Raw genomic sequence first — 497955 nt, 5'->3', positions numbered from 1 at the left:
GACTGGGACTTTGAATGGACTAGCTTACCCTAGTTAGCTTGGCCTTTCCAGTTCAAGTGTTCCCTTGGGAGAAAAACAGTATGAAAAATCACAGTTTATATTCAAACATGGAATATCATGAGGAAGATTTTTATTATTTTTAGTATTGTTAGAATGGCAAAAGATTTTGTGATGAATAGTTGTGGTTGCCACATCCTTGTTAGCAATCTGTACTAGCACCCAAGTGAAATACTAGCTGAAGGCTTATGAGCATGATTTTTTTTTAAGTGTACAAATGTGAGATAATCTGAGACATCTTCAGTGGACCAGATATACTCTGGCCCTGTGCCAACTTCCCCACTCAATCTCCAGTGTTTCTTTTTTGAGAACATTTATGGATACTTCTCATGCTAATCCAGTGAAAAGACAGTTGGTGCTCTAACCCCTGAAACCAACTGACGTTTGGTCAGAAAAGAAATCTGACTTCACAAATCCCAATATTGTTTCTGAAAGGTCATGATCCTTCTTTGGTTGGTTCATACTTGTTTAAAAAAATGTAAATGGAATAATTTTGTAACAGCAGGCTTTGAGCCAAATCAAGAGCCTAGCTTTATACCAAACCAGATACTGTCCATCCTTCTACAGTCAACATAAAATCAGGAAAAGCTTTGAACTAGCTCAGTGTGGGTCAGCAAGCCCATACTGGAGTGGATCAGAGTGTGCAGTGACCCAGCAGTGTGCAGATCTGGCAGGAGCCATCATGACATCATGGCCTGGGGGGTAGGTGGCCGTATTTTGGGTTGTTTCTTTGGGGGTCTTTTTACAGCTACTCACATTGCAAACTGACAAAAAGGTGCTTAGCCCAGGAACATTGATAATTAGGTCTCTGTGCTCAGCTAACAAAGTTGTGTTGTTTCCAGGGAGGATGAGCTGTGAGAGAGGCCTCACATCTGTCTGCAAAACATCGACTGGACCTACCCTGAGAGCGCAGCCTGTGCATTGCTCCGCTGTGCAGTGAAGCACTAGGAAGTTTGGCCTTCGCACTTCTTCCCCCTTTTCTTGGGGGAAATGCCATCATTCACTGCCTTTGGGGTACTTCAGATGGCATTGCTCTGTCCTCTGGTGCAGATGGGGGTTTCACCGTCCAATCAATCATTATAGCAATATCTGTAGCCATCACTGCTAGTTGCTGAACCACTAAAGCAATAAAAGGGAGTGCAGTGTAGGATGCTCACTGCCGATATCATCTGGGTCTGAACTGAAACTGAAACATTTATTGCTGGGCATTAACTGCTGCTAGCTTAACTTTTCACGAGTGAATTCCCAGTTACCTAAGTAGTTTCATATACTCTCTTGCAATTCCCATAGGCATTCATAAGAAGGATTTGGGGAGAGAAAATTCAATGTTATTGTTAGTATTATCCTTGTTATAGTTGCTAATTACCTGTTGAAGATTTGTGTTTAACTGAGCCCACGTTGCACTGTGTTAGGTCAGGACCTGCCCTGGAAGGTTCCCAGAACCATAGCCAGCTTCTGTGGAGCAGAGGGTATCGGTTTCCAGTGAAGCTTGGAGCAGATCACTTGAGCCCTGCCCCCAGAAGCAGTCTGTTCTCTCTGTGTTTTTCCAGGTAGTTGTCTATTCCAAGTGTCCAGTCTCAACTTTTCCTTTCATTATCTGTTGCCATTGTAAATAAAGAAATGCATGATTCTATTAAATTCTCACTAGTTATCAGGAAATAAATACCTTAATTCAAGTCTGCTGTGAAGTAACTTCTGTGTCTTGGCCTCATCCTAGTTTCAGTAGAAGATTTTACTGATGCTATAGATAAAAATTATGTTGGAGGGAAGGGATTAACCCTAGTGACAAAAACATATCTTCCGAAGCTCACCATTGAACATTTTCATAAGTTTAAACATATCTAATGCATTAAAGAATTCATCATTTGTAACATATAATTAAAATTCCTGTGGTATAATATAGCAGTAATTTTTACAAATTTATCTGGAAAAATGCAAACAATTATGTTTTTGTTTACAGTGTTATCAAATATTTTACATTTTATGGCAATCTGGGGGAAAAAAAGCTATTGAATTAGTTTAGAATAATTCCTCATTTGTATTCTCTAAACTGGGCAAACAATATTTCACTTCTTTATAAGAGACATTTTATGAGCACTCCGGCTTTACCCACCCACAGCAAGGAAAATAAGAATTGTGTTTTAAGGGCTGTGTCACATGCATATGTGTCATGTGTGTGAATACTGTACTGTTACAGTTCTCTGGAGAGAAACAGTGCAGTTGTGGATACTACTTTCTAAACCCATTTCCTGGGGTAGAAATAAAAGCTCACAAGTAATCCCTGCTGCGGAATATCACATGACTTTCTTTGGGTTTCTTGAGAGAAAGAGATGCCCACTCATAATTTTCACACAAACACTCGCTCCCTGAAATTCTGGTGTAACAATTAACTGGAAAAATTTGGTAAAACCAAACTGTTTTTAAAATACATTCTGGTTTCTCTTGTCTGGCAGATATAGCTGGCATTTGCACTCATTGTCCAACAGAATGACTTCCCAAGTCCTAGTATTTGTTTATTTTAGACTGTGAACTCTTCCAGAGGGGATACACCCTGATTATTGTATGTCAGTGGTGGAAGTATTGAAACGTTACTTCTACACCAAATCAAAATTGCCAGAGAAATGAAATTCGCTTCACATATAAAAGGAACTAAAATGCCAAAGCACAACAGAAATGTCTGTACTTCAATTCTATTATAGATACATTTCTACTTTGTTTAGAGCTTACATGTAAGAATATTTTCCTGTTTAGCTTTTCAACCGAGTGACCTGCAGTGATTTTCTTTTCACATCTTATAACAGTAACATTTTTCCTCCATCGATACTTTCTAAATCATATATTCAGCATTTAATTATTTTAAGTCTACTTTCTGAAATTAAATTCTGATCTTGTGTGAAGTGCCTGGAGAATGTCATAACCTAAGACAAAAGTCCCTGCTGAACATTCACTGCATGTCTGCGTGCTGGGTGCCAGCACTGATCTGTGTATTTACAAGCCTCTCCTGGGCTGGGTAACCCACAACACTGCCACTGACACTGGTCCTTTCAGCTCACTCTGGATTCATGTGTTGGTATAGGTACTATAGGTCTATGGATATATAGATCCATATACTATGATCTACTACCTGTATGTGGGATGCTCCAGCAAAACTGTGGTGAACATCTCTGGAGCAGTGATAACTACTGAATACATCACATTATTTTAGTTTGTGTTGTCCCAGAATCCAAATCCTATGGAAAGCCTAATTCTGAATTAAATACCTTCAACTGAATTTGATTTTAAGCAGCATAAGAAATTTAGCATATAAATCTCTGCCTGGTTTCCCTGCTGCATTTTAGCGTTCTTTGGGATTTAGGTCAGTAAATTTTTATTGTTCATGACACCATTCCTCATACTTCCTCTCCCTTCTTCTGGGATTCCCCCCTAGGTTACTTTCTTCATCTCATCAGGGACTCTTTCTTTCTTTCTCCCTCTGGCCTTTGATAATTTCTTCAGGTCCATTTGGCCCATCAGTGGAAAAGGGCATCTTGCCCATAAAACCTCTGTCTTTTAGGCTGTTCTCAGTGTCTCAGCTTTTCATAAGCATGTTGCTAGCCTGGATTCTTGTTTGGGTCCTTGTTTTTTGTTCCCTGCTTGGTATAGCTCTGCACTCTATACTTGCCTTCATCCAGCATTTTCTTTAGCATCACCTCTTTCTTCTCACTGTGAAGTCTTAATGACCTTTTTACTCTTTTGCATGACAGGATTTTTATAAGCCTTTAGCTGTTATGCTGCTCTTGAGGGGAAGGGATTGTACACAGATTTCTTCAGCTCCATCAGAGCACACTGATATATCAGGGATTGTACTGATCCCTCACAATGCCAAAACAAGCTTTTGCATCTGGGAACCCACCTCAGCTGCAACTGCTTCTTTCCAACCATGACACATCATGGAGGATCATCTCCAAGGCCAAGGATGTGGCAACCACCACTATTCATCATGAAGTCTCTCACTGTGGGAGGTAATGATGGCTGGAGTGCAGCTGTAGACTCACCAGCATGCTGCCTTGCATTATGCTCTGACTATTCCCAGCCTTGGCCACGCTGTGGTGTCACACATGAATTTGTGTCCTAGAAGTGAGTAGGAGTGTAGCTAAAAAAGTGCTTGGATTAGACAAAAGTCTGGCATTGCTATTATTAGCTACACACGCACAAGTCTGGCAACTGAGGACACACAGTATTTACAGGAGCACGACTCTCTGCACATACAGCCCTCTTTAGCCACTCTTATTCCCATCCTTTTGCAAAAGGAGACTGGAAAAAGAGAGAAGAATAAAGACAGAAACCATAGCTCTGGCTCTTTTACATTCGCTGCTTACATCTTCTTTCTGTCTCAAAGAACTGTGACAGGAGGATTGAGTCTAAAAAACTGCAGCCTTGCTCAGCAACAGTGTTTTCTTTCCTGGAAATGCATTTTATATACCTCAGCTTCAAACTCTAATAACCCTCCTACTCAGAAATATAATGTTCACATTTAAAAGGTAGATAAGAGCTTTTGCTTTCCTGAAATATCCGTCTAATTAGGAACAAATGGGTGACATTATTCCTTGAAGGAAGCATTTATGTAGATATTTTGGTTTTAAAAAAGAAAAATGTTCAAAAACCTGATCAACATTCGGACACCAATCATGCTAGTCATCTTCTAGTGTGAAGAATTCAATCAGGATTTCTAATCTCATGACTCTGAAATGCAGAAAATCTGACAGCCTGTAGCCCCCTAAAAGGCAAACCCCCCACCCAAACCTTGGAAATAATTGTTTTCTCTTTGCTTATTTAAAAATTCAATCCAACAGCTTCTCACATGTGGCCACTAAACTCCTATTTAAAATTTTCAGGATGATCTACTTCTTACCTGGAGTGACATAAACATGCTCCTCTATCCACATGGCCTGCCAGTTATTAACCTCAGTCTAAAATCTTTAGCCAAGCACATTGGCACCAAGAGCTTGCAGGTGTGATGCTGCCAATCCCGGTGCTGCTGCTCCTGGAATGAAGTCAGCCAGATCCCTGGCATGGTTTTGCTGCTTTTCATCTGCTCACATGGCACCCAGCCCACTGTCAAGGGCCTGTGCCCAGCTTAGCGATCAGTGCTGTGATGTGGGTGCAGATAGCCCTGTTCCCATCACAGGCACTGCTGCATTCAGGCAGCTGGGTCATGGGGCTGTTTGTGCATACAGGCATCGCAGGGTATCTGGTATCCCACAACAAATAGTAGTTCTGGGGGTTACAAAAGCCTTTGCTCACTCGCCTGGGTTTCTTTCCTGCAGTTACCTAGTGAGTGGCTACTGAGTCTTGAAGAAAGCTGGGGCAGCTGGACAGCACTTCAGAGGGCACTGGTTCCAACTCTCCAGAGGGTAGCCAGTGGAGCCAGGGCCACATCCCACCAGTCCACCGAGGCCCATTGCCACCACAGGGCACCATGGCAAGCTGGTACGTCCCGCTGCTTTCTTATGTACCTGTCAGCATGAAGTACAGAAAGCTTTTGCTAGACTGATTCTCTGAAAGCAGCAGGAAGCTTTGAGATGATATAGACAGAAAAAGCACTATTACTGGGTGTAGATCTGATTTTATAAAAGAAAAGGGGTTATTGTAGCCTTCCTTGCATGACATAAAAACAATGAAAAAGGCCATAACCTCTTGACCACTGTGTTGCGTCCTGCAGCTGTTCAGGCCAGCCTCTCCAGAAACATAAAAATGCATTAGTAAATGCCTCACTGTGCTCCTCCTCTAACTGAAAACAAGTTCCTTTACAACTAAATACCTTTTACCAAGATACACAAGAGTGTTGTACTGGAAGGTCCATAAGGTGTATGTATATATTTTTTCAGACATTTAGTAGTACTTTTAAGACTGGTCCAAGTTATTCAAACTTATCTATCTTACATTGATAGACAACTAATATAAGTGCCAATGGTTGTCTTCTGAAATGTTTTTGTCCTGTGTTGTCAATACTTGGAAATAACTTGCAAAATAGGGATTGAGAATATTAGATTGGTTTTTGATCAGTTCAGAAACAAGATAATGGCCAACTTGTCAGATAATTTATTTGCAATGAATAATTTTGTCTTAATTATAATCAGCTAAAGTTTCAAACCCTCGTATTTTTAACTCATCAATCTCACTAAGCGTATGGGGAATCAAGATGAACTCACCCTTTTACCTGGAAAATCAAAAGCCTTTATATGCATATGGGTTGATGATAGGTCCCATAAAAGCATGTCACCAAACTGCTGACACTTCAGAAATTCTGTCTCATACAGTGCAACTCATTGATCACATGACGTGTTTTTAATCATGAGATTAAATTCTGTGAGGATGCCTGATGCCAGCACAGCAGCACCTCTGATCATACTCCTTGACTACAGCCAAATTTAGACATCAGTGGTTGTTGTTCTGTGACACCCAGGATGGGGTTTGGAGCGACAAGGCAAAGACTGTGTGCACCTCTCTTTTTTCAGGTGCCCTTAATGGGCTTGGTGCCTTTTCAAACAAAGAGATTTAAGATCTTCAGTGGAATGTGATCTACTTCTGATAAAAGATGCAGAAGGAAAAATGTTTTATGATATTTTACTAACAGAAATGCCAGCTTTTAGAGAAGTATTTTCCCCTTGACAGTGTGCTACTGTATTTTCTTGTGTTTTCTGAGTAGCCAGACTAGAGAAGGTGGTGTAATTGTTAAATATACTAGCACAGGAAACAAAACACTCACTTAAATTAAAAATTAATTAAATTAAAATTAATTAAGTAAAATTAAAACATTTGAAAGTAAAACTCGAACTCTTTATCAAAATGAGAAATATTTATACAGAAAATGGAAAGAAAGTGAGGGATGCTTTACTGCATTAGGTCCTCCCGCAAAAGAATTGATATTATTTAGAAATAGCTCCTTTTGGGCATGTTCTGCTTCCTTTAATGGCCCAACCTTCTTAATTTCCAGTTTTCTTTGTAAGTGAACTGATTTTTCCTTGTAATAGTGTTTTTAATAGATTAAAAAAACAAGAAAAAAAAAAGACACAATTTTCCAATTCTTCAGAGAGTATTCTGAGCTTGAAGGGACACACCAGGATCATGAGTCCAAATCATAAGTGAATGGCCTATAGAGGGATCAAGCCCACAAACCTTGGTGTTAGTGGCACCATGCTCTAACCAACTGAGCTAATCTCAGGGTCTTTTCTCCAGCTGTAGATCATATTTAGATATCCACAGTCTAAAGTGTGCATAAATATGATTGATCTTTATCCTGACAGTGGCCACAATATACTGTAAATTCTATCCTGGCTTTTCATTTCTTGAAAACTTGAGCAGTTGTGCATCCTTATTAAAAAAACACACAAAAAAAGGAAGACTAATACAAAGGGCTTCAGATGACAAACTCCAGAGTAACAACTGGGCAGTCTCCACTGTATTTTTGCCTCATAGTGATGACATCTCTTGCTTTCACTGTCCCGTGGAACCACAAGTAAGATGAGGTCACTGTCAGCTCTCATATAGGAGACCTAAATTGCTAGAGCAGAGGTGTTGGGAGTAGCAATGCTGATGACTCATTACATGACACATTTCCTTCTGAGTCACGGTTGAATCAATGCCCTGTCAGGATGCTGAGAGGCATCAACAGGGGCTGTGTCCATCTCCCAAAAACAGCTAGAAAGTAACTCATTGACAGTGAGATTCTTCAGCACTGGAAAGAAAAAAAAACCAGAAAATTGCAAAACTTTCTCTAAGAGAAACACTTTCTCAGAACAGGCTGTCTTTATTCTCTGCACCATGATTAGGTCCCTGTAGGTCTCTGATCTTGGCAGCTTACAGCAGGGTCTTATAGTCAGCACCCACTGTGCAGTAACTTGTGGTTATGCAGTAGGTACCTTCCACCAGGATTAAATCCTGACATGTGCTGAATTTTACTCTGAGTTTTTTCCAGTATTGAAACTGATATTTAGTTATATTATGTCATAGATTCTTAGACTGAGCTGCCTCAGTGAAACATCTAATAATGGGAAGGACAGTGTAATTCACTGATACAAATAATAAGGAGCTGTAACTTGGACCTCTACACACAAGAATCTTCTCAGGTCTAAGAAAATAAAATTCCACAGAACACCGCTTTGGTGATATAAGCACTGAAATGAATATTTTACTGGTAGTGAACCAGTAAAAATCATACACAAGAATATATATTTTAAATGAATATTTAAAGCAAATTATGTCAAGCAACAAAGAACAAGTGTTTCATCAAAGCAGTGTTTTAAGCATGATGTTCCAAAATCCAGTACAAGCAAATGCTTGTAGAAAGAGGTGATATTTTTGTTAAACCATCTGCAAAAACTAAATAAACTTTTGAGCACACAGTATCTCCGTCAGCTCTGGCAAAAAAGGGTCAAAACCCCAGGCTAGAAATATTTTCTTTTTATATAATGTTATTAGACTGAGATAAGAACTGTTTGTCTGACAGCATGTTCATTTAATTCAGCTATGTCAGCTGCTTTAATGAAAAGTGTTATGCCTACCGACATACCTTATAGTAAGAAGTGAATGGAAGCCATCACACATCTCATTGTTTATTTTAAGGGCAGCAATATAAGATCACATTATTTATGCTGATAAACTTAGTTTCCTTGACACTCTCTAACTGTGTACCATCTTCATGATAAAACTACTTTTAGAAAACAAAATAAACTGTACAATATTTAAAATCAAAACAAATACAAGCGTCCAGTCTGCAGAATTAAACAGTGATTTGATGATGCTTTGACAATGTGTTGTTTTGCAGATGGATAAGTGACAATAAGAACATGAACTGTGAGCTCTCTACTTTAAACTTGCAACTTAACTAGTGAAAATAAACAGGAGCACATCAGGCCATGCTGTTTTCTTATGTGAAAGCTTTTTTGCATTTTAAAGGTATATTACTTCACAGAACTCAGTAGATTAGGGCCCAGGAAGAATCCCAGGAAAAGCAGACATGTTATGGTAATTAGTTTAGCTATTCAGTGGAGATGTTCTGTTGGAGTCACTGAGCTAGTAATCGACATGAAAAAAATTGACAGGATGAAATCTTATGTCAGACTTTTATTTCATCTCTTACTTTGTTTACATTTAAACGCTCCTACAAAATATTTATATTTTAATGAAACTATTTTCTGACAGAACACACTTCAGCCAAAATGGTTTTGAACAGTTTTTGCAGGCTACGTAAAAAATAACTGCAGAAATCAGTAATTTCAACATGAGCAACAGCTTGCCTTTTTATTCAGTAATTGAGAAACACAGATAAGCTATGCACCTGAATAAGCTATAACCTGAATCTGTGACATAATTCCCTATTGTATTACCTTTGAAGTGTTCAGTATATTATTATGTCTTTTTTCAGTAAGATGAAAGTAAAAAGTTTTCCAAAACGGCAAATCCCCTGTAGGTGGCAATTTGGAATTTATTCACTTCTTAAATAATTGTTTTCAACCTCTGGATACTCAGTTTCAATGACAATTAATACCCCGCACTTGCAAACAGGACTCAATGATGCTGACATGCATCGCCGAGCAAATAGACTGATGTGTCAAACCAACAAGAATATATTTTGCAGATGCCATTTAATCCTGGTAGTGGTCAATGAAGTAAACACCACAATAAATCACACAAGTATGTGCTGCAATCATGACCGAACTGTAGTACAAGGCAACATATGGGATTTGAGTGTCTCCTTACTCCTAACTCAGTAGCAGTTTCTGAGCCCTCTAGTGGCCCTCTCGGTGTTTCACTAGCCACCAGAGATGTCAGACATGCTGAGATGTGTTTCTCACAATAAACCAGGCCAGGGGAACCAAATCTGTTTCCTTCTTGTTACATGGTACAAGCATAGGGAGCAAGGTGTTCCTGACATTTCTCTTTACATCCCTCCTAACAGCCTGACAACACACACGTTCACACAGAGAGGGATGCTGCCATTGCCTTCGCAGATGCCCCTGTCCTCTGTGGGTTTCCAGGTGTTTCAATAGCTATGGGCATGCACTTCTCCAAATTATGGCAGGCATTCATGCTGAGCAGGCATTCAGGTGGCCTTACTGTCTCTTTCATACTGCTTTCCCTCCCAGAAGGAAGGTCAGAGGGGCACACATTGGTGATAGCAGGAGATGAGACGAAGCACAAGCTGAGAAAACCACAGATGGCTTTGGGCTTTCTAGCTTGGTTCTAGGTCTGAGAGCACATAGGCACTGTCTCTTGCTTCTGAATCATGTCAGCTTCCTCAAAACAACTCATTTGTCTGTCCTTAATCATTTCTGGACAAATGGTTAGTTCTTTTTCATGTTCCTTGAGACTCTCAAAACCAGAAACAGCCTGAATACTTTTCCCCATATGTGCAAAAGAATTTCTGAAACTCCCCACCCAGTCACCTATAAACAATTCCAGCCCCCTGTGATTACCAATTTATAGTAGGAAGTATTAGTGAGATAATTTCAGGCACTCAGCTAGCTCTTAACAGCATGTTGCATCCCATCACATGGATCTCTTCTAGTATCTCCTCGTGAATGTTACTGCTGCAAATAAATGCTGGTTCTACTAATGCTATGATAGCACAAGTTAAAGTGTGGGAATGACAAATATACACACCTCATCAAGCAGCACTTGATAAACATAGTTAAATTTGGCTATCCCTGCCACAATATATAGGCACCAGAGCTTGGTAGCAACACTTTGGTACTAGCACAGAAGACCTTTAATGAGCCCATGTTCAGGGCATCACTGAAGGTTCAGCAAAGATGAAGCGGAGCTTAAAAGTATGAAAATGGAAAATGTCATCTGTCATGTCTGATTTAAGGGTCCATTTGCCACGTGAGAACACAAAGTATAGCTGACTGAGCAGCAGTGTGACATCCTGGGAGGACACCAGAGGAAATTCCTGGACTCTGCCTTCCCTACTGCCTGACCTCACTAAGTCTGGGCAGTTGTAATGAGTGGAAGGCACTATCCCATGCTGAGTCCTGGGACAAAATGTCCATCCGCATCTGGCCCAGGACATCCTCCCTGGTTCTCAAATAGACACAAATCCTCCACAGTTCGGTACCTCCATGGCACAGACAAAGTCAAGTTCTCCATCTCCTCTCTCGCTCTGCACATCAACCAGAGAACTCTTTTTCCATATTAAGGGTTTGTAATATTGAATGCTACAAGCGCTTCAAGGTAATATACACAGTATATCCAGCAAAAAGTATAGAGCTAAGCTATTTGCCTTCCTACAGTTTTCACCTTATTCTGTCTGTTTCTATCTTTTTTAAAGGGAATAAGAAAGAAAATATTTTTTCTCCCCTCTCCAATTTAAGTCTCCTTTTTTCTAGTAAAAATTTTTGAAATAAAAATTTAACATCTTAATGTTTTTGAAGTTCTGCACCAGGAGGGTAGCAATTCAGCTGTTGTCATGTAGTTTAGATAAAGAAGTTCATCCCACAAACAAAAAACAATAGTCACAAATGTTAATGCATTTTAACAAATATGACATAGTGACATTTTTCCTGACAAATTGAAAGACCTTTCAAATACCAGATCATATTTTTCAGCTGTGTTGTTGTTAGCATTTTGTAAACTGTAGAAAATTACTTGACTAAGGCACATAAAACTTAAGCAAGTTTAAAGATCCAGAGAATCAGTCAAGGGATTTTATTTGATCATGCCTTGCTTAGCTTCAAAATGATTTTCTACTTCAGTGGACTTCGTGGAAGCAAGAACTTTATGGTGCATATCTGTATCTGCATATTGAATTTCATACTAAACACTGCAATTATATACTGTGATATTAATATTCATAATCTGTGCTCTCCATGGTGAACACACTCATCTTAAAGCAAACTTCACTAAGTGACCTGATAAAACTTGTATACAGGAGAACGGTTTTAGGGTTTTAAGGTGTCTGGAGCAGTATGTTATTGAGTGCGTCTGATGGGATTATATCAAAAGCAATACAGGCCTAGGAAATTTTCTGCTGAATTTCATTGCAGAAGAAAGCAATGGAACAGTGATAGAGTTCAGATGAACAGGGAGACTAAAAGTATGGGGTCCAGCCAAATAATCTTCACGATTGTAAAGGCAACAGTGATTCAGAGATTTTGTCTGCAAAAGTCTGGGCAGACAGACCACACTGTCTGTCTGAGTAATAATTACTCTGACTTGCTGAATACATTGTACAGGGAATTACTTGTCAACTTTCTATATTCTGTAGACTCTTTTTGTTAAAAAACGTATATTTTAGCTGGTTCATAAAGACTGACAAAAATCTTCCAAAAAGTTTTGTAAGTATGTGATTAGTACTGCTTTTGGTAAAAGAATTTGTAAATGCAGCGTTGCATCCTCACCTTAGATGTAACTGCTTTTACAAAAAAAAAAATCTGATTTAATAAACTCTAGGCAGAAATGGCAGCAAACAACCTTCGTAAAATATAAAAAAATAATTTTCCTTTTAAATTATGCATTCAAATCACACCACCGTACATAGTGTTCTTGCATGTTTAATGAAAATAAAAATTTCAACAAGTTCCAGATATTACTGGTGAATAAAACATAACTATTTTCACATATCCGTCTGATCAGATTTATGAAAACTAAAGGCTACACATATAGAGCACCTGCAGCTCTACTATCTTTGGATGTCCAAGGTGATTACAGCACAGACAGGCTTTTCCAGCCCCTTACCTACAGTACTCAGCATATTATTTTGGAGTCATCCCTTCAAATAGGGATACATTAGTTTAAGTGGACTGACTAAAGCACAACACTACCAAAATGGCTTTGAGGAATTTTTGGGGAATAATCCAAAGTGGCTTTTTGGGGAATAAGCCACGCCAATCAAAGCAGCAACAAATATTCCTTAGCTACTTCCGAAGACGAGAGCCATAAGGCCAACCACCTCAAGGGTTCGTATGGCTATGGTGCATCCTCTTGCATCCCTCCCAGGAAGTCTGGATGCTTGATTACCTCTCTGCAATGCCTGTACACCAACAAATGCAGCATGAGGAACAAACAGGTAAAATTAAGAGATCTGTGTGCAGTCACAGGGCCACGACCTCATTGCAATTACAGAGACATGATGCGATAGCTCACAGGACTGGAGTGCTGCCATGCATGGCTATGGACTTTTTAGGAAAGACAGGCCAGCAAGGCAAAGTGGTGCAGCTACTCTTTATGTGAGAGAGCAATTGGAATGTGAGGAGCACTGCCTAGGGGTTGATGAAGAATGAGAGTTTATGGGCAAGAACTCAGGGGCAGGCTAACATGGGTGACGTTGTAGGTGTCTGCTTCAGGTCACATGGTCATGAGAGGAAATTGCTAAGACCTTGAGTTTGCCAAGCAAATCACAGTATTTGCTCATCTGTGGCAAAGCCCAATCAGTGAGGTATCCACATTGCCATGGTTCATTTTGTCATGAAAGTGGTTCCCTCCAGATTTCATTAAACTCAAAATGCCTTAGTGTTTTGTTACAGATAATTTTGTGCCCTCTGATCCTCCAGGCCTGATCCAAACTCCATGAAGTTAAAAAGCTTGACACCTCCAAAATTGGGGTTTGCATCTTTCTTACTAAGGTTCTCAGATATGACAGGGAAGCACAAATGCTGCAGAGAGACTAACCTGCAGGAGCAAGCAAGAGGGTGTTTAATCCACATCACCTTTTTTCTCCTACACTCATGTAAAATCTCACATATTTTCCTCTCTTATTAGCATATTTGTCTAATCTTCCATGGCTACATTCTGAAATACACTATAAAAAAAGCATTGCCACAACAGTAACAAAAGGCTTATTTTGGAACAATGAAGTTCTTTGTCATTCCACAGCTGGAGCTATATTGTCATATAGTAATTCTTTTTTATACCGATACCTTCTCAGAATTTGGGTGTTTCATATATTTATCCTAGAACTCTCCTAAAAATGGCAAAAATAAAAGAAAAAGTAAATTTCAGCTTCTTAGAGATCTCCCACAAATTGTCTTTCCAAGATTATCACATTAGCACAGCAGATTAGCTTGATAGATTGAATATAATGCACTCTCATTTTAACTAATGCTGCCTTACTGAAGGGGCTAACAAACTTAATTCTATCCAGGCCAGGATTACCTGACAGAGTGACTGAGAAATTTTGTGTGCTTACAGATAGGATTAAACAGATTGACTCATTTATTTGCTCTGTTTGCATTACTTTGTTGGAAAGCACTTATCCCTGGACTTAGCCTGAGGACTTTCACTGTTGGCATGAGGCTGCCGTGAAGTCTCACCACCTGGAGGGGTTTGGTGGCCGGGTACAGCAGCTGAAGGCTCATCCTCAAACAAAATCTGTTTTAACTCCATCTCTGGCCACAGTTCCTCATTGCCAGCACTTGCCTGCTCCTACACAGAGTGGGGCAGCCGCTGGCAGGATGTCAGACCAAGAAGCTGAAGCACTTCTCCAGGACCTTGCCCAGATAACAGGGCCTTTGCCCTCCCCACTCTGGGCTCATCACATGGCTTCTGAGGACAGGGGTGGGGGTATTTTTAGCTTTTACCTTCTTTGCTGAATGACAAAAAAAACCCTGGGGCCAGGGCCAAACAGTTTGTCAGATTTATCCTGTCTCTGTTAGACTCTAAGGTCAGTGGGCAGCCTCCCAGCCCAGACATCCTGCAGTTGCACTGGGAGGTATTGGGTAACCTCACATTTACTCTGCAATAGGCAGTCACAGGTTAGCAGGGACATCCTGAGGCTGTGACAAGACGTAAGAGCAAAATCCATATGGGAAACAATAACAAGGCATTTACAGGGTGACTTGCAGGGCTATAGTTGACCCAACCTGTAGTAAAGCAGAAGCCAGTGTCTGGGTAACCTTCCTCTAAAAGACAAACAGACCTTCTCATCTCTTTAATTGTATAGTGGCTACCATCAATTTAAACAACCAACTCTTTTTTGTGTGTGTGGGTTTTGGTCTGGCTTTTTGTGAGTATGCTCATCGTTACTATGACCATGCTTTGGACCTCGTGCATTTCAAAGCCTTTCTCTGCTAATAGGGTCTGGGAGTGGCCATTGCAAGCCTTCTTTGAAAAAGAAATGCTAGCAGAGAAAAAATTCTGTAGTTTGCTGCTGGCTTCAAACAATCTCCAGAGTGTTAAAACGCAAGAGAGGACACAAAAGAGGAAATTCAGACCACAGAAGAGACTAATGGGAGATCATATTGCATATCCTAAGAAAGTCCTCTATATGAGGCTGCGGATACCTGACAAAAGGAGTTTCATTCGCAGGGAGTTTAAATTATTAATCCTTGTAAAGAGGTCACTGTAAGGTCTTTTCTACTCTCAAAAATAGTGAAAACCATGTGAAATGCAAGAAAGTACTGGAGAAAAAAATAATTATGGCAATCTTCATTTGATAACACAGTAACCTCACTGGGAAGGAAGAAAATTCTTTATTGAGAGCCAAGACTTATAACACCTAAACCTTGTTCTCTAGTACTTTTGTTCATGGACTTTAACTTGCTTTACCAAGGTTCCTAGGTTCCCCTATTTTACCAAGGAAGGAGCAGAAAGAAATTGAATTGCTGAAAAGTCTTTGAACATGTGATCGCTAATTTTCTTTGCCCAGTCTCATACCTCTGCACCATGTCTCCTAAAAATTGTGGAGGACCACAGACTCTACCTGATTAGTTTGTTTTGAAAGAGCTTGAGCAGGACTGGTGTGACCAAATTCACTCCAAGTAACAGTAGAAGAGTGTGAAATAACAAGTATATGTCACAGTTCAGCTTGGCATCCTTCCTCAGGTAATATGTGCTAGACATTAGGTCTAATTGAGCCATTTTGGGGAAAAAAAAAAAGCTAACATATGCAATGGCAAAGCTAAGAATCTAAGTAAATGTTGAAATCTGACTCTGTTAGTCAGTCTGTCTTAAAATAGCCTATCCTGTAACAATGACCCTGCTATATTTGTATAACTGACAACAGGAACATCAAACAGATTTGAAGCATAACCATTTTTGAGACTTTTCAGTGTTTCTGTAGTTTGGCTTCTCTCCCTTTCTGAGCTGCCTGACAGATCTTTGGGAAGTGGCATGCACAGCTTGTGCAAGAAAAGCTCAGGCTCTGGCTGGACCATGAAACAAAGCTGTTGGTCATATTCCTGGAGCCAGATCAAAACCACACTGGGCACCAGTATGTGTCCTGTACAACACACTCACTAGTTCAACCTAGTATTAACAAGTTAACTTTGCACCAACAGAGTTTAGGTCTGATTATGTATTGTCTCTCTGTGCTACTTCTAGTTTCTATTGGATCAGGTAAAGCCTGTGTTCCCACAGCCAGGCTGGAAATATGAATTTTCTGTCGTGTGTCTGGGTTAACCTACCTCCAGTCCATGGACATGCTTGGGCAAGACTGAAGTTGTTCTTCTCCAGGCTTCAATGTTAATTCAATATTAATGAATAAGGGATGCCCAGCTCACTGACTTCTGTAGGCCAGACCTAAAGGACTAAGCACTAGTAAAAGGGTCATGTCCAACCTCGAGGGGTTGTCTCTGTAAGCCTTTAGTTCAAGTCAAACACATGTACTTCCTTTTCCAAATGACATTTTTTTCTCATGAAGGTTAAAATACTGACAACCAGCTTTGCTCAGCCACAAACCCTGTGTGAAGAATGCAAAATGCACTACCCTGGCAGTCTGCCCAAAGCCTGTTTTGCTGCAATTTGCCTTAAAGAGTAGTACGGTGAGCATGCAATGGAGACATCCTGGTGCAAGAATCTTGAGACTTGTCCAGAAGCAGAGTGGATGCAGTGGTAGGAAACCAGGTGCCTGGGTACAGAGGGGAAATCAGGAAGCAGGGCTACAGGAACAGCTGGAGGCTGAAGAAGGAGGTATGGTTTCCAGCATCTTCTTACAAACTTCAAAATAGATAAGGCAAAGCCTATCCTAGACTAGCCCAGACAATGTACAGATCATACACGCCAAATGGTTCTACTTCTTTGCACCAATACACTAAACCAGAAACAAATATATGCTTTGCATTTCAGAGTTTTATTCTCTGGGTTGTTCTATGTTGATTTTTCCTACTGGAAGAAACTACCTCATCTCCTGTGAGTTTGTCCTCACAAGTCTTCCTTTAAAAAAGGAAAGTTTACATACAGAATTATTTTTCAAGTTTATGTATAGAGGCTTATTATTATAATTGAAAATTACCTGGCACCATTAATAAATAGAATAGTTTCTATGCTCTGATTCATGTACACCAATTTATCTTCTTGGAGTACTATGTTGTTGCAGAGAGTTCCCAGGATTAATGTTCAGCCTGTTCAAAGGCATTGTCTGACCACCTTCATACTGCTAGCTATTGAAACAGAAATTTAATATTACAGGAAAAGAATGCAATAGTTCCTGCTGTAAAACTTCTTTCATAATACTGGCCAACATATATGCTGTCTTAAAAGCTGGTTAAAATACCATCATACACTAGCTGATTCCAGCTGCTGCAAGTAGCCCAGCATGTCATGGTCAGGAACAACTCCAAGAATAATGCAAATATTGCCAAATGCTGGAAGTCCATATTAGGAGAGTATTGCTCTGTCCTTCTGCATGAGCTGCATTTATGCCTCTTCATTCTAAGAGAAACTTTTTTGTTTCCTTATTAATTTATAAGTCAGTCCTTTGTGGGGCTCTGCTTCATTTGTCCAGGAGAATGCTCTGGTCTTGCAATTTTGGGCAACAAAGTGAGCCTTACTTTCAAATTTCTGAAGATGAAGATGTTACATTTTGTAGGATCTATAATTGCAGCTCCTATTGACAGCAATCGATATATTTCCACATAGCGGACTGTGCCATTAATATTCATGAAAATGTGTATGCACTTACACAAAAACATAAATGGGGGGGCTTTTTTAGTAAATATAACAGATCCTCATATACCATCAATATGGCCAGGAGTAAAGAGAATACTTTTGATTAAAAGACAAAAATATGAGAGTGGTCCAGGTCCAAATTAGTATTTTAACAAGTTAATTTTTATTTTCTTTTACCATCTCCAGTATCTTATATTTTTCATTTTCTACTAACATTAGATACACATGGTAATATTTTCAATGTAGCTGGATAGCCAAGGGCCATGGAAAGAAAAATTATTAGCTGTTTCATCTGTACATACTTGTTTTCTCCAACTTTTAAAAGGTTTTCCCAACACTTTGGTTTGTTATCTGTTTGTAAAACACCTTTGAAATTATTTGGGATGGGGATAAAAAAAAGTACTAAAGAAATTGAAAACAAAGATGAAGATTTTTTCCAAAGTAACTTAATGCTTCTAGGAGAATTCTTGAAAACAATAAATGTTTGGTGAATGTGTTTTCTGTATACCCACAAAAATGGATTTTTTGCATTAGTGTAGCTTTGAAAATCAAATAATGGCTTTCTAAATTTAGCTTAGAGTAAACTCTGCTTTTCTTCTTTGAATTTACCAACAGGTTTGGGGATACATGTTGTATTGGAGCTATTGTCTCTGATTTTCATATTTGGAGATTTTCACACGTGCAATATTTCTTTTAAGGGGAGGGGAAGAGGCAGCTGACCTCTGCAAGTGATAGTGTTAAATGTTAAGAATTTTAACCCATGCTTTAAGTGAAAGAAATATTACTTACAATACCCAGACAGAAACTTTCGAGGGCTTTGCAATGGAACACTGCAAGTTAGGAAATTCATAAAATTGGCTAAGCCGTATGAATCAACTTCATTCAAAACCTGAGACTGGTTTATTTAGAGATTTTAAGCCAGTGTAGATATGTTTACTTCTGGACTACCAAACATAACTTCCCCCCTGGTCCCAAGAGGAAATGGTAATAGAAGACACTTGAAAAATGGTGACTGGAAGTTTCTGCTGGCAACTACAATCCAGCTCTTTATCAAGGCAAGCCTACGCCAGAATCCTTGCTATATAGTATTTGACATGCTCTCAATCACAGTAGAGGACAAGAAGCAGAGAGCACCAGAGTGCTACATCCATGCAGCATATAAGTCCTATTTACTAATCAGTTAAACATAAATTTGGTTTGGCTGCAATATCATCCTTTACATGGTACTTGCTTTTGATGGAAGATTCCAACACAAGTGGAGTTTATTTTGCTCCTGCTGGTTTTGATTTTCCCTGTCCATCAGGTTTCAGTCCAAAATATTACTTTTAGATGCACTATTAAGTGACCTTTGGTTTGATGTTGACATCTTGCCTTGTAGGAGCACTCTCAAGTTTTTTATACTAAGATCTAGTTCCTAACATTGCTTTCTGACATGAGATAGTATGCATTGTCCCCTAGTAAATTTAAGAAGTCCACAAATTATTTTAACTTTTAATTTAAATTTGTAAGAAGTAAGTAAAAAGAAGAAGTATCTGTATACCAATCTGTGACCAATACCACCAATGTGGAGGGCAACATTAGAAAAAATAAACGCTAATCTTGATCCATGGTGTGGGCTTTTTTCCTTCTTTTTCTCAAGAAAGATACTGTATTTTTGACAGTTTGATTGTATATTCTGTGTGTTAATTTGTTGAGGATATGCATATTCTGCAAATGAACAGTTCAAAATATTAAGATCTGAGATCTACCCTAAAGGCATATAAGGATGTCCTAGTTCAATGGCTCAGATTCATCTCACCTATTTCAGTGCCTGGTGCTCAGTTATCAATAAGGAACATAGGCATCTTCCAGTTGGCTAATTAGTCCACTGAAATCTCTCCACTGACTGGAAAGGAAATCAAGGTTAATACATGCTTCACTTCATTAGTTGCCTCATTTCAGCAAGATGCAGTAAGTGCCAGCAAGCTTGAAGTTATAAACACAAGAGCAGAATTTGGCACTGCGTGGGTCTGGTATTAAACCATAAGATAGGCATCCAAGTTCATTCAGCAGAAAATACCACATTACTTAAAGTGCTAATTAAATTACATGTTGAAATAACATATCTTTACAAGCAAGGGAAAGGTTGATAATGTTGTTCTATGAGGACTGCTAAGTATAGACAGCCTTATGTGTAGTATTCATTAATAATCATAAGTAACAAATGACACTAAAAACCAGTGACTTTTTGTTGCAACATTAAACTTTGTGAGCTATCAGACCACTCACTGCAGTGAAAGGCCATGGCTGCTACAGCACCAGTACATTTGGATATAGATCAAACAGCTCTGCAAGTAGCACAGAAGTTTTAATTTACAAGTCCTAATTTGTAAGAAGTCATCGTTACAATCAGTTCTTTTCCATGATCTGTCCAGTCCTTGCTTAAAAATAAAATAAAAATAAATTAAATTAACATAAATTAAATTAAAAATAAAAAATATGTATCTGATTAAATTCTGAGAACTACAGATGACTGATCACTGCTACATGCCTCTTTTCTCATTCTAGCCTCCTTACCCTTACTTTTTTCTTTCATAACTCTTGTGAGGAGACCCATAGTAATCTGGGCTAAGGAGGTATTTACATTAGTATTATATCAATGTGCTTTCACTCTCTTCCATGTTATTTAGGTAACTGAGAGCACTACATAGTGTTTCGGGCCAGATGTTTGTACAACCTTAACTAGGTGCTCTATATCACCTTAACTCTTGGAGCACACAAAAAAGTCAGTGGGATCACCTCTACAGGAAGGCTGTACTTGCTTAATAGTATGCAAGAACTTGGTTTCTGAGATTATACAAGGTGTGCACATAAAGCCATTTTTAATCTAATGATAACTCGACAAATGTTGACTCTTGGTGAAAGAGCTACTAATTATATTCTGCAACCGTGCTACTAGATCAGAGGGATTAATATATGACATTCATAAAAATACCCGTTTCATGGATATTGTGCACCAATTTAGTAATTCTTCATACTTTTCTGTAGTCCAGTGAAACAAGGAATTGCTGGCTCACCAAGGACATATAAAACAGCACTAGTGTTTAGGAAGATCTATCCTTCTAAGGTCCTGCCATCTTCGCTGCTGCTTTTTATTTTTCTTTGGTATTTACGTTTTCAGTGTGAGAGCAGGATTTCAAATCTTGTGCTGTGAGAAATAATGCAGTGCTTATTACAAGCAAAAAAAGAAGAAATGTAGACTCAAAACCTGAACTGAGAATTCAAGGTGTCTTACACCAAGCTATTCCTTAACTGCAAGAGCTGCCTCCAAAAGGAATGGAATAATCCAGGCTACACATCCATTTACAGCTTAGTCTTTCAACGGGATTACAGACAAGGATGTCTTCGTCATTTTTGTGATGCACGCAAAGATTCCTGGGGAATTACGCTTCCAGGATCAGAGTCGCTTGCAAACATCAATTAAAAAGATCTGGGTGAATTTCAGCCAACTGCCTGCAGGGAGCTGAATGACTCTGTAAATATCAGAGATCCTCAAGATTATGAGGAACTTTACTTATATAATAATGAAAACTTTTCAAGTGCTTAATCTTATGGAACTTCAACTTCCTTAGTGCTGTACTTTTAACGCAAACTATCATTAGTGATCTGTCTCATCGATACTCCAGGCTCTGATATGTCTTTGAGAAGACTATTCATTTTTCTAAAAGCCAGCTCCTAGTCCTGTAATGACAATTTCCACCATAGCAGTTGCCACTGGCTCCAGGATGAGAGTGATTTTATAAGGTAGACACAAGGCCTGATTCTCCTTTCCTCTAAGATCACCATATAGATGGTGAGTAGTTTCTCTGGGCTTAGAAGAAACCTGCAAGTGCAGAACTAATGCAAGTCAGCAGAGAAACCAAGGTTCTGCAGATGAGCCATTTTTAGTGCTAATTGTGACAAATGTGCATCTGAAAGTGCCTCCCTGATGCCATGTATCACATAGCAGGCTCAGATGAGGACCCTGACAAAGTGAGGGCAGATGTTTCAGAGTGACAGGTTCACTAAATCCCAGTCTTCTTAAAGAAAAGCGATACTTAGAGAATAAATACTGATCTTCCCTAGACATTATATTTCTTATTTATTTGCCAGTTTTTCCATTTTCCCAGATCTCTCCAATTCAAAAGCTTTGTGCCTGGGGAAATGGAGAGCTTCACAGCACAGGTTGGCCTCAGGGAAAGTCTTAGATTGATATGGTGACATGAGCACAATTTAAACTAAAATATTTAGAAATTACCATAAAGGACACATGAAGGGATAATCCCTCATTTTTTCACATCCTAAGGGACTGTTTGGCTGGGCTCCCACAGGACTGTAGCAGCCAGGCAAGCAGAGTCTGGCCAACAAACATAACATATTAGGGAAACAATTAATCTTCATTCCAAATTATCTACCATTACTGACTGCATACATGTATGCAGCAGTTAATCCCCTTTCTTACTGAGGTACTGGTTCCCTGAAATTTATCACAAGTTTCTCCAGCCACCTCTGCTGCCATCAGCAGCTTTGCTGGGGCTTTCTCCTGATCACACTCTTCTTTCTCTCCTCCTGATGCAAGGTGTAAAAGTGGTGGTGGAAATTCAAATACTATTCCAGAGGCAAATCTATTGAATAAGGTAAATCTATAATCATACAGTTGCGAAAATCTGTTAGAGATCATATAATTTGTTTCTGTATCCCATGGTATTTTGATACATTAGACAAAAAGATGAACTATGCAGGCACATGACTAGAGAAACCTTTAAAAAACCTATGGAGCAAGAAACTCCATAGTCACAAAGTACTTGACTTTCTTCCTGTTTTCATTCAGATGAATAAATATTGCTTACATCCAGACTCATGTGACGATGGAAGATGGGTTTGGATCCAACCCTCCACATAAGTACCTTAAAATCAGACTTAAATTGATGTTGCATATGTTTTGTATTCCAGGTAGGCCATCTGCCTTTGTGAGATGCAAAGACAATTTTTACAATGTTTGGGGTTCTTTATACTTATTTATTGCTATCCTACCAATAATGTAGGTTTGGTGATTTGTTACCTTGACATTATTTATTTGGTTGCTTTTTTGTAAACTGAGGTAGGAAATATTTTTTGAAAGAACATCTAGGACAAACCTATGAAAAAAAATTTATTTGGTCCACAGGTTTATTTAATTTGTACTATTTCTAAGTCAAAATTTGAAGTTTCGTTACTACACATTTTAGCAGAAATCATTGTAGAATTACTGTCTGCTTAGAGTAAAATATATATCTACGGACTAATTATTTATGTACATAGTTGGAACTTGATGATTGCCAAAAATGTGGTAGTCTTTTCCAAAATTAGAAAGACTCAGTAATTCCTTTGTGCAGAATACAGTTAACACAAAGTTATTTTTACAACAATAGTCTTAAAATACTACAGTTGAACAGTTGGATGTATCTAAAAGATATACTACGAGGTCCACCCAATTAGAGATTCCAGCTTTTCCTTTAATACTCTCAGTAGCATTTGCATAATTAAGCAAAGTGGTTATAATATCAAGGAATGCCACCTGGGGAAGGACTGCTCTGAAATTACACCCTCTCCTATTTGTGCCACACAGTACTGTTTTACACACACCAGCTTAGATTCACTCAGCCCAAAAAACAGCTTTATGATGATATCCACCACTATTACTTGGTTAATTATAAAGGTAACATAGAGATACGCGGCTGCTACCTTGGGTTTGCAGTGCCATATTTTTGTTGAGATGTATTTTTTGTTGAGATGTATTTTTGCTGTTCAACTGTTAAGGGAAGCATACACTGAGGTTTTGCATTTCCTAGTGTTTTTTTCCCAGAACATACCTTTTCTGAAAACTTCCATTTTCTTTTATCTCTAAATACTACCTTATACTTCAGCTAAATAATAATCCTAAATTAGCTGTTGTTAAGCTTTTCAGCCTAGCTGTTCTCCTTCTGTTATTATGCAAGCCTAAAACTAAATGCCAATTTCATCTGCCCTCAAACTTTTTTGTCCAAATTCTTTCAGCTTTGTAAGAAAGGAAAAACAGTTTGAAGCATCTTAAAAATTAACAGGGGTAGGGGTGGCTTCCTGTATTTTTTGAATGGTTTCGCCACTAAACTGAAAAACCTGTCATACAACAGTTGCCATAAGTCATGAAAGAAGGAATAATTTTAGCATCTGTTAATGCAAGAAAAATATTCAAAACATTGAAAGAAAACAAGTAAGCCTAACCTTTCTTCTACGTATCTGTAGTTCAGTCAAGCAGATTATTTGGAATTATGCTGGAGATGCTCAGATAGCTGGGGTTTAGCTAGTATGGGATTTAGCAGGAACCTCCCTCATGCTTCATTCCCTGTCTGGAAGATGCTCACTGTAAACATTCACAGAGTATGAGTAAAATATAGCTTAAACTAAGCTGCCTATGTAGAGCAACTACACAAAGAAAGGCATGGTGAGAACAGCCAAGCATAAGTCAGCTTCTATGTTTGAAGCTTGCAAATCATATGGTGTATGACCCAATTAGCCACCCCTGATCTCAGATCGGTTCCACTGCCACTAAAAGTCTTTGGCTAAGTTACTATTGTTTTCTTCTGGCTGGAATGTGGGAGGTAAACATTTTAGCACACGGTTAGATTGACTCCAGACAGCTAAGCTAGACTTAGATGAAACTCCTGGTTGGGTTCTCATCATTTCAAATCTGAGGTTTCATAGCAGGTTGCTGTTTGATCTTGGCAAACCCAGGCAGAGCAGGGCTGCAGAGAGCACTCTCCTTGCTGTTCTCCTCAATGACATCTCCCTTTCCTTCCTCTTCCCCAGCACAGGATGCTTGATCTCATTGGTGCAGCTCCTCAGCGTTTATTCCCCTTCTCTGTCTCTACTGTTCACCACCTCCTGACAAACTTTCCTCTCTCCTTAGGTATCAGGAGGGGACCCTCTGCTTCATCTTTGCCCCTGATGTTAACCTCTGACACTGATTTTCAAGACAGGTCCTTCAAATGCACTTATCTGCTTGGAGGATGCTCCCTGTAACCAGCTGTAGAGCTACCCTACTGTCCTTTTATGGTCCCTTCCTTCACCCTCTCCCTTGCTTTGATAGCAGTAAGAGACTTGGTGGCAGCCAGGTTGCAAATGTTCTGTAGCTTTTTGCTTCTCTGCAGAAAAAAAACCAGAATAAACCTTCTGCAGAAGAAATATTCCTCACAGAGGAGGATTTTGGAGAACATGTATTTTTCACCTGGAGCTGCATCAAGATGTATAGTGTATTCAATGGTGATGGCTCATTTCGGAGTCAGGAATATCTCGCCTCAAAATACCAGCTCCTTCTCACTGCTTCTGGTGGATGGCCAGGGACCCTTTCTTCCATCTCTTGAGGTCAGTCAGACCTTCATGAGGCTTCCAGCACACAGGCCTGGGCATCACACAAGCACTCTGAAGCAGTCACCCAGACCTCTTGGATGACAACTTGGATGATGGATCACTGCAGTGAGGCATGTTGATGATCTATTATTCAAATAGTAGCAATACCCAGAAAAGGAAAAGCCACGCTTGTATTCTGTATAATCACAGGATAGCAATTGATCTATGAATACATGGGTAGTTGCTTTCCTGACAACATATGTCTGGTAAAGGAATGCCAAGCTTGCAACCCTTAATTAGTACTTAATAAACTGAATATGTGTAATTCACACTGCTCATTGCTCATTGACCTCTAGGAGAGACTTGGTCTTCTTACCGCCTCTGTGCCTTTCTGGACATTAGGTCTTCCTGTTTTCCCTCTGCTCTCAACAGCAATAGAGAGAAAATGCAATGGCATCTTTAAGCTGGGCAAGACAGTTCATTTATTATGATTGGTGACACTGTTCTTTCAGCTAGCTAGTGAAGCCAAAATCACACGTCTTTTATATATAACACTCAGCTAAATTGATTCAGGAGCTGTATTTCAGCAAAATGTGCAATGCCATGAGGGAAGTACCCTCTGATGACACAGACATGGAGTCGTCCCACCACAGTGAGTCTCCATTTGTCTATGTTTAACCTGATGTGAACGCGGTCTTTGGACACTTTATGTAATTAACTCAAATTGCTCCATCTATCCAGAGACATACAGTCCCATTGCTACAGGGCAGGTTATATTCTAGTTTTTAGGTAAAGACTGAGGACTTGGGACTTCCAGTCTGACTCCAGCTGCGCCAGTCGCCCTTTCTATAGTTTCAGCAAATCTGGTAACATGTATGTCTCCTCTCTGTAAATGCAGGTCGTACATGCATTTACAAAAGTAGGCCATGTATGCACATATATCTCTGCAGTCCCTCGTGAATGTCCGGAAACTCACTAATTTCCATTTGCTGTGCAAAGACAATGCCTGGGATGATAAATCTTAGCTCACAATCCTAATGTATAATGGGACACCAGTCATTGAGCAGGAGGCATTAAAAAAAATACGTTCTCAGACACAGACAGCAAAAAGGCTTTAGCTGTGTCCTTATGTCCAGTGAATGTATGAAGAATATTGAGAGGGTTTATTATGCATGATACAAAAAAGAGAAGACTTCAAATGCAATTGCAAGAAAATTAATGTGGAGAGCAGTTTATAATATAAAATATATGGAAGCTTAAAAACAACATATAAATGTTCTTTTTGTCTCAGAACAGAAATTTTCTGAAAAACTATTACAAAGTACACTTATTCTGATACTGTAATAATTCTACTATTTTCAAGAAATAAATTCATCTACTTAAATCTCTAAAAACTGACTTTTACTCAGCCTTAATAGTGCTCTAACTACCATTAAGCTTTTCAGCCTTGTCATTTTCTTTGTGTTATCATTTACTACCCAGCCTTTCAGCTGACCTTCAACAAATGAAGCAGTATTGCAGATAAAGACCTAGAAAATCACACTTAAAGCTCTCATTGACTCTAGCAGTGTCAAGGTTTCCTCCAGATGTTCTCTAACGCATGCCTTTGTGAAGATATGAAGGCACGTGGTTATAGGTAGCAAAGTTACATGCTGATGACCTCCAGCCGAGATGCCAATCCTTGCACAGTGGATTTCAGTGAGTTTGCATTCCATGGTTGTCTTTTTACCTATAGGTACTTGTGGACAGAAGACCAAAAGCCTGGTCCCCACTGGAACGGTACAGACCCGTATCTGGATGGTAGGTTCTGTAAACAGCAAGAACTGGCAGCGTGCAGCTACAGAATTCTGAGGGCAGTCTCTGTACACCACAGAAAGTGATGTGGAGCTATCTTTTCCACTAACTCTATATTGGTGTTTCCCAGTAGCCACAGAGTCATTTAAGAGTCCAAGTCGCCTTGGGTTTCAGTTCTGGAAGTCTTGAAATGTCTCCAGGCATTGCACAGAGGTTTTTCCCTATTAGTTGCCAGAATTTAGTGCATCAAAGGAATATTGAATTTGAGATTATTCACATATTTAAAAGTGTCTGAGCTGATATCTGCCACTCATAGGTTGATCCTGATCCTTTAGCAATTCCTCCTGGATCTGAATGCCAGCTCATACAGACAGACTTACTTTTCTGGCAATTCAGCTGTCCTGTCCGAGCCTATGAAACAAGAAAACACAGGCAGTTTTGTACAAAACAAAACAAAATAAAACAAAAAAATAGCTAGGTTGCCTTTCAAAAAGCTTTTTACAGTACTGCAATATCCAGATGCTGTACCTACAGGATCCCCTGTGCATCCCACTGTGCCCACAGAAGCCAGTGGAGCTTAGGGATAGTTAATAGGGATCCTAGGGCACAATGCTGACTGAAGAATTTAGAGGTTTTATGCTGGGTGTAGTGATGGAAAAGCTACTCCAGTCTCCAATGATCATAGAGGTGTAGCGGCTAATGCAGCAGAGGAGACAAGTTTGCAAAACAAAATCATTGATGATCACAAAGGAAAGTTTTAATATGGACCTTTTACTTTGATGGGAGAAAAAGAAAAATTGAGGCCTGAGCTTCCAAATACAAAACTAAGAAAGGGCTTCATGGAAGTGAGCATTAATCAATTTGGAATACATTTCATTATTTAAACACTAATTCTCTTTCTGCTAAATTAAGCTGAATCAGTAACTCAGTTTAATTCTGCCTACTATAGTGAAATCTATCCTAATTTTCTGATCACTCTCCTACCATGCAATGAGAACCATTCCATGAGGCAAATCTTTAATCTAAAAAAAGTAAGTAAACATAAATACTTTGATTATGACCATTTCATTTAGAAACTCAGTGCCTTCAGAAAAATAACACTGTTTTGAACCATGATACATTTGAGAAACATGATGATATATTCATGCTAATGGTTTACATCTGTGGAATTACTTACATGGGCATGTTGGTTTTTAGGTAAATTGACTTTGGAGACATTTTCCTCTTTATTACAGCTCACTTGGTTCTTTCTTTCTCTTTTTTTTTCCTTTTTTTCTTTTTTTTTTTAAACAGAAACCACTTTTTGTTCCAGAATTGCGTATAGTTAATGGACAAAGATTAAAAATTCTTGTAAACCTCATCTCAGCCCATTAAGCTTTGAAAGTAATAAAATATAAGGCTGTGATGTGATATGAATTAAATCACAGAATCACAGAATCTGCTGAGTTGGAAGGGACCCACAAGGATCACCGAGTCCAACCCCCAGCCCTGCACAGGACCATCTCCAAGAGTCACATCATGTGCCTGAGAGTGTCATCCAAATAAATATCTGGGAGACTGTTTGCAGTGAATGCAAAGACATTTTTTCTAAATAAATAATAAACCAATTGATTTATATTTTTATATTTTCTACTTAAAAAAAAAAAAGCTATTACTCTAGTTCAGACAAGTATTTTCTCGTTTGGACTGTAAAAATAATTGGTAAAAAGCTAAAAAAAAATTCATTTATGGAGAATAACAGAAAATGTTGGTTCTCCTAAGACTGCCTTTTGAAATTGTATATAACATTAAATATTCCTGGTTTTGAACATTCAACTACTTTTGACTGGCAACATTGTTCACTATCACCTGGGATGTTTCACACAGTAGTTACCTCAGGATGCTGAGAGGAACAGAACTGCCTTTACTGAATTCCATACAAAACAAACAAACAGATTTCAGCACAAACCAAAAAATAATGAGGAGGGCTCAAGTAGGGAAGCGACTGCAGTGGTAACTCTACTCCTGGCAAATCAGGTGTGTTTGTGCAGATGACCCTCTTAACAACACAAGAAAGTGAAGGGTGGTGTCGGGACCTTCCCTTCCCTGCCCTCCCCTCCCCTTCCCTTGAATTTCAACATTAAAAATAAAAGGAAGTATTTTTTGGTGGTTCTGTGAGGCATAGTTATGAGAAGGTATCGAAGCTGTTGCTTCTGTGGATATTTCTCCCTGCATAAATTAGGTCCAGTGTCTGTACTAGGACAGTACCTGAGCATTTTGGAAGCTTCAAAGCACACAGGATCACACGGTCACTCTGAGGGAGAAGATGCTAACAAGCAAATGATAACCAAGTGCCACAGACTTTTATTTCTATGCTAATAATGGCTAAAATGTTTCCATCAGACTTCAGGCTCCCATTCCTGCTCCCCATCACCTTCTCAGCTGTGCCTCCCCATCTGCTTTTAGAGCCGCACGTAAAATTACATCAGTTAATTGACCTACAATAAAAGTAAGCCTGCAGGAAAAGAAGGAAGGCTTTGTTTTCCACTTTGAGTAGCTCCCTAGTAGAACTCATTCCTCAGCCCCACAAACACCAGTGGCAGCTTGTCACCAGGACGTGCTGGTGAAGGAGAGCCTGACATTGTGACTGAGGAAGTGAAGGAGGAATCAAACACCGTGCTGGACATCCACAGTTCTCAGACAGCACTGAGACTCTCCTGGCTGGAAGCAAGGTAGCCTTATTTTGGTTTGTTGAAAGTCTGGTAAACATCTGTGTACTGCAGCTTGCTGCGGTTTAATGAGGTATTTTACACACTTACCTTTAATTAACACAGATATTCCCTGAAGATATATCTATATATGAAGTTATTTTGAAAAGGCAGCCCCTAAGCGCTGCTGTGTCTGCAGTGCTGCTCCCGAAGATGCCCCAAAGCCCTGCAGCAGGGTAAAGCCTACCCCCAGCCTCTCCTCCAGCCCCAGGGTGTCTGTCCTTCTCCTGCCATGGGGCCCATGGGTGCAGGAGTCAGGAGGGCAATGCCAGGGGATTGTTGGGGACTGGGATTTTGCAATCCCTCAACTCAGTTTGTTCTCCCTCTGGCACCCTGTCAAGGGACAAACTGCTTGGCACAGCCAAAAGACAAGTTTCTGGCCCGGGGACAACCTGGCCCTGCAATTTATCATGAAGGAAATTACTTTGTTGTAACTTTGTCAGTACGAAATGAATTCACCATAATTAGTGCATTCAGTGTGAACCCCAGTGGAAGCAATAATGATTTCTAGCTTATTCAAAAAGGTTGTTATTTTCCCTGACAAAAAAATTATGACCTAAAAATATCTGATGTATTTCTCATTACTTTAGTGACTGAAATGATATGTTTGGAAGAAACACCAATTTTTCCGTCTACTGCTTGTGACACAACAATTAGTCATAAGCAACATAAAAAAGACTTTAGTTAAGAAGTGGTGAGAAATATACAAATGTTTCTGTGTTCATAGCTGCTGGATTATTATTTGGTTACATTAGCCTAACTCAATTTGTAGAATCAGGAATTTAGAAAACATACCCTGTAAAAATTCAAACTTGTTGATAGTAAAGAGGCAAAAGGATTGTATCTCATCAGGATAGTCCTCCCAGGGGAAAAAAGGTACTTCAGTAGCATCCAGGAATCGCATCATGTAGTAAAAATAACAGTGCAGTTGTCAGGAAACCACAGCTAGCCTTAGGATAGTAGTGTTTGTTTCATTACAGAGAGGGAATGTAATCATATCATATTATCTTTGTGTCTTGTCACTGAATTTGTGTCTTGTCACTAACTTTGTCACTAACTTGTCACTAACTTTGGCCGCTATATCTCTAGTTATTCAAGTAAATATATGGAAAAATACATTTGTAAATATTCTCCCTAATCATTTACTTTATCAATCTTTGATGTCATGCTTATTAGTCACTTCTTTTATTCATCTATTTGATAAACATAAAAACAATATAATGAAAATGGGTACTATTAATATTTCAGAAATTTAAAAATCCTTCATGATGGCAACTTTACTGTATCAATTTTGGCCTTTACTTTCCCTGTCTTCACTCTTTCCAAGTCCTTTCCCCTCCAGACTTCGCATTTTCAACTATTCTCTTTGCACGTTACCTTACCCTTGCTTTTCAGCGTTGCAGTATTTTCTGTGTATCCATCTTCATAAATAATGCATGGGGGAAGAATCTACAATCTCTCTGTCAATCCTTCTCCAGAGGGTAGGTTCATTCTCCCAGCACCAACAGGTGAGTAATTGACACATATCACCCTTGTCATACAGACTGGTTCTCTCAGAGAGAGCTGCTGCACCTTTCTCAGCTTTTCCTAGCACTGTATGTTCATTATACAATTGTGAATTTACTGTTTGTTAAACATAAATCAAATGTGGTTCTAAAGTCTAGATTTCCAAGGCCACCATTTATATTCTTAGCATGGGCATGATGGTGACTGGGGCTCTGTGAAGGTCCAAGGTGAAGGTTTTAAAGCTTCGTTGGGACTTGGAGCCTTCTCATGTAATGATGGGACATGGGTTAGACTACTTATGCAGTCTCTCTTTCTGTTGAGACAAATCCCAAGTCTGGCTGCTCTCAAGCAGAATATTAATCTGATCTTGAGCTACAGCTATGTGGGTGGAAGATATATGATCATGGGCCCAACATAGGCAGCTCTGATGAGAAATAAGGTTTGGCTCCTGTAGAAGTCAAAATGAAATTTATCTCTTGCTCAATGCAAAACCAGGTTCTACCACAGCATGAGGCTATTTCTCCATTTGTTTCCTTTTTTTTCAAAGTTAGATAGTTTCCCTACCCCACTTCTTAATTTCTTACTATTTCTGGTAGGCTGGAAAATCTTGTTCTGGTAATTTTTATATCGTGAACACTAAAGAAATTGTTTCTGTTTCATTACCGCTCATCCTGCAAAAATTGTATTTCTGCTGTGCTCTTTGCCTTCCAGCTTTCCATTACACAAAAAGATACACTATTAAAAAGTAGAATAACTTGCACTACTTGCACTTTTCTAAACCCTACTGCTTAAGGGAGTGATTTAAACAGCACCTACTGCATCAGCTAGGCAACTTGGTCTTATTATTTTCTAGAGATAATGGGGATCATCTGTTATTAGTGAAGCTTAATTTATTCACCTCGTTTTCCTTGTTGAGTTCCCTCAGCAACAGAATCCAAACAACAAGTGAATGAGGAGAGAAATTTTTTAAAGGACAGCCCAGGCTCTCTAAGACTGAGGCTATGCAAAGGCTGCTACAGTAAGACAAGTCCTCTTTGAGGCTTCTTGTGTACAAAAGTCCCTCTGAGAGTGTCTTGCTTCTGATGCATGAGGTCCAATGAGTCCCACTGCTGAGCTGATGCCCAGCAGTGCTTGCAGCTTCATGCACTGACTCCCTCTCTCTGTACATGGGAGCCCTTTCTGCCAGGGTCCTGGGGCAGAGATTAGGCTTTAAATAACACCTAAATTAGGAAAACTCGCTAAAATGGAGAACTGTCTGCTCATAACCCTCTGAGGCTTGAAATACTTTACTAAGTGTCACACCCAGTTACTGGTGAAGAGATGAGTTGTTCAAAACTCATTTTGTTTTACTTGCAGAATTGCTGGCTTCTCATATGGAGCAGATACATCTGATTACAGATCATGAGGTGAACATATATGAAAGTTTCCAGGCCTCCTGAGCCCCTCCATCAGCTTATAAAGCCCTTTTGTAGTTAAAACAAAAACAAGCCTCTGATTCTCTTAAGAAAACCCTGTGAACAAGGAGCCCTACCATCAGAGAGAAAATTTCACCCATCATCTATTCTATTCTGGTATTCCCAGGCAAAATCTTTATCTGCACACTTTCTAAGACATCCTCCCTCTGGGTGACTTCTGAAGATCTTCAAGTGAAGATTAATCCGTACCAGGAGCCCAGGAGAATTTGATTTCTCTCTTTGAGTTCCTTGGTTTTGATGTGGTCCCTCCTGCAAAGTCTCACTGTTGGGATATTCTGTAATAATATCACTGATCACAAAATATTTGGCTTAAGAAATGTAACGAGAAAATCTTACATTTATTAAGTTCATGAAGAGACTATTTCACACAATGAAGTGACACACCCGTCCCCAAATCTGTATTGTCCATGGAGAGAGACAGAAGTGTTTGGGCAAGAGGTCTCTGCTGGCACTAACTGAATTCAACAAATAGTTTGCAAATCATTTATAAAGTGCTAGGTTCCCCCGTGCTCAGAGAAACCTCTAAAGACAGAAGAGTGATTTCTGTATCTTTGGATCTCGCATCCACCAGCTGCCACTGCTTATGTTAAAGTTAATTTTCACTAATTTGGAAAATCAGGTCAGCTGTGTAAATCCTTCATGATCAGTGCATTCAGGGTCACCAGCCATGCTCAAGAAGCCCACCAGACTTCAAAAGACAGTAGTAAAATGAGCTGTCCTTCTGAAGGATGGAGGTGGCTTGATGAATGAGGTAAAGCTGTCCCATTCCCCTATTTATCAGAGCATACGAAGCTAGTTCTGCAGTTTTACACTGGCTGCACCCTCTCCTGATCCTGAGAGCAGCATGACAGACCCCAGGGGTGCAGATAGTGACCGACAAGAGGCGAAGTGGTACTTCACCCACATCTTAGCTGTAAATGAGGAAACTTGATGGTTGCCATAAATTACATTGCCAACCCCAGGGCCTGTTCCAGCAGTGCCAAGGCACTGCCACCTTGGAATGAATGCCAAAATGCCAGCCCCCAGGCTATGGGGCTGTGCAAAGGCAGATGCAGTAGCTTTGTGTCCCCTGGGGGCTTCCTGATGCTGGAGAGATCTTCAGGGAGGCAGATGAACCATGATAAGGGCTGATTTGCGTGTCAGTCACTCATATCACTACTTCAGAATTAATGATCTGGTTCTTCGAAAATATCAGTTGCTACTGAAAATAATAAACAGAAGTTACATGTGTCCCAAGTAGCTAATGCCCATAAAGAGACCACACAGCATAAAAGGGATTGCCAAGGAAAAGGATGCACCCATTTGAAGCTCTTGGGAACAGCTAAACTCCAGATTGATTTGCTTAAAATTAGGCCCAAAGGCAGCTGAGAGCAGCTCCATACATCCCATGTCACACGTCAAAACTTCATTGCCTGAAATGGTTCATAAATCACAAGGCAGTGCAAGAGCATGCCAAGTAGAGGACCATTAATTGCATATTAGAAGAAATAACCTTTTTAACAAGCAAGTTTACAGGGGCTAATATAACCAGAAGAGAAAACATAAATTCTTTGTACTGTCCTTGGGACTATTTGCTTTCATCTGTCCTGGCTTCAGAAACCTCTGAGTTTCTTCACAGTGTAATATTTCATTCTCTTTAGCTGCTGGAAGGTCATTGTTCAGCTTGTTAATGCATAAGGTACAGAATCAGTGACAGCTGCATCTGTGTCTGAGCAAGGGCCATGGTATAAACAGATATATGCTATATAGAACACATTTCACTTGCTAGGGCAACAGCAGTTTTGTTGTACTTCAAGCCTGTCATTATTAGGCCTCTAGACAACTATATCTGTTGGGTTTGCTGTACCAAGGATATGTTGAGGATTATGTCATGTACAGGTCAGACATCTCTCTAGGAAAACATGGATTTAGTTCTGAAAGATGAAAAGCAATAGATTGTCCACTGTGTGTGTGTATGTGTGTCTGTATATCATGTATAATATTATCAACTTGGTTTTAGCAGATGGAGGTGTTGACTCTGTGAGTGCCTGTGAACTAATGTTACTAACTTACATGTCAAAAGAGAGGCATGTGCATGCTTGTAAACCTGAAATACAGAATAATAATCTACACACACACACTCTCGGCAGGATTAAAAGCCTGTAGACATTTCAGGATTGACAGCATGCCAGACTCTCTGGAGACCTGGCTGGTGGAGGGTTTGTTTTTTTAAAACTTGTAAAACAAGAATTCCCAGAAGGCAGCCGGTCTGCAGGCAATTAGGAAGAACGTGCAGTACCTCTATGTGGGGCGCTTTGCTTGCACTGAGGCAGCACATAGCCGAGTAGGACAGTAGGAACACACAAAATTGCTGCCTGAGTTTCTTCTGTGTTGCCCCACTGGAGGGTTTTCGGTATCATTTTTGTGCACAGACCAGCCAACGGCTGCATTCCTCCATGCTGTGTCTGGGAGGAGCATGTTGTTATACTTGGGAAAAAAGAAAGCTCTGTCTTCCAGCAGCCTTTAAAATTTGCCCCCAGTCATTAAGACCCAATAAAACTGTTGGCACCTCCTCAGATATCCTATTTTCTCATGCCATCTTTCCGGTGCACTGTATGGGCTTCCCTGTTCAGTAAATGAAGGATACATTTTAAGAGCCTCATGAATTACTTTGGTAAAGCTAGAGGAAGCAAACTCCTGGCTTCTGAGGGAGATTAATGTGGTAGCAGCTCCACAAATAGGCATCCCAGACCTCAGCCTGATTCTCTGTCCTTCACAATCTTCTTTTCAGTTAGGTATGATTTCCAGGCAGGCAGCCGGAGCGAGGGAAGCAGGGGACACACTGGAGCTGCAGCCTTGAGGCAGGGAGATACCTGGGGTGCCTGAGATGTATCTTTGTGGATGCAGGGCATCTCTGGGTCTCCTGCCCTGCTTGACTCAGAGTTTCATTAGAACTGGAGATGTTACATGGAGAGACTAGAGATTATTTAGAAGCATAAGCAAATGATGCTAGAGAAAGTGCAGCATGCACAAAGAGGACATCTCCACGGGCAGCATTCATAGGAGGCAAAGGAAGGTCCTGCAGAAGCAAACTCATTGGATTTATCAGATTACATACTTGTATCCTTGGGGTTTGTTTCACTTTTGCAAATTCTGGGCTTTGTTTTGAGCTTTATAAGTCCAAAGAGATAAGAACTTGAGAGCCAACATTTTACAAAACTCATTCCAGCATTGTTCCAACATAAGAACTTTCTCCTTTCTTTCCTTGGCACTGCAAAGACCTGCGTAAATTTAATTACATTTATTTATTTTGCATTAGCATATTCCTTCTATCTTTGTCAAATCTGGCTTCCCAGTTTAGGATTTTTCATATTACAGAAAGGATCATATAAGCAGGGGGAAAAGGGCACTAGAGCTAATTTAGAAAAAAAAGATTTTCTCACACAACCACATTTTTGCAAATAATTTTCTCTTCTGGAAAAGTTTCTGGGTTTTATCACTTGAAAATTAAATGTTTTCATTAGCAAGCATTGATTTGAATGTTTTTCTTAAAAAAAAAAAAAAAGTGGTATAGTTTTTTATTCCTTTTCCCCAAACCTATTGAAAACAATTGACATAATAAGCTACCTAAGCACTCAGCTTGCATCAGTCCCAATGGGAATAAGATAACCAAGAGTTAGACATCTAAATAGTCTAACTAATTGCCTCCTGACAAAGAGACTTCATGGAACAAGCCATTCAGCCCACACAATTGTCTTCTTTACCTTCAGAGAAGACCATTACAGCTGTCAAAGGCCTGATATAAGCTAAGGATTAACTGAGGATAGAGGGATTGCTAAATATCTTGATTTTTGTGGATAGACCTGATGTGAACCTCTGCTTTCCACTAGCTTTTACATACAGAATTAATCAGCCTGCAGACAGAACAGCAGATGCAATATTTGTACCTTCCACAGCTACAGTTGTAATGAGGGGTACTTTGTCCTCTTTCGTCACTGACAGAATAATACTGACACGTTAAAACCACCGCAAATGGTAGCACATTTGGGTGGGTAGAAATTACCCCTCTTTAACGAGACTGCCACGCCTCAGCAGCTAACCAGTTAGTTAATCTTAGTGCTCATCTTTGGAGGACATGTGGGAGATGAAAGTAGGAGCAGGCATTGCCTCCCTGGAGGGTGCAAAAGTCTTCACTGAATGCAGGTACCAGGGGATGGAGAGATTAAGGTCTGGAAAGACCCCAAAGCTCCACTACAGCATAAACATCTGCATCAGCATCATCAGGGGAGAAGGATCTCAGAGCTGGAAAGGATCACAGCCTAGGGCTACCAGAGGCTGCTGGGAAGACACACACATGGGCTGAGATCCCTGGCCTGCTGGGATGTTTTGTTTTCTGCCAGGCTGTCTCAATCTTTATAGCAAGGCTGGGCTCATTCCTGAGACTTGGGATAGTGTGCTACAGTGGGACAACCAAAGTCACTGCAAAAGCTGTGCTGAGTACAGGTCTGGGCAGGAAGTGTGGTTGGGCATTGGACAAGAAGAACAGAGAGGACACTGGAGCAGAGGACAGCTCAAGAGCATGGCCAGACATCAGAGGCAGAGAATACAAGGGGTTCATGCTGGACCAGGTGCTGGAGCAAATCAAGAACAGAAGCAGAAACTACGGTAAAATAGGAAGAAATACCTCTTCAGGCTTTGTCAGAAAGAGCTGCAGTGATGATCTCTTCCAGTGCCTGGGAAGGGACAAACTAGGGTCACAGGTGGATGTGAAGTTTATTGGTGCCCTCAGATCAACCAGGAAAAAGGGGCACACTGGCAGCTACTGGAGGCAGGGACAGAGTGGAGCCAACATCGCCAGGGAAAAATAAAAGAATAACATCATCCTGCTGAAGGCATATTTACAAATATAGTATGGGTCTGAAAACCACAGCTAAATAAATTGTTGTTTAAGTTAATTAGATTAAGAACCTTATTCCCAGAGATAATCAGAGCCTTGTTTAAATTAGCACATTGTCTGATAATTAAGAAATTTGTTACAATAATACCCCACAACTATCCAAAACCAGCATTATAAAAATAATTTTGTGAAAAAATTTTGACTGCCTGTTAAGGTTGTTAATTAGAGAAATTATACCACAAATATTCCGTTAAATTAGTGGTGGTATAAATCAAGACCTAGCAAGTGCTGGTGAACAGATATGACAGAGACTTTACGTAGTATGAAAGGAGAGCATATTATATGCAGACTATGAAAACACATCAACATAATAATCATTGTGTACCTTGCGTATTTTCAGTAATCTTAAATTGATGTGTATATGATATAGCTAGAATTGCTATTGACTCCAATGGTTTCAAAATGAGAGGCATCATACAGCTAAATCCTGTGTGGATGTGGAGTGAAGGAATTCATTTTCAGCAAATCTGGTTCTGTTACCATAATGTTTCATTTCATTCCCTTTGGTCTTCCATCCTGGAATACATTAACATGTAAGCATCGTTCTGTTTCCTTATTATAAAATACAGCCAAGAGTACTGATTGATCTGTGTCATACCCATCATAATCAATCAAGTTCTCACTCCATTGTCTTTCTCCCGAAATAATCATTCCTTGGTTTTGTATTCTCCTTGTTATATGTAAGTCTGACCAAATCTCTAACTTTGTTATTCTTTCTTGAATCTTTTCTATGTTCTTCCTTGAGATGAGAAACAGTATTGAAGAAAACCTTCCACATACATTATTTATATATATACACACACATACATTCTGTTCTTACTACTCAGTGCAGTAATTTCTATGTCTATTTAATGAACTTTTATGAGCATTTAATCAACATTAATGCATGATGTTCACTGCTGTTGTACATTTCATTGATAACCACGAACAGTTATATACCCAGCCTAGAAACCAGCAACATATGAATATATTAACTTTTTTCTAATATTCACATCTGTTATATTTAATCAGATAAAATTCTGACTTCAATTACACACATATTGCCTGTCTCGGTTTGAAACAATTTGGAGGGGCAGAGACCTCAGACAGAAGTCTTATCCCTCAGATTCAATATCCATAGATTCTCCAATACAGAGAGAGACCAAATACACCCAGATGTAAGTGAAAACATAACTCTTTACCAAGAACGTTAATAACAATACTGGTTAAACTGGATTAAACCACTTTCCCAAGCCCTGTTCAAGGACCAAGTTGAGATGGTGGCCAGCCTCCCCCATCCAGAAAAAAAACACACATGGCCACAGGACAGAGACAAGGTGGCCACCCTTCCATGTGGTTCACCTTCCCCACACACAGAAAGCCTGGTAGGAATGGCTGGAGAGTCAGCACTGACAGGAAATGGCAAAAAGCTGGCATTCAACACCGGCAGATGCTGGAGTGAGGCTGTGATGCTGGTACAGGCAGCCAGAGCAGGGCTGCGGACCCCCCAGGTGACTGGAAGGACCTGCAAGACACCTGCTGGATCCAGGAACGAGACTTGGTTGTTGTAATTTCGATGTTCCTTGGTCGAAGTGGTGGTCATAGTCCAAATCCATCGAGGAGGTGGTGAAAGCCCTGCATGATAGGAGAAGCCCCAAAACTCAGTTATATATGCTCAGTTTCAGGTGGGAACACGTCTGGTACTTCCCCTTGAGCAGGGAGTTTTACACCAGATGATGTAATACTGTGACTTAGGGGATATGTCTCAGTCTTTGACACCTTCTAAGATATTGCAGCTGTCTCTTATATCTGTGCAGCTGAGTCCATTATGGCCCATTATGGCTCATCAACAACACATAAATACCTTCAGGCAAAATGTGAATGTTTCCAGGATTTATCACAGCTGAGTCACCTGTGTAAGGAAAAGGAAACACTACCCCACCTTGCAGGGTCTGTCTCTTTCCTTATCCTGTTTAACACCCAGTTTGTAGTCTGAGGTGTGGGATGTGCACACCTTCAGTCCCTGGCCTGGGTGGCCACTCAGCACATTGTTAGCAAAGCACACTGCTGACTGAACCATGAGCACGAATAGGCCAGTCTCTTACAGCACCTGGGCAGTCACTTCAGGTGGTCAAATGTTTGAGTCATTAATCACTAGCAGTTAAGTCTCTTTAAAGAAAGCAAAACACCAAAAAGCCAAAAAGAGGTGTGAGGGGTCTTTTATTTGGAGAAAAAAAAAAATAAAAGGTAGATACCAGAACTTTTGTGTAACCCAGGACATTGCCCAATATAGAAATCTCTTTAAATTCTTTTAATGAGCTTCTTAAAATTCCCCTTAATTTTTAATAATCAAAAGTATTTAGAATTGAAGTTCCTTAGTTCATATAACAGGCACAGCAAGAGGCTATGAGTCTAAGATCTGCTCAGCGAGGGGCCCTAGGTTATTATCTGTGTGGTCATAAAGGGTTATGTGCAACCATATTTCTAATTCTCTAATGCTGATGTACATCAGTGTTTCAAATGGGAGGATATGTGTGAGAAGAAAAGCCTTGCATTTTCAGGAAAAGATGCTTTCAGAGCTTCCTATATGGGTGAAGAGGAGAGAGGAGTTGGGAAGTAGGAAAAAAAGAGAAGTAGGAAGAAAAGTGGGCAGTGGATTTTTCAGATGAGAGAATCTCTTACCTCAATGCCATACTGTGCTCAGATGTGTTAACAGAGGTGGTGGTTAGGACAGTCAGTCTGCTGGGCCAGTGCTGCTCAGAGCAGCAACCCAGGACACTGCTGCTTCCTGCAGCATGAGCTGCAAGGCAAGCAGACTTCCTCTTGGGACTGGTTCATTTGGAGCCCTGCACATCAGCAATTGCCACAGCTGCAGGCCAACTGGTGGGTGTCCAGTTATTGTGACAGGGTGAAAAAAAAGCCAGGAAACATTCACACTTGAATAGAAACCACCAGAGTGGTTCCCTCCGTGCATTCCTCCAGATGACTTTGGATGCACACACTCAGTAACATATGCTCTCCATCTACACCATATGCCTTTGGGGAAACACATATATAGACTGACTACAGCCACCTAAAATGTGGCCATGAGTACTACCCTTTAGGTCTTCTCACTGAGTCCTGCTGTGGGCATAACCAGGCCACACTCTGCAGGATGCTTCACTTCTGCACCAACCTCAGAAGATGCCAACAGAGGCAGCAAATACTCCTGGTAAGCAGAAAAGAAAGGATTACAGAGAGTGGATGGTTTGAGGCTCTTATGTCCTCCCAGGAGCTTCTCAGGGTGCCAGTTTAGGTTTCAGAGTGCTGAGCCATTTCTTGAGTGCCCTCAAGAGTCAATAGCAAGGGAGGCAAATCATCCTTCCCATGACTATATAGGAAGCACCTCTGTTGCAGCACCTGTATTTGCTGCCTGACACTGGGTAATGTGAATTCTCTCCCTCTTCATGAACATCCTAATAAGACACCTGACTGCTTACTGTACACAAATTGTCCTCTCTGCTGTTTAAGGCGTCTCCTCTTATTTCTTTTGTGTTTTTTTTACCTGTGACATTTATGTCAAGTCCTTCAGATTTATCTTCTTTGAAGAATATGGCCTTGTCGGATTTTACAACACAATTGTGGCACAGGTTATAGGGTTTGAATATGTGTACCCAGGAAGCTAGTGTTGAAAATTAATTACTTCGTACTGAAAGGAGTTCTGCACCTCAGGGATCTTCATCAGGATGGATGGAGCAGAGGATTCATTTCAGAAGACAAATGTAACCTGGGTCCTTCAATACAAGTCCTATAGACGCGTCTCTCAAACACAGGTTTGCCAAATGAACTTCCTTGTGTAAACACCAACTTCATCGTATTAATTACACTGTAAAATTCATATGCACTCACTCAATATTTGCAAATGATGTTGCAGCAGAATTCTTCTTCTTTTTCTTTCTGAACTGCACATACGCATTTTGTGGCCCATAAGAATGTGTATGCTAAAAAGAAATTTAAATACCAGCTGGCCCAAGCCCATACACAGTTGATGAGAGCACCCGTTTACTCAGCTGAATTCATTTCCCAACAGTATATTTAAGGGTAGAATGTAATTTCAAGGTCTAACGGCTGATAAAGTTAATGTGTACACAGGAGAAACAAAAGGTGCTGTCACTGCTGCAGATGATGCCAGTGCAGATCCATTCACATACATTACTATGCTGAAATGATTTTCCACAAAAACAAGACACTCAGCCACATTCCACGAGGAGTGCAGGGGCTGCAGGGGGACCCAGGGGATTCAGCGGAGGGTGGGAAGTACTCAAGGGAGGAGAACAGTGAGTGAAGGAACTGCGAGCCAGTGACAGGGGGACAAGGGGGGCAAATGGGAGAAGAGAGGTTTGGGGCAGGAGGTTAAGGCACAGAAAACATGCTTTTTACACAACTGGAAAGAGAAAAGAGACAAGGGTTAGGAGCAGGGGGATGTGAGAAGACAGGGATTAACTGCTGGAGTTAGACTGTGGTCCTGTTCCTGCAGTGAAGACAATCCCAGGATGACACACAGTTGACTCTGCTCAGCTTGGAAAGACATGATCACTCGATGGCTTCACTGCACTGAAGCTGTCTTCCCTTCTGAGGCAACCAGTTGTCTCCTCATTGCCAAAACCTGTCTGAAGATCAGTTTAAAAATGAAGGTCTGAGGTTTTTGTGTGTGTGTGTGTGTTTTTTCTTTCATGAGAACTGTTCTCACTTGTGATTAAAGCTGGGACCTAAGCAGATGTCAAGACAAAAGAAAGACATTATTACAATATTCTCTTCAAGAGAGCTGGAAAATCACATTTTGGGCTGTTCTAGCTCAAACATTCCTCATTTTGCTAAGCTGAACTGTGAGAGTTTTCAGAATCGATGGCCAAAGCAAATCTCTTATCTTGGTGTAATTGTCAAGAATAGGAATTTAGTTTATAAAGAGTGGTTTAATTTGGCCTTAGTGCAGAAAATAAGAGCAGCATTGAAACTCCAGGAAAGCCTGCACTTCAGTTTTGAAGAAGCCACATATGTGAAGGGCCAAACTCATGATAGTATGTCAGAACAGATCCTAAAGATCCTGGTGCCTGAAGGGGAATATAGCACTTTAACCCCAAACTCAGATCTGCTCAGCTGAACTCTACATCACCTTGTCTGCTACCAGAAAGCTCTCCCTCTCTCACCATTTATCCCACTGAAGCTATTTCTCCCTATGAAAAAGAATTTTGGGTGCTTATGCCCAGTGGCACAGCCTATGGATGAAAAAGATGCTGTCTGGCTGCCTTCCCCTGCCCAGCCTCCCCAGTGTCCTTGGAAGACATCCCAGTCCCTCCCACAGCCCAGTGCCCACAGTGCCTTGGGGGAGCTGGTAAAGAGACACAAGTTCAGACCCTCTTGGGAGCATGATCAGAGTACCACATAATGAGAGAAGATGCCATCCCATAAAGGAGGAGCATGGCTGTCCCTGCGTGAGAAGAGGGACCACCTCATTGGGAGGGAGCAGCCACTGCAAAGGCATCACCACAGAGCCACCCTTCGCTGCAAATACTCGGTGTTGAGCCTGCAACAGCCTCAGTTAGGGAGCTCATCTCATGGCTGGGCTTCGTGAACGAAGATTTGGGAAGGCTTTATCCGCATTTGTTACAGGTACATTGGTGACTTACGAGGCCAATACGTGACAGACATATCTGGTTGCAAAAGGCACAACAGAAAGACTCCTTAGATGGTGTATTCCGCAAGACACGCTTCTTCCTGCGTTGCCTTTTCTCCTCGAGAGTTAGGGAGCAGGAATGTACAAAAGCTCTGCTGTGCTGCATATCCTCTGCACAGCTCTCTGAGGGAGAAAGTCTCCAAGACCTGCAAAGGTTGTGCTGTACATGCCCAAGGCCAGAGTGGCTGTGTGAAGAGCCTGTCAAAGCTATGAACCATCATATCAGAGAAAAGAATGTTAATCTGTGCTCAGAGAGGGTTTCAAGTGCTGTCAAACAGGCTGGAGGTGGCAGAGCTCCTGTTTAACCTGGGCAGAGAGCAGCTAAGGGGTGGGCTGCTGAGCAAACAAAGCAGCAGATGCAGATGCAACAACAGACAAAAACACTGGACCAGCAAAATCACAGCAAAATACTGAATGTTTTCTGTGCTGAGCCAGTCACAAAGCCTTGTATTGAAGAAACAAGTAAGAGGAGAAATAAAACACAGAAAGTCAATGCTACTGATACATAAAGAAAAGTCAGGGTCTGGAACTGTTGGCAGCAAATTCACCTCAGGACCTCCCGATGGGACTGAGAGGTGGAGGTGAATGGGAGTGCTGTCAGCAAGTGTCCTGCACCCAGCAGCACAGACAGGGCTGCCCTGGGCCAAATGGCCAGGTCTAGAGCTGAGAGAACCCCTTTGCCCTGCCCTCTTGGGGGCCCATGGGGAGATGTTTCTAAGCAATTGTCTGTCCCATCAGGAGCAAGAGCTTAAGTCTGGCTGCTCAGCCTCCCAAAGCAGTCCCCTGCAAATCTGGGCTACTACAACCGGGCACCAGTAACCTGCAATGTCTGGAAACAGTCATGGAGACAGTGACCTGAGGTCTCCCTCCAAGCACGGAATTTTGGGTAGAGGTCGTGGGGCAGATGAGCTGAAGAAAAATGAGCAAAGATTCCTTTTTCTCTGCAGAAGCATTTATCATTCATGTAAAAAAGGTTGTGATTAAAATCACATTCAAAAATGGGAAAGTGGACAACTCGCTAATCCTCACTCTGAGAGGGAGGGAAAGCAACAGCCAGGGAAAAAAAAGAAATGAAGTTATAAAACAAGATAGTGGCAACTGGTGATGGCTTAGGACAGTCTGGAAGTTCATCTGCTCAAAATCCTTCTGTGTAACAGAGATGTCTGCTCGAGCACTCTGGCCTTGATGCTGCACTCAGAGCCACAGGCTGGGAGACAGCACAGAGACCTTTTTTGCCTGCCTCCCCTCAGGTGCCAGGGGTCTATCTGCTACAGAAGTGAAGACTTCTCTGCTGGGCAGTGTATCTCCTTATTTTTCGAACTCTCCCTTGCACAACCCTGCCTTTGTCTTTCATGGGGTTTCTAACTGCTGCAGTCTAAAGAGGAAAAGCACTTATTCTCCACTACTGAGATTCACAATTAGACACTATAATACTACAAAGAGTCTAACAGTTGAGGGAGACTGCCTGATTATGCCATAAAAAATGTCATTAAAATGCTAGATTTAAAAGAAAACTCCTTAGCTCTGGAAAAACTCATTAAAAAGTCATTATTAGGTAGGACTACCATAGCAGAAAGAGGTGGGTGTTTGGGTAATGGACCTTGCACATGCACAGAAGGACCTCCTGGTGATGCCATTATGATGCAAGATTACAGTGGCTAAACAATTTCAAAGCCAATCTATGGAGACCCCACTGAGTTACAGAAATGAAGAAAGATTCTGCTGTGCAGAAGTCCCACTACTTATTACAAAAATAAGAAAAGAAATAGATATATATTGCTATGGTTTTATTTTGCACCAGAGGTAGTCTCATAAAGCGAACCTCCCACCTTTTCCAGAGTTCCTATGTCCCAGCTGTAAGAGGACGTTGCAAATCAGCATGCACGATCAAAGCACACAAAAGCAGCACACCCTGAGCAGGATGGCTGGTTTCAGTTCAAAATGTCTCAGTAAGGTAAAATATATCTAAATACACCAAGGCATTTTTAGCCTACCATCAGCAAATGAGTAGGTACATAGAAGAAAAACATGTAACATCATATTTTGCTAATAAAAAATGCTTGCCCAATAAATTGATCTGGCTTCACTAGCAAACACTTTTTCTGAGTGTTTGCTGTGGCCTTTACCCTGTCCTCATGAGGAGACATGTACACCTGTTGCACTGCAAGGAGTCTGACTGTGGTTTGCCAAAGCAAGGTGGCCCCAAACCCCCACATTTCTTTGCATTGGCCACGGTAGCTCACATCTGTTGCCAAAGAATGTGCTAAAATGTGTTAACTTTTTTTTTAAAACAAATTGTTAGTTGCACACAAAGTCACAGTTGTATTTAGTGTATGTAAAGCCTTTTGGTTTCTCAGTTGAACACCACCATTCAGCTGTGGAGATTGCTGAAGGGAATGGAGGGCCCTGGAGACCTGCGGTTACGAGGTCAGAATCTCAACCAGTGCGTGATGCTCTCAGCTGTGACCCTGCTGCCTGCTCTGAAAATACTCTCATTTCAATGAAATAAAACATCTTTGATGAAGGGGTGCAAGTACCTGGTCTCAAAAATTCTCAAATCATTAAAAAATATAACCCTTTTCTTTCCTGCCCTGTGACTGAGGGTGCCCCACTCCATGCAGATGTGGCAGCCCTGGCACAGCAGCAGGAAGCCTGGTGTTGCATGCTGTGTGCACCTGGGATTTTTTTCTGGACAACATCTGCTTCCCATTAGCCTGTAACTTACAGTTTACATCTATTTTACAGGAAACCAGTAACCATACCATTGTGGAAGCTGGAGCAGAATCTTGTAAGTAATATCCACTTTCAGGTCAAACAGACTGTAGCTTCTTTTGTTTTCTATTTCCATCCAGCTGCAGCCATCAGGAATAAAACTGTGCAAAAGCTCAGGCAGATTTACTGTTACATACAGGGGAACTCATGAAGCCATCCTGCAGTTCACAGGGATATTTTCCTACCATTTCTAAATCTTCTGACATATTCACAGGAAAGGTTGCCATAAACGGGTTGCTCACTCACCTGGGTTGCAGTGACTCTAATCCCTAAGCCCACTGGCAGCCAAGCTGCTGTACTTCTGTGTACACCAGTAACAATTTAGGGTAAAGAACCTCACCTTTTGCTGTGTTTGTATGAGAGAAGCTCCCTCCAGGCTTCAGAAGTGTTTTATGTGGTCACAGAGGCAAACATCAGCTGAGGTAGGAGCTACTAAACTGCACATAAACTGCAGGCTGTTGTTCCACTTTTAAACATATTTCTAATACTCCAATAATGGTGTAACTAAATATGTAATTAGAGTGGAGCCAAGTTTCTCAAAGTATAATTTTCCAATTTAGCTTTGACCACAGCCTGAAATAGCTACAAGCAGGCAAAGCACCATTTGAGGAGAAAACCCTTGCTAAGAGCGCTTGTCTGAGAACTGCCCCAACCCAGGTGGCTCAAAGGGAGGGCTGGCCATTTGTCAGGACTTGTCCTATTCTTTGGATGAATTCCCAGAGTAACTTCAGAAAACTTCCTGGACCTTCTGCATTAAAAAAACACCCTTTGCTATAAAAGGTTAAGCCTTAAAATACCCACTGGGGAACAAATCTTGGAGGCAAATGGCATTACAGACCAGCCATTGGTGGAGGAAGAACACTGAATGGCAATAAGAAATAAAACATCTCCTTGCATTTTCTTGGGCCCCTTTCTTTCCACTTACAATAAATGAACTCATGGTGCTACATTAAGACAGATCACCTGGGATTTCTCTGCGACATACATGTTATTTTAGTAAAGTGGCAAGCAAAGGTGTGAACTCAGGCAAAGTTATCAATATGGACAAGCTTTTGACTGACAGCTCTGTGGAGCAGCTATGCTTGGATCTACATGGAAGCTAGTTCATATACCACATCTGTAGTGTGAAGCTAGTTGTGTAACCCTGACTGCTGCATTCAGATTAGAAGTACTACGGACTTGAGCTTTTCACCCTGATTTCTTCAGGGAGTGGAGCATCACTGCAGGAAGGCTTTCACTAGGTATGTTAAGACCAATGCCCATCTGTCAAATGATTCCTCACCAAAGGGTCTAATAACACAACTGAGTTATGTGTATACCCACACACCTATAAACCTCAATTACAGCTTTAGCTCCCACTGTAATATTTAGCTGCATTAGCTGTTGTTGCTGTTAAATGTTAAAAGAAAATTGAATAAATGGGAACTGCCTTCATGCCCTTAGGGATGCAGGTGTGGAATGGACACGATTAGCACATAAAGCAGATTCAAGATGCAAATGCAGGCCTGTATTTACTTACTGTTATTGTGGAATCCTATATGCCATATGCTATACTTAAAATTGCTAATTTTAAGGATTCAGAAAATCATGCCAGGCATAAAAATATCAGGACACTCTCTTAGAATTAACTACATCGTGGATAAAATTAATTGGTTAAGGTTTTGGTTATTCTCAACTCACGTTTTTAGGCTGTTTTTTGATATTAGGAAGAAATCTGAATAGATCAATATAAGCATGGATCATAGAGCTAGGGCTGGAAGACATGTAGCCCACCCTTCACCCTGATGGTTGTATTCAGCGCTCCACAAACCACTTCCGTCAGATGCTGGTTTGGCCAGTTCTTAAAGATCTCCAGAGATGTCTGCCAAGATACCATAATTGCAATTTATTCCTATTAGCATTAACTCTGAAAGGAGAATGGATGGGAAAGTCCAGGAGAAACAGCAGAAGAATGGCAGCGGTTAATAGCACCTTTCCTAGCAGGTCATCAGAATCCCATCAGTTTCTCCAGACATCTAGACTAAGAAGACAAGAAATTACCAGTAACAGGGGACAGCCTACAAGAAGACTAAGAAAAATCATTTAGAGGTGATCCTCTTAATGCAATCCAAGTTGGAGGTCAGGGTGGTGGCTGTAGAGGTTGGCTCATGCAGAAACACTGCAGTTATCAGGTGAGAGAAAAAATGTGGATGACAGAGGGGGCTAGGCTTGTGTGCTCGGCACCTCCCATCCAGCATCACTTTCACATGCTCAGGGCAGGATTTGGGGCTTGTAGTTTCCGACAAAGTAGAAAAAAGAAAGTACATTTACATGACAACAAATGCGGGATTCAGCACTTGAAGCCACTCTCCCCTGTCCATACAATCAGGTCCCAGTGACATCAAGGCAGATATACCTGCTGTGAAATAAAACTCCAGTTTTATAATAAAACAATTATATTAGTGGCAAATGAATATCTGGCATATGAAAACTCACCATCAGAAACTACACAGGAAATAGGCAGTTTAAGCAAGGTTAAAGAGTTTATCAAGACAACCATAACCTGAAGACTAACGTTTTCTTTATTCTATTTTCTCTATTCTATTCTAAATTATGCACGGAATAGGCATGATTTCCACATGTATTCTATTGGTTTGCAAGCAGGGAGTCTTGCAGTGCTCTCAACCCCCTTCCTTGCAAAGGCACCTTTTCCAGTTCAGGGTAATTTCACTAATCTGATGTAGAAGGTGGAACTGTGGTGCTGCAAAATATCATTCTTTAGGACCAGGCACTGATCCAGCTCTGAGTGAGTGCCACAATCACAGAGATGGGCATTTAATTTTCTTCTGCTGTGAGTAAATCTAGGTGTTCAGAAAAAAGGTTCCTACTTGTTGATTGGTTTTGCTGCATTTGCGGGTTTTGTACCTCCGCTGAAAATTAAAGTCCATCCTCTCAAATGCAGTCAACTCCATTGTCATCAATATTGGGCTCAATGCCTGCAAGTTTACAAACTAGGGTAATGACAGACTGGAGCATAATACCTTGGTACGTCATTTACCATCACTTGGTTCCACAAGTGCCTGTCTTATTAGTCCAACAGTTTTACGGGTTTATGTAGTCCTCTATGAGCTGCTAATTACTTGATTGTACTGAATGATTGCAGGCTATGCTATTTTGTATAGCACTGCCCAGCAGTGCACTGCTGTGAGCTTTGCAGCACAGCCAGGCACCCAGCCACAGCTCTTCAGAGCTGCTTGACCAGGTGGCTGCAGCACGAGGTGCCCCCTGGATGCATGCTTTCCATGCAGGGCTCCCACATACACTGCAGTGCACCTGCGGGAGGCAAGGGCATCTGTCATGTCCCTGCTCCAGCATCCATCGATCACAGCCTTCCCCGTAAGTCCAACGCAGTCAGAGCAGAGATCTGGTAACTTGCTCTGCCCAGCATGGGGGACAGCACAGAGGCTGTGGTGCTACCAGAGTGCATATCATGACCCTTGCACACACAGGTGGTACATCTGGTTTGCTCAATAGCAGGAGTGCTGCTGGATCCGTGAGGAGGACATGCACACTGATGTGCAGCTGGGCCAGGGCAAGGAGACAGCCAGCGTGGGAAGGATGTGTCCTGGAGAGGAAGGGATTTTTGGGAAAGGTGGGTGGGAGATGCCACAGCACTTGAGTGAGGGTGTCCAACCTGTCCCTATGTACTTGCCCAGCACTGCCTTGTGAGATATTGATACTATTTCTTTTTGACAGGTTGCATCAATACTGGTAACATCCCAAGGCTATTTCTTACGTATCTAGTGCTGATCACTCCCCAAACATGTCATACATACACATGAGGTGCCGAACTCAGCATCGCTTCCATGACTGCCAATACCTCAGCTTCACATGGACAATGGAGAGCCCAGCCCTTCAAATTATATAAAAGCTGCATGGAAAGTGTCACACCCAGACCTCCCTGGAGCACTGGAGCACTGAACCCTATTCCAGTGAATGCTGCTCCTGTCTGTACAGACATCAACCTCTACAGAAATCAGTTGCAGAAGTTGCATTCTGGGAGGGAAGTGGTAATGAGACAAAAGATGTCTAAAAGGATTGATCCCTTCTGGTCTGTAAACTGACCAAAGATCTTTGCTTAACCTGTAGGACAAGAAGAAAAACTCCATTATTTGGATGACATTTCCTGGAGGCAATTTGCCATTTTAGGACATGTCTGTGATGTTTGCTTAGCTTCAGAGTTGCTCAGAATGTGTAATAAGATGCCACAATACCACAGTCATATGCTAGCTGTTCATGCCACACAGTACAGGATCACAAATGAAAAGCAGCAAAGCAGCAGTCAAAAAAAAATTGTGTTTGGACCACCATATCCAAGCCTTTGTGCAACCCGCTGCTCTTCATGAACATCCTCAAGATTAGGAGAGGATTTATCCATCTATACATCATGAGACATTAATATAAAATGACATTACATGAATTACTTGAAAATAACCTGTTCCTACAGACCTCAAAGCAAGGTGAGCTGCACTTTTCATCTATGATTTGTACTTTCATGTTTGGCAACAAGACCCCAGTTTCCCACTGGAAAACTCCATAGAAAATTCTAACAAATAGCCCAGTAAAATTGTTATGTTTGCTGTTTTCCATCGCCACTTGGACACATCCATGGTTATATCAGGCTGTATTGAGGCAGCATGCTATTGCAATATGGAAAGCATAAAACCAGTACCAAATGTTTCACTCAAAGGCAGTATTGTGGTTTGTCAACCGCCAACCAAGCACCACCCAGCCCTCATTTAGACCCCTCCATGGGGTGGGTGAGTCAGAAGAGTGAGAGTGAAAAAACTTGTTGGTTAAGACATTTTAATAAGAATAAAATGATCAGAATATTTAAATAAGTGCTGCACAATACAATTGCTCATCACCTGCTGACCGATGCTCAGCCAGTCCCCACGCAGTAGCCCCCGGCCAGCTTTGCCTCCAGTTTATATATTATGCATGACGCCTCATGGTCTGGAATATCCCTTTGGCCAGTCTGGGTCAGCTGTCCTAGCTGTGTCCCCTGCCGGTTTCTCGTGCCTCTCCAGCCTTCTTGCAGGCAGGGCATGAGAAACTGAAAAGTCCTTGGTTTAGTACAAGCACTACTTGGCAACAACAAGAAACATCAGTGTGTTATCAACATTATTCTCATACTAAATCCTAAGCACAGCACTATATCAGCTACTAGAAAGAAAATTAACTCTATCCCACCCTAAAACTACAATTGGCAGCCATTTATAGTATTCTCTTTGAGACAAACAGCTATTTTCTCATTATTTAAATAGGATCCAAACCCTGTATGAGAAGCTGCAAGTAACAGTCTCCTTATGTCTCTACAAAGGAGGCCTTCCCAGTTGCTGGCACTAAACCAGCTCTTATTATACAGCCACGCTATAATTACATCTGGGTCAGGAGGCATAAACTGGCAAGTTTTATTTGGAAACAATAACTGGGAAAAGATGCAATAACTAAGCAGAGCTAATAATCTGGGTCCCATTTGCCCTCCTGAAAATGCTTTTCACAATTCTTATTATCATAGGAATTAATATAAAATGTACATCCTGAAAAGTATTCAAAAGAAACTGTGTTAATAAAATAGGCATAACCAGAAAAATATGTAATGAGTTCTGAATTCCCAGCTGAACATACTGGAGTGGGGATGTGAAGCAGTACCCTGAGAGCTGCTCTAACAGCTGGGGGATTTGGCCAGTCTGGCAGGAAAGACAAAGTTCCCTTTTCCAAATCTCTGGGAGACAAGACACCAACCTCATAATCCATTTTTTTTGTTGCATTCAGTGCTGATTTCTGAACTGTTTCTAGTTACATTGACTAAGTTATTGTACCTTTAAAATAGCCCATAGTGAAATGCAGTGAGGTGTCCAAGCACTGGCTATCACACTGCAGACCACAAGATAATTGTGGAAGGCAGTTTTTCCTCCACATTTTTGGAACTTCTGTTAGTTCGAGCAGATGCCTGACTGGATTAGATCATCAGTGACTGAGCTGCAGTGACACACATTTATAAAAGCAGTGCCAAGAGGCCAGAAATGATCAGGAAAGATGGTTATAATGATATTACCAACTGTTTGGCTCGACTTCCTCTGTGATGGATGCCAGCCAGTTATTTCAGTGTACAAGCTACTTCTGATACTTGTGCTACAAGATATAAATTTGGTCTAATGAGTAACAAACAGACATGGAACTGAGACCTCCAAGGGAAAAGCTTCAGACTGCCAAGCTTCTCATTCATGCTGGCCATCTGAGCTCTGCACGTGCCTGCTGCAGACCAAGTGTTCTTCCGGTTTTTTTCAGACGCTCAGCTTGGGGAGAGTGGGTGGTCACACCAGATATGTAAAGCTGAGCAGTGTGACACCTCCTATGTGACCCTGTGGAAAAAAATGTGTTACAAATAAGTGAGTATGAGGATTATGTCATTCCGAGTGTGCCACGGAGACCAAGTGCTTTGGTAGACCATATCAGCAAGAAGCCATTCAACATTTGATAAACTGCTAGAAGGTCATGGTGAACACATCGCTGGCCCTGACCCAGAAGCAAAGTGGGAAACCTTCAAATTCCAGGGTAAGCAGAGAATATTTACAGAATATGATGAAGTCTACCATTTCTGAGACAGGTTAGCTTCAGATGTGCTTTGAGACTTTCCTTTGTGGAGGGGTGTTACAACACCAGGCATAAGATCCTCTTCCCAGTTTGTTAGGGAAGCAGACAAGACATCAGCAGACCAAGAGGGAAGTGGTTGCTCTGTCTCCTTTTGCTGTGGATGTAAAGCTATGCAGTACAGGTTGTATCTGTGAGCCGCAGAGTAGGGTAGCAGCCACTCACCCATGCTGGCTCCTTGCCTGGAAATAGGTCAAGTGCCATCACAACAGGGATGGTACTGGGATCAGACAGCAAAGAGCAAAGGAGACTTTTCTCCCCCCTGCTTTCACAAACCCAAGGATAAGGCTCAACTTGAGGAGAGGCTATCTGGGGAAGGAATAAGAGGAGAGAGGGGATGGGGCTGAGAGGAGAGGAGGTGAACTTGCCTAGGGATGAGGGAGAAGCTGTAGATACATAAAATGTGGAGGGTCATGTAAAGAAAAGGAGAAAGCAGGAAAAGTCTGGACATGGGTGGGCCTGGGGAAGTCAGGGAGAAGAAGCATTTAAGAGCACAAATCAAGTTTATTCCTAGTACAGTCTATTAATGACAGGTATATTTTGTCTAATGGATTTTAGGTTAAGCAAGGTATGTCTAAAACCCATTAAGCAGATGGCATCAGGTGAGCAAACTGCTCTGATACTGCAGTGAGGGTTTAACATCTTTCTAGCATTTGGTCTTGTGTCTCATGAGCAGTTCTTTCGTCTGTTCAGTTCTCCTCCTCTGGGCAGGGTAGGCAAAGATCCTGTGAGACTGTGGCCTTGGGGTCTTTCAGATGGGCCATGCTTGGTGCACAGATCTGTTGAATTTTCAGCTGCTGATGCTATTTGGATGCAATTGCCTATGAAATAAGGTAAAGATACGTATATGTGCATATTTAACAGCCCACATGGAGGATATGAGGTGTCCTACAAAAACCTTCCCAGGGGAAGAGGACAGCGCTTCCAACCATTTGTGATCATATTAAACAAAAAAAAGGTTCATTAATCACCTGTATAATTGGGATTATGAAGCCAGATAATATTATTTAAGATCAGTAAGCTAGACTTGGCATCCTTCTCCCATTTTTAAGAGGTTCACAGAGCACTGTGTTCATAGCAAAGCTCTGACACATGCAAAACACCCAGATGTTCCTCAGATGAGAAGGAAACTTCTCATGGTCACAAGTGTGAAGTCAGATCCTGGTACACTGCAGCCTTTTTCACTCTTCCCAATGTTCCTTTCAAAATACTGATATCACTGTGTTCCTAGAAAATATCAAAAGGTCAAAACATATATGCTGCAACAAACAATACCTCTTGTTCCCACACAGTTCTTCCCCCTCCAGAGCTAAAGATAATTTAGTGGGAGAACTGGTTATTTCAAAATGAACTGTTCATTACCGTATTTTCATTGACAGTTCAGTAAAACTGTCAGCTCTTCTCTGTCTAATTGCTTTTGATCAACAAAAGAAAAACATGCACCCTTAAAAGAAAAACTATTTTGGCACAGCTGGAACAGCTCCTTTTTTAAAGAGACTGACGTGGAAAAGAGCAAGCAACAGATAATGATGAGAAGAGAAAGAAAGGAGAGAAAAATTTGACACATTTTCCCAAACAATCACTTGTTACTTCAGTATTTCTGCAGACAAATGCAGTTACTCCACAGGAAAACTTTCCATGCCTTCCACAACCTCTGTGAGAAGAAGAATTTATTTGAATTGGCTACTGCTAGCACTCAAGAAAAAGCCAATTCTTAAGAATTTATAGAGGAGCAAGTTGTTAGCTTGTGTTGCACGAGTCAGGTTTCTCACTGGTGCCATTCAATCAAGCTACAGAGATTAACTTGGACATAGAGTCCATTAAAACCTGCCATAATGGGATATGGGAATACCCATAATTGAATTTTAGTCTACAACTCTAGTCATAACATAAGCAGCAGCCGCATAATCCTAAACTCTCGTGGAAAGTATGATCTGTCAACACTTGGATTTTAACAGATTTCTGTAAAACACCTTGCATAGAAAAGCTTGGTAGCTCATTGCTTGCCCTTGGTAACTCATTAAGCATTAGTATGTCACATAGAAAACTGACTAATAACATGGTCCTTTAAAAATTGAATAGAAATTTGTGTTTATTTTTAGCCCACTTCTCTTTACCAAATCCTGAAATATGGAAGACAGAAAATCAAATCTTCAATTCCAGTTAGATTCTGGGATCAGATTAAAAGGAAGAATTTGCACATATAGAAAAAGCACAGGAATCCCCCAAACACTAAACAGCCACCAGTTGGCACTTTCATGGGACCCTGGAGTGGTCAGGGCTCTGTTGTCCTGCAGGGTGCCCCCTGCCTAAAGCAGGATGGGAATTCAAGGCCAGGTCTCACTTCTCCTACTCACCGGCTGCATTTGCTGCCCAAACATTGCCAGTCCTTCCTGACTCCCCTCCCGTTGCTGCAAACCCCCCAACTCGCAGCAGTGCCCTGCGGGAGTCCCACCTCAACCACCAGCCCCATCCTCCCTCCTGCCTCAAGGAACCAGCTCTCTTTCTAGGGCAGAAACATCAAGCTTTGTCTCCAGGAAAAGGCTCTGCCAGAGAGCTGGAGGGAGATTTCCAAGAAGGTGATGCTGGTGAGAGTTACCATTTGGTTCCTAGACAGAAAAGTTAGATTTGGTGTATGAACTCAGGAAAAACAAAGCAGTAAGACCAACTACTGAGCACATCTGGGTCAAGTGTCAGCATGCTCTATGGGAAAGACATGTCAGGTTACTCAGTGTGATGCTCCTTTCTTCTAACAAGGGCCTTGATTTCTAAACGTGTAAGATTAGAATTGATTCGGTTTGTTTTAAAAAACCCTCTGTGTATAGCATACATTATCTGCTAGCCAAAATGGGCACCCTTGGGATTTCACCAGAATATGTGAACACTCAGCTCTTCCAGGAACTGAATCACTTATATTTATGTACCTAATCACAGACTTAAAAGCTTAACTTCTAACATGCCAGTTTGAAAAAAAACAGCCTCCTCCTTCCTGGTTACAAAGAGCAGCTGTAGAAAAATCAAAATTACAAAAGACTGTCTCCTAACCTGAAGGAGCTTGTTTTAGCAGCCAAAATAGCATCTCCTGGGAACACAAGAAAGCTATCTGTGTTTAGCTGCAAGAGATGAACTGATTGGAGATCAGATGGAGAAGAAAGGAAGGTACCTTGATTTGTCTTGTCAAATCCAAGCTTCATGTGAAATTTCAGTCCCAGTGTAATCCATTGTTTCAAATAGCTGGTACTCAGGCACACCAAAGCTTTTGAAGTTGAACTGCAGACTCCAGGATAGCAGGGAAAGCAAGAGTATCCATCACCTCCCTGATAGCCTCTGCCAGCTCCACCTACCTATTTTCATAAAGCATGTTCTTCTTCTGGAGAAATGTGCAATTTAGAAAATCACACATTTTCTTCATGACCTTGAAGAAGACAAGATGAAGAACCAGGGGTTACACTGTACCTTTGCAGCACTGCCTTTGCCCAGCCTATAATGATCAAACCAAGGAAGGTTTAGACCAGATATTAAGAAAAATCTCTTCACTGAAAGGGCTGTCAAGCACTGGAACAGGCTGCCCATGGAAGTGGTTGACTTACCATCCCTGGAAGTATTTAAAAATTTGTGGACATGGCACACGACGACATGGTTCAGTGTTGGACTTGGCCATGCTGGGTTTATCATTGGACTAGATAACCTTAAAAGTCTTTTCCAACCTAAACAGGTCTATCATTCTACAAGCGTAAGACCTGCAGGAACCCACAGAGCCCACATGCTATATGTAATCCTGCAACAACATGAAACTTTTTTGCTTTCTGATGGTTTAAGGTATTTTTCCTCCCTCATCTATATATCCCCTTAGAAACCTCCCAGCCAAATTTATTCTAATTTTGCCCTTTTTTCTATCAGGTTATTTTTACTCCTGCATTCCTAATGTAGCTTGAAATTTATGCAGCCTTTTTATTTATATATCAGCCTCCTCAATGATGTTTGAGGAGAGATATAATAACAGGCTGTTGCAGAAGAGCACAATAGGCTGGTGTCACTACATTCCAGGCAAACTTCAGCTTTGTTTGGAATTTGTGCCATATGGGATTTTATTTTTTTTAAGATGTTTGATCTGAATGTCATTCCTCTAGACCCCATAACAATTTAAATCAGAGCAAAACACAGGCAGTTTCCTACTGTTCCAAAGTAGTGTATGCAGTGCCTTGGATAGCATCAGAAATCACAGAAAAAGGGGCTGAGAGAACATGTCCATGCTCCCGACTGGACAGGGCAGTCCTTCATCCAGGGGCTTCTGAGCCCAAATAAGGAATAGAAAGATTTTGACTAATACTTTAATTAAAAGCACTTCAGACAAATACACCTAAAACCAAGCAATGGCGATACAAAATTAATGAGAAAAACCTAATCCCCTTTGTGGTGACACCACTCTTGGTCTGTAATGTGTTACCAAACCGTGGATAATTCACTTCTTCTCAGAAGAAAATGGTAAACCTTGCACTAATATTTGAGAGAAAAGGTTTGGCTGTGACCCACTGGGACCAGCCATGGCTGAGTATTTCATACAGCGAGGATTGCAAATGAGGAGAAAGCCATGGGACATTTTACCTGGAAGCTCTGACCTGAAGCAGCTGCTAAACAACAATAAAAAGAGGATAGAGAGGCAAGGATTAAAACTGTCTAGTGTCTTTGTAATGGCTTTTTCTGGAGTATCTTGCTGTAGACCATTAATATTTAGATAGAAAAAGCAGTGCTAATAAAATGAAGACCCTTTTTTTTAAAAAAAAAAAAGCTCACTTCACCTAATCGAATCCTTTGAGGGCACTGTGGTTGAGCTTAATTCTGACTGGGAAATGTTTTTCTCATGCTATGAAACCCCAGAGTTTCTTAATCTCAGAGCCTTTCCACCACTAAAGAGAAGGTGAATGGAAGCCCACAGCAGGTACCACAGGACAAAGCAGAAGAGCAAAAAAAACCCTCAAACTTTCAAAACCTACTTTTTATACTAAATAGAGCTCCATCCAGAGATGCTATATATCTTCTCTTTATCGGAGGCACACAACTGAGGCTTACCCTATGGATCTGTCATTTCTATTCTTGGCTATTTTCCTTGAAGAACACTTGTTGAATCTCTTTAATTCGCTCACTGGACAAATGGCATATATAATTGGAATAAAGGCAGGAAAAAATTAAACAATTGCTTATGAAAATGAGATATTTTAATTAAATTTAAATACCACGGCACTTAGTATTATTTAAATATGGCAGCACTTTTTGTTTAACAATGTTATGAGACTTTTTTTTCCTTAAATAAATTTTGCATTTCAGTCCAGGTACCAAACCAGGACTATTCTGACCATTTTAAGTGAACGGTCTGGTTAGTGGGATATTGCACAACCTTGTGGTCTAAAGACCTTTGCAAGTGTTTAAGTAAATTGGTGAATTGGGATGGCACTTGTCTTACTTAGGTGTAGGCTAGATTAATCTAATCTAATCATGCAGGCTTCCTCCTCCAGCAGAGGGGAAAGAGAGCACCTCCAAATGGTAGATCATCTCCTTAAGTGTTTTAGATTTGCAGGTTAAATAGCCTTCTGTGGGTGCCTCTCTCGCTGCTCTGAGCATGGAGCAGGAACTAGAACAGTACTTTTGACAACTGTACTTACTTCTACATGAACAAAAATAGAGAGATGAGCTCATTCTTCAGTAACCTAATGAAATTAAAGTCAAGCCTTTAATTTATTAGCTTTGGCATGAACTGTTGCACTAATTACTAGGCATATTGCCATATTTCAAGAAAAAAACCCAGCCAAACAAACATGGAAATAGAACATGCAGCACTTCAAAGAATTACTGTTCCAGGTAAGCACTTTTGTATAAAATGGTAGATCAGAAACCAATTTAAAATGAAAGAGAGGGAAAAAAGTAATCTCTGCAGTCTGTACAATTTCAATCTGATAAGAAGCCAACTGTATTTGGTTTGTTTCTACTGTGAAGGGTACATAAAAACAACTCAGAAGGAAATCTCATTACACCACAACAACAACAAAAACACTTTTTAGTTGACCAGCAGAGCAATTCTAGAGAAATATCTAAAGTACTGAAAATAAAAAAAGTGGACGGATTTTGCTTACTTTTACATAAAAAACTCATTGGATAAGTTGGGTCAGAAACATAGGGAGCTCTGCAGACCTCTCCATTTAGCAGAAGGACCTGTGTCAGCCTGTGTGCTCTCCCACATATTTACCAGTCACCTAGAAAAAACAAAAAAGGTTGGAGATGGACTTTGCTGGATGGCATTGAGAGGCACTGGAAACTCCGCAGTAACCAAAGGGACACACAGTAAAATGCTCGAGAGTAAAAACCAGGGGTGAGGGACCTCAGATTTGACCCATTCTGCTGATGATGCCAAAATAAGTGCTTCTCAGGTCTGAAGCAAGATTTAGTCCTTTCATATCGCTGCAAAGATCCAAACAATTTCTCCGGTTAATATAAAGAAGAAAGGGCCACTGCTTATCGGCCACAGAAACACGAGACCTGTATCCCTACCCCTGCCATTGCCTTGGCAGATTGGTGGTGTGCCCCATAGCCACTTGCATAAAGTCTCTTCGTTTCTTGAGAGCTGTGTTGCATTTCACCTACATCTCAACCCAAAATCTCTCTGACATGTTTTATTTCTTTTCACTTATAAGGCAGGACAAAAAAAATCTGCAGTGTTCACCCCAAGCTAGCTATCAAATGCAAAATTACATATTTGAAGTGGAGATGGGGAACATTAGGGTATTCTGACTTCAAAACCACCCTACTCTTTACTGAAACCAGTAGTCACCACAACAAAAAAAGCTGTATTTCAATGTGATGTTTTGTAAAATGGTAATACTGTCATGGAGATATGATTACTGCAAAGGCTGTATAATTGGATGATTTAGGATATGCAGAGCTTTTGAAATACATTGGGTTTGTTCCTTTCTGTAAGATTGCTAACAGTTTCCTTTAAGTCACTCTACACTAATGCATTCATTTGACAAAATCCCCTCTTATGCTAGTACTAGAAGGAAATTCAGTTGTGCCAATTTGCTTTCTCTGTTCTGTTTGTTAATGTACATCCTCCCACTCTGCTCTAGCTGAAAAAAATGGGGTTTTTTCTACTGTATTTCCCAGAGATCTTTTCCTACTCTTATTAACTTTTATTGTCCAGTCCAGAGCACTCTCTGCTCTGCTAAACAATATGCAAACAACACAGAAAGAAGCCATGTTTCTAGTAAGGTGGACAGCAAATTCCTCGAAAGGAAAAATAATAACCCATGTAATTTTTTTCCACTCAGTCTCTTACACAATCTGGCACTTCAGATGTTATTTTTAAATCACTAAGTACATCAGCTGGAGGTATTTTGTGTTCTGTTGTCAGTCACATCTAGCTTTTTCCCTCCACCTTGCCTGCAAATTAATCAAGTATCCCCTGGGGTAAATTCATTGTTCAAATCATTCACAGCAGCTTGTGAAGGTCTTGGCTGGCTCACCAGTGCAAATACTGATCCCAGAACTTGTCACTAGGATGGGGACACAGCTGCTTGGTGCCACGCCAGGCTGAGTCCTGTCCCACTGCGAGGGCCAGGCCACCCCATGGCACAAAGCCACTGTGAATTTTGTCTCTCAGCAAGAGGCAGGCTCAGGGCTTGCTCTCGTTTATCACCCCAGAGGGACAGAAATACTTTTTGACTCCACTGTGTGCTGTAGTCTGAAAGGGTTGTGCTCCCCCTCGCACACACCAAAATGCAAGACCATCAGTTAATTGTTCTTCCCAATCTGCCTGCTCTAAGGGGAAATAGTTAGTGCCAATGAATAATAAATAGATAAATTGCATATTTTCTTTTTTCCTATTCTTACTTAAATATTTGATGTTGTTTGCCAGCTATGGATTTATTTTTTTACCACTCCTTTTTAAGATTATTAATGTGTTGAGCAAATAACTCCATGGCTCACCTACAGCAGGTGGAAGTGCAGGTCTGCTGAATGGTGCCAATTTCAAAACCAATTATTTTCTTTCTCTCTTGATTAGGAGAAAAAGGTGGTAAAAGTCTGTTTGCTTTGCCTACTGCCTCCCTGCTTTATTTGAGGTAAGTTATTTCCATAATCCATTCTAGGCATTAGAGCTACTCCATTTAATGGAGTAGACCCTTAATAGACCCTTCCCTCTGAGCTCACAGCAAGGACACAGCCACAGCTCCTGAGGACCTCTTCCCCTTGGAAGACTTGAGACTTGGTGACCACTGAGAGATTGGACTCGTTTCAAGCCTCAAAGCATTGACTTTGTGTGACAGAGCCTCAGCGTCCTCACAGGGAAAGCAATCCTGCCAGGCTGGTTGAGTGTAAAACCTGACAGAAAAAACATCCTGGTCAATTTTTTTTTTAGCTGAATACCACTGAGGAAAAGCTCAACTAAACAACATATAGGATTGGCCTCAAGTAACTATGTAGAATAAGAAAAATTTTCTTTACTGGGATTTTTAGATTCCAGGAGCTATTTCAGTGCTTTTAGAAGATTGTAAGATACTCCCACCCCTCAGGAGACAGCTACCCTTCGTTGCAAGGCTTACAAGTTATTTTCTTCTCTCTTAAAAGCTTCTTAAAGGATAATATTTGAGAGTAATTCATTTTCTAGTTTATCTGCAGAGTGCTTCAGTAAAGATAATTGTGGTTTACGGTGCTTAAGAGAATTCAGACAGCAGTTCAATGTCAACTTTTCTGCTGAGGCAATCCAGCCTTGCAGATTAAATATTGATAAACATACTGAGGGTGTACAGCTCTTGGTAAATGCTAAAGCTCATCATAGTGTAAGTGTAATTTTGATGATGACTACTTTGCCACTAATTCAAAACAATACCTGTCATTGTCTTTGAAGGAGGCAAAGTGCTGAAACAACAGTGCTGGAAGTTGTACTCCTTTATTCAGAGACACCTTACAGAGACACAAGTGCATCATCAGCTCCTGCAAACTGACTCATCTTCATATTTCCACATCCTACTGGAAAGGCTGCGGCTTTCAGAGCATGAAAAGATCCCTCCTTGCTTGTCCCTGGTCACTCTGACAAAACTAGGGACCAGCAGAGCGCTTCTGCAATACCAGCTTTTGCAAGAGGTTCCCTTGACTGGTGGTTGAATAACACACAGAATAACATCAACGATCCCCTGTCCCATGATTGTGACAGCTATGCGTGAAAACTTGAACAGTGCAGCAACTTTTGCCCTTAACCTATGCACAGGAAGGTCCATTCACTGCCCTTTCATGCTCTGCCTCTCCAAAATCCTGCTGCTGGACATCCTTGTATCACCTGACACCTTCCTTACTGATACAACTAATTTCTCTGTTCCTGTTTATAATGTATCAGCCACTGCATGCCTTTCATATTCTTCTTGTACTAGACCAATGAGAAGAAAACCAGAAAGTTAACTGTTAACTTGCCTAAGAAAGACATGTCAAAAGACATGCACGAAGAACCAGTGGGGTACAGCACCAACTTCCACTGCTTTTCCATTCACACCAAATCAGCCATGGGTTTGCCATGTTCCTTAATGTCAAAGTTGATCCTTGTTACAGCCCTGGAAAGAGATGCTCTGGAAGGGTGAGCACAGGAGAGTTCCCCATCTCACACTCATACTCCAAGTATCTGCCCCAGGTAGGGCTCATGGAGCTACGCACACCCTCGGCTGTCAGCTGGGAGCAGTGTCACTGCACACACCAGCAAACTGCTACAGAGTTTTCATCTCTCATGCGATCAACACTAATTTACTGCTTTATTACATCTCAACAAGCAGCAGTCTTTCTCCCAGCAGAAAATATTACTGATGTCAGATGGGGCCAGCACTGGCAGGGGTGCAGGGAGGGCAGCAAAAATCTATGCTTCAAGTATGACATTAGCAGAGCCGATGGTTTTCCCCTCTTCTATTTTAAGTCATAAATTGTTCTTTAATTAGAATTTAGCAATCACAAGTTTAAATAAAAAGCAACAACCGCAGATTAATTAAAACGCACTTAATTAAAAACATTTGAAGATTGATAACTTTGCAACTGTTTTATGTTTCGTAATTCCTGTTCTACGATATTGTTTGCAAAAATCAGTTGGCACTTAATTAACCTTATACCATAGTCACATTTCAACCAAAACTAAAAGAACTTTGTACACTTGATTCCATCTGTTAACAACCCTATTAAACAAAATAGCCAAGGCCCCAACTTTATCTTTGTAACAGAATTTCTTGAGGACAGTTTCTGTCTTCAGCTTCTTGTAAAATGAGAACGAGTTAAAAGAAGACAGATTTATCCTGAGAGATAAAGGATAACCTCTGTCACATGAAACTGCTTCAGGATAGTATGAAGAGATGCTGGTCATCTTTGCTGACCAGCTATGGTCTCTCTAGAGGTGAACAATGCTTCCCCCAGCCTCTACTGCAGAAAATTAATTCCCTATGGGCCATTTTACTCTGTGCACTGAGGTGCAAAGCCAAATAACTCCATTTTTAAAACCAAAACAAACAAACAAAAAAAACCAAACAAAAAAAAAGAAATCTGAAGTCAAACAAAAGACATGGCCATGACAAGGATATGGCAACTAAGACTGTCTTAGTCTTAGAACTTTGAAATAGCAAATTAAAAATATCTCTGCAACACAAATAGGCAAATGTAATACCACCTAAAAATAATGAAAGATGTAACACCTGAGGCATAATCCCAACACATAAGATCTGGCAATCCTCTGACCTCATACTTACCTTTGTCTGCTAAAGCACCTGATGGACAATTGAGGTGGTTGGGGGGTCATGACTGAGCTGCTGGTCTGGAGACCTCCTTCATGGCAGACCTCACATCCTTCCTGTTCACAACAGCTGGGGCTGCAGTCTCACCAGAAGCATTTGAAGATGAGGATGTGCAGACCCTCTGCCAACCAGTCAGAAATTGCCCCTCACCCACATGTGAAGGACATTGAGAATGCTGAGAACCAAGTATCAAGCAATAAGCCTAGTAATAAATGTATGTGGGAAAACAACTTTAAAAAGCACTGTAGGATTTGCAGAAAAATGCTAGATGTCAGCCTCAGTTGATCAGCATTACAACTGAAAGGTACTTACAGGTATGTCATATTTTTGTAGCGCTCAGAAACCTTAAGAGCATTAGAGTGTCCTCAGGACAGTTTCCCTAAAATGCAGCCTACAAAAATGTTCTCAGTTTTCTCAACACATGGGAGAAAAAGATAAAAGCTTTATTGGTATTCAGGCATCACACATAAGGTCAAGGGGAATGCATGGGCAACATCACATTGTAGAGTTTATTTTTCCCAGCAACGTTGACCAGTATGGAACATAGGACACTGACGTAGGTGTGGACCAGGGATTATCCTGAAAGGTAGTTCCTATATGTAAAAAACAGTGGCAACAACCCATTACTGAGAATCACTCACAGACATCTGTTAATTATTTTATGACACATGAAACCGAGGGAGAACAAATACCAGGGAAAGCACTTCCCCAGTGGCCACTTTCAGGTCAGTCTGGGAATGCTGCTGCGATATAGGTCTGACCAGGTGTGGTGGGCTGACTTTGGCAGTATGCCACGTGCCCATCAAGGTGCCCTATCACTCCCCTTTGCAGCCAGACAGAAGAGAGAGAATAAGATAGAAAACGACTCAGAGGTCGAGATAAGGCACTTTACTAAAGCAAAAGTCAAAGTTTGCGTGTGCACAAGCAAAGAGGAAGATAACAAGGTTTATTCTCTACTTCCCATCAGCAAGTGGTCTTTGGCTACTTCCTGGGAAGCAGTGCTTCAGCACGTGTAGCAGTTGGTCTGGAAGGCAATAACGAATGCCCATCCCCCCTCCTTTCCTTAGCTTTTATACCTGAGCTGATATCACATCGTATGGAATATCCCTTTGGCTAGTTTGGGTCAGCTGGCCTACTTGTGTCCCCTCCCAGGATCTTGACCGCCCCCAGCCCCCTGATGGGGGGGAATGTTGGAGACAGAACTGATGCTGTGCCAGCTCTGCTCAGCAATAGCCAAAACACTGGTGTGTTATCAACACCTTTCTAGCTACCAATGCAATGCACAGCACTGTGAGGGCTGCTGTGGGAAAATGAACTCCATCTCAGATGGACGCAATACACCAGGCATTAACCTTGGCCCATTCGTTTGATGTATTAGATTTCAGAGTGTTCCTCAACCTGAAGCCAATGTACTGCACAGTGGCACTGAAGTGTAGCTACTGACACCCACGCAGAGGGGAGATGGGAGCACCAAGGCAGAAAGGGCAGACTCAGCCCTCCCCAGGCAGCACGCTCTTATATCTGCTTAAGCACATCAAGGTAGACTTGGAGAAGATGGTTATTCTGAGACTTTGGATGTAAAGGAAAACATGTAGCATTCTCCACACTGATCCGAGCAACCAACTGAATGTGACCTCATTGCTTTTATGATGAACTTGAAACAAAAGAAATACCATTAAATCACTAAGGACAAGCACCAAACAAGGGCTGAGACTTAAATGCCTTGGCTGCCAATGACTTTCAGTGTGTGACTGTGTATACATATTGTCATGCTTTTGTGTATAAAGTATATGAGTATACCTGGAAGCAATATTATAAGCAGAGGGAACAAGGCATGCTCAAAAGTCAGACTTGAAAATAGGATTTAATTGTATTTTTCAACTTATTCGATTCTCTCATCATCAAAGGTCAAGGTTGGGATGGCTTAGGTTAACTGATCTAAACATTTTCTTCACTGTGATCCTGTATTTTAAGGACATATTAAGGAAGAACCATCATTAGCGAAGGTTTAGGTAATACATATGATGTAATTATTTATTGAGTCAAAATACACCTTAAATAACAGTGATTAGGGTATCTTTTCCAATTCTTGTTTTCTCTCATCCACAAAATGAGTACAAACACATATCTGTCTCATCTCTGGGGGGGAGATAAATCTTAATATTTCTCACATGATTTTACCTTTTGAATATTATCTATATTTTATATATATATATATATAGTCTGTAGCACTATTTATATTATGATTTCTCACCTGACTATTTGTTATTATTTCAGAGTTATCAAACTCTACCTGGATGCATGTTTGGTAGTCTCCCTTTTCAAGGGTATACAGATGATTAAAAGTTTATTTCCACAAAATATATGGAGTGGTTATCTCTGCTAAATACCAAAACAGTATTCAATCAGGAGAATTAAGCTTATGAAAGAGATGTTAAGCCAATGTCAAAGATCTTTTAGGAAGACAGAACTTCTGTGCAATAACAACATGGTTGGATTAACTTTACAACAAAAGGAAATTAGACTGGATTTCTACAGAGTCAGTTTTGTTATTCTAACTAACAATATGATTAACATTGAATGAATAGTAAAGGCCTCATTCATGCTTCGCTTAGCCCAAATTAATGTGACTGATTACCCAGCCTCTGTGTACCGGCACAAATTCCTCTACCTCCTAGGCTCATTTATCCAGAAAGTCTCACTTCTAAGGGGGTTGACCCTAGGCAAAAAAGAACAGTAGCTGAAGCCTTTGAAGTTTTTGCACCTCATTGCCTCTTCCTCTGGACAACCAACTTCATGTTTAAGGTGGTAAAAGTCTACAGCCCTAGATGTTGTAGAAGATCAAGTTGGGTTCCTTTGCAGATATGCAGGTGTTTAACATATAACTACAGTAACTTCAGGAATTGTTCCTTCCTCAGGGTGGTTTATTTTTTCTTAAATTATTCCCATGCTCCACAATGCCAATGATGAGACCATCCTAGACACAGGCTAGTGCTAGGCTTGGGATTAGCCGCTTGCCCTCCTTGAGGAGCATCCCTGACTCCCCAGGGCACCATGAATTAAAGCTGTTGATGAATAACCCCTTTCTGCCAAGCACCTTAGGAACCTGAGAAGACCATATGGGCTGTGAAAATGACAATATGCACATCAAGCGCTGTTTGTGTTTGCGGTGAAAAAACAAGTCAGTGCAGACTGACATCAATGTCAGCATGATAAAGGCTGAAGAAAAAAATGTAAGCTGTAAATTTAACCTAAGAGGCAGCAAACCAGCAAGGAGCAGGTAACTCCCATCCTTCCCACTGCCCCTGCCCCATCATATCAGTAAGAGTGGAGCAACCCACTGCCAAAATGTAATCAACATGAAGAGCCTTGACTTTGCTTTCTCCTCATCCTTACCTAGGTACAACACAAATGAAAATAAGAGGCAGTGGGAACAGTCCCTGTGCAGATGCAGAAGCAGGCAGTTGGCTTTCCAAGAGCTGACATGCTCTTTGTGTTAACCCTTGAAACACCTTCCACATTCCACATTCCACCAGAGAAGCCTGACTTTCATAAATGCACAAGAAGCACCCGCAAGACTGAGTGCCTTTTGCGGTTTCAAGGCCTGGTGATGCTTAAATCCACCACCCACTCCCTGCACCAAAAAAGCCTTCAGCTGGATTTATGGAACTAGACTGAATGGTAGACTGAATCCTGCCTTTATCCTTACACGTTCATGGTTGACTCAAAGAAAAGCCACTAAGGATGTAGCGGCACTGCCAGGGTGCTCCCCAGGGTATTGGCACTGACCAATGGGAATCTTATTGACCACGCTTCAACTTCTGTCTCTTCAATCACCGGAAAAATGACCATACTCTATTAAATGGCATTAATTCTCCAGCTGAACCAAGTGCAAGTCAGACATGGGCTGCACTGCTATGAGCACCTTGTGCTTATCACTTAAATGAAAGCCAGTGTGTAAGCCCTGGGAAGACCAGTAGTGCTACATTAGGGGCAAAGCAGGAGAAGCAGCTGACCTGAGCACACCCTGGAGGGCACAAAATGGGAACAAATGCACTGAGTCAAACTAACTGCAGCTTACTTCCCTTCTGCTACTACTGGCAAAGTACTTGGAGAGTGGCACTGGAGATGGCTATTGGGAGCCAGAGGAGGACAGGGAAACGTGGGAGGAGGAGGACTGAAGAAGGCTCTGATGGTCTGTGGGTGGGAGAGGAGGAGAGCAGGTTGCTCAGAGTGAACATCCAGAGGGAACACTGACATAGCTAGTGAAGGCCAAATATTGTCACATTCCTTCCATTTTTAAAGGCACTCAAAGAAGGTGAATGCTCTACATAGTATAAGGAAGTTTATCCAAGCTAAAGGATAGTGTATGGATCCTACCACTGATATGCTGCCTTCATCTCCTTTTTCAGTGAAGAAGAGTGCCTGAAAGAAACTAACTCAGGAAACTAATTCAGGTCATTGGGCAAATTACTTCAAATACACTTATTAACACTATATGCTAGGTAAACCTTAACCGCTCTGTTACTTCAGATGGACAAAATCCAAACTCAATCTCATAGCAAAGCTCAACAATAAACCAATTACTGCTGACTGTGAAACATATGCACATCTTGGAGGCCTTTGATCTTTAAGAATGGATGACAGAAGCTTCTCCTTGCTACACACTTCATACTGAAACGATCTGGCTATGGTGCTGTGACTCTGAACACTGGCACAGACAATTTGACTCAGAAAAAAAAGCTTTACTCCTTCACCCTGGTCACTTGTTTGAGCAGTAGAAACCACTATTTTGTTCTGTTTTCACCAACTCGTGTGAGAAAGGAATTAGTGAATGCCTTCTCTAAACTGCATGCAGTTGTCACTACCAGTAGCTCCCGCATGACAGTGTTTGAGACTCCCAAAGGTCTTTCTAGCATCTGCAATGCACATATCAGTGGAAATCAAAACCAAACCAAATCCCCCCCGAGTCCTCTAAGACAAACAAGGGAAGAATGGGAAAGCATCCTAATATTCTTCCCAGCAGAACTCTACAGAGGCTTAATTTTTATCACTATCATGTAGACTATGTCTGCAAAAGAAAACAAAAAAAGAAAGGAAAAAGAAAAAGTTTCTCCAAGAATATGCATGTAATTTTCATAGCAGAGTAAGTCCTTGAGTCCTGCAAAGGACAAAGCTGTGATCAAGCTAAAGTAGCAGCACCACATTTTTCAGCCCTACAAGCTCTTAACATTTCACATCTATCAACACTTGTGTGTACTTCCAAAGGTAAAAATAATGAATTCTTACAGAAATGAGCATTCATACATACACCTAGTGCATGTTTGACTCTTGACTGGAAGAAAAAAAGGTTTATACATTAAATTGGAAAGCCCTATAGCACAGAATATGGTTCCGGAATGAAAACAATAAAAGAAAATTCCATTCCAATTGTCATAGTTTGTCCTTAGCTAAAAGTGAATCCATGTTTAATTTTAAAGATTTGTCAATGGGACATACATATGTAGTAGTCTGAGCAAGAGATAGGAAAAGTGATTGGATTTTCTTATTTGTTCTGTTGTTGCTTTGTTTTCATGGTACTTAATTCATCTACAAATTTAACTATTTGTACAAAAGGTTTTGTTAAGCTTAATGACTCCATGTTTTTGAAGACAACCCTTATACAGCCAGTAATGCAGATCTTTGTTTTGATGATGGCAATGGTGTTGAAAACTAGCAAGATAGACATTCCCCTTCCTGAAAAAGTACATAGCTTTTATGAACATTTCTAGAAACAACATATATAACTATAGTAATATGGCATTTCAGCACCAAAAAGGATTTGGATTTTGGGAGAACAAAAAAAGGACTCAACTCCCGGCAGGACAAACATGGTACCAGAATCCAGGGTAGGATACATATGGGATTGATTATACAACAGGACAAACATCTATAATCATTGATGTCAATGAAATACTATATACACAAATATGCATAAGACATCTGCACACTGCACCGCATACTATCTTTTTTCTAAATCTAGCAAGTTTTCCTGCTCCATCATGCACATACACTTTTCCAGGCTGGCTATTACAAGGACAGAAGTCATTTACGCAAGGTAACTCTGCCAGCAAATCCCTCGGGATGGATGAAAAGCAGGAGCTCTCCAGGGCCTACTGCCTGGAGCCCTTTGATCTCAGCTGCACGTCTCTGCTTGGCAGCAGGCAGGTACAGCACATGACGGCCCTGTGCCAGCCACACTGTGCATCCATGGCTCCTGGCAGAGAAAGCGTGTAGTTCCTGTGAAGGAAAACCTCCTCAGGATGCCAGTGGAACAAAATGAAATTACTCCTGGCAGGACGCAGAACAGGGATTTTTCATGCATGGCAGATCTAGGTATCGGTTTGCAGAATGAGAGATTGAAAAACTGACAAGGCAAACACAACTGGTAGGAGTAGGAGGGACAGACAGACACAGAGAGATCTCCCCCCTTCTGAGCCAAAGATAAAGCTTTTGGCAAAAACACGATTAAGATTCAATTACTAGATAAGAACAATATTAGAATCCCCAAAGGAAAATCCTCTGTTGCTCACAGCAGGAATAAACCACCAAATTAATTTTTGTCAGCACGTGCATAATCCAGGCCAAGGCAGAAATAACATTTGACTTAAAATTCCTTGTAGAGCACATCTTTGCCTTATCCTGGCAAGGATTAAATATCAATGAATATGCTCAGTTGTGGTATCACAAACCAATAGGTTTTCTGGTAAAACAAACACATGGAATAGGTTTTATTGAGCTGATTTCATAAACCAGACCAGGCAGCAAACTCAGAGGAGCTGCCAGTGAACCCAACTTTGCAGCTCCACTCTAAGATGACAGGGAGACACACTGAATTCCAACTGGGAACATCTGGCTGCCATGATGAGCAATCCCTTCTCCCCACAGCCTCAATTTCTCCTCCAGAAAGATCTAAGTTAGTATGTTTTCGCAGAAGACAAAACAAGTTTGCCAGCTGAACATCTTCTTGGATATCATTACCCAACAATCGCTGGGGTGTAATCACTGAACTTGGGTGAAGTGGTACCACGAGCTGACTTCAAGCTCTGCACTGCTTGAATCTTCAATACCGAGCTGAATGACTAGTCAGACATCTGCTATAACATGCTTAGTTGGTTTCCAAGAAGCAGATAGTTGAGCACAAAGACAGTAGACTAAGCAGCAGGAAGACAGTCCCATCTTCCTTTAAAACCATGGCACTTTTCTCAACCTCCACTCTCCTACTGTAAAACCAGAAATTATTGCCAGCTTACAGACTGATTTTGAGAAACACGGAGGCTTTCATACAATACTCATGACTAGTGGAAACTTTTGCTGCAGTGCAGCTAAAATATTATTATGAATATCAGCCAGCCTGTTGTCAATGCCAGTAAACTTTCTCAACATATGGGGTGGAGGGCTGGTTTTTAATGCCTTTCTTTCCCTTAGCGGGAGAAACTGAAGTCAGTATAAGAGCAGAAAGCTCATCACTTTGTGAAAACCAGTGTGTAAATCCAAAGAAACTAATATCTGGTTATGGGTTTGGAAATTGATTGCAGCAAATTTCCATTATTCACTTGGAGAAGAGAGTGCTTGGGAACTCTGGAAGTCTAGGAAATTAGAGATAGTCAAAGTAACTCCTCTGAAAAATTATTTCTTCAGTAACAGCACAGTAAGTTTTGGTGATCATTTTGGCAGCAAATGTCTCATGAAGTCTTACACCATTATTTATTTCTTTTATTCACAAGCAAGCCTTCAGTCCTTCCCTGCATGCAAGTTTTTAGGGCAAGCCAGCTGGTAAAGAGAATCAAGGGAAATGAAGCATTCACTGAAAGTTTGGGAACTGAGTGTTTCTTGTTGGTCTCAGGGGAGGATCACGAAAAAAACTGTAAGCAGGAACATGAAGTGTTCAAAGATCTCAGACTTTCATTAATGAGAACTTCCAGTCAGGACCCCACAGCATGTCAAGGATGGAGTAACAAATAATAAGATAATAAGATAATAATAAGAAAGAAGATATGAAAGCTTCCTCCACCAAGATGCTGTCTTTAGCTGATTGTAATGGCAGCTGGTTCAAACCAAAAACTTCCAACACTCTTAAAAGGCAGATAAAGTTGAGGGGCATGTGCCTTCCAAATTCAGGATGTGTTTCACCATCTCCATCATAAAAAACCTCTTCATTATATCTGAACTAAAGCTCCCCTCTCTTCATTTAAAACCATTACCTCTTGTCCCATCACAACAGGCCCTATTAAACAGTTCAACCCCATCTCCCCTATAAGCCCCCATTAAGTATTGAAGAGCCACAAGAAGGCCTCCCTGGAGCCTTCTTTTCATCCCAGTTGAACAGCCTCAACTCTCTCAGCCTTTCCTCATAGGAGAGGTGTTCCATCCCTCTAACCATTTTCATTGCCTTGCTCTGGACCTCCTCTAACAGGTCCATATCTAACAGGTCTTGTGCTGGAAGCACCAGAGCTGGATGCAGCACTTCAGGTGGGGTCTCACCAGAGCAGAGTAGAGGGGCAGAATCACCTCCCTCGACCTGCTGGCCACACTGCTTTTGATGCAGCCCAAGGTACAACTGGCTTTCTGGGCTGTGAGTGCACATTGCTGGCTCGTGTTCAGCCTCTCATGCACCAGCATCCCCAAGTTCTTCTCCACAGGGTTGCTCTCAATCCCTTCATCACCCAGCCTGTATTGGTACCAGAGTAATCATGGCAGTCAAATAAATGCAAGCAGGAAAGAATGGAGAAATTTTACAACACTCTGCACACAGATGTAAGCAGGAAGGGACCAAGAAACTTGGGACACCTCATAGTACAAATCTATAAATATATCACCAGCTGATGCAAGTGAAGCTGCACAATTTTGGCTTGTTTAAGAGCAAAACTGGCTGCCACTGCTTCTAGCCTGGGAATACAAATCCACACCTGTTAGATCAGTTGATACAACTGGAAAATACAGATAATACCTGCTCCAGGCTCCAAGCCTCACCTTGCTCACATTCACCATGACCAAGCACAGCATAGCTCCAAGAACTGGGCACATAGTCCTGCCAGCACTTGCAGAGGAGCCATGGGACCTGGGCAATCCTCACAGCCCACAGTCCTGTGTCTCAGATACCCCACTCCAGAGACAAAATAGCCATGCTAGACTGAGGGTAGCTCTGGACCAAAGCACCGTAGCCATTTCTGAGAACCAGACTCAAAGGACATGTGTTGGCACACTCCTCCCCAGGACCACACCAGGTTGCTCAGCAGCAGCTTGTCTAGCTCAAGCCTGCTATCTGCACCCTGTGCATGCAAATATGCCCTTTGCAGCTGTGCAACCCCTCTGGATGTTTCACTGACCTATATTGCCATGTGCACACATCACAGAGCAGCAATGGCGAGTGCGATTTCTTCTGCACATCTCAGCAGTTTTCCACTGTGCCCATCAATTACCTTGTGCACTGCAGAAAGAACCACTTCCAGCACAACCTCAAGCCTCAGGTGAAAACACAGACCTTTGGCTGAGTATTTAGGCATCACCACAGCTCTGACACACTCACCAACGGGGTGCAAGAGATTGAGCAGTGCAGCTCGAATCACCAGAGGTACAACTATGTCTGAACAGCAGCAGGGCCAGTATGTCAGACCAGCAGGAGCTCACTAAACAGGCCTATTAGCCAGAAAAATAGGGCACACCGTCAATTAAATTATTATCCTCCAGGCACATTTACACGCACCGGACATATTCGGCTTTTCCAGCTTTACTTCTTTTGCTCCACTCAGTGACCCATACATGTCACAGCGCTATATATGGCTAGGAAAACATCTTTATATCATTTTGTAAGTGAAGAATAGCAGACACTAAGTCTTGCAGAAAATCATGACAGAAGTCAAGGGGAGAGCCAGAAGATACATCTCCTGACTCACCATACAATGCTCCGTTCATCACATCACGTTTCAGTGTAGGGACATTGTTGTGTCTGCAACATGTTGATTAAGTTGCGCAAGCGCAAACAAAGGTGGTAAGTATGCAAATTTAAAGCATGTGGGATTTTTACCTAAGTGAACAGTCTCTTTGTTTTCAGTTCAACTTCTTACATGAATGAAGTTATATGCACCTTAAAGTCTTTGTCAGCCACGCTACAAAAAGTGCCAAGATCTTGCTACAAAAAGTGCCAAGATCTTGCATTTTGAAATTGGTAAGTATAAAAATAAAAAAGAAGAATCATTCAATTTGCATGGTACTATTTCTCTTTCCTCTCTGCTCTGAACTAAATGCATGCTTCCAATCAATGGCACTCTGAGCTCTGTTGCATGGGGTACATTGCCCTGAAGTCCTATCAAAATGCACAGCAGCAGCAGTAGGATCTGCAGTTGGCTAGGTCCCAAAAGCATTGGATCCTCTGACTACATTTACAGTCACAAATTTTTGACGAATTAAAGCTGAAGGAGTGACATTCTTTCATTCCTCAGGTTCAAATAATTCATTTTTTAAGCATGTCAAAACTTCTAAAAATCACTTAAATCACAGTCATGGGTGCTTTTTCCTGAGTCTGAACAGGGAAAGTACTGACATAAGCATGCTGGGGGAAACTCTGCAGCATAGGAAACTCCTAAGTATAGCTCCCACTGGTTTTCAATGGGAATTATGCCCTTCAGTCTCACAAATGCTTTTGAACATTTATTCCACAATGCACATCTTTCTTTGTAAGCTCCATGCTGAGCAGCTCTGCCTTTTGGCAATGGGAAATGCCTGACTGCTCTCCTGATGCAATGCAAATAGAGAAATGAAAGAAAGAGACAAAACTGACCTTACTTCAAATCACAGAGCAGGGTTGTCTATAATAATCAGTTCACAATAAGAATACCAAAGAGAGGTTTCCATAAGTTAATATATTTGACAGGGCATTTTGAGAGGCTCGGGGAAGTAGAAACCACTTTTACGTAGTCAGAACAAAAGCAGCAGGCAAAACCAGGTGTTAAAAAGCCTCTAATACTGTGGAGTTTCCCTCAGTAGTCTGTTTTGAGTCATATTTTAATTTCACACAGCTGTTAGGTGAACATCATCTTACTCGTAGGCTCTAGCACCATCTAGCTTGCGCCTAAGGTAACTAACTAAGGTCCATTACTTTTTTCTCAAGTAGGGAAATCCTTAATTGTGTCATTTCCTCTGAGTGTCAGCGTTTTGGTTATTTTAGTTACTTTGACATAATAATCCAAATGAAAATAAAACCAGTGAGAACAAAGCAGCCTTACTTGTTAAAGAGGCCCCTTTATGGAGCAATTCCTGCAGCTGTATCTTCTTCCATCTGTTGGTTTCTCTGTTCCCTCTTTTCCATGCTTGAATCCTACCAAAAATGTCATGCGCATTAAACATTTCTGAAGTTTACATTTCAAATTTTGTTTGCTTAAATAAGGTTCCTTAGAGGAACTCATTAAGTAAAACAACAAAGAATGGGTCAAAATAATACACCACCGATTCTTATTCTAAAGGAAAACAGAGTTGCTGCTCCTCACAGTCAAGGCTAATGGTCAGTATTGGGAATGAGCTTGCTCACGGGGGATTGAGGTGTCTCCTGGTGTCCCTCATGCCCACAGAAGCCATCTTGATGCACCCTCTGGCTCATAGCTCAGATGCAGGCAAAGCAAGTGAGAAAAAAATCTTCAGCAAACCACTCAGCAATGTGAGAACTCATGTTTAACCTGGGTCACCCAGCAAAGTATACAACATGATTCCATTCAATACTTGAGCTGACAAACTCTCCTGCCCAGATTCCCTAAAGCAAAATTCATAGTTACAGAAACCGTGATAAGAACCTGTGGCGGACGTCAGAAGACCCCTCCTGAGGAGTCAAGAGGGCTGTTCCTCTTCCCCTAATCTTTGGCAGAAAGGCCAGGAGAGCTTTTACAAGTTGTGAGGGCTTTCTAGTTATGCCACTGCAGGGCTAATCAGCAGTACTTGTAGAGACCTTACCTACATTTTTGGGGTGAGCTTCCAGCTGGCTTGCCCACTTCTCTCTGAAAAACACCACAGAGCTGAACACTCACTCATATGGCACAGGTCTACACTGCAGCAGAGTGTAACAGAGGATGAAGCTTGCAAACCAACTGTGTGCAATGCCACTGGGGGAGGTCACACTGAACTAGTACTCATGTTGTCCCCGTCCTGAAGGAGAGCAGACAGGTCCGAAGGCCATGGTGTCTGCAATGCTGGCTCTGGCAGCCCTGGGGTACAGCCTTAGCTCCTCCACTGCAGAGGAGTTTGGCGAAAAGGAGCTGGGGCAGGCACTGATTTAGGGATTGTTCCCATTTTTGCTGAGTTGAAGCTCTAGGGAGGAACTCAACTGGTTTGTTTTCCTGACAGCAGCTTCCTGACTAAATCAGCCAGTGACTTACAAAGTGGTGCTGCCAAAAGCACAGAATGCAGGGAGCCTGGTCACGATCAGGTGTATCAGGGCACAAAGCAAAACCTATCCTTCTGCCTAAGCTGCAGTATAGCTTTATGTGTTTATGGGAAAAGCCCTTAAGGCTGTCAGTCAGAAGCTTTCAACTTAATTTTGCAAACATGGTAAGTCTCCCCGATTTGAGCCTTTTTTACACAAGGTGATGAAAAACACAGGAGCCAGGCTCAGCAGGGACAGTGCCCTTCAGAGTAATTTAGAGATCCTCAGCTCAGCACTAAGCCAGGGCAAACCATTTTCAAAAACCGCATTTTCCTGCCTGCAGGTTACAATATGCTCACAGAGGCAGAAAGCTCATTACTGGCCCTAATCTAAAGGCTGTCCTCCCTGACTTGGTGTCCGCTCGACATGCCCGTGCCACCGTTCCCTGCACAGGGGGCTGGGCCCCTCCGAGCGCTCCCACCCCCGGGAGCTCATGGGGCGGGCAGCCAGAGCACGTGCACGGTGACAGACCGGCGGCGTTTGGCAGCACGGAGGGATTTCACAGAGGACGCTCCATCTGTCACTGTGTTCTGCAGCAGAGCTTGACCTCGCTAGCACTAAGGAAGCCCCAGCAGATTAACATTTAATGATGCTTTCAGTTTCAGCCCTTGTAGTTTTTCAGCTCTCAGAGGGTAGACACGAAAAAGAAAAAAAAAATCATATATTATGTACAGCATATGGGTCTTCTTGCAACTGTGTCCTTTACTATGTTTGATTCAGATCTTTTTAATTCTTTCTGCATTGAAAAAAAAAAATCTACGTATATTTTACTCCAGAAACAGAACATCAGTTGCCTCTTGTATACAAAGACCATTTTTGTTTTGATTTGTGTAACCATCATACCTAATTCATTTTAAGTAAATAAACACAAGGGGATATGGGTTTTGGTAGTTGTCTGAACAGAAGCAAGGAAACTAAACCTTGCCAAGACAGATGGATTAAGCAAGATCCTTTGTGTCACTCTTTGTTGCCTTGAAAAACACATCTAACCACATAACAATGCAAAAACAAATCCTTAAGGGACAATAAAGTGAAGCAGAAACACAGAGTTTCCATTCTATTTGTTAAGCACTTCTATCCATCTTTTTTCATTTTCTGCTTGTGAAGCACTCAGCTTGTGCTCCATGCTGAGGAGCATATGTGGACAAAGCACCTGGAGGTCTACTGTATGTTCCCAGAGGAACATCAGTGCTACCTGGAGCACCAGCTGACGTCAGTAAGATTATCTACAAGCACAGAAGACATTGAAGAAACAACATTATGGTATGAACATTCATGAAATATATATATGGTGTCGTGGCTGAGCCTCTGATGATTTAGATTAGTATTTGTAGGAAATAGTGACCTGGAAGACAGATTTACATGAGAAAGTAAAGGGACAAATGTGATGGCCCAGAAGGAGGGAGAAACACAAAAGCCAGCAGAGAGATCCCAAGCTGTTGAACATTCCTGGAAGATAAGGATAAGAATTTTAATTTTGGGATAATATTTACCAAAAGACAAGGCAATAGTCAGATCCTTAAAGCAAGTAGATCACAAAGTGGTAAGACAACTGCCAAGAGGATAATTTGTGCTGCTTCAGCAATGGTGCTGTTGGGGGAAGCTAGATGGGAATGCATGGGGGAAAGCATCAACTCAATACCAGTACTGGTCATTTCAGCAGCCAGAGCCCAGCTGCTATGTGCACAATATTAAGGAAAATACCTGAGATGGTAAAAGTCCAATGAAAGTAAGAGCTGTGCAGTCATGAGGGAAAAAACAAGGCAATTAACCTGCCCCACTCAGTAGCCTTTTGGAGTTTGTTTTTTTAAGTAGTGCCCATGAGCCTTCAGCTGCCAGCCACGCAATGCTCACTAGTACCCTACCAGCAACGAGGTTACCACAGCAAGGTGCTAGTACAGGCTTCTTTGCCTGAAGAAAAGTAAATTGGAAAGAGGGTAAGTCAGAACTTTTTTTTGCAGCCAAGATCCTCCAAAGTAAGAAAAAGAAATTGCTTTTTAAGGATTAAAATTGCAAAATCTTAAGGTTGCAGCAAATTCCAAACCAGCCTAGAAACTGAGAATCATGACTTTTGAGGAAAGGGTGTAAGACCCCAGCACTTGAGCTACGAGCCCACCAAAGGGGTTCTACTTTAAAATATACAAGGCTCCAAAAATACACCCACTGAATTTATTAGAAAAGCCTTCAGTTCTTCTAAAACCTTAAGAGAGATCACAAAAGAGAAGACACTGCACACATTTTCTCAGGAGGTACTGGTAAACTTTAGAAAATAAGGGAACTTGGCAAGAGTTTAAAGGGTAACATTCAACCAAAATAAAGAATTCCACAAAGCATTGACTTAGCACATGGTAACCCATGCAATTTAGCATAATCCAACCCATCCAGTCTCAAGCTACCCAAAATATTAAGAAAGAAGATTAGGAGAAGTAAAGAAAGAGAGAGAAAAAGAGGAAAATTATAGCTACCACCCCTAGATCCAGCGTAGATCCAGCTACTGGAGTCCAGGAAGGCGGCAGGGTTCAAACAGCATGGACACCACATGTTGCTGCTTTTACTTGCTTTGTCCCCCTGTGGCCATCTGCCCTCCTGCCCCTAGACAGGACTTTTGGCTCACTGGCCACTTTGGAACTCTGGGGTGGGGTGAGGGGCAGTGCTCCCAGTGTGCCAGCCATTCTGGAGTTGGATTAGGGAGAAAAGGGGATGCGGTATAGGGGAGTGCTCCCTCCGCTGCTTTTGATTGACAGCTACCCTGGGCTTGCCCATGGAGGCTCCAACAGGCTGGGGTATGGGACAGGGCATTACCTCACCTTCATGAAATTCATCCTGTCTATTCCCCACACACACATACACACTTGAGTTGGTCTGAGTCAGTAATTAATAGAATACTTTAGTGTCTCACAAACGGCCCCCATAAAGGCTTACAACACCCACAATAAGATAGAGAACAACTCCATTCACAGATAGTCAGAGCTTGTGCTCAACAATTCAAGTCAGAGCAGATCTGGCTTATAGGAAACTTTCTTCATCTTAGTGTTGTACAAGGCCATGGGTTTAATGCTGCAGGTATTTCACATCTTCGTGGCCATCTCTGTTCTACTGTGCTGTAGTTACTGCTTCGTTTTGTTAACAAGAGAGAATTGAAAAAATACATGCTAAAGTGATTGCCTAATCATCATATCAAATTAATTTAAAATAAAATTCACTGTGATCAAATAGTTATTTACAACAAAGCAACACACAGAGCACATTACTTGTTTGGGGTGAATCTCACCCAGTCTGAACAGATAGCCTTTGTGCAAGAAAGGTTTACAGAGGAAGAAAGATCAAGGCTGTGTCCCAGCAGCCTTTGGACTAATTTTAGGAATCAGAGCATCCTTCCTGCTGCTCCATTACATTCCATTTGAGAATTATTCTTGTCCCATTGCTGTGCATCCTGAGGAACCTCTGACACCTGAGTCAGTGCTTCCCCTTGCAGAAATATCCTGACCCCCGCCATTCTCCCTCTACCATCAAGGTAAAGGCCATGAGAGTCCACACGAACAGCTTGCACGCTTTATGCCTCCAAAACACAGGATTGACAACAGAAGTCCTCTGTCACCCCCATCCCCTAATGACATCTCTTAATCTAGGTTTTCAGTGAGGAAATGTGCCAGCCAAATGCATAATGCATTATTTGTAAGTAATTTAACCCAAAGAGCTTTGTTCCAAACTCATGTAAAGCTCTGCAGATATAACAAAGCACTCAGGACACAACTGATTTTAGGAATCAGCAATCTGCTTTAAGCAGAAATCTCAACTTGTAAATACTGCGTTCTGGCCCAGCAGATTCCCCTCCTGATAGACCATGACCACTTCATAATTCTAAGGCAAAACCATGAAGATTAATAAAAAGCAGAAAAAGGATTTTAATCAACACAGCCAGCTGGCCTGTGTTTTGGATTATGTTGTGGAAGGCAAAGTGTAACATTGAAATTGAATGAAAAATGCAAAGCACTGATTACCCTGCAGACTATCTACCAGCTAAATTAACATTAAACTCAAATTTGCAAATCCCATGTTTGTATTACTGTGTTAGGCAATTGTGATATATTTAACATCAACTAGAAATTAAAACATCTGCTTTTAAAATAATGAGTTGTGTTTCAAATCCTGTTCATAAAAGTCATTTTCTGTCTGTTACTAAGAAGATGACCTATTTTAGATCTCATCCTTTAAAAGTAAAGTATTGTGAAGAGTTCCTTTTCTGGAGGGAGTAAAGCAGGACACAGGACATCTGGAAAGCAGCTAATGAGGGATGAGGAGAGGGAGCCTGCTCAAAGCCTGGGAGCAGGAAGATGAAGGCTTTTCCTATATAGGGGCATGCAGCCAAAGGATGCACGCAGCCAAAGGATGGGAGTTATGGTCCACAGAGGAACAGCTCTGGGTGCCTGGAAGAAGGTGTCTCCTCCAAGACACAGACCCAGAGAGGTGTCGGAGGCTGCAGCCTGGCTGCTGCTCCTGGTCAGCAGATGTAAGCTGCTGCCAGCTGCTGTGGGGTGAAGGGAGAAGGAGGGAAACAAGCTGGCTGGACCCAGGCCAAGAAGCAACAAAAGGCTTGTGTGCCATTGCCACATCACCCTGCCCCGCCAGCCGCCCAGCCTGCAGAGCACCATAGCAACCAGGGTTAAAATTGGGTCAGGATTGCCAGTGCAAAACTTGTTAGGGTTTGCACTGAAAATGTTCATTCATGTGCTGTTTTGACAGAAAACATGCTATTTGGTGAAGCTGAAGAGGGGAGAGGAGGCCGTGTTTATGTAGAAATTAGTGAGCGAAGTGCTGTGAGTGCATGAATTTTTCTTTTTTTAACCTACACTGTACCTGGACAAGATGCACTAGTACTAACTAAAGTGCCATAGCATGTCTTGAACCTTACTGAGGTTGCAGGCAACACCCACAGTGCCCTGGGAGCATCAGCCAGGCTGCTGATACCTGCTACTGACCACCTGCTGGCACTCCCCAAGGCTTGACAGGAGAGGAAGCAAGTCAGTGGACAAATATATGTAATCTAGGACTGGGACATGCTTATGCCTTGGTCTTTCTTGGAAAGCACTGTCCTTTCAGCTAAAGAATTTTAAGAGCGGGGGTTATAGCCAGCAACTGCCGCTCCAGGTATTATGTGACGGTTTGCAGATGTTATTTCAGTCCATATTAGAAGAATTTAACATATACTATGCATGCATAAGAGCAGGGGAGGGAGCATGGAATGTAACGGTGAAAACAATTTCTTCCAATTACTTGATTACCACTGTCCAGAAAAAGAAATCATTCACGTTTTTTCTGAAGAAATATTTCTGTAGCCTAACAAGGATTTTGAGTTAATATGCCAAGATAAAAGCATTCAAACTGAAAAGCTAAATCTAGACTTATACTCTATACTCCTCACTGGGCCAGCCACCCTGCTCAATGGGACCCAGCGGCGTTGCCCACGCATTTTCAAAGCTGTTTGCCTCGACTTCTCTGTGAGGTCCCTGCTAGTAGCAATGTGCTGAGGGGTTCAAGAAGGCCAATGGTGTCCTGGCTCGTATCAGAAATAGTGTGGCCAACAGGACCAGGGAAGTGATTGTCCCTCTGGATTCGGCACTGGTGAGGCTGCACCTCGGGTCCTGTGTTCAGTTTTTGGTCCCCTCACACAAGAAAGACATTGAGGTGCTAGAGCATGTCCAAAGAAGGGCAACAGAGCTGGGAAAGGGTCTGGAGCACAAGTCATATGAGGAGTGGCTGAGGAAGCTGGGGGTGTTAAGCCTGGAGAAAGGAGGCTCAGGGGGGACCTTATCGCTATTTACAAGTACCTGAAAGGAGGTTGTAGCCAGGTGGGGATCGTGCTCTTCTCCCAGACAACTACAATAGGACAAGAGTTGCACCAGGGAAGGTTCTGGTTGGACACCAGGAAGAATTTCTTCATGGAAAAGATGGGTAAGCATTGGAATGGGCTGCCCAGGGAGGTGGTGGAGTCACCAACCCTGGAAGTATCCAAGACAAGGTGGTGTTCAGTCAAAGGTTGGACTCTATGATCTCAGAGGTCTTTTCCAACCTAAACGATTCTGTGTTTCTGATTTTTCAAAAGTGCTGTTTTACTAAAACAGGACCTGTTTGATTAGTCCCAAACATATATAATCCTGAAATATCTGAGTATCTCAGTGTGTCTAATACATTTACCCTTATAACATTGACCCATTTCCAGATCCTCTTCTCTTTCATGAAGTATAACAATTAGTGAAGTTTTATTAGTGAGCAATGGAGGCATGAAGGCTTCATCAGTGACCCCAGGTCTACAGAGGACCGAGAGTGCATGCCAGCCTCCTTGTGTCGCAGGTGTTACCCAAAGCTCTGGATCTACAAATTAAAACTTCCCAAACATCCTGTTTCAAAAAGCACCATCTCCCCTAAGAAATCTGAGAGACATTCTTTTGTCTGGAATGAACTAAATCCTGGCTTTAACCAGAACATAAAATTTACAAGGTGATATGATAAGCCTCCCTGTTCTGCTTACTAATATTTTTTAAGGTGTTGACCAACTAGAATCAAATTTGACAGAGGCCCAGTCTTATTATGTTTTTACAAGATTCAAGAAAATCTGAAGCCAAGAAGTGGAAAAGTTCCAAAACTGGTGCCCATAGAAAGAAACAGACAGGAACAATTTAATATTTCCGAAGGCAGGTAGGAAATCCCTGTGTGAGAGAGCAGCCAGCTATTCCCCATCAGCATGAGAACAGCTCAAATTAGAGCCAGTCCTGCCTTTTGCCTTGTCCAACAGGTAGGGAACATGGGAGGAAGTAAACATCTTTGGAGGAGCAATCCACAAAAGCCAGCAGAGCAGCTGGGACTTTTGTAGTGGCAGACTGTTAGGACACAAATCTGAAGAAAGTTTTTTCTTTGTAGCACAGTTTAGCTGCGACATTAACAGAATTATTCCAGGATGAAGGTAAGATCAGTAAACGATTCCTATAATGAGTTTCCATCAATTGTGTTCAATGCTTCCAAGTGTACTATAAAAGCATGTCTTCATATAAAGCAACATATCATATAAAGGTTTTACAGCACTGCAATTTATAAATTATGATGAATTTTGTGTATCTTGAAACTAGTTTCTATACCTACAATGAACTGGCTTATTTTAAACACACTGCAGCACTCAGATCATCAGAAAGAGTAAACCTGACATAAATCAGGTTTTCATTTTGCAGCTGAATTGACTTAGGTTCTATGCAACAGGTTTGTAATTTAAGAAGTCAGTGACTACTGACTGACCAAATTCTTGGCCTGTGAGCAGAACAGCAACAGCAAATCTTAATGGAAGTCTTTTTCTGATTCTATAAAGCAAGCTAAAATCCTAGAAAAATGCAGATAAGCAGGACTTAATCAAAAGCTCACCTCCAGATCTCACTTCAGACCTGTACTATGCAGGACTCCAAATTCAGCTTTGGGATTGCTAACTTCTCAGGGTGGGCTTACATCATCTCACCAGACAGCCTCCTCACTACCTACCAGGATTCTGAACTAGAGCCATTTGAACTGAGCTGCAGTCAGAGACCAAAATGCCTATTTGCTCACAGCTGTCTACAGCTTCAGCTGGGGCTGTGCCTGAAGGCTATCAGCAATTCCAGATGCAGATTCACACCTCAGAACCACTCGTTCTGCTCTTCTGCCTTGTCCTTGGTTTTCGTGGGGTGACCATGCAAGATTTTCAGCCTTTAGAGCCTCCTTGCTTAGTGCACTAGCCTTTGAAGTGATCTCAGGCTCTTACTTAAAATGGCGCTGCCACCTCTAGATCAAACTTAGTGAAAGCAAGGTGAGATAATTTGTGTTACAGTCAAGTAAAAATATGAATTGCCACATCATATTCTTGTTATGTGCAGCATGGTTGAGACCCAGATCACATGGTACTAGATTGCCCTGTTCTATCCCTACCTTTGCCTCTTTAACAAAGAAAATAGTTGCTATCCCACATGCATCGCATCCAAACTCTTAACTGCAGAAAGCTTTTTGATGACAGGAAGCACTTAGAGCTTATATTCTCCTGCTGCAGTGCTCTGTGCCACTAGAAAGAGTATTACAATCCAGAACAGTGATGAAAACGAGGTGGATCCACAAAGGTACAATTTTTGTTAAAAATGCACACACATTGTCATCTGTGACTGACTCTTCCCACAAGTATGGACCACAAAAAACTAAAGGCACAAACTTCTGATGATTTTGGATCCAGATTTCCAAGTCCAGTTAGTCTCTGGGACATTACAGAACATGTGGTTTACCCCATAAAGACCTCCCAGGAAAAAAATAAAATCAAAACACACACACACACAAAAATCTCATGTGTTTAAGATCAAACTAGTGAGTCGTTTAAGGAAAAAAAAGCCAGACATTGCAATTAACCCCAACTGAAGCACATACGTCTAAAAAAAAAATCAGTGAGAAGGATATCCTTAAAGGAAATCCCAAAATAGTGACAAAAGAAATGCCAAATGAAGGCATAGAAACAAATCAAACTCTCTCATCACACTGTCAGACAATAAATATACAAATAAGACACACTGGTGTTTACAAAGACTTTTTTAGACAAGAATTTTTCTTCCTAATGTTTCCCTTTCACTGCTAAATAATTTCATTCGGAATACAGTTGTTCAAATGTAACTTTTACACTAAAAATCTTTAAAAGCCTATAGTCTCCCTATTACATTTACTTTCCCTAATCTAAACAAAATGAAGGATTGATCTAAACATACCCCACAACACTATTTATACTGTACTTGATTATTACATCTGATTTCCTTTTGAGCAATGTGAAATTTCATTCAAATAGCTTTTCCTTACAAATGTGTTTCCTAAATATAAACAGAAAGGCTTTTCCCATGCAAGCATGTATCCATATGCAACTTAGAGACCTATGCAAGCCATTATTCTTCTCAAAATTTCTATTCTTTGATCACACTAACACAAATCACAAACACCAAGAAAAAAAATAACCTGAATTTAAGAGTAAATAGTTCATTCCTGCTGTACACTTTCAGGGGGAAAAAATGTAGCTGAAACAGCTGAAACATACCTCATTCAAACAGCAGTAGCATCATTAAATCACACAACTGTGACAGTAATGATGGGCCTGCTTTCTGAAATGGAAACACACAGACCACTGAATTGACCTGTTGTTCCCTAACTTACAACACTTATTTCGAGGGCATTTGCACAGTGCTACGTTTCTCTTTCAGAGTTTTGTTTGGTTTTGGTTTTGTTAGTGAAAAAGAAATAGATTTATATACATACAAAAGGGCAGCTACTAAAAGAAGGCATATGCCTGTAGGACAGAAGCAGTCTCCTGACTGCAACCAACATTTTATCATCTTCCCATCTTGTGACAACTGGAGTGTATTCTAGTTGAGCAGAGCTCCTACCCATTTGTTCTTGTGTCTATATGTGTGCTATATGTACAATATCATATAACTTCCCTATGATCAATAGGATTATTTTATTTACACATCATGTACTCCATTGCCTCATATCCTTTTAGACACTGTTTCTGGAAATGCAGAGCTGTGGTTGTCGCCAAACGCTTTATTTTTCTACTTTTTTTTATTATTTAAAAGTGAAACAAACAAGAAAATGCCATACAACTCAGTAAGAGGTTTAAAAAAATATCCAGGGTCATTCACGAGTCTCTTTTTCATATCAAGAATTTCCTCATCTTTTCTCCAAAGAACAGATAGTTTGGAAACATTTTAGTTACACTGCCGATAAAAGTAGAAGTAGTAATCAGTAAAAAACGTTCCAGCAAAATAAGGGTCTGTTGAGCAGCCAGCATAACCCTGCAGAAGAAAAATGAAGGAGATTCATATAAGATATTCTTTCAGTTGAAATGCTATTTGTCTTTTGCTGTGTTGCCATTTGAAAAGGCTTACCGGTACAGCTACACGGAAATAGTATGCGCTGTCATACAACTTAGCTACAGGGAGAGTCCAAATATGGTGACGCCCCTAGAAGATAAATGAGAGATTAGATAACCTTATTTCCTGAGAAACTGGAGAGAAGGTTAGGCTCTGGAAACATTTCACTGACAAATGCAGTGCCAAGTAATTATGATAACAAGCCTTGGTAGCTATAGTCAAAGTATTTAAAGAGCAAGTGCTGACTTCAAACCCTGCAAATGTGGGTTTGCTCTGATCACCTCTGCACAGGAACTGACAGGCATCTAACTCCCACTGGCACTCAGCTGGCTCTGAATAACTGAACTCTCTCATTTGTTTTCTCAGCAAATCCCAAAATAAATAGGGATTGTTCCTGATTTGCCAGGTGGCCTGAGAGCTTCAAGTTGTAACAGCGACAAATGGCAGTTCTGCTGATTTTGGAATAGCAACTTTAGTAGTCCTCCGAAACAGGAAAGTTCCTCTATAAATTCTAAAGATATAGGTAGTGTCTTCGCTCAGTATTTCAAAAACAAATGCAGGCAAGGTTTCACGCTGTCTTTCATTACAGGGTTCTGCCAAGTACAAATTAAACAATATATTTTGTATCTGAAATGTTTATGATACACTGAATTAAAAAAAAATCAATCCTCAGCTCTCCTTAACCTAATGATCCATAGTAACTTCTATTTCGTCAGTTTCTAGTGTCTCAACTCCTTCATCTTTCTCTCCTCCCTTCACTTTCTGACACATCCTCTCTGCTAGAGATGATATGTTCATATGATAAAACTTACATGAGACTGCTGAGTCCAAATGACTGCTGTCCTGCCTTTTGGTAGGGAATAAGCCTTCCAATCCCTACGAAAATCCTCTTGAAAGAAACCTCTTCAACTAGGCAGCATTTCTAGTCTGAGTCACGTCAAATCTGAATGCTCACTGCTGGAGATTTGTTAGCTTCAGTCTTTTGAAGTGGATTTCAGGTTGACACAGGAAATCTCTTTGACCAGTTTTGTCACTAAGCTTCAAGGACATTTATGCATGGCGAAAATCTCTATGTCTGACTTAATTTCAGTTCTGTTGGAATTACAGCAAACTTGGTCAAACCAGAAAATTTTGGCTTTCTGATGGCTTTGCCACAGTTGCAGAGAAGCTTGTAACTTTTTGCAAGGGTATATGAAAAGTTGATCAGAACATCAGCTGAAGATTGGAGGTATCTCAACTGCTCTAATTTGACAAAGCACCAAAAAAATATTTTAAATCAATTAAGAGTACATTATATATGGCACCATAGATCAGAAAGCTAAAGAAGACTCAGAAATTACATCCAAATTCAGGGATGTTTCTCTTACAATGTGTTCAGAAATGCTATTAGCCTTGCTTATGCCTCTCCTAGTGTTTTAGCCAGAATAAACATTCCCAAGCAAACACTGACAAATGGAGACCTTGAAAGAGTCTTATATTTCCAGGGAATTGAAGAGAGTTTAAAGCCTTCATCAATTTACTGGAGATGCTCAAAAGCTTGTAAGAGCTGGTCACTAAATATTTATTTTTACTGGTAAAAGCTAACATGTTTTAACAGGCTTTATTCCCATTGAAGCAATCCAGAGAATGACAAGTAAACTCTTGCTTTTAAAATGAAGAGTTTTCCCTAGAGGGATTTATTGGTAAACTCGTGTTCACACAGAAATAGAGGGGAATACTACCATTGTTTCCAGTAAACTGAAGACTTTAAAAGTGGAATTCATTACCCATAAGATAATAATGGAAACCTAAATTAGATGAGAGTTTGGAGGACTCTGTCTCCTAAAGTCCTGAGCGATAAGTTATTCCCATTTTTTAAGTACCTCTGGAGTTATAATGAGTTATAGTGGTGACTTAGGCTGAAGGAGACTTAAAACTCTCCTTCCAGAGAAATGCTGGATAGATTTTAATAAAAGTCAGCAGAAAAGTGATTCCAACAAAAAGATTTCATGTCATTATGGCCATGCTAAAGCCAGCCATGACTGACAGACTCAAAGCACCACTGGATATCTACTACCTTAACCAAGACCAGAATTCTGCAGCCATTAATTTTATAAAAATGATCCCCACAAGCCAGAGTATTGCTGCAGAAATCTTACCTGTGTGGTTTCTAGGAAATCCTTCCTACTGTTTTGGCTTGAAGAATAATGGGAGCAATAATTTCCAAATGTGACTTTGCAGAGAAATATAATTAATGGCTCTGTGGTGCTTCAAGAAACAGAGAAAAATAAGGATAAAAATTATTTTATTAAAAATAAAATCAGTTCCCCCAAACCACAAACCAATATTCAAAATAAATTTATACTCAGTGAAACTCTTGAGTATGATGTATTAATCCCTACATGGGAGGGCTGTACCATTATTTTATAATGGCATACATTTAAAAGGCAAATCTTCAGCAGCTGTAGAAAACAAGCAGACACTTCAGGAGTACTGTTATATTTCCTCTTATCTGAAAAAGGCAGATGTTTGCAAGGATAACATTCAAGATCAAAAGACTGGACAAGCCATTCCTTGGAAAGACAGAAGTCATGAAGTGTCATCAAGGAGATTGTTTGGCAGCTGTTCTGGCTATCACTATTTTCTCAGAGAACTCCAAAAGAAAGGACTTGTTACTTTTGGGAGAACCCAGTGGAGTTGGGCTTTTGAGGAGAAAATACCTGCTGAGAGGATTAAGTCTGCTACTTATTCCTGCTGTAAGTCACAATTTTATGTGTTACCACAAGTTCCTGCACAAGAATCTCCTTTTACAGGGCTTGGCACAACAGGCCCAAAAAAGGTACCCTCTGGAGGTAATGATGTATGTGCCTAATAATATTTCTCTACACCAAAAAAAAAAATCAAATCCCTAGGCCAAAGGCCAGAATTGTGCCAATATATGCATACACGTCTGCTCAAATGATTATTAGGAAAAAACTTTAAGACTTCTGGATTTTAATATTTTTAACAATGGGTGAAATTGTCATTGGGCTGAGAATGGTATTGGGCCTATGCTACAGCAAGGGATCTACTCAGACATCTACATTAGGAACTTAGTTGTGCATAGATTTATCCCACTCCTCTGAAAAGGACAAATTTGTGTCACAATAACCATCAGGCAAGAATTTCTATCAAATAAGGAACTACTGTTGCTTTTTGTATGTGTTGTCTTTAATTGTACTTACTTTATTTCCAGTGAGATTTCTACATCCATGGGTGTGTATTTGTTAACAGGAATAACAAAGCTGTAATTTCCAGACCTAGAAAAGGTTGCATTAATACACTTAGGATTTGCATTTAAATTTAAACAGAAAGAAAAACACAAGAAGGTAGCAAAGACTCCTGCATGCTAGAGTAAGCAACTGTGAGCAGGAGCCAGCAAAGTAACCATGCCACATTAATGGTATTTTATTCCACCACAGCATAATAAAACAATTTACTTACCTGCACTGCAGATTTTTACTGCAATAGCGATTGTCAATGCTTTGCTGAGTTTCCAAAATCTGTATGGAACTGATTGTTGTATCAATCCCTAAAAATATTAACAATATCAATAAATAATTTCAAGAAATCTTAGATAATAAAACTGCAGTTAATACAGTGGCATCTACCCTCTTGATTGCCACTACAGGACTTGCGCAGGTCTAAATTAGCGCTCATTTAAAAGCCTCTGATTGATTACCCTCATTCTGCCATTATAGGGGAGATAAGATTCTTGTTCAGTTTGCAAGGACAAATATCCCGGGAACCTAAGATTGTACCATTTTCTTTTGGGCAGACATTGAAGGCAATTTTGATGGTAGCCCAAGTAGAACACAAATGTGTCAATATTCATTTTAATGTACTAGAAACCACGCTCATGCAAGTAATCATTACTTTGAAAAACATTATCTTTGTTGAGAGAAACAATATGGAACGGAAAAAAACTTGTTTCTACTCCTATGTGTAAGAAGACTACCCAACTTTAATGAATATTATAATTGCTTCATAAAATGTTGCCTTGAACTTGCAAGAACTTTTGCTTTTTCAAGAACTTTGTAATATGCTACATATAGGTGAAGAGTATAGCCACAATGATACTGGTTTTTGCCAAGGCAGGTTAGCCCTGCAGAGAGTTAGGCAGCAAGTACCAATGTTCTTGCTAACACAGGAGCACAGCTTCTGCTTTCACATCTGGCCCAGGAATCGCTGCAGTGAGCTGCATCCTGAAGGGCTTATTTCTTCTGAATACATCTACGGCATCCAATCGGTGAATGTCCACAGTTAAACCTGCAGCATCTCAGATTCCTAAGCCAGCCCATTTCAGTTTGAACTTTGGAGGGCCCTTAAACAGAAGGGGCTGAACAGGTTTTATCCCTTTGAGTGGAACTAGGCTGACATACCAGTGGTTTGGGGAAGGCCCAGGTGTGGAGGGAGAGTGGGAGTCATCAGCAGATCACTGCACTCCAGCTATTGCCTATGGCATCAAGCTGCTGGTATTTTAAATCCTAGAATTATAGAAAATCCTGAGCAGGAAGGGACCCACAAGAATCACAGCGTCCAACTATAAGCCATGTGTCTGAGAGTGCTGTCCAAATTCTTCTTGAACTCTGTTAGCCTTGGTGTCATGACTTCTCTGGGGAGCCTGTTCCACTGCCTGACCACCCTCTGGGTGAAGAACCTTTTCCTATTATCCAGCATAAACCTCTCCTGACACAGCTTCATGCTATTCCCTCAAGTCCTATCTCTGGTCACCAGAGCAAAGAGATCAGTGCCTGCCCCTCCACTTCCCATTGTGAGGAAGCTGTAGACCACTAGGAGGTCTCCTCTCAGTATCCTCTTCTCTAGGCTGAACAAACACAGTGACCTCAGCCACTCCTTGTAAGGCTTCCCCTCCAGACTCTTCACCAAGTCTTGCAATAGGGTGCAGAAAGCACAAGGAGGACCAGGTTTAGCAGGGCCAAGCCTGTTCTTCACGTCGCACTGTGCACAATAGTTTTGTGTTTCTGTTCCTGTGTTCTACAGCAATCATTCCCTACTTTGCAGACAAACTTGATGATTATAGGCTGACCTATTCTCTGATTATAAAACATTTGTGTAGTAGTATATACTTAACTTGCAGCATGCAAAAATCCACACATATGCTTAAGTGACAAAGGGAAATTGAACATATTCATCTCAAAGAACCAGCACAGAAGAACGTTCCCCTATGACACAACATCTTATTATAACACGTATCATAGTGATGCCTCAGAGGACTTTTTCTGAAGTGTGTACCCATGTAAAAAAAATTAGAAGGGGAATGATTTTTCCCAGATCATCCCACTGGGGCACACCTTTCTTCTGTTCCTCATATGGCCCTGGGTAGCAACCTGCTTTAAGTGCATGCTAATGTATAGATGTTTTCTCATTCAAATATTGCCTAATCTTTAATCAAATATTTATTAAAAAACCCAATCCTTAAAATGGAGGATACAGATAAACAGAAAAGACATAAGGCATAATCCTGCTCATACTGAATGAATGCCAGAGCATGCTGTTATAACATATATAATTAGCAGATACTCATTTTTACATAAAAGAATCAATATTTTCAGCCCAGACTGGCACTGACAGCAGTGCAGAGTCACTAAAAGAGGAGCCTGAAATCAAGCCGAAAGTCTTGTGTCTAGGAACTTCATTTCATCTCCTCTGAGGAAGGCAGTGTCAGGATCCTAAGGTAGAGATGGCCCCTTTCAGCAGCTGACACTTTAATCCCTTAAGTGAGAGCCAAACTCCAAACACTTCCTTTACACTGTATCATGCATTTCATGCACACAAATATCACACTCATATCCTTAAGCATTTTGCTGTTAAAGGGTTAGCACAGTTGAGCACCTTGTAACTTTTTAGCCCCTGTCAATGTCACTTATCATTTTATTGTGTCTGAAGCCAAGCCAACCCTCTAGAGAGGGCAGTCAGAATGTCTATAAAAACCAAATGAAGACGTAAGAATAAACTGAAAATTACAGTGAATCACAGGTTTCCCGTGGTTCACAGGGAATAGCTTCCCAAGTGCTAATTCTCTATAATGATCAGTTATAAATAAAACTCCTCTAAATTCCAGAAGCAGAATTTCAAGCCTAAAAGTAGCTCTTGAAAATTATACAAGTATACATTTTTACTGCATTTACTTTAAATATAAGACTTACAGTCATTTCCAAGATCAGGTCTTCCATTACGTTTTTTGACTGGATCTCGTTCAGGTAGTATGCCACTTTTGTTTCCTGTGAAAGGATGTATGTACAAACACCTCCCAAATTAGCCTTGCACAGTTGTAACAGCAAAGTATGAATACAACACCAGAAGATGTTTTGTTAATTATCTCTTAGATAAAGGTATGCATAACCACAAGAGAAATCTTTAAAATACCAAGCCCCTCTATTCAGAAGATATACACAGTCAAAATAAGTTTGCAGATAACAAGATACAAGCTTTCAAAATCTACAAGATGTCTAAAACATTTCCAAAAAATAGCCGAATAGAAAAGATTTCATCACACACACAGAACATCACCAATTTTTATAATAGAGAGACAAAGTGAAAGTCAATATGCAGTCAGGTACTTCAGCAGAAATCTGATCATAAAGCCACATCTTTCTTATTAGTGAGAAAATTGCATTAGTAATAACAGGCATCTGGCACACAAACATGAACTGATACGACAACTGGTAGAACAACTAAGGTTTTTGAATGAGATGTTAAGATACGTAGGACTGACTCAGTACTTCGGAGAGAGATGCCTTAAACAAATTAAATAAACTGATAAACAGTTTGACAACACAATCACCATGTTCATTGATGTCACCTCTGTAACTTCAAACATTGAACTAGTCTGGGTAATATAAGCTGATGATTTTTTTTTTAATTGTTATTCTGTTAATTTTCTCAAAACTTCTCTAGAAAAGTGAACTTTAAAGGCCTTTTGAATAATCATCACAAAGTACAACCTGGGGAAGGTAAAAAGCCCTTCAAGCGCATGGAAATGCTTTAATGCCATTCCTATGCTTTTACACTAACTGCCAGTCAAGAATCTGTTCAGAGACATGTAGCCAATAAGATGGCACTTGGAGATGTTGATCTTGCCTAAACTAAAATGTTTCATCAAATACCATTTCTCAAATATCAAAATACTCCATTCTCGTCTTTTCCAAAGTAAACATTTGGATTTCACAATGGCTGTTTAGAACAAAAATTTCTGTTTCATTATATAAAAATTTATTTTATAGAAAGAAGGATCAGAATGCATTATTACTGAGACTGAAACAAGATAGCTGGATTGACCTCACTGTTTTCTTATTCATGCCAGATTTGGTTTCCATTTCAGTATCGGGAAATAAGAAAATCCAGACTTTTCTCATGCTGTAGGTGACCAAAAGCATGGAAAAATATTAACAACTGGAACCCAAGGGCCCAGAAACAATGTAACACAAAATCATCTTTGGGATTTTAATCTGTTTTGTGTCTTGTTATGAATCTGTCACACTGCTGCCAATTATTCCTTGAACCCATTTTCTATTTACCAGCTCATCATACAGATCCACTGGTTCTGCAAGTTTTGGTGGTTACTGCTGCATTTAGTAGTTGTCTGCTGTCCCATTTCATTATACTGTTCCACACACTTGGAAAAATAGCTACTGAACAATCACTTTTACATGTACAGTCAGTCTTGAGGCAGATACAGAAAAAGCCTGTTCATTCTCTCATTCCTCTTCCATTTTCTTCTGATTTCTCTTAATAGTCTAGATATGCTAGCAATGCATTAAACGCTGTCATTTTTCATTTTCATTAGCAGAGAACTACTCTGTAGGAAAACCTATATCCCCTCGTAAAGGAAAAAGATTGCTCCCTCTAGATAAAATATTTCAGCCATGCAAGTGTTGGCGGGAATATTTATTAAATATTCTGAATTACTAAACACTTAAAACTGTGATTCTTTTGCAGATGATGGAAGAAAGCATTAGGCGGGCAGCAGAATTTTGTACAAAAACCAGGATAAAGATGGATTTACTTCACTAAAATTTCAGCTATTATACTGAGTCAGTAACCAGTATAGAACTTTATTTTTACTTGAGTTTTTACTCGTCATAAAATTACCATTTCATTGCTCCCTTTAAGCTGAAGCAATCTAAATCTGGAGTGCAAGGTGCCAACTGAGATCACCAAGAACCACCAAAATGCACCACAGCAGCCTTCAATAAATTGTGGTAAACTTCCACTCTTTCACATACAGTAACTCTGAGGACTTTCTCAAAGGTCCATGTGGGGTGTGAGGATCCAATTCAATAACAAACATAAAAGTAAAAGCATACAAGAATGTAATTATCTTCAAATAAGCTTGAGATAAACTCATCCATTAAACATGATATCCATTTTTTTTCCCCTCAAACACTTTCTGGTTTTAATTCATGTGAGTTGTAATATTCTATAAGCAGTATGGAAAAAATCTGCTGATGTTTTCTTGTGGTGGTGGTACCTTACTATGCATCTGTTAACTACCATCTGAAGGCAATAAATGTGAATGCATGAGGTTGATCAAAATCCAAGAGGAGCCCTCAGCAACCTTTAATTGTGACTGAAAAAACATTGGGGAGGAACAACACTGTAAGAGAAGTTAAGGACAGCCCCTGGTTATTGGTGACGCTTAACTTTAAGGGGAGAGCAATGAGCACTAATGGCATGGAAGCAGAGGGCAGAAAAGGCCCAAATGCTGCAGGGTGTTCACACTCCTTAGTTCCACTGAAATCAAGGGGAGTTTGAAAGCCTAAATCTTCAAGAGAAACTAGTTAAAACAAATAAAGTGTAGGGGAGAAAGGTAATATTAAGTTAGACTACATAAGGATATCCTGATTTTTTGTTTGATAAATTTTGTCTTGCTTATGAATGCTTTTGTTTCTACTTGAACTTTCCTAAACAGCCTTCTTAAGAAATCTGAGATACAAGGGATTAGGAGCTACAATGGATGCACTCACTAGCAGTCTGCAACCATAGAATTCAGCTATCACATTGTAGAACAGCAAAAGGTCTGTTAAATGTGAACGCCTAAAGTAGTATTTAATTCAACTGTAATTTCAAATAGTTTTACCTTTCCACAAATCAGACTAATCAGATGCTTCTAAAATACCCAGTGTTTATCTTGCTTATTCCCCATATTTAACTCTTGGCTTTTTGTGCTGAAAACATTTTCCTTTTCATTTATCTTGGCTGCAGCTACATTAAACAGCTTGTTGGTTTTCCTTCTGTTTGGATTTCATATTGACATTGTTACCTTCCATCTGGGGATACACTGAGCTTCATTAAACTCATGCAGAACTGAAATCTTTCAGTTGCTTGTGTACTCTGCTGATTTTTCGCTCTTTGATCCACACTTAATGCTATTTGGAACATAAGACCTTGAGAAGGTAATGCTTTGTGTTTATTCTTATCTTCTTTTTCCACCTAATACCAAAAGCAGTCAGCTAGTGACAGAAGGTTTTCATATTTCATTTTCATCCATCTACAATTCCCTCACTTATAAATGAGATTAATGTCTTTTTGATTAATCAACATTTTCAGGCTTCAGAACAATACAAATCACTCAGGTATGACCTCTTGAAAGCACTGTATTGAGATGTATCTGCCACAGGCTTACTGCAGCACTAATCACAAGAATCACAAGGACCACTTACATGCAGCTTGTCTGCCGTATAAAGAATGGCCAGTGGGTGAGTCCCACTGCAACAGTTCGTGCTAAGTGTCACAGCAATTGGTAATGCCAGCTCTGGCAGACATTTGAACTTCAGAAGCTGAACTGCATCCATCCCCAATTTCACCTCAGTTTGTCAACTGTGGTGCAAGAATTGTTCCCAAGGCCAAGAAAGGAAGAGTACAATTGCTGGTCTAGTAATACTAACATACGCTTCCAGACATTGACAATGTTAAGGACTGGCATAGAGGAACACAGATTCCAACAACCTTTATCCATTAACCCTTTCTTATAAATATTATAAAAGTTGAAAATGACACCTTCTCACACATTACACATATAACATCTGGCATACAATAGCTGAAAGAGAATTCATTTCAGTAAAAGCATTTTATTTTATAGAGCTCTGCCTTCAAATAATGCTACTCAAAAACCCTGCATGAACAATCAGAGTTTTAATTGTGAGTTTTATGTTTTCAGGTAGTTGGAATTCTGTCTCTGCCCACAGAAAAGATATCATCATATTGTGATATGATTAAGTATTTTATTTAACATCTGTTAATTCACTCTCTACTACCCTCAATCTACTCCTGTCTAACTGTAGCCAAAGGTTAATTAAAGGGATTAGTGACTTTCCAGTTCACATGAAATCATTTACTATAAATGGCCAGGAAGAACAGTGACATCTGACAAAACATTTTAGGACCCCAAATCTTAAAGGTAATCAGGCCAGATTATTCAAAAACATATTGACTGCAATGATGATTAGTTATATCAGGATTTTTAAAATCCTCTGGACTAGGCTCTTTTGTAGGAAGCTAACTACCTTTAAAGATTCTTGCCCCTTCCCCCACACTCTCCATACAGTTTCTACTAAAATTGTAAATAACAGAAATTAATTTTTCAACTTACGTTTCTCCTTTGCATTGTTTTTTTCATAACTTAGAGATTTGACTTTTGGTTGATGAATTGGACAACAATAGACCTTGTCACAAGGCAAAATATCACAGAAATTCACTTCAGGGATCCTGCTGATGGGCTGTGTGCTCTGAGAAATTGTGCTTTCCATCTGAAACGCTAAAGCAAAAAAAAAAAAAAGATTATCAAAAATACTGTGTGTCTACTGACATTTTATAACAGCACAGGAATTGAAAGTCTGTTACGTGTATGCAGACCAGTAGAGACACAGTACCTGTTGTAGTGGTGGAGGAGAGTAAAACAGAACTTGGGGTACTGCAGATGAAGAAAAATAATTCATTAAGAAATGGACATCAGAGTTGAGGACCAAAACAAATTGGTCCACAACCTATTACTAATTCTACTAATTCGAATTCACTAATGCTAATTTAACCACTTGCCTGTAAACCGGATGTTTTTCAAAACGTCTGTCATGAATGCTAAGTAAATATAGGCTCCATATTGTCAAAGCACTGTAGAAAGAGAATTATTCTGTAGATTTACATCCATCTCTTATGTAACATAATATGAATAATACCTTGGCAGCACTTTGTCCAAACGTCCACTTTCCCTTTTGAGGCACATTCAAGGTGCACCACACAGTGTGACGTGGACAGAGATTAGCTGCATATGCAACTAATGCATATTTCACTTTTACAAAATTATTTCAACTCTCCAATATCACCAGGCATATTCACTGTTAATTTTAATACATTGTGTTCTTTGAGCAGGAAGGGTGAAAACAAGAAAAAGAAGTGCTACCTTCTTTCTGATAAGTAGAAAGGGGAAGGGAGAAACAAGTCAACTTGTTGATAAGTAATTGTTACCATAGTGCCATAATAGCAATCAAAGCTACTATAGTCACCCGGAAAATCTTCATGGAGCAAGATTCTTTGGTCTTTGACAAACAAACCTAGAAAAAAAAAAGTTTGCTTAATTTAAGTGGCACATAACTAAGCTACTACTAGTAGATTAAGAAATACTACACTAGTCTGACTTTAAGTCACCTTTCTTTCTTTCATAGGAACATACAAGTCATCCTTATAGAGTGGTACTGGTCTAAGGAGAAAAATTTCAGTAATGGAAGGCTGCCTGAGACTGTGAGTGCACTGTGAACTGCTGATAGTCTGGGGACACAAACATTACAAAGGAAGAAAGATAGTTAAAAATGACAGCTCCTTATCCATTCTTCCTGCCATTTTTCATACTCTTGAAGAATTTCAGAATCAAATGAAGAACTCAGTAAGCAGTGTCCAAAAGTAAAAGCTCAGCAGCTTTCAGTGCGTATTCAGACCATGTTAAATCAGGGCTCGTGTAAATACAGAAGGCACTTTACAAACAAGTAAGATGATCTTAGATGATGAAGCATTTGACTGTCATTATGTAACAAAGAACATTTGACCTATTATTTTCTCTTGCTCTTTGGCACTGGCAAAAGCAAGGTAGGCAAATGAGCATTGGTTCATCTTAAAGAACAGGACTTGGCAGACTAGGAAGATTGTCTTTTAAAAGGTCAACATATACTTCCTAACTCAGCCAATCCCTGTGAAAAGGAGTGTGTGCTTCTATACCATGATATGAGCAAGAGGAAGTAATTCAGCAATAGCAATATCATCTTAACCGGGTCTTAACCACCTGAAAGACATCGTTATTCAGTACAAAACAGGAGCTGATAACTGCAAACCACAGTGAAAAACACACTCAAGGATGAAAGCTGAGGAAGAATCAGCATCACTGTGCAGAATTCCAAATCAAACTGAGCATTTCTATGTAAGGCTGCACTATACCATATGAGCACAACCACAGGCTGAACATTCCTGTCCTGTTGGTCTCCCTCCTCCTTCACACCATTATGCAGCATGGATCTACTCTCTTGTCTACGTATAGACAAGAAGTATCTCGTACATAATATCTATCTCAGTACAGTTAATTTTTAAGTTTCTACCATGATACTAAATAATCCTGGATACGAAATTTGATTATATTTACAAATATGAAAGCTTTCACCAATATTTCAGCACTTACTTTCTCATAAACATATTTTGTATATTTAATTTCACTCACCTTGCTGGATTTTAGCGGGACTGATTTTTTTGATGGCAAAAAACTAGTAGCTCGACTATACCTGCTGTAAGAGACAAGATCTGTTTAACATTCAAATCCATCAGCAACTAATAAATGAAAAAAGACATTTTCAATAGAGTGTTAATGTCACTTGCTTTTGCAATTTTAACATTTACAAAGAGAAAGGCAGAAGTGTCCTCAGACTCATTTTCAAGTACAAAGGTCAGGTTAACTCATTCAGGTGAATGCTATTAAATGCTACATTTGATTTCAAAGAAAAGTTGGGGAAATGGCTTAGAAACAGGAAATGCTCATCATTTCCACTGAAGCACTACTGAAGATTCTTTCTAGCAGAAGCTCTGCAGATTTGTCTTAGAAGCAATTTCCATATCCAGACCTGTAACTGGATATAGTCTACCCTTGCTTTATGCAACTGCAGCAATTACAAAAATTACCGCAATTTAACAGCCGTTTCAAATATTAATTTTGTCAGTGAGTTAAAAAAATGTGAGAAATTCGGGGGGGTTGCACAACTTAAATGTTGGAAATGAGATGAACTCCACTGTCAAGCAAAATTGGGTTTCATTTCTATCACAGAGATCACTTTACCAATTTGTGTGACAACTATCAGAGAACATCCTAGACAGGTACCTGACTTTGCTCTCTTCACTGACTGTTGATTTTAAACTGTTCATCCGTTTCAGCCTGGCCAGTTTCCTGTTCCACTGTTCCAGTTCTTCTATTCTGACTTCAAGATTGTTTGTTACTTTACAAAGTTGCTTTACAGCACCAACATTCTCCATAAAGATCTGATCCTAAGAAACAAAACAATGACAAAAGTAGATAGAGTATATTCATCAATCAGATATAACAAGCAGAAATGAGTACAGAATTCACATATGTAAGGACACACTGAATACTTAAAACGCAAACACAAGTTCTCACTGTAAATGGGATGCACTATAAAACCCTTTTTCCAGATGTTCAATTGGCAGTAAATTGAAAATAAGAACTTGTAAAAAAATTTGAAGAATATAAAGGGCTTTTTAGACTAAGAATTTAAGCTATATTATACCTTCACACTGTGTTGAATTTTAAACTTTGACACTGTCACAACAGGCATCTGCTATTTGATTTTCAGTGCTGCAGCTGAACAAAGATTTCAGAATCCCCTAGTAAAATGTACATCCAACCATCTACCTACAGGTATTAAGTAGGACCAGACAAGCCAGAGTTTCTACCTATGTTGTATGCACAATGCTAATCACACAGGGATCAGTGAGAAGGGAAAAAACAAAACAGAGCTCAAGATGTGATGGCATAATATTTTGCTCTCCCCTTAAGCCTCTCCAGTCTCTTACAGGAGTCCTGTAAGTTTTATTATCACAATTAGCTCTGCAACACAGTTCAAACACCTTCCATTTACTCCTGAATATTTTACCCAAGAAGACCCTTCTGTTCTCCTACCCCTGCTTATCATCTAGATATCAATCTGCTGCTAGAGAAGCCCTCAGTACAATCATCCACACAGTTAGTATTTTATCCATTTCTGATACAAAAATGGGTACTGATCTGCTATAAGAGCATGGTGGCAGGGTACTTTCTCTGCTGTGTTTGAAAGAATGGCTTTCTTATACAGATATACAACCAGACTGATGCCATTAAACCTTGGATGAAGCTATTAGTGCAGCTAATGTTACTAAGTGTTCCGGTCCAGTCAAGTTATGCAGAAGAATGGCAAAAGCAGTTTTGCCTTTCACGTTGTAAATGCCACACACACGTTTTTTTTAAAGGTGACTGCATTCCACAAAACCAGACAGTATTTTGTACAAGCAGAATCAGAACACAGTTATAAGTGGTAAGTTGCAAACTTCCCTACTGCCAGAAGACTAACAGCCTGTTTAACTAAAAAGTGATTTCAAAATAATCTTTTGTGCCTAGAACTGTGAAATCATTTATATGGTCACTTGTCCTCGTATCAATGATATGCAGCAGCTGCCCTTTCCATTCTCTTCAAACTATGCATGAATCACTTCTAGGTGGCCTCAACTAGCTGAGAAAATAGCTCATATGGTACAATGAAGCAATACTTTCTTGGGGAGAAAAAGGACTGATTAGAGTTTTACTGCCTCACTGGTGACAAAGTACTGAGCACAGCGAGACTGAGAAGAAAAGAAAATATTGTCTCAAAATAGCAAATTTCACACAGTTGAGACATTTCTCTAGAAAGCAGCAGAGCCTGCTACAAATGTGCAATGCAATCAAATAATTTTACAAAGTTCAACAGCTCCAGACAAGTGACTGACAAAGAGACACAACAACAGTAGCCAATATCCCGCTTATCTGGAACTAAACCTGGAATACGAGATAATAAAGTTCAAGGCCTGAACTTGACGGTCATCTGACAGGTGATGACCTGTCAGACTGAAAGCAAAGATATGGGGCACTATCCATTTGCTACTCAAGGTGTTCAGCTATTCTGGAGTTCGGAGCTCCACAAATTTAAATCAGATGTTCAACCTGGACAACAGATGTTCCAAATCTCTGAATTCAATATACATCTTAAAGTGTTAGACACAGATCTCTCCTGCCCCTGTCACCCCAAAGGTCACAGAATTGACATTCACATGCTGTGCCACAGGTGTTAGGAGAATGAGGAGAAAGCACAGATCTACCGAACCATAATAAAACACTGAAGTGTTTGTCAAGTAATTCCAGCTCTGGACAAGTAGTCAAGAAAATGCTAAGCAACAAATAAGCCATTGCTGTAACAACCCATTACTGCTTGGGTCACATACACAGCAGAATAACACTCTGCAGTTGTGAAGCAGAAAGTAGGCTCTCTTCATTTGCTAGGTCACATCCCTGGAAGACATCCTGGCAAGCATTATCTAGAGACCCAAGGTACAGAGGAGAGAGGGAACATGATAGGCCCAAACAGCAGTGCTGTGAGGCACTGTTTGAGATGGTATTTCGTGTGATATTTCAGCAAAAAAGAGATATAAATCAAAAGCTCAATTATCCAACCTAAAATTTTGTCAGAAAAAAAAAACCAAACTGACTATCCCAAAGCAATTTTGCGGGGGCTTAAAACTGCAAATGATGCTGCAGCTGTCACAAAGTGTAACAGGAGGGGCTAAAGAGCAAAATTAACTTAGTGTCATGATCTGACAGCACTGCTCTTCTCTGACCATCTAGAAATTGGTTGGAACCTTGACCAAATTCAGCAATTTTCTAAGTCTCCTTTTCAACAGTATCTCCAGAAAGTGCTCTTTCCACAGCTTTATTCAAAGTTATCTTATTCATGCTTCTTTTATATGGAATACAACCTAGAAGCTTTAACCTATGAATTTAACTTATTTGTAGCCTGTCAAAAGAAGACTAGTGAAATACAAAATTTTTAATAGGTATTTTCTCCAAGTTTGGTGGTGTAAACTTGTGTTTTCTAGAGAATAATGAAAGAATGCATTATGACAATTAATGCAGGATTGTGTTCATGATATCATCCAGACAAGATAAGGTTACCAATCTGTAAAACTTCCCTCTTCTCATTATCAGCTGTAAGTGGGGAAAAGCTGGGAAGTGGTCTTTGGCCTGCAGTGAACCAGCACTCAACAGGGGGGCGGCTCTGTTCTGGACAAGCACTGTCTGCAGTCCTGTGTGACAAAGGCATTGTTTCCAACCTATGAGCATGGTAATTGCTTTGTGTGCCATAAACATTTCATAGTATATGATTTTGAAGCTATAATAAGGATTTTAGATTGCCAAAAAAACGTGCACACAGAGGTAGCATTTGTATTTGCTATGTAGAGGTTATATCAGGATTAGAGTAAGGAAGTTTTTATATAACAAACAGAATGCCATCATTGCTTTGCTCACTTCTGGAACACTTTATTAACTGAAACATTTAAACACAAAAGAATATTTTGGAGTGCCACCTGTTGAACTAATGCTATGAAATCACTCTCCACTTTTATTCAGAAAACTTAGGTTTTTTCCTTTTCCCTTTTATTGTGTGTTTATATAATATTGTAATCAAGTTTTTTTCTTCAAGACCATACCTTGTCAACCATGAGGAAGTTTTCTATTTTTTCTCCATCATCACAAGCAACATCTCCAACTTCTCTAACAGCTTCAGGTAAAAGCTCCTTCACTTCCTGGGCTATTATTCCTGTTCACGAGATAACAAAAACTTAAGTCAGGAAGCACAGTGGCCTGCCATTGAGTATGGTTATATGCTTTCTGTTGACCATGCTAAAAGTTAAAGGCAGAGCCAAAGATGATCTAGAATTTCTCTCTGGTAGAAAAATCCAGGATTTCACTTTTTTTTCTCTGTTCCACAGAAAAAAACCCAGAAACCTTTAGAATTTTTATTTCTCTGCAATAAGAACAAAATTGTTTGTAATCACATACTTCATTCTCATTAAACCTATGGGAAAATAACCTCCTATCTTTGAAAAGTTGAAACAGAAGTTGTAAAATTACCAGAAATACTTGATTTTGGCATTTTTATATCACAAAAGATACACAGCAAAGCATGCAATTGCAGTGTCATAGGAAATGAGGATGAAATAGCAGGGTGTTAAAAGGCACTATGGCACAATGGATGGATGTTAATGAAAAATGGGAACACAGCGGACTGAATACCTGTTTCATGGGTATCTTTTATTCCCATAACAGATGCAAATTCAGGCTTGTAGTCATATTCCACCAGCCTCATTTGTGTTATTCTTCTCAACTGCTCATTTGTATCGACCTAGTTGGACAAATACCAAGATTTACATATTGAAACACTAAGAATGGCATCTAGGACATCACTGAGATAGCCACTAGCCTGACACAATCATTCGGCTGATCTTCACATTGAAAAATATGGACAATCTTCCCATTCCCCATTATCAAAGTGCTGTTTGTATTTGTATTGCCAGTTACCCTTCAGTTTGACAACTCCCAACTTTCACGCACAGTCTCTTCCCAAGACTATAGGCAGTGGTTCTACAGAGCACAGTGGTACATCTGATTTCTTTAGGCCAGTATTTCTGCACACCCAGGATAAAGAATCTGCTTCACGTGTCAGAACAATGATCCACACATGTGCTGTGGTGCAAACATAAATGCCCTAAATACTCCACAGCCCTCACCTCCCGGATATTCTGTTTTGCTCGGCTGTCAGATGGATGCATGACTCTGCCCATAACTTTTGCATTTCCACAGACAACCAGTGCTTCGTCTGGTGCATCTGTGTTAATTCCTACTCGACCATGATAGACTATCGTCTCTGGAACGTGTCCTCGCTGCCACAGTACATCACTGTCATTCTCAAACTGCCCTGGATTAGATGCCTGGAAGAAAAATTTGTGTTTAAAGATATAGTATAGCATGGATGTACTATTGCTTATTCCATTAGAAATTCAGGGGAAATGAAATGCCAAATCTTTAATATTCAAATTGTATTCAAGAGCTTTTCTAACACACCAACATTAAAAAACATAGTGAAGTCACTTTTAAGTGTTTCTGCTCACACAGCATTGGCCTCATTGCTTTTTCCTTTGCATTCCTTAAGCTAAATTGTCCATATCCAAAGCTTTCCAAATTTTATCTTTGATGTTATGCCACATAACCATTCTTTATTTACCAGTAAATTTAGCTGAGACTGGAAATTGGAAAATAGCAAACAAGGTAGATATTAAATATATGTGGTTTATAAAATCCCCTGTAATGTTCTAAATTAACTCAGAAATTTAATGTTAAGGAAATGGGATCTTTCAAAGAACACCAATAAAACAACAGAATGCATATAACTAGAAAGGGTATTTGATTTCCATAATTAGTTTTGGATTGGTTTTGATTTTTTTTAAACTTTGAATTCAGGCTTTAAAATCTGAGTCTGAACAAAAGTATGATCATGATAAAAAGTTTGCAGTCATTTAAAGAAGGCAGGCTTTCACAAGGCTCTGCCATCTAGAAGGCATAATGCTGTGAACTCACCACTGTTTGTCACAATCAGAGCATGATCTGATATGCCTGACAACCACTACTCAGCTGATAGTTTTGTTGTGTTTTAGTGTATAAAGGGCCAGAACATGAGTTGCTTTCTTTTACAGTGCATTTGTACAGCTTTGCCACTTTAAGGCAGAGCTGACTCACTTCACCCTGCCACTGAAGCCCTGTTAGACATCTGGAAAATGACTTTTCTTTCTTTCTAGCTTTCCTGTTGATATTTTCACCACCTCAGATCACAGCCACTTGATCTTCCTGCTTTTCTGCCTTCTTTTTAATTTGTCTGAAACAGTGGCCATGTTTGCAAAATCTCATTCCATGGATTCCTATTAAAAAACTGTCTCACACACATTGAAGGAGTCCTCTTCCTTGAAATTTCAAAAGAACCTAATATTAAAAATGACAGGAAAATGTAAATTTCTAAATCTTACTTAAAAATATATATCTTGTAAGGCAAAAAGAATGTGTCAAATGTGAAAATGGAACAGCTTTCTCAAATTAGTACAGAGGTGATATCTGTGACACTGTAGATCCAGAAACAGAAATTTGGATGAAAGCAGTATTGTGGAAATTAATGGACAAAAAAAAGGAAAAAAACTATATATGTAGGAATGATGCAAACACAGTGTTTCAGTTTCCGGAAATAAAAAGAACCCAAAGCAATGGCCAGGATGATAAAATTTCTCAGAAGGGCAGAGAACTGCTGAACTCCAGACACTGCTTTCAAAGTCCTTCCACGGCTCTGCCCAGAAAGGAGTTCTCAGCCTTATTGCCCTCCAAAAACCTAACCATAACTGCAGGAAGAGGGTTCATGGCACAAGAGGATGCTGAGACAAAAAAGGAGCCAGGACTGAAACCATCTGAAAGCCCTCTTCTTCCTTTGGAAATCCCTGTGCAACACCCCACATGCTGGAGATTTGCCCTTTCGCTCTCTCCGAACCCAAATGCTAAACCAGGCCATAATCATAAGCCTAGGGAGATGATGGGCCAAGTAATGGTCTGCAAAAACTGATGCAAGGACTAATAGCTTTTGACAGCCCTCACCTTTCTTTAGGAGCCCCTTTCTAGCCCCACTTAATACACTAGAGCTCTTGGTCTTACTTGACTTTAGAACAAAATGCTTAACCTATTCCACTCCATAACCCAAGGACTAGAAAAAGCCAACACAAAAAGAAGCAGCTTCTCAATTGACCCACAAGCAAAAGTTCAGTGAAATGCGATCTTCCAGAGGCCCTCTCCATCCTTTGCAGCCCACCACATGGCACCTACACACTTCCCAACTTTCTAAGTCCTAAGCGTAATATTCACGCTAGAAATAACCAAACCCCTAGACCATGCCCAGTTCAAATGTTAACACCAGTTACTGATCACTGAAGGGGCTGGGACTGAAAGCTTTCAGCAGCCCCCACCTTTCCTTGGCAGGTCCCTTGCAATCCCACTCATGCTGGGGATCTGTGCTTTCTCTCTCTCCTAACCCTGATCTTCCATTGCTCCCATTACACCCCAGCTTTGCATTTTTTCTCTTTTCCAAGTCTAACTGTAGACTAAAGCTGAGTACTAAAAGGAAAACTTTATGTGGATCAGGGGACTGAAAAGTAATGGTTATGAGGAAAAGAGACTAATTCTTCCTGTTTCTAATCTGAAACCTATATTACTACCACCAAAATAAGAGGTGGGACTCTCTGGAAACACACTGGAAAGGGACAGCTATGCGTCTTAATCTGCCTAGAGTTACTTGGCCTTCTTTCCTTATATTTTTCTTCCTTATCCTCCTTTGAAAATGAAGCCTCTAGCCAATGAAAGCATTTACCAGATTCCTGGCAAGTGCAGGAAATTGATTCACCTCAAATAAAAAAAAATCTGGAAAAATCAACACATTTTGTATTGGAACACAAAACAAGCTTTCTTTTTAAATTCTTCTACAGCTCTACTTTTAACATTTTTAAACTCTGATAATTAAAAAATAAAATACTCATACAACATACAATTTTAATTTTTTTCCCTCGATCTTTTTCAGTCAGTGGTAATTTTATACCCAATAATCATGCCCCCTCATAATCTCCTGTGAATAGGAAAACAGTTAATACTTTTATATGAAAGCAATATAAATTTATACCTACCCTCACAATGATCTTTTCAGAGACATTTGCAGATAGTAGGTAAAGCTGGTCCTGAGAGACAGCATACAGTCCAACTACCAGCATGAAATATCTAATTTGAAATTGATTTTTTGAAGACAATAATTAAAGTAATGCCTTCTCACAGAAAAAAAATTGTTTTAAATACACCTGTTATTATAGATACATAAAAAGAGAGCCAGAATGTTTTTTAAAGTCTGTATGTTATAATAGAAAATAAAAAGGGTTTTTTTCACTCTCAAGAAATAATGCTCTTACAATCCCCACAATCACTGAAAATTAACAAAGTTACAGTAATTTTGACAAATTTAAGTAATGAAGATTCAAGGAGGAAAACCTTTCTTTCCTCTGAAGAAAATGATCATTACATGATTTTTTGGTCTCCTGACTTTGTCACCCATTATTCTGCCTATGATTTCCTGAAACGATCTCTAACCATGAGGATGAGGTTTGGGGGTCTTTTATTCTCAATAATTCTGTAACTCTAGAGAATGAGGCCTTTAAGCAGATACCAAGTACCACAGAATTTGAAATAAAATTTTATAATACTGAGATTTTTCATAACCATTAGCTTCATTCTAAAGCAGACCTTCTCTTTTCCACTTCCAACACACAGATCAACTAGCTACAGCAATACCTCTGATCAGGATTAGGTTTCCCCTTTTTTCTCATATTATTTGCTGTTGTTTCACTGAAGTGCAGCCTTCCCAGTGTTACTTTAGTCACCTGGTCCCCTGGCAGATCAACTCTAAAACAGAGAAGAAAACAAGATCATGGAGGTAAGCATTTGGACATCTACCTGCTCAAGCCAGATTTCCTCAAACTTATTAAAACAGGTCTAAGAAAAACTGACAAATGAAAAAAAGAGAGGAACTCCAGCAAAAATGCAGTTTGGTATCTAAAAACATTAAAAAGATTGACTACATCTAGGAGATAAACAAGATAAAGCACCAGCAGTGTCAAACTGTTCTTATTACTAAGAGATTAGTGTCTCTTGGTCTGTTTGTCTTGAATGAAATAAATGTATGTGTTCCATATGATGGCTATTTGCTGTTTGCCAAGGTTAATGGCTGCTTGCTTATTATTGGACCTGAGTTTCCACATTAAAATTAATAGATTTTACTCCTTGTCCTTTTTCTCATCTGCACCTAATTTGGGTATCTGGAAGTATAAAATACATAGTGGTACTGCTCCTGTAAGTGATAAATAATACAAATAAAGAGTTTGCATGGATAAAACTACAGTCCACCAAACAGTCACATATGAAACAATTTACATACATATTTGTCAGTATGCATAAGGAAGAAAAATGTCATGATAGTGATAATCGAGTGAAAATCAAGCTCTTCTCCCAAGCTCGAAGTTGAGCTTCGCTAATATTATAGCACAGCCTTTATCCCAGCACTGTCCTGTCTAATTTGACACTGTCTTATCTCTTTGTGTTATAAGGCTGATTTCATTATTTATAGAGAACAGAACAGCTCCAACAGAAGACGCTTATGCCAGAAGAATAAACATTGATTTTGCCAGTGAGTTAAGATGCTGAAGAATGGTAGAATTCCAGGAAGATGCTGCATGAATGTTTCTAGCAGAGGCATTCCCCCTTAAAATCAGTGCAAATATATCTCGTGCCCCTGTAGGACAGGAACATTTCTGACATTTTTTAAGATTCAAAATGCATCTGCCAGATAGCTCTAAGCAGCATACAAGAGTGTGCTAGTTGAATATAAACATTTTTGATAGACATACTTAGCACATTTGTAAAGTTGCTGAAAATTTTTCTTACTGAAGGGCAACCAGGTATATGTTGTACCCTATCTCTGTACCCAGAACTGAATTTGGATAAAAATCAGAAAACTGGCTTAGAGCTACTATAAGTTTTCAAGAAACGACTACTTCACATTTCAAACCAACCACATACTGAAGTAAAATGGAATAATTTTCTCAAAATTCTTACTTAACAGGATGGAAAGTTTTTTTGCTTCGATCTGACTGAGACTGTTCAATAGTAATTGTTTGATTTGGAGCTTCCACCTATAAAGGAAAAATAATTTTCAAAAATTACAAGAATATTAAATTTTCAAACACATAAAAATGGAAATAGAAATTAATAGGCAAATTTTGTCGGAAATGGTGAAATCTCTCGTTTCTAATGGAACTACATAGAAATTAATACAGGAACTGACTCAGGATTGATTGATAATTGACAGCTAGTCTGAAGATTCAAGTCTTTCTGTGTATGTAATTTGAAAGGGAAAAAAAAAAAAAGGAAAGTCATGCATTAATTTGCAGAAGAAAAATTGCTTTCCGAATCTGGGCTGCTATTGGCTCATTCTATGCCAAAACCTAAATGCAGATATTCAGCACGAGAACTAAACCTACGTAAGGTAGTTCCATGTTCCATACATTATTTTAACATCTATTTCTGTACCTTTCTGGAATGGTGCCAAACAGCACTTTGCTTCAGAAGGGAACAGATGACAGAAATATTCGCTAATTTCCTCTGCATTAGAATGCATTAAGCAAAACTGGTAGTAACTGCCATGTAAAACAACTACATGAATTTTTTTACTGAATGTTGGTAGTAAGTAAAAAAAAAAAACTGGTAAAATCTTTCAGACAGATTACAATTTCTTACTACTTTTGTATATGCAGGTTTGTGGACCCATACTGGAAATTCTGTTCCACATAGGAGACACTAGTAGCATGAAAGAGTTCTCCTTTGTCAGATCTTGGTCAAAAATTACTCAGAAAACAGTCTTTTACCTCATTATATGGATAACTAAAAGTAATAATCTCAAAGAGGATAAACACTCACCTTAATTCCATAAGCTTTCAAGTAAAACTTTTCTATTGGTTTTCCCCCCAGCTGAGTTTTGACATATTTTGGATGTCCAGTGATTCTAATATGGACTGTGATTTGGAAATGATTCTTCTTCTGGCACACAAAGGCATCATCTGCTGTTGAAAAATTAAATCCTTTATCTGTGACAATGTGATATCCTACAGTAGGTCTACAAAAACAAGAAGAAAGAATAGCAACTAAGTACTGACATATTTGAGTCACATCTCGAGTTTCTATTTTTTTATGTGGTCTGAAAATCCACCTGATTTTTAGAGGCAAAATGGGAGCTGAAACACATCCTTACAATCACCAGTTCTACCAGAATTTTCTTCATAGCCTCTCATAGGTGTAAAAATGAAAATGCATATAATGCGTCCTTTAATTCTAATCTGACACATGAAATGTTTGCAAACCAGAGGTGGAGAGGCTTACACAATCCTCACTTACAAATCTGATATAAAGGAAGTCTATGCATCTAAAATCACAACCAAACCTTTTAGCATATTCAATCATTCGTTATAACACTGCTATAAACAACAGTCTGCAGTTAGTGCTGCAGGCAACAACGTGCTAATGAGCCAGCAAGACTCCTCATTTTGTTCACAGATTCCCACACCAAGCTCTTCTGCAGAAGCTACTGGGATTCAAATAAGGCTTTACTCAAGCCAAAGGAAAAGTATCGGTACTGACCCTCTGGCCAGATGACTAAAAAGCTCTCCTTTATATGTTGTCCTTCCTACTCAAGCAAGCCTATTTTATTTATTCAAAGGGTTAATTTGTCACTCAAAGAGCAAGAGTACTCTGTCCTTATGACTCACAGTAAACAAGGAAAGGTATCAAAAGATCCTTCTAGAAGAGACAGTGAACTCACCATCCCACAATGTTTCCGGTCCTTTGATTTAAGTGATGGATAATCCTGAAATAACAGGACTACATGGCAAGGTTACTTTATAAAGGCTCTGGGTTTTCTTGCTAATGAAAGTTTGATAATGATCTTGTCTTATGCTACTGAGAACCTCTCATTAACTCAATTAGTGAAGACGGCTTTTCATAACTCTTCCTTTCATTTGCATATTATTTGTTGGAAAAAGCAAAAGGTACAGACTTCATAAGAAACATACAGACTTTATCATCTTTTTATAAATTATGAACAAAATTCCCCCTTCAAACAATCCCTGACTATCTGGGACAAAGGAAAAAGGGAACTATTTCAAAACTACTAAGTCATATGTTACTTCATATTTAAAATTATAATGAAGTGTCCACCACCTACTCAAACCATTGTTATTAAGGAAGTAAAACTTCTCCAGTTCCTTCCTACAATGGGTAATTTTTTTATTGATGTAGGAAATGTATGTATTTCATAGTAGGGAAAGGAGTAATTTTTCAGATTTAGGTGTGCAGCAAGTTCATTAACTCATATTCTTAAAGCAATTTCAGACTATTTGCTTGCATGCAGACAAACAGCTTGAGAAGCAAAAATTTAACATTTCCATGTCTCCAAGTTGAAGTGTTTGGAACAATGACTCCCAAAGAGCAATTCTGTGTTATAATTTTCTGAGTATGTCATTTACAGTAATTATGAGCAAACACATAATTTGTTCTTAGTGCACAAAGAATGGTGAGTCTTACAGTAAATAATTTTTAGGTAGCAAGGGATACCCCTGTCACATAAGCATCCCTTGTTGGAAATATGCTTCGAATTCCTTTTTCTATTCAGAATTTAAGTCTTCAGACAACATCTTTGGAACAGAGCCTCACCAATATGGGGCAAAGGGTCAAGACAGTGCCATCAGACAAAATGCAGGGCATAACTAACGGCAGAGTAACCTTTTCTAATGAATCCACCTTAGCTAATAGCATTTTTGTTGTGAAAATTAAATAACCAAAAGGTTATTGTATGAATAAAATGGAAAATAATGATTAACCTGAGAAATGCCCCTAAATTAGGCACAGCAGTTTGAAGGCATAGATCAATCCATCTACACTGAACAATGATAAGTACATGAGTCTTTTGAGGCTAACAGAATACAGGACCACTACTCAAAAAATCTGTGCAATGTGTTGTAATTACAGTGCATCTTGGAACAATGGCACTGCTGTTGATCTCAATTAAAAGTAACACTGACTTCTTCTGCAAGTAACATCTCAATCTCCTTCCACAAGTAATGGCAACACTGTGTGTATTTGGATAATTTAATGCTCAGCATCACATTGTCTTTGTTGACCCAAGCCACAAAGAAATGCGAGTCTGGAACCTCAATTTTAAGTGTATGGGAACAAACAAGTAATTGGGTAGCAGCAGGAGAGCAATCTCCCACCATCAGCACAGAGCTGCCATGTAGCCATTGACTGAAAGTGTAACAAGAGTTGGAAGCCACTTCCACCTAGAGTGACAATTCAGATCACATACACAGCTGGAGGTTTCTGGGCCCATCTAGCTCCCAAGGAGTAGAAAAGTGTGGACACTTAGCTGTCTGCTCTCTTGTCATGTCAATACCCTAGAAGAAGGATTTGTGTGGGACACAGTAAAATGTGTTATGGTCCTATCACACAGTGTGCAAACAGGGAACATCAGTGTCCACTAATGACACTGATACAACCTCAACTCCCATGAGAGTTTTCGGCAGGCTGGGCTAGAGGAACGTTAAAATTTACTATGCAATATAATTCCTGTGGAGACAGTGACATATTTTGTGTACCAATCCTGAAGAACTAACCAGATGCTGTAGAAAAGGTTTAATTTGTTAAAAGGGTTCATTCTAAATATTAGAATGAAGAAAATCAGGGATGTAAAGTGAACTTGGAATGACCTTTCCCAGATCATGTGGCCAAAAAAAGAAAAATATTTACAGTTTGATTTACACAGGAAAACTCTAAACCTTTAACTAAAACAGTTGCATGCCATACACAGGTGTCTATAGTTTTTAAGACTTAGGTTATATGAGCTCAGAAGTAATACAGCTATCTTCTAATTCCATTTTTCTTTAATGTTTTAGGCCTCTAGAAGGAAAGGTGCCAAATGCTTGGTAATTACTTGCCCCAATGAGCTTGACAAAATAAACAAAAAGTTAACTGGTATTTTAACTCACTTTTCTTTAGTCTCTAAATCCCAGAAGGGAAATCAGAAAACCTGCCATGAATTTCAACCAGTGTTTAAAGATCTACTTATCTGATACATCTGCAAGGTCATACTTCATCATGCCTGTTATATTTGCTTCTCTGATCTTATTTCCAGTAAGAACAAAGGATGCCAAATGTATTGTTTATTCTTACAAACCTATGATAACAGGGGGGGAAAAAAAGAAAAAAAAAAACACAGGGAACCACGTTTTTAGATGCAAACATCAGTGCTTACAGTTTTTCATAATTAGAGTTAAACAAGCTGTTCCACTGAGAAGTTTGATATGGTTGCCATGTTAGAGCTTGACAGCATTTTTCCAAAGCTGCATTCTGTCCATCACTGTCATATCCTTGCAGTTCAGCAGCACGGTCCTTAAGAGTTGCTGTAGAGAGACAGTGACAATTCAGTTATTACTTTTGGAACTAGCCAAAAGTCCTACATAAACATTTTTATAAATATATTTACATATATACACATACATATAAATCATAAATGCATTGCATAGATATTTAAATCTGATTGTCCTTTGCAGTCACTCCAAAAGATTGCTCTAGAAAATAAATTTTTCAGCTTTCCTGATTTGCAAAATATTACACAAGTAGCACTTCCTATTTTTTATTCTCTCCAAAAGGATGGATAGGTTCCTTTGGGGAGGGGGAAAAAGGAAAGCTAAGCATTTTACTGTACATCTGCAACACTGCAAGAAGCAATTAAGCAAAACAATTATATTTGTTTCTCATTCTCTCTACTACAGATTCAAACTGAAGAACATATAGCAGGAGGCACAGTTTTTCAATAGCAAGCACATTCACCACTACCTCTGGTTGATCTGGTTACTATAAATTATAAATTTCTGAGATAGATAGGGTTAACCACAATTCTCTGATATTTACATTTTATGAAGACAGAGGAGAATGTGATAAGAGAGACAGATAAATAGAGTGCAGTAAGGATAGAAGAAAATATGTCATTGAGCATATAAACTAAGATTTACCCACAGTCAGCAACAGCATAGTAAGATAGAGCCTATAGAATCATTTCAGGCCCAAGCTTCTTTTGCAAGTCCCTGCTTCTGACACACAGCCAAGTAAAGATATATATATAGATATATATATATAGATACATAAAATGCCACAGTAAAGACATTTACACCTTATTTCTACATGATCCCCAAGCCATTTTTACCAATGTCTGTGTTCTTATTCCAATGCACATGTGAGATTTTATTAACAGTGACACCTAAAGAAAGCCTATTTCAAAGCTATGTCTTTAAGCATTAAAAACAGCAATAGCAATTTTAGATACAGAAGTGTCTGTTTGTCTTCTCTTTCCAGCAGTGGTTGACTGAGAGGACTAGTCACAATCAAGAAACACTGATCAAATAATAGATGCCAAAGGAAAAGTAACCTGCTAAATCCAGTTGCTACTCATTAAAAGTGTTCTAAAAGACCGATTTAATGCTGAAAAATAACTTACTCTGAAGGAATAACAAGCAACTCTCAGATTTTTCACTAACAGACATGGGTGAAAATTCCTCAGATAAACTGTTCATTACAAACTCTTCATTTGTAGAGAGCTTCACACTTCACAGAAGCTGATTCATTTCTGTACATGCCTGATAAGCCTTTGTGTATCAATTGCTATAAGCTTAGCATTCTTATCTTGATAAAACAATGAACCAAATTAATCTCGGGAAGAGGTGGGAAAGAACATACAGCTTTCACCCAGTTTGCGCATGGATACACTTCATGGAAAAAATATGGAGTGGAGGTGATAAAGGGAAACTGAAATCTCTTTACTCATTTACCACATTAATTCCTTGTAAAGCTGACCCAAGATGGTTTCTTTGCCCAGTCAATTTAGTGCCAAGCAAAGTCAGCAGAGTATGGTATCATCTGTGTACTTCAGGCTCACTCACACATAGAAAAGGGCAGAAGACTCTGTCCGGAAAATCCTCTGGAAACATGAACCTCTAATGCTTCTCCACCAAATATAAATAGGTCCTGGTTTTCCAAATCATTGAAAAGGTAAATTCCTCCAAACCTGGTAGTGGAGTACAGACCAGTAATACCACTACCTTTTCAGAGCCAGCAGGAGCAATGCTCTTAAAGTATTCAATTGTCTACGGCATAAAATGTTAAATTTCATCTTCACAGAGTTTCTTACCTTGTCTGGAGTCCTGAGACTGCAGTGGAGAATCAGTGACATCACCCAGTAATTGGGAAAGCTTCCTTTTTTTGCCTGATTCTGCAGAAATACTTTTTTAAAAACACATGTTGCATTACTTCTTTATAAGTTTAAATACAGATATTACAGAATCATAACAAGAGAACACCCATGTATTTATGATCCTGTTTTATCTACATTGTCATCCAAATTCTGATTTGCTAAGGGGAGGAAATTCTTACTGGCTTTTTAAAACTGAATTATCCCATTTTTTCCTTCCAAAACACAATTTATTTATTTATTATTTCATATGAATAAAGAAATTGATCTCTTTTAAAAAATGTACACAGTGCATAAGTGGCAGGGGTTACTGTTTCCTGGCATCTACATTAAAATCACAGTTTTTATCTTGAATAATTGTACTGCACTGAGCATGAATGCATTTTTGTTCTTGTACAGAAAACACCAGTAGCAGGTAACAGTCTTCCCCTATCCCAGGGAGTGAGATTTCAAAAAATGCATCCTTGTGCAAAAGGAAAAAACCTTATTCCAAAGTTTCGATACTAAAGGATGTAAACTAGAATATCCTAACAGATCATTCCTTCTGGATGGGGGATAAAAACAAGTCAAATTCCAAGTCTCAGTCAGGGCCAGCAGGAATTCAAACTAAGGTTTCTTCCATGTCAATGCATTCTTACTGGGTATCATGGTTGTATGCTTGCACTAGTAAGTGTATTTTACCAGTTAATGTTAAAATACTGGTGTATTTTAAATAATTAGGCATCCAAAACATATAGCTGAGTTAATATGGCAGATGTTATATGAATACCATTTCACTTACTTCCATAGGTATGACTTTTTCTTTTCTCTTATGTCACTTGCTAGAATACTTACAAGATACGTATGGACAAATCCCTAAAATGGGTACTGCAAAACACGAGTATTTCTATCATCCAGTTATAAAGCACACGTCGAACCCTCCTTAGCCTTCTAATGTTTTAAAAATTGAAATCCATTCCTACTTCCAATTTGAACTGCAATCAAGATGTTTTAAAGAACCCTCAACCACAAGCACCTCAAAAATGTCTAAACACTGCCATCCTGTGGAAAACCCTACACCCACAGGGATTTACAACCAGTCTTAAACCAGCCCTATTTTTTTTCGTATCTGTCTCATCCTTTGCATAAAATCTTTATCATTTACCCAGAAATCTGAGATGCATTAGGCTGAAAGTATGAATAATTAAAGCCCGAACAGCTGGAGGATGTAGAATGATTCCAAGGAGTCACAGGATTTTCCATCTTCAGACTGCAGCCTTGGGAGATGGTGCAAGGATGCCCAGTGGCACTGGGGTCAGAGTAAGCCTCCATGAACCTGCAGGGAAGCTTGCTGGGTGCCACAGCAGATGGGCATGGGAGCGGAGGCTGCAGCCCGCTGGGCCATGTAGTATTATACCATGGGGCTGCAGGAAATAAATGGACAAGAAAATAAGAACATGGGAAAGGAGCTGGAGACCTTGCTACAAGCTTGGGGGAAACTGAATTCACGTCACCTACTCTGCAGCTGTGGTGGAGAACATGGTTCCGATCCAGAGTCCGGTGGGGAGTCTGGCAACTGGCTTTGCCTAGGGATGAAAAAGAGATTTTAATTTCTACCGGAGCAAGACGTGGAGGATGACGACAGCCAATGCTGAAAGCAGATGGGTGACCGACAGGCTTCTGACAAGAGTCTTCAGAAAGCATTGCCCACCATCTTTGCTGCCCCTTCTCAGAGGAACAACATCACTTATGCTTCATCAGACCATCTCCTATGGCCCTCCCACATCCCTGCCATGCCAGGAAGCTCCATCCTTACCTGTTCTTCCCCAAACCCCACCTTCACAGTCTGCTGACTTCAATCCTCCTTCAGCTACCTCTGGGCTACCAGTAACTCTGAATATCCCTCACAAGGGATTTAAGGCCCATTCTCCTAGACTAAAGGTGAGAGATCTGTAGCATCTTCATCACGAGTTAATTTCCTAAGACCTTTGTTTGGCCGAAGTGCACTCAGACTCTCTCTGTCAGACGGTAGCAGGTCCCCATTTTAGCACCTCACTCACCATGCGGGACAGCCCAAGTCTGGAGGGAAGTGGGGGCTGACACACAGGTGGGAAACACATGTGCCCACTTTGAAATACAAGCTTTTACAAGCTCATCAAAAAAGTCCAGAAGTTTATGATGGGGGTTCCATGGGCAAGTGCCTTCCTTCTCATCAGTTCTACGTAATCTTTCAGTTCTGTTTCACTTACAAGAAACATAGTAAGGGACCAATAACTAACAGCTTCTATCCCTAAATCATAAAAGTATTGAAAATAAGGAGTAGTAAAAGGTCCATCCCAACAGTCTCCTCCAAAAAAGCTTCAAAATCCAAACTTTAAAAAAAGCCCCTCATTTCTCACAGAAGACAAGTCATTAATTCACATTTTAACCCAAACACCATTGCTGACCAATGAGTTTATCAACGGGCAATAGGAGGGGCTGACTGTGAGGAGTGGAAGGTACCTGGGGATCATGAAGGAGGGAGAAACAGTCAGCTTAAACTGAGCCTCAAAAAGGAGGAGGGATGAAGGATATTTCCCAAGTGTTTTGATTGCATATATCTTCTTTTTCTCGATACACGTCAATGATCAAAAGTTTGTTACTTTAGAATGAAGTAAAAATTTCTTGCACCTGGGTTCTCTTGCCCATGACAAAGGGTGCTCCTGGGGTGCTGACTCACAGTCCCCCACATAGTACCATCCTCCCAACGCTTCCACGAAAACGTCTGCTGACTAACACTGCACTGTGCCAGATTTGGGCAGAGCTGGGCTGCTGTCTTCTGTGCAGCTACAGAAGCAGGAGACTCATCTCCCAGTCCACTTCCTGGAAAGCACGACCACCTCCACAGAAGCTCGGGGTCGTTGGCAGTCAGCACTGCACAGGAGAAACACCCTTGGCACCCTGTGTGAGGAAAGGTCCCTGCATGGCACAGCACCTGCAAACCCGTGGTAGGAGCATTACAGGGAGCTGGTGCAGAGGCACAGGATGGGAAGGCAGTAATGCTCTGACAGTCATTACAAGAGCTGTGGTCTGGAGGCATGACAGAGGAATCCCAGCTGGGAACTAAGAAATTCCATGTGATCCACAGATCCCTCCTTGCCAAATCCCATAGACAAGCAGGGGAGATTTATTTTGTAACATTCCTGCTTAGAGGAAAGTTGTTTGGAAAGCCAAACAACTTAAGTGTGGTCTGTGACTTTTAGTGTTAGCTGGTTTTTATTCTTTCTTTATTCTTCTTTTATTCAGGCAAATTTCTGAAAACACGACCTCTCCTGATTCCTTTCTAAAGAACTTCAAACACACTGCTTTGTACTAGCATGTTCCAGGCATATTACTGTGCAGCTTTCCCCTGATTTTCAGGCAGGAAGCGAGTATGCAGCTAACAGAAAGAGCTTTGATCTCAATTTGTCTCCAACAGTCCACTCACATGCCTGAGATTTGAAAGGTTCTCGATTGTTTACTCTCTGGTATATATGCTTGATTATATTGTATCATATGTCCTTGTGATACTTTATTTTGCTTTTACAATGTTTCTCTTATTAGACATTGGTAAAGGATTTCTTTCTTAAAGTGAGACCTGGAACTACACCATAGTTTAAACTAGACCAAGTCCACTGGTCTAGCAACAAGCAGAGGTTCCCACAGTGTGTAGCAAAACCACTTCATTCCTTCTGCAATGAAAACAGGAGCGTCCTAAGCCCAACAGCAAACCACTAGAGCAAACCAGCGGTTCTGTCTTCAGTCAGTTGAGGGCACAGGTCTGTCACACATATTTATTTCAAGTTTTTCAGTCAACAGTGGTGCCTTCGTAGCAGCTTAAGGTAGAGAAAATCCTATGCCATCTTGCTGACATTTAAAAAACTACAGAGGATTCCTGTGTTACATTAGAAATAGATGGAGGTTCAAGAAATGGACTGGGTTCTCAACCCTTTCAGGTATTTCTATGAAATGTCAGCTCAAACACTGCTTTAAAGTGCCTGAAAGGCAAGTGCTCAAGATGCATGTTAGGCGAAAAATGCTAGAGCAAAGGAAGGGTGACAGAAATTTATTGAGACACACCTCCTTGGCTAAGGCCCAGTGTTCTGGCAAAAGCTGAAAAAAATAAAATTCCTTAAAGAGAACACTCATATTCATAAAACACATGTTCCCGCATACATAGCAAATATTTTCAAGCATCAGTGAAAAACTTGCATCACCTGATTTTTGTCCTACTGTTTCTACTTCAGGTTTTGTATTCCTGAGTTTGGATAACATCAGAGAGAGGCAGTTGCATTTTTGGTTACAGTCTATTACTTTTGACACATGCTTGCATATTTCATAACGGTATTGCTAGTGGTTTTCTAACACGTCACACCCACAACCCTGCATTTCAGGTTAGCTTCAACTACATGATTCCTCTTTAAAAATTAATTTTAAAATTCCTTGTTAGAATATTCTTTCATTTCCTTCAAAATAGATTTTTTGGTGCTTTTAAATACCATGCTTACACTTTAAACCTTGTTTTCAACTTTGAATAGAGTTCGTAAACATGTAATTTTTTTTTTCCTATGGGATACTTGATCCAGAGATACTGAATTCCAACTGTGCCTTGTAAAATTTAAAAAAGTACACTCATAAAAGTCTAAAACTTCACTTCCACATACTTCCTGTTCTGTTTTCAAATGCTGTCTTAGGTGCTTGATTTCTGCTTTAAGTTAATGTTTCAGTAAAATACAAAGATAGACACTTTCTAGGAGAAAGAAAGTATTTATGAAGTACAGCAGTAGTTGGGATATGTCTCCAAGTTAGAACCTTACTGAAACTGATACTGTGCTTTTTCGAGGAAAAAAAATAATCTGTAGTTTAAATGATTCTGTATTACAGCCATAGTCTATCAATTAAATACCTACTTAGGAAAGGACACAGCAATCCTTTTGCTCCTTTCGCTGATGAAGAAGAAGTTATTACTGTAGGAAAACATGAGGAAATCACATGGTACTTCACATGTGATGCAAGAGAACAATAAATGTAACGCTGACAGTCTGTCTGATGCAAGATGACCTTTAATGGAAATTTCCAGGTGTCCCCAAGACTGTGGTGGTAACAGCACCCTTTTCATTGCACTCTCCATTCAGTATTGTACATGCCAATATGGTGATGTGCATTTTATATGTATATATGAAGGTTTTTAGTATTTTTCTCCTTTGACATATTTTGGTAAGCTCCTTTATGAGATTCTATTCTGTTTATGCACAAATAGTCTGTAATAGAGACAAATACTTAATAATTTGACTTGTAGAGATCTAACAATTCAGTAAATGTTCTTAATCCCAGAAATAACAAAGTATGACTGTACTATTAGTGTAAACTTCTGTTCAGCCTTCAAACCCATAATAGCTTTATAAATGGTTTTCTTGCATGTAAATACTTTGTAGCTCTGTAACTATAATATCTCACTTACCTAAGCTACATAATAGCATATATATACACATTCATAGTTCTGCTATATTTTGTGTATAAAAGCCAAATAATAACATTTTAAAATTGTCAGACAGGAGTTCAATAATCCAGTTAACCTAAAACAGGTTTAGTGACTCTAAAAATAAAGGCTATGGATATTTACACATAAACTCCTCTTCATTCTTTATTTTTATAGCTTGGGCAGAGAGAATAAATTCATTATTCATGATTTAGCGCAGGCATAAGCCTATTTAGCCCACTGTAAGTAAACATGTGTACAGCTGAGTGTGTCTAGAATGAAAAATCTCATTTAATTATTTTTAAAACATCTCCTCTTGCTCTGCTTCTTGGCAAACGCAAGTGTCAGTCCATTAATACACTGAACAACAGTCATCTGACTGTTGTCTAGATGAAAGATTTGGGGTTTAAGTCTTTGATAGATCATAATCTTTCCACTCTTGACCATAAACCTCTGCACTATGCCTCTTTGAATCTCTTAAAGTTAGTCTCAAAAGAGATTAATGGACAGTTTCTGTCCTGAATTAAGTATCAGGATGAAAACAGTAGCTCTGCTTCACTCAAACTGGGAGATTTCCATTATTCTCTCAGTGTATTATACACTAGTCTCACTTTTATCACTTATTCTGTTCATAAACAGTAAACTGGCAGTTACAGGGATGTTAAAGTAACAGCTTTGTATTTAATGCCACAATTAGCTTAACAGTTTTGAATCAACTCAGACTTTTATCATTCGTTCTGTTGAACAAGACAACCATATTTCTATTACTGTCTGTAATTCATTTTTTCCAAATCTTCTTACAAAGCTTCAAGAAACAGTATCAAGAGAGTCACAATCCTCTTGAAACTCAGATTTAATCATGGCACTAATGAAAACAATTCCAGAGATGTGGCTAAGGAGGGGAAGCATCTGTTGCCATAATACTTACAAAGTACCAAACTCTATGTCACTACTAATGAATTCTTCCAACATGCTTGTATCCACCATGGGATTCTCCAAGGCTCCATGGACATCTTGTCCTAAAATTAAAGAAGACAGAAATTCAGAGGGAATTGTGTTTCATACTAATTAATGCTGCCCATGCTCCTACACAAAGGAAAATCAAATCCATCCTGCCTTATATCTAACAGGTGGGTTTCACTCCTGGTTTAGTCACTCTGGGAAAAAGGATGATGAGAAATGTAGGGGCAGATGCAGATGAAAGGGCAGCACCAGGCAAACAACAGTGCATTAAGGCTTCAGTGAACTACTACAGCAGGAGGATGAAGGACCCCAGTCTGCAACTGGGAAAAGAGGTTTAGAAGATAATTTCCAGCTCCTTTACACTGGGGTCAAAACAGTTTGTTGCGTTGAAGCTCAGACATTGTCTCACACAGATCCACTTTCTGGATTAGTACTGCAAGTGAATTTTTGAAACACTCAATTTAAATATCCACCATCTGAGTTTAAAGAAAGCACAAATAAAGCTTTAGAAATGTTTGATTGGTGGCTTCCTTTTCTCCTACTCAAAAAAAACCCCAGCCCACTACCATGTTAAATGTATTAACAAATAGAAAGGTTCAGTACTTTGCCCTTTGTTGCTTGGTAACTGAAGGCTATAAACAGATTTTATGATTATAAAGTTTCCACACTTCATGACAACTTTCATAGAAAGTCAACCAGAGATCTCTAAAAAACCCAGCCAAGCAGTCCTCCTCTGCAGGCTCCACACCTCTCCAGCAAGCCTTCCACAAATACAGGTGTGCCCAGTCACAGAGGAAACAAGATAAGGACCTTGACTTTCCCGCTTATGCTACATGTGGCTCTGTTCCACTTCTGTGCAAGATAAAATGGACCAGCCCACACACCCAAAGCTGTGTAGCTCAGCCCCCAGTGTCTGACACCGACCCTGTCCCTTCAGCTCTGTGGCAGCATGGGAGAACACAAAAGGTTAATCGCTGCCATTGAGCAGAGGAGCAGTGACTGCCTTTGGTGTGTTTGCTGTCTTCTCACTGTACTAGCTTGTACAGTAAGAAGTCATACCATAATGTATCTTCAGTTGTTTTCTGATGTCTCTGACTGATACAGTTCCTTCAGTGTTTAGAAAAGGACATAACAAGAAGCAGCACCTAAATATCCATCACCTTGCACAGGAATTTCCTCATGTGTCTGTCAATACGTAAATTTACATTGCTAATAAACATTTCCTGAATTGCTTTGTGATCACTGATTAATCTAGGTACTGTTTAGTTATTGCTGCTGCAGGCTTAATTTTTACTGCCTTTCACAGAGGGATAGCAACTTGCAGGTGTGCTACTGATAGATCTCAATATATTGACATTGTATATAAACCTGTCTGCCACACACTAGAGAAGAACAGATTCAATAGGTGCAGCACACCAACTTGCCTCAGAAAAAGTTGTGAAGCAGCAGCAGAGCACTTTGCAAAACCAGCCTGAGTATAAAAGAGCTTGGCTTTCCTTAGCAGCCTTCCTCAAACTTGTTGGAGACTCATCCTTTCATTCTTCGTGTCTGAATGCAGGACACTCCCACCCTGAACCACAAACACCTCTCCTTTTACTAATATAGTCCTTGGGAAAATGATTCCATCACCTTCTCCTTATTTTACCCACCTGTTTTCCTGTTCAAATTGCCTAGCCTTTGTGCCTTTATTACTAACATGAGGCCAGAGGTCATATACAAAGTGTCTTTCCTGTACCACAAAACCAAGAATCTTTTATTTTGACCAAGGTCAGAGACAGGCTCTTTTGAATCAAGGAATATAGCTATGAATCAAACAAGGATAAGGCCTTTCAAATGAGCATCCCACAGTCCAGAGATTAGCTCTGTTGCAAAGTGATGACAACAGCAATATGTATTAGTCCTTCTTAATCTCTCCACTTTGCATGAACAGTTAAATAAGGAGGAGAAGAAGGAAAGAACAAGTGCTGGGAGAAGAAGGAAGAAGGAGAAGAAGGAAGCACATCAGGAAGATGAAAGTAATGAATGTTCGTGATCCAGGTGCATGGAAGAGCTAGTACATTTTGCTGCCCTGTACAACTTTATTCTTTCTTTCCAAATGTACTTTCCAGGTCACTGGCATCATATGCTTGCACTGGGATCTGTTTCAGCAGAGGAGGAGTTGTTGGATCATATGCAAATTTATTTCAAATGTTGGTAACCATTTCATAGGCATTTGATCACAGTTAGTACTTAACAGATATGGGCAGTATGCAAGCCAGTCACTCATCTGGATGTTAGGTGCTTGCAAGAGCAGAGACCAGTGTGTAGGTGGCAAGGCAAGCCCTGTTGAGAGGCCTTTTTTAACACACAGCTTCCTGCACAGAACTGTGTGCCTAAGAGCTGCTGGAGGATATGTGGAGTCAGCAGCCTCAGTTATCAGCTTGTGCTCAGGGCTCTCTGCTCCCAGTGCACACTTCACACCACAGTGTGCCCAGACAGCTCTGGGAAGAGTCTGCACTGAGTGACACATTCAACTTTAGTGTCACTGTGCAGAGGACTGCCAGCTACCCAACAAACAAATGTGAAAGGCCAAGGTAGTGCCATGGCTAGAGTTTCATAGAGAGATGTTTGCAGAACAAAGACCGCAGTCATGGGCTGCATACGATTATATATTTTTCCCATTTCTTCATAAGCTTGATATTCTGTTGCTCTGTCCCCAAGTCTAAAACTTGTCAGCTCTTCCACTGACTTCTGTTTCTCTGTCCATTCTGGCCTAGCCTGTCCCTAATGCCCAGCTGCAGGCCCCAAAGGAGTAATATGAATGCCACAGCCTCCTAATCTGGCAGTTGCTCTTTGGCAGCCATTCCCCTCCTTTACTCCAGCCATGAGCCTCTGATCACCTGGCTACTGAGCTTCACTCTATGGTCCTGTAACCAACAGTCACAATCCCCAAAAAACCTGCGCGATTAATTCTCACAACACTTCTGTGCAGTGCCTTATGTATATCTGCGTTTAAATCCATTGCCTCCTTTTCAGTGGTACCTAAATGCAAAGTGAAGGATGGGAGACAAAGAAATAGTATTGACTAAAAACCAATGCTACAATGCTAAACTGATCATTTCCCAACATTAAAAGAGGATGCCAGGAAGTTTCCAGCCATCTGTAGTTAGATTTGTGTAGTAGCATCAGCTACTCTACACAGGGAAGAATCATTAAATACAGCTCAAGGTGTAAAAACGACACACAGAACATGGTCAGTGTTCAGTAATACCTGCTTGCTGAACAGACCAGGAGCTCTAAATTATGCTCCTGTATGGGTAACATGGAATACAAGTATACAGAGAGGTAGTGATTCCACCAAGAGATTTCTTTAGATTGTGGAGAGTCTGAGACCAAGCATGTGCATTTCAGACACCTCAGTGTACCTCACAACAAGAAAAAAGAAAAGATTGAGTTTAACATTGTAACTAGGTTGACCTTCCATCAGGTTTCTCAACCCATTGATAACATCAGCAAGGACTGCTCTACCACACACAGGCAGAAGAGCTAATCAGGAGCTCTGACCTTCCCTTGACAAATAGGAATTTATTGATTCTAAAATGCAAAATGTTTTAAATACTCATTTCAACAGAAATAATAGAAAAAACCTGCATCAAAGATGAAATCTCTAGTGTGCAAGTGAAACGAAACAGAAAAAAAGAAAAGAACTTCCCAAAACAGCCACATGGCAAGAGAAAAGCCATTTACTTGAATGAGAAAAGGCCCAGGTCAAATCCCAGAGTCATATCTAATCTAAGAGGTCTATGAACTACTGAAAGAAGTAATCATCAGGAAAACAATTATCTCACTTTCCTTGAAAAAAAAAATCTTGCTTCAGACTGTCCCCTCTTAATATTGCAGATGCAAATTTACATTACTAACGAGTGTCAAAACAAACATGCCCTGTAAGGAATTAAAGCAACAGGGTAAATGGGATCCTTTTTGCTCATGAATTTCAAATCATCTTACAAAGTAGATCTATAAATGAGCTTAGCTGCCAGCTAAGTTTGTAAGCCAAAACAACCACCGATCACCATTCCCCACTTAACACTGCAGTATTCAGCTTTTTCAAAGCCTGGAAAGACAATATTCTAACACTGTTATGACTACTCACAGAGGTCACCAAGTTAGCACTAGCAGTCTGACTCTTGCATCCTGAGGTGGTGTTATAAAGCCAGTCCACAAACTGTAGTGCTAAGCTGGAGAGAGGCCATAAGTTAGAGCTGGCTTTGTATTTAGTAAATGTAACCCCTGCTTGAAGAGAGCCAACACCACTTTAATTCAGTTTTCTCCCTTTTCAGACTTACTTATGGTTTAACAGCAAGAGAAGCCTATCCCATACTGAATGAATGATTACCTCTTGTAGCCTTGACACATATCTGCGTTCAGAAAACGAACTTCAGCCATCTAACGGCATCCCTGCGCACCGTATGGCATTAGCAGGCCTCTGCCACGTTCTAGTATGACACAGCAGAACCACACGACATCATCAAAGGAACATGACATCCCAAGATGTTTCATTTTTCCTGCAATTAATTGGAATCAACAGGGCTTCTTCCTTTCACACTGGCACAGACTACCAAGCTATCTTCTAAAAAGAATTAAACTATCAATTATAGAATTAAAAGTAGTAATTCTAGTTGGAGAGCTCATACAGGTAAAATATCTGCAATACTACCATCACAGTATCAGTATCATAAACAGAACCTAGACTACTCCCTAGAAAATCATGTTTTCCAAGTGGGTTCATAAAAAAAGAAATTCTGAGATTTTTTTATATAATTCATGTCCAACACTATTTTGAGCATTTATCAGCTATGCAATGCAGTAGTGGAACAAACAGCCTGGTAAAAAGTATGTTGTTGAAAGCAAACCCAAGAAAGTTTCTTAGTTTTTAACCTCCACAACTTAAAACTGAATTTAAGGAAGGTGGTATGAATTTCCCAATATCTATAAACAACACATTTGCTAGCTAGCAGCCCTAGATTGTTTACCGATTCAAATTTCTTCTCTTAAATACATTTTCTTGATCAATGTTGGAGAATCTTCAATTTCTTAGTTTGAAAATAAAACTCAAAAGTTATGATTGCCATCTCTCACCAAGGCCAACAGAAGGGCAGGGAAAAAAAAGAAACAAAATCACAACAGAAAGGTAAAGCTTGCAAAGTTACTTTGAGATCAGGATCACATGAATACCTGTACAGGTAATAGAAGAAAAATACAGAAAATACAGAAATACAGAAAAAGTTTAGTACAGAAAGGTTAATAAAAAAACAAATAAAGGCAAAGTGCAAATGGGAGAAAGGGAAAGAAAATTCTTGATAAAAAATAAAAAGTAAAAAGCCTTTGACAGCCATTTTGGATCACATTATTGCAGAGCCTAAGAAATGCAGTTTTATCATGGAATCCATTAGAAAGTAAATTGTGTAGTAACAGAAAGTCAGGAAATTAATGTAACCTGCTTGAATAGAAAATGTCTTTGGAAAAAAGTCAGAATAACAGATGATCCCAGGAAAAAGACAAAAATATCCAAGTTTACCTTCTCAGAAGGATCCTGATACTGCCACAATTACCATTTTACCAATTACAATCAGGCCATTTCAGAAGAATATCAGTGGAAAGAAAACCCTCTTTAACCTGACAAGACTGAGCAGGGAGCAAGATCTCTAACCTCATGAAAATCACAAAGATTTCAGAAGTGATAAGTTGCAAGGAGACCTCATTCACTTCCCAGTTTTTCTTCAAGGCAATTACCATGGCAGTACTGCAGGCTCTGCTGAGTCCACCTGTCTTTTGGTTTCCTGGCCAGAGTACAAAGAAAAAGGTACTGCTGCACATCTGTACCACTTGTACTATTTCATTGCCTTACACAATAGCTTTGTGTAAACAGAGTTTTGGGTTTCAGGGCTCTTCTTCCTCCTTCCTTCCTCAGTTACCCCCAAACAATTACTGTGTTTTTGCTGCCACCAAAAATTTTTAAGACTTCCTCTTGAAACTAGACTCTTACCTTCAAAGAACTGCTGTAAGGCCTCATTTTCTCCCACCACATCCATGAAAATCCAGTAGAACTGTTTTGCTTTCCTACTGCTTGAAGAGTTCCCGCTGAGAAAAATGCACTGTTTCTTCTCCAGATGATTACCAACATGCCAAGGAACACTTCATGTTTTTTTCAGAGGTTTCAATGAATTTGTACCAGCTGATTTCATTCCTCCATAACTAGAGCCACAGTTATACTTTGGCTTTATGTAAAGGACTTAAACTACATGTAAAGGAAAATCTGAGAAGCCTTTTGAGGCAAGGCGAAGGTGATGTGTATTCTATCCAGTAAGCAAGTCTAATGTTCTTGCTTCAAGGACCTTTGGTCCCAGTACTAACTATAATTACACATGCGCAAAAAATGCAGCAATAAAAATTACTTATCTTGTCTTTGTACTTTCACACAGGTCGTATAATTAATACTACTGACGAAATCAACAGTAATCAAAAATGCAAGAGCAAAGCCATCATTAGTAGGGAAGTAAAATTTCTAATTGTTACTAACAAAATTAAATTACAGAATTACCTGTTTATCTGAGGTAGCATTGAAAAACATATGGGAAAGCTGAACATGGAACAAAGCTCTTTGCTCTTGCTAAGCAGCAAATCCTATTTTCTATTTTTTATTTCATTTTCTCTGATTTCATCTTTAAACACTAAAAATGGCCCATTTTGCCACCCCTAAGCAAACAGGACAAAAATATTCAGATGTGAAATTGGCACTGAAAGAGGTATTTGGTTATGAACAAAAATTTCAATGAAGTCAACTCTGGAATTAGGTTATTTTCTGAAGTAATTACACTCACCACACAAGTAACTGTTGTGCAGTTTTTACAAGCCCTGAGCACTCACAGTGACACAGGTTTCTCAGGATAAACAGCTCATATTAAAAATATAGAAAAGAATTTCAGAGTAGGGACTTGAAGACAGAAGCAAGTCAGTCAGATGTTGATGTAATTGAGTCAAACAGTCATTACCACTGAGATACATAGGGTACATCTTTGTTATCCCTAATACAAGAAAATCACCTCAGCATAATACATTTTAGATACTACCATGTATAAAAAGGACCCTTCTCTCTGCTTGAATAAGCAACAGGACTTTGTTGTTGTAAAGGATATTAAGTCAGAATAGCAACAGCTACTGGCTACCATTTACCTACTGTTAGCTAATCATGAACACAGTTGTACCTCATTATGTAAACTCAGGATTAACAATCATTTAGGAAGCATTTATGAGTCTAGCATAAAACATAATACCAACAACCACAGCTTGTTTTCTAAGAGTCGGTAAAACCAGACTTCCTTAGCATTATTGAAAGAACAAACAACCCTTTAACAATTTATGGTAGAATTTTTCCAGGTGTCTCCAACAGCAAGTAGTACCTAGGGAGAAGAGATAGATAAAAATATTTCTTCGGTACTGAAACAGTCCAAGTTGGACATACATACTCCATTACATGTAAAATGTTTAGGTTCAGTTGTTTGTTTTAATTTTAACATTAAAATGCCTGGTTGAAGCCAACACTTGCAAAGTGTTTTCAGGCACATACAAGCAACACAAATATGGTATTAAATCTCACTGCTCATTCTATTTACTTTTGGGAAAACAAAGAACATTCCAGTAAGAAAGTGATGAATAGCACTGGTTTTGTTCAGCATCAAAGATCTGTATCCACTGACATGCTTCTTGTTAAAAAAACAACTATATAAACTCCCCTTTTAATGTTTGTCTGTTTACTTGCCAATGCTTTAATCTTAAGTGTAATTGATAAATGGCTGTCAGGATCAAGATCTAACGTTTTTCCAAAAGGGTAAGTCTAGTACATATCCACAACTATGTTCCTGTAAGCTCATTAGCTGTCTGCTTTCAGCTTAGACAATGTCCAGGAAAAAAAGGACCACTTGAACTTCGAGTGCTAAAGTAACACTTTAAAATGTATATTAAGAGGCCACGATCCTTTTTAGGGTTGTCTGACACAATCTGTACATGTGAAAAAACTGATAACATTATATGGAAATTATCATCAACATGTTAAAGAAATCACATCATGGAAATTTCCCACTTTCAAGGGCAGCTGTGGGGAAAATGATGTACAAAGCACTGAAACCCAAAAAAAAGGTAGGATTAAAAAAAAAAACCAAACATTTAAAGGAATGAAAACATTTTAATGACAGAAAATCAGAGGGAAAGAGAAAGTTTTTAGCAGTCAGATAGGGGTCAGGACAGATTTCTAACCAAAGTGTCAACAAGATAATTTTATTGATCCTTGAAATTCAAAAAGCACCCTACTTTAAAAAGAAGATACTCAGGTTTATTATGCTGTATATGTTTCTCTTCTTGCATGTTTTTAAAAATTAAAAGTATAGGAAAGCAGCACTTCAAAGAATTCCAAGTTCTCTAATTGTCTGTTAACTGTATTGGCATGTATGCAGAGAGAGCTACATATATGTATCTGAACACTACAATGAATAACATGTCAGGCACTTATTCTGCCTTCACAAAATCATCTCATTTTTACATTTTAGAATGTCTTCTCAGGGAGATTCACATTATTCTGCATCACAAACAACAGAAGACAGAGGCTGTTTCAGATTAACACTTTAATCGGAATTTCTTTTTTTAAATGTAAATTACAATCACTAATACACCTGCAAGTGTTTACCACATTTGTTCAACTAAATATTATGTGTACGCATATACAGCATAGGTCAGTTTAAAACAATCACAGTACTTCTTAGTGCCATCTGCAAAAAGAGAAAGATCTTGGACCCACTTTGTGGAAATAAATATCAAGTGACAAAAAAAAGATTCAGCCATTTTAGTTATGTATATTCAATGAAGTTCATGCGCGCACACGAGTAGTAAGACTTAGAGCTCTTCCTTGTAATAGCCAAGTTTTGCCAGTGACATCTCTCGTCTCAGCTGCATAACTTCCCAGAACATCTGATCCACTAAAAAAAAGACAGAAATATCATTAAACATACCAAATTCATATTTTATTTCAACTGATGTATTCAGGCTGCTTCACTCTACAGGAGTTACGGGGAACTTTGTAACAAACATCTGGTAAAACCAAAATTAATGTGTAAGGGCTAATTGTGCTTGGTTATGATAAAATCTAATCAAGTATATATTCTAAAAATTCTAAGTGACAGTCCTATAAAAAAATTCCTCAAATTTTAGATTTCTTTTTAAAATTGAGAACAACAATACATCAGTACTTCTTATCAGTTTCAATTAATTGCAGTGCCTCATTTTAATTGCCCTGTCCCTTGACTCACCTTCTGTAAAACTAAATAACTACAAAAAAGAAAAAAGTAGAACTTGTTGAATAAGAATTGCTTAATCAAATAATCTGTAATTTTGTTATATTTTTTCCATTTATAATCTTCCTTCCTCCCTCTTTTTTTCTACAGGAATCTGCAGCAACAATAAGACGGGTAGGAAAGGCCTTTTTTTCTTATTTCATCTGTATTTTCCTAAACTTGATGACTCTAGTGCATACTGTAAACTTCTGGATGCCACAAATCAAAATTGAGTATATAATTACAAGACAAAAATAATTTCCATGTAGTCAAGATCCTAACATAGAATGTCTACTAATATAATTAACCTGAACAAAAAGTACAAGGTCTCCCTTAACGTATTTCAGAAACCACTTTTGTAAAAGTGAGCTCTGTCTCAAAAATTACATGGTGCATTAGTAGAAATGCACACAGCACATTATGTAGACAATTATTATGAGTGCCTACATTCTTGTAACGGTATTGTTGAAATACTTACATAAAGCTACAAATGCAAATTTTGTATTTTAGTAGTAAAGATGATAATGGAGCTGAAACACCAAACTCAATTTTTGTCTGAACGTCTTGTGAAGAATAAATAAATCTGATAATGCTGAAAATATTTCATTATTTGATGTAAAAAAATATTAACTTAGCTTTTCTATCTCAATAGTAAATAATGTTTAGTTGAAACTTCATAGGTTCTTTTGGTCAAAGTAAAAGCCTTTTAATTATACATCATAACAAAATTTTAAATAACGCATTTTCAAGATCTTTAGCGATGTTGGTACATCAGTAAAAATTACCACCATCTGAAGGTATTATTAAACATAATTTAGTTTATGAAATAGGTGGATTTCTGGTAAATTCCATGGCCCTTTGACAGTGAAAATAAATAGCATTATTTTTGTAAGGAACACTCTAGCACCTCAGAAGTACTCAAGGTTAGACACGGAAACAAAATACTTCCATGTAGCTAAAATCCTGAGCTCTAGAAATTTAGAAACATCAGAAGAGATGACTAGAGGTCAGATAGGAAAAGTGGGGCTAATTCCAGTCAAATTCTTGATGAAGCAAATCCACAGAGACTTGAAAACTGGAAAAATGAAACGCACAGACATCCATAAACATTGCAATGCTGTTTTATTCTACTTTCAAAACTGCAACTGAGCTAAAAAAATTATATTTTCACAGTGAAAGTAAAATTTTTAATTAACTATTGACACAAGGCTAATGACCCTTTTTCCGCTATCTGTGCTCAGCGTATCTGGGAGCCTAAGTGATATGACCTGTTTCAAAAAAACCTTGGACTGAAGGCTGTTTGGTAATATTCTTTGATCTGGACAGGAAAAACAATTAAATCAACTGTGTGCAGTTTAAACACAATCAAATTATCTTCATTTTCTTTTCTAGTGATAAACAGGTAAAAGGGTCTTGAAAATGAAGACCAGTAACTACAACTCCAACACGCAATAGATGTTTAAATTCCAGAATTAAGTAACTAAGTGTACAATCCATACATTTTCACAAGCATCCTTTATATGGACATACTGAAACCGGATAGCACAGTTAGGCAAATTTCTGCGTTGCTGTGCAGACATGGTTTAAATAGAGTTGTTGGGTAGGCTATTCTGACAAGAACAAAGAAGCTGGGTAACAATGGTAGAAAAAACTCAAACCCACAGCCTGAAGCAACGGCAGTAAAAAACACATTTCTCTTTTGGGGTGGACAGTAATCAAGCCTTACATTTATAACCAGAGCCCTAATCAAGAGATTTTGCCATGCTACTGCAATGACATTTCAGCTGCACTCAGATGAATCATTACAATATACAGGTTTTCTATATATATATAACAGGCTTCCTGTTTACTTTTTACAATTGAACCCAAAATATTGTCACTCTTGCCAGTTCCCCCCAAAAAAATAGTATGGCAAGAATGGCTCTCTCAATTCTCAATGTACAAAATAAAAAGACACAAAAACACCAAGCAAAAGGAAAAATGGCTCAGATCAAACCAAACTGAAGGTATTTTGGTCTAAAATATCTCCATATTCTGTGAAAGACTTGATTTTTTACTACCGTGTGGAAAAATTGTGACTAACTCCTCGTTACAGACTTTTTCATAACATTTCCTACTGAATAATATATAAGGGTTTTTCAGAAGGACTAAAAATCAATGTGTTTTAATTTGTTGTTGTTGAAAAAAATAAGTTTATTGGAGAGTGAAATATCACCACATTCTCAAAATTACCACAATGACTACAAACTGATAGCTTTCCAGTAACGTCAGGTCACAGCTACTGTGTGTAGATAAGCAACTTTTAGGCACAGGCACTATTTAAATTTCTGTTCATATACACCAAACACAATTTCCTACTCACCATCTTGCTGCTTCAACAGTCCTTGCTGGATGTATCGAATATATGTAAAGAAGTTACACACAGAAGTGATCTGAACTCATAAAAAAATAATGGTGGTTAATATAATTTTGCATAACGGTATGGAAAAAAAATAAGTAAATAACTATGCAAAATGAAATCACAGTAAATCTACTTACCCTGTAACGACAGAAAGGAGAAATGTAGTAATAACTGCTTGAATCTCCTAATTTGATTCTATGCTTGCATGACTTACTTTGTCCACTGAGAGCACATTTCCTACAAATATAAAGGTCACGTGATTTAATAAACAAATCTGACATTAATGTCAAACACCTGCATGTGTTTACAGTATTAATCTAACTGCTTCACACTGGTGCAGATACATGAGTCTCTATCTTCATTTTACATTACACTGGCAATTATTTTAGTTCCACAAGGACTAATTTCATTCCAATACTGGTGCATTTTGATGCTTTTTTGAATTTTAAAACTTTCTTCAGCTCTGGGCATGTACTTCATATTCACTAATTCAAGTTTGGCTTGACAACTCTGGTGCAGTGGATTTCTTTAATTAACTCTTGATACGTGAAATAAGCATTATTTAAATTATCAGTTGATGTCAACATTTAAACAGATATTTTAAAAATTCCACTCGATATTGTATTTCATCATAAAAAATATCAGCCTTACAGAAGAGCATTCAATTCTCTGAAGCCTCTCTTAAATGCATTCTAAGGCCAGCTTTGCATTTATGGCCAAATTGAAATCATATTTTATATTCAGAGTGTCAAATAATTTGGAACAAAGGAAAATAAGCTGTCCAGCAATAATTCTTTATGTTACCGCTACAAAAAGTAATGGTAAAATAATTAAATTTACGTATTTCCATGCAGTATTCTGGAAAGGTCAGCAGTCACCACAAATTCTTCCCCCCCCCCCAAAAAAAAAAAAATTAGGAAAAGACAATGAACTTTTAAAAATTAGGAGAATGTGATTTATTCGGAATGTCTGTAATATAGCATCTCAGATTAACTAGCCTGTCATGGCAACCACTGTTTCATTAGTTTTAAAAGCTGCTGACTCTCCTCCCTCCCATTTCTACCTCATGAAATTAGTGAGTCTAAGAACAAACAGCCTCTCAAAAGTGAAACAAAAATTACTAAGCTTTTGTGGTTCTAAACAGTGGCTCACAAGCCTTTTAAATAGCCTGCAGCAGGTCCACAGAACCATGTAAGACAGGAGAAAACTGAAGTGTGTATATGACTTTCCATAACAGTTTATGAGGACTGAGAGCAGTGCATTGATGTAAGAAATCCTAGAGCAGCTGAAGCAAGCTGATCACAATTTCAGTCTGGTTGTTGTCAGAAGACAGACAAACTTTCAGTGCTAGGAAAATAAAACCTTTTCTTCCTTCTGGCTACATAATTACCTTTATATGTTGTCTTCCATCACACAGGGTTAAATGCTGGCACAGTGGTTACTACTGATGACTCAGTTCTGTGCTGTATGGCCCACATGCAGCTTAGTGCTTTTTTACCCACAGGGACAATTATTTGAGTCTTGTGGGGAAACCCAGCTGTGTCTTTTGTTAAGGCAGCACTTACTGCACACCATCACAGGCACCATTCAGTACCTTCTGTATAGCAAGAACCTTTCTTTACTACTATCATGGCTCTTCACCCTTTACTTCTTACTTTGCTATTGGGCTATTGCCCACTATGTTATGCATCTGTTTCCCCATGCAACTGTACAACAAAATAACCTTTAAAAACATTACTCTAGTTTTTGTTATTATTTGTCTATATTATGTATTTAAGATGTTTCAATAAAAATAGCGCTATGCACTGTATAATAATAAAAACCTGAAACTGCTACTCTGATTCAATGAAAATTGGAACACCTGTTTCCCATACAGTGCCAGTGATCATATACAAGGCAAAGCCCATTTGCTGTCAAACTACACTTAAATACTGCACATTCCTCACCTATTACTTATTTACAAGCAACATCACAAAAGTTTTCGTCGATACACAGCAGCTGGAAAACTGAGAAAGGAATATGGCCAACCTTTTCATACAGCTCAAATAACTAGATTACAATTTGTGCACTGTCATATAAAAATGTTAATCTATATATCTAGCCAACTATTTAAGGATTTCATAAGTTCTAATTAAAAAACTACATTAGACTGGAGAAAACAGATTAAAAATATGAAGAAATTTCTGAATGATGCAATTGAGTCTCCTGAGTAAGTATTTCATCATGTCAAGATACAGGGAAGTTGCTTGAACCACAATGACTTTAAATCAATTTGCCAATTGGGTTCTGACACATGACTTGTTTCAGTAGTTTCTGTCTGTCCGGATTCTCTGCTGCACTCATGGAACACAGTTCACCGTGGCAGCTCTTGGACATGAGTTCACTACCCCTTGAGTAGCTCCGTTATTGGTGCGGGCCCTTCTAACGAAGAGCTGGTACAGCTCAAAAAGTGTGTTTTCTAGTGACAGGAAAAAGTTGAGGAATATATATGAATGCTTTTATTTTGTAGGCTAGAAAGGATCAAAGACTGTCATAAAACACAATTTTCATTTTATACAGCTTCTTTAAAGAGAAAGAATTTTGAGATATGTTAATTGTAGTTTCTCTTCCACTCAAAAACAGAGGAAAAACAAGGACTAAAAAGCAATAGCAATGACAAAGAAAAAAATCTTAAAGAGTCAGATGAAACATTTTCATGCAAGACTTCTATCATAAAATCAAATTCTCTCAAATCAAGTATTAGAGAAAAGTCATGTCCTTCTCAAGATCTGGAAGGCTCAAAATTAACACTGACCTTGTTTGCTTACTCTGACATATGCTGAAGCACACTACAAATCCCTTCCTTCACATCCATCAATGTCTCAGTGTCTCAGGGCAAGTCCCTCCCACCTAACTTCAACAGCTGTATCTGTACCTGACAACAAGTCTTGCTTCAGATTCCTCTAGGACCACTCCAGAATTTCTAAAACAACCTTCTTGTCATTCAAGCATACTTCCTAATTTAGGTTCAAACTCCCACTCACCTTCATTCCTACTTCATTACATTCCTCCTGCTCAAACTCAGAGGATTTACTCTATATATCTGTTTTCAAATCCTTCAGCTACCTTTGTCAGTGTCTTACATATATTCTAAATTTCTTACGCCACAAATCCTCCAGATGTCACATATTCAGCCTGTACTACTCCAACACCTATTTCTTTCATGATGCTTTCCAGTTGAGAGCCCCTAGGTCAAAAGCATCTGTTTTAAGTATCAGGATGGTCTTCTCCAAAGAGGTGAATGTTACTTTTGGGGTCAATGCATCGTAAGTGAATCACACAGCTCTCCCCAAAAGGCAAGGTTTGTTTTATGTTAGTCTCTTTTAAAGTTCCATTTATTAGTTGCTTACTTTCCCATAAAATTTTGTAACAACCATCTTGAAGTCTTAGATTTTAGGAAATTAAATTTAAGATACACAAATTTGACTGAGGTCATCAGTTGATAGCAGTTTTCTCAAGCCAAGAGATATCTCAAATGAGTCAAGATTACCCCTCTTGTTAGTTTACATACTTTGGTCCCCCACATTCAACTGCAGAAGCTTTCACAAATCGAACAGGTTGCAAGCCAACAGGTTCAATGCTCAGAGTGTTGTTTTCAACAGCTTCCAGGACAGCTGAGGCCAACTGCAAGAGAAATTGAGAAACCGGTTAAAAACAGCTCTTCTTTATCCATTGCCTAAAAGCAGTGACATAGTTCTTCTTCTGGAAAGTCAACATAGAAAAAAAAAAAATCAACTCACCAAACAAATTCAATTACAAATGAGATTTTGCTTTCATCATTGAACAGGAGGTCCCATTTCCAAGCTCCTGCTTAAATTCTGCCCTCCAAATAACCCTGCCTTCCCTGAGGCAAGGTAACTTCTTTACAGCCAGGAATGTAGTCAAGCATGATTAAAAAGCTAACAGTATCTTCAGCCATTCTTCATATGCCCAAATAGCACATACGTTTATACATACTGTGTTCTTGTCAGAGACTGAATATGGCACAAACTTTATTTTAAATATTGGTCTAATTTTATTGTGTTATATGAAAAATACAAAATTATGCAGCATGCTTCTTTATCTTGAATAAAACAAGTAAAAATGTAACTTTTTCAGCTTTTAGAAAGGTGTACAAACAAGTAAGACTGAAAAATATACAGAAAAGCCAACAAAATATATAGAGAAGCCAGTTGCAACTTTCAAACACTAGTCTAGTTAAAACAAAGTGCAACTTTGTTCGGGTTTTTTTATGTTAATTCTTTATAAACACACAATCACAAGACACTAGAAATGTGATCATTTTGCTTGACTGGACTAAACACTTGCCCAAGACCATTGTTTTAAGTAAAAGCCATTACCTGATTTTAAAAAAGGTGCAATTTATGTTATTAATGAAATGATTTTGTACTAAGGCTCCTTCCTACTCAATAATAAAGACGTTTTTTCTATTGTACTTTAAATATTTTTTAAAACAGAATGTTAGTATTAAAGTAGTTTATATGAAATGCTCCTTTTCTGTCATCTCCCCAAAGAAAAACACTATACATATACACAGGAGGCTACTAACAGTTGATGTAATACTTCAACCATTCAGATAACTGCATTTCCAATTATTCAGAAACACAACACATGTATAATTTATTGTTTGGTTAACTGCACATTAGCCTATCAATAGCCAAGTGAAAACAGAAGTCGGTCACTACACACAGCATCTGAAAACAATAAATGATGTAACTGACAAGTGCGAGAAGCCTCATGCTTCCCTTAAGAGGCAATATACATCTACAGTAATTATATTACCACTGAAGCACAAAACCAAAATTAAGCTGCTGGGAAGGACAACAGAATGGCCTACTTACATATACTGAAGAAGTAATTTAATTCCTATAGTAACCAAGTAAACTTTTTAGTGGGAGAGGTTCATATGATGGTGTACACCAACAATAACAAACCAATATACAATTAACTAAAAGACTGTGCATGCTTATGGTCAGAAAGTAACCACAGATGAAAAGCATGGGACAAGAACATAACACCTCCTGAAAATAACAGATAAAAATTATGAAGAAAATGCAGGATTTTCTATGCAAAGGGTTTAATTTTACTGAGAAAAAAATATCAATAGTTATGGTTTTAAAATTTCTTATTTTAATAAAGATCTAAGAATACGCTGCCTTTCCTTACTGATACCCCAACTACAGCCTGTAAACGCTGCTTAAGAACAAAAACAAAGTAAAGCAGTTGGAACTGCAATCCCAAGATAGGTAAAATTCCAGTCTTTCCTCTATATGGGAGAACATGTGGGAATAGCACAAGGAAAAAAAAGTCTCATAATTCAATTCCTCTAAAATCCTATTTCCAAACTGCGCCTGTTGAATCAAAAATCCCAAAGTCCAATTCTTGTAACTCAAAAGCTCTCTTCAAGAAAACTCAGACTTGCTTGCAGTCTCCTTCGACTGATGTGAGAGAAAACTGATCTACAAAATTAAATATATTAGTCTCTACTGTCCCCTGTATTAACAAGAGACTGGGACAGGACACTGTTTTTACAGTCTTTGAAGTAGTAGGAATAAAGCCTCCACCCATTCTTACAAACATCAGATTCTGACAAAGAGGAGTAACATCTACAGGAAGTAGCCCTAAAACGGCCATATCTGGAACAGTATAAACAAAAGAAAAAAAATGGTTAATACTCCAGACTAAACTTCAGCACTTCACTGGAAACTGTCATACACTAATGAAACAAAAATGGTTAAACTTCATATTAAAAACAATTCAGTAGTCTACTGGGTTCTTGTAATACATTTAAAGGGAAGTGTCAGTTACCACATTTAGAACATTTCCATTACCTCACTTTTTGAGAAGGTTAAACATGGAAAAATATCTTCCCGATAAATTTTGTCCAAGAAAGGACACGTTCTGTCCATAGTAGGTTCATCCTTCCAAGATCTAAATTCATTGTACAAAGACAGGTCAGCCTAGAACACACAAAGATTCACATATTTTAGTACTGCAATTATCACAGCATCTTCATTACAGTATTTTGGTCCATCTCCACTTATGTGAGTTACAGAAAAGCAAAGAAATTCAAAGAAAACAACTTCAACTGACTGTAACATGCTGCTGTCCAAACACTTAAAGAAAATAGACTAAACACACTAAATACAGCAAAAGAAGTAAACAGGAAGTCAATGTATAAATCAATTAAAAGTATACTTCATTTTTCATCTTTATGCCCAAACTCTCTCCTTTATCACCCAACAGAAAGGCAAGGATATTCACTGGGAATGATTTATGAGCCTGCTCCCCCACAGCTCCTCTAGTCCAAGAGGAAATGCTAAAACAACCCATTAAATCATGCTGGGAGTAACCATGCTCTGCATTAGGAAAAGATAATTTTACCTGCTTTGAAAACATTTTGTTTTGTCATCTCCACACCGAGATCACTTAGCAGTAGGACGGCAGCTATTCAGTCTGGTGTTCCGGAGATCGGTACTAGACTGCTATTAAATATCTACATTTACATTATGAGACAGTCTGTCCGATGGGCTGGCTACCCACTAACAGCTGGAGTACACTGAGGTGCTCCCAAAACACATCATCTGGTTTAGGGTTACTTGAGAAGAATCTTGTTCATGGGCTCCAGGACACGAACCAAGCAGAAAGGGGATGAGTGTTTGTGACACATGCTCCTAATCCAACATAAAAGACTACTGCCAGTCCCCACTGGGATATGAAACACTATCCTGCTCCCCAGATGCAACACCAGCCTCAGATTGGTTCTGACATTCTGCTTCAGCATCTTTTCAACTGGTTAAATCCCCTTCTTGTACTACAACAGACCTATGCTCCTAAAACTATGAGAATGATGCACACTGCAGGCAAAAGGCAAGCCAGGATGTGAATTTAAAGTTTGGTATTATTAAAAACAAATAATATAGGTAACATAATGAAAGAGGAAAATATATAATGTATGCTAAAAATTGATTTTTAATCCTATTATAAAGATCAGTGTACTGCTTTGAACCAACCTCATTCAGCCTTTTTTTTTTTTCCCCATGCACTACCCCCTCCTCTGAGTCCCCAGCACTTTGCCATTCTTTTACATATATGTTTGGGGGATTTCTTCTGTCACTTTCAGAGTTTTTTGGTTTAACTTTATTTTTTTTCTTTTCTTTTTTTTTCCTTGAAAAATTAGGCTGGAAAATCTGCTTTCCATTAGAGCTACTTGCTTTTATACTCATGTACAATCAGGAACAACCATCTTAATTAAGCTAGTCCATAAATGTCCTGGTTGGTAAGCCACCAACTTCATTGTACAAGCGAAATTCAATAGGTGTAACTTGCTCCCTCAAGGAACATTTCCCATACCTTAAAATCCATCTCAGGTCTGGCTTTAAAATTAATATAATCAAGAGATACCAGCAGAAAAACATTTCTTTTTGATTTGTACTATAGGATTCTAAAAATTGAGATGCATTTCTTATTAACTTTGTTATTTTCTAGATTTAACTCAATTTTACCCAAACCTGCAGTTTATAAAGAAGCTGCCTTGAAAAAACTGTTCAGTGAACATAGCTTGATGCTCTTCCTTTCCATTCTACAATGTGATACATTTATACCTCCTCCCTGTCTTTACTTATATTTTCATTAGGTCAGTTTTGATTACTACAAATTAAATATACAGCCAAATGCAATAATAATTCTAGTTAATTTTTTTTATGTTTTCATTTACAGTAAAATACAACATCAGTGAAACATTTTAGCTCTCTGAACGACACTGAAGTATTTATCAGCATTTACAGTGAGTGGATGCTACCTGTTTGCTTAAGATCCAGGTAGCTATTCAGCTTATCTCAATCTTTTTAATATGTAAAATCATTACACATGTCAATTTATCCTAGGAGGTTACTACCACATGCTAGGATGTATTTCTCTGGGATGCTGGTATCCTTCTAGTTCCACTGCAACTTAGGGTGGACAGCCAGCCACTCTTGACTCTGTCTACATTCTACACAGAAACCTGAGAGTTGATGTATTTACACCCAGCTCCATCCAACATCTCCAGGTGGTAGACTCTCCATAAGAGTCTAAAGCTATATTCCCCACACCAAAAGGCCACCACTGCATAGCCCCAAGCAAGAGAACTCTCAGACTCCCTTTTGAAGTTGAGTCACTCAACGTTAGAAGAAAGACATGCAAAGGGTAATTTAACTCAGTGGTAAGAACATTTAGCAAGAAGGGGACAGAACTGGGGTTTCAACCCAGCTCCCAGAAGTGCAAAAACATTTACCTTAGACCAACTATAATTAAAAGCAGGAAACAAAACCACAAAGCACTGGATAACAAAAGCAGCTGGGAAGGCATGTCTCTCCTGCTTAAAACCATGATCTAGCCACCATGCCAAAGGCAGTCTTGCTTTCTTCACCCCATGCTACATTCCATTAAATACTCCTGCTCAGATGAGAAATAGAAAGACTCAAGTCCCAGTGGGTGGAAAATCCATGTGTTTCTTAGTGATCCCCTGTGCTGCCACTGGAAGAGCAGTCACCAGTTTGAGCAGCCTTGAGCAGCCTCAAAGCGTCTCCTTATGCAGCCAACAAAAAGGAGACTGAACTAAAGAAAAATGTCAGGCAGACTGGTTCTTCTGCAGCATATCCCTCACATTCCCCACCTTCTCTCCACAAGAAATTGAGGCAAAACAGATTTCTCCCCTCTCTCGCTCTTGCCCAACACTTAAAAAATTCATTGAGCCACGACCTCAGTGTGATGCTTACAAAGTAATGGGATTCCATCCCAGCTCTCCCCTTTTCTCAGGGGCAACAAGGATTCAGTTTTAATAAGGAAAATATACTGGATACCACTGAAAGTGGGCAGGTAGGTTGTAAATCTTCTGATTTATTTTTTTTTAAAGTTTGAGTATGAAAACAAAACTGAAAGATACCTTTATTTTCTAGGTTTATTGTAAAAATGTGTCCAGTACAAACTAACCACTTTGAACCACATCAGATATCCAGTTGGCCTGTTTCCTCTCTGACAACGGCCAGCAGCCACGGAGTTGGCTGAAGAGACATATGAGAGGAAAGACAGTGATATGTATTCGTTTTACAGCCTCAAAACTCCTAGCAATCTGTAGTTAAAGAAGCTTCCTAAGCCAAATGTCATATCTGTCTTCTATATACCTTGAGAGGCTTTTGTTACTTTGCATGACTATATTTTGAACACATTTATATTTTAATCTTGCTACCTCATGACAATGAGTAAAGTTTCATTATGTGACTGAAAATTATTTTCCTTTTAGCTTCCAGAGTTTTCTTATTACAAGAATTCATTAATAATTGTTCATCATTCATCTTCCACATGTCACCTGAGATTGCAGAGGTTTTTCTTCTACCTCAAGTATCTCTCTCTACACAGAAATCCTTCCATAGGTTTGACCATTTGTCACACTTCCTCACATTTTCATTATGTCCTGTGATGAAGATGATATAGCTGCATGCATAGAAACACACATTTACTATATGTTTATACAGCAGTGTAATGCTTTTTCTTTGGCTATTTATTCCTTTCCTAAGAATTCCTAAGTCTCTGTTGGTCTTTGACCACCACTGAGCACTGAGATGGTGTCTGCAGACAATGATCAACAAGGACGCTATCTTTTTTTTTCAGCACAATGTAGCTCTTTCCAAGTTCACAACTGCAAGCTTGCTAGTTGCATTTTTTCCCTAGATGCCTCATTTCTCAAACTTATCTAGAATTTCATCTGCTGTAAAATAATCTCCTTCTCAACTCTTTGGTCAATTTTTGTTACTACCATTCCAGGGACTCAAGTACCAACCTCTCCCCTCATTATTTCCCCATTTTCAGATACATGAGTACATTCTTTAAAAAAAAAAAAAAAAAAAAAATCACACAGGCCCCTGCAATTCCAGTGGTATTTCTCCTCCTGTTCTCTAATTAGTCATTGATTATGCCTTTTCCCTGGCCTCTTTCACCCATTATTTATCTATAAAATTACTCTTCTTCTTTTCTATGATAATTTATACATCATTTATGAAAGTTTATGAATTTTCAGCAAAGGACTTCATAAAAAATCACCAGGACTTATCATTCAGTTTTATTGCTTTGGTTTATTGTTTGGGTTTTTTAATTACCATCTTTAAATTACTAATTCCAATATTTGAAATCTTATTTCATTTTTCCTTAATGATTTAAAGGTAAACGAGACTTAGAAGAACCACCACCTATTGGTATGTAAGTAAAGTTCTTTCACTAACGAAAAACACCTCTAAAATAGTCAGCATTACATGAAGAGTTAATATATACTAAATTTAGTGTGAGTAAAACAAAACAATAAAGTCAGCTTATCAGCAAACATAGAACAATCCTTATACTGTTACCTCTTTACAGTCTTTTACAATTGGCTGCATCATGGTAAGGTCCTGATGACTGCCACCCATAGCACTGCTTGTACTCTTGTTTCGCACATGGCCTTTCTTAAAAGGAGTTTTTCCACCAGACTGAAACTCCTTAGTTGGAGACGTTGGTGAAGTAGACAGTACCAGTGTTTTCAATGCTGCTACTTCAGCCTGGAGGACATCAATCTTCAGGGGGGTGGAGCGGGATAAAGTCATTAACAAACAAAAAAATATATTAGGTTAAGAATATGTTGAATCAATTGACAAAATCTCCAGCTATCTTGGTTCAAAACAAGATGCCATCTTCCAACAACAGTAGCACACAGATGTCTATGCCATTGCATACCGTAGTAACACTCACTTCCTATGCACCATGCTGGCTATCTGACATGATGCTAAAACACCCTGTCCATGTGTGTTAGCCAAGAATATGTCAAGCAACACCAAACAACTATGTATATATTCTAATATAATGTATACAGGTAATGTTTTATCTATATCTTTATGATTCATACTTTAAATTTAAAACCATGTGAAAAGACAAAGCAAGCAAGCTAGAAAAAAAGCTCACCTTTCCTTGTGCTTCTTTTAACTGTTTTTCTGCTGCAGCTTGTTTGACATTTGCTTCTTTAACCATTTTGTGTGCTTCCTATAAAAAATGTTTATCTAGTGTAAATGCCTCACACAAATTTATGAAAAATCCAACAACTAAGGACATACTTTTGCTTCACGGAGACCACTTGTGAATATTAAGTTGTGTAATAATCTGAAATGAAATAGTTACATTAAAAAAAACCCCTACAAATCTATCATTTGGATTCATCACTGGCCCACCAAGTTTCTTCCCCTTGGTCCTGGTCCAGATTCAGAAATTCAGCAACTCCACCCACCCCCCTCCAGCAGGAACAATACCTGTCATGAACACCAGGCTCCAGTTACACTTCAGTGGCTGACAAGTCAAGTTCCTTGACCGCCAGGGAAAGACTGAACCAGTAGCAACAAAAGCAACATGGGCACAGTAGCACATTCAAAAGAACTTCTACCTTCTTCTAACCAGAATAACCAGTTTTAGACAACTGTAAACTTCTGCACGAAGGAACCAGTCAAACAACTATGAAGTCTAAATTCTTGCCATTAGCAAAACAGACAAAGCAACAGCATAAAAACAGTTTGTCATTTAATAAACATTTCTTAAGTAGAACAGAAAAAGCACTAAAAAAAAATCCAAGTAAAGAAACAAGGCTAAGCCAATAAAGAAAAAAGCATAAAAGGACAGAGTTTTTTAAACATCCTTTTACCTCATACCTTTAAGCCTTTTGTCTGTATAACGTATTTGCTTAGGCTCTGATCCAGCAATTTGCACCTATGATCAGATTACTGTTCTCATGCGATACTTACTGAAGGCAACAAAAACTGAAATATCAGAGCCACCAACTAAATTACTTGGGATAGGATGCTTTTCATATCTGTAAAGCGCCTAGCACATCTGGACGCTATATAAATAAAACAAAAAAGTTTGTACATCATCATACCAAGAGATCTGGCTCCCACTGGCATACAACACAGCTGTGTAATATGGGTTTGTAAAATTTTCTTAAGTAACAAGACACATGCAGGAATGGGAACATACACATTTATACAATGTGTACAAATACATTTAACATTGATCATGCAGTTTCTGCTTAGTGATGCACCTTTGAAAGCAAAGCATGTTACTGTGCTATTACAGTGTAATAATGTATTATATGAATCCAGCTATGCAAAACAACTCTTGATCCTCCACTGGGATTAATATAAGCTCTAGCATATCCACTTACATGGTTGCTGAAATTAGTGGGATTCAGAATAAAACATGATTTCAAAGGCTGTAGATGCCAGTGCAAAAAAAAAAAAAAAAAAAAAATAAATAAACCTCACCACTGTGTCTTGTTAGGGCCTCTTAGTGAAATCAAATCACAAAATAAAACTCAATTAACACAGTTTTAACAAACTGACACATTGTTCTAAGTTATGAAATGTCATAAAAATAAAATTTCACTGATAATTTTATTTTTATTCCTCTACAGTTAAAATATCTGCCCAATATTTTTCTCTTCCCCAACATACACAGGTATTTATGCTAAAAAGTACCCTTCCAGTCTACCATTTGTTTTTTACACATAGGAACTGCTTAATATTTTAAGTAAACTTGTCCTGCCAGGATGATGAAACAAAACCCATAGAGCAGTTTTTAATTTGATTTTTGCATGTCAGTATTTTTAAGCTTCTTAATAGTACTCTTATACCAATACAACATCATAGATTTAAACACTGCTTCTAAAACATATCTAATATTGTATCTTTATGCATATGCTGAAAACCAATACTTAGGATTTAGTAAACATATAAATCATCCACAGATTATGAAATTTATTCTGACAATTAAAGATACCACAATTTAGGCCTGAGGCATTCCTACATATATTCCTAAAATAAAATGAGAACTGATTGTTCTTCAAGTATGGAATTAGGATTTTTTTCTGTATAACACAATCTCACAATCTTTGCTGGTACTACTGCTGGTCCTACTTAAAGTTCAGGCTTCTCACTTGGTAACCAGGTTTCACCCTGGTTCATCACTCAGTACTAATGTTTCTTTTCAAGTCTGTGGGTGTAGCAAAATTCAGAAGCTGAAAACATGGTTAAGTTATGTACTTGTAACCTCCATTGATCTGGTACTGCGTTATTTTTTTATTTAGTCACCATAGCAACCCCAAATTTAGCTCTTATCTAGATAGCCTTGTTGTCAGACAGAGAAGCTGTCTCAAAATAGTTATGCCAAAAAATAAGCTGATATATTTTCCTTATTTTCTTGATTTTGTGTCTAGGCGGATTGACAAGCTCAATAAGACGTCTCTCATCTAAGTGAAAAGTCTGCTGCTTGCTCTTAAGCCTCTACTTTCAACACCCAGGTCTTCAGGACACAAATCCCTTTAAAAGCTTATTGCAGAAAAATTCAGCATACAATACACTGGTTCTACATAAAACATCTGGCTCAGCTTCCTTTAAGTATATCACATTGAAGACTCCAACAAACCTCAAACAGACTAGCTGTAAGTTCTTCCAATTCCTGTCCAAGTTGATCTCGTACTTTAGAAAGCCTTTCACATTCTTCATCTTTTAACTTCAGCTCCTATGGAAAATTGAAAGTTATTTATTCTGACTTAAGAGTAGTAATTTGGCCTTTTAAAGCTAATACCAAAAGAGAGGGGGGACAAAAAGAACAAAAAAAACAAATAATCAGAGGAGCATAAAACCTTTGCTAAACAAAGCCTTTCAAAATATTCATCTTAACACTAAAAACAATTGTTAATGCTATGCATATACAGCTATTTCTTCCTGCTATACAGAAATATACCAGGCCAATCTAAAGTATCCCTTAGCTAAACATCAACATTTCCAAAATTCTCCAGAGTAAAAAAAGCATTTTTTCCTGAAAGTATGAAAGACTAAATTCACTTAAAATATAGATCAAATTCATTATTGAGACAGACAGAACATCAGTTCTGTCTAGTCATTCCTTAAAGATAAAGTAATCCTTTTTAAAAAATAAAAAATTAAAAAAAAAACAAATTTAAAAAAAAAAGTAGTCTCAAGATAATCCCCAATTCTAAATAAATTTTAAAATATATTTTACTATAAATACTCTATCCTGAATATCTCCTTACAACGAATACAATTCCAAAATCATACTGTAATTATATCTTTGCTCTTGTTTATGCAGATATATAAATAAAACTAAAGCAACGTAATGAAATTCAAAATGCTCTCTTAACCACTAAAATTTGAGCAAAGGTCTGACCATTACCACTTTTACAGTAAGATTTTAACATAGATTTGGCAATATAAGGGTTACACATGCCCAATCTTATCTGTATTGAGGAGAAAACGGGGTAATTTACAGAGAAGTACAAAAAGGTTGACAAGAAATTTGAAAGAAAAGCTCTTCTCCCCTTCCCCAGCCATTAAACCCAGGAAACTCTTGCAGAAAGAAAGGATGTAGAGAAAAAGTAAAAGAAAGAAAAGCAGCAAAAAGCCAATTCTGACCTTTCAAACTTTTGTTTTGCCTTAACTCCCTTCCCACTCTCATTCAGTTCTTCCTCCTCTTCCCCCTGCCAAGATAGCTATTACACTGCTGTCACTCTTGAAATGCAAGACCCTGTCACTGACAGGTTAAAGACTTCAAATACAATCTAGCAATGTTTGCTCTGAAAACCTCCACAAGACAGCCAAGAAAACATCTGCCCTCAGAAAACTCTGGAAGGCCAGTCACTAGAGAGTCACAAAAAAAGGCTGAAATGGCAGCTTCCCATGTGTTTTGGGGAGGTGGTTAGTATTTCTCCTTAAGTCTTCATGACTGAAATAATGTTGCACGCAACACTGGGAAACTGCATCTTGCCTTGGAGCATGCCAATACTAGGTCTTGCTCTCCATTTCTGCAGTGAAATGGGCAATTGATCTTTCTGTAATGTGAAGGGTCCTTTTTGACTTCAGCTCCTAGATTGGACAAGTGCTTAAGGATTCTGCTAGGCTCATTTAGTACCAAATGCATTATTTCACCCTTATTTTATTTGGTTTTAACTTCAGACATTTTGATTGATTTTTAGTCTAGTTTGTCATTTGGATTTTTTGCTTTCCATATGCAACCTTTTAACTATTTTGAAAGGCATCACTTAATTGACAGGGTTTTTTCCAAACAAGATATTTCTCAAATAGTACTCAACTCTTACTCACTAGCTACAATTCTGTGCAGTGACCTATCCTTTTCTTCCTCAAAAAAAAAAAAAAAAAAAAAAAAAAAAAGGTAGCAGGAAAATAGCTACAGAAGGAGGCATGAATACAAAAACACAAAGGGGAAAAAAATATGTAAAAGAAAGAAAGAGGGAAACAAAATTTAATTTTGTGTTGGTTCTTAAGTATAGTTCTTAATCAGGAAATGAAAGATTCTGATGAAAAATGCTTAAAGCTCAAGTTTCAACTTTTCCTACAAATGCAGAGAAAACACCAATACATTTCCTTTGGCTTACTTCACTGATTTGTAAGGATGATGCTACGTACACATCAGTATGTCTTAAAAGGAGGTTATATTAACATTCAGGTCAAGAGTTGTCAAACTAACAATGAAAGTAAAACTACCTCCGGTTCACTTTTGGGCTATCACTCCCAATACACTATTTACATAAAACAGTTACCATTTTGCCTGCAACCAGAAAGATTAGGAGGGAATAGATTAAAATTTAAGCAGATGAGTAAAGTTACTTAACAAAAACAAAAAGGAGACAACACCAGGTAGTCTACTACACACCGCTATTTAGCTGGATTTGTCACATACTGGGTAAGTTCCCATGACGTGATTCAGGAGAAGCATAATATAATACATTATTTTTGTTAAGCAAGTTTAAGCTCAGGTCTTTTAGGCAGGGCTAAGCAAAAAGCTTAGCAGTTATTGGAAACTTTACTACTGCCTGTGTCAAAGTCATTACTGAAGACTTCTCAGCCATACCCAAAAAAGCAGCAGAAAAGACAACTCTGTGTGCTAGACTAACCATTAATGCTGCAGTCCTTTCAAACAATACTGTTTTGAAAAAATATGATGAACTATTATAAAGCACACTACAAATATTCTCACTGAAGTAGGCAATAAAAAAATTTAACTAGCATGGAAAAAAAAATCTGTATCAAAGAGTCATTTTGTTGTTTATTTCACTTTGATCTTCTCAAACAGACTACAGGGTAGGTCTTTAAAAAGAAGCAGTGAGATAAAAAATGCAAATTACTGCTTCAAAACCATTCACACTTTAAATTCTAGAAAGAAGATCATCCTACATCTAATTCAGCAATTTAACCAAGTCAGAACCAGATGCATAATATCAAGGAAAGAACATTTTCTACAGATATCACCTAAATTCTGAACTGTGGGGTACTGCTGAATTCTGAAATTGTCAAAAAAGTAGAATGCATTCCTATCTGACTCATCTTCACTCAGCACACAAGTTAAACAAGCTACATAAAAACCAGTCCATTGCAACCATATTCACAAGGGTATTAAATGGGACAGAAAGTCCAGCATATCTTTCCAGAGTTAGTAGAATTTCACAAACAACAGAATTATCATAAAATGCCATAAAATGCTTGCATGTAGTCTTCTACTCGGCTAAGAAAATTTCTATGCCTACAATACACTTCAACAGCATCAGAGGTGTGGAAACCAAAAACTTTCATCACTCAAAGACAGACAAGAACTGCTCAAACACCTTCAGAGAACCAAGACATCTTTAACAATCACAAGCCTGTAGCCTTACAATTCAACTACAATTGGATTTTTAGAAAAGCTTGAAAGCATACTCTTAAGTGGAGTTCTAGAGCATTCTCATTTTTATTGTCTGTTAATTTATAAGCAAATAACAAGGAAAAAGTTTAAAATGCTGAATGTACTGTATAGTACATGGAATTCCTGAGTAGTTATCGTGAACCTGTTTATTGATTAATCCACGTAAAGTTTTAAAAATGTCAGGTTTTACTGCAGATCTGAAGACATAAGATCAAATTGTAACACTCAGTTTGTTTCTGAGATGAAGAATGCATACAGAAATCGAAGCCTTTGAAGGAAAAATCTTGATCTCAAAATCAAGTTCTCAAACTATTGACTGAAATTGACAATACCACGTTCTATACTGTCACCTCTTTAACAAGAATCACTGTATCAGTGTGGAAAAAAAACTCAATTTAACTCTGTTAGGAAAATACCAGAAATTCACATTTCCATTACAAAAAGTCAAACTTGTTTTACTTGTTACCAACAAGTGTACAGATCTTACTCGAAAGACCATGGGAAGCATGAAAACCAAACACATTATTTGCAACCAGCATCTCCAGTAGAGTGCTCTTTCCTCATCAAAGAGCGCTAACCACCAGTGACATCCAAATCTCAACTCTCCAAGAGAAAACATATCAACATAGAAAGCCAAGTTTCTTTCTGTAGTCATGGATGACATCAATGTATTGACAGTAATAACTTTGGGACTAATCACACAAAAATTCACAGAAAACATGACTACAAACTGCTACAAAAACTCCAAGCAAGCTGTCCAAAATGCAAGCAACGTGTTGGTTAAACCAGACGAAAAGCAAAAGGTATTCCTTTGCTGGGACTCTCTTAAGTCTGTACATAAAGAAATACCATATACCAAAATACCACCCCTATTCTCTCTGAGGCTATTTACATGTGGTTGACCTATCTTCAGTAACCACAGTGACATAGTTCAATCCAAACATGGCAGAAAAAATGCAAATGCATAGAGACATGAGGAGATAAAGTTCCAGGCATTGAATCACTAAGCCTTTTGACAGCTTCTCAATTTCCCTGATGCTCTTTAAAAAGGCAGTGAAATAAGGAGAAAAGTCCAGATCATCTAAAGCAAAGACTACTCAGTTCCGCTTTCAGAACATGGCCAGAAATTAAGACTTCAGTGAGAAAATAAGCAAAAAATTATCTGAATTGTCTCAAAGATTGAAAATAGCTACATCGTTTTAAGTAAGGGAAAATTTTAAAGGCAAAATTATGTAAACTGTTATATGTTCCACTAGTACAGAATACTGCCCTGCTCTTAGCTCTGACACAACCCTTCTCCCAATCTTATTACATGATTTGATGTTGCAACTGATCTAGACTGAAGTAGAAAGCATACTTCTCTGATCAAGAAACAAATTTTTGAAAGAGTTTTTTAATTAACAATTTTGCTAGCAATGCTGTTTATTTTGAAAAGTCTGCAGTCTTAAGAAATACAAGGTATACACAAAGGAGAAAAAAAAATATTTATTCTATTCCTGAATAATATATTCAAGAACCATATTTAAATGCCTAACAATTATACATCATACATACGTTATCTAATATAAAAAAAAGAGAGCACATTAAGAAAAAAGTTGCACTCCAAAAAGAGACATGAAAAAAAAAAATCTTCAAAGTTTCCGTTTCCTTTCTAGTTCCCTTTCTGATCACAACTGCAACAATTTAAAAGCAATCTTTGATGTATATTACAATCATATAAAGTTAGGGTAGAAAATTCAGAACAAATGAAAATTGCAAAATAGCAAATCTGCATTTACTTTGTTCACTCCTGGGAAATCTGCAGCCTGCAAAGTTTCCAGGCTCAATAAGCTCAACAAAATTCAAGTCCAAATTGTAAATCTCATTTTTCTTACTGTTCCTAATAAACAGCATGGAGAATTACAGAGAATTTAAAGCCATTAAGCAAAAGACAATCAGCTACATAGAGACACTACCTATTAATTACATCCCTACAGGTTTTGAACTGAGTACTCATCAATGAAAGTGAATATACTTCAAAACAAAACTTTAAAGATTTCACGACACTGAGTATCACAGGGTGGGTACTGCACTATGTGAACAGCCACGACTTTTGAAAGAAAGAAACCAGAGATGAATTAGGGATAGAAAAAATTAGTCCTCACATAGGAAGGGGAAGAAAGTAGATATAACAGAAGGAATAGAGTTTATTGTTGTACAGTCTGTACAGACTCCTGCTGTGATTGTGCAGTTCTGAAACAGTGCAAGTTTAGAAAGACAAGCAGACAAAATATAAGTTAACCATCCAGCATAACACTGTTAAGAATCACATGAGGAGCTGAGAATTAGCAAGAACTTTGACATCAACAGTCTCAAGTTAGAGCTGAATTGCTTTTGTTAGGACCACCCAAAGTTTGAAAATACCTAACATGCAGTTAGTATGTCCTAGCAGCCTTCAAGCCATTTCCTTCAAAATAGCCTCAGCAAATTTCAGTGTGAAACAGGAAACATTTCAATCTCTAAGAGACAATGTGGTATACACTGTAATAGAATTTTCAGATAATTCCAAGGTAATAGTAGCAGGTTTGTAGCCAGTTGTGGTTTTCAAGTACATGACCTGTAATTTGGTATACTGCAACGAGCTAGAAGAGCTTTTCTAAAGTTTAAACATTAATTTGTTCTTACTTTCTAAGGTTCCAAGTTTAACTGCTAGGATTATATGTTCACATGCAAGGTCCTCAAACTTAGCTCATGTTCATGTTTTCTTTCAGTGGTCAAAAGCTAACCAACATACACATTAGCAAAGGAAGCCACTATTCAGCAATAAAACAATCAACAGAAGTAGTGATGTCAGAACCCATATTTAAGACTCACATTAACAAGGGCAAATGCAACTATGATAGAAATGATGACTGCATTCAACGAGATGAGGTAACAGAGGAAAACAAGGTCAAACACAAGATAAGATGAGCTTAAATCTAAGCAAGGATGGAATCCCTTAGAGGAGATGAAGGGGCACAGATACAAACAGCACACATACAAACAGCACTAAATCTACTCAAAAGTTTAAGAACAGAGGAATGTTAAAGTGATAAATAATGGCTTTGCATTTATATAGCACCATCCAACCAAACAAGACAAAGCGCTTTACAAATATTAATGAATTGAGCCACAGTGTCTTCAAAGGTACCCATATTCAATTTCAGGTGTGGTGTAACAGTACTCTAAAGAACACCAGTAACATCTTTATTGCTTCTTTCCTATGCAGGCATTCCCCTCTGAAACATCTCTGTTTCTAAAGCATTTATAAATTCCATTAAATTCCATGCTAACTTTTATACTTTAGGAGAAAGAAGACTCAAAAGGTGTATAATCAGCCAGTGAAAACTTATTCACTAACAGCAGAATGACAGAAAATTACTCCTGTTCTCGAATGTCAGAATGAAGGAATGGCCTACATTTCAAAGAGAAAGTGTGTTTAATATGATATTGCAGGAAAATCCTCCATGGCTAAGTAGCAGCAGCAGCACTAGAAAAACAACATTATCAAGGAATAATTCTAAGTCATCAGCACTGCGAGACTTCAAGTGTACCTTCTGACCACCTATCATTCTGCAATATTAGGAACACTTTGAAGAGAGAAAAAGCAGGAGGAAAAGACAACAAACCTTACCCTCTGAGCTTTCGCAAGTTCTTCTTTCAATCGTTCATAGCCCTTTTCTCTTACTTCCAGTACAGATGGGCTCCGTAAGTGAGATAAACTGTCTGTACTCAACCCAAAAATATCTTCGTTTCCTTCAGCAACATCTGTTACTGTAGCACCCTGCAAAAACTCTCTCTCTACGTTATTGCTCTCCTTCCTGGCATTATTGTGATTGAATGACCCACTCTGGGGTCCAGAGGTAGAACAAAGTACTGCGTCGGTAACATTGATGCTGTAAAGAGAGCAATATATTTTTTTATTTATATAATACATTAAGAATAAATATTTTAGAAATGGCAGTAGTGGTGTTGAATGTATAATTATGGGCACAATTTAATATTACATAATTGTAAGTAATCTCAAAATTTTATCTTTAATAAAGCAAACATCTTATATACAACAAACATCAACAATTTAAATAAAAAGACACACGGAATTTACCTGACACCTGATAATTCTCCACAATTCAGTTGTCTGGGAGATGAATAAACAGGTTGTGTGGGGAGGTCAGAAACACTTAATGCATTGGGTTGGATTGGCGTGGAGGACACAACAGAAGGATGTGGGCGGTAGATGACACTGGGTGAGGTAGTTTGTTCCTGAGTCCCTGGCTCATTTACTCCAAGAAGATCTGGTGTAGTAGGCGAAGCAAGGTTCACTTCATGAAAGCCTTCCAAGGGATCACTGGCCATAATAAAAGCCTCATCATATGAAATCCTGAATGAAAGAATCACATTATCAGAATGCAAACAGGAAATAATTATATCCGACAGGTATCCGAATTAAAAAAACCACTCAAATATGTTCAGAATACTTCGTGATAGAAAGGAAACTGTGGACTGTTCTTGCAAAAGTACAAACTTCAAACGCCAAAAATGTTTTTTTTCCACACGCTGCACTGTTGATCTAAAAGCAGACTGCATCTAAATGGGATGATAAAATCAAGAACACATTCTACATCATAAAACAAAGTAATCTTTAATATAGCCTAGAGTTGTTTTGCATCAAAACATATTTCATTCATGAAAGCAGGAGAGACCTGGGAATTAGTGAAAAAAAAAAAAAAATTTAAACCTAAAGCTTCCATTTCTAATCTCAATGAAGCAAATAATCTAGGAGAGAAATCAGTGAACCTTTAAATAAATTACAGTCCATAGTAGTTTTGTTTAAATTACTCATCTGATCTTGTAACAGTTCACTGAAATGATAGACTTTGCCAATAAGACTTCTTGTGAAGTATGATGATGTATATTTAATACATCACATAATTAAGTGATCATGACAATTGTGAAGAAGTATCATACCAAAAATATATTACAGGCAAAAAAGTACCACGAATTGGCAATTTAACTGGCAATATCTTTCAATTTATTTTTTAATTACATATGCTTTTCATAAGATCAACAGAAAACAAGTACAGCACATGGATATTACAAGCCCTATTTTCCGTCAGTTTATCAGAGATGACAAAAGTCTTTGCATAATTCAAAACTTAAGTTGGAAGTAGTATGGAGCAATCTGTGAAGCAATTACTTAGCAGTGCTTGTACACTGCAAAACAAAAAAAAACCCCAAACATTTTCCATGTTATTGAAATACAGAAGAGAGAAAATTCAGGCTTCAAAAAGGTACTTAACATGCAAAAAAAGAACAGTGCATCAAAACAAAATAATACATTGCATTTTACAGAAAAAGTAGTTTGGATCTTATATCAGAAAACACGAGGCAGGGAGAAGAACTAGAAAGCTGACAGTCATAACCATGAAGAGACTGTAACATCAACTTACATTCAGTTCATGAGCTACTTCGTAAAACACACAGAAAACACCATGAATGGAATCCCCAAATTACATATGAAGTAGTGTTTTAGTCACATTAATACTTTCTGGTCATCTTAAGCTTAAAGAACACTGTTCAAAACTGTTCTGAATCTCAAGGATTGTGGTGTGTATTTATCAGTGCTAAACAAGTAACTTTACCACATTGGTAGGCATATGTGGAAGAAATTCAATTGTTCAGATAGCAAGATTATGTTATTAATTTTTCTCTCTGTTAATTCCTCCCAGGAAAAAAAAAAGGAAAACATCAGGCCCCCTGTAAGAAACCGCTCGGACTGAAGGGACAAAAAGGACCTTACATGAATAAAAAGGGACATTTTGGGTCAGGGTTTTTTTTCTGCAGAAAATTTTATGCAGAAATTCGTTTTATTTTGAACTATCAGGACCAGTTGTACAAACATGATTCACACATAAAAACATTGTCACAGTTTTGCGCTTTGGAGCTTTTCTACTATAACACAGAAATTAAAAGCTTATTTTGAGTTTAAGTAACTTCTGCAAATATTGCTGTTTGTTTTCATTATAGTTCTTCTTAACTATTAGAAGCATTATAATTACATGCTCTACATGATGATACGGCTTGCTGAGTCAACAAATTAAAATGAAGGGACTGACAGAGCTACAGGACATTTTTTCAAAGTTAAATTTCAAGAATAGTGCAACTATTACATGTCATTATTCTACATTTAATAAGCTAAAATACTGCCATCTTGAAAAAATAAAAATTACAGAAACAGTTCTTTATAGTTCATCATCCCGGCTGAAAAATATCCATCTTGCAGGTCTCAAAGTCAGGTTCATATCTACACAAACATATTCCCTTTCTATGTTTCTACTCCTCTCCTCTTTTTTGACTATCAACTAAGCTGTACCCAACACCACCATACCAGCAACAACACCAAAATGTCACTTCCAATTCCTGATTCTTTGGATTCCAGTCCTCACCATTAACAAAAGACACAGGCTTCTGAATAGGGATGTGGAAAGGCTGCCTGGATAAATGCCTTGCCTTTTTTAAGTCTACAGTACCTGGGAAAGTGCATCCAAATCCACACAACAGAAGTAAAGATTAAGACCCGGATGAGAGCAAAACAGCAACAACTCTTCTGTCACATATTCCACTCTGTTGACTAGTTTCTATTTTAAGTTTGAAAGACATATTCCTAGCTGCTCTGAAAACTCACAATCTCCCTTGATATTCAGTAGAGGTACCATAGAATTTCACATCACTAATACCACTGATTGTTTTCAGTTGCATGTTGGGCTGAACTTTGCCATGCAATTTTTTTTTTTCCAAAAATTGTTTTTTAGAAAACACTTTTACCAAGTTAAAAAAAAGGCACAGGAAAAGTTTATTTGCTGGTTTTTAATGTATTTTACTATTTCTGTACAAACCTCAGGGCTATCTGTTTGGAGCAAACACTTTAAGTACATTGAGTAAGCAACAGGCTAAAAGACGCACCATTCCATATATTTGTGATAACAGACACAAATTCAGCTAAATTATGAAGTGCAGGAGGTCATGCTGGCTCACGCAGAGAAAAAACCTTTGGAAGCCTGCTTACTATCTTGCAAATGTTCAAATGCATTTCTAGCTGTCCCTCTAGACCATCGCATCAATTTACGATAAGCAAAATATCCTGCAGTATTTTTAACAGGGGGAAAAAATAGCTTAAACCAAAAAGATTATGGAATTTTATTCACATGACTATCACTCTGCTTGTACATTAAAGATCTATATCACCCTAAACAGGCAAGAGATTTATGAGTAATTAAATCCACACATAACTTCTCAGCTACCAAAAAACAAGCTCTTTCTGATACAGTAAGTAAAAAAGTTATAAAAGTTATTCCTGGAAGAGCTGAAAAAGTCCCTCAGCTAAGCTTTTCCCACAGCCAGTCAAATGGGCAGTCATAAGCAAACCATCTATGTAAAACACTTTCCACTCACAGCTTTCTTCTTTGCTAGCATTACTTCTCACTAGGCAGTGAGCAGGTAGAAGCCCTGTACACCACCCAGACAAGACAAAGGAGCCCATATCAAATATCTCAGTTTCAAGACTCACCAACACCATTAGGCTGTTACCAAGGCACCAGCTGAAGACACATTACACCTTAATGAAACCAAACATACACGCAAAAAGCCAAGTGGTTCTAAAAATAATAGCTCTCTTTCGGGAAAAGAATTCTTCAAAGTTATGGTAAGCAAAAGAAGAGGAGAGAAAGCACATTAAATTTCAGTGTCATTACAGATTAGAGGCTTCCTTAAGACTTTGTGGGGTGGGGATTCATATTATTGATTAAGGCAGCAATGAACAGCCTTGCTGTGAAGGAACATGAAGCAAATGGTAAGTGGAGAGCTTTACCGGGAGCCAAGCTGACAGTGTGTAAAAAAAGCACAGTGTTGACACAGCACTCTTTGGTAGTAGTTCTGTGCTACTGTGAACAAAAGCTGATATTCTGACATTTCAGGGCAGCCCACTCATTAAATAAAATAATGAATTTTCTTAATACTTTTTCTATCAGGTTAATATGAGGTGAAAGCTTGGATTTGCATTAGTACCTACCAAACACATGATTTTTATCTTTGTTGATATTATAATTTGGATCACATTAAAAAAATCAAGTACCATAATAAAGCAGGATGGAACAACAAAAAAAATTAATTTCCTTATGCTTTTATCTAGAAATAATGCAAATTTGGTGGGAGTTGTCAAAATTTGTAGCTTTCTATTACTTCCACTGCCAACTAACCACATAACTTCATGAGGAAATTATACTCAAATCTGTTACTTTATCTAATAGTAAACAAAAATGTACTACAAAGAAATCAATTTATCAACAGTCAGCTTAACACTTCCTATGGCTTCTAACAGGAATCAAGAACCATAAACATTTTCGACAGCAGTGAAAACAAAATGCTTAATCTAATTTTTCTATTATTATTCTAAGAGGGGTTTAGCTACTTGACTGAATCAAACCACTCAATAACTAAATACTAAAAAGCTCCCTAAAAAGCAGTAATTTGTTGTGGTTTGTTTCCTTTTAAAAAATAGGAAAAAATTGTTGAAAACCACTTACTACAAACTCTGGAGTTTTTCTTTCACAGATTGTTTTTAAATCTGAGACATCTTGAAGATGACAGCTCTGAACAATCTGGTAACTGTTACAGTCTATTTAAAAGCAATGCCAACACCAAACATTTCAGGCATCAGAAATCTCATTTTTAGTTTTGATGGTAAAATGTACCATCACAACAGAATGACTACCTGCTCAAGTGAAAAAAAAACCCATAAGGAAAAAGTTAATGTTTCTAAACATTTTGATGAAGAGTAAATTGTAGTTGGCATTTATAAAAAAAGGTGCCTATTAGCTACAGTGGTTTAATCTCCATGCAACAGGCCTTTCAAAAAGTAATAGTCCCAAAGACTTCATTTGTTAGACTCCTATGTCTGCTTCAGTTAATTTGGGAAGGGTCAGGAAAGTGGATTTTTTTTGTAGCAGTTTCTCAAACAGACTGGCATTAGCCCACCACTGGGTCTGCATTCTTCTCACTGGGTTTAGAAAAAAATATTTTGAAATATTTGGCATTATAGACTCTGGAATGTAATATGTTTTAAGCTCTAAAGAACTCAGTAGGGAATTACAGTCGTGGACTAATGAATACCTTTTAAAGAAGCAGTTCAGTTAAGCACAGTTACTTCATACCTATCAGATGCAAACAGGTAGTTTAAAATTAAAATTGTCATAAGGCATATATAGGCATTAATTTCAAGTTCAAAACCAATTCAATTACATCCATCCAGTATGAAATACTCATCAGATGTAGGCACGGGACAAAGAAGTTTGGTGGATTTTTTTTTTTTCCTAAACTGCTTTATTATTAAGCTCAGCCACAGAATTAAAGCAAGTTTAAACACCATTATTGATGCCAGTTGATTGCATGAACACAATTCAAGATTTGGCATAGGAATTTCCTCAAGGTTTGCAAAAAGTAATTCCCACCCTTACGATTTTGCAATTATGACAGAAGTTTCTGCTTCAGGAGCCAAAATATACCTTTTTTTTTTTTTTGAGCTGGTAAGATACGAGAGAAAAGAAAACCATGAACCACTCCATCCAGTCTTTATATATTCTATTTTTATTTACAAGTGACCTTACACCACATATTTACCAACTTGATAAATTAGGCAAGATGGTAAATAGAAGGTAAATTTTAAGTTAAGCAAATCTACAGAATTTAACAGCTAGCAAAACTACACTTGTTTCAATGTAAGAATATTTTTCTATGGCATTCCCTCCAGTTTTGTCATATAATACTATAATGTGGGTCTTCTTCCTATTTTTTACTCTCACGTTAGGTATTCAAAACACTATTTCACACTGTTTTAAAAAAAAAAAAACACACAGTCCACTTGATAGCAAGATTTTATAAAGTTAAAGGGATTTTTGGTTTGATGAACTGATGATTAAAAAAAATCTTTTAAAAACTTTTTTATAGATTTATCTTCAATTAGAAAAATCGACAGGTGCAGACGACAACTGTCTCTCTTCCAGAAACAAGCAGCACACAAGATTCAACGATCTACGTTTATGAAGTGCTTGTGAAACCTATAAATAAACATGGTTTAGAGTCCAGTTGATAGTACACCTCTTACTAGGGAGAAAAGTCAGTGCTTTGCAAAGTAGAATGCTGCAAACTTTTATTGTAACCTAACATTCAAAGAATGCTGTTCTGTTCATAAAGACTCTCTAAACCAAGTTAATTAAACTGAAAATATGATTCTCTTTGCAGATGCTGTTCTTTTTAAGGCAGAGCCTTATCTTGCAAACAACTTCACAGTCTCATCTCAGGTTTAAGCCTGACCACAATGACTGTAGTGTCATTCTTGCCAAGACTTGGACCTAAAGACTGATTTTCATTTAACACTGAAAATATTCAGTAAATAAACTTAAGTAAAAGTTATCATGATTTTCATGATGTTGCATCTGCAAATGCATTTCAAGAAATATTTTCTTAATTCATGAAAAAATGGTTAGCATATTATTAAGTGCAATAAAGTCTCTAATACAAGTCTTGACAGTCAAGTTACAGTACTACCACATTTTAAGTTCCACAGTAAAAAGGGTCTTAAAAATAAAAATCCAATGTACACATTTCTTTTCTGGGAAAATCCATAAACCTAAGCGGAACACTGAGCAACGAGCTCATTGGTATTTTACATCAATTTTTAAATCAAGTCAGTAAAAGCTATAAAGATAGGTACAAGTCTATAATCAAAAGGCTTATTGTGGCTCTTCTATAGAAAAATTTCCCCTTTTTAAATATAGTGTAACAAGATAGATATTCCAGTCACAGCTGTGAGGTGCGCTCCCATTTGTTATTTATTAAAAGCATAATGAGAACGGTAAATTATTTATTCTTCTTTGCTCACTAGGTAACATTAACCAAGCACAGCAGATGAATGACTGTCAAGACACAAATACAGAAGGCCTAACTTTAACGCTTCCCAGAACTCATTAAACAGATCTATAATAAAAACAACAATAAAAATGTTAAAGCAACAAGATTTCAGGGTTTGCCCTACAGTGAGGAATAGAAATATTTGAACACCTGGTAGCTGCCAATACATGCTTCTAGTCTGAATAACCTTACATCTGCTTCAAAAGAGCAGTTACAGGAGGTCTGTGGAAGATTAATTATTTTATCTGTCTAGATCACTATTTTTGAGACTTCCTAAGAACATGCTTACAAATGAACACAGCGAACAAAACAAGCAACACAAAACTTAATACACTATCTGCAAACAGAACAGTCAACACTCTCAAACTGGTGAAAATACTATTGCTTTCTTTCAGCAACACGAACACCGGGGGCATCATTAAGGCTTTGGCCACTCAGTGTTCTCCTGCTTCCAGAGCCCTGCGACTCTCGGGGAGTTAGTGGAGCATCAGCACTTCGGGGGCAGGAATTTCCACACAGCTCATCACTTGAAATCAACTTGTAACGAGAATTTACTTTCTGAGCCTTACTCTCTAAAGTAGCTGCATTAGAAATTAAGGCTAACTGAGATCTGCTACTTAACTACCAGTGCTTACAAAACCACTTATCGGCGACCAGGTCTGACCCTCAATATTGCTCGACAGACTATAAAGCAACCAGAAGCGCTAAAGGCGAGCGCAGGTCCACCGCCTCACACTTCTGTTCTCTACCCACGTTGCTCCGGCACCTCTCGAGGGGGGCGAAATCTGCGAACCCCCCGAGGGGCCCTGCCCGGCTCTTCCCTCCCCCCTGCCTCTCTCGGCGCTCGCACCTGAACCGCACCGGCCGCGCCGCCGGCCGAGAGGTCTGTGAGCGGAGATGCAGCCTTCAGCTCCAGCTCAGCGTCTCCTCGCACCCCTCCCCTCCTCATTCCAGTCCCTCCCGCCCGTCTCGTCCCCCCGGCGTCCGCCGCCCGCACCGCCGGGGCACGACAGCGGCAGCTCCGACGCGCCGGCCTCGGGCGTGCGACAGCCCTTTGTCCGCCGCCGGCTCTCCCGAGGCAGGTGCGCCCGGCACTTCCCGGGACGATCCCCGAGAACTACTTCTGTCCAGTTTTGCCTTGGGCCGCGGCTGAACTCGGGGCCAAGCGCATCCCTGCCGTCGGCTGCCCCTTCGGCGCCCACGCAAACGCCGACGGAGCCGAGAGCGCCCTCCTGCCGCAGACGGACACGACGGCACGGCCCGGGCCGACTCTTGTCCCCACGCTCTTCCAGGCGGGGACCAACAGCCCCCAAAACCCGCCAGCGCCCGCTCACGGCGCCCCGGCAAGGGGCAGCGCTCCCCGGCGGCGCCGGCTCCGCCCGCGCAGGCACGGGCTGCCGCAGGCGCGGCCCGGCACGTGCGGCGGCACTAGCGGAGAGCCGCGCCCCGGGCAGCCGGCCCCCGTTCCCGCAGGTGGGGCCGGGGCCGCGCAGCCCCCGCCGCACGTACCTGCCGAGCCCCGGGAGAGCAGCGGCCGCCGCCGCCGCGCCGCGTCCCTTCAGCCGACCCGCGGGGCGGGGCCGCGCCGCGCGTGCGCACCGCGTGCGCACCGCCCGCAGCGGGGCGGGGGGGGCAGGTGCGCACGGTCCCGCCAGCGCCCCCTGGCGGCCAGACGGAAGCGTGGGGGGGTGACCTCCGTGAGGGGAGCGGGGCCGGGGGGAGAGAATCCCCCGGGCTGCGGCAGGGGTTCCACTCATCGCCTGGAAGGGAGGGTTAAAACATCTCTTCTTGTTCAAGGGCAGGCGAGGACAGGGCTGTTGAAAGTCTGAGTGTTTTGTTGCCGTAAAGGCAACACGAGGAAGTTAATAATTCTGCGTTTAATGGCATGCAGTAACAGAGGCACGGGATTGCACAATTAAAAATGAGAAAATGAAAGATATGTCGGATGATTATCCAGCAATTTTCATCCATAGGGCATGCATTGCTCCAGATCAGGTTCTGAGACTGAACTCTACACACAAAATTTCTGAAATCAGGCCAGATAGAGGGCTCACCTGCTAAAAAGAGGTGTTTTTCGAGCTCTGGTAGTTAGTCTGATAAAGAGCTATATCTACAACCTCTCATCTTGCCTTGCCTTAAGCCATCATTACTGCCACGCTGACACAAGCACGGCACTTAGTGCAATTTTCCAGCTTTTCAGAGGTTAATGTGCAGCCTTCACATTTTTCCTTTGAAGTCCTGGTCTGTACTGTTTTGTGTGTCCTATGTCTTTAAAGGCAATAGGCAAAATGTTATAAAGCTGCTATAAATATAACTCCATTTTACTGGTCTGATTACAGTGCCAAAAAATATGCTTCAAGTGACAGCAGTATTGGCTGGACAACATAATTTCCTTGGTGGTAGTGCAGCTGAACTGAACCGTGTGCGGCATGGTGAGGAACTTTAGCAAAAAACTAATGTAAACAGGATCTTATCCCATTCATCAGTTAAGGAATCGAGGCTGCATTCCAGTCAATAATTGAAACTTTAATTATCTTGACAGCTTTCCACTGAACGTAAAAGAATCCTGTTCGGCCAGTTCTGCAGGACATAGCTGCAGATGAATAATACTCTCTGTGACACATTCCCCATCAAGCAAGAAGTTCATTGAAAGCAAAACAATATGACAAAGAAGATGTCAAAAGGCAAATGTACCAATGCCATGCCTCATAAAGTAAATACAGTACCTATAAATAGTATTATCTTCTAAATTACTTTTCAGTATGTAAATCTACACTGACTACAAGGGGGCTCAGGCAGAAAAACTGGCTACAGAAAATAATAATTTCTAGCTTTTCTGGAAGAAATCTGAAACCCAAGAAACCAAGCAGTGCAAGAAATGGAGTATTCAAATAGTAGTTATAATTGGAAGTTTGTCATGAAAAGCCTCATAGAGAAAAGATATTCAGTTTCAGGAGCTTGAACCTTTAAATTATTTAATTTGCTAATATTGACATGCAATAGAAGCCAGGCAATGCTATCAGAATACAGGTTTGACAAATTAGGTGCATCAAAGTTCATTAAAAACATGATTGCAAAAGAGCCGTGACAAGTGGAATCAGAAGTTGAAAACAACCTATTAAGACTTAGTAAACCAACAAGAGTCTATAATTAGGATCTGTAATCCTATAGTTCTTAATCCTGTACAATGACTGTGCTTGGCATGACAATCTGCTATCTTAACCAGATTAGACATCTTGCATTTCAAGAAATAAAAGCAATACAGTTCCAAAGACATTTGACTGTGCTAAAATTAATCACCAACAGATTTATTTTGTCAGGTAGTTCTGTATTTTGCTCTGTATAATACTCAGGCAGCAACAAACCAAGAAAGCATAATTTATATGGTTAAAATTAAAAATTTAAATAAACTGAATTAAATCCAGAGTCATAAATAAGAGAAGTAGCCGGGGGGGGGGGGGGGGGGGAGGGGGGAGAAAAAGATATTTTAATACTCTATTTTTATCCAGCCCTTGGATGAGCTGCACATCAGTGTTAGGGCAGGGTTACTCCTCCAGGCGTCGTGAACTGAGATGCCTGAAGTTACCTGAGGCAAGGGTCACCCCACTAGCAAGGGAACAGTCAAGACAAGGATTCATCTGTTTATTTTGAACTCCTTAGTGTGGTTAACTGCCCCAAATCAGAAATTCTCCAGCTAGCTAGAATGCTGCATAGGTATCTCGGCACAGACTTGGCCACAGCAATCTATATACTTATAACTGACAATCTCACTCATGTAGCTTCTCTCCAGTCATACTGGTGCAAGACATGACAAACATCATTGCAAACAGTTCTTGCACTGCACAGAGTTCCCCTGAACTCCACCTCTGTCTATCCATGTCTTCTGTTGCATTTGAACCATCTGCCTGAGAGACTGTATCTTCAAACACGGCTGTTTCCTTTCCTAATAGTTACAGTCCACAGGACCTAGGAAACCCGTTTCAGGGAGGAAAAAATGCAAAAGACAAAGGAGTTCAGAAGAAGGTAGTCTGAGACCATGGCAGGTTTCTCTGCTGAAGGCAAGGATGGCTGCAGGGCTTTAAAGAAACTAAGTACATCATTTCTCTTTTATCTGAATTTAGTTAAATTTAATTTCTCACCTGTACACAGAAGCACAAATGCCAATGAATTTTTTCCTCCTAGAGGTTGGGAAGAATAAAAGAATGAAGTGGTTGTTGTCTTTGTAGATGTTGGAACATGTAGTAGGGGAGGATGTCCCAACAATTTCATGGATAAATAAAGCAAATAAACTTTGAAATCTCATTTTCTCTTTGCTTATGGTGCTTCCTACTTATTTTATTATTTTTTTAATATTGAATAAATTGTAATTATTACCTTCCTTTCTATGAAGATGTTATGAAACAATAAACTCAAGAAAACTAAAGGTTGAATCTATTAATAGTAGTCACATGTGCATTGCAACCCCATAGTAGAGTGAAATGAAATAAAGAATGATCCACTACATACAAAAAAGGTACAGGGACTATAAGTCTTATCTATTTTAGAAATTTTTCCCCACTTCTACTAGATCAGCTAAACTAGTGCTAGCAGTTTTGGGAACCATAGTTCCCCAGTCAGGCGTATTTGTCCAATGTTTAGCAAAGCATTTGGAAAGTAAATCTTATGAGTACATTGAAATAAATAAGCATCCACGTTATGGGAGTCCTAAAAACTTATCTCTATTCTGCTTTCTTTGTTCAACTGATAGAATGTTAAAACCAGTGAGGTCTGTATTTTTCTTCAAATCTACCCACTAAGAAAGCCCCAAAATAAAAGAAAACAAGCAGGATGGATATTAACTGTTCCTGAAGTTCCTTCTCAAAACTTCCAGTGGTAGAAGACAACACAGCCTCCCTAAGCAGTGCATTCCAGTGCTGAACTAACCTTGGAGTTAGAAGTATTTTTCAAAGTCAACCTAATCTCCTTGGCTGCAGTGTAGGAAAAGAGGTAATGAGCTTGTCTCAGTGGATACAGGAAGCAACCATCTTCAGGGTATTTGATAGCATCCCTCCATTTTCTCAAAAAATAAACACAGTTATTTTAATCTTTCCTCATAGATGATGTTCTTTAGACCTCCAGTTGTTTTTATTATTCTCTCTGTGTTTCTTCCTGTGGGTCTGCATCAGAATAGTGCACAAATCTGAACACAACACTCCAGTTGAGATGTGACCAGCATTGGCTTTAGGATATCACACACCTGCTTGTATATTGCAGCAAAAGATCCCTTGCTTTTTCTGTTGTGGCAGCAGAATGCTGCTTAACCAGTCCTTCTCCAACTTGTGACTTCACTTGTGAGCTTTCTTCTACGTCCATTGATTCTTACTGAATTCTAATCTTGTTCTGAGAAAAAAATGTTTATGGCCCTTCATATCTTGAAGATTTGAAAAGTGCACTCTCTATTCCATAAGCTAAGTCATTAGTCAAAATATTGCATGTTATCAGAACCAGAAGGAACCTCTGAGTTGAGGTGCTCTTCTTTAAAAATTGGCCATCTAAAACCGTGTCTTTTCAGTAGTTTATGCCGAACAGCGTACCCCTCCCTTTCTTATGAGGTGTCATAGGAGGGAATTTCAAAAGCCTTACCAAACTCCATCTGTAGATATGTTGGTTCTTTCCTATTTGTCTTCAAATGATGTGCTCAAATCATGCAACAAATCTATTACAGCATCAAATCCTCAGACTACTTCGTAGTCTTCACCTCTGTTATCAATTATCACCTCTGTCGTCAATGCACCAAATCAGTGTCAGAAATAAGACCTTAAAATTATGTCTAAAATTAAAGCCCTGTATTCATTAACTGAAAGTCAAGGCTTGAATACCAAAAAATATAAACTTGGGAAATAAATTCCATTTATACACAGCGTATATCTATACACAGCCTGCAGAACATTGACACAATACAAAAAGAATGGCACATTCTTTACAGATTTAAAAAAAAACAACGACACAAAACTTGTTTGAATACACAGAGCACAGCCTTATCAGGGAGGATACAAATTAATAAAGTATTATTAACTATTAAATGACAGGGATTAATAAGAAATTTCCTTTTCAAGCACATTAGTTTACAATTGTCCTCTTTGACCATGAGACTGATTCTACAAACAAGCTGCCCAACTAGACAGATTCTGCTGTCGAATATGAAATAAATAATTCCTGTAAGTTTTTTGAAGGTGCTCATAAATGTAACAATACTAAGTAGAAGAAACATAAAAACTGCAATGGCCTTAGACCAACTTATGTAAGGACTGACATGTGGTTCCATTTATCTTTAGAAGCAAGCCAGGGATGGATCCAGAGTGTGATTAAAAATAGTACAACATGTTCATTCCTAGTTGGAAGACAGCAGAGATGTCAAACCTGAATTCAGAAATCAGAAAATAAAATTACAAAATACATTTTCACCTGAAAATTAACTCTCCAAAATCCAAACAAACTCTGTAACCCTGACATACCTGCAGTTAAAACTCAAGAATTCTTTTAGTTGATGAGACTTCAAAGCCACCTCCACCAAATACTGCAAATAAAAGCAGTGAAAAGCATAGGGTGAGAATTCAGGAATCCTGTGTTTTATTCACAAGTTTGCTTTGGACCTGAGTACCCTCTTGGACCTGGGTACCCTCCCTGTACCTTAATTTATCTGTCTCTAAACTAAATTCATAAAAATTCTTCCTCCTTCTTTGTAAGACATGATCATATGACCAAGTTTAAATAATGAAATTTTGAAAGGTCTTCATTCTTTCAGACTGAAGTGGCTATGAAAATGGAAGAAGGGGATTTAGTGGGATGATTTTTCTTTATTTCTGCTCAATGATGCAGAGAGTCAAAACCAGACTTCAGACAAGGCTGCCAATTATTGCTGTGTTCTGCGATGTGAGGGGAAGCTGTAAAGTTTTTACAGGTATCAAACATTTCCCTGTATGATAGAAATACAGTTTTATTCACCTTCTGTCCAGCATTACCTAGTTGATATGGACATCACTCCACTGGGCATAGGAATGCCTCCCAGTTTAGAATGGCTTTTTCTTCTTCTTGTCTCCTGCTTTCTCCAGCTTGGCACACTCATGATGGCAAGGCTCTGCAAGTTCAGTGCAGCAGAGAGTCATTTCTGAAAAGTAATGTGAATCCTTTACTCAGTTGTGTAGGTGGTAAAAAATGCTGAAGTAGTATTGAAACCAGAGCAGTTCCAGTGTCACAAAAGAGAGGGATTACTATTACATGTTCCAAAGTGACCTCAGAAGTGCTAGGCCTCCCAGAAGTCTAATCTCCAGTATCATATACATTTGTGTTACCTTGATTGGAAACGTTCTCCCACACTCACCGTGTCAGGAAATGTTTTCCATCACCTCACTAAAACAGTCAAAGCATGGATTTGTCCAGAGTAGAGTGAAGGATAAATTCCCCAGCTACGATGACTGTGTATGTTCTGGGCCATGTACTGGGCCATGTACAAGCAGCAACATAGCGAGCACAGGGTTTTTTTCATCTGCTTTTGGCTCACAGAGTGAGCCTCGTGTCTGAGGGAGCAATGAGACTTTACATACTGTTTAATCATTTTTTCTAGGTGAAAGGTTGCAGGAAGCAGAGAATGAGAGGGTTTTTTGCAAGTCAGGTAGAAATGCTCAGGCTTTCCCATAGAAAAAAATCGGTTGTTTACTGTTGGTTCACTAAACTCACTATTCTTTTTTGGGATGCTACTTTCTCTTTTGTAGTCTCTTTTTTCCCCCTCTTAATCAACATCTGAGCAGTGAACAAATGAAGCTCTGAGGGAAATGTTTAACATTGAAGTGTGCAAGGGAGGAAAGCCAGAGTTAGCTTTAATACAGGACTGGCAGGACCACCTGGCTCATGGAGTAGAGTCCTCGATTTTATCCTTTCCACGTGTGTATTAATGCTATTTTTAATAGCAGGAAGTTTTATTATGGTTCTCTGAAGTAAAACTAGCTAAATAAGGAAAAGACCTCATGTGAGTTGTTCCCTTTACAAAAAGAAATTTGTGGTAGTCAGCCATCTTGACGTAATCCTATTTTGTGCACAAATACCAATAATCCTGTTCTCACAAACACAGCCACAACAACCATTCCAAGTTATTTCCAGACAATAACTAATTCAAAAGAACTTAACTTTTCTAAACACTTTTTCCTGCAAATGCTTTTCTGTCTGTTCTTAGCCATGATCTTGTTCTTGGAATCTCTTCTGTCTTATCTTTCCCCTTTCTCTCTCATACAAACAGATATTCCCATAAATCTCTCTGCCCAAGAGACAACTTAAGAAAATCCTCCATCCTTACATTCCCCATTGCATTTGCAGGTAACATGACTCTAAATTTTGGGCTGAGGCCCCCTTTAATTTGAATGCAGACAGTGAAGGGTGTACTTTCTCCTGTGAGTTGCAGCATGGTTTAATCAGATCTCTAACAGTGTTGTATATAGTAAAATGCACCACAGCTTTGTATCAGTCATTAGTTCATGGTGTTGTTATCTTAAAATAGTGGACAATCTGGATCATCATTCTTGCAGGTGGATTTTCATATACACAAGTGAAAATACATTCGTACAGAGAATTTTTTCAAAAAATAAGCAAAAGCAGTCCTTATTAATTATTAAATGGGAGGAAGACAATGGTTCGGTTGTACTGTTATGTGTATTGTCCATTGTTATTTATTATTTTTGTTGTTCTTGTTGTTGTTATTAATATATTTCCATGCAAAGAACAAGAGTTATCATTTGCTATTCTCAGACATGTAACATCACTCACTGAAAACCTGTCCCCTTAAGCCATAAAGAGTATGAATTTATGAGCTTTCCAGTGGTACCTCAAAAACCTTGACTGAGAGCACAAATGTGCTTGTTGTGCAAACAAAGAGGCATTATTAACTCTAGTACAAATAAACACTCTTAGTGTTCTTATAAAATAAACATTCAAATGGGAGAAAAGATCCTTCTTTCTCCAATTTAACTGCTTAAGTAGTGCAGGACACATTAGTATATATTATAATGCAGAGACCATAAACCATCAGTATTCTTCAATGTCCACAACAATACAGAATTTCGTTAACATAACTTCTTCATTAAAAAGAATAGAAATTACAGTTGTGCAGCATCCTGCATGTACAAAAGGATGATTATGCGAACGGCTGTGAAATCAGTTGCATTTTTAGGTAAGTAAATTATCTAATATCCAGTGCTTGACATTGTGCAAGAAGTTTTGAAACCCTGATCATCTTACAAAGCAGAATGACACTAACTTCAGAAAAGCCAGTCAATAGGGCAAAATCAAACACTTCTCCTTCTGTGAGTGCCTTTTTACCATTTAGCTTTCACTTAAGCTGTTAGCGTATATTAAATAACCCACCCAGACCATTTCATGTGAACATGATATGGAGCACTTTGGAGATGTAGGTATTAAGTCAAGAGAAAGCTCTCCCAGTCAATCCAGGCATTGGCTTTTAAGCCCAGTTCCTGGACACCTCATTCCGGGTTGCTTTGTTGATCTCGTCTTCTGATAAATCCCATGCCATGACATTAGTTTACTTTTATGTGTCTGTGCCTTCTGGCAATAAAGGGAGCGTTAAGGCTGATAATAGTCACAATAATAATATTTCTAATACCAAACTCAGCACTACTGCATAATAAATGATGTTTATTTCATGGCAGGAAAGTTACAAAGCAAAGTGTTTCTGATCACGGCTTTACACTACTCAGAGAATTGATCTGTCAGGACAGCAGGCTTTATCCTGCAGATGCATTCATTTGTAATCCTCTCAAGTATTCTACCATGTGACTTCAGGAGATAAAAGAGCCTCCTTTAAAGTGTATTTCCATAACCCACATTGAGTGATGCTAAGTACAGTGGTATCTCTCCCACTAGATTAACTTCTAATTATTGCAATTTCTCTCATGAAAGAGACAGTAAGAGAGCACAGCAACTCTCTACACATTCATTCTATGGGCAGAGGACATTTTATGTTAATTTACTGATTTATTTTAGACAAGAACTACAGCAGCGAGTGACACTAAGTAGAAAAGTATAGCAAAACTCAATATATTCTCATCTGAGAAAATCTGACAGCAGCTCCTTTAATACTGTTCTGTTCCCAGCACTTTAATTAGTCACTTCATTTCAATAAGAAAATTCTTTCATGTTGTTCAGACCACATTTCAGCCTAGTTATTATGGCATTTCTTTGGATATTGGCATTAGGCATTGTTACTACAGATATTGAAGTGTTTGCTTGAAGCTTCACTAGCACACAATATGAATTAGTGCCTCTTCCAGAAATCTTCCAGTATAAACAAGTTCAAAAATCAAGAGGAAAGAGAAGCAGGAAGCATAAATAAACTAAATAACTTTTATTTTATGGATTTCTACTATCTGTTGCACTGAGCTGTCTTGTTAAACACCCATGGATGAATGTAGTGGAAACCTGTCTAGTTACACAGTGCTAAAACGGTTTTGTCTCTGTAATTTAGATGTGTTTCAAGTATATCAAGAGAAAATGAATGCAATATACAGGATTATCAATGAATGTTAGTAGAACTGCATTTGGAAAAGAACTTCTGAAAACTGTTTTTGTAGATGAAACCTCTTAAATTCTTGTCTACCTTATTCACTTGTTGAACAAAAGAACATCTTTTTTTCCTATCTCATGATGATGCAATATTTGCTAAGGATGTCCATCAGGAAAGGTCAGAAAAAGGACAAGAAATAATAAAATTAAGGTATTCATTGCAAGTGGGAAATACTATTTTACATATTTTGCAAATCCATCCTCTTTTGGTAACCTTTTGGGAACACAGTGCATACAAAAAAAATTTCTGCATGCTATATGACACGTGCTAAAGATAACTACATGTGATAGCAAAGGTGTGAATACCTTAACAAAATCTAATTTATTTATCACGGCTTGAAGAGATCTTCACTTGAATTTGTTGTCCATCGCAAGATTGCATATAGCTTTTAAATTGTCTCAAATATCTGCAAAATAATTTCTTGTATATGAAGGCAAATATAATTAGTGGTTTATAATATAAAGAGCACTGGAGTTCCAGCAACAGTTTGCAGGTCTTTGCTTGTTACTACGAGATGGTAAGAATTTGCTATAAAACTTCATTTGTTGCAGTGGACTCAGTTATGTTTAAAAATCAAATAAATGGTCATAGTTATCCTTATTCCTTATGGTAGAAATAATCACAGAGGATAGGCAATAAAAAGACAGATTCTTACAGAAATTTTTCTTTATTTTCCTTCAAAATTTCATTTCCTCTATTTTGTAGTATACATCAGCTGCCTGTTAGACAGTTAATCAGCTGGCAACCTTCTTTTGAATATACATCTTCACCAAGTAGTGTATTAAAACGCTAGGGAATCACTCCAATTGCACATGTCAGAGGAGTGTGACTATCATTAACCAACAGTTTCTCAATTCTTAGCTTTAGCTGAGAATTTTGACAGAGACTGGGAAAAGCTTTCATTTCTATTTCCTTTCTCACAAGTCCTTGTCTTTATCCTCTGTCTCTAAAGCAGAAGGAAGCTTCTAATGTTTTGAAAAAATGGATTTTTGCAGAACTCTGTAGCTAGTCTTTTATGGACCAAGAAAACTTTCACACCCATTCTGTAATAAATGAGCTTTTGGAGGTTACCACCAATGTGTTGTTAATGCTGTGGATTCAAAATATCAGTACAAAGCTAAACTGAAGAGCTGCATGAAAATTTCAGACTACCTTAAAATTTACAGTAAAAGTCTCCACTCACTCATGCTAACACAGATACAATAATCAGCTAGAAAAGGTAGTAAGATCATTAACTGGGAACATTGCTATAGCAATTACAAGCTGTTACTCTCTCTCCTTCCATGTTCAGGTGGACCCAGTGGGGACTGGACAAATGTCCCCTAAAATGAGAACCTCATTATCCAGGAAAGGATGTGCCCAGCCAAGTCAATGGGTGAAGTAAACCACACAGCAGCCACTGTTAGAAAGGGCTTTACAGCATTCAAGTGTGCATATCTGTGGGAGGGTGGAAACAGAGGAAGAGAAATAAAAACATCACCCGTCTTCAGGAAATATCCAACAAGGAATTAGGAACATCTTAGTTATAGAAAAAGGAATACTTCCTATAGAACCAGTAGCAATTGAGCTACACAGCTGGAAACCTGCTTTTATTTCTGCCTCTGAAAACACAGGAGCTCTAAATCTCGTCTTCTGCAGAACAGCTCAGAGCCAGTAGAGCAATCTCAGCCACTCCGATCTGCAGGAAAACTGAAGAGCTTCCAGGAAAACCACCTGATCCCCACTGACACACAGAGCTGCTATTATTTACTGCTCAGTGAGACCAGCAAGTGATTATACTCAGTGAAGAAAAATGTTTTAGGTCTAAGTAATTATTTTACCAATGACCTTAAAATATCCCTGTTGTTAGTTTTACTTGCAGAGGGCAGTCTCTGTAATAGGATCAGGCAGTATGTTTCTTCATGCCAAGTCACTGAATGCTAAAATGATTTGTCATCTTTTGCCACAGGCCATTGCCTGACACACACATGCCACAGTCTAATGTCTCGCCTGCTTTGACATCAAAGTGTCTTCCTTCGGCCATTACCAACAAGAAAGGCAAACAATGGCAGCAACTTCTGTTCTTTCTGAGAGAGTTTTAATTAAATAAATGGTCTCAAATAGCTTAGTGGGACTAAGGCAGGGGGGAAAACCTTTCATCATAAAATGTATTAAATCTATAAATCTTGCTTACTCTCTCCCCATGCAATTTTTTTTATTTACTTCACATTCACATTATTTCATTCTCTGTAGAGATTTATGACAACATTATATGACATCTCCTGGGCTTTCACAGCCTATCATCTTTTACAGCTCACTCATAATGCCATGGGCCATAAAAGACAGATTTCATCTCATTTTACAAAGGGGAAGGGGGAAAGAAGTCCTATGCAGATCCTCCAGTTGCAGAAAGGTTTTCACATGCTGAAATATACCATTTTGAATTGGTTCACTGAGACTTTTGGTATCAGCAGCTCCACCTGTTTTGAGGGATGGGTGATTTCTACAGCATACTCCAGAGTCCTGATTTCCCAATTCAAATCAACAAGGCAGCGATATCGCAAAAGGTGTGCTCCAAGGTGGGATCAAGGTGTGGCTGGGGCTGCAAAAACTCTGGTTTGATGGGGTTGTCTTCAGTCTTCCTACTGAGATGTAGTTGGTCAGTGCTATTCACTGATGTGTCTTCACAGAGCTGGTTTAGAGAGCTCATACTTTTCAAGAGAAGTCTCATAACAAAATGGTCCCTTCTTGTTCATCCCATTTTGAGGAAAATTAAGTGCAAAAAACTGTATGTGCCAGCCAAACCATTGCAAAATTCTTTATTCAAATGAAAGAGGTCCTTCTGATGGCAAGTGGCGTTATAATTATAGACTAGAAAAAAGCAAGATCAGCAGCTGCTGCTGCTGCTGCTGCTTGCGTTTGTTCCCTCTGTAACTGACAGGACAGAGTACTTGGCAAAAACAGGCTTCCAGAAGTGGAAAGACATTTTAACCCCTGTTCTTGTCAGTCCACTTCTCCTGGGGCTCGGCAGCAGCAACCCCTTGCTTCAGGTTAAGGGAAGAGCAAGGTGACTATTGCAGATCTGAAGGGGACTTTGTTTGGGACGTCTGAGAAAGAGGAAGGGTCCAGGATTTACTTTCGGGCTTGGATTGCCGAATCAAGATAGCAGGTGAGTGGATATAGTGTGAGCTTAATATGTTTTTACAGTTGGCTTAACTCAAATCTCTCTCATTCACTTTCTCTCCTATACCATGAACCAAGAAATAAGGTGATACAACAGCAAGGAGTAGGTCTGTGTAGAGACCCTATTTATTTATACATTCTGTAATGTGCCTTTCATGGTCAGTTAGGGAACACTGATGGCTGTTATTTTTTACTGTGGTTTCTCTCTGAATCCTAACATATCCTGAAATTCTCAGCTAGACAAAAATCCCATTTACAGTTGAGCTCAATATTAATGGGGTGGGACACACTTATATTTTTAGGTGTTTATGGCTAAAGTCTTCTGATGATCTTAACAAAACTGGAGGAGTAATATATAACTCACATTTCAACCTGTGGTTGAGAAAGGTTCAGAGAGAGAATAAACACTGAGCAAAAGGAAAAACAACATCACAGATATGAGTCAAGGTGTCTACAGGCAGCAAATGGGCATAACTTGTACTATGTCCCCAAAACTCACAAATCCATACCAGCCTAGCCCTACATCTGCTAATGAAGATAAAGGCAAAACAATTAATAGGAACATTTTTCCTAACACCGGTGTCTGTGTTATCTAATGTGCTCTGTCCTTCAGCCCTGGCCAAAACAGTGCTCGGGAAGGAATGTGCCAGGGGGCATCATTATGCTTTGCTCTTCCGGTTCGTCTCAGTTTTAGCTTTTTAATTTCCTGTGGCCATAAGTAATGTAATGTTGGAAGGACTCTCAGTTGACATGCTGCCCATGAACCAAGGGCTTGGGACCACCGTGCAAGGGCCAGGCTCAGCTCAAGGCTTTACACCAAAACTTCCCATTGCATAGGGAGGCCATACCCAAGTGGTTGTGGTTGTTTCCAGACAACAGAATTCTCCAGAATTCTATCTTTCATAGTTTTGTACAGTCCAAAGCATTCTATAATCACCTTATCTGACCTAATGTATATTTTAGGACATTGAATTATATTATGCTGAAGTCCTTATATGAACCTAATGATAAATGTTAAATAAAGCATTTGCTTAGCAGGAAACTAAAACACAGTGCACTAAGGCAAAGCAGGGCAAGGAAACCAAGGCATCAAAGCCTGACATTGCTCTTACAGTCCCACTTTTATTTGCCCCATTTCAGAGGCAGAAAGAAAAAGCAGGGGCATCCAGTGCCTCCAAAGTTAATAAGAAGAGTTTCTATTCAGAGCCAATGGCATTGAGTTAAGCGCTGAGAGAGATGGCTGGGGTGTGATTAAGTAAAATGTAGTTGCTTGAATCAAGCAGACAAATGGATAAAACTCTCATTTCCCAGCCCAGTGCAGAGAGGAATATTCTTAATCCTGAATCCTATTATCATTACAGCTCTGCATTTGTGGCCAAAACCCATCCACTAGGCCTTGCAAAACAGGATTTGCTTCAGTAGAGGAGAACTCATTTTGTCCAGCTTAGCTACTGACCAGTTACTGGCAGTTCCAGTCACTGGGATGCCTGGGAGGAGTTAATCCTTCCTGAACCCCATGTGCAGAAACTGAGAACTGTGTTTTTGACACTAATCACTGCCTTCCTGCAGAGCTGCAGATGCTGCGAGGGTGCTGCAAGCAATCATGTTCCCTCCATGATGCAGAACAGAAGAAGCAACACAAAAAGTTTAACAGATACCCAGATACTAGGGGAGACAAAGAGAGCCCTCAAACCCAACCCTGTGTGTCTCAGCTCTGTGAATTCTTCTGTCCAACTATCTGCTCTCAGCTTAAAGACCCTAAACAACAGGGTATCTATCCAGTCCTGTGTTCTGACATTTAGTTGCCCCCACAGTTAGCAATTTATGTTTTGCTTCATCCTGTATTTGTCTAACTTCATCGTCTCATCATGGCACAGTGTTACACTGAGGGTCTGGGTTCCTGCTGGGTTGTAAGCCCTCACATTATCAGACATCTTTTCAAAATCTAAGAACTCCCTACACGCAGTCAGTCCCACTGGAGATTTCCATTATAAATTGCATACTTGTGGGGAGATAGAGACACACTCACTAATGATACGGCTTGAACACGCATACTCCACAGCATCAATGGCCACGGCCTAAAGCCTCCCAGAGCAATCCAAGGAAACTCAGTGTATTTTTAAGAGTATTTTTTTTACCCTATTCCTCCCCTATAGCCCAGCCACAGATTTCTTTCATTGTTTATAAAGCCCCATTTCTGATGGAGGATGGACATTTTTTCCATTTTCTTAAGCGTTGAATCCTGACCACAGGATTTTTAGCAGACAGGACTGTATTTCTGCATTCCAGTCAGCCAGTTTGGCTCCTGAATTGAATTTCATGGAGTACAGCAATGACAAAAAAAAATTTAAAGGTCTGTGCTAAAGCTCAGGGAAAGGAAAGCTATCATTTGGATGCTAAAGAGTAAAACCCATGTGTCTTAAAAAAAACAACAACAAAAAATAATCTCCAATCCTAGGCTGGTGAACCTCAAGTAGCCATTCTGCAGAAGAAAAGAGACAGCCTGTCAGTAGTACAAGGCTTATGGTGTCTTTTCCCTACTGATTCCCTTGGCAGCTAAAAGAAAAAGTGGCGCTTTTACTGCTGAATTTTAATGGCATACTTTATGCTCTGCATCAGAGACAGAGCCAAGTTTCATAAAATACTACCAAGTCATCTATTAACTAGGGGTTCAGATTTTTTTTCCCCATGTATAAATGTCCTACAGTGGCATCAAGAAAATATAGACAAGAATCATATTTGTGAAACACAGTAACTGTCTGGAGGTGCTCGTCTTAGTTACTCCCTTTTTGCATGCTGTATAAAACTTCTTTCACCCACATTTGGAGTTGGGACTTTTTTGCAGGCACATCAAAATTTCTGTAACATCTCCCTATACTGGGTAAGCAAGTTACAAACCCAGCACAAAGTATTTTACCTGTGTACTTTCAGTAGTACTTTAATTATACTGTGTTGCACCCTGCCTACCTGAGCAACCCTATGGCCTGTTTTGCATGGCCATGCAATGCTGAAATATTGATGAGTAAGTCTGGTAAGTCAAGGCGAGAAACAACAGAGTTCTCCAGCTGATCTCAGCTGCTGTCATAACTGGTAATGAAAGAGGCAGTCTCCAAATCTCATTTGTTTTTTAGATTATTATAATTACCAAGTCAGCTAAAAATACTGGCTGGGGAGGAAGGTGCATTTGTGTAATTTAGCTTTATTTCTCTTACCAAGAAACTGAGAAGTTTTGAAAAAAATTTCAAGCAAATTTACTTGCTATACTTTGCTCGCAGCAGACTGGAGCAAACTGAGAGTAACCAGAGACTTCAGAGGTGTAACATGTCTCTGCCACTGCCATCCAGGAAAGTGGCCACATTCAGTGCTAACTATTGAGTTTGGGTGGTCTTTGAGGTAAAGCCCAAATACAGCCTTGCATCAGTCAATCTGCAGGGACAGGCTCAATAGGGCTTGTAACTACAAGATTTTTATTTCTCTCTCTCTTTCTATATATATATGAATACACACACCATATATTTATGTACACATACTTTTATATATTTATATGTGCATGTATGTCTATGTATCTATCTATACAAGGGTGCATTCAGGCTAGGATATGCTGTCTAAAATGTTGTTGGTTTCCTGCTTCTCTTCTACTGTTTCTAGGCACAGCCTGCCAAGACGATGACAGTCACTTATTCCAGCAAAGTAGCAAATGCCACTTTCTTTGGATTTCACAGATTACTCCTAAGGTGGAAAGGCAGCATCTACAAATTGCTGTACAGAGAATTTATTGTTTTTGCTACTCTTTACACAGCGATAAGTGTATTATACAGGTACACTCTTTCCAATTCACATCTCATTAAATGTTATACTGAAGTTTCACACTTCCTAGTGTTAGGCTGATGAGTGATGGGGGGAGGTTACTACATAATTATTATCTTTTCCTTGGACTTTTTCTAATGTGCTTTCATTTCCATGTTTAGTTTACTGTTCCAGATACAGTATGTAGAGTGTAAATTCTATCATATTCAGCTGATTGTATTTTCAGCCCAGCATTGAGCAACTATCCTACTGAAGTTACACTAAATAAACACTTATAGCTAGCCTAGGTTATACAGCCTTTTTTGTTCTGATATTTAGCTGGAGGAGGTTAGTGTGCCTCCCTGCTTTAGATGATCTGTTATTCTCCTTGCAGAACTCTTCAGCTAGTCAGTAGTAATTTCTTTAACAACCCCAAGAGGTAATAAGTTGAGAGTCAGGTTATACAGCCAGGAAAAGCAAAGTTTTGCTTAAAGCTAGAAAGGCATGCAAACCTTATTTTTAGGCTTGCAGAGAGCCAAGGAAAACTACCTGGAAGCCAGATATGGTTATTATCTGTGTGTCATCCAGCACTTGGGAGGATCAGTTAGAAGAGTTGCTTCTTCCACCAAGGTGTGAATTAAACAGCTGTATGACAGATGGAGTGCATCAATTAGTACAGTGAAACTTTTAATTGACGAAGTACACTACACAGAAGTATCAAAATCATGATTCAGCTCTTACCGTGATCTGTAATTATACCTGTCTGCTTTTTATGTGAAGCAAGGAGAAAATGAGCTTCAGTTTGTCATTAATCAGTAATTTTCCAAAATGTTCAGTAATCTATACCTGTAAACTCAGAAAGAAAATTACAGTATTAATATGTAAGGAAACAACAGTCTCACATTCATTTAAATTAATCTAGTTTTACTGAAATGTCAGGCAATTGAAGACCATGGTAAATACACCGTGGGAAGCTTTCTATGTGTGCTCCAGCTTTTATTGCACAGTTGTAAACAAATCCCATTGAATATTTGTTATATGTTTCTTTTCTATGAAATCAAAGAATAACTGTAATAATACTCATCTATACAATTAAAAAAAAGTTTATATTTAAGCTTGTTGTATTTTGTACATATCTTTTCCCATGGGCAGCAGTTGACATGGTCCACTCAATTTGCTATAATGTGGTGAATATTTTCCTCACTGCAAAATAAATACAGTTGTTGTATTTTTAATCTTATGGAAAAGAAAAATTTCAAAGTAGTCAGAGTAAAAAACTGCTGCAACAACATGGCATTTTCAAATAGGAGCAATTAGAGATTGGTAACCTTTTGCAATTCAAGCAGACCTGAGTATTATCATTAAGTACCCCTCTGAAAAACGAGAGCAAACTCTACTTGCAGACTTACAGCTTACTATCATCTTTGGTCGGTATGAGACAGCAAACTGATTCTCCCTAGGTATGTTGATTCTAATTAGTAGTGCCAATCAACTTAGTAATAAGAAAACTGCAAAGAGCAGGGAATAATACTGTCTTCTCCTCCAGCTTCTTTAATACATACCAAAAGTGTTCAGCATGTTGCCTTTAAGAATTTGCTTGAAGACATTAGCCAAGGTTGCTGCCCGTTGCACATACCTGATTATTTATACATATTTGCACTTTGTAGCTAGTGCCAGAATATTATGAAAGGACAAATACATTTTATTTTTGCTGCAGATTTTTTCTTACAGGTAGCCAAAAACGGTTCTTTGAAAAATTATCAATTTACTGTGACAAATATGCTGAACAAATCCCAGTAACTTTTGTGCTTGGTAAGTAACGGTTACATGTGAAATTATTCTCCAACACTGTCTCTGTTCACGCATTTTGTGAATGTCCATGCATGGAAGCATTTCAGAGCTGAGGGGCATGTGGGATGTTAGAGGCTCATGATAAATCATCAGCTTCCAACAGGTCTCCTTAAACTCAAGTTGCTTTTATCACATCAACACTTATGCTTATGTTCTTAATATACCAACAAAAAAAGTTTCCATATACGTGTGTATATATATATATGTATATATATTGCCAAATAACACTGATACATTATGCCTGATCTTTCAAGGCACTAAATCCACTTAAGTTTCACTACAGAAGAGGAAATTTGGAGGTTCATGGGTCTGATATACTCAGCTGGAATGTGCCATTAAGTTGCAGTGTCTATTAAATAATTAGCACTGATTGCATTCTGGGCTTTGAAATGACTTACTGCATTTATTCTGGGAAATGTAGCAGCTTAGTGTTACGAATAATACTCTGCAAACTAAATCAAAGTAACCCAAGCAGAAATCTTGATAGGCACTGGACTTTTTTTCTTCTAACCCCCAGGTTTCTACGTTACTTTGGTGGTGAATCGCTGGTGGAACCAGTTTGTGAACTTGCCATGGCCAGATCGTCTGATGTTCCTCATCTCTAGCTGTGTCCAGGGCAGAGATGAATATGGGCGCTTGTTAAGGAGGACTCTGATGCGTTATGTGAATTTAACGTCTCTGCTGATCTTTCGCTCTGTGAGCACAGCCGTGTACAAAAGGTTCCCCACTATGGACCATGTGGTAGGAGCAGGTATCAGAGTCCTGCTCACAAAATTGCTTTCCTTTCCCTCAGAGGAGGGGGGGGCTAAGGGTGGGAAGGAGCCAGACTCATTTTTATTTTCCTCTGTGGCCCCATGTGTGACCCATACTAACCCATGTCAAAGCAGTCACCTTTTTGTTAGTGACTTAAATGATGGGACCTTAAGCATGCATCTTTAATACTCCTAAAGTCTTCATTTAGCAACACTATAGAAATCAAATGAGTCTAAGACTCTTATATGAATCTTTTTTCAGACAGAGTGGAGGCAATAGGTCTGCCCCAAATACTCAGGCATGTGGAACAGGTATAACGTTCCCTAAAGCATGAAAAATAACAAAGCTGCGATATAATATGATGCAGTAGGAGTAGTAACCTGTTATATGGCACTGCCTCAATGTCTCGGATACAACTTTTTCTCGTGTAAGCACTTCACAAGTACAGCTTTATCTCAATTTATTTTAAGTAGATTGCACATTTTAAGTGTTGTAATTTACTTAAGAAAACCCTCAGCCCCAAGGGTTTTTTCTTTAAATTTAAAATCTTACCTTAGTTTTTCAGTAATAAATGTCCTAAGCATTAAACATGTCTTCATTTTCTGTGTTTTGATAACACAGTGAGTGTGATGATGGTGAAGGGAGTTCAGTCATGTAACACTTTGCTTGTCTATGAAGGACTGACCACTGACTGTTTAAAGGCAAGGTGTGACACTGTGCCTTCCGACTGGCCTAGTCAGAGGTAGAACATCAGTGCAAAGATGTGGGGATCTGTTCCAAATAGGAGGAGTCATATGTTTTTTACTGAATGTCTTTCATTTCTTAAATTTCTTCCTCTGGCAGAGATTAATAAGCAAAGTTGCAGCACATTAAAATATGCAGTGTATATATACATATGCACATTTCAAATACACGTGAGAATCCTTGGATATTAAAAAAAAAGTCCAGGCAGGATGCACCAATCTTATTGGGAAAAAAAAATTATTTTGGATTCATTGGATTTTGAAGCTCTTTTCTTTGTGCTGTGCAACAACAGTGTTTACCTGAGCCTCTGAGAGATCAAGGAAGCTTCTGTCGCTCTCCCCAGCAACCTGCTTCTACTACGCACTGGAAAATTACAGAATTTCCAGGCAGCTAATCCAGCTCTGCCTCCCTATTGCTAAAGACAATCTGTTCCAAAAGAGACAGAATGTCACAGTCTTGTACAAAAATTGTAGACTGGAAAACAAGTTTTGGTTGTTGAGTTTTTTTAACAGTGGAAAATATTTCACTATAAACTGTATATCTAAGTATTGATAGTGTAGTCAGCTCTGGATTTCACTCCTCCTTCTGTACGTTTTAATGCATATTGTGATGCAGAATTTTTATTGATGCAATACTGAGCACTGCAGGGTATATTTTGCTCCTATTAACATCCAGTGATTTAGACAGTAATCTGCAATCATCCCCTCCCTAGCTCCCTGTGGCGTTACATATCAGACTGCATGGGAGGGAGGCATTTAATATGAATGTGAGCAGCAGAATGTGATACTTACAGCATAGCCATCATTGAAACAACTTGTGACGAATTTGCATTTTGCTGTCAAACTGCAAACTGCCACAGCATAACTATCGCTACACATTTCTCTTTTCAGTAAATGAACTGCTTAAATTCATAGATTTTAAATCTGAGAACAGTATCACAATAATCTAGTCTAACTCATCCATAACACAAGACACAAAAACTTACTAACAGCATCCTTTATCATGTTGCAATTTCTGACTAAGCTGTAATATCTTCTAGGAATACAACCAGCCCAGATTTAAAATTCAGCTGGATATACTGGAGTCTACAGTGCATGCTAGGTGAACAGACATTCAGTAAATTTGCTGTTGAAGAGGGCAATTTTATTCTCAGTCTGAACTTGCACAGTCATCTTCTATTCACTGGATTTTGTGTTGGGCTTGGGTTCTTCTTTTTTTTTTTTTAATTAGATGGAAACACCATTTTCCTCTCAGTAGTGCATAAAGGCTTGAATAACACTCAATAGCTTCACCATATATGGTCTCTCCCTATAGGATATGGACTTCAGTGCTGGACCTTCCTCCTGACTCGTTTTTATATTCTAACATTTTCTGTGGAACTGTAGGCAGTAGATGCAGGTAGATTCATGACATTGTGATGCTGAGTGCTGTAGCACATATACCATAAGTGTCAAATGCCTAGCAGCAGTCCTGAGATAGCACTTCTGTTGGCTGCAAGGTGTAAGGGGGAAGCTGGATGCTCAAGATCACAAGTCTTAAAAAACAGAGAAAAGAGTGAGCCACTGGTCAGAGAGCCACCAAAAAGAGCTGATAGGAAATGCTGAAGAGAAACGTGAGTGTGAGTTCAACAGCACAAATACCTAAGGATGGCTGAAGTCTGCAGTCTCAAATCCTCCACTGGACGGAAGCATCTAGATTAACCCTTTCCCACATAACACAGAAGCAGAAAGTGTAACTTTTATCTACGTGCTCATTGTTCCTTCTTCTGTAACTGCCAGTACTCAGAATATTTCATATAGATACCGTGAACCAGTCTTATCTCAAACCACTCAGTTTTGTCAGGAAAACTGAATACTCTTCTAACCACTTGAGGAAGAGCATGAGTGATTTTTTTTTTTCCAGCCAGGCTTGTGTTCTCATCAATAATTATCCCATAAGATCTCTTTGGTTGGCATTGTTCACATTAGTGCCCTTTGATTCTTTATTGATTGCACCCCATGTCAATCTTCTCATACTTCCACAAGGATTCAGTGCCCTGTCATTCCTTAGATCATCCTTTTCAAGATCTTGGCACAATATTTGACAAATATTTCTGGTTTTCTGGAGCTGCTCCAGCCTTCCAGTGCTTGTCCAATCCAGTGTTCTTTAGAGAGTTTCTCAGTTCTTTAAATACTCCTAAAAACAAATAGTATTACCACATTTAGAAACCATGTAATTTTAATAACAGGTTTGACATCCTCCCCTGTATTTGATGGAATATGAAGTGTTTCTTTACCACTGCAGTAACAGCAAGTGGTTCAGAGCTGCATGTTGTCTGTATTGCCGTCACCTTCACCAGTATTTTCTGCAATAGGAATACTAGGTCTAATGTCAAATTGAACTTTATTGTTAAAAGAACTAGACTTTGTTGAGCTTTCCTGAACAAAAGGTACGCAGTTTCAGTGAAAAGCTGAACTGATCCCTGGAGCTCTGCCATTCTTTGTGACACCCCTCAGGCTGTGTCCTTCCAGATAATGACTTCCCAGAGCCTCCAAGTGACTTGCATCCAGTATTTACTCCAGACTGTTATCCTGTCTGTCTGTTTCAGCCTGACAGAAACATCTTTTCCTGTCCTGTAATGATCAGACTGGCCAGATAGAAATGGAAGCAGCCTGAAAGACTGAATTTTAGGAGTCACGAGTCATGACTAGCAGGTCAATTTGTCTGGTTGCCTGATTATTTCTGTACAGTTGATTATGAGAACTGGCTACAAACTGCCCAGAGACCTTTTAAAAGCTTTATCTTATTCTGCTGTCAAATTCCAGGATACTGTCTTGCTGCTGAACTCTATCACAGAATATTCTGTCCTGTCCTTGCCTTCCTTCTCAGTAGTTGCAGTATTTCAAATCTCCTGTGTTAACTTGTTGCAACTGCACAACAGTGACATCTTCCTCAACAACAGAATATTTAAGAAGGTCACCGTGTTTAGCAAATCTTCTTTATCCTTATTCACATTTTTATATGAAACAACTAAGTTTCTATATATTTTTTTTTTTTTTTGCTGCCTCATCTATCTTTAGCAATGTTAGCAACCATGGACATATTCTCAGTTACTAGCTGGAGTCTACTCTCAATTCCCTTATTGAATTTTCAGCATTCAAACTTGTAATTGATTGGCTGAGCCACTTATTTTGGGGCTGTGATGTTACTAACTTTGTCCTGCTTCAGAGCTAATGTCAACACAGCAAAAGAAGCTTTATACCCACCCTGTTATATGACACACACCTGAGCAAAAATTAAGATCCTCCGAACCTGAAGGTTGCTCCAATCCCACAAAATCCAGGATTTGGACAAAGGAAAATGGGAATTTTCTGAAGTTGCTTTTATCCAAGGCTAGGTGAAAGGAGGACAGCAGAGCAGAGCTTTCTGCTCCAATGGGGTATACGTGTTACTCCAAAGCTCACCTGCTCCCTTGCCAAGTCCCAGGCAGCAATTGGCTCTGATGCAGGTTTTGTCACACAGCCCTGGCTCCTCTGATATCTGACCATGGACTTGCTTGCAGTAGGGAGAAGAAGGATTTCACAAGGCAGGGGAATCTTCAGGAAACATAATACCTTCCCAGCACCTGAGCAAGGCAAATTGCCAGGCAGAGAGCAGCTTCAGCCTGCAGCCCCACAGCATGTCACCTGGCCCAGTGTCCCATTAGCAGCAGGATTTCTGTTCATGATTCCCCTTCTGTCTCTTTGCATGCCTTCATAAGCCCAAAGAAAACATGAAACAACCTGGCAGGGAAGTATTTCGCTAGCAGAAGGTACACTCTCTTGAGCTCTGTTTCGTGAATGCACTTGTATCCTCTGTTGCTTGCTCACTGCTTTGCAAATTTACCAAAAAATTATCAGAATCAGAAGGTCATGTAACTACCCTTACAACATATGTTGAGATGCTGCTGAAAGCTGTCATTGCTGAAAAGTGATAGTTTCTTGACTGATATATCCTGTTCCTTATTTTTCTGAAAGCAGAATATGAAACTAGAGAGTAATTTGTACAATTCTTAACATCGTATGTATCTACAATATGTCAGCAGTCAGATATGAGACACAGTAATAACAAATTATTGCCTATATTGGTAACAAAGAATTTTGCATAGGTAGTTAATGCAAAAATATGTTGTTTCAAGCAAGATCTATCTTGGCAAAAAAAAAAGCTAAAAAAAAAAAGGAGTAGGCTACTAGTTAGAATTATAAATTGTGCTAAGAAGAGTTTTATGCAAATATCACATGAACAGATTCAAACATATTCGAAATTTATAGTATCAGTAGCACTGAAAGCACAGAATAAATTTACTTTTTTTTGGTAAACAGGTTTTATGACAAGATATGAAAGAAAACTTTTTGATGAACTTAAGTCTCCCCACCTGAAATACTGGGTACCATTTGTGTGGTTTGGAAATTTGGCATCAAAGGCACGAAAAGAGGGAAGAATTCGAGACAGTGTAGATCTGCAGACACTGATGAATGTAAGTAGAAAAAGTAAATCCACAGAAAACTAATCTGAAATTGCTATGTGGTAGCTTTTCACTCACATAATTGATTTTATTTAATGTGCACAGATCCCCTGTGTCATCTAAATCATCTTACTCAGGATTTATCCCACTTTTGATTGTGTACCAATGTACACTCAAACACACACAGCAGCAATCTGCTGGGATTCTTTTTATATGACTAAGAAGGTATTAAAAGAAGCAATAAATTGATGAGTAAAATATTATTGTAACATCACTGTAAGTTATACTTGTTCCGTTGCTGAGAATATGAGAAATGAGAATAATGTAGCATTTTGAAGATTTTAATATCAGTTACAGAGAAGATAATCTCCCTGAATATTTCATTAAGAGGTAAAACATCCTTTTTATGATATAATATATTCTCTTTCATGTATCACTAGACTGGGGATAAGATAGAAACAGAAGATAGTTTGTGAAGAAATACATAATATACTAAGCATTCCAACTCCATAAACCAAGTGAATATTCAAAAGGGGTGCTGGATATAGTTATGGTATCAATTTATATATACTAGACTTCCATATTTCCCTGTCCTTTTTATATATGCAAAAATGAACGGTCACAAAATATTTATAATTCATAATGGTACCCCATGCAATTTTATTTTGTTGGAGTTTGTTGGGTTTTGTTTGTTTGTTTTTCCCCTTTAGGAGATGAATAAATACCGGTCTTGGTGTAGTCTTTTGTTTGGTTATGACTGGGTTGGAATTCCACTGGTCTATACCCAGGTACTGAGCTATTTTCCTTTAGTAAATTCAAAACATGATTTCCAAAAAGGGGAGGTTGGTACAGAACATTCATAGTCTCAACCAGAGTCTCTGAGCTATGGAGCACTGGTTCACTCCTGCAGGACCGTGGAGGCCTTGCTAACTATTTAAGTCATATTTAATGCAGAGATGTTTTGAAGATCTTGCATAGTTTGGAAGAGGGGAGGGAAGCACTGAAATGTTTTTATGTTTCCTGGGTGTTCTTCCTGGCCATAATTATACCTGTGACCTTTCTATTTGCAATATCTTCCTACAGATTCATAAATTACATGGCAAAAGGCAGTCACAGGCCTTTGAGTATGTGTTGCTTTGTGCATAAGATTGTATTATTCCAATGCATTATTTCAATGAAGTTTTGTTCTTTGCAGGTTGTTACTCTCGCAGTCTATACTTTTTTCTTTGCCTGCCTGATAGGGCGCCAATTTTTGGATACTGACCAAGGGTATCAGGGCCATGACTTAGATATTTACATTCCAATCTTCACGCTGTTACAGTTCTTCTTCTACGCAGGATGGCTCAAGGTAAACTAGCTTTCTGGAAAGGTGATGGGGGAACCCTCTCTATGGGGCTGGTCAAGGTGTCAGATCTGTGACACACTGTAAAATCACCAGAGATTACTGGAGTTACACCAAAGCTGAATTCAGCCCTAAGTGTTCTGTGGTCATCACAGACACATCACACAATGCATCTTTAATTCCACCTGATTGTACAGTAAGAAATCGTCATGAACCTGAAAGAGCCCATTTGAGTAGCACCAATGCAGCCACAACACCGCAAGGGAATATTACCCAAAAAAATCAGGTCTCAGGACTTGGCCTATAAAACGACGGATGAAAGATTGAAAAAAAAACCTTTCTCCCACTCCACTGTTCAGTGGGGAAATACTGCTCCAGACCTGGTGTTGGCTGAAAGAGACTGAATCATAATTTCTTCTTATAATCAAAGCCAGCCTCTAGTATCAGCTGTTAACCTCATCAGATGCAGGCAATTAAAGGTCTCCAGTTCCAGGGGGCTATGAAAGAGTGACAGCCAATATTGGCTACAACTCCACTACATAAAAACATTCATTAAAAACAGTTATAGAAGGAATTGGATGCTGCCCATCAGCCCATTGATGACTGCTAGGTTAACATATCACCATCAGTCTGATAGTTGAGTAATTAAGCCAGGTATCTCAAGGTGATTCTCTCCTCTGCAGTAGACTAACTGGAAAAAAGTTTCAAATAAAAATCAAATTGGTACATAAGGGTCTGTGCACATTAATATTTCCTTTTGTGTTTATTTATCATGGCTGGAAACTTAGAGGAAGCCTCTCACTTTTCTGTCAGAGGAAACTTCTGACTTTTCTGTTAGAATATACATTGCACAAAATTTGCCAGTTTTAGAGACCCTTCCCCCAGCCAGCTCCAAAGAGTGGAGTAGGGAAGACAGCATACCAAGCTGGTAGGTTGTGAGGGAGGCTGCAGGGCAAGCTACTCTAGTCCTGTGTCATAGGAAATCAGGGGGAAAAAGGGGGTTGCTGCATAGGAACCATCCCAGATGGGAGGAGGAGAGAGAGGAAGGGAGGCTGGTGCACTGAGGGTAGCAATTTCTCCTGGAGAAAAGTGAGGCTTTATCTCTAGGCAATGTCTTCCAGGGTTTTACTAGTAGGTTACAAAACTAAGCTGTTCCTCTTGACTGCTCTTCTGGTGCTCTGGAGGGGCAATGGTTTCCCCTTCACCAGCACCGAAGGATGTTAGTAGCATCTCTTCCAGTTAGGCTCAGGGCTTGCAGCCAACTCCTGACTACAGCAGGTATGAGATGCCATTGTAACTGAAAAATCTTCTGCATAAGGAAATGAAAGGGAGGAGAAGAAGTTTTAAAAAGCTAATTTGATATCAGCGTGTTCCCTCAGACCGGAGGTTCATCCAAACCTTCAGTGCCCCGAGTCAGGATATTTCTGTCTTGAAGATTACAGTCGGTTTCCTGCTGAGTGTGTTGGCCTTTGGCTGCCAGGCAGCAAAAAGGGCCCTGAGATATTGACTTCCAGTAATTTGGCAATTCTTCAGAAATAATGACTAAACTGAGCTCATTCCTTGGCCTCAAGCCTGGCCTGTTATAACTACAATACAGGGCCAAAGTTTCCCATCAGGTGAGACACTTCTAAATCCCCATTTTCGTTACAGGAATAGATGGACTGTCCAAATACAGAGTTTAGTTGACCAGCACTACATTCCTTTCTGGAGAATAAAGCCATGTCTCACATTCCAGGATCAGGTCAGCCAAACAAAAGGCCACCACTGCTGTTCCTTCTGTCCCAGTGCTGCTCACTTTTTTAAGCTCATGTGATAGGTTTTTTGGGTGGTAATCTCTGCTTCACACAAAACTGATCCAGAGCCACAGCACAGACTGTGTTCTGGTTCCTTCCTATTGCAGCTCTTTCATAGCTATACCCAGAACTTAATAACATAGGCCCGGTCAATGAGTATGAGCAGAGGTGCCCCCGTCTTCCTTTATTCCTCCTTACATGTGTTTTCATAGGGTTAGTGTACTCAGTAGGTCCTTCGTTATCTGCCAGCACTGGCCTGGGAAGTGGTGGCCTGGAAGAGTCAGCTTACCCATGGGCACAACTTAGGGACACGTAGGAAAAATACCCAGGGAGCAACTACCTTACTGTTATATGTTATTTAGATCATAGCTGTTCATAGTGAGGTTAATGAGCAGGACTGTTTAATCATGCAGCTTCTTTGCCCATATGCACATTAAATCAATGATTGATTGCTGCTTCTGGTCCTGGTGACCACAAGGAAGGCTTGGAAGGGTCATCAAGAATGTGATTGGCTTCAAAAGCAGGGCTTAGAAAGACAAACAGAAGGAGAAAAGCATGGAAGGGAGAGGATATTTAACCTCAGTGTATCAAGGAAGTAAGAAATGGAGAAACAGACTGCATTTCCTAAAATCTTTTTTTTATATAATTTTCCTGTTTCATCCTTTTTTTTCCTCCCTCAGCAGCTATGTGCTTTCTCCCCACAATGTACTTTGGTGACCATGGGGATGAAGGGGCAGTCTCTGGTTGTTTTTCTACTGGATGAGGGCAGCCAGAGAGGGTTCTCTTCCCAGATTCATTCCCAGAATAAGGTGCCTCATCACCAAGGTGCCTGACCTCACTGTTTGCTTATCTCCTCCACAGGATGGGCTTCTGTCCTGCAGTTTCAATCTCTTCAGGTAGAGAAACCCAAGCCAGAAGGCTAAATTAAAGAACAGACTTTGATTCTATCCCTTGGATTTGGCTAGCATGATGCATGGAGTCTGCTTGAGTCAAGGTTTTTGTGGGCTGCTTTTCCTGAAAAGCTGTGGAAGGGTGCCATTAGGATTAACCCTGATAAAGAAGCAGGGTCTGAGAGCTGAGCTGGAGAGCCAAGCTCTACTCCATCCAGCAAACTCCAGCTGCAAGGCTTGGGAATACTGACCCAATGGGCTGCTACACTATCATAGATAATAGTGCAGTAACAGAGCCCCTAGCTGCTAAACCATTTATTCAAATGAGCCAAAGATAACAGTAAGGAAAGGTAATTACTATCTTATGTGACAATTACCCTGGGCCAGACATGTCTCGATTCCCAGTAGGCCAGCACCAACAATCATGACTGACAGCACCAGCAAGGCAGAGAGTTATGAATCTATAGGGAAAGCGAGCTCTTCCTTTGCTAGGCTGGCAAAACCATCAAACAGGAAATCAAGCTATGATTGCAAGCGACAGGCAGAGAGAGAGAGAAAAATCCAATTTTACTTTCTCTGCAGCAGTAGTCCTGACATGGCATTCCAACCTCTCTTCACTGTCTCATTTTCTTTTCAGGTTGCTGAACAGCTTATTAATCCATTTGGAGAAGATGATGATGATTTTGAAACTAATTGGTGCATCGATAGAAATTTACAGGTTGCTGTTGTTATTTCTACTTCCCACTTTACTGTATGATAGGTTATCATTACATTTAATCCTATTTCTTAAATTGAGGTACAAATTAGGGCACCAAATGTCAGCAAAACAAATTCTTTCCCCGAAGGTTGTAATCCCCAGAGTTTGTTTCGGCAAGATAATTCATCTTGATTTTGGCATTTGGTGTTTATGATGCCTGACGAAACATGCAAACAGCTGATCTCAAACTATAAGATCACTTTATGCCTGGAAAAACATGTAATGTAGGTCAATCCTGCAAAATCCAAAAGCCATTCCCACATAGATAAGAACACATTTTGCTAATCTGAATGTCTTGAGATAAAATATTGCATGTGAATCTTCCTTTAAAAAAAAAGGCAGTAAAAATGCTAAAAAGACCAAGCAGGGCCCTGAACTAATAAGCAGGGCCAGTACCATTCATCTTTTGATGCTGCCACCCACAGCAGCATCTGTGGTTGCCACAGAAGCCAGTGTGTGATGACCAGAGTACACATTTATTGCAGATACCCCCAATTCCCAAACAGCCCCTGTCTGTTGTGCCATGAAGGAGCTCAGAGACACGAGAAGGCATCTGCTGCTCCCCTTGCATGGAGCCAAGCACAGGGCTGGGTGAGCTGCTGTGGGACTCCACTTTAGCTGGGGACCACTGAGACAGCAAAGCAGAGCCCAGGAGTTAGAGGGAGCAAGGGCAGACCAAGCAAACCACCATATTAACCAAAGTAAGCAATGCAGGTGTGCACAGGAGTGGGAAAGGACTTCACACTACCAAAGATGCTCTCTGGCTTAGCACTACTTCAGGGTACTCATGCTACAGTGCCTTACAGCCTCTTGTATAAAATATATCAGAAGGCCCTAGAAGAGGATGGCCACATACTTGGTTCTGAATGTCTTAAAATGGGGATGAAGCTTATCAGAAAGATTCTTGACCTCCAGACATTTTAAGGAACATAGCTAATACTTGACACAAACTTTTCATAGCACATGGAGGATCACATTTAACTACATCACGCGTGTGGAAAGGACTGCAACCTGACACAAATATCTCTGCAGTACAGAAGACTCAAGTTACAATAAAATTTACACTTTTGTGAATATAGGTGGGTATAGGGGGGTTATTTTATAATACTGAGTCTCTTCCTAATGCCCTAAGGCCATCACACACAGCTTATGTTAAAGGGTTTCTGATAGAAATGTTGACCCAGGGAATATAAAGCAGATTATTTCATATACTGTACTATGCTGAAAGTGACATGATTTATATAAAAAAAAAATCTAAGGTCTCACTTCTGGCGGTGGATGAGATGCACATGAACTTGCCAAGGATGGAGAAAGATATTTACTGGAATGATTCCTCTGCTCGGCCTCCCTACACAAAAGCAGCTGCTGATTACTGTATTCCTTCATTTCTTGGATCAACTATTGAAATGGGGTGAGTGGTACTAAGGTCCTTAATGCCATCAGAAAGATCACCACCTCTACAGCCCACACTGATTGACAGATAGTCAGCGCAGGCTGTGACGATACTGCAAGCAGGGGAGATGGAAACGGAAAGTGATATTAGGAGGGAGTGGACAGGCCGGTGTTGGTGGGATGATGTCTCCAGTGGTCCATGTGTACATACAAATCATGCACACATAGCTAAATCGCATAATTAGTAAATAGAGTGTGTTTGCAGGGAGAGTTTATTGACAGTCTCTGAGCACTGGATGGCACCTGAAGACAGTGACTGACTTTTCTTAATAATAATTTCTTTACTACAGCTGCTTCATACACCCCCAATTAGCAAAATAGCTATTCCTTTGTTTATTTAGTTATCAAATGACAGCTAAAATCAGTCCAGATTTTTGTGAAGATCAACAAAAAATCATCTTAAATGTTGTATGACTTTTCACTGACTAATAATCTGGGTATGCAAGTTGGAACGGTCAGATTTTGTGAAGGGATGAAGAGGATTTATTTGCAGAGATCAACATAAGAACCATTGTTACAAAGAAACATATAGAGGATAAAGGATTGCCCCCTGTTGTTGGGATCTATTTGAGCAATCAGTGATAGGTCAGTTGGTTTAGAAGCTGTTAGTTTAAATAATTGTGACACACTGTAATATAGACAGGTCAGTAAGTGTAAATCCTATCATGACTGAACAAATACCAGGCAAGATGTTCTTATCTGCAAATCTTTTCTAAAACTTTGCAGTAGCCATTTTGTTAACTTTAAAAATTATCTCAAGATGTTTACAATTTTCCCATCATTTCCCGCTTTTATCAAAATAAAAGGTGCTTAATTTTTTTGTTTCATTTGGCCTCAAAATTGCTGGTTTCTCATTTTTATTCCTCTTATTTTTTCATTTTGCATGCATTCTACTACAAAGGACAATGGGTTTATATGAGTTCCTCTTATTACAATCAGCCTCTTCAGAATTATTTACTTCTGGAAAAACTATAAAATGCCAAAGAGTAAAGTAAAGAACAACATTAAAAAAGTAAAGAAGAAAAACTCATAGAATATAATTTATTTTACTGCAATTGCTAGGGGGAAAAGGTGACAAAGAAGAAACATTATTAAGTCTGCAAACAATCTTTTTGATAAGAAGGACTTCTCACAAAATATGAAGGAAGGAGTGAATAAAAAATAGATCCCTGTTAGCCCTGTGAAATGCAAACAGTTCTGATGTGTTCACTTTTTATTATTTTCTCATCTGAACTGTTTCTCTGTTTATATCTCTAAAAATAATGAGTAGTTCTTATGCAGACTTCAAAAACAAGTTCTAAAGATTCATCCAAGTCCAAAGCAAATATACAAAACTTGAGCCCAAATCCAAAGCCTTCTTCATTCACCTCAAGTAGACATCTGGAACAGGTTGCCCAAAGAGGTGGTAGATGTCCCATTCCTGGAAACATTCAAGGTCAGGTTGGATGGGGCACTGAGCAAGCTGATCTAGTTGAAGCTGTCCCTGTTCATTGCAGGGAGGTTGGATTAGATGGCCTCTAAAAGTCCCTTCCAACACAAACTATTCTATGATCTTCACAAATGCTGGATGAAATTCCTCTGTCCCTCCAGGGTAGTGTTGCCTCCCTGTGCTCCTTACCTTAGATTAGGCCCAAGCCCCTTTACCATTCTTGCTCTTAGGACTGATAACTAGGACAGTTTGGCTTGTCTTCTGGGGTGCACTGAGTCAGTAATGTGTACTGAATTGACTGGCAGGTGCAGCAACAGTTGTTCTCATGAACCACCAAGGCTGTGCAGGAGAAGAGCACCAGGTACAGGTGAGACTTTCAGACACATTATCATGCCCCAGAAGTGAGATTTGGCCATCTGAGTAATTCCAACATTTTTTGAAATTGTTGCACTCTGTTTCCAGCAGTAGCTTTTTCATTGCATTTATTTTTGACCAAAGGATTCTCCTGAAAAAAACTACAGCATCAAGCAGGACTTCCTTCTCCCCTTTCCCTCACTCTAAGCACAAGCGTAACCATGTGGAGCTGCCTCAAAGGGCTGCAGCCCAAATATGAAATGGTGCCAGATGCTTGGCTGAATGCTCTCCCAGCCTGGTCCTCAGGAGAAGAGGTACCTGGATGTTGAGAGCTCTCTGTGTAATCTGGTTGGTTCAAAGGCACAGGCACTATTTTCTGGCACTCTCATCCTTTTCACACTCTTTCTTACAGACACACTAGGGCCTTGGTTCCTATGTCTTCCTGCTGAGACAGCAGGATATATGAGCATAAAGACCTAATACTTCCTATACATAAGTGACACCTACTACCTGGCTTTATTTGGCAGGCTGGCTGATACCGAATTCCTCTATGGGGAAGAGTGGCCCTGGGAAGAGGAGAAACACCGAAGACAGTATTCAGTGTTAAGAAGAGTCAAGAGATTTCTCAGCGTCCACGAGGGTCCTTCATACCCCACTCACCGGCGTTACAGTCGGCAGACAAGTGAGAATTCAGTGTTTTTCCCAGCAGATGAAAAGGGGCACATCAGACGGCTGCAGGAAATGCACAAAAGAGGGAGGCACTCCGCCTCGAGCTTCAAGAAGAAACATGAAGGAGTTGACAGAAGTAACAGACTTCATAATAGCCGAGATCTAGGACCCATAACTGAAACCTCAAGGAATGAGGTACAGTTTGGTGACAGCGACACCTCATCTGAGACAAACAAGCCAGTTCCTGAGGTCATCATCTCTGAAGCCGAGGAAAATGCACTTGGCATGCTGGACGAACCAGATCTGCCAACAGAACGCTCTGCAAGCATGCCAGAAGAGAAACTCCAAAGGATCCTAGCCAAGGCAAATGTGACTCTTCTGAACCAACCTTTTTTCCCCCTGGAAATGACTACATACATCCCAAGCTCGGACGTGCATCAGTCACTTCCTAGTGTGATAGGAGAGCCCAAACATGAGCCCCATGGTAGTTACATTGCTGGTCTTATAACGGATCATGAGAGAAACCTTCAGCGATGGAGTTTACCAAGCTTCCATAGTCCTAGTACAGCACCTAGTACAGCTGACAGTGCACCACCTTTAGCAGATTCCAGGACAACTTCACAACAAAAGACCTTCAGTGATGGAAACAATGTTACTTCTGCTGCTGCACCAGAGATGTTTGAGATGCAGCACTTATGGGAAAACATGGACAGTAAAGAAACAGCCATAGTAGAATTTTCTAATGAGGAAAGTGAAAGAAAACTTTGACCATGCTTCCTCTGGGTTTGACTGAACTTCTTGTCTTCTCTTGAACGTAGTTCTCGTACAGATTTGCTGAAAGGGCAGAAGGGCAGACTTGATGCTCAGACAAGTCCTGAGCAAGATCCAACAGAGGATTTGAGACCTAAATAAGAGGCATTGTGGTGATATACTTTAAGCCACTCGGTCGTTAGCTTGAAACCCATGACCTTGTGGGGAAAACATTTACAAGGAGAACTGGGAGCCCCAGGGGTGGATGCAAACCATCAGTGCACAGGACAGCAAGCTGCGTAGGCTCAACTAGAGGAAACACTAAGGTTATCAGAAGAGCAGAGATGGTTCTGTCCACTTTGGATCCACACTGAACACTGCTGCCTTTGTCCACTCCATCAGGTTCAAGTCCATGACATCCTTGTAAGACCCATGAAGACTTTTGTTCTCTATTCGAGTGGCTCAAAGGCGAGGTGTGGGCTCAATTCTCTCCTCAGCTTGGAGAGATTCAGCCCATCATCTCTTACTGCCTGGAGGAACACTTGAAAAATCAAGCTCCTCATTTGTGTAAGACAACAGCCCGCCCCGCTCTTGCTGAAGCTATGCCACTGGAAAAATAAAAGGATTAAATGTTTAAGTTCATTAAGAAAAATGGAAGAGGCAAAACAGGGCATGGGAAGTCTCAGTCTTAGTCTTTGCTCCCTGGAGCACGTATGTGGCATACCCAGTGGCTGGTTATTGTAAAATGAGGCTCCCAGGTGGCCTCTCTCATGATGAATGACAGGGCTGTGGCACTCTCTCAAGAGGTGGTGGAGCTGCAGGGGCAACTGAGCTTAGAGCTCCAGTCTTGTGGAGATCTTCAGCTAGAAGTGCACAGGCTACAATCATCCCAGGCAGACAACAAAATGGCCCAGGGCCACTAGCAAAATTGCTTTCCACTTCCTTCCCCTGCCCCCTTCCCATGCTTCCAGACACACCACACACATTCTCCATTAATCCAAATCTGCGCCAGCATTAGGTGGCTCCTGCTGCTCCAGGGGTGGCCAAGCCACCTCCCTAAACCTCCTGGTAGTGACCTGGCCTTTCAGCTGTCACTCCTGCAAGATGTCTCAAAGCAGGCTAGGGAAGCAGCAGCAGCTCCTTGCTTTTAGCTCTTTATCCACATTTACAAAAACACAGTCCAGAGCATGTCACCAGCATTCTTCCATGAGTAAGTATCCAAGTAGATGGTCTCCCTGGAAAAGGGGGACACCAGATAGCTCAAGGGATGGAAAGAACAGAGAGAAGGGGAGACACAGAAAATTATGGGTCTGCAACAGCCAGCAAAAGCAGTATGGACTGTACAGACAGCAAGTCCACCCAGCTCTCTTGCCCAGAAGGTTGCACTTCAGACAATAAACCAGGATCTCTGCCAGGGTAACTGTAGCCTCAGTGGCTTCGGGGAGTCCTTAGGACTCCCTGAAGCTGGGAAGGAGCTCCTACTTCTCTGGACCACAACTTAGGTGAGGAGCCCTTCCAGCAGGCTATCACATACAGCAGGACTCTGCTATCTCATCTGGGTAGTCTTTGAACAAAAATCAACTACCCTCCTGTAGCAAGCCAGCGTTCCGTTCCCAACCTCCCACTTCTACTTCTTCCAGCATTATTTCAGTCTGGGAATTGTGTGCTAGTGTGCATTAGGCAGAGTATGATCAGAGCCACCCTCTCAAATCCTTCAAAGACACTTGAAAAAGCACATGTATCCTGATCAGTTTAGGAAGCAGAGGACACTTGGCCCAAGGAAGAACTGTTTAAACTCATATTATGTGAATTCTAGGGTTGCAGAAAAGCCAAGCACAGATTTCCCAGGCACCTTCGGAGGCACTTCTTCACACCATGAGATGAGGTGACACTGGCGTCTGACAGCAGCTTAGTGCAGTTTAATCACACTTTGGAGAGAGGCGTTCTGGTGCAACCTCACCCTTGCCACTACACAACAAGTCCTCAGGCAAATGAAGTTACTATGTTCAGGTTTGACCAACAAAATGAGGAACTCTGTGAAGTGAAATTATGTTGAAATAAACAGCATCTTAGCCTAGCAGTCCAATTTTCTGAGCGGCCCTTCCTAGGCAATACTCAGCTCTGGAAGCATTGCCTCTTTCCTCTTGATTCCCTGTTTCTTCTTGTAGTTGAAGCCGCACTTTTCTATTCAGTATTTTCTCAGTTTAATTACATCTGCAACTGTCAAGGAACTTCATTTACCAATGAGGTTAACTTCAACAAATGGTAAATTTGAAGTATAAACAATGCATTTTAAGGATACCCAGACAGCTCCAGCAGCACAGCTAGAAACAAAGTAACTGCTGTTCTCCTCTGTAGCACTTTGTTCAAGTCAGGAAAGCAATACAAGTTTCTGGGAAGTTTGACCATACACAGTTTGGCTGTGCATGTATAGGAAGGCTTTTCAGCAGCTGCGAAGAAAGTCTGGCCCATTATCAAGCTTTCTCCTTACAGTATATAAAGTTGAGGAACAGTGCTTCCCACTGCAAGGGAATTTAAGCCAAAAATTAGAAATGACTGTCAAATGTCCACAACGAATCTGCACTGAGAGTCCAGTCCCATCACACCTCCTCACTAATTCTTCACACAGCTTCCACCGGGGTTTAAGGTGTTGGAGGAAAGTGCTCTTCCTCCTCAACCCAGACATCTGCATGTTTCATCCCAGCACTGCTAAGCATGAAAGAGCCTTCCCAGCTTCTCATCATGCAGCTCTGCTCATCTCCCATCATCTTCTCAGCCTGGTCACTGCCTAGGATGCACACTGCTGCTTTCAACCAGGACATTATACATTTCATTATACATCAGCAATGGTTTTACTGCCTCTCCCACTCACTCTGCCAGCACTCCCTGTTTTCATTCTTTGATGGAGGCTCAGGGTGGCCACACAGCAGCCATTAGACAGATAAAAGCTTCAGTCCTACAGATGTGACTACTAGACATGTAGACGTGTGTTAAATTAGGAATGACAGCTCTGAAGTCACACAGCACAATCTGCAATAAGCAACTAGCATTTCACACAGTGGACCAGCTCCAAGTTAGCTATAATATTGTGCTCATTGCTTGTAAAGAAGCTAATGCCAGGATGAGTTACCAGAAAAATTTCTTCTCCTCATTTAGTCTGTTATCTCACTTTTGCAAACATCTGTGGACTCTGATTTGTACTACATTATCTTTTGGGATTATGTGCTCTCTTTTCTTGGTAAACTATTTGCCTTAGCATGGTAAATGGATTCTTTTAGCAGACCCAACAATCTACAATTCATGTTCACAGGTATAAGCAATGTTGAATTACTGCATGAATAAAGGCACTTTGAGAAACACCATCGTCTTGATTGTACTGAACTCTCAAGAAGCATTTCTGACAAAGGTTTGACCTACCATGCAAGTGAACTTGATGTCTGCCAGGAGCAATGACACAGATTACAAAAGTTGGCAAAGCCAGAAAAGGAGAGAAGAGGGCCAGGTTAGGTCAGAGCAGCAGCTTGCTCCTATCAAATGGTGTTAATCTCGAGCAGGATCAGATATAGCAGAACAAAGAGAGGGTCAGTCCCTCTACATGATGCCTGATTTTCCACCTATTTCTAGGTTGTGTTCACACTCTGCACTGAAATTCATAGAGCCAAGATGTCAGTGCTGGGACTGATTGGTTGCAGAGACATGTCCCAACAACCTTAAAACCTTTGCCATAAATAACAGATTTCTGACTGCAAGTTCATGTTTGAGGAATATATAAGTATTTTAGAAATAATGGAAATGTATCAGAGTGTTAAGTCTGTTGCATAGTAGAGAAAACAAAAATACCCTGCTACTGTAAATGAGGGATAGAGCTTTATAGATGTTTGTTTGTCTTGGTTTATGACCAAACAAATGACATTTTCTAGATAAATAAGTTAGCTCATATAAGTTATCCATTCTTAAACAGTGATAAGGACAAAGGGGAATCAAGGCAAGATTGGCCTAAAATACATGATAACTTCACACAGCTCAATCTTGTCTGCAGAAAGAGACAGCTGGCAGCAAAGTCTTCTTTGCTGGAGGTTAATAGCCTGGATGCCAAATGTGTAACACAATGTGGCTGCAAATAGAGAGAGTCATGAAAACAGGCACAGGAGAGTATTTCGTACTGGAAGGCAAGATCAGTATGTCAGAGATACCTACAGGCAAACTGTCTTGCTTTAGTAATACTTATTGAGTGTTACAACTGAAGCCTCAAAATCTAAGGGGCTGTGATCATAATGCTGCCAAGGCCAGCAATGGGTGCTGACTTTAGTCTGTGCTAAGCACATCCAGGCAGATGGCAGCAGCAAAGCCCTGGGGGCCACAAACCCCTGTCCCAGCAATGCCACCATGGGGCCACTCTCCAGCTCCCCACGGCTCGGCCCTACTGGGGAGGTGCCCAGTGCACAGGGCTGGGGCTGCGGACATTTTTTGGCTTTAGGAAGACATATGCCAGCATGTCACATCTTTCCACTCCAGAACACAGAGCAATATGAATTTTCAATTGCTGTTACACCCTCTCCTCCCCTTCCTCTCCAGCACTGGAACCACTGAAAAAAATATAAAATGTAGCTGTAACAGCACTAGGACCAAAGCAGATTTTTCTTGTTTAAGTTTTATTCATGTGTAGGGGTGCAGTATCAGTTTTAGCAATCCCAACAAATGCTCCAATGGGTATAATTTTGGTGAATCTTCTTTTGCCAAATCCATGCAGCTGCCTGTGGCTGTTTCATCTGAAACAGCTGCCAAGGCTGACAAGAGGTGGCTGAGCAAGAAGCAGTAGATGTCTAGTGCTGGTGCACATCTGTGGTGGAGGAAGGGAACTGTGCTATGCCTTTGCATTGGCTGCGATCTGGGTTTTGTAGTGTGAATAGATGCAGCTCCAGCTGCTCCCACCACCAAGGGGCAGAAATGTCAGATGCTAAAAGCAGCATCTGACCTAAGGTATGGACATTAAATGCTGAGACCCAAAAGAGGAATAGGAAAACATCCATCAATAATGAACTTAAGGGAAAAAGCAGGTTTGAGTGATGGTGTAAGGAGCAGGAAATTGTGTGCAAGGAACAATAGTGAAAATTAGTGGTCACACAGGCAACAGTCAAATTCCCCTTTATATAAGCTGGTTGGAGCAAGATAATTTAAAGAGAATTTCCTTGGCACTAAGGAAACAAAGTTAAGCAGAATCCAAACCATGGAAAATGATGAGGAAAAAGAAAGCTGTAGGAAACGAGGTGGAAACTAGCAAACAAGAAGAAAAAAGGATAGCCAGACCAGGCAGGACTGGGATTAGTTTCCCCCACTCGTAACCGCTATCTTGTCAGACTGGCACTGTTCAGCATTTTTTTCTTCCTGATCTTTTGCAAATCTGAATGCTGAGCTTTTCTGCTTTATCCTGAGAGCTGCGCTGTCCATCAGTTACTCAGGAAATATTGTTCCTTGGTTATAAACATATAGATATTGAACCAAAATATATAATTTGGGACAAAGATCACTGCAAAGTCCCTAAAACCTGGAGGGGGACAACACAGCATGCATTTAGATCCAAAGTTTCAGTAAAATCCCTACTTCACACAGTATTGAAGATCATTACATTAACATTTAAGACAGAATAGATGCTATTAGGACTCAGTAGTAATCATTCCTGTGAACAGCTTTTGCAAATCCCACTCTGTCATTCCCCCGGTCAAAAATGCAGTAAAATGCAGACATGAAGACATCTCCTAAAATCCATAGTGGGCCAGTGCGAGTGGGGATGTCGAGAGACTGAAAGCCACTCATGCAGAAGGTTTGGTCATCAATAGACTCCTGAAAGGGAAAGCATGTGTCCTTGCAGCAGCCTGCTCCAGCGCCAGCTCAGGAAGCAAGGAATAGGGAGCAGGAGGCTGCAGATACACACCTTTAGGATGTATTGTTCTGCTGTCAGCTTGTACTCGTGGTGTCCGATCGTGAAGCTTATGTGAGGCAGGCTTGACAATCTTCTGCAGTCTACAAGAAACTGTATGCAATGCACTGATTGAGATGAGATCAGTTTTTCTTTTTTTAATTATTGCCCTTCGAATTCAAGAGTTTTGCAGCAGGTAATGGTGAATTTACTACAGAGAAACAGCATCAGGTTGACTTATAGCCCAAGACTGCCCTCCGGCTTTCCAGTTCCTGTACTTGGTCAAACCAGCCTAGCAGCCCAAACCACTGCACCAAAGCCCCTAGGGACCCAGAGCTGATGAAAATCCTTGCAAATCCCAAAGGGAAGGAGGTGAAGGGGGACTCTGATGTCCTGCCTGCACAACTCAGAAAGAAAACTGAGTGTGTGATCCCCAGCAAGTCTACATTAGCAAGGTCTGCTGAGCAAAAGTCCTTGACCAGCCGGAGGGAGCTGCCTCCAGTCACGCAGGAAGCACCCTATGGCTGCAGCTCATCACACGTCCTCCTGTAACACCACCATTTTAGGGAAAAAATAAGCTAGGGAGGAATACAGCACTTTATACTTATACTCTGCCTTAGAGTGGAATTTAAAGAGCAGAAGGACTAAATTCTGGCATGGTCATTAATTTCCATAAATAATACATTCACTTACAGTAACACAGAAGATAATTTCCTGGCCTTTCTAGTTATTTCATGAAATAACTGGTGTGTTAAATGGTCCTGTAGAATGCTCCAAGTCTCAAAGGGATCATTGCTATAAGCTGTAGTGTTTAAAGTCATTGTTTTAGAGGCTTCCTTGAAGGAAAAATCTGCTCTTTGCTGCTTTTTAATCTGCTTTATGAAATCATAACCCTTAATCTTGTGTACACTTACCAGGTGTCATACCATTAGAACAAAATAAACCATGGCATACAGAGGACAAGGGTAAAAAATGCCAGTATAATGGTTTGCAGGATACAAGAAGCAAGACGTAATTCTTTTACATACAGAAAAAATTAATCTTTGTTGGAAAGAGATGAAAGTTCTCATAAAATCACTGATGAATACACTCATTTTTACTGGGATAAATTTGAGCCAATTTACTCTGTCTGTCTGTGATTGCTAAAAGATCAGTCATAGAAAGTCTTATTTTCTGGATACTTTTATGCAGAATCTGAGATGCCAGCTGTGTTCTTATGCCAGCACTGGAGTATATAAACTTATACTGCAATGACCTGTTCCTTGTTTATATTATGCTAGTATAAGTACATTGGAAATACATATTTTGTCCATATTCATTAGTGTGTACTAATATAAAAACAACTTGCTATCAAAGCATACTTTTTGGCATGTGTCTGAAAATTTGAACAAAATCAAAATTAAAGGTTTAATTGAGAAAGAATCAGGAGCTTCAGGAATCACACATATGTCACTAGAGTCCTCCTATTAAAAAGTGAGGTGGATTAAGAGTCCACTTTCATCTTTGCTCTTTGCCCAGTGCACTGGGCAACTGTAATACTCTTAATTTTCTTCCGAGAGCATTTTTGGGTCAGGATAAAGACAAATGCAAAGTTAACAGAACCCGTATGGGGCAGCTTTACTTGGGCCACTGGTGCTGTGGCAACGTGCTAGTGATCTATGGGAGTCAGCCAAGGGCCAGCAATAAGGCACAGTAGAAGTAAGCTGCCCTTTCCCTGGAGGCAGGGATAGGAAGGAGTGGTGGGGAGCATCAGCAAGGGGGATGCAGGAGAGAGCAGCAGGTAAAGAGGAAGACAGCAAGGGATAAGAGGAATAAGGTTCAGGAGGAAGAATAAGAGACAGCAAGTCTTGTTCTGCACCCTGTGACTCATCTGCCAGGAGCCACTGTTGTGAGTGACACTGATGTGCACCCCTCCCAGGAGCCCTGCATAACACCACCTGCTCCATGGCAAGGTGACAATGAGAGGTCTTGCCAGTGAAGCCACAGTTGGGCTGTCATTAAAATACCATTCCCTTTCCATTTGATGCTGAGGTGGCTGGCCATCAGCACCAACCCCCTCCTGTCTTGGGAGAGCCAACAGCTATAACTGGAGACATTGAAAATCCTCCGATCTTCCAAAAGAAAATTATCTTTCATGCAGAGTACAGATTCCTCAAACAATTACATACCAGTTCTGAGTATGGTAGAAGAGGTGACTGTTTGGGAGGAGGCCTGGGGCAGTAAGGCAGATAGGTCAAAAACAGATTGGCTCTGAGTTCAGTGCTATTCTGGAAACAAGGCTTTTGTTGGGACCTTTCTAACCAATTATTTTGATTATTTTCTCATCCTATAAGCTCTTTGCACCAAATACCAGTTTCCCTTCCCATCTGGCTGTTTTCTGTCTGTACAGTTTTTACCTCTCCAGTATTTGATGGACTTGCCCCGATATACTCCTGTAATCGCCTGATTTGTGAAGAGGGTCCAGTGATAAGAGAAGTGCCTGAGTCAACGATGGCTTCACAGCCATGGGAGCAAAATGCCACCCGGCCCTGGATCTTTATACTGCAAGTGAAAAACAAATCATCTTTAAGCAAATGGCATATGCACTGTGACTGAAACATCATACTATTGCTAGCTAAAGTACCAGAGTACAGACTGAAGTTACTCCAAGGTAAAAGTGACAGGGCAAGAGGAAATGGCCTCAAGTTGCACCAAGGTAGATTTAGATTGGATATTAGGAAAAACTTCACAGAAAGGGTTGTAAAGCATTGAAACAGGCTGCTCAGTGAAGTGGTAGAGTCACCACCCCTGAAAGTGTTCAAAAGACATGTGGATATGGCACTTGAGGACATGGTTTAGCGTTGCACGTGGTGGTGGTGCTAGGTTGACAGTTGGACTTGATAATCTTTGAGGACTTTTCCAACCTTAATGATTAAAACTAGCTGCCGAGCTTTGCTAAAGACAAGAATGTCTGTGGATCCACTTTTCTCTCTTGGGACTCCTAATCACTAATCATTTGCTGCCTGCTGATGAATTTGTCCTCACCCACAGATATGTATTCTCATCAATTTAGGCAGCATGCTAGAGGAAGAACAAAGGAACACTGACTGCTTGGACCAAAGTTAGCAGGAAAGATGAGAGCAGGACCCAGAGCTGGATTCAGTTTGTGGGTACCTTAACCTCTTAACAGTTAAAACATACTAATATGTTCTCTCAGAAACCAGCCACCCATGTCACAGCAGATTTAGAGAGCTAACAAACGCCAATCTCATCCTATTGTACCCACTCTTTGAGAGGCACAAGGGTAAAACACTGCAGCTGAGTCCTCTGCATCTGCATCACTAGGTGTTTCTGTCTCTGCAGGTTTTACATGGGGAGGCAGATTTCACCAGGTCTTTCATACATACATACATACATACACGTATACATACTTGTTCACATGTATTTGCCAGTAGCTTTTCTCAGTGACTGGGACCCAGTGGATTGAACCTTTGTAGAGAGAATGGTCTATCCCCCCCAGAATCAACTCACCACCATTCTCAGTGTCATCTCCTCTGAAAGCAGAAGACAAGGTAACACAGAGATGGGAGTGTGCCAGCATGCATGAGATTGCTCTTAAAAAGCAAAAGACAAATCACATCCCTTTCTAAATTCAGATATGGATGGCTGAAAGGGATTATTCCTAAATTATCAGTGCATATGTCCCAAACAACATCTGAGAAGACTGAGAAGACATCTAAGTAGGCTGCCAAGGTAGGTATCAGGAGCAGGTTGAGACAGTTGCTACTCTTGCCTCAAAATAAACACTAGAGAAATTGGTGGAGTTGTGGCTAGGTCCAGAGTAGGGAACAACGTTTTTCTGGAATGTGACTACTTGGGTGTAGGACAGCATTTCTGTTCATCTTCATGGGCCAGAAGGAAACCTCTGGCAACAGACATGGTGAGTCTGAGCTGGGAGCTTTTCTTTTCTTTATGACCAGCTCAACAAGAATAAATCTATCCAAAAAGTCATGGTCCTCCCCATAACACTTTCTTTTAATGCCATATTTTTCAGTGTCAAATTGGGAAAAAAACCCAACATTGAGAACCAAAAAAAATGGGGGAATTTACTTTCTGGAGTTGAAGCTTTATACAGAGGCACAGTTGTTTCTATCAACAATTAAAATAAATTTACTTCTTTTTTGGCAGTGCCATTTTAAAGACTGACCTTTTCAGATAGAAAGAGAAGACCGGCTCCTCTACCAAGTGCTGGTTCATGATGCTGTCAAACACAGGCAGAGCATTGCCCACTGCTAAGGAGGGGTAGCCTAAGCCCAACACGCCATCAAAATGGGCAAGGACAAAAGTTGTTCCTGGCTCAAACACTGACTCGCCAAAGTCCTGTCCCTTGATGGAGATGTTACTTATCTGTTTGGTTCAAAAGAAAATAAATAAATAAATAAAATATATAAGAACTTTGAAAGTAAGGATACCATCAATTACAAGAAATTGGCCACATTTCAGATCCATATCAATAGATTCATTCCGTTTATAAAACCTGGATATCCTTGTGTGACTTGCATCAATATAACAGGTGCCCATTTGGCAGGTAGGCTGCACCAATTCCTTAGAATGCCTTACTTTTGAGGTTGCTTGTTCAGAAACCCAGAACAGACAAAGACCCAAGAAGACAAGCAGAAATGAAAATAAAATATTAGGGATTTGTCTTGATAGCCCAAAGCTGGAGCAGCACCCACACCTCTCAGTACATGGCTAGGTGGGACCTCACCCTACCCTTGCCTAAACCAGGCAAGGTTTTCAAGAGCAAGGCCAGTATCTGAACTGCCTGAAAACAGTTGACCTGGAGGCTGACACCCATTTTAGGTGGATGCTCACCTGCAGTGTGTCTTTGCCAGCAATGCCCAGAAGCTGTCCCGAGCCGTACTGCAAGGAGAAGGCTTCCCCTCCGTGCTCATACGAATCCGACTTGAAGGACTTAAATTTCTGGTGCACCCCTACATGAAACAAATTATATCTTTGCACTGAGGGAAGGTCCAGCAATGCACCTGCTCCCCAGCGCAGAACCAGATGAGATTTTTGCTTCTCTTATGAGAAAAGTATCTATAGAAATACTGCAGGCACCTCAGTTCCCCTGCAGGGTACACCAGTTTTTCTGTACCTGAGAGGTTATTTTGCATTTTAAAGACAAATTAAAACAAAAATAGGCATTTCCACCAGTTCTGGCAGCTCTCCCAGGTCTATTTTCATGCCTTTTACATCAGGCACCTTGTGGTCTGGAAGGACAGCTGGCAGCTGCAGCCGGCACCTGTTGTGGCTACAGGATGACATGAGGGGCAGAGGCAGAGAAGAAAACTGGGGAGAGGAGACCAGCCCTAAGGGATGCTCCAAACCATTCCCTTCCAAATCTCTGCTGCAGGCAAGCTCCTTGGGAAAAGAGAAGTGGTCAAAGTATCCAAGACATGAGGAGCACAAGGGAGAATAATGTTTCTTACTGCACGCCTCGCTGATGCAATAAGCAGAAGGGACCCAAAAATTGGAGGAGCCGGTGTCAAACACGACGGTGAACCTCTGTGGGGGCGTGCCGACATTCACCACTCCGTAGTACTGCGCCTGGGGGAGGAACAGCCCCATCAGCTCCCAGCTGCCTCCACTGAGCTATTCCTGAGGAAGAAGCATACTTGGGAGCATCACCCAATGCTTTCTCAGGGGGGTCTGTGCAATTTCATTTAAATGTAAATGCACACCACAGGCAAGTGTGTCTGTTCCATGAGTGGCTTCAGGCAGCAGATTTCACTCCAGCTGAATGCACAATGGTGAGGCATTTTTAAAGCCTTTTAAGCAAATATTCAGTTGAGTCAACAAACCCTTTTGCACGGGTTTCAGAGGTAGCAAGGTCATCCCCAAGACGAAGCTCTCACATGACCATACAGTCTTTCAGGTTGCTCCTTACTGATGTCAGTAAGAAATCAGTGTTGCAAAGTCAGCACAATCTGACTCTGCTGGCTTCAGAGGGCTCTGACCGGTGGCACAAACACTGTCATATGTGGCTAGCCTTTTTCCCTTGTAATTAGCATAGCTAGTCAAAAAAGTATTGTGTTGCACAAACTGTTCCTAATGTACTGAACAAAGTTCATCCAGCGGATGAAGAAACCACTGACCATCCCTGGATACCAATTGAGACTGAGATAATCTGTGAACACGTGAATGATGGAGTGCAGTGCTTATCCACATCCCGTATAGAAGTGTTTAAGTGCTCCTATCTGGCCCTGGAAGAGCACTTCAGCATTAAGAGACCTATTTTTAGGAAGAGGCATTTCTGGAATTCAACCACAGATAGAAAAGCAATAGCTAGTGCCAAGCTTTGTGCAGCAATACAAATATTTGATTATGTACCTTCAAGTGCATACTTCTTAATTAATACACTGAAGCTTCTGACCCTGCACTTTATGATCTGAATGAGATAATCTTGAAAAGGCAAGCAAGCATGCCATTTAAGAGAATATCCAGTTATATAGCAGAATTTTATTCCCTCTTGTATTAAACCTTTATCAATGAATCTGTAAATTGAGGCAGCTCTAAGGGATGTTCATAAAAAAACCAAACAACAACAACCAACCAAAATACCAACCAGAAAAACCACAAACACACTGCAATAAAACCTCCACAAAACTGTTCCTGGTGCTACATGGGTATGCTAGGGAAGGGGGTTTTGCTTCATCATTTTGAGATTTATCCCTCTTTGAAATAAGCTTTAAAGCAGACTGAAATGTTTGTTCTTCTTCACATAGGTATTTCTTTAAGGCCCTCAAGTGTCAGAAGTTCTTGCTGAACGAATTTGGCCTTCCCTTCCATTCTGTTCCCTGTTCAGATGCAGCCTTTACAACACTTCTGCAACTTAGTTTTCCTTTAGATAAGCATAACACAAGAACCAAGTAAAACAGAAAACAGAGACTATTCAAATGGACAAAATGCTAAACTCAGGAAAGATACCTTACAAAATGGTTGACCTGCTGACTTGCCTGCCTGAGATCCAGTGAATCTCATATATTTTCTTTTTAAGTTTAGATGGTAAATTCAGCCAGGTTAGTATGAGGCCCAGGTCAGTCTCCAGTATTTAATACACACTAAACTCCAGAGATAAAAGCAGAAAAATAAAAAACTCTACTTAGGTTTATTATCACTGATTCCACGTGATCAAATAAATGAGATTTTGGGGATATTTTTTTTATAACACACAAACATCCTAGTTTCTGATAAATAGAATACCACTAAGTGAAGAAATCAGATTCTGCTACCAAAAACCTGATAGTTACACCAAGACTGATACAGGCAAACCCATTACAAGACTATCACTGCTAGACTACATCAGCTTTCTACCCAGGTGACAAGCTAACCTAGATCTAGACATGCTTTATTTTGCAGACTGGCAAACTGATTTTTTATAATCTAATATTTATAGCATAGAGCAACAAGACATCTCAAGCCCTATAATTTCATTGAGAGACTAGATTTGAAACGTGCTGGGAAAAAATCTGCCTTCAGTAGAACAATGAGTCCTAATGATTGCATTACCAAAACTGTACTTACATTCATGTAATCATACAGCCTTTCTGAAGCAGTTCCTACTGATAAAGCAATATCTGCAGGGAAGCAATGCAGATATCTTCGGGCAAAAACATCAGGGTGGTGATTCCTCCAAAAGTCCTCTAATTCTCCCTTTTCTTTCAGCTGTTTCTTGATAGATTTGAATCGAATCAGGGGGATTCTATGCAAATAAAATAAACACACAAAAAAATAACTGGTTCTTCATTCTAGAACTCTCATATACTCTTTTCTTTAAAAAATGTTTCTTTTTGGAGACGAGTAGCAATAGGCACAGGTCACCCTGGGAAGCCAGCTGACACATAATGCCAGATGTGTTTTCTTACCGTTCCATGGCCAGGATGAATGGGATGTAAACCACAGCCAACAGTATCACTCTCATGGTTCCAAGTGGCTCAGAGTCTGACATTCCTTTGCTCAGAAGTCCCTTTTTTATGGCCTGTTGTCAGCAGAGGGCCATTCGCCAGGTCAATCAATCACAGGAGGTCAGTGCTTTGGCAGAAAACTGATTAATTTACCCTCAGATTGTGCAAATAGTGATGCCCAGTGGAACTACTCAGGCACAGATAACCAGGGCACAGTCTAGACCAAACAGACATTTTCATAACAATCCGTAATGTCTTTTACATAAATATGATATATGGGATGAGTTTGGCTCCTCTTAGCATGGGAAAGAGGAAGCAGTCCAAGGACTTCATGCTTTTCAAGCTTGCTTTAGTGAGAAATCCCTCAGAAGTGTTCAACACGGAGAAAGAGGACATAACATATAACCATTTCCCTTTTGCATTGAGACATTTCACCAGGGCCAAGCAGACAGACATTTGATGGGTTTGTGACAAGTCACCCCCTATCAGCTCATGTTTAATTCCCTATTTATGGGAGAACTCCAGTCTAAACATAATTTGACTGCCACCCCAGAAAATGGGTCTTCAAAGTAAAAAACACAGCAGCCTGCAACATACAGTAATAAACAGCTAGAAGCTTTGCACACCTTTCAGAAAGACATTTGGAAGGGCTCACTTTGATTTATTTTCCTGGGAGTTTCTTGAGGTTAGTGGCTCCTACCCCTGCTTGACACTTGGATTCAAGTCAAGCCTTCAAAAAAATAATGGTGTCAAAAAGAGACTCTGAGCTGGCAGACTGCAACCCCAAACCTATTAGCTGCCTGGGAGGAAGCTCAGCACTGAGTCTGCAATTTACTTTCAAGACTTTTTGAATCTTTCCTCTGCACAAGAAAGTGCGGTAAGCAACTGCATACTGCAGCCTAGCATATATTAAAGCCAAATTTGAATAACAGACATTTTTGTTCAAAGTACTATGGTAGGAGGCTGGGAAAAGACCAACAATATTCTTTCCCCTGTAACTCATCACTTATTAAAAGTAAACTGCTCACCATGTGAAGGTGAACTGGAACTAGGTAATCCTCCCAAAAGAGAGCAGATGCGTGACAGCACGGAGCTAAGAGTGAATATCAAGGATATGGAGGAGGCAGGAGTCATCATCTGCTCTAGCAACAATGCTCCAGTCAAGAAAAAACAGCAGAAAAAACAAAACTCATGGTGTTTGTGAGAAAAGACAGGGTCTAAATGCCTGTCACAGACTTCAAAGAAATGCAATGCAAACCATTATCAGAATATCCTAAAGAAATTCTTAAAAATTGTTCCTTTTAATCTCTTCCCTTGTTATGTCAGGCTAATTAAGAATGGGCATGAGAACCTTAAAATCAGTAAGTTTAGAGCTCTATTCATTAGTCCCCTGGATTTTGAAATACATAGTTTGCTTTTTCTAATGTACCTCCAAAATTGTGACGGCTAAACAAACTCAGCAAAGGCTGAGCATGGTGTCATCACACAGCTGTGTGCAGAGCTCTGGATCTGAAAAAGCACCAGCATCTCTATTATCATATTTTGTTTCAAAAAATAATAGAATCTCAAAGATGCATATTGATTTCTACTTTATTGTGATTTTTTGTTCAATTATCTAGCTCTGAGTAATGTTCCCCATTTCTTCTGGACTCGGGGATTTTACACAAGTTATCAGTGAACAACCACATTTTCTGTCCCACAGTCATCCCAGCCACTGAGCTGCAGGAGCTGGATGCTGGAAATGAGACTGGTCAGCAAAGATGTGGCCATTTGTGAACTTCCAGAAAGCAAAGGCATTTCTCAAGGAGACTCCACTGCCACCTGATGCACAGCAAGCCCTGGGGGAGGGCAGTGTCACTTTGACAAGAGTAAGACAATGTCTGTGCTGAACGCCTTTATCACTTGAACTTTTCCTCAAATGCCAAAATTGCTTCTGGGAAGTCATTAATGTTCGTGTTGGAGGGCATCATGATAACTTTGAAGACATGAAGTGGCTTCCAAAACACCACCTGGGTCTACTGAGGAGACTGCCTTTGCCTTAGAGGCTCCATCGAGTCCTTGATTCTCAGAAAGAACATAATTGTTCAGTTTACTGCAAATGTAGCCCTTTATTAATCCACATACGAAGGTTATTCTTTCCCAAATTCTCTGATTTCACAGTATGTTCCAAACAGACATTCATTTAGCTAACAGAGGTACAAAATACAGCAACAGAAGGTCATCATGACTTTTTTTTGATAAGCTGGAATAATGATTAAACTACAATCCAGAGGATCCCTAAGAAACAGTTATCTGCAGCTTAAAAGTTCCATTAAGTAGAAATAATTCAAGTAGAAAAAATATATCCCCATCTCTGTCTATAGACAGAGTACGTTGTGAATTTATTTGTCTACATATGGATTGTTGAGAAAAATATGCCTGCACTATATTATTAATATATTCGTACCTATACTTTCATGTTGTTCTGATTAGCAGGTTATCTGAAAAGATTTGTCTAAGGGTCATGTCTTCACCATGGATGTAAATTCATTATTATTTATGCCAAATGCATTTGGTTTTCCACAACTTTAACCTACAGTGCCTTAGGAGGAGGGATCCTTGCCTTTAGAAGGTGCCACAGCTGCTTAGAAATGAAAACAAATACAACAACCCACTGAATGAGAATATTTTCTTAAATGTCAGATCACATTCCAGGGTAACTGCTTGGAAAAGGATGCCCTGCAAAATCCAGAAATTACACATTCCCCACAGTGGTCCTCTGACAGGGCACGGGGTGTTAGAGCAGTGAAGAAGGGACTAGTTGGAGATGTTTGTTCAGTGTGAACTGGCCTGTTGCTGCTGGGATGCCATGCACAGCACGTCCTGCCTTCTGTCACCAGAGAGGGAATTTTCAGCACTTCTCTGCACCACCACAGATGAACATGACATTATCTTTATTCTCCAGGCTTGATACTCTGCCCAGCTTTTCTATTCATGCCTATTTAATGGCACTCAGGTCTCAGGACTCATTGTTGTCCATCCTGCTGCAATACTGGTTCCCAGACGCCCTCCCTGTTATTCTCCTCCCCGAGGGAAGCCCTCCATATGTTTCATAGCATCACTGCTGCATGGCACAGCCACTGATCTTACAGGGAAAAGGCTAGTTAACATCCTATAGGCTATATCCAATTGATAGCTAAGACCTGATTTACATTTGAAAACAAGTGGTAGTAGAGACCTCCCTATTAGATTTGACTAGAGATCCAGAGGCCACCTTAACTGTTTGATATTGCCTTTTTCTCAATCTTCTGTTTGCTCTGCCTTTTGTTTTTCCAAGAGTGTGTGGCTTTCAGCAGTTACAGATTTCGGTAGTGTAGCACTTATGCCCAGAAAACAACTGCAGACTGTTTGAAGAAAATTTTCTCCCATCCAAGGTTCATGGTACAGCCACAGCCAACAGACAGGTAGGACAATCATAGAATGGTTTGGGTTGGAAGGAATCTTAGAGATCATGTAGTTCCAGCCCCCCTGCGTTGGGCAGGGACACACATGAATCCCCAAGAAAGCCTAAAAGAGCAGCAGCTCAAGAAGTCAAACTGTGCAGAGGTTCCTCCACATGGGAATGCTACTCCTAGAAATCAGAGGCACTCCTGATCTAAATAGCAGATAGCGCTTAACTTTTCAACTTTTTAACTTTTTAACATCATATTTATCTCACTCATAACAAGCAAACATCTTGATGGAATTAAATCCATGGGAGTTTCTTGACAAATTTAGGTACAGACATGGGAACTGCAGTAGCATAGTAGAAAGGTATATGGAGAACAGCCTTGGTAGTTTGTGATAGCTCATTAAATAGGGATTGAGACAAGAAGTAAAACATAATGTAATGAAAAAGGCCAAGAGTGCCAGAGCCTATAATAAATACCATTAAATTAGGAACATAAATAGTAGAACAGCTCAAGATAGCAGTTTGCCAAGTATCTGTGTTAAAGCTTTAAGATAACTACTGGGTGGCAAGTTACACTCTGAAACTATGTGGCACCTTGCAAAATACATCCCTGAAAGTGCCACTTGTCTGGAAAGTCAGTCAGATATTGACTGGTATTTTAAACAATTTGATTATATCTGACATTTCTGCTGAAAGTTTCATAAAAGTTAAACATTTGAGTTTAAAAATTTGGCTTTCTGTGGAATTTACTTTACCAAGCCAACCCCCACTGCCCTTACTGGCCACACAGAGAGAGCAAGAGGTAGGAGCTGAGGCATTGGGGTGACTGGGGCAAAATCAGAGAACACTTACAGTGCGCAAGAAGAGGCAAGAAGGAATGTTTTTGGAGGCAGTGAGTGGGAGTGTGGGTGAGAGAGGGAGACCTGTCTATAATCCCCATCACCAAACACTCATTCAGTTATCAGAAATATTTCAGAGCCCTTGAGATTAACGGCTGGTGCCCTGTAAACAAAGCCTTATATTGGGAAGACAGAGTTACTGGCAGGCTAGTGCACAGCGGGAGAAAACCAAGGTGGGCCCCTGTCCCTCACAGTCCCGGCCATCCCAAAACAAAATCTCAGGATGGGCAACAGTCTGAAAGCCATAGTTGCTTTTGTGCCCTCCAAGAAGTGCCAGAAGTACCTCCTAGAAGACCTAGAAGAGATGCCAGTGGATAAAATGGTGGATCTGAGTGGCAGGCAGCTGAGGCGGCTGCCTCTGCACATTTGCTCTTTTCGGGAACTGGTTAAGCTGTACCTGAGCGACAACAACCTGAACCATCTGCCCCCCGAGCTGGAGCAGCTGCAAAACCTGCAGATATTGGCACTGGACTTCAACAACTTCAAAGCGCTGCCCCTAGTTGTGTGCACACTGAAGCAGCTGTGCATTCTCTACCTGGGCAACAACAAGCTCTGCAGCCTGCCCCTTGAGCTGCGGCTCCTGCAGAACCTCAAGACCCTCTGGATCGAGTCCAACTGCCTGCAGTACCTGCCCGAGGTGGTGTGTGAGCTCAGCCTGCTGAAGACCCTGCACGCCGGCTCCAACGCACTGCGCGCACTCCCTCCCCAGCTGCAGTGCCTGCAGGAGCTGCGCACCATCTGGCTGTCAGGCAACCTGCTCTCTGAGTTTCCTCCCGTGCTCCTGAACATGCCATTTCTGGAGGTCATCGACGTGGACCGCAATTCCATCCGGTTCTTCCCCAGCCTAGCTCACCTCCCTGGCCTGAAGCTGGTGATCTATGACCACAACCCCTGCAGGAATGCCCCCAAAGTGGCCAAAGGAGTGCGCAGGGTGGGGAGGTGGTCAGAGGAGACTCCTGAGCCCCGCAAGCGGTCCGGGGCAGTGATAGATATCACGCTTGATGAGAAACCCTTGCTACCTCCTGCCGCGAAGACCAAGCCAGAAGCCGAGCCCTGCTGATGCTCAACTTCCCATTCTGGCGAATGTGGCAGCGCACCCACACCACCGCCTGACCTCTACCTCTTCCTTGAGTGCTGGTGTCCAGGCACCACCACACCGCCTGGTTTGTCTTCAGGGGTAGGTACAGCAGCTTGGAGCTGTGTGACAGCAAAACTCTTGTACAGACATGCCCTTTCGCACAGCACCCCTAGAGCAGGCTTATTCCTCCCTTTCCTCCTCCTCCCATGACGGGACCACTGAGTTCACGGTAGAGGTGAAGACTTAGTTTAGATGTTTTCCATGGGTGGATTGCACGGCACGTGTATGGACTTGCTGCTCTTCACCTATGGGCTCATTCTTCTCGCTTTCACCTTGCTGGTGTCTAAGCTCAGCTGGAAGCCACAGCTCAAGGTGATCACTCCTGAGAGCCACAGCTCTAAAGCAACCCACAGCATTTGTCTCAAATGACTTATCTGAAACACAGCAACAGCTTGAAGATTCCCATGCCTGCCACACGGGAAGTGGCAGTGGAGCCCTCGCTGCACTATCAAGGAAACTGTACCGCATGTAGGTGACTGGGAACTCTGCTCTTATCACTGCTGCCTTCTTCCTGCAAAATTTGCAACTTTGTTACTGTCAAGCAGCATTTCAGATGATGGTGAGGAAAGTAGAGGCTTTGCTGCTAGTTTTTGTATCCAACAACACTGCCTGTAAGGGCAGCTGTACAGGACAAGTTTTCATGCAGTAGCAAAGAAGGAAATCGAAGTCTGACTAAAGCAGCAAAACCACAAGAGCAGCAAAGGTAAACTTGCATGAATAAAACCCAGGGCTAGGAGCCTGCCACTATAGGCCTGCACATAATCCGAAGCTGAGGCAAACTTTTCTCCGTTGATTTCAGCCAGGTATTTCTCCAGGTTGCAACTCTGACCGGTTTAGATGCCCTTCAAACTGCACTGAACTAACTTTTCTTTAAAGGAAACTTTGCTTTAATCTAATAATACAGAAATCTGGCTCAAAATGAAATTTTAAATTTTTGATTCTATTGGATTTAGTGAAAGACAGCTTTTGTAACGAGTGGAGAGCCCATGGTGGTGCTCTCTTCAAGTTGAACTGCCTCACCAGTGCAGCCTGTAGAAGGGGCAGTTGACTTTCAAGAAAAGGTTTGATTCCATGCCAGTTTGTAACTGTTTAATGTCATCTGTATGCCTGAAAAATTATTTGGAGATATACAGATTCTGCTAGTACTTGCTGTCTTGTTAAAGAAAGTCCAAATGTGGATTTGGCTGGCACCCATATAGTGTGCTACTAGTCAAATTAAATAAAGTATATTAGCAGCTTACCAAGTTAAACTATACCTCTTTGGAATTAACAGAATTCTCTTTCCAACAATTCCTTCCTACAAAAGGAAAGCAGAAGAGTTTGGGGCTTTTTTAATATCCAAGGTCAATGTTTTATTTCCTACAGAACTGACCCAGTACTGTGTTTATCTGAGGGGAGGGGGAGAAAGTGCTTTCACTGGCTTGTCAATGGTCTGTGTTTCACACAGCTCTCTCCAGACAGTATTGTCACTTCTGAAGAGCTGAAGAGTCTGTGTTGAGAGTTCAGGGGAGCATTGTGTAAGTAGATTCCCTTCACTTTAGGAAACCTAAGGGAGAAAAATGTTTGCACACCTACTTCCTCATTTCAAATTAATGTTTCTGCTTTGGCAGACTTGCCCTGATTTTTGACAGGCACTGCATTAGGTGTGCAAGGGCCAGAAGAGTCACAACGCCTGGCAAGCACCTCTGGGCTTCCAGAAACAGGGCCTCCACTTGTCTGTGCTTACAGTCATCACAAATCCATGTACAGACTGCTGCAGGCATCACAGACTTCCTAATAATCATGGATAAAGAAAGCAGCCCAGTTAAGAAACACGCTGCCTTTGCAGCAACTACTAGAATAGGAAAAAAAATATAAAGACAGGCTACAGCAGACATGAAAGGGGCGGTGTGTGTGAAGAGAATGCAAAGCAGCCTGAAACATTTTCCGCTAACTGCCCTCTATTATACATGTTTGTAGTCGTCCAGAGCCCAGTACTTCACAGTTAAATACTCAGACTGTTCGTGCAGAATGTTGTTCTCTCTCCCAAACCGCATCTTGCTCTCAACTCCCCTCAGCAGAACTCCTATCTACATAAAATTTGTGGTGTAAAAAGCTGTAAAATCACCTAGTTGTACTTCTGATCATTAGCTAAGGTTCCTCTTTTTTTATATAATGAAAGGAAGAGAAAAAGCTGAAGAACAATATTCCGGGACCACGAGAAAAAAATACTTCAGAGCCTGTTTCAAGGATCCCAATTCAAAACCTATGCAGCCAAAACTGGAATACACCACTTAACTAAACGCACCAGGTCAACCCAAACCAGCAAGCCACAAGGGCCTAGTCTCTGCCTGAAGTGTCTGAGGACCAAGGATGTGTACTGCAGCTGTCCTAATGGAACTGCCCTTCCTGGTTCTACACTAAGAAACACAACTTCAGTGAATCAGAATTTTTTTTATTTATTTTTTTTATTTCTGTGTATTTTAAGTGGAACCTGGAGAGTAACAGAAGGAATAGGGTTGTATAAAACCCCTGTTTTACTTGCAAGTGAATTCTTCCCACAACACATGTAAGTTCCAGTAAGTTAAAACCAACTGAAGACAGTGCCATTGAAGGAGATCTGCTTGTCTCAAGCTTCTGTTCCATAACCTCACGAAAACTACATCATTAAAAAAAAAATTACTAGGTGAGATCTGGTCCACACATCCTCAGGTACCAAAGAAAATTTAACATGGGCGATGGTCTGGTACACGTTTTCTGGGGAGAAAAAGAAAAATCAGAAAATTCCCACCCACGCTGATGTACACCAGCCCCTCCCCACCCACTCCTATTTTTAATCTTTAGCTGATATTTTGTGTTCAGTGCCAGCTTTATCTCACAGCACAAAAGGCAGTATCACCTCAAAGCTAACACACCACCTGCGACCATGGTGAAAAAACCTGTGATTCAATAAGCAGTGCAAACTACCTGATAGCAGGTGGACATGGGATAACCCGCCCAAGAGCAGCAACTCTTCCCAAACTTTTTAAGAAACGTGTTTTTGCTTAAGCTGCAGATTCTAGCTCAGAAGCAGCTGAGCATTCCATTACAATTGTTGCCAAAAGAAAAAAAAGAAAGCAGCATGATACATTACATTTTGGTCAGTTGGTTTTGCAGATGTTTCAGTGCTATATATGACAGGAGTAGCTGCTGATCTAAGATTAACTAGGCATTACTCAGGCACACCAATATAAGCTCACTGATGGCTCTAAAGTTCTGGTCATATTGCTAAAGCAATAAAATCATCAAATATGAACATTAGTATGTCAGATGTCAGGTTTCATTTCAAATAAAGCATTTTTAGAAGAAGGTTTTTCTGCACTGTTACTCTTCCACAGAAGGAGGTTACTCTATACCACTGTAACTGACCATTCAGATGCTCAGATCATACCTTGGTGCTGCTTTAATGATGTCATCTACACGAAGAATCATTTCTGCTGCTTCAGCTGCACTCAGCAAAACTTGTCTCTTAACTTGGAAACTTTCTGTTACTCCCAGAGCTGCCATGTCTCCAATGATACCCTCTTTCATATCTGGAAGAAACACATTAAGAGGTTGTGGGGTTTTTTTCTTAACTTGGCATTTTTTTACGGAAATTATAAGAAGGTGAGAGTATAGTAACTTACCTTCTCAAACAAACCATATTGATAGGAAGGGAAGTATTAAATAAAGTCTTTCACCTCAAGGCTCCTGATTTAAGCCTAACGTTGCAATTACACACAAAAGATTAACGATGAAAACTGTATACACTACGAAGAGGAGACAAGATCCCGACAGGACTCTCAGCACTATTTCATTAGGTATATTAACTTCAGAGTTCTTCACTACAACTTTGTGGTAGTTGTTTTCTTTTTGGATTGGTGGGGGGGGACAGGGAGGAGGATGTGTTTGCTTGTGCTGGGTTTTTGGGTGCATTTAAAACAATGCTTTTCTTTTTAAGCTTCATGTAACTAGACTCAATGTAAGTAAGGAAAATGTTTTTTAGAGGTGGAAACCATCCACTTCAAAAACAAAGGTTTTCAATCTACTGTCAAAAGCCTGGTAGAATGATAAAGGCCTAAGGCCTGTGCAAAGCAAACGGAAATCAACCTACTCAGTTCTGGCTGAATATATGCGACAGACACATGTGATCAACTGTAATGAGCCTGATCAGCCTGCCAAACAGCAATTCAATCACAGAAATAATACTGAGCCCCTTACCCAGTCCATAAGTAGTCTTCCCTTCACTGTGAGCAGCTCTGAGCTGAGCAACCAAATCAGCACTGTCATAGCCAGCATTATCAGCTATTATTGTTGGGATCTAAGAGGATAAACACAGGTTGTTTTTAATTAACGCAGGGACTGATCCCTACTAAATATGAAACATACTTTGACATTACTAGTTTACAACTGAATTTCAAGAAGAGGCTTCAAAAACATGGCAGATGATCTATTGCAGTGATTAGAAGACAGGGAAAGAAAAAAAACCAAACTACCTTTCTAAGGATTTTGTATAAGACCCTGTTGTAAGGAAAGTAGCAGAGAGGACAGAAGCATGTTAGCAGATTTGTCGGTTCATTTTACACAGAGAGGGAAAAAAAAAGAATCTTGTCTTTCATCAAGTCAGACTACAACTGGAGAAATATTTTAATTTTCAGAACATAAGCCTGCTGATAAGCATTAACCACCCGATCATTCCATTCACTGTTTCAGTGACAGCAGTGCAAACTTGCACATGCTGACTGAAGAAGTAATGTCAAGTGTTACCATGCTCTTGAATTTTATTTTCTTGGCAGAAATGTTTTCCTATAGTCTTTCATTTCCTAAGAAAGGTTTTCCCTAAAAATTTCCCTAGATTACAGGAAGGCAATTTGTTCTCAAATAGCACAATTCTATAAATGTTTCTTATGACACTCTTATTTCCTACTAAGATGCAATCTCTAATGCAAGCCTAGAAGCTTCTAGATAGTACTAGAGTATGAATATACCCAAACAGCAGTAGAGCACTAATGGAACAGAAGAGTTGCTCTTTTCTAAATCAGATGTCAACTAAATAAGATGAGATTTTTATGTGCTATTTCTGAAGCACTTTTAGCTTGCAGGTAAGAGGAGCAAAAACCAATTAGAGAAAGGCTAGCATATGAACATTCACCATTCTGTAACATGTAGAACTATTAAAATACCAGTACTTTTTCTCTAAGACAGAAAACAACTTTTCCTCCTTTGTTCATCCAAGATGTGTTGCTAAACTTCATTTTTTATTCTAACAAACAAAATTTTTAAAGTGAAGCAACTATCTGATGTCATAAATTAGTATATTTTGTGAAACTTTGTTTCTTAATCCAGCAATCTGATTAAATAAACTCACCATTCGTAAAGCCTTAGCAAAGGACTCCATTGCAACAGACTCTTTGCCAGGTGTTCTGACAGCAAGTTCTGCAACAGCATTAGCCATCAGCATCTCTGAACAACCTATTTATTGAAGACACACAGATGTTACATATCTGATGAACAGTAACACAAAATATGTATCACGTACCAAGTATAAAGAATGTAATATTCACCTCCACCATACACAGTTCGAGTGTCCTTCACAGTCTGGGCAAGAACACAGAGAGCATCATGCAAAGACCTCTCTGCTTCATCTAGAATCTGCTGTGTTGCCCCACGCAAAACTATGGTGCAAGCTTCACCTAGAAAGCACAAGCACAAAAAGGTTTAAAAAAAGAAACCACAGACACATAAAGAGGCTATCACAAAGCATTTTTAAAGGTTTTGCTATCACTATAGTAAAGTTTTATATCACTTAATTTTGCGAGGAAAAGAAAGTATGATGACATTTCACAGATAGAGTCAAATTATGTACACTATGCTATTAACAGAAAATTAATATTGCCTCAAAACAACCCGTGAAAACTTACAGTATTGGCATTTACTAGAACAAGCTCCCAAGTTCTTAAAGTGCAACATGTTGCTACTTTTCTTGTAAATTTAATCTCCCAATGCCGAAGTCTTGGTTCCCATCCTTACAAATGGTTATGTTCACTTACATAACACTAAACATACACAATTTCAACCATGAACATATGTCTTTATGAGATTTTTACTGGAGAGCAAGGCTTTAATAAAAATGGTTACATGAGTTATTACAAAATTCCTATGCCCCACTGGTAACTGAATAGCGTTAGCAGAGGGTTAACACAAAGGTTACAACGTCATTAGTGATTAAACACTTACCCATTGCTACTCCAGAGAAATGAATGAGTTTATCTTCTCCAATCATGACTTCTTCAATAAGCTTGCAGTTTCCTAGTTTTACTAGCTCAGGGTGATCAAAGGTTGATGCAATTTCACCACCTACAAACATGAGACCATATAGAAATCAGAGCTCACAATAAAAGCATCTGTTCAGACAAGGTCTAACCGGGGGTGTTGTTTGAAAAAAACCACCCTCATAATTGCCCCCAAATAAATTTAGATTAAAAATACCAATAAGATAAAACTTTCTTATGTCAGCATATGGGACCAGAAACCATCAACCAATGCTGATAAATCCTCAAAACATCAATGTTTTGTTTCACATCACAAGGACTACAATGCTTTTGAGTTCTGTCTGGATAAGACACTATATGTTCATCTTTGCTAAATTAAAATGTCAGTATTTTTCAAGTTTTCATAGTATTTATTGATAAAGTACTTAGCAAATACTAAACCAAGTTTCTTATGCTTTAAAACTTGAGCTTGTGACAGTATTCATTTTGCCTGCCTGATGGCTGAGAACCAGTGGCCACCACTCTCCCAAATCACAAGTCTCATGCCACGCTGTAGCAGCAATGTTGTACACAACTTGTAAACTGCCATACTGTAAGCAAAACAGGTACTACAAAGACCAAAACGTCTCTGAACAGATTACTGTTCTAATACTTTAATCTTTTTATTAAAAAACTATTTACATATATGCATTCCCCATGCATGCTCAATTATTCCATGTTAACTTGCAGCACAGCTGTAGTTGTAGCAGTACAAGAAAAAACAAGATTTGTAGTAGACTTTGTGCTTATTAAAAATTTGGTTTTTTAGCTATACTATTTGATCCACCATGGCCTACAAAATTTGGTTTGAATTTGTTCCAGAATATAAGCAATGTTCCTCTAATCAAGCGTTTGCCTGTGTCAATGTGCCTACAGACAGTTATACACAATTGCTACTTCAGTTTTGCAAAGCTAAACAAGTCAGTGTCTTTTCCTTTCTCCCTGCAAAGCAATTCTCCATCCTCCTCATCACTTTCACGATCAACTTTTTATGACATTTTAGTTAGCTATCTCTAACTTCAGCAATGACAACCAACTGAAGCATTCCAGATGTTTAATTTTCATTAGTTACTAGAATCACATTTACACTGAACACCACTCAAAATATCCAGGTTGTTCCTGTCATTTGAGGTCCACCTCAAGTCATTGACTCAGGCCCACATTTTTAACAAAGGATGACTCTTTAGTCTTCTCTATCATTATAATAAAAAAACCAGCCATTCTGGACAAGATGGCATTATTGAATCAAAAACTAGTGCTAATTTGCGGAGTCATCATCTAATTCTTTCTATTGCTAAGTTTCATCTTTTCTCTAGAAAACAAAACATTTCAAAAGCTTATCAAGCAGGGACTTAATATTTTTAAAGTATGAAAGAAAATTAATAACTGACACTAACTTGCTAAATTATATCTCACAACATTCTTTATTTACAGATGCTGGGGAAAAAAAAAAGTATGTTTAAGTACGTTTAACATTTACTGAAGATCAAACAAATAACATGACCCTCCAAGTTTCACATGACAAGATACTCTACACACCTGTGACAAGAGCCAGACGTTCTACACCAGCAAAGTCTGCATGTTCAATAGCCATGACACCAGCAGCTCCAAAGAGTTGCTCAGGGTAGTTGTAGATCAACTGTCTGCAATTAAAACAAGCTTCTCTATTACACACAGAACAAACTTTCTAAAATACAAGAGTAACAAGGACTCAGAATTCTCAGAAGCATGGACATGGGGTAGATTTCTGAAAGCTACAAAAGCAGTCAATGTATGAGGCACCTGCCACACACAGAATGTTACACCACACAGAAGCAAACACATCGACAGGAAAACATACAAAGCTAAATCCAAAAAAATTAATTCAAACTATGATACTTTTTGAAATACCCTTCCCCTGAAGAAACACTATCACACTAAGTACAAGGAGCCATGTGCTTGAAGTTCTAAGTCCTTTGATCCTAAGTGCCTGCTGGACACTTAACTGCCTATTCTAGCAGGGTGTACTAGAACAACATGTTCCCTTATTAATATGTGTACTACTCTCTCTAGAATGAAGTCACCCAAAGCTGAATGGTTAATGACCATTCAGGAGTGCTATGCCAAATTATTTTTCCCTTCCAAATTAGAGACTGAGTGTTGCAGAGATTCAGCAGGAGCTGGGAGAAGCCATTTCCATCAAAAAAATGATGTTTCTAATCTATCTTCAAAACAGAGAACTGGTGCTGCTGGGTGTACACAGAGAAGATTCTTCCTACTCTGGATGCACATGGCCTTGACCTTTGTCAAGCATCTCCTCAGCACAATTTACCTGGCTAACACCTACAGTGTAAGAAGTCGATCTACACGCCTATAAGCAGAAGTCAATTTTACCCAGGAATAAATCTGAAAGTTAAGCATCAATCTAACTGCAATACCCCTAGCCTGGCAACACGAGCTTCCTTAGAACAACTACCTGTGTCAGTGATGGAGTTATGCATTTATATTTTTTGCATAATTCAAAGGACTCTTCCATCAATTTGACAACAGAACTCCTGACCCTTGGACTCTGTATCTGTACCATGTTCACTCGACAGAGTGCTCATTTTGCCTATACTAGAACACAATACATGTGAAGACATACATGGAGGGACTAAGAGATTCATCATTCTTACAGATGTTTAACACAAATTTTCAAGGTGAGTTAGATGATGCACTATGCACTCAGAGTGCAGTCTTTTGCTGCTGTGGAAAACAGTGCTACTCTTACAACTCCTACCCTGTGGTGTAGTACTAGCTGATCAGCTTCCCAGTAGACTACATGATGTGCTGAACCAGCAGGTACCAAATTGCTTGCAACCTATGGTAGTTTCACTTAAATGAGAATTACTGAAAGGCAGAAGTGTTTTTCATCATTAAAAAAATGGGGTTTTGCACTGTGACAGTTCAAGAGAGCAGCACAATGCTAACAAAGAAAAGTAACCTAGATATGAAAATGGCTATCTTTCATACTTTCAAAGATGTGTATAAAAGAAAAGGTCCACAACAGGGTCACAGACACGTCCCAAACCCTCCTGAACTTGGAGCAGTACTCCAGCACCTGCATTTTAATGCAGGAAAAAGCATAGCAGGTTTAATCTCAACTAAATGCATTGAGCAGCACAAACTCTTTTAGCAGCAATTTCCCCCCAGAAGGGGGCACATGGGTTACCAACAACGCTGCTGGCATTCATAACTAAACAAATCTGTTAGTATAAAGCAAAGTGACTTTGCTTCCACTGGATGTAAACATGGCTCCTGGAATAAATATTATCAGTTCTTCCTCTTTAAAACAAAACAAAACCAAAACAAACAAAAAGAGGGAGACCATGGTGCAGAAGGGGAAGCACAGAAAACAGCACTGGTGTCAGCCAGGTGACTCAATTAAACACTAGGCAAGAGCACATAATACTAGACACAGGAATAAATAATGTTCTTCACACCAGTACAATACTAAAATATTGCTACTTTGTAACTCTCTCCTTTTCCCAAGAAATACATACCTGTTAATAAAGCAGTTAATCCCATGTTTAAGAATACGCTCTACCTTCTCCTTCATTTTCTCTTTTTCTGCCTGTTCTATTTCTGCCACTTTCGCTGTAGAGTCCACTCTAACGCGAGAGCCAAAAATCTATATCAAGGAAAACAGAGTTCAGTCTCAAAATTTCATTTACAAGAACATAGTTATACAACAGTAGTTCTGTCACATACCTTAATCTTGTCTGTATCCATACCAGTATTTGCAATAAGAATCTTTGCATTTTCAATTCTTTTTGGCTGATTTACACCAATCTTCTTGTCAAGCAAAAAGCCTGTAGTAACAGAAAGGTCTTGTAAGACTTCAAATTAAAAAAGGAGAACAATTCATTTAAATTACTACAAAATCCCCTCATATTTAGCATTTGTCTTAATAATAACATAACAATGTTTCCTAGGACAAATTTGCACAGAGATGTGCAACTTTTAACAGCTTTATTTCTCGAATGCACATACAGTCAACATACAAAGACTTACCTTCGTCTAAGTAGGAATCAGCCAAACTTCCACCAAGTTTCTTAATGACATGGATAGCCTCCAAATTACCAGAACCTTTCAACCTAAGAACAGCTTCTACAGCTAGCTTGACAAAGTGGTCCTTATGGTGAGTAAGTAATTTTGATGAAAGAGTTGTTCCCGCAATGTTCATCAAGTCTTCACGGAACTTCACTTCATCATTACTAAAATAAAGACAGTTCAGTTAAACTGGAAAGCCTGAAAGCCTTACTATCATTAGCTACCCCTGAGAGCCTCTGCCCACTTCTTCTAGCCTGTATCTGCATGTACCATGCTCTGTTTTGAGGAATGCTGCAGAGAAACCCTCCACTGTCCCACAATCTAACCTATTTGAAATACGAGTTCCATTAGGAGAACTTTTGCACTCAGTTTTAGAAAGTCTGTGCTCTCAAAGTGTAAGGCAAGGAAAATAGTCACATTTAAAAATCCAACTATGAAGTCTAAAATAACAGCTCAGATTTTTGTTCCAGGGAGCAAATTATTGCTCGTATTTTGTTCATGCACATCATAAGTATTTTAAATAATATCATAAAGCTTCTATAATTCACCTGAAAAAAAGGTAGTATTTTTTTCTTAACCGTCAAAATTCATTAACTCAACCTTTATACTACCTTAAAGAGAGGACAGAATTTACCAGTAGTCTATAATCCTCATTGGTGTTTTGATCATAAGTAGTTTTTTATAAAGAGTTACAGCACATGGACATTACTAACCCATGATCCACAGCTGCTTTCAGAAGTGCCTCTCTTGAAGCCTTTGTGGCTGCTCTCCAGCCTGCAATGATGGTCTGAGGATGAATCTTCCTTGCAATCAGTAATTCTGCCTCCTATTTAAATGAAATTAATAATTATTCCCCCCCCTAGATACAGTTACACTAACTAGGAAAGACACTACTAAGTACTCAAAAAATTCTGAATAGCAGTAAAAGCCAGAGAGCTATAAAAACAAAATTAAGGTCACCTTAGTGGCAGGTATTTTCCATCCTAGGCAAATATGATCTGTCCATGGAATATCACCAAGAAATTCTAATTTAAAAAAAAATTAACTCCAATATGAAGAGCAACCAGACTTGTATTTCAAAACAGCAATCTTTCATTTCATGTTTCAGATCAGTTTCCTATTCACGTATAGATGCAACTTAAAGTGTAGTTGGAAAAAAGCTATCTTCTTTTTTTTGAGGAATTTGGCAAGCTGATGGATCATTTCTAAGATGTTCTTGATCCCAGTTCCTGGATTTGAGATGATCAGCTTTTCTGGCACAGCTCTGCTAACAAGAATTACTCACTTCTCAAGTCTTTTTCATAGTAATTTCAGGTTTAAAGTTTGCATTGTAAACTTTTACATACACACAAAATCCATGCAGAGTTTAAAGGAATAGTATGAATTCAAGTTTTGTGCAAAGAACAGAATTTAACAGGGTTTTTTTTCCTCATTAATGTTATACAAAAGGATTTTGGAGGACTGACCATCACAATTAAGCAGTGCTGCATGCTGCCCAGTGCAATATCCAGGAACTGACCTACAAGAGTAATGCTTCTCTGTTTCACTTACATAATGACATAACAGAAGACAATTTTCTAAGATGTACCAACTTAAAATACTTGAGAGTTTATAAATAAGGAAAAATAGTCTAAAACAATAAAAAAATTGCTAATACAATAGCTAAGGATTGTTTTCTTCCCCTATCAATTTCAATAGCAACAGAGCAAGCTATTCCTTCCATACCTTGGGAGCCCTCTTCACAAACATAGGATAACACACCTCCTACTGGTGGTATCACAGGAGTACACTGCCAAACAGAAACACATTTGAAAAACTGTAATACATCACCCTCAGTAGTTCAGCTGCCAACACTGTGACAGATGTAGTTCCATCGCCAACTTCATCATCTTGAACCTTTGACATATCTGAAGAAGGAAGACATGGTATTAATGTTCTGACTCAAAATACCATGCTCACCAGTATCAGATACAATTATTTTTCTCTCGTACCAGTTTGGAAAAGAAAAACAAATCTTACTATTTGTTTAAAGAGGGAAGTCTAAAAAAGCCACAGAACATAAGATGCAAATCAAATTCAGCATCCTTTAAATCCATGCTCCAGTTCCAACCTGGTGATGGTCAAGAGCTACTCCCCCCTGTCCCCAGTCCTGAAGATGGTCACCAAAAGGAAGTATGGCCAGATAGAAGCTCTAAGGCATACATAGAGCATCAGAGACTATAATAACCAAGTATGCTACACGAACTGTTGATAAACTGGGACCCAGTAAACATGAAATCATTAAGAAATTTAACACCCAATCATTCAGGCCCCTGCTCATCACCAGAACTGGACCACTGGCACAGAAAAACAGTTGATCACAAAGGTAAACTCTGTCCAGACTACAATGTTCATTAAGTTATAAAGAGAGATTTAAATTAGGGAGAACCAGAGAGAACCTCTGTTCCCCTGTAGGTTTCTGTTCCAAATTTTCCCAGTGAAAAAAGAAGGGTACACAGTTGTCTTTTGTTCCTTCTGACTCCTGGGACGAACCAGGGTTGAGGGAAAACAATATCCCAGAACAGTTTTGAAGAGTAGCATATACCTTAATCTCACTTTTGCGGAGTTCCGCAACTCTTGCAGTACCTTGCACTCCTTGCTTCAGGATTTCTGCTCCCCCCCCTTCCATTTTTCACAGTATTTCAAGAATAATTTTCTAAGAACAAATAAAAACTGCATAATAAAGTTACAAATGAAGCAATATCATGCCTTTAAGAACTCACCAACCAAGACCTTGGCAGCTGGGTTGTCAACTCCAATAGCTTTCAGGATGGTTGCACCATCATTGGTAACTGTCACAGAGCTATCTCTCCCAGTACTTAGAAGAATCTTGTCCTACGAGATGCAAGTTTTAGAATACTGGTTGAAAACGTACTGTAACCATTAAAGTTAAATTAAAAGGTATGACTACTGAGAGCATGCAGCTGCCTTACCATGCCTTTAGGCCCCAGGGTGCTCTTCACTAGGTCACCGATGGCAATGGCACCAACAAAGGATGACTGAAATGAAAATAAATATACCTTAAGGAACAATTTATTTCTACTCTCACACAAGAATTATAACACTGTACCATAGCTTTCAAGAAGACATTTTAACGCAGCCTTTCCACAGTCACACTTCTCTCAATGGAGGCTGGACCCAAGTTTCTTAGCTGCTACATTTTGACATACAGATTAAATATACTTAATTCTCACAGAAACCAAAAAAGCCTGCCTCAAAGCCAGAAGAAATGCCTTCCAAAACACCAATCTTCCGAGCTACAGTACCGAATTATTTAAATTTTTGAACAATGAAGTTTATCCCTTCTGTTCACAAACATAACAAGGAAAGACAGACAAGAAGTTCCACATCATCATACACAGAAAATATTTTTAGCAATAGAAAAGACGAAGTTTAATTATCTCAAGTGCTACCAGTTTGTTAAAAGAATTAAACTTACCAACCGAGCTGTTTCTGCCTTCTCTTCATCTGCACCTGCCTTGAAAATGTTCACTGGAGCAAGAGAAATGGATGCCTAAAACACAGTTAACACAAGAATATTCCTCTAGCCTTAACAAAACTACACATTTTAAAAACAAATCCTTTACATTAACAACCTAAACGATGGTTTTAATAATAAAATTACTTCTAAACCCTCTTTGGTTTTGATAAAAAGTATATTTAAGATAAATTCACCCTGACTCTTTCTTAAAAGTCTGTCTTGGAACTTTGTAGTCGTATGAAAGGATTACAAGACCGAGTGCAACCTACTCCCAGAGGCTGCAGTGCACATTTGCTGATGGGACCCCCGAGACCGAAAGACTCATCAGCAGCACCTCACTCCAACATCCGACATCCGCCCGACCAACCATCAGACCCCACCAGCCCAAAGGCTGGCACAACCAGTAGAACCGAAAAAACACATTAGCTGAGCACAGTAAGGTTTTAGTATTTTGATATCTGGGTGGAACTCTTATCTTTCTTTTTTTTTTTTTTGTTTTGCATTTCAATGAATATTAATTATAGCAGTGACGAACATGTGCCTTTAAGGATTAACACTTGCAAAGCACCCAAGGCCTTAAATGCAAAAGGACCAAACACCAAATGAACAATCGTATCCACGCTCCTAGGCGAGTCGGGAAGGATGGGAGCGGGGGTGCTCCCGGTGGGGCCCGGTCCCGCCCCGGCTCCAGAACCTTCCGCGCCCCCCGCGGGCACCGCGTGGGAAGGGAAGGGAAGGGCGCGGCCTCCAGGCCCCACACGCGCGCCCGCGGGGAGCGCGGCCGCCGCCGCCCCGCCCGGCCCTGCCTTTCCCCCCCTTCCCCCGGCCAAGGCGCCGCCGCCCCGCTCACCATGGTGCCGGTGCCGCCGGGACCCGCCGCCCCCTCCACAGAAGCAGCGCCGCCGCCACACGAGACCAGCGGAACCCTCGTCACAGCCAACGCCGCTTCCGGCCGCGCGCGGCGCTCTGGGAGCGCAGTCCGGCCCCGCCTCCGCGCCCCGCGCCCGCCCGCCCCGGGAGTCCTGCGGCTGCGGCGGAGCTGTGGCTCACAGGCCGTGAGGAGGAAATTCTGCACTGTGAGGGTGGAGAGGCGCTGCAACAGGTTGCCCAGAGAACTCGAGGATGGCCCATTTTTGGAAGTGTCCGAGGCCAGGCTGGATACGGCTTTGAGCACCCTGGGTGTCCCTGGCCGTGGCAAGGACATGGCAAGAATCCATTCTGTGATTCTACGATTCAGTTATATTCTTGGAGGTCAATTCTTAAACAGGTCAAAAACATTTTTAATGACTGCTCCTGGCCTCCAGTGCGCTTGCCAGACCATCCCATATAGCTGCTATGAGATCACGAGATTCATGTCACCAGTTAAAAGCAGTGCACAGGAGACACCCCAGGACAATCCGACTCAATATCCTCTTCATTTCTATATTGAAATATTGGCAGCTTTGCCAGTGTGAGACAACATCAGAGCCTTGCTTTGTCACTGCTTTTCCTCCACACAGAAAGCCCCCTACTTACCTAGTCATATTAAAAAAAACCCCAGAATTCTTTTGTATGATTAATTCCTCGAGAATTAATTCCAGCTGGTTTTCCTCTTCTTGCTGCCAGATAGAAAACTTCAGATATATGCAAAGTTGTTGTAGATTCAGAGTGGCAGAAATCCATCCCAATGGAGACAGCAAAAAAGAACATGACTAAAACTCTGCCAACTTTCACCTGTATTACTGGGTTTAAGTATGACAGTACCTAATTATGACATACCTAAGTATGACAATTAGTTCTTCAGTATTTTGGGCTTTTTGCTCTGTTTTCCTCACAGAGTTAGGTATGTTTTCCCTGCTCCCCACCCCCCTAACCTTATTCTGAAAACTGGAGTACTAATTGAATTTTAGCATCTTTAGTTTTCCTGATAGGTATGCAGAAAAGTATTTAGGTTTTGGCTAGCAAATAACCCAACTAAAACATTAATGGCTTCTGTCTCAGAATCAGAGCATCTTTAGTGCAAAGATTTGCACTAAAGTAATGATTCATTTTAATTCACATTTGCTGCTACAGTGGTGTGAGTTGGGGGAAAAATGATTTCAAAGTGCCTTAAACCATTATTTGAGTTATAGCCTTTGGAAGATCAAATGTGCATAGAAAAACTTGCTACAGCAAATTAGTAAGTTTGTTTTAAGGAGGTTTTGACTATTGCTAAGCTATGATTTATAATGTGTAAAAGTAGCGACACCAGAATAGGAAGAGCACAACAGCAGGACTGATTCTGTGTTCCTGCCTCTTGCAGCTGCACAAAGCCCTCATCTCTGTTGTGCCAAGGGCAATTTTTAAAGTCACTTTAAGTGAAGGAAAAAAGTGCATCATTTTAATATTTTCATAAATGCCAGCAGGTCAAGGGAGGTGATCCTGCCCCTCTACTCAGCCCTAGTGAGGCCACATCTGGAGTGCTGTGTCCAGCTCTGTGCTCCTCAGTACAAGAGACATGGAGCTTCTGGGGTGGATCCAGCAGAGGGCTGCAAAGATGATCAGGGGACAGTCTCTCTTACAAGGAGAGACTGAGAGACCTGGACCTGTTCAGCCGTGAACAGATGACTGAGACCTCGTCAGTGCATCTGAAGGGCGGGAGCCAAGAGGACCCAGGCTCTTCTTGGAGATGCCAAACAATGGGACAAGAGGCAATGGGCAGAAAGTGATGCACAGGAAGTTCCACCTGAATACAAGGAAGAACTTCACTGTGCGGGTGACCGTGCACTGGAACAGATTGCCCAGAGAGGTTGTGGAGTCTCCCTCCCTGGAGATATTCCGGAACCATCTGGACGCAATCTTGTGCCATGTGCTCTGGGATGACCCTGCTTGAGCAGGCCCACCCACTGTGAGCCCTTCCAGCCTTACCCATTCTGTGATTCTATAAATCACCTCACCTCTTTCAAGATTCAGAAACAGAGCATGTTTCAGTCCCAAAGACCATTTGACACCCCAGACAGCTCAGCAAAGCACAGGCTTCATTGCTCAGGGATGAATTCTCAATCAGACCTCCACATATCTCAGTATCTGATAGTGATTCAATTCAGATCAAGACCTTCTACTTGCAGACAAGCTTAGTGATGTAGGAATAATACAGTAGCAAGAGTCCTCAAGGACCAGTAATTCAGACATCAGTCACAATCTAGTTTGAGGCTTAACTTCAGTCAGACCAGTCACCTAAGTTTCTGAGCAGGTACAAATTTGATTGAGGAAGGAAACCAGAGAACTCTTCACAAAATCTAACACTTCAGGTGCTCACAACTGAAAATTTACGTTTTGTTGTGATTTATATATAGCGATTTTAGCAGGGCCAGTTATATCATTATGGCACATATAGCTGAAAGGGGAACTCTTTAATGCTTTGACATGAAGATACAAAGAACCAAAGTTTCTACTGAAGCCTGCATCACGCTAGTAGGGAAATATTACGTGTAATGGATGTTACAAAAGCTCCAGAACTGTTGTCCAGGGATATGAAAACCTTCTTGAGAACTGAGTTTCCAATGGTCTAAGTTATCTAACCAACACTATGCATGGACCACGTAATGTTGTTTCTTAAGGAGTTATGAAAACAAAACATCTCCTGATGTTTCTAGGGTTTTGTTCATTTGTTGGCTACATATACCTTTATTGAAATTATGCCTTAAAACACTGACTTGGGAAGGATTAAAGAGAAAATAGGGAATTTTGAAAAATCACCACCATATTTTATAGTCTCCAGAAGAAATCCAAAAGGCAACCTGGACTTCAACCTTTTTATTTTCTTAGTTCTTTCTTTCAGAATTTATCAGTACTATGCTAAGAAATTCCTTTTGGGTTTTCTGAAACATAGCACATTGAAATTGCTGGCATGTGATTCACTAGCCCATAGTTGACAGCAACACTACTACCACAACAAAAAAATCTAAATCTACGTGCATGACAAAGATGTGACAGAAAACTAGCAGAACATGAAACAGAAGTTTGGAGACAAATTTAAAGACTTCAGGTCATCATGATCAGTTTGGGTTGTTTTTTTTTTTACTACTGAGTAATGAGTGCAATATGGAGGCAAGATGAAGGCAGAGACAGGTACCTGAAACAATGATTTAAAGAAAAGCAAAAAAGGTTATTAAAAAAAAAAAAAGACAATACATTGACACTAACCCTGCGAACTACTGAAGTAATCCACAGACAATTTTTAATGTAAAATCAATAGTTTATTGCCATGCTACAATTTATTTTTTTTTTCAAATGAAGTTGGCACTGGTAAAGGGGGGAAAATGTTTCATAATACATAACACATTTTTTAAAAATGCACATTTGGTAAGCTTTCTCAATAATGGCAGCTTAAAACAAGTGAAATTAATTTTTTAAGATTAATGTGGAATGACATAAAAATACAATCTTTCTGCATAGTATAAGAAATACGGAATGTTTGTAAAAACAAATTCATTTAACAGGGAATATTACTTGAAATTTTATAAACAATTTGGCAATGGTACTCCCACTGTTTAGACTTTTTCATATAAAAGAAATAAAAATCTAGAAAGCTACCTTTATACAAAGTTGCTATATTTATGTCTTTAAGTAGGAAAAAACATTTTATAATGCAAATTAGGACATACAATAATCTTACAATATGATACAATGTAATGACAAGAAAGGAACATACAATATAAGATTTTGGCCTTTGTAGAAATGTATTTCTGCATTTAATAAATGCATTTGTGGCACACTGGTGACTACTGTATCCTTACTACCTACCAGTCAGCTTTCATGCTAGGGCAGTATTCAGCTGTCTGCAGTTGGGCTGAGACACAGAAATGCTTTTGAGGAGACCAAAAGTGATGCTGCAATGAAGCGAGATGTGAAAAAGGCAACGTGCCTGCTGGTTGAGTCCCCATACTGTGGGACACCATATAACACTCTTTCCTTTCATACCAGAGCATTTCTTACACATTCAGTTAAGTACCAAAGTCTTGCAAGTGAGAACATCTGTGTTTGCAATTTGGCAAAATTCCAGGGAAAATACAAAGTTAGTACCAAATATATATTATATATAAAATGTGGGTGTATGATATACACACATGTTCTAATGCAAAAAACTGCATTATTATGGATTTAAATTTGCTGACATCCATTCCTAAATAACATGGCCATTAAAAAAAAGGTGTAATCCCAATCTTTCACTCAATTTAGAATCACTTCCTCTTTCATACAGAATAGTCAAAGCAACATACATGCAAGTATGACTAAGAAATCAAAATTCCTGTAATTATCTGAACTCTGACCACAACAAATAGGATTTGTTTTTCAGTACGTGTAATTAAATATATTTATATTTTTACAGTATTTTTAGACCATTCCTGAAGAACTTGACACCAGGTCTTCAGGTGTAACAGAGCTGTCAGCAGAACTTTATCTTGCAGAACATATCCAGTGGCCCTTGAAGTCAACAGGAATCATCTGTTCAGCTTCAAAGGACACTGCATGCAGACCCAACGAGCTCTGGAAGCCCTGCTAACAAGGAAGATTCCCTGATGACACCAAACCTTCTTCTAAGACCTCCTTTCCTATTGTCAAAGGGAAGGACCAGAGCAAAGGATACATGGACTCTGGGCTCTCTGGGTTGCTTGGCAGGTGGTGTTGGAATGACCATGAACAGCACAGCCCCAGCAGCAGGGATTGGCAAGGTAAGCTTCATGGCACCTTTTGCACTACGGCTTCTCATGGGAAGCAGAGGAGCTGCTTCCCCCCCACTCATCGCTTGGCAATTCAGTCACCACAGGTCTCAGACATGAGCTCTGACTGGGACCCCAAGGCATTTAGTACTTTGCAGACACAGAGGAAGACGGTCCTTATTCTGAAGGGCTTCAGCCTATTTTTTAATCATAATTTTTACATAATCTCCTTTGTATATACACATATTTGCTACATAAAACAGAATTACACCAAAGTAATGGATATAGCAGAAAACGTTGTCACAATATATGTATATTACCACGCTAAATAATTACTAAAACTGCAAGAAAAATTTCAAAAATGCCCTTCATAATATATAAAAATATAGAAATGTCCAACACTTGTTTCATCAACTTTATCTCTCATATTCTATCTGTACACCTACATATTTCCAAACAAAATACTGCGTTAATCTGGAGTAAACACTGTGTTAGGGCAATATCCTCCTAAGACATCTGACAGACTTAGTAACGTATCTTGTAGCACAGTACCACAAGAAATAATGTATACATGGTCAGAGTTGTAGATGCTAGGTTGCTCTTTTTAGTTTTGTTTTTTTCTTCTGATGCACTTATCTTTTCCAAAAGAGGAAGTAATTCCTAAAGATTGTGAAAGAACCTCAATTCATGACTTCCTGTCTTTTTCATATATGCTCTGTAAGAAGGACATCAACAAACCTGACTCCATCTTAACGCAGTTTTTTGTGGTGGAATTTCTTCTGGACTTGTTTTTTTTTGGAGTGTATATGAATTTAAAATAAACATATAATAAATGAACTTAGGTTTATATTAAGTAAATACTGTCAATATAAATGCCTGAATTGCTACCTCAAGGAAGAGATGGGAAAGATCGTATCATTAAATTCCAAAACCACCTAATTCTATCTATCACACTGAAGGACCAAACTCCTTTAGGGGACATAGAAGAATTTCAGATTTAAGTCCACTACTAGTTCCTATTCTATCAGTTTCATCTTATTTGCAGCCATTAAATAAATTAGTACAGTGCAGAAATGGAACTTCACCATTGATCCCACCTTTACATGAAGAGAATACTGCTTAGAAATAGAGGTCCAAATCAGATACATCGTTACATGCTCAAAGCAGTAACTGACATTAATCAGAACTTCCATTTTTACTTCACCGACAGTGAATAAAAACAATCTGCTCTCTCCTTACTCTGTCTCATTGAGAAGTCATTAAATATAAAACAAAAACAAGGACAGCCAGATTTTGAGCCAATACACACTGTCAAAAAACAAGCAAAATCAACTGCTGGTCTGTCACATACCAAAGCAGCTCTGTTTTGACACTGTTTTGGACTTTGTACAGCTTACATATTTCTGTGACATTTTTTACACCCAAGCTACAGTCAGAGGTGTAAACACACACACAAATATCCAAACATCTGGGGGCGGGGGACATACACACACACACACACACACACACACCCCAGGGGGTTTAAGCAATTTATTATATGAAATGTCTCCTCGAATAGTTAAGTTTCCTATAAAAGCTCTGCAGACTTTAATAGGAACAGGAATAGTGCTTCAATGCACACCATCACATTCAACCCCTGTCATATGCAAAATGTATTTACTGGGGGAAACAGAAGATTATTTTCCTGATATAACAGTGGATTAAATTCTCACTACCTGTATTTCTACTACAATCTTTATGTACTTTTGGTCACCGTTTCATCTTTTTTACCAACTCAGTTTCCTTGTTTAAAAGATACACTAATGTATATCTTTCCCAAATCATTGCATTAAAGGAATACCTACAGTTAAAGGCTTTCCCTTGTCAAATATGCTTGAAGGGCAGCAGCCAACCACATGTCATGGATGAAAAATAGAACTGATGGAGATGTTACCATTTTTGCAGGACCTTGTTTATGTAAACTTAATATGTCTCATTAACTAAAGAAAATAGTTACATATTTGTAGTTTCTTGGTCTATACATCTGTGGGCCCAAAATAAATACGATCTAAATACTGTGGAGAGATTTCAGCTGAAAACTGAATCCTAGATTACAGAAACTAAATCCAACATCACAGCCTTTAAAAGAAAAATTGAAAAAAATATTTACCAAGTCTAAAAGAGTAAAGTGCATTGCAACTGCATCTACTTCAAGGGGCAGAAAATAAAGAATGCTAAAGATGAGTAGTATGGGTAACAGGGAATACTCAATATGTTTGCAGCATACACAAAATGAGAAAGCATTATCCCACCTGTAAAAAGTAAGATGTTAAAAAAGTAGTCCTGGAAAACATGTCATCAGACTCGTTAGTATAATTAAGGCTACAAAAAGTTGAAACTTCAGTATGTTCTCAATTCTAGGGACCAGAGCTAGGAAAACATTGCAAAACTTGCAACAAGATAAAAAAATTCTCAGACCATTCCTTTTATCTGAAACTATTCAGACTAAATGCATAGGACAGTGCAGTGGAACTAAGGAGAGATATGTGTGGTTGTTGAAATTTCAGCAGGTTACTTACGATCTACCTGAAACCTGTTTCCATATTTGGCACTTAAGAATATTACTTTCCTGCCTCACAGGTGTGTTTTTAGGGTCCAATTAATTTGTCCAAACTATACAGATGAGGACCAAATATTTCTAAGCAGCTAGTTAGATCAAACACGTTTGTCTGAAAACACAAGCTGAAGCATCAGTTCAGCTCACAAACTTAAGTGAGCTATACACTAAGAAAAAGAATCACACCAGTATTATTAATCCAGTATTTTGCAATGCATGGTAATTTCTCTTCAGTACAGACCAAGACTGGTCCATAGCATAAGGTGAGGCAAGGGCAAAGATGTGTGGGAACACTTACAGAATCACAGAATCAATTAAGTTGGAAAAGACCTCTGAGATCATGAAGTCCAACCTATGACTGAACACTACCTCATCAACTAGACCATGGCACTCAGTGCCACCCACATTCAGTCTTTCCTTAAACACCTCCAGGGACGGTAACTCCACCACCTCTCTGGGCAGCCCATTCCAATGTCTAATCTTACATTCTGTGATGAATTTCTTGCTAATGTCTAACATAAACCTCCTCTGGTGCAGCTCAAGACTATGTCCTCTTGTCTCATCACTAGTTGCCTCGGAGAAGAGGCTGACCCCCACCTGGCTCCTTTCAAGAGACTGCAGACCTGTAAAATGCCTAGCTTTAGGTAGTCATTACCTTTTTGAGTACCAAGGTCTCATCACAAGTCAACAAGCCTATCACACGAATATGCAAAGGCTGATCATGAAATCATTAATGAGGATTGTTTTGGGTTTTTTTTAAATCTCGTTTAAGGTCCTCATAATGGTCTCAGTGACTCCCATCTTTTACTTCTGCAAATTATAGTCTTTATGCATCTGGTATTTCAGTACCATACAGTCTGTAAAAAATAATTAAAGTCAAAGTGAAAAAGTTGCCTGATACCAGCTAATGGTGTGGCAAGACACATGTATTTCAGGTGCTACTACTGATGCCACTACTAAATGAGAGAAGACCAAAGAAAAAAGAGGAACAGAAATACACACCAATTTAAAAGACTGAAAATAACTGTAGTTTTTTTTTTAATAAAACTTCAACTCAGATATTGCATGAAGACCCTTAATGCTTTTCCAGATCTCCAAATGGCTTTTTGTGCATGTTTTTCCTCACAGTTCAGGGGTTATTTTACATCATACCAGTTCACACAAGTGTCAGTTCCTTTGCAATCACAGGCTCAAGAGCAATCTCTTCTACTGCTAGTACCAAGGTGCGCCTGCAATACTGCCAGAATTCTAAGATTATTCAGAGTATTAATAAACAAAACAAAATAAAAACTTCTAAGGGTGCATCTGGCGTATTCAACAAAGAACATTCTACCTGGATGTACCTGTAACACTGAGCAGCCATCATTGTGACCAAATTCACCAACTGCAAAAGGAAAGAATTACGCTTGTAGATAATACTACCTTCAGATAATTTACTACATATCTTTCTAAATTAAAGTATACTATCACCTATGGATGCACACTGCTAGAATGTACAACTTTCTATAAAGAACTATCGAGTCCAGTACCCTGCCTCCCGTGTAACCTGTGTTTGATGCTTTAGTGGAAGACAATAACTGCATAATAAACCTTTCCAGTTGTGCAATAATGCATGCTGCTGGAGAGCTGGGATATTTCTGTCAGGCATAAAAAAGTAGAACACTGGACAAAGACAACTATTTGACCTTCAAGAGTCTTTCTTTGTCAAATGCAGAGAATAAGACAAACACATATATGACCCTGAACAATAATTAAAGATATGTACAAAATTTTGACTTTTAAAACGAGACATTATGGAACAAATAAAAAAGAAACATACAAATGCAAAGAAAGAAAAGGACAGTGAACTAAGAAATGACAAGAGAGCCTTAATTCATACAGCCCACCTGTGAATTCCTTCACAAAAAACCCCAAAACTCTAATGGGATTAAAATTTTGCCAGATTTCACAGGGAATTTGATATGCAACTTGGAATTCTACTCTAGCGGAAGGAGCTTAAGGCTGGATTTAGATGTGTTTATAGCTCTGATCAACGAACATCAATGTGACCTCTCAAAAATCACACAAGTTGAGAAAACTGTCAGGAATTAGAGGCCTTCTTGCCCACAGGCAAAAAAGGTGTGGTGTTTATATTCCTTGAGATGAACCAATGTATCTTGTGTGTGTCAAACTGAGTGAATTAGTGTATTACATACATTTCATTCTGGAGGAACCACTTCAATGAGAAATGAATGTAAGATATGTATATTGAAAGATTAGGTTTACCTGCTAATAATGCACATATCAAGAGGCTTTAAAAAGTGTTATAAATGCCATTAATGAGTATAGGCACCAGACCAGAATATTTATAAATTCAAAACCAGCATGTCACTCAGACTCTAATCAATTAAGGAGGCACTGTGAAAGGTGGTGATGCTGCTATGCAGTAATTACTTCTACTGTAGAATGAAATAGTGTTACCTAGATGAATACTTGCTCTACATTAATTCCCTTTAGTTAGACAAGTACATGAAGTATGCAGAAAAAGTTCTATTAGTCTATAAAAGGCATTAGTGTTAAGAAATGCAAAGTACTCGCATCTTCAATGTTATAAACTTCACAAAAGGTGCAAATGATTCAATGCTTCCCAGGCTCACATAGGCAGGTCAGTACTGTTATGTCTAGTTTTCCTAGAAGTACCATCATCTCGGGGCAGTGCTTTTTGCAAGCTTGACATAGCAGCAGTTCTTTCAATGTCTATCACAGCATACAGGTCTGTGCGCCTGGTTGGAGTTTGCGGAAGTGGAGTGGTGGGGGTTTTTGGAGTCTGAGGGTTGTCAGAGTCACTACCACCTTCCAAGTCAACCTGTATATAGTTGAGCTGCCTGTGTTCTAAACTTGGACGCCTAATGTCAAAGTTAAAGACTGTTGGGGTACAGTCCCGACGTCGTGCAAATTCTATTTTATGAGCACTTGCTGGTACTGTTACATTCTCTGTATTGACATAATTATGCATTAGATCTAGGTTATTGTGGTAGCCATTCAGAGATGGGGTCTTTGGTCCTAAACTGTCATCTTCATCTCTACTCAGCTTGCGAGCTTCCCAAACAGGAGGCAAGGATGGCAAGTTCTCATAGTTCAACAGCGCAGTTCTCCTCTGAGCAGAGTTGTTAATGTTCTGGGTGTCTGAGGTACTGGTTGATGTCAAGCGACCTCTCCTGACCCCTGAGGCACTAGGGATTGATAACCTATTTATATTTTCATACACCAGTTTATTACCAGATGGTGTTTCTCTACGTTCATCGCTGTCGTACCCAGTGTCCCATTCAGTGTTGTTTGTGCTGCTGCCGCTAACTTGATCTCTCCCAAGTTGCTCCAGTTTCTCTCTTTCCATTAACTGCCTTTGAACAGGTGTTGGTCCTAAAACAAATTTGACTCCTTCAGGCTCCAGGAGAACCTGAGCATCTCTGTCATCAGTACACATCTGATCTTCTTTCACTTTAGTTATTTCAGTGTTTGAAAGCTTTGATTCCAGTGGCACATGCACACTCAATCGATTTTTTCTTTCTTCTTGTACTCCAGTAGTGTTGACGTAAGTGTGCACCTAAAAGAGGAAGAAAAAATGAGGAAATTCAAATGCTCTTTGTGCCTCTTTTTCCCCTCTCCAAATTTCTTTCCTTCTTAGCTCCCCACTTTTCTAATAAAAATACCAGAAAATAAGATTTTGTTATGGCAGGCGTTTAAGAGTAAAGGTCACCTCTCACGTTTTGTTGAACTGTGGTCAGTTTTGGGTTTTTTCCCTGAAATTTTGTTGTTGGTTTTGTTAATGCTACTATAACAAAAGAACCGAATTTATATTTTAGATTAATAATTAGTTTTATTTGATGTTTTATCTCAGTTGTGCTCTAATTCTCACTTTTCAGGTTCTATTACAGCTCTGCTCTGATCAGGGCAAACTTGGGCTGCTCCTTACTTCATTACATCCATTAACTCATTACTTCACACAGACAGATTAGTGAGAGCTTTACTTTTTTGTCCCTTACCATGACAGTGACCAACAGTTATTTTCCTAAATTTGTCTTTGTAATTTCCACATTGCAAAGGAAACTTGCAAATCAAAACAAAACAAAACCATAGAGAGACCTAAAAAAACCGTCAGGCTCTTGCCTTGTGTACTACTGCAGGAACAAAAAGAGAGGTTGGGTCTACTGAAAGAACAGTCAATTCTTTCTTCAAGAGCCAACAGCTTCATAATAACAGAAACTGAAATAGAAAAATATATAATTCCATATGAAGAGTGGAACTCAGAATTAAATAGAAGCAGGAGTTGTCACCATATGCTGCTAGGAAAGGCAAAAATATACTACTAGGTTATCCCTCCAATTTCCCAAAGTGGATCAACACAAGGCTGAATGGGAAACACTGGATTCTTTCTCTAAATTTTAATTCTGTGTCTGGATACCCAAACAGCAAAAGTAGTATTTTACAGCAGCAGTCGTGTAGCCTTCCAAACCTCTCTGTCAAGCTCTACAGGCTGAAGTGTTATTTACAGCTCACTTGACTCTTACGCTGATACTTTAACTCATTTACGCTTCAATAACTCCAACAATAACACCTGAACTATTCCGAGGTAGCTCCTAACAAATCCTTTCCCACAAGACAGTTCTCTGCACTCTGCTCTGGTTACCCTCTCTGTTTTCCAATACTGCTTCTTGTCACACAGAGAAATCTTCCTAAACCACATGACATTATTAAACTTGACTAACATCTGACATTTTCATCAGCAACCTGAATGATGAGAGAGAACACACCCTCTGAGAGTTTTCAGTCTTTCCCAGACTGGTAGGCTTTCCATTGAGAGGGATCTCAGCAGCCTGGAAAACTGACCTCATGGAAACCTCAGCAACAGCAAAATGCAAAGTCCAGTGCCTGGTATAGACCACCACCAACAGGCTAGACACCAACTGACTTGAAGAGGAGCCTTGCAGCAAAGTTGGGGGTCCAGGTAGATGGTAAGTCAAATGTGAGTCAGCAGCATGCTCTGGCAGCAATGAAAAAACAAACCTGCACTGGTTTGTGTTAGCAGTAGCACAACCAGTAGGTTAAGGAACATGATTATTACCATCAACTCAGTTCTTGTGAGACTGAATCTGAGCTCCTCAGTACAAGACAGACATCACCATACTGGAGAAAGGCTAGTGGAGGGCTGGAGCATGTGACATACAAGGAGAAGCTGAGAGCACCGTCTTTGTTCCATCTTAAGGAAAAGGCCAGGGAACCACCTAACAGCTGTTTTCAACTACCTAACATATAAAGAAGACAGAGCCAGACCCTTTTTGGAGATATTCAGCAAAAGGCTAAGGGGCAGTGGACAACAGCTGTAACAAGAAAAAAATCTGATTACATATTAGGGAGAAATGTTTTTACAACAAAGGTGGTGAAACACTGGAACACATGGCTCAGGTTCTATGGAATCCCCTTGTTTGCAGTATTAAAAACATGACCAAGACAAAGCTCTGTGCAGCTGTCTCTAACTTAAAAATTTGATCTAAAGGACTAGAGGTCCCTTATAATCTAAAATATTCCATGATTTCTATTTGCCAAACAGAAGACTTACACATAAAGTAGCTTTTTGACCAGGATCTCTCATTATAATGTACAATTACTTGTGTTTAAAAATAATTACTGACATTTTTGAAAATAGTATAATGCAAATACATACTTTCTATATTTTATTTGTATATAAATATAAAGCTATCCTACAAAGTATCATTTTAAAGAGGCAAAATATAATAAAAATTATATAATAAACACTTTTCTGAGGTACTTAAAAATACGGTAGAAATACATTACACCTGATACTGAAAAACACAAGTGAAAGCCTACAGAAAAGTCATTATAAAAATCTGAAGAAATGTGGAACCTAAGTTGTATGAGAGGAAAAAAACCACTCACTTGCTCTTCTGCTACAAGTAAAGGATGTGTTGATTCTTCACCGACAGAGGGGAGGCGTGCACTTCCCACAGAAGGATGTCTGCTGGAAGGATGTGATGAAGCATCTCCAAAAGATGGGTATCTGGGATAGCCATTAGGTAAACTTTGTGCATTGAACCCAGGAGCTGATTCAATTAGAAAACAAGCAAAACCATATTAAAATAGAACATTTTACTGTATATTAGTAAGATGCTTTATATATTCATTTTCAATTTTCAAAAGGGAAATTAAAATATGTAAAACAGTATTAAATATTCACAAGGCTCAATTTTGCTTGGAGGAAGGAAACAGACAGCAGAGAATAGCATCCCAGTATTTACTGGGAAACATGTCTGAAGCAACTATGAAACCTGGGTGTTACACACTGCAGTCCTCCCCCTAAGCTCCCTATCCAACTTTCTATCATTAACGTGTCTCCCTGACAAACAGAGACTTATTTACCTAAGCTTCCATTCCTCTAAAATCATCAACAACCTGGAATTCCTAGTTTCAAATATCAAGCCATCTGGGTGAGATTACCTACAGTCTTCTGGTATTTCTGAAAGCACTCCAGTCTGCCCGTCCTCCTACTTCGAGCAAAAGAAAAAAATTCCAAAGCCACTGTACATGTGGTTTTACCAGTACTTTTTTTCCCCTAATAAAAAGGTTGGAACATTGCCCAACATTAACATTTCTCAGAAATGCTACAGGTAAAACATGTTGATATATTATAAAGCAATTCAATAGGTGTATTTGTAAGTGTTCTCATGCAACAACTAAGTTCCCAAAACTTATTTCATAGAGGTGAAGAATTTTACTATGGCAGTTCTGCTTCCAAGACTTAGGGTTCTCAAAAGAGAATCCTCAGCAAGTACCTCAATAGACTACATTACTGGTAGTTAGTCTCAGCTTTCAATTAGCTTTCTTTTTAATTATTTAAAGATTAAATGCAAATCAAATGCTATTTTCAGCTAAGTACCACATTGCATTCAGGTATGTCATCTGACAGTAGAACCATACTTACTGGTAGGTGTTCGAGGGGTTCTTGGAACTTCCAATTCAGTTTGATGATTATTCCTTTCTACTACTGGTTCTTCTACCACATTTATGCTATTATTCTGCATTATCTCTTGTAACATGTTAAATAGCTCTTCTGCCCGGGCACATTTAAAGGCAAAGATTCCTACAGGTACACACACACAAAAAAATTAAAAATCCTTTAACTTTAGGAAACATGCCTTACAATATATATAACTTTCAAGAAATAGAACTGGAATCCACATAAAGAATACCTGTTAAAGAAGCAAAAATGTTATGAAATTTTTATTGTACCAAAACACACAAATTTACTGTGAGAACCTTTAAAGTGGTTATCTCATAGAAGAATAAGATTCCCATGCACCAAAAGTGCATGGGAACAGAAAACTGATTCAGTTAAGAGCAAAACTAAGTTTTGAGTGGTAAATGGGGGGGGGGGAAACACCACAAGGTTCTTTCTTTTAAGCTCATAAAAAAGATACCTACTAAATAAATACAATTTTTAAAAATCTTTAAATGAAACTACAGTGGTGCTACAAGGTCACATTTCCTAAATTGGATTTCTATTAAATTACCATAAAAAGATACCTGCATAACAAAAAAGGATTTAAACACTGAGTAAAAGCTTAGTTTCTTTAAGAGGATTAAAATGAAAAGCTAGTAAGACAAACTGTGTGAAACAGACAGTAACAAACTAATTGCTTTAGGCTAATAGACACAGAACACAAAGTTAGCAGCAATACTGACTATGTTGCGTGTGTATTGTGCCACTTTGCCTTTTGAACAGCAGGGAGCGTCCCAACTTACCCTCACCAGCAAAGTCGCAGCTTTGGATTATTCTTCCATTGAAAGCATGAAGTTAAAGTTGACATGCTTGTTAAACGGGGGTGCAGGTGCTCATTTTTCAAAGTGAGTATTACAATCTTAAAACACTCTTTACTAAAAACTACCTATCAATATAGCTACTCCGACTGGAAATGCAGTTATGTGAATATGCTGGCAATTACTATCATCATGTATTTATTTAGGGACGCAGAACTGTGACAGATCAGAACTACAAGAAATGCTCCACATGGCAGAGGTTCACAAAAACCCAGCTGAGAATATACCAAGCGGTTTAGGAGGAATGACACTCAATAATAATATTGAGCTGGTGCACTGAATAAGCTTCATGCTTGTAACACTGCAGCTACAGAGCTTCTACTACTATATTTCCCTGACCCATGATCCAGCTCAAGTACAATAGTCCATGTTTAATACTTTGTGTATTTCTGAAAATTCACACTTTATACTTAAATCTTAACAGATAAAAAATAGAATTTAAAAAAATCTAGGTTCACAAGCTTGTAAAGCTCCCAGTATGTTTCCAAGGAATTCAGCTGTCTTTAAATACATTCACATTAAATACAATGTGATCTGTCACACAACATGGTGACACACCAGGTTCTCCAAGTTTTCTATCCTGAATTATCTATTAGCTGTGCTCCTAAAACATGTCTTCAAGTTTTTTAACACCTAGCACAAACTCAATGTTTCACCATCAATGCACTCTGACAACTAATCAATAGATATAATTTGAGATTAAAGGGAAAACACAAACAAGAATACTGACTAATGCAAGTTACTCAGCAGTATTCAGTGAATTCTCAAATGAAAAACTCAGTTAATACACAAAGCGAAGATGAGGTTTTGCAACTGTGCCCACAAAACCCAGTGTAGGTCTCAGGAACAATGCTCCATTGCAAAAGGACAGCAAAGAACATTTTCTGCCAGATTTCTTTTTTCTCAATATTCACAGTATTTTAATATCACATAAGGAAGTCAAGAAACAAAAGAGGGAGGAAAGGGTTGCTGCTTACACAGCCTGCTTAATCTCCTCTGTTAAAAAAAAAAAAGAATAAAGCAATTGGGAGGAAAGCAGAGAAGTCAATTAGACTCGGTGGAAAATTTTGCACACTTGCTAAAAGACTGTGGAAAAGAACCTTCAAATTAGTATTTTCAGTTAAATATTATTAGTATCTCTTTTCAATGTTTAAAAGAAGCAATAAATTAAGCCTGCAAAATCAATTACAGTGATTATCTTCAAAACAAAGTTTATTACTTTCTGTTTAGAATTCTGAAAATTTATTTTAGCACTGTGACATTTGAAAACATCTCCATTTCTTATTAGGAGACAAACTGAGAATGTCTTCTAAAACACTTATAAAAAAGAATTTGTCTGCTTGGACAATGAAGATTTACCAGGTTTACTTATGATCAAGTTCTTTGATCTTCCTGATTTTTTTACAGTGAAATTAAAAACCAAAAATTGCAGTTTCTAAATATTGTTATTGATAAAAACCACTAGTAAATGCTAAAAATTTGTTAAAAAATTGCAACTTAATTTCACAACATATGAATACATAAGAATTCCAACTACACACAGCTACTTCACAGTAGAAAGATACAAAATGAGGCCAAGACCTCAACCAAAACATCCACCCCAGGGACTGCTGCAGTGAAGAGAGAAAAGCCTGAATCTTCTCAGAGGCAGCCAACCTTGGCCAAGGCAGGCATGGTCTGGGAACTGGAAAGGTAACTATCTTCCAGTGAAAGCCACACAGAAAATAACTGAGCATAGCTGAAGTATACACTTCATACCAAAACACGTAAAAATTTGAGAATTATGTAATTGATATAATTGAAAGTGGTAATTTGCTTTAGGAAGAGGATGAAACACAAGTATGTTACTGAAGATAATAATAAGGTGGGGACATTCAGTTCACATCAGCGCTCTAGTCTTTTAAAATCTAAAAATAGATAATTCTTTGAATTATGAAGAGATTCCTCCACAGTTCCAGATTCCACTGCCTCCCCCTGAAAGTCAAGGCAACCTCTGAGGCAGGAGAATTTCCCTGTCAAAACCACCTCTTAAGCTGACCAAAAGTATTCACACACAGAAGCTTCAAGTCCTCCAGACCTACAATGCCAAAAACTATGTGCAACTCAAATCCTCATTCCTCATAAGGTAATTTTTTCCCAGAAACCACACTCACACATAAAACTATAGCCTTTATAACCCTTGCCAAAGGACCAGTAAATATCTTCCAACATCAAATAAATTTCCAAAATCTTTATGTACAAAATTTCCACATACCTTGTCCAGTTTGACACCTTCGACCACTTTCAAAAGAGAAAAGATTTGAGTCGTAGCCATAGCGACGGAGACAGAGGTAGTGCCATTTTACAGAGTCCCTTTTACGGGTGTACAAAATCAATTCTGTATCTGTAAGTTCCATTATGCCAGAACCCAGTTCATTACCATCATCATCCACATTAATAACCTATAAAAAAGAAGTTAAAAAGTATTAGGTAAGTACTCTTTTGAGAAACAATACCACTTCTAATAATCTAGTTACGATCCTTGAAGTAAAAGTTTTTAAAAAAACCCAACCAAACAAAAAAAAGAACAACTCACCAAACCAGTTCCTTTGCTTCCCCAACCCAGAATTAAAATAATACTTATTTAAAAGCAATATGAATGAAACTGCCTAACATTACTGTAAAATCTGGTAAGAAATTTAAAGTAGAAGAGATTCATAAGTCAAATACTTTTTTTTAAACTGGCTTTATGTACATATTCAAGTATTTCCACATGCATAAGGCATTCCTCAGATAATGGAATCTCTCAGAGCCCCATTTCTAAAAAAGAAAGTATTTGCTTTGTCATATAATCCCACTCACAGTTGGGAAAAGGAATAAAAAAGGGTAAATGGCTCCAGGATAAAGCTTCCTTCACATACATTATAGCCTTACACTGCGCTGAAGCACCCAACAATTTTAGATATTTTGCTGCCTTTTTAAAGTCAACAAATAACTCAAATACCCTATAGTTACCTTGTGTGAAAACATGTGTATAAAGCTTCAACTCTTATTCTGTTCTGCATTTAAACTATTTTGAGGTCATCTGCATCCTTTATGGAATTTGGACAATATATATTTTCCCCTGCATGTATTTTATCTCACAATGCTGCTTTTAGTGCAATTCTTTGTTATTCATTAAAAAGCTACCAAAAATTTCCCCTATGGAATTAATGTTACTCCTTAAAGAGACATTTTCAACTTGAAATCTAGTCAATTGAAAAGAATTAGGAATAGTTTCATCTGCCACTGAGGCTTATGCCAATTTTCCTCATTTTGCAAATTACATTCTTTCATCTTCTCCCTCCTGCTGCTAAATCAGCGATCCAAACAATAGAGAAATTCCACAAGGAGAAAATTAGGAACTACTTACACAAAGTGATGTCAAATGCATAAAGAGGAAGAAAACAGATAAATATTTTATCCTTCAGCTTTCTTTACTGACAATATTAAACATTTCCCTAAGGCAACACATGAATCATTTTTCACTATGGAAGAATTACATTCCTTTGTCAACTCAGAGTTTGGAGCACAGAAGCAAATCTGACTTGTGTGACTATGCAAAGGTATGCTTACTTAAAGTCACTGGCTTCAGCAGTTTCATGTTTAGCATGTTAAGCACATGAACAAGTGTTCACAAGCTTATAAATTCCAGAGATATATGGGACAAAAGCATATTTAGAAATAAATTTCTTCCAAATAAAGGGCGAAAGTTCTCAAAATGCTACAATCAGTAGTGACCTTCAAGTAAAATCAGCAGTCCTAAAATTTTCTATTGCTGACCCTGCATTCAGGTTCACAATTAAACTTCTCTAATAGCTCTTCCCTTATGCTTATGGATACTTTCCTAACTTCTGTAACTTCCCAGAGGCAACAACACTTACTTGGCCCCTACCAACTGAAATGGAGATGGATCAAAGCACAGGGCTTCTTCTCCTCCCTAGAGATCAAAACTGTCCTAAAAAGCCTACCCTTAAAAAAGAGGATCCCTCAAAGGGGCAGGAGAAACCTGCAACTCTGCAATGTTTCAACTATTCAGAAATCTGCACTCTGTTTTCATTTAATTTTTTTCAATCCCAGATCTACTCTGCAAGAAAGCAACAAAATAATTCACAGCATACGATGTAAGTTGCGTACCTTAAACTTGTTTCGGTGGTTATCTGGGACAGTTTCTTTATCTGGACAGCTACAACAGCTACCCATGACTTCTTTAGAAGACCATCTGATCTCTAAAGGGAAAAAAAAAACCCAACCAACAAAGTCATTTAGGATAAGTAAAAATAGAGTAACATCAACAAAACAACCAAATGCAAATTTGGTTGTTATTGCAAATTACAATTCTTCATGATGAATTTTGCAATCATAAGTAACAAAAAGTCAACACAGATAGTACAAGTATAGTAGTTAAGTTAGATTTGGCATTAAGGAGTGGTAACACTGAGCTGTTAAAGTCCTACCAATAATTCAACCTGAGGTTACTACCAAACAGACACATCTGATCTGTCACCTTAATTCCATGGTAGCAGCTTAGGGGAAAACAAAAACCAACAACTTACCGAGTGTGATTTTCATCTCCTAAACCGGGGCCTAAATGATGACTCCCTGGCTCAGGCTGCTGAGCACAGCCCTAGTGCCGCCCCTAAAAAGCCCTGGGCTGTAGGAGGTTACCAGGCACAGGCAACACCAAGATCACACACGGCAATCCTGAAAGGCTGCCTTGGCTTTGGCAGCTCCAGGGCTGCTTTGCAAGAGAGGGTGGAGGCATTCCAGGCCTGGAGGCAGCCGTGTGCTGGCAGCCATGCAGTGAAGTTCTGTGCTTCCACTTTTGAATATTTCCCATATAGCAATGTACATCAAATTATGTAATCAAAGTCAAGGGAAGGAAAAAACTCACATTCAACACAAATATTTTAAAATTTGGGGGGGGGGAAATCTATTGAGTACCATTTGAATTAAATTGTTATACATTTGCTATAAAATAGTAAAATACGCAACTAACACAGAACTGCATGACTAAATTAACGAAATAAAAAAATAAATACTTTATTTTTTGATATTTTCATTTAAAGGTTTTTGTATATATGGCAAAACTTTCATAAAACAGTACGATAAAATGTTCACACAACCAAATCTCACAACTTGCTGCTTCTCCCTCTATCACCATGCAGAGAGGAGTAAGCCTTGTATTTCTTAAATATGAGGAAGTCAGACAGAAGAAAACTTAACCCATTTACATCATCTTTATATTGCATAAGAACTAAAATTTTCACTACACAAATGAAAAATGGGACAAAATCCTGGAAGAAAGCTATTAAGTCAACAAGAGATATGACATTAGGAATCAAGAAGAAAGAAGACAGAATGAGTTGATAATTTTTCCTGACTAAAGAGGGAAAAAAATCCAATGTCACCTTAAGAAAACTATGACTTATTTTCTAGATGGGCATTTGTATTAGCATGCAGCAGTAGTATCCACAAAGCATTTTAGTCTGCTGAGAAATAAGGTGCAAGGAATACAATGAAGAGCATCTAACTCTTCCCCTCCTCTTGATCAGAAAAGCCACTCACAAGAGATACTTCTACCTTAGAGACTGTATAAACCTTTATAAATCTACCACCAACCCCTTGCAGAGGTGAAGCAAGAACTTAACAGAAAGTGTAACAACATGGCTTGGATTAATCCAGTCAGAAAGAGGCAGAATGTCAGACACATAATCAAAATCATGGATTCTTTAATGTCATTTCTCATCATAACACAAAAATATGCATTATTTGACAGAACTTTTTTTCCAAATCAAGATGAAATTGGAGGGTTGCTTGGTTACTTCTGCTGTAGAGAGATGCTATGTCACATATAATAATTTATTTTTATTTGCACAGAATCGTTTAGGTTGGAAAAGACCTCTGAGATCAATCATTGAGTCCAACCTATGACCTAATATCACCTTGTCAACTAGACCATGGCATCAAGTGCCACATCCAGTTTTTTCTTAAACACCTCCAGGGATGGTGACTCCACCACCTACCTCCCTGGGCAGCCCATTCCAATGCCCAATCACCCTTTCTGTGAAGAACTTCTTCCTGATGTCCAACATAAAGCTCCCCTGGTGCAGCTTAAGACCATGCCCTCTTGTCCCACTGCTGGTTGCCTGGGAGAAGAGACTGACCCTCACCTGGCTACAACCTCCTTTCAGGTAGTTGTAGAGAGTGATGAGGTCTCCCCTGAGCCTCCTCTTCTCCAGGCTGAACAACCCCAGCTCCCTCAACTGCTCCTCATAGGACTTGTGCTCAAGACCCTTCATCAGCCTTGTTGCCCTTCTTTGTACTCACTCCAGCACACCAACATCATTTCATGTAGTGAGGGGCCCCGAACTGGACACAGCACTCAAGGTGCGGCCTCACCAGTGCCGAATACAGGGGACAATCACTGCTCTGGTCCTGCTGGCCACACTGTTCCCGATACAGGCCAGGATGCCATTCACCTTCTTGGCCACCTGGTTCGGACAGTTGTCAATCAGAACCCTCAGGTCCCTTTCTGCCTGGCCACTGTCCAGCCACTCTGTCCCCAGCCTGTAGTGCTCCATGGGGTTATTGTGGCCAAAGTGCAGGATGCAGCACTTGGCCTTGTTGAACCTTATACAGTTGGATTTGACCCGTCTATCCAGCCTGTCCAGGTCCCTCTGCAGAGCCCTCCCACCCTCCAGCAGATCAACACTCCCCCCCAGCTTGGTGTCATCTGCAAATTTGCTAATGGTGGACTCAATCCCCCCATCCAAATCATCAGTAAAGATAATAGACAGGACTGGGCCCAGTGAGGAGAAGCTCTGAATGTTACTAATCAGTCTAATCACTCAGTTACAGACCACTTTTAATAATCTTCATACACACATCCCATTGTTATTTTAACTACTCATTTTGTTATTATTTCTCTCCTGTTTTATTTAGAAAGGGAGATACAGGTAGTAATAGCTAATAACCAGTACTAGCTAATTACTGTTTTCCTGCCCTGGCACCCCACAATGCCTCACTACAGTAATGTCCAGATGTTGTTCTTGTTAGCCCACTGCCACTGCCCTATTTACTGCTATGACGAGCAAAGGTCACAATAGCTGCAATGCAGATTAACAGTGAATATATAAATTTGCAGCAAAGCTTTTCAAACTCTGTTCCATACAACAGGTTGCAGCCTTCAGGCACAGATGCATGCACTTAGACCTTCTCAAATGTTTTGACAAAGTGTAAACAAAACTAGATAGTTGCATGATGTTTGTATCATAACTTTCTATGCATTCAGCATAAAATAACTGATTAAATCTGCTAAAGGCAGGTGTCCAAAAACTTTAAAAAAAACCTTCAAAACTTAACTGCAAAACAGTTTGGGGAAAAAAAATCACTGGAGCTGCAAGAAGAAAGCTGTAGCATATGAAAATGTATGAAGCACAGCCTCGGTATCTCAAGAATGACAAAGAAAGGCTATGTAATCAATAATCATACAAGCTCGTTATTTTGTCTTAAATATATTCTAATATTAATATTTCAGAAAACCAAGAACTGCAATGCTGCTTCAAAGGAGAGATATAAACCAAGGCTATAAGGAAGAAATTAAACAAGTAAGGAACTGGCAGAATTAAAAATCACTCACCTAGATTTGGCCATTAATATTCCCAGCCTCTGCTGCAGCATCAGGGCTTCTGTCATACTCAAAGTGTCATGCTGTCTTGCCACAGAACTAATCATTTGACCTAGAACTAGAAGAGTAAATCAGTGTCATATTTTCTTGTTTTTAAGATGCTGGTTAGTAAACTAAGAAAAATACAGACTTTTGTTTATTATCATTTTGTCAGTGTTATGTCAAGTGAGGTCTTCATGACTAGGAGGCATCTGAGGTGATGTTTTAGACAAGACCAATCTCTTGGAGTTTTTGTGCCTTGGAAGAAAATAATTTGGCATTCCTTTCTGCAGCACAGCCTGTCATGCTGCAGACTCCATTCATTCTCCACTCACTGCTTACCCAATTTAGTGTGTGGAAACGATGGATGCGAAGCTCCCGTTATCCTCAGTACATACTGAACCAAACCACAGCAGACAAACAGAACACACACAACTTACTCTGTGTAACTTCCCCTTGCTTATTCTAGCGAACCTACACAAATGCTGACTTGTATGGCTAACACATCACCCTTTCTCTGCTTCCCTTATGATTCTTGCTCCATGGCATTAACCATAAATTGCTTGCTTTTACTTCCCCTCACTCCCTGGATTATTCTCACACCAGCTATCTACTCACATTTAACACCAAAAACTCAACTGCTGCTTCCATCATGCTAACAGTTGGCAGCCTCTGTTCTCTGTTTGTAAAACTGCCAAACAAGCACTTAATGTTTCCTTTGATGCTGCTTATTAAACTCAATAGAAGGGCTAATTTCTCAGAAAAATGCTTTATTATTAGTCTTTTTTATCAGTCTTTCAGGATGTCTACACAAACTTCTTTGAAACCACTGCAGCTTTGCTTATAAATCTTTTTTTCTGCAATTCTTTATATTCATCTGCTGTCCTCTGCCTTGCACCTGGATTAAAATCATCTTGGGAAACCAAAGTACTCTTCTTTTTAGCATGATATCAAGAGTAAGATAGTTCCAAATTCATACCAGGTCCTAGGCATCATTACAAGAGTTGCAAAACACTTTTACTGTGAAGGGATTGTGCAAGAGAACAGCAGAAATTCAATACTGGCAAATGCAAAATAACACACCTAGCAAAGGAGCTCTGCCTGTTAGAAAAGATCAGTCATAGTCATGCAGTTCAATGAAAATGCTAGCTCCATAGCTATCATAAAGAAAATGAAACATAACTGTTTGGAAAGAACTAAAAGAGCCAAACCAAACCCACAATTGAATCCACAGTGCACCCCCAGACATAGTAATGTATGCAGTCGAGCCTCCCCTGTCAAAAAAGACAGAGTAAAACTAGAAATATGCCACTTATATGGCTCAGCCTAAAAAAACGGAGCACAGAGGTCAGAAAAAATGAGTATGGAATTATAGGTGACACAGAGAAGATAAATAAAGCACAACTATTTTCCAAATGCAAGCACTAGGGAACATCAGTTGACATTAAGGAGTAGGTTAAAAGAACTACATAGAAATACTCTACATGGTACGTAGTTGAACTTCATGATCCACAATGTCTTGTGAGAATGAGTTCCAAAAATTTACAGGCTCAAAAAGCAATTGGACAAATGCAAGCTCCATGAAGAGCTTTTAAAGTTAAGGATGTCACATCTGGCTCAAAAAGTCTCTAAGCTGCAGATACTTCCAGGTGTCTTAAAGACTGATCATAAAATGTTTCTTTTTATTATTCCCTTCCCTACATATTTACTATTTGCTGTCAGAATTTACTATTTACTGTCAGAAACAGGATGCTGGACAAGCTGATACTTCAAGTGTGACCCAATAAAGCCATTCTAGTTAATGTAAATGGATGACATCAATTCAGCATAAATTTTTGAGTGTACTGCCATAAGACACCAAAAAAGAAATAACTAACAACTTAACTTGAAACTAAACCCTAGATTTCACAAAGGTACACAAAAAAACCTTATTGAACGGCTTGATATGTACTTTTGCATATAGCTGTATTTAGGACCTACCCCTCTGCAACATGCACAGGCTCTGGTTCTATGTTTGCCCTACCCAATCTAGCTGGTATTATTTAACTATGATTTTTGTCAGGTTAGATTATTGCTTGCTACTGTACCAAGCCAGCTCAGCAGAGAGTCTAGCCAGTGCCAGAGCAGCTGGGGACAGAACCACAGCCTTAGTCACCTCAGCCCAGCTTACAAAAAAAGGAGCCCCTTCACTATGACTGAGATTTAAAGTTTACCAAATTCCCTGCTAAAATCTTCAGGACACGAGAATGGAAGAGGGAACAGAAAGCCTGACCCACCTACTCTGGTGGAATCTTACAGGTAGTCATTAGAAAAATAATAAAATTAAAAATTTTCACAGGCAACATACCCTATTGCAGGTATGTTTGCATTACTCTTTACCTAGCAAAGTTTTAAAGCTTTCACATGGTTTGGTTACCTAAAGCAGACTAGCCTGTTTCAGTTCCCTAAGAATGACTCTTAAACAATCTAAGTAGAGTTCTTGATGATAAAAAAAAGTGCACAATTTTTATTTTTTCTTTCACAATTTTACAGCAGTTAACTTTTTTTAAATGTAAAGCAGTAACAAAATTCTCCAATCAGCTGCTTCCAATTACAAGTTGGCTATTTACTTTGTTTGGGATTTTCTTAAATCTTCCCAGATTGCAAAATATTTACCAAAAATTAAACATATAAGGAGAAGTAGACATTTTCACAATTACAACTCTAAAACTTAATCTCTTCAGTTATGTCTACACTGTCAAATTTAGGAGCTGTGATTTGCCATTCAAGAAGCATCAGTGGTGGTTGGGTGCAGTCATGCAAGGAGGGGGAAGAGGATGGAGTGCAGTTTCTGCTTCTCCCTAACACATTTATTACTGCACTGCAAAGTAAAAATCCCAGGCAAGACAATTCTGCATAAATTGGGAATTATATCCTCTATTTAAAAATTCACCCAAACCAATGCCAAAATTTGCATTACCTTTACCAACCCAAAATCTTATGACAGCAGCTGAAGCTCGCATACTCAGTTGATTTGAACACTTGTTGCAACTCCATTCAGCTTGTTTTGTTTTTCTGATTTCCCTATGATCAGCCACACAGCATAGAACCTGTCCCTCCCTGAAGCTCATTCCAGTATATCTTTCTGCTCTTTTAAAGTCCCACAATTGGAAATACTTGAAGAAAACACAGCCAAATCCCTGCAGATACATTATAACTAAATTTCTCAAGAGTTTTTGAGCACTTATTGATGTCAATGATTCTTCTACAGGGAATAATTTCACCTGGAGACTTTTTCCTCAGAGATTAAATAGAAACAGTATAAATCTGAACATTTCAGGTTATACATAGACAATTTCTAACTAACTCATTACACTCTATGCTCATTAACTGGAGCTGTCACTGCAGCAAAGCAGCTTTAATCTTTCTGCACAAAAAGTCTGGATGAAAGTGGAAGACGGCAAACAGACAAATAAGAGAAACCAACCCACCAGGTAAGAAAAATGTTACTGAGTAAAATAATGACTTTTATTGGCATGTTATTCCTTCCAGAGGATAGATGAAGGAGGCAGAAATGGTACTGCAACCAGTCCTTTGACTTTTGCTGGTAGCCAAATACTGCCCATTTCATAACTAGCTAACACAACGGATTCAAAGGATAACCTATTTATCTGATGTGGCATATCCTGCATCTTCAGAGTCATGATGTAATCCACGGTGGCAAATTCTATAGGATTTAAGAATCCTGGTATCCTACTTAGGACTTAAAATAACCCATACTTTGACCTTCTGTTTATTTTGGCTAGCACATCTGCACTGCCACGAAGCCAAGTTCTTTCAATTGGAAACCAAAACTTAGGTTTCTGGAACACGGGACTCCCACATACCAGACCTCACACGCACAGAAGAGATGCAGCATCAAAATAAAGCATTTGTCCTGAACTAGTAATTATTAAGTCTGGTCAGATCCAAGAGCCTTATTTCCCCAACAGTCACAAAAAGGACTTCCTTGCTTTATAATTTCTCAAGGGGGAAAAAAAATCTGTAAATCAGCAAAGACTTTAATGTTCGGAGACAGAACAGACCTAAGAGGTGCCAAAGCCAGAATGTCCTCCTGTGGAAACACAGGGGTTTAAAGGGATATCAGCATTGAGCAGAAAAGGAAGAAACCCATGAGAGATACAGCAAAAGGGGCACGAAATTGTCTCCTTGCCTGCCCATGCTTGCCACTGTCACCCAAATCAACTCATTTTCTTTCAGGTGTCCTGGAAGGCCCTTGCCTTGCACAAACAATGACGTAACAACAATTCACCCCCAAAAAGCGAATGTGTTTTGGGAAGAAGGTATTTTAATAATAAAGCAAACTGAACTAAGGTCAGACATAGTCCTTGCCCTTCATCTACTTCACAAGTTACTAAGAAAATTAACACTGAAGGTCCAAAGTACTAGAAGGATGAAAAAGCAGCAGTACTAGCAGACCATAACAGAGTTAAAAGCTACAACGAAGGAGATCCAAGAAGAAACTAAACATGCTGAGAAAGAGTTTGGTGCCGCTGGCTGCAATTATGGAAAACAAACTATGAATGGTAGAGGTGAAGTTGCAGAACCTAGTTTATAACTTTGCTCATGCTAACAGGTGGAGTTTTACCTCAAGAATTTTAGTAAATGAGCATGTTGTCAGACTTATGATTAAAATACAGTAATAAATGTACATTCCTTTTGTCTCTTTAGCCCTCTCTAAAGTAAAAAAAAAACAAAACCACACAAAAACAAAACTGGCAAAGCCCAAGTTAAACTGTAAAGCCTTCTCGCTCCAATGAAAACAAAATTATTGCAACCACACACAAGCTTCAGCACACAAGCTTGCAGTTTCGGCACATTGCCCTCAGAACCCTCTTTGAACACGCAGTGAGAGGCTGATGCAGGATTATACCAAGAACTCGCACTCTCAGCAGCATTCCTTTGCTAGCACCTTCTGCTGCTGCCAACTGCCTGCTCCTCAAACTCACAAGAGGCTTTCTATTTTTTTTTCTTACTCCTGCTTTTTAACACTCAGATCACCTCACAACTCAGTCTGGTTTGCTGTATATGTTTGATATTTGGAATCGAAATTAACAGCAACTTCTTATTTCTTCCCCTCACCCCACCCTGCTTTAGTGCCACCTAAAAATATTCAATACCATTAAATAAAAATAAAATAAAATAAAACATTAAAAAGGCAAATTAGGAGCCTTGCTGTTTGTTTAAATTCAGGACTACCAACTGATCTTGAAGAGTCATTATGCAAAACTTTGAAATTATACGCTACTATTAATTCTCTACAGTTCTTAAAAGTGATCATTTTAGCAAAATGCTCAAACTTAGGTGAGTTAGGAAGGAAGTTGTAGGAACACTCTTCACCAGTAATTCCTTCAAAAACCATGCTCATTCTGACAGAAAAGCTCTTATATTCACCACAATTACAGTAGAGCTTAATCTTAAAGTCCAGCTCAAACAGCTAAGACAGAGAGAACTGCAGCAATGCTCTGCCAATGCTAAATTTGTGATGTTTAAAAACAGTTTATGTAACGCTGATCCTACACCTCTCCACTTTGCTCTAGCATGACATTCTAAGAACTGCATTCCCTTATCCTGAGGTGTGGTACCCCATATTTTGGCCTATCCTAATAGGATATAAAGGGTAATCACACATTTCATTCAGGTACTAGATTGGCAACAACTGTTCTATTCAACAGGTGCACACACACACATATACCTATACAGCACTAAATGGACTTTCAAATTTTCACCTCAGTGCATTTCAAAGACTCCAGGTCTTTAATAAACAGGAGTTTAAATCTTGAACAGGAGTGCAAAAGCTGTTTGCTCCACCGTCCCCATTAATCCTTCTGAGGATGTGGGATATCATTCCTTGCTCTACTCTTTAATCGCTCTCCAAAAGACGATCCTCTTAGTCTGAACTTCCAGAGAAACAAGACTTACATTTTACTTGGTATCATTTTTAAAACAACTTACGCACATGCAAATATTTTTCAACTTCTTAGTAAAACAATTTCCCCAGATCCACACAACCATATTGTTTTCTGTGAATGTCTGCCAGATTAACTACATCCTTTTAAAAGAAACAGCCGGAACATCAAACTCCAAACCACAACATTAGGTTAAACAAGCAAGCACTACTAAATTATTTTATTCCTGGAAATTCTGAATCTCTTTTAAAATGTCCTCTAAGGAATAGCATACACAGAAAACATCACTTTTACACAACAACAGACCAGCAGAAATGGGACTGAAGTTTTAAGAGCAGTGCTATGGAAAAGCTTTTTGGATACAGGATCAAGGAGAAAGGAAAGAAGATGAGAAAATAAAGTGGAAGGCTACAATAATTAAGTCAAGTAATGGGGTCAAAGAAGAAGAGAGAGCTTAATTCTTGAAAAGGAAGCCTGGCTTGAAATTGTTTAAATAGTGAGTCAGCTCTCCAATATTTAACCACAAATGCCTACTAAAACTTGAGGCCCACAGGTCTTGCCAAGTTTTCAAAGCCAGCAAAGTGCCAAATTTTGTAATTAAGTAAATGGCATTGAGTTTATATTTTGTAATATTTTAATCTCTGAAACACTGCTCACTCAAACATTTTAGAAGAGGTTAACTTCTGCTTTTATATTTTTGACACGTTTAGCACACAGTCTTCTAATACACTAATAGAAACAATGCTGGAAAGCCTACAGGGTCTTTCTTACTGAAATGTTAAGCAGATTCAGTAAGATGTTATCCAAACTAAGACCATGACACTGTGTTTTATAAAAATAAATAAATACAGTATGTATATAATTTCAGTATGTATTCTCAATATGTGCCCTTCTTCATCCATCCATTGGTTCCTCTTTCACTATCAGCAAGTTCTTAGCACTTGGATACAAGGAACCTGGCCTTACCCGAACATCAAGCTTTTATATATGGCTTTTGTTTCTCAGAAAACTGATATTCACATCCTCCCAATATCTCATTAAATCTGTGTTCTTTAAAAAATAATTTGCCTTCTGTATTTACCATTTTTCGATTTTCTGCATAGAACTCTTTCCATGACTTTTGAAACTCATGATTTTCTTAGTTCTGTTTACATGTCTCCTCATGTGTTCCTTGTAAATTTTTTTCTTCCCACTTTAAGCAGAAACTCGAATAATCATTTAACCTTATCTACCCTGTAGCCCCAACTTGCTGTATAAAAGGGAAAGATTAACAACAGCTAGTTACACCTCTAAATCAAAACTATGTAGATCATTCGGTGAAGTAAAATTCACAATCTTAGGGTATCTTTTGTCACCACTGAACTGCATTTGCCAAAAACCAGGTTTAGGTTAATTTTTTTTCTTTGTATTTGCAAGGAAGAAGAGCATTAGAACATTTACTTAATGCAGCTGATTTGCTAAATCATGGTAACTTGACTGCATGGCTTTGGGCTACACCGACTCATAAAAATTCTGACTATTAGGATCTGTGTATTTCTACTGAAGATGGAAGTTACCAAAAACTAGTTTGATCTATCTGTACAATGGAGAGCAAAGTTTCATTTAACAAAAAAGTCTATATTCATAGTCCTTTACAATTAACACAGCTAAAAGGTCTGCTTCCTTGTATTATATTTCCATTTTTTTAGAAAAGCTCCTTTCAGGGTCTTATAAAATGTGTCCTTCTTGATCACTTCTGAAACACTACAGAAATTTCTGTAATAGCCTAGATCTCTCAATATAGAGCCCTAAAAAGCTTTATTTTATTAGATGACTTACACCACATTAGACAATTGCTGTTCAATGTTAACATCAGGCAGCATTTTCTTTTAGCAAAGAATAAACACACCTTTCTATAGAATTCATAACAAATTGTCCACTTTGTATAACTCTCTTCCTAGTATTTTAAAGAGCTGTAAAAGTAGTATTAGAAGAATATATATAAAGGGAAATATGGGTGTTAGTGTGTGCATGTGTATATCAGTGTCTACACAGCAGAACAAGGAGCAGAACAAAGATTAAAGCTTAGTTTGTCCTGATAAGGAAGAGCACCATTCCCACAACACCCATCCCAGCAGTAAAGCCTGTTCTCTGATCAGAACACATGCCACTGGAAGAGCTTGCAGCCTAACATAAGGACAGCACTGAGGTTGCATCATACTGTACATATTGCTCCTTTTCCTGTTGGTGGATATTCAAAACAGAGTATTGACACATATTGAAAACATATTAAATAAATGAGTACAACAGACAATTAACAGCTGCCCCTCCTAAGATTGAAATGGTGGGGGTGAGGGAGGGGAATCCGATTTTAAGTTTTCTTTTTGTAAGACTTAACTCTTTGCAAGACATTACTAAAGCTTATTCTTCAGGCATTTTACTATTCCAGATTTTTAGTTTGAAAGACTGTTTGTACAGTGAAGATGTCCTTCGGAAAATAATTTCTGTGCAAGGTTTTCAGGATTAAACTGTCCACTTTGTGTGTCACATGACATTTAAAAGCACTGGTACCCTTCAACTACACAGAAAAATCATACTCACCTTATTGAACTGAAATTATCCCTTATTATCTTTTTGGATTCTCATTTTGATAACACATGCATGTTTTCTAATCAACAACTATGACGTCTGAATATGTGCAGCACATGCTCTCACACAGCAATCATTTCCGAGATCTGAGTTCATAAGTACATATGAAGACTTTGAATGAGCAAGAGTGACACAACTCAGCTTAAAAAAAAAATCCTAAATGAAAGGCCTAAGAAGTGCACTGAACTTTCCTCGTGCAGGGACAGTAGCCTTAAGTTTCATCTCCAGACAAACCTCATGCACCTCCTCTTCTCCTTGATTATGAAGAATTCCCAGCACTGCACACTGTCAAATAGCACCCGAAACACTGTACCCCTCAAAACCTCCATATAGATGTTTTGTTTCTCTACAAACTGCATTCAGTGGTAACCTCTAAATATGAGTTCACAATGGTCATATATTTCTGTATTATTTTGTGAGTAAATGTGCTGCAAACTTCTGCAACCTCAAGATACTAATGAGGTTGATGCAGTTTAAAATACCACACTAAAACTCCAAACATTTTTGCATATGGAAGACAAGCTGATTTGTTTTATAGCTAGCACGAACAAGTTTGTCTTTGCCCATCCATTTTGTTAGCACCTGATGGCTATATTGAATGCCCACTTTCTCTCATAAAGTATTAATTCTAAAGACTGCTGAAGATGTCAAAACTTTCCTACCATTACAAGCCATGACTATGTCAAAGCAGCACCCATTCGAAATGAAGCGTGAAAACAGGTTTGGTAACTGTCAACTGCTATTATGAAGTGTGAGACACTTTACAGCCATACTAAAACTCCATATTTGCTACAAATATTAAAAATTCTAAGGCATCCTTAGTCTTTGAAAATGGTATCAATTGCAAAGCAGGGTCTTGTCTTTACTTGGGACTAAAGCCTCCAAAATTTACCCTCCACGGCTACACCATTTGTTTTTTTTTATATACCAGCATGTGTATTCCTATAGTATACTACATTAATTCTTCATATTTATTTCATACTCTCTTTTATCAATAACACTACCAAAGCAGATCGCACTCTCAATACTCTGTGCCAGCTGTGCTATATAATGGATAGTGAAGTAGTACCACTTGGTAGAGTATATTAGCTTATAAGGTACAAACAGTAGCTCTTCTGTTATATTTTTTATTATTAAACTTCAAAAAGGCCTTGGAAAAAAGAAACCAAAACAAATGCACTAATGATACTCTGAAAGCCCTGCAGACCTCCATGTGAGTTGCCAACCGAAGTATTCTTGACATTAACTGTTTTATTGGCTAAGGCAGACAAGTTGTCTCATTTATGAAGAGTCCCTATTCATAAGTCAGCCACTGCAACTCCAAAAACAGCTTTCCTTGAACTGTAGTCCACAAGCTCAAGGCTCATTTCACCCTCTGTCTGGGGTTACACAAAAATTCTGGTATCCAGCCTTTCTTTTTCCTTTTCCCCGAATATGCCTACTAATTTGGACTGTGAGGGGAACTCGAGATAAGGGTGGTATTATTATCCTAGGACAAGAATGGATCCACAAGTGTGAAAGACTGGAATGTTGATGACTCAGACAATCAAGGTGCAAGCTGACGACATGCAAAGTAACCACTCAGGTGCTAAAGGCATTCACACCTGCCACCTCAGGCTACAAGCTGGGTGTTGAACAAGAAAGGAGAGAGGAAAATTCCTGCTAGTCTGAATAGTGTTTCTTTGTCTTTACACAAATGACTCAGCTGTGGTAACTGCCCTCCAGGGAAGCATCAGGACAATTTGCACACAGGCTGAAGTTATTAATCTCTGATGTTGGCCATAATGGATCCACCTGTGCTGACATAACTGGTAGCTGTAACATCTTAGAAGATGTCAAAGACTCTCAAAATATCCCGTGATCCAGTATTACATCATCCAGTGCAGAACCTCCCACCGCAGAGAAGGTACTGCAGGCATTCTCACATAGCCTAGGCCCAATAAAAGACCACACTTGGACTTCACTCACCACACAGGACCTTCCTCACCACCCAGGGCTTCCACCACCACCTCGATGGGTGCAGACTGCGACCACCACTTCAACCAAGGAACATCGAAATTCCAACAACCAAGTCTTGTTGCTGGATCCAGTGGGTGTCTTACGGGTCCTTCCAGCTGCCTGGGGGGTCCGCAGCCCTGCTCTGGCTGCATGTACCAGCATCACAGCCTCACTCCAGCATCTGCTGGTATCAAATCCCAGCTTTCCACCGTTTCCCGCCAGCACTGACTCTCCAACCATTCCTGCCAGGTTTTCCAGGTGTGGGGGAGGAGAACCACATGGAAGGGTGGCCACCTTGTCTCTGTCCTGTGTTTTTTCCAGGTGGGGCAGTCCTTGGGAAGTTTCTCCTCATCACTTGGTTTAACTCAGTTTTATCAGTATTGTTATTAGCATTTCTTCTTGGTAAAGAGTTATTTTTCCATTTACATCCAGGTGTACTTGGTCTCTCTCTCTTGGAGAAACTAAGGGTATTGAATCTGAGGGAGAAGACTTCTGCCCGAGGTCACCACCCCTGCAAATTGTCTCAAACTGAGACACCTTCCCATCTCTCCTACTCTCCCCTGCAGTTCAAGCAGCACTTTGCAGGAGGCAATGGAGAATTGCAAGGGTGCCAGGAGAGCAGAGGGGAGAGGTGATTGACAAAACCAGGCAGGGGTAATGCAGCAGCAGTGTGGAGGGACAGGCAGGCAGTGCATACAACAGGAGCAGAAGGGCAGCAGGGCTGATTAGAAATATATGCAGCTACCTTTCAGGAGGTCACACTCCTGGTGTTTGGAGGCTACACAATAACAAAAGTCAGACCTACAGCGACGGGCTTTCGGCTGCTCCGGGCCACAGGTGAGCTCTGGCTTCCATCAGTCTCCACAGTGAGCTGCCTCAAGGAGCAAGGCCAGTAGAAAATATATATTTGGAAGGTTACATTTCAAGCAGTTTAGCTTCCTGAGCTGCCTTTCTGCTGCCCTAATTGAGAAAGATGGCACAATGAGAAGGCAGGGATGTGCAGGAGGGAGCAGGACTGCTGGCTGCATGCTTGGCTCAGATGGGAGTTCAAGCCATACCCAGATCACAGTTTCCTTAGGTCAACCTGATCAGAGATAAACTGACTTATGTTCCTCCTCCATCTGTCTCTATCTAAATGTATGTAAAATACAATTTGTTGCAACTGAGAAATAAAATACAAACAAAAACTAATAAGAAAATTCCATACCACCTGAATTTTGGCTATCTCAGGTTTCACTTTCTAAAAATGGTTCTTCAGTTATTCATTATTTCCAAACATCAGTATGCCACTCCTAATAGATCTGGGTTAAAAATAATCATTCTTTTCTTTGCTCAGCTATTTTTTAATCTGGACCAGCTTCCTGATCAGGTTCATCACATGAACACCTGAACCAAGTAAGGGAGTGGCACTGTTTTTATACCAACAGCACCAAAAAGAGAAATGGTCTTTGCAACTATGCCCACAGTAGTTACTCTTTTCAGTAGTTACTCTGCACCTTAACTGTTGCAGTTAAATAATCAGTCACACCTTACTATCAAAGAAAAATCACTCAAAACCTGAAAAAAAAGGACAGATTTGGGCAGGTTCTTTTCAACAAAATAATTTTAAAAGTTATGATTCTGACCCATCCATGGGGCTTGCAGCTTAATTTTAAAGCAGTTACAACAAGCAAAATGCATACCACCCCAATACAACAACAATTTTCAAGGAGGGAACAGATAATTTATTAACATAGTTCAATCAGCCAATTTGCTGCTTCAGAGTATTAGAAATCTACCCAAAAAAAGATACAAAATTCAATCATTAGCAAATGATTGGGGGGGTCAAAACTCTGCCATCCCTAGCAAACCAGTGCCATTTACACTTTAGAAACACGACACGTAACATGATTTGGCACAAAACCCATTTAAATAACAATCCCATAAAGCTTGCTGGCACTCACTTAGTCAAGAATGGAAAGAAAACAAAAATCTGTTCTAATTTGCTCAATTCCAAGAACTAAATTTGTATTTTAAATTTAGTATTCATACATGATTCAAGATCTTAAACTAGACTTCAAGTACAGATGACTGCAAGTTGAAAAAACAATTCCAACAGATAACTGACTTACTTAGCCCTTTTACTCTCTAGGAGAAAACTCAAAGCAGTAAAATATCTAATATACTGACTTCCTTTGTCATGTTACTCTACTCCAGCTTTTCAGTATTTCTGCTGTGAACTACACATTTTAACAGTTTTTTTTTGAAGTAAGGGAAATTGCTTGTTACCACTGTTAATATTCAAACTCCTATAAAGTAGTTACAAGATCTTCTCACTCCCTACAACACAATTCAATGGCTCAGAAAAACCCAGAGAAATTATATATAAAAGTTCTAAATCACCTAACCGGAACCAGCATTGTCCACAGAGAGGATTGTTTTTTACTAGTTGTCATAAAAAAAATATAGCTATTTAAAAGTAATTTCTTCTGAACACCATGCCATCTGAGACCCCAGTGTTTTATTCTGTGAAGAAATGCAGTAATGGTTTTTGAGGTGCTCTCTTCTATATGAGAGATATGGAATATTGCCAAATACCAGAGTTGTTTTATCCTAAGCAAGTAAATTCTAGATTTAGAAGTTAAAGTAGTAAATATTTACACTGAAAAAGTCACTGGTCAAATGGAAAAAAAAATTTACACTTCAAGATGAGATAACTTGATAGAACCTTTGAGAATTAAAAAAAAAAGCTTTTTAAAACCATTAAGTACAAAAACCACCAAATAATTAAGCATAGAATAAACACATGGCAATTAATGTTTGTAATAAGCTGACAAGAATACTGGTGGAGCTTTGATGTCTTGAAGAGCTTCAAAATCAAGGTCAGAAAACTTTCTGGTAGAAAGTTAACTGCTTGCAATAAATGGGTGAGACGTAGTATCTTATCAGAACACAAAGGAGTCAGGCTAGGTTCATCCACGCTAGCCTTAAGCAACTTACGACTAAGAATAAACAACACCCTTCTACAATATTTGAAGATTCTCAAAAGCAGTTTCAGAATAAAAACTCCCTTTGAACTTGGTGTTAAAATATATTGCTGACAAGGACTACATTTTAGCATATCACCACATTACATACAAGACTGACATAAATTACAGAAGTGATTACTGAGTATCTTAAAAAATGAAACCATGGAAATAACACCAATGAACAGAAATGGTTTGAAAGTATGTGGATCTTTGGATGGAAAAATCAAAATGTTTGCTATGTAATGAAGCTACAAAGTCTGAAGTGTAAACTTTCATTACTGTAACTGGTACTTTCGATCCAGAACCTTTGATGACTTTCACCTATTCAATAAAGGAGAAAAACCTCACTGTACTGTATAAGAGGAGGTTTTCCAGAAGCACACAGTTCAGAAACAATTTTATATGACAACTGATTTGTAAAGCATGATTACCAAACACAGTGTTCCTTCCTTTTCTGTCTACCTTAATTACTTTTTCCCATCTTTCTTATAGTGTTCCATCTCCCATCACAGAGACCTCTGCTGAGAGATACCCTGAAAATATCAACTAACCCTTTTGTACCAATTTTGGGTTAAGTTAATCAGTAGAGTGATCAGTAACAATCACCTCACTGCCAATTATTCTGTCCAGTGGAGACAGCTAGTCAGACAAAGCCAGACAAGTACCCCTGGGGTCAGGACCAGAGGCAGGTAAGGCCATGACCTTTTGTTTCCAGGACACTGGAAAGAATCTCTGTACAGCTCACTGACTGTGTTGCCTACGTTGGCAACGTTTTCTTTCCGTTACAGTCACCACCTCACTTCCTTGCATCACACCTCATCTCAGTTATCTGCCTCTTATTCCGTTTTCTTTGTTCAGCTCATTCCTAGCTCGTATCCAGGAACGTGCTACCACCATTGCTGTCAACCTACAGTCACTTACGTAGTATCCTTTTTTTTTTTTTGCATGCCCATCTTATCCATTTAAACTATAATCTATAAAGAACAGTTGATAATACGTGCCCTAATATTTATACTGCAGGTACCACAAGAGATGTAATTTCAGCTGACCATTACACACACTGTAACAGACATGAAAACTCTTAAGTCCAGCCACAATTCCTTGGCAGGAATACCTCTACCAGTCTAAACTAGTATCCCCATTTTTGGGCACAGCTATCTTGCTGCTTTTGTCTGTTCCTGTGCAATGAAAATATTCTCTGTCCAAGAACTGGCAATTAGCAGACGTATTTCAGCAATGTCAAAACACTGTTATGTTTATCATACAATTGAAGTGCCTTGCACCTCACCCTTAATTCAAGTACAAGTTATGAGGGTTTTTTATGTGCAATTTTACACTTACAAAGGTATTACTTGGTATTGTACTGCTTATAACCCTTCAAACCCTAAACTGTAAAGGCACCAAATATACATCTGATGGGTACAGGTTTGGAAAGGGGAACGGGTACAGTGTGTCAGTAAACATGACTTAGACAAAGCTTCCTAAGAAAGTCCAGCTATACTTTACTTACAATCAGCACAGTGCTGACAAATCCACTTTTTTATTTTTACGTTTAAAACTTTTCTCTGCAATAGTTCAAGAGACAAGGAAAAAAAATAATGGTGGAAGACCTCAAAATAAAGACATCCTCAAGACATGCTGTACCAGAAGCAGTTTACTTTTTCTACTGAATCTGTATTCCTAAGAGTTAACACAACTAGCAAGTCCAAAGGTCCATATATAGGACACTTAATCATGTGAGATTAAAATATCTTCTGTAACTGTTTTTAGAGCTTTGCTCATACAAAGGCAAATGAAGTACCTGGTCAAAAAGTCTCTCACCGTTCCCTTACCGTCTGAAGACTATGCAAAAGGGAAAGTTTGTGTGGCAAAGAAAGAAGATGGGTCAAGAGAACATGTACCTATCAAGCATTTAAAAAAACTTACTGCATGGCAAATGAAGTTGAACACTAATCACTATGGATTACACTGTAAATAACCACTGAGACCTTTAATGAATAAACAGTCATTAGGATGATAAGACTTATTTCTACCAAATGCACAAAAATTATCTCATCAATCTGCCCAAGTGGCCCAACAAACTTGTAATTTTGGATACTGGCATGTATACACATTGACAAGTATGCTTGACTCGTTCAAAGAACTTTGCTCATTTGTATTGAAACTCCCATTACTTACCTAGTCCCAAAAAACCCAGAATTATCCAAGTTAACTGTCTCTAATGCAAAAAGTTCAATCTTTACCAAAGCTACACAATAAACTGGCAGAAGGACATGATCATTTGTACCCATTGGCATGATAATACACACAGAGAGTTCCTGAGCATGTAGTTTCTCTTTTCCAAAGCTTTACTACATACTAGAACCTGCAGTTTCCCAGTGTGACTGGTTTCAAGCAGGACAGATTTGACATGTGGTCTCACCACACACAAATTCAGCATTTGCTCCACTAACTCTGAAACAGGTTGTTGGTCTTCACTTCATAAAAAAGAATAGCCTCTCTTTGAACTTTCCAGAAACTCCAAGGCACCAAGTGCCTGCCTGTGCCTCCATCTCACAGCTGCTATTGCTGGCTATGCTAGTTAGATAAATCCTCCTACCTGGAAAAATAAACAGAGATTCTCAAAAAGTTGTACCAGATCTGTGAGAACTAACACAAAGATTATCATTTCACAATGACTTAACAAACAGCCCCTTCAAACCACCACTAAAAACAGCCAAACAAATTAACAATAGCACAGGCATGTGTATCATACTCTGTGCACATTTTCCCATAGAAATTTACATATATACACAATAAAAACCATTAAAGGATGCCATTAAAATTTAAATGTATTTTCCAAGTTATTCCCTAAAAGCCACATCTTCTATTATCAGAAACTAACACTTTCAAACTCAAAATACTGAAGTGTTCTTGCTTAGTCTATCCAGAAAAAGACACTAGTATGAAATGGCAAATAGATGCTGTTAATAATATCTAATTAACATCACAAGCTTCCTACTGATTCAGTGCAACTCCAGAAACCTGGGGTTTCTGTTGTCTTCATGCAATGGGGATAGATAACAATGTTTCTTTGGAGAACAGAGAAAAGAAGTCCTGTGAACAGCTGTCTAAGAACACCCCTCACAATCAGTAAAGCTAGAAATTAACATTAAGAATTTCAGTTTCATGTTGTAATCTTCCCATCATTCTGAATTTAACAGTGAGGAGAAATCCCAAATAATTTTGCATTTTAATTTATTCTGCACGTCAAAGGAACACTACTAATCTAGGCAGAATGTAACCAAAAGCTCAATTACTTTGTAGGTAGCAAAAAGTATTTATAGTGAAAAGGAAATACTAAGATTAAAAGAAAATGGCACTCTTTCTACTCTTATAAGCAGATGCTCATGTTAATAAGGGCCATGTTTTATGTCAAAGATTTACGTTACTACGGGCAGACAGCCTTCAAAACAGTTGGAACTGTGAAAGCTCTTTTAATCTTAGACTCAAGATTAAAGCTAAACTTTCAAAAGTTTTGAGTTTCTTTTAAATATTCTCTTTCACATTTTTTTTAAAAAACACATGACATTAATTGCGTCCAAGTAGCCATATTTAGGTACATGTGATCCAGGAATGAATGGGGAGAAGAATGTGAAAAAAATCCCATATATAGAAGAAATTCAGTTTTATTCTATTCATATATAATATTCATTATGAGAAGTATCTGGGTACTTCAACCAGAGCATTTGATATTAGCTACATAAAGGGAGTAACTAAGATGACTGTACATCTTTAAAAAAAAAAAAAAAAAGCCAAACCACTGAATATTGGTAAGCAAAATAGTTGTGTAACTCACTAAGGATTAAATATTGGGCTACTCCATAAACTTTTAAACTGCCAACCCCTGCTTGCTTCCCCCAAAAAAACCCCAAACTGAAATAATTTCTTACTAATGTTGTCAAATCACAGAGAAGTGCAAATGACTCACTACTAATATTTACATACCTGTTCCCACTCAACTTGTTCTTCTTTATAGCTCAAAAATGTAAAAAAATAAATAATTCTTTAAAATTTTTAAATTTTCTCTACTAGAATTGTGTCTATTAGAATTGATATAATAGGAGTTAAAAGATAACAAAACCCCCACCTTTTTCAAAACCAAGCCTGTGTTTCCGAGATAATACAAATTCAACTCATAAAAAGGACATATTGTTTCCTCCCATGTATAGAAAATCGGTGCATGGTTATAGAGCAGTGTGAAGTTTTCCTTTTGTAAATTAAAGAGTCACTGTGAGGTGGGACATTTTAAATTAACTGCTTTTCTTCCTCAAAATCCTACTTTGTGTTATCTTCAGCTGATCTAAAGGTGACTGCAGGTGAAAGACATGGTCTTTCCTGCCCTGGCTATGTTCTAATCAGCCAGACAAGCTTCAATCCAAACTACTGCACTGATCTTGCAGATCTGACAAGTACACTATGACTTGTGCCAACAAAAGGAAGGCTGGATCATGATGCCTGTGGAGAAATCTTACTCTTCTTTTTTTGCAATAGGTCATACTTCAACCATTTTAAAGTGGTCATAAATACAGCTTCATTATAATATAAGAAGATACTACAAAAATCTGCTAAAATAAATCACCTGTGTGTCACTTCTACAGAACCCTACAGAATACCTAAGGGAAAAGAAACCAGTCTGTAGCTTCTGAAAACTTTCTTTCAACATACTTCATGCAAAGCTAAGTTCATCTAAAGCTATAGTTATGTGTGAAAAGTGTAATTTCAAGAAAATACTGAAATCTGTTTAAAAGCTGGGAAAAGAATTACATACATACGAAGCACAGTATTTCAGTTGCAACATCAAGAATAATATTGATAAGGCTTATTAAATCTACACTTATTCAAGCAGCTTGTTGGTACTCTACAACTTCTACCAGCGTTATTGCTAACTTCCATTTACCCTGCAGTGTGTCAAAAATTCTGCACAAATACAGCTTCAAAAGTTTCTAAATGTTTAGGAACAGAATTAGTGACCATTTAGCCAGTAGAGATTTTGTTTTTTAAAGAAGTCCATTTAATTTTGAATTTTCTTTAAAATAAGAACACAGAACTTCAGTGTGCAAATTAAAACTAAGCTGCTGACAGTTAAGCTATTACCGCTGACTGGTGGAAGTAATTTGTATCATTTTTCAAAAAATCAATTACAGATATCAAAACCCTTACACAGTCCACCTCAAGCATTATCCAACTCAGTATTAAATTACATAAACACATAGTATGAAAGCTTTAGAAGTTTGTGATTTGCTCAACACAACCACTAAAGTGTTCAGCAATGACAGCTACAAATGGCAAGATTTTTGTCCTTCCCTCTGCAAAAGATCAATAGCATAAAATTAATTGAGAGCAAGAACATAAACTTTAAGCCTTCACATTAAGTAGCACATTTCAGATCTGATTCCTGATGGTAGTGCAAGATAAGTGACTTGCTTTAACTTTAAACTTACTACTGTCCTAGTTTACTGAATATTATGTTTTAAAAACTTACTACACTACTTAGTATTTCAAGTTAAAAGGATATCTTTGAAATGATAACTACATATTGTCTGAAAATATTTTGGCGCTGGCACAGAATCTGCAAAGAATAGCCCAAGCTTTAACATAATTATCCTTTTACAAGAATTGTGGTTTGAGAAAACACAACAACGTCATAAATATAATAATCACTAAGCATAATCGCCTTTGGCAATAATGTTCCAAAGCAAGTTTGGATATCCAAGATAAACCATGACTCCTATTCTTTCTCTCTGTAGTTCTGCAGCTAAAATAAAACTCAAAAGCAAATGAAAATGGTGTGTCTCACACAGTACAAGTAAACAAAACACAAGTTTCTGTCAAAGCAACACATTACATCTAGCAATAATTGAATTAGTCACAAAGAGTACGTTACAGAAATTGCAATCCAGCAACAAAATCTGCAAAAGTTTCATTATTTTCTAGAATAGAAACAGAAAGAAACTAAAGACAGTTTAGATGCAGTTACGGAAACAGTGTGAAATAATCATTATGCTACTTACAGTGCACTTTATCCCAGATATGCTATCCACTTATTGCAACCCCTTCATATACACTGGAAGACACCCAAAAGCACAGAAACACTTATCCATGCCTAACAATACTGCAGGTATTTTGAAAGTAATTTAGAACTAAGAAACATGATAATTAGCTAATGTTAATACAGTAAAACAACGTAATTCAAATTCTATATGTAATAGGCAATATTAGGATAAAGTAAGTAAAAATTCAAAATATTCCCCAAAATCAATCTTCTTACTCTATCAGTTACCACTCAATTCCCTATGCTTATCCACTGCCTTATCTTATGTTGTCCAGCTCCTAAACTTGTGTTTAACTCCACCAACCTCTAGGCTGTTCACCTATGTGAAACACTGCATTTCCACAGGTCCAGTTCTACATCCAGTTCTACATTATTAAAATAAGCAACTTATTAGTGTGTTTCTACACATATGTGCTTTGATACTGCTGTACAACTCCAAGTAAATTATTTAACTCCAAACATTCCAAATATTATTAACCCAACACCTCTATGCTCCTTCATAAATTCTAACCCATTTATATAGACTATCTGAATATGCAGATCAATTTCTGTACATTACTCCCTAAATTACAGCAGAAGAAAATTGTTGGGTTTAGTTAAGAGGTCAATACTGCTTAACAAGTATTCTGGAAAATAATCAGAGAAGCAATGTTTGGAAAGTGCATCTACTGATGTTACTTTCGTTGGGAAGAAGAAAGGACTTTTAACTGACCTATATTTAGTCAGCCTATATATATCTATAACATCACAAGTGAGAGGGAAGCGAACTGCAGTGCAGAAGGGAAAACAAGCAGTTAGAAAACTTAAATAATACATGATAGAACCACAGCAACATTATATTCATCCCTTGCTTCTGCTGTGCCAGCAACTAAAAGCCTGTGGTATGCTGCAAGAAGGACTGCTGTCAAATTCTGAAACCTACCTAGTGCTGCAGCCTAAAACTAATTCTATTGCAGAAGAGACAGCAAGTTCTGCAGGCAGCCCTATCACACCAGCCTACTTCAAACAGGATCATGAGCATGTTAACTTTGCCCATTCTAACAGCCCCACACAGCAGCAACGTGAATCACTTATCCCCAGTGGTATAATTTTTACATTTTTCAATCTAAATTGCATTAATTCTTGGCTGCCGAGGCAATACATTTTTGTCTATTATATTCACTGAGCTATGGCCAAACCGGATAAAACAAATTTGTACAGGTACGTTAATTTTAGTTCCATTTTATTCGTAACCCTAGACTTGTATTTCAAAGACAACACTCCCTTATTCTTTCTAGTTTTACATGCTATGTAGTAACAAAATTTCCTACAACTCCCCACCTCAAAACAGTCCATTCATACCGAAAGGTAATCAGTGATGTGATTTAACTGAAATTGTGTTTGGTATTGGAATTAATCCATAGAAAATCTTCACAATGAATGCAAACCAAGATCTCTCACAAATCACGGTCAGCCCACAATATTTACTATTTGAACTACTATGTAAAACACTTCACTGTTCACTACTGCTAGACTTTATTATTCCATCACACAGTCATTCTTCTTTGATACTTCCTTGTTTGGTTTGAAGTCAAGAACATAGACAGTTTTCTGAAGCTACATTTCCCTGGTATAACACACTTGAGAAATAATATTTGACACAGAACAAATTTAAAGCCTAACTCCTTTAAAGCCTCACTAATACATGTATGATAGGACACTTGATAAGCATCCAGTACACCCTCCTTAATGCACTGCTCACTTCAGAAGTCAGCGCTAGCGTCAATCAAATAGTACAACTGCAACCAGTCATTTTATAACCAAAGCAGTTTGACATATCACACAACAACTGATTAATATCATTCTACTTATTAGCATAAAGTATCCCACAGTAGTCATCAGAGTACACTACTTATCATTAGGTACTTCAGTCTGTCCTCAACGCCTCAGCTGAACCAGTTTCCTTCTCTTCAGGTATCGTCCTACTCCAAACATCTTCCTACTCCAAACTACAAAGAAATCATCCTTCCTAAGGAGAGCTTCTAACCAGTAAATTCCAAACTGACCAGCATATGCTTAAGTTGAACCTTATTCTTCCCACGTGTCACTAAATTTTGTCACCTCTAGTTCAATGAGAAGCCAAAACACTAAGCAATATCTTACATGAATCAGGATCTAAATAAATAAAGAGCTGCTCAAAACTGCAATTTACTTACCAATAGATAAAAGTATAGGAAGCTATCAGAGGTGAGATGTGAACATAAAACTCCTAGCCAAATGATTTTTTACACACTTGTACCCGTGAACCATAACACTTAAATATTTCAGCCTTGACACAAACACTCACAGCTTGCCTTAGGCTGAGCCCCAGCATAAATCAGAGGTGCTTATGTCCTTGGGAAGGGCGAAACAGGTTAGGGGACAGGTTTAAGTATAAATAAGCATTATTGACTTATTTTACATGAAGAATTTTAACGTGAAGAATTCATAGAAAAATGCTAAACTGATATAGTACTGGCATAATCAAACATTCAGAAAGGTAGTTTTAATTTCAGACTACTGACAATGTTAAACAAGTTTTTACTTTGATAGGAAACTGTTTTAAAACCATACAATTTACCATTATTTACATCCATTTAACAAATAAAATTCTATATTACAGCTGACATAAGAAATACAAACTCTTCAAGAAAAGTAAATTTAAATTTAGCAGATATACATGAAGTTGTGCTCTATGGCACTAGTTCAGAATAAAGAACTCTGAGGCAGAAAGAAAGATTTATTAAACAAATGTATCTGCACTTATGGACTGAAGTCATAGTAAAAGAAAACACATTTGTGAAGGTCAGATGACCACATAACACTGTAGGCAGAGAAAATCCAAGACAAATAACTTGAACTTTAGAATTTGAAGGGAACTTTGTTGCCCTTTACTGGTAGAAATATTTCAAGACCCTAAGTGGTCAGAAGTATCTTAAAATAACAGTCATAATGTACACTTAAACCCAAAGAGTCCTACAGAAACTAGAAGCTTATCTAAGTTTCTGGTATATGTTGTACCTCTGAGACAAAACACACATTCCTCTAGAACTAAAGAGCCACAGGACAACACGGAAATGCTCTGCCCACCTCTGTTATCAGAAGCAGTTCTGGAACTTAGGGAGCGAGGATGTAAGCACTGTATAAGAAAGGTTTACCCACCTACCCCTCTACCCAAAAAAAGGAGGAGGGAAGAAAATATGAAAAAATAAAATAGTTTGTCTGAGGCCTGTGTAGCACCTTCCCTTTTTCCGTTCCTGTACACATTCTTTTCTAGTCCAGAAATTTTTAGGAATGGAGCACTCTCTGGAGTTGCAGGACTGATCCACTGGCATGAATCACTCAAGATTTCTCTAAATATAGGCACAACACTGTTGTTATAATAATACTAAACAAATACCACAAAGTTCAAGTTTAGAAAACAATTTATTGGATCATACTGTATTTAATATTAGCTCGTTCATTACTGTTTCAGATCTAAAAAGTCTGAACTAAATGTCTTTTAATAAAAAAGATTACCATAATGGTATCCTTCCCAGCAAAACTGCAAATGCAGAGGAAGCTCTCTCAGGAACTGAATACCATCACCTAAAACTTGTACAGCAAATGAAGAAAGAGACAGCTATCAGAAAAATAAGAAAGCAGGCATTCACATTTACACAGAGCAACCGAACATTTGCCAAGTAAATGCTTTTAGGAACCTTAAAGTAGAGGGCAATTATTTAAGAATTTAAGACTATCTCCAGTCTAGCTGCACAGATACTGTACAGGCAGGCAGACAGATACTACATAGACATCCAGTTTCCTTTAGCATTAGTATGGGTACACTTGAGAGAACTAACACTAACTACCACTGCCCTACTCCTTTTACATTTATGGCAATACAGACTGATGAGTAACACATACACTGCATTCTCAATTTCAAGGCATGGAAGTCTACTCAGTAGATTTTAAGAGAAGGAAGCACAAGGCAGCTGTCATGATGCAGGAGAGATTCACGATGACTTAACTATACTATCCTAAAATACTTCTAAGACAGGTACAGCAATCTATATGTTAACACTTCTTATTTTAGCAATTATTTCTGGTTTACTTCTTCATTGTATTACCAGCCAAAAACATTCAAATAATAAGGAGCCAGAAAAGTTTAACTTTCTCCAAAATAATCCCCCCCCCCAAAAATCACAAACAAAATCCAAAACACAAGCCACAAAAACCTTGTGACACAAAGTTTCATTAGACACAAAAAGAATTATTTGAGTCACTTGGCTTTCCTTATTAAGAAAAAAATATTACCTCTGTTAATATTAGCTTATTTCTGCAGTAAGTCAAGCATAGGACATGGCACTTACTTTGACTGCCAGTTTAAATTCAATTTGTATATAATTTCAATAAAAGTTTCAGACTGCATCTTATTTGCCTCACCAAAGAAACCTGCCAAGTGCAGAAAAAAAATATTTACTAACTGAAATCGCATAGGATAATAAAAATCCACGAAATCTGACAGGGTACTCACACAATAGCCTTTAAAGCACGCTACTGGTGCTCTTTACAATGTATAGTCACCAGACAAGTGAACCAGATTTCAAAGATATACAGCAACGTACATTTCACAGGTACCTATAAGAAAAGATGTAAAAGTAACAAGCATCCCTGTCAGCTTGGGTAGATAAAAATATAATTCATCTGTATAAGCAGAGACAACAGGATACTCTAATACCCAAGAAGAGAAGTTAGAGGTGCAATCATTTTCTCTTGTAGTAGTATTAACACATGTGACATACAGTTATTCTCAAAAGTTTTGTAAATCAAAGTGAAGGATATGACATGAAACATAAGTAAAGGCAGGGGGAGGGGAGGGAGAAATAAAGACTGATTTGAGCACCAAAAGTAGCAAGGAAAAAGAAGACTATGATGCAGAAATATGCAATGTGGGTCTTTAAATTCAAAGACAATATGCTAGCTTTAGCTTGATGAGGAAACTAGCACTCAGAGTAGTGAAATGTTGTACCACCTCTATTTTGAACAGATTGCAGAGATAAGAATATCAGGAGAAGAGGGAGAAGGTACTTGTAGTACTCCAAGTGACAGATACAGAAGCTTCATTTGCAAAGACAGAAGAAGAAAATATGGTCTTGAAAATGTTGTTTGGACAAGGAAGAAGGAGCACATGAATAAAACATGACCATGGACTCAAGGAGAAGAGGAAAAAGAGAGGGCTACTCCCAAAAATATCTGCTCTTCCTGGGTGAGATTATACCACTATCAGCAGTATCCCAAATGGTAAGTAAATGATTTAAGTTTGAGAAGGAAGACAATGAGCTCTGAAACATTCAAAATTATTATATTAATAGGAAACACTGCAAGGAAATGAAGGGCTAAATGAAGGCACATAAAGAGCCATAAAACTGTAGAAAGAAATGCAGTAACATAAATAAAGGAGATAGCATGCAAGATTCCTATGAATGCTACACCCCTTGGGATTAGTGGGAAGAGGGTACAAAAGAGGGAAGAGGCTTGCAGCAAACAGTACCAAAAAGGCAGAAGAGGTCAAGTTTGTGACAGCCAGGCAAGTTTCCCTACACCATATGTCTTCTTATTCCCACAAAACTAAAGCAGCTTAGCTATATGTTTTACAAAAAGCCCAACTACACTTTAAAAATCTAAATAATTTTTAATTGCATTATTGTACCACCTGAACAGATGCACAGTAACAGCTACTTTAAATTACAGTTATTGTTGAGATTTAAAAGCAAGAGCTTATTTTATTTAAACTAAAATTTGTGTTCTAACTACATGCTTCAATCAGTGTTTGAGTTACCAAAAAATACAGACAGATAGAAAGAAAGTAGCATTACACCCCTCTACTTGTAATGGTTGCCTGAAAAGGCTAAACCTGTTAAGTGACATCAAGGGGGAAAAAGAAGTCCCCTTGTGTTACAGTAAGATTTTCTTAAAAGAAAAACAACAACTGTGCTTTAAAGGAGTAATTCAAAGAGATTAAAAGAGAAAAACAAACAAAAAACCCAAACTACAACAAATGCTTTTACGTCAGAAGAATCTTAACATACTTCCATGAAGAAGTAGCCCTCCCTGTTTTTGCTTGGTATCTTAATTTGCCTTTGGTTTCAAAACCCTAGGCTTGCCAAGAGCTATTCCTCTCAAAACCTCAGGAATTCCATTACTAGTTTTAAGCTAAATTAAAGGAAAATAGAAGCATTCAACGCATGGCAAAAGTATGCACAAAGTGTTTGTTGATACTCATAAATAGACTGAAAAATTTAGCCATGTCTGAAGGATAACTGCTGCACAGTCAACTTTGTTTTGCTCTGCTGTGCTGCTAAGCAAAAAGCTGTCAGTTCAGAGAAGCGCAACATAAGATACACTGCTACCAAGATCAAACACCAGCACTAGATCATTCATTTTTCACTTCAAGTTCATATATGAACTAAAGTTAGCATTTCTGCAGGACAAAAAAAAAATAGTGGGAGTTTCCCTTTAAAGCAACTGCTTCAACATCTCCATTTGGGAAAAGATGTCACAGCGTCCTAAGACATGGCAAAACCAGTCAACTCTGTACCCTGTCAAACATCTTGCAAGTAATGAAACAAAGACGTTAAATCTCAGAAATACATCTAGAATTGTGCTGATGAGTATCCTTCCAATGTTCACAGAATGGGCTCCTTCCAACTCATGATATTTTATGATTCTAAACAACCACTACAATCACATTTACCAACTAAATTATGGTAAGAATGGAATGCCCCCACCTGCATATCATGCCAAGTGTCATACTAGGGCACAAGAAGACAATATCCCTGTGCAAAGTGTTTAAGAAATCTTGAAAGATAGATGTTTCATTTGTGTCAAGGTGAGCAACTGGCACAGATAAGAACTATTATGCAGTTTAACTTTGGCAGCAGCGATAGGACAACAGTGAAAATATCACCACATTAGTTTTAACTGCAGCTCCCGCGAGAGATCCAAGACCTGTGTCTTACACTAGAAACACAGGAATCCAGGTACTGGCATATAGGATAGAAAGCTTATTTTACCCTTGAAAAGGCAGTACATTAAAGCAACTTTTCACCTTTGAGTCAGTAGCACACAGTAACAGATCAGGGGGTTACAGTAACAGTCACCACTGTGGGAACATCTCAACCCTGCCAGGACCAAAACCACTATGAAGGAAAAGAAGTCAGTTCTTCAAACTAAAAACAGAGGTGCCTGAATCTCTCCTGAGTTGGGCATACAGTACAGGAAAACTATCACTATCTCAGATAGACCAACTGCCCTGTAGTTCACAGCTTTTGCTACAAGCATAGATACTTCATACACGTTTTCCTGAACAGCAAAGTAACAGACATAATACAAGAAAAAGCTGAATAGCAAGATATACTTGAGTGCCTTTGCCATAAGATACACGTTTATCATAAATAAAGGAAAAGAAAAAGGATCATTCTAAAACCTACATTTGGGTTTATTTTTTTAAATCCTAGTTCAAAAATGTACCAACACAGAGGTGTTTCTACCATCCAAAACTGAACCTGAATTTTTATATAAAATCAAAACAAAATAAAAATAAATAAATAAATAAAACCAATAAAACAAACAAACAAACAACAAAACAAACCAACAAACAAAAAAAAACCCACCACAGTTCAGTGAGAAGAAGTGGCAGGTCTAGTAACTGTGGCTGACTCTGGAAGCTGAAGTAAATAAAGGTGGCCATCCAGCACAGGCAGGTATTATAGCAATGACAGGCAACAAAACAATCTTACACTTGCAATAATTCAGAGGAACATACTGCCTAACACAGATACTAGTATTACTTCGTTGACTGAGATTCAGGTAAAAAATTTAGGGATTACCCTGGAGAATCTGAGAAGTCAGTGACAGATTATATGTCACTCATGTGACAAGGAGCTTCTCATCTCACTACCCCACATATCGATGTGGAAGCATTTTAGAGAAAGAACAAATAGGACACGAAATCTAAGTACTCTAAGACATGAGAAGGAAACAGTCAGTAGTCACAATGCCATTTCCACTAATTAGAAAAGAATGTATAAAGTCAGTCCCAAACATACAATAATCATGATTTTTTATTGTATAAACATCAGAAATAAGTTATTAGCTCTTTTTTTTTTTAAGCCAAGGGATAATAATTCCTGTTGTCATTTGAAGCTTGAGGGGAAAACTGAAATTCTGGAGAATCACATGGCTGCAGGAAGATGGATCTCAATAAAGAGTGAACTAAATTGGCTGTCATGATTGTTGCCACCCTGCCAGATGCAGTGAAGAGGAAGCTTTGAAAAATACACCATACTTGGAGAATACATGATACAGACACACAAATTTATATGCGTACATATTTATAAGAGAAAGCACCACACGCCTGTTTATTACCAGTTCAGGTTCAAAAAGAATCTTCACATCTAACACTGATTACACAGAAGGGCCAACAAGGAAAGATGATGCTTAAGAGAGTAAAACTGAAAGTCTATTAGGACTGCTGTTCTACAGCTTATATACAGTCAAGATATTATCTGCATGTACTGTGTTAAATTACACATCTCTGGGCAGCAGTTTTCAGCCAACAGCTCCTCAAATACCTTTGTTAAAAAACTGTTAAAACTCTTATTCAGCGGCAGACAAAAATAAAACCCATTACACTTGTTACAGAAAATATCACTTAAAGGCTGCAGACAGGTCATCGCTTCCAGCAGTAGCTACTGCCCAGAGTTACTCACCACCATCCAGCAAAGAGAGACTACCACCCATTCAGACTTGAAACAGAGTGAATCATGTAACACTAACTGCCTTTGGGAAAAATTAATCAAAGTAACTGACCACTGAAGGCAGGTTGAGCTAATACTGTCCATTTAACTGCTGATTATGCCTAAAGCACATAACACCGCATACAGCTTCTCTTGAAGGGGTCATTTAGCATGGTAATCTACGGCAGAGGAGCAGAGACAAATGGCTGAGGGACACAGTACCTACAATTTTCACAGATATTTCGGGGGGGGGGGGAGATAAAAATCAATGCCTATCCATACCTTGAAACACTAAGTACAACTTCAGTGATAGGCTGAAAGCCTTAAGACAGATCTTGAAAACCACTAACCATTACAGCTACTTAAGAATTCACAGACTGCCTCCCCAGAAACTGTCTGAAGTTATAGTGTATGTCTTAGGGAAGCCTCACAATTTTTGTAGATTTGTTCAGTTTGTTTATCTACTCACTACTGCAAAATATCTTGCAGTTTTCTTAGTGGACACTCTGATCACTATCTTTTCTTATTTAAGTCTTTTAAACTTAAGAACTCAATATACGTGCTGAACAAATTTGTTGCAGTAATTTGATGGATGAACAGCAGTTATAAACAGGAGCATATTTTCCCATTAAGTACCTCTAAATGAAACAATAGGTACCAAATTGAAATATTTTTAAAAATTAGTTACTATACAAAAGGCCAGACTCTTCCCTCAAAATCCCTTCAAAGTACATACTGAAATTAGACTGTGGTTTAAGGGGTCTTAGATGTAAAATATGCCCATGAACAATGTCTTCAAACTCTCAATGCAGTACCAGCTTAACCTTTCAGAATTAGGCCAGTATCAAATATATTTTAAACTGGCATAATGTGTCACTGTCACCAAAAGAAACAGACACACCCTGCTCCCCTTACTGCTTGCTTCCACCCCCATCTTTGAGCCAGCACAAATGTTTGTGCAGCAAACTGATCCAGCTCAAACCAAACCCTCCCCTCCCTGCCCCTGCCCCTCCCCCAGGTTAGTTCAATCCTCAGCCCGGCTCACCACATAACCATACAAGTATTTGCCTGCACAAAGGAGGAAGCAGCAGAGTGGGGTGGAAGCAAACAGGACCATGTTTTTCAATGGTGGAGCTGATCTACACCAGCTGTACACTGATGCAAAGCAGGAGCAGGTCACAGGCTGGAGTCCTGCACCATCATCCTGACAGATGCAGGCCTATGAAGTGCCACTGTTCCCTTCCTCTCTGGGATCCCACCTCTTCACTCACATAGCCACTGACAGGTATGCAACTGCAGGTTGAGCCGGTTCAGGGTGCTGAGTCAACTAAAAACTAATTCTACCATGAAAAAAAAAAAAGTTGCTCATTTTCCGGCAGTTCAGCTCCCAGTGCAATCCTTACTGGTACAAGGAAGGAAAAGAAGGAAAGAGGCTGGGAATGCAGGAGGTACAATTTTGATCAGTTTGTGATGCTGTGGAAACACACTCATACACCGCCACATTTTAAATCTAAACTTGCCTGCACATCTGAACATGATTATTTTAATCAATTTGTTCCTAAGATTATTCCAATTTTTTCAGAAACCTAGGTGGCCACAGTCCACTTGGACACAACCCTTCATGTTTAATAAAACAAAGACAGAACATTACTTATTCTGTAGTTTGACCAGATATTCTTTTAAACATCACTGATTAAATCACCTCAGATATTTGCACAGCAACAACACATACGACATAAACCCACTGCAGCCATGCTAAATATAAACTTAACAATATTTTAGTATTTACAAGGAATTTAAACAATAGTTCTGGTGATTAAAGTGATCTTACAAACCACTCTACTCAGGAGTGAATTTCATCCATTATTCAAGAAATTGTTTTGCTTAAACTACAAGTCCCAGTGGTCACAGAAGTGAACAAAATTAATTTCAATGCATTCAGAATCAGACACCTAACAAATACGGATGTAGCTACTTTCAAGCTAACTTTTTAACAGTGAATTATCCTAAGTAGGAGTACAGACTGTTAGCAATAATCTTGCTAACTTCCTAATAACAGAATTTATTACTGGATCATTAGATTTAGCAGAGAACTGCTTCCATAGGAAGCAAATATATCTGTTTATGTTCATCCAGTTGACAAAGAAAAGAAAAAATTATATCAATTCAAAAGATAAGGCATATCAACATTGCAGTTCAAGAACTGAAGTGCAGAATCAGATGCATGTATCTGCAAACCAGTCTTCCCAAGTACCATGTCTTATATTTTTCCAGTTTATGAAACTTTTTTTTTCCCTCACAAAGCTAGATTCTTCCACAAATTACCATTTGCCCATTGCAGCAATTTAAGACAATTGGTCTTCTCTTCAACAGAAATTTCTTGTAGGATGAAAAAGTGTTCCAAAGCACTCTGCCTGTAAAAATTACACAGAAGTGAGAACAATTTATCTTGACTGCAATTCACCACCAACATTTGAGACAACACACTGAACTGGAAAGTGAGTAAAAACCTGGAAACCCCTTTAACCAGATATTCATACAACTGCTGGTGTATTGTTTCAACAAACATTTCCAAAGCATTCTTGACACAGAAGTAAATAGGGCATCTCAGTCAAGGAATAAAATTCTTAATTTCTTTCCCTTTGGAATGGAGTTAGCAGTTTTTGGGCCTGACCTGGTGATTTATATTGCTACAAGTTTCTTTTCAAGCAGGCATAGATGGGTGTGCTGTTCAAATGCACTTGCTAACCAAGGAAAACAGACAATGAATTTCCCTGGCAGTTCTGCTGACTTTAACAAGATAACAGAATGCTTATTGGATCTAAACCCATATATCTTAACACCAAGCCATTTTTAACAGAGTAATAAATGTTAAAAAAGTAGGTTTTCACTACCCTAAATATAAATATATTGCAGAACTAGCAGAACAGATTTAATGACAGATTCATGATACGCAGTTACTGCTAACATTAACACCACTAAAAGAAAGATAAAAAATGCTTATTCAGAGAACTTTTTTGCTCATTACACTAAATCTTGCTTTGTCATTAGGGCTTTAAGTTAAAAAAAAAAATCAAGGACTATTCAAAAACGTCTCAAATTAAACACTTGCTAAAAATATTATTAATACCAAAACACAGTTGGCAAGATTTTAAAATCAACCCTGATTTCTACAGTGTGTATTCATTGTAATAATAGTATTAATTTCAACTCACAGTCCAACAACACTCCTAGTGATTTCTAATGATCATTATCACATCTTATGCGTTAACTTTGAACAAGATGCAGGAAGATGCAGGAAGACCAGGAAGATAAGAACACATGCTTTCGTTAAAGAAAAAATTAAGTTTAGATGGAGAATCGAGTCAAACAAGTACTGAGACACCTCTGCGACTCTTCAGATCTATCCTTGGTGCATTCACGTCTCGGGATATGTCAGGAAGGGAAGTTTAAAATGACGAGGCAGTGAGCTAGGTATAACTTTCATTCATACACACAGCACCACTTTGAAGAGCCTGGAGGACCCCCTTCCCGTGGCAGACTGTCTGCTGGTCCCAACTCACTGACCCGCCAGAGCTCTCAATTAGTCTCAAGGCTTGCACCTCTAAAGCCCCTGGGCTTGCTCGGCGATTTGGAACAGCAAACGCGGTTGTCTCAGGAGGCATGTGACAGACGCAGCTGACCTGGGGGAAGGTGCGAGCGCTTGACAGGTCACACGGGATGAGACACGACCGTCAGACACGCCAAGGAGGCGGCAGGTCAGGCAGCCGGGACCGCTCCCCGCGCCAGACTGCCTCCGGCACAGCCACCGCCGGGACAACTTTATCGCCTCCTCTTTTGTTTTTAAACTAACACTCCGCTCGTCCACCGCCGCTCCCGCCCCAGCCCCAGCCCCAGCCTCAGAGCAAGGCGGCGATCCCCCCTCCGCCCCTCGGCCTTCCCCGCCCACAAACAACCCCCGGCCGCAGCCCCCCGTGCCCGTGGGGGCCCCGCCCCCACCCACCTCCCGCACCCGGACCCACGGGGCAGGAGGAGCAGGTCCTACCGCCGGGCACATCCCAGCCCTGGCTCCCACGGGAGGAGGCGAGACAAGGGGTTGCTCCCGGGCCCGGGAGGCTCCGCTGGGAGGGGGCGGCAGCGGAGCCGGCCGGGCACCCCGCGGGAAGGAGCCGGGAGAGGGGGCAAGGACCAGCACCCACCTTGGCCATGAGCCCCGCGCTGGCCGCCGGGCCGGGCCGCCTATGACGGGCGAGACGGCGGCCCCGCGTCGGGCTGGGGCACGGCTGCGCCTCCGAGCGCGGCAGCGACAGGGCCGCGCTCTGGGCCGGACCCTGCCCGGCTCCGCTTCCGGAGCGCGGCGCGATCGCCTTCCGGGGCAGCGCCCGCGGAGCCGCGGGGCGGGCGGGGCGGCGGCGCTGGCTTCGGGGCTGCGCCGGGAGCGACGCCGGGACCGCGGGGAGGGAAGTGGCCACAGAGCGAGTCTTACTGCTTCCTCAGGTTAAAAGAAAATAAAGAATTAAAGCTGCAATTCCGCGCACAGCTCTGAGAAGCGTTGGCTCGGATTGGCTTGGTTCCATGTAAGTTTTGTTGTGCTCGGTGTCACCTCTGTTTTTGCACACACTGCCACGGTAGCTCCTCACCTACAGCCGTCGGAGCTGCACTGTGTTCGTGAGGTTGCACTACGTGCGACGGAAAGCAGAGGTGGGCACGGTGCACATTAGAAACAAAGATAGAGCAGAATTAATGTGGGAAACAAGAAGAACCGGAGGAGATGCCACACCTGCGTGTTGTGCAGGTTTGTGGAAATGCTTAACACTGCTGTTAGCCAGTGCAAAAAAACCCCCCACGTTTGTTCACTTACCTGCACATCACCGTGTCTGTTCCCTGTTTACAGCCCAAAACGTTGTGATCTACAGTTAATCTTGAATATGTAGTTTTTGTCTCGACACACAAACACATTGCTCACAGGTAGAGCAGCCGGCAGCCTGCACAAAACTCTCAGCTTTGTCTTGTATTATGTTATGTATGTTTTCCTCTTATTATTCAGCTTCTCTGGCCTTGATCTAACTTCTGACCTTTTTGTCAAACAATGCCTTGCACTGAATTGCTTCACAGAACAGGTCTGTCTGTGTATCTGACTTTCTCAGGGGTTGTGCAACTCCTGTTTTGACTGTGTTTCAGTTACCTCATGACAGGGAGAATGGAGAATCTTACCCTCAGAGTTGCTCACTTTCTTCCCTTCCCTGGACAGTTACTGCTTTGTAGCGGAAGTGTCAGAAGCAAACGGATAACAGTACTCCACTACCCCATTGTACATTTAATCTATAGATAGTGTGAGAGCTGGAAAAGCTGAAGTCTGTGCAGAGATTTTCTTCAGATGTACATACTAGAAAGGTGATAGTATCTAGAAGGAAGAGGGGGCTCACTTGTTCTCTTCGGCCTGGAGACTGGGAGACTGAGGGGAGACCTCATTGCAGTCTACAACTTCCTCCTGAGGGGAAGAGGAGGGACAGACACTGATCTCTTCTCTGTAGTGACCAGTGACAGGACCTGAGAGAATGGCCTGAAGTCATGTCAGGGAGATTTAGGCTGGATATTAGAAAAAGGTTCTTCACCCAGAGGGTGGTTGAGCACTGGAACAGGCTCCCCAGGGAAGTGGTCACAGCACCAAGCTTGACACAGTTCAACAACCATTTGGACAATGCTCTCAGGCACATGGTGTGATTCTTGGGGATGGTCCTGTGCAGGGCCAGGAGTTGGACGTGATGATTGTTTTGGATCCCTTCCAACTCGGCATATTCTGTGATTCCGTGAGAGAGCGCACAACTGTGGTTTAGCATTTGTACCATTGCAGCTGTTGGCTTCTGTGCATGTGAGTCAGCACTCAGAGAGCTGGATGGATAAAGCAGAGCAAATGGGATTTTCCTGCAGCTGAGTCATGTAATAGGTGAAGTTGTGTAGCAAACTCTGTCATCTAACGTACCATATGTGCTCATATGCCATAAACGTAATACACCGATGTGCTATAAAACAATAAGCTGCTCTTAAGACAAACATCTGCAGGATTCCTTTTGACCTTCAGGTCACAGGGCTGGCCTTAAAGTGTGTTTAGATTCAGTTGTTGATCCCAATCTGCGAGTCCACATTCAACTAAGTATGGTACCTTGCAATTTTTCTGTAGTCATTTCAGCAGTGTCTGGATGAGCAAGGAACAAAATTTTGACATGTCTCTTCTTCTGGGTCATTTATTTTTCTCCCCCTTGAGCTTTCACCATGCCTTCACGAGTTCATGTGAATGGCTGCACTTAAAATTTGGGTTAAATTTGGACAGCAGAACATCTCTGACAGTCAGGTTCAATGTCTTCATCAAAGGTGAGGTGCTGGTTTTGTTCATGTGTGAAACTGATCATCCTTACTGCTTACCTGAGTGTTACCTTATCCACCTTACCCAGATTTACTGACAGACAATTCAGTATTCAGATACTGGAACTCTGCTGCGTTTTGTGGCTGTTATGTATCTTTCTCCAGGGGATTTTCTGGCTTCTTAAGACCTTGCTGTGTTGCATTCCTGCTGAGAATTTCTAACTGTCACACTGTTGTTCCTTCTCTTTCTCACTTCGTAGATGTTTTGGATCTATGACATACCGGTTGCTGCTCGTAACTACAATCATTTTTGTCATCCCAAACTGGGACTATCACAGCTGTCTTCAGATCCCACATAAATTACTAGTCTTTCAAAGATTACATGGCTGCTTACAGACTTCTGCAAATTATGAACTTATATCTCTTGAAGTCCTTTGGTGGCATCTTTTAGATCTTGCTAAATTTTCTTTACATCAACTTTGAAGTCAAAGACTTCCTCTGTTGTTTCACTATGGCTCACATTCTCTCTTTTTAGAAATTAGATGCTACTGCTGCTTTTAAAGCTTTTCCGTAAGTGGTTAGCCCATAGCTAAAATTTGTAAAATTATTATTTTAGTAACTAAACCTTTCACTTTGTTTGCTTGAGCATTTTTATATGATCTTTTACAGTGGTTACTAGGTGTGCTAAATACATGGCTTTTTGAGGCAACAGAAGTAATCATGCATTTCATCGTTCTCTTGATTCATAACTGATTTACCAAGTTGAATGGTCATTTTAAAGGTCTTAAATTTTAGTACTCTTTGGAATTTTCTCCTTTATTAATAATAAAACTTTCACCCCAAATGAAAATTTTCAGGGTTTAACACCTCCTTTTTATTTAAAAATTAGGTCATATAAATATTTTGGAAAGATTCTTAGTCTTTGAAGATGAAGTAAAATTCAACTGCATTAGATAGCTTCTGTTTCCAGAAATGCTCATTGCACTGTCATAATGTATTTCCATGTTGGTTCATTGACCCCTATTGTTCCAGTTTCTGGATTCTTACAAGATGATACCAACATGTTGTGGTGGGTTCTGTTATGAAATTTGAAGTCTGCAGGTGAAGTGCTTTTGCCTATGACCTATGTCGATTTAGGCAGTATTCAGTTGTGTAAGCGAGAGTGCAGTCTGGTCACATACAACATTTTAACAGCAGATCTTTCCCCTGTACTCAGCACTGGTGAGGCCACACCTCGAGTCCTGTGTCCAGTTTTGGGCCCCTCACTACAAGAAAGACATTGAGGTGCTGAAACATGTCCAGAGAAGGGCAATGAAGCTGGTGAAGGGTCTAGAGCACAAGCCCTACAAGGAACAACTGAGAGAGATGGGGTTGTTTAAACTGGAGAAAAGGAGGCTCAGGGGTGACCTTATCACTCTTTGCAACTACCTGAGAGAAGGTTGTAGCCAGGTGGCGGTTGGCTCTTCTCCCAGGCAACCAGCAACAGGACAAGAGGAAATGGCCTCAAGGTGCACCAGGAAAGGTTCGGATTGGACATCAGGAGGAAGTTCTTCATGGAAGGGAGTGTCAATCCAGTCATGTTATATTCTGTGTCCCCTCGTGTGGCATAAGTAGAATAACACTTTGTATATCAGATCAAGAAATTTTTGTTTTCACAACCAAACAAACCTCTTGCATACAGTAAGGGCCATACAGCACCTACTTATAGCCTGATCCTGCACTTAAGAAAGCACACCTCCCCAGCACAGTTAATAGTATTTTTTTCAGAAGAAGTGCAAGACTAAGCTAATCATTATAACCAGTTCACTGCTTCATTGAGTATTGTCATCGTTAGTTGTGATTTCAGTTAAAAGTGGAAAAAAAGTTCAACAGTAAATAAATGTGTTTTGCAGCTGGACATTTTAATTCACATAGCGATTTTTTTCCTGAAATGATTGCTGGAATATGACAGACTTTCTGCTCTTATTCCTGTGGTAGCCAGAAAAAAGTCAAGCAGACCTGGTCATTCAGGAATTCTTCAGATGGCTATTTGTATTGTAATCTGTTTTTCTTCAGTTGTATAAATTGTCTTCCTTATACAAATACACCACTGATATTGTTAGAGCATCTGTGAGCTTCAAGTAATATTCTATGGAAGACAGGGTACTTCTTGTGACAGTCAGTTAGTAGACTTTTAAAGATAATACAATGATTTTAAACTTAGGTATTTTTTCTGACCTCATTTTAGACTGAGCTTGCTACCTGAGATACTATGTAATTTACTCTTTGAGATATTAGATATTTGGTGCTTTACCATTTGAATATTCAAAGCCTGAAAAACATCATTGCAAGTGAAGCTGCTTTTTGGGCCTCAGAAGTATATATACTCATTCAGTTCTTCTCACAAATGAATGTTCTACCTAACCAAATTGAGCTGGTTTCATTTTCCTAACAAAGGCTGTTGCATGCAAGTCCTGTAAGTTCTCAATGATTGTTTCCCTGGAGGAGCATCTGTGTGTTGACTGTAGAATGTACACACGTCTGTTTCCAACTAGCCTGTAATAACCAAGTGGGTCGTAAATCTAATTAAATGCAAAGAAAATCCAGTGTGTTGGAGTAACATTCAAGATCTGACTTCAGCTGACAGCATTTCTTTTCCAAGTGAAGACTGCTGCTATGACCTTACTTCACCCCTTTGTATTTTAGAGTTTCAGGGCTTCAGAACTGTGCACACTTGACTATGTACAATGTACAAAACAGTGTTCAAAGAGCATTGTCACAATAGCAAACTTAGATATTGGGCAGCTTGTGCAGCTGTGGTTTTGACTCCCTTGTGGGCACCAAGTGTGACAGAATTAAGTAGCCTATCATAACCTACCGTTTTTCTATTTTTGCGTTCAGGACAAAGAACAGATACCTCTCACAGAAGGAAACAGCCGGTTATTTTAAATCTCTGCATGCAGCAAGTGCCCTTTGCCTTATTCATTTATTCATTTAGTGAATAACTACTTAGATATTCTTAGGTCATTTGTCATTGTGTTAGTTGATCCTTCATTAGCATTAGTGGAATTTTTTCTGTGCTTCTTTTTCAAGACAAGAAATGTAGTTTCACTTTACTTCCGAGGAAGTGTGGAGGTATATATGAGCAATACTACACTGCCTGTACTTGTGGCAGTTAATATTGGAGAACCTTGGTGATGGGTGAAGTCAATCACAACTGGTTCTCTGTCCAGGTTTCCTATATGGTGCACGGCAGAAGGAAGTGGAGGAACGGGATCATTTGGGATCCACTCTGAAAAAGAAGCTGGCTAAACTTCTCACTGTGAAATGACATTTATATGACTGAAGTCACAGTGACTATGGGTTAGTGCTAAATAATGTTGTTGGATGCTGGCCTTGTGTCAGTTGTGTCCTATGAGTCGGTATTATGACTGCTATTGGAAAACTTGCAGGTGGACTATGCACCTTTACCTCAGCCACAACAGTGCTAATTTGGGAATGTTCAGTTAAGTCCACACTGTGAGTTCATAACCAGGACACTGACAAATAGTCCATTTTGCCAACACAGCTACATGAGAGGTGGTTCAGTGCAGAGGCAGAACAGGCAGGCAAGTACAGCTGCAAAACTTTAAAGTGTGTCTCTCAACATCCTCAGAACTAACAGAGTTGGAAGGAGCTGCCTCCTCTACCTGGAATGCATGCCAGTGAACTCTTTTTTATTAGATGCCTAAGAGGGCCCCCTTTATACAGGAGATGAATATTTAAGACTAGGAGAAACCAGCCTGTCCTTTTCTTATAATTCAGTGATTAAAAACCCCAAAATTCAGCATGTGGGGCACCTGGGTTTCGTTTCATCCTCAGTGTGTGAACTTATAAATTAATATTTTCCCCGCACACTTGAGGTGTGCTATAACCATCAAACAGTTATTACAACTTCGTTAATCCTATCCACTGAAATTGTTTTATTGACTGTCTGGGATGGACTTTTAGGAGTAGAATTTACTTGCTGGGAGGTACATGTGAAAGCAGTTAGAGATGTTTCAGGAACCTTACTGAAACAAGAATTTATGGAATGTAGGCAGCTCCATAGCTGGAAAGCAACTGTATGAGAATTTTTAAGACAGTAATTTTGGATTGAAGGCTCACAAGTGTTCATTTTCAGCATCTGAGTCCTCTTTTTGGTGAGAGACTTGTTTCAGGTTACACAAGCAATTTAGTGACAGAGCTGGGGTGAGGCTTCAGCATACAGACAAATACGTCAGACTGCAGAAAAATCAACATGGGTTTTTGTAGATAGAGAAGCTTTGTCATAATTATGAAGTTCTTTGCTGAAATCAACAAACTGATAAGCCAGGGTGATACATTCATTGTAGTGATTTCAAAAGAGCCTTTGGCACAGTCCCTTGACAGTGCTGCTAAATAACATTAACTGTCATAGGTTGGGGAGGAAGCGTGTCTCATGAATTAGTAACTAGCTGAAAGAGAAGGGTTAAGTGGATAGCAATAAATACTCATTTTTTACACTGTGGGAGAGTTAGATTGGACTCCCGCAGGGATTCATGCTGGGACCTGCACTAGTTAGCATACTCAGAAACGGTCTTGGAAAGAGACTGAGTAAAGGAAGCAGCACAGTTTGCTGCTGATGCAAAATTCTGTGCAGTAGTGCCCTATGAAGCTGACAGCAAAAGAGTTTCAAAAGGATCTCATTGTGCTGAACAGCATGGGTGTTAAACTAGAAGTGGAAATTCAGTCTCAATAACCATAAAGTAATGGATACAGGCAAGATCAGTCTTAATTATATGTGCCTAGTGGTAAGTTCTATGTATGCTGTTATTGCTAAAGAATGAATTCTTAGAGTCTCTATAGGTAATTCAGTTCCAACTTAAAAACACCAGGAATTATTAAGAAAGAAAGACAGAATGGAGCAGAAAATGTTGAGACAACTTTGTGTATACTGGTGGCATGGCCACATCTAGAGAATAATGTTAAGCTCTGGTTTTCCAGGTCAGAAAGAGTGGTAAAGGTAGAAAAGAATAAAAAACATAGAGAATTGCTTCTGTTTAAAACATGACTACCAAGACTTGGACTTTTCAGTTTGAAAAAGAAAAAAGTGACAATGCTTGGGCAACTGAGGGAAGATGATTGAATTGTATAAAATGGTGTCTTGTGGAGGGAAGGTAAGGAGCTCTCATTCACTTTTTCCAGTTAAGTGGGCATACAGGAGAAATAACAGAGAATAGGTTTAAAACAACCAAAAGGTAGTCTTTTTTTTCGGATGCTGCAAAACTGAAGTATGAAGCTCACTGCTTCCAGAATTGTAGAAGCTAAAACTGTCAATTACTTTCAAAAAAGGAAATAAACTCAAAAGGGAAGCAGTGTATTGGCAGCTAGTAAGTTGAATGGAATACAGTGGCCTTTGGTTCTACTTTTCCCTAGTCAATGATTTACTGAAAAGTGAATATATATCGAGAAGGATTGCTTTATACCCAACCTATTCTTTATACTCTCTTCCTGACTCTTTACTCCTGGTCATTACATTCAGAAGTGAGTTAGAGATACTTGCGTAGTCTGATACAGTATGGCCATTTTGCAGCTAGTATAGGGGAGAGACACCAAGATGGTCAGAGTTCTGGAAAAATGGTGTATCAGAGAAGACTGAGAGAACTGATATTATTCAGCCTCAAGGAGGTGGATAAGGGAAGATCTTACTGCTGTTGTTTGCATGGAAAACCGAGCCAGATTCTTCTCAGAGGTGCACAGTGACAGGCTGAGAGGGAATGGACGAATGTTAAAACATGGTAAATTCTGCTTAGGTACAGTCTCTCTCTCTGTCTTTCTTTCTATCGTGAAGGTAGTCAAATATTGTAAGAAGTTTCCCAAAGAGGTGCTCCCTCCTTCCGGGGAGATACTCTAAGTTTGACTAGACATGGTCCTGAGCAATCTGCACTGACTGGCCCCAGTTTGAGCCGTAGGCTGTCCTAGGTGGCTTCCTGAGGCCCATTGCAACCTACATGTTTCTGGCTTCTTAAGGTGGGTTCTTACCACATGCTTGTGCCCCAACTGTACATTATTTCATATGGCATATTGATGACAGAAGTGGAATATATTTGGTCTGGGTTAACTATTCCATATTAAAACCTAATGCAAGAACATAGTGGGGATAAAGACACTTTGGATTTGGCATAAAGCAAGCAAGAGTCAGCTATGGTATTTTCTGTCCAGTGGTTTGACAGTAGTCATTAACATACTTTGTAAAAATATGTCAAGAAGAGGAGCTGATTGTCAGAGTGCAGCTATAGCAGGAGATAGTAAATGGTACTGTCATCTGTGCTTACAGTTTTTGAGTTTATTACTTCCAATGTCTTCTTTAAACAAATGACATTTGTCAGATGCTGAATGATGGGGAAGAGTATACCTAGTATAGCATGTGCTGCCATGTCACATGTTGTGATTGTACAGGTATGTATTCTCTGCATCTGTATCAAACCTGTCTGCAACAAGAAAGTCAGTGATAAGATATTCTTCACCCTGATGTCTTTAACTAGGGTCGGTGCTTCTTAGTACTTGGGTTAAGATTTTTGAAAGATCAGATCGTGTTGTTTGTGGCTGACTGCTTCTGTTCAACATCTGGCACGCATGGCATGAACAAACAATTCAGACTACAGAAACACCCACAACTGCCCATCACTGTTTTCTCCCGTAATAACAACTTTTATTTGTAAGCTGAAGACCCTGCTGTAGCCCAGCAACTTAACAAAAGTGTATTCACCAGCAATACTTATGGAATAAGCTGAGCCTATAGTTTTAAAGAACAAATGCACTTCAACTTAATTACAGTCAGGCCTGAATAAAAATTAAAGGGTTTGCATGTCTGTTAGTCTGTATGTGGGTAGAAAGGCAGTGAGGTTAAGATAATAGGTTCAAAATGTATTCTCAGAAAACATTTAAAACCACAGCAGGGTGTGATTGTATGCAAATAAGTATTTTTGCAATAGCAGATTAAACACCTTATGGAATTTGTATGGAAAACTGCATGCTTGTACATGATGCGAAGTATGATTAAGCACCAGTGTGTGAAGTTTTTGCCTTTAGTCAAAAATAAGGCAGATTTAAATCAATCAATGGTTTTCTCAGTCTTTTCACAGTATATGTTGTAAGTTATGAATGGTGACGACTAGAGAGAAAATGTTAAAAATAACACTGCTTTTTCCTTGGGGCTGCATTCTTGCAAGAATATGTTCTGCTATGGTTTCCAGTCAGGAAAAGCATGGCAGTAGCAGAAAGTCCGGTGATAGCATGGCATCTCAGATCTCAAGATCTGAGACAGTGAGGGAAGAAAAATAGCAAATTGATGTAAACTTTTACTAGAACGGCTGTTCCTGTATGTATTTTGCCATCAGCTTACAGAACGCTTTTCATGAATGGATGAATTAATCATTCCAGGTTCCAGGACTACATTTAAATAAACTTCTTTTTCATGCACAAAGATTATTAAAATGACTCTGAGGAGACCTGGTGCCTAGAGGCGCAGCAGGTACCTTCTCAAAAATGTAAGTTAACAGTGGTGGAAAAACTTGCATCCATCACAGGCAGATAATTGCTGCTCTACTTGGTCGTTTGCATAACTAAGGGACACTGTAGTTGGCAGAATTAATGAATTGTCTTTGGGAAATGGTTTTCAATGTCAAATTCTAATCTACATTACATTGCCTTTCTGAAACTCCTTTCTCTTACACAGAGTTACTGTGTCCTGTGCAATGAGAGTGATACCCTGTCTTTTTCCAGAAAATTGCCTTCGGGTATGATCAGGAAGAATGTTTAAAGGAACATTTAAAATTGCAACCTGGATTTTTCCCCTACCAGTGATAGACCTTACTTAGCAAAATCAGATATAATGGTGTTTGTTTTAATCCAGTGGTTTTCCTATCTAGAGTAGAAAAGATAAAATACATTACTTCAAATTAACTTCAGTGTAAATAGTGAAATAAATTGGACTCAGGTGACGTTGTGCAGTTTCTGTGGGGTGGATATATTACTTCATGCAAGAAATGAAAGCTTCTCTGAAGAAGTCAAATTGTCATGTTGAAAAACAGTAAAACACACTCTCCGTCTTCCAAAACAACTCTGCCTACTCATCAGTAAATCTGCAGAGGGAACCCAAGCTCACACTGGCAGGATTACTCTTCTGCCTCTTAATTATAATTTGTTAGTGAAAGCAGTGGGCAAAGAAAGTGCAAGATCAGCTGTTCTGAACACTGGTAGAGCAGGCTTTGCTCTCCTTCGTTCATATGCCTTTGTCCCACGTACTCCAAAATCACATCTGGACATAAGCGGATAACTGAGCATTGTGATTTATACAGACAGATGAAAATTGAAGGAAGGACTGTGAAAGATACCATCTACCCTCTTCTTGAAGGGTCTCACTGTTGCTTGGGGGAAGGCTCAGTTTATGAAGCTGCTGCTGAAGTACTGATCATAACCTGACGTTTTAAGGGAAGAAAAGCATAACTGCCAGGGTTTTTTTTTATTTTTCCCCAGTATATAAGGAATGGACTTCTTCAGGAAAGCAAGAACTTCATTACCATGTGGGCAGAAACCACCAAGTGAGGGTAACCGGCCATCCAAAATGAGCAACCACTCCAACCCTTGAAAAAATAACTTCTGAAGTTAGAGCTGAGACAGCCAACACAAATCTGTGAAATAACTTTGGGCATGTTCTCTCAGAAGAGGCATAGAAGAAGAAAAGATGAAATGTGGCAAAGCAGAATTATTGGTAATAGAATGTAAAGCTGCTTTTACGCTGCCTCATTTTGCATCCAGTGTATTATTTCTCACTTTCAGGACTGTCTGAATTCACACATAAAGCCAGTAGAAGCAAACTACATAATTGTTTGAAACAAGGGAAATAAAAGCGGACTTTTTGATGTAATGGTGTTTTAAGCAACAATTATTTTAAGCAGAAATAATTAGATTTCCCTTCAGTAGCATATAATAGCATATATTTAGGGACAAAATCAAAATATATATCAACATTATTCCCTCACACGGAAACAAGTATGGGGAAGAGTCTGAAGGATGGAGACCAAGGAAGTGCTGCTCATATAATTTTTCCCAAAGCAGTTTGATTCAGGTAGGACTAGCTAACTATTATAGAGAGGGATTTGTCTCAAATGCATTTGTTATTCCATATTGCTTCTTAGCAGGACGAGGGAGAGATGATAGAACAGTCTTTGCTTTAATGAAGCATTTAAAAAAAATGGCTTGTGTTTACACTAAAGAAACCCAACGAAACAGACCTTCAAGGTGAAGTGAGAAACGCTGACGTTTATGAATCTGACTTGCGGAAGTTCATTCTACTGCTAAGAAAGCTTCAGTCCCCTCATGGCAGAGAGCTTCATTATGGCAGAAGAACCAAACTGGTAACTGTGGACCATAGATGATCTCTGATGTTTTTTTCCTTCTCTCTGTCATACTCTTGGCCTTTCCTGAGATGTTCAAATAGTTGTTGTTTGTGTCAGAGCTCAGGGCAGGCTGGGTATCCTCATCTTAAACAAGACCCACTTGTCAGTGCAAACTTCTGTGAAGCAGCCTGAAGTATTTGGGGTTTTTGTTCTGCATTCAAAAATGGCAGCTACAGGCCTATTTTGTCAAAGTAATGAAGCAAGATGCTTAGAGATTTTATTCTTAAGCTTTCTTCCTAAGGCTACTTAGTTCTGTACCAAACAATTGCATACTCACTCCATACCTCAGATCAAAGCCTTTTTGATGCTAATGGGAGAGTTTCAGAAAAATTATGCTCAAGTCTTATTTCCAGCTCTCATTTTTCAAAATCATAAGAACTATTGCAAGTACTTCCTGCAATACTAATTTTTTTTAATTAGTCTAGTTTGTTAAAGATGGTGAAACTCATAGACAGCAGTTGCTTCACTTATCCGCTATAGTCTGAATGAGTTGTGTTGCGACAGGATGAGAACTGTACGGAGTACTTCTTCAAATCAAAGTGGATGAAGGGTATAATTTTGGAGCTGAAAGACATTGCTTACAGTGGAAGTAAAGAACTGCAATTTATTATACCACCCATCCTATATTGCCTGTTCAGATTGCAGGCCTTCAGGCCTGGAACTCTGCCTGTGCATTTTACATGTGCAGTATTCTCAGGATACAATATAAATAATAATATATCATCAGGGAAGGGAATAGCCCAGTGGAGCAATCCACAACTGAGTGAACCTCTCAGATATTATGGAACAAAGCCAGCATTACTTCAAAAACTTTCTTTTTTACAAAGTCAGTCAAATGCCTAAATTAAAATCCCACTCAATTGCTTTGGTCTTATCAGATTAAGTATCTGTGTGTTCATTTAATATGCCTCTCATGCATTTTATCTTTATGCTTCATTTAAATATGAGAAGCAAACGGATTTTATATAGTTGTTATTCTCCAATTACTACAAAAGCTTCTTGGAATCTTTGATCATGAGAATGTTATTTCAAATCCAGTTCTGCTTTGCAATTACAAAGTGTCTTTACTGAAGTTACTTTGGATGCAATTCTAATCCAAGTAGAGTAAACCACAGTCACTCCTCAAACAAGTATGACTTCGGAACAGTAAAGAGATCAGAATGAAGTACCTGAGTTGATTTATGTGGTGGTGGAGTTTTTTAGACAGAAATTCCAACCAAAGCTGTAATGATAACAAGCATCTGATGCAAAACATCAATGATTTAGCATTAGATGGTGTTTACAAAATGTTGTTATTATTATTAAAATACAGTAGATCAGCAAATTTTATTTTTTGTATAAGGGACACTATGATAGAGGTTCAGCCACGGGGTTTTGGCTTTTTGGGTTATTTTTACACAAGACCACAGAGAAGTGACACGAGTATTTATTGGCCACTAACCAAGTTCAACATGCTTGAATGTGGACAGCTGTTAGATCATCACAAAATATGTTCAGAGTTGTCACACAAACTGTCTCTAGATTTAGGTAAGACTGAAGCTTGCACTCTACAGCATCAGTGTCAAATAAAGCTCAGAAAGTAACAGCAGCAGAAAAAACAAGTTATAAGTTGCTTTACGTCTTACAGATCATTTCTCTCTAGTCTTTTTTGAGTGCTGGAGGAGCTGTAGCATAGAACTGAGGAGAGTGATGGAATTTATGAAGGGCAAATCTTTGGGCAAATGTACAAAATGTGCAACAAGGAAATAATTTTACTGCAAAGTCAACAAGAGAGCATGCAGTAGCAAATTGAAGAAGGGGTTTGTTTAAATTTATGCATACGATATTTTCAGATGTCCAAAAGCCTTAGCTTAATACCTGTAAAGAAATGCTGTAAAGTCTTAACTATCAAGAAATATAAAACATTACTAAGTGACCCTTCAGCTATTAAAATGTGGTTTCTTCATTCGCTGATTTTTTACCATCATTCACCAGAGGTCTGATGGAAACCCACTCACATCACAAGGATTGAAGGTAAGGTAAGGTAAGGTCTGTTTAGTGAAGTACTGAGCATTTCCAGCTCCAAATGCAGAGGAAGGGCACTTGCAAGCATTTAGTACCACATGAGATCAGATTAAAATATGAGGAAGCTCTTTTCAAACAATGAATCCATGAAAAGTTTTACTGCATATCAATTTTAAAATACTTATAGTGTGCCAGCCTGTTCCAAAAAAGTAATTACTTTGTTTCTGCCTTTTATTCTTGAGGGGGAAAAGGATACTAGAAAGAAATCAGTCTTAGAAATATATCTTCTCTATTCTCAGCAAATGCACAAGGACTGGGACTCATTTCTTGTTTATTGATAAAAAAATATGCAAGACTCAAAACACAGTTTATTTTAACTTCATCTAGGCTGTGTTTGCTATTTGAAATTGTAGACTCCTGACTGTTAAATAATGTAGAATGAATCTGTCAGGACACAGGACTAGCAGACTGATCAATGATGAGATGCTCCAAGAGTAAAACTACTACCTGAGAGGAGCATGGTGACCTGCAGGCCTGGCAGTTGAGTGCATATCAAATCAGTTTTGCCCTCTGATATTGCCCACAATGTTTAGTCATAATCCAGGGCAATGCCCATGCTCATCTAACACTGCAACTCCTGGCTGTTGCTGATAAGGACTATAAAAGGAAGATTCAGAGGAACTATAAAGCTTTGCAAAGCAGTGGATGCTTTGATCACTTTAAACACTATGTAGTAGGGTGCTGGAATTCAGACTGTCTGGTTTAATCCTGCTTAACCTGTTGCAAGAAGGAAAAAAATCAGTTCTAATTTGTCCAATATATACATTTATTCTACAATCACTAAAACATTGTGTAACTTCTGAAGGTAATGGGAAAACAATTTAATCTAATTTAGACATTTTATTTACTAAGGATATAACCCTTTTCTGAGATGGTGGCTTTACTCAGCTTGAAAAAAAGCACTCCATTTGTTTTTTCCAATGCCCTAATCGCTAACTGAGGTTATAGTTTTCCTTCACCTGATCCCTATCCAGTCCTAGAGAATTCGCAGAGCTGACTGTCACAGCTCACTGTGGGCAGCAGCGCTGGAATACTCTCATGATCTCATGGTTAAGAACTTCTAAAACTGTGTGATGCAGGTTCAGTTTTCCTTGGGAATATTTAGCTTACCAAGAAAATGCTTCAACTACTGCATAAACTTCCATACAGAAACCAGGAAATAACACCAAAAGTTAAATGCAAGCTCCTCAAACCTAACTTCTCAACATTCTCCTTATCACCTACTCAGAGTTCAGGTGGCTTAGGACTTGAATGGAGCTTTAGGTGGGACACAGTTATCACTTTAATCAGGAAAGTGATTAAAACAAAAATTACCTGGATTAATTCTTGCCACATGCAGGTCCTGCTACATTCAACAGACTTAGTGCATGCAACAATACAGTGGTGCAGCACTGTTCATTCTCCAGATTTTAAGTCCAAAAGTAGTCACCCTTGTTACATGCAGAGAGACATAAACCTTGTTGGTTTTACCCACTTTAAATACTTATATTTACCCAGCATAGTAGTGCTTAAAGATGCAAGCTTAGAAACTATGATTTAACTGTGAAATGATTCTATGATCTATTGTTTGGAGTAATTTAAACTGAGGTGCAATTCTGTCTGCTTAATTCAGCGGGTGAGGAAGACCTTTCTTAGTCATATGTCCTGTTTCTTGATCCTAAGATTAAAGATAACAGAATGTTTCACTGAGAAACTTAAAAGCCTGTTAAAATAAAACCCATGCAGTTTATTAACATTCTAGATCAGAGGTTAAATAAAATGTGCTATTTGAAATAAAGCTGATTTGTAGACTGAAAAAAACATGAAATCTGCCAGACGTTGCAGAAGTAAGACATCGAAGAAAAAAGATGTTGAACACTTGAGGTGAAAGTATTAGAAAAGCAGAAGCCAGTAGATCAGGTGAAATTTGTTTCTGTCCTAAAGTACAGAATTCCCAACAACTGTGGGAATAGGAAGGGCCAGCCTCTCCTTTAACAAATGAACACCTTACAAAGTATAGTAATTATTAGGGGGCTAGTAGGACAAATACTGCATATTGCAATGCTAATTACTTCTTTTTATGGCCTAATCACCTGGCATTCTTGAGGGTTTTCCTACAAAAATCTAAATGTAAATTTTAATTTTGGATGTTTACTGGCTATTGCATAGGCAAGACTGTTTCACTAGAAACTTACATGATTTCATGTTCTAGCTTAAAATATTTTAAAATGGAAATAGTATAAATATATCATAAATGAATGTTAAATAAATTCCAGCCAAATATATCATATATAACAGGAATCTTTCATTGTTGCTATTCTTTTCTACCATCCTAATTCTCTTTTCTTTCCCTTACTTAAGCTGTTCTTCCCTGCTATACTCAGGAAAATCAGAAGTTTCAACACACTTGGAAGCCAAAGGTTCATTCATAGTATTCATTAAGCATTAATTAGTTAAAGAAGCTTATTGCCTTTATTAACATTAAGTTTAAAAGATTAATTACTTTTACTTGTGGAAAATCTTGCCATTTTGGACCTGCAATTGAAGTACAAGCAATTGAGTGCAAGCAAAGCATGCAGTCCAGTAGACTGCCTAAGTTATGTTATTGTCACACAATCTTGGCCTGAAAAAGAAAAAACAAAAAAACAAACACAACAAACAAATCTAAAAACAACCCCTAAGATTTGCATTTTGAAAGCTGCTTTCCTTGACAAATGAACAAAATTTGTAAACGAACACTTTTTTTTTTTGCTTCCTGGCACATCATACTTGATTTGTTGACAAGGCTGCCAAACAGTTTCATAACATGCAAGAGATAATTTGGTCATCTCTACAGAAACAAATACAAGTTGTCTAATCAGATGATCAAATCTCAAAGAAAATGAGATCAACCAAAGATATCACAGATCTTCCAAAATCCTAATAATTAAACTGCTGTTGGGACTGGAGAATATTTTGGACATACCTGCCACCTGGTGTTTGGAAAACAACCTTATGTGTGAAAACAACCTGAAATTCTCTTAAATCTGTATCCCCATTAAGAAGTAAACAAACGCTGGTATATTTATTATTAATTAAATGCATAAACAGCAAAGAGTTGGTGTTATTACCAGCACCTGTCTAGAAAGAAAATGAAGAGGGTGACTTAATATTCCTTCTAGTCTTTCTAGTCCTTCTAGTCCCATCTCTACTAACTACAAAAATTCTCAAGTAAATCTTTGACTTAACTGTATCTACACATCTCCTGTCAATAATGGCACGCTTCATGGGAAACCTCCCAGGCAACAGCCTTACTCTAAGACTTCACAGTTTTAGAGTAAATTACAGTGTGTCAAACCCAAAGGAAAGGACTAAATTATATGAGATGGAGCTGGGTAAGAAAAGGACTAGTGATACATAACACTGGGTAGTGAGTAACCAGTCAGTGTCTGAAATTATTGTGATGAGTGTTAATTTGTCTTAGCTGAAACACTTAAAACCCCCAAGTCTTTATAGTGGAAGAGGCAATGACACTACTAGTTTAGCATATTTGATGCCTGAAGTAAACATTCTTCATTGGTAAAACAAACCATGTTTTATCTTTACCTAACAAAGGGTTACTTCAAGTGGAGCCTAAAGCTTCAGTGTAAAAAACCGAACAAATTACTGTGCGATTCAGCAATATCAAAGTGTACCTACAGCACAGTGAGAGTTTTTTCCCCTCCTTTACAAGGCAAGATTTAAATACATTTGTTTCACAATTTTAACTCAGGATGAAACCACAGTCTGAAGTCAGTCTCAGCAATAAAAATAGCTAGCATTTAAGTTAGGACCCTGGTAAGCACAAACCATAACTATTTGTCTGGAACTTCGTAGAACTGCCAACAGTAAAGCAGAGCGTAGTGTTTGTGTTTTTCTTCAAGGCAATGGAGGTCAAATGCAACTGTGTCCTTAGGTGCCCCACTCTATTTCAGTTCTAGTAACTTTGAAAATTATATGCACTAGAAGGTCAGCACTTACTGTAGATCTACGGCGTACACACGCTCTCTCAGGTGTGTGCATCAACAACTCTTATAGGCAGAGCACAGCATCTAAAGAAAGTATTTTCTAATGAAAGCACAGAACATAAGAGGGAACTTTGGAAAGCACAAGGTAGTCTTCCTGTTGTCTATAACAGTAACTGATCAGCACAGACCCATTAGGACTGTTTTCTTGCCTTACTATTGACAGAGGAGCCTAACGATTCTTCTGTGATCTTTGCAGAGAGCACAAAGGAGAAAAAATACAAAACATTGAAAGAAAAATGGAGGAAAAGAAGACCACTAACCACAAACAAAAACTACATCACTGGTCAAGCATGCTGATGGCTACTAACAGTGGAGCCAGGATCATTGCTTCTGTAAAGTTGGATAGGAGGCTGTTTATTGGATGTTATTAAAGATGTAAACAAATAGAATACTTTAGGCTCCTACTAAGACGTTGGATTCAAAAGGTTCTATTCTTTTTCGGTCTCTTCAAGTCTGTTTCAGCAGACCTGTTCATGTTAGTCACAGCTTGTTTAATATTCCATCTGAGTTAGTCCTCATTAGTAGTAATTTAACTGACAAATCTAATGTCACATACAACCTAGTATCGCCAAAACTGTGCTTTCCATTACCATTTTTGTTTTAGCATGCACAATATACTGTGACCCATGCCAGTCTTATTTTCAATGCACAGCTCTGGAAATGGCATTCTGCTGAAGTGAAATTCTCACATTCTTCTTCAGCTGCTGCTTAAAGGGAAACTGGCTACTGAATCAATAAACCAAAGCACTTATCTAGTCAGAAAAACGTGGATAGTGTGCAGTGCTAGGAAGGATCTGTGTGGACACTGCTGGTACAAGCTGTTCCTCATCTATGTCTATACATACCATAAACCAAATATGCCAAGTCTGTTACTATTCTTAATGAAAAACTGAAGTCTACATAGTGAGTGATGAAACTTAAATTCAGTTCTAAATCTTTACCAAGCCACAGTAAAAGCCAATCATCACTTGTTTCAAATAGGAAGAAATGAATGCTTTGTTCTCAAAGTGTTGCTAAGTTCATGTACTGATTTTTCAGGGGGAAAACGTTAGCAACTTAAGAATATGTACTGAGTTTGCATGGCAAGGTTTTGGTAGTGAGGGCACTACAGAGGTGGCTACTGTGAGAAACTGCCAGAAACTTCCCTCATGTCCGGCAGAGCCAACGCCAGATGGCTCCAGGACAGATCTGCAGCTGGCCAAGGCCAAGCCCATCAGCCGGTGGCAGGGCTTCTGAGGTAACAGATTTAAGAAGAGGGAAAAAAAAAAAACCTGCTGTGGGGGGAACAGGAGTGGAGAGAGGAGTAAGAATATTTGAGAGGAACACCTGTTCAGACACTGAGGTCAGTGCAGAAGGAGGGGGAGGAGATGCAGAGATTCCCGTACAGCCCATGGTGCAGATCATGGTGAGACAAGCTGCCCCCCTGCAGCCCATGAAGGTCCACGGTGGAGCAGAGATTCACTGCAGCCCATGGAGGACCCCACACCAAAGCAGGTGGGTGCCCGAAGGAGTCTGTGACCCCGTGAGAAGCCCACAGTGGAATAGGGCCCTGTCAGGACCTGTAGCCTTGGGGAGAGAGGAGCCCATGCTGGACCAGGTTTGCTGGCAGGACTTGTGACTCTGCAGGGGACCCATGCTGGAGTGGTAGCCCATTAGAAGGACTGACATTGGAGAAGTTCATGGAGGACTGTCCTCTGTAGGAGGGACCCATGCTGGAACAGGGGAAGAGTGGTAGAAGGAAGAAGCAGCAGAGACAATGTTTGATGAAGTGACTGTAGTACAGTACAAGTATTAAACTCCTACAAATCAGGACTGGAATAATCTCCTGCTTCTGTGCACGGCTTGTAGAACTGATGCACTTATATATGTTGAAGCAGCTTTGAGGCTAGAAACTCTTAACTGTAGATACAGAAGTTATTTAAAATCCTGTTTTCAGAAAGTGTTTTCACTGTGCTGGTAACAGACATGCCAAAATCACTGTAACCAGACTTAAACAACTTGCGTATGACGTATTTCAACCTCTGCCTTAAATCAGGGTATGCTATTTACAATTGTTCCTTACAATTCCGCAGGTGGATGGAGACAAAATATATTAAAATAAAAAATTGCATATTTTATTTTTAGCTCTAAAGATGCACCTCTAAACAATCAGTAGAAAAAAAATAAGTAAAAAAAGTAAACACCAGCATTTTGTAAAATAACATTGAGCTAATACAAGACTTAATACAAAGTTTTCATATACGACTCAAACGCAGTTTAAAAAAAAAAAAAGTCTGGTGTCTGAGACCCCTTCTACTTGAAATAAGTTGTTAAGTACCCACTGATTTTAACTATAAAACAAGGATACACTCTTTCTTTTTTCTTCCATTTGTGAAGTTGATTGCCACAAACTTCAATCACTTGCCAGTGAAATTCTCATAGTCTCAGTTATAGAATTGAACTCATACAGTTCCATGACTGAAGTCCTCCCATTTTCAGGATAGGCTCTTTATCAAGTCCACACTTGTCACATATCTTTAGACTGATCATCTTCTTCAAGTTTTCTGATTTCATTCTTTAAACAGTTGATAGTTTCACGACTTGCTTTTAGTCTTTCTTTAAGCTCAGCAATTTCAAAACTAGTCTTCTTTTTGGCAGCTTCCAGCTTTTCCCTGGTTTTCACTTCAAGATCTGCAACTATGGTGGTGATAAAGAAAAATAAATATTGTAAATACCACGAAAAGTTGTAATTATTTTTTTTAACTGAAACAGTAATTTTGATGGCATATGTCCTGAAAAAAAAAATCTATTGCTGTTAGCAGCCTTAGAGATTCAATGACTGTAATCAAAATGGTATCCAAATCAAACCTGGATTTAAAAAAACTCAGAAAGTTTGTTTTGTGGCTTCATTCAGCCCTCGGCTCAGCAGTTTTGTGGATGGAGTTACACAATTCATGAAATCATTTGCTACAGGTTTTTTTTAAGATTAAATAAAACCTGACATGGTGACAGCAAATGGGAAATTAGAGACAACTATGAGTATGTGAAGCCTAGTGACAGCACTTGAGGCCACAGGCACAAACTGAAACATCAGAGGTTCCTCTGAACATCAGGAAATTTCTACTGTGAAAGTGACTGAGTGCTGGCAACCCAGAGAGGTTGTGGAATCTCCATCCCCAGAGACATTTAGAAGCTGTCTGGACACAGTCCTGGGGGATCAGCTGTAGATGGCCCTGCTTGAGCAGGTGGTGGACATGATGGTACTAGAGGTCCCTTCAAGTCTCCACCATTCTGTGGTTCCTTTTCCATGTACTGTAACCACCTTCTACTCTTTTGTCTCACTGGAGTTTAATTCTACATGTCTAAACAATAGTGGTGCTGCCTTTGCTTCTACTAATCCCTGACATCAAGTATCTTTTCTTATTATTTTTTCATGTACAAGTTTTTGGACAGAGATGGTAAAGCCAACAAATCTATGAAGGCCATGGAGATCCTTTCATATCCCATACATTACATAATCGTGGAGCAGTGGCAAATTTTATCTACTTTGGTGGCACATTTTAAGGAAATATATATAGAAAAAACATAATAAAAGTTTCTATCTACTCTCCAGAGAAACACCCAAAAATTTGAAGTCAGAAATGTTTAAATGTGGACAAGACTTTTTTATGAATCATATTATTAAACATTTTCTAAATGAAAACCATGACAACATGCAATATAACAAAAATCCACCTAAAGACTGACTAAACTGATGTAGAAAATACATGGAGCTCACACATCCACACAGCCAAGCAGACACAAGGCAAATCAGAACCTGAACTTTGAAGAGCGTCAAACTCATAAATCACTCTCCACTCTTTAGCTCTAGGCATTTGCTGTCCAAAAAATACTTGACATTTGTTGTCAGGTGAACATAAGGCCAGGTGAGCTGGACTACAATGGCATTAGAGTTTGTAATTAATAAGGTAGGATTTGGGCTCAATAAATATTACATTTGTTTTCTGAGAGTAGAAGATAAGAGATGAAATCCAGAAGATCAGAACAGAAATCCTCACTAAATGCATTACGATTTATGAACCAATGGATCTTTATTTAATTTCTTTAATTCCCTTAATATTTTTGTTTATATTTAGAGACAAATTAGATAAAAAGGACACAAAAAACATAATGCTGTACTGAAGAAGTATGTTATGAAACTACCTACAGCTCAAGAACTAGAAGGGAAAAAGACAGGAACAGCTTTCAGATACTACTCTTTATTTCCAAAGGGCTGCTGCTTTGACTTAAACACCACTAACTGTTCTTATTTCAGTACTTCCAGTGTGACCTTTGCTTGCAGTGTTGAACAGAAGTGTACCACAGGGTGGCCTTCATTTATTCAGTTTCGACTCATTTCAAAGATGTTAAACTAGATGTAGATCACACCATCACTCTTCATACTGAGTAATTCCTTATTTTTTTCAGCAGGCATACAGATCAGAAAATCTTAAAAGTTTTCAAGTAAGTATTAATTTCTTTGCAAAAACTGAAGTTAAATTTAATGTAAAAATACCACTTTTTATCAGCATCCAAATCCATTGTACTGTTACAGCCCAGGAAAAGAAAAGCAATAAAATCAAAACCAACTACTGTTTATTTCTAAAATTAAAATATTTTAATTTTCAACTTACATTCTGTTTCATGCTTATAAGCACCTAGTGTTAGTTGACGAGATGTTGTTAACAGCTGCTGCATCATTGCAGTAGGATCTTGAAATATCTAATGAAGGAGAAAAATACATAGTATCACTAATACTCTTCAAAATAAAGTGAGGATTACATTAAAAAGATTCATACCATTTCATCATAGAATTCAGAAACTACAGTTTTCTTCCCCAGGATGGCATTTGTATCCGACTGAAAAAGCTTCAGCAAGTGATATAAGGTTACCTATGCAAAGACAGAATTTTATTAGCTTAACAATTGTAGGGAAATAGAAATCTTGTTCTATATATCAACAAGTAGCATTAGTTCCTACAAAACAATTGTATAGGATTTAAAAATCTTTTAGGAATGCAAAAATAAATGTCATATAGCTTCAGTGGAATTACTTATAATCAGTACTAATTGTTAAAACATGCCAACTAGCCAAAGGTTTCTTGATACTTCAAAAGTGTCTGGGCAAGTGGCTTAGGACTGTTGTATAAAAGCTACTACTACTACCACCTTCTCTCAAACATTTCCAAATTGGTCATTTAATTCAAGCCAACTTTCCCAATTCATCAGTTTGAAAATGCTTTCTGTGACCTTATCATCCCTTCTCGTGAAAGAGAAACACCGGGGGGGCTGTGAATAGCTTTTCCTTGAAATCTCTCTTTATAAAGTTACTCTTCCATTACTGCACTGCACATGGCAGGGTGGGGAGAGGAATGGAAGCCCTCTCTCCAGCCCTGAGGAACCACTAACCACTTGGATCATGGCCTGGGTAAAGGACACACAGCCCACAGTTCACTCCTTCCACAAACAGGCCCCATGAGTGGTCTTGGAACAGAGCAATACCTTACTCCACTTGGTACTTCCTGGAAAGGAAGAACACGACAGGCTCTGAAACAGCCTTCCAAGAACAGCAGCAAAGAAAAAAACACCCAACCAACTTTAGGACAGCTTGGTCAAGCTGTGAACGGAATTAGGATGACAAGTCACGATGCTACTGAGTACAACAGCACAAGAAGCCCTTTCTATCAATCGTCACATATTCAAACAAAACATAAAATTCAGTTTCCCTCCCATTTAGCAAAAAGTGGATATAGAAAAGGACTGCTGCAGTTCATGCAACAGAAGTAACTCAGTCCTTCAGAAATAAACATCCTCTTCCCCTAAAACAGGGTAATCGAGTTTCCTACCTAAACCTGTATAGACAAACCTACAAGAAACATCTAAAGCGCAGGAAGGAAAGAAAATTAATTCCAGTGCTTTATGCAACTACAGGAATGTCTTAACCTGATTTCTTTAGGGCAGAGACTAATGCTAGCATAGTACCTTTACTGCTTTTTGACCGATTTTGATCTGACAAAAAAAAAAAAAGTTAAAATATTCATATATCCTAGAACTAGGAAGCTACATGGAAGAGAAAGCCTCAGCACACGCTCAAACCAAGTAAGGTGCAACATGCAGTCACATATTAGTAAATGTGAGAGAAGCCAAGTGCAGGAAAAGCAGTCATGAATGCCTGTAGCAAAGCACAGAAACAGGAAAATGTGGCCAGTTGTTAAATTCACTTTCTACAAGAACAGGCTTTATTACTTCCATGGCTTATGTGACTTATTTTGACCAGCAATATCCTAGAGCACAGCTTCAGGCCACCATAATTAATTATTTAAGTGTTGTTAAAAGTTCAATGTACTTACAGGTCTTTCATTTGGATCAATGAAAAATATCTTAATGATTATTTCGAATTCACCCCAGCCTGTTTCGGTGATTTCATATGGTGGTTTGGTAACAACTACAGTAGGAAACACAGAAGTGTTAACCCAATGACAGAGCCTCAGTGGAATAATAAAAGGAATAAAAAACTGGAACAAAAGCCCAGTTCTAGGAACAAATGCTCAAATGCAAAACTTACCTCTTAAAGGATTACCATAACTTTCATGCAACTTGAACTGAATTTTTTTCACATAGGCAGACATGTCCTAAAACAGAAACATTGGTATTCCTGATTATTCATACAGCACACCAACCTACTCTTTAGTCATCTATCCTACATGCCTACCATTCCTTCTGACACAAGTACAGTATTTCTTCTGAGTTTAAACACAGACAGAAAGCAAAATGGTGAATCCAAAAATTAGTACCAGCACACAGGTCTGTCAGTACTGTCCCCCTAAATGCTCTCCACTCTTTCCCCTAACCTGGAAAGATTACTCCAAAAACGTGGGAGAAATATGTTTTCCTCATCTTTTTCCCTTTGGGAAACCCACCAGCCTATTAGTTTCCTCTGCTTATGCTACAAGGCCTTTCTGCCCTTTTCTCAAAGCCCAACTTTTCAGACTCCGGCCCGTTCCAGTGCTGCTCGCATTACCCTGCCCGCGCTCCCCATGGCACAGGCCATGGCTTGGGCTGGAAAACACCTCTAACACCTTAACCCAGCGCTGCCAGGGCCACCACTAAACCACGTCCCTAGGTGCCACATCCACACGCGTTTTGAACACTCCCAGGGATGGCGATTCCCGAACTTCCCCAACGGCCGACCCCCCTTCCCTGAGCAGCCCGGCCATACCTCGTTCCGGTACGGCTTCACATACACAGTCCACTGGTGAGTGTGGCCATCCTCCTCCCTCTTCTTCCCAAAATACCGCGCGACGTTCCCGTACACGATCGGCTTCACAATGGTAACGCCCTTAAACACAAGGAAGACAACCAGGCAGGCACAGTTAGAAAGGCGCTGCCCCTCGCGGCCCGACTCCCGCCGACGCTGCCGAGGCCCCGCCGGCCGCACCTTCACCCTGCCGCCGGAGTCAGGCCCGAACTCTGCCATTCTCTTGAACATATTGCCGGGGGGCGCCGCCCGCCGCCGCCCGCCCGCGCCGCGCCCGCCCCGCCCGGCCCCGCCGCCGCTCCCGCCGCCGCCGCCGCCCCGCGACCGCCATCCCCCGCGGCTTCCGGGGCGGGGCTGCGGGACCCTGCGCCCAGCGGCCCAGCGGAGAAGCGGGGCGGGATGAGCAGGGCCCGGAGCGCGGCAGCTGCGGCCCGGCCTGGGGTAACGGGAACGTCATGGCAGGGGCCGTAAAGGCCATCCACTTCCTAGCCCCCCGCCGTGGGCAGGGACACTCACTAGACCAGGAGGCTCAAAGCCCCAGCCAACCTGGCCTTGAACACTTCCAGTGATGAGGCATCCAAAGCTTCTCTGGGCTACCTGTTCCAGTGCCTTTCTACTCCTATAGAGAAGAATTTCCTTCTTATATCTAATTTAAATCTACTTTCAATTTAAAGCCATTACCCTTGTCCTGTCACTACATGCCCTTGCAAAAATGTCCCTCTCCAGCTCTCTTGAAGGCCCTTTTAGGTACTGGACAGCTGCTCTAAGGTCTCCCTGGAGCCTTCTCCAGGCTGAACAACCCCAACCCTCAGCCTATCTTTATAGGAGAGGTGCTCCATCCCTCTGACCTTCATAGCCTTCCTTGCACCAACAGGTTCATGTCCTTCTTACACTGGGGACCCCAGAGATGGATGCAGCACTCCTGGGGGAATCTCATGGTAGCAGAGTAGAGGGGCAGAATCACCTCCCTGGACCTGCCGGCCACACTGCTTTTGATGCAGCCCAGGACACGGCTTTCTGGGCTGCAGGTGCACACTGTTGTGCCATGCCGAAGTTCTCATCCACCAACACCCCCAAGCGTTCCCTCTCTTGGCTGCTCTTGTCCTACAAATGCAGGAGATACCATACACTTGTGCCACTTCCATCACTCACAGTCCTCTGCACACAGGTCACATGCTGTTCTGTCTGAGCTCAGTAGAACTTAAAGAATGAAGAAGGGAATTAGATAAACTTTTTTTCTTCTTTTTGTATTTTTACTTTAACTGTCTTCAGACACTCCCTTTGCTGCTATTTGTTGGTGTTCACTATTTTATTGCATGTCATTCCCAGGGACCCACACACTGCCTGGTTAAATGAGACATCCTGAAAAAAAGAAGTCCCAGTGAGGGTATAGTATGTGCTGGCAAGACAGGTACAGTGGGAGGGAAATGCCTATAAAAGTCACTAAAAAAATGAAAAAACCCCAGTGACAAGTATGCTCATAGTTGGGCAGCTGCTCTGAACTTCAAAATATTTCATCTGTGGGATCTCTGCTCCAGAAACCTTTGTACATCTCTGGAGTATATAGGATATCACCTTCTTTGGTAGGACATCATCCTGCTGATTACAAGAACCGAGAGCTGGAGATATGTGGCAATTTCTGTGGGCTTCTTTTTAGTTTCTGAGGAAGACTGAAGAACTTTCCTCTGGCAACTTTCAGTTACAGAGTGAGCAGAAGTCGTCCAGTGAAGCAAGCCCACAAATGATGCAAAATCAATTAAGCTGTCTTCAAAGAAAAATCTTCTGAGGTTAATCTAACTTCTAATTAAAAAATGGCTTCTGTGGAAAACTCTTCATTCCAGTAACAAGATGAACAAGAAGGGGAGATGATGCAGTTCTGGCTCTAAGGAAACCTTTTCCTCTTGTGTGTGCATGACTGCCTTACAGATTTTCCTTTGGAAAGGGTGGGCTTGAATGTTGTTCTGCTTTGATTTTTAAAGATAGGGATGTAACCAACCTTTGTTAATCTACTTGCAACTGGAATATGAGAGGGCAGCCCATCACAGCACCACCAGTAGAAACTGAGCTCACCTGAGCAGGGGGTATTGCACATGTGCTTGGCCCTCAGGGTCCTGCCACCATTGTGCCACCAGCAGCTGTTGGTCTGTAAGAGCCATGATTCTGATTCAGAAAATAAGATGATTGTATAGAGAATGCACATGATAGGGAGTGGTCCTTTTATTCTTTAATTGAACCAAATATGAAAAACACATGCAGTATGTCTTAACTTTAAAAAGTCTGACACAGTATTTCTACTGTTAGAAATAAATTCTGGTATGCTTCTGTGCATAGTTCTCTATATACAGAAGCACAAATCAAGCCCAACGTATATTTCCATAAAAATGACAAAGGAAAATACTACATGGCCCAATTTGTGCCATGGTTCTAACCATATTTAATCAATGGTGACCTTCTCCTGAACAGAAATGAAGTGCGAGTGAGCTTTCATAAAGAAAACTCGGGAAAAGAGCACAGTGTTAGGGCCCTCTCACCACTGTTACTGCCCTAAGGGTGAAAATGCAGACACTGGGAATGGCCAAAAAAAAAATACTCTGCTAAATATAACCTTGTCTCTTTCCTGGCTTATACCCATATGAGTGCAGGTGACACAGCTGCACACACGTCTCCTGGGACGGGGACCAGCAGGTGGGCAGTGGCAGGCAGGGTGTGCTCTGCAGCAGCAGCTCCTGTCCTGTTTTGATGCTGTCAAGAGCTGTAGCGGGCAGAACTGCTCTCACAGGTGGCCTGAGGGTGCTTCTGGCCACTGCAGATACAGACAAACAGTCCTGCCCACCTCACCTCTGCTGCCAGGCATGCTCACATGGAGCTTTTCACTGCTCACTGAGGCAGGAGCAGAGGTTTTGGCATGTGGCCATACTCATCCTAACCTCTAAACTCTAGCATTCACGTGGACCTGCTCACTTTAACAAAGCTTGTTAAATGGAAATGCCCACCCCATGTCCCCTCTGGACTCACAGAGCCCCAGGCTGTGTCCCCAAAAGGTATTTGGTCCAGAATGCTTCTTTCTGTTAAAAGAATATGTAATAAAATGGTTTGGGTTGGGAGGAACCTTAAGGACCATCTAGTTCCAACCCCCTGGCGATGGACAGGGACACACACCTTCCACTAGACCGGGTTGCTCAGAGCTCCATCCAACCTGATCCCAAACATTTCCAGGGATGAGACATCCAGAAATTCTCAGTGCAACCTGTTCCAGTGTCTCACCACCCTCACAGTGTAAACTTTCTTCTTAATATCTAGCGTACTATCTCCTTTTATAGGAAAAATTAACAGAAAAGCAAATATGCAAGAACAGGGCAAGTGGATGTAAACGCCATGTGTCCTAAAGAAGGCCACAGACTCCTTAAACAAATTTGCCTAAATAGAGGCAGAAGAATTATTAACTAGCTGTTGTGAATGCCTTAAGAGGTTAAGTACAATGGGAAGAGAAATAACTAGATAGAGAGCAATATCAGCACAAAAATCAAATTAATATAATTTAGCCAAGAAGAAATTCAGACAGTGGCTTTGATTTGTAACCCCTTAACCCCTGGAGCATGGGAGGAGTGGGACAGACTTCCTGTAGGAAGTGTGGGAGCAAACAGTCCAGACAAACCTTAGGAGGTTGTAAGATAAATCATGAAAGAGGTTAAAAGATGCAGTTGGCTGCCCCACGACAGGACAGAGCTTCATATCCCAGGCAGCATTTTCCATTCTTTCTTGCTACTTTGCTTTCTTGTGGGGCCTTGCAATGAAGTATGGAAGGCTAAAAGACACCCACACCATTCCCAACCTGTTTTACCTATAAGCATGGCTAATCACAGAGAAGACAGATATAGGTGAATGAAAAAGAAATAAATTCCATTTTTTTAAACCTCATACAAAGATTTGTTCATCAAAAGAATACTTAATGGATTTATTATCTGAATGTTCACAGGCTTGAATGTTGTTACCAGAATGGAAGCACATTTCAGAAAAGAAGTGGAGGAAGTGGCACTGGACACATGCTCTGAGCCTACTGAAATAAAAGAAATAATCTCAAATGGAGCAATCTTCAAAGCAGTCACTGAATTTCAGAGTCACAAGCAGGTTGTGGCTATGGTGGGAAAACCTTTGTAGGAATATGTTCAATGAAAAAAATCTGCATAACAAGATGACACGGGACAGACTGGAAACTGATGGGATTGTTTGAACTGGACCACGTTAACCAGGTTCCTGTCTATAGCAAAGGGCTGGGAGGGCCCTGGAGAACCTAGGTTTTGAACTTGCTTCTACCAACCTGTTTTTGGGAACTGCTGCATATGATCTGTCACTGTAACTGTTGAGCCCAGCCTCTGTCCAAGTGTGCAGTTTAGGCAAAGTTTTATCATAAGCCACTGTCGTGAAAGAAATGAGCCACGTAAAGGGAGGTGGCTGATTCTCAGAGAGCTGAGCCCTTCACCTGTCAGCCACCCTCAGACAGCACATGGATACTGGTATATTTGACAAATAAAGAACAACTTTCAACTCCACACTCTCAGCAAAATTACCAGGTTCCTCAGTATCCTTACCCAGGTTAGGTCACTCCAAAGTTTAATTCTAAAATTGTGAGTTTAAGCTTTCCTCTCCCTCCACCCTCCCCCAAGCTAAAAAGAGATGGGAACATTTTTATTCTTTGTAAGGGGATTACACACAATCTCACAGGAGGTGACCTTGCAGAAATGTCATGTAAGACTTTTCTCAAACTTCTTCCAGTCCTGGAAAGGACAAACTGCATGGGGGAAGAGGCCACCTGCTCCAAGGATCAGGTGCAGCTGGAGGTAGCACAAACCTGGCTCCAGCAATGAATGGTATACCGCCATCTCTCTCACTAGCCCTAATTGTTTTAACTGACTACCAATTTAATTTGGTGATAACATTGTTTTGGCAACTTGATACCTTTTCCCTGATTAAAGACTTGAATTTTTAGAAATCTTCCCTGCTTCAGTAATACACCCAAGCCCCTCACAGTTAAAAATCTGAGCTAGCTATTGCTGTAATTATAACTAAAAAAAAAAAAAGGAGATGATAATGTAGAGGTTAAGTTATATTTCTAAATTAATTTTGAAAAAAGGCATAAATTAATTTTAAAATATGATCAATTACTTAACTAAATGGAACAGGCAGGGGATAACTTGAAATTAGGAGGGTGCAGTAGGGATTCCACTTAGAAAACCAAAAGTTCTTTTTCTGAAGTATCATACAGTTACCACTGTGAAGGAAACACCAAGAAATTTTCTCCTGCTGAGATGGAAGCCAGCCAGTAGATAGCTTTAATCATTATGGAGAACTTATACTTACACGGAGAAGCTCAAAATACAGCTTTTTATAGCTGCTAATAAAACATTGGCCTTCTCTGACCCTTATGATTCAAGGACTTCACTTGTTAAAAAAAAGAACCCACCACACAATTTAGACATTATTTTCAACAGTTTCTTTTGCAGGGTTCTGTTGGCCATTCTACACCATTCACTATTTGCATTACCCATACACTACAGGTCTTTGAGAAAGTTAGGGCTGTGAACCTACATCTTGCAAAGATTCCAGGCTAAATGACTTTCAGAAAAGTGAGAACTGCAGTTTTAATTATGTATAGGCTCCAATTAACTTTTTGAGGTGGGAGCCCAAGTCCCTTACAACTTGACCCATGAATAAGGATCCTGTTTGGTATGAATGGTCTCTGTTTTCATTCCCTCCCACCAGTGTGGAACTGCAACACATCAGAGAGAGCTATTTATTTTTTAAGTGAAGCACAGTCTGCAGACTGTAAAAGGTGGCATGGGTAGCTGTCAAAAAGAAGTAGACAGTTAACAGGGAAAGTGGATACCAGCAAGCCTCAGAAATCATTTTTAAGCATCAATTAAACCATTCTGAAATGCAGTAACTCTGTAGAGCCCTCTGCTCCTTCAGAGGTGAATGCTGGTGGGTTCCCTGTTCTACGTGGGAACCCACCCTTCTTCTGATGGGTTTTAGAGATGCATTCCACTACAAGCAACATTTTATCTGCCTGTGTGGACAGTATTTTTTTCCAGCGTTTTTAGTGTCAAATAAAGGTTTCTGAGCATTGAAGTATTTCTTTCACTCCAAGCGTATTATACAGGAAAACACACAGGATTTTTAGAGCAGTACACTCAAAAGACATTCAAAATAATATGCAGAAATAAGGCAATAAACAAGAGCTTTTTCATGAGGTGTCAAGGCAAGGAAAATACAGCTTGTTTATTCTGTGGAAAAGTGGGGGGAAAAAGTGACTGCTATCTTCTTAAAATTAGGACAGCTGAGGATTATCACAGTTCTGCTGACAGTGCAGACACAATAATTCATGGGATTATAAATTAAGCAAAAGAGTGTTTTTTTTCATGCCTCTAGATGGCAGAAAGAGCCCCTTTATGCTCCATTTTCACATCTACCCCATTTTGAACATATCCTTCCTTGTGTGACAGAACACTTTCACCATTAATATATAGGATAAAAAGAAAAAATCTACTCAATGGGTGCCAGTGCTAAGTAGATTCAAATTGTTTTGAAAATTGTTCAGCAATATATAATTTTTAAAACCATCTGTTTACCCTGAATCCTTTCTGTAAAACTGGGAAGCCCTGTATGAAAAGAAATTAATTTTACTTCCCATTTATACAAAGGGCACAAGGTTTACAAGACTTCCAGCAGTCTGATGGGAAGCAAAGTGCTAATCACCACCATCATCATCATGCTAATAATTTTCGGCAAATTGTTCAGAAGAGATGCATTAGCAGATTCAGATAATTAAAAGGAATAGCAATCCTCTATCTGCAGCAAAGAGAACTCTATTTCTACCGGGCTGCAACTGTTTTTCACACTGTCTCTCCAGGAGCAGAAAAAGAGCAGAGTAAAAAAAGGTAGAGAACTTTGATTAAAGTTCTTTGATTCCTTAAACACCATATAATTTGTGTCTCAGCATTTAAGTCTGAGCTGACCAGCATCTCACTGTTTTCTATATTACATGTTATGTAATATAGACATTATGTTACTTCTCTGACTCGCTTCCAGCTCAAACTCATCATCAAAAATATAGTAAGCAAAAAATCTGAACAGCACTGCTCTTCTCCCTCCCTCAGGCCAAGGGCAGCACAGCACCTCTCAGCTTGCAGCATCCTTGAAACTAAACATGCTGCACTCTGCAGCTGCCACTCCATCACACTGCTTCTGCACCTTTCACCTCCTTTCTTCAGGCAAAGAAAGAAAATATATTCCCCCCTCACTCTCACTTTGGTGTCTTTCTGTTGCCTCTCTAAGGCTCTCCCAACAAGTTACTTTTCCTGGACACAGAGCAGGCTTATTGTCTTCCCATTTCCCCGCATTTTTCAGAAGCAATCACTTGCTTTTGTATCTTCCAAGAGGTAAAACAGATAAAAATCCAATGTGATGGACACATTTTCTTCCTCTTGCAGTTCCAGTTAATCTGTCCATCTATTCACAACAAAGTCTCCTGAGCAGCATCAGTCTTACTCATATAACTCATATAACATGAATGAACATAAACTCATAACTACTCCAGACATAGTGAAGAATTTAATCTCTGTTGTTAGTCAAGATCCATTCAGAAAATCAAGTAGTGTCATGCTTTAAGTACTTTAGGATACGCCAAACCCACTGTCAGAGGTGTTGACTGTGCAGACTACATTCCTGCAACAAATATGCTCTGCTAACCAGGTGGTTGTCTTTGGAAAAATGCAGAGATTAACTTGGCAAAACTCCTTTCTCAGTTGATTACTTTATTTCTGAGAGTCTGATGTCACAGATCTCCAAGGGGACTCAGCCAATTCCCAATGCAAAACAGACATCCCGGCTCCAAAATAATTAAACCAGCATTTCCTTGCCTGGTGTGTCATGATTTGTTATAGTCTAACATTTCAGGGTATAGACACTCAGGTGCATGCACCTGAATTTCATATAATAATGCCTGTAAGAAAGGTATCTTTGTGATCATAAGCTACACACATACCTCTGTCTTCCTTTACTCAGCCTGCACTGGACAAACTTGCCTTTCACAGCTTCATACAGACTTTGCTCTGCTGATTTTGGCATTTGATTTGCTTTCTGCTGCTCCTCTGTTTTGCAGCTTACCATCTCCCCTGGACAAGTTGCACTATTATGAAACTGTTTGAAGGATGAACCAGGGGAAAATTACAAGACAGAGAACAGCACTAATACTTTGAGCCTGAGCATCTCTTCCCATTCCAAACTAACAAAGGTCAAAGAAGGACACTTACACACTTCCAACTCCTTACTCAATGCCTGCTTCCCAGCAAGTGCTTAAGATGTCTCTCACTTCCACAGAGACAAATTTCCAAAATTAAAGCCTCTCCCTGATCAGTAATTCCTATATTGACAGAAAATGAAGCAAAATGCCAGCTTTGCAAGAGGAGAAACTTCAGTAGTGCCTTCAGTGAGGTTGGCTCAGAAAAGGTGCAGCAGCAGAAGGGAAGACTTCCTCTTCCCTTAACAACATCCTAGGGACTTAGCTGTCCTGCTGCCTGGGCTGCAAAATCCACAGCAGATGTGCACAAGATCTCCAGAGCTACCCTCACAGAAACAGTTCCTACAGCCCAGTAATCTCCCTTCAACTGCAGCTGGCACAAGAACACAAGGTTCACAGACGTGACTATTTTAGGCTCTCCTGCTAAACCTCACAAATGCCTTCTACCACCCTTTCCTCCCAAAAAACTGACAGTCAATTGTAAGGGCCAAACAGTGATATTAGTCAGTCAAGTACAGGAACAGATTTATCCTGGAGTGGGTAATTTTGGGGTTTGGCATTTTTCATCTTGTTTGCAGCCCTCAGAGGATAGGGTAGATGGGAAGAATTAGCTCTCTTTGCTAAGGCCAGTCAGCCTGCAGCTGAGGCAGCAGAAAGCAAGCTTCTGTACCAGCTTCCACTTTGCTAAGCACTGGAGAGAGGAACAAGCAAGGACAGTAATCTTCTGCTGAAGCCTGGATTCCAGCATGCTCTCTCCCTCCAGCTCCCCACAGGCTCTGGGCCCTTCAATCCGCAGCAGCTATGAAGAAGACACTGAAAAAGGTTGGAGGCAAGGTTCTTGCAAGCAGAATTGAGCAAGAAAGCTTTCCTAATAGGCATTATCGAATTATTTCCTTGCATCAAACTCAAGGGATAATATTTTCCCCAGGAAACTTACTGGAAAGAAAACAAAACCCATACTCAGAGTGCTTACCTTCTTCATTCTCCGATACCATTTCAAATCATACCTTAATGGTCTTGCATCCTTGTTAGCTGACCTATGCTTGAACACCTCCATAATGAATTCATCCATGTACTGAATCGCCACTGTGTTTATCTTAGAGTATACATCCCATGTTTTTGGGGACAGGATGCTTTACACTTCTCTCCCATTCAGCAATTGGAACTGCTGAACACCCTAACCTGGAGGAAAATTGCAATAAGATACTTTCAAAATCAAGAGTTTGCAATGATTTTCCCCTGTGTCCTTAACCCAGGAGGAAGCCTGCAGTCCCCTAAGCCCTCCAGCCACAGCACAACACTGCTTCCATCTCGGTCTGAATCTTAACTTGGTCATTGAAGCCAGGGTACAACACACACTCATGTTGCTAAAAATTCAGATTATAATGGTGAAATTCAGACAGAGCAGCAAACTCAGTGGTCAAGTTGACTTTTGTTATCCTCTTGCTTGCTATTTTAAATAATTAATGTCTGAGTCCTTTAGAGTTACTGAATGTTATTTCCATTATTGCAGGTTTGGAGCGCTACCCAAAGAAATCCAGGTTCTTTTTCTAATGAGCATTGGGTCTTCTCAACAAAGACCTGCACAATTTATCATCAGGGTTAAACACAATCATGAATGTAATGTTCTTCCATGGCAATCAGATTACATTTCAGACTTCTTTTTGAAGCTATAAAGATAAAAATGATTTTTTTTCCCCCAAATGAAAATCAGTGTTCTCACATAATCTTACCACTGTCAAATGCTAGAGGCTCATCACAGACCAAAGCTGGAATCGACAGCACTGCAAAATGGTACCATTAATCTAAGATGGTATAATGGATATAGCTCACTTTATGCCCCAGTAAATGAACTTTGACAAGTATTACGAATTATGAAAAGCTCACCACTAGGATGGCACAGTATGGCAGTGCTAGTGGCTTTTTGTCTATAACATACAGATGTGTGGTTTATATAACAAAAAGCTCTGCTTTAGCAGCAAAAACATTTGCCCATGAAACCCCAGTACCAAAAGTAGTTTTAAATCATCAGAGGATGGATATTATTGTCATTGGTACCAAATTAACTGTTTGCATGAGATGAGCTGACAAGTTTAATCTGCCATACAGCTGTTTTACAACTGCTGTGTTCAACAAGCACTTGCTTTGCAATGATTAACATTTCCCAGATTTTGCCAATTCAAGAAACCAGGTTCAAATAAAAAGTTATTATTTTAAAAAGTTTTACCACAGCTCCAAACATTACTACACTGATACTTGATTCTGAACATGTAATTTTAAGAGACTGAAATTGCTTTACACATCATGCTTATTTTTTTCCCCTTTAGTTAATACAATACACGTGGGTCACGGTATTTTACAGAAAAAAAAAGGCTGGCTTAAAAAAAAAGTCTGCATTTCCCATTGATTGTAAACTCTGCAAAGAGACTTTAAAGACCAGATAAGGACAAGAATAAAGAATAAAACTATTTCTAGATTCGGAAATAATTGTAGCACAGAATCTAGCTGTAACTTCGTTAGAATGTCCACACTCCAAGTTTTAATGTCTGAAAATTTGAAAAGACTGACAATAATGAGAAGTTTAGACAAGCTGAAATGAAGACAGACAAAAGCACTTTTTAATATAAAAATGGTCTTTATTTCTTCAATACAAGGTAAGCTACTATTGCAGTTTAAGACCAACACAAAAGTTGGACAGCAAATTGCTTAACAGTCTCCTAAAGGCTGAAAAAAAAGAAACCCATGAAAGCTAAAAGTTGTGCAATATTTCAAGTATAACATCTAAAAAAGATGAAATGATCCCTAAACTTACAGATTAAGTACCTCTGCTGAAAAAGTATTAAAACCCACATTTGCTAGCATACCATCTTACCTTGTGGAGAAATATAGGTCTCCAAAAACTCCAGTGTTCAACAGACTCTTTGGCCTGCCAGCATCAGGAAACTGTTTATTATATATATAAAATCCTTTGGAGTCAGGCATTCTGACAGGTATCCATTTCCTTACACTTTGCATTGCAATTCTGCATTCCAACTTAGACAACCCCACTCCTGTATTTCAAACCATTTCTTGAATAGTTTACTCATAGATCCTTGAGCAAAGCAGGAACCAGGAAATGGAATTGTACAGGAAGACAATACAGCCTTTTGTTTAGAAAGTCAGCAGTGCTGATAATAGTCACAAAACTGCTAAGGTTTACCAAATAGGAATGTATTTCACCTTTAAAACATTTGGCTTTTTTCCCCCCTTTCTTTATTATTTTAAAAAAGGACAACTGCAGTAGTAAGGAAGCTGAATTTGCAATCACTTGTATTTATAAAAGCACACACATTCCTCATTTTCTTACATTTGAAGATCAAGGAAATGTCTGTTTCATAATGTAAGAATAATATGCACAGTTTAAAATATTTTCTGTTACAAAATACTGTGTACAAGAGGGTGAGGCTGAAGTCTATTAGTTGAATATACTCAAAAGTGTATACTGAAATCATGTAAAAATCACATTACACGGTATAAATAGATGGGAATTTTTACAACTTAAATACTCCATTCCATTGGGATGAAAGGTATACTGTTTACTATTTTCAATAGACTTCAGTAAAACTAGTGTATTTCCAAAGAAGTTTTAAAAGATTTAAGCACAGGCATAGGTCATACCAGAACCTAGAACCCACTGCAATCACTGGGCTATAGGATGGGTTCAGGAACTAACAAGCTTATCATATACAAATAGAATGAGGAGCTTTATTGTACTTCGTCCAACATGGGGGAAGAAAATCCCCCAAGAACATCAAACTGATGAACTGTGCTCCAAACTTGTCCTCGGTAAATTTATCCTCTATAACAAAAATTAATCTAAAAATACATGGGATATCAGACCTTAATGGGGGGGACAGGGGGTAGAGAGAAGGAAAGGGAAACAACTACAAAACCAAAAACCCACCTCAACACCCGCACCCACCCCAAACCAGTCTGAAATATTAATTGCAAGGCATCATAATTGCAAGAGACAGTATTTCTGCATAAACATCATGATTCAATAGCATGCTGCAACCATTAAGTTCAAGACCTGTGCGGTCAATTACCAAAATAATTTAAATACTAGGTGAATCCACGTTGCTTCTTTCCTATGTCAAAATTGTTATTTTGGAAAGAATTGAAATTTCTTCAAGTATATGGACACTGACTCGTACTTTCCTTCCCTAAAATCCTGAAGGGCTTATATTTCAATGCAGAAGTAATTTAGTGTCTTCAATCTTTGAAGAGTACCAGTCTTAAACATGCATGTTTTATATTTGAATCTACATGACTGACAGTATCTTAACAAGTGTTGTATCAGGAAATTTAAGGCTGTATCTCAGTTTACACAAGAATCAAAGACAACTTTAACAGGCTATGTATAAAATTCTATAAGTAAAAATAGGAGCAAAGTCTATTTAACCTGTACACAAGAGAGCAAGTGGATAAGAAATGAAAATCAGGAATTAAGTATTTCTATAAAGAATGCCATGTATTTTACTAGAAACACAGATGACAAGTATATACAACATTTAAATCTCCAATTATCCACATACAACTAGGAAAACATTTACAAGGGTTTGGGTATGCAACTAAACAATCAGGTAAAAAAATACAGTTAGAAAAACTAAGCCTCACCAATTTCAGAGGAACAAAACCAGAACATACTCAGTCCGCAAAAAAAAAAAAAAAAAAAGCTAATGTCTAAATTTAATAAAAATATCTTGTTTAACACAAAAACAACAGCTATCCAAGCTTATAAGCCACACTGTAAATAAAAATTTGAAGTTCTGACAAACATTTTTCGAAATGTAATCAGAACAAAAGTTATTGGCACAGAAAGTAAAAAGGGAATGAGGAAAAAAGACTGTACAGTTTCCAAAATGCTATGTTCTTCTTCTGAAGTACTTTTGACCTGTCAAAACCTATAGTCCAATAAAAATTTTACTTTAAAAAAAAAAAAATCACTCTCTACGTCTAAAAAACAAATCACCAATAAAACAACAACTGTTGCTAAAGCACCACCACTCCTAAGTCACTACTTGTTGGTTTTGTCTTTCAAGATAAAGGACACAGCCTTAACGTAATATTTTCAATGTTACTTATAAAATCAACGTTTGAAAGAAATAAAGTATTTCCTCACAGACTATTTCATCTTTTCATCAGCAAAAGGAGATGAATTAGAACTGAATGAATATCAAGAGCAGTAGCCATCACGGCATCATCACCAGTCAATTATTTTCTAAACTGCCATTTCCTGAGCAGGTACAGGAAATTGCCAGGAACATTTAATAAACCAAAACTTGGTAAAAATTCTACTACAGATCCAGTTATACATGATGTACATCATGCATATTCCTTTTTGGTGTCTATCAGGGTCTTTGGATTTTTTTCTGTACATTTCTTTTATGTTTTATTAAAAAAAAAATCTAACAAAGGACACTCACTCAAGAGAATATTATCTAAATTGCAACACAGTACATTTATCAGTTAAAATTAAGTATTTGGAGAACAGGCAGAAATAATGGGTTTCATACAGGGATCTCATCTCTCAAGTCACAATGATTATTCAGTTTAACTTATGTTATTTACCCCCTGCTATTCCCTCCCTGCTATTTCCATTGCCAGCAATGGAAATCCGTATGTGAGTGAGAAATTACACTCTATGTAAAAAGAGCAACAGTCTCCTTAAAACTATTTCAATGTGGAGTAAAATATCAATTCCTGCATAAAATGCTTGTAAAGTTACTTTTTTATTTTAAAATTTAATATATCTACTCAATGGAACATTACTTACCTGCTGCCTTTCCAGTATTAGCTATTCCCCATGTAACAGCTACAGGCAGGTTATTTCTTCCTTAAACTTATTACACACAGTAGTAAACAATGTTTTTAAGTAAAGAAAAAAAAGTTACAACAAGTACTGTTTGTAACCAACACCTACTAACAAAAAAAGCAGGAAGTGATTCATGACTTGTTTGACACAGCTTTCAGTTTTACAAAAATTTTAAAGGCAGTTTTCATTTTCAAACAGGATTAAACAAACATGTCAAATATCTTCTCAGTAGCAAATAGTTCAATAAACACCAGTGATCCCATGCATGAGGAACTGAGGTACACAATTTAAGGAGGAAAAAAAAACAAATGGAGAGTCTGAAGCTGTAGCCAAGTCCAACAGCATCAACCTGGCTGCAGGAAACCTGGTTGAGTAGCAGGTGCCAAAAATATCAGAGCATTTCAAACTTCTGCAAAACTTGGGCAGTTGCACAAGCTACTGGTCCCAACTTGAAGCATAAAAATCACTCATGTATGCAAATAAGATAACTTAAAGCATATATTTACATTCCTTGAAATATATGGAATGTAAGCACGTGCTTGATATGCTCTGGAAAATCAAATGGATTTAAGTGCTTTCCTGAACAGGGTAACGTTTTAGGTTGGCTGTAAAATCTTCAAAATTGGTAAAAAAAGAAATCAAGAGTTTTCTCAGGGTTGCCTCTTAAAGCCATCTGAGGTCTTGAAACTTAACTTAAAACATTAAGGGCAGCTATTTGAATACGTGAAAACTCCAGAGTATGTCCATTACATAACAATTTACAATAGACTAAAAGTGAGCCTTTGCACAAGGCTGCCAGAAACTAAGCTTTTGCAGCTTATATGAACTTCCTATTCACTTGCATTTCACACTTGATGAAATTTAAAACAAATTCTTGAATTTGAAGCCAGTTTTCACTGAGTGCTCCATTAATTTGTTTTTAAGTAAATTTACAAAACCTCATCTGACAAATTTAATCTGCGTCATTTTTTGCTAAGACATTTAAATATTGCCCATTGGTGAACAAGGACATACAAGTGTACCTTCTCTTTTATATGCATGTGTGAATAAACCCCAAAGTATTAAGAAAATACCAAACCCATAAAGTCATAGAAATGGTAACATCTTGTTTCTTCTGGTACATTTCTAATATACAACTATGTACAGACTGCTACGGCCTTGGGGGTAGAGAGGGAACACACACAAGCACTATTACTATAAAACTGTAAACAACTGCAGGGGTTTGTTTTGTTTTTTTAAACCTAACCTTTCTACCCCTTATTATGGGCAGTTTAAGTTCACAGGAACAGTTTAAGTTTATATCAACTTTAGTGTCAATCAGGATCAAGGCTGTATGAAAGATAAAATTTTCAGTGTGCTAAAAATCACAGACTTGGGACCATCTCTCCTCAAAACAACCAACCACAGAGTGCTGCAGTTTTTACAGTTTTATGTGTCAATTAGCAAATTCACAAGCCACCTAGGTAAACACTGCTAGAAAGCAAAATAGTATTAAAGGTTTTATGTAACCACTTATTTTCATATCAAAATTGAGTGTGAGAGCGCAACATTAGTACGTTTAACTTGCTGAATGCAAGATTAGGTTGAGGCATATGCAAGAACTATTGCAATGTTTTTGAAGACAGCATCAATGTTTTCATTGTAACATTATCTTTAAATATTGCTGAACACAAGACTTTCCCTGAGGTGTAAACATCAAATAACTTGAACAGCTTTACACATCAGCCCCATTAAACAGTTTATTACAACACTACATCTACGGTAATCAGTGGTGCTGTGTACAGACATTATCATATGAACAGTTTAACATGAACAAACTACTATAAAAACAAGCATTTACTTGACTTTTTCCAATTGCTTGCACATTATAATTGCCAAATGTATATAACCAGTAATAAAGTTGCAAAAGCTAAAGGTTTAAATCACACAGGTTTCCCTCAAATAAAACAGTTAAGCAACATAAAAAAGTAAAAGAGCTACTGGTTACCATGTATGCAGATTTGCTTTATTCAGATCTATTCCTGTTCATTTTATCCATGAATCCTTACAGGCTCAGTTCAATCACATGAAGCAAACTGCTGGACAAGCATCTTTCCTTGAAGAATGTATCTTGTCTTGCACGCTGTTCCTCTTCCTTCAGCTGTAATGTGTCAAAATTTGTGATGTAGATTTTGCTAGTCCCCATAATACACAGAAAATTGCTGGCTTATCTATACATACACAAGTCGTGCATCTACTTCACTGTGATGTAAACTAACACAAAATATCCAGAAGCAGTAGCTACTTGTTTGTGTGTTGTTTTCTAACACAGTAGTTAAAAATAAGATTAACGCTGTTGTACAAAAAAGTTGAAAGAATATAAATTTCACAGTTAAAGTATTGATGAAAAAGAAAGAAATAGCTACTGCTCCTGTGACTGATGGCAGCATTGATATAGGACATTTCCTAAAGTATGCATTCTGCAAGAGTAACTGAACAAGAATTTAAGGTAATTTTGCCACAATTAGATTTTTACATTTTTACCTGCCCACTTACAGAATTTTTAAGCTGGTTTGACATTTAAGGAATGTGCTGATTGTATAATGAAATGGATGGCTCACAGCTCAGTAACATTTAAAAGTGCACAGAATCTGACACCATTATAATCAAAATTTTCAGACTAGTGGCAAGCTGTATGGGGTTCACATCTAAAAATACAGGCTAGCAGTTTAAGCACAAGAACCCACTTTTCATATAATACACTGTAGATTTGCAGATTTTGTCACCTACTCATCCTATGAAAAATCCCAAGCCCTACTTCCTACTCTCATCTATTTTGGTAAATTAAGGAACCACACAATTCAGAGTTAATTACCGTAAAAGTTCACAAAATACTTGGGATGGTATAATTCCATACACTGGATTTCAGTTGAATTCCATTACAAAACAATCAGCTATCTTAATTTCATTAATAATTCACAATTTCAACATTCAATAATTTCAAAATACTTAAAATCAAATTGTTAAAACACCCAACACATTAAATTGTTTATTTGAAAAACAAGACATTTAGAGAAGCAATTTCATGAACATGCAACAGTACACAGCTGTCAAATATTGTTCTACTAGTACAATAATTTCAAAACTAAGTACTCATTTTTTCTTCTTCCTTTCCTAAAAGTGACTGTTAATAATAACTTTAAAAAAATCCCAAAGTATAACCAAGTAGGCTCTATACACTACAGTATGCACATATACTAGTCCAAATCCAAAGCAGCGACTGAAATTTCTTATTCACAGACTTCGTTCCCAAGTCATCAACGTATCAACTTTTGGGAAAGTTCCTTCCCCAGAGGCCAATATTTCCATAGGTGTTATGTGCTTTTGAAATTAATTAGTAGCAAAGTGACAAAGTGCTGCCTCCACAAGAAAAATGCATTCAGAGTTGCAAGCTAAGTTAGCAATAGGCAGGAGAGAATCTCAGTTTTCTAGCGGAGAAATTAAGTACTGACAGCTGTGAGACTGCACGTCAGAATTTGCTGCTCTCATAATACAATTGCTGCAGCCAAAATTATGGATCTTTATCACTTCTGTGGCAACAGTTAACAGATCCAAAGCACCATATATATGATTTATAATACTAGCATAAGAAAGCTTCAGTTCCTGAGAATAATTTGCTAGATTTGTAAGGGTACTTATGGAACTACAGGGACTCTAAAGAATGCACAATGAAGTGAATTTAGGATTAACACTTTTCATTATAGGGCTTTTAAGATGGTCAGCACCACACTGAACCTTCATTTTTAAAAACATGACCAACTAAAATCCAAAGTGGTGTACATTTTGGTTTCAAGTATTCTGCCACTATATCTCGGCACAACTGGAAACCCTTGTGGTTCCAAAAAGAAATAAATCTGTATGGATTATACGTTCATGCTCAGCCCTTTTCAGTATTCTACAAGCAAGTAGAACATTGAAGCAACAAACAATTTTAAAAAAATAATAAATCTCTAGTCAGTATTTCTTAGCAATACTGTTTTCCATCTGCCTCAAGTTCATATATAAGCTATCCATCCCAAGCATGTGTTAGGTTTGTACAATTTAACACCACACAGCAATCAGTTTCTCAGCATTTCTACTAATAAACCCCAAATTTCAGACTTAGCTGTTAAATAGGTTTTGTGAGTTTAAAAGTTAGGGGTTTATGCCAGAATATTTCACAAATGAAATCCCAGGACTTCAGTGATCGAACATCTTGGTATTTATGCAAGATGCAACTTGAGCATTTTTTTTACCCACAAAGACACACAACAAAACCCAATAGATTGCCTGTATATATCAAAAGCATCTTGCAGTAGCAACTCTGATTTTTTTTCTCTTTAATTCCAATTATTTAAATAAGTACATAAAAGCTTTAAATATCTTCTAAAATTGTGAAAATTCTACAGTAGTTTTAAAGCTGTATGTGCATACACCCATCAAGTTTTTGTTATAGTAGTTTAATTTCTGATATTTTCAGAGATTGAATTTCAATCTCACATGTTCACATTTCAGTAAAATGCATGACAGACATTTTGTTAGTATATCCTAAAAGCTCCTACAAATTCCTTCATGTAATTCTCCTTTATTTTATTCTATACATAAAGAAAAAGAAATACACAAACCAAAACTCCCACAGAAAGCATGAGCTTGAAAGCCAAAATTTGTTTTAATTTAACCTACATTCCACAACATCACAAACCTCCAAATACTCTGATGCTTTAGCTATAACATATTAAGAAAGAAGGAATTTCAAGCTTGTCTTGTCTCAAGGAATTTCTATTTGTCTTTCTGCATGTAAGCCAAGATACATGTGATTCTGTTCATCATACACATACAGACTATTTTACCAGCACTAGCACCTTCTCATATTTGCCTATTCCCCCCGCTCCATTATTCATGTACTTACCTGCTACCTTTGTTCAATCTTAGCGTATAAGTAAAGATCAACACAACAATTTCATGATTTTATAAATAACTTTACATGGGAAGAAAACCTCCCAAACTAGTTTCATTCATCATATATCTTTCTCCTACTATCCCAGCCTGTCTATTCACTAAAAATAACCGATGAACAGTGAGGTGTGTTCAGAAAATTCAATCTTTAGTTTACAAATTAAAAAGATATAACTCACTGTCAATTATTTTTCACATTAATATATGAGGAAGAGACAAAAAGGTAGATCAGGCTGCCACAGAAAAACATAAAAATGAAGATATCTCTCTCATGTGCCCTCTTTTTTTTTTTTTTTGTAAAAAGAAATCATAGTTCTCAAACCACAATGAGCAAAAGGAAAAGACTGAATTCATTCGTTCTCTGGAGAACACTGCATCAAATCAACATTTTCATTTCTTTGTTTCTTATGTTATGAAGCTTAAAAGTTCCTTGGGGAACTTTCATACAGATCAAATTTGTCAAAACTAATGATTCCACAAATAAAAGAAAAAAGCACAGGATATGGGGAGCACAAAAATATGTGTGTCTAAAGACACCTCAGAAGTCAATAAAATTACAGCAATATATTCATGGGAAAAAAAGTAATAAAAGTTATGCTTTCGAAAATAAGTAGCATAAGATACTCATTTCATTTTTTAAATCAACATTTCACCCTCAAGAAAATGAGATAAATCACTGAACATTAAGGAACAAACTATGTTTCTGTAAAGCACCAGAGCGGTGATATAATAAGACTGTAAAAAGCACATAAAGCAGTGGCATTCCTTGCCTCTGTGACGCTATGCTGGATTTCAAATACTGAATCAGATACACAAAGTATTATTTCTCTGCTGAATGCTAAATGCAGAATAGTGCCAGCTCCACATATGTGCTTCCTCAAAAACACACATTTTAAAAAAAGAGATTAGGTAAGTAACGTTTGCAATACCTTGATATTAAGATCTGATAATAATTCTAGACAGGTACTTGATACTCAAATCTCGAACAATGCTACCACACAATTCAGTTAATATTAACTAGAAGCTTATTATTAAAATAGCTTATAAAAAATAGGCACTTCTCTATTCATTTACAAGGTTTCTTAAAAGGCTAACTTCATACGCCACTTGATGTTTAAGTGGTTGTTAACACTGTTACAGGCCTGTTCCTACTTATAGAAGCAAAAATATAATGAATACTACATAAACTATGAGTACCATTTCCCCTCCTCCTGACACCAAAAAAATTCCAACCATGTTACTTCTTGGATCACTCCAAAGCTGAAACCACTTCAGAGAGAACTGCGAGCAGTTTTTGAAGGAGCATATGAGCCTCAGACATCAAATTATTTTGCTTACAGTGGTTTGAGAGCAGAAAAATCAGAATAAACACAAAATATGGAGTACAAAGTCTACATACATATCAACTGTTACAATATTGTGGGTTTGTCTTTGCAATTCAATCCAAATCCAGTTTAAATAGGAAATAATCAATCAACCCAATAACAAAAACATAAAATGAAAAATTTAACAGTCAGCAGTTATAGAAATTCAGACAGATTAAGATTGGGACAATGTATCAGCTAGAAATACATCATTGAGTATCAGTTAAATTAAAAAAAATTCTGCCTAAAAAAAAGTCAGGACTCATGATGATGAAATTACATTACTATTCTGTTTGTACACATTAATATTGTTGTTAATCCTTCTAAATGTCATTCTATTGGGTTCTTAAGTTTTTTTGACTAATACAAGTTAGACATTTGTCTTAAATCCATTGTTCTCTTTTATTTCTACAGGCTTTCTATAAGCGAAGGCAAGATGTTTCAAGGAAACATTCAGCTTATAGTAATTCAGGAGAATGGATTATCGATGTACATGAAGCCTTACTCAAGTGAAGGCACAAAAATCTTGCAAGAATTTAACTTTAAATCATGAAGTGTACAAACAGAAGTGTAAACACCTGCTATGGTACAACTAAACTTTTTATAGAATTTTATTGTTATAAATACATTTTGTAAGTTATTCCAATTTTACCCATCTTTATAAATGTAATACAGTACAAACCGAATTTCACTGTTTACAAAAACGTTCACATTGGACCTTTAAAATCCTTCTAAACTAGACGTGTAACGCTTTGGAAAAAAATGCCAGTACAGTATCACAGTTATGACTATAGGTACACAATTAGGAGAGGTATAGGTGCCATTCATAGGGTGCAGGCACAGAGGTAACTTCATGTTGTCTGGCAAAACACAGTATTATGGGAAATAACTCCTTTCAGCACTTTTGATATTTATTAAATAACTGAGTGTTAAATCCATTTATGAATATTATTCAATGTAAAAAATGAAACAAAAAATGTATGGCAACATACATCTTAGTGAAAATGAAACATACAAACCAGGAGATAACTATTTCTTTTATACGTGTGTGTGTGTATAAATATATAAAAACAAAACTACAATAAAGTTCTTCTTCATTAAGACAGCAACAAGACAAAATGTTTACAACTTAACTTAAAAGAAAAAAATACCAAATGCTTTCATTTACATGTAGTAGACTAAACTGGCCCTTTAAATCAAGTTCTTAGGACCTATTTTCTTCACACAAGAGAATCTTACCAACACATCCCTTTGAAAGAAAAGAGAAGTCCCAGCACACAATAAAGCTGAAGGATGTTGCAAATATAAATCCCACCTGAACTGAGACTGAACATTTTAAAATTGTTCTTTGGAAATTATAAAATGCAACCTAATGCTGTTTGGTATGTTTTCTTGGGGTAAGAGCGGAGGGAATCTATACTTGGCACAGTAAGTCCATATCCATATGCACAACACTAAATACACAAAAATTAAAGCTAGATTAATAAAGTATGCCAAGGGTTAAAAAAATTATCTTCAATTCCAGGTTGTTAACAATTTTTAGTATGGCTTGCTCATCTCCACCAGAAGAAAAACACTCTAGAAATACATCCATTACTCAGCTCAATGGTTACCACTATCAGTAAGAACTATTTGCAAATATCAAAAATATGCAGTTATTATACAAGGTAAATATCCAGTGCAATAAAAGAAACTACATTTACTTTTGTTGTATCTGTATTTTTATGTTGTTATTTTACAATTAAGAGCTACCATTACTATTTTTATTAAAATACAAAAATATTTCTACCAATCTTTTTTAATGGCAAAAAGTGGCATTAACAGAAATATACCACCATCTTTATTTCATTTGCCATGTTTCACCTTCCTATTTAAGCCTTTGACTCCCCTTTTCTAGGTTGGCTACTTCTTAGTGTTGTCCCCTGCTAGTATACGAACCCAGTACAACATCCCACTTAATTCTCAATACACTAGAGCTTTTAGCATCCGAATTCATTCTCTCCCAAAGGAGTCAGACAGTGACACAGAAGTCTGACTGAAAAGCTGACATTTAACTCATATGAAATTGTATTTTTACTTAGGAGTATACTACATTTTATATGATTTCTAAAAAGTTTTGCTCTTTAACTTCTGTAAATGAATTTCTATGAATCAACAGCACAGGCAAATCCGGAAACTAAATCTGAGGTTAAATGTAAGAAATGGAAGCTGGGCTGACAGACAAGTCTGCAAGCTTCAGTTTCATTGTAGAGGTAGTGGTAAGTTCTTCTAAAAAGGGAAAAGACCGCTACAGAGTAACTATTAGGTAGGGTTTTTTCCCAATTGTCAAATATAAGGAATCATAGTAGCTTCAATTCCCAATCCTCGAAATGGTATATTATATAAAATATAAATATTTGTATGTATTTTAAAGTAGTACATTGAAAAAAAGCATTGTTTAGCATGCTACTCCAGCTGTCTAGACATCTGATGCATGCAGACTTCAGATATATGAAATAAAAGAACACATTAGTTTGTGAACAACCAGAAAAGAATCAATCTTGGTGTCATACATTTTTACTAGTCTTCAGAAAATGACTATCATATGGAGGAGGGACTGAAAAAGTCAAGGTGAAGGGGAACAACTAATCATAAATTTTACTGAAGGTTAAACCACGAATTTAGCTAGAAGGCAGAAGATACTGACAGGTCACATTTCATAAAATAAAGATAAAAATCTGGCAGTATTTCCTGAATTTGACTAAAACTCACCAGGAAAAACAAAACAAAAACAACACAAAACAAAACAACAAACCCCACAAATACTGAAACCCAAAAAATCACCACCATACTTGTGCAAGGACAAGTGTATGTACACTGAAGTAATCCAGACGTGAGCTTACGAAGGGCTAAAATGCTGCGGTCCTTACACAAGTAGATTTTAAAATACAAAATTAGTATTTTTAAATACAACTAAGAAATAAAACAGTAAATTTCATATAATCTTTTAAGATTATAAAGAGAACGGTCTGGCTTACTGCTTTTTTAAGAACTGGTTCAACTGCTTTTCATAAAAACTGGGACCATTATTACCAGCTAAAATAAAAGAAGTGGCATGCAGAATGCAGAAGATAATTGCACAGACTTCCTCCCTCCCAAGACCGGTTACCTGTTGTTACTTACCTACGTTCATGTCAGGCGCTGCAAGAAGAAAGTGATTCAGTACATACTGCAGGATCACTTAAATGCAGACATGAATGGTGTAAATAATCTCAAACCTAGAGTGGTTACTTCTAGTAAGTCAGTAAAGTTAAAAACCATGAAACAAATGCTCACCTTTAACGGTGACGATATTCTCTCTCTCTGTCTCGTTCTCTGTCACGATCTCTGTCGCGATCACGATGCCTCTCCCTTTCACGGCTTCTTTCCCGGTAATAGTCATCATGACGATCTCTACTACGTGATTTGTGGCGCCTACTTTTTTCTCGTGACCTACTGTGGTCCCTCTCTCTGGATCGTTCACGTCTTCTAAAAGAAATTACTTCATTAAATTTTTCTTCAAAATATTAGTCAGCCACATACCACTCTTGCACTCTGCTTATGAGCACGAATTTGACCAAAAACAGACATAAGAGAAATATCTGTTTACCATGAGGCAGGTATGTTTTTGTATATAACATAAAAGACAGCTGATATAAACAGTGGTGGTTAAGAACTCAGTTACAGGTAGTAAGGGGCATCCACTTTTTGATCTAGCAAAGAAAAGCCAGAAAGTTCATGCTCAGATTGGAGGATGACTGAAATCAGCTGGGGAAAATCCACAATAACTCAAACGATCACTGCAACATGGCTGCTAATCTGTGTACAGAAAGTATGTGCCAAAACCATGAAATAAAGCAGAGTTAAATTTAAGCTAGTCAGATCAATTTTGAAAGGAGGGCTAGTTAAAAGGCACTTTTTCTAAGTTCAGGAAATGCTTATTTGGTTCTTTCACACATTTCTTGTCTTGTGCAACTCAGCAATCACTAAGCTTCTTACATGACTTAGCTTCAGTTTCTTCTCTGTGAACTAGTCCTGCCCTACACCTTCTCTTTTATAAGTAAGAGCAGATGGAAGAGGAAAGTTTTACCTGGATCCAGAACCATAAGACTTGGACTCAATTCCATGAAGGCAGTCCTGAAGAGAGCTAATAAGTACTTTACAGCGATCATCTGCAGATACTTTGGACTGTTTGATTAAGGAAATTGCAGTTACCAAGGTCTCTATAGCACTTCCATAGTCTCCTGAAAATGATGTAAACTCAGAATCAGAAAATTATGCAAATTAAAACATAGATTTCTATCTGTAACACTACTGTCATTTTGAGTATCTTCTCTTCAACAGCCATCTAGATCATTTACTGTAGAATCAAATATTAAAATACTGTCCAGATCAGTACTCAGAAGGCATTCTCAGAAACTGAAGCACAGTACAAAATCAGTCGTAAGTTGTACCTAAATTCAGCATCCTATTAGGAAAATGTGGCTTCAGGCCTTCCAGATTCCTAATAAAAGAACCCTATAAATTCTTTTCAGCTGGGAAGAATAGTAAACATATTGAGTTTTACTAACCAGCACTGGCATCTGATACAGCTCTCGAAATGGCACTGCTTGAGATCGCCCTATTTCTATTCATGATTTCTTCAAATTCTGCTTCACTTAGAGGTGTCCTTGCAGCATCCATTTCTCTGCAAGCAATAAAACTACTATTTAAAAGGTTAAGCAGAACTTCAGAAGTTATCATTGCAATTTCAACAATCCAAGTTTGCAACTTTAAGCAGTGACAAACAGAAAAGAAAGCAGGATCTGGATTTGGTTTTGGTTTTTGTTAAGGACCACTGTTACAGTATAAAATCCTGAAAGCTAAAAAAAAAAAAACAAACCACCAAACAAAAAACCCCAAAACCTAATTAATACATTGCTGTATAAATAGACTTATTTTTTGTTCATCCCACCTATTTCAAACATTCATCAGCACTTAATATTGTGCTTTACAAATATTTACAATTTGCATAAAATTCTTGAAGGTATGTAAATAGATATTCCCAATTGAATGGATGTGGAAATACATGTACATAGGCAATGCAACTTTGAGCAAAATTAGAGATAATTTTTATAACAATACTGGAATCAGAACTATATGATCCTGTTTCCCAGATCTTAACTAAGACCAGAACGCTGTAACTTTTGAAAAACAAATATAGTTATCATCTTTAAAACACTCAGTTTTCTGAATGCTATGTCAACATTTTACAGCAATTTTTTTTTTTTTTTTTTTAATTTCTGGTCAAGTTCAAGGTACTCCAATTTAATCTCCAAACTAGTCACAGTAAGGAGGAAGCATTAAAGCAGAATCCTCATACTCATTACACTGTACTTTAATTATCAGCTACCTATACAGGGTTTACAAAGCCACAGAAGTAAACCTAAATTTTCCCAAAAGTTTTGCAGTGTCCTATTAGCCAGTCTCTGTGTCACAGAAAATTTGGAGAAATGTGTTAGAGACAAATGCTGAGACTGTCAAACTGGCCCACTGCTTGTTATTTCTAGAACAGTGTTAGTTCTTCTGGTAGAAAGAAAATGCAGAATAATAAGCAATGCTATCCTCTTAATTGCAAGAAGTGGAACAAGATCCTATAGCCAGTTTAGCATAAGAGGAAATGTCTAAAAATTCATACCTCCCTGAGTTTTGAGTATTATTTTTCGTGTGCCTCCCATAGAATGGAATATGTAATTTTTCTCTTATGGACATGTTATTTCCAGTGAAACGCCTATGATATATAATTAATGACAATTTAAATAGTTATGGATGATAGCTTTAACATTATTAATGAAAATACTGGACAGTAAGTTATACTGTCCTATTCCCACTCCTTCCCTCCCCAAACATTCTATAAACTGCAGACAACCTTGATTTTGTCCATCAAAAAACACCCAACACCTTATAGTCTTCTTATATTTCAGGCAATTAAGCCAAAAGCTTGAATTTCAAGAGGTTTTTTTTATATGAACATAGTATGTACAAATACTTGGGGTTTTTTAAACTTTGTGATAAATGAATCAAAGCAAAGCATCTTTGCAGAAAACATTTTAAGCCAGAGAAGTGTGTCTCATGCTAGCAGCAAAATTACTACTAAAAATTCAAATCTAACTGCAAAAAGTGTCTCTTACAGTTTATATCAAAATTTTCTGCGACAAATACAAATACAAAAATTAAGAAACAGCAGCAAGACAGAGATGTTTGAAGTCACACATGAAAAAGATGTTTCAAACAAGATGTGAAACACTTGACAAATCGAGTCAGAGACTTAAGAACTCTGTCCCAGATAGGATTAACCACAGGAAAAGCCACCGCTACAAACACAGCAAGATTGCATCAAATGAGCAGAAACATCTTGACTGGAGAGGAAGATAAAACTCTTGCAGTAAATGCACACCTGGTTTTTGAGACAAACACTAATTTTTAATTGAATCCTGAAGAGAAAACAGACAAGCAATGCTGCTGGAAGATGAAAATGGTATGAGCTTGGTATGATCTCAACATATGCACATATTTGAAAAGGAAAACTCCAGAGCATTCTCAAAAGGCAGCCTGCAAAGCATGATGACACATGTAAAAGTCAGAATTTCAAGTTAAGACAGAAGCACAACTAGAAGCTGCTGCATAAGAAGTGATATATAAGTTTACATGTAGAACACACGGAATGATGACACTGCCAAATACAGTGAAGACAAACAGTTCAGAGCTGAAAAGGGAAAGTGAGATTATTGGTGTTGCATTTCAGGATTTTCTCACTGCTGCAAATATCTTTCTCAGATATATTCCCCTGGAGAAGTAAAAAGGGGCAAACTACAAGGCTGTTGGGATCCCTTCTGGCCCTACTTCTAATTGCTTCTAACATTTGCATTAAAAGGGAAAAACCAAATGCTTCCTACAAGAGGAGTAAAATCTGCTACCCGAGCACATTAGACCAAAAGAACTCACCTTCCAGGTGGCCCATAGTCACCTCTGTCATATGGTGGAGGTCGGCCATATGGATCTGTCGGAGGTGGGCCACGACTGTCTGAAGTAGGTATGCCACTATTGGCAGGTGGGGGGAAGAAAGCTGGATTCACATGTGGTGCCGGTGGTGGAGCACCTGGAGGTGGCCCAGGGAGATGTGGAGGAGGAGCAAGAGTCAGGGGTGGCCCAAGAGGGCCAGGTGGACGAGGGGGAAATGGACCCGGAGGTGGAGGTGGACCCTGCTGAGGTGGTGGTGGACCTGGTGGTGGCCCATAGCCTGGAACTGGTGGTGGAGGGCCTGGAGGAAGTGGCCCAAGTGGAGGCTGACCAAAAGGCTGTCCTGGAAACAGAACTGGTGGTGGTGGACGGTCACCACGATTAGGAGGTCCAGCTAACGGAGGTGGGAGGACCTGACCAGGAGGCGGAGGGCCTGGTGGGCCTGGTGGGCCAGGAGGACCTAAAGGTGGACGTGGGGGAGTTTGTCCAGCTAAAATAAAGAAATAAAAAATAAAAATAAAAACAAACAAACAAAATTGAGTTAATAAGTACAAAGAAATAAAACATTTTAACACTCTTTCCTTTTTCTATTCTTAAGAACAACAACAAAAAACAAAAGTAACCCTCACTGAACATTGTGCAACATATACAAGACATGCACGGTCCCACTTTGGGTCCAGTAGCTTCGAAAATTTTTAACTTATCTGTATCTATCAATACTAGATATCTACAAATATCTAAAGAGAATAACGTTATCTTGAAAACTGGCAACTTCCCACCCTCCCCAAAACACAACTTGCTGTTGTTATCAAAACCCCCCAAAGCTTACGAAAGCTAGAAAACATTGCATCCTACTCACACCCGATGCTAGTCTTTCATAGGGGGCTTAAGACACAAATATATATTAAAAATATGGGAAAAGCTATATTAGAGAAGGTATCATAAACACAGTATCCAAACCTACTTTCAGTTTGAATACGTCCCTTTGACTGCTGGTAGACAGTCTACTACTGAATGACATTTACTAAAAAATACTTCAGCTGAAAAAAGAACTTCACTGCAGTGCAAACCTAATTGTTTAACAGATTTCATCCATATCAGATATTTGACTAAACATGAGCACCTCTTCTTCAAATTTCTGGTATTTTAAGTGCCAACTAACTGACCTGCCAATGGACATGAATCAAAGTTGAATTTCTGATCATGTGCAAGCTTGCAATATAATAAGGAAATCTGTTACTTTACCCTCTGCAACACAGGCATTTTCACCCCATACAGCAAATCAGAACTGCATTAAAGCCAAATCTACTTGCTATCATGATCTATTTTACTTTTTTAATACTTAAAAAATATGTATACTGGAATGTATCTAAAAATGTTATCTTGCTATTAAATTTAGTAAGTACAACTCCCTGTTGAATATCAACAAAGAAACAGTCAAATCCTACAGTTTAGCTGTGAACACTGATAATGGTTCATTACTCAACTGCCTTAATTTTTTATCATTTCCCAAGTAAGTATGCCATATTAAAACAAGAAAACACAAATAAAACTGAAACTCCATAGATGAATAATTTTACCTGGGAAAGGTGGTGGTGGACCTCCCGGCCCTGCTGGTCCAGGGAATCTGTCTCCACCTGGAATGGCACCTGGAAAACGGCCTCGACCTCTATTACTAGGTGGAAATGCCGCTCGTGAGCTTCCTCCTGGGGGACCAGCTTTACCTTCCCCAGACATCTGGCCAGACTGTGTGGCTGCAATGGAAAAGCAGAAGTGACATTACATACATCAAAATAGGTTAAAGAATTTTAACACTCGGTCTAAAGCTTTATGCAGCGCTAAAGCATTGACCCTATGAGCACTAGCTTGTTCCTTGTACCCAAACCCAAAAAATCTGGGGAGGAAAGTGTGCTTTGCTGAAGTATGGCAGTATTACACTATACTCTGTACTAACAGAAGAGCACCAGGAGAGACTGCCAGTCCTTCCTCCAATGCAGCCCAAGGCCACAAACGATTAGGACTGGGAAACACAAGACACGGTGCTGAAGTACAACACAGAACCTTTCTTCCCTGTTCTGTCATAAACACAGATGGTCTAGACATTGGAATTTAGTCCAGTTTGTCTACAAATGTTAAGTTTCGAAATGTTCTTGTGCTTTTTTAAAAATTACATCCCCAAGAAATTGAAAAAGCATCTCCAGCTGTTAAGAGTTGCACAAATCTGTAACCTTCTTTCAGAGAGTGCAGCAGCTTTTTGGTGTATTGAGTGATTTCTTTAAACAAATATGCAGCTAGACTCTAAGTATTTTATAGCTATTTTAAACTGTGTAGAAGATATCATATGCTGAGAAAAAAACCTGCCATACTACTTTTTCTGTTTTTCCAAGACAGCACATAAGAAAAGCTTACTTTTCCTTGACTGCATTTCAAATTGACTCAGAAACTGTTTATTACACGGAGTTACAACAGGATTCTGCCCATGCAATTCTCTTTTAGGCAACAAATCCATCAACTTTTTGGAGGATGCTTCTGATCCCACACCCACAAGGGCAAACCTGAAAGGAAACAAAAGAGTTACACCACAGTTTTTCCATTTTCTGGATATCCTGATGCTCCATGGAAAAGATAACACACAGTAAACAAAAGTATACTTAAAAACCATATACAGAAACTGTCTCACAGGCTTTAGTCTAGTTTTCAGAACAGAGAAGATAATTTATTCTAGGACATAAAAGAAAAAACCAAAACCACCACACTAACAAATCTAGCAATAGTCTTAATGAAGACGGCCAACAAGTTTTAAGTGTGTTTAGTGAGACACACAATACCATCATAAAAATTTATGCCCGAAATTTAAGTCATTAGTATGAAATTACATGTCCAACCATTGTTAGATCAATAAGCAAAGATTATCAATTCACAGACTGATAGTTATAAAAACTGAGGACTCCTTCCCCATTTTCTTGCTCCTAAACTTCAGTCCACGTACATATACAGAAAAAACAAATAACAAGTTCTTACCCTTTAGACTGGCCATTAGCACGGTTTTCAAAAAATTTTATCTCCAAAATATCATTTACCCCCAGTGAATGAACTGCTTCAGTTAAGTCTTCATCTGTTGTCCACTGAAAAATATTTTTAATATTCAACTATGAAAGCTTATCTAAAACATTAGGCAAAGGGCAACTAAGTTTTCCATGCATTTTGTGTGTGTGTGTGAAATTGATCCAGAGGAATACTTTATTCAGCTGTCAATATATTCTAACTTTTGAAAAGTACTCATTTTTATTTTACAATTCTCAAAAACCTGATTTTTTAATATACATGCTTCCCCATATGCTACATTGCATCAACCCCATTCACACAGTATACCAGTTATAGTATACCAAAAAAAATTTGTAATTGCGTCACTTTTGTCTTCTGAAAGTGCAAAGCTTAAACTGGGCTAATGAAATAGTATTGAAATACTGCTATTTTTCCACACCCAATCCACATTTTCTCCCTCTAATACTATTATTTACATACAAACATCAATTTTAAATACCTTATTAACCAGGTGCTTTTTATGAGAGCTTTGACTAGTGAGACTTTAGTGAACATACTATTTACACAAAGAAAGTAGGATCTATAGACAAAAGTAGGGAAACTTGTACATAAAACTATGGTTAGAAACATCTGCTTCCACTTAACCAAATCTACTTGCTGTAACTTCCTATTAATTACTATGTAATGTTTAACAATTTCACTCATATCCAAAGACACATAAATACACTAATATTTATGGGTTTTTTTCCTACTTCTATAATTCCATCACTCCTTTAAATTTCATATGAGGAGTACAAGGCAGGCTTTCAAGATTCTGAACTACTTGTCCCATCTCCCTCAAATAAAAGCTTCTTTTAAAAATTCAACAAATTATTTTGCTGAAAGCTAAATGCAAAGAAAACACAATACCAACACTACAGTAAATAAATGCACTTTCTGCAAATAACTTAATTTGTGAAGCCAAAGAGTAACAGGTACAAATTACTGAACACTGCCCTACTTGCTTTAGAAATTCAGACACTTGACTTGGATAAGTTCAGCTAATTCATGCAAATTTTACTGATTCCATTCAGGTATTTCAAAACGGGACAACTGTTAAGTCAACAGCTCCTTTACTTACCCATTAGCTCCTGAAATACTGTAATAACTAATGAGAAAAACACCCATAAAAGCATTTTTTTCAAGTTTAGCACTAGTAAGAAATTAATCAGAAAATGGAAAAAAACCAAATAAGAACTTTGCATGTGTGGGCCTGGAAGAATTTGATTTCACGTAAACAGGTAAAAGATTCACTTAATTCAGCTACTGACCAGCTCTTGCACTTTGTTTGCTTAACTGCAATTGATTTTAAAATGCTTTAATGCTAACAAAGGTAATTGTCTTTAGGAGGACCGCAGTTCAGTGAGTCACTGTAAACCTGTACTTCTTGGTAGAAGAAATAAGCCTCAGGACAAATACCTGAAAACAGCTGTGTTATAAGAGTCACCGCCAGCAGAAAAAGCCCCTGGAAAAATGTGAAAAGTGATTTCAAGAAAATCCTAGAGAGCTTTCCACCTCCTTTTAAACTGAAACCTTCTGCAAAAGTTTACTAAAAATGGTGTTTGTTCAGTAACGTTAAAGTATCTACAGGTATAAAGTATTTCATAGTTTAAACTTGTTCTCCTCTTTCATTCCGTTCCCTGGAAAACTTAAGAAGGCATTAGCACAAATATCCCTTCGTAACACTTAAAACGTGACAGAAACTTGAAAGTTTGTATTTACTGAAGACTTTCTCAATTTTTAAGACATCAGAACAGCTCCAGACAGGTTCACTAAATTTCAGGTAAAAGGGAAAAAAACACGACCACAAATAAAAATAACCTCACACCACCAAGAAAACCAAAATCACCTGCTTTTTTTGTACTCGTAATATTTCACATAAAACACTGTAAAGCAAAAAAATTTTACAAATAGTTATTGTCCATAATTAAAATTCCTGTCTACAACATAATAGCAGTAAGATACTTACCCAAGTAAGATTTCCAATGTACAAGGCAATTCTCTTTCCAGTATATGTGTAGACAACATTTGGTGCAGCTCCTTTACCTACATCATCCCCAACCGATGGTGGGAGAGAATCCATGTAATCACGATCCTCTGGAGCATCTCCATTATTTGCAGATGGAGAAATTACATCATCATATAAATCAATCTGATCATGTCCACCATATTCAGCCTCCTAAAATAAAAAAAAAGACACCTTGATTATATTTAATATTGCATGCACTCTTAAAACTTGAAACAAAAAGCTGTGATAACTGTCACGCTCCACAGACATTTTAAGTCTGATCCAACACACACAAACATCTCTGCTGAAAAGTTAAGCCTCAGCTTCACCCACAATAAAACATAAAATACTTATGACAGTTATGTTCTAAACTGCCAGGGGAAAGAAAATACTTCTGACCACTGTTTTCCAGTTGCAATACTTGTGCCCTTGTAATACAAGCAGAAATCCAAAAATCCACAAGCCCTACTCCCAGGATGATATACATTAGAAAGCACAAGTGTCATGGTTTTACCCCAGCTGGCAACTAAATACCACACAACCGCTCATTCACTCGTCCCTCCCCAACCCCCCTGTGGAATGGGGAAGAGAATTAGAGAAAGGTAAAACCTGTGGGATAAGAACAGTTTAATAACTGAAACAAAATATTATAATTATTATTGTTGTAATGAGAAGAGAGATAAAGAGACAGGAATGAAGTCCAAGAAAGACTTCATTACAGTCCCACCAGTTTACATACTGGGCATAATGTTCTGCCATCTCTGATGCTTTTCTATAATACAGCAGGTACAGTGCATCTCATTTTTTCTGGTACGTTATTATACAGTGGGGCCTCTTTAGCACATGTTACCTCCACTTCTGTTGACATTCTGGAATCTTTGTCTTCTGGCCAGTCCATGATCACTTTCAAGATTCCTGGACAACTGGGATTTCCTGTTTGAACTCATTGTGTGATGGCTGCAATCCACTTACTCCATGTAGCATCAGTTGCACAATGCATAGAGAAGACCCTGCCTTTGAACATCCAGCCTGGTTGGGGTGCCAGGAGGAGCTGTGCTTCAGCACCAACCGCCTCCAAAGTGGCTTGAGCCCCATGATTAGCTGCCAGGATCTCTTTTTCAGCTGAAGTATAGCAGGTCTCAGATCCTCTATATCCCCAATTCCAAAAGCCTAGGGGTTGACAGTATAGAGCACATTGCTGCTATTTTGTTGATCACATCCACTGAGATCTGCCAACATCCATCTTGCCATTTTATTGCCAAAAACTGAATCTCCCATGCGGGTCCCTTGACCTTTATTTTATGACAAAATCAGCTTTCAGAAGGATCTGGACTATTTTCTTCCCTTTCTCAAAAACTTCTGCTGCTGTATTGCCCCATACAATAATATCCATGTACTGCAGGTGTTCTAGAGCTTCACCCTGTTCCAGTGCAGTCTGGATCAGTCCATGGCAGATGAGAGGGCTGTGTTTCCACCCCTGGGGCAGTCGATTCCAGGCATACTGGACATCCTTCTAAGAGCAAGTAAATTGTGGCCTGCCCAAGGGATTGAGAGAAATGCATTGGCAATATCTCTTGTGGTAAACCACTTGGAGCCTTTGACTTCAGTTCGTATTGGAGTTCCAGCATGTCCAGTAAGGCAGCACTCAGCCTTCATTCACGCCACAATAGTCCACTGTTAGTCTCCCCTCTCCATTATACTTTCACACTGGCCATATGGGGTTATTGAAGTGTGAGTGGGTCCTGTTGATCGCTCCTTGACTCCTCAGTTGAATCACAGGAGTCTTGGTTGGTGCGATGTTGCCGCCAGTGCAATGTTGTGGTAGCAACCAGCATCTGTTCTTTGACCTTCAGCAACCTACAACAGAAGGGTCCTCCAAGAGACCAGGCAAGGCAGGCAGCTGCTTAAATTCCTTTGCCTCCAAGGTTGTACTGAGCACCCACTGGTACCATTTGGGTCCTTGAAATACCCTCTCCTGAGAGTCTTTGCCAAGGATAAACAGAGCCTCCGGGCCAGTCACAGTGGGGTGCTTTTGCCACACACTCCTAGTCAGGCTCACTTCAGCTTCCAATACAGACAGCTCTTGGGATCCCCCTCTCACTCCAAAAATAGTAATGCCCCTGCATAGCTGAATGGCATTAGGGTACCCTGTGCACTGGTGGCTACTAGAGCATTATACTCCTGTGAGCCTGACACGCTAGGCCACAAGATACATATAGTCCAGTAAACTGGCACACAATAACACACTCTACAAATTTCTGCTTTGTGGGTCACGTGCATTGGAATTCTTCTGGATCTCTGGGTGACTGTGCATTGCCTGGGTCATAATAAATCATCTCTAACAAGCTAATACCCCTCAGGTGCTGGACAACTCTCTCTGTGGTGGCCTACTTGCCTGGGTGACAAGTAACATCTTCCTTGAATGGATGCCTTTCCTTCACACTCCACAGTAGTTGCCTCCAGAGGCTGAGGGCTTGTAGCCCTTTTCCACTCACCTTGTCAACGCCCCTTTCTCTAGAAGGTGATCCCAGCTGCTTGGTCTCCCTACCCTTTAATTCCAGGCTACTAGCCTCTTACCCCAGAGTCAGAGCAGCCAGGTGGTAATGTGCTCACCTGGTCAACAGCTGAAACATTTCTGCATATCCCACAGCTCACTCCGGGATAGGGATTAAGTGGTTCCCTCTTGTTCTGCCCCTTCCTCCTGTTCTTATGATGGCCCTGCTTTGCCCTCCTTTACTAAATGAACTCTTTTGTGTCCACTTCTTCCGGTGAAAAGGAGTGACTGACGTGAAAAGGAGTGACTGACGCTGGCACTGGCTGGTCCTCTGGTTCAATTGCATCACCCTTCGCCAGGGTCTGAGCAGCCACAGTGCCTGTCACTGGATTTGAGTAGCTGCAAATAGTTGCTTAACCCTAAACAAGACCTGGCACACATTCACGGTTCCTGGCAATAGGGCCATGCTAGTTTCCACATCCTAAGGATATTCAAAATTTTCAAGAGCTATTTTTATTAGCCTGGCAGAGAAGGGGAAGATGTGGAATCATGTCTCCTCCATAGGACGAGTTAACTCTTAGAGGATGAAATGGAAAAGGTCTAATTATTAATAGTTTCTAATAGATGGCTCACAAAAGTACAGAGATGACGGAAACACTGAGTACAAATACCAGATTAGTTTTGTGACCAGCAATTCTGTCATATCATAAGCCAGTGTTCATAGATTCATCGAAAGGTTTGGGTTGGAAAGGACCTTAAAGATCATCTAGTTCCAACCCCCCTACCATGGGCAGGACAGCTTCCAGTAGACCAGATTGTCCATGTTAAAGTACAGCATGATAACCTTAGACCAAATTCCACAGGTGATAAACAGCATAACAGAGAGCACACACTGTAAGTAACTCTGAGAACAAGCAGAACAGCTATGAGAGCACAAAATCAACATTGTGACCAGTGACTATTAAACTAATATAATGAATGCTTATAATAATTTTGTTCTAGCACATCTAGTCTGCTTTATTATCTCAACCCATTATGTCCCAGGATAGGTGACAAAAAAGGACTGCTACAGTTTAAGCTCAGCTGGTAACTAAGTACCACACAGACATTTACTCACTCCTCCCCCCAACCCCGATGGAACAAGGGAGGAGCATAAGTAAAAAGGTAAACCCAGTGGATTGAGACAACAACAGTTTAATAACTGAAATAAAGTAAAATGTAAAAATAGTAATGGTGATAATGAAAAGAGAGACAAAAAAAGAGAGGAATAAAGCACAAGAGAGACAAGTGATGCACAATATAATTGCTCACCACCCACTGACCAATGCCCAGCCAGTCCCCAAGCACCATTTGGCCCCTTCTGGCCAACTCCCACCAGTTCATACACTGTGCATGACATTCTGTGGTATGGAATATCCCTGTGGCCAGTTTGGGCCAGCTCTCCTGGCCATGCTCCCTCACAGCTTCTTCTGCACATCCTCACTGACAAAGCATGGGACACTGAAGAGTCCCTGATTTACAGTGAACACTACTTCACAACAACAACAGTGCGTTAATGATATTCTCATACTAAATCCAAAATGCAGCACTGCACCAGCTACTAGGAAGAAAATTAACTCTATCCTAAGACAACAAGCAATGTGCAAAGTAAGGCTATCAAAACCCACTCTCAAATGAAAAAATTTTTTTCCATTGAAACATTTGGTAGAGAGAACAGACTGAGCTTCTACTGAAAAACAAAACATTCTAACTTTCAGACTTTTACTGGATTCCTAACTTCATTTTTATCTCCTTATTCAAAGCGGGGCAGACAGGGACAGAATTCTGTTTTGTTTCATTAAATTTAATAAATCCACGGGTTTGTGTTTATTAGACGTTTACTTATTCATGGGCTACAGAGGGACTATTCTATAGCATCACTGCTGCCTCTGGAAAATTTTGGTTCAGAAAAGCATCCTGGGGTTTTGGAGTGAATCACCCCCTTCTCCCTTGGATTGGTACATATTTCAGCACAGCTCTGGCCAAGTGAAATAAATTCCTTTCAGAGGCAATTTCAGAGGCAATGGAAATGAGAGTTTCTTTCCAGAAGCTCTGCTTCATGTGTTCAACAACTGCATCCTACCTGCTAAATGGGAACAGACATGTCAAGATTAATCTGTGGTCCTCCAGACAGCTTTCAATTTTAAGTGTGGTAGGAATATTTGGTCAAAAAGGCCAGAGCAATTAAGTCTGAAGTAGACCATGCAAACAGTGTGTTAGGCAGTTGGAGGGGCCTGAGCTTCAACTGCCTCAATCTGCTGATGGGCTACTAACAATATACTACTCTTTCATTATAGAGATATGTTCTATCATCACCAAAGACAGACAATTAAGAGAAAAATTAAACACTGACTGTAAACGATAATAAATTCCTTACAAAAACATGCAAAAATTTGTTTTAAAACATAACATAACCTTAATCAGTGGGATCATTTAATTGGAAATATGAATGAAGTTGGGTATTGTACATTTAAATTAAGGAGTTATTTTTAAAACAAAGACTTCTTGTGATACTTGTCATTTTTCATCTTACAGTTAGTGATCACATTCAATGGTGATCAATCCCACAGTGGAACACTGCTACCCTTTTTCACTATCCTAGCAATCACTCGTGATAGAGTAATGCAACCTCTGAGACAGAGGCCCCACCGAAATGTCTACTGGAAGGAAGGCAATAACTTCTCAGTGAAAAAGAGTGGTCTGAGAAGGCTTAAGAAAGCCTAGCAGTGTTTAATGTTAACCTTCAGCTTTTATATTTACTTTCACAGTTTGCTTTGCCAACAGGCAAAAGCTGAACTTCAAAAGCCTGCAGAGGGTTCCTGGACTCTTATACACTTCTCCAGAACAGAAACTGCCTTACCTGGTTTTGGTATCAGAGCTATTTCAGCATCCACTATTAATTTTTGTATCTAGAAACACACACACATCCCCCCTAGACAGAACAGTTCAAGTTACCAGATATGACAGATAGAGAAAAACAAGCTGGATTCCACAAAAAACAGGCTGCAAAGCTAGGAATCATTGTTATAAGCCAAATATATCCACAACCATCATCAGATGATCCACTGCCTTGAACATATGAAAATATCAACTGCTGCTTATACAGAGAGTGTAAATAAAATAAATAATATTAATAAATAAAAAAACCAACAAACAGGTAATCTAAGTTTCAGCATTGTCAATCAAGTAGATTTAATCCTCAGTAAATTGCACTGTCCCAACACTTCAATCAAAAAAATCCCTCATTCTTAAGGTAAGTTTATCACCATTAATTTAAGTAAGGGTTTCATATTTCACCTAGTCCGTCCAGTTCTCAGTTTGATTCCTCCTATCGCTGTAGCTAATGAAAGCAGGTTCATAGAACTGCCTGGGACAGGCCTAAACATGACATCTTACAGCAAGATTAAGGCTGATGTCACGAAGAAATGTAATTCTAGTCATCTGTGTATATGAATGACGACTTCAGAGAAGGAGAATTTAGTCTTGGTAGACAGATCCAAACAGGCAACCACCAGTCTTACAGCAGATATATGTACACTAACCTATTTTTCTGAGGTCAGCATTGCCAAAATACCAAAGTAGGATGCAGTCCACAGTTCTGCTACACTTCCCTAGCAGCAAGAAACTCCTCTGAAACAGATCAAGTCTGTATCACATAGGCTTTCAAGTCACCATCAAAACAGGAAGAGAATTATTAGGGCAGCAGAGCCTACATATAACTAGGGGAGGGTGTGGGGAGAAGGGCAGGCAGGGCAAGCAAAGTGCCCAGTAGCATCATTGTCTTAATTTAAATCAATACACAACAGAAAACCTGATGTTCTCTATAAATCTCTTCTTGCATCACGCTGGTTCTGCAGCCAGCATGGAATTCGTTCAGTTACCAGTCCGTCTGCAAGGTGTGTGCTTAGATGATTAAGAATGATCTGAACCAGCAACTGCAAGCATACATAAAAGAGAGTTGTCTTGATGGATGTTGCACAAGACCCAACAATCCTTTCTCCTTCATATATGTTCCACAGAAATTTACCTAAATACACCCTTCCTTCCTAGATGCAGAAAAGTAAGGAAAAAAATACAGGAAGTATTACTTCTCTAGTCTCAGCTATTTAAACAAATGCTCTCCTGGCACCAGGAACCAGTTTTGACCTCTTCCAACTTCCTTAGTTACAAGAAGGATATCAAGCATGAAGAGGAATTATTTCTGCTCAATTATAGTAATTCACAATCTTGCAGATAAACATGCTAAGAAACAAAGTGAGCACCGCTGTTCTGGCCCCCTTTGCAGCCAAATCAAATTAGTAATGCATTTCCAAAGCCTATGTTTTAACTAGACCACAGTTTGAAATACTTTAACATTTTTTCTTGAAAATCAGGACTGAAATTTCAAATTCTGTGCTAATCAGTGGGACTGGGTGAATGAAAATATATGTTCTCAAAAACACAAGCCAGACTAGCTGTTACACTTCCAGTTACTCAGCCCTTCCTCAAAATTTTGTGTTTTAATTGCCATTTGCAGTGTTTTGCAACATTCCAATATAAAAGCCATAAACACATGGAACTTCACATCATGTTTGGAAGGGACAAGCTGAACATGTAATTTCTTTTTGGAACTTAGCAGCCATACTCCTCTGAGTTGCAGAGAACTGCTCACTTCCTTTACAAATGCTGTTTTGGAAATGACTTGTGTTGTTGTCAGCAAAATTTCTTTAAGCTCTCAGACTTGCTTTCTCTACACAACTCTGCTCAGCTTAAGAGTCAAACACTCACACCTCCAAAAAGACATTTAAAAAAAATCAAATGAAGTAATTAAAATTTCATGAAACTTACTTTTGTTTCTGGAAAAAAAATAAAGAAAAACTAAATGATCCATGTTCTCCTTTACCACTTTTCTCACTCAAGTTACAATATTTGTGGTCAAAAACTCTAAACATGTTAGTATCCTCACTTTTAAATTAAAAAAAACGTTTGTAGGTCCTGAAGAATAACATGCTAAAGAGATAAAAATCTTTCTGGTCTTGATTAGCTGTCTGAACACACAAACTGAAACCCTAACAAAAAAAGGCAGCCTTTTATATTTCTAAAATAGCACGCTGGCTATGGCAGAAACATCCACCACAGTACACAAGTTTGTTAGACCATGAGATTAACTCTACAGGCCCAAATGCTCTCGGTTCTACAACTAGCACAGCACTAAAATTTAAGCAACTTGATGTCTTCTAACTAAAAGTTGCAGAGTAATTACAGAGTTACAAAGAATAACTAAAAATTCACAAGTAGTCAAAAGTATAAATTAAATATAGGTAGTATCACTGTTCAAGTTAGAACAAAGTGAAGAGGTGCCAGATAAGAAGGTCTCAAGTTTTCTTTGTAGTTTGATATTTACAAATATACAGATGTTATCTCTTTCCTGGGCCCCTTTCAGCCCTGACAAACTACAGATGCTGTAATGTACTGTGCATACATTTTTAAATGCATGTAGGTCTACCAGCTTATGTTTTTTATGATCTGGACAGCCCTCCTCACTAGAAATTTATTATACCACAATGTGTCCATCTCCTCCCATGATAAGACAATTGTCTTCACAATATAAAGGCTGTTTTTAATAACCAGCTTTAATTGGCCATTAAATGCTAGCTTTTATTATTTATTACACAAAAAAAATTTCCTGTGTTACAGACCAGAAGTCAATAGAGCAACTAACACACTCCTAAGATACTGTAGCCACAGAGTTTTCAGATAATTAGACTCTTAGTTGCTTATTCCATCTAATTCATTTATTATCCAGTTACAAAATACAAAGTCAAAACTCTTTCACTGCTAATTTGTTAGCATTTAAATATCAAACTAGAACACTACAGGCATGTTTAGACATATCCACAATGCAACTATTCAAGTTTACTCTTTAAGAGTATAAACAAAGCAAGCACTTTTCCCACACCATTAAAATAAGATATCCTTAAATTCTTTTGCATCCTCTTCTTGGTCAGAAAGATTTTTATAAGTATATATGTGTATGATAAAAAGTTTTTTACTGTTTAATGACATGCATGAGCACATGTAGAAAAACAACACCCAAGCTTAGGAAATGCAAAGCTGATTCAGAGCATCGGAGAACTCGACAACGTGTGGTCAAATCTTCAGGACCATAAGAAAGCCAACCTGTTTGCTGGCCAGAGTTGCAGGCAGACTCGAGTCAGACCCAAACTGGCTCCTTATTATCTCAGTATCATGCACTAATACTCCAGGTTTTTGTGTACAAAACCACACCCTAATATTTGCTAAAGCACCCCTGATCTTACAGTGGGTCTTCTGCCATGGAGAGAATGCCAGCCTCAGCCGTGTGTGTGCAGATAACAGCTGCCATAGGCAGCACAGATCTTTTTCTTGAAGAACAAGATGCGTAAAGTCCAGGGAGATGCTCAAATTAAAGTATGCCATAAAATACTTATTTTTTACAGGTCACAAGCAATGTGTGCAGGAAGTATTACATTTATGAGACTATCATCTCAAAATGAGACTTTAATAGAAAAGACTGCTGGACAGGGAAGCCAGCTTAAAAGAACAAAGTGAAAAATGACTCAACCAAGTTCTCAAAGAAAAAGAGGAAAAAAAGAAAGCACAATTAAAAAAAGATAAATACAACTGGTCAGAGCCAAACTGACTAAAGCTGTAAGCCCAAGGACAAAGAATACGATTATGATGAACAGTAACTCAATAAAAGAGTAAGAGGCAACACTGACAGACACAGCTTTGATGAGCTCCAGATGGAATAGGAATGATGCATTTTCACTAAAAAGATCTGACTTCAAGTCAGTCAGCTCATTGCAACTAACACTAAATGCAACCCAAAGCAGTTCACTGCTGTCATCCATCTTAACCAGCTTGTAAACCCACGGCTCTGTGGTCTTTATTTCAACTTGTAACCTGTGGTTCATTTAGCACTAATCAAGCAGAACATCCCTCCTCTCCCTCTGCTGGAAAAAAGGCATTAAAAAAATCCCAGAATAGTCTTAAGGATGAGTATCTTGAGGCCCAGAACAAGATAAAACAACCAAGGGAAGTTTATCCAGTCACAAGTCCTAAATGAAGCATTTATCATAGATGCAAACAAAAGTTTTGTCCCAGCTTGTGTGTAAGTAATTATACACCGCATATAGAAAAACAGCAAAGCTACCCAGCATATTTTTCAGTCCCTGCTACTGTAAAAACCAATGCAAAGAGTTCCTATAGTCCAACTCAAACAAACACTAGTAAATCACATTAATGTAGTGCAACATGAGCAAAAAACAATAGTTCATTGCTTTACAAATAAAGCTAATTTTTCTTTACAAATATAGTGTTGTGTAAAATGTTCTCTACATAAACAATAATGCAAATCACTTTCTCCCTATTTCTTAATCACCATCTTCACCCATCCACAGGTATACAGAACTATGTTCCACCTTATCAATTTAAGCTGTCAGCTCCAAATTACAAATAGCATAGAGGACCTATTACAATGATGTCATGAAGAATTAAGTGGCAGAAGGCAACAACTCACCTTCTTTCATATTTGACAGAAAGAAAAGGGAAAGTGCAGAGGTGTCAATCTCTCAGAGCAAACTTTTGTCTCAGAACACACTCAGTTCAACAATACTACTTTAAATAGAAAGTCACAAAAATGAAATTTGGAAAAGAACAAACAGCAGTTTTTTGCAGGGGTGTGAAACAAACAAAAAACCACAAACAAACCTCCTAAAGCAAACAAACAAAACTCTCAAAGTCAAATTGATGGAAAAGGGGCACTAGCCTCTCCTCACCTTTCTGACCTGTATTTTGCAAGGTTCACAAACTGAAGCAACAGATTGCAGAAATGCAAACGCAGCAGGAGAGCAACTGGGGCAAATACAGTGAAAAAAGCAAAAGGGTTTCCTGCCTGCTAGAATAAGCTAAACTAAATTATCACAAGACTCTCTTCATCTGTGCCACCATGGCTATAGAGAACATCGATAGTAACAACAACCTGAGTAGACCAAGAGTGTGTAACTAATCATCCCCAACAGTTCTGTTCTGGCAGGGTCTGTCTGCACTATACTTACAGCTACACAACTACTCTACTCTGAGGGCTTCTGCACATATGAGTTTTCACAAACACCACTGGATTCAAATGGGGGGGTTTTCCCCCTGAAAAACTTGATTTATTATTAGTTTTACCTACAATTGATTAAAACAAACCAAAGTTATTATGGGTTCATTCCCATTTAAATTCATATAACGGGTCTTCAACTGTAAGGGAGAAACCTTCCCGTGCAGACAAACTAAAAGCAAATCAGTCCTCTTCATCATCTCCTCTTAGTATGGCATTCTTTTATAATATACTTTTATGAGATTACTAATACTTCGAAATACTGTATCAATAAATATCTAAAGAATTAAAGTCTTCTGAGAGAATTTCAAGTTGCTATCCAAATTACCTGTGAATTCCACAACCAGTTCTCTGTAGGGCAGGCAGGCATATAGCTGTGCCCTGTAAGTGCATGAAAGTGCAGTTGTTCCCGGTTATTTATGCTCTAGGGCAGGAACAAAGCAATCTAGGGCAACACAATCTGGAGAAGTGCAGGACTCGCTAACAGGACAGATGGCATGCGAAACTGATATAAACATCGACTTTCGGTAGGAAAGTTGGCACATGGCTTTTGGGGAAAGATGAGGGGTTAAAAAAAAAGCACCATAAAAGTGGACTACTTATAATCTAGGGAAGTTTTGTTTATTTCATCTACGCTTCCTGAACAAAGTACGAGCTCGTTCTCTAAAAAAGCTTCCGCAACTTTTTAAACTGGAAGATAATAATGAATTAGGAAAAAAACCCAAACAAAATATAAAAAGCAGGATAGTTTCTCCGGGGCTTCAAAATAAAGCCGCTCTAGTTCCGCCTCCCCCGCAAAGCGCGGCCGAGAAACAGCCACCGCTCGGCCGCCTTTTGATTCATCTGCGAACAATGGCAGCGCTTCCCCTCCGCCACGGCCGGGAAGGGGCCGCTCTCCCACCGCATCCGGGAGGGTCCTGTCGCCGAGCCGGCGCGGGAGAGCCCTCTGGAGCGGCCCCTGAAGGAAGGGAAGGCGGGAGGCAGGAAGAGAGAAAAGCGCGGAGGGAGGGAAAGCGCTCAGTCCCGGAGCGCCCAGCCCGCCAAAGCCGGCCCTGAGCGCGGCCGGGCGCGCTCCTCGCCCCGCGGGCCCGACCCCGGCCCCGCGGCCTGGCCGTGAGGCCGCGCCCGCCCCGGCCCCGCGCTCGGCGGGAGCGCCCGAACAATGGCGGCGGCGCGGCCGCCGCGCTGAGGGCCCTGCAGGCGGCGCGGCAGCGAAGGCGGGCGAGGGCAGCGGGCGGAGCGGAGGGGCCGCGCCCGCCGGCCGCGCGTACCTGGTTGAACTCCTCGCCCACATCGGCGTAGATGTCGATGTGGTCCACGCCGTCCGCCATGGTCCCGCTCGGGGCCGCCGCCTGCCGCGCCCGGCTCCCGAGCCGCCGCCGGGAGGGGAGGGAGCGGGAGGCAGAGCGGGGCGTCACTTCCGCGGCGGCGCGGCCGGGCTTCCGCCGGCGCCGGGGCTGCGGGGGCCGGGCCGCCCCTCCCGCCCCGCCCCGGGCTGCCAGCGGCTCCCTGCCCGCTGGGCTGGGTCCGCTGTGCCCTAGGCGGCTCAGCTGCCCTCGGGCAGCCGGCTGATGGCAGCGCTGCTGGGCGTCGGGCCATGTTGCACAGTGCCTGGGCTTCCAGGAACGCTGCTCCAGCAGAGGGAACGCGCGTTTGCTGCTCCACAGCCGAGGGCTGTGTTGAAAATGAAGCGCAGTCCTGCGTCTTCACGCCAGGGGTGCGCAGGCTGGGCTCCGGAGTGCAGTAAAATGTGCGGAGGGGACACAAGCACATGGTGCTGGGTTTAGCCGGACTCAATACTGTGCTACTGCAGAGCTCACTTTTTTACATCACAAAGTGAAGATAATTAGTGTCAAATCTAGCGTTATTCTTTTCTTTCTGTGTTAGGTTTTTTGTTTGTTTGGGGTTTTTTGGTTATGCATTCGGAACAGCTAAGGTTGCAAAGAGAGCTTTAAATTAATTTTGATGAATGTACCTATTACCTAGACCCATGTTTAAGTTCCAGGCGATTTTGAAAAGCAGCATCTCATGGTACATAAAGCTCAGTGCACATAATGCTCTACATAATGGATTATGTTCCGCTTTGTACATGATGTTGCACATCCGAAACTAAAGCTGGTTTTTTTTTTTTATTTTATCACAAATTGACAATAAGAAGATTGTGTTTCTCAAATTGAATAAAAATAATGTAAAAAATCACTGCAATGAATAAAAATGCTAACTGTTATTTTTAGCTTGACTAAAATTTTTTTCATGACTGGGAGTACTTCACAGTTCCTGAGTCAGCATCCAAACTGGCCTGACTTCATGTTGGGTCCAGGACTCGTGTGCAGACCATCCCTGTCTATCTTGCTATCCCGACATTGAAGTATCCATTAAAAAGAAATACGACCATACCAGAAAATAGCTAAAAAATCAGAGATCCCAAACAAGGGTTCTGTTTTGAAGTATACCTGCTGACGATCTAGATATATTTCAGGTATGGAGATACTTGGGTTGTTCCTGAGGTTCTTACCCAAGTTGTGACACATTAAATTTACTAGCTGCATATCTTGTATCATTCCTGCTGTTAATTCTGGAAAACAGAAACACTGTAATTGAGGGTCTTTTTCAACTCTGTTGGAGTCTCCTATATCTCAGCACATCGTGAACCCTTTGGAAAAGTTCAGAGTATCATCTAAAAAAAAACCAAACAAACCACAAAACATTTTAGAGATGATAGTTAGGAATAAACAAATAAAAATCTTAATTTAACTTTTAGTGTTGACTGCAATTATGATTTACAGTACTATATTTGATCACAGGTTAAAAGTACATGTTGAAATCTATGATATGCAAGTCATTGGTGAATGAAATGATTGATTGGTTTTGCAAGGAAGATTCACTTTTCCTCTGGATTTCCCACAGTCCATAGAGGTACTGGTCAACTATTGAGATCTAATTGGGTTCACATATTTGCTTAATGACAAGCTGATTTAGTGACTAGTCTTCTACAGAACAAAATGAAGCATTGCGAAGTTAACACTTCTGGCCATGCTAAATAAAGTTACTGAAATCAAGACGACCCTTGCTATCCTAACGATCAGATAAATATTCACAGGAGATAATAAGTTGTGTGCAGTTGAATGTTTTATATGTGTCTGAATATTATGCAAAGATAGTTATAATGTTTAAAAGGGCAAGGAAATTAAATATGAATGAAAAAGTCAGTATCATCACCTCAGAAACCACTTCAGGGATCACGACTAGCATCTGAAGGATCCCACCCGCGGCCTTTGAAGAGGCAGGAAAAGGCATCAGCCTCTGCTTTGCTCTTCAAGATAATGAAGGGTGATCAATGAAGCCTTGGACCCCTTCATGCTATGTTTCATGTTCAGGGGGCTTTTCCACTTTGGAGCCTTTCTAAATACTTTGACTTGCTAGATTTATTGTCCACAGTCATTTACAGAATAGGCTATGATAATTTTTAGTCTTGTATTCGTGTTATTAAGCAAATTATATAAACAATGGAGGAGACAATATTATGCAAGCTGTTCTATTTCTTTTCTGTTGTGTTTTCATTCTTTTCATGAGTAGGCTTACTAAATATGTCTTTGTCTTTCTTGTGATCATCAATAGCTTCTTTGCGAACTATTGTGCCTCCATGGAGCAACTTCAGAATTGGTCTACTACAGTGAAAATGTTAATGCTTTATGTTTTGTACACATCAAAATTATTTAGACCATATGCTGCCTACCTTCACCCAGTAAAATTCAGAAGGCTGAGGTGAAGCAGAGACTGAAATAGAAATGTGATCATGAGATAAAAAGTTGTCAGCAGTACAACTTGGTCTGGGAGAAGAGTCCTCGTGAGTTTTGTTGGGCAAAAGTCACTGGTCCTGAAGTAATTACACACCTTCCAAATCCATAGCCCATCATGGGAACAAATGGCAGCAGATGAACTGGTGCCTTCCATCAGTTTTTCCTTCACACTCTGGGATATTCTTTCATTTGACAACAGCTGGAGCTCCCTTGATACCAAAAACAGGGGGGAAAGGGACAGTAGAAGCTCTACATAAGAAAATAGCCTGTAAGTTAGGTCCCTGTTTCTCATGGATCCACAAGAGCCTATTTATTTGTATATTATTCCTTTGGTCTCTTTTGCTGTTAATGATGCAAATTCAAATATAATCCTCACTTTGAACATGAAAGCAGCAGCTGGTGCTCTGAGGACCTTGTGATGCATGTCTTGTTAGCCTATAGACCTCTTCATACCTTCCACTCCAAAGCCTTTCAGAGCCTTTTCTGCTAGGATGTTCCTGCTGCAAGACAAAGGGGAGGAGAATGCTTTTCCAACCCCTTTGTATTGTACATGATTACCTCAAAATACATTTAAATATATTAATTTAGAGTGGCAGAACCACTTTCAACATAGCAGGGGTCTTAAACATCAATCTATTTTTGCTGATATCAACACAGCAAAAATATATTTTTTTTTAATTATTCAGATTTTCCCTAAAGAATCAAGACTGAGAATTTTCATATGAACTTTTTATTTCATTATCAGAATAAACTGTTCATGCAGTAATGTTATAGACAACAAAGTGAAAAGATAAGATATAAAACAAAGCTGTGTTAATCAGGATAGTACTCAAAATCAGAAGAGGCCTCAGTTTAGTTGAGAATTGCAATGTATGTTTTGTTATATAAACTTATGTCCTAGCTATGTTACTCCAAATGCATTGAACATGTTTTATTTGTTTAGTTGTAGTCTTGAAGGTTTGGTCTTTTCAAAGCTACCTGGAGCCATTCTGCATGCTCTTTTGTTGTTTATCTCCCAGTAAAATAATCCAAATGATAAAAGTCTTAACACTCTACACTGTAAGAAATCATCTTTTCCACTGAAATCCCTCAGTTTATAAAATTGCAGAGACAACAAGGGAGAAGAAATATTGTATTCCAAACTAGGTGGCAAATAGGCACAAACCTGCATAATTGCTTTCAGAGGCCAAAATGCCAAGTTTTATTAACTTTAATGTAACTGAAGGCTGACAGGAAAAGAGGCAATCATGTTCCCATTCCCTAACAAAGGTAGCAACAGCGTGTGCTGGGAAAGAGGGAAGATTACCTCATCTTTTGGTTGTGGCTCACAGTTAGATTGGATTAAGTGTAACATGAAGCTGCGTCCAGAGGGCATGTACAAGAACTCCTACTGACACAGCAATTGTAGGAAAATAGCTGGCATTATTCATCACTTGCCCAGAGTTGTCTTTTTATAGGTATTCAATTATTCGGGGCTCATACATGTGAGCATTGTGTTCCATCTTTCTCCCCTCTCCACCTCCCACCCATATCTGCCTGTCATTCTGCTCATTCTCTTGGTTCAGCTGTTCACAGTCTGGTTCAGAGCCAGGTTGAAAATTATGGTTAATCAGGATATGATTTGCAAATGGCATGGATATTCTAACCCTCAAGCAGGAAGGTGTATTGGAGAAGGAAAGTATAGTGCAAGAGGTGATAATAAATTCAATTGCCCCATTTGAATCCACTTTCGCATGAGCTGCTAATCAGAAGGCTCAGTTAACTTCAGGAGAAGTATGAAATTGAATTTTCAGCCTTATATCGCACCCTATTTTTAATAGCTTCTCTTTCCCTTGTTTAAAAACCTTTCTCCAAAATTTCATTTTTACCCTTATGATCATCAGTAATCTATTTTTTTTTTTTTGCAATACTTTTCTGCAGTTAATCTCCTCTTCTAAATTGACTGAAACCTCCTAAACATGTTAAGTGCATTAAACAGATCTTTCTTTTTCTGAATGGGCTACATGCAAAGGAAGGGACTATAAACAAAGAACAACACTATCAAAACCACTTTCAGATGTTTTTTGATTTTTTGAAGAATTTAAGCTTTGGAATAGCTTCATTACATACTTTCTGTTTAACTGTGTTATCAGGAGTCACTCTGAATTTGAAAAAAATCTTCAATGCTCACTCATGTATTGCACCTGCCTTAGCACTTTGAGCACAGGCTGATACAACACGTTTCTCCAGGCTTCCTCTCTTTCAAACTCAGCTATTTGGAGATTCAGTTTAAGACAAGATAATAGTCCTCCATGATATTCAGTTTTGATTTTTTTGAACTTGCACATTTTAAACTTCCAGATTTCAGGAGGGGCAATATCTCTCGTTACTTTAAAAAGCAGAATTAGTCTGGAACTGGAAAGCAATGTATCTTATTCAAATAGTATTCCAACCATCTCACTCTGGCCCTCATCCACGTTTCTGCAGCTCTGCTGAGGGATGTCCGTGTGAGCACTTAACAATGATCAGAAGGGACATGCCCATGTCTGTGCCCTCTGGGAGCTCATCACTTCTGCTATAGGGATGGTGTAGCACCAACCCCTATCCCACTGCGAGCCCCAGAGGGGCTGGGTTTCTCACTTGTATCACTGAGATTTTGAGGAGGGGGTGTCCCATATGTATCTCTGAGATTTTCAGCAGTGGGTTGCTGGGGTATAGCAGGCAGGTGCAGTGGGACAGGCTACACCAGGCACCTTTGCAGAATTGCAATAGGGAACATGAATCACTCTCATCTGCAGCTCTCCTAGGGACCACCCTGCCTGCAGAAACAGCGGAGAGGAATAGCGTTTCAGGTTTTCCTTCCAACAATCCCAAAGAGTGCCCGGGTCATGAGGCTGCATGGATAACCAGGGGGTTTCATCTTGAGGATACTGCAGAATAAATAACTGCTGTAAGTCCAATGGCAGCTTCTTGCTGCCCTACAATTCAGGGGCTCACCCCAGAAGAGGAGCCATCAACTGCTGCCCACATCATAAATCACAATTATGTGTGCACTGATTACAGCTGTTACAGGACAGAGGTTTAGATTTCAACACCGCAAGGGGAAGCAAATAAGCAGAATGTGAATTGATGAAAACCATGTGCACTGGCGAGCTGACACCACCAGGCTTACTGTCAGAATACTTGTCTGTCATAGCACAAAGTTGTGGTTTTCAAGGCCATTCGCAAGGAGACCTTCAGCATTGTTTTCATGGGTCTAAATAGAACATGCTTTTGCTGTTAACAGCTTAGTGGCAAAAAAGTATTCCTTATTCTCAACGAGGTTATTTCTCAAGGAATTTTAACAGTGTTTTAGAAATAAATAATTTTCATATGTAATAATTAAATTCTGATTTGTAGAGTCTCAGTCTGAATTAGTTTTAGCCCAACTTCATTATATGTTACAGAAAAGACACAAAACACTCCTAAATATTTGCATTTTTCCAACACTTTAAATCTGAGTTTATTATATAACTTACAAATGTTATAATATATTCCTTAACTCTCCCTCTGTAAGTTAGGTAAGAATACCATGGTATTTATTTTAATCAAAAGGAGACATTTGAACTCAAATTTGCAAAACACCTACTGAATTTGTGATAATCTGACATCTAGAGTGCCAGTCAATGCAGTATTAGCAGTAGTCAGTGAACACTGGTGAAATTTAGCATCTTTATGTATTTGAGTTGCTCAGAATGAATGGACATTTCAAAAAAAACATTGATTTTCTATTCCTGCAGGTGTGAGGTCATAAAATGTCATCACTAAAGAAAAAAAAAAAACAAACCTAGAAAATTTTAGAAATATTGGAAGAACACCACAATCAATGAAAACAATCACAAAAAACCCCATGTAATTTAACTAATTTAGAGTGGAAGTAACTCCAAATAAACTCTAAACAGGAATAAACTCCTGTTTTGTGTTTGGAATTCATTTGGAATAACTGAAGATAAGCAAACTAGGAAAACAGATGGGAATCTATTAGAATCATTACAAGAAATATCTTAATATTAATCCGATACTTTATTACAAGAGAAAAGAAACAGTGTCTATAACTGGAACTTTGGTTTTTATGTGTGTCTTTATTCCTTTTGCTGTTTTCAAATAGAAATATATATTTTTATTATGAACTGAGCACCTACATATGAGGAACAATGGAGAATTTCACAAACAAAAATTTTAAAAAATGTATCTGTGTTTCAGGTAGAAGTTATGTCCCTGTCAGACATTTTGCATTGAATTAAAAATCATTAAAATCATTAAAAATACGTGAAAGAATAAAAAAAAGACGAAGAAAAGCAAGAGAGATCAGAAAATGTGGAGTTTGTCAGCAAGATATAAAATGACTCTAATGGCTGTTTCTATGGCAACTAAAAATGAATGGCTTTGAAACCAAACTTGGTTGCTTTTTTTTTTTTTTAGCAGGGACAGTAATGTTGCTGTCTACTGGCACAGACTCCAAATAATATTCTCTGCCCCAAACTTGAACATGTAAAGATTCAGTATCACCATCACATAATTTCACACAGATTAACTACAACAACTTTTAATTACAGGGACTGCATCCCTAATAGAGACTCAGCTGCTCTACCCTGAGCAGTAAACCAGATTCCTGATCCACGTGTTTTCTGAACTAAGGCCCATCAGTGCTCACCCATCTTTTACGTATGCCAAAACCAACTCAGCAGCTTTTAACTCCTTGGAATTACATACCCTTTCATTAAGAGAAGTTTATTACACATCACTGCTCTGAGATTTACAATGTCCTTCCAAGACCAGTTGAAGTCCTCCAAGCACTTCAAGTGGAGACTGCCACTGGAGGAAGGGGAGCTTTGCTTCTGAAACCCCTCCTTCTCCTGCCTGAACCTCCCTTCTGTGCATTGGCAGGTTCATGATACTGTTCAATCCAAAATGTCCCTGACTGGACAGGATGGATAAGACTTTGTTAATTCTGGGTCCCTCTGTCCTACACAATCCCCGCTCATCAATGCCCTTCCTGCCCATGTTATCACAGTGCATGCAACACATGCTCTCTGCTTCATGCAATGAAAAAACCTCTCCTAGTAGGATGCAACGTGGCCATGCCATTCTCTCAGATTCTTTGAACTGAGAAAAAGCAGACAAAAGAGTAATTATGACTTGGGCCACAATGGTACTATATGTGAACTGTATAACACCAAGGGCCGGCTGTTTTGTGGAGAGGAAGAAGCCATTCTCCAGAGGTGACTGGCTGTAAAGAAAGTAGCTGCAAGTCCCTCTGCACTGCTTGGCACTCTCTTAGTTAGCAATAAAGTCCTAACTTGTGTAAACTGTGATGAACTGGGTCAGAGCAGTAATCTGGCTCAAAATGACCATGGTAAAAAGAATAAAGCTGACATGAGGCTGTAGGAGCCTTTGTGGGAGCAGATAGGAGTGCTGGGACTGCATGTACAAGGGTTGGGGAAGGGCAGGGTGACCTCTTTCAGTGGTAATTCTGGTTTAGGCCAGTTCCAAACAACTGTGAAAATAAGGCTTTGGTTAGTACCTTAGCTTGTCTTTTATTTTATTAAAGTTTTGTTGGTTTTCCTTCCCCCCCAGAAGTTCTGGTGCTATTATCTAATGAAAAAGAGCTTTCTTTTTTTTTTTTTTTTCCAGCTATATGTACTGTAAATGTGTTGAACAAAGGACTTTCAAAGAGGAGGGCTTTCAAGAAGTAACATATTTTCACACCAGTTTACTCAAATGCCCAGTGTCAAACTCAACTGGCTGATAGGGAATTAAATCCTTAGGAAGCCCCATCTGGGACACAACTGACTTGCACCAGTATTTATATGAGATGACCTCTCAGTGAACTACAGTGTCATGTGTTTTGTTAAGGTTTGTTTTCCATTCCTCAATAAAACTTCCAACAGGGGAATTATTTACAGTACAAAAAAAAAAGGAGCAGGGCATACAATACAGTTCACTGGAAAGAGGGAATTAACCAGCTGTAAATCTCCGCTGCCTTTGCAGTGCAACTGTCAGCTGCAAAAAGGTCTGAGGAATCAGCAGAAAGAATAGGCTAGTTTGAAAAGTAGGTAGCAAAAAGAAGAGAGCCCTGTCAGTCTAAGAAACAAAGCAGTATAGTACTGCATTTAATTAGATGTTCAATGACACAACTGGGTACATTTTAGATGTGAATTTCCCTGACTTTGGAAGCAAAGGTTTTGACGAAAATCTGCAGGTCAATAAATTAGTGGATGTGGTCTGGAGCATGAACAGAAATTATAGACTACAAAAGCTCACTCACTTTTCAGGGTGATAGTTTCTTTCTTTGCACCTAGAAAATGAAAGCCTAATACAGAAATAGTTTTTACTTCATAGTGGTATGTGATGTAGTTATGCATTTGCATCAGAGAGTCTCTGGAGCAGAATTACTTCTGGTCTAACAAACATGTAGAAAAATGAGATGATTGCATATCATTAACTACTCTGCAGGGCTGTCCAGACTGCAGCAGCACAATGAACATCTGGGCTGCAAAATTGTGAGCTGTGTGTCAACTGTCCTAAGAGCTGGTTATGCCCCAGTTGTGATATCAACATTCCAGAAAGATCTTCAAAGGCTACTCTATATCTATCTGTACCTTGCTTGAACTGGGGGAACTATCTCTTACTATCATCTGTCCCTTCAGCATGTTTCAGTTATCTACAAAAAGACAAGGTTTTCATGCCCAGTTCTATCTTTGAGATTGCAATGTTAATGTCCTGTGATATTTTACATATGTTCATTGTGCTGGGGCATTGGGATCTCCATGTTTGGAAACCTACAGCTTTGCATCCCTGCTCTAGCAGATGGGCACAAGATTCAACTCTGTGGCATCTTTTTGGAGAGGGAGATAGTTAAGATTAGCAGAAGGTACATTTAATAAAGCCGAGTACAGAAAAAATCCTTCCTGCACCAGAATGGTTCATCTCTTAGGGTATCCACTTCAGCATCTACACTCTTAAAAGTTCTAAAGGAAGCTGTGAACACTGCAAACCCGGCATGTACCAGAAAACCCAACAGCAGGAAAATTTTCTTCCATTTTCAGTATCTAAAGCCTGGCTTTTTTAGCTATCCTGAGCTCTGAAGCAAGAGTTATACACCCTCAAAAGTCTTCATTGTAGTTTGTAGGTCTGTCTGGTTTCTTAAAAGTATATTCTAACTTTGCTGTTTTAACTCTGAATGCCCCTTCATTTATGTTAATATCTGACACAATTTTGAGTGCTTTTAAACTCATAGCTTGATTTTATTACAGTTATGGTGGAATATAATTGTACATCTCAGAAGAGGGAAATTTTATAAAAGATCTGGACTCTCTGTGGCTGTTACTACAGTAGATGGCACTGTAACTTAAGTCAAATGAGCAAGTCAGCTGAACCGGGGATCTAACAAACCTCTAAATAAGATCTTTTGTGCATTTTTAAAGAACATTCCAACAAAGTAAGTAAGGATCAGGCCTTTGGCATGCATCTGTGTTGTGGCCAAATTCCAGTTTTAGATTTTTCAGGTCAAATTGTTTCCTTAGGAAAACTCTGAATCATGCATTTACATAATAGTTTTTTCATCTGCTTGCATTTCTCCACTCAGAGAGGGTTTTTTGTAACTTTTAATATTTCACCTGAAAACACATACATCTTGTTTTCTTGATTAATTTCTGTTACAATCTTTGGATTATTATCAGCAACATACAACATAATAATCTAAACTTGCTATCTCATTACTATTAACTGAAACAATCATGTCTTGCTATAAACTAGGAGGATCCCATCCTGGAATGATACTGCCTGTACTTGGTATTTGCACATTAATATCTGAGCTAAAATTGTATATCTGACTGAGTATCCCTAATATTAGAGCACCCAAAAATGGTTTACTAATTGTGCTCTCATAATATCCCACAAGGCGGGATAGCAATGTTATTCATATTTCCAATAGAAAATCAAAGAACAGAGAGATCAAGTAACTTCACCTCAGTCACACAGGGACTATGCTAGAATGGAGGCTTGCATTATATATAGAATAGATTTATATCTCAGGTATACAAAGAGCACATTTTTGTTCTCTGTATCCCATTTGAAGTAAATAGTTCACATTCCTCTACACTGGTATTTAGGTTATTCTGGTGTTTTGCAGAATGAAGGCTTGGTCTGAAGTGAGTCTCGCTGTGAAGCCAGGTATACTTTGGAAAAGGCCTTAAATACTGGATATCTGAAATAAAAATGGTTACTTTAGACAAACCTAAGGCATTTGTAGCTGTTACTAAGCCTCTTTCCCGTTACTAAACTTCTTTATGGTGTATTGAGAAAAATCACAGAGCTGTAAATAAATCAATTTTCTGACCTGATAGTGCATTTAAAAGACAAGTTGAATCCCTCCAAGAAGCAGAGAAAGAAGTAATTCCACAAGACAGCATGAGAGATGTAAACTCTCCTATGATATATCATTTTATTGTCCAGTTATACTGAAATGCAGCTGTGGCAGCCACTGCATTCCATCAGGGTCATCACTTTCTTCAAGATAATTTTGGATATGTATGGACTACTGTTTCTTCAGTAATACACAGACAAGATAAGACCAGATTTTGACGTGTAAGGTTTGGGGGTTTTTTAGTATTCAAAAAGAAGCGCAGAAAGGACTCTGGTATTTTTCATTATATTTCATTGGCATCTGTATGTCTTTATGCATCAGTTCAACTATGCTGCTGATAGTACTTCCTCTAATGCAAGGACATATTTTTCTACTATAAAAAAAAGAATTTCAAGACAACAGCAGCTGAATATGAAAGTCAGGAAGAATAAGATATTGCTGCCTTAGGAGTACTATTCACTTGGTAAAGGGCTCACAAAGCCTTTCCAAACACTAAATCTTCTGTGATTCCAGTTTGCACTAGGGTACACTAGATTGCCAGAATAAAAGCAGATGCAAATAAGGAAATCCTCAGAACTGTTACTCATAGTGTGTTTTTTTTTCAGAAGACCAATTTTCTTTTCTTACCTTGACATATAAACAATCATGCAGGAAACCTCAAGTGAGCAACTAGTCAAGATATAATTTGACACAATAAATGACTCGGCCTGGGTAAGACAAACATTTGAAACAGTAAAAGAATGAACCTAAATAAGTAAGTGCAAATTGTAGGCATAGGGTTTTTTTCCGAAAAGAGCAGCTACCAAGGACTATTTTAAAATAAAAAATTACAATACAAATATGTTCTTATAATAGTGGTTATATTAATTTTATAAGTATAATTATTCTTTTCATCTGCCCGTAACAGATTTGCAAATTAAAATAAGCTTGCCATGTATGTACTCAATCTACTGTTAGATTCTACTCTGCCAGAACTTTATTTCTTTATTTTCCTTTATTTCTTGCACACGTACTGTGAGGCTATGAAAAAACTTGAAAAAAATCATTCACTACCAGCTCCATATCAGTAGGCAGTGCAACTCTCCGCTTTTGACCACTTGAAGATTCTGTGATGACTCAGATGAATAACTTTACTTATGAGAATATTCATTTTAAAATGCTTATATCATTTTTTTAAACATATTATTTGCACGTATCCTTTCTAACGCCTCAAAACTTGCAGTGCTCTGTATTTCCTAAAAAAGAAACTCACAAAGACACTGCCGATCCCTGATCTTTACTTGCTTCTTCAGCTTTCTCATCATCTAGGGCTGGAAAAAAATTGTCCTGTATGCCTCTTTTCAGGAATGTAACACTTATGCACAGCTGGTATTAAATTGAAGCCTTATGAATTAAAATGTTGTCCAAAAGCTGAATTTGTGTACTGAGCTGCTACACACTCAGACTCAGTTTTATCCTGATAATAGGTGAAACTTTCTACCTATATGATCAGGAAAATGTGTCCCATAGATCACAATTGAAATTGTTATACTTCCTATTAGGGAGAGCAAACACATTTTTGCATACAGTCAAAGATGTGTCTTAATCTAGATTTAATTTTTTTTGTAAAGTAAAAGAAATTCTAGGTGTTTTATATTGCACTTAGTGCACTTATCATAAACAGTAAGTTTATAATAATTCTTTGATTTCACATATTACCTGACCTGTGACCACATTGACCACGACTGACTTGGGAGTTACTGGCATTTTTTGTTAATTTTTCTTAAATTTTTGAGGGAAATTCAATATTTAAGTGTGGAGTAGCTGACTGGTTTCTTGTAGGCATGTTGATATTGCACCTGTTATGATGAATTTAACAGCTGTAAGCCAAATGAAGCACATTCACTTAAGAGAAAAGCTTCAGAAACCAAAAGGAACAGAGGGAAGACTTCAGTGTGACACTTTCATTTGAAGACAGCAGTAATGGGCAATCGTGGTTTCTTGCATTTGTAATTCTTGGTGGTGTGCCAAAGTTATCAGAGTTGTCAACTGCTTTTTTCTTTCCCAACTTCAAAAGCATCTCCCAATTCCTCAGCAAACTCTTTAGCCTTAAGTGAAACTAACACACTTTGTATTTTCTGAGAGGAGGAAAAATGTCAAAATATTTATCTTAGAAACAAAATATTGGACCAATCGCGCCCTGTACATAAGTTGTTGGGACAACAGGAAACTTGGCTGGAAAAGGGTGGCAGTTATGTAAAAAAGACATATGACTTACACAGTTCTCTGCACTGGAGTCAAATACCCAAGTAAATGAACAATTCTCCTGGTTCTGTCTTACACCATGTCATTTTAGTGCTTATGGTGATGAATATGGGAAGAACATTAGGGAGAAATATTCTGAAGAAATAGCAAACCTTTCTGTTTACTTTCAGATATTTTAGGTAATGCTTTTCTGACTTAAAAGAATAGGTGTGAGTTTTTAATTATTAGTTGGATCTCAGAATAGGCTAAGTATCAGGTAAACAGATGGGGAATCTTAAGAAATCTCTAGAAATTATTATAATTATTCTGATGATTTAGCAGAAGCTTTTGAAATTCATGCAAACCTCAGGAAGCTAAAGAGCTTCTTGGTGAGATGACAGACACGGTTGATTAAATCTCACAGATGAATAGAAGGGCAACTTTTCAGAAGGTAAGTGGTTGCTCTTACAGTTACAGCAGAGTCTTTGAGTTTCTTAAATGAGCTTTTGTTGTATTTGTGCTCACAAGGGGAATGCTTAATGTGGATAATCTCTCTAATCAGTGTGCAATCTGAAAGTTTATTTTTTCTGGGAAGGTCACTGCAAAAGCTCTTGAGAGAGAGGACGAAAAGGGTGTGAACTCCGAGTAGCTGTAGAAAAATCCTGTCCTTGTAGGGTGGTGGGAAGGAACAAAAGAAGAAATATTAACCTGAGAACAGTGGGGAATACAGCGAACTTTACAATAGGTATGTAATGATTTTGTAAGGGAATCAGTGGGACTTGTATGCTATCTGCCTCTATAGCCGGCAACAGAGACTCTCAGGACAGAAACAGACACTTTTGAGGAAAGATACTACCAGATGTTGTTTTGTTTCTCTTGCATTCATAATTCTTTTGTCTGTTCTTATTTACCTCTGACCTACACCCTCTACTTTTACCCTTCTGTGTGTGAACAGGTACATCTCTACTCTAAAAGCACCCTTAGTCCTATATAGTGGGAGCTTGTAATTATGCTAACTGAGAAGACTGAAATGTTTTCCCTACACATTTCAGGCTGGGGCGGGGGAAGATAGATTTCATGTGTATTTTTAAATATATCTTGTAAAAATATTTACACTATCTGCATTGTTAGTTGAAATAGTTAAAATTATCACAAACATTGTAACTTCAAGGAAAACAAGGATAGTGTATTGATTTCATTGGTTTACACAACCAGGACTTACAACGTAGCAGTGTATAGATTATCTAATATTTTTCCCCAAAGCCACTGAAAAACCAATATTTTATATCTCTGTATCTATCCACTACATGGTCCTAGAAACACAGGATTACACAGTAACGGAAACACACCACATGGTGTATGCCAGTGTGCCAATATTTTTCTTCAGGAAAACGTACAGGTCTGAAACACACAAAGCTTCATGTCAATATTTCAAAATGTTCATACCAGAATTCCTGAATTATGTTTTTAAACTGTGCTGTATGTGTGTAAGTATGTATACTTGTGGAAGGAGGAAGAGAAGGCAGAGGACAGCTGATTAAACAGAGTGCCTCAAAAATGCCCAGCTGGCTAACATCCAAACCAGATTAATGTCTAAAAAAGGCTATAGTTTGTATTGAGGTATTTTATGATATGTATGTATGATATGGATTTTATGATATGTAATACAAGAAACATCTGTGGCTTCAGCCAGCTTCTCATGAAAGGAAGTTCTGATTACAAAGCTGTCACAGCAGTCTAATGCTAATCTTTATACTTAATGGAAATTTCAAGGAGAGGAGAACACTGAACAGTTCTGACTCTCTGGAGCTGGGAAGCGATGTGAATCGCAACCCTTCAAAACCCCAGAGACAGAACATAATGATTCATGAGATTAGTTTAAAAATAGGAGGGTTAAAAATAGTGAAAGTTCTTTTTGTTGGTATGCTAGTTTAAATCCATGTAGTTAACATTTTCTGACTACACAGACCTGAAATCTATTAAAAAATGCAACTACTTTAAAAGTATATAAATAGCAACTGAGGCCATTGTATAATCCAACGAAACTATGAACTTGGCTTTACAATGATGAACAGGGCTTTGACACTGCAAAAGGGCCCTGGTAAGAGTCAGGCTCAGGAGTTTTAGTCCACCCAGATCAATTCGTGCCCCAGGAGGATGATAATTAAACCCACGAAACCTAAGGCATAAGTTTCTGCTTTTTACTAACAGAGATCTCAATTCGAGAGAATAAAGCTGATGCTTTCTTCTGAAACACTGAATTCCTGATCCTGCTCTATGAATCATCCCTCTTTTCTAAGTCATGTAAGGGTGCAAGTGTAAGAAGAGAGATGGATCTGACATAGACTGTTTTCTGCATGTTACCCTGCTCACCCTGATAGCTTGCCTGACATCAGTGCTATGTACTACATCTCTACTCTGTCCCTGAAATGCCCTTTGCACTGTGCCTTGGTGGGATTACTGGAAAACAGTCCTACAGCTGTTTTCCTGAGTGCCTGTCTGCGTTCCAGAAACCATCTCAGTTACAGAGTGTTTAGAACTCTTCCAAAATACTTTTTTTTTTCAGGGTGTGAAGGTTTTAGGGTGCCAGAGAAAATCTGTGACAAAGCAAGTCCTAACATCCTCCTTCAGATAGCACGTAAATTTGACTGAGTCAAAACTCCCATTGACTTCACAAAGTCATTTGAGATTTGGTCTAGTGCATTAGCACATTGCAATCAGCTGTGAAAGCAGCAACAGAAATGAATCCCATAGAGTAACATCAGAGTAACATACATTATTTCCATCCAAGTAAAAAGATCTTCTGTGATATCCTTTTCTGGCCAAATCTAAAGCTAAACACATTACTCATCTGTGCACAAGTAGTCTGGGGGTTTTTTAAGCCAAATTCACTAGAAAAACAGGAAATAAGAAAATATAAAACTAGATTGCTCTGCTCTGTTAATTTGTCAAAGCCAAAAAATGTGGTTTTCATTAGCTTTCAAGTATGACATGAAATGGTTAGTTCATATGTCTACCCACTCATCTATTCATCCATGCACCCATCCATGCATCTTATTTTTTTTCAGTGGAACAAAAGTTCAGCACAGTTTTCAGATATTTCTTAGAGTCTTTTGTTTAGAGAAAGCAACTGACACCAAAATTTTGATTGTGTTTTCCTCTTACTGATAAGATTGTCCTTGTGAATGGGGAGTAAAACAGAGTCAAGAATCTCATGCCTAAAAGTGCAGGTCTACTGGTGCCAGTCTCAGTGGTTCAATCAGAGGCACAATCCTTCCTAAATGCCTCCCAAAGGGCAGCTGAGAGCAAAGGAAAGTCACTGGAAAAATCCCATCAATTTCCAAGTGCACTGCATTGGTCCCTAAAAAAACAGCGTTCAACATTTCCACACCCCTTAACTTACATTCCCCCACCAAACGTCCATGCAATATCAAACTTCTGTAGCTATTTATCTTCTGACTGTGTTTTCAGAACTGAATGAACTGATTTGGTGACTGATGAATTTTGATAGACTCTTAGGGAGATTTTAAGGGTATGTATACCACATTTAAACCTCGGAAACTGTGGAAACTTAGCAGCCTCTGCTGAAAATGCAACTTCAAAAATTTAACATTGCATAAACTTCAAAATTGTATAGATGTGGGACATGCTCATCACTAAGTCTCAATACAAACAAACACTCAAATTTTTAACCATTAATTTTACTAGAAGTATGTGGGGGTATTTCACACATCTGTATTCATTGTGCTTGTAATGACTATATGTGAGAAATCGGAAAGTCCCATTTACTTGTAAATATATTAATCCTACATATAGACCTAGGCAACTCTAGTTCGTTTTCCTCCTAATTAACTTGACTTTTGAAAAATACTAAACCTTGTTAAAGTATAAAAATGTTACTGATCATGCCATTATAAGAGCACCTGAATAGACAAGCAGATGTATTTAGGCTAACTTTGGTATGACTCAAACACACTCAAACACAAATTCTAAAGAAACAACAATTTTTAAAGAAAAGTAATTATACCTATGTGCTGCGTTTATCGAAGTGCATACCTTGTCCTGTACTGAGCTTGCTCAGATGGCTTTCGCTGGTGATAGAGGTCTCTGTATCTGTTATCTGATCCAGTAATCTTTGGGTGTTGCAATTTTCAGGGATTAAATAATAAAAAATATTCTGTGAAATTAAGACTTTGTCAGGCAATTAAATGGCCAAAGCTAAACTAGTAGTCAAATGGTTTATTAGTTTCATGAAATTATTTCCATCAGTCCTTGTTTTCTTCCATTCCCTTGTTTTCTTCCATTCCATTTCATTCTTTCTGCATTCCCTCCAAAGTCTGTGTTTTATGAGAGAAAGGTGGAGTTGCAACGCCAATGTGTATGGATGATGGGATAAAACACAAGTCTTTGCATACTTCATTGGATTCCCCAATCCACAAACCCATAAATACAGTCTTGTGGATTAGTGTTTACAACAAAGAAGAAAAAGGAATTACAGCTAATGTGCACATCAGGTATTTACTACTGGCAGTCCTTAAAAAAGGAAGTAAATTCTGGGAACACTGAATGTGTGCTTAAACAAATTTCTTGAACACTCTATAGACAATGAGAGTATGAAGTCATTGAAATAGTGTATTAGCAATTCTTCCCCTACAAAAGTTGATTTTAAAAAAGGCAGAACCTATAATGAATTTCAGGACTTTGATGGGGATCACATAGTGGCAGCACAGCTATGACTTTGCAATTAGGTGAAGCCAGAAACTGTCATGACAGCATACAGTACATGTACTTTTTGTCAAATTAACCTCGTTTTTGTCCAGGTGAGCTACAAATGTAGCTGGGTATAGGCTTGACCATGTGTGAGGAGCAAACTACATTTTAATGTGTTGTGTAAGTAGGTGTTTAAATCATTGTGCCAAATTTCTTACTGGCATGTCCAACCCCACAGGCCAATAAGCATATGCTCTAGCCATGTAATTGCTACTATTAGTATTGCCTATTTCTGAATAACATTTTAAAAAGCAAACCCAAAGTTTGCAGCTGATGTATGTTGCTAAATGCCATACACTCCAAAGAGTGTCCAAAAGCTTTAAGCAATTCCACTATTATTCATTGAAGCAAAGTTGCAAAATAGAACTCAGGAGATAAGCCAAAATATGTCCAAAATTGCACCTATTTTCTGTGGCAGGAACACATTCTTTCAATGGTAATTGAGATGGGTTCAAATGTGCTGTTGTACTTTGGCCTGGATTTTTCAAATCTGAAACATCATATATTGATGATCACATCTGTTCCTAAGGCTGGAAGACCAGATCATGTGAAGGACTTTGATATTCTTAGTGGACCATGAACATCTGCACCCAAAATTGTTACCTTTCCCAGGGTTCCCATATGACCTCAGCTAGGAGACATCTAAAATCCTTGGTTTTTCAAAAGTTCTGACGGCTCGGCCTCTGGACATTTGCAGAAGTACTCCAGTTTTGACAGGGCTCAGCAAATTGTTTTCTGTTCCATGCATGAACTGCTTGTACCTCATCAGAATTCAGAAAAAAGTGTTTCTCTGCTGAGGGGTCTTCGGTGGTCTTCTCCAGGAGGTCTCAAATCCTCCTCTCTTATGCTCCAGTAGGCATGGTCTTGGCTACTGATTCCACTTAAAGCATGCTAAGGATGGCATGACACCATCACTACTTTTTCACAGAACTGCCTCGGAGTTGCAGTTCTCTCCTTTGGCTGGGACCATTAACAAACTCCTATTTCACATCTCCTGCCTCTTTCAGAGATTAGACTAACCACTAATCTGTGACTTACTCCACCTTCCAGTTGAGTCTGTGCCCCTGTGAATAAAAGAATTAACAATTTCTGATGCCTGAGAGAATACTCAGATGGAACATTGCTTTGTGGACAGTATGCAACTGGTCTGTTGGCTGTACATGAGCAAATACAGGAGCCGTAATATGGCCAGTATGGGATAGGAACCTGCCCTAAGGGTGACTCCTATGATATGCATTCTCTTACTGCTGTTTCTCCAGATTGTGACTGAGACTTGCCACTGGCAGCAGCAGGACAGCTGGAGGAAACTGGGAAGAAGGACACTGAGTGGGGTAGGGGGAGGCAGGCACCAGCAGCAACTGGAAGTAACTGAAAGGGGCTATAAGAAGACAGAAGGCATATCTGAGGTATGAGTGTGCCCACCTTCCTCCCCATCCTCTGCTCCTTGCAATCTCTATGACACACAAAAAATGTGGCTGGAGATGTTGGCTGGGGAGGAAGGACATCAGAGACTTGCATGTCAAAAAAGGCAGCATGAGTGAAAGCCACTTAGTATGGCACTGATTAAACCAGAAACATATTTCTGGAAGCAGTTACTGGAGCTGAGGTGAGTGTCCACCTGGGCAGCACTCCGTCTTTCACTGTCATTTTTGCTGCCCTCGAACGTTTCCTGCACTGCTGGGTGCTGAGCATTCAAGTGATGAGCATGCTGTGCAAGCAGATTCACACTGGCCAAGTGTGCTCCTTAACTGAGGATGTGTCCGCCTATTATGCCATCTCTGTGATTTATCCTTTGCCACACTGAATACCCTCATCAACATCCTTGTGTTCTCAGTGAGATGTTATGTGCTGGGGGATTGGGAGAGTTCAGCAGAGTGCTCCTTCCGCATTCTTCATAAGCAAGCAGCCTCTTTCCTTCCCCCATGCAAAGCAAAGGTTCAACTATCAGGGGAAAAACCTAACTTCTGGGACAAACTGTAAGTGTCTGCAGCCAAAAGCACAGAGAATTAAGACCAGTGATTGTTTTTTTATTACAGGCTTTTCACTCCAGGTTCACACATGGGAGGTCTGGATTCAAGCGGTGCATGAAACTGAGCAAAGAGGCATAGAGAATAAGGGATTAAATCAAAGAGAGGGTGGGATGTTGGAAACCATGGGAGGGTAGAGAGAAGAAAGAAGGGAGGAAGGAAAGGGAGATAGGAAGGGTACAGGTAGATGAAGAATGGAAACGAGTTAGTGGGTGATCGTACATACGGTGTGAATTATTGTGTGCTGATCTCTTCTTCCACTTTGTTGACTGCTGGAACTATCATTTAACTATTTTTTATGATGTCTTACTGAAAATAGAAATAACTCTTTTTTTTCTAGAAGGTGAGCTGTTGAAAGTTAAAGACTAGAAACTAGAAAGCTTTTGGTAGACATGCAGCTCCCCACTGATCTGAAAATAGATCTGAACTGGAAACTTCATTAAGAAGTTTGAGTCCTTGCCACTTGCCAGATTTCCTACTTTTTAAAGGGATGATTACAGTCCAAAAATATGTTTTGCTAAATTGTGGGAAACAATTAATTTTGAATGTGGCATCCCCAAAAGAATTATTTTCACTGAGTTATATTTTCCCCCTCTTATAGTTGATTTGAGATGTGTAGATATCAGTACAAAATATTTGCAACTGCAGCCAGTTGCAGAGCTTTTCCTAATCTAGATTCACCATCTACCAGACATCTGAGCACTTCTGTAAGGAACAGGAAGATGAACTTTAAGGGTTTGTCTTTCCCTGCAGGCTGCAGGATTTGGCTCGTCCAGTTGTATAGAGGATATATCCGTCTGAAGACTTCTCTGGATCTGGGCAGGGCTCTCTTGTACTTCTTCTTCCACCACAAATGTCCCTCTTGAGGTTCATTCATCTGTCCCAGCAGTGTTGCCAATAAGAACTAATTGAAATAGCATCTAACAGCATTGTTGGACACCGTGATTTTAATTTCCAAAGTGACTACAGTAATTTTTTTCAGCTGGGCCTTGGTGCTCTTGTTGGCAGCCAGCTTGCTTGAGATGATGACTCTCCATTCTTCTCATGTTTCAGCAGAGTCTTCTGTTACCAGATACTTCCCTGATGGTATTTTTAAGTCTTGAAGCACCAGCTGTTCTATGGTTTAGATGGAAGCTCTGGAGGTAAATGGGTATCCAGAGACATCTAATCCTGGCGGACTGTCTCTCCAGACCACATAGCCCACCTGAAGTCCCTCCAGCTGTGCTCCTCAGGGTGGACAACAAGTCAAGCCCACTCATGTACTGCTGCTATCACATGGCAGAAACAGCCCTCACAGTCACTGTGTGTCAGATTTGCCTGCATGACTTTGGAATGAAGCCTTCTGGAAACCAAAGGGATATGTGACCGTAGCAGCACAGTTCATGGCATATTTCCAAATAAAACCAGAATAATCATCACATTAGAGCATTTAAATTATTTATGTCTTCTTCTTCAAGTTGGTTTGCCTGAGATGCATTTTATCTGAATCTCATTAGAAGGATAAATAGACTACAGTCATGACTGGATAACATTGCATGGGTGAGTGTTCTTGTAACTGCAACATCAATATGTAGAACTGCTGTAATCCAGACCTAGAACTGTTCACTAAACAAAAATAGGCCCTGAGTTTTTTTGTTTGTTTGTTTTTAAACCTTACGGTAAATATCTTTTTTTTGTTTTTCCTAAAGTGCTGCTCAGGATTCCGGTAAGACTGGAAATCTTACTTAATTTATCAATTATAAATTATTTCCAGGGAACAGTTTCATGTTGTAAATTTATTTTCAGGGAGCAGTTTCACAGCTATACCTCCTGTCAGAACTTTTGAAACTGGACATGTATCAACAAAAATGATATCATATGTTCCTCATTTGTTGTAAAGAGTGTGCTTTATGACAAGATAGAAGAGAAAGACTTATTGGAAGAAGATTGCCAGATGCTGTCCAGAGAGTAGAGGAGGCTTTTAGCTCTGAACAGGGTGAGTCCCTGTTCCTTGCCAAACCAATAAAGTTCTGGCACTGTAACAAATGCAGCATGTGTATTTGAAGTTTTGAGAGGGAGACAATGAATAACAAAGTATTCTAATTGAATGGGGATAGAATTAGCTTTGAAACCAAATACTTCAGGGTTTTTTGCAAATTAAAGCACATCTCTTTATATATATATATATATAAATAATCTTGAGCATTCCAATTATGTATTAAAAAGGTGTCTTTTATAATTTACGGAAACTGAGCTTTGGAAAGCTGTTTCCCATTTGTCCTCCTTGTTGCTCCTGCTGCAATAAACTGGAAACTCTGACTTCGCAGACAACAACTAAGTAGTAATCAGCTACAAGAAGTTCATATGAAAGATGAGGCTTGTTCCTGTGCTGACCAGGCTGCTGTCTTCCACTAAACAGAGACCTCTCAAGAGAAGAAAATAAATTTTCTACTCCCTATTCTTAGAGTAAAAGGCACAAGAGAGAAACCATGGGAGAAACTATCAACAGGAATAAAAAAAGGTGTACCAGCCTTGAGAAAGATGACCAAGTAAAAGAAAACCTCCAGAGAAATGAATTATTTAGAATTTATACAGAGGGTCTTTCTGGGGGTTTCACAGTAAAATTACAATTTGACCATGGTGAAAGTCTCACCATTCTAGTGGAATTACCAGGTGAAAAGCGAAGCAAGTCCCTAGTAGCTGCTGAATGTTAGAATATTTCTTGATATTAGCTGCCAGATATTAGCTTATCCAGCAGCATGATGAAGAAGTCTAGATACAAGACACCTATCCCAAATTAAAAAAAAAAAGAAAGATGTATGAAAAAAGAACCATTTACTTTTATTTGGGTCTTCTTTTTTTATCTTTTAATTTGCCTATTTATTTTTACACTCATGGGATCTCTAACATGGCTTCCAAAAAGTTTTGGAAGAAAGAAAGAGCAAAAATATTCCCAGTTGTTAGCGAATTTAAGACAATTAAAATGAGGGATTCAAACTAAGCAAATCTAAGAAGTATCACAGTAAAAAAGTAGTTCAGTCTTAATGACAGTGGCATTATGAAAATCAGGAATGTGTTTTCAATTAAATATGAGAGCACATGCCTGAATGAGATCAGAGAGGAGTGTGTACATTGACTGCACAGGAAATAGTAGAAAGAAAAGAAAAAGAGACGTTTTAAGTGAGAACCTGAATAAGTGCTGTTGATACTGTAAAGGTTAAGAGCTGAGAGAACTGTGGGGTTAGCACTGTAAGAAAGAAAAGGTGAACCAGTTAATTATAGAAATGCTTATTATAGTAAAAAATACTTGGTGTAGCATCATGTGTAGTTTTGCAGCATTGAGATTAGAAAAGAAAGTCACTTTGTGCAGGGCTATACTGAGGATATTTTTAAATGCCTATAGGAGGAAACCGGTGGAACGGAAATATATCATCAAAACCAGATGCTTGTGACTTGTGGAGACTGATAATCAAAACTTTCCAATTTAATGAAAAGGGATGGTTTGAGTTTTTTTGTTTTGGTTTGGTTTTAGTGTTTTGTTTGTTTGTTTGTTTTTCTCTAAAAGAGCTTAACAGGTGTTAGAAATGTACAATAATGTTAAAAGAAAAACATGTTGCCACTGGGGTCATACAACTGCAAATCCACTTCCTCACCCAGAGTGTGGTAATTATTATATGTAATGTTTTAATCTTATTGTTTATCTGACAAGATAAATTAGAGCAAGAGAAAACTTTCTGGATGGTTTTGCTGTCCAGCCATTGCTATCTTATATTGCAAATCAGATCTGCAGAACATCTGTCAAGTCCTGTACCTACAGCTGTCAGATGATTGCCTGTATTTTAACTTAATATGTGGCCTTATAGATTGTTTAGAAATGGATGAGTAGAGTATGTAAATCTTTGCAGTGCATGAAGTGACAAAAATATGTGTATTTGTTCTGTAATCTTCATGAAGGATCATGATTAGAATTACATGATATACAAGAAATCAGCATCAAACTTCATCACATAAAGGCAGTTGTTTGTTAACTTTAATGCCTTTAGGTGTCTGCTAAACTACTGAGCTACATGCTAAAACATCCTACCTTTACTGGATTCATTAGCTAGGTAGATTTCCAGAAATTACAGATTAGTCAAATTATGGCCATATTGGAATCCCTGGAACGGCTCCTAATCACTGTCATTTTTAATTGTTATAATGACTTTGTTAACTGCACAGATTGTTTTGTTGATAAAAATGAAATGCTTACCAAAATGAGTAAAGGTGATTGTGGAGTAATGGATAGAGTTAAAAGTTAAAGGAAAATAAGAAGGAGACCCAGCTGCTGCTTTGTGGATGAAACATGGTCACAATGCCCCATAAAGGTTCCCTAAACACTGATTACACCTGTTATTGGAGGATGCACTGGAAAGAGGAATGATGTGAAAGCAATGTGTCCTCCCTCTGCAAACATCCTGCAGGAAGGGGAACATGGTGACGCTTTGACCATATCTGTCCACATAGAAAGATAGATGCCAAGGACAACTACCCAGTTAAACACTCATGACTAGAGTCAGACAAACTCCACCTAAAGAAATCTAAAGAAACAGCATAAAAGGAAGTTGGAAATGGAGAAAAAACCAGAGGAATCATAAAATCAACCGGGTTGGAAATGATCTCTGAGATCATCAAGTCCAACCTTTGATCCCACACCACTGTGGTTACTAGACCATGTCACTAAGTGCCACATCCAGTCTCATCTTAAAAGCCTCCAGGGATGGTGAATCCATCACCTCCCTGGGCAGCCCATTCCAATGTCTAATTACTCTCTCTGTAAAAAATTTCTTCCTAATATCCAACCTAAACCTCCCCTGGCACAGCTTAAGACCATGTCCTCTTGTCCTACTGCTGGTTGCCTGGGAGAAGAGACCAACCCCCACCCGGCTACAACCTCTTTTCAGGCAGTTGTAGAGAGTGATGAGGTCTCCCCTGAGCTTCCTCTTCTCCAGGCTAAACAAACCCAGCTCCCTCAGCTTCAAGATTTCCACTGAAGCTGCCAATGGGCTGAACCTGTTTTTCCTCCCTTTAGGGATGCCTATTGGGTGAGAAACTTATGCTATGCATGCTGATTACTGTTTTAAGGACTAGAGCTTGTGTTTTCTCCACAATATATTTAGTAGATTGTTTTGTATTAGAGTTTATGCTTGTGTTTGCTTTATAGTATTATTAGATTGCTTTAAGTGTGTTTTTGCAGACAGACCCTCTCACCAACAACCACAAACCTTATTAACGTGTTACAATTTGTATTGATAAAAAGGGTTATTCCATGCTGACAGTTTGCTGGCAATGGGAAAACACATGGGAAGACCTGCTCAGGGATCTCCCTTACGCTCTTACATGGCAGTCCCCATAAAGGGCAACTGAACTACCCCAATCTTGTGAATCTGTCTGGTGAAGATCTCCTTATGGGATACTTGATAGACTATATCAGACTTACAGGGTTTCATTTTCCCTGGGGCACTAACAGAAAAATAAATCTCTGTGGGTCAAGAAAATCTCCCCTCTCTAAGGGTCAGGTGAATCACCCCTCTTTTCATGTCACAAGCTCTGAATTACAGGCCGTTCACAGGTCTGTAACCATCATTATGAGTCAGGACCAGACAGGAGATAGTAGATGACTCCTAGGAGTTCCTTTGCTCCATCCTGTTCAGGAGTTTTAGCTAGAAGGATGTTTGCAATACACTTTCTGTTCTTGGGAGTGACACGTCTTACAGTTTGTAGACTACCAGAAGGGGAAGTTTTGGTTGTCCTTAATAACACCGTGCATGTAATGTTAGAAATAACACCAGCTATAGGATGGGGACAGTGAACCAGGTTTCATGGGCTGTCCCTGCAGTGGTTTCTCCTGGAGTCACAGAGTACTAATCTGATCTGCCTTGCTTTTCAGAGCAGTAAGTTTGTGATGCAACAGGACAGATTTTGTAAAAATTTGCCTTCAAATGAAGAAGACTAAGGGGCCAAATTCCTGTGTACCAATATGGAAAGGCAGTGCTGGTAGGAAACAACATTACAAGGCATATAGTCAGAGAAATGGAAACAAAACTCCAGTGTCCCAGACCTGAGAACAGTCCAGATATCACCAGTGAAAGGACAAGATTGGCTCAGAGTGATGTGCATCCCAGAAAGATAGGACAAAAACCCTACTGTAGTTTATTTCTGTGAATACAGAGGACTAACACAGTAACAACCCGTACCAGAAGGCAATAGTCATGTGTTAGTGGCTTACAGACACTATTAAATCTTTCAGAACATAAAAAAATACCCCTGAAAAGCAGGGTGATTTTGAAAAGTCTGCTAGTGAAGCATAAGGGAGCCTGACATGTCAGTCTTCTCAGGAAGCGTTATAAAGGTATGCAACACCTAAGACCAGTTTGTGGCAGCCACACAAGCCACCACAGACAGAAATGATCATTTTTTGATGCAGGTCAACTGTCGTGTGACTCTTCACTCAGTGCATCTATTACCCAGAATTATTCACACTATAGTTTCCAAGAGCCCAGTGTTCCCAAATTACCTTCAGCAATTTTAGCATTTCTGTGTCAGGGCCTGACCTGTACTACAGGGCAAATAGTCTTCTCAATTGTAACAACATTTTTTTGGAATTGTAACAACATTTTTAAATTAATAAATCCTTCTGAATAATATGTTCATACATTTTAAATCTCCTGTATGCATTTTTCTTTCCTTGCCTTAACTTTCCATTTGTGGAGCTACAGTAATGTCAGCAGAGCTACAGCATTTATTATAGGATAAAGTGCAGAGTGTTTATAAGAACAGACCAAATTGAATATATGGCAGTTCAGGTGAAACAGCAGCATTTTCAACACTCCATACAGGGCTATAGTAAACTTACTCTCTTTTTCTGTGTTTGTTTGCAGGACGTAACCATAGAGTCACAATATACTTCTTGTGGTTTATAATTGGATGTCTAGTTTTCCCAAAGCGTTGAGCAGATAATTTTGAAATATTCATCAAATGTGCATTTTAAGCAAACAGAGAGCACCACGTTGGATTTCAATTTTTGCTTAAATGCACAAGTCAAAAGAGCCAATGGTGAAACAGGGCTGCTTCTGACTTCCTTCTGTACCTGGAGTAATCTTACACCAGAAGGATAAGCAGTTTATTTGATGATTCAATTTAAAGCCTTTTCTGAGCGTAATGAAGTGACAGTATCCTTCTGTGGTAGGAGAGTTTGTTGTAGGAAATTTTAGTGAAAGGCTCTTTTGTTCTGCCTTTGCTATTTTTAAAATCTGTCAATTTACTTCATGCACAGCCTGAGGTTTTTTACTAGAGATGAATCTAAGGTTCTGGTTTTTGAGTCTTTTTAAAGTATGATATTTTGGGTTTGTCCTTTTTACAGAGAAAATGATGACTCAAGATAGCCAGTTCCAAAAGTGGATTTAGTCTTAAGGTCTAAGTCATAATTTTATAAGTCATAATTCTATGACTTATAAAAAAATCTAGTGTTTCTGCCTTGGGTTTTAATAGTCTAATGTTTTTACTTCATTAATATTTGAGTATTTTTATTTTAGTGCCCTGATAATGTAATTTCTCTGTGTACATTCTGTCATTCTTTATATTCTAATATTTAATATGAAGACTTTCTACTTCCAATATCTTCTACTTTATGAAACTTAAGCTTAATATATTTAGACTTACTTCAGGCCTTACATAAGTGTATGTATCTCTCAGAAACTTGAAAGCTCTTATTTCTGTATATGGAAACCTGAATTTGACTCCCTGCTTGCTTTGTGAATAAGGAATAAATAATAACAAGGAGCTTTGGTTATTAGTAATGAACCATGTCATTAGTTATACAAAATTCATTGGACCCATTTCTTTGCTGACATTACATAAATACATCAAAGCCTTCACAACACCCATTAATTGCTTAGCAATGCATCCTTTTTTGTTTGTTTGTTTGTTTGTTTTTTAAGAAGACTCTCAAGTGCTTAGAGTTTTTACTGGATGAATGGTATTGAACTTCAGATCCTTAGATTGCCAGTCTGATTGTTGTCTCCGGTTTTATGGGTCTCCCATTAATCAGAACTGTGTATTCAAACTCCAGGTATGGATGAGAGCATAAAAAAGGTGAAAATAGTTGAACTTTGAAGGGTAGGAGAGATATGTTCACAGTATGCTCAAAAAATGCTCTGTGTATTCTCAGTGGACCCTTCCAAGTCAAATTTTTTGATTCCTTAATTTTTGCTGATAATTTATGCTTTTAAATGAATGTATCTGCTCTCCCCGGTTCATTTAGATAATTTTGGTACTTTCAAAGCTTCTTAGCACACTCCTTTTAAATATCGTCCCCTGACTGCTTCCCTGCACTTTTATCTCTTTCTCAGGAGTAATCACAGTTGGCTGAAGCTCCCAGCACACAGTGGCCATTCCCACCAAGCTAAGGAAATTGATTAATTAAAATATCAATGTCTTTTAATGTTACCCTTCTTTAATATCCAAACTACCTAACTTAAACATTTGACTGATACTTCTTATATTAGTCAAAGTAACACAAAAGAACTTATAAAAACTACTGAAAGAAAGAATTCTACCCAATTTTTAAGATGCAGGGAGCAGGTTACTTAGTAAACACTGAAAAAAAAAGATCCTTGAGAATGTTTTTACTAGAAAAAAAGCTCACTAATTTTAAATCCTGAAAACTCCACAGCTAACAAACTTTGGAAAAGTGTGTATTCTGTGTAACGAAGGACATTTTTCTGTTTATACATCCTACTTGAGTCTATGAGTGGATATTAAGATATGATGCTGAGATTATTATTGAATAAACAGTTTAAACAGGTTTTATAAGTGTTTCTTTAACTCTTAAGAGTATTCTTATAGGTAATGCTCACTTATACACTTATTTAATTATCTGTATAATTTTGTAATTGTTTTATATTTTATGAACAAATATTTTATGTATGTTAGAAATAAAAAGGTTTAACAAAAAGAGAGAATTGTGTGAGCAAAGAGAAGAAGACATCAGATTTATGAGAAATCATACATCACAGTATATAAAAATATGCAACGCTTTTCAAAACATAATCTGCAGGATGATACGGAAAACAGTGTCGCCTATTAAAACATCAAGACAGTGTTCTGAAAAGTCCCACTCCTTTTTTTTTTATTCTGAAAACCTGGCATAGATTAGAAATTTAGTTCTTGTGCTTTCCTAATTTGCTAAGTATTTTCTCAAGTAAAAAAAAGCACAAAGCATTTATTATGCCATATTGCACTGTCAGAGTCCCATTAGTGGGACAATAGCAGGTAAAATAGAAATGACAGAAATGAAAGTCACCAAAGACTTGAGAGATTGTAGCCACTGATGACATGAAAGCACACTGATATCCAAGAGAATAGAGGCAGCTGATTGATGAATGGTTAAAATGGCTTGGCTTGCTATGACCTAGACTGTTTCCTAAATAGTTCTGAGAAAAACTATAATTTTTTCCCCAGTGTTAATAAAAAGAAAGGAAAAAATGTCTGTGGCCTCAAAGAACAGTCTGAAGAGTGCTCCTATCACCTGCTGGGTACCTTGGGATGCTTGCTCATCAGACTGAAGTGGAAAAAAAGCTTTTTGAGGATTCTACAGCAAACAGTTAGTTCACTTTAATTGTTAGTTTTCATGCTACTGTCTTTGCGTATTATTAGGCTTTTAGCAAATATGATAGTCTATGTTACAAAGAGAACAGCAGTTACCAAATACTTGTTCAATAATTCACTTGATAAATAAGGTAGAGAGAAGTGGTAGGAAACAAGAATACTAACTAATGTTATGGACCCTGCCTTTGGTAAAAGATGTATGTAAATATTTAAGCGTTCTCCAGACTTACCTAAACATGACAGACAAGAGTTATATTCATGCTATGAATACATTATTTGTATTCCTCAAATATTCAATTGAATACAATGCTGTGAATAGGAAGGTAAGCACATAACTTTGTTAGGCCTAATGAAGTGAGAGGATGTTTTTTGATGCTGTTGTCAGTACAAAAAAGAAGTCACAGGGATAACCTTGACACAAATGAATGTTTCTGGTGTTCAGGTTTCTCAATGTCAGCTTCATTTGGAGGTATGGGTCTTCTTCTCCATATCCAGAAAACTGCTAAAAGTCAGTCAGTAAATACAGTGGTGAAACACCACAGAAGTAGTATACTAGCCTATTTCAGGTAAACGGAGACAAACTGAGCCTAGGAATGTCTTTAGTACATCTCATGAGGCTTGTTAAGAAAATGGAACTGGAAAAGGAACCCAAGAACCAGGATGAATCAGACTGGATAAAAAAGAAGGAAGTTGGTGTGCCAAGGATATGAGAAGTCAAACTGGGTAAGAGCAGCTTCTGTGCCCTCCCTGGTGCCAAGAACAGATCCCTGGTCTGGCACCAAGTAGCTTTAAAAGATACTGACACAGTCCCAGATGTAGCTGTTGACACAAAAGATAATTCACCGTTGCTGATCTCACTAACTCAACCGGCAGAAAGTTAAAATAACCTTGTTCATGAACAACTTAGAGGGTCACATTTCACAGGAACACTTGTTCCTTCTACTTGTTTTGGATTTTTCACATGGAGCATTAGATAAAAGTACCTTCACTAAAACAGTATCATTGCAAACTAGAGGGTCCATGCAGCCTTTTCCTGGCTCCTTCATATATAGGCCCTGCAACAGACTTACTAAAGGCCTCTTGAATTTGGCTGTAAATAAGTGTCGTAGCTGAGTCTAGTATCATTTGCTATTGAAGGTAGAAAGGATTGTCTGAGGTTACAGGGTGCAAGAAGAAAACATAGTTCTGGGTTTAATGTTGCAGGTTATGTCTCTGCCTCTACTGTGTGATGCCACATTGTTGAACTACTTACCAGGTGTGCTGTGTTTCTTTTTAGGGACCTAGACTGTCATGGAGAAGTCAACTTTTTTAAAGTCTCTAATAGTTACAGCAGCAGCTGAAGTCAGTGATGGTTTTCTTTTAAGTGTTAAGGGAGTATTATAATGCTAACTATCCTCAAAAATCAGTTTGCTGGTATTTCAGATTGGCTCCTAAGACTGATGAAAACTTTTGATCCTACTTTTTTCTGTACACCACTGCCTCATCTGTAAAATGAGGATAACATCAGTCTTCAGAGAGGCTTATGAATATATGCTAATGATTAATTAATAATTAATATTTCATTTTTATGAACATGACAAAAAAAACCATCCTGAGGAAATTAACAATTTAATCCTCCTAGTGGGGTTTGGGATATCTTCTTGTACTTAAAAAAGTGGTTTATTAAAATGTACCAGTATCATGTAAATTAGATTGGTTTTAAAGTTTACCTTGAATACAAAATAAGAGGATTACATTTCCCTTGAAAGTAAATCAGCTGTAAATACAGATTATATACAAAGCTGGTCAGATGCTGAGCTCCTTGTAGAGATGAACATTAGTTGGACGGACTGGATATTGTTTGTTGGAGATGCCAGGAAAAGCAGAACAGAAGCTAACAGCAATGGAATTAATGCTAGTGTTGCTTGCAAAATGTAAGAAAAGAAAGTGCTTCTTGTCTGACTCCTGCTGAGTTCAGCAAAATATCACTTCATGACTGTCCATTCTTTATAAATGAAAGAGATTGCATTAGCAAAATGACTGGTTCCATCACAAGTCTCCACTTTTAAAAGGAAAACACACAAAATCTTGTATGTTGACTGATCTCACAAATCACCCTACTAACTCTGGTTTAATATAAAACGATGTAAACTCTACAGGAGACAGACATTTCCAGAACTGTAGAAGCCCTAACTATGAAAGCTCCCAAGCCTATTCCATCTCCTACAAGATAGCATGTGTCATCTCAATAGTACGTATAACTGTGACTGAAATCAAGACGACTTTGGCATAAGTTTAAAGTTGTTGAACATATGATTGTTTACTGGCTCAGATTATCTATTTACAGATAGATAAAGGCTGGACAACACATGGAGACCTTTTTTGTAATTCTAGAATCTAGACAAAAGTACCAAAAATTACCAAGAGTAATTAGAACAACACTGTCTGGAGAGGAAGAAATAAATTTTGGTCTTTTTATAAGGAATCAGATTATGTGACCAATACATCTGTTTTAGAACAAGCAGCAGTCACAAGCATTGAGGCCATGTTGCTGAGAATTCAGCTGCGCTGGGCAGGGCACGTCTCAAGGATGAAGGACCACTGCCTCCCTAAGATCTTGCTTTATGGTGAACTTGCCACCGGCTGCCGCATGAGAGGAGCCCCGAAGAAAAGATACAAGGACTCCCTGAAACAACATCTCAGCCTCGGCCACACTGATCATCATAACTGGTCTACTCTGGCCGCAAACCGGGAGGCCTGGAGACACACCATCTATAACGCTGCCATTTCCTTTGAGAATGCACGCAGGATCACTCTTGAGGCGAAAAGACAACGCAGAAAGAATCATATCCTGCTGAATACACCACCTAAGGAGTCTTTCTGCTGTGCCTTTTGCAATCAGATATGTCTATCTCGTATTGGCCTCATAAGTCACCAGCGTGCCTGTAACAAACGTGGATAGTGCCTTCCTAAATCTTCGTTCGCGAAGCCTAGACATGAACGATGATGTCCTAGATATAAACTTTTGCAAGGAATAATGTATTTTGTGGTTTTTTTCTCACATGCAGTGAGAAGAAATAATTCTTTGTTTAAAGACAAAGAAAGAAGTCAGGCAGTGAGCTGGTAAAGTGATCACCTATTTTAGTTACATTTAGATTACAAAGCAAAATTTAAAGGTCTCATCTCATGAAATCTAAATCTAAGGGAACCAAGAAGAATAAAACCCCTGAGTTTATATTAATATGACTTACATCATAACATCAGAAGAAGATGCAAGTTTTGTCAGCTGAGGTTCTCCTTTAAGTTTAGTAGACTTTTTTAAATGATTGTAATTAAAATAAAAGCAAGAACTTCCTTCAGTTCACGTAAGAACTGGCCAACATTCCAGTCCTGTAAAACGTCTGCCACAATGAATCTAAAATCTGTACTATAAATCTGTAAGCCAGCAATCACATTAGGCTTATATTATAATACATTTGTAATCATGATAGCTACTTTGAAATAATACTAAATCTGGAGCATAATAGGTCTATGAATATTAGGATAAGATGAAATAATTTATGTTCAAAGAAGCCAAATATGGGATGTGTAAATTTTCGAATGATCAGATATCTATATCTATGGCAATCTATGGAAATTTTTGTAATGTATAATGGAATTTGAAGTATCAGCCCACAACAAGATAGTTTTAAGGACAAAATAATTCTCTGAACAGTTTAGTCATTAATCAGAATCTTTCATGAAGCTAGGCTTGCATGAGAGCAGTCATGCTAAAGGAAAGGTTCAAAAAAATACTTGGCGTATAATGAAAAAACAGATTGAGGCTCCATAATCATCCATTAAAAACCCTGAAGGATGAACAATAACTAAAATTATGTGAATTATGTTATGGAGATTTGAATAGATGTCTTGAAATGAGGATATCCTTAAAGTCATCGTAATTTAGCGATTTCCTTTACCACAGGCTCTCTGGGGAATTAATGATTGTCTTGTGTATTTTCAGGCTTCCTGTGTGTGAGAATGCCAACAAGGATTATTAATGCAAATGAAATGAGGCTACTCTTTCTTAAACACTTGAAATCCTCATTCCCAGGGGAGAATTTTATATTATATTTACACAGTCATACATTAAGAAAATTAAAATGCAGACATTGGATCCTGTAAATTTTTCTCCTTCTGTAGCCGGTACAGGAAATTGTTCCAGTCTGGGGCTTGCTTAGATGTCAGTTTGGTGCCTGATGACCATGCTTAAGCCTGCTGTAATATATGTTATTTTGAAACATCCATTCCAAGGATGTGCCAAGAATAATAGTGTCCCTTATCCTATACATCTTTTCTAAGTGTGGATTTGACAGGAAGAATTGCTGAGTGGTCACTTTTAGGGAAGCATTGTTGTAACAAAATGTTTACTCTTACATGATTTAGTTTAAGAACAAAGCATCCTAAAGGCAAGAATTCACTTAAAAGTCTTGTAAATAAGTAACGTTAGAAATTTAATTACATACAAATTCAATGGACCAAGACAGAATTAAAGCTTACCTGGTCTTTCTTACTTCATATCAAATCCTGACTACTTTTATAGTTTTCTAATAATTCTGTGAAAGATGAACTAGTGGGGAAAAATTCTCTACTGTCAGCCAAACAACTTTTTTCATTCTAAGTTTTGATTTGCTGATGAAGTTATGTGTGACCTTCAATAATCTACCTTCAAAGCCTGAGTATTGATTCTCTCTTTCCAGGTTGTGTCTTAGTAAAGGCTGCTCTTTAGCCAGCCTCCATAGCCACCATGGGAGCAGCTTTTCTTTGTGGACTTACAAGCATTTGTGAATAAAAGTTATTATTTCCAGTGCTCTTTTGTGCAGGCTGTCATGTTTGTAAAATACTGACTGTATCAAGATTTCCTTAATAAGCTTTCTGTCATGACAAGTTGCCTTGGAAGGCTTCTGTGACTGGAGGAACTATTCGTATATTATAATTTTCTCTGCAGAGTGTCGTGGTTGGAACGGACTATGACATATAATATTCAGCAAGAAAGTTTATTGGAAAGAATAGGAAGCAGCGGCAGCCCCGGGCTGCTGTTTACAGCCTCTTAAATACAGCTCTTTAGGCACACATATATTACACAGATAGGTCAATTTAAATACACAAACTACAATTCTTACAGCCAATAGGTGGATTTTAGCTGGACTTTCTTAGTTCTTTCTCACAACATCTCTACACATCTGTCCTTGTTTTCCTTTGATGTTTATATTTTTCTCAGTCACTCTGTTCAAAACAAGTCCTCATTCTCATGGGACGGTATCTCTGTTCTCATGGGAACAGTGTCCTTGTTCTCCTGATGTTTTTCTCCTCAGGGTGCATGCTGTCAGGACCAGGGCCTCCATTCTCAGTCAGTTTTCCGTTCTATACCAGGGGTCTCGGTCCAGCCGAGATTCCCCACAACAGAGCAATCAACAGTATTAGAGTAAGGGTAGCAGAGGTTCCCATGTTTGTAAGAGCATTCTCTTTCTCGAATGTCTGTCTAATTGACATTACAAGACTGTTTGACAAGCCCTAATTAATCTACAGTTAAATTCAGTGTTAATGATCCCGTATCATTAGTGCAGTAGGAGAGGTAAAAGGATTTCACATCCAGCCTATCTCTAAGGAACAAGCCATTGCCAGAAGTGAGGCAGTGAACAATAGTCTCTCTCTTCTGAGCTCAGCTCATGCTTCCAAAGAAACTCTCTTTTGACCTGTGGTAACCCACACCTACCTCCTCCTAGCCAGCAGTTCACTCTCACTTCACTTTCACCCTCCATGGACTGTCTAGCTCTTCTGCTCCCCCAGCCAAGGCCAGTGCTTCTATGGGCTGGATCAGGGAGCCGAGCCAGGTGAAAATAAAGAGATTCTTTGGAGAGAGAGAGAGTGTGTGTGCGTCTGTGTATGTGTTTGGGATAGCTTCCAGATACACCAGTTCCTCTATTCAACTGAAAACAACTGACCACTGGCAAAAGGGAGACAGGAGGGCTGGGTAAAGGGATGCCTCTCTCAGGGGCAGCTCAGTTTTGGGTTGTTTTAAGCTGGCCACAAAACCATACCCATACCTTTGGAGAAAAGGAGCCTGCATAGATCCTATGGTTTAATAAACGACAGCCTAACCAGTACACAGCCAGTACAGATTAATCCAAGAAAAGACTTGCCAGCTGCTTTCAGTGAGGTCAAGCAAGTGGCATATTTGTTTATTGCACCACTAAACATTCATTTTTAAACTGCCAATCAGCAAATTCATAGCTATTGTATATCTAGAAAGCCCCCTTTTCTTTCCCAAAAGAAAAAGGTTGGTTCAAAACATCACAATGTGTACTTTTCACTGATAGGAGATTTCAGCGCATACTGTTTACTTGGTTGTCTGTGAAGAGGCCCACTATGCATAAATCAGTCCAGAGAAATAGAGGATTGTTTTATTACACAATGAAGATTTCCAAAAAGGTCTTAATTCCTTGTTCAGGAAATGGCACCACTGTTTACTTGAAACAGATACATTACGTGGCCTGGAGGAATTTTGTTTAAGGAGACAGGCTTGCTGTCATTGTGAGTAAGAGTGTTGTATTGTTCTTGAAAATGACAATTAGGATTGTATTTTGATTTGAAGGTAATTAGCAAAAAGGGCAAAACGCTACTCCAAAGCTTGACAAATTTTCCAAATGAGGAAAACTAAAATGAGTCCAGCTCTTGGGATAAATTTCAGATTATTAAAAATATTGCTTAATATCAACAAGAAATCAGCTATGAAGAATTTCTGTAATTTCCATGGTATTAACTGCAATGTATTTCATATACAAATTAGCAGACCTGACAAGATGCCATGCCAACATCTTAAATCTCTCAAATTTTTTTACCCTGAGGTCAGATTAGCAAGATGTTAATGAGCAGAAAGACTACTCTCTGTCCTTTTTCATATGAACTCCCCTGCTGAATCCTCTTGGTTGCTTTTTCTCAACCACAGTACCTATTGCCCTTCCACCTTCCAGCCTCCACTCACCTCCTCAAGACCTCTGTGGACACTTCTCACCTTCCTTCTTCCCGTTTACTTCCTTGAAATGCATCAGTCCACGGGCTGCTGAACTTCCCATCAAACCTTCATGCCTTTCCCCATTCTTAGTCCTGTGCTCTTACCTACTCGGGGACACATTATACTACAGGTGCAAAATTAAGTTCTGCCACTCCAAGGATAATTTCTTTTCCAATTACCTCTAATTCTGTGTAAACTGCTGAAAGGGCAAGTATAAGCCAATTTAAAAGGAGAAAGATAAAACTGAAAATATTTACAGTTATATTACAATACACAACACTCAAACCCCTTGTCTTGGAAGAGATCATGTTCTCATGCCTCAACCCCCCATGGAGCAGAACTGACCTGTTCTACCATGGCACATGTTGTCATATGGTAGCTCAGAATCTCTGCTGTATGCAGATTTTGCTGTTTGCAAGATGGGATGAGTGAGAGGCTTGTCAGACACCCAGTTGCTATTCCAGAGTCCCCAGATAAATCAGTGTTTGTCTGGACAGCTCTAAACAATAGCAGCTGCTAACAGTCCCCCCGGGATCATTTTTTGGTTTCAGACTACCAGACACAGCAGGGCATCCTTTCCTTCTTCTGGGATAATCCGTGTGCTGGGATGGAGGGGAGAAGATTTATGAACCAAATATGCAAGCCTAAGCTGAGAATTGCCAGCGTGGTAGAGACAACTAATCTGTTGGTGAATGCTCGAGAGCTTTCTGGTGCTTTTTTGCTCTTTCTTGCAGGGAATCTACCTTTTACCCTACTAATAGCAGCTCATTAATTGATCAGTGCAGGTATTATACACCAGAAAGGCTTCATTGCTGTTTATTCTGATGCTTCGTATAGTTGTTTATGCTTTCTAGGACTGTGCTGTCCTATTAGCTTCATGTGTCTGTTGTAATTTGTACTGAATCCACTCCTCTGTTCCATCTCACTTGAGAAAGCCTTTATCTCGTGTTTTTCCCACAGAGAAATCTGATTGTCAGATCCGTGGTGTTACATTGATGTAAAAGAACAAGAAGCTGTTGTCTGTATACCTGGAACATGATTCCAGAAGAGACACTTTTAATAGCAGCAGTGATCCTTAAAAAACTTAATCCTTTTTGGTGATCTCTTTGTATTTCTTGCCAAAAATATTCTGATGCTTCAGTTATAATGTGGTGTACTCATTTTTCCTTACTAATCTTCAGAAAGTGCAGGAATCCTGTTTGAATAACGACAAAACAATTAAGATTTCAAATTCCATGACCGGCTCAGTGAATGGCTCTCCAAAGTCACAAAAGCTTCCACAAGATTCTTATACTGCTGATACCTATTTCAAATGTGTGTCCGTGAAGTGTCCGTCTTACGGTGCTACCTAACTATTGCTTGAAGAATTGTTCGTACCTGTTGCTTGTGGTAGGAATTTCTGTACCTGTCACTAGAGGGCAACGCAGCTACTCACATCATCACACCACTCGGATGAGTTCCCAAGAAGCTCTTTGCTGAGATCCGCCGGTGCGAAGTTCACGGAAAAATTTGCAATTTTTTCTCTACAAACCCATGCTCGGGTGCTAACTTTGATAGTTACTTGTTGAATACTTTTGAATGGACGATTCAGAATGACACTGAGAGGAGACTAATGTTGCTTACAGCAAGAGACCTTGACTTCTCTGTTTATGCTACTTCCTCATAGGGATCATTGCCTGCTGCAGTGCTGAGAAAAACTGCAATCAGTTTTAGACAGGTAGTTCCTGATTTTGAACTCCTGATGCTAATGAAAGATTTATCACTGACTTGGTTTCAGACAGGATTTGGTCTTTGGTACTGATTTTTACCCACAAACGCGTATACCAGGATATTACTGGTCCATGTTTGCTTAAACTGACCTTCTGAAAGTGATTCAAATGCAGTAGGTATCTGAGTTCTATACAGACTGGGAAAAAAAAGAAAAAAAGAAAAAAAGAAAAATTTTTATTCGGTCACATGTTACTCAAATATTGCCAAACAGGCGGACTTGCCTTAACTCGCATCACCTGAAATGGAAACAATCTATCATTTTGAACACTCCTAAGTGCAATAATACTCTCATTTAACGATGACTATCCTGGCTACATTAAAGGGTGATGCAATTTCCAAATGAGATAACACTGTGTGATTACCTAGTGTCAAACGTGAATTTAGTCATTTCACTGAGATTAAGATTTTACACTCCCTGTGATTTTTGCTGTGTTGCCAACACCCTACTCTACCTTGGAGTCAGAGTTCTCTGATTTCATGTGATTATCTCGGGAAGGTTTCCAAGTACGTTTATGTTGGATTACCACCTATTTTCTTCCCTGCTTACTCAAGTGGTGTTTCTCAGTCATCTTTCAAGGAGTATATAAATATGTATATTTAAGTAGAACAAATTCAAACATGAAGTTCACATATTGACTCCTTCCTCCTGCTTCTCAGCAGACACGTTTGCAGTGTAACCCCACAATTTTTCTCCCATTCCACATAGCAGGTAACTCTAATCAAAATCAACTATCAACATTTTTTTTTTAATAAAGAAGGTAAAAGACATCCATATTTAGGTCTCTCAAGAATTTTCTTTAATGATAAGAGAGAGAAAGTCTTGTCAAATTATAAGAGTTAAGACATGGTGAAGTCAGTGTATGAGAGAAAGGCTCTGGATCTGTTCCCCTCCCCTAGAATACCATGCTAGAAGGAACACTGTTCAACAGAAATATAACATTATATATCTCTTTTAACCAAGTAGCCTTGTACTTTGCATACATCCCATGTCATATATGATATGTAAGTCACTCCCATGAACTAAGAAGGGCCTGGATGTGGATATCTTCCATTTTCACATATATATGTTTCTCCTACACTGGGATACTACATATACTTGTATTAAAATATAGTTTCAAGATTTTTTTTCTTAAAGCTTTTGGGTAAAAAAAATGGTACTTTTTAATTTAATGGTAACTTTTTGTTTAATAAGAACTTTTATTAACACAGTGTCTTCTATTTGGAATGCAGGACTTGTTATTTGGGATTGGCTCATACCTTCATTTCCTTCAGCATCCTTTTCTGACATTGACCAGTATAGTAAACTTCAGAAGAAGGCAGATGAAATCCCACTGCTGGTTATAATTTTTTTTCTAATAAAATTTATACAGCATTTACAACAGTTACATTCTAACACTCAGCTATATCCACATTTATATTTTGAAATAAACATAAACACTGTCTTAGTTTTTGTTGCTGGAGGCCAGTTTCACTTCTTTCTCTTAGCCCTTTTCAATCTTAAAGACAATAAAAGGTGATGAAAAAGTCTTTGTGGTGAATCCCAAGACTGAGATATCCCCAGGGCAATGTGGTTAGTGCAGAACGAAGAAAGGCATTTAATTCTGTAGATAGAATCCAGTCCTTTCAGTAAGTGAATACAACCCTATTAAAAACTCATCGGAAAACAAAACAACAACAAAAACCGCTAGGCACAGATTTTGTTGGATTTGCAGATAAATTCTCTCACGAGTCCCTGTGCATGCAGAAGGTTTTGTCTGCTGCCGTCTGATCACAGCCCAGGAACACACAAGGGCTGAGGAGATTTATTTTAACAACCCTTCTTCTGAATCAAAACACGACCCAAAATCAAAATGCGAACTTTTGCGCCCCCGGACGGTTTTGGGTTTGGTTTGTTGTTTGCCTTTTTTTTTTAACCCTCTGGTAAGAAAAACGAGAAAAACCCATGAGGGATTGATCAATAGAGGACCACAGTGAGGGCTGCGCCGCCCGCCGCGGCGCTGGACGGGAGTCGCGCCCCGCGCAGGTGAGAGCTTTTGGCGGGGCGGGAAGGAGGGAGGGGACAAGGAGAGGGATGTCTCCCCTCTCCCCGGCCCTAGGGCGGGCCGGGGGGACCTGAGTGGATGGGGCCCGTGTCAGTCAGGGGCAGGGCGAGGCCGGCGGCGGGGGATGGCGTCCCCCGCCCGGTGCGGGGCTGCAGTTGTGGAGGAGCGGCGGCACCATGCGGGCGGCCGCCGGGGTAGGGCGGGGAGGCACCTGCTCCCTGTGAGGGCAGGCGGGAGGGCTCCTTCCGCGGGCTTGTCGCTATCTCGGCTTTGCTGCCGCTGCGACAATCCCGCGGAGGAAGGCTCATCCAGCGCTGTTCGGTTTATCCCTTCCTTTCTAGGACGTGGTGGGCATCCTCTGCTTGGTTTCTGTGGCGGCCACGCTGGATTTCAAGTACCACCACGCCGAGGAGCTGGAGAAGTACCTGAAGGGGGTTCACGCCGAGTACCCCTCCCTCACCCACTTGCACAGCATCGGGCGATCGGTGGAAGGTAAGGCGGGGGAAGCGGAGAGGGGAGCGAAGGCTTTTTGTTTTAATTAAATTGGGACAAGTGAGGGTAAAAGGTGGCTGCGGTAGCGTTTCGTGGGCGCTTGCTGGCGGCGGGGCTGCTCTAACAAATCTCTGTGAAGTTTCCTCTTCCTCTTCCTTAAGCGTGAATAACACACTCTGGCTGAAGAGTCATACGTGTTATCGGGGTAAAAGTTCTCCCAACACCTATATATCTTTGAGAATTGGAAACCTCCTAAGTGGCAATTTCAGAAAGAGGGCTGTCTTTAAGGAGTTTAAAATGTGTGGGACCCATTTGCCAAGTGCCTGTTCTACGTGGGACTGCAATAACACTGTTTTCTAACTTGTGGTTTTGTTAAAAATACCTTCTTTTTTTGTTTGTTTGGTTTTTAACTTCATCTATTATTTCAGTAAATCTGGACTGACTAGAAAAAGGATTTCAAATTCCATACTGATACAAGGTTCTGTGCTTTAGATGAAGAATGGGACTTCAGTCTCAAACCCTACAGGAAAATGTACTGAAATCAATAATCACCTTTCTGGCCTTATATAGATATTTGATTTTATCTCTCTATGATTGGTACTTTCTTAACATAAATTTATTGGAGGGGGAAGAATTTACTATTTTTTTAAAAGATATTAGAAAGATTAGTGTTTTGTTAGCAAATAAAAAACACTTTAGTAGATTCCAGTTCAGGAAACTAAGTTACTTTGATAAGAGGTATAAAACTAGATAGAGAATTCCTTCTTTAGAAACATCATCTGTTCCTCTAATCCCATTTCATACCACTGGAAGGAGACAGTTGTAGCTTCTATTATCAAATCTGTGCTTGAATTTAAAAAAAAAAAATATTCTACTTGGTAGATAATCATGATGAATGCTAGTATTTCCTTTTCCTGCTTCCTTCTTTGTTTTACCATGTACATCATAGTAGACAAGGAATGTAAAGTTATTTAAACTGTGTTGTTATTGGTTTCATCAAAGGCAGAATTAAATTGGATTGTGTTATTCATGCACACAAGAGAAGGCTAGTTCCTGTAAGTATAGTTGCCTCCAGTACAAACTACCAATTATCCACATCCTCCTTTTCCTACCTTAAGGGAATTTAGCTAACATTCTGATGATAGGACTAGATCCTGACTTTTCTGCCAGGAACTCTGCTGGCTTATCTTCTTGCAGGTAGGAAAAAACCTTTCATCCAACCTGAGAGATTGAAACTCTGGCTTTTACATATCTAGATACATTAAAGTTGATAACATGAAGAGTTCAACTTGTCTTTGTTCCATCAGGATGGAAACTGGAAATTCATCATCTCTTGCTTTTGATTGAGCAATGCACTGAAACATCATTCAGATTTTGATACATTGCCTTCTGCTTTGCCAAACTTAGTGAGAGCAGAATTGTGTGGGCTTTCCTTGTTCTGCCAACTACATGTCATGATTCATGACTGTGTGCCTGCAGTGTTTTCCTGAATGGAATAGGTGGGCAGTGGAAAGTTTTTCAGTGCCGTGTAAAGCAGAATGGTAGTGAAAAATGCTCAGTGCTTCTCTTTTATCTCATTGTAAATGTTAAGAGATTTCTACCTGTGTTAAGAAATGTGCCTTCAGAGTCCCCTGGAATGTGTCAGAGGATGGTACTGAATTAGGGTCTAATTTTCCTTTTTTTTTTTTTTTACTAAAAGAAATGAAGTTTTATGACAACACCATAATTTTGGTGAAAATGAAGTTTCTATTTTGGTCAATGGGCTGAAGTTCTATTCCTCTTTTTTCAATTAAGCTGACACAAACAAGACTGTATGTACGTGCACTTACTTTACTAGTGTTGTCTCTCTGCCAATTAGCATTAAATCATGATAGCAAAATGTACTTGTTTAAATTTCCACTTCTCGTTATCAATAGCATAAAACTGAGATCAATGCAATGTAATAAATTGACATTCCTGATATGGAAATTCTTGATGATGAATACAAAATCCCATGCATCAAAGTAGTGTCTATAAAGCCAACAGACATAATTTTACTGTTATCATAAATGGCTACTGTTCCCATATTATTTGTTAATCTAGGGTTTACTACAATTTTATCTAATAATCTAGTATTTTATTCTACCATCTAGATTTGGATTATGAAGAATGTTTGACTATGATTCTGTGTGTAGACACAGAGCTCTACCAGGGTGTAGTCTTCTTGCAGCATCCTACAGTTTGGGACCCATCTAGTCTGAGCTCCTATTCAAAGCAAGGCCAATTTGAAAGTTAGATTATGATGCTCAGGGCCCTCTCCACTCAAGTTCTGAATATCTGCAAAGGTGGAGATTCTAAAGGGTCTCTGAGTACCTAATCCAGTGGTCAACTACCTTTGTTGGGCAGATGTTTTCCTTCTTCTGATTAGAATTTCCCTTGCTATGAGTAATGTTAACTGTCCTTTTGCTGTGTGCCTCTAAAGGTTTGGCTCTGTCTCTCTATAATGTCCCTTTATTTATTGGAAGATTGTAGTTGTATCCAGGCTAAACAAACTGACCTGCCCCAGCCTCTCCTCAGACGCAATGTGATCATCTCAGTGGCACTCTGCTGGACTTCCTCCGATGTGGTGTTGTCTCTCTTGTGTCCAGGAACTCATAGCAGGGCATGGTACTCCAGATGTAGCTTTGATAATGCTGAGTGGAGGGGAATATTAATTTCTCTCAAGATACTGGTTTCAGTTCTTGCTGATACACCCACCCCAACACACAGATGTTTTTTTCTGCTGTGAGAACACATTAATGACTCACATTTATCTTGTCTACCTGGACATTGATCCCACATCCTGCAGCCTCTAGGCTACACAGCTACCACCTAGCCAATCTGCAACCTGTACAAGCATGGGGTTATTTTCTTGGGTTCATGATCCAAATATGGGGTTCTTTCATTCCAGGTGCAGGATTCTGCATTTACATTTATCAGACTTAATGAGCTTTCTTTTGAGAAATTCCTATAACTTGCCAAGGCCTCTCTGAATGGTAGCCCTGGCCCTCCTAAAGATATTAAACAGTATCAGCTTCAGTATTGACCGTTGAGGAATGTTGCTAATGATTTGCTGTCTCTTGAACCACCAGCTGCTCAGTTCAGCCAGCTTGTGACCTTACTGTAGTCTACTCCTTTATTCCATATGTTCCCGCCTTGCTTTCGAAGGTACTGTGAGGGTGACTAGGCACTGGAACATGCTGCTCAGGGAAGTCATGAGGTCTCCATCCTTGGAGATGTTCGGAAGCTGTCTAGACACAGTCCTGGGCAGTCCTGGGTGTAGCAGGCCCTGCTTGAGCAGGGGGGTTGGACCAGGTGACCTCCAGAGGTCCAATCCAACTGACCCTGTGATTCTGTTGAAAGCCTTGCTAAGGTCAAGACTAAAGAGATAGGGTGCTTTCCTCTTTCCCACTAAGCCAGTCATTTCTGCATAAAACCTAAGCAGTCAAGTATGATTTGTCATTGATAAATTTTAGGTGATATTTACAAAGTGGTTTTATTTGATGTATGTAGACAGCAATGTACGCAGCAAAATCAGTACCAAGATCCTCAATGGAACGCAAACTAAAAGCAGCCCAGTCTGTTTTGTGATGGTTTGCATCGCCATATAGAAATTCCCCTCTGACAAATTACTGGGAAGAATGTGTTTGAGACTGGCAATGGCCTGTTCAGTCTCCAGGTTTGCACATTTGGGAGCTATGATATTTAATTATGCATCTTCTCTGCTAAGCTATTATCCTTAAACAAGGGGGGAAAGGAGCTTAAAAAGATGTAGCCCGTTGGCTGACAAAACTGAGTGTTATGTTTTTGATCTAATTGAGTGAGCATCCTCAAATCCCTCAAGATTTGTAGGCGATCTACATGTTTGATATGGTCTTAGCGGCCAGTAGGCAGAGATGTGTGGTGGCCCAGAAAATATCTTAGTTCTTTTATATTGTTTCAGGTGTGTTGTTGAATAAACTCATAAAAGATCTTTGGCAGGAGTTCTGTTTTCTAATACGTCCAATCTCAGAACGGTATGTGCTCTGTATAATAATAGAGGAAGCTGCAGAGCTACATCAGTCTGGAGAATGTGGCCTGGTGTAATCATATTAACCTGTCCTGCCTAATGCCACTCCAGTGAAAAACAGACTGACTCTTCAGCAAGCAAATCTTAGAGTCCATTAGCAAAAAGAAAATATTTGATGTATGCATGTGATCTGTGGCTTTTCAAGATAGAGTGCTGTTGTTATCCTTTAAAAAGAAAATGAAGGTGGTGGGAAGCAGACTTAAGGATTCTAACAGACCTGATGACCTTCTTAGGAGGACAAAGACAAGCAACTCTTGAAAGAGCCAAGTGACTTTCATAGTAGATCCATACTCTTTAAAAACTCTTTTCAAATACTCTCTGGATTCAGATAAAGTGATGGCATGCCAATTATAGGTTGGTTTAGATCTAGATTTTCTGGAGGCCAGTCTGCATTTTTGGAATTCCAGTCAACTTGGAACAATTGTAAACATCCTTAGGCCAGATTCTCCTCACTGAACAAAAAGTTGTGTGTGGTTAAAGTACTTCTGTCTTTACGTAGTGAAGTTTCAAAGTTGATTCCATAGATTGACATCTCTGGCAGATGTCAATCATTGGAGAGTCAAAAGCTAAAACAAACTGACTAGATTTAATTCTGGTTCCACTAGAAATTTTCAGAAATATCTTGCAAAAAACTGTCCTGAAAGCTTATTTAGGTGAGAACTGTTTGGTTTAGTCATCCTATTCTGATGCTTAGTATTCAATTGCTCTCTCTATTGCCCTTGGCCTGGCACATTCCGTCCATTAATCTTAAGCACTTTGCTAACTTTGATTTTTTTTTTTAATTTTCTTTATTTTATGAATTAGTGAATATCGCTTATTAGCATTCTGCTACCCCTGCTCTATAAGCAGAGAGGCTGAAACATGCAGGGGGTGTGTGTATGGTTGGTGTGGGTTTTAAAGTTCCTGGAGGACTTGCCCATGGCTGAGTGCACAGATGTATGTACTACAGGGAGGGTGTTCGCAGTGGAGCTCCCAGCAGGCCAGATTTCCCAGTGACTCCAAAGAGGTGCCTTTGGAACTCCTCATGTCTCCTTCTTGCCTGCATTCGTGGGTTTTCCTCTGTGGAAAACAGAAGGGAATGGCGCTTGCCCAGGTTTCGATCTGATAAGCAGCTGTGACTTCAGCGAAAGGGCATGCTAGGGATTAGGACTCAGTGCTGGAGGAATCATGTGCCTGGTAATGCAGTTAATAGAGAACCTAGGGAATTAACCTGTCCATGACATCATTCTGCACAAACATCAATGGAACGTGTCCCCAAGATGTACCAGGGACCAATTTAAATCTCCTGACTCTTCTGATACAGCATGATTGATACCTTTAGGGGTTTATGGGTGGCTGTTGAACAGGGGAGTGCTAACTTCAGGTTCACTGCTCTCCAGGGAAAATATTTAATGATAGAAGACTAGGTATTGTATTTGTCTCACATATATATTAATAGTCTGGGTATGTAGTGGAAAAATTATGTCTACCTGGGAAAAATTAGGAACTTATTTTACTTATTGTGACACAATATGGAAGAAGCCTGGGTTACTACCATCAATAGTAAAGTGCATTGTAAATTTTATTGAATTTAAATTAAAGACACTTATATTCTGGATGTTTTTACTTTGTTTAAAATACTAGAAAACAAGTTTTATTGCTGGAGAAAACAAAGCTGAAATATGTATCCATAAAATGTTTGTATTCTACTGGAATTATTATCCAGTAGTTAGTTTCAGGGATTCTGACACTCTGCAAAACAGAATGAGAAGGTTATATACATGCCAGTGTAGTTTGAGGTAAGTTTCTCAGTGTTACCTGTGATTAAACTAAATACTAGTACCAGTGTTTTTTAAAAGAATGAAATCAAACGCGATAGAGAGGATTCTTTTTGTCTGGAAAATAAACAAGTTGTTTAGAGAAAAATTCACAGGGAATGTGATGTCTTTAAAAACAATATTACAGTTATCTTTTTCCATGGTTATGTGATGGGAGGTATATTTGTGTAGAAGTGTTACCTTCTTTTTGTTCCATTTGATTGCTGCAGATGGCTTTCCTCCTGTCTCCAATCCTTGATAATGTCTACTCTTCCCTTGCTTCCTCATCTCCCACCCCACAAATTTCCTTAGTACTGTGAATTAGGCTCATCGTGCAAGCATGGTGTGTATAGATAATATAAGGTTCGAGGCTTTTCAATGCTTATTTTTAGAAACAAGAATGAATGAGACATTTTCCATTCCAAAGGCCTTGTGCAAATCATACTAAAGTTGCTTGGCTCCAGTCCAGAGTTTCATGTAAAAATCATTTAAAACTTACCATGGTAGTTAAACTTTTACCCATGCTTGCCTGATCCTCTTCTGAAATTTTTTTCCTGTTATGTGCCACTTGCTCTTTTTGGTGTCTTTCCTCATAACCATTTTTGTTAGTCTTTGGTAGTACTTGTGGCATATAAATGTATGTTAACAAGATTCTAGGTAGGTTTACATGTTCGTTTTATTATTGAAAAGGTTTGGCTTCATGGATGGGCTTGATCTTAACAGCCTTGTAAACTCCATTTGCAGCATATTATGTGAGTCACTGTGATGGGAAGGGGAAAAAAAAAAGAGGAGGAGTTCTGGCTCCTTCAGTGTTTGTCTAATCAAAGCTAAATCATGACTTTAAAACCAAAAAGTATTAGCCTGGATTTTTAAGAGTTTTCAGCTCCCAGCTGAGCTTTGCTCTAAATCCTGTGTATAAAGAGAACTCACCGTTACTATATTAGCTTCAAATTCTAAGCTTATTTGTCCTAACTGAAGCTAAAAGTTCTTTAAAAGGTAAAATATTGTTTAATATATCGTCTGACTGCATCCTCTAGCTCTTTGACTCAAGTAATGTGACACAGGTAATTTGTGTGCAATCAGTCCTTCAATAGCCAAATACCATTATTTTATCTGATGATAACTAGATTAACATTGCTTTCCTGTCAGTATGGCAATGCTTTTTACGCAAATAATTTTAAAAAAATGTGTAGTTTGGTCAACATCAGATGTTTAAAAGGTTGATAAGTTAAGATATTATTCTTGCAGGTGCAGTCACTGACTCTGAGCACATTTGTATTCTCTTGCAGTGGAAGCAGAATAATTTGCTTAAGTCTTCTTTATGCTTGCTGTGAATTGGTCAATCATTTTTTTCTCATCTTCTATGTTCTCTGCTACTTAAATACACTTCTTGCAGACAATTTTGTGAGAAAGATTTTATTTTGGCTGGTTGGGATTTTTTTAGTTTTGGTTTGGGTTTTTTTTTCCTGGGAAATGTAGCATTTCTGTCCCAGCCTAAATAAATAAATAAAGTCAAACAACTGTGTGAAGGGAACCTATCTGAGCAACATAGATCAAACATTTCTTATATATAAACTGTTATCTAGTACCGAAATCTTTATGTTGTAACTTCAAAATGGAAAGGTCTGATCTATTTAGAAATACTCCACTGTTTGTGTGAGCAGCATTTATTTAAAACCAGTCTTGCGAGGAAAAAAAATCTGTCCTCCTCCTTACTTTCTACCCCTTGCTTTGTTGTTGTCTAGTTGCAGAATATATCTGTCAGGCTTTTCTTCAGAGATATAAAGATCTTAAGCCTGCAGCCATCCTGTTTCCCCTCAGCAAGGCTTTACAGCTTTCCATGTTTGTTTAGAAGTAGAGAGAATTGACAACTGGATATTGTAATTCACAACTGAAGTTAGCAATGCTCTGGAGTTTGTGTGACATAGAATCAGTGATTGCAGCTGGGGGATGCAGTTAGATTCTTGTCTGTTGCCATATCCTTTTCTGGTGTTGAGAAAGTAAGTATGTAAGAGATTTTGTGTTTGGGACGTTTGATTGCTTGTTTTTAAACCAGCTAAAAGACAAATCTTAGGATACTAACAGTGATACACAATGGATGTAAATTATTGTTTCCCCCCCCCTTACTTCTTGTAGGATTCTGTGTTTTGGAGCATAGTGCATAAATTTTTAACCATGTAAATGAAGTATGATGCTGATCACAAACTTACTTATAGAAATTAAACTCTTATCCTATGCCTCAGTTTGACCCAGCTGGTAAATGTCTACATTCTCCTTCTAGCTTGAGGAGAGCACAGTAACACATCCCTCCTACCTCCCTTCAGAGGATGAGGCTTTTTAGTAGAATAGTGTTTCTAGTAGCTCTCTATTCACTTCCCACAAAAGGGGAAGAGCATCCCTTCTGAATGGCGTTTCTGCCTAGGACCTCTGGCTCTAGATCCTTGGAGCTACCAGTGTTGCTTATTCTCAGGGCTACCCAATTAATTTACTATGGTATGGCATATTGGGTTCAGCTAGTTCACATATGTACATGGAGACCTACTTATAATACATTAATTAGTTGATAGGCAAGATGTGCCTTCTTATCCTGAGGCGTTTGTTCATTAGACAATTGTTCTGTGCATGATTTTGCATAAGAGAGAGATTTTTCTTTGAATGAAATCTGGATGTGCATGTGATTAATGAACTTTCTTAAAGTTCTGCTTCCTGAACTTTTTATTAATTAGAAGATTAATTTTATGAACTACAGAAGCAAAAAATGCATAGGACTGGCTCTAGGTCTCTTCGCCTCCCAACTGAGAGAATACCCTTCCTGTGAACTGTTCCACTTCTGGCACAGTCACTCTTATAAGCTATGCAGTGGCTCAGATGTGAGAAAGAGGTTAGAGGATGCTTCTAAGCAGATGATTCTGCAGTTTGAGATCTTGGACTTACTTGTTGTTATGGGAAAGGTCAGACCATGGCAGTTAGAGTTATTTAATTAAATGACTGTAGCTGCTATGTAGCATGCTGAGCTCACAGTGGATTTAGGACAGTTGAATTACATTTCCTCTTTGTCCCTAGTCAATATTTTCTGCATCAAAGGGTCTTGCAGTTACCTGGGGCATTTAAACAGAGCTTGAGCAGATCTAAAAAAGTAACACTTATCCTAAAGCTAAAATAAAAGTTTACTATGTTCTCAGTAAGAAATGTAGTCCTACTGTATCAGTTTGAAAGTCTAGTCTGGTTCAGTTTGAAAGTCTAGTCTGGTTCAGTATCCTTTTTTCCAAAGAACAGCTAGAGAAAATTCTAGGAATAAGGCAGGCACTTCCCTGGTATGCACTTCTAGCAATGTGCAGCCTGGATGTTTCCGACAAAGCATATTTCCTGATCGAGGTACCTAAAATAGGTCAAAGTACAAAACTTACTTTGATACACAACTGCATTATGCTGATCTCAAAATCCCAAGAAGAAATAAACACCACAAGAACATGCTTGTTCAAGAGACTAAGGACTGACTTCCTCTATTTTTAGGTAGTAACACTGCCTGAATTTTAGTTGTTGCCTTGTGTCTTTGTTACTTTTTCTAAAAGCCAGTCACTAATATTTCTACAGAGACATTTTGCTACCTGTTTGGAGAGAGAAACGGGAAGCAACTGGTCAAGCTAATGTAGTTTGTTAGTTAACTAAGACAGAAATAGATGATTGTGACAGAGACTGGATAATTTTTAAAAAGTTAGTCTGTCCTCTGTTTTTTCCCCCCTCCAGCAGGTTGAAAAAAATTAGTGGGGAAGGGGGGAAGCTACTCACTGTCTAAATATGTAGGATTCTGCTTGTCAATGTTGAGATGTGCATTGTTTTGAGCTTCCTATTCATGGGGCAAACAAAAATCCTTGGCAGATCCCAGATATTATGGGGTAGGCATAGCAAGTCTCTTAATGAGGCACTGAAACCCTCGAAGTGCTCTAGTAACTTCTCAACCACATATGAGCAACAACCTGTAGTTGGTTTTCTACTCCCTCTCTTGCCTTTACATGGCTGAAATAGTTTTGACCTCCTCTGCCTCTGGTGGCAAAAGGGTAGGCCAAAAAACCTCTTGAATCGGATAAATCGCAATTGAAAACAAACGACCACCCTTCTTGTGCCTGGCTTGTGTTGTAAGCAATCACTTTATTCATGATGGTCCAATGGTACCACTGTGAATGGGTAAGATTTATTTGTTTTATGTATACTATAGCTTTCCTGAAAATTACTAGATGCCTACCAGTTTCACAGCTGTCTCAGAAAATAAAGTACACATTTTTAGAACTAGGTTTAAAAACCCTGTGGTAATGGAAACAAGAGTGAAAAGGAAAAATAATCTGTTTGGTTTCTGGAAGTAAATATGAAACCAGTTAGTGTAAACAGGGAGGAAAGCCTGTTCAGGCTAATTCTGTCTATTCTGTGTATCTGTGGTGCTCTCATCTTCTCCGTGAGCAATACTGAATAAGGTTAGTATATATTAATTTGAAAACAGTATTCCCTCTGCCTTGTTTTTGTTTGGCTTTTACAAATTTATTTTTATTTCTTCATTTTTGTTCAAATAATCTATAAGGTGCTATTGTAGAGACTGTTCTCTGCATTAGCAATTTTTCATAGTTTTGTGTATAAAAATTTCATAATTTTGTGCTCAGCTTGCTTATGAAAACTGGAAATGGTACAGTGATGAGTCACATGTACCTAGGACAGAAAGAGTTGCTGTTCTCATAAGATACAAGTCCTGTGAAAGTGTCCAAAGCAGCTATGGATGTCCTAATCAACAAAAGATTTGTAAACTTTTAGGAAGATAAGCAAGCATGTGAACCATGAACTCTTTTGACTCCCTTCCCTTCTCAAGTGCTTTGGATACAAATAAACAGTATCTGGTGTTTTTTAAAGAGCTGACTCTAAATTGGATTGGCTGGTATAATCTCTGGGAGTAGATAGGGGTTTATTGAACAGTGGGAAATTGTTACTTTTATTTATTTTTTGCCTTGGGAGAAAGAGCTTTATGTCTGTAATAATACTTCTGGTCTCTTCCCACGTATTCCTTAAGCAGTGGCTGTGGTAGACCCACAGCCTAATGTTACCTTGAGTTCTTTTGACTTTTTTCTGCTTATCAAAGCACCATGCTGAATATTGCCACATTTGCCTGGTTGACGTATGTGATGGATCTGTATCTTTTTAATCCTTTCAAATACCTTGAAAACTTTCTTATACTTAAAGTGTCCTAGCTCTTCTTGGGATATCAACTTTGTTCATCACTAATGTCAATGCTACTATAGGCCAAATCTTTAGATAATCCACTCTGTCTCAGTGAACCATGATAACATGGTACAGTGAAATTGAGGATAAATGCTCAAAAGAATCTGATGTACTACAGTTGTTAATATAGATGTTTGTCTGATCCCAGGTTCAAGTGTGTAGTTTATATTGAGAAGGCTTTGCTCAAAAGTCTGACTGGATTAAACTCAAATGTACTGGTACCTCAAATTCTGTTAGAATCTGAAGCAAGCCATGTATGCTGTTGGGCAGTCCCCTTGCAGAAAACAAGTTCCAAAATGGCTTTAGATTTTCTATCCTGAATCGATGACGACAGATCAGCGTGCCTCAAGGCATGGATGCTGCTGGTGCTTGCTTAGCAGAAGGGAATTACTCCTGAAGTCCTCCATTAGCTGTGCTAGTGTTTTGCTGGAAGACAGTGTTGCCCTGCTGTTATCATGGAGAAGCAAATACTTTGTCTTTCTGTTGAAGCTTGGAAGTACAGGAGACTTTAATGTCTCTATTTCCATCTTCTTACCTATGTGTGTGCACATAGGAAGCAATTGTATGCCGATGTTACATGTTGGCAGTACTGAGCTCTGCAGGGAACACAAGTACAGATCAGAAAAATTAAAAGGCAAACAATGGTTTGTGTTAGCGAGGGAAAAGATTTACCGTGAATGTGATTTAAAAGTTATAAGTGATAAAGCTGGGATTGATTTTTTTTTTTTCTCTTCCTGCAAGATAAGGAATTTTTGTTGTGTTAATGAACATAGTTTGACTTAATCTCAGAAAATAGATGTCAGATGCAGCTGGGAAGATACTCTGATACAGTTCTGCAGCAAAAAGAAAACTGTAAAATGCCTTAGTATCTTGCATGGTAACAATGACCATAGATTTACACTAGTGTTACAGGTAGCAAGTGAGGGTGGAGTATCACAACACACAGCAGAATGTGTTGCCAAATGCAGTTAGGGAAATGTTTTCAATATTAGTATGCATAGTTAAAGTGGATTAAAGAGTGTATGAGAGATTATGTGGGAATTGTGGTGTATCTACAGAAGAATTTACCAAGGAGTGACTCTCAAGCCATCCCATCTCCCCACGATATTTTTGCAAAAGTAATGCAGATTCTAGTTATTTGCATTGTTTCTCCTGTCAAACCATAATTATGTAGAGGTTGCTTTTGCAGTGAAAGCTGTTGTAAAAATCAGCCGATGTGTTTTTATTTCACTGCTGTTACTTGGTGTTCTCATCATAGAATCTAGGCTGAAGCTCTTCTGTTTATACTGGAATTGAGCAGGATTAACACAAGCTATGCCTAAGGCATAGCCACCACCCTCTCATCTTCTCATTGAATAGAATCTTGTCTGTCTTATCCCCCTTCTCATTTGCAGTGCTTTGGTGGTGTACTTTGGGGATCACAAACATTTTAAGAGTTTGTGTGAAGCACAGTAGAATGAAGGCCCGATAGTGTTGAGTTCTCAGGACTGCTGAAATATCAATAGCCAGCAACAATCTGAAGAATAATGACAATGCTTTTAAGTTCTTTGAACCTTTTATTTTACATGTCTATCTTATTTTCTTACTTCTAAAGTGACCTTCCCTACAGCTTAGAGTCCCATCTTTCTGGATAGTGTGCAGACCACCCTGATAATATGCCACTTGGCCTGTAGAGTTTGTTGCCGAATGTGGCATAAGTAAGGGTAAAAATTACTAAGTTTTAAGGAAGAGGATGTGAAATAGAAAGCAAAGCAAATTGTTGTGCCTTGTATGTAATCTCAAAAGTATGTTTTTTTGAGGTCATTAGTTTGATTAGTTATAATGTCATGTTGTCTTTTTTTCATAATCTAGCTTTATGTACTTTTTGTAGGTAACACAGTTGGATGCAAGTAGATTCATATCTGAGGCCTGGACATAAACTCTAAACCCTCAATTTTCTAGCCACTGTCAGAGCAATTTTTGTGTGAGCTATGTTCAGAGCTATATAGTTCAAATAAGTATTCAGTGAGATCTAGAGCCAGAGTAAACTCTTTTTGACACTGTTTCACACAGCCTTCTCCTGGACAAACTGACAAGATTCAGGTTGGATAGGTGGCCTGTGAGATAGCTAGGAAACTGGTTAACAGACCAGAGTGATTGATGGGTTTTACTCAGGCAGGTAGCCTGTCACAAATGGTGACTCACAGGGGTTATAGTGGACCCTACGTTGTTTAATATCTTCATAAGTGATCTGGATGATGGAATTGAGCTGTCAACATGCTTGCTGATGACATCAATCTGAGTGGTGAGGTGGACAATTCAGAAGGGTAAGCCATCTTGGAGAGACCTGGGTAGGCTGGAAGGGTGGGCTATCAAGAGCAGTATGAATATTAACGGTGACAAATGAAAAATTCTACACCTGGGACAGAATACCAAAACATGCAGTACAGGTGAGATCTGCATGGCCAGGGAGCAGCCTTGCTGGAAGGGACCTGGAGACCTGATGAACAACAAGCTGAACACGAGTCAGCAGTGTGCTCCTGCAGTGATGAAGGTAAATTGGATGCTGGGCTGCATCCGCAGGGACATTACTAGCTGAGATGGAAATGTGATCATCCCACTCTGCTCAGTGCTTGTGAGGCTGCACTTGGAGTGCTGTGTCCAGTCCTGGCCTCCACAATTCAAGAAAGATGTGGACAGACTGGAGAGGATCCAAAAGAAGACTACAAAGATGATCAAAGGGCTGGAGAATTTGCCCTGTGAGAAAGGATTGAAGGAGGCTCATCTTCCTGGAGAAGAAAATGCTTGATGGGAACCTCATCATTTCAAGGATGGTACAAAGAGGACGGAGCCTCTCTCTTCACAAGGAGCCATGTGGAAAAAAACAAGGGGCAACAGATACAAGTTGCACTGGAAGAGGTTTAATCTTAATATGAGAAAGAAATTTTTAGAGTGAGAACAATCCTTCACTGGAACAACTTCCCCAGAGATGAGGTAGAGTCCTTATCACTGGAGGTTTTAAAGATGCGATTGAACAGAGTGCTCGATTGGTTTTTTTATCTAGGTTCTCTTTCCCGTGTAAGGTTGGACCAGATGATCTTTTGAAGTCCCTTTCAATCTTGGCTGTTCAATAATTCTGAGATTGTTTCTACAAGTAAATTGTTTTGTGATCTTGCATTCTCATGAGTGTCAATCTCTCTTCCCCTCCTCTCTGTCCTGCTCCTTTTGAGGCAGGACTGCCTCAACATGGATCATCATTACTGCAGTTCCTTCCCATGAAGCCAGTGGCCAACATGTGGCCAACCCAGGAGGACTGTAATGAGATTATTGTTTTTTCTTGGTCAAAATGGTCCTCCCAGCAAACTTTTGAATCAGTAGCCTAGCCTGACTGGTACTGACAGTGGGTCGAGGGCACTGCCCAGTCATTTCACTTCATTTCCTACCCATGACTTTCTTTGAAATGACAAGTTTTTCATAAATGAAACTGTAAAGAACAAAGTGAAGAAAAGTAGAAATAAAATTCAGAACACAATCTGGACTCCAACATCTACACATTGATTTGGTTTCTTTTTCACTAGATCTGGAGATCAGTTTCACTTCTCCATTTTAAATAACAGTTTTGGTAGGTCTCTTTAGAATACTGATACTATGCTGTGAACTGTGACAATGCTAGGAAACATTTTGAAAAGTTAAAAAGACTGCTCATTCTACTAGAAGCTGTGTGGTCTGGCTCTGTTCCAAAACAAGTCTTGTTACTTGTCCTGAGACGCACAGTTAGAAACATACGTTTGTCTTGATTGCTCAAAATATAGTTGACTAATTAGTTGATGTCAGTTCTAGTTTGGCAATTTGGCAGTGAGGAATGGGGTTTTTTTATATGTTCAGTTGATTCAGAGCATGAGAGGAAGCTTAGTTGATCACCTCAGGTACAAACCCAGAGTTATCTAGGCTTTACTGATTAAAGGAAACCATCCATATGCTGAATCTTTTTATATGCAGTTAATTACTGCCATATGGAAAGAAATCTTACATCATTCCTCATAGGTACACTATCCAGTACTGCAGGCTGAGCAGACCTAGGAATTTATTTTAATTGTTAGTGGGAGGTTTAATACCTCTTACAAACTGGAAATGCCAGGAAATAATTGGTATCTCAGTTCATGGGAGTGTTTATCATTTAGATGGCCCTCACACAAACTATAAACAGTCTAAATACTAATGCTGGAAAGACCAATTTACATCAGTACTTAATGTTAGTCTATACTTAGCTCTTCCTTGTGTTTCCCATGAGGGCAATTTCACAGTGAGAGCAGCAGGAATGAGCATTGCTCATAGCAAGCCATTAGAAGTACTTTTTTAAAATTTGAAAACAGAATAAAATATTATTTGTAAAAAGTCTCAAATGATGGAAACATCTAGAGCATTTTACTTTTACTTGGACTCTCGTTGTTTGAGTGTATACATAGTACTGAATTGGTGCTAGTACTGTTATGGGGAAGTGGCTATAAAATATCACATTGTCCTACATTAGTTCATGAGCTACTCCAAGAAGTCTGTAGCAGTGGATGAGGATGTTGTCATTGCTGGTAGCTGGATTTGAAATAGCCTTTGTGATCTGCTTCCTTGCAAATAAAACCAGGGGCTAATCTTAACATCTGGTTATTGGTGAGATAAGATGCTTCATGTTCTAGAGACTACAACATTGCTTGGGTGCTGTGATCAATTGGTTATTTTATATATTATGATAATAATTATGTACAGAAAGGTAATATAAATGTAGTAAATATATTGGTTAGTTTAGTGCAGGCTCAGGGCATTAAATCATCTCACCTTCTAAGTCACTGCTTTTTGCTTGTGTGGGAAACTGTCAAGGATTTGAGGAAAGTAATGCTTTTATTTGGCACTTGCTCTGAAAAGTCTTTTTACATGTAATTCACTAAACCTGTTGGCTCTGAGATATTTTGAAACCCTGTGTGCTTGATACTCATGCTGATAATGGGCAGTTTCAGACCTGAATGAATTTATAATCTTATTGAAGGCATAGGTTTCCTCTAGGAAACCTTGTGTGTTACAATTTAACTGTATCTATCTTTATCTGGGGGAGAACTGGGACCATCAGGTCTCCAATGTAAGTCCTTTGTTACATTAATCTGATAATTTCACTGCTGACTTTTAGATGTTGGATGTGCTCTTGGGCACTGCAGCTCGGTCTGATGAACCCCTCACTAGGGAAGCTGCACGTTTAGGTTCACAGAAGTCGACTCTAGGTTTGGAATGTGGCAAGAAGGCTGCAGTGTCAACTGTAAGCTGGTTTGTTCTGCTTGGTGCAGCAGTCCACATGGCAACTGACACGCTGGAGCCAAGGAGCGATGTCTGAAATTTCCTTCCAGTAGAGGGAATGGGAGCTGGGAGGAATGGCTTAGAGGGCATATGGACAAAGACTCATAGGAGCACTCTGGAAGGCCTTCCTTGGTAATTCTTTGCAGGATACAACCATGGAGAGAAGGACACATTGCAGAGATGGAAATTAAATTGAGATTGTTGTCCATGCTTGATTAGGAGTAACAGTAGCATATGTTTTTCACAACTAGATTGTTTTCAGTTCCAAATATATACTACTGCAGCAAAACTTATCATGTGTTTTCACAGAATTGCAGAATAGTTGAGGTTGGAGGGGACCTGTAGATGTTTTGGAGGGGAGAAGGACTAGGGTGGTAGGGATTAGATGTTCTCTTGCTCTCCTTTTTGAAGCAGGATGTGCTTGAAAGCTAGTATCTCTGGGTTCTCCACTCTGTAACTTGTCTAAGCTTACAAAAGTCAAGCTTTTGTCTTTTTTTTTTTTTTTTACTGTAGCAGTGGCTCTGCATGCAACAAAGCCAAACAACTAGATTCCTTGCCAGATCACTTATCACACAATTATTTTTTAAAAATATGGATTGCTTTCTCACACTGTCCTTTAATGAAAGAGTCAGTAGCAGCATCTCACAGCTTTGTGCATAGCATATGTTTACAAGGGTTGAACACCAATGTCTTCTAGAGTAACCATAAAATCAGGGGATCCTGTGATCACTCCTTGTTGAATCTGTCAGCTCTCAGTGCCATCTCCTAAGCTGAGACTGATTCAACCTGTTAAGTAAGAATTTAGTTTGGGAACCACTGTCTTCAGTTTTACCTCTTATAATTGTTTCTGTGCATCTTGCAGTGTTCTTTCAGTCCTCTGCAATTTTTTTTCTCCCATTCCTGAAGCCATGACCCTTGTGGTATAACTGCTGTGAGTCACACAGCTGGAAAAGAAAACAAGAGTGCTGTGACATGTGCATGACCATGGAGGTCGTGGGTTGAGGAATGGGAAATTTATATGCTCCAGAGCTTGTTTACTGCAGATTTGATGATCCACAAAGATTTACGAAGTAATGCTTTTTATAGTACTGCCTATAGCAGCACCTATGTTCTTCTTTCTTGTAAGTAACAGTGATGGCTGGACTCGTCTCAGACAGCTCACGGGTCCCAGCTAGCCCTGTGTGAGAGCTGGGGACAGGTAGCATGCATGTAAGCTCTGGGCATTAGCAAGCTATAGGCTGTGACTGCTATTATCAAAAAACTGGTCCAGTTTCATTGCTACCATCTACTGAAACTTAAGTTTTCCACCTCAATGAACAGACCAGTGGGAAGCAGAGTTTTACAGATGAGGTCTGAAATGCCACAGTATTGCTAAAAATAATAACAAAAATTGCCCCCCCACTGAGGACTTCCAAAATGTATGTATGTTTATTTTGTTACTTAAAGTTCAGCTTCCTGTGCAGCATTAGTGGTCCTAACTAATACTCTTTCCGTAGCTCTTAATTTCTTCCCTGCTGATATTTTTGGAATATGTCTCTGATACAGCTCTTCCTGGTACCTCCTGTTTTCTGAGCAGTAATGCATGACTGTGTTTAGCTTTTCTGTGTTGTCTTTAGTACAAAAACAGATATTCTTTCTTTGTGATAATGAAAACTTCTATATATACTTCAGAAAAGCCTTATAGTGTAATATTTTGGGGGGAAGAGTGATCTTATTTGCTAAATTTGATTTGAAAAATGTTTATTACAAAAAAAATAGCCTTCTTTTCTAGTACTGGCTAAATGCTGTAGAAATTGCAGGGTTCACTACATACTTGGTCAGAAGGCAAAGTGTATTTGTTCCTATAGCTAATATGGCATATATTCATAGAATAAAAGCACTCCACAGTCTGCTTGGATATGTTATATATAGGACTGACTGGGCACCAATGAAATATGAGAAATTGTGTGGTGGCCTTAATGACCAATTCTTTTTATTCTTTTTCTTCTAAGGTTTGTATGATTTTATACTTGTTTAAAAAATGTCTTTTCCCCTTCCCCTCTTAAAGGTAGAGACCTGTGGGTTCTTGTTCTGGGAAGGTTTCCAACCCATCATAAGATTGGCATTCCAGAGTTCAAGTATGTTGCTAATATGCATGGGGATGAGGTACGTTTCCATTTTTGCAATGTCATTTATACCAAATACACTTATCAGGGGTTTAGAGCGAACTTTTCTCTGGCATGTGCTACTTATTATTGAGGTATGTCATAACTCAAAGAGGACATAATATGCGTGTATTTCTTGAGGAATTTTAAGAATAAAGTTCCCTTGTTTTGGTGGAAAGGCTTTAGCAGACCTGACATCATAGTGAAGAGTCCTACAATCCTACACCCAAGACGTCTCTTAAGTAGAGAGCTTTGTCTTCTCCAAGTGATAAAACCCAGAGGCTTTAATTTTCCTGTCAGTGAGTCAGATTCAGTAGTTTGCTTGTACATTATTATTGCTTGGGCATGGAATATGACTGATAGATCTCTTCAAATACATCGTAAGATTAAATAATAATTACTGTGAAGCATCAAATTATTTATTTTAGGAAGAAAATTTATCTTGGAAACCTTAAGCTAGGAACACCTAAATTCACCTGAGCTAACACAGTGAATACAAAACAAAAAGCAATTCCAAAGCAAATAACTTGCTCTGGGAGGAATGCCCACTTATTAATGATAAATAAGAGAATGGTGATTATAACCCTTCCTGGTGCAGTACATGAATCTGGATCAGAAAGAATCAAAACTTCACTCTCCTCTATAGTACTTTCTTGCTTTCTATTTCCCTTATTCTTTAGCTTTACCTGCTTATATTAGTCATGTTCAGGATAAGTTTAAACTACTCAATATGTTTTTATGCAGTCTTGATGTGAGGGTTAAATAATTTAACAAGAGTGTGTGTATGTGTGTATATATACATATATATATGCTAGTCTGTGAATTCCCAAAACTAAGAAAAATATGTGTAGTAGGAAGTGCATCCTGTGTTAAGGGCAGTGTATTACAAGTTATTACTATTAACAATACGGTGTGGGAGCACTTGCACGCCTGCAGGCACTTATGATGTTTTGTGCCAAGAATTTTTCCCAAGTCAGACTAGTTTCACCTTGTTTGACAGTGGCTATGCTAAAAGTGCTGCTGGAAATTTGACTGATTTGGAATTTAACTCTGTGTGGGAAGAAGCTGATTCATGGTTTCAAATGTGTTACTGGATGCCCAAGACAGGATTTGCAGCTCCTGAAACCTGTTTTGTGTCAGCAGGGGAGTACATGGTGCCTAGGAACTGAGGGTCCATATGACAGTCCCTGCTGAAGGGAATGGCAAACCTATGGCTATAGATCACTTAGCTTTGATGGGAAGGAAGTGGAGAACAAGATATGATCTCATCCGGAACGGCATGACGGTCATATCCGATGTTGCTGCACTGCAAAAGGCCACATATATTGAAGCCTCCACAATGAAACACCTATGCCATTATCACTGCCCAGCTGGCTACATACAAGGAGCTCTGAACATAGGAACAAGCACCGTTTGCATGTGCATAGGGTTGAGAGCTGCTGTAGACTGGCAACTCAGATCACTGCCTAGGATCTAAGTTTTTTTTATTGTCTTCATGAGGAAATGAGGCAAGATTTTGTTTTAAAGTCAGACACAGTCCCAGACAGTCTGAGCAGGGTTGATCCTTGAGATGCCTGGGTACCATATAGCATGTAGCATGCTACATTCTCTCTTGTTCACTAGACCAAGCATGTACCTAGGGAACATTCTGGAAATAGAGCTATTCTTCCTTTCAGGCCCTCATGATGATCTTTGCCTAATGGGTTTTTTTTATGTATACATATAATGCACAGTTGGTGTTTGTTTTTTATCTGATTGTAAATGTATTTCAGATGTCAGGAAATGAATTCCTCGTATAGAGAGGCATTGGAGAATTTGAATTTTTTTTCCCTAATCTAAGATTCTGCTGGATAGTCACTGGGGATAGATTCGACTACTCCCTCAATATAAGCAGATAAGTTTTGTATGACAATTGTATGACGAGCTTCAATTTGTGTGCCAGAGTCTTTCATAAATTCAAATTGTGGGATTGTGGCTTCATTGATCCAGCCAGATATCCAGAAAATGATAAAGAGTGAGAAAAGTTCTGTTCTCAGATGTTTTTTGGTCATGCTGCCCTTCTAACCTGTCATGATCACACAAATGGCACTTAACTTTGAGTTAGCTGGCCAGCTACTCCTAAAACATAAAAGTTGGGAAGGATCCTGAATTGCATGTGTGGGGGCTGTTCACACATGCTTCTGGAAGAAAATCTAGGTTATTTGGAGAGCTGCCAAATAGGGAAGTTCTAATAAAATAATACGAGTACACAATTCTAGGAAAAGAGTTGTTTTTTTCAGAACTGGCTGATTTTTTCTTAATACTGTAGGACTTAACCAGCCAAGATTTAAAAGAATTGCTTTTAGGTTCATCATTGCCAAATAGAGTGAACTTTTGCCCCAGATTGACAGAGAGACAACAAAAGACTTGTCCTGTTCTTTGTGTGACTGTATGAAGTTGGACACCATCTTTAGCAGTACTTTTTGTTTAACCCAAGCCAGATTAAAACTAATTTAAACTGATTCATCAAAATGACGCTAATAGACTGCATAAGATGCATAAGCCTGTGAAATGTTAATAGAGTCTGCACTGGGGAAGGTGAGGGAGAGTTTGCCAGCTGCTCTGGGGCGGCTCCCATTCTGAATTAGGCAGCAGCTTCTCTTGTCCCAACCTCATACTCTTGCTTGAAAGATCTTCTCTTTCTCAGTCTGTACACTCACACATTCCTCCCTGGGGAAGAACTGATTCCACTTAACATTGACCACAACCAAACCCCTAAATACCCCGAAGTCATAAATGGAGTAGACCTATCACCTTTGGACCAGCTGTGCCAGTGACTTGAGTCCATTCTATACAACTGAACCATAGGATCTAATTGGAAGGCTGTTCCTAAACCATGTATGTCACAGCAGGGAAATCCTTTAAGAAGCATGTCTGAACAAACTGTAAACTACCCGTGTGTTTCTGCTTGTTCCCTTTAATGTATTAAGTATATGGCTTTCTTAACTTTCTGCAGCTACAGTGTTACTGGGCCATCACGAGATAACATCATCTTTCTCAGGATGGCAATGCTGATACCAATCCTTTTCTCCTAAAGCATCCACTTCTGGTTGCTTTATTTTCTTAGTGTAATAATATTTTGCTTTTTTCATTATGTGGAGCTGAGCCTGAACTGATACGTCTGAGCTAACCTACATGAAAGGATGTTTATTTTGCTGGCTTATCTTGTGAAATAAGTTAAAGCACCTATATCCTATTTTCCATGTCATCATAGACATATCCACAATAAGGTTTCCTGAGATATGGCATGACATAAGTTTTTTGAGATATTAGGGCTTAGGTGAGTAAGGACTGGAGTAGTTTTATTTGTAATCACTATAACTGAGACTTAAAAAAACTTAAACAACAAAGAAATGACGACACACTAGTTCTTGTATAGAATTTCTCACTCCTATTTCCAAGAAAATAAATGGAAGCTACATTTACACTGTCAAGATACCACTATGGAAAAAAAGGCTGGTTTTTTTATCACCCAGTTGCAAAAAAACAATTGTGTCCACATACTACACAATCTGCTATTTTCAGCACATATTCCTATGTCCTTAGTACTGTGCAATATATTATTGAAGTGCTGTGCGGGGAAATAATATGTGCTCTAGAAAATAAAAAAATATTTATTAAAAAAAATTGCATTGTGAACTATTTTCCACCTGGCTTCAGTATCAGCTGATGTAATGTTAAGAAGGTCAGAAGCACCAGAGGTTTCAAAATTCAAAGCAATCAAATCTCAGTGCTAACAACAGACTTTAAAAAAAGCTGGGTGCTACTGAGATCTGTTTCAACACAGTTCAACACTGCCTTGCCCCAGTTACCTTTTTCTTTATCTTTTTCACACTCTTCTGAGTGGGAAAAGAAAAAGCTATCCATTTGTCAGCCAGGTGAAGCCTTGTGCTGAGGAGCGTGTGGAATTTGTCCAGGCAATAACAACTTACACCAGTTACTAGTTCAAAAGCAGGCTTTGTGTTGCCATTTCCTTCAGTGATAAACCAAGGAACTGCACTTCCCTGTCATATATGTGCTATTCTCAGATTTTCATAGTGATTGCTGCTGTAGAAATAAATGTATGTGTGCCAAACTAATTGCATAAACAGTCACTTTAACACTGGTGTATTTTAGTAAAGAAGGACAAACACAGTGGGGTGTGTTGTAGTGGTGCATAATAATTATTGCTGTACAAGTGTTAGAAATAACATCTTGTAAGTGTGGCATTTAAGTGGGAAACCAAGGTGGACTACTGGTTTCTCTGCTCTAACTCCACTTCCTTAGGTGAGGTTGTGCTTGGTATGCTGAACTAGGCCTGTGGAGCAGCTAGAGCTCAAGCAAGGAGACTGGCAAGACTGTGTTGCCCTGAAACAGGTCCTACCTGATGGTTTGGATCTTTCTTTCGACATCATTGAACTTAAAAATCAGGCCACATTTAAGGAAAGAATTTTAATAATAAAAATGGGCAGAGTCCATCCACCCGTAGTCCCCTGGTCTATAGTAGGTCTCTATCATGTGGTAACAACAATGTTCTAAAACCAGGAGTGCTGCAGTAAAGTATTACAGTGCGGGTTCAATTGAAGCTAACCTTAATCTTCTAACTGGCTGCTTGAGTAAGCCCTCGGGTAGCTGAGCAGGGTGCTGACACAGCCATGCCAGAGGGGAGAGTCAGAAAGTTTAAGGAATACGTGTACAGAAACAGCAGTCACGCCCTTTTCTACAGTGTTGATCCGTGCCCTGACACACGCACACTTCTTTGTTCAAGAGTTCCCCTGAGGAACACTGATAGCCTTTCCTGCTGACTTTCTCCCTTTGGTGCACAGGAGGGAACTGTCAGCTGAAAGTGCACAGAGAAACTTAATGCCTAATTGCATCTCTAGAGCTGGGAGAAAGGGCTTTCCTTTGCTTTTCTCTCAGCCTTCATGTGAACTGCAGCAGAACAAAACACCGGGGCATCACCCTTGGGATACTGCAATTAAAACCAAATGTTCATTATGTCTTCTCAAAGCCCCAGAGCTTATAAATGCTGTTCCTGTTCTTCTCTCTATCTTTTTATGAGAATTGAGGCAGGTGAAGGTGTCTGTCCTTGACTTTACTGTCAGCAAACTACCTTCAGTGTATCCAGATCCATTATTTGAGGCTCTAAAACTAACTCATAAGTTATCCACAGGTACAGCTGACCTCTGTAATAACGGTAGAGACTGACTGAACAGCAGATGCTTTCCAGGGGCTTGATCAAAACTTGAGCTATAGGTTCCCAGAAACAAAGACTTTCCCTTTCCTTCAGACACCTCCAGATGTACTTTCTCAAGAAATGCAGGGTACTCTGGACCCAAATGTCTCTGTTGCCCCACCCAAACAGTGGTAATAAGTATATTTTTCCCTCAAGAGCAATGATAAAAGGACCAGTTCTCTTATGACAGAGATAATTTGAATTGTTTAATGTACTTGGGTACAAAAATAGTTATACAAGCATTCCTATAAAATAGAGTCAGTTTTTAAAATACTGTATACATAACTAACTCTGGGGCTAACTTTTAAGTGCAAAGAATGTCATCTGTGAAAAACTGGTCACCTTTCATTCTTTGTAAATATTGTCCTTTTCTATCACCTTCTTTTGTTACTTTTCTTTATCTTTTTTCCCCTTTCTTTTCCTGCTTCTCTACCCTTTCTTTTGGTCAGACGCTGAAGAGAAGTACAATAGGAGAAGAACCCTTTCCCAGTTTCTTGACAACAGTGCAGTCTTGTCTGTAGTTTAGCTGTCTCTGCGGTAGGGCCATTCTTGCTGATTCTGAGTCTGTTAGCTTTATCTCTCATGCCCAGGGCCATGATTTGGCTGGTTTCTCTCCCTTCCTTTCTTCACCCACCCCTATATTCTTCCCAAGATGTCTATCACCCAGTTCAAGAGCTGCCTGTGCAAGACAGGTTCTATTGCATCTTTTCGTGAATGTCAGAGAGTATATTTATCAAACTTGCAGAGCAGTCTGTTTTCACCTACTCAGGTGCTGCTTTGAAAGCTACTGGAAATTGAGGAAACTAGGTACCTTCCCCCCCTTTTTCAAAGCCCATTTTCTGTAGTGTCTATGAAAAGAACCACCTGGTTACTGGCATAGTATATGTGTTTAAGTTCCCCTAGCAAATTAGTTGACAGTGGCTTGCAGGAGACCAGCAACAGGGGTAAAACCTAAGAACAAATCTACTGGGGGGCAAGGTGGGAAGAGAAGGGCTCCTCCTTTTCCCCTGTGCAAACAGCATGGCAGAATTGCTTGAGTACCAATTCAGAGACCATGGCCGCCTTCAGGTGTGACACTTAAAATGGAGTGATCTGCAACTTAGCCGAGTCAGGTTTGGCTCTACCTTGTTTGTTTGTTTCTTCTGCAATAAACAGCAATTGGCATCTAACTGGCAAGACATGATTTGTTCCCAACCTGAACAGCAGCTACACCCAGTTCTCCTGCTCCATTATATATCCAGGCAGAGGTCCTGCTGGATGGTGTCTGTGTTCCCATTTCCCTTAACACCAAAAGCAGAATTTGCCACTTAAAATGCACCAATGTGAAAATTCAACAAGATAACGAGTGCAGCAAATAGCTGTGGAGAAATATTGCTTTCCCCCTGCTTGATTCTACCTACCTCTTACCTGAGATTAGCTCGACTGGTTAGAACATGTTGCTAATAAGCCAAGGTTGTGGGTTTGATCTCTGCAGGGGCCATTCACTTAAGAGTTGGACTCAATGATCCTTGCGGGTCCCTTCCAACTCAGAATGTTCTGTACAATATCTGTGAAAAAATTATTAATGTAATCTTAAAGCAAGGAGATGTGTATCTGCAACATGACTTCATCTGGTAATGCCACTCCATGTTCCTCACTTTGAAAAAAAGAATTCTTTGCAAATATTTCCACCTTAGTGGTGCAAGACTCATTCTAAAAGATACTGAGATGCTGTAGCTCTGAAATAGAGCCTGCAGTGATTTACTAAGCTTTGTTTTTGGAGATAAAGTAAAAATAAATTGTCTCTGGAGCACATCTAGTTGCACATCTTGGTTTATTCCCGTTCCGGGCAGGGCCTAGGAACCTTATAGTGCCCTTGAAGCATGGGTCACAGTGCTATGGAAAGTGCCCCTGGAAAGTATAGTCCAGTAAACACTGCAACAGTGGTTCCTGGGGTAGAATAGGATTGATTGTTCATAACTCTGGGTCTGGAACTTGCCACTATTTTACCTGAAATCTGATAAAGGGAGATGTCCTGTCACCTTTCACAACTTACACAAACTTATATGAACAAAAATATGTGTTTAGCTTTTTCTCTACCGCTGCCTTTCCTTGATTCAAAGTCTGCATCCAAATGTCCTTCCATGTCTTTTTCTAAGGTTTTATGTACACGTTTGGTTTCCCCAATGCATGTGTTCACGCCATTAAAATAAAGCAGTGTAGCACGGAATGTAACAGAAGTGTCTATGGGGCCTCTTTGATCCTGTATTAAAGTTGACTTTCCATAAAAGAGGATCAATAAGAAAAGGCCTGCTCTGCAATTATGGTAGGCTTCTCCTTTCTTTCTTTTGAACTATCACTGCCAAGTGGTGATGTACAGCACTGACACTCCTATACAGGACGCAGGGTTCCTTGGGCATCAGAACAGACCTGTGACTGTGGTGGGGCTGAGAAAACAGAGTGGGGTGTTCCCAAGCCCACATGATCTTTATCAGGCAGTTTTAGTTTTTGATAAGGCTGTGCCTTATCCATGCAGATTTAAGCAGTCTAGCTGATACAGTCAGTTTCCCATTATACAAAAAGCTCTGGTTGATCTGGGTTTAAAACCCTTGTGAAAACCCTCCAGTGATTCCTTTCATCTATGAAATTGCTTTAAATGTATTTAGGGGAGAGCATAAAACAAACCAGTGTTGATTAGAATGCTCTTGTATGCCTTGTATGTCTGTGTAATCCAGTAAGAAAAACCTGGAAGTGCGAGGTGGTGGGTCTTTTTTTTTTTATTTATTTTCTTCTTCTTTGTCTTCCATAGCAGACTTAAAATAAAGTCTTATGTTTTTTTATACAGACCGTTGGGAGAGAAATCCTGCTCCATTTGATAGACTTCCTGGTGACCAGCTATAGACATGACCCAGTTATTACCCGGTTACTCAATAATACCCGGATTCATATCATGCCAACAATGAATCCTGATGGATTTGAAGCTACAGAAGTGCCTGATTGTTATTACACACGAGGAAGGTAAAAGTGGCTTATGAGGGTGGGAGAGGCAAACGAAATGGGTGGGGAGCAATAATCGCATATAGCCAAGAGACTGAATCATACTTGGTGGAGAGGATAGTCTAGAAGATGTGTTAGGGCTAATTTTTTCCAGTGCTGTTCTGAAGAAGCGCTTTTACAACATGAAGTTTGTGAAGACTGAGTCAGACTGGTGTGTTTATATGTGGTGCAGCCAGAGAAAATCAGTCAGAATGGTGTAATGACCTCACCTTTTAGGCAGGAGACCCAGATTGTGAATACAAGCACAATTCCCTATTTTGTAGCACCTTTAGAGTGCTACAAGAAAAGAAGGAAAGCTCCACCCACAGGACTCTATTTTAGTTGGAGAACTTTGTAACCCTTCTTAATGAGACAGAGGTGTGTCTAAGCTTGTTGAGTGGACTTCTAGCAGTGTGTTTGAAGATCACGTTGAATGCAGATAAAGTAAGAGGGAGGAGTTGCACAGTGACAGCTGGCTATAATAGGTAATAGTTGTACCTATGGTAGCACTAATAGTAGTACTAGGAAAAAAAACTAACACAAAAGAAAATGCAACCAACTTAGCGTGCCATCCTACTTTTGCTTTCTTTAATGTAACCATTGCAGAGACCAAAAGGGAATGAAAAGCTTAACAAGCTAGAGTAGGGAAAGAGTGAGAGAATGGGAAGAAATGCCAAAGGGACAAAGTTGGAATGTGCAGAAAAAGCAAACTCATGAGTAGTTTAGGTAGTGTAAGTTCTTTGGGTGACCAGGCCATCTTCTTATCAGCAAAGAAGTTTATTTCTCAGCAAATAGATGGGACTTGTATGGAGGGGGGTATATTTTATCCCCTCACTGTCAAATAGAGTTTAACTAACGACTTTAAAAATTAACACAATTGACAGCAGATACTCTCTTTACTCCTGTACTGACCTGTCTGAGTGAAAAAGCAAGTAAGGTTTTGCACAGGCTGGACCCTCGGGTTCAGGGAGAAGAGAATACATTCTGTGTTTGACTCAAATTTTTCTCTCTGACTAGAGATATGGCAGTACAAGGGACACAGCCATTCAGTAGTTACCTTGGTCCTCTATGCAAGTGGGAAAAACACATACAGAAGGACAACGTCCTCCTGATCTGGCTCTGGTTTTTCTAATTCACATATATGTAGCTGTGTGCATGCTATATGCATGTTAAATATGCACTGTTTTCACTTGAGATACAACAGAAGAATTGTTTTATTGTGTCCTATGAAAATTCCAGTGCTGCTAGAAATCAAACTGAAATCCATCATCTTAATGCTTCAGAAATAAGAATGGTCATCTTGTTTGTTTCCTGAGGACACTACCATGCCACAGATCTGGAGTACTTGACAGGCTGGTGATGTGGAAGTGTCCATAGGCAAAACAGTAATGTGGATGTCTTCTCTCTAAGGTACAACAAGAATGGAGAAGATCTGAACAGAAATTTTCCTGATGCCTTTGAAAATAACAACGCTAGCATTCAGCCAGAGACTCAAGCAGTAATGAACTGGATAAAAAATGAAACGTTTGTTCTTTCAGCAAACTTGCATGGGGGTGCCCTGGTTGCCAGTTACACCTTTGATAATGGTAACTCAGGTAAGCTAATAACAAATTCTCTTCTTCACAGCTGATTTGGTTTAGGAACATTAGTTGTACCAAAGCAAAATTTATAAGGATTCCTGCAAGGTTATTCTAGCTCTTGAGCTGGGATGGGCAGAATTTGATAAACCCCATAAAAATTCACTGCCTAATGTAGCTATTTGGGAGACGTTTATCCTGTGTGTAAGCCAGCACTGTATGCTTTATCAGTAATGAGAGTTAAACAATTGTTGTCTTCATTCTGTAGTTACTGGCTCTTCGAAAGGCTATAGCAGATCTCCAGATGATGATGTCTTTATTCACCTGGCAAAAACCTATTCTTCCAACCATGCCAGCATGTACAAAGGGACTGGCTGTGACAAGAGACAAACCTTTCCAGAAGGCATTACCAATGGATACTCTTGGTACCAGTTGGAAGGTAAGAATCTCAGTGATATTTTATTCAGCTGCTTCTGATATGATGTCTCACTTTCTCCTGCCATCTTTGATGATGAAAGGACAGTGATTTTACCCAGAGTAGAGGGCTGATGAGGGGAGTAAACCAACTCATTTCATGCAGATTCTCTGAGCAGGACCTGGGTGTTTGCAGACTCTCCCAGCTAGCAATTACAAGTGAATGAGGCAGTCACTGCTGTTTGGCTGCCTCTGTGCTCTTGCTTAAGGCCTGCAATAGCTATATAGATTATACACACGTGCACACACTCCTTGGCACTAAGATCTTGTCCTTTGAGAAAGAAAACCAATCTTCTGTTCATATATCATCCTTTTTAATTGTTTGATCACTGAAATAAATGTTTTCATTACTGTTTATGTGTAGCCAAATAGAATATGGGCCCTGTGTGCTGTGGCATTGTGTATTGCTTTCACTATCTGAATTCAAAGACATATAAAAGGCTCTTGAAATGGCTTTGGCAAACTGATGAATTTATCTGCCACAATTTAGTTGGAAATGCTTGAATGAATTTCAGTCAAAGATCCACCCTTTCTCAGCCAGAATCGTCATCATTCCCAAAATGCCACTGTGCTTTAGAAAACACCACTCTATGTGTAACTAGAGTAATAAAGTCTGTTTTCTGCAGGAGGCAGTAAATACAAGTGTGGCATTGAGGAATAATTTATCTGATTTACTTTTTTTACTGGTAGGATGCAAGAATTGACATTTTAACTCTTCTATTTGTCTTTTACTTGGAACTTAGTGCTTCTTTGTAGCTGAACACTCTCTTATTTCACTTTTAAGGTGGAATGCAAGATTACAACTACGTCTGGGGACAATGTTTTGAAATTACATTGGAGCTGTCATGCTGTAAATATCCTCCAGCAGACCAGCTGGAAAAGTTCTGGAGAGACAACAAAGTTGCTCTGATTGAATATATAAAACAAGTACACCTAGGTGGGTATGTGAATGGGGATGGGAGGTGAAGCTGAGGCCGGGTTAGTGGGAACTCTTCAGCAGCCTGGGTCAGTGTCACAGCTCACAGCTCCGAGCTCTGGTGTGAACATGGGAGCTTCTGAACATGAAGTGCTACAAGGCCAGGGATGGAGGAGAACTCAGGCCTGTCAGGTGAGGGGCAATGGGTGCTACTACAGTAGTGCAAGGGGCTTAAAATGTGCTGGGGCAGGAGCAAGGGACAGGCCCCAGGCGCTGGCTGACCATACATCCCCTCACAGACTCTGCTTTCCTGAGCAGCCTTGGGTCAGTCATTTATTTCAGAGGTGTATGTGTGCCTGTGCACAAGTTTTGTGGGTCTTTTGCTACTTGGATTTTGTATTTTTAAAACACTTTTCTGGGTGTGACCTGACTTCACAGTTGGAAGAGAGCTGCTGCTTAGTGAAGCAGTGCTGCTTTATAATCAGTTGAAGGGCTTGCACAAATCTGTTGCTTATCTTGCATTTTATTGCCCAAAATATTTGTTTTATCTCTGCCTAATGCCAGTGCTGCCTTAAAGATGGTGTGTAAGAATTAAGGGAAAGTACTTCATAATCAGACATTGTTGCTATTCTGCCTTTGGGAAGTACTAGAGAACAGGCTGACTTATTTTAAATTACAAAAAGAGAAGGGAGGGATGTGTGCAAAAAAATGCCAAAGCAGTACTGAAGATTTAAGCCCTTCAGTAAAATACACATACAATAAGTGTATATGATGCCTTCAGCAAATGAGATTTAGGAGATTATATTGCTGCTTTCTAACTGAATGTGAGGGTAAACTATTAAGAACAACAACCAGGGATATTCTGTTTTAATTCCTTTCAGTGACACAGAAGTGACTACTGATATTATTAGATGTGTTCAAACTCAGTGAAACAGCCTTTGAGTGCACCCAGCAAGAGAACAGTCTGACTTTCTTGGAGGAGGCAGCTCACTACAGTTACAGGTCGTGATCTCTCTCCTCTCTCTTTTTCATAGGTGTCAAGGGTCAAGTTACTGATAAGAATGGGAATCCTATTCCCGATGCCATCGTGGAAGCCAAAGGAAGGCCTCATATCTGCCCCTACAGAACAAATGAACAAGGGGAGTACTATCTTCTCCTTTTGCCTGGGACATATGTGATCAATGTAAGTGTGCAGCCTTACTAAATTATTGTTTCTAATTGCCTTGAATTCCTGAGCACAGTGAGAAGGCATCCTTAGACATGAGTGAGCTGAACTGCTCGAGTCACATATAGGAGCTGTAAAGACCCTTTAGCAGATTTAAAAGAAAATAGTACCTTTAAATGTGAGTCACCAGAAAGGAAATTTTTTGATATAGTAACATCTCAAATCCTCAATGTCCGGAGATAAGCACCCATCTGACCTTGATGGTGGAGACAGTGGGGTTGAGCGTCTGGAGCACAGCAACTTGAGCTTGAGGTGTTTGAAACAAACCACAGAGCTCTCAGGGTGAGGAGGTGGATCAGGGCAGCACCAGGCTGACACCACCACTGGTGACAGTTATTTCCTTGTGTCAAAATGGTTTCTCTGCAGAAGTGTTAGAGAACATCCATGCAATGTAGGCTCTGCCTGCTGTCAGCTGAGGGCTTACAACTTGAGCATTACTGCAGGATGCCCTCTCCTGTACAAAAAGTCTTATTGCTATAACGTGGAAACTTTACCCTTTTTTCATCCCATGTTTCCAAACGTGTATTTAGAACATTTTTTCTTGTACATTTAAAGTGTACATTAGACTCTGGTTGTTTCACAGCTGAACTCAGATGTTTCAAAACCAAATAAGAACACTTTTGTGTTTGCTCCTAGGCTACTGTACCAGGATTTAAATCGATGCTGAAGACAGTGGAAATACCTGACAACACTGGTAACTTCAGTGCTTTAAAACAGGACTTCTCTTTCTCAGAGGTCTCTATCAGACCAAGAGTTGCTTCATGTCCCAAAATTCCACTGTACCAGGAGCTCACACGGGCTTCAGCTGCAGTAAAACCAACCCTACATGTCTTGATTTTAATGACTGCTCTGCTTGTAATTTTAAAATAAAGTCAGGAATGAGATGTTATGGCCAGGCAAAATCCACCTGCACAAATGTGGCTTTGTATATGCAAAAGAATGTCTGTTTTTATAAACCAAATTCTCGGATTCACAATCATGTTCACTGTATTTTGTAAAATACTGGGTTGACAATCAAATGTTTGACTATATTTTTAATTGTAATAGACTATCATATTTTTCTATGTAAGTATTTTACTCTGAAGAAATTTTGTACAGCCGATGGAGATAACTGTAGAATTTCAACACAGAAAGTACAAACACATTCTCAAGACTTTGCCTGAATTCAAAAAAAAGTTGAGGATTGTACTGCAAATGTTTTATGCAAGCTCAGGTTCCTCTCTGAACCAACAGCTAAGGTGCCACACAACTGTAAGTGATCAGATCAATCCTATTTTCTCATAATAAAGCCATTGCTATAAAAGAGGAATGGCATTTTAAAATATGCTTTTTCTTACCTGGACAGATGAGACTGCTTAGGGCTCAAATGAGGTAGGACCAGTAACACAGACAGGTTTTAAGACAAAAAGATGGAAATGAAGTGTAAGTATGTGCTGAAGGGCCACGCTCCTGGAAACTGGATTATAATCTGCACCATCAGGGAAAAGGGAGGAATTTGTGTCTCTGAAAACAGCGTTCTCCTACAGCAGAGCTGCTGAAAACAATGTGGAAACAGTCACTGACAGCTTTATACCTTGTCCATTTTTAACTGAATTTGGTGTGGAACAATCACAGACAATTCAGATTCTTTGAATAGCTTTAGCAGCGGCTTTATATTGCTTAAGTAGTTTCAGAGCCCTGCTACTACACATGCCAGGAGCTGGCAGGCATACTCAGCAAGGCACAAACCAGATCCAGTTACAAAGGCTGGTTTCAGCACTCCCCTGGCTGGGCTGAGATGTTGCAGGCAGGATTAGCAGATTCCTTTTGCCTGGCCAGTTGTGAATCATCCTCTGGGCCCTTTGAAGCTGTCCAATAAACACAAAATTTATCAAGAAAAGCCAGTTAGTACCATCTCCTGTGTTTATTTTAAAACTTTATCTGCCAGTAATTTTCTTACGCAATTTCAAAAGCAAAGCAGAAGAGATTATCTTTGGAAACATCAATCTTTTCCTGTATACAGTAAATAAAAAATGCAGGAATGCAGTTAATCCTTTTTAAATCTTTCCTGAGGCACTGCTGTCTGTCACACCAGGACCCACCAGCTGGGCTGTGGAGCTTGGGCATCAGCCACTTACCTGTCTGCCAGCCAGCTGCATTCAGTGTGTGAATGCACTTCAGAACATGAAACAGCATTGCTTATTGGGAATGAGGGCTGCATGTGCAAGATACTGTTTTTTAAATGTCTTCATCATATCCATTTCAGTTTTCTATGTTTTGTCACTCTCTGATCTGCTGTGGGTTGTTTATCGGTCAGAGACGTGATTAATGATCCACTAAGTCCCACCACTGATAGTTGTTTCTGATCCTGTCACTTATAGCAGAAAGAACTAGAGATGCCTTGAGTGTAAAACCCCCAAAACCCAAGAAATCTGAGAGAAGTCAACAGTTCAGCAGGTGAGTGAGGGCAGAAAGAGTCTCCATGCTGGCTTACAGGGACAAGAATCGGTATGAAAACCAAGTACCAGAACTTCCAGCAATCAAGTCATTGACATGAAAAAAAAAAAGAGCACCAAAGAGTCTATAAAGAAATCTTTATTTAAAGCTTTTAAATGGAACGCAGTACTCAGTTTCCCTAGAAAAGGAACAACTGAAAACCAAAAGATAAATGCAACACACATGAAAGTTTTCATAAAGGGATCTATGCACTGTGCGAGTGGATACTTGTATTTTAATGGTTACTGACTGTGGTTGTATGTGCACTGGGTAGCCAGAAGGTACACACCATTACAAGCTCTTGAAAGCGTGTTCATCTAGCAGTAGTGGCAAAATTGCATAGTTATTTCAATTCACTATGAACTACTCTGTTTAATAGTCATTCCAGCTATGTGTAGTCAGACAACAAAGACTCTGGTTTTAGAAAAGCTATTGGTATTTTAGATGTTAAGTAATCATCATGTAGACAGCCAATAATTTGGCTCACAGCCAAGAACTGTCCTTTAAAATCAGGCCGTTAAGCTAAAGCAACATTTACTCAAAAGGTGAGACACCACCTTTTTAAGAATCACTGACAAATTTGACATGTAGAATATAGATACAGATACACTAGAGAGGCATTCACTTGAAGCTTTCAGTGCATCTGTGCTAAAAATAAAAAAAAGCACACACTTTAGTTAAAAGCAACATTTTTTCACGTTCACTAAGTGCAAGTTTTTAAAAGAAACCTTAAGCCTCAGTTTTGTTTTGCTTGTGCAACCTTTAAACAACAAGTAACTCAAGATAAGCCTTTGACTCAGGTATGGAGTGCCACACTGTTAGAACAGATGTAATGCTTTTCACCAATTAACAGTTTGAAGCACTTTTACCCTTTCTAAATCAACCTGCTGATGGGAGTGGCACAGCACAGCATGGCACACGTGGCACACATTTCTGCCATGTGCTCCTTAGGAACACTAACACAAGACTCAAGGGGTGCTGCTCAACAAAGAGCATCACCTTGCAGTGTGAATGTTCAATACAATCACCCACCCAGCTACTTCGGTTTCAGCCTTAAGTACCTCACTTTGCACTTCACTTCCTTGGGTCAAGAGGTGAATTTCAATACTAATAAATAAGTACATACAATAAGTAGGTTTATCGTACTTTATAAAAAAGAATAAATGAGAGTTCTTGCACCATTTATACTTTACTGTTGTCTATCTGAAGGAAGATAGACAATGGGGAAGAAGGAAGAGATTAAGACAATTACTGAAAATTGTGTAGTTGCATCCTGTCAGCATCTGGCCTTCCCTGCAACCTTCCTGGTCAAATGTCAAAACCCAAAAGCCATTACCACCCGTTGCAAATTAACCTTGAAATCTCTCATCGCTGTCCTGCATCTTCCAGACCATCACCCCTGATGTTACCAGCACCAGAAGCAGCCAGTCAGCTCCTTGGCTGTACTCAGGGATACAAAAGCATTCCAAAGGAAAACAAACACCACCAAAATATTCTCACTGTGCTCATGTTGCACCAGCTTCATCTCTAATAAATGTTCAAGTGCAACGCAGAAGTTGTTTTAAGGGACGGAAAAAAGGAAACAAAGTCATAAATCTTTCTATGCCCTTCTTAAATCTGAATATAATCCGAATATTTCTCTGTATTTTAATGCTACATTTCTTAAATATTTTTTCTTGTTATTTACTTAAGTAAGCATATTTATATGACTACACATATGCCAGTAGGCTAATTCAATAAATTAAAGCTCAAAACATTAACTGTGAGCACAAGAATATTTACAAATGGCAATAAATTAAAGATTAAAATGTGTGCGATATTAAATAAGGATCTCAAACACCAAGTAACAACAACTACCAACAACAACTTTTGTACCAAAATTTTACTGACTTTTGTGCCTCTGCCCAAGGCCAGCAATGTGCTTACAGGCCAGAATGAACAGGGTGGTTGCTGCTCGTGCCCAGGCGATGAGGGGGAGGCAGAGCCAAAGGCTCCAGCGCGGGGTCAGGGCCACAGCACTGGGGTCCGTGTGTCACGTACACAGCCCCTGGGCCCCAGGCAGCGCTTGCCTGCTCCGTCCCTGCTTGGAACTGGAACAGACACCAACACTCATCATTCCCCCATTTGTAAGGCATGCACCCAAACCAAGCAAATTCTAGTTGTACTAGAGGTCATTAAGAATAATATTAAGCCAGAAAAATCTAACTCGAAGCAAAAAGATTTGACACAGTGATTTGCAGACGCAGAAATCAAAATTCCACATTTCCTCACCATTGTATGGATTGGAGAGTACTTCCAGGGCTATTCTAAAATTTTAAAGCATAAAAGGGAAACTTCATTATGCTGTATGGTCTCAGTCTATCTTTTACCAAAACAGAAAGTGTTACTGGGAAATTGCTTTAGAAGAATAAACCTAAAGGTGAGTGATTGTGAACAGCAAGGATCACCACTCTGGCCATACCTCCCTTTCTGAGAGATGAAATATTTTTTTTAAGTATGGAGATCACTTAAGGAGATTGATTGTAATAGAATAACAAGAGCGGGATGGTACAACTGTCCCAGTAGGAACGGGGTAAGGGCAGCTGCTCCCCCTGCATGGCAGTTACACAGCCACGGTAGTGACTGCAGAGAAGGGATCACGCTGAAAAACCTTAGACGTGGGAGACAGTGTAATGGACAAAGCTTTTTATAGATGACGCTTTTTAAGTACAGTCCCCATGTTATTGAGCCTTCTGCATGTACATCTACAGTTTTCTCTCAGCTGCAGATCCCTGACCACAACAAGACCACTGTTTGGTCTCACCTGCAGATGCAATGAAGAGCCTCTGAAAGCCTCAATGCCGCTAAATAAATAAAATCAAAAATTAAGAAAAATTAATAGGAAGTGTAAATTAAGGAAGGTAGCCCTCTATTAGCATCCCTACTTGAAAAAATTAAATATCTACCCAAAGGCCTTCTCCATCTCAGGCTGAAGGATTATCAAATCCCATAAAACCCATGAAAGGTTTCTGCTGACAAAAAATCTTCCAAGAACTTCCAGATACCTGCTGTTGCTTTACAAATTGCAAGGGGCAACAAACTTGCAATTAAGAATTTGACAAAATGTATACACCCAGGGTTTGTATTTGTTTAGTTAAAATTAATTGCCAGAACTTCAGACACACCAGGATCTTTTAGTGGTATTTAAAAAAAACAAACAAACAGCTCAAATGTACAAACAAAATGTGACTGATCCCAATAATTCAGACTTTACCTATGAAGGTATTTCTCTGCAGGCAAGTCACAACCAAGGATTTACCAAGTCTCTCCTGTACATCTCCTTTTCCTAGGCACTTCAGGCATTACCTGGACGTAATGATAGTAGTAAAAATCTTTGTGCCAGCACACAGGCATCAGCAATTTTATACTGGTGGCGTTGGAAAGCTGTTGAACCTTGGCCTGCAGGATAGGAACACAATGCAATTTCTTCATATAGGCTACATCTCCATTCTTGGAACTCCCCTGACTGCTTATTTGCCATTCCCTGTTGGGCAGATGATTAGCAACTACCTGTAAAAATAAAAGGTGCTAAAATCATACAGTTCCTCTTGTAATCTAGTTTTCCAAAGGGATAAATATCACTCACTGGTACAGAAACTCTCCATGTGAAATACAGCCGACTGATTTTTACCGTATCCCACAGGAAGATACCAGAGCTTACACACGCTCCAGAGAACTATCTTGAACACCCCTCAGAACCCAGTCAGTCAGCAGACCCCTTGAGAACAGAACTGGTAAGTTTCACCAAGTTTTTGACAAAGGACAGTGAAGGGACAAGAACTAAAAGCAGTAAAGGACAGGTCCAGTGAGACCAATTTTGAGTTCACCAAACACCCCACAATGGATTTTCAGAATTCTTGTGATACAGAAAAGAACAGTTTGACTTGGAAAGACTACCAAATTTAAAGAATGTCTACGTGAACTAGAACTGCACAGCTTATTTGTTTCTGCAGATGAAGATGGAATTTTTTTCTATTTTTATTCCAGTCAATGTTCTGCTGAAGTCAAAAACAACTGCAGAAAATTATTCCCCTAATATTGACTGATGAGACTCCTCCTTCATTTATCTTGCCTGTTCAAGTCTTCTCTCATGCTGCTAAATTAATAATAATAAGCATACTCGGGATAGTACAGACCTCCAAACTCACAAAGCATTGAAAATGTCAGTTTCTTAAGACATTTGAGAGAACTGTATGACTGAACTTGGAACAATGACTTCTTAGGGGGACACACAGCCCTGAAGTTTACAATGCACACTATAAAAATAAAAGACATACAATACCCTTCTCTTTTTCCAAAGCCTTAAATTATTTTCTATCACATTTTTCTCCACTTCCTGGTAAGATCTCCCAGAGGAATTTAAGACAAGACTATTTATTTTATTGACTTATTCAGTATGGTCTGATTGAGCCTGGTGTCTTCACCAGGCAACAAATACTGAAACCTGGAGAATCTTCTACCTTCTTAAGACGAGGAACTCACATAAGTGAATGCTTCAACATGTGTCTCCTCTCACAATCATTGAACTGAGGTTTTTAATATGCGTATTTAATCCAGTAAAAGAAACGTCACTAACTTGCATGGAACATCAAACACCTGGAGAGGGAGGTGATTTACAGGACTTGGTTATTTCTACTGACAAGGACTGAAAATCTCCAAGTTGATTTATGACTACTGGGCAAACCTCTGAACAACACCAGTGCATTTATGTCAGCAATTATTTTTCATACCAAATGTAAAGAGACCCAAAATACTAATTTTCCAATAAGCATACAAAAATAGTTTCTCTTGCAGCTTTCCAGTCAACAACCACCTAACTAAAATAAGTTAGTACAATCATTTGTATGGGTTGCCTGCACACTGGGCAGGGTTTGTTCCTCTTCTTAAGCTTTTTTGCACATGTGAAACATGACATGAGGTGTCCCGTTTTGCCGTGTACTATGCAGCCATTTTTAGGTCTGCTCTGACATATGACACAGGGCTCTATGCTGGTAACAGGCAGACTGGATTCCAGGCTTTCCTCTTTGTCTTGCATTTCTCTCTTCTCAGGTTCCTTATAGTCCTCCTGACTGCTACAGAACATGCTGCTTGATGTTGATGGCTGGGAATAATCTTCACTTTCCTGGGACTCGGAAATTTGTACTGCTTTCTCCTCATTCTCATCCACAACTGGTTCTTTATCTTCAGTCATTTTTGTTTTCTTGCAGTCAGGAACATCAAAACCTTCTTCAGACTCTGCAGGGAAGGAACCTTCTGATTTGCTCTTTTCCAATTTCTCACTCTTTTCATCCGGAAGCCAATCCTCGCGTAGGGCCCAGCATCTGTGGCAATGTCGTGGAAGCGGAGGATTCATTTCGCTACATTCAGGACACTTCCAATAATCCTTTAGTGAATTAAAGGTTGGAACAGCTTAAGCTACTTGGAACACTTACAACTGAAGTATTCAGAGATTGTAAACAATTTACTACTGTCAAAATAATAATTATGTTGAGCTATTGACTTGTTTATAATTTTAAAATGCCATTCAGTGTTTGGCCCCATTTTACAGTTCTAGACTACAATAGTTCTTATTTTAAAACAACTCTGATTTTCTTTCTTTTTGCAGTAGGTTTGTGACTAGAACAATAACTATTTATTATTTCTTATACAAAACTGCAGAAGCCAGACCACAAAAATCTTCAGAGAACCTCACAAAAAACTTCTAATAAAATGGTCACCGTTCCTCTTCTTTTTGAGAATGGACTTCTGAAATGGGAACTACTCAGGACTGAAGGGACCTTTCACCTGTAGGATGCTAAGCTGCTGGTGTGCAAAATGGCCAGGTGAGGGCACTCTGACACAGAGGTACAAGAGAAAACACCAGCCAATTAAAAAGAACGTGAAAAAAGTGGGGAAAAAAAAATCTTGCATCAGCATCTCAGCGGATACTCCATAGGCTACACTGAAAATAAGCCACTATATCTTGTTAAAAATACATTTAATTCTTAGAAGTAATGCAAGCCTAGGGGGAATCAAAACATAAAAACCACCCAAAAATTATTTAGATGAGTCCTGAATAACATCAGTAACATCAAAAGCTTAAAAGACCTATTCTAAATCCTAAAAATAACATACAGGCCTCTTTTACCACACACAAGTATTGCTATGTTTTCAGAAGGTGTCCAGCCCTGTCTTTCACAAACAGAATAATGCCCCTCAGTCCTACAGACCAAGGGACTGGAACACTTCAGACACTTCTGGAAAACAACTTTATTTAAGGTTCAACTGTGAAAAGCAAATATAAATGAGGTACCCTGCATTTTATTTCTACTGTGTGCTTCAAGACCCTAAATTCTTCCCAAACTTCAAAAACGGTCTCACAGAATTTAGAAAAAGTCTCTCTTAATTTTATATTACTGTTCTGAAAAAAGGTTTGCCTTCACATCTGTATGTCAGAGATACCTTCATTCAGGATGAACAATAAAACTAGGTATTCTGATTTATAGGAGAAGTTTTTAAATGTACACGACCAAGATTTTTTCATTTTGTGCAGAAAGTCAGATTTAGGCTTCAAATACTTTCCTTTGGAAATTATTTCCTTTAGGAAGCTTACTAGTTATAAAAAAAATCAAGGTTAATAATTACATGTTCAATAATTAAAATATTGTATTGGAACCTTCAAGCATATAAGAAAAAGTCAATTTGATTCTTAAAAAAAAATTCACTGGTAGCAATAGAATTCATCTATACTTCTTGATCTCTATTCTGTCAGTTCACTCAATTTATGATGTTTTACTTGAAAAGTTTTTACTCACAGCTAGAGAAATCTCTGGATCTTCATCAAATGAATCACCATCACTATCTTCATCCTGGTAAATAGTCAGCTGATAAACCTGGTTTAAATGGGAAAAAAAATTGATGTAACTGTTTTCTGGCATTCAATTAAAAACCCAAAATATTTTTAACCTTATAGATTTTCAGACAGGGAGCTACTGGAGAGTCTCCAGTGATGGGCCACTAAGATTATTAAACATATTAGAGGAGCTCCAGAGGAGCCTGGAGAAGGCTCAGGGCAGGTGGTGTCTTATCAATGTATATAAATAGCTGAAAGGAGGGTATAAGAAGAGGGAGACAAGGCTCTTTTCAGTGGTGGCCAGTGACAGGAATAGAGGCAACTGGCACAAATTAAAACACAGGAGGTTTCCTCTGAATGTCAGCAGACACTTTTTACTTGTGAGTGACCGAGCACTGGCACAGTTGCCCTGATCATCTCTGAACAACTCTATCCTTGGAGATATTCAAAACACATCCGGACATGCACCTGGGCAATCAGCTCTGCCTTAGCCAGGGCTGGGGGATAAGATGATCTTCAGAGGCCCCTTCCAACCTCAGTCATTCTGCAATTGTCAAAACTACTGCTGGGAGCAGCGGCACACCCCAATCCTTTCTTTCTCCAAATTACTGTCTTATCTCAAGGTGCAGCTCTGCAGCACTACACTACAAGTCGATGTACATCAGTACAGTTGGTCCATTCAGCCTCTCAAGTACCACAGTCATGTATGTATGTCCCTGGTGAATTCTGCCTCTGGTACTTACCCAATCTTGCCATGGCCGATTAACGTCTCTAAAGTAACAGAAAACTAACCCAGAAAAAAAACTCCACATAAATTCTCACTTAATTCCTGACGTTCCATATATCTAGATCTCTTGAAAATTATGGTAATCACAGTTTTACTGTCTTCTTGCCTACTAATAAAAATTTCTAAAACTGTGGCTCAGCATCAATATGAAACATTTGTACTCATAGATGCAAATGACTTGGAAGCATCCCTTTGCAAAGAGTTACTAGGTAAGTTTTCATTCAATATCAAGTAATGTCAAAGGTCAACACATACTTCTATAACTAAAAATACAGAAAGACTCAAGTATGCATGCTGCCTTTGACTCCAACAGCTAGTGAGTGAAGTTAAACACACAGACTTTTCCTACATAGCCTGTTTCAGAGCCTGCAGAAAGTCTCAGCACCGTCTCAGTTACTTCCTGGTGCATGTATAATGGTGACCCAACTGCACTGACATGTAGTTTGATTTAACGAACAACCGGGTACAAATTTTCCCTCTCACCAACCCCCCAAGGTCAAAAAACCCCCCAAGTAAAATAAATATGTACCTCATCATCTTCATCTGTGAGCTCCTGCCCTTCTTCATTATGGCTATAATCTTCTGAATAAATGGACTCAACTTCAAACTCTACACTGAACTGGTCTGAAACAGAACTGTGGTCAAACCAATCAGAGTTTTCGCTTAATGAACTAGCATCGAGATCCTGGAAGAAAAGAGAAAGTACATATTTAACCACACCGGTCCGTATACATAACCAGTACTGTTAAAGCAGCTCTTAAGATAAAACTGTGCTACTCAGTCTAGTTAGCTATGGAAGAAATAAGACCAGCGGCTGTTAGACAGTACATCTTCTATGAGATAAATTATAGATAGGTAAAAATAAAGCTAGATCTGAAAGCCTTTTGTTGACTCTGTAATAAGAGGCTGCAGTCAGCCTATAGCCAGCTTGAAGACTGCAGTTACTGTTTCACATAGGCTCTCCTAAAAAGTGAAAGAACAGATACAGGAAGATGCTGTCTTTTGGCTGCATGTCATTAAATTCTCTGTTCTCATCAACTCTGCTAATCTTTTAATTTGAGACTGTGGCTAAACAGTCTTCCTATAAAATAGGAAGACTGAAGATACGGTATTAGTTCTGTCAATTCAGAATACAGTATGTGACCAGGAATACTGTTAGTTTAGCTCTTCACAACTTAATCTCATCACAGGTAACTTGCCTTGGTGTTTGTTGAAAACAACAATATGAAACAGCAGAGGCTTGAAAAATGAATAGAGTGCATCATCAGCATACATACTACTGAGTACAGTTACCCAGGCTGTACCAGAACTACCAACTAATTCTGAATTATGGAACATCTGTGACTGCTTTTCTTCTCTTAGCACTGCATTCTAAGAAACACTTACTTTAAAACACAAAATATATCTGACAGTTTTTTCAATGCTGTGCCAAGCAGTAAGGGTCTTGGTTTTAAAGAAAACTTAAAGTTGCTATTTAAAAAAATTTCCCTTCAGCTTCGTCAGCAGATCTATGAAAGACCCCACCCACACACTTCTTTCATCCTCTTTTCCTTCCTCTCACACCACTGAGGCACTGCTGCTTTTAATTAAGATCATGATGTTTTCAGATGCATATTTGCACTTGTGGCATCTGCAAAATTTGTACCATTAAGATATTTTATATTTATACTTTGACTTACGGGAATGGAAAGAGAATCTGTTGAATCACTGCTATTGCTTCTTTCATGGCAGAGACCACTGACTACACACCATGAGAGACTTTCATCAAACGTCAACGAAATGCTGTCTGACTTGTGTCGCTTTCTTCTGTCACTATGCAGATCATCTGAAGAATTTTCTTCTGGGCATATTCAAGAATTTTTATTACTCCAAAAACATCTATGCAATGTGCAGTTTTGAATATTCTTAACAGAAGTTTAAAATATAATTTACTTATAAAGAAATCTAATAAGATAACTCAGTATTATTTCTTGAGGAAAAAAGTAAGGACACCAAAACTTATTCAAAAAGACACAATAACACTGATAAACATGTAAAGTGTGAAACATTCCTGAAGCCAGTATTTCAGGGGCTGGGTTTCCCCACTTGTCCCATCAGTACAGCTTGAGAATAGCAGTATCCACATGCAGGAAATAAAATGATCACAAATTTGGAAGAATTTTTACTCCACACATGACACATTATACCCCTCCTAATTTTATGAAATAGATCTTAATTGTCCTTGCTCCCTCTACAGTCAGTAGACAGAAGGGCACTTTCAGAGAGCTGCTGAGTCCATCCCAGAATTTGTAGGGAGACAGAGCAACTAGCTCCCAGGTCACATGCATACAGAATTCCTTGTGCTAAGCAAGGTAAGTTCAGGTTCAAGTTTCAGACACCTGAACAAATTTACCAGTGATTAGTTCCACTATATGTAATTGTATTCACTCAACAAGATTTTTGCAACAAACTGTTATAACTTTCAACTCACACTAGCAAAAAAATCTTCAAGATATACTATGTAAAAATTGAACTCTGAGAGCATTGCTTTATGCTGTGCCTATTAAGTATGCTCGGTTTGAAGGCAAAAAGACAATGCTTTTTAAATACATCACATTTTGAAACAACCACCAGAAGCAGCATAAGGAGTTGGAGTGCAGCATTTTAGGAGCAGGTAAGTCAAAATTCAGTTCCACTGACTTTTAGAGTGTTTGGTAAGAAACAATTTTATTAAAAAAGGTACTGTAAAGTCAGTATATAAGTGCAGTGGAGTGAAACCCCCCCAAGATGCCTGAAAACTTGGTTTAACAGACCTCAGTATGAGCCTGCTGCCCCGCCACAGGTGCCTTTTGCACCCACCCTCTATTGCCCAGCCTCTCCCTTGCCTTGCAAAACACACTGTGACAATCCATGAGTCTTCAAGTCTTGAATCTTTCATTGTAAAAGAAAAGAGAACAAAACACTTGTACATACTTTGAGACTTCTCTTACTTTCCCTTGGTGCTTCTTGGCTCAGCCCCTCTCTTTTCTTTTTTCCGCCCTGAGAGCCCCACCAAACTTGGAGCCCCCAGGCCCAAGGGTTGCTCCTGTCCATCGTTGTCCTCATTTAGTTGCCATGGCTCCATGCCGTACTGATACTGTATCACCACAAGGTTTCTATACACTATATAAGGGGCTCCAAAGGAGCCGCTACTATCCCAATTTAACAAGAATAGTGGTTTAAAAGGAAGATTTCCTATAAATTAGAAAAAAAGTGTATATAAAAACACTATATTAAAAGAAGTTTTAAAGTTGTAACAAACTAATAAATGGATGCAAAGACAAGAGTTAATAAACAGACCTACAATAAGTAAGCACAACACAGCACCTCATGTGCTCTGGGTCATGCCTAAATATTACAGGTTGTGCTGTTTAACCGAGGCTTTCCATCCTTTCACTAGTTTTAGTTACAACATTAAAACGATCTTTTAATTTAGTGCAAACCGCTCAGCAACGCAGCACAGTTTTTGGACTGACTGACATAACAGTGGCCTACAAGGAACACAAAAAATACTACTCAAAAGCTGAGGAACTGAAAAAATGTTCCCAAGCAACTGAAGATGTTCTATGCAGCGACAGAAGGTTATCACTGCCCAGATAATTACTACCACCAAGTCATGAGGTAAGACAAGTGATGGAACAAACTAATGTAAGAAATTAGTATTTAAGTAGAACTGTAGAGAACACTTCCACTGAGAAACTTATTCAGGTTTATGCTGACTGGCTTGTTATTGCTAATTATAAAAAGAAACATTTCATATTTTGAAAATGTATTTACCAGTGATTATTGAATAACCACAGCAAAGACAAAAAGGAGGCAAATATGATGTTTAAGTCACCAGATGTTTTAATAAGTGCTTAATGAACAATCCTAACAATCCTAAACATATCCAAAGTCACTGTAACATGACACCGGAGCGATGTAAGGAATCGTGTTTTTATTCTGAGGCTGAACATTTTGTTTTAGATAAGCAGAGAAACATGAATACTATCTGTCAGCATCTTTCCAGTCATCAAGGCAACAGAATGTACTTTTCCCCTTAAGTGTTCATGCTACTGAAAGCTCTGCACCATAAATCTGCACATACCAGATTCACTGTGTGTCCTCCTCCTAGAAGATGTAGTTGGTCGGGAAGTCACGTTCGATGCAGTCTGCTTCTCTTCTAACTCTTGCATAGACTCCTGATTAACAGAAATAACGAGTAAGCCTGAGCAAGAATGTGAAGTAAAAGGCTAGAACCAACTAATTACATCTAAACCATTGACACTATCATGCAAACTAAACAGAATTTACAACTCAGAACATTTATTAAAATAAAATTAAAGTATCACCTTAAGAACATTTTCTTCTTCAAGCTGAGATCCGGCATCATCCTCAGGTGTGCCACCAAGTGTAGAGTCTGAAACCAAACCAAACCAAAACCCGTAAAATAACATAGCAGAAAAAGTTAATTTCAGGCTCAAAAAGTAAATTCTAAATAGAACTTAACCCCCAGACATTTTGGAACAACGGAAAAAACCACACTGCTCCTTTGCCTTTCAGGTGTGTGCAGCACCTTCCCTGTAACATTACTGAAGTGGGAACGTGGGGAGAAAGAAGAAGAAATGTCAACCTCAAAGCAGCTCAGAATTTCATTATGAATGGCTTCAAATGAAGGCTGTGCATGAGCTGTGATTCTGCAGATATGAAAGAATACAGGTAGGAAATGCAATACACTTCTTCCTCTACAAAGTGCTTTCTACTAGCTATCATGTTGTGGGAACACTGAGTTAAGAAGACAATTAATAGAAGAAAAAATAGCTGTTGTTGATGGTATATGCTTACTACCAGACAGACCCTGAATTAATAAAGACTCTTAAAAAAAATCTGAGAGATAAATTTTAGTTTGCAAGCATAACAATAGGGATAATAAAGAGAGCATGTTTCCCATCTTCAGCAGCTGAACTTGCCTTTAGGGAGACTCAGAAACAAAGGGTGTCTTAATACAGATTTAGAAGCCAATTTACAAAATGGCTTCCATTGTTTAACTTCTGGTTCACACTCTGTATGAGGCAAAAATTACAGCTATATTGAGCATTTTTATACTGCAGGACAGATGACTGTATATAACAATTCTCCATTCAAGGAGTGTCTGTGCACAGTTACCACAAAGCTACTCTTTTAAAGTATACAGACCTTTTAAAACAAGACTCAAGTGTAGCTGGGGATGACCAGTTCTAAATACATTCCACATTCAGTTTTGAAAATTAAAACAGAACTTTAACAGAAAAAATGAACAGCATCTGCCCTGACTTTATTGCTGGCACAAGTTCAAGAAGCTAGTTTTTCGTATTAAAACTTTTTATGTTGTTGAGGGCTTTAGCTGTAACAAATACAAGCAAATGACCAAGTTTTCAATTTAGTACTCTTTTTGTTCAGCTCTGATTGTGTTTGTTCTGGTTCTAGTCAACAAAATTACCCAAATGTTGCTCAGAATTTTTTTCTCCCCCAGAAGAAACAGTGTTTGCTTTGAGTCACTATTTATGACTGCTCTGGACAGCAGTGGGTAAAGCCAAATATCTAATAATGGACAGATCACCTTTATCTGATCACTACCTGCAAGATGCATTATATATTTTCCCTACTGCTGTTTCTCAAAACAAAATGGCCTCCTAAACTAGCTTACCTTGTTGATTGATTGCTATCAGATTTCTGGAAATCATCGAATATAGTCTCCTTAAATGGGAATAAAGAAAGAATCGTTGCAAGTTAGCTACATGGAATCATAGAAGAGAGCTTACCACCTTCAAAGACGCAAAGAGTTTAAAAAGGCCATACGCATCGTGTTCTTCATTATTTCCCAACCAGACTCTCAGAAAAGAATCTCATTTTACCTGTGTTCTTTTACTGAAAAGCTTGTTACTCCAAATAAATCCCCCAGGAGATCATTTGCACAGTGTACAATATGCTGCTGTTTTTCATCATATAATTGTTTAGACATAATATATTGTCCAATATAGAATATTACCTGTAAAATAAATGAAATACGCAGACATTAAAAATCCAGGTGGTTGTTTCAAGATTAAGAGAACAAGCACATTAAATACACTGAAATTTGCTCTTCAAGCTCTGAATGCCTAGAACTCCCTTTGAGCTGACAAATTTTCATCTATCATTCCCCAAGAACACTGCTATTCTAATCACCAGAAATTTTTGTTCACATTTTTGAGAAACTAGCTAAAAAACTACTTACAGCAGGAGAATAAACACAACATCTTGTCTCAATAATTTCTAGATAAACTATGAACTATACTGCCCCCCAGTCACCCAAAACAAAACAATGAATCTGTACTCACTGTAGACTACCTTTAGTGATTAAAAGTTCTCACCTCCTTCATAGTAAAAGTATCCTTTTTTGCACCAGCTAACTTTAACAACTTCAACAATAGTGGCTTTGGTTTAACCTGTGTGGGCAAGTAGAAAAACAGCACCAATTATCCACCAAAAAAACATAACTTACACAGGTTACGTTCCTCCTTCTGTATTAATCTGACACGCAAACACGCAACTATGTGAAAACAAATCCACAATCAAATTTTTCACTTTGCAAAGTTAAAACTTAAAAAGCAAATAACATGAACAAAATTATACTAAACTTTTCATACACCTTAACTCAAACGTACATCTTAGCTCAAACCCATCTTTTGTTGTCTCCTAGTTTCAGCTGGGATAGTTTTCCTCCTAGTAGCTGGTACAGTGCTGTGTTTTTTGATTTAGCAGGAGAATAATGTTGACTACACACTGATGTTTCTGTAGTTGCTAAGTAGCTACACTAAATCAGGGATTTTTCAGTGTCCCGTGCTCTACTAGTGAGAAGGCGCACAAGAAACTGTGTGGGAGCATGGCCAGGAGAGCTGACCTGAACCGGCCAAAGTATGTTCAGCTGACCTGAACATACCACAAAATGTCCTGGGGTGAGTTGGGAGGGAGGGACCGATTGATGCTTGGGAATTGGCTGGGCATCAGTAAGCAGGTGATAAGCAACTGTATTGTGCTTCACTTGTTTTTCTCTGATTTTACTACTCTCCCTTTTCTTTATTATTAATATACTTTATTTCAATTATTAAGCTGTTCATATCTCAACCCACAGGTTTTACCTTTTCTTCTGATTCTCTCCCCCATCCTACCACAGGGGGGTGGGGAGCAAGCAGCTCCGTGCTACTGAGTTGCTGGCTGCGCTTAAACCTCAACACCTTGGTAAGCAGAGATTCCTTAATTTGAGCTACTGGATTTGTTTATTAGTTCCAAGTACAGGGCTGGGTCCTGGGGAATTCAGCTTCACTTCTTTAACCATTATAATGACTCCCAAAGGGGAGGGAGGAAGGCAAAGCACCTTCATGACTGTCAGGTCTAGAGTACAAGTCATAAAGCAAAACACTGGTCCAGCTCTTTCTGCGACAGTTTCTGGGGTTTTGGTTTTACATTTGCCAACTGGGCTGCTTTATCTGTGAAGACCTTTCGTAGCTGGGACAAGCACACCCTGTCCTCCCCATCATACTTGACTCATGTCTACCTCCACAATGGCCTCCCACCCATCCACTGTGCCAGCAGTTTTATCTGCAGCCAGGCTGTGACAATTTCTGAGGTAGAGGATGGAAAAGTTCAACGACAACAACAAAAAAATCACTTCCCCATACATACACCTTTTTTTTTTTTCCTTCTGGCCAGAGCAGTGTCCTGATCCGGTTCACTGCACTGTTCCACACAGCTGTGCCAGCACCAGTGCAGCACATGAGAACCAGATGCAGGGGCTGCCATAACTTCAAAGTGCGGGCCTGTGGAACCACTGTGGAACCAGTGCAGTATATTGCAGGGTTGCCCCTTTAATAATGGCATAACCATTCTAGAAACAGGCTAATATTTAGCTATCCTGATATAGTCCATAAAATAAAATATACAAAAAAAAATACTGAATGTAAAAAAAAGAAAATATAGGGAAGTGTGAACAAAATATCACAAGACAAGGAATAAATGCTTAAGAGAAGGGCGGAAGAGGGGAACTTCCTGCATTTCATTTTAAAGATCTGCTAAAACCAACGTTAAGTGTTAGTGCATTAACAAGAGATTAGTTGCAAGAATTACACATAATAAAAACAATAATCAATCTTATGGACAACATTAGATGTCTATTTCCCCCCTGCTAAGGGCGGAATTATTTAGAACATGCGGAACATATTACAGTTTCATAAAGGAAGCAAACAGAAACTTATTAAAGCACTACTGACAGCTAAGCATAGGAAGACAGTTTCAGATCTCTGAATCCACAACTAAGCCCATTTCTACTCCCCAACCTTCTCTTCCTGACTTCTACAAGTATGAATTCTTTGGCCTCCCAGATATGACAGCGGACAGTAGCATCACAATATGATGACTTAACAAAAAAAAGGAAGAAACGAACAAACAAACAAAAAAAAAAATCAACGTTTTTTGCTGTTCTGCTATTTTGCTTTTTTGAAATTCTACTGTAAGTCTACCCTTTTAAGCTTTACCCTTCTACACACGGCAGCCCCGTCCAAACATCATTGCACATGTGCTGTTTTTAACTCGTCTTTCAGGTATAACAGCCTTCCATTCTCAGGAAAACTTATGCACAAAATCAGGGCAGCAGAACTGCCACTGTATCATGGAAACCCTGGACATGTAAAGCCATGAAAACAAATGAAGACTCTTCTTACAACTTGCTTATGAATTCCAATAGAGGAGAAAGCAGAAAACCTTCAGATTATTTCACAAATAGTACAGTTTGCACAACGGAGATCTTCCACAACTCTTCAGTTATGATCTGTTAACAACTCCCACCATGAAATACTTACCACGATCAAATCGGATGATAAGACCCTTTTTATTAAAAGAAAGCAAAACCCATCGTAGATCTCCAGGAAACAGAGTCTAGACCTAAACCATCACCCTCAACTCTAAACCATGAATAACATTTGCTTCACAATTACAGCATCACAGACATCACCTTCAAAGCCGGATTTCCTGGTTTTTCTGCAACCAACGCTTGCTGCAAAAAGTGGTCCTTCTAAATTAGCTGCTAAAACTCTGTAAAAAGCATGATAAAACTCGCGCGTCCAACAGAGCTACTGACCAGCGCCTCTTGCTCCGAACCGGTGACAGCGGAGGCATCCGTAAGGGAGGACATCTTGGTATTGCACATTTGCCTGCAATTGAGGGGAGAACCAGCTCAGAACGTGGCACACAGCGACACAACCCGGGCTGGCGGCAGCCGCCACGCCGGCGGAGCCCACTCACCTCGGTGGCCCGTACAGCCCGCGCTGGGCTCCAGCGGCGGTGTCTGGGTCGAGTCGGTCTGGGCCGGGCCTTATATAGCGCTGCCAGCAGGAGGCAAGTCAGGGCTTAGCTCCGCGCCGGCCCGGCCCGGCCCGACATGCCTGAGCATGACCCGGAGCGCCGTCGCCGAGTCACCGCGGGGGGCGAACGGGCGGGACGGGCCCGGCGCTGAGTCACCGCGGCCGCCGAACGCGGGGGGGGGCGGCAGGGCACAGGGACAGCGGTGCGGGGAAACAGCGCCGGCCCCGCGCCCCTCGCCCGCCCGGCCCGGCGCCCCCCGCCGCAGCCCCTCCCCCAGCGCCGAGGCCGCACGAGCGACAAGCGAGAGCCCCCGGCCCCCCCCGGCCCCCGAGCGAGCCGCGATCGATCCCCACGCACCGCCAGCCGCGCCCGCTCCGCAGCCCGGCCCGCGGCGGGCGGAGCGCCAGGACCCCGCAGGATCCTGCCCGCAGCCTCTACCGCGGCCCCGCCGCGCCGTGCGCGCCCCACGCCGCCATGTTGGCCTCGCGGCCCGCGGGTGTCCCAGCGCCCCCTGACGGGCGGCGCCCGCGCGGAGGGACAACCGCGCTCGGGCCTGGCAGCGACTGCGCTGCGGCCGCTTTGTTCCCAGGGCAGCAAAGGCAAACACTCCTGCGTTCACTCCGCGTAAATTCAGGGACACAGTAGTACAAGTGTTGGTTGCCTGGCCAATAGGTAACTACGCCTTTGGATACAGTTTTGATTTGCAGTGGTCGTTTGTGTCTTCTAAGTTGTTTTGTCACTGATATTTAAGAGATGAAATGAGGAGAAAACTTTACATACAAAGAGAATTGGATGCTGTTGTCCTATATTCTTGTCATCTCTCATTCTATAATTTTGTTTATTTTTTAAATGTAGGGTATTTGGAAGTATGTTACTTTCATAGGGACTCAGTAGTTGCTACACTTCAAGCAGAACTGGTTAGTTTTTAGTCTGACTACCGTTTCTAATTCTCAGTTTTTTTCTTTGTCCATAGTGAAATTTCAAAATTATTTTTGAAGAGTGAAAAGATTTGTTAGAGAACATAAGAGCTGTAGATGGTGTTTAAAGATACGGTAGAGCAGAGGGAGCGTAATGCTAGTTTTCCATGACAACTAACTTGTCCAAACAAGTAGTGGATAACTGCCTGGACTTGTCTGCTGGCCAAATACAGATTCTCAGCAACCGTAGCACCTTGTAAAAATTCCAGCAACGGTTTAAATCTAGATATTTGTGTGATGATGGATTTTCAAGATGACTTTGTTATCGTTCTAGAGCATAAAGCTCAAGGTCTGGTGAGGGACAGCTGAGAAGCTGCCAGAATTTTGCAAAGCATGCTCACCTCCTGTTAGTACTGGGATTTCAAGGCAAACAGAAATCTATCTGAAGTGGAATGTCCTTCATCAGGCAAAGTCAGATATCTTCTTTCCACCCAGCATCCCAATTCCTGAGATCCTTAGCTAGCTAACTTCATCAGTAGGAGAAAATTCTGTCTACACAAAAATACAAGAGGATGGAATCAAATGGATACATTGAATTGATATAATACTGAACAGCTGTATTACCAATGCTCAATCTTGTTCTCATGTGGCATGAGAACTATTTAATTCTTATGCAAAATGCATTTTACTGAACGGAAGCAAAACAAATCCAGAGTGTTTACATAGCTATCACATTATTGTTCCTTGTCTTCAGCACATTGCAATTTTGCTAAGGCTGTGTGGAAAATTAAGGAACTTTTTAAAATTGGAAATAAATTTTCTACAGTCCAAAACTTATCAAACTGGTATCTATGACTTTCTTTTTCCACTTCTCTACCAGTGGGCATCTTGTGACCAATGACTTTCAGATTAAATTGGAATTATTTAAATAATAACTTCCCTTACTGATTCATTAACTGCTAACGATAAGAAAATCCAACAATTTCTGCCTAGAATTTTTATCAGTCTTCAAGGACAATATTCTCTCTTTTCTCCAACAGACTAATCTCAAGTAAGGGGAGGCTGCAGGTAGTTAAAATATGCTGTCTGTGCTTGCTTGGGAAGAGAGGGGGATATTTTCTGACATGCAGTGCTGCAAGACTTCTGTTTGCTACTCATACAGCACATGCTGTGTCATCAACATGCATAATTATTTTCTTGTGCTTGATAATTCAGGACAAGTACTTGAAGGGCGAGTAATAAGCTTGTATAGTTATGAGAGTTGACTTCCTCAATATTTGAAGTTGTAAAAAGAAAAGGAGAAATCACTACAGCAAGGCCCACCTGTGTATTTTACTTACAATGCCACAGAAAATATCTGGAGCAGATGTAGCCCAGCTGCCTTAACTGGAGATAATCACTTTAAATTGTGGTTAACTAACATGACACCCTTTTTAATATAAATTCAGATTCTAACTGTAGACATTTCACTGTTAAATGCTTGCAAGCTAAATTACTTTCTGAGATGGATCTGGTCTACCTATAGGGTCATATGCCAGAGGAAAGACCCACCCAAGAAGGGTCTCTGTGCTGCAGGGGTGCCCAGTTCAAGTGAGTGGATGGACTGTTAAATATTCGATTTCAGATTCTTGTTCCTCACTGTGATTCTTTTTTTTTCCCCCCCAACATGTCCTACTTACCCTTTACTGGCAGCTGTCTCTTAAGCATCCAGCACATACACAAAATGGTCCTTGCCAGATGCTGATCAGAGGCATACATGGCCAGGGTTTGTCAGGTCTCATCTCCAAGCAGTTTGCTGCTCCTTGGCTATCAGATAGGTTAATCTCATGTGCTGTCTATGAACTGCTCCCAGACACATACACACAAAAAAATTAAAAAAAAAAAAAATTTTAAGCGAGCCTCTGGGGCCTTACACTGTGCTGATGTATCCTTTCTGAAGCCTTAGACACAATCTTTATTAGTATGACATAAAGCTGTGATCAGTTATGTGCCACAGATTGTCAGACACGTCAACATGAAAGGACATAGGAACAAGGATGCTGAAACACAGCTGGGGCACGTGTAGCTTAATGGGACTTTCTGCCAGGCCTGCCTGCTGCAGCTGTGACCCCGTGTGCCAGACAGTGGGCCAATACAATTCTGTACAAATACAGGAGAGAGAATTTTGTTGTTTGCTTTCTGCTTTGTTGTGTAAGAAAAAGCACATTGATAAGAAATCCTCAGGACAGTAATCACAAATTCAATGCTGGGAACTTATAAGCTAATACCTATCCCAGTGGAGAGGTCTGTCAGTACCAGAAACTTCTTACTATAAATGCTACCCAAAATCTACTAAATCAAAAGGGAATGCAGCCTTCCTGGGGGCAAATCTGAAGAGAGAGTAATGACAGGAATCAAGAGCAAAGCTCACAGCAGCAGTGGGAAATCAAAGACCACATGTGATGCTATTGCAGCTGTTTAACAGGGAACACCAAGCTCTACTTTGCTGTTCAACTTGTGTTTTTCTGGTGTGCAGGAGCCGTGTATTTGAGCTGCCCATGGCTGCACTGCCCTTCCCAACAACCCCAGTGACTCTTCAGACTGGGTGGCACAGCAGGCGTTCTGCAGCTTCACCTGTGTGCTCAACTACCTGCAGTGTTTCATCAAAGAATCACAGAATATTCTGAGTTGGAAGGGACCCAAAAGGATCATCAATGTCCAACTCCTATCCCTGCACAGAACAGCCCCAAGAATCACACCGTGTACCATGTGGGAGCTTTGCATATGAGATCGGCAGTTTCCTACGTTTCCATAACTTCAGAGCAACCTTTTATTTTGAAAAATGTAAAATTACTTCAGGTGGACTGGAAAAGATGGTCTGAAACAAAATGTTTTTCTAGCAGCTGCTCATGAGCTCTTTCTTACCCCCCTCCAACAGGCACTCAGTTCAGGTGTGTCTACTCTTGAGAATGTTAACTACAGCTGCTTCAAAACCATCTGGAGCTAGAACAATCCCACATCAGAAGACAGCAGCTCTTCTGCCTTTGTTTAGTTGCCGTACTTATTCCTTCATCCACCTGGGAGACACTGGTAGCCTGCCCAAATCTGATTCCTATTTAGTAGCAGCTCAGTCAGCCACAAGCACAATTAAACAAAACAATAGCCTTCTGAAGGGAGGCCAACTAGCAAGAACATAAACCAATTATTTTGAATTTCTGCTCATTATCTAAAACAGAATGAAAAGTTTAGGTGTTTTTCCCCCCCTCTAGTTTTCTGTTTAGTCCTCACTTTTAAAGAAGCTTATGGAATGATTCTGAAGAACTGAAAGGGAAAAATCTCAGGAAAAGACTTCTAACTCTCAAATAGGTTTTGTTAGGCATATCACTAAATGAAAAAGCATGCTTTTCTTGTTAGGCAGGGGTGAAATATGTCACTAGATTGTGACCAACTCCTGCTTTACTAAACTGTAGCTCCTTCCCTAGTACTTGATTGCATGTAACTAGATCAGAAAAAGACTCAGTATAACCATGCTCATCTGCCTTATTTAGCCAGACTAGGATGACGCCAGTTCAGTTTAGAATTGTTCTTTTAATCCAGTGCTCATTTGTCATACAAATGTGCTGTTCAGTCCAGCACAAAACACATTTCCGTTTAAGGGAGTGGCCCAGAAGGGTGTGTGGGGTGTGCACAGGCTAACAGGATTCAGGTGAAAGATTGAGGTATCTTTCAGTCTGAAACTGAAATGTATTCAGGGACAACCTAAATCGAGGAGAAGCTGAGAGCAAACATAGCATGCAGTTCAAATCCAGTCTGTTTGGGGTGCCATGTATGGACAGAACTGCAGCTGATGATGAGGTCAGGCCTGAGGTACTATTCAAGTCAGGCTGCAGTCTGGGTTAAAGCAAGGGAAGACAAAAAATTATTTTAACTGTCTGGCTGTTACTTGAACTGTTTGTTTCTAACAACAAAACCCAGAAGGGCATTTTATTGCACAAACAGCTTCTTAATTCAGTCCCATTCTGTGTACCTGATCATGTATCTCCCAGAATTGTCCCACCCTTGCTAGCCCATTTGCCCACATCTCCCCCACATTTCCATAGTTGCTTTCTAGCTGCCTGTTATACAAGGAATATATGCTTTAGTTTGGATCGCGAAGTCTCTACAACATCCTCCTTTGCACACCTTCTTGTTGCCTGCTCCACAATGTAAAGTTTGGTTGATGCAGCCTTAGTGACTGGTGTATGATTTTACTTGACACAGAATGAACCATCCATTCCTCAGAAGAGCCTCAGCACTCTCCTTTTGCTAATACAATTGATTTTACTGACGAATTATAAGTCACCTTTCTGCTGGCTCTTTTCTGTTTGAGAGCATAGCTTTGTCAGTAAAACTTTTAGCATACAACTTTAGCAGAACATGCAGTTAGACAACAATGCTAGTAGCTAGACAAATAGTTTGGAACATTTATTAGAGGCATTACTAGTGTCTGGGGTAGCCTGGACTTGAAACCATCAAGGTTGATTTGAGTAGTTTCCCTCCAAGAGTTCATTGCCATCACAAACAGGGCTAAGTTATCAAACTTGGGTGTATATTCTGAAGCCCACTTGAGGGAAGTGGGTTTGCTGTGAAGGGTCTCCTTGAGATTAAATCTCTCCCTAAAATCAGGCATGGATGCATATACTTCCTGAAATAAACTGATATACCTTGCTAAGTCATCCTGCTGAAGACCCTCACTGTCTCTTTTCTTTTATCCATATACCCTCCCTTGATTCAGGTGGATCTTGATCATATGTCACCTCTGCACCCAACGGTTGACATGCAACTACTTGTTGCCAAGCAAGAGAAGTTTCTTACAGTGCCCAGTTGCCTGCCTGTAAATTAGTGCTTGTTTAAACACAAACATGAAACGTCATGTAAGTAAGGAACACATTAGAGACACTAAAACAGAAACAGTTCTCTCTGTGGAGTGAGCGAATATTAACATCAGCACAATGTACAAGAGGGACGTTGGCGTAGAACTGGCTATTCTTGGGAGGAGTTTTGTGACCCACAGAGATACAGCATGCAGTTCTGCTGCAACAGAAGTGATGGTTAGTCTGCTTGTGCCAAGCTGGGTGCTAAGGCCCTGGAACATGACAGGCACAGAAATCAAGGGAAAAGGTCATGTTTTCCCCTGAGTCAAGGAAAAAGCTCTCACACGTTTGCCATTCTCACAACTGCAATAAGAAACACTAAAAAAGTGGAATTTTAGCATCCTGCAGTTCAGGTGCCAGACACTGGTTGGGATGACCAGCATTGTCTTGAGCTTCTTTTTTATATTCACCTCTGAATTTCTCCCCTTTGCCCCCTACAGTGTTTTTTTCACAGTGCTTGCATATTCCTTGTTTTCTTCTCTCTTCCATGTCATTTCTGCTTTTCAGATGTTGTTAATATTTCCACAGTATATTTTAATATATATGTATATATATACACACTCTCTAGACATATAAAAAGTAGTTTTATACAAAGAGCCTGCAAACTATTCTGAAAATACTCTTATATGTCCTGATTTTTGGTAATTACATGTGAAAATGTTTGTAGAATTAGATCAATAAAGAAGTATATAGCATTTTTTTTAAAGTGTTCTAATATTAATAAATTTCCCACTCTGCTTTTATTTTTAATTGTAGAGTTTTAGTTCTTCATAGTTTTCACCTGAAAGTGAGCTGTTAGTGGTTCTCCAGTATGTGACATGTTTTAGCCTGAGGACTCTGATGGAGCCAGCTGAATTGGAGAGACTTGAAGAAGTAACAGGTAGTTGTTGTCCAAGTCCATGGCTTGGTTTTGTTACCAGAATAATTATTTTTTTTTTTTATTAAATATGAAACGGGAACATTAAGGGAAATCCCCCACCCCAGCTGCTCTACAAATTGAAACCTCTTTCTAAGTACTGGCGGGCAATACAGATCAGGATAACATTCACAGTCTTTATCAGGAAGGCAATATTTGAAGAGAGGAAGTATTAAGCCAAATGCTGTAGGAATTTTTGAAGGCTGTGTGTGCCACTAAGCTTGTTTTTCTGCCACATGCCCTGATTCCATTAGCTGATCTGACAGACATCACTGCAGTTTCCGAGCCTTGGGACTCAGACCCCTGCTGGCCTCGGCAGGAGGTTTGTCAGGGGAGGTTCGCTGGTGGTTGCGCCATCTGGTGCGGAAAAGGGGGTTTCCATCTACAGCACACAGAGAAAGGCTCTCGGAATTAATGCATAAAACTTGCACAAACGCATCGATGACACTGGAAAAGCAAGACACAAACTAAGCTCTGACTGCAGATGACAAACCCATGCAAAATACTGTTCTGTGCTTTGTTTGGTTCCATTGCAGTATTAATAGCTCAATCATCTCTTGCCTCCAGAAAAAGCAAGTGCCTGGACTTTTTGGTATTCCTTGATTCATCTGGTTTTGGAGGATCCATCTTAGCATCTTAGCTTAGATCACCCCGGTTGTTTCAAAAGAATTTTTTAGCTGTGGTAGCTTTGAGTCTGTGCATCTCTCTTGGAAATTTCTTCTGCATTTGTTTGTGTACCTGGAGAGATATGCAGGCACTGGGCTTTGACTTCTGACCCACCTTATTTATCTTAACAACATGTTGTTCAGGTATGAGCCAAGGCCAGAGGGAACACAGGATGGTAGAACACCTTGAGAGAAACACACCATGCAGTGCTACTCACAAGGGAAAAATCCCAAATCCACTGTTGTGGGACTGTAAGATAATGCTGCATTATGACTTGGCTGTCAGGAGACAGGCTGCAATTTCCTCACATAAGCAAAACAAGCCTCACACAAACATACCTAGATATGCACTGCAGTGAGGCATCTTCTGTCTTTACATGCCAAAACACAGTTTTAAAAAACCACTTGTTTTCCCCCATATTTACTGAAGAGGGTCTGGTAGAATACAGACCATCGTTTTTGGTAAACAATTGCCAATCCTGATCTTTAACTCATTCAATGAAGGGGATGCCACTGCATTGAATGAGTTAATTTCCTCTTTCTTACCAGATGGGATATAGGTAGAGTTGGGATATAGGTAAGACTTGGGCCTGTCTTACCCTCTCCCTGATCCTTAATCAGCCACATTACCTGCACTGCTCTAAGAAACCTACCAGCTGTGGGGCTTACTTAGCTGCACAGCCTCACTAAAATGGTTGTGTTTAATGGCAAGATAATGAAGACTCAGCATGCATTTCTTTGGTTGTTGGCATGTTACTTCAGAGAGATCCCATCCACCTCTTCAATCCTCTTGCTGCCTGTTCTGATATACTGGCACAGACAATTGTGCATCTATGGTAAAAAGTGGATAAAGTTATCTGGCACACCTGAGAAATAAGGCATTTTTTTCTGCAGATCAGTTCCCTGAGGTAGTCTTGAGTAGCTACATAGCAGCTGGCCCAGGACATCACCGGAATGGCAGCAGACAGGTAGGGAGGGAAAATGTGTGGGATCTGCTTCAGCATTACTGAAAGTGAAGCTTGTATTTGGTTGATTTTAGAGCACATCACTGCAAGAGAGGTATTCAGTTCTCCTCCTTGTCTCCTCACTGATGGCTGCAAGCTGATGGTGACACAGACCTTTTTTGGAAGAACTGTGGTGCCGGATTGCCTCAGCCACCTTGCATGGTTTGGTGATGCAGGTGAGCTCATCAAATCTCTCATGTAAAGAATGTACTGAGCCCATCTAATGCCCTATTGAAACAATGGCCTTGACAGGAGCTGTGCATTCCCAACCAAGTATTTCTTTGAACTGGCTTTGGCTCCTTTGACCACAGATTTAGCTGATTCAAGAGCAGGATATTTACTTGTATTTGCTGTTAGTATGTCAGCTTGCTTTATCATGAACACGTGAGATGTAACAAAAAAGCAGCAGGAACACACAGCTGGAAGCAGAGAATTGGAGATGGCAATGGGGAAATAACTCCTGAAGGCAGAGAGCCATTCAGTAGTCTTTTTCTTATCATCTAACCACACCTTGAATGTTACCTTTGGTATCAGTCACCTGGGTTGATAAGCCCCTGCAGTATCTCCTGAGATAGAACTGGGTCCAAATTCCCAGAGGTATCCCTCAGGTGTTACTTAGGGAGAAGTAAAGAGTGCATGTTAGCACTGATAATTAGTTTAGCTGGCCCAACCCAGCTTTTCCTGTGTTGCAAAGGAGCTGAAAGGTTTGCAAGAGGAGTTGTGTTGATTGTACTGATGAAGACACTTCTGATGGTAATTTGCAGGCCGTTGTGGTTTTATTGCACTGTACTTCAAGCTGAACACATTCTCTTCTGTGAAAGCTGATTTGGAAATGTAGGTCTTGAAATCTGTAGAAAGCATGTGTCATCTGTGTATTTTGCATTGCACTTGTGCAGATATCAAGCACCTCTAGCAAGTTGCTCCAGCTCAAAACATCACTCCCTTCTGCTGTTGATAGGAGTTTCTTAGCAAAAGTTACTGCCTTTGCAACACAAGTTGGAGGGATCACAAAAGAAAAAAAATCAACCCACATCTCACTTCTCAGTCTGGCACGTTAAACTGTTACTCCAAGGACTGTATCCAAGGGACACCACAGCATGGGCGTGCATTCCTCTTTGGTGACACAGACAGGAAAGGACAACTGTCTCTGGAAAAGCAGAAGTCTCAAATAGCTGGGGAGCAGTATTGTCATACATACTGGAAACGTGCACACAGACCAAGAGTCTTTCAGGTCCATGCAGCCATACAATTATTTTATGCAAGACCAAAATGATGACTGCAGTGAACTAAGGAAACTTTATAGTTTTATCTGTGTTTTATGTATGCATATCAACTTTCCATTTTTACTAGGTTTGGGTTCCAGTTTTCAATGCTAGCAATTCATCTCTAGAGCTCCGTCCCTCTGGCTTCTACTAAAATCCCATCCTGCCAAGACATTTTTGTAGCAAAGCCTTTGCAGAGGTTTGATTAATTTCAATCATTCCTAGCCTGCAAATGTGAAATCCCGTTAGACAATAAGGACATCACATCACAAAATAACTTCCTTAGACATCTTTGCCTGCACTGATTTACATCTATTTTTAAAAGGAAACTCCAAACATGGGGGACTTGCATATCTTACTTTTACACTCAATAAAAACACTGAGAATACTCAACTACAAGATATTTAAATCCTGGCTTGCTTAGGAACAACTAACTGGTTAGAAAATTAACCAGCCTTTAAAAATAATATCCCAATGAGTGAATTACTATAGGTTATCAAATGAGTAAAGCTTCTTCATAGAAGCAAAACCACCTGATGTAGCACAGACTGGTTCAGCTAAATACAGCACACTGAAAAATAGGACAAACACACAATATACTTTCCAAAGATCTTCCCTTAAAACAGGGGACAAGGGAAATAGAGTTGCTAGTCCACAGGAGGCTGCAGAGGCAGGAAAGAAGCTGCTGCAGCTCAGAGCAAGCCAGTCTCACAGAGAATTCAAGACCACTTATAGGCACATAAATATGTTGTGGAGTGCTTGAGAAACTCCTTGAAGGCTTATGTCTGAGGTGCTTTCTCACCATTTCGTTTGTGTGAAACCTTCTTCTTCAAAACCTGCCTTCTGACGCTGGGTGTGTGTGGACGTCACATGGGGACTATTGAAAGAGGCGCCTCCCGCCCCGCTCTGCTTCCCTCAGTCCCGTTCCTAGCCGTGCGATGTCACTATTCTCCGTTGTCTCAGCACGAAAACTTGCCTGTTTTCGTCAACAGGAAGGCATCGACTTGCTCTATAGACAGTCGTGGCTATTCTGTCTAGCAGAGGGTCATATGACACTCACAGTTCAGACAGATCAGAGGCAGGAACGTGACATTCCATTGACACTGTCATCTCATATAATGTGTGCTAAGAGCATGTCTTTCACTAAATCTGCTAGTTTCCCAAAGTTTCTGAATTTTAATTTCTGTCTTTGGCATCCAAGATGAGGTTTGAATGACATCCAAGTACAGCTGGTTCTGTAACATTGCATGTAGTTCTAGAAAACCAGCTTGGTGGGGGTGCTCAGTAATCCCAGCTCAGTGCTAGCCTCGCATGTGTCCATTCACACTGCTGTCAGCTGGACCTCACTGAGATTGTAGGTTTAGGGGTACAGAATAAAGGTTTACATGTGTGTCCCCTCCGATAGAGACATAGCTATCCATGAATTCAAACAGCCTTTTCGGGAAACCTTTGCTTGGGCTTTGTTTGGGAAACAAACCTACTACATCTCTATCCCTGTCTTTTTTCTACCTATACAACAAAGTCAGATGCAAACTGCACTGGTTATTGTCAGTCCTGATCAGAAGAACCACTTTACCACTCAGAAAAGTGAGATCATGTGTTTTCAGAAATGTATCATAATTGCCTCAAGGGTGTATGACCACCACTATCAGTTTCTTCTCTCAACTAGATTAACAAGCAGGAATACAGTTTTTGACTAACCAGCACAAGAAATGCATTTAATAAGTAAACCATTTTGGATCCCAGAAGACCCTAACATTGCTTTCAACTCCTTGGAGAAAAGCACTCAATTTCACAACAGTTAATATAATAGGAGCTGGAGAGGCTTTTTCCACTCAGCTCGAAGACAGAAACCTGAGTGGAATCAAGATGCACACATGTAGATAAATTACATGATCTTAATCAAAGTATTTAATATGCAACTTTGGTGTATTGTAAAACAAAACCCCTTCAGTCACTCATTAGTTCTGTAACAGAAAATAAAAGTGCGCAAATGTTTTCTTTTTCCCCAGAAAGTAAGGAGAATCAAAAACATTCTGGGTAGAGTAAGGAAGCAGAACAAGGACTGTTTCTTTGCTGAATAGCATACCAAATTTAGTTGAAGAAAAAAAAAAGTCAAACTTGTCAACTATGCAGCTTCATTTCTGGAAATGCTGAGCCAATGCCATTCTCTATTAGGTACTATTGGAAGGGAAGAAGTTCACACTGACAAATCTGGCCCTGCTATATTCAGCTGCCTTATCGTGCAGTTAAGCGTCTAAACTTATACATCTAGGGAAGTTTTAAAATATAAGGTCTGTGTGCTGTATACTCTTCTCAGTTGTTTCTTAACTCATTGTCTCACTTTTTTCTTTAATCACAACTACCTCTATTCTATGGTCCCAATATCCATGATTACTCCATGTGCTTCACCCAATCACAACACCACATCTCATTTAAACAGGTTTGCTTTTCAGCTTCTGCTTTGTAATAAAGTAAAAAAATGCAGCAGTTTTCTGTGCCAAGGTCATTAAAAATTACATTCTTATGCTGTGTTTCAACCAGAGATCTACTCCCTACACTTCCTGGTTGAGACACAGCTGCCTGTGGTTCTAAAAATAATCCTGCTCTTTTCCGACACACTACTAGCCTGCATATGCATCCTGTATGTGCTAGTTACCCACACAGCCGTGCTAGACTTCTTGGAGCTCCTTAAATATAATCATGTGTCTTCAAATGTATGGCTTGTATTAATGTTCCAGTGAAGCCACAAACAGATCAGAAAATTATCTTTGCAATGTCAATCCTTAAGCAACCTTTGGGTTGCTCCCAGTACTTGCTTCTAAATACATAATTTACTTCCATTATATTATGTTTAATCTGCCCATGTCTGTTCCTGCCTTTCCATTATAAAGGCAGCATATTGTGCCTGCTAGGTACTGAGCTAGTGCAGCTGCGAAGGCAAACGCAACTCCTGAGCTGGCAAATTACCTCTTAATTCACGTTAACCCGATTCCTGTATTTTAAGCAATTAATTTTTTTCTGGAGTGGAAGGCAGGCAAGGCTCCCTAGGTAAAAACCAGCAACACTGGGTTAGGTCAATATATTTATATAAGCACTAATACAATTTCTGTCTCAATTCTAGAATTCCCTAATTATAAAGGGCAGACTGAAACAGGAAAGGGGGATTTCTTATGCACTAAACTAAAGAAAATGACAAAAACTAAAATGGGAAAGTATTAGAAACTGCCTTGCAACTAAAACAACAAAAAGGGATCCCATTTCCCCTTTCTTTAGTCCTTGCTGTGCTGCAGGTTGTAACTATGCCCCTTTGGGCTGGACTGGATCCCTCACAGCAGGGCTGACCGTTACACGAGGCGATGGAGTACATTGTACTCCCCAGGGTTATAGAATAGAATCATTAGGTCCATTAGAACTCTCAGGTCTTCTTACTCCAGGAAGACAGGAGAACGATCCAAGTCAGTCAGATGAAAGCAGGAACAGTAACTTTAGCCAGACAAGCTCCATAGGGAGAGATGATATGTTTTCATTGGACCAACTGATACAGCTGAAGAAAAGCAAACCAGCTTTCAGGAACACAAGCCCTCCTTTACTAAGCTCAGCATCACTGGGCCAGGGGAGGCGGAACAATAGCTCCCTTCTCTCAGGAAGGTTAACCATAGCTGTGGGACAAGCCTGGCAAAGACTGTCTGAATCCAGCTATTTTTTTTTGCATGGCATTTATATTTTCAATTTTTATATTATTAAAATCTATTTTATACTAAATGTGTCAACTACTACAGCACAACAAGAATTCAAACAACTCAGCTTTGCATTCTTTTGCAATACCTGCCTGGACACAAACACACACCTGTCCCCAGATTTATTTATAAACACAGATTTATTTGGTAAGATGTCTCTGTGTCTTAGAACAGGATTTCTGTTTATCCAAGATTATATCAGCTCCTGCTGATAGATTTTTTTCCTTCATGTTCTTAACCCTATGCAGCTGACATCCCAATCACCTTTGCAGCAACTGCGCTGTCAAATGGAAATCTGAGACTGCGATCAGAGAGAGAGCACACACAGAAATAGAGGGAATTTGTACGGAGCAGAAAGATGGTGCTTCTTTGCATCTGCCTGATTGTAATAGTAGAAAAACAAAGAGCTGCATCTTTAAAGTTAGAAGAGTAAAATTCTTTTGCAAAACAAAACATATCTTCACTCTATATAGTTGTCTTTATTAAAAATTATTTTATTTTTTTCTTATTAAATGGGGAAGTTGGGTTTTGAAGGCTAAAATAAAATTTTAAGAGGAAAAAACTGCAATAACACAAGCAAACACCTACAAGTCTTTAATCCAGACTCTTCTTTTAAAAACTAGTTAAGACATAACTGGGAGCAAAACCGACATCTTAGGAGAAAAATCTTAATATGAAAGATGAGTTGAGGGACACTAAGATCTGCTCTCCAAATTCCCTTAACCTGCAGTCTGTTTGTTATTAAAAGCAGGAACATAAAATCCAGGAAGATAGAAAGCTCTCTCACCTATCAGAGTGAGCCTTCTTATTACTTTCCAAAGTAGGTTGGTGAATTTCAGGCCAGCTTTTAAGTCACTGCTAAATACCTTAGCAGTGTGCCAGTGTTCAGTAGCACAATATTGCTCAAGAGCAGGCCCTCCTAAGCAGCCCAACTGTATAAATATATACAGCCAATTACAAAAGCCATCATGATCTTTTGACAGATTTTGCAGATGATTTGACAAACTAGACATGGGTTAGCTGTACTCCAAAATGTTATAGAACACTCTTCTGAAACTCTTATGTAATAAAACATTATAAAAATGAGACTTTTACCTTACTATTTGACCAGCATTCACTATGACTAATATTTTAAAAAGAGTTTAATAAAAAACTCTGCGTAGTCCAAACAAGGCTTTAATGTTGCTTTAGCCCTAGGCCATCACTGGGCATTCATTTCATGAAATGAGACAGAGGATACAGTCCTGCTGAATTGCAGTTCTGTCTCAAAGGTAGACTTCCTGCAAGACAAATCTCCTTTTCATACATGTAACAGCAGCAAACCACTTTACTTCAGACTCAAGCCTGAGAGAGTGACTGTTCGTTCACGCATCAACAGGAAAACTCCCCTGGCACAGTGCTCTGCACGGACACAGAACCTGCAAGAACTTAGCAAGTCATACAAAACCAGATGAAAAATCTGTCAAACACGTGCTGAGTTACCAAAGTTAAAGGTAACATAAAGCTTTGAACTGAGTATCCTTTGGGAAAAATGGGAAAACCTTGTGTATGTTGTTTTAAAGAGTTTTTGGGGACAAGGCTAGCAAAGATAACTTACCACCAGTTGCTCAGATTTTAAACAGAATCATCTACATATGCTCTCAGTTTTAAATGCCACCTTGGTATCTACACCACCATTTCCACTGGAACATCATCAGTCGTAGCTTTTTAAAATAAAGAATGATAATATAAGCAGCAAAGCACTGGATGGCAAAGGAGCAAGGCCCATCCTGCTACCACAGTTTAGTGACATGTAGAATATGAAAAATGAAAATCAGAAAGCAAACAAGGGGGTTTGTATGGTATGGCTCCAATTATAACAGCATACACAGGGTGATGACTACATATTGCTAAAGATTACAAGCCTCTGATTTCTCTTTCAGGAAAGTCAAAACTGATTGTAATACATATAATTAACAGGAAAACACATTCAATTGATGTAGTAAAAACTAGAATAAGGAAGTTTCCCACTGTGTAAGTATCAGTGATTTTTATAAGATTCCATTTTTTACCTCAGGATTTAAAATTTTCCTCATTTGTGCCACGAGTGCAAACCATTCAAACTTCATGAAATATTCATACAGACAGAAATCCATGTGGCACCATTTTGTCTTATAGACACCTAGACCTCCAAAGTGTATGCAATTTGAAGATGAAAAAAGACAAGAACAACTCCTTTCTCCTGCAATAAGCAGGTATCAGTAAACTGATCAAAATTTATTCCCACCCTACATATATCCAAAGAAACAATACATACAAAGATCCATTTATCTCACAATTACACAAGCCTCCTGGATTTAATATTTTGAACCATATGACAAAGTTCAAGATACTTTATTTATTAGATACAACAGGTAAATCTCAAAGGAGAGATCTTGAAGGTATGAAAAAAATCACGTCACTTAAGCCCCACCCCCCCACATTCCAACAACAGATTCTATTTATAATGTACTTTTTTAATGATACTGTTAATTTTCTCTTGCAGATCTGCTCCTCTTCTTAAGGAGTCTTTTGTATTTCCAGGCACGGCTGTTTTGTTCATTCTACCATTTTACATCAGTCTGATCTCAAATATTTGTCAAACAGGCATCTAATTCAGTTGTTTTCTGTGTTTTGGCAGTCTGTCTACATCTCAGAAGAACTTGTGCACAGCACAAATTAATGCAAATAGCTTTCTCAGTGTACATACTGAAGGATATGCATCCAGAGCTTGACTGCCTGAATACATCTTTCAGTAGTCCAGGCTGTAGTTTTAAACTAATTATACAAATCTATAAAAATGTATAAAAAAATTATCCTTGGACCAGTACAATGTCCAAGAAACAGTTGGTAAAGATGTAAAATTATTCAGGTATTTCTAACTCTGAAATGATATAGAGTATTATGGTGTAAACTTAGGTTACACAGAGAAATAGCTTTTTCTTCAATCAAGAACAGAATAAATAATTTACAAGTTTGAGAAAAGCTGAATTATTTCCTACATAAAGACTTCTGATCTCTATTGTATAAAACTTAGAGGAACTAAATATTATTTCTGCTGGTGGCTGCAAAACTTAAATACTTGGTTTTGTTCACATAATTCCCCTCTTTAAATCTCCTAGAGGTAGATGAAGATAAAACAAACTCCAACAAGTAAGGATTAAGATACTGCAATTACATTCTAACCCTGCAAATCTAGCAAACATATGTTCTCACCAGATTTACTGAAAGCAGTTATTTTATCTTTCCTTTTTTTAACTAGAACAGCACTCAGGTTCTTCCATCCACATTGTCAAAATCAGTGCCTGATACAGTCATAAAATAATTTTCAAAGCATTTCTGAATTAGAGCAGAAGTAGGTCCCACCTCGCGCTCTTCAGTCACTGTGATACATTTCCCAGGACTGTCTGTTGAGGAAACGCTGCCTTAACCAGCACTGCCCAGACAGCCCTCCTGTGCCTCTCCCCTAAAACACTGGCAGCAGACAAACCTGCAGATCCTACCCAAGGTAACTCTTGGCGAAGGATATGGGAGTGAAGGAGGTGGGGCTGAAGGCAGGACAGAGAAATGGGCAATCTTCACGCCCATTAAAGACAATGACCTTTCTGAAGATTTCTCCAAAATATTTTTTAGCATGGGTGTCTGGGTGCAAGGGCTGCAAAATAATTGGTTATTACCACAAAACCAGAGATTTTATTAGGATCACAAGTATTTACAAGATCTCATGTAAAGTCTTGGTTTTGGCACAGAGAAAATTATAATGCAGTAACAAAATCTTCCAAAACATTAATTACTTCATGAATGTCCTGATAGACTAAAAGAAAAAATTAAGATGAACTGTTTAGATCTGATTTCCTATTTTTCTATAGCTTGGCCTATGGCTTCAAGTTTTCCACTCTCACCTCTAGTCTCCTTCCACCTGTAATTTTATCTACTTTCTTCAGCCAAAAATCTATCCCTGTGTTGAAGCCAAACATAGATAAGAAAGCACACAAGAAATAGGAATGACTCTGGTGGCCTTTTTTAAAACAACTGGACAAAGTTTGTTTTTCTCCTCATTGTTTAACAGACAAAAAGGAGGAAGCATTACTAAATACCAGAACATCTGCATAAAAGTGCCTCCAAGTTTTTCTTCATGGCAGCAATAATGGCATGATCACAGAGACAGGATTCCTTTTCTTTCTCTCTTTCTGTATTATAACGGTAGCCATCATGATCTCATTTGGTATGCAAAAAATATAATTACTTCAGTACAATTTCCACAGCAATTTGAAGTATGCCTTTTTCTCTTTTAAGTTACTGTTTTAATTTAATGAAAATGATAGGATGGACTGAGATGGCAAAACCCCAGCATTCTACATAATTCAGTTCTTTTGGTTTAGTTACAGAATAACAATCCTGGTAGTTAAACTAAAACCATAGATCTAAATGACTGAGGCAATTTCGTGCATTCTAGAATCAATGCATATTTAAATACTTGTTTTCCTTCACAACAGTATTCAGAAACTCTTGCTTTATGGACGCTGGACCAATTTACTCTTACTGCTTTCCTGCTCACTAAGCTTGAAATGTGTGTAGGCTAAAATGCCGAACAATGTGCACAGAATCCCAAGGCCTTGGTTAACAGATAGTGGATCCTTAAATAAGAGGCACCCTCCCAAGAGGGTGATGCAGAACTTGAAATGTCCAAACATGTTATACCTAGACATCCATTAAGGATAACAGCAAATACCAGTATTATTTTTTGTAAAAAGAAACACTTGGAAATTTCATTAGTTACACCCAAAGCACACAACGGTGCTGACTTCAACTCATGCAATTTTCTTGCATCTCTGCAGCCTGTGAATATTAACCTCCACCTAAAGGCTTTCCACCCATCGTACACTTCAAACTGATTCGCATGCCAACACTTCCTCAAAGTAGCCGAAGTGTGGATTAATATTCTTTGCAGGTATGAAGGTCAGCGAGGGAACCGCCATTACCTATACAAATCCCGAACTAAGAAACAAAATACACTAAAACATGAACATGCTTTTCCAGCTTCATCATTTAAGATAAAGCAGGCAGGTTACAAACAATTTTGCCACAATAAATCAGCCCAAATGAATTTCAACACAATTCATCTGGAAACAGGAGAAATGACTAATGTTACAAAGGATACGTGACTGGTGACGTATTTCCAATGATCCAGTAAATGGACAAGTTTACCATAAAGGCTATTATTCCAGACAGCAGTACCATTATCTGTGGATTAATGGACACAGTCAGTAATCTGACCTGCTTTTGTAGATACATCCCAGGTTATTTATTTAGTTTCATTTACTTTCAAATGCAAAGTATCAGGCAAGAAAAACATACGAAGAACAAAAATAGAAACGGCTTCAAATCAGTACAGACACTGGTGATGTGTATAAGCAGCTCAGGGTATGATCTCCATAAATATACACTGAGAGACCTACAAGCCCTTTTCTCCTTTACCCTTGGTGAACATTTAAGAGTGATTTGGAAAATCTGGCTGCTCATGCACACTGAGGCTGCATTCTTTACCTTTGAGACAAAGTCTTATTTATGGTCACAATGAAAACTATTTAAGGAAAATATCTGATTTTATTATTGTGAATACTTGCTAACCCATTCATAAGCTGCAATGCTACAAGAAGTGACCCACCACTGAGGAGCATGATCAGCATTGGTAAGAATATGCCACTGCCTCTTTTTTGGACAGGATACAGAGAGAAATTACAGTCTTCTTGGTGAAAATAAACTATTAATTCTAGTGAACAACCAATATTGACATCCTTCCGCAGAAGAAGAGTTGAGAGTGTCAAAAGCGAGCATGCTTCTCTCTTTCTCTGAGTGGACAGTAAGAGCTGGAACTAGAGCACTTACATTATTTTTAATTTAATACATTAGGGGAAGCTTCAGATGCCTCTAAACAGAAACAAGAACTAAGGACATAAATAAACTGACAGACTCGCTCCTCTCAGAGGAAGTGGGGCAGACTCAACAAAGGGCTTTTCTCCTGCACACGCCCCTCTCATCTCACCATAGCCAATGGCTGTACAAAAATCTGTTTCACACAGAAATATATCTTACTATCAAGTTTTACTACATCAGTGATAATTATTTAAATGAAGTCAATAAAAGCCTTACCACAGCAGAAAGCGTCCAGGGCCCAAATATTCCCCCTTCTCCGAAGACTGGCTCAAAGAAGGGTATGATGAACAACAACATAGCTGAGGACATTGGTGCCTGATAGTACAGCAACTGCATAGAGTTTACCTGCAACTCGTGCTGCTTAGCGCCTACCCACTAAAACCAAAAGAGAAAACCGTTAAACATGAGGAAAAAAACCCCACAAGTTGAAAACCTGAGCAAAAGCAAATTGGCTACTAACACAGAGGGAATCTCACGTGGACAATATTACATAAACAGATTGTTGAGCATTACCTTCGCCTAACTGGGGGCCCTGTGTGTTTGTCTCTTGCAAGCACAAAAGCCACGAGAGGAGAAAATAGTATGCAGGGACAGTGAAAAAGTCCTGAGTGCCTAAACCTGCCTTTTCCCATTGCCTGGGGGTGAAGTATTGCACCTGAGGAAGAACAAAAAAGTAGCAGAACTAGAAAGAAAATGCCGGCTCCCTTTTATATTCAACACAAATTCCAGATCCTGTCTGTGATGGAGCTGAGTACCTTTGCCATGGCAGAGATCTGCTTGTGCACCTTTCTGCTTATTTTCTTCCACATACAAGCTAACAAAATCAGTAAACGTTTGTCTTCCTTTTGCCAGTTTATTCCAAATTTAATGGATTTCATTTCAATATTGATTATAATTGACTCTAAGAAGTATTATTATGCTTTAAGAAGTATTATTTATCTATGGCTATGAAGATAGATGTTACAGCCAAAAAGATGCGACTTTATATCATGCTTAAGAATGATGTTTAATACTTCATAAATCACATTAACTGGTAACGTGAATTCCAGCATATGAATTTGCTAAGTTTTTTTTTTAACATTACAGAATAATTTCACCCAAGTACTATCATTTCTCCAGTACACACACCATCACTTAAAGTTATATAGCATGTCTCTCCTCCTCCTGCCCCAAAACAGGACAAGAGACCAGACCATTACTTATCATCTTACACACTACAGATCAAAGAGCCTCGCTTCTTTAGGAGGTACAGTATACCTGTTGCAAAGAAATTCACACTTAAATGGATGACTATCACATCAACATGACAGAGGATGCTCATTTGGGAGACTTTTACAGTCGTGGCCAGTAATGAGCTGGTTGAGATATTAGTAAATGTTAAAGCAGAAAGGGCTAAGATAGTCCTTGGACATATCTATTTTTTCAACCATAATCATCCAGAAAGGTTGTATTGTGTGTATATCGTGCATATGTATTAATGCACCCTCTACAAAAACACCTGAGATTGTGTATAGTCGAAATTGAAAAAGGATGCTGACAAAAAGTAAATAGCTCAAGGATAAACCACGGGATTAACTGAAGGACTGAAAAACGTCCTTTCTAGGGAAAGGCTCAAATGCAAGGCACTTACTTCAGCAAGAACATCAGTTCTCTCTAGAAAAAAAGGAGTTTTACCGCTTTTCACCCCTTGAAAATACACTCACGTTAAAGATGACCCCAATTTTTAGCAGCAAGGACGATCAATTCGTCAATTTACCAGGGGTTATGATGGATTATCAAAATTTGGTGGGTTTTTTAAAAACAAAAAACGGAGCACGGAGGGTTTCTTGGAAGGCTGGATGCTACTGAAAGGCGATCAAAACAAGGGGTCGTATCGTGAAGAGCAACCACCACAGCGCTTCCCCCCCCGCCAATACCCACCACTTGGTAGAGGGAGGTCACCAGGACGCCCAAGGTGGCGAATGCTATCCCCAGGACGTTGAACTTCACGTCGTAGTAGGAGTTGAGGAAGACGCCCAGCGTGATGGGGACCTGCGGAGGTGGAGAGGGGGGTTTTAGGCGGGGTTGTTGCCCTCGGCGTCGCCCCTCCCCGCTCCCCTCAGCCCCGCCGCCTCCTCACCAGGGTCAGCTTGATCCGCAGGGGGAAGGTCTTGCCGTAAGCCACGCTCTGGATGACCACGATGACCGGCGTGGTCATGGCCTTGGCCAGCTGGTAGGTGCCGATGGTGTTGCTCTGCAGGGAGAGGTTGGTGAAGACGACGAAGCCGCAGAAGCTGAGGGCCAGCGGCAGCACCTGTGCGGGCTGGAGGCTCTTGGGGGAGAAGGCGCCGAGCGCCTGGCACAGGTAGAGGCCGAGCCAGGTAATGGCGAAGTGGACTAGGGTGAGGCTGAGGTTGGGGAAGCCCAGCCGCACGTACAGCCACTTGTTCAGGAAGACGATGCAGATGGAGGCGGCCAGGTTCACCAGCAGCCCCGCCGCCAGCCGGCCCTGCGCCGGCAGCCAACCCATGGCTGAGGCTGCCCGGCGGCCGTCAGCGAACCGGCCGGGCCCGCCGCCCCCGCCCCGCGGGACACGTGGGCTCGCGCCTTCCGGTGGCCCCGCCCTCCCCGCGCGGCTCCGCCCGCCCTGCGCGGGACCAGCGCCCGCAGCGTCCCCGGAACGCAGCGGGAGCGTGTGCGGGTGTGTGTCCGTCTATTCGTCTGTCTGTACGTCCCTCCCCCAGTACCCCCAGCTCTGCCCAACAGCCCAGCGATGGGCAGAAACGCTCCGTCCCTCCAAGGTACCTCTCCACAACCGGACTGGGTATTTCCGGCAATACACACACGAAAGTGCAGGTAGACAGGTACAGCACAAACGAAGTTCTTTGTCAGGTGTCAGAAGACACCGACTGGGTGAAGGAGCCAGAGCCCTTGCCTGACTCCACTACAGTCGTGTCCTCTGCACTCTCGCGTTAAGGGAAAGGCAGCTAAATGTTTGTTTACACAAATAAACATGGTCAGAACAAGCTTTCTAAATAAACTACAAAATCTCAGGAGTTTCAACATATATGATCATCCTTGCTTTGGTTCAGCAGCATTTTAGCAATTCCATGATGTACAGTAGAACAGCACAAGCTCTGAAGCAAGGCTTCCTTCTCTTCTGAAGGGCTGGACGTAGCCCCTCACTTTTTGTTTTTTGGTGTTCCCTTCCTGCAGCCCCAGGTGTTTGCTTTCTTCTCCCCTACTTTCCATGTACGCATTCCTGCAGTCTCACTTTTCTCCTCACTGTACCCATGCACATTCTTTTCCTGCCAAGTAATGTTTCCAGTCTATGGGCAGCTCTTTTTGGCACATAGCAAAGAGGTTCATACAATCACCATATTTATATAATGACATTTCAGATTAGAACAAACAAACATTTTCTCTTTTTGAAGCACTTTTATTAGGAAAAAAATTATGAAAAAGGTTGTTTAACAAATCTCTGAAGTTGGTCAGAATTTTTCAAGTTTACATTGAAATCTGAGAGTTGGAGGTTTCCCCCAAAAAATCAGAACAATTTGTCCAAGTAATGGTTTTGTTGGTTTGTTTTTTAATGTAACCAGAATGTCCATGCTCAGAAGTTTTTGTAGGTATCTACATGAAAACCTATGACTGAATTTCATATCCCAAAGGATCAAGATCCTGGTCCAGAAGTATCAGAGAAGATTCCCTCAGCTTCTGCAGAAGCTTTCTGAGTTCTTCTTTTGAAAATACCTAAGAATAAATAATAAAACCCCAAACATAATAGTTATATTTATTTGCCATGAATATAGCTGATATTAAAGCAATGGTGGTTAATTAAGTTACTATTTTTTCCCTTTTATTTCTTTCTATTCAAGATAGTGTGAGCATCAGGCACTTCCGAATGACCTTTAGTAAGGCACAGGAAGCTAGTAGCAGCATCCAAAACCTGAAGGTAGGCTCAAGATAGCTCTGTCTCATTTTGAGGTTTTTTCCAGGCTTTAGGAGGAAAAGAAGGTTAGGGGTAAACAAGTGCAAACCTGCTTATACATTTCTGAAATGAAATGTTATTGTAAAATCAATTACAATTCTGCAGCTCAACTTAGAATCACAGATTTGTTTAGGTTGGTAAAGACCTTTAAGATCATGGAGTCCAACCTTTAAACTCCCATCCCAAAATTAGTAACTGCAGTATTCAGAAGAACTGCTTGTCAAAACACTGGCCATCATCTTCAGCGTTTCAAAGTTAACTCTTCGATTCCTTAAGTCAGAATACAAGGAAACCCTTTACTACTTGCCGTTGATAGGAAGCGATAAAGAAACTTAGGATGTTAAGGAACATATGGCATCTTCCTCTCTATATAGAAGCTTCTTACACAGCCAACCCACGGAGCCTTTAAATGAAAGCTGAGCTGCCTGCAGCCCTCACTAACTCACCGTGTAAAGCTTGTGCCGCTCAGAGGCGACCATGTCCGCCAGGCGCAGGCACTCCTGGTACTGCCCTGTGCTGTGCAGCACTGTGTGCAGTAAGAAGCACATCATTGGCAGGCATAGCTTACGCAGCAAAATCATCTGCTGTGTTCGTTCAGGGTCGTCCTCGGCATCCTAACCAGAGTAATACAGCATATTAGTATTATGAAAATCTACTTTTAAAAGGCAACTCAGCATAACCACATAATTAGTAGCATCAGAGGCAGAAAACTGGACTAACCAGCCTAGACTGGACTGTCAGATACGATTTGTATGGTAACTGAAGGGGAAGCAAGCTGTAACTGGTCACAGCAAGGCCAGAGCAAATTAAACAGGAACACATCAAACTAAAGGTGACAAGGGTACAACTGGGTACAATCTGTGCTTTGTGGTCTGTGTTGTGATATAAAAATTTATTTTACCTCTCTAACATCAACCATCCATCCTCCATCAACAAACAGCAACACATTATACATTTTCTCCTTAACATCAGCTGTAAGAGCATCCAAGAGGCCTTTCCAAATGCCATAATCCATCTGGCAAAGAAACAAAAAATAAACTACTGCAGAACAAGATGATTTCCAAGGCTATTTTAAAACAGACTCTTCACCAGCATGCAACTCCAATTCAAATTAGAATCTTCAGCCAGTGGCTAAAACTTAAAACCTGCTGCTAACAGCTATTTCCATCCTTGCTTAATTCCCTGTCCAGAGTCAGACAAATTGTTCAGAAGCAAAGCCTCTCGAGGCACATAATTTTAAACAACTTATTCTGCCATGCTTATAAAACAAACATTTGTATTAACTGAACACAGTATATTCATACTGGTCAGGCACGCAAAAGAACTTTTGGCAAAACAAAACTGCTGCATCTTTTAGAAAACAAAAGGTGATAAATACAAGAATAAAGAGTTAATAGCAAAATCAAGTGCTCAGATTTATTAATAACACTGACAATCAACAGATTATAATGAATATTTACAACTACATTACAATATCTTATGTAAAGCTAAGTCATATTAAAAAAGCAGAATTTATTGTGCAGTGCCATTATTATTCTATTGTCTTATACTACTCCCTTCAACCTAAAAATAGAATCATTTATAATAGAGTTCTTAAGCAATATGACATAGCAGTCTTCTACTCTGTTTCACTGAACTAAGACTGCCTCCTAAGCAAAACCATAAAAGTTTGCAGTAAATAACTTGCACTTCTACTTACCTCATACTTCTTTTCTTTATGTTCATGGGCCACTTTTTCAGTGAAACTTGCTTGTGGTAACAAAGATGGCTTCTGTGGAGCTGAGTTCATGTGTTTAAACCATTCGTTAAAGGTTTCATGGGCTTCCTGGATTGCATTGGAAACAGTGTTTGGACATTTTTGTCTCATATAATAACCAGAATGTCATTACATGCACAGCTATAATGCATCCAAAAATCAGAAGTTAAATTAAATGGACAAAGCTAGTCTTTAACCACCAAGGTAAACCCACCATTATTTCTAAGTAATAACTTGGAATACTGTATATTTGAAACTCACCAAATACGCACGAATACATAAATGTTCCCGTATAGCATTGTCATCTTCAGCTGGAAGTGGAGTATCCATTCCCTGTTCTTCCCACTGGTTATATATTTCTGCTATAGAATCTTGGGGAATCTTCACAAACACATCTTTTGCAGCTTCATGTTTCTTGGATGCTATGAGAATGTGAACTGGGTATCAACAGCTTTGCAATTTCCATGCCTTATTTTCATAAGCTGGCAAAGCCATGCTTTTAATAGACTAGATTCAAAATTATGTCAAATGTAGTGCCAAGAGCCAGAGAACAAAACCAACATTTAAAAAGTCTACAATATTTGTGAAGCTTAGTACCCAAGAACTTCCTCATGATTGCATTGCTTTGCTTAAGTGCTTCTGCCCTCTGTGCAGGATCAAATACGAGCCAGTCAATCACATCTATTTTCAGCTGATCTGCCTGTAAAAACCAACATAGAGATTCACTACCATCTCAAAAATACAGTTGATGTTACACACATTAAATCTGGTCAATGAAATACACAAGTTTGGAAAGCATTACAACATGGTAAGAAGGATTGCTCCATTCAAAAGCTTAGAAAACAATATCTGCAATATGGAATAATAAAAAAATTAATTTACAAGTGTTCCCAAGATACTGAGCATCATCTCTCAAAATTTTTTATGGATTACAATGCATTTTCATCAAACTTTAATATGAATACACTGTACAAATATGGTTTATGAAGCCCTTGCTATAGTCTTCAGAGGTGCCATCAGCTTGCACCTCCTGTGTTAGATAAACTACCTTTTTGTCTTAGACAGCTTAAACTTTGTACTGAACAGCAAAAAAATTGCCAAAAATTTGCAAACAATCAGTTGCTTTCTAAGCAGCACTTTGAATACAGGCTATTAACAGTACCTCACTGTCCCTAAAGTACTGAGTTGGATCCAGCCAACGCTCAATAGCGGTGAAAGGAAACTGTCAGTAAAGGCAGCATCTGCTGTATCTAGAAATATCACTTGAGCATGTTACAAGGCACATCTGAGATCCACAGTATTAATCCTCGTAATTCATAGAAGCTACAAGAACATCCTACTCTCAACTATGAGGTAGTTTGCTGCAGTCATTTCATGGGCTTTATCTTCACTTGATGTCTGCACACAGACATGGCTGCTGACCAACACACACACAAGGATCAAGGAGTAGCAGAAACAGAAGTTACGGATTTGTGCAATATCCTCACTCGGTCACATGGAAAGGACATTTCCCCAACAGGCTTTTTCAAGGCAATTTTCACCATTGTTGAAAGACATATGGATCATACATCTTCGAAGACTCCACAGTTGATTGCAAACTGGAATATCTGCTCTGCAAAGTGTACTCACCTCTGTTGTGCCTGTATCTAGCATTTGGTCATGGTGACTGAATTCACCAGCATCCTTCTTGCGGATGTTTTCAACAACAGTTTTTGTTATGGTTGCAACATCCAGACCTGGGTTAAGAAAGAACTGTGTAAGAACTACCATGAACTCAAACTTGACAAAAAATGAATTTCAGACTCCCAACTGCTGATCTTATTCCTTACTACTGGTAATTCTTATCAGTCTGTTCACACACATATTGTCAGAAAAAATTTTAAGCCTTTAAGCTGTGTAATTTATTGCAGATATTTTACAAGAATGATATTTGATATGAGAGAATATAAAATATGAGAAAAATAACAAGACAACTAACAAGTTTTTCAGTCTGTGCTGAGGACCAGCATATAGATATATTTGCTAAGACCACTGATTCCTACAGTTCTGACAGCAAGACCATGATTTGACAGGAATGTACCAGAAAAAGCTCAGAATAGCTCTTTTACAGATGCTTAAGCAGGATGTTTTATTTTTGTAAGCCTTAGCCCAGTTTAAAGGAAAATGACTGAAAAATGATTGAAGAGAAGTTATGACACTGAAATCTCCAGTAAATCTATTTCTTTGTGAATTTTGAGTGGCACAGAGGAATTGTCAAGCAATGGACAGTATGCTGCTTTGTTGTAGTCCCTTTCGGTTTGACGTATAGGCCTGGTAGGAAGATCACCATTAATGCAAACAACCCACCACGGCTAAGAAAATGCACTATAAATAGAACAGAAGAATTGAGATACTCATAACCTTCCTAAATCCACAAACAGGTATATATTTTTATAAATAGTTCTCTGAAATAATACGATCACATCAACCTTCAGAACCTGTATTTGAAACAGGCAGCTGGCATTTAGTTCTTGCTGTGTTTGGACATAATCCAGCAGCCAGTGATATTTAGTTTAATTCAGAAAATAACTTCAATTCCAACTTAGTTAAAACACATTATATACCTATAGTTAAAACACATTATATACCTTGAAGAAGTGATCAGTAAATTAATTTTATTTAATTGAAAAATAGAGAGACACAGAAAGGAAAAAGTATCATATTTGTAGCTAGGTCTTGGAGCAAAAACACAAAAGAACCTAGGATATAAAATGATAATAGGAATTTCAGGATCTCTCACCTGCATCTTTTGCCAACTCAAGGCAGTGGTGGCGTTGATCACTTTCAGTAACATCTTCAAGGAATAAAGCATACTGAGCAACGGCGAGCTCTGGGGGCAGGTGGCTCACATAAAATGCTATTAAGTCTGTGTGCTTCTCAGATACCATCCGCTGCAGAATAAAAAGCAAATATACAGAACAAGAAGCAAATATATATGAAGCAAATATATAGAAGATATCCATTACTATATACATATATATATAATATATAAACATACTATATTCCTCTGTGTAAACGCGTGTGTTTACACTTAAGTAAAAACATGTATTAGGTAAAAACGTAAGTGTATAACAAACTTCTGATTATTTTATCCTGATATAGGAAAATTCCACTCAGCTTCTAAACAAGGATCAATAAAATGGTCTCTTATTTAAGAACTGCTGACAGAAACTCTGTGTATTAGGCAAGCTTCCATGTATCTCTCCAGAAGAGAGCATTAGCTGCATCATATCTCTTTTCATCCTGTAACCTTAAGTTTCCTTTTCTTCCTCCTTTATGTCTAAATTACATTAGAGAAAGCAAACTGTATTTCTGAAAGCTTACCTCAATGTAGGTCTTTAGGACTTCAACAGAAACTTCCTCCTTATTGCAAACAAATATAAATTCAATTTTAAATCAGATAATGTGGAAAATAAAGTAAAAGATACTTTACAGGCTAACACTATTAAAACAGAACAAGGTTATTTCCTTATTCCTGCTTCAGTCATCTACACAAACAGGTTCAACTGGAAGAACTGTTTCTCTTGGAGAGTAATTAAAAAGAAATAGATCTTCTAATTCAAAGATTTAGTGTTTCAAGGATTTTCTTTTTCAGCAACTCGATAATACAGTCTTTAGTCTAATTGGGATGTTACTTTTTAAATATTTTTTATTTCTTTCCATTTTACTATATTTTTTAAATTAATAAACAAAATGTCAGGCATACAGATTACTATTGCAGTGTACTACAGGCACTGTTTTATTATAGAAAATTATAATGTAATAGGGTATAAATATCACCTTGCTCATACTATACTATACTAAATAATAGCCTATACTAAACAACCAAAGTATAGTCTGAGCACCTGGAACAGCTTTAGCCAAGACTCAAGTGTTTGTTGCTGTCAAGAATTATAATTTTATTTTTATATATGTAAATTAAAGACCTTCATCTAAGCATATACTGATATGAAATGTATACAAACAACAAATAATGAACATTGCAAAAGTCTGCACATCTGCCTCTTCTCCCTGAAGTCTACTGAGGGTTGATTGAGCTGTCCAGTAAATTCACCTACTCAAAATTCTGGAGGTAGAATCAACAGTTATTCACAATCTCACAAGGGAAGTCATGTAGGAAATTGCCCCTTTTTTGTCCCCTCTGTTAAACATATGCTAATGGCTAGTTGTACTACACTTTAGCCTAAGACCTACTCTGTCAAATTTTATGTCTGGCTAAAAAATTAGTACATATACATACATACATACATACACGCACATTCCTCTTATTTAGCTAAATGTTAACTGATTTCAAAATAAATTTCAACATGGGAATAAAACAATGATTGGAGGCATGAATAAACATCATAACTCAGAGCTGTGTTTAAATCATCTAATGAAAAGACACATTTGCCATTTGTCAAAAGATGTTACATTCAGAAACCTATTTGTTACATAAGGGCTTCTAAATTTTAAAATAGTAGAAAAGGAGAGCTTGTAATTACTTGTGATTTCCTCAGAAAAGAGTAATTACAGATATGTGACCCATCTGCATATTTAGCATAAATAGGCTAGGTAGCTAGTAAGCCATACTTAGTTCATATTTTGAGATAATATGAAAGTTTCAGCTAGTACTAACTACCTCAAACAAAAACATATATAAGCTTACAGCAGCAACGCATACAGTTCCAACAACTGTCTATAAGAACAGGTTATATTCAAAACATTTTGGCTGCTATGAAGAAGCCTAACACTGAAGTCTGAGTCAGGACCTTCTCAATGAAGGGCTTATGAGTAAAATCCACCATCCTCAAAAAACAATTTTTAAGTTGAACTGGAGGAGAGGAGGATGCTCTTTTCTCATTTTGGCTGTTGTATTTGGGCTCCAAGATCAACAAATACACTATTTAAGCATACAGCTCCTCATCGGCCTGGAAGTAATTTACCATCCCTCTATGTTGTTTTGTCATTTGCACACAAGCACTTCTACTTCAAAGACTAGCTACTGCTATGACAACAAATCAAATACAAGAGAACTTACCTTAGTCTGCATACCCAGAGTGCGGAAAAACAGAATAAGATGCGTCATGAAACGAAGGAGGTGTCCTGGGAGCACACTTCTGTCTTTGGAAAGCCACCTGCTGAATTCTTCCATCAAACCTACAGACACCAAGGAAATGTCTGTATTAGCCGTATCACGGGGGAAAACCCAAAAAAATATTTCAAAATTACGCATTTATTCAATAAATGCAATTTAGCCTCAAAAGTCCAACAAAACAGAACAGCAATAATTTTGGAAAGACTTGGCTTAAATCCCTACTGTATGTATTTTATCATTTCTCAGGAAAAGTCTTGCATATATCCTAACACATTTACATGATTTCATGACTTCTTTGAAAACTACCTTATATGTCAAACTGCAGAAAGTCAAACTACACAAAGTCCCTACTGTTTTAGAGCTCAGCTTTAAGGCGGAGTTTGCCTACTGCGTGCTTCTAATCCATTCACATTAAAGTTTCTGGAAAGGTCACTCAAAATAATGTAGTCAGTTGACAATTAAAAATCACTTAGAGAAAAGCTCACCATCCACATCTCCCAGTATAATGAATTTCTGAATCACATGATAGTGTTCTTGATTCTCCTCTATAACCCTCTGGAGACAGAAAAAGAAATTTCAAACTTTGAATAAAATGTATGAAGAAAACAAACTTATAAATAAAGCAAAAGTTCCTCAGGGAAAAAAAAAGCTATCCTATTTCAAAGGGTATTCTTCATAAAGACCAAGAGAAAAGGCACTTGCTATCTCCATGTCAAATTACAAGAATATCGACAAACTGAAAGAAAGAACCTGAATATAGATCTGTGCAGTTAATACTTTCATGGAAGAGATCCAAGACTAAGGGCTTTTTGCTCTGAAGAGGAGAATAAACAATGATGTTACAGATAACAGATTCTACAAAGTCACAGAATAATGTGAATAAATCCCTAAGGAAAGGCCTGTGAAAGCTACTTGAGGAAGAAGATATTTTTTTTCCTCCGCTATAGAGGAATTAATGCATTAATACAAGAAATGCAATCCAAACACACCTGTAAATTTGCTATATGGTGAGGACTGCACTGTGTTGCAATGGCAAATGTGGCTGGGTGTATCTGTAGCTGACTGCATGTCTTTGTCTTAGCAATATGTGTCCATGCCATCAAATAAAAGTAAGTGTAGTTTCAATTTAATCATTGCAAAAGCAAACATGCTTTTGAATTTTGAAAGGTCTGTTCTGAAATATGCACACAAACCTCCTATAAAGAAAACGCAATGTAATCAATCTTCAAACATTCTGTCAGGGTTAAATAGTTGATTTACTCTTGTCTGCTTTGTATATCCAAAACCACTTGACAGTCAGCTGTTTCTTTAGCACATGCAGCTGGTTTGGCAGATACAGGGCAAGACAAAATCTGTATAATTTTCATCATTAAAAGGTGGCAATATACTTGAATTGAGAAATAACACATTATAGAGGTAGAAAATATAAAATTAATCATTGTGCATATTTGAGCATTTCATCAAATAGTGCAGTAAAAACAGAACCCTGTGATTAGTTAAAAATGGTAAACAGGGAGGAGAAACACTGCAATTATTACATACCTTTTTGTCTGTTGCCTGAAGTTCTTCAAAAACCTTTTCAGAAGTCCAGCTTCAAAGTAGGAGAGAAAAGACAAAAAACATTACCTTGAATATTCCAAAGAGATCATACAGGATGCTTTGTTGAGTGTAGGAGCATAATTTTACTTGAAACTTACTTTGTTTCTAAATAGTCTCTAGGGAGTTCTTCCATCTCCTCTGCAGTTACCACGGAGGTTCGTATTTCCTGTTCAACTAGAGTGTCCACCATGACCCTGAAATATGCCCAAACAGTATCTTCCCAGGTATCACAAACTGGAAGAAGCTACAGATTAAAAAAAACAGAGCAAAAATTATCAAGAGAGGGAGAACTATCTCCCAAACACAGCAACTATAATTTAGGATCAGATTTTTGGGCACCAAAGCAGACTAATAACCATCACGAACAGCAGCCTTTCCTTCATATCAAAGCAGGATGACTGAAAAGTCAGCAGGAATAATACTAAGAAAAGACTATCATATATTTAGTTAAGACACAGTCCTACAAGGAGCAGCAGTGTTTGCCATTGTCCTGTTTACTACATCTTTAAAAGTACAATAACCAGTAATTGCAATATTTCTGATGAAATCTGATGATATCACTGTCATATACGAAAAAGAAAATGCACAACTACCAAACAATCTAGGAGGTTTGACCTACCTGTTTGAGGTTTCCACTCAGGGCTGCATAGATTGCTCTTTCATACCTATTAAACTGCTCCTAAAATAAATAGTAAAAATACCCAAACTTTTAATTACAAAGCATTTAAGTTTTCTAGTCACTTTACATTAGATTAATCCATTGGAAAATGTTCCATTTAACAAATAGAAAATCACAGGGGACACAAGGAGCCAAAACAAGAATAGCAAGTGACTTTCCCTTCACTAGCATCCCCTTGTAACTTACCTGAAAAATCTATATTGACCTGGAAAGAAAGTAATGTTTTTCCTTTCTCATTTAATTAAGTCAAGATGAAAGTCAAAGTGTCAGTGGTTTTACTTTCAACAAGAAAAAAAAAGGAACTCATTTCCTGAAAAACTGCTGCTGATTATGTAGATTTCTCACTACAGTACATAAATATGTTATTTCAGAAGTCCTCTTAGAAGCATTAATTGTAAATCCTATAAGCAGCAAACACAGAGAGGGTAGGTTTACTTAAAATCATGTTTCAGAGTTCAGGAAAGTTCAAATGCATGTGTTAATATCAAGCAAACCAGCATTATCTTACCTCTTCAGCCATACGCCAACAACAAATTTTCCAAATGCACCTGTATGGATTGCCTTGAACAGGCTCCAGCTCTTTTCCTACATGCAAAGAATAATAATAAAAAAAAAAAAAGGCAGAGGGTGCGAGGAACAAAAGAAAAAAAATGCTATTAAAAAAAGAGAACCCAGTAACAGGTAAAGCCTATTTTCTGTTATTAACCCAATTTCAATAGCTTTGAAACTCTTCCCAAAGCATTTTGATGCTTTTGACTGGGTCACAAGGTGGCTATTCTGGGAAGTTTGGTAAATTTGTATCTATAAGTTACAGTATTTTTAAAGCTTGGCTGCTATCTAGCTTTGAAGAAAATTATTGTTTTGGCTATAGTGTATCTACAATGTCAACATTTGGAAAAACAACAAAGTTAAGGAAAAAAAAGGAATTTTTATATCTTAAGGAATCAAAACTTTTAAAAAACGTCACTGTTTCAGTGCTGCTATTTTGCATGCACCTGCATGAGGGCATTCAAACCCATATAACAGCAAGTTAGGTAGGTAGATTCAAAACAAGCCCAGGACACTGGTGTAGCATGCAGATAAAAGTGACAGGCTATTGGGATTTGAAAAGTAGGAAAGCATTATGCCTTCCACTCCCACCTATACCCAACACTTAGACTTGTTCTTAAATTCCTTGCTAAATCCTGCAATGTCCTGAGCACAGAGAGAAGCAAGGCACTGTGTTATAAATGGGACCGTGTTCAAGGAACCTTAGTACCAAGGAAAAAGGTAGTTTAATAATTTTCAAGTATTTTAAAAAGCATCTCTATTTCCTGCACTTGCATTTGCTGAACTCCAGCCCTACTACACCTTTCTGAAGATACAGAGTCCAATTTGAGTTTGTAAGCAACAAAATGTGTACTAGACAGCACAAGTCAGATGTTAAGAAAATACAGACTGAAGTATTATATGGAGGTGGAGAAGATCTGTCTGGAACTCTGAGATGTCTACTTCCTAGTGATTATGGCTGATTTTAAAAAAGAAAGTGACTTTAACATATTTAGATGAATTCAGTAAACTCGTACTTTCTTCAAATTAGTTTTTACACGTTAACAGACATGGGAAAATATTTTAGATACGAAAAAGGCTCTTAAGAAACAGCTATTTCTCTTTGCCACAGACAGATATTAAGAGAAAGCCCTCTGCTCTATTTTTATATCTGTCTCAAATGCACTTTGGAGCAGATACCTCCATTTATGTTTGGATCATGATATAATTTCCAGCCTTCCAAAGTTGCAGCTCTCCAGGCCTGACCACATCGTTTGCATAAGCGCTGTGCCTGAAAAATAATGGATTTTCTCAGCAACACACTTTAAGGTAGGAAAAACTCCAGTTTCTTCTTTAAAAATGTGAACATTATTAAAATAGTTAATTTGTGTAGATTCTAGTATGTGAGAAATAAGCACAGAGGATCTTAAACTCAAAACAATGGAAAGATTTCAAAGTAAATGTCATTCACTTTTTTTTTTCACCAAACTTTTCAGTTTTTCAGTCAGTATTTATAGCAATGTGAGAAATGTGCTACAGCTTCATCTTTGTTAGCTTAAACAGCTACTACACATCCTTCTGATAAGTTTAAAGTGTTGTCCTGCTGCTTATATGTATAATCCATCCCTTCATGCAGTCATCTACTTTTCCATTTGACTTAGAACCCCAACTGAAGCTGTGAATTTATATTCATGTTCGTAATGCCCTGCAGCAATATGCTCACATTCCCATAATATCAGACAATGAATAGATGTGTGCTGTATTGGAACAGAATATGAGCAAGTAACCATATTCCTAAGACTAAGGTCTTTGCAACAAGATTCTCAAGTCCCCTTTCCCTCCCCTTACTCAACTGCCATTATATATACATGCGTGATAATCCACTGATGATTATAAACACAGGAAGTTCTTTAAAACATTCCGTGTGTTTTCTGGCAGTATTTAGTATCAAGCCACAAGAGTGAAAAAATATTGTCAAACAACCAAAAAACCCCAAAGTACATTTTTTCCATAACATCTACTCTATGCCCAAAATTACTTAACTAAAAGCAAGATTTCATTAAAATGCTAATTTAGCACTCAATATTGACAACAAATTGAAAATCATCACAAGCCAAACTTAAACAGACATTTTAGTATACAGCTTTTCATTGGCTTTAAGAGTAAGATATTTTAAATCTTACTTAATTAAAAGTTATGCTACCTCGTCTGTCATTCCTGCTCTGATGAGAGTGAAGAGATACTTCAATAACCTTGCATCATCTTCTCGGTCCAAATCATCAAGTGGCAGTTTCTGTCGTATAGGAGCATCTGGATCCTGGGAGAAAAGAAGTCACCACTCATCCACACAATGCCTATATGTCTCTCCCATTAAATTCCTGCCCTGTTTTATAATTTGGATTCATTTTTTCATGTTTGCACAACAATCTGTACAATGCATGTAATATTGAGCATGATACTTTTCCGTTTTTCCTCTCTCATTTCTTTTATTCCTCTTCTGTCACTGTTCCTATTGAAAGAAGCCAATGCAATTTATTTATTCCACTGCCTTGTTATTTGCCCTAAACTTCTCATCTTCCAGGTCTCTTCTCACCTTCAAACATCCTTTCCCCTTCTGTCTATCCATCTACCACTGTTTCTCCTCCTCCACCTTCTATCTGAGAAGGCTTTTTACAACAGTGGCACTCGCTCCTATTTAATCCACACAGATTTTCTTAAGCCACTCACAACCTCAGATCACTCCCCAATTGAATCAATCTTCTACGACTGCTTTGCTGTCACTGGGGCAGTTCATTACCTCGTTCTGCTGGACAGTACTTTCTTTTCTTGCCTTCTCTCCTATTAGCTCTTACTATAGTAGCTCTCAAAGAATTGCTTTAGGACTTGGTTTCATTGTACTAGTCACTGCATAAAGACAGAATTCCCTTATTTGTAATGGCTCCAATGGCTCCCAAACATTTTTCTAAGCTTTTCTGGTTAGGAACATGAGTATCTTTCAGACATAAAAAGTCATAATAAAGCCCTTTACTTCACCAAATAGGCCACAAGTACTTGTGATGGGGGGTGGGGATATGGAAGTGACTCCTGAAAGAAAACAGAAGTCCACAGTGATCCCAAAAAGAACTTTTGAGGTGCCCTGCCTCACAATTTCTGTACTGATTTTTAGATAGCACAACTATCTAAGAATTGATGGAAGGCTGTGAAAATAGCTCTCTCTAACATATTTTGAAATCAAGCCTTATTTTTATCTAATACTTACCAACTCTGTTACCAGAGCTCGAGAACTTCCAATGTATGTACTTGACTGTCGCTGCTTCAGGGTATGCAGTGTGTTATCCCTGAAAGCAGTGGAATGTTTTACAGAAAACTTTTTTTAGTAAGCATCTTTTAATAAGACACAAATATTGAAAGATATTTTTTCTTACATGGAATATGTTTACAGAACAGACACTTGGTTTGGTTGATTTACTATGGACTGTGCTACTGTTGTGAAAATGCAACATTTCACAAGAGGTACAACATTGCAATCAATACACATATCTCTGATTCCTTTCAAAAGCATTGGAATCAATACACATATCTCTAATTCCTTTCAAAAGCATCCATTATTTCAATCATTCATGTATTTAACTATTAATTGATTTCTGCATAAGCAAAATTTCCCATTAGCATTCACTATAAATTCAGTCAAGGACAGAAATTCAGCTTAGGATAAACATGATTCCAAAAGCCTATATTCACTGGCCATTAAAAGCAGGTTTATAAAGGTAGTCTTTGGTCTTTTCTGCCATATCCATCAGTGATAATAAAGATGACAATAATGGCTTCTAGTGAAGGGTCATAAAGGGACAACAAGTACTTCAACAGGCAAAAATTAAAGCCAGACAAAGAACTGACCACCTGAGAAACACATAAAAGTAATCCTCATCTATGTTAAGATTAATTTAAACTGGTTTGATGGTTTTTCCTTCCATCCTTGCTTCCTAAAATGCAGTAACTGACTTCTGAGCAGAAGATATACTTCAGCAGACAGGTAAGAAATCTCAATTTTTACATCTCTGACTTTGAAGAAAAGAAGTGAATGCAATGAACAACTTAAAAAATCCACTTTCCAAAAGCGATTCTGTGATTGTGAATCTTACACTTGATGAGAGCATGTATATAATTAAAGAAAGTCTGAACTCACCAATATACTGTTTTTGCATAAAACTCAATATTATCGGAGAAGTCCCCAATTTCATCCTTAGCAATGCTCTCTAGCCAATCTACCACCAGCTGGAATAAAATTAAATTGCATTTTTAAAGCAAATATGTAACAAATAATACTTTTACTGTCTTCCTCTCATTTCTGTATCTATTTGTTATCTACTCAGCAACCAAAAGGCATACAAATCCAGAAGACTATTTCACTTGCATTTTAAGGATCCAGTATGAAGGTTGTTGGCACTTAATCTCTATTTCTCATTGGATGCTGCAGTTTACTACAGTGCTATTTAACAGTTTATTAATCACAATCAACAGTAACAGACACTGCAACTGGGAACAGCTCTCAGCCTTTCACTGTCCCCAAGCCAGACTGAAAAAACATCCTGACCATTAGAAACTAGAGAGCATTATTTTTATGCATACAAGGAATACTACACTTAAGTGATATGAAAAAAAAGTATTAGAAACAACTTCAAAAAGTGCATAGACCATTAGTGTTATAAACATTAATCTATTTTCATTCTCATATTAAAAACTTTCCGTCATACCTGACTTTGTCGAACAAGTGAATCTTTCTGAAACAAGTTGTCTACATTTGTTTTTTCACTAGCAGTTAAAACCTGTTTAAGAAAAAGCTGATTATTACTTCATGGAAAAGAAAACTACTGCAAAAAAGGAATATCAAACTGAACACATAGTAATTCATAAACTTTCTACAAGTTCAGTATGCTATCTCTCCCCTCCCCCTTTTTAAAAAATGGATGACACTATAACTTGTTTTATTTGGATGATCTTTTACATCCAGTTACACTAAAAACTGTAATAATGAGATTCAGCATATAATTCACAAATTTATGACCACAGAAAGACTCTACACAGTAGATCCACGGATTCCACTGGCTGCACTCATATCATCCTAAATCCCATTTGTTACTATACATTAAAAAGATGAGATTTTCCAAGATCATGTGCACATTTAACATAAACAAGTGTGAAAAAAACCAAAAAAATAAAACCAGAGCCCTGATCTTTCTATCTGATCTCCTGCACTAATTTAGCTTCCATTAGACTTGCAATAAAAAGAGAACAGGAGATGCATTTTTCTAAATTACACAGATAAGAGGAGACTGGGGTTTTTTGGCACAACAGTGTTTAACAGTGACAACTTAGCACTGGGAATTCTAGAGTAAGCTATTTTATTTTCAAGAAGAAAGCAACTGTGATCACAAATTTTACAAAGGCAGAGTCTTTTTACTTATTGTTTTGTCTTCCTAAGCAATTCTGGCAGCAAAGACTGGAAGCGCTGTATTGACATAGACAAGACGACTACAGCTGAAACAAGAACGCTAAAAAACCTGAATTTCTCTTGAAATAAACTGTAATCAGAATTGCAAAGGTTAGACAGTTTGAGACCACATGTGCTTCTTTTAGCCAAAGCAAAATTATCTCTGACTTATGGGAACATTACAGCTACTGATGCAGCTTTTAAAAATAAATAAATAGTTATTTCTAGTGAATTTAGGTTTGTCTTGTGCAGAGCCAGGAGTTGGATTCAATGATCCTCGTGGGTCCCTTCTAACTCATGGTATTTTATGATTTTCCAAGTGTATGTGGAATATTTAGGGAAATAAAACAAACAATAGTTTAGAATATTTTTTACACTAGCATTCTCTCTTTAGAACTGAATATTTAGATTTACTCTTCACAGTATACGAAATAATTTAATATTTGTCTTGATAAAAATCAGTCTCATTTTTCACCTTTGAATTTTGAGATTCTAAAAGTACAATAAAAGCATTTAGCCTGTATTTTGCTTATTTAGCTTCTTATGACACTTAAAAAAAAAAACCAAAAAGGTCCACACTCACTGTGATATCAAATGCAGTTTCATCTTCCAGTGCAGACTGTATTCTGTCTCTAGAAATAAAAGTGCAAAATGTTAACAATTAAAATAAAGCTGAGAAAATTTAACAGAATGCATGAGTAAAAATACTTTAAAAACATTTACAAAATTTAAAAAAAAAATACTAGAAGTTGCAAAGGTAATAAGAACAGTCCTCTTTAAAACTTTCATTTCTGTAAATAGATAATCAATAGACATATATCAGAACCTAGTTCCATAAACAGCTTGCTAATAGGTACTTAATTGCTTCACTCCCTATGTACAAACTCATACAAAACATATCCAAGAAAGTCATCTCTGTACAAAAACATAACACGCTTTTCAAAGGAATTACCTATAAAGCGAGGACAACAGTCTCCAAGTTACCATCTCCTGCTTAAGAAGCCACAAGACACTGGCAGTTTTGGAAAACTTTTGCTGTCCAGGAGTTGCCCGATAAACTATTTTCCCCAGTATATTCACCTGAGGTAGATAAATTTATACATAGTTAACACTGCCCATCAGTGTAGTTTTTTTCTAAATGCTTTCAACAACCCAGTTTCATTACCATCTCTTCAAAATAGGTAGACAATACATTGTAAATTCTCTTAATTAGTAATAAAAAAACCCCATTAACACAGACTAGAGGATATAAACCAAGAGAGTGGTTGCAGCCACCAAAATCCCCAGCTTTTTTCCCATCTACGTCAATATCAAACATGAAGTTAGCCCTAATGGTATTTGTGAGAACATTTATGCATTTATCCATGCCTGAAAGATACTTTTTCCTTCCTAGCTCTGTTAAATGAGGGAACCCAATCTGCTGGTTACCACATAATTTATAGTATCACCACAAAAAAATTCTACTATTTTTTCCTTTATTTACTATGAAGAACACTACACAATGAAGTCTTTTCCATTGGTAGCTAGTTCCAGAGCTCCTACTACTTCCAAGAAGAGTCCCAATCTCTTATATTTCAGGGGTACCCAATTCATCAGGCATCAATATAGTCATTGGTTTTCAAGTGGGAGATGAACAACAGATTTGGAGAAAAGGAATACGTGTACCAGTAAGATGCAAGAGGGGAGCACAGTTTTCTGTTCTCTTTTATTACCCCCCCCCCCAAAAATATGAAGAGTTTATGGCTGCTGGGAACCACTGGGCTAATCTGAGGGTACAGCTGAGAAGCAGCACGATAGCTTAGGGCTGCCCCTCCACTCGATGCCAAGCCCCACCAGAAACATCCAAGCTACACCTTAGAGCAGCATCTTTCACTGTACTCTTGTACATCCTTGGCAACATACAGTCAACTCCCCTCCGTTCCACAGGGCTTAAAACACCCACTCTATTATTCCCTGACCTTGTAAATGTTATCCATATTCTCCAACAGGAGTTCCACTGTCTCACAAAATAATCAAATTCACATTTATTTTCCTCTTGTCTGCTTCCTACCTGAGAACCTGTACAGTTGTGGTACATGCCTCATCAAAGATCTCAGCATTCTCTATCTCAGCCCCAGTAATACATTTGCACAAAAGATGGCTAGCAACCCTCCATTAAGAACAAATTTTCCTAACACAGACATAGGTATGAAGTCTCTTAAAAAAACTTAATCTGCACACCTCTCTTGTGATCAACACTTACTGACAGAAGCATCATAATTTCTTCCTTTCAGATTGTCAATCCCTGCTGATTCTGAACTGACAATCAAACGACCAGTCAAATGAAGAACTGTGTCTAAAATCAGAGACACCTTAGAGCCAATGCTGAGTCCTCTACGGCCAGCTTGTTAGTAACGTAGCAGAAAACTTAAAGCATCATAATACAATGATTTTATTTATTTATACCTGAGAAAAATAAGTACATTTTAATCCAGTTTATTAACATTAAGAAAAACATCTATACATCTGCTACTGTGTGTTGCCACTTGACACTTGCAGTGGAGTGGCAGCCAGAAGACATTTTTTAGTATTCAGCAAGCTACACCACGGGTATTTCTGTGCCAAAGTAGTGTATGAAGAAAGAGTGATGTTCATCATTGAGTGATACTCAATGCTAGCATGACTCGTAACACTGCAACCAGCTGGAAGATTTAAAGTATGTTAAGCACTGTGACTTCTCAGCAATACTGCTTTGAGAAGGGCAAGTAAACTACTTACCTGACTGTTACAAATATTTTCATACTCATCCACAAGATCAAAAATGGTAGTTGATGTATGCTTCAGGAAGGAATGCAGAAAATCTGAGTACATGCTCATAGTAGCTAGGACAGATTTAATAAAAAAGCCATATTAGTCAGATGCAACTTCATAAAAAAACCCCAACAGACTACAAAAAAATCCTTCTGATGACAAGGCATCTCATCTTTCACAAATTTAAATGAGAACAATGATGATATCAACTATTTAGATCCGATAAAGTCATAAGAACTTATCAGCTAAGACAGCAAGACAGACAGAAGCTATGAACTAAGTAAAATAATTGTAAAACTTTTGTTGTGGATATGTCATCTGCAAAAGTTTTAAAAGCCAACTCATTTGAGTGTCTCCACAGTCCACTAATCCAGTTGTGTCTGACATCACCAGAGCATCCCATTTTTTCCATCAGGTTCCACAGAAGACACAAATTCGCAAAACTGCAATAAACTGGAACAGCTTAATTTTCTGAACTTTTTCAACCAGACTCTTTTTGACTAAGAAATAGCAGCAAAATAATAGAGAAAAAAACCCAAACATATAAATTTATATCCCACAAATAAGATTATTATGAAAACTCCAGATTGTCTCACCAGCTTCCCCAGGATCATCCTCACGCAACAGTACAGCACTCATAGTGACATCTTCTGTCACACTGGACAGGTCTGGATTTACAAACATTCCTGTCTGCTGAGGCGAGAGTGCCATTGTCCAGTTACTTTCATCCAACTAAAACCACAAGAACGTAAAGAAAATAAATCGCAATCTCAGATATTACAAGCCTAGCTCCACGTTTTTTCCTTCTATATGAATAGTATATAAACAGAGAATCCTAAAAAACTAATAGTGAAATAACTGCATTTAGATAAGGTGCAACTAATGCCTTTAACAAACAGGTCTGAAAAGACAAATTTTAATCTGGAAAAAGAAAAATCTCATTTTTCCCCTGAAAATAACTAAAATGGAAAAGTTAATCTAGTAAACCTACCTACTTTAGAACATCAGGTATCACTTTTCATCGTAAAACAAATAAATCACTCTAAACTTTCATATTCTATTATGCTAAATGCTTAGCTAGTCTTTCAAAGTAAAAAGATCACAATATTGACCAGGTTCTAAAGCAGCTGTGAAAAGTTAAGCAAAATAGCTAAAATTTGAATCAATCATTAACCTGTCTTTCAACCTTCTTGGTGAATTGCTCAAAGCCATTTGATCAATCGCAGCAATATGTTTAAAATAATAGCAAGTATCAGAATATTAAAGGAGGAAATAAAGACATACCTATATTTTGTGGGGAGTATTTCAGGTGAGGTATTTCATAACATATCTGACACCAGAGCAGCAAAATGACCAAAACAGAAGACTGACTGTACATATACTGCACTGACAGGACAGCTTCCTAGAGGTGTTTCCATGCCAGAATTGCCTTCTCAGCAGCAAATAATACTATACAAAGACTTAGAGATGTGCCACTGGCTGATTGTTTTTCTGGACTCTTGTTTCTACCCACAGTACTCCTCTTGCCTGATCTCTCTCTGCCATTAATCCCCTCTAGCCAACCAGAACAGAATGCTATAGTCCTCCCTCCACAGAGTAAAAATAACAAACACAGTTCCAGCAAGATCATATCAGGTCTCTGTGGGAAATACAAAAAGGGCTGATGAGTGTTCTTATCTACCAGCAAGTAAATTTCCACAAGTAAAAGTCCTTTTTCCTGTCACCCTCCTCTGAAAGCCTTTGCCTAGTCCCAAATTTCCCCTACTAATCTAAACTGGATTCAAGTCAGAGCACTAAACGTTAACCTAAAAACGCATTCCACTCACCAAACATTAGCTAAAAGAGGCTCTGAATCAGAGGAAAAGTACCAGTGCTAAGAGCTGTATACATGTTGATCAACTAGGCCCTAGAAGGTGATAACTTATAAAGAAACAACTAAAAGGGAGAATTAATTAAAATGTATATACAAAAAGACATCTAAACTTCTTTTAAGTTAATTTAAAAATAAACAGATAAAATACTTCAGGCATCCCTACTGATAACTTTTCCAATCAATGTTTTTCCAAAAACATTGGAGTAGAAGATAATCAATGTCCTCTAAAAAGTCATCAGAAGAGCTTGTTCTTTGAAGCCCAAACTTTAACACCTAAATGAAGCCTAATACTGGAGACTGCTAAAATAAGAAAAATTCTCAAGTTTTAACTTGCTGACATAGAACAATTATCTTTAAAGAATTTGTAAACAAGCGATATCAGGATTTTTGTAGTCACGAGCTGATGTTATAAGGACCAGTTTAACACACATGGTGTATTGGGAAAGTCCTTAAAACCTCCTATTATTCCTCACTGCATCTTCTCAAAGAACAACACAGTAATAAATAACACCAGCAGCAAGCAGCAACAGTAGTACTAGGAAGCTTATACCACTGTTTGTCCTTGGTGCAAACAACACAGAAACGCTGTAAACTTGTAGTTTCTTATGTTTCACAGGAACAAAAGAGAAAAAGACGCTCTAACCATCTTACCATGGACAGATTGCCGAAAAGCCCAGAAGTTGGTAGAATCAGAGGAGATTTCCCTCCTGTTCCCAGGATGGCAGACATATCTGATGGCTTCATGGAGCTCCGATGTAGTGCAGTACCTGAAAGAGAGAGGTTTATATGTGACACACCTTCAGTTACTAGAGTTCATTGGTAAACACACATGAACACAAAGAGCAGTGCATCTCCAGTCACTCTTGGAAATTCGTCTCCAAATCCTTAAAGCAAAAGGCAACCACAAATCTGCTCTACTAAGCATTACATCTGCTCCAGATACTTCTGCACATCAATCCAGTGCCTAGTGTTCACAGGAATATCTAACTCAAGTAAACACTGCTTTGCAAGATAATAAATACCACATCCTATGACAACAGGGATATCCACCACAACAGACCTTCCTACAAACCAAACATCACAGAATTTCCATCAAGACAATAGCTACTTTGGTCCCCTTATCAATCACAAACAGCTTTGGAAGCCACCTAAAAATACTGATTGCATCAAGACAGTGACAGACAGGAGCTGTGTCAATAGTGGCAGAGGGAATGACATTTTGGTAGCCAATTTGGGGAGAGGAGTGCTTGTACAACTTTCAACAGCAGTTCCTGGTAATAAGACAGCTTCAGTCAGCATTGAGATCACTAATATTTCCTTTTGGTCTCCTGAAATCCAAGGCATCGAAAAATGCCCACAACAGCATACACAACACCAAAATAAAGGGCATGTCCTGGGGCTCCATCAGACTCCATCCAGTTTAGATGCAAAAGATCAAATGCCTATGGCACTTTTCTTTTTTTTTTTTTCCCTCCAGTGCCTAAGGTAAAGAGAACAGCAGAAGGTGCAGCCATCCTCTTGGAGCTTGATGGAAAACATACTGGCTAGATGATGATAAAAAAGAGGAATTCCCAATATGAATGCCTGAATGATGACAAAATAAAGATTACAGGAAGACACTGTGACAGGGAAAGGGGAGGTAAGCCCTGGTGATGACATGGAAATGTAAGGAAGGGGCACGTTTCTTTATTTCAGCCACAACTAGTGAGAGAGGCTCTAAGAAAATTACAGACCTTTTCACAGTATGTTTAGCATCAAGTCAACACTAAGAACAACAATGCTGACACATAAGTAGCTTCTGCTCAAGAAGAAGGCTGATGCTAACAGCATTTATCTTTGCTGCTGGTTGCCAAAATAGAAGCCAATAGATGTTACAGTAAACAAGAACAAGGAGGGGCTACACAGAACTCGGCAGGAACCTTGCAAAATCATGAAAAATCAGTCTCTCTGGAGCTTCATATCTTTGCACAAGTGCCAGTTACGGAAGAATCCCCAAACATGCTCCTAATATGGGTCCACTGATGCAGAACTTGGGATGAGACTGGGAGGTTTCAGGGCAACCTGACCCTAGCCACCATGTGTGGTTCCACAGCCTTTCTGTAAGGTGTGCTAATTTCTTCTTCTGCTAGTGGAGAGGGAATAATTAACTGATCCAACCAATAAATAAATATGCAGAAAGGTCAGCAACAAAATTAACCTGACAGAAAAAGAACGATGGAAAAATATCTGAAGTCACACTACAAAACCAGACAATCTTGAAGAATCAGAAGCTACTGCAAAATCAAAAGAAGGTTGCAAAAAGAAGGAAACAAACTGCTCACTAAAGCAGAGAAACTGAAATGATACCAGACACATTTTTGTGCCAAACAATGAAAATGAAGCTCAAACCCACTCTAAAAACTAAAGGGCAAAAATTCATTGTTAATCAGGAATAACATAAGCAAATAACTTATGAACATAAATGCTGCCTGCTACTAGGTGTTTTTTGTCCATTTTCAGAAACGTGTTTAACTGCAAAATCACAGAATCACCTTGTAGCTGAGTGTATTGGGTTTGCACAGCTAGGTTTTGGTAGTGAGGGTGACTTCTGTCAGAAGCTTCCCCCATGTCCAGCAGAGCCAATGCCAGCCAGCCCCAAGATGGACCCACCGCTGGCTAAGGCTGAGCACCTCAGCAGTAGTGGCAGCACCTCTGGGATAACAGATTTAAGAGGGGAAAAAACTGCTGAGGGAACAGCAGCAGCAGAGGGAGGAGTGAGAAAACGTGAGAGCAACAACTCTGTAGAAACCAGGTGAGTGCAGAAGGAGGGACAAGAGGTGCTTCAGGTGCTGGAGCAGAGATTGCCCTGCAGCCCGTGGTGCAGCCCATGGTGAAACAGCTGCTGTCCCCCTGCAGCCTGTGGAGGTCAGCAGTAGAGTAGAGATTCACCTGCAGCCCATGGAGAATCCCACACCAAAGCAGGTGGATGCCCAAAGGAGGCTGTGATCCCGTGGGAAACCTATGCTGAAACAGGGTCCTGTCAGGACCTGTAGCCCTGGGGAGGAAGGAGCCCATGCAGGACCAGGTTTGCTGGTAGGACTTGTGACCCTGCAGGGGACCCATGCTGGAGTGGAAGGGACCCAAACTGGAGTACTTTGTAAAGAACTACAGCCCATGAGAAGGACTCACATTGGAGAAGTTCATGGAGGACCGTCTCCCGTGGGAGAAATCCCACAATGGAGCAGGAGAAGAGCGTGAGGAGTCCTCCTCCAGAGGAAGAAGGAGTAGCAGAGATGATTTGTGATGAATCAATCACAACTCTCTTTCCCCAATCCCCTGCACCACTGGCAGGGGAGGAGGTATAAAACATGTGAGTAAAGTTAGGCCTCAGAAGAGGGAAGGTGTTTTTAAGTTTGGGGTTTATTTCTCATTATTCTACTCTGATATGTTTGTTAATCAACTAATTTCCCCAAGTTGAGTCTGTTTTGCCTGTGACAATAATGGGTGAATGATCTCTCCCTGTCCTTATCTCTGCCTGTGACTCTTTAATTACATTTTCTCCCCACCTTGTTCTGCCTGACGTGGGGAATCATAGAACAGTTTGGTGAGCAGCTGGCATCCAGCCAGGATCAACCCACTACACTGAGTTTGGAAGGAACCTCTGGAGATCATCTGTTCCAAGTCCCCTGCCCAAGGGTGTGTCAACTAGAAAAGGTTGCTCAGGACCTTGTCCAGTCAGCTTGGGTTATCTCCAAGGACAGAGACTCCACAGACCATCTGGGTAACCAGTTCTAGCATTCAACCCCCATTACAGAAAAAAAGTTTTCCTATGTTTAAACAGAATTCCCTGTATATGCTCTTGTGCCTATTGCCTCTTGTTTTTTCACTGGGCACAACCAAGAAGAGCCTGGCTCTCTTTTTACTCCCTGCCATCATTTATATACATTGACAAGATCCCCCAATCTCTTTCCCATAAACAATCCCAGCTCTTCTCAGTCTCTCCTGATCTGTCAGATTCTTCAATCCACTAATCAACTTTGTGGGCCTTCACTGGACCCATTACAGCATATCCATGTCCTTCTTCTTATGAATTGCTATTAATTATGAAGTACAAGTGTGTAAGTACTTTAACTAAACAGTGAGAGAGCAAGCAGTCTTACCTGGCTGGTGAAGCAATGAATTAGGAGTTCGGGAAAGAAACTGGCTTCTGGGTGTCATGTTTCCAATAGTGTCATCCAGGGATGTGAGAACTGATTAACAAACAAGTTAAGAAACACTCTCCTAAGCATGCTTTTGGCTCTATTTTAAATGATTGTGACTACTTGGAAAGGAAAAATGTTATGGAAATTACACCTCTTTCGGAGTAAAACAGAAAGTCCCATTCATAAGCCTGAGCTAGGTCACAAAATGTTTCACCAGAACCTTAAGGCTGGAGGGCTAAAAGGGACACCACAAAGCAAAGTTCAGAAATATGAACAGAACAGGTCTGGGACTCTTCACAACTGCTCAGAACAAAGAGAATCTTTATGCCCCATAAAGAGCTGCTTTATGCTACATCAACCAAAACACGAAAATCTGAGTTTGAATGAATTGTTTAAAAAAGTTCTCAGTTCAAGGTGCTCTGTTGCACTACTTTTCTTCTTCCTGTCAGCAATTAGGTTCAGTTAAGATATGCTGAATCATCACTGGTAACACAATATCTGCAAAAGAGCATAGAGCCATAAAATTAAGCTATAAAGAAGAAAACTCCTTTTTCTTTTCCAAAAACTCAGACATGGAATCAGCTATGGCTCACATAGTTCTCTGGGTGGACATCAACCTGAGTTCAGATGCCAAGAAAAACTATAAAACACGACACTATATAAACATTATGGCACAAGTTTAGGAGACAGGCAATGCAATATCTGTGCCATGACATTTAACCCACAATCAAAATAATCAATCTACATATAGGCAAGAACAATCTCTTACTTTCCCCAAAATCTTTTGAATAATCTGTTCTGAGCTATCACTACAACAGTTTTGACATGGTTTGAGACTACAATGTAAGAAAGAGAAGAGAGAAAATTCCATTCAGAGGAAATACTTTTGAGAAAAGGCAAAGAATTACATCTTTTGGCTTACTTCTACGTTCTTCTGTAAAGGACAAGTAACGTACTATGTTGCTGAAAATGCAGTACTTTTCGAAATGAAACTCATCCAGATTTCCTAAGTCACAGTCATTAACATCCCTCCCTACTAGTTTTTAGATATTGTAATTACAGTTTTGCTTTTGAACTTTTCTCCTTCTTAATGCATGAAAATACCACACAGAAAAGAAAACTGACTAGAGTAGGGGAAAATATGAGATAACTCAATAGCAGAATTTTGGCTGCAGAATACCTCAAAAGTCAGGTAACAATTTCATATTACATTCATATATCCTTCATTTTAAATGGGTATAAAGAGTTACTTACTGTATATTCAAAAACTATTCTCAACATGCTTAAAATCATAGCTGTAGTAAATATATATATATATCTGGTGAACACAGCAAGCAGCAGTCAAAGAGAAGACAAAAATTCTTTACAGAAAAAGGATACTAGAAACTCTTTTCTGAGAGCCTTGCTTACGTCCTGGTCTGACCATCTCTGCCTCGAGTGGTGATAACATGTCTTCAAAACCATTTCTAGAAAACAGCAACATAGACAGAAAGCAAGCAAGTGAATTCAAGCAGAAAATACAAGACGTTTTTGTTGCATCAAATTAACTCCACAACTAGGAAACTTAAAGTGTTAAGTCATTTCCAACTCTACTACTGATGTCCAGTTTCCTCTGCAGAACATCTAGCACTGCTTATCGGGTCAGGGAAACGATGTTTCCCGAAACCCCACACTTTGTTCCTTCTACACGACAACAAACCTTTTTTATCACTATTAAAAAGAAAAAAAAAAAAAAAAAAGAAGAAAAAGGTCAGTAAGAGATACAAGGTATGAAATTCAATTTGGAACTGAAAAGTTAATTTGAAAGAACAGCATGATTTCACTGTTTGATTTTTTCTTCGGATACACGCAATCACTATAGTACGCAATCACTACAGATTGGAAATATTCACGTGTCTTGCAGAAGAGAAAGAATCCGCTCCCAGTTACTCAGACGCGGGGGAGCCGCTCCCGGTGCGCTGTGAAGGCACCGCGGTGATGCCTCAGCAGGCCTGGCAAAGGCCTGGCCCCGCGATCCCCGAGCAATTCACGGCTCCTGGTTAATCCATAGATATACTCAAGAAGCAGCTCCAAGCTCCCGAGTGACACAAAAGCCCCCCGTACCCTCAGCAGCTGCTCCCACCCCGCTGCGTCTCGCAGCCCGCGCTGTGCGCGCCCGCTCCGCTGGGGCCCGTATCACACACGGCACAGCTCGGGACGGGGCACCGCCCGCCCCGCGCCCCTCACCCCTCACCTCTCCATGGCAGCGGCCCCGGCCCGGCTCAGCCCCGGCTCCAGCTTTCCGGGCTCCAGCATTCCCGCCTCCGCCAGCGCCGGCCCGCGCCCCGGAAGGACACGGCCGCCTTCCGCCCTCGCCGGGCGGGGCCGCCGCGCTGCCCCCGCGTGCCGCCGGCGTCGGGGACCGGGCGCGGCCCCGGAGCGGCTGCGCGGGGGCCAGACAGGCCGTGGTGGGGACGAGCAGTAGCGGCGAGACCTGCCCGCCGACCACTGTCCGGCCTAAGGCTGCTCTCCTCTGTCAGTCCCCGGCATCCCGCGTTAAGGGACAGAGCTTAAAAACCCCCCGTATTTTAAGTGTCTGGTGTTATTTGCACCAAGGAAGGACTCATCAGACGGGCAGAGTGTTTCATACATACAGCTAAAGCAGTCTGCGTCCCAGCCTTTGCAAAGACGAGTTTGTTTTCACCGACTTACAAACCCGTGTCTATTTCTCTGCCGTTTCTCCCAGTGTAACTCAGACTACTGGCACCAACTTTAAGGGGTAAAGTAACTACCACGCAGGACCCCTCCCACCCTGCCTGCATGGACAAACTTATGAAACAAATTTATGAAACTACCTCTCCCCTTCCTTCCCAAAATGAAGTTTGCCTACTTTTTAACTAGAGAAAAGCACTGTTACTACTCTATCAGTACAAACGACCCTGCTACTGACTGTAGTTCATTTACTTGTGCTCTGTCAGTCACTGTCATGTCATGGCTGGGCTTCGCGAACGAAGATCAAGGAAGGCTCTATCCACATTTATTACAGGCACGCTGGTGGCTAATGAGGCCAATATGAGATAGACATATCCGGTTGCAAAAGGCACAGCAGAAAGACTCCTTAGATGGTATATTCCGCATGACACGATTCTTTCCGCGTTGTCTTTTCTCCTCGAGAGTGATCCTGCGTGCGTTTACGTGTGCTCTAGGACAAGGAAAACCATCCAAACACACTTGGAAGTACTTGGGTAAATTTAGGGCTACAGCTACGGTGGGGTACTTTGAGCAAATTATATGTTAACATTCCTCAGAAGGATACATCTGACAATGGCTGCAAAAGACAACAGAACTGCAAGACGTGAAGTCCCACAACTTGCTTAAGATGCTGATAAAATGCCATGGCACCCAAGCCTGGGGTCTCACTGAAGCTGGCAGAGAGCCTAACTTCAGGCAGTTTCACAAGAAGAAAGCTGATGAAGACTGGGTATATGCAGAAACACAAGCAAGCAGAAGACCTATAGAGTGGATTAGTCACTCAGGAAATGTGATTTTGGATTTAAAGAAAATAAATATATGAAGATGCCCTTCTATCTTGTAGACTACCATGAAAGCACAAGCGAAGGCAACAACCTTCATTATAACAGAAAACTAAAAGAGCACTAAAAGAACTATTCTAGCCTAATTCAGTACTACATATTTAATAGAATTTCTCTCTCAACATGTCCTCCTGAAACAGTGTAGCCTTATTGTCTCTGTAGTGCAGTGGCTAATTCAGAGTAATGCACAAATTACTATCTGGTTCAATTGTTTGCCAACAACTCACACTCTCAGGCTAGCCCTGCCTCAGGGCAGAGAAGCATAAACAAATGAGAAATGTAACCATGAAAGAGAAGATGCTTCCTTTGTGTGCTCTCTCAGGTTTAGCCAAAGCAATAACAGATGAGAATA

At 39.3% G+C, this 497955-nt stretch overlaps 13 protein-coding genes and 4 long non-coding RNA genes across 32 annotated transcripts; 7 read left to right on the top strand and 10 right to left on the bottom strand.

The window, feature by feature from the left end:
* Positions 1-85827: 85827 nt before the first annotated feature.
* On the bottom strand, positions 85828-127687 carry MYRFL (myelin regulatory factor like). The gene is made up of 25 exons (XM_032688951.1): positions 127642-127687; positions 121582-121672; positions 116675-116742; positions 116322-116580; positions 115118-115209; positions 113186-113333; positions 109801-109996; positions 108940-109016; positions 107620-107730; positions 106965-107055; positions 103986-104186; positions 103492-103600; positions 102906-103015; positions 99496-99659; positions 98845-98908; positions 97608-97693; positions 97182-97253; positions 97016-97056; positions 96736-96900; positions 92291-92365; positions 89565-89652; positions 89306-89380; positions 88241-88349; positions 86118-86192; positions 85828-86024 (listed from the first exon to the last, which is right to left on the bottom strand). Exons 1-25 carry the CDS (start codon positions 127685-127687, stop codon positions 85938-85940), a joined length of 2700 nt encoding a protein of 899 aa, XP_032544842.1. The 3' UTR covers positions 85828-85937.
* Positions 127688-130254: 2567 nt separating this feature from the next.
* On the bottom strand, positions 130255-162758 carry RAB3IP (RAB3A interacting protein). 2 transcript variants are annotated; one of them, XM_032687934.1, is made up of 11 exons: positions 162681-162758; positions 154312-154587; positions 153841-154102; positions 146895-146990; positions 144390-144467; positions 143801-144004; positions 139250-139378; positions 136930-137042; positions 133517-133616; positions 133341-133410; positions 130255-130624 (listed from the first exon to the last, which is right to left on the bottom strand). In XM_032687934.1, the coding sequence occupies exons 2-11, from the start codon at positions 154560-154562 to the stop codon at positions 130542-130544; spliced, it is 1386 nt and encodes a 461-aa protein (XP_032543825.1). In that variant the 5' UTR covers positions 154563-154587; positions 162681-162758; the 3' UTR covers positions 130255-130541. The 2 variants fall into 2 exon arrangements, with proteins under 2 accessions (XP_032543825.1, XP_032543826.1); XM_032687935.1 differs by lacking the exon at positions 146895-146990.
* A 12022-nt stretch (positions 162759-174780) lies between these two features.
* BEST3 (bestrophin 3) lies at positions 174781-199357 on the top strand. Of its 5 annotated transcripts, XM_032687579.1 has the most exons (10): positions 174781-174928; positions 178591-178760; positions 180446-180540; positions 181097-181330; positions 186417-186571; positions 187270-187347; positions 187755-187907; positions 191222-191302; positions 192601-192752; positions 195104-199357. In XM_032687579.1, the coding sequence occupies exons 2-10, from the start codon at positions 178609-178611 to the stop codon at positions 196011-196013; spliced, it is 2010 nt and encodes a 669-aa protein (XP_032543470.1). In that variant the 5' UTR covers positions 174781-174928; positions 178591-178608; the 3' UTR covers positions 196014-199357. The 5 variants fall into 5 exon arrangements, with proteins under 5 accessions (XP_032543470.1, XP_032543474.1, XP_032543472.1 ...); XM_032687583.1 differs by lacking the exon at positions 178591-178760 and having other exon boundaries at positions 180460-180540; XM_032687581.1 differs by lacking the exon at positions 187755-187907.
* A 971-nt stretch (positions 199358-200328) lies between these two features.
* Positions 200329-209921, bottom strand: LOC116786700 (cathepsin E-A-like). The gene is made up of 9 exons (XM_032687586.1): positions 209820-209921; positions 209479-209656; positions 207384-207501; positions 206767-206885; positions 206099-206298; positions 205323-205445; positions 204309-204453; positions 201928-202026; positions 200329-201836 (listed from the first exon to the last, which is right to left on the bottom strand). The coding sequence occupies exons 1-9, from the start codon at positions 209900-209902 to the stop codon at positions 201657-201659; spliced, it is 1245 nt and encodes a 414-aa protein (XP_032543477.1). The 5' UTR covers positions 209903-209921; the 3' UTR covers positions 200329-201656.
* LOC116786702 lies at positions 204108-225057 on the top strand. The gene is made up of 3 exons (XR_004357044.1): positions 204108-204300; positions 217285-217286; positions 225047-225057. It is a non-coding gene; the product is annotated as an uncharacterized LOC116786702 (long non-coding RNA).
* Positions 214411-215247, top strand: LRRC10 (leucine rich repeat containing 10). The gene has a single exon (XM_032687587.1). The coding sequence runs from the start codon at positions 214411-214413 to the stop codon at positions 215245-215247; it is 837 nt and encodes a 278-aa protein (XP_032543478.1).
* Positions 217767-230175, bottom strand: CCT2 (chaperonin containing TCP1 subunit 2). Its single transcript, XM_032687585.1, has 16 exons — positions 230075-230175; positions 229183-229257; positions 228677-228742; positions 228467-228578; positions 227535-227611; positions 226418-226530; positions 225666-225868; positions 225363-225463; positions 225155-225282; positions 223173-223276; positions 221560-221679; positions 220887-221015; positions 220691-220794; positions 219544-219643; positions 218735-218876; positions 217767-218061 (listed from the first exon to the last, which is right to left on the bottom strand). Exons 1-16 carry the CDS (start codon positions 230075-230077, stop codon positions 218031-218033), a joined length of 1608 nt encoding a protein of 535 aa, XP_032543476.1. The 5' UTR covers positions 230078-230175; the 3' UTR covers positions 217767-218030.
* Positions 230176-232986: 2811 nt separating this feature from the next.
* Positions 232987-286417, bottom strand: FRS2 (fibroblast growth factor receptor substrate 2). Of its 2 annotated transcripts, none has more exons than XM_032687675.1 (7): positions 286396-286417; positions 253034-253139; positions 249529-249620; positions 247628-247814; positions 244478-244636; positions 243436-243599; positions 232987-241084 (listed from the first exon to the last, which is right to left on the bottom strand). In XM_032687675.1, the coding sequence occupies exons 3-7, from the start codon at positions 249592-249594 to the stop codon at positions 240134-240136; spliced, it is 1527 nt and encodes a 508-aa protein (XP_032543566.1). In that variant the 5' UTR covers positions 249595-249620; positions 253034-253139; positions 286396-286417; the 3' UTR covers positions 232987-240133. The 2 variants fall into 2 exon arrangements, with proteins under 2 accessions (XP_032543566.1, XP_032543565.1); XM_032687674.1 differs by lacking the exon at positions 286396-286417 and adding an exon at positions 285734-285853.
* LOC116786742 lies at positions 285983-305281 on the top strand. The gene is made up of 4 exons (XR_004357068.1): positions 285983-286111; positions 296415-297006; positions 299312-299350; positions 303623-305281. It is a non-coding gene; the product is annotated as an uncharacterized LOC116786742 (long non-coding RNA).
* Positions 305282-305518: 237 nt separating this feature from the next.
* Positions 305519-310973, bottom strand: YEATS4 (YEATS domain containing 4). Its single transcript, XM_032687676.1, has 7 exons — positions 310882-310973; positions 310663-310782; positions 310009-310075; positions 309794-309888; positions 308244-308336; positions 308079-308166; positions 305519-306102 (listed from the first exon to the last, which is right to left on the bottom strand). The coding sequence occupies exons 1-7, from the start codon at positions 310930-310932 to the stop codon at positions 305933-305935; spliced, it is 684 nt and encodes a 227-aa protein (XP_032543567.1). The 5' UTR covers positions 310933-310973; the 3' UTR covers positions 305519-305932.
* Positions 310974-321617: 10644 nt separating this feature from the next.
* On the bottom strand, positions 321618-355377 carry CPSF6 (cleavage and polyadenylation specific factor 6). 4 transcript variants are annotated; one of them, XM_032687851.1, is made up of 11 exons: positions 355228-355377; positions 343260-343469; positions 341228-341331; positions 340616-340761; positions 339787-339960; positions 338192-338696; positions 336885-336977; positions 335779-335894; positions 335298-335451; positions 334505-334693; positions 321618-326991 (listed from the first exon to the last, which is right to left on the bottom strand). In XM_032687851.1, the coding sequence occupies exons 1-10, from the start codon at positions 355285-355287 to the stop codon at positions 334507-334509; spliced, it is 1749 nt and encodes a 582-aa protein (XP_032543742.1). In that variant the 5' UTR covers positions 355288-355377; the 3' UTR covers positions 321618-326991; positions 334505-334506. The 4 variants fall into 4 exon arrangements, with proteins under 4 accessions (XP_032543742.1, XP_032543741.1, XP_032543744.1 ...); XM_032687850.1 differs by having other exon boundaries at positions 334505-334696; positions 355228-355348; XM_032687853.1 differs by lacking the exon at positions 336885-336977 and having other exon boundaries at positions 334505-334696; positions 355228-355348.
* Positions 355378-395740: 40363 nt separating this feature from the next.
* CPM (carboxypeptidase M) lies at positions 395741-428367 on the top strand. The gene is made up of 9 exons (XM_032687411.1): positions 395741-395825; positions 395973-396123; positions 414635-414732; positions 422810-422982; positions 424411-424595; positions 424846-425016; positions 425836-425988; positions 427002-427150; positions 427829-428367. The coding sequence occupies exons 1-9, from the start codon at positions 395808-395810 to the stop codon at positions 428060-428062; spliced, it is 1332 nt and encodes a 443-aa protein (XP_032543302.1). The 5' UTR covers positions 395741-395807; the 3' UTR covers positions 428063-428367.
* A 1383-nt stretch (positions 428368-429750) lies between these two features.
* MDM2 (MDM2 proto-oncogene) lies at positions 429751-447145 on the bottom strand. Of its 6 annotated transcripts, none has more exons than XM_032687407.1 (11): positions 447055-447145; positions 446474-446546; positions 443712-443786; positions 443217-443350; positions 443009-443058; positions 441675-441742; positions 441431-441524; positions 439005-439165; positions 437855-438010; positions 436501-436578; positions 429751-435089 (listed from the first exon to the last, which is right to left on the bottom strand). In XM_032687407.1, the coding sequence occupies exons 2-11, from the start codon at positions 446540-446542 to the stop codon at positions 434520-434522; spliced, it is 1455 nt and encodes a 484-aa protein (XP_032543298.1). In that variant the 5' UTR covers positions 446543-446546; positions 447055-447145; the 3' UTR covers positions 429751-434519. The 6 variants fall into 6 exon arrangements, with proteins under 6 accessions (XP_032543298.1, XP_032543299.1, XP_032543295.1 ...); XM_032687408.1 differs by lacking the exon at positions 447055-447145 and adding an exon at positions 446638-446850 and having other exon boundaries at positions 439005-439162; positions 446474-446552; XM_032687404.1 differs by lacking the exon at positions 447055-447145 and adding an exon at positions 446638-446849 and having other exon boundaries at positions 446474-446552.
* On the top strand, positions 447042-460079 carry LOC116786641. Its single transcript, XR_004357031.1, has 5 exons — positions 447042-447369; positions 452368-452506; positions 453263-453386; positions 455127-455289; positions 455988-460079. It is a non-coding gene; the product is annotated as an uncharacterized LOC116786641 (long non-coding RNA).
* Positions 460080-462308: 2229 nt separating this feature from the next.
* On the bottom strand, positions 462309-468635 carry SLC35E3 (solute carrier family 35 member E3). The gene is made up of 5 exons (XM_032689168.1): positions 468168-468635; positions 467969-468079; positions 466265-466423; positions 465273-465355; positions 462309-464812 (listed from the first exon to the last, which is right to left on the bottom strand). The coding sequence occupies exons 1-5, from the start codon at positions 468555-468557 to the stop codon at positions 464626-464628; spliced, it is 930 nt and encodes a 309-aa protein (XP_032545059.1). The 5' UTR covers positions 468558-468635; the 3' UTR covers positions 462309-464625.
* Positions 468636-469450: 815 nt separating this feature from the next.
* On the bottom strand, positions 469451-496361 carry NUP107 (nucleoporin 107). Of its 2 annotated transcripts, none has more exons than XM_032688816.1 (28): positions 496265-496361; positions 495412-495497; positions 493990-494079; positions 490502-490617; positions 488574-488709; positions 487945-488048; positions 486140-486267; positions 485771-485819; positions 484451-484522; positions 483883-483971; positions 482956-483034; positions 481900-482013; positions 480897-480987; positions 479677-479753; positions 479109-479168; positions 478588-478733; positions 478433-478481; positions 477376-477445; positions 476834-476952; positions 475138-475176; positions 474554-474704; positions 473404-473510; positions 472372-472474; positions 472036-472196; positions 471718-471843; positions 470920-471033; positions 470465-470632; positions 469451-469780 (listed from the first exon to the last, which is right to left on the bottom strand). In XM_032688816.1, the coding sequence occupies exons 1-28, from the start codon at positions 496324-496326 to the stop codon at positions 469673-469675; spliced, it is 2814 nt and encodes a 937-aa protein (XP_032544707.1). In that variant the 5' UTR covers positions 496327-496361; the 3' UTR covers positions 469451-469672. The 2 variants fall into 2 exon arrangements, with proteins under 2 accessions (XP_032544707.1, XP_032544708.1); XM_032688817.1 differs by lacking the exon at positions 496265-496361 and adding an exon at positions 496135-496209.
* LOC116787314 lies at positions 480866-487629 on the top strand. The gene is made up of 2 exons (XR_004357242.1): positions 480866-481025; positions 487461-487629. It is a non-coding gene; the product is annotated as an uncharacterized LOC116787314 (long non-coding RNA).
* Positions 496362-497955: the final 1594 nt, after the last annotated feature.

Source organism: Chiroxiphia lanceolata, chromosome 5 (genome assembly GCF_009829145.1).
Source record: "Chiroxiphia lanceolata isolate bChiLan1 chromosome 5, bChiLan1.pri, whole genome shotgun sequence".
Taxonomy (NCBI): domain Eukaryota; kingdom Metazoa; phylum Chordata; class Aves; order Passeriformes; family Pipridae; genus Chiroxiphia; species Chiroxiphia lanceolata.
This window is presented reverse-complemented; position numbering and strand designations above follow the sequence as displayed.

Coding starts and splice junctions, on each gene's coding strand:
- MYRFL (XM_032688951.1), bottom strand. CDS start 127,687: ATGGATGTGGTGGGAGAAAATGAGGCCTTACAGCAGTTCTTTGAAG. Junction 115,210..116,321: donor AATGCATCTCAGATTTCTGG/GTAAATGATAAA, acceptor TTTTTAAAAAAG/TATTTCTGCAGAATCAGGCA. Junction 92,366..96,735: donor AAACAATGCAAAGGAGAAAC/GTAAGTTGAAAA, acceptor ATCCTTTCACAG/GAAACAAAAGTGGCATACTA.
- RAB3IP (XM_032687934.1), bottom strand. CDS start 154,562: ATGGCCAGTGATCCCTTGGAAGGCTTTCATGAAGTGAACCTTGCTTCG. Junction 154,103..154,311: donor GGAGAATTATCAGGTGTCAG/GTAAATTCCGTG, acceptor CTCTCTTTACAG/CATCAATGTTACCGACGCAG. Junction 137,043..139,249: donor TAACCTTCTCAAAAAGTGAG/GTAATGGAAATG, acceptor TTTCTCTTGCAG/TTGGCCTCAGCTGTCCTGGA.
- BEST3 (XM_032687579.1), top strand. CDS start 178,609: ATGACAGTCACTTATTCCAGCAAAGTAGCAAATGCCACTTTCTTTGGA. Junction 180,541..181,096: donor CCCAGTAACTTTTGTGCTTG/GTAAGTAACGGT, acceptor TCTAACCCCCAG/GTTTCTACGTTACTTTGGTG. Junction 181,331..186,416: donor GGACCATGTGGTAGGAGCAG/GTATCAGAGTCC, acceptor TTTGGTAAACAG/GTTTTATGACAAGATATGAA.
- LOC116786700 (XM_032687586.1), bottom strand. CDS start 209,902: ATGTCAGACTCTGAGCCACTTGGAACCATGAGAGTGATACTGTTGGCT. Junction 209,657..209,819: donor TTCATCCTGGCCATGGAACG/GTAAGAAAACAC, acceptor TTATTTGCATAG/AATCCCCCTGATTCGATTCA. Junction 201,837..201,927: donor CAGAACAATACATCCTAAAG/GTGTGTATCTGC, acceptor TTTCCCTTTCAG/GAGTCTATTGATGACCAAAC.
- LRRC10 (XM_032687587.1), top strand. CDS start 214,411: ATGGGCAACAGTCTGAAAGCCATAGTTGCTTTTGTGCCCTCCAAGAAG.
- CCT2 (XM_032687585.1), bottom strand. Junction 226,531..227,534: donor TGGCAGCTGAACTACTGAGG/GTGATGTATTAC, acceptor TCATTTAAATAG/GAGGCAGAATTACTGATTGC. Junction 218,877..219,543: donor GAAGACTACTTATGGACTGG/GTAAGGGGCTCA, acceptor TGTTTCTTCCAG/ATATGAAAGAGGGTATCATT.
- FRS2 (XM_032687675.1), bottom strand. CDS start 249,594: ATGGGTAGCTGTTGTAGCTGTCCAGATAAAGAAACTGTCCCAGATAAC. Junction 244,637..247,627: donor AAGGTGTCAAACTGGACAAG/GTATGTGGAAAT, acceptor GTGTACCTGTAG/GAATCTTTGCCTTTAAATGT. Junction 243,600..244,477: donor AACCCCTCGAACACCTACCA/GTAAGTATGGTT, acceptor TAATTGAATCAG/CTCCTGGGTTCAATGCACAA.
- YEATS4 (XM_032687676.1), bottom strand. CDS start 310,932: ATGTTCAAGAGAATGGCAGAGTTCGGGCCTGACTCCGGCGGCAGGGTG. Junction 310,076..310,662: donor TGAAGCCGTACCGGAACGAG/GTATGGCCGGGC, acceptor TTTCTGTTTTAG/GACATGTCTGCCTATGTGAA. Junction 306,103..308,078: donor TTATAAGCATGAAACAGAAT/GTAAGTTGAAAA, acceptor TCACCACCATAG/TTGCAGATCTTGAAGTGAAA.
- CPSF6 (XM_032687850.1), bottom strand. CDS start 355,287: ATGGCGGACGGCGTGGACCACATCGACATCTACGCCGATGTGGGCGAG. Junction 341,332..343,259: donor ACATTGGAAATCTTACTTGG/GTAAGTATCTTA, acceptor AATATTTTTCAG/TGGACAACAGATGAAGACTT. Junction 335,895..336,884: donor AATACTCAAAACTCAGGGAG/GTATGAATTTTT, acceptor TATTGCTTGCAG/AGAAATGGATGCTGCAAGGA.
- CPM (XM_032687411.1), top strand. Junction 422,983..424,410: donor TGTTATTACACACGAGGAAG/GTAAAAGTGGCT, acceptor CTTCTCTCTAAG/GTACAACAAGAATGGAGAAG. Junction 425,017..425,835: donor CTCTTGGTACCAGTTGGAAG/GTAAGAATCTCA, acceptor TTCACTTTTAAG/GTGGAATGCAAGATTACAAC.
- MDM2 (XM_032687407.1), bottom strand. CDS start 446,542: ATGTGCAATACCAAGATGTCCTCCCTTACGGATGCCTCCGCTGTCACC. Junction 441,743..443,008: donor GATAGCAATCAATCAACAAG/GTAAGCTAGTTT, acceptor GTTTGGTTTCAG/ACTCTACACTTGGTGGCACA. Junction 438,011..439,004: donor CAGATTCTCTTTCCATTCCC/GTAAGTCAAAGT, acceptor CTTTTCTTCCAG/GATCTCGATGCTAGTTCATT.
- SLC35E3 (XM_032689168.1), bottom strand. CDS start 468,557: ATGGGTTGGCTGCCGGCGCAGGGCCGGCTGGCGGCGGGGCTGCTGGTG. Junction 466,424..467,968: donor TGACCTCCCTCTACCAAGTG/GTGGGTATTGGC, acceptor TTTTGGTTTTAG/TGGGTAGGCGCTAAGCAGCA. Junction 465,356..466,264: donor CCTGGACGCTTTCTGCTGTG/GTAAGGCTTTTA, acceptor ATTAATCCACAG/ATAATGGTACTGCTGTCTGG.
- NUP107 (XM_032688816.1), bottom strand. CDS start 496,326: ATGCTGGAGCCCGGAAAGCTGGAGCCGGGGCTGAGCCGGGCCGGGGCC. Junction 494,080..495,411: donor CTCTCAGAAAAGAGTTTCTA/GTATCCTTTTTC, acceptor TTTGTTAATCAG/TTCTCACATCCCTGGATGAC. Junction 471,034..471,717: donor ATAAAGAAAAGAAGTATGAG/GTAAGTAGAAGT, acceptor TTTCTTTGCCAG/ATGGATTATGGCATTTGGAA.